General features: G+C 35.7%; 4 protein-coding genes across 7 annotated transcripts; all 4 read right to left on the bottom strand.

Annotated features, from left to right (window-relative positions):
- Positions 1–53,205: 53,205 nt before the first annotated feature.
- Positions 53,206–77,970, bottom strand: LOC138697147 (uncharacterized). 2 transcript variants are annotated; one of them, XM_069822723.1, is made up of 5 exons: positions 77,765–77,970; positions 73,906–74,096; positions 65,253–65,351; positions 58,908–59,042; positions 53,206–54,208 (listed from the first exon to the last, which is right to left on the bottom strand). In XM_069822723.1, coding segments are annotated over exons 1-5 (648 nt in total). In that variant the 5' UTR covers positions 77,766–77,970; the 3' UTR covers positions 53,206–53,986. The 2 variants fall into 2 exon arrangements, with proteins under 2 accessions (XP_069678824.1, XP_069678825.1); XM_069822724.1 differs by lacking the exon at positions 65,253–65,351.
- Positions 77,971–83,727: 5,757 nt separating this feature from the next.
- LOC138697146 (uncharacterized) lies at positions 83,728–101,962 on the bottom strand. The gene is made up of 6 exons (XM_069822722.1): positions 101,922–101,962; positions 99,039–99,185; positions 96,058–96,181; positions 95,874–95,972; positions 91,309–91,431; positions 83,728–84,802 (listed from the first exon to the last, which is right to left on the bottom strand). The coding sequence occupies exons 1-6, from the start codon at positions 101,924–101,926 to the stop codon at positions 84,527–84,529; spliced, it is 774 nt and encodes a 257-aa protein (XP_069678823.1). The 5' UTR covers positions 101,927–101,962; the 3' UTR covers positions 83,728–84,526.
- A 10,490-nt stretch (positions 101,963–112,452) lies between these two features.
- On the bottom strand, positions 112,453–129,717 carry LOC138696568 (uncharacterized). The gene is made up of 6 exons (XM_069821697.1): positions 129,651–129,717; positions 127,862–128,018; positions 124,487–124,610; positions 121,690–121,788; positions 117,508–117,630; positions 112,453–114,993 (listed from the first exon to the last, which is right to left on the bottom strand). Coding segments are annotated over exons 1-6 (804 nt in total). The 5' UTR covers positions 129,652–129,717; the 3' UTR covers positions 112,453–114,693.
- Positions 129,718–166,738: 37,021 nt separating this feature from the next.
- Positions 166,739–510,575, bottom strand: LOC138696567 (uncharacterized). 3 transcript variants are annotated; one of them, XM_069821696.1, is made up of 5 exons: positions 510,313–510,575; positions 172,429–172,679; positions 170,859–170,960; positions 170,139–170,291; positions 166,739–168,942 (listed from the first exon to the last, which is right to left on the bottom strand). In XM_069821696.1, exons 1-5 carry the CDS (start codon positions 510,323–510,325, stop codon positions 168,673–168,675), a joined length of 789 nt encoding a protein of 262 aa, XP_069677797.1. In that variant the 5' UTR covers positions 510,326–510,575; the 3' UTR covers positions 166,739–168,672. The 3 variants fall into 3 exon arrangements, with proteins under 3 accessions (XP_069677797.1, XP_069677795.1, XP_069677796.1); XM_069821694.1 differs by lacking the exon at positions 510,313–510,575 and adding an exon at positions 312,635–312,916; XM_069821695.1 differs by lacking the exon at positions 510,313–510,575 and adding an exon at positions 174,299–174,756.
- Between the last annotated feature and the right edge of the window lie 66,141 nt (positions 510,576–576,716).

Genomic DNA, 576,716 nt, shown 5'->3' with positions numbered 1-576,716 from the left:
TAAAAAGGACACACATTTCAAACACTGGTATATATTTTCAGTAAACTGCAATGAGGAACGAAGTGATTGTATTGGTTATGCCATTTGTCCTTAGAAGCGGCATTTCTTTGATCACAGAGTACGAGTTAAGATAATATCATAAATACGTTACTTCTCCATTTAGGTTACTCAGATCATCGGAAACACACGAAAACACACGATTGAAGATAGACAAATGACATCAGTATGCGCGTTGGACTCGAGGGTGACGCTATGGATAAATTATTTTCGCTAGTATTTAAAACTGTTATTATAAGAAAGCTACAAGAATTGCATTTGTGCGAAAGGTTATATTATATTTGTTAGTCATTTTTAAGTGGTTAGATATAAACAAAAACTTCTATGTGGCGTAAGGCATTGTAATTTGAACTTTTTCATCTACTGATCTGGAAAAAGCTTCTCCCGATTTTACCTACTGTACATTGCTACACAAAATGGACGGAACTACGTACGTGTAAGTAGAGCCAATCATTTTCTGTCATAGTCTTTTCTCTCTCATATATAAAAACACAATCTTTCCCTTGTTTGATTTTACAGGCCTCTTATTTGGCTTTAGCCTCTCTAAGATGTACGGTAGCCGGTCAATTAACAACACTTTAATCGATTAGCAGAAAATATTTACAAAAAATACGTATTATTGTGGAATTTATTCTAAATTATATTTTAAGGTATCGAGATGGCAATAAGCCTATTAACTGCGATACTGATGTTCGTTAATGACTTAAAATATGTTTCCTTTTAACTTTAAATAATCTCGTATTTCGTAATTTGTTAATAAATAAATTTCAACTTTACTAGAGCATATAAGAAACCTTGATTTCTATGGCCTGTATCTAATATCGTTGAACTCTTTTCGTCATAAAAATACTTATTATCTTTATTAAAAATTGGTAATTATGCAGATGAACTAGACCAGAGAAGACACTATTTCTTCAGCAGTTTCGTACTACGAATAGTGTAGAGTACTAATCACGTGGTTTTAGTTTCCGGTACCCAATGCTCTCAACAAAATAACCTAGAACTATTCACTTGTTTTGAATAATTTCGAGGGAAAAATTGTTCCGGAGCGGGTATCGAACCCGGGACCTTTGGTTTAACGTACCAACGCTCTACCACTGAGCTATCCGGGAACTCTAACCGACACCGATCCAATTTTTCCCTCTATATCCTCAGACCTCAAAGTGGGCTGACAACCGTCAAGCAACCAACTTCGAGTGCACACTAACTCCGTGTGACTTAATTGTGGTTTTCTGTTAACGAACAGTGACGTGTATTATGCAAATCAAGATTTCAGGTATAACTCCCTGTAAAGTTGATTTGAATAATTTCGAGGGAAAAAATTGTTCCGGAGCCGGGTATCGAACCCGGGACCTTTGGTTTAACGTACCAACGCTCTACCACTGAGCTACCCGGGAACTCTAACCGACACCGATCCAATTTTTCCCTCTATATCCACAGACCTCAAAGTGGGCTGACAACCGTCAAGCAACCAACTTCGAGTGCATACTAACTCCGTGTGACTTAATTGTGGTTTTATGTTAACGAACAGTGACGTGTATTATGCAAATCAAGATTTCAGGTATAACTCCCTGTAAAGTTGATTTGAATAATTTCGAGGGAAAAATTGTTCCGGAGCCGGGTATCGAACCCGGGACCTTTGGTTTAACGTACCAACGCTTTACCACTGAGCTACCCGGGAACTCTAACCGACACCGATCCAATGTTTCCCTCTATATCCACAGACCTCAAAGTGGGCTGACAAGTGAGTTATACCTGAAATCTTGATTTGCATAATACACGTCACTGTTCGTTAAGAGAAAACCACAATTAAGTCACACGGAGTTAGTGTGCACTCGAAGTTGGTTGCTTGACGGTTGTCAGCCCACTTTGAGGTCTGTGGATATAGAGGGAAAAATTGGATCGGTGTCGGTTAGTGTTCCCGGGTAGCTCAGAGGTAGAGCGTTGGTACGTTAAACCAAAGGTCCCGGGTTCGATACCCGGCTCCGGAACAATTTTTCCCTCGAAATTATTCAAATCAACTTTACAGGGAGTTATACCTGAAATCTTGATTTGCATAATACACGTCACTGTTCGTTAACAGAAAACCACAATTAAGTCACACGGAGTTAGTGTGCACTCGAAGTTGGTTGCTTGACGGTTATCAGCCCACTTTGAGGTCTGTGGATATAGAGGGAAAAATTGGATCGGTGTCGGTTAGAGTTCCCGGGTAGCTCAGTGGTAGAACGTTGGTACGTTAAACTAAAGGTCCCGGGTTCGATACCCGGCTCCGGAACAATTTTTCCCTCGAAATTATTCAAATCAACTTTACAGGGAGTTATACCTGAAATCTTCATTTCCTATTCACTTGTTGTTCGTGGTAATGAATGGATGTATCGTCGCCATAATGACACTTGCTGATGAGATATGTAATTTATGTACTTAATTTTGGTCGAAAGGTCCAAGTGCAAATTTCCAGGCATTGAGTGTTCGAGGGCCTGAAACTCCACCAGCAAGAAATCATTTTTAGTGCTTAGAGATAAAGAATACTGCCGAAGGAGATCGTATTTCGACATACAGTACTAAAAGAAATTATTGCTTATTATTTTATTGCAAGTTTATGAAATATGGGATATATATTTATTTTTTGCTAAAACAGATTCTTTCATATTAGTTTATTTCAAACTTATTATGAAGTATGCAATTTTCTTTTTGAGAACAAAAATAAATTTGCATATTTCTTCATAAGTTTGCAATAAAATAAGGTAGTTTCCTAGTACCCGGTACTAGTAACATAGGTCGTTTTTATGTTTACACAGTGGCTCGTTTCTGAAAAGAATTTTAATAGTTTGTTACTAGATGTGATTCTAGTCAGTTTGTAATATATTTTTGAATGTGTTGTTAGGTTAGGTTAGGTTAGTTTAGTTTAGGTTAGGTTGTAGTTCATTTCCGACAAAAGAAAATATTTTTATCGTTATCTATAATAATGTGTTCTTAGGTTAGGTTAGGTTAGTTTAGGTAGTAGTTCATTTCCGAGAAAAGAAAATATTTTTATCGTTTTTCTTTTAAGAAAGGAACCACTGTGTAAACACAAAAACGACCTATGTAATGAGTACCGGGTACTAGGAAATTACCTAAAATAATATACAACAAATACTATACTTTGAGCACTGTAATTAGCAATCGTGTTTTACAATTAAATAGTGATCCGTTAGCTCATGACATCTGATGTGAATCGAACTTGACTGTAGTTTGAAAGATGACCTTATTCTTCTTCCTACTTATTGCAGGCTTGAAGCCTGTTTCATACAAAATTCTTTCATATTTTCCCAGGACAACAGCCAGGATTTCTCTTTCCTCCGAGAAATAAATCAATGCATCCCTCTCTATTCTTACATTCTGTTATCTGACATTCTAGATACTATACATGATTGTTGCTGATTAACCACTGATTAACAATAACTTCTTTACTGTGTAAGATTATAAAAATACCTGGCTGGCAAGTTTCGAGGTAATGTCCCTCATTGTCCTAAGCCTGATGAGGTCTAGCGCTATCTTCTGGCTTCCTGTTGTGGTGGGATGTGTTCATGATTGTTGTATTAAATTTTATTCTTAGTTTGATGACCCAGTTAAATATTTCTTGAAAATTTCATTTTTCTCTGATAGTATTGCTTTTTCTCTATAGAGTATATTTGTTTTCTTTGCTATTTTTATGAAAACAGCCACTTCTGTTCCCAATACTACCGCTCAGAGAAACAGAATGAAAAGAAGCCGGACTGATTACACGTTGACAAACTTGGCAAGAAACAGGGGTAAATCTTTCTTATGTCCCAGCCACTAATGAATAAATATAAAATACCTTGAAAATGCCTTGGATTTGAAGTATTGAGTAGTAGAAATTGATGTGATCACTGGGAGAGCTGTAAGCCTACCCTACCCCACCCAACCCGCCCTAAATACGTACGTTATTTATATACAAAAATCGTCGTGCGTGAACAAGAATACCGCCATATTTCTTAAGTAACAGTGGGTTTCAGTGTTGCCAACATAGTAATGAGTAGTAGTAGTAGTAGTAGTAGTAGTAGTAGTAGTAGTAGTAGTAGTAGTAGTAGGGTTTAAGAAGGGCGCGTCAGCTACTATGACTATTTGCGCCCTTATAGTAATGATATACACACCTAATAAAATCTAAATTAACCTTTCTCATAATATTACATGCCTAATCAAACCTAACCTAACTTGTCAAATAATTACACCTAATCAAACCTAACCTAATCTGTCATAATACTACACACCTGTAGAAACATTCCTCACATTTAGTATCATTTCGTTTTCATGTATTGCCGGCTCTGCCAATCGTGTCAGTTTCCATCTAGTGGAAGTGGATCGTACTAATACTTGTACTACTCATTTGAAGAACAAGCAATGGCGACTTTCACAATAATTACATTTTACAAGTTTCGTGATATACTAAATGTGTTAATGTAGTAATAATTCTCTATATATAGTACAATAATATTTTAAATGTGTTGTAGTTGTGATAGAAGTATTGAAAATTGGTTTGTAGCGCCAAACTGGCAGTGTGCAATATTCGTTCAGTAGCTGGTGGATGCTCTAGATTGACCGAAACATGAAACTGCAAAGATGGTAAAACATCAAATAGCTATCCACTTAAGCAAAAAATTATTTATGTTCGCCATGACTGTTTTTATATTGAAGAATTTTCTCTTATTATTTAAAAATTCTGCTGTGTGCAATCCTTTTTATAGGTTTAATTTAGTTAATTCATTTGTTGTCCTTGATCTATTCCCGAATCCTCGAAATATTTCATATTTTTATTATGTTTTTGTCTATCCTGAGTCATAAGACATTTGTTTTATTTTTAAAGTTCAATATAATTCTACCCTTTAAAAAAGAAGTCACTGACATGAGGAAAAATGCTGAAAAAATTCTGCAGGTTACAGTTAGGCCATAAATGCAGGTATATTACACTGTATTTCGGGTTTTCACATACAACTTATATCATAATCATGCATGAAGTATGACATAGTATAGGTCTATTATACTCCCGAGATCTGAGGAGGATAAATCTTACATCCATTGCTATTTTTAATATTTTCATTTACGATGTTTCCATTGAACGTACGATAATTGAATCATAAAGTCTCTATCAACAGTTAATATTACGACCCTGAGCCAACAGTATGCTATATTCTAAGGTTAGTAAGTTATGTGGCACTTGAGTTTCGACACTGCTTTCGGGCATGGGTTCAAATTTACTTGAGCTTATTTTATTGTATTGGTTGATTATTTAACGACGCTTTATCACTACTAGGTTACTTAGCGTCGAAGAAATAGGTGATAGCGAAATAGTATATGGCGAGATGAGGTCGAGATTCGCGATAAATTAGCCCATTTGACTCTACTATACGGTTGGAGAAAACCTCGGAAAAAACCCAACCGTGTAATCAGTCCAAGCTCGAACCCACGCCCGAGCACAACCCCGGATCAGCAAGCAAACGCGATACCGTCTGAGCTATGCCGGTGATCACTTGAGCTTTTACGAAAATTCGGACTCTTCTTCACGAAAATATCTCGCTATCACAAAATCCTCCAACGCTAAATAACTACGCAGTTGATACGTCGTCTTTAAATAACCTATTAATGGGTAAGATTACAGGACCGAAGATATAGGCCTATTCACTCACTAATTTTCCTACATCGCATCATCAATACTTCTTCGCCTAACTATCTCTCGGTGCGTTTTAATTTCTTGTCCTCTTATCACAGCCTGGGTACTCGTTCTAGAAGTGACCCTTTATTATCTATGCCTTGCCATAAAACAGCTCACTATTCTTCCTCTTTCACAGTATCAGCAATTCGTTTCTGGAACTCCCTACCCAGCTCCCTCAGGAACTGTTGAACGATATTGCAATTTAAAAGTAAATTGTTTCAACACGTGACCAGTATTCATGTTTAATTCTCCTTTGTGTGTATGTGTGTATATATACACTGTATGTAATTTTCCTCAGTGTTGTATAGTTATAATTTAATTTGAATTTGTTATTCTTGTAATTTGTAATATTGGTTCACTTACCGCTTGCATATTAATTGAATGTAACTTCGAGCCTTATATTATTTTGTAATTATAATTTAGTATGTTTGTATTAATTTACTCAAGTTGTGCTTGTATGTATGAATGTATACATTTTTTATTAGTGCTCTTTAAATATTAGTAAAATTGTATCAGCTTCTTTTGTTTCTAAGTGAAAGAGAAGCCCTGATGGCCTAACTTCGCCAGAATAAATAATAATAATAATATATTATTATTATTATTATTATTAAGAAAACTCGAATTTACTTAGAAGAATCTAGTCACTCATGAGAATTTTTAACCTAATAATTGTGCACTATTTTGGATTTCTGGAACTGATACAAAATTTGTTGTAACTCGTCTTTCGGTACCTGACCTAAGGGATCACGAACTGTGCTGTGTGTGTTTGAACGATAGCAGATTATCCTTATTTGCTTAGAAAAATCTAGTCACTCATGAGGAGTTTTAACCTAATAATTTTGCGCTATTCTGGATTTCGGGAACTGATACAAAAGTTGTTGTGTAACTCATCTTTCGGTACCTAACCTAAGGGATCACAAACTGTGCTGTATGTGTGTTTAAACGATAGCAGACTATCCTTATTTGCTTAGAAAAATCTAGTCACTCATGAGGATTTTAACCTAATAATTTTGCACTATTTTGGATTTCGGGAACTGATACAAAAGTTGGTGTAATTCGTCTTTCGGTACCTGACCTAAGGGATTACAAACTGTGCTGGGTGTGTGTTTGAACGATAGCAGATTATCCTCTTGCTGTTTCCTGTTGTAGCAATATCCCCGTACAATTCGCTCCGTTAAACAAGTATCTTGCATACAGAATTATTGCGGTGTGCTGGGCCTGCAACGTGTCTCGGGTAAATGGGTGCGCATTTCACGACCTCGTCTCATCGCGTAAATGTCAAGAACTGAGATTGCAGGGATCAACGTGTACAAATTGGCTTTTAATGTTCACGGTAATAACAATCGGGTGGTGCCAACGTCTAATTTTAACAAGTGATGATATGAACGGAGTATGCACAAGAGATTGTATCAAGTGTAGCTATAGATAAAAACGGTATACTGTATCTCTATAAACAAGACAGAACTCAGCAGTTGTTCCCTTCTACTGTGACTTTCCCTTCCCTAGTCTACTATAAAAAATAGTTTTTATGTTATGTTCTGTCATGGAGGCGAAGGAGTAGTCACAATTCGAACTACCCCATCAGGTTTACACTGTTGTCAACTTCAAGTCCTGTGCAGTATAAAAAAGATTAGTTAGCTGATGCCAACGTTTGATATCCTGTATGTACTGTTTCTCGGAAAATGGGACCAATTGAATAAGAGGTTCCCGTTGATACAAGTACAGTGGAACTCCACAAATAGACACAGCAATGGTCCGTGTGCGAGACGAGGTACGAACTCCAAAGAAAGACAGAGTACTGCGGACATTGGTAAACATAAGGGCTGTACAATGTTTTTTATGGCGTGCGGACAGAAACATAAATACTTAACTTACATAATTTTAAATTAGTACATTATGCAACGAGCCTACAATGATAGTAATTAAGAAGCGAGTATGGATGTTCATGAAACGAGCGCAAGCGAGTTTCATAATTTTCATACGAGCTTCTTAATTACCATTATAGGCGAGTTTCATACGGCTTTTTATGCTCGACCATATTTCTAACTTGAAATTATTCATTTTATTTGTACCTAATTGACCTTGAGCAATACCTCGTAAATTGTGAGATGTGCGCAGACGCGAAAGTATTGATTTTTTCCGAGGAACAGATGTCCACATTGACCTTGATAGCCTATAAGAACCTACAGAGTAAACTAAATATTAAATTTGATATAACATTGAAATTAAATTTGACATTGAAAAACGAGATGACAAATTGAATTTATTTGAATATTATTTACAATTAACGCTAATTATTATAGTAACAGAACATAACCTTCTGCGACAGTATTGGATTTCCAGCCTCCGTGACTTTTCGCTAATTCTCTTTCGATTGCATATCCGAGAATAATCGATACTTGCGGTTTTATAACGGTACAAAGCTGACTTGTCATTGGATGAGGTTTTATAACGGTACAAAGCTGACTTGTCATTGGCTGAACACATTTACTTTAATGAGTAGGTGTACTTTAATGACATGCATTAAAGGACTGCTACCAGGTGTATAATTACTACATTTCGGCATGGTCGAGCATAAAATATATTACCGTATATCGCCGTTGTTCCTGCAATAACTCCTATGTGCAAAATATACAATTTTTCAGTAGGAAGAAAAAACACACTTATTCATTCTATGGCAGCCGTATATAGGGGATTGTGATTTCGTACATTTCCGAAAGAAGGAAATATAATTACATATAGGAAGTTTTATTATTTTCTGTATCACTATTAAAGTTATTTAATAGAGCAAAAATCTGAAAATCGATAAATATGTCACATAGGAGTTATTGCAGGAGCAACGACGATATGCAAAATTTGTAAAAAAACAAATCCGTGATTAAGTATAATATATACGTGATACATCTGAAATATAAAACGAACTTCTGGAGGAAAAACTCTCTAAATGTATCTACATACAGGGCTTTCATTTCAAATCTTCCCATTTTAAATAACCAGTTAATTAAATGGAATTCAATTTAAACAAAAAACACGTAAATTTAGATATTGAGGGGGAAGTCTTATACCAAGCTTAATTGCATTTTAGACTTCACCTCCCACTGTAAGTAGACAACATAAACAACGTCAGATGAATACAGTATGTGTAAGATGTACATATAAATACACATAAATAAGGTGTACAGAGGAATAAAATTATTTCATTTCCACACAACTATTTTTGCTTGTAACTTTCGACTCGGTCATTTCTGGACCAGGATTTCTTATTTCAAATTGATACATGAGCCCTTCCCCATCTTCCCTGAAAGTTTTTAATACTAGCCCGGAAACACTCTGTATGAAAATAATTTGTTAATGGAAAAGCCAGCTCACAATCACTATTAGTTGAAATGCAGTCAGATCAATTTATCGCATTTCAAACACATTGGCGAGTCATAGAGAATAATATCCTTTTTCAAATGTCAGGTAAAATCGGCAAGGAATTATTATCTAGCGAAAAGTCTCCTAACTTACGTAATTTCGCAGCCAAGATGCTGACAATCTTTGAATCCACGCATGTCTGCGAACAATTTTATTCTAAAATGAACTTTATGAAAAATATTGCACTTACACGTCTAACAGCCTATCATCTCGTAATTGCTTTACGTTTATATGTATTAATAGTATTCATCCTAATATAGACAGACTCGTCCTGGCTAAACATTATAGGCAATCTATAGCTTATAAGTGATTATTTATAATGAGTACTAAGCCATAGTGACCATATGAATGCCTAATTACGTATTTGACTTGATTTGAAATGTTTAATATAATGGCATGCCCCATGAGTTTTTTACACCTCTAAGTGGAAGAGAAGCCAAGATCAGGTACATACATTAACCGTCGATGTAAACACAGCAGCTACGTCCGAAATAATGTGGAAGAGGTGAAGTCGATAATTTTCACCTCCCCTCCCTTATGCCCTTTTGTAGGTACTGCAGTATAAACTAAAATAATTTCTCTATTCGTCCTTAATTAGCCGCCACGGCTGTCTAGTCGCTTTGGTGCTGGGTTTATAATCCTGTGGACCCGGGTTCAGTCCCTGGCATATCCTCGATTTGTAACATGTTGGAAAAGCCCGAGATCGAAGATAGAGGTTTTCATCGCTGGATTTATAATCCTGTGAACCCGGGTTCAGTCCCTGTGACATCCCAACAAATATCCATTATTATCTCATCTCCCTGCAGGTGTAGCGTAGACAAACCTTTTATGGCACCTGTCTGTGAAATGATTACACAACTAGCTTCATATGGGTGAATAACGAACAGTCAAGTACTCGTCATTAATAAAAACAATTTACGTTAATTTGGATAAGCCACATGGATCATTACAATAGAAGCAGTTTGATAACTTGTAAATTGCAATTCAAGTACCATATCCTGCAGTTAATTGGAATGAAGAATAAGATTATTTTTTCCATCAACACGCTCAGCCACAATAGACTGACTACGTTTGTCATATTCTCTCTACAAAACGAGCAACGTGCTGCAATGTCTGTTGGTGTTATAATTTATTTCCAGGCTCGGATTTATGGAGTTACCTTTCAAGTAGTAATTAAAATGTCAGAAGTAAAAATCTTACTTAAGAGAAACATATTTTATATCTCAACTTACTAGGTCTGGATAGGAATCTTTTAGTGGTAGCTCGTAGGACATAGTTTATTGCTTAATCTACTAATTAAGTACTTCATGCGGTACCAGTACTTCTTGATGAAAGTTCAATCCTCATGTTAGAAAATGTGGTTATTCATAGACGTCAACAAACATGATTAGTGCAGCGAATAGGGATTACAAAAAATGTATACTGAGGGAATTTTCCTGTGTTTTGTTTCTCTGTGCGCCGGCGTTTAGTTTCACTTTCAAGCGCTAGAGGTTAGTGTAATCGACCACACGCTAAGATAATAACTGAATATAGAGTTGAGACACAGGATCCAAACATCGCCTACCTCATTGCATAATCCAGTAACGCTTTGCTTCAAATAAATTCAAGCTAACTTCTTTTCCTTATTTCTCAGTGACAAACTAGTTGTAATAATAATTTTTTATATTTTATATATAATAAATTATATTATGAAATATAATACATTTTAAAATTATGTATCAAATTCGTTTAATATTTACAGTATATACAATATAATATAGGTATATAGTTTTACTTCTCATAGGAGTTTTGTTTTTCCATTTTCAGTGCTATCAAATCATTTTACATGTTTTAATAAATTGTTGATGGGGTCAACTTCTCAACTCTCATTATAAAGGAACTCTAGAGTCTAGACATTACAGTTAATGACGGATTTATTATTTCATCGGTCCAAGTTATTCTAGCTATTTGAGTACATAATGTACCTAGATGTATTAATTGTATGTGTTATATTTCCGCTGTGTCGACTGCTAGCTGGTGTGATGTCAGTGCCAACTTCTGGGAGAAAGCAGAATCTCACGCTCAAACTGGTTTGAAGGTCATTGAAATCAGCCTTGCTACATCAAAGGTACCGACGTGAAGTGTCCATACTGAATATCTATACGCTGGTTAGTGCATTATCGAAGAACTTTAGGCCCTAATACTCGAAAGTTGAGCAGTGGACAAATCGGAGAATATAAAGTACCGGTACGACTTACTTACTTACTTATTTGCTTGCTTTTAAGGAACCCGGAGGTTCATTGCCGCCCTCACATAAGCCCGCCATTGGTCCCTATCCTGAGAAAGATTAATCTAGTCTCTACCATCATATCCCACCTCCCTCAAATCCATTGTAACATTATTTTCCCATCTACGTCTCGGCCTCCCCAGAGATCTTTTTCCCTCCGGCCTCCCAACTAATACTCTATATGCATTTCTGAATTCGCCCATTCGTGCTACATGCCCTGCCCATCTCAAACGTCTGGATTTAATGTTCGGCTCTCGGTGAATTTTTCTTGAAGAGGAATTCCCTGGCTGTCTAGAGTCTGGAAATTTGTATAAATGTGAGTGTGATTGTGAGTGTGCCGGGTTAATATTAATTAACCAATCATCACAAATATAAAAATACATCAGGACTGTCGCTGGGCAGTAACCTGAACACACGTTTCAGCGTCACATTGTTGACAAGTAACTCCATCTGTTAGCACAACCATAAAGCATCTAATAGATGCTATAGAGTTACCAACAACGAGAAAAAAAAAGACTTAGGCCCTTTCATAAATAACCCATTCATTAATATAATATAGGCTAATAACCCTTAAATTGGCAAAATTTCATATCTCATACTAGTTTATTAAACCGTGTTGGACTGTAAAGAAAACTACTATCGCAATGTCCATATTTTATATCTTGTACAATATTATAGTAATAGTAATATTATAGAAATTTTAATTTTCTTACCATTTGTTTCTATTGTTCTATTTAAATTATAGCATATAGCCTATTAACCTGTTGTATCCTATAGGATACTGTGCGGAGTTTGAATTTAATGTCAAGAATTTTTGTTATGGAGACGTGTGAAGAGAGGAGAATTCCAGCAATTAACGACTAGGAGACGTTTCATCAGTATTGACAATTAATGTTAACTAATTCATGAACACTAAATAATTCTGACATTCAAACGAGTAATAATAATAATAATAATAATAATAATAATGATTAATAATAATGATAATGGTTTACGTAAAAATTAATTTTTAGTCCTACAGAATATATCTGTTATGCTAACAATTGATATTAGAGGAGATTCTTCGCCCAATAGTGCATATTACTGTGGAATCCCGGCCACCAAGTCACTCAATTGAGTGCACTCCTTGTATAATGGCAGTTGACTTAATATAAATGTCAACATATATGTCGAACTAGGAGTCAGGCCATAAAGGGAAAAACACTAGAGGAGGAGGATTCGATTCGGTGCTGTGAATTGAACTTCGGCGTAGCTCAATGGCTAGAGCGCTTGGTAGGCTTACGTAGAATAAGGACCCGGGTTCGATCCCCGGCGCCGGAGCGAATTTTTCTTCTCTAATATCAATTGTTACAATAATGGTTTATTTGAACTGGTAGAGTTAAAGCCATTCGGTCTTCTCTTCCACTCAACCAGTATGACACAAAATTACTACATTAGGCCTACTATAAACAAAACATAATAATTATTAATGTAATACATAATAAAAATTCCTTTATTTTCTCAAAACACCAATAAAATAATTATATAATAATAATAATAATAATAATAATAATAATAGTCATATCTAAATATAATGAAATTATTAAACTCAATCATGATTATGATCAGGGAAAGGATTTATATGTAAATACATATTTACTTATAAAGCTAATATAATTTATATTTTGCATTATCTTTATGTTTCACAATGTGTAGGGTTGAAAAATCCTACTTTTATTTTCCATATTTTTCCATATTTTAGAGTTTAGTACATATTTTCGTTAATTTCCATATATTTTCCATATTTCATATAAAACAGTCCATATTATATTAGGTTTAACAATAAAACAAAACAAAATTCCATTAACTTTTAAAAATACATTTCAACAATAGAGATTTAAACACATGTTCAGTAATCCCTTTAACATCAGAGTTATTTGAAAATTAGCAGTCCTATCAACAATGGGAAAGTAAGTTACAAAACTGTATTAATTTAATTTAAAATTTTTAACAGACTTCAGTTGTGCAGCTCAACAGTTAAATGCCAGTCAGAGTACACATAGGTTCAGTTTTGTAAATCATACTATAAAGACGGTAAATATGCCAAAAGTACGTCATTCAGTCAATTTAAAATCAAAACTAACAAGTTACATTTCAGAATTTAAAGAAGATGGTTTATCAACTGACAATAAAATATTATTTTGTAATTTGTGTCAGTGTGCAGTATCATCTACACAAAAGTTCCTGGTGCAACAACACATTACAACTAGTAAACATCAGGCCAACAAACAACTAAATTCCAAGCAGAGACAATTGTTTTTAACACAACCAACAACATCGAATGTAAGATCTGAGTTTAACATCGACCTGTGCCGTTCTCTCATCTCTGCTGATATTCCTCTCTACAAACTAAAGAATAAGGTCTTCAGGGAATTCCTTGAAAAATATACTCAACATACAATCCCGGATGAGTCAACACTTAGGAAGACGTATGCTCCATCCATCTACGATGAGACAATACAGAAGATAAGAGATGAAATTAAAGATAGTTCAATTTGGGTTTCCATTGATGAGACTCCCGACAAAGAAGGTAGACTTGTTGGTAATGTAGTTATCGGTTTGTTAAGTGAACAATATTCTGAACGAATTCTTTTACATTGTGATGTTCTAGAAAAGTGCAATAACAAAACTATAGTTAAACTGTTCAACGAAGCTATGGGTATCCTGTGGCCAAAGGGTATTATGTACGATAATGTGTTATTCTTTATTAGCGATGCTGCCCCTTATATGGTCAAAGCTGGACAAGCATTATCTGTTGTATATCCTAAATTGACTCATTTTACTTGTGTGGCGCATGCATTTCATCGTGTGGCAGAAGTGGTCAGAGACAATTTCCCTAAAGTAGATTTGTTGATTTCATCAGTGAAAAAAGTATTTCTCAAAGCTCCCAGTAGAGTTAACGTGTTGAAAGAAATGTACCCTGAAATTCCATTGCCACCAAAGCCAATTTTAACTAGATGGGGTACATGGCTAGAAGCAGTTGAATATTATGCCGAACATATAGACTCTATTAACAATGTTCTCCTTGCATTGGACTCTGAAGATGCAGTCTCAATTGATACTGCGAAAACAGTTACCTGTGACATAAGTGTGAAGAATGACTTAGCTCACATTCAGCATACATTTTCATGCATCATAAAAACGCTCAAAAGTCTCCAAAATAGGCACCTTTCACTATCTGAAAGTTTTGAAATTATAAATAGTACTGTGGAACAACTGAATCGTGGTAGAGGTAAAGTTGCAGATGCAGTAAGAGCTAAGGTGGACACTGTACTTTCAAAAAACCCTGGATATGAAGAACTACAAAAGGTTGTTGCTGTGATGAGTGTTGAATCAACAGTGAAGATTAACTTGGACTTATCCCCAGCAGACATTGTGAAATTGAATTATGTACCAGTTACTTCTTGTGACGTCGAACGCTCTTTTAGTCAGTATAAATCTATCCTCAGAGACAATAGAAGAAGATTCACTTTTCAGCACTTGAAAGAAATGTTTGTAACCTATTGTTATGGTAACAGACAATAAAAATTGTGTTTTGTTGAAACTACATTGGAAGATAAGGTACGTCCATTATATTTTTTGTTTAGTTTGATTAAAATGTACCAATATTTAACGTACATAGTCATTTTTTTATAATTTTAAGTCCATATTTAATTCCATATTTTGGTAAAAATCCATATTTAATTCCATATTTTGGTAAAAATAACTACATATATATTTACATATTTCATATATTTTTAGTCCATATAAATCCGTTCCCTGATTATGATTATAACTTCAATTTGACTGCGTCCGTAAGAAATCGTTCAGCCTTTTCTTGAAAGTTTCTGGCAGTCCCTAATCTTCTCCGATACAGAATTCCACTCACGGAGGACTGAGACAGTAAAAGAGGATTAATAGTGGGATGGTCTATGTGGAGGAATTGCTAGGATTTGGCTCTCCTGTGACCTGGTGTGTAGATTGTGTTTGGAGGATAAATCGCTAATATGCATTGAAAAGCATAACTTAGAGTATGAGAGATTAGTCACTGTACCAAAAATAATAGAGGGCTTATTTCTATATGAAGATTTGTGTTTGTGAGTTTAATTATAGGATTTTGGCATGTACCATATGCCGCTAAGTATGTAACCTTATTTTATTGTCCACTGAACAAAAAAGTTTGACCAAGTTTTCTCCTATCTCGGATTTTAATTTCGATGTAATAAAATACAATATTTTCTGGATATATTATAGTAGCCAGATCAGACCACAGATTCCCTCTTAATCTTAATATTTGGGTAAGAGTAACGACGGGGAAACGTGTAAGAAGCCGAGGCTGCAGAAAGAATTCTTGGTAAAATTGAAGCGCTGCCCTCGTAACACACGTCCCCTCCCCATAAATTAAGTGAATATTATAACAAAGTTTGTCTTCAAAAACCCACCAATCCAGTCAACATAATTGCAAGTGACTACTGTAAGGAAAAGACTAGTAAAGTCCTTTGTGTGGAGTGTGGCATTGTTTGGGGCATTACAGTGAAGTGAAGAGAAACGACTAGAAACATTTGAAATGTGGATATGGAGAAGAAGGAACCGTGCGAAGTGGACAGATAGAATAAGAAATGAAGCTATACTAGAAAAAGTGGATGAAGAAAGAATAATCTTGAAATTAATCAGGAAGAGAAAAAGAAATTGATTGGCTGGGTCACTGGCTAAAGAAGTAGTACGTATGCACTGGAAGGAATGGTGAACGGGAGAAAAGTTCGGGACAGAAGAAGATGCAATATGATAGACAACATTAAAATATATGAATCGTATGCGGAGACCAAGAGGAAGGCGGAAAAGACAGAAGAGTGGATAATGCTGGGTTTGCAGTAAAAGATCTGTCCTTGGGCAGAAAACTATGTATGTATAACCTTTAATTTATAATATCAGCTGTTTCTTCTTGGTTCATGGTCCAACTTTGTTCGGATGAGTGTCAACCACACACTATTTCTCATTATACAATAACCTACGACTTCTTCGGTGGTCTAATAGTTATCGTGCTCGCCATGAAATAAAAGTTTCGCAAAGATAATGGATTTTTAAGGGCGAAAGAATCCTTAGAATGCCTACCTCTGGAATGAAAATAAGGTTGTGGGTCCCGTGTTGATACATTATGGCATGTAAAACAATCCTGTCCCAGATAGAAGGTTTCAGGAAAAATGTTTTCGGCCGTTTCTCGCCCATATTTAATTTTGCCTCCATTCAATCTTTGCAGTTGAAAGCGTAGTCATATTAAAATACCACCACCACCACCACCAGGTCCTACTACTATCACTATTACTACCACTACTATTTACTAAAAATAATCCTTGTATTCACAATTCTTTCTTCTGGGGAAAATACTTAATGGTATTCAAAATCAGATTTTGTTTAGTGAAATGTGTTGTATCACCTTCATAAGATCGTTTACCATTGTATACTGTAAATAAGTCAGAGTTCAAGAATTGAACATCTGCCTGAAAGAACATTGTATGTAGCAATTTGCCAACTTTTCAGTAACAAAAAAAACAAAAACTACGCAACCAAAGCAACATAAAAACAGACATTAAAATCCTACATTTGAACAAAAAAAAAAAAAAAAAAAACAGAAACTAAGTAATTGATTAACTAGTGGACTTACTCTTGTTAATTATGTAAGATTTGTGCGGCTTACAGCTGTTACAGTGCTTCACGCACCATCCTCAGACTGAGGATGGTGCGTGAAGCACTGAAACAGCTGTAAGCCGCACAAATCTTACATAATTAACAAGAGTAAATCCACTAGTTAATCAATTAATTATATTCAAGTGTTAAAAGTAGTGTACGCAAGATTCAAAAAAGAAATTAAGTGCACTAATAGTACGAAATATACAGATATACAAAAACACATCCAAAACGTATCAATACACAATTCAATTTCAGAAAACACATTCTCTTTGACACAACACTACCAACAATAAACGCACCAAACACCAAAACACCATCAGAAGAAACCGGAAACAAGCGAAGACCTCACTTGCATCTGAAGACGGCTACATATCAAGCCGAAACTAATCAACTAAGATAAATTACCATTACAGTTTCACATTAACACGGGAAAGCTATTTTTATAACAAATTTGACCAAATCTTAACTAAAAAAGATTCACAGTTGACGAATGTGTTATTTTTAATGCTACACAAAGTCATTAGTTACAGAATATAAGCCTAAAACTCACTATATAACAATATTTGAGAACAAATTTTAATTTGCAAACAAAAATGCAGCAGTTTCCCTTAGTTTATTGTCACACAATTGTTTCTACATATAACGTTCTTCCAGTCAGGCATTCAAAATTAGACATAATTGGCTTTTTCATTCTACATATCGTGTGGTTACAGGATAAAGTTGGTTAAGTCTCACTGCTTTCCTATGTAGTTACCAACCTTTTTCAATAACCTTACGATATGCAGTTTGTCAATGCGACTTCTTTCAGAATTTCGCGAACTTCTTTTCCTTTCGGTTGCTATTTCTACTTTTTTTGTAGTGGATTGTCTTTCATCACGAGTGATTTTTCAAGTTTATATTTTCTGAATAATACTGATTAGAATATCAGTATTTAATATCTTATATTTTAATTTTGCTTTTTGCCCAAATGTTAGTAGCATGCTATTGCTAGTAGGAGTCACATTTCTACATAGCCTATTCAAGTGTAAACAAAGACGTGTGAAGTATAATAAGTGAACTAAAGGAGAAATCTGACTTAGTCTGTGATATTAGATCCGGTCAAAAATGTGAGGATGAGATCAATTAGTGTAACTGAAGTGGAACTGTGAATACTATAGAGGAATAAGTAATGAAGTGTTAAGGAGAAGATGAATAGAATAAATCAGTGAGAAGAAAAGCAATAAAGGTAGTGAGGCTAATAAAAATTGGAAATAGCAAGTAAATAATGTATACGGTTGCATTTAATTAAGAGAGGAAGGATATCGGAAGGAGAGGAGGTAGAAAGTGAGTGCAAGTAGTGAGAGTGAATCGTAAAAGTTATCCAATAAAGTGAAAAAGTGATATGTAGAACAATAAGTGAGACAAATAATATAATACGGTAATTCAAATATCTTGGAGCAACTAGTAACAAATATAAATGACACTCGGGAGGAAATTAAACGCAGAATAAATATGGGAAATGCCTGTTATTATTCGGTTGAGAAGCTTTTGTCATCTAGTCTGCTGTCAAAAATCTGAAAGTTAGAATTTATAAAACAGTTACATTACAGGTTGTTCTGTATGGTTGTGAAACTTGGACTCTCACTTTGAGAGAGGAACAGAGATTAAGGGTGTTTGAGAATAAGGTTCTTAGGAAAATATTTGGGGCAAAGAGGGATGAAGTTACAAGAGAATGGAGAAAGTTACACAACACAGAACTTCACGCATTGTATTCTTCACCTGACATAATTATGAACATTAAATCCAGACGTTTGAGATGTGTAGGGCATGTAGCACGTATGGGCGAATCCAGAAATGCATATAGAGTGTTAGTTGGGAGGCCGGCGGGAAAAAGACCTTTGTGGAGGCCGAGACGTAGATGGGAAGATAATATTAAAATGGATTTGAGGGAGGTAGGATATGATAGTAGAGACTGGATTAATCTTGCTCAGGATAGGGATCAATGGCGGTCTTATAAGAGGGCGGCAATGAACCTACAGGTTCCTTAAAAGCCAGTAGGCCTAAGTAAGTAAGTAATGTAGATTAGAAAGTAGAAAAATTAGTGAATACTAGTCAGAGATAAAAAGATTTTAAGATAAACAGAAAATTAGGGATAACAGTAATGAAAGATGACGATGATAGTAGTAGAGATGGAGGAGTAGATGTAGACGAGAATGTTTCTATATAAGAGAATGGTAGACAGTATTGCACAGTATTCGAGAATGGGATTGAGGAAAGATAAAGTAGGCGAAGAGTTAAAATACTGTACATCAGAGAGGATGGAGAAAGAAATAGACATAAATAGGGTTTAACTTTATGTAATTGGAAGATATGAGGAGATATAGATGATAGAAGAAATATATTAGGATATGTGATTGAATGTAATCAAGTGTAGTGCAGGACCGTATGCAGAAATGTGAGGGAAACGACCACCTAAGCCGTATGAGGATCATAAATATGAATATGAATACATAGCCTATTCAGTCTTTCTGTATTGGTTCTGTTCCAACATCACAATTTTTGAAGCTGTGAAATAAAATTGGAAATTTTGTCGCACTTCAAAATCCATTGATAATTTCAGTATTTATCTTATACACTCATTTCAATTTACGTACATTTCACTACTCAAAAATTTGCTTGAATCTGTCCATTTTAACATTAAGAATACACCATAAATGAAAGAATAAATGAGTGCTTGCAAAATTGGACTAAGCATCATTTGATAATAATAGAGAAAAATTTACTTTCGAATTCATGTAAAAACAAAAATATTCATGAAAAAGAAATGATCTTCTTTTTTAATAATATAATATCAATGTAAAGGAAATATCTTCTTTATTTAATGGGTTCAAAAGTCAATTTTTCTCCATTATTATCAAATGATGGTTAGCCCGTTTTTGCGAGCATCCATCAGTTACTGATTTGTTTAATAAAATTGCAACTTTTACCTATATTATTTTTTCTTTGTAAGGTTCAGTTCCAGCAAATGTCATTACCCTAATTTCTTTGTGGGTTATATATAAATATATACTCGTAACTTATATATAATAACTTCCTCTATCTCTCGTGCATTAGAAAGTGAAACAAGAGTTATGGAAATTGAAGTGTGCATATCCTCGATGGAATTCTGGGCGGAGTACAGTGGATATTGGCAAATTCATTATCCCTCCTCAGCCAAAAGGTAATGGTATTAATATTCCTGCTGTGCAACCCACACAGTGGGAAGAGAGACCCCACTTTATACTGCAAAGTCACGCTATCGCACCACGGGACCTGCAAACGAATTGAATACGTCACTCACCACAATGCGAATTATTTCTGCGACAACGATATCACAAAGTCGGCAGCCGCAGACAACGCAGGCTGTTAATTATCCTGACTCGGTAACGGATAAGGCCCGGAGTACTGTATTGCAGAGATTAAAAGGAAACTTAAACATCAAAGGTTTCTGTGAACATGTGCAGAAGATGGATGGAAGTACCGGTGCTCATAGACCTGAGCTGTTTTGGGGAGTGTCCTGAATTACAAGACTATGAACTTAGCGAATGGCGTCGCTTAAGTGGGCCGTGGTACGATCTGATTATGAGGATGATGATGATGATGACGACGACTTTTATCCAGTGGCGGGTACTTCATTTCGCGTTATTCAATCAAGCGCACCCACATAGAAGTGACACGCCGAACATTATGTACTTTTCCGCCGTAGGCGTTGCACTCGGTGCACCGTGGGAGGCGAAATCATAGCACCGCATGATGAAGATTATTAATAGAGCAATGGTGGAATGCTGGTAGAGGAAACGGGAGTATCCCGCGAAATTCTACCATCAAGCACAGTCTCTAACCAACACAAATTCTATTTGGAGACACAGAGATTCAAACCAGAGTTACTAGCGTGAAAATCGACAGTGTAATCCTGATACCAACAGTGCACCATCATAATAATTGTTACTGATATTATTATTATTATTATTATTATTATTATTATTATTATTATTATTGTTATTACTTTTAGTGCCCACCGTTGTGGAGTAACGGTTAATATATCTGACCGTAAAACGAGCGGGCCCGGGTTCAAATCCTGGTTTGGACAAGTTATGTGGTTGAGGTTTTTTCCGAGGTTTTCCCTCAACCCATGAAAAGCAAATGCTGGATGACTTTCGGCGCTGGACTCTGGACTCATTTCGCTCGCATTATTACCTTCATCTCATAACCATAGTAGTTGTTAAAGCGTCGTAAATAACCAATTAAAAGAATTTGTACTACTACTACTGCTAATAATTAATAACCTGTGTAAGCTATTTATGCTCAATTTGAAATGCAGAGCCAATAATGTCTGTTTACAATAAGATTAATATTCTTCCAGTTATGCACTGAAAGCATGTACTGTCGTAGGGTAGCTTTGGACGGCCCAATATTTTAGTTATTCATTTTTATTTTTATTTATTTTTTGTAGGTCTGATGTAACATATCTAGTTCATGTAAGCGGCCTAGCTTTTATTTAACTACAATAATACGTAAATTCTAAGTATCTTTCTCATGCCATCACGAAAATCAAGAAATTTGTTACAGGAAATCTTCAAATAAACACAACAATGCATTGAAACTGTCACAGGTTAACGAAACAGTAAAGCAGGAAAAGTTAATTACCAGAATTGCATAAAAACATATTTTCCAAAGCCTCCTTAATACTGTACCATGTTACAAAATATCTGTAGATGCAGGAACTAATGCTCATGTCATTATGACAGTTATCTTATAACTTGAAAACGATTAGAAATATCTCAAAACGGATATGCACCATTGATTTTTTCAGAAAATTTCACATGATTTTGAGTATCTACATGATCCCCTTTTCATTTAAAATTTTAAAGTTGCATCCAAAATGGCTGCTTTTGAACTAGCTGAGAGCCAGAATCGAATGTGTCACTGGTAGAGCATTTGGTCTTACTAATACTGGTAACACCTATACTAATCGAAAATCAAGCATATAGAAGATATTTATATGATTTCAGACTTTTGATTCACCCTGTGTGCAGGGTGATTCAAAACCTCTGCGATAAACTCTGAGTGGTGATAGATCTAACAATAAGGAACCCTTTTTGTTAAACAAGTAGTGGCGTAGCGTCAATGTAAGCTAAAAAGCTTAGCCTCCCCAGTTAATAATAATTTCATAATAAACGTGCAGTTTATGAAGAAAATTATTTATTAATTTTAATAGAATTTATATTTACGCATTAAATATTGTGATGCGGCAGCTCAGGATGATTTGTGATGCAGCAGTAAACAAGAAGCTTGCACACACCAGCTTCCAAGCAGACCGGTTTCTTCTGTGTAATCCACCCCGCAGATTTTCCATCCCTTCCTAAGCTACCCTAGTCGCAAGGCTCGCAAAGAAGCTAGCTTTAACATTTAAAATAAGTAGTTTCCGCGTTTTCCCTTTTCGTCAGTTGTGTTCAGTTGAAGTGTTAGTGTGCACTGTGGCTGATATAATAAATAATGAGCGAAATAACAGTTCCTGACACTAATTTACTTGAATTTTTTTAGGACAATTTTATTATCAAAACTGACTTACGAACAAAAGTGTAATTTAAAAAACAAATGACCGACTCCCTTGCTGTGAATGAAGGACACAACCAAAAGACAGACGCATACTTACGTAATGATACTAATATATTGTGATTTCTCTAAGTATGACAGGGAGTGAGCTAATGTTATACGTATACGTGTCTATTTTTTAAGAGATATGTGTAAACCGTGAAATCATATTTTATTACGTATCATTTGAGGTCATGCCTTATTGGTGTTACTTACGATGTTCAACCAATCTTCGACTGCTGACTTCAAATTGACTACCGGGTACTATTTATTTTAAGACTGTATTTTTGTAATACGTTTTCTCATATTGCATGAAAGACAACTTGAGTTAGCTTCCCCTACTCAAAATTTCATGCTACGCCACTGTAAACAACCTATGTCTTTTGACGCGTCGTTTCGAAGTTACCGTTGAAATGTTTTTGCTCGGGCGTACGTCAATGTATGCGAATGTGTGCACCCCTGTTTGTTTGTCGAAATGTTTGTAAGAGACGAGAAGGATTGTTGTTGTTTGTTTACGTTTAATGTTCAATATCTTTTTCTTTCAGTTCACTCTAATCATCAATTGAGAATGGATGTCTACACTTTTCCGGAGTTAGCCGACATGGATGGGGAGGCTCGCGAAAACGGAAGAAGAGCTCTCCACATGTACCAACAACAGTTTCAAAACAGAAATCACCCTCACCACACAATGTTTGCTCGACTTTATGAGCGCCTTCGAGACAATGGATCTCTTCGTCCCCGGCGCATTGGTGGAAGACCGCGTAGACATCCATTCTCAATTGATGATTACACTGAACTGAAAGGAAAAGGTATTGAATATTAAACGTAAAAAAACAACAACCATTGTCGTCTCTTACAAACATCTCAACAAACAAACAGGGGTGCACACATTCGCATACGTTGACGTACGCCCGCGCAAAAACATTTTCAACTGTAACTTCGAAACGACGACGCGTCAAAAGACATAGGTTGTTTAACAAAAAGGGTTCCTTATTGTTAAATCTATTATCCCTCAGAGTTTGTCGCAGAGGTTTTGAATCACCCTGTATATACTGATAGATTATCCGAACTGTCATTTTTTATTTCATAAACTATGGTCTTGTGTTGGATATAAGAATGCATATTTTCACATTTCTTGTCAATATATAGGCTATTCTCTCAATATTTTAAAGTTTATACGAGTGATGCATCACGGGTGAAGTGTTGCGCTGCAAGCCTGAAGATTGCGTGTTCGATTCGCGTTGTGATGCTAGATCTTCTCCTTTGATCTAATCTTCCACGCCGCACTATGACTCTGGGGTTCACTAAGCCTCTTAACAGAATAGAGTAGTACCAGATATATTTCCTTCGGGGCAAAGGTGGCTACCACGCAGAAATTACTTCCTTACTGCTACTTAATATCCCGCCATCATGTAGTATTGTAGTTCTTTCGCAGCCTGTAATGGGATAGCTTTCTTTAAGTTTATATGCACATTAATAATAATTACACACGAGGCGGTATTGAAACGTTATCAGCCTAACATTGAAATAGGTTCCTTATATCAAAACAAGTTTTTATTCATTCTACGTAATCACCTTTAACTCTGTGCACATATCAAAACGGTAATAAAGAAATTTTAAGTTTTGAAAGAATGATTTGTTGTGGTCTGCAGATCGGTACAGTACGATTATTTAGGCCTGACAGTCGCCGGCAATGTGCGCCTTGGTCAGGCGAGTCCATTTAGTTACGCCAAGGGGTTTTTGGGTTAGTCACTCGCTTGCCTTCGGAGCGATCGGTTGTCATGCGTGCTGTAGAACGGTATGTTTCTGGTACAGTTAAGCTGTACTGCATTCCTTTACCGACCGCTCGCCCTTATCTCTACTCCGGAGCTCTCTCCACTACTCCTATTACTTCCCCTCTTTCGCGTCGCTGAGCGTCACCGTTTAAATAATCGGTCTGTACTTATTACTGCTTCGTTCGATGAAAACTTCTCTCCTGTTAATGTTTTTCTTTTAATTTCGGAAAGAGGTGATTGCCTGAGGGCCTTGCCTGATGAGTATGGGGGTACGGGCTATCAATTCAAAGCGAACTTCAATTTTCTGCATCACAGCCAGGGTTTTGAGAGCGAATGTATTGTCTCGTAAGAAGAGCGTACTATTTGGAAATTTTACTACATACAATTTTTCCAGAATTTAGTTAATGAAAATTAATACCCTCCCGTCACAGTTTATCTTGTTTTAAGTAGTCTGTCTAAATTATTCCGTCTTTGTTACTCTCTCCCAAAAACACAAATATGTGGACCTTCCCTGCGGAGTTCTAACGCATTTTTTTTTTTTTTTTTTTTTGGAAGAACTACAGTGTTTCATAATTTTCGCTGTTTAATGATACATCCATGTTTTTTCTATAGTTAAAATATGACCTAAAAAGTTAGAAAGTCTGACTTCAAATAAAAATTTGTCAGGATACAACTCTTTTACTTCACTTTTTAAGGTATACCGTATACTAAATCGAAGCGAGGGTTCACTATAATCGTAAATATTAATGTAGGCTACATTATGGCAAAAAAAACCGGACCGACCCTTGTAACTGATACAAAAGAATCCTGTGCTGTGCATTGTGTCAAACTGTGGTAATTTCAATATGGATAGTGAAGCCAGATGTATATACTCCTATTTAATGTAAAAATACGCAGTTATCCTTGCCAAATAGAGGTAGAAATGTAGACCTAATATTGATGCCAGATGAAAATAAAACTCTCAAAATATTTTCGTCTGTAAGATTGAGGCACTGAAGGAAAAAAAAAGACGGTAAGAATCGAACAATGCAATAAATTTCATTGTTACAATTAATTATAAAAGTTGGATTGTTTTGTGACTAGCAAAATTTGAATCTGTGACTCTGAAATCAGCTACAAGGGTCGGTCCGGTTTCTTTTTGCCTTTACTGTACTTTTTAATGTATGCGTGTCTGAACCAACGATTTAGGTTCATTATAGCCAAATGTTCACTGTAACCGAGTTCACTATATCTAGAGTTGACTGTACTTATTTTTACTTAGTTATCATTACAGTATAGTTTTGCAAAGGCTTTGGAATAATATTGCTCTAAATTTCCAATGCAAAATATATTGTAATTGTAATTTTAAAAAATATGATCATGCACAAAATGTCGTACAATACATGTTTGTGAAGTGCATTACAAAATATCGGAAATAAAAAAACTCGCTCTGCTCGTTTTTAAAACTTTTCCACGATTTTGTAAGAAGCATTTCCCAACTTAGTATCGTAATATACTACTCTATTACGTTGTACCTCTTTTTTCTGAAAAAAAAAATTAAATTAGTTTTTTAGACCTACCATAAAGTTATTAATGAAACGGTTTGACATTATCTTGCAGCTGTCAGTTTTGAGAAGTCTGGTCACACATTGGCCTATGTTGTAGGAAACAGGATTTTTAAATTCGAATCAGAAGATAATTCTAACAAATTTTTTTCTTCTTTTCCGGAAAAACAATTTCTTGTCATCAAGAAGAGGATTCACCCAATTGTTTTTTCAATTACAGGAAAGAAAATATTCCCTTAATTTCAATGTTAATGAATCAAGATGTTCTTTATATTTCCAATGTTATTGGACAAGACTTCATCATCATTTGTTGCTAGAAGGTCACTTACAGTGGGAAATTAATCGAATTATCTATTGACATCTCAGCGCGACCACATGTTTAATTTATTTATCATTGCTAACGTCTTACTCTGAACGGTAGGTCTTGTTAAAATTGAACCTTGAAAATTGATATTATAGCGATGTACCGAAGTACATATGATATTTCCGTGCAGGAATTCTGCGTTATCATGTGACGAACGATCGGTGGAGCGGAGAAAAATTCTCTCTGGCACCGGGATCCTTCATCATATAATGCAGAATTCCTGCACGGAAATATCATATGCACTTCGGTACATCGCAATAATATGATATGCGTATATAATCACTTAGTGATTTAAGACGGCGCTCATTCCGTCGGATCCCGGCCACTTAGTCACTCGTAATGAGTGCACCTCTGCATATTAGTGTGTTGGACATTGTGCCACTGTCACACATCTGTGACACAGTGCATGAGGGTTGGCCACTAAAGGCAAACTGAGAGGTGGAGCTTAAACTGAGAGGATTCAATCCGACATCGGAATTGGAATCCGTTGTGGCTTAGAGCGTCAGCACGTAGAGCTGAAAACCCTTGTTCGAATCCCGATGCCGGAAAGAATTTTTCTCCGCTCCACCGATTCTTCATCACTTGAAAATCGAGTTTAGAAAATTTTTAAAACTAAAAGTACCTAGGCCTATATCAGATTGGTAGGCCTAGGCAAGGCTTGCAACCCCTTAGGCGATCTCTTTCCTCCTAAAACTATGCGTCTCAAAAGTCCCACACAAGAGAAAAAATATTCCTACAAGCTGAGAAAGCAGAGAATATGATGGTTAAGTTCAATCAAATAAACGCCTTGCCTCCACGGACCCTTCGGAATCACTGGCGATACAACTTTGTTATCACACATAATAATACTGCTGAGTTAGAGTTTATGAAGCAAGCTGTATTTGCTGAAATAAGAAAGTGGTTTTCAATTAATGGATTTATTGTTAATGATGAAAAAACTCATGTGTTAACATTAAGTTTGATACAAACCCAAAATAATGTGATAAATGAATCTGTAAAGATGCTGGGCATGTATCTGGATCCTAAACTAAGGTGGAACAGCCATGTCAGTTATGTATGTAAAAGAATTTCTAGAGTAATTTATCTCTTGAGAAGTCTCATGTACAAGATTCCCAAACATTATTTAAAACAAGTTTACTATGCACTATTTGAAATTGTTATTAGATATGGATTACTTTTATATGGAAATAGTTCTGACCTTCCAAACATTCTGCTACTGCAGAAAAAGGCAGTTCGTATTTTAAAAATGTCACCACCCAGACTATCATGTAGATCTCTTTTCAAAAATAAAAAGATTATGACAGTCTACAATCTATATATTTTTTAACTTTTAATGTACCTATGTAAACAAGAATATTACTAATTATACAAGTATAGTAGGTCTGCATCGCTATGAAACCAGAAATAATGATCGATAAAACGTACCACATGTCAGGTTGCAAAAAACACAATCAAGCTATGTAATTACTGCAATAAAAGTACATAATAAGATACCAACAAATATAAATGCACTTAATGAAACACAATTTAAACTTCAAATTAAGAGATGGCTACAAAATAATCCCTTTTATAATATGAATGAATTTTTTGAAAATGATCTAATATTTTAGTTAAATTTTATTATTTTTTACTCTTTTAATATTTTAAATATTGACACATTGTTTTTTATATTATTACATTGACGAGGCCTCTTGTGCTCTTGTACCTTCAGACAAATAAAGAATATGAATAATTTGAATATGAACCTCCAGGGATCAGAGAACCACAGGTTGGGAACCGCTGTTTTAGAGTAATGCATTCGGGACTCAATGATGGACTATTTCTATAAGGTTTTACAAGAATCGCAGAAAATCGTTTTGACTTGGATGGCTTGAACCACAGCGCTCCTTATTACAAGAGAAAAGAAATGCTTGCGAATTTCTTGAGCATTCTTCTAACATTTGAATACATATCAGAAGCCGCATCTGAGAGCGTAGTAAAGCGTGTGAACGAGGTCAGAGCAGTCGCGAACAATGGAATTCCAGAAGATGAATTGAAACGGATACAGCACTGCACTACCGAACGCCGGCCTTGATCCCAAGGCCCCGTGCCATGCTAGCGGTCCGTTCACGTGTGGCGGAGTGTGATGATCTTATTGTCACGTGCAGTCGTAACGGGACGGGCTAAAGGTGAGAACTGTTTACAAGTGTTTTTTTTTATTCTACAACAAGAAATTACCTTCATAACATGAAGTGTAAGTTTATCGCAACAAAAATATTTTGAACATCGTCATCCACTTCTGAATCATAAGTATTCAGCCTTGGTATTTATTACCGTTTCATGCAAGAGGGGAAATCACGTGCAGAAACACGCTTTATTTGTCGGCAGGAATTGCACATTTACAGTTAAAGCCATTGCCCTTGTAAGAGGTGTCTTTACGTATGAATACGTTTGGTGACAGTTACAGAAATCTCTGTAGGCCTACTTACTTCTCTCTTTTGGTTTATGCGGTTTTTGTTTTCTTTAGTCATGGATATTGTTTATGTCCATTAAACTCGGTTTTAGAAAATTAAATAAATTTTATTTTGTTTGTTATACTTAAGTTTGTTCGTGTACAATCGAAAACCACAATAATCACTTTTACATATCGCCGTTGTTCCTGAAATAACTCCTATGTAACATATTTATCGATTTTCAGATGTTTGCTCTATTAAATAACTTAAATAGTGATACAGCAAATAATAAAATATCCTATATGTAATTATATTTCTTTCTTTCGAAAATGTAAGAATTCACAATCCCCTATGTACGGCTGCCATATGATGAATAAATGTGTTTTTTCATCCTAATGAAAAATTGTATATTTTGCACTTAGGAGTTATTGCAGGAATAACGACAATATGTCCTTTCGATTGTATGTCTGCATGAAGCTATCCGCTTACATTTGGCGTTAGTGGAAAGTAATTTGAGAGACTTCTCCTTTTCCCTTTCCTTCTACAAAAATTTTCCTTGCTGAATATTGTGAATATTGGCCTCTGACATAAACTTTAACGACGTTTTTTTATTTCAAATAAATTACGGTTCTTTGTACAGTAAGTAAATAATTGGATAACATCAGTGTAATGAACTTATTTTCATTTCTATTAATAGACTGAAGAGCCATTATTTGGTTGATCAAACTTTGACTAACGTTTTCACCACATAATAATAGTCATCGTCAGGTCTACGCAGGTTGTACATAGTTACATGGTGAACACAAAATTCGTGACATGTATTGAGGTATTTGCTGTTAAGCAGATTTTGTGGTTTAAGTTGAGAATTAAAAGCAAGTTAAAATTAACATCTTATTAAAATTATTATCATTGTGAAAAATATAATATTGTAAATCGGTGTTTAACCTTATACACAACACATGACAACAATCCATTGTTCTCACATGATGGCAGGGAATGAAACATTTCCACCTTATAGCATGGCGCGTCTCCAGAAATTGATTCCTAATAAAACTTGTATCTACTCTGTCCAATCTAAAAACCTTAGCAATTTGTAGTCGATATTTATTTAATCCTGATACCTGTAAAAGACTTCACGCTTTACTCATCAGTCTATTATGCATCATTACTCCTGCTCTTCCAATCAAATTAAACGACACAATAATCCCTTTTGCTTCCTGTGTTAAAAACCTTGAAGTTTACTTCGATACACATTTAAACTGGAATAACCAAGTAACCTATATTATCAAAAAAGTGCTTTCCATACTACATTCCTTAAACAGCATTCGAAAATTTCTCCCGCTATCACTAAAAAAAATGCTAGTGGAAACACTAGTAATGCCCCACTTTGATTATCGTGATTTTCTACTGACTGACCTCAATGTCAACTAGTCGCAAAGATTACAACGTGTTCATAATTCTTGTGTTCGCTTCGTCTGCGATGTCCGTCGCGCTGACCACATTACCCCATCCTTCCAAACTCTAAACTGGCTACGGCTTAACGAACGTAGAAATTTTCATTCCCTTGTCCTCCTTTTCCAAGTCCTTCACACCTCTACACCTACCTACCTTTCCTTCCGTTACAGTTATGTCATCATATCATAATCTCTTCATACGCACGCAAAATAGCCGCATACTAGCCATACCAACACATAAGACATCATCGTATTCATCATATCATCATACACAATCTCGCTCTCGCGCTTGTAGAATAGGCTACCCTACCCAGTGACATCAGAGACTGTCGAAATTTAGCAATGTTCAAAAACAAACTTATTAAGCATTTTCTTACTGCGTAGAGTAGGTTTAATTTTTACTTCATTAATAAAAAAAAATAGTAATATGCGTTACAAGAGCGTTATGTTGAAGTTTTCATGTTCGAGGAAAAGTTTGAAAAAGCGAAACGTAGTTGAGCTTTTTTAATTTCTGAGAATTGAAAGAAAACATACCGCTCGTGTATCGTACATTATTGTGTGCGAAGATCGTTTATTACATACCTGAAAAGGAATTTCTAATTATTATAATGAAATCTCCATCTTGGTTTCTGTTCAATGACGGCAAATTTGAAAAACAAAAATATCTATCTCCAACATTGTTGCTTTAAAATGTTTTCTGTGTTTACTATACTCCAGCAGGCCGTGATATAAGTCTGTCTTCCCCCCCCCCCAGTCTATAAATGCGAACTTAAACGGCTTCCTTAATGTTACATGCATCACGAATGCAGTAATTTTAGTGGAGTTGTAGAGTTTACTTAATTTTTGCAAATATTTAAAAACAATAATTAACAGTGCAATTTAGGTGAAATTGTAGTGGTAAGTTTCCAATTTATAATTATTACTATATTGAACGTCTCTAAAAATAATATGTTAAAAGCCTAATGCAGTAAAATCAAAATGTCACTTAAGCGGTAAGAAGAGGGAAATTGTTATGTGTGTTCGGTTGGGCATACTGAATGTGGAATTTTAGACTTACCGCGGGTTGGGTTTGTGCGGAAACCAAGCAAATATGCACGACCTCGCACAAAATATTTTTTCTTAACTTCTACAATAAACTGTCTTCCCTTTATTAATCAGTTAATCTTTCAGTACTTTGATTTTCATTGTATTTGTACATTTAATATTAATTGTAATTATAATTGTAAATGTATTCTTAATATTGTAATTGTAATCCCCTGGTAGAGGGGAAGAGAAGGTCTTATGACCTTATCTCTACCAGGTTAAATAAATAAATAAATAAATAAATAAATAAAATAAATTTTCTAGATTGTCACTAAAGTATTGAGATTTTGTTTATTCTGGACGAAGGCTTAGTTTAAGTTTGTAAATATGACAGTTTAGTTTGAAGAGGGTAGAAAAGGAAGGGCCATCTTACGTCATGAATGTTGGAAGATTTACTAAGACTCTGCACCCTAGCGGCTAACATTCCTGTATTCGTGAACCGGTACATAATTCAATCCATTAACAAAACATACCGCCATTACTCGTCGTAACCTCTCTCTCAGGTCTCAGCACTGTGACTTTTCACGACACAAAATTATTATACCAGCGGTTCTTGCAAATCTTGTGCAATCCTTCTATATAGGAAGTCAATTGGTCTCGAAAACAATCACGATGAAACATTGGTATGTCTGTTGGGGAGTCCGAACTGAATCTATAACCCTCGATCTTCAGTTTTTTTTTTCAACATCTGCATAGGCTCTAACATTACATTCAAATTAATTAAGATGGAGTAATTATGTCTCATCAGTTCCTTCATCCATTCAATAACGTACTCCATCTGTGTTTGTTCGTCCTTTTGTATCTTGTGTCTCAATATCTATATACAGTAATCTCTGTCTATAGAGTGATTCAAAAGTTTCTGCTCAAATTGCAGGAGCTTACAGAAGGATTGAGGGATCGGAATGAAAACGTTTTGCAGTAGATTCTCATGGTCTAGGAAGTAATCCTGAGTAAATGTTAGGAACTACATGATGAGCAACACACCGATGAGGTAATTGTAATTAATGCAGAAGATAGTGTAAAAGTGTAATAAGATAAGACTATCAAACAATGAATACAAGAGAATTAAAGTGAAAAAAGAAACATCTGAACAAATGTTGAAGGGGAATGAGAGAGAAATTGCAAGTGTAATTAAGTGAATTAGATATTTCATGTTTTTCAATGTTAGGGGTTGGGAGTAGTATCAGGGGTACTATAACTGTAGAAGTATTATAGAAATAAATATATGGAAAGAGGTAATAAAATAGGAAATTTAGGAGTGAAGCGAAGAGAAAGGGATCAATACGTAAATAAACAGAGGATAGAAAAAAAAGTGATGTACTGTAAGTGTTGTAAAATAGAGTAAACGGAAAAGTCAGCAAGTAATGTAGGAGAAGAAGCTGGAAAATAATGATTAAGAGTAGGTAGGATTTGAGTGTAGAGAAGAAAATAAATAAATAACGCAAATTATTAAGGAAGGAATATGCAATATTTAATAGGTAAGTGAGAAATGGAAGGGAGACAGTCTAGGTAGGAGGGAGAGAATAGAAGAGGATAGAGAGGGAAGGACATATAGCAATTAAGTTATAACAGAACATTAGAAAGTAATCAAGAAATACTTGGCAAAGAATACATTAATAGAAAAGAGTTGTATGTATTAAAGGGATGGTAGATCGAAAAGCAGAAATGTGAAGGTCCACCATAACTGTGAATTGTAAAGTTGACTGGGGGGAAAAAAAATTAATGTAGAAGTTTAATAGGCAAAAATTACAGAAACTTAAGAATTAATTTTGTATTACACCAAAAGTAGTTCGAACTGGCGACTACCACGTTGAGTGCAGATATTGCATCATCAAAAGAAACTCTGACGCACTCTTCCAAATACCCACGGTATCTTCCGAACCACATCAGATGCTGCAAGTATCCTAGCTAAAGTGTTTCTGGGTCTTCCACCGGTGTCTCGTAAACGACATCCCAGAGGAAGTAAATAAGAAGCATCAAATCAGGACAGCGGATTTGCCATTCAATCGGACCTCCTCTTCCGATCCATTGCTCGGGATTTGCGAGATTTAGAAAGTCGCGTACAGCAAGAGTACAGGTTGCTGGTGCTCCGTTCTGTTGTATCCACATCTGCTGACGCACGATAAGTGACACATTTTCTAACAGTTCTGGGACAATTTCTTGTAAATCTCTCTATTCAATCATGGTGACAGGAGACGTGGTGCATAGTATGATTACATCCACAATGTTGGTCATGATATTATGGACTTGCGCTGATATTTCTTATCCGCCAGAAATGTTATATTTCGATCCCTCTATCATATCCTTCAATTTGAGAAAAACCTTTTGCATCACTTGATATTTGATCTTATCTTATCTAATCTATCTTACCTAATATATCCTAATCTATTTAATCCTGATCTAAATCTAATGTCTTATGTATAGGTCTGCCTGCCCCCCCCTTTCTCTCTCTCTCTCTTCCCCCTCTGTTCATCTGTATCTGCCCTGGCTGTTCGTCTACCTATATACCTGCTATCTATTGCCTTTCTACCTTATCTCTTTGTAACTCTTGGTGTTTCAGCTGGAATAGAGGCTTATTGCATGTTTTGTTTATATCAGCGGTTCCCAACCCTTTTTGTCTCTCGGACCCCTTAGCTAGGCTGTTACTGAACTGTAACCATAAATCCCCCAAACCATTTTTTACCACAGCACATACATAAGATGTAATAAAACGGTTTTGTTTAAAATAATACAAACTTGGCAAAAGCAATAAGCTATTTATTTTACAATTTTTTGAAAGTAATAATACAGTGAAAACTATTAACTCTAACAGTTAATTCATTAACATGTATTGTATAATGTTATACTAACAAATACAAATTTTACAAACTTTTGTAGTAATAAAATAAAAAGATTATAATAATTATGAAACCCACTTAAAATAATTTAAGTTTTATCTTTGCTTATATCATCAGGTGTTGCAAGGCGCGAGGCAACAAGATGTAATGTCCGCCATTATCAATTTATCTTTGGCGTATCCCTGGATTACCAGACATGTATTCCAAGTTGGGAACCACTGGCCTATATAACTTAATAGACAAAGTTGGAATAGAATCCTCATTCACATGATTCGATATGACGCCGGGTCTTCATCTGTAACAACATATAGCTAGTGACTATTATTCCAAAACCTCATGAACTCCAGAAAACATTTTTCATTGAGAACAAAAATATTAATGTAGCCTAAGAAAATGATTTCACAAAAATATGTGTAACTACCATTGACCATTTACCAGTTTTGCGTTAACAGAATAAAGCACTAAAACTCGTATATCCAGAAGTTATATATTAATAGGTATGCTATCATTCCGCCATTAGGAAAGTCTAAGATAACAGGGAGGGTTTGGAATTGAACGGGTTACATCAGCTGCTTGTCTATGCGGATGACGTGAATATGTTAGGAGAAAATCCACAAACGATTAGGGAAAACACGGGAATTTTACTGGAAGCAAATAAAGAGATAGGTTTGGAAGTAAATCCCGAAAAGACAAAGTATATGATTATGTCTTGTGACGAGAATATTGTACGAAATGGAAATATACAAATTGTAAATTTATCTTTTGAAGAAGGTGGAAAAGTCCAAATATCTTGGAGCAACAGTAACAAATATAAATGATACTCGGGAGGAAATTAAACACAGAATAAATATGGGAAATGCCTGTTATTATTCGGTTGAGAAGTTTTATCATCCAGTCTGCTGTCAAAAAATCTGAAAGTTATAATTTATAAAACAGTTATATTACCGGTTGTTCTTTATAGTTGTGAAACTTGGACTGTCATTTTGAAAGAGGAACATAGGTTAAGGGTGATTGAGAATAAGGTGCTTAGGAAAATATTTGGAGCTGAGAGGGATGAAGTTACAGGAGAATGGAGAAAGTTACACAACACAGAACTTCACGCATTGTATTCTTCACCTGACATAATTATGAACATTAAATCCAGACGTTTGAGATGGGCAGGGCATGTAGGACGAATGGGCGAATCCAGAAATGCATATAGAGTTTTAGTTGGGAGGCCGGAGGGAAAAAGACCTTTGAGGAGGCCGAGGCGTAGGTTGGAAGATAATATTAAAATGGATTTGAGGGAGGTGGGACATAATGATAGAGAATGGATTAATCTTGCTCAGGATAGGGACCAATGGCGGGCTTATGTGAGGGCGGCAATGAACCTCCGGGTTCCTTAAAAGCCAGTAAGTAAGTATGCTATCATTCCGATGTAGCCTTCGTGGTTTTGTATTATGTCATTTGCGGAAAATGTATTGTTCATTCTTCTATAAGCGTTCATAAACCATTGAGGATCGATATTTATTTGGAACTATTAAGGCCGAAACCTCGATATTGGGGGTCATTGGATTTACGAAGTTTTGGAAAACAACGACGATATGGCATATTGATTGTGTACACAATACCATATAAGAAACGAAAATCATTAATGACTGTGGCTTCCACGAGGTGTTACAATGGCGCTGTTACGTCCTCCGGTCTTAGAACATCGCTAAATGAGAGGAGCGTACAGGCTAGACTTTATTATATACGTAGAAGTATTAAAGTGAAAGTGTCAAACAGTTTATGACGGCACTTAAAATGAAGTATATCTTTGCTTCAGACTAAACCATGGTTTATATGTGTTTATTCTTAAGTATATATACTTGAATATCTGTAAAGCATAAATATTTTAGGTAGGTAGTTTCCTTGTCTTCTAATCTATTCCGGTATAATGTCTTCCACCATTAAATAAATTAGGGAAAGAAGTATAGGAGCCTGTTCAAGAGATAATGGCAGCCACAAATAATTGCAAGTGCCACGAAGCACGGGTGAAAATACGCAGACCTTACCGACGAGCACATAACGACGTGTAATGACATAATGATATTGCCTGTAATCGGCCTGTCTTCGAAGGTCAGAGGGGATCATTGTTGGAAACTCGAGAAGCGAACGTGCGCTTTGGCGGAAGATTGTATTATCGTGAAAGTAAAACTACTTAATACATTCTACATTTGCGATTCCGATCACACTGCGCTGTTATCCTACAATCTATCCGTGTGGGAACTCGTGTAGCATTCTGAAATACTGAGCTGAACATCTCGTTCAAAACAATAACAATGAGACAAGTTCAATGTACATAAGTTTTCACCTTATTAGACGAAATATAAAGAAAAACTATATTGTTGCTGCAAAAGATAGATTTCGAGATTTGCATCAAAATATAGCTTTCAGCAATGATATCAAAAACATTCGTTTTGGAAAATTTGTCTGTCTGTCCGTCCTTGTATAAATCATTCTTCCTAAACTAATAACAATGAACAACAAGAATTTTGCTCCGAATTAAAACAATGTGTCCCTTATGGTTTGATGTGCGCTGAATCCGAAAATGCATCTCTTTTCTTCGTATCACGTAAGGTTTTTAAGATATACTATGATTTCACTTTTCGATAAGCGCTCCCCCAGGAAACATCTGGCGCGGGTTGGGAGTATAAACGAAAACAAAAACTAATGTATTTTATGAGTTTATGACTTATTTACGATTTATTATGGTTGTTGGCATGTTATTTTGTATTTCTAATAAATAAACAGATATTGGTCCCTTCTATTAAGTAAATTTCATAAGAGTTCAAAGTGAGGTCTATGCAATGAACAAACAAGAGTGTGGTTTTCAGTATTTAAAGGAAAAGTTTACCAGTTTGAGCGAAGGCAAATTAAAAGAGGCATTTTCATAGTCCACAAATTCACAAAGTTGTGCCTGACCCTTTGTTTGAGGAAAAACTTTCCGTTACAGAAAGAATGGCATGGCGCGCTTTCAAAGACGTTTGCTCAAATTTCCTTGGAAATTCTAGGGCAGAGAACTACATAGAACTTGTTGTGGAAATCATGTTAAGTGCATATGACAAAATGGAGTGTAATATGTCTCACAAAATACACTTCTTACATTCTCATTTGGATTTCTTTCCTCCTAACTTTGGAGCTGTAAACGATGAGCTTGCGGAAAGATTTCATCAAGAAATATCTGAAATGGAAAAGAGATATAAAGGAAGATCATCATCCAGCGTGCACAGACTATTGTTGGTTCCTTGTAAAATATAGTTCCGGGTCTAGTTATAAACAGAAGTCATCCAGAAAATTATTTTAAATGCAAGTTCAAACTCCGATATTTTTCTCATTATATGCATGAAATATTTTTATTGTTGTGTTTTAAACTATGTTACATCATTTTTGTATCCAGTACACATTTTTTCAAGTATTATGAGGAATTTTTAATTCCTAGTGTGTTGTAATTTTATCAGTAGCAGAGAAAAATTAAAAACAAATAAGTTTTGTAATAACAAATTCAATTAAAATCCCCGGAAAATGGTACGTGATAGGGCAATTTGGGTTTTAAATTCAGATTTAGGGCACACATATTAGTAATATTCACCTATTTTTATTTCGGAGCGAGACAAAAAGTAAAAACTTGTTGTTCAGTGTAATACACGAATTTTGTTTTTATTCAATATATGTGAGTAAATATGCAGAAGAAATATAACTTGCCAAAAATGTTTATTTACTACTAAAACAAACAGGAAAGGTTTTCAGAAAATTTTGCGTATTTTCTGAACAAGTTGAAGTAAAGACATTTTATCGCACACTTCCTGGCTTTTTCATTGATGGAAGGTCTGCACCTCAGCTTGAGGCTTATTGCGGTTATCACTTCTGTTCTGTGACTGATATTGTCGCCGAACTGCCGCGCTCTTGTACGAATACAGCACGCTATACAGAACATTATGAATGAATGAGGTCTATTATAAGTTCCCCTAATTCAGAAATGTTCAAAACTTCGTCAATGTGAATTCCTCTAAAGACGAAGCAGGTAAAATGTTGGGCACATGTAAATTTCCTTAAATCCGGAACCATTTAGCATTACCTAGAGAACAACAAGAGGAGACGGTATCAACTGTTCTCATAGAATCTTTCTTGGCTTCTCTTGAGTGTCATCTGCTTTTCGTTTTGTCTCTCCAGTTATTAGTTGACGCTGTGAGACTCGATCACTGTGTTACTATGTGGTTTATGATTATGGTCTTCATTACATGAAACAAAACACATTTCGGGACCTAAAACTAAAAAAAAAAAAAAATTCCTGATGCACCGCCCATTTTCTTCACCGGTCATCAGAGACAGTTTGAAGCACAACCTGCAATTTCTAAAAATTATAGTACTGATACCTCTGAATAGGTCAACGGCGTTGCCAGCATGTAATTACAATCTTTTTCGATTGTTTCATTTTTGAACCAGAATGATTCCCGGCGCTGTTATCGACATAGAGCAAAAGATTGTGACATGTTTCTGTATTTGAATTGTATCCTTCGATAACTTCATGCCATACCCTTACTCCGATTAGGGGATTTACCACTGGCACGTAGAGCGCTTAGAATACTTTGTAAGAGGAATTTACTTCTTTTTTTGTTAATTTAGGAAATTTACACTTACCCGAATATTATAATTCTGCTTTTAATTTGACTTACGTTATAGCAGAGATTAGTATGAAGGTCCCATGTCTTCTATATTTTCTTGAAATAGCCCACTTCTTGAAATGCAGAATATGTACTCTATATTAAAATACATTATTAGATTTAATTAGAACATGAAGCATAAAACAAACAAGAACATCTACACGGATTAATTTTTTATCAAGGAGGAAAACGATTGTATTTCGCCAGAAAATAAAATATCAGTTATTCGCAGGTTCATAAATAAAAACTTTCAGGGAGAAGTCACAATTTTTTTAATACTCTTTGGTTAGCTTCACGTCAATTTTCCTCCTTCAGATTTTATATAAAACCAAGAAAGTTGGGTAGGTATAACTCAATACTTGAATTGTTCTAGTTTAAAGGACCAATGCCCGAAAATAAGTAAACTCAGCTTTTAAATTTTGAGAGAAAGTAGTTTTGGATGTCCTTTAAATGATATAAAATTGTAATAGTTCTTGCTGATATATGTAGGGGGTAGGATTTGTTACTTCAAACACCATCTCAAAGTCACACTTTACAGACCATTTGGGGAAGTGTAATCTATGGCATAAATAGTCACGTTCGTATGTTATTCTTCTTCTGTAGCGAGAACACAGTCTTCACTTTTAGTAATATTTTAATTACCTCAGTATCCTATCTCGACCACCACAAATATCATTCCAGTGCTGAGGATAGAAACCACTTCGCGGAGGGTAACTCCTGCTTTTATCGCTGAACTACTGGAGGAGCTCCTCGGTGGTTTAATGATTAGTACGCTTATTACTGAATCAGACATTCATTATTTACAACCGGCCTTTGAAACCGAAGTGAAGATGAGATTTCAAGTTCTTTACGGCAGTTAAGAGACTCCTTTTTCCTGAAAGAGATGCCTTTCCTGAAAGTTTACCGGCAAATCCATCACCCAAGCTTACAGCCTGACGGAAATATGTCTCTCTGGCCCCTTGGTATCTACTGTTTCAGATTGTTCGAATAAGGAAAGTGTAGATGTCGGTAACTAGCAACAATGCTAAGGCTCTGAAGGTCTATAAAATATATTACGTTTTATTTGACTGGGATCCATTTAAGTAACATCTTGGAAAGCCCATTGAATACATTTTAATTGGAACTGAAAGACCGTAGACCTACTTATTTTCATCACGAGAATTTACCTTTGTTTCGTCATTTGAATTTAATTTCAAGTCCGTATAGCAGAATAATGTGATGTCATGCTCTAACCCCTGAAAATACTGTTTTCCACTCCACAAAAGTGTACAAGGGATTGCGTATAAGTAAGGGATACGTTGGAATACGGATTAATGTTTGTGCTGTGATCTAGCGGTTAGGCAGTGAATTAGGATGTTGCATTTCCGAAAGTTCAGTCGTTAAGTGCGCATTATTACTTTACTTCGCACAAATTTCTGTATACTAAATTAGCCTTTGCGTGCACATTATCTTATAATTATAAACTATCTTCTTCTTTCTCTCATTATTTAACATCCTTCTTTTCTACCGACAAGGTTACGAACAATTGTCAATGAGAGTGCACGTTGCGGGCTCTGTGGTTTGAGTGAGCGTTAAGACAAATCTTCAGTGAAAAATCTTTGTACAGAGAATAAGTAACTACACAACTGGGCCTGCAGTAATGTAAAGTTACTATTATGCTATACATAGCCCTACTAGGATATATATATATTTTTTTTTTGAAAATTTATGTTTCGACTATTATGTTAAATACTATTTCTTTGGAGGTATATTTGACAATAATTCTTAATAAAAATTATTTCGCATTATAACACAATTCAAAATATTACTATATTGTGAATGACACTACCCCTTCATGAATAAATGCGCATTAGGCTTTTTCCTGACACATTTTCAAAATGTTTATATACTGACGAATTTTTCGAAATACTAAAATAATTCAAATCTCTTTTGCTTTTATACACGTACACCAACTTTAGGGTTTGTCCTTATTCGTGAAAATTTCAGTCTTCTAAATTTCTGTGATGTTCTCTATAAATGATTCTTCCAATGTCAGTCTTGCTGAAAATTATCGTCATATGAACTCTGTGTGAGAATGTGTCAAACGTGGTCTTCGCCTAGTTTTGTTGAGATTAATTTGTGAAAAAAAAAAAACTGTTAGCACCTATAAATGCTCCCAAATGTTAACATTACTTCTTCTGCAAACTTACGAGCGAGATGGAATTTAAACAAATAAAACTTTAAAAATTGTCAACAACATAGCGTTATAACTTCTAGTTACATTTTCAATATTTTAGTAAAATACTGGATTACCAGTACTCATAGTTTCAATTTTTTTTATAATCAATGATTTTCAGCCTCTCTTTTCCGTGACGTTCTTGTATTCCTGGGAATTAAATACATCGCAATTTCCTACAGATAATGTTTTTGCACATTACACATTGTGCTTCTCCATCGTCATTGCGGCTTGAAAGCTTGAATAACAAATCTTCATGCTAAGATTGAATAACACTTACTGCTGATTCTAGAACTAGTATTGTGATTTGAGTGCCAATTAATAGTCTTCATAATTACACTGATATCCCTAACGTAATTTAATCGTATAATGAACAAAAATGGATCAGCTGCCCATAAACATATAAATATAAAAAGAGTTGATTAATTCTTCTCATCATTCTAACAATATAAATTATACTACATTTAGAATAAAATAATCAGACAAACATAATAAATAAATATATGAAAGTCTATAGTGTTTCACTACCAATTGAGTGGTCAAACCCTTCTCAATGCGAAAAATTAAATATTGAACCTTCTGTTGATTTTGACGTAAACTATCTTCCTGCGAAGTGGAATAGATCAATCCACCATTATATAGCTTGTTAGGAAGCATGTAATTTCCCCCCCCCCCCCCAAAAATATATATATATATATATCTTTAACTTGATTTTTCTACATAAAAAAGTGGCTTGGACCACTGTTGCGCTGACCCCTCATTATTGCCTTCGTGTTGTTTTTAATAGACACTATAAAAAGAGCAATTGTATGAGTCATATTACCTGTATATTTATTCACCCCTGCTCTCTGAAGTTACTAGATGAATGTTGCGGAAGAGAATTTTAATAGGTGTGTGTGTGTGACACAAATATTAATTTTACTTTCAAATCCATTTTTCCGTAAGTTTATTTTTCTTGATTCAACACCAACTTTTTTATGCCAAATATTAATCAATCTGCATTCAATTTTTACTGCAAGTATTAATGAGCTAGTTGTATGCTTATATGCATTTATTTTGTAAGAAATGCTGCTGGTTTATTTTATCAATATTGTCTTCATGAATTACAGAAAAAAAAACATTTTTAAAATTTCAGAAAAAAAAACTGAAAGTGAATAAATGAGGTATTTCATAAAATGAATGCATAAAAATGTTTCTCTATGTCTTGTGAATGTAACCAAAACAAAAAGGATGCTTGAAAATTGAGATCTTCTACTAAAAAATTTGGGTTTGAAATTATTTCTAAGAAAAAATAGAACAAAAATAAAAAATTAAAAGCCAAAAACATTTGGGAGTTCAAAATTTTGATTTTGTTAGTCCTTTGCATAGTAAACATGCTTTCAAAATTTGGTTGAAAAAAAATGATTAGGAAAAAAATTTGTCATTTTTAGTGCAGTGTCCCCTTAAGGGGAAGAAAAATTCGAGAGCTATAATGATGTGATGGAAGTAGTGAATGGCTGGTATTAGTAAAAAAAATTTCTGAACTTTGAGAAACCAACTTCGTACTGTATTCAATACTTTACATTCAAATAAGAAGCATCAAAGGTAATATCAACAAATTTCAGCAGATAATATAATTAATTAGGGCCATTGGTGATTTATCTGAATTGCATGAGATTGTTGAGGAATAACCGTTTATATTTAATGCTCTTCAATCAGGCATCTTCTCAGATGACATACAGCTGAATGCTTATCTGATATAATTGAATACTGGGGGAAAAAGAATATCAAAGACATCTCGATCCTCCTGAGGATGAAGAATAAGGACCAATAAACTCTCATGAAAGTATGAAGTTACGCACAGCAGATCTCAAATAGTGGCCCTAGAAGATAAATGGCTCTTGATGGTAAAGAAATGGAACCCAGAGAGTGCAAGATAGATACAAGCTGGAATGAAAGTGTGGTGCAAGCCATGAAAAAATGAAGGAAAGAAGGAAATGAGTGGCAAGATAAGAAGGGATAACATTAATTTGAGATAAAGAAATGGTCACAGTATTAGAAAAATACATTAAAATATTTCTAATAATTTAGTTCTGAAGTTAACTGGGAATTAGAGCGATTTCTTCACTACACAAGGATTAAATGTGTGTACAAGCTTACCCTAAGTCCTGTATTTAAGAATATTTTCTCTCTTGTACCACCATAATAAATTCATGTTGAGAGCGACATTATCTCACAGTTCATATTTACGAATTTTCTAAATGCCAATTTAGGTAAATTGCTGAAAAAATTTTCAATTTTTTTTTTAAATGATTAAATTGTAGTTTATTTTTTCTGATTCAGATATATTCTTAAAATTAAAATACTGCATGTAGCTCATAAATAACAACTCACCTTTGAGAATGTAAGTAGGCTTAATAATGTTTACAAAAGCAGTGTAATCAAATTTAGTACACATAATAGTTGTCAGATTTCCTACAATATTAGATTAAGTGGAACTGATCTCAAAAAATCCATAAGCATAACAGTTCTTGGTTTGAAACTGGATAATCATTTTAACTGGGAAATACACATAGAATATATCACTCCTAAATTGAGCTCTGTCAGATAAGCATTACGATTATCTTCTATTTTCTGACCCATGACTGAGTGATTGTTCTTTCTGCCTTCCACTGCGGCGACCAGTGTTTGATCCTTGTTTGGATCATGAAGGAATTTGTGGTCAAAACAGGTGCTTAGGGGTTTCTTTTTAGGATTCTTCTGTATCCCCTCACCCTCATCATCTTTCTACAAATACTCTACAATCATCTTCACTCTGCGAGGTCCTGAGCCAGGCCTCTAGGAAAAAAATTAAAAGTGGCTTAAGCTGCTGTGTAACAAATATCAATCATGACTTAAATTCTGATAGCAATATAAACATTCTTAAAATGGCATTCTTTGCATATTTTCATTCTAACTATAAATATGGATTAACATGCTGGACTAACTCATATGAAGTTAAACATATTTTTGTTTTACAAAAGAAAGTCCTAATAATAATGTCAGGTATTCATAAATTATTTTACAAAGGTACCGGCACTTTTAGTACTAGTGAGACCATTAGTAAGTGTAATAAAAGACACAAATCAGATCTCCTCCTACTCTCTGTTAGTCTCAGCTGTTATGAAAGAGAAGTTCACTATTCTTGAGTCTTCAAAGCACTGCCTAATTGTTTTAAACAATAATAGAAATGACAAAATTTCTCAATATTCATACCAGAGTAGGCCTACCTTCTACCCTACTGACGAGCTGGTTTGTGCTTGTATACTGAATTAATCTACTTATAGTACTATGTACGCCTATTGTATTATATTTTTGTGTAATTTCTAATTCGTTACATATCTCAGAGTTACAATTCTGATGCAAGATCTATGCAAAAACAATTAAAAAAATTGAATGCTATCGGCATTGAAATCTTAGTCATACCTGTAAACTTACATGGGCTCTGTAATACATACTGTATTGTCAAAGATTCTTTGTAGTCGGTAATAAGCGATAAGAAACTGAATGTTGGCAGTTTTTTTTCTTCTGAGGAGAGTCCATAGGCAAACACCGCCTTATTGTCCAACTTCCTTTATGTTGGAATGATTGTTGAAGTTCATTTAGGATTGCTCTTCAAGCGCGATTCACTGCATGGTGCCATCATATCGATTCAGCCACATTATCCAGTTCTGATTGAAGCCATTTCTCTGCCTGCCTGTGATGTTATTCTGCAACCTCCTCATATAGATGGCATCTGTTAGCAATTCATGTGCCTGAATCTACTGCATCTTCAACCAGAAGGCCATGCTGCCATCAATTCCACGATTCACCAAGGCACCATCTGTCTGTAGGAGCTACACTCACCCGATCTAACCACAGTCTGCTTATTAAAGCCCCTGCAGCTTTTCTGGGATATGTGCAGCTCCTGCAGACAGAAACCTTCTGTAAGCGAATCCTGGAACCACGTCCGCCATGTCCTCCTGGCCAACCTGTAACTATTAAGATGATTAATGAAATTACACTAATGAAGGTGAAATGTGTCAGAGGTCCAACGCCGAAAGTTACCGACAAAACCTCAACCAGGTAACTTGTCTCTACCAGGATTTGAACGCTTGTTTCACAGTCAGACAGCCTAACCATTACTCCACAGCAGTGGACATGTTGGCAGTTGAATGAACATTTTGAAGAACATAGGCAATAAAGTACAGAATTTTGCAAAATTAGCAAGTTTATATATAAATATACCAACTTTAAAATGTATTTTCAGACAGGGTGTTTTCTCAAATGACTTTGAAATATACAGACATACTGTAATAAACAAGTGTTCACATCATTTAAGTAAAATTTACCCTGATGCCTTACAAGATGTTTTTTAATCGGTGTTGAACAGGAAATCGTTAAGAAGAAAGTGACAGATGTTAATGTCAGATTTAATCCTGCAAAAGAATGGATAAAATTAAAATAGATTTTTAAATCAAATGCAAATAATAATAATTCATTTTTTATTTAATGATTTACATTATAATAACAATGAGAGGATTTTCATGTTTGTAGCTTATTCCAGCAATCTTGCACGTACTCATATTTCCCCCGCTCCCCCCCCCCCCGTATACGAAGTGAAAATAGGTTCCACACGATGTAATGGTATTCACATTTAAAGATATTTTCTCATCCTACAAACCTGAGGATTAATTAAAGTTTCTCTCTTAATAAATGAGTTACGATAATTAGGATTTATTTAAAACAATTAGCCAACATTTCATTAAAATATTATAAATTCATTTATCGCATATTATTGCACTCATTACAAGTAATTCAACAATCACATGCTATAGGCCTATATGAATCTTTGGCAACGAAATATAAATCTGCACAATACAGTGTAACAAAGGGATCAGACAAAAATTCAGCAATCATGTAATATACCTTGGAAACGAGAAATAAATCTGTACAGTACAGTGTAATTACTAACAAATTAATCACATTTTTCATAATTAAAGTACAGTATTTTTAAAACACAAATACTACATTTCATTGAAATAAATAATTAAATCTAAACAGATGTGTTGGGACAAATATTAACATTTAAAGATTTTTTTTTTTTTTGTTTCTAGTAGAAATATTAGTAACAGGTCTATTAAAGATTTTCGCTCTTCCATTCCAACAAAAAAATTAAAACGTATACTTGTCTAAAATATATACAATTTTGTACATTAACGATCATGTAAGATGTAATTAATTTTTTTATACTTCTTGATACAGTGACACAAATCAAAATATGCACGCATATGTGTATAAAAAATTGCACAATTTCACTCCAACAGTGATTGAAATACGAGTATAGTGCATCAAAGAGAATAAAATAATTTGGTAAAGTAACATAAAACGAATAGAATAATATGACTTAAAAACAATTTATCAGTTGGAAATTAAAAATATACAAATATTTGTCATATATAGCCTACTTGTGAAAACAATCTACTTAGAGAATAAGTCGCTTTCTAATTGTTTTTCAAATTGTCTAACCAACCTACTGTTCATGAAGAGCAGTTGTCCGCCTGGAAGAAATTGATTCACAATTAAAGCCACAGTCTCTACGATTGTCATTGCCATCACAGGATTGGTTAAGAACTGTAAATGTTTTTCTAGGTGTTGGATAATCACATCTAGAACATTATGTGCTTGTACATAGTTATCAGTTTTGCTACAGACTAGAACGAAACCAAGACCTGGAACTGCTTGCCACACTATAGGCATTTCTACACCATTTTCTTTCTTCCATCGTCTTTCCATATAAATTCCTTTCAGGAAAGCTTCTTTATAATCATCATTCACTAACACAGGCACTAAAGAATGTTTAACTTTCAAAGAATACTGCATTTGTACCTTCCTAGCAATATGCTGGAGCATTTCCTTCTTTTCTGTTGATGTCTCAAACACTCTTGGAGGCCGAAAATGACTCTGAATACTATATTGGTCACTCGATTTTGCATCTGTGTTAGAACGGAATGAATGCACACTTTCTTTATCTTTCGAGTCGCTCCTGTTTACATTTTGAAGTCCATCTAGACTGATATTATTGTCGTTATAGCACGTAAACACTCTGTAATATAAAATGTCACATCCTTTCGGGTTGAGAGTTTGTATCATAAAAGCGAAAACCATAGCGACAAAATATTAAAACATACACTAAAACAATTCCACTTAATAAAACAGATTATTTGGCACTGGTCGAGTCACCACAAAAACACTGGGTCAGCCATGTTAGCCAGCTGATCAGTGTAAACATATCAGCTTGGCCAACCTCTGAGCACAAAAGAAACCATATACATTTTTAAAATGGACTGTTTTTATATGCTGGGAACAGTTACGATTATTTTTTCTTTTAAAAATATTTTCAATGCATAAATTCACTAAAATTTAACTCTTGAATACGATATGTTATTTTATGTAACTACAGTGGAAATAACCGTCGTTCTATCTCATGTAGGACATGAGAAAAATTTAGAAAGACATTTTGTACAATGTAATGTTTAAATGTGTGCTTTCTAAAAAAATATTTCATATGCAATTCAGAGTTCCACTGGAGTAAATTATGTATCATTGTTTTCTTAATTTTCATTTCATATTCCATAGATCTTACATGAGCAATGAAGCTTTAAGATGTGGAACAAGTCAAAATTTTACAATATAACAGTTACATTTTTACAAATTTTTACAATATTTTACAATTTTTACAATTTTCTAAAATTTTTTACAACACCTGTATTGCAAAATATTAGAATGAAGCACATAGTAACAACCACTGAAGTAGACAAGGAGGGGTGAGCTCACTGGGATCAAGATCCCCACCCCGCCCCCATTTTCAAGAAATATTTTAAAATTTGTATTGAATTAAAAAGCATGAAGAAACTATCCACCATTGGGGTTGGGAGTTCAACACTACAACAAAAATTGTTTGTTTCAACTATTTGTCCCGTCGCTCTAATTTCCGGCAACCAATCGCGTTGCAGGTCGGCTACATTTAAACGTGTGCGTCTTGTGATTCACTGATTCATTTCTTAAGGTTCGATAAATACTTAATATAATCGCCCGCCATTTTAGCTCTTTCGTTGGCGTTCGCAGAAAGCACACGAAGACATTATTTGCCGCTCAATTATTTCCTGAATTACATTGCGTTTGATTTATTATCATAGGAGCTACGACATGATAATGTTTAACGGTGTGGCAAATAGATTCCTCATATGGTAGCTCGGGAACGTAAGAACAAAAATGGCGAACGATACTACCTACCTAGACTTTATAGAGCCTTCACTTTCTAAGACGTAAGCAAAGAGGCGGAGTCACGCCGGAAATAACAGCGTCAGGACTATAGCAATGACCGATATTTTAGAATAACAAATCCTTTAAAATATAACTGACAAGTTTAATTTGAACTGTGCTTTACAAAGAAATTATGAACTACAGTTATCAACACAATAACTAGATTAAGTAATTTATTTATTTATTTATTTATTTAGGGTCGGCATCTATTGATTCACGGGTTCGATTCCCGATCGGGGCAAGTTACCTGGTTGAGGTTTTTTCCGGAGTTTTCCCTCAACCCAATATGAGTAAATGCTGGGTAACTTTCGGTATTGGACCCCGGACTCATTTCACCGGCATTATCACCTTTATCTCATTCAGATGCAAAATAACCTAAGATGTTGATAAAACGTAAAAAAATCTTAATCTATTAATTCACTCTGCAATGATCGAAAATAGAGTTTGCTTTATGGCAACTTTTGGGGAGTCTAAATTGATTTTAAATGGCATAGTATTAAGCAATAATTAGTATTGTCTTTGAAATATGTTGCAAGTAAGTTATGCACAAATATGCCAGTGATGTACTTACCCAAAACTTATTCACCCCTCCAACTTAAATGGGCTACGCCACTGGCAACAACATGAATTAGGCCTACTTACCTCAACTTCAGCATACATATAACGTATTCGTCGTACCATCGGCATTGTAATGTAAATTCGATATGGAACTGGTGGATGCTGATACAACAATATAGAGAACTTCTTCGCTATAGATTGAAGGCAGTGATTTAGTTGGAAAAAATATTTACAGCAACTCACCTTATCAATTTATCAATCGCGAAATGTCAAGTTTGGGATCCTCGTGTTTCCGAAATCCATTAATATTTATTTTTACGGAACTGCAGGAATTCCGGTCCAACTACATTACCGATAGTAGGATTTTTTTTTCTCGGATGCGGAGGAGGGATACATTTGAACGACTCGTGACCCGAAGGCTTGCACTGCAGCTTGAGGCTTATTGTGCTTACCACTTCTATTCTGTGAATGATTGGGTAGATGCGCTCTTGTACAAGTACAGCACGCCGCAACGTGAACTCAATTAATGATGGCGAAATGAGTCCGAGGTCCAACGCCGAAATTGAGCAATTCTATTTCAGTTGATTGAGGGAAAACCCTTTAAAAGCCACAACCAGTTAACTTGTCTCAACCAGCATTTGAACCCGGGCCCGCTTGTTTCACGGTCAGACGCGCTAACCGTTACTCCACAGCAGTGGACATAGTAGGAACTTACTTAGTTGTCTTGAGTTCGAATAGACTTTTCTACTGTACGAGGAGCGAAAATCCATTAACAATCATTCACGTCATGCATAATATTTCCACTGGCGACATTTTAGACTGCAGTAAAATCCATTTGTCTCCACAATGCGAAGTCTAGTATTTTAATTCAAATAATTAGTGCTATACAATTATGGTTGGTAGTATTAAATCCTTATATTCAAATAATAGTAAATATCAGCAAAATTTGATACCTATATTTACTTTCCAGAACCGGGTACGGTTCCGCCAACACTTACTGATGATAAAAGACAGTACCATCACAGTTGGTTACCCTGAAATACTTGCGCTGGCATCTAGCGGTGACAATTGAAAATTTGTGCTTCTCTCTTAGTACTCGTATTTCCGTTGTAGGAATGAATGTCGCCACATGCTGAGGACACTGCGTATTAGACTCCAGGTCATTTTAGTGATGACGTCATAAAATGATTACTGGATAGTTTTTGTCTTGACAGTAATAAATTATTGTTCTCAACATGAAATTGAAATATTCTTCGAAATAACTCTAAATTGATCATACAAGACATAGTGGTTTGTCTCTATGTGTTAAAATTGGTTGCTCTGGTGACTGACTTTGGTTCAAAAATAACCTTGACTGAATGTTATAAATCATCAGAAGGAGGAGAAGAATGGAAGTATGAAACAAGAAAAATAAAAGATAATAAAAAGGAAGAGTATGAGAAAGAGGAAGTTGTTTCAACAATAATAACTATGACGCGAAGATTGCTATGATAATAACTACGATAGAGGTATCTATAACGAGAATAAAGAAGGGGAAAAAAGTAAAGAGTAAAAAAGAAGCTGGTTAACACAACAGCAAAGGTAAATATGAAGAAAAAGGTGGACGTAATGATAGCGTATAGTTACAGTACAATGTTTTCCATCACTGTCTGCGGTATTTATGTGTCGGCAAGTTGTCCTCGGTATCTAGTGCTTACCATGCTTGTCATTCGGTCCCAGAATCGCGGGTTGAAACTTGGCCTGGCCGACTGTGAAGAATTTTTGGGGGAGATAGAAATCCTTATAATGGCTTCATCCAGAAAGGGAATGTTGGTAGCACCGTGTCGTACAATACTGCCCCTGGTAGTGAGCTTTAGGCGAAAGTAAAAATACTTGGAAGACGCACCAATGGTCAGTGAAGGGGACTAAGGGCATAAAAAGTTTTATATTTTGCCATGTTATTTCCAGATACTGTAATACTAAGTCAGTATCATCAAGATTAATAATGTAAGACGATAAGTTAATTAAGAATTAACGTTGAAACAAAGATTGATCAGTTTTTTTTTTGCATTAGCCTATAGTAAAACCTTTTGAAACAAAATTTTATCCTTTTCTCAATATAGAACACAAAACACACAAAGCATAATAATGATAAATTATAATACAGTAGAGCGAAAGGACGAGTCGTATCGGAAGCAGGTCGCTAGAGACTAACAGAGCCCGCAAAGCCGAAAACCCACACGACAATGTTGTATTACGTCTCGTCTTTGACGTATTAGACTGGTTGTGTCTTCCGATACTCGATATTGTGATCAAGTCCCGAAGTTAGCAGTTGTTTATACCTGACTGAACTTTTATCTACTTTGGCAACTGTTATAATGTATAAACAATCAAGTAGCCTATTTGAAACATCTCTACCTTTCAGTGTATAATAATCCGTTCCCCAGTCTTTATTTAATTACTAGGCTCTTATTAAAAGCTTAGAAATTTTCTTTTCACATGTTTAAGATCAAGTGTGCAATCTCAAGTAAAAAGATATTAATGTCATGTTTCATGTTTCTTAGAAATGCAAATTTATTTGACTTTTTTTTATTTAGGCCTATGTAACCACAGGTCATATCATATAATAGAACCAGAACATTTTGATAACTAAGATACTGTTCTGTTTTGTCTTTTTGTCTCATTTAAACATTTATAATGCTATTTATTTCAGTGATGTATGTTATTCAAAGTTACGAAATCTTTCCACGGCGACCAAATGCTATTTCGAGAATGACGAGCGAGACTCGAAGCGCAGCGAGAATGATGAGCCGAGGCTCGAAAGACAAATGCAACGAACACAGCGAGCGAGAGCGGCAGTTAGTTTTGTTCATCTCTACAGGTCGCTACTGTAGGTTGTTGTCATCAGTTTGTGTTTAAATTACAGACAGACCTACGAACGTTCATGCATACTGCGTGTCCCCCGTATTAGCTCATTATTTGCATTCTCTCATGTTGACACTATTTTATTTTTTTATTTTATTGGGTTGTTTTACGACGCTGTATCAACATAGGTTATTTAGCGTCTGAATGATATGAAGGTGATAATGCCTGTGAAATGAGTCCGGGGTCCAGCACCGAAAGTTATCCAGCATTCGCTCATATTGGGTTGAGGGAAAACCCCGGAAAAAACCTCAACCAGGTAACTTGCCCCGACCGGGATTCGAACCCGGGCCACCTGGTTTCGCAGCCAGACGCGCTGACCGTTACTCCACAGGTGTGGACTTTTGACACTATGATTCTGGGATTTAGACATGATCGCATAACTATCGTGCTTAATGTCATGTTTTCGTACCATTGCAATTATTATTATTATTATTATTATTATTATTATTATTATTATTATTATTATTATTAATTCATTTAGTGATCTGCCCAAGGGCAGGTCTTTCTATGCAATTCCAGCTTTCACTATTTTCTGCCTTCCTCTTCGTTTCCTCATATGATCCGTATATCTTAATGTATAGATATCGAATACTGAATTTTCATATCTCGCATTTCTTTTCTCGTAGGTTGGCAGGTCTCGCATTAAGGCTGGTTCACAATAAAACGGAAAGGACAACGAAAACGAGAACGGAAATATTGTTAAAATAAATGTATTTACATTTGAGCAATATTTTAACAATATTTCCGTTCTCGTTTCCGTTCCCGGTTTATTGTGAACCAGCCTTTACATGCGCTCTACGATAATGAGACGTTAAGTTCTGTGTTTCGCAGATACGGCTGAAGGATTGGTCGCACTCTATATAATAGGGTAAAGTTGCCTAATTCCGTGATATGTTTCTTTCACTGAATGTCACGGGATTGGATATGTTGCTAGGAAGGTCACCGATGTCTCAAAAGTTGGTGAAAAATGCACTCTTTCAAGAAAGATATCTGACGTTACGGTCGAAGGGCAAAGCTTTGACCGACATTCAATTTAAAAAAAGTATCACAGGTTAAAAGTATCACGGAATTAGGCAACTTTACCCTACATACTTGGGAGACCGACCATAAGTCGGTGAAGGAAGAATGAGGGCATATTTTTTTGCTATGTTATTTCCAAAGATTTAATAGGCTACATTATATCCTATAATAATAATAATAATAATAATAATAATAATAATAATAATAATAATAATAATAATAATAATAATAATAATAATAATATAATAATAATAATTTATTGCTAGAACAAAGATAAGTTACATAAATTTTTACATACAAAAATCACCCTAGCATCCCCAGAAAGAGTACAGTACATACTCGTGCTCAGGAAGCATTCCACAAAATTTTAAGACATTTTATTAATTAATATAATTAATAACAAGTAATAAGAGAAAAAGAAAAACACAGATATTACAGTAATTGAAACTATTTTATATTTTCTCCCTAAACAATAATTTTTAAATTGATTTTTTAAAATAAGGAGTATTAGCAAATTGAATGTTTGGTAATTTAACTGTTATCTTATTATAGAACCTTGGACCGAAGTTGCTACTGTGATTATAAGGTACAGTTGTGGTACATTTAAGGTCTGTCAGGGATATGTTGTCTGATCTGTAAAATATAAAACGGTCAACTAATTCAAAACTACAGAAACGGTATTGGATAAGAAAAAAAAAATCGAACACTTCATGTTTTAACAAAGAAAAAGTTGGATGATATTACTGTACAACGTTCCCTTGAAAGTTTCTAAGTTAGCCCAGGAAGCAGAACCAGTTTTGAAAAGTGACAATGAAACAGAAAGTGCGATGAAAAGTGCAAACTGCAACGGGAAAAGTTGAAAAGTTGAATAGGCCCATGGTGCAGTCAGCTGACAGACGTTCCTTCTAAAAATATGAATTTGTTGCTGTAAGCCTGTAAGGCATTGTCTTCTTTTTGCATTATGGTGCCGTAAACAACAAGTTCGTTAAGAAACATCCAGGCTTTGCCCGAACGTGTCGAATTTTAAGCCGGGCCTTTCCGTTGTTTGCGCCTCTTGTCGCCTCTGCACCACAGTCTTACCCACTGGCGCAGGTAGCGGCGGTACTTGGTCAGCACAGTCCAATCCCGCGCCGCCCTGCTTGCGGAGTCTGGCGGCTCGTGCAGATCCACGACGGCGTAACTCATCCGCGGCACCGGCACCCCGATGTGCAGGGTCACCAACGCCCTTTCCACCAACCTCATCAGCTGTGAACAAGAGGACCGTACTACAGGGACATCATTTTATTTTTACTACAATTTTATTGTACCTTAGTTTTTAATGTACTTCACTCCCACCCCTTCTACTAATGAAGGTCAACCGTCCTCCACACAGATCCAAGACCGCATATACAGTCATAGTAGCCTTACGGTCACAGTAAACAGTACGTTCCAAAAATATGTTCGCGTTTTCCAGTGACGAAAGAGCTTTCAAAATTGCATCATTTTCGCACAGGTACTGTCGTCTATTTGCGTACGTCGCATTCCGGTTTTCCCCACCTGCTTCTATTCGCATCTCTGTAAAGGGTAGTGGCTGGGCTGTCTTAGCTCTTTTCTGAGAACATTAATTTCTGTTAGGAATTGAACGTCTACGTAATGTTATAAAACTGTTTAAAATAACTTAAATGAAAGGGCCTCGTTAAGTAATTAACTGTCACGTGATTTCCCCCCTTTCTACGATCCTGCGACATAATCACTTGGACGGACAGTAGATAGCATGTCTGAGTAATTTTGTCTTTTAGGATGGGGCAGAAGTGAAGATTGAATTTACAGTACGTAAGGTATTCTTTTATAGAGTAGGTACAGAATTATTTCAACATGAGTTACTAGTACGAAGGACGAAATTGGTAATTGGAATTACACACATTAGAACTGAATCCTATATCAAAATGAACTACCATCATTTTTTAAAATGTGTTTAAATATCCATATTATGATTATTTTTCAATTTAACTTCATTCTCTATAGTGTACGTTAATGTGCTATAGACATTATACACTGCATAATGAATATGTCCGCATGGACAGCTCAGTTCGTGAGTAAAAACACTTATTGTTAATACTGTACTGTATTTTGATTAAACAAAAACCTAATTAAAATTCTCAAACTCAAAAGCGTGATATTTCCTAGCTTACGTAAATGGATGAACTACTTTTCTTCCCTCCTATACCTAGTAAAGTGATTTGTTTTTACATTACGCCAGTATCATTGAACTCTATTCGTGGAAGGGAGTAGCAAACTGTGTTTTCGGTTCTTAACCATTGATCCAAAGGTATAGCCAGGTTAATATTAGAAATGTTAGTAAAAATAAAATAATGTCCCTGTAGAACTGAGACTAAAATATCAGATTAACTAATTTGATATAAGAATACAGTAACTCCCAGCGAACGTTCTCAGTATTTCTATATGGCCGTCCAGCAGGTCCCCGTCCCACTACCGCAACTGCTTGCATCCGCGAACTCACAACGTTTCGCCGCGCCGGATTGAAAATTTGACGTAGTATGTTATATTAATAACCAGGGGTGAGAATTTTATGTTTTAAAAGCATGACAAATATTAATCTCGGCCTAAATATTCTCATAAAATAAACTAAATATTTTCTTAAAAACAAAAATATTATCTTAAAGATTAAATTGATTAATTTAATATGCGAAATAACACTCGCATACATGGTATTAGTGTTTATAATTAATTTTACTTTAAATTTGTTGTACAAAATTGATTTTAAATAACTTTGTGATACAGTTATTATCATCTCCATATTATCTTCTCAGTCTTAGTATTCTGCCATTTAACATTAATTTAAAGCATAAAAAAGTATTTTCCACATGAAAAGATGTCACTGGACACACGGGATGTCATTTTATTTTTACTAACATTTCTAATATTAACATGGCTATACCTTTGGATTAACGGTTGAGACCGGGAAACACCGTTTGCTATCCCTGGCGTAAATTACAAACAAATCACTTTACTAGGTATAGGAGGGAAGAAAAGTAGTTCATCCATTTACGTAAACCAGGAAATATCGGGATTTTGAATTTGATAATTTTCATTAGGTTTTTGTTTAATCAAAATACAGCACAGTATTAACAATGGGTGTTTTTACTCACGAACTGAGTTATCCATGCTGACGTAATAATCATAATATGGATATTTTAACACATTTTTGAAAATGGTGGCCGTTCATTTTGACACAGAATTCAGTTCGTTTGTGCATATTATCGTACTATAGATTATTTTACCTAATTCCAATTATCAGTTTCGTCCTTCGTACTGGTAACTCATGTTGGAATAATTCTGTACCTACTCTATAAAAGAGTACCTTATGCATTGTAAATTCAATCTTCACTTCTGCCCATTCGAAAAGATAAATTTACTGAGACATGCTGTCTACTGTCCGTCCAAGTGGTTATGTCACGAAGTCGTAGTAAGAGGTAAAATCACATGACAGTTAATTACTTAATGAAGTCCTTTTATTTAAGTTAATTTTTAAACAGTTGTATAATATTACGTAAACGTCCAATTCCTAACAGAAATTAATGTTTTCAGAAAAGAGCTAAGACAGTTCAGCCACTGGCCTTTGCAGAGGGGCGAGCAGAAGCGGGTGGGGGAAACCGGGATGCGACGTAGGCAAACGGACGACAATACCTGTGCGAAAATATTGAAAGCTCTTTCGTCGCTGGAAAACGCGAACATATTTCTGGAACGTACTGTACTCAGTACTGTTTACTGTGACCGTACGACTTCGACTGCATATACGGTCTTGGTTCTGTGTGAAAGACGGGTGGAAGTTTACTAGTAGAAGTGAAGTATATTAAAAAACTCAGGTACAATAAAAATTGAAGTAAAAATAAAATGATGTCCCTGTATAATAAAGTAATTGCATATTATTTTCCGTTCAATTTCGTTATATACGGTATAAGACGTCGTTTCAATACTACCCGTGGTAAAGATTATGGGAGAAACAATTCGCTGCTTCTTAGGATTAGAGGTTAATATTAAACTAGTTAGATTTGTATCACAACTACATCTCTACCTACGGCAATTATCAATCTAATTCGTCGAGGTTAAGGTCATTATTGACATAGCCTTATGGCTTTTCCAAGACTTCTGCCTTATTCCTTGGACGTTCTCCCAGAGTTTTTCCGATTTTCTGAGAGTGTGTCCAGTCCATTATTTAACCATTACAGTATTAGTATATGTATTTAGAAATGCTACAATGCTTCTACATGTTTTAATTGGTTATATAACAACGCTGTATAAACTGAGGTTATTTGCCATCAATGGAATTGGTGGCAGTAATTATGAGGTGAGGTCGAAAATTCGTCATATGATTACCTGAGATTCGCCTTAGAGTTGGGGAAAATCTCGGAAAAAAACCAACGATATAATTGGTCCAAGCGGGAATGGAACACACGACCGAACGCAGTTCGGCATCAGCAGGCATACTCGTCTACCGCTACGCCGACGGGCCTTATGCGTGTTAATATATATTTTAATAGTCCACACCTATGGAATAACGGTCAGCGCGTCTGCCCGCGAAACCAGGTGGCCCGGGTTGAATCCCGGTCGGGGCAAGTTACCTGGTTGAGGTTTTTTCCGGGGTTTTCCCTCAACCCAATACGAACAAATGCTGGGTAACTTTCGGTGCTGGACCCCGGACTCATTTCACTGGCATTATCACCTTCATTTTCATTCAGACGCTAAATAACCTGAGATGTTGATACAGCGTCGTAAAATAACTCAATACATACATACATACATACATACATACATATACCTTAACATAATTACATCATAACGTTTCTAAACAGACATTATGTGCAGAATATAGTGCTTTGTAATGAACTAGTCACATTCAAATCCCAGAAAATCGCAAAAATTCTGGGAAGTCTTCCAAGGATCATGAGAGAGGCCTGGGAATTACATAAAGGCACGTCATACATGGTCAGTTTTTAACGCGCAAAGACATCTAAAAGAAATAATATGACAGTGAGAGAAAACAGGCCCATTTTAGGTGCCAGCTATACTTCACGTCCCGATGCTTAGTCATCAGGAACAGTCACTTGTTTCCGGAAGTGCATTTAAAAGACGCGTCTTTGCAAGGGATTTCGAGGTCTAAGTACTACTACTACTACTACTACTACTACTACTACTACTACTACTACTACTACTACTACTACTACTACTACTACTACTACTACTACTGCTACTGCTGCTCAGGGTGCGAATTAACGGGGGATGGGGGGATTTTCCCCTTTGTTGGAAAGTTATCTCCCTCTCAAATTCATATTATCATCACTGCAAGGCATAACTTCTATCCCCCCTCACAAAATATAATTGTTTTAATATAAGTTAAGTATACTTACTTTATAAAGTATAAAGTAAGCAAGGAAAATAATAATAATAATAATAATAATAATAATAATAATAATGTATTATCATCACCGGCAAGCTGACAATAATCAGTAACTTAAGAATTACACATCTTATTTTAAGCTGCTCATGGATATAATTATTATTATGATCAAGATGCAAGACAAGCAACTCAGTGCGACCAAGCGTTGAGCCGTATCGAATGAGGATAATAATAATGTTACGTAAGATATTCTCTGTCTAGGATTCTATCCCCCTCCTCTCATCAGAAATCTTAATTCGCACTCTGCTACTACTACTACTACTACTACTACTACTACTACTACTACTACTACTACTACTACTACTACTACTACTACTACTACTACTACTACTACTACTACTACTGGAGCATTATGAGAAAGAAAGGTTGACCCATGTAGACATATCCGAAAAGTGCTCTTTGGTTGAAATTTTCTTACGTTCATTTGAGTTAGACTGTGGATTCATTCTAGACTTTATTGGATAGTTAACTACGTAAATACATTACCTCATTCAGGTAACGTTTGGTGGAGATCATCATGTGTTCAAGGGCTGGCTCTTCATTTTCACCCCTCGCTATTTCATCCAATATGATCGCGTACTTTTGCAAGTCTCTATGCAGCTTGAGAATATAAACACCCGGCTACAACAATATAAGGAGACACAATATTTTAATTAAATAAGACATTTTTTTAACATTATGCGAACATTATGAACTTAACAGTTAGGCCTATTTTATGCCCATAGCACATCCTGTCTATAGGCATTAAACATGTAACACAGTAACAAGTATACATTTTCGTATACAGGCTGTTGTGTATTTAGAGTTAGAAGGAATTCGGTAAAAAGTTGTTTGTTTACCTCCAGTCCCAGAACCTTTTATAAATTGTGGACTGGACAAGGAAAACGGTATATGTGCCAAAATGACAACGTGTGGGAAAACACAAAAAACTGTATACTTGCAATTACTATTTAATTTTTTCAACATAAAGTGTCTCAACAACTAATTAAGTTCCCTGCAAACATATTGAGCTGTGAAACAACCCATTGCTGACAGTATTATGTAGTGTAACTGGCTCCCACATTATCAAAATCTGACAACGATATAAGTGCCGTGTATAATTTCCTTGAAAACGGTACAAACAGTCGAGTGATTTGTGAATATTAAAAGGCATAACATTAACAATTTGATTTGTAAACACAAACTGTTTGTTTTTCTTACTGGCACAGGTCCTTATAAAAACCATGGTACTTCGTGTCCATGAAATCTAGCATTGCCAGAAGGTCTTTTTCTCTGCTTTAAAGAATTCTTAGGAGTCAGCATAGCAAACATCTCCAGATTTGTAATAGACTGCAGTGTTCGTCCTCTTCTTAGAACCTGACATGTCTTCCACTGTTCAGAATCACTCAAGTTATTCCTGGTAAGGACCAATGTTGGATGATCACTCGAACCCAAGATACTTGCGTAATGCGCAATGTTAACGTAATTAGAGCCCTATCAGCTTCTGAAACCACACCCAAGAAGTCTTCAGATTTCATTGAAGTCACTTTGAATGGTTTTTTAATTCTGGCCGACCTTACAATGTCCTGCATCTCGTCAAGAACCATGGCTTTACAAACCCTCTCCCTTAGCAGTTGTGTATGGCTTCCCTTGCTGCCGTAGTTTCCTATTTTGTACACACTTCTTTGCCTTAGATACTTTTATAGTTGGTGGCCTGTTATTATCTATGATAAATGCTACAAAACCGCTACATTCACTGCAGATCAACACAGCGAGTAATCCTCCACAGAACATACACTAGGTGGCACTTGTATCGTTCATCAGGACTATACTACGGGACTTATATCAAGTGTCATCTAGAATGCACTCGTTTGACTATATGGAAGGATGTTTGGCGCATTTAATTTAAATTTGAAAGGCATATTTATTTATTTAAATCCACCACCAACAGAAGCAGGCTTCCAATTACAGGTGGCTTACACAGATACATACACAAAATACATAATAAGAAAAAAAAAAACAAAAAACAAAACAAACAACACAAACGAAAGAAAGAAAATACATAACGGTAATAGATGCTAGAATATAATATTGCAGTTAATATAGTGCCAAATGTCAATATAATGATGCAAAATTATTTAAAACTAGAGTGAAAACATTATAATAAACTTCTTCATAATTTAAATATTTAAGGAAATACAATTATTTTTAATATTGTATGAAATTTTTCAACTGTTAAACTGAAATCTAATTGAGAATCACAGTTTAAAGAAAGAGAGTTGTATTACACATAACAAACAATGGAGAGTTCATGAAGAAAACAGTTCTAGGAATAGGAATAACAAAAGGTTGCCTATGACGTAATTCTGTTTTTTTTACATTGAACTGAAGGAATTTAAGAAAATCGCAGTTATTCAATATACCGTTAACAGTCTTATAGAGTAAAATTTGACTATTTATTAATCTTCGAGATTTTAAAATTTTATAATTAAATTCAAAAAGTAACTGATTATATGAAATTTGCTTGTCATAAGACGACACGTGATGTTTGTTAAAATATAAATAACGTAAAAATCTTTTCTGTATCCTTTCTATTTGCATCTGATGGGACTGGAACTGAGGTGACCGTATTACAGACGCAAACTCTAGCTTACTCCTAACTAGAGTTTTATATAGAGTATCAATAGTATTTATATATTTTTTAATTCTTTTGTATTTCTGATTATAAAACCTAATTTTCTATATGCATCAATTACCACGTGATTTAAGTGCATTTTAAAACATAAGTTGTGTGTAAAATAAATACCCAAATCCTTAAATGATTCTACTCTAGGTAACTTCACACCATTAATTTCATACGAATTTTGAGTAACTGTCTTATTTTTAGAATACGTTATAAAGCAACATTTATTAAGATTTAACAGAAGAAAATTATTGATACTCCATCTATATAGTCTGTCCAAATCATGCTGTAGATCAAAAACGTCTTGTTGTTTGTCAATGGCTTTATACAATTTAACAGCATCAGCATATAGTAAACATTTAGAGTGCAAAATCTGTTTAGGTAAGTCATTGATATAAAGTAAAGAGAACAAGGGAGCAAGATTGGATCCTTGGGGTACACCTGAAGTTACTGTGAATAGTTTCGATTTTACTTGACTGAATGAAACACACTGCTGCCTGTTTGTAAAATATGATGTTATTAACTGTAAGTATGAAGAAGATAATCCAAAACTTGAAAGTTTATTAATTACAATTTTATGGTCAATTTTATCAAACGCTTTGGAAAAGTCAAGGTATATCACGTCTAAATTTCTGCGATTATGTAATGTATTAAATGCCTTTTGTGTAAAATTAATTACTATGACATTGGCGCTGCTACATATATCACATTCTATGACAAAAACAAAATTTGACCTCGGAGGCACTTATACCGTTTTCCATGTGTGCTCCTCAATTACGTATGCGTTTAACACTTTCATTTCATGCGTGTTGTGGCAGCAGGATACAGCGACGCGGTTAGTCACAGGTTTGATAATAACATCTTGAAATTAAGTTTCCGATACTTTAAGCATCGTTTTCTGTTTTTGCCTGTTATGATTAGATTTGTACATTCAGATTAAATGTAGCCTTATGATTCACGTGGTGCTGATGAATTACCATTTTAGTAGGTTTACTTTTAGGTCTATTAGCACATACGCCAATTGAGCTTCTCCGAAAGATTCACATTCCGAAATGGAGTCGGAAGTTTTGTGTACCGACAGCACAGCCATGACTCAATTTACTTAAGTGTTTATATCTGACTTTAGTTCTTACTAGAAGTGGCCTAATAAATCCAAGTTAAAGATTCTTAATAAGGAACTAGTCTGAATTAGTGCTGCTCAGCGGAGCGAATACTACTGATGGAGGAATAGAAGATTACGAATAAAGTTCTCCTCTGGTGATCTCCGTTATTACCGTATAGGGAGTATACGGAGGGATGCGGAGTTCCGGAGGGAAGCGACAATCGAAAGACGGAATTCTCAAGGACGACCGGCAGGCCTACCGACGAGTCTGGCGGTAGTTGTCAGTGAGATAAAATGGCACTGAAGCGGATATCCGACATATAAAAATTCTTTCATTCTGAGTACAGTAGCATGATTTTAGGCTTGACTGAAGTAGTAAGATTCTACTCTGCGCCTAAAGCGATGTTAAATGTAGCCTAGAGTAAGGTCCAAAGCCTTGTCCCCCCCCCTTATTTGTATGTTGATGTACATCTATTTTGAACATGTCATAGCAGATGTGTAACAATGGTTGATACTTTACGTTTCAGCTTATTTAGTAATAAAGAACATCAGTATGGCACCATCATTGTCGCGGCGCAAAATGATGCTGCGCCATGTCCTGTGTGAAATTTTCCGCAGCAAAGGCGGTGTGATTTTCCTGAATGCCTCCCTAACAGCTTGCTACAAATCTTTATTCGTCTGGTATCGATGTTTCGAGACATGCTGCTTAATTATTCCCCAAAGGGAAATCACACCGCCTTTGCAGCGGAAAATTTCACACAGGACATGGCGCCGGATCATTTTGTGCCGCGACAATGATGGCCCCATACTGATGTTCTGGATCACTAAGCAAGCTGGAACGTAAAGTATCAACCATTGTCAGACATCTGCTATGACATGTTCAAAATGAATGCACATCAACATAGAAACATGGGGGGGGGGGGACAAGACTTTTGGTCCTTACTGTACAAGGTACAGAATATGATATGTAAAAACTGGGCACATGAAAAGTGAGCTAAATTGCGACCAGGGCAGAAAAAGTACTTTTGTACAAAGCGTGTTCGGTTTTAAAGCATAAAATGATACTATAATCGTTAAAGTTAAGGTAATTTCACGTCTCATTAATTTATCAACTGAAACATGTGACTCATATAAGTGGTTCAATTTAAAAACTCCGAGTCCAATTTAGATCTTTCTCATATATTGGACCGAGTGAAGATTATTGCATTTTGCTTGATATTGTCTAAATTATTAGTTGTAACGTATTATAGTTTTATACGTATATTTGTAAAAGATCAACGTGTGATTTGTCAATATAGTGGAAATTTGACAAAGAATTAAAAAAAAAAAAAGATATAAAGAAAAAGGAATTGGTTCTTTTGGGAGACTCCACTAACATAATATTGTACCTGTATATGTAGAGCTTTCGTGTAAATTTGTTTAACATTAATGCCACACTACTTAAACCATACAATTCGAGAAGTCCACTGAACAACAAATTTTTACTTATTGTCTTGCTGCGAAAAAAAAATAGTTGAATATTATTAATATGTATGCCCTAAATCTGAATTTAAAATCCAAATTACCTCATCACGTACCATTTTCCGGGGAAAGTGCATTGATTTTTTTAATGAAAAATGTCTTTTTTAATTTCACTGATATACTGATAAAATTACAACAGACTAGAGATTGAAAATGGACCATAATACTTGAAAAATGTGCACTGGATACAAAAATGGTGTTACACACTTTAAAACACAAAAAAAACACAACAATAAAAATATTTCATCTGTATAATGAGAATACTCTCGGAATTTGAATTTACAATTTAAAAGGATTTTCTGGATGACTTCCGTTTATATCTAGATCCGGGACTATCTTTTACAATGAACCACCAATAGTCTGGGTTATGATCTTCCTTTATATCGCTTTTCCATTTCATATATTTCTTGATGAAATCTTTTCCCATGCTCGTCGCTTACCTCTCCAAGGTTAGGAGGAAAGAAATTCAAATGGAAATGTAATAAATGTGTTTTGAGAGACATATTACACCCATTTTCTCATATGCACTTAACATGGTTTCCACAAGTTCGATGTAGTTGTCTGCCCTAGAATTTCCGAGGAAATTTGAGCAAACATCTTTGAAAGCACGCCATACCACTTTTCTGTAACGGAAAGTTTTCCCTCAAACAGAGTCAGCTATAACTTTGGTAATTTGTGGACCGATTAAAATGCCCTCTTTTAATTTGCCTTCACTCAAAATGATAAAATTTCTTTTAAATACTAAACCACACCCTTGTTTGTTCACTGCGTAGATCTCACTTTGAACTGTCATGAAATTTACAGAATAAAAGGGGCCAATGTCGGTTTATTTATTAGAAGTACAAAAGAACATACCAACAACCATAAGAAACCGGAAATAGGTAATAAACTCATAAAATGCATTAAATTTTGTTTTGATTTACAACCCCAGCCCACGCCAGATGTTTTCTGGGAGAGCGCTTAATCGAAAAGTGAAATCATAAAATATCTTAAAAACCTTACGTGATACGAAGAAAAGAGCTGCATTTTCGGATTCAGCGCACACTAAACCTTAAGGGACACATTGTTTTAAGTCGGAGAAAAATTCTTGTTGTTCAGTGAATTTATAGATTACAAATAATAATTGTTATATAAGTAATACAGGGAACGTAAATTCATCTTATTTGACTGTATACTATTTATTTATTTAGATGCTTCTTTTGAATAATAGTTCAGGAAAATGGTAATATTATTTTAACAATATAAAGGAATTGTATTGTTGGGAAACGCGATGGAGGTGTAATGAGAAAGTATTTGTCACCTTCGCGATATTTATTTTTATATTGTATTATATTAGACCTGTTATTATGGCCCTTTTGTTAGATTGTACACAGTAGGCCTATGCCTTTAATTTTCATAGGTTTTGTATTCTGTACTTCTCGGAGACTGCCTTTCATGTCTTTCTTCATATAATACTCATTAGATTTGAACATAGTGGTTACATTTACGTTGAACACGGCTTCGTATCCTTGATCACTGAAAGTTACAATATCGTGACGTCACTCACCTGATGTTGTATTAATGTTAACCACTTAAGACTATGAACATCGCCTTTCCCAGGAATCCAACTGGGGACATAACCGCGACCTCCGGAGACAGTTTGTACCTGTCAAAGAAGAATTCCACTTTGAGTAAAAATATACTCGGCGCCTTGCATGCTTTAATTCGCATTGTAAGCGCCAGGCACTCGAGACTTGTGGTTTTAAAGCGTAAGAGATGTCTGCAGTAAAAGTGAATTACTTTGCATTAATATTACAGTAAGCTTGAGTATCTTGAAGCCAGACCGTAAAAATTGAATTGAGCACTGAATCGTTTTTATAGAATTTAAATTGCAGGATATGTCATTATAAATGGAAGAGGAAGTAATGGTGGGTTATTCAGAAGAGGTGTAACTTGGACATTTTCCATTGACGCTGATAAGTATATCATAAGAATGTCAAGAATGTGCTATCGTTAACCCCTACGATAGCCCAGTGATGGAGCGCGGATATATCTAGGTGAACTTGGGTTCGATCCTCGACGCTGATTGCAGTGATACTTGTGGTGGAGAAAATCGGAGGATGAGGATCTGTGTCGGAGTTCTTCCGTTTTCTTTAAAAATACATGTTGCATTCCATAATCTGCATTTCACCCTACTTCTTCATTGCACATAATTTCATTGAATACCTACAAATTATTTTCAGGATAATATGTATGGGCTTCTGTGATGCCGAGAGGAGACGTTAAGGTAGTTACTACTACATGTACGTACAACGGACACGACTTTGCCCGATTTTATAATTCTAGAAATAATTAAATAGAACGAAATATTATCAGAACGATAAATGATTGAATAAATAAGCATTTTAATTATCTAGGCTACACTATATCTTATTTAAAAATAAGATATTAGTTTAATAAAATAGCCTCTTACTTATGTGAAACAAAGAGAACAATAAAATAAAGTTATGAAGTTATGATACTTTCCATACTCTTATATTTCTCTGAATTCTTAACCCTGATCAAAAGTGAAGAGTGAAGAGCTGAATAAACTAAAATTAGACTTTTACGACGCCTTAGGAATGCTAATTTAAAAAAAGAATGAAAAACAAATATATTCGAAGGGACTAATAAATTTATACATCTCTAAATTAGCAAATACCTACCTATATTAACAATGACTGAAGTACGTATATCTAAACTGATGATGAATTAAGGTCCATTCACAATAAAAATTAAACGTAACCGTATCATAAACACAGGAGTTTACGGCCAGGTTATCAAATGGGATCATTCACAATGATTCACATAAACACTGACATTAACATTACCATTAGACGTTAACATGAAAATTTGCAAACTCCGAACTTTCATGCTTATTAATATTTGAAGAGAAAAATTCGCTCCGGCGCCGGGGATCGAACCCAGGTCCTTGGTTCTACGTACCAAGCGCTCTGACCACTGAGCTACGCCGAATTCAACCCACAGCCCCGGATCGAACTCTCCTCCTTCAATGTTTCCCTTTGTGGCCTGACTCCAAGTTAGGCATATATGTTGACGTATTTGTCCAATATCAACTGCCATTATGTATATATATATATATATATATATATATATATATATTTTTTCATGCTTATGCTTACGTGATTTGCAAACAGTACAAAATCGTGGAGCGCGGAAGTATACGACAGAATATGAGGAAATGATGTCGTTTTTATGTTTCCATGGTTACCAAGTATCTTTGCGGTTATGTTTATGTTCCCCTCGTGATGGCATGACTTCTTGATTTTACCGTAACGTTTACATTTTTAAGTTAACGCTTACGTTAAGTTTAATTTTCATTGTGAATGGGCCTTTAGACTTTTAGGGTGCTATTAATAGACATTTCGCTAGCCCGCGCTACGAGCGTGCTAAACAGGATTCATATCCTATCATATCGCTAACACTGATTTATGAATACGAAAAACGTTAGTTCGCTGATCATCCATCGAAAGCCCGCCATAAGAATGTCTATGAATAGGGCCCTTGGAGATAGGCCTATGTGAGTAGCAGAAATTCAGACAAGCCAAGAAAAGATGACTGGAACAGTTTTAAAACACACTTGCTTCATGAGATCGGAACAAGCTTAAAAGCTTAATATATTATTATTATTATTATTATCATTATTATTATTATTACTATTATTATTATTATTATTATTATTATTTAATTTACACATAACACAGTGTCAAGTTTTATATTGTTTGTAACACATTAAACCATAGCAGGAAATAATAATTTTATGTTTGACAAGGATATTTATATTCTTTCTGAGTACGTACTGTCTTACTTGTCTCTATTTATATCACGTAATTTTCTGTTTACTCACAGCTGACTGTTCGTTTTGAGCTCTCTTAGTGTAAATAACGCAAGAGCCCTCTCGTCACCTGTTGTACGAGAGTGTGAGCAGGTGATTCCGTTTCTAATTAACATGTTGAAACGTGAGGGAGTTTCCTCTCCTTTAAAGGAATTCTCACTGTCACGCTTAATGAGTGAATGATTCACATCTAGCGTGGCCGGTCTGTAGTTCGAAGACTGAGGTTCGGACCCTTGCATGTTTAAGAAATTAGATAGTCACATATATGATGTAACAGACACAAAGCATAATGTTGTGTTTCCCATTGTACGTACACGGAGGAGGCGGGCGAAAGTTATTCTGCATGTAGAAAATTTAGCTAAGTCATTAGTTCACACAATCGCTCGAATGCAGCCGTAGAGATGACAAATGCTCGAAACGGTTACCTGATATCACAGAATATCTCCGAATACCAATAGAACGCCACTTATATGGTTCCGATTGGCACCTTGAACACTTTTCGGTTGCTAGCGAGTCTCGCTGCAAGGCGTGCTTTTTTCAGCACCGAGAACATTACCGGATTTCATCAGACAGAATCGATAATATGGTTGGTAATCACCGTTAACTTCTACATCTCACCCTGAAACCATTTTTTTATACAGGATTCCACACTTTTGGAGTAACGGTTAGCGCGTCTAGCCTCAAAATCAGGTGGCTCGGGTTCGATTCCCGGTTGGGGCAAGTTACATTGTTGACGTTTTTCCGGAGTTTTCCCTCAACCCAATATGAGCAAATGCTGGATAACTCATTTCACCGGCATTATCACCTTCATCTCATTCAGACGCTAAATAACCTAAGATGTTGATAAAGCGTCGTAAAATAACCTACTAAAATAAACAAATATACAGAGCTCTTACAAAAGACCTTTCCGGTTTCGAACACGTGTAATTTATATTCTATGAATCTGAGGTGCATGAAAATAGCACCAATGGAAGGAGAAACTCAAAAAGTTTGTGGTGACATTGATTTCCTAGGTGGTAACACTGCCTCATAATAAGGCATATAAACTAATTTGTTTATTTGTATTTTAATGTACCGAAGTACATATGATATTTCCATGCAGATATTCTGCGTCATCATACGATGAAAGAGTAATAGAACGGAAAAAATTCTCTCCGGCGCCGGGATTTGAACCCAGGTTTTCAGCTCTACGTGCTGATGCTTCATCCACTAAGCCACACCGGATACCCATCCCGGCGCCAGACAGAATCGTCTCAGATTAAGTCCCAACTCTTGGGTTCCTTCTAGTGGCCGCCTTCTGCGCTACGTCATAGATGTCTATGAACGTAGGACTAAAGTCCACACATGTGCTGAGGTGCACTCGTTATGAGTGACTAGTTGGCCGGGATCCGACGGAATAAGCGCCGTCTTAAATCACGAAGTGATTTACGCATATCATATATATTATTTTAATGTACCGAAGTACATATGATATTTCAATGGAGATATTCTGCGTCATCATACGATGAAGGAGTGATTTAAGACGGCGCTTATTCCGCCGGATCCCGGCCAACTAGTCACTCATAACGAGTGCACCTCAGCCCATGTGTGGATTTTAGTCCTACGTTCATAGACATCTATGACGTAGTGCACAGGGCGGCCACTAGAGGGAACCCAAGAGTTGGAACTTAATCTGAGACGATTCTGTCTGGCGCCGGGATGGGTATCCGGTGTGGCTTAGTGGATAAAGCATCAGCAAGTAGAGCTGAAAACCCGGGTTTAAATCCCGGCGCCGGAGAGGATTTTTCTCCGTTCCATTACTCTTTCATCGTATAATTTGTTTATTGTTGAGGCGGAATGGCTGCTATAGAGAATAGAAACACTTTTTGTGTGATTAATTTTCATATGAACCATTCGGTTATTAACGTGCAACGGCATTACCGAACAAAGTTTGGTACAGATCCACTCAATGGGCCTAGAATCCGTAAATGATACACTGATTTTAAGGCAAGATTCTTTGGAAACAATTGCGATTTCATCCGTACCGGCTGCAGTTGCCGCAAGCCCTAAACCAGAGGACAAATTGCTATGAATAAATTTAATTACTTAAAACGATGATGAATTTATTCGTTCCGTAGTGTTTTCTGACGAAGCCACTTTTCATCTTTCTGGTAAGGTAAACCGACATAACCTATGTGGAACTTGACTATAGGCTTGATGCGTGTCTTGTTACCAAGGGGGACACATTGAATATCTTTAAGGTAAGGAATTAAACTTTTCGAGTTTCTCTTTCCGTAGGTACTATTTTCATGCATCTTGGATCCATAGAATGTAAATTACATGTGTTAGAAACCGGAAAGGTGTTTTGTAGGAGCCCTATATTGTGAAACGAGGAAGACGAGTAGAATGAACTGGAGAATGTTGATGGGGTGAGAAAACTGGAGAATCTCGAAAAGAACTCCCATTCTCAGAATTTATTCACCAAACTTGTCATTCCACTTAAAGTCGGGGATGTTGGCTGAATAAATAACGTGCATTGGGACTCAGCTACCTAAGAAACAATTGCTCGCTATTGTCGATAGCGATGAGAGCGAAGAAAATAGTTTCTGTTTCTGTTGCACTGGTATTATTAAGCTAACTGATATGTGTTTGTTGTTAATTAATTCTCTGTTTCGATATGTTATGGCAGGCATGTCAATTGATGCCCACAGGAGCAAGCGCGCGCTTTAGAGCCCAGGAGAGCCTGAGCGCTTTACAGCGGAAAGGAAAGAGACAGACGAAAGAGGTAGTATATGCCGCTTGGTCGAGCTATATTCAGGGGTGGCCAGCACTGATTCAATAGATAAAGGGAAGACAACGTATTAAAACTGTATCCATGTTAATTTTTAGATTTGCATGAGAAGTATATGTGCATTATAAGAATGTAAGTTTTAATTTTAATGCTAATTTTTCACAAGTTTGATTTTTTTATTCAAAAAGAATATTTTCTCAACTTTTCGTATAGAAAAGTGAAATTTTCAGGTAGCTATAGGCCTATTTATTTAGTAGCCTTACAGAATGTTTTCGTAAATCCAATATACCGTATATACGTATTACTGAAGATAGTGTATTGAAAATTTTGAAAATATTCGCATGGAAATTGTTTGTGAGGAAATGAATTAACAAAGCAACTACTGTTACATCATAAGCAAAAGATACGTGCCCATGTGTTGTAAAAATGTCAGCTCTACCGATAGCTTCAGCAGGTTTAGAGAAAATAATTTAATATTCTGATGTTAGGAAGTTGCTTACAAATATCACCTTAAAAGCATAATGCGATAAGAGTTTTGTTATGTAATATTAGTTACACTTAAAACAGATACAGTACCTAGGTAACTTTGCTTTGTATTGTAATATTGTTTTGATTAGTTTATTGATTACTTTTGTAAGGCTAAAGATACCATCAATATAAATTCCAACTTATCATGTCATACTCAATCTGTTTCTTTGGAATATCACTTTCTTCATGAATGATGTGTTTCATCCACGTAATACAGTATAGGCCTAATATTATACTACTATGGAATTTAAGTGAATATTCCTTCTTAACTCTCTATTATGTTATTGAGATTTAAAACACAAGTGCAATTTTTAAGAAATCAGTGTTAGTACTTTTGTTTTACAGACAATATAGATAATATTAAACAGAGAGAAGCCATATAAAAATGACGACATAAAATTTCACGTTCCGTTTGAAGTTTGAGAACCACTGTTTTCTTAATCCAACAGGTTGCTTATTCCTCTTTCCATACTTAGCGCTTGCTGTCCGCGCACGACGTCAAGGTCAGAAAAATGCGCTTGCTTTGACATCACTGTGTTATGGTATGTATGGAGCGTTCATCTCGACTCTCAGTTGGGAACACGCGCATCAGATATGTTTGCGTCCGATGGCCCAGATATATTCCGCGTCATACTATGCTAAGGATAGAGCAAATACGTGTTTAGTTGCTTACTTCTCTGTTTATTTCCAGCTTACACCCTGATAAGTTGATAGCTTCCTTGTGAAATGCAAATCTAATGCCCGGTTTCTCAACGTGAGATATCGTCATGTATGTCTACCGGATGAACAAGATGTTTTTGCGTTGCACGAACATGAGATAGTCCTGTTGTTTCGAGAAGTGTCTGCTAACTTAAAATAACATTGTGAATGAGAGTTTCGTACCTAGTTCACTAAACTGGTAACGCTATGTGACGTCATTGGTGAACGAGCCAATCAGAACCATTCACCTCACGTTATCTCAATAAGCGGAGCGCCTGTCTCTAGGCGGATAACGTGGACGTGAACGAAGTTTACCGTAGGCATAATTCGGTGTTAAAACATGGCATCTCATTTGGGATTTACCATTGTGGACGATAGGCCTATTCATCGACTTACAAGGACACCTTCAAAAATCTGCCATGTTGTGGATTGTATTCAATTTTCGTATAAAGGAAGATGCTAGAATGAAAGAGCGAATACCAAAAAAATTGGCTCATTATGTGTACTACAAAGTCCTCAGAAGGTAGTGTAAAAATATTGAAAATCGCTTGAGTAGCCCAGTGGCTGTACTCCGAGCTTTCCGAGACCTCAAGCTCTCCCTCTCTTCCTGTGTGGAGCTATAGAGGATAGCTTATCGTATCAGACACCCTGCAAGCAAAAGCATGCATTTGAAGTATTTGTTTCAGCCGGTATAAGATTCCACATTGTCGCATACTGATGCAGACCTTTGCGTGTTTTATTGTGTCCTCAGTATCATTGAATTCATTAAATGTTCTTCGACTTGCTATGAACTATTTTCGTGAGAGACATATTAAAAAGAAACGGCTTTTTATTGACCATCTATGCAGTTAACAACTTGTTCTCTTTATGGACAACTGCGTTTCGGAATAGTATATCCCATCTCCAGTGTTCCTATTGATATTAATTACATTGTATCAGGTCCATGACGTCACAATATGTCAATACATAGTGTAAAGTCTGTAGATTATGATTATATAGCCTAATCGGTTTTGTTACAATGTTGAAATTGAAATTATAGCAATGTGTTGCTCATGACCAGGCTTCAGTCCAGGGTACTGAAACGCATGAAGTTACGAACACACGGACGACTGTATTATGAAGATCGAGAGGAATGGAGATAGAGCGCGCAGTTACTCCTTGCCTGAACATGTAAACATTCAGTCACAGTAGGACACAAAATAAATGTTCACATGCTTAACATACTTAAAAAATATGCGAGTAAAATAATCATTTTCTGTGTGACAGAAGAAAAGGAAAAGTACACAATGCATAAAATAATTTTCTTCATAATTCATTCGGATTACGAAGCACATTCGCAGTGCATCAAAAGAAAAGCATCTCCGATTTTTACTAAATATATATATTTTTTCAAGAAACGCTTTGAAATACTTTATTTTCGACCTTGTTGAATGGGATATTGGCATGTACCAGCATTATACACAAAAGTCAATGAATTCTTTTTTAATTTTCTATATCTGATTTTGATGTTGAAGGCCTCTCTTGATTGTGTAATTTAATATTTTCTATGTTCCTTTTACTATTACAGTGTTTTTCAAAGAATAGAGTCTGTCATACTTTTTTGCACAATTTTTAAAATGCATTTTTCCTTTGTTAATAAAATATTCCTTTCCGAACTTCTTTATAAGTTCGTTTTGAAGGAAACGCTTGGTGCTCTTAATTTTCCACATGTTCCTCAGTACTGTGAATTATAAAACAGCGAAATTATCACTAACACAAATATAGATACATAAATATTTAAATAAAGAAATAAATAAATTAAATAAGATAAAATATACTTCTTTAGTCGCAGGATTTCAAGTACGCATAATGAACCATGTCAAGCTGCAATAAAAAAGATGGTAATGTACTTTGTTACGAGACCAACTGTACTCTAGCAGTGCCACCCCACTCCACGGGTGGTGACGTCATTTATACTCCGTGTATTCCAAACTTCAGTCTTGTGACTGTGACCCTAGACCGAGGCTTGCTCATGACTTTCAGTACGACCTTCTGTATTATTACTTTTTAAAATCCATCGCTCTCGAACGGCTTTGAAATAGCCAACCTTGGATTCAACTGTTATTATGATAACCACTAGACTGCCGAGGACAACTGCCGATGATATTTGGTCTATTTGTACACATGTATTATGACGAGATTTTATGTCGTTTCATTGCACTCAAGGCGTAGCCGACTGATATAGTTGACAGAAAACATATTTATAGCTGGTTGCTCCGCTTGTCTAGATGATTCTGCAACAACCTACAATTGTATTCCAATTTGCACCGGTGTGCAATATTTACTTACCCCTTTAAAGATGGCGTCATAATGCTGATGCTCGTGATGACGCAAGGTGATGTCGATCTGACGTGCGACGTCCTTCCATGTCTTCCGTAACAATCGGCTCCATGTCATTGACACCGGAACTGTCCGTGTGGAAGAGGCGCTCGGAAGTGCCGTAACGATTACCGCGCAGAGGAAGGGGATGGTGTGCCTCACTGTGAAGACGGTACACAAAATGAGTACTCATTATTGCCACCAGTGGTGAAACTAAGGTGTAAATACTAAGTCGGGGGGGGGGGTAAAATCTTAAGAGATGTTTCTCCGCTTTTATATCAATTTTTTTTTGTGACACACAAACAGAATACAGGTATAACAGTCCACACCTGTGGAGTAACGGTTAGCGCGTCTAGCCGTGAAACCAGGTGGCCCGGGTTCGATTCCCGGTCTGGGCAATTTACCTGGTTGAGGTTTTTTCCGGGATTTTCCCTCAACCCAATATGAGCAAATGCTGGGTAACTTTCGGTGCTAGACTCCGGACTCATTTCACCGCCGTTATCATCTTCTGCTCATTCAGACGCTAAATAACCTAAGATGTTGATAAAGCGTCGTAAAATAACCTACTGAAATAGAATAAGAAATACAGGTATAAGTGGAGTAACGGTCAGCGCGTCTGGCTGCGAAACCAGGTGGCCCGGGTTCGAATCCCGGTCGGGGCAAGTTACCTGGTTGAGGTTTTTTCCGGGGTTTTCCCTCAACCCAATACGAGCAAATGCTGGGTAACTTTCGATGCTGGACCCCGGACTCATTTCACCCGCGTTATCACCTTCATGTCATTCAGACGCTAAATAACCTAGATGTTGATACAGCGTCGTAAAATAACCCAATAAAATAAATAAAATACAGGTATAACAATAAAACTTACTTGTCTCAGAGCACCCTTTCAGCGAAGGTTATTTCTTATACCATGAAAATTGAGGAGAGGTGTCACTAAATTGAATTTTAAGGGATATACATTAGAGATGAACAAAACTAACTCCGTTCTCGCTCCCTGTGTTAGCTGCATTTGTCTTTCGAATCTCGGCTCGTCATTCTCGCTGCACTTCGAGTCTCGCTCATAATTCTCGAAATAGTATTTGGAGACGTGGAAAGAATTAGTAACTTTGAATAACATACATAATTGAAATAAATAACATAAATGTTTAAATGAGACAAAAAGACAAAACAGAACAGTATTTTAGTTATCAAAATGTTCTGGTTCTATTAATGATATTACCTATGCTTATATAAATAGAAAAAAAAGCAATTCCCAAATAAATTTGGATTTCAAAGAAACATAAAGCATAACGTTAATATCTTTTTACTTGAGATTGCACACTTGATGTTAAACATATGAAAAGAAAAATTTCTAGCCTTTTAATAAGGCCTAGTAATTCTAATTAAATAAAGACTGGGGAACGGATTATTATACACTGAAAGGTAGAGATGTTTCAAATAGGCTACTTGATTGTTTATACATATATAACAGTTGCCAAAGTAGATAAAAGTTCAGTCAGATATAAACAACTGTGGCGATTGAAGGCTGCTTGATTTCGGGAGATGATCAGTATCGAGTCTCGGAAGACTCTGTAATCTTTACGTCAAGAACGCGACGTATGCAACACTGTCGTGCGGGTTTTCGGCTTTGCTGGTGCTGTTAGTCTCGCTTTCTCGATCGTTGTTCATCTCTAGTATACATTGTCTCCCAAAAGTAAACTTCTTTGCACCCTTCCCATTTAAAAAGGCATTCTTCTCTTGCATCACTGGAATGTTGTGCTATAATGTACTGACCCTGGCCATCTATTACAATTTCTGTATGCGGAGCTTTGCATATGAATTTTTTTAATATTGAATGAAAAATAGGATCATCTATTGCAGAATGTTTTGGCCATATTACTGCCAGGAGATACGATTCGAACACGTACACAGTCTATCGTTGTTAATGATGACAGGAAATTTAGCTATAGGCCTATTATAAAAATAATGACTGTGTTGTGATCGTATTGTTGATAGTATGTCTGATACTTCATTCACATATCTAGACAACACAGCTTTTGATACCAATTATTATTTCAAAACTTTCTCTAACATGAAATCTTAAAACGAGAAGAATCTGTTGAAGAGGCGTTAAGTGGGTGATTCCTATCTGTTGTATTCTAACCTATATTCAGTTCCTTCTAGAATATTCTTACTACTTATTTCCTTAACGTGTAGCTTCAGTGAAATTGTTTATCACTTAAATTTTCAAAATGATTATTTCGAGTGTTATTACCACATTAAGTACGCCATTATGTTGAAATTATAAATAAAGAATTTCAGCATAGAATACGTCCGCCATGTTGTTGACTTTTTAACGCATCGTTGCTGTTTTAACGCGACGAATAGGTCATAATAAATAGGACAATAGAATTTTTATGTACTTATCTTAAACTACATATGGTGTTAATATTGAAATTTCTAAAAAAGATAAAACAATTTCTCCTGTATCTCCTTAAAATGTCCTTGCTGCATATAGATTTAATTTGTCGTTAGGGATATGAGTTAGTTGCGACAAATCTGGCCCAAGGAGGTTTAAAAACTTATAAATCACTCTTATATTGTCCGATATTCATCTACGATCTTTGAAGCATTATAAATTCTATCTGTTGCTCTTCAAGCCGGAGATGTCCTCTACTCAGATAATCTGTTCCATAAACTGAGAAGTGAATGAACGATAAATAATCGAGATTGCAGTTTACATTACAGAAGTGTCTTTTGAAATTCCCTTTCATGTACAGTTGTGTTCTAGAACACTCCAATCACATCGAGTCTTTATTGTTCTCTTCATTTAAACATTTAGAATTATATTAGTGTGTTTCTATGCATGATAATTTAACACATAGGATATAACGATATATTTAATATGCAGACTTCTTAATGAAAAAAAAAAAGTTTGTTTTCTTTTGTGGCTCAAGCAGTGAAGCCAGTGGACTCAGGTTCGGTGTATCCTAATTCTAATAGCCGGGATGACAGAGAGAGAGAGAGAGAGAGAGAGAGAGAGGGAGGGAGGGAGGGAGGGAGGGAGAGAAAGAAAGAGAGAGAGCGCGCGAACAGAAACACCGGTAGAGAGAGGGAGGTATTGATAGACAGAGAGTGTGAGAGTGAGATTGAGGAAAATAGTGAGAGTGAGCTTGAAAGAGGCAGAGCTTGAGATAAAAAGAGAGAGATATTTTGTCTCAAGAAATTACTTCTGTTAATACTTAGGCCTAAAAACTCTTTACATTAATTTCGCGATTTTTTCTAGTTGTGTAGATAAGATTCTATGATTCATTTATGTATGTATGTATGTATGTATGTATGTATGTATGTATGTATGTATGTATGTTTATGTATTATGTGTATGTATGTTTATGTATGTATGTAATGTATGCCTATGTATGTATGTATGTATGTATGTATGTATGTACGCCGCTTTTCTCTTCCTCCATGATCACGCTAAAATATTTTCAAAATTGCATAAAACTCTATAAAAACCTATATAATAAGTAACAACTTTCTCAATCTATTGCAGAAAGATAGGCTACTATTGGTCAGAGAGAAGAAACCTCACCCTTCTCGTGCAGTTTCGCACATAGGCTACTTTGCGAACCGCCCATGTTACATGAACACGTATAGCAATGTTACCATCAGTTTGTCTTTATTTATATGGATATCTTATAAAAATCACAAAAGGTCACAGACTTGTATCTTTAACTCTCTTCCCTACTCAGCTCTCAAAAGGACTGTATTAAATTTAGTGCTTTCCAAGTCACTAACAAATACACTTTCAAATGATTGAAATTGCAACATAGTAGGCCTAAGTACTTACTTGTTTGTTCCTCACGCTTCACTGCTTCGTCTGATTGATATTTGTAAGTTACTATTAAACATTAAAATTATTTGCTTCATTTCTCACAGTTACTGATGTAGAAACCTTTCAATGAAAGTACTTGCTATTGCACAGAGTTACTGCGACAATTTATGTACACTGATACAGAAGCGTCATTGACTCGTCTTTTACGTACGGCTGGAAGGTTCGCTTACTGTGTAGTGTAATTTTCGTTCTACAGATATCATTTGGGACAAGGATTTAGTAATTTTCTTGGAATAATTCGTGATATATGATTTTATCAGTGAACTCGTCTGGCACTGACACACTGCTAAGTACAGTAAGCTATCGAAGTTGTAACACAGTGCACGAAGCGCTGTGAGATAAAATAATTTACAGAGTGTAAAGGCATAGAGTGTCTTCACTTTAAGGTATAGTAGGGAACGGTAACAAAAAAACCTTAATGTAGTTGGTGACTAATTTTCACATTTAATTTCAGGCTCCTGACAAGAAAATAAAACTTCAGGAGCCAAAATATATGTTTTTATATTTATATTACCAAATTTAGAAGATCCTAATAACTGTTTTATTAAATTTGTTATTTCGTTTAGGAAAAACTCCATTACAGAAATTACGTTACGTGATAGTTATTAAGTAGAACTGCAGTAAATTACTGGGTAAAGAGAATAACTGGTTGAAATAAGGTTTATTTCAATGGTACGTACTTAGGTCTGACTTGCTTACGAAGCAGCTGAAGTTTAACAGAAAGAGTAAGTGATTGGTGTGGTCTCTGCGATGATGACTAGTCTAGACCGGTGGTATTCAAACTTTTTTGCTAGCGTACTCCCAAAATAACCTTTCTTTATTTTCGTACTCTTTACGGAAAGAGGTAATAAAAGAAGAAATTTAAGAGTGTAACGAAGAGAAAGAGATAAATACGTAAATAAATAGAGAATAGAATAGTAGGGAAATAATAAGTGATGTAAGTGTTGTAAAATAGAGAAAATGGAAATGTAGACAAATAATTTAGGTGAAAATAGTTGGAAAAGAATAATTAAGAGTAAGTAGATTTGATAATAGAGAATAATGAATGAATAAATGAATGAATAAATAAATAAATATTAATAAATGAATAAATATTAATAAATGAATAGATATAAATAAATATAAATAAATAAATATTATTAATAAGTAAATAAATAAAAAATTTAATTAATTAATTAAGTGAGCAGGCAAGCCTAGCAAGCAATAAGTATTCATAGGCACAAGTGTAGCTCCAAGTCTTTACAAATTTGTTTCCATCAAAACGAATAATTCAGCCAATCCAGTTTCTTAAGTCAGCTGTAATGGCTGTCCTTGTTAACAAATTATTCCTAAAATTAACTTAAGAACAAAAACGTAATTACGTCAAATATAAGTATTGGAATCGTAGGTTTCACTGCTACTTTTTAAACAATAGTCTTCATTAAACACAATGTGTATAACCTTTATTTGTTCTGAAGGCTTTACTTCCTCATTATACGAAGTAACATGAGAAAGTACCGTGATGCAGCGAAATATATAATTCAAGATTTTTAAGGAAATACACCTTTTCAGTGTTTCTGATATAGAGAAAGTTGTTTCTGTCATGTCATCTCTCTGTGGACAGCGATTTCTCCGGATGAACAACGGGACAGATCTTTTTCTTAATCTGTTACGTACGAGTCGATTTATGCGGAAAAGTGGATATAAAATTGTCTCTACATATAGCATAATGCTACACTCAAATTGCAAGCGCCTTTATTTGCACAATTATTGCATGTCTGTAATTTCCAAATTACTTGTCTGACGAAGAATCTGATTACAGATTCGAAAAGAACATGCACTTCACGTAGGTTTGTACATTGCATATCTAGACCCATCTATAATATTTAATAGCACGTGTTCAAACGCGACTCAGAATATAATTTGTTTTGCATTATGTAATATTAAAAGGCCAATAAATGAATAATTTCAAGGGAAAAATTGTTCCGGGACCGGGTATCGAACCGGGACTTTTGGCTGAGCGCTCCAAAGCTCTACCGACTGAGCTACCCAGGAACTACACCAGACACCCGCTCAATTTTTCCCTTCATATCCACATACCTCAAGTGGGCTGTCAGGCCGCCAGAGACCCAACATTGAGTGCACAAAAACTCTGTGTGACTTGAATAATTGTAGTTTTCTGTTAACGAACAGATTATGCAATTCTGGCTTTCTGGTATAGCTTCCTGTAGATAGATAGATAGATAGATAGATAGATAGATAGATAGATAGATAGATAGATAGATAGATAGATAGATAGATAGATAGATAGATAGATAGATAGATAGATAGATAGATGGATGGATGGATGGATGGATGGATGGATGGATGGATGGATGGATGGATGGATGGATATGCTTTATTAAGTTTGGCTTGTGTCTACAATCAAACTAAGTCAAAAAACAATCAGCATAAGTCAAAGTAACACATTCTTAAGCATACCATGAAAAATCACTTATTTTATAATATGAATGAATAGTAAAATGTTTTTTTTTTTTTTTTTTTTTTTACAATCTTAAATGTCTCATATCAAAAATTTTAACGTCATTATACAGCATGTTATAAAACTTTATACTTTGTTTCATAAATTAAGAATTGGTTTTTTCAAGTCTAATCAATGGTAACTGAATATCATTACAATATCTGGTAGCGTGCTCATGATAGTCTTTACGTAAAGGAAGCTGAGATTAATTTCTTTTAACATACAACAAACGTGCATAGGCCTAAATATAGAAAGATGGAAGTGTCATAATTTGAAATATAATAAATATTGGTTTGCAATGTGCTACATCATTACTGCCAGATAAAATTCTAACAGCCTTCTTTTGTAATAGAAAAATGTCATTAATACGTGTAAAGCTTATTTGAATATTTCAGAGAAAAAATTGTTCCGGGGACGGGTATCGAACCGGGACCTTTGGCTTTTGTGATTCGAGACTCGTTTCGGCTGATTACCTGGTTGGGTTATTCCGAAGTTTTTCCCAACCGTAAGGCAAATGTCACGTAATCTATGGTGAATCCTGGACCTCATCTCGCCAAATACCATTTCGTTATCACCAATTCCATCAATGCTAAATGACCCAGTAGTTGATAAAGTGTCGTTAAATAATAACCAACGAAGAAAAGAGAACGGACTTGGAGAGCTTTTAAATGCAATACGCAGTATGTCCGGATCTATCTCTTACCGTTTCTTGGTAGCGTTTGATACTTTTAAAATCAGGTATTTGTCTAATGTAAAAATAAATGGAAAATTGTTGCAATTGACAGTAAAATATAATACACCGGTATACTAAAGAGGTTTATTTTTCTATTATTTTAAATACAGGTTACATTACATCCTCACCGTTACTGAACAATTGATAGTTTTGAAGTAGATGCAACGCTAAATGTTACACATTTTCGTGTCTTGCTTTTTCGCTCGAATGACTCTTCATCATAGACGTATTTATGTCAAAATTAAGGCTTCTTACGTCAAACCTCCAGAAACGTTGAGTAGGAAGAAAACCATTGCAACTGCAGTAACTCGAATTCTTTGGAGAGATCATGTACTTCAAGATATACATCAAGACTATGAAAGAAGGAAGAAGTATGGACAGGATAATAATATGGAAACGAGACCAATAATTTCTTACGTTTCGAATGATCATAGTTAAAAATTTGCCGTCATAACTGGTAACTTTTATAAGTAATGCAAGAGATATTTGTCCATCAGATTGATGAAACAAAAGAAACAGTCTGTAGCTATAGAAGCGTATGGAACGTGATGAACAATTTCTTACGTTACGAACGACCATAATAATGTCCGCTGTTATGAGTACTCAAAGAAGAAACACTTCTTTATGAGTGCTTTCAGATAATGCTTTTAAATGTAAACACACTGTATCTGCTCGAGTTAGTTACGTAATGCAGCAAATCACACATTCTTAAGCATGTTATCAACTTATATCAGCAGAGGATAAGATCTTAAAATTCTGGGAATATGGAATCGATTTTATACAGTACATTGAAGTTTATCTCAGTCATGTAGGAAGTTTTCGTGTTTTATGTAACTCGATGTCCATTATATGAGTGCGCGTGGCAGGCACGCTAATTATTGTCACTCAATCGAATTCCGTGACACGCTCATCAGCAGATAGCGGATTTTCGGTCCCGATACTGAACGTTAGGTGTACGTCAGTTGCAGAGTGGTCATTGAACTTCTCGCTGCGATCTTTCTATACGCTGAGGGAGTGACGTCATGTCACTGTATGAAATGAAGTTGATGTCTAGTATGGGGAGTCTGGTGAACCTCGAGAAAAACTCCAACAGCGACCTTTACGCTACAATATTGTCACTAGGGTGGATCGGGGTAATTTTGGTATAGTGGGGTAATTTGGGTATACGTTACAATTTGTATTGAATAAAACTTTACCTAATCTTCAAACACTTGCCAATTTAATACACATTGTCTATTTCACAATTGTCTATCATGGAGTGTTGAATTTGTATTGAACACACTGACACTGTCTGGTAAAAAAATTTAAAAGTCATAGTGGGTATCCGATAAGTTGTCTTATTAAGTTAAACACAAGGGTCCGGCTATTTTTAGTAGGTTATTTTACGTCGCTTTATCAACATCTTAGGTTATTTAGCGTCTGAATGGGATGAAGGTGATAATGCCGGTGAAATGAATCCGGGGTCCAACACCGAGAGTTACCCAGCATTTGCTCATATTGGGTTGAGGGAAAACCCCGGAAAAAACCTCAACCAGGTAACTTGCCCCGACCGGGAATCGAACCCGGGCCACCTGGTTTCGCGGCTAGACGCGCTAACCGTTACTCCACAGGAGTGGATGGGTCCGTCTATGCTTATCTAATTAGGAACAGTTAACTAAAAGTTATTTGTACACATTTTTAATTAATGTTTAATCTTTTCGACTCAACTCAGTCATCTTCAGAAACTATATCAATGAATACTGTTCGTTCATAATGATGTCATCACTGCCTGAATTGCCGCGCAGTAACTGGTGGTTCACACTACATTGCGTTTTTGTCTCTCTACCAAAAGAACAAAACCGCGAGGCAAACAACAAGAGAGACTGCCGTGAGAGTTGGCCGCGCGTGGCAGCCTCGCCTCGTGGATACGCGGCTTAATTATGTGCGCAGTTTCAGTAAAGGTTTCGATATATACTCATTACCAGTTTTCCTATAAGAATTAATTCATCTGAGAAATATTGTACATGGAAGATATTTTTGAAGGTACTGTGCTAAAAAGGCACCGAATCAGTGTTCTACTTAAAACCAACGCAATTGATTTCTTTCTTGAATTTATATTACATGAGACATTTTGTCAAATGGAAGAATATGAATCTATATTTTTATCGAGAGACTTGTACCAAAAATAAATAAAATAATGACATACTTTTGCAATACACTATTCCAATCAATTAACCATTATGTAGCTAGTAAATTGACAATGTTTTGCCGCTTTATGTTGTTTCACCTCTGACGTGAAAGGTCTAGGATATCATTTACATTTTAATCTCATGCTATTATCTGTCATGTTTTTCTATAAATATATCAGATGCCTAGATAGCCAGTTGAACCTGGCCAGTGAACATAACAATACTGTTATCCTGAATTATTTATTACAAACTTTTTAAAATATAATTTTAAATAAATATAACTACAGAAAACAAGCCTATTAAGTATGTGCCAATTAGCGTAAACTCAGTGAGCTTTGAATCCTGTAAATACTAAGTGAAAACAAACATGTTTATAACTAATTTATTTAAAAAAATAATATTAATAAACAAACCTTGAAAACCAACATCAGTTCTGACGTATAGCAGGCAAAGGCGTGACTTTGATATATATATATATATATATATATATATATATATATATATATATATATGTATGTGTGTGTGTGTATGTAATAGCAGGCGAGACCCAACAATTTGGCTAGAATTCTGATACACCACAAACCAGAAGTAAGACTATAAAAATGTAGTTTATACAATATTTAATATCTAGAAGAATTGTCAATGATTTTGTCATCATTAACCGTAAAAATTGCCAAAGACTGCAGCCATTTTATTTTCATTTATTGTCTTCCTTTTATCGCCAATACGCACATAGTTCGTAATACATAAACAATAAACGTTTGGTATGGCTGCGAACATAATTTCATCGACACACACTTGCTATAACATCCATTTACCTACATTGAAAATCGACATTAACACAAACACGTGCTTTTGCATCGTAGGCCTCCGCTTGGAAGTTAATTACAGTGTTGCCGACCCAGTGCTCCGGCTTTGTATATAGATGCCTCTGACTCAGACCGTCACAGTGCATTTTCAATTCATAATGAACAGTGTGTCCATGGTTGTTCATTGTAACGCTAACGCTTTCAACGTCGCCGAAGGACATTAAAACTTCATCTTCCACCGCCCCTAGATTGTACTATTAATAGTAGAATATAAGGCAGCACATTGACGTCGTTGTTTACATTCACAGTATGTCTGTCTACTATGTTCAAGGAACTCTATAGTCAAGTCGTGCGTACATTGGTTGCTAAAGTGTCCCGGATCCTAAGCCTGCTTGTAACGAATTTATAGTACTGTTATCAGTATTAGTTCGTTGAAAAGTCTTAATCCAATCTCATTTATAACTGAAGGTATGTACAGTAAGTTACAATTCTATGTCTTCTTCTTTTTCAACTTTTGTGGTTGTTGGAATTCTGTTCGTGCCTTCTGCGAGCCGTGCGGTTCTTCGCCTTGTGTTTCTTTTGGTGGTTCTCCATCTTGGAGAGCAGGAGGCTCCAGTAGTGCAGATAGTCTCTGTACTTGGTGAGGACGCCCCAGTCTCGAACGAGGCGCTTCGTCTCGTCGGGAGGATTGCGCTCTTCGTCCGACATGAGGCTGCGTTGCACCCGCGGCACGGGTACGGCGATTTGCAACACGATCAACGCTTCTTCCACCTCGCACAGGAACTGCAACACACAGAATCAAGATGTTTTTAACTTATTTCGTCGGCTTACAAGCAAAATACATGAAGTTAAAAATATTACGTGTGGAAAAAGGTCTTTTGAAAGGTTTTGAAAAAACTGAATCCTGAAAATATTATTTTTAGTAAGTTGTTTCTGTTTATGTGTATTTAATTTTACAATAAAGTTTATACACATACAGTAAATTCTCTGTGATCCGTTGCTATGTCGTCCGTCCGCTTCGTCGTCCGGCATTCACGTGATTTCATAGGCAACGCCTTACTGCAAGACGGTACGGAAATTAGTTAACTATCCCTCCATCGTCTGCATAATTGATGTGAGTAAATACGATAAGAAAATATTTGTGAACATTTGAATAAGACAGTAATTAAATCACCGATTACAATAGTTACAATCAATATATTTTTTTAATTTATTCCAATTAACATCAAGGAAGCTTATTTGTCCCTGATACAATGTAGCAAGCTAATACAGTCACACGTTCTTTTTGGATTTTGAAACCAGGCGCAGTTTTGCATGACGTAGATTCTAAAGTTCTTTTCGGTAAACATTTGATATTTAAACCGGTTTCGTCACAATTGTATATCTACTGGAGAGATAATTCTAGTTTACTCACCAAATCTCGGAATGTAGTTTTATATTCTTCAGCTGCAACAGTATCAGATGACATCCTCTCTCCACAAATTGCAAGCGGACGAACACCATACTTTTCCCTCCACATTGACAATACCCATCACTAGCAGAGAAATTATCGCCTCCGTGTTTCTTATGCATATCAAGCGCTTTCTCTTTCAGAATCGGACCAGACACTGAAGTATCTTTCCTTCTTTTTTCTTGAAACAATAGAAACAGTTCCTTATCGTATTTGAAAACACTAGGCTGCTTCAATGTACGGCGCTTGTCATTAGAGCTCGTGGATGCACAATATTCTTCCAATGCAGCCCGATTACGCTTCCAGTCATAAATTGTACTTCTTGGGATAGCAGAAATAGTTTCTCCTTCATCCAGCCGCTTCAAAATATCCAATTTGTCTTTTAAAAAATAACTAAACTTCGAGCGTTTATCAGTAAACGTCTTAGAAAGCATAGTGAGCTTCTTCCACACACAACCTGTGATTTACTGAAAGCACGACGGGGTTGCAAGTAGGGGGAGGAAAAAAGTACATGGCGGGGAGGAAGAAGGCACGTACTGTACTGTGAGTAGCCAATACTAATTACCTACCCTACTGTCCGGATGAGAGAGAAGTTACTGTACATTATGTAGCTACATTATTCAGCGTGAACCGTAAGTAATGTCATTAATTTCAGGGGTTACTCTTTGAGATATTTCAAACAAAATAGTTTAATACAGTTTTGCTCGTTTGTCCTTCCTTTTCGAGATAAAATTATTTTATATGAAACATTTCATAGCATAATCTGAGAAACTCATTGATTTAATTTCTATGCCCAGTCAATTTAAGAGAGCAGTGTAATATGATAATAATTGATTAGTATAATTTTAGTTTTGTCCTTTATATGTGTAGAAATTTGATCGGAACAAATGCTATTTTTTTAAATTAATTTTCACGACGAAAAGTTACATTTGTTCAAATGAAATTTCTACACTTTTAAAGGACAATACTAAAATTATTTCAATCATTTATTATCATAATACTCTGCTCTCTTAAGCTGATTAAGCATATTGCGAATTAAATCAATGGCTTTCCCAAAACACGCTATGACATGTTTCACATAATTTTTTTTTTCTCGAAAAGGAAACAAAAATGAGCAAAATTGTATTAAACTTTTTTTGTCCGAAATATTTCAAAGAATAATCCCTTGATAGTAATGACATTATTTAAGGTTCATTCTGTAGGCCTATACGTCTTTTTCTAATATTTTTGACTTAATGTGTTTTGCTTGTAAACCGGCGATTTGTTGGCCAAATGCCGATGGTTTCTATCTTCTGCCTTTTTCGTGTAAATTTTGTAAATTGCTATAAGAAAATTTTATTAGACGTACTATTGTTGTTACTATTATGTCATAATTCTTACGTACGTATATGCTTTTTTTTCTACAGAAGCATCTCGGTACAACGACATCGTGAAACACCTGGTCTATTAGAAGGAGGAGCGAATGCTGCAAGGGTAAGTTTTATTAAAATGTCTTTAGTATAAGAATTCTGGAGCGAATTATAGTGAAATAGTCGTTCTCAAATGTATGCATTTGTTTATTAATACATTTGCTTATTTATTGGTTTTGTTTATAACATTAGGCAAGGGGTAAAGTTTGTTTTTTCAGACTAATTTGATTTTGTTTGTGTGATTTCTGGTTTGGTTTACTTAAACACATTCCCCTAATCCTGAATGACCAGTTAGTTTAACGATAGTGTTATACAGAGGCTCAAGTTTTCTTTCTATAGCCGAATAATCAGTTATGTGTCAACTCCAAGAATTTCATTTGTTACTAGCTACTTAAATTGCCATATAGTCGTAGCTTTCGATGTATGAGTATTTTTGCTGACTGTCGCATGTCATCATATTTAAATAACTTAGTCATCGCACATTTCTGGTACTTTTATATACGTGGATATTTCAAATTTTATCAGGAAATTATTGCTAACAGATTAAGGGAACATGGTGAATACGAAGTATATGAGGAAGTTCAATGTCTTTCTACGGAAGGATCTACACGGCGTGTTGACATCATAATAATTGACCGAGATAAAAAAAACTGGTCTCGTTCTTGACCCCACTGTAAGGTTCGAAATTAATGATCAACCAAAGCAGATACGTGAAGAGAAACGCGCTATTTACCTTCCATGCTGTGATGATCTCAGTCATAAATATAATATTCAAGATTGGAATGTCATTGGACTTATGTTTGGTGCGCGAGGAACAATTCCCAAATTTACATTGGAGATCCTCAGAAAATTAAAGGTTCCTGAAAATACTCTTCAGACAATTGCATCAAACATTTTAAAATCTTCTTTGAACATCACCAATCACCATCTCTATTCATATTTCTAATATTCAATTTATATTACTTATTTTCAATACATTTTTATCGTTTTGATAGCTACCACATCTTGTCGCAGAATATTCTTTTTTTTTAATTGCATTATGTATTTTTTAACATTAATTTACATTTTCTTTTCTCACCATCTCTATTCATATTTCTAATATTCAATTTATATTACTTATTTTCAATACATTTTTATCGTTTTGATAGCTACCACATCTTGTCGCAGAATATTCTTTTTTTTTTTAATTGCATTATGTATTTTTTTTTAACATTAATTTACATTTTCTTTTCTTTTCATTTGAATTGATTAGGATGCCGATATTCTAATGCAAAATTTGGACGGCTATCATTTCGATTATGTATGTAAATTGGAATAATATTTACTCATAATAACAAATTATAGATAGAATTAGTGTGGTATCTAAGATATTATTTTTTCATTGCATGTCTTTCTTTGTCTACAATGAGAAGAATAAAACGAACGTGGAAGATGTTGTTAAGTAATGCTGAGTTCTTGGCAATAAAACCGTAAACTCTCTTGCTCTCCAATATAGGAGAGTGTTGTTGCAAAAAGTATAACCGTTTTAACGTAGGCACCATGACGGTTATATCACCTATATGAAACTCCCAAACTGTCTGCAAGACCACACTTGCCGTTGCTTAGCGAGTCCATAGTTCGACCATGCTGGGAGGATTGTCAGACAACTCCAGCGGTCGTATCCCCTCTTCACCACTTAGAGAAAGCTAACGCATGTTATGGCAGGTCAGCATGCTGAAAAGGCACAGTTTTGCTGCTGTTGCCCGGTGCCCAGAGCCTCGTTTGTTGAAGATAGGTTGCACCACTGGAAGGTGAGGATGCGATTTGAGTAGGAGAGGTTATGGAATATGCTTCACTATTCCTTGCAGTTCACATAGACGATATATGTATCTCGAAGGCTATTGCACAGCGAATTGTTGTCAAGTTTGTCAGTGCGGAAGGAATCGGACGTGTTGAAAGTTATAGACTTCTATTCCAGGAAAACTATTTTGTCTCGTTAGGTTGTATTGGACTGGAGAATATCATTTGAAGGTGGGCATACTATAATTTCTAATATGCTACATACTACACTTTCCGCGACTTCTGTCAACGAACAAAAAATTCGACTCGTTCAAGAACTTTATTTATTTATTTATTTATTTTTTATTTATTCGAATGATAGGTACGTAGATAGCTTTTCTTTGACCTAAACACAAACTCAAGATTAAAACAATATAACTTGATGCAACTTAAAATTAAATCTAATGAAGGAACTAAAAAAATTCTTAAAGAACTAAACAGACGCATGAGGCTTCTCGCTTCCCAGGATCTGGCACATTCAGTCAGTGATTTTAGAGCTGGACAGCGTTGGAGATGATCCCTATTCATCACTTCTTGAAGGTCACAAAGGGTACAGGTTGGATTTTGATAAACACCGAAACGGTGGAGATGCTGCGCCAAGCAGTCATGTCCAGTTGCAAGGCAGAAATGCGCGACTGCCAATCTTCTTGGTCTGTTAGGTATTGATAGAAGGTCCCTTCTCCAGTGTTTTCCATATGTTTTTTTCTGCAGTCTCATGGGAGTGGTTTTGTAGGCAACTTATTTGATGTACAATTTTATTGTCTGGAAGGGTGTTGGTTTAGGAGATGTTTGTAAAATTTCGCACCTTTTTTGCCAAGGCATCGGCCTGCTCATTGCCAAATAAGTTGCAGTGCCCGCCACAATTTTGTGTTTTGCTTGTAATAGTTTTATGGCATTTTGACAGTCTTAGATTGATGAAGACTCGGGGTCTGAGAAACCTACAGATTCTATGGCTGCTTTGGAGTTGCACAGGATGACAACATTCTTGAATTTAGTTTGATGACATATCAGTTGAGTTAAGGCTACCCTGATAGCTTCAATTTCACCGTCATAAGCTGACCTATGGGTGTCTACCGTTGTATAGAAAGCAAAGATATCGCTGTATACACCGGCACCATCATTAATATCATCCTTCATTTTGGATCCGTCTGTATGAACACGAAGCCAATCAGTTTCTGGATAATTGAGGTTAATTGTTTCAAGAGCCAGAGATCTTAATATATCTACTGGTGTTTCTTTTTTACAAACAGCATCTTCCAAATCTGCGGAGAATAAGATGAAAAAACTTATTTGGAAAAAACAATGAATAGTGCCTGCCTGTGAATTGACCAAGAAAGTAAATGTCAGCAATAGTAGCACCGAAAAAATGATTAACAAACTCCTAAGTCATTTCAAACGTGTAAGATAGATGCCAAGAAATCTGACAAGAAAACAAAGCAAGACTAGTTTAACTTAATCCAACGTTTCCAGTGCTATAATTAACGGTGTTACGAGTTCCTGGATAGAATTGTGGCAACCGATGAGACTTGAATATGCTAACTAAGGTTGCTACGAAGAAATTGAAACATTGAGCTTAGTCACCATCGGGAAAGAAAGTCAAATCATGAGAAAAAAGTTATAGTTACGGTTATTTGGAATATAGAAAGATTGATATTATTTTGTCGATTTTCTATTAGTTCAGTAGACGTTGAATGCAGCATACTATAATAGCCATATTTTGAAAGGTAAATCAAAAGAAACCGTAAGGCTAGCAAGTGGAAAATAGTTAATCTGGGCCAATACTAATTAATCCTTCACCACCACTTTTCACATATCAACCTATTGTCCAACCTGCTACCTACCCGTGGAAGAATCTCAGCCGACAAATAATGCCCTCTATTGGCATGACGATGAACTATGTCAATCAGCGTATTCCGAATCTCACCGGACCGGTGGACAACAATGACGTCACGCTGCAGCGAAATAGGAACAAAACTGCTGGAAGGATAGATGGCTGTCATGGCGACTGTATAAGTTGTCTGTGCTACGCTGGCAAAATTTTGCGAAATTTCCGTATTGCCATCTCGTTCAAAGAAAAGAGAGCATAAACAATTTATTTCTTGAACAAGTAGTAATAACTGGTCCGTTAAAATGTTTTTTCATAAGCCATTAACATATTGTTTTCACATTGTGCTCATTACAAACAATACAGCAGAACTAAAGCAGAACACACCGCCATGACACAACAGTGCACGATGTCATTCGTCTGCTAATTCCCGCCCTATACAAGAACCAATCAGATTCAATGATGGCGGCTGATGGAGACTGCCAACACCTGTGCAAGCTGATGGCACCGGTGCGACACCGGTGGAGCATCAGTGACTCCATCGGTGAAATTCGGAACACCGTGATGCCATCAGATTGCTCAGCGCTGAGATTCGGAATACGCTAAATGTGAAGAGCCGATTTCGAGCAGACAGTCATTTTGTAGCCTCGTACCGTTACTTACAATAAGAATAACAAACATTGGGCCTATTTCCTCAAGCGGCATTCGCGTTGTAACCACAGAAGTGCTGCTTCCTTAGCACTTACATTATTTAATACCTGGCAGTGTAATGGTGCAAACATCTCACCTCAATGAGATGTGTATTGGTGTCGACTACCAGGGATAGGTCAGCTGAGTCCTCTACAATGGCTTCCAAAGCCACGCAGAATGTCTGTAGCTCCGTGTGAAGTTTGGGAAGATAGCTTGATATCTGTTGAATAAACCAGATGCACGAATTAAGTTTTTTTAATTTCTATACGTATTTCTGAATGAGAATTTAACTGTAAGAATCTCTTTGGTATATTAAATACACATTTGATGAATTACATAATTTATTATCTGAAGAATAAAATGTATTTCGAAAATCATGTTCAGATTGTATATTTTTAATCTGTCAGGTTAGAGAAGAAAGTGGAAAAAAAATCAATATCTCTATGTATTATATGTTTCATAGACTTTAAGAAAGATTTTGATATGGTCAATATAAAAACGTTTTGGGATAAAGACATTCTAAACTATCTGGCCAAAATTATTCAGACTATAACAATGACACAATAAAAATAAATATTGGCAATGACATCTGAGGATTGTAAAGATATTACACAAGAACTTAGAGAAGGATACATCTATCGTCTGTATTATTTAATTCATATTTGGACGAAGAGATCAGTCGATGGCTAAATCAACTGAGAACAAGTACGTATTTTATAGTACTAAGTACCTTTTCACACACTCTTACTAGCTGATGACTAGGTTAAGTTATCAAATTCAGAAGTAATTTTCAAAGGTCTGTCTAGACATTGTACAATATTGAAAACTATTGTAATTTAGAATTTTCGACAAGTCAAGAATAAGAACAATTTATTTATTTACATTAAAAAGATACATTAAGAAACTAATTCCTACATAAAACAGAAATACAGATTAAGGACTTTATCCCCATATGAGCAAACGCTCGTGGTCGGAAGTAAACTGACCTGTAGGTAAGCAGAAAGAAGAAGACAAAATAAAGAAATTAATATAAGCAATAAAATAGCACAGATTACAAAAACAATCACAATTGAACATTTTTATAACCAATATTTACAAGTATAATAAAATAAGACTAATATTTACCAATTAATCATCTAATCCTGTGTTAAGTTCCCTTAATAATTTCTTTAATCTTCAGTTTAAATTTAATCATACTTATGTTAGCTAAAACAGGGTACTGAGAAATTAATTTGTTGTATAGTTTTAAGCCATAGTTGAAGCCATGTTTCATATTGTACCAGGAGCTATTGAATTTATGGATTCTGTGAAATGAAATAATATGTTTCTTTTTTTTTTTGTCTATTTTCTTTGTGTAAAACGAAAGTTTTTGGAGTTTTTGGGTACAGAACATTTAAGAATAAAAAATGTATTAATAATGAAACCATTTTAATCATTTAGGGTGCTATGCATAGACAATTCGCTAGCCCGCGCTACGAGCGTGCTAAACTAGCCCCGGCTGTCGACTGATTACTTGTACAGGATTCATATCATATATCATATCATATCATATCATATCATATCATATCATATCATATCATATATCATATCATATCATATCATATCATATCATATCATATATCATATCATATCATATCATATCATATATCATATCATATCATATCATATCATATCATATATCATATATCATATCATATCATATCATATCATATCATATCATATCATATCATATCATATCATATGTTAGTGAAATCAGGATAGAATCAGTGAAATGTGTCGTAGTTCCAGTGCAGTGAGTTGACAGCGAAATGAGTGTAATGTTGAAAGGTACTTGTGCAGATATGAACATATACTCGTGGGTTTTAGTTCGATCTTAGTTTTAAGATACAAATTAGAATATTTCAAATGTTATTTTAAGTGATCGTTTCATTTAATTTAGTATATTCCCTGTTGTTGTTGTTGTTATTATTATTATTATTATTATTAATTGTTAGTGTTATTATTAATTGTATTTTAATTAATAAGTTTATTATTGTCATTATTGAGTGTAATTAGTTACCACTGCCACCGGGTATATACCCATTGCAGTGTGAATAAATACATACATATATCATATCATATCATATCATATCATATCATATCATATCATATCATATCATATCATATCATATCATATCATATCATATCATATCATATCATATCATATCATATCATTAACATTGGTTTATGAATACGAAAAACGTTAGTTCGCTGATCATCCACCGGAAGCCCGCGCTAACAATGTCTATGAATATGGCCCTCAGAGTGTAACATTTCATGCCACAATTCAAATGATGCAAATTAAAATAAGTGTCTACAGTTATTGGTACAATTAAACATACTACACTGAAAAAAGGGGGGAAATAGACCTTCCTGAAAATTTATAGAATATCAGTCGTGCCAGAATTTGTGACTCGGCCTAGGTAGAGTAGTCGGTATAGCACTGGCCTTCTATGCTCGAGGTTGCAGGTTCGATCCCGGCCCAGGTCGATGGCATTTAAGTGTGCTTAAATGCGACAGGATTATGTCAGTAGATTTACTGGCATGTAAAAGAACTCCTGAGGAACAAAATTCCGACACACCGGCGACGCTGATATAACCTCGGCAGTTGCGAGCGTCGTAAATAAACCGTAATAATAATTATTATTTCTCTATGAGGCAGAAAATTATTTACAAAATTATCGATTGAAAGGCAGAGAAGCGAGGGAGATGTAGAGAGAATACACACACGCAAACACACCTGCTGCAATTAGAATACGAATCCGCTGACATTTTAGTCACAGACACTAATATTTGTCACAGATAATGGAATTGGTATATATTAAGTGTTAAACTACAGAAAATACTGTGTGTATTTTTGTATTTAAATTTCTTAGTATACTAGGTAGCTACATAAGTCAACAGAACTACATTTTTAGGATTCAGACAGAGACTGACTATGTCAACATTCACTATTGTTGATCAAGATATTAAAAATACAAGTAAGAGCCTGCATTGGAAAGCGACTGGAGAAAAGTTGCCAAATCATAATTAATTATATTTAAATTGTGCAGGAATTCATGAGTGCTCAAAAAAATTTATTAAAAAATAACTTTTGGAAGCTACTTCACAAACTTATCACCATGGTAACGAAAACTATAAATTTTTAAATGCAAGAAACTTTATTTGGAATGAACTTAATTAAAATACTTCAGGTATAGTTCAAAATGTAACTTCTTTTAATAGTAACTTACAGCATTGTAACAAAAAACGACAGATAAATGCATGTCGAAACATCATAATGATAGGGAAGTGAAAGTTAAAATGAATACATCCAAGATCTATCGTCTCCTATTATGTTAATTCAAGTGGTTCATGGTTTGTATGACGCTTAGAACTCTCCTAGAATTTCTCAGATCATAATTAGAATATTCCAACTGTTGAAATTATTTGACACTTTAAGTAATGTATAAAAAAGTTCCACAGGAAAAATTAGACAAAGATTGAAATCATATTGTTAATAACTAACGTATAAATTTCAGCTATAAGAGAGTGAGTCATGATACATCCGTAATACCCACTATTACGCTTAGGGTCTACTTGAATATACGATTACTGTCAGGATATTGTATTATATCGCTGGCTTAGAATGACAAGGTTCTAACCACCAACATAATAATAATAATAATAATAATAATAATAATAATAATAATAATATATTTTGTGTGCAAATTGACCTTGCATCAGCATCATATTTTACACGTAACTTTGAAGCTGTCATCTGTTGCAAAATAGAAGAATGGCAACATTCTGTTTGCCATAGAAGAATTTCAGTAGTTGAAATGATTACGTTTTAACTGTTGTCATTTGTTAAGTTTTAACTTAGTAACCAACCATTGCTTGTTTTCAGAAGTTATGGGAGTGATTGTGTGTTGCGATTTATTCGGTATCAAATAAGATAATATATTTAAGCTATTTTCTACATTTTAGTCTACATGATTTGCGGGGTCATTTCACCAAAAGGAAAGAATGAGAAGAAGGCAGCGAACAAAAATAAATGGCAGGCACAATCAGAAAGCGGAAGCATGAAATCACACGTAGATAAAATGAAAAGTGTAGAACCAAAAAGAAAAAAAAAACTCCTAAAAATTGTGAAATGCAATGTGAAGTTCTTGACGAAACGTCCAAGACGTGAACGACGAGAGTTTAAACTGAAAATGATAAGAAGAGAGTCTTAATTTTTTAATCTACAAAATGTCTAATTAAACTTCCAAAAGCTGAAAGAGTTTATTTTTACTTCAGAAGAAAGTTAATATTTAGAACAAGGATGTCAAAGCGCCTGTATTACATACTCATACTGCAAGCAATACAAATCCAATAAAGTTCAATTTTTAGCAAGATAAAATACAAACATTGCCTTTATGGAAATGCTGAGCGGGTTCTTGAGAGCACGCAGTATAGACTCTTTGACATCCCTGATTTACAGTCTATCAAGTTACATTTCCACGACGAAAAAATATTATTGCACTTTATAGAACGAAACACAATTATGGTGGAGGTGATAATGACTTGGCTAGTGTCTTAAAAAGTTGTTAGATGCAGACTCTAGATAACTTCGTAATTGATAAATAGATTAAAAAATACCTGAAGTCGAGTCCAGCGGCCACTGTATAATATGAGGACATTGCCCATACCGGGCACCCAGCTCGGAACATGCCTGTGCCTCTCCACGTCTTTCCGGATCTGCTAGAAACAAAGTAGGCCTATAAGTTCTTCTTCTTGCTTGACATTGGACTTCTTCATACAAGCACACTTAACATTTGCCTACCTCGGAGTATGACTCGTTGAGCGTTTGGTTCTTGATGTGCTCCAGGGTTACATTGAGCTGATGGCGTATCTTCCTGAGGCTGCGGCTCAGCTGTCGTCCCCACGTGTTCTTATCTACCACGACCCTGACAATACAAGAAGAGGCTGAAGTTCAGTCTCAAGTTTGAGGCCAAACTAGACAGAGAGTGACACCACTTTCACAAACAAAACACCTAGTACATCTACGATAAAATCGACTAAGAACTTTATTGTATAATTTAACAATTACTTACTTAAAAATAGCTTTCAGATATCCCGGAGGTTCATTGCCGCCCTCATACAAGTCCGCCATCGGTCCCTGTCCTGAGCAAGATTAATCCAGTCCCTACCATCACATCCCACCTTCCTCAAATCCATTTTAATATTATCCTCCCATCTACGTCTCGGCCTCCCCAAAGATCTTTTTCCTCCTCCCTCCCAACTAACACTCCATATGCATTTCTGGATTCATCCATACGTGCTACATGCCCGGCCTACCTCAAACGTCTGGATTTAATGTTCCTAATTATGTCGGGTGAAGAATACAATGCGTGCAGTTCTGCGTTGTGTAACTTTCTCCATTCTCCTGTAACGTCATTCCTCTTAGTCCCAAATATTTTCCTAAGAACCTTATTTTCAAATATCCTTAGCCTCTCTTCCTCTCTCAAAGTGAGAGTCCAAGTTTCACAACCATACAGAACAACCGGTAATATAATTCTTTTATAAATTCTAACTTTCAGCTTTTTTGAGAGCAGACTGGATGACAAAAGCTTCTGAGCCGAATAATAATACGCCTTTCCCATATTTATTCTGCGTTTAATTTCCTATCGAGTATCATTTATATTTGTTACTGTTGCTCCAAGATATTTGAATTTTTCCACTCATCAAAGGGTAAATTTCCAATTTTTATATTTACATTTCGTACTGTGTTCTGGTCACAAGACATAATGTTATACTTTGTCTTGTCGGAATTTACTTCCAAACCTACATATCACTTTATATGCTTCAAGTAAAATTCTTAAGACAAATGGGAGATTATTTATAGTACACCATTAGTGTTTTTGTTTTGAGTAGGTCAGTTAAAGTACTAGGTGACCATTTTGTATGTGGAACCTAAACAGTAGCGCTGCAGTCGTGTATTGTGATTCTATGAGAAAAAGAAAGAAATTGTCTATTTGATAGTCCGATTTTATTACAAGTAATAATGTTCCCAAGAATGAAATAAAGTCGCACATAGTATACGCGACAGTGTATAGAAACATAATAAAGAAAATTGTAAAATAGCCTAGGCCCTACATTATTTAACGCGATATATATTAGACTACAGAACTAAAATAACATGAAATATGAAATATAACACAAAGTGAGGAAAATAAAATAATAAAAATGAGACGACAATGAACTTGGCGGTTAATTTAGGAGTAACATTTCTTCTAACATTTTATTATGTATAGTCGGAAGCACTGCTTTTGCCATCAAACGTCAGATAGGCACCGGGAATGAAGCCTATCTCACATCCAGCATAAACGTTGATCTGCCCTACTGTTATAAAAATACTCTGTGCACTACCATGCTACCAACGATATTTTTTTACTGTACAATGCGTGTATCCAGGTCTCTTCTTAGTACATCATTGGCCTTATTTACTCTGATATTTTATTTTTCCGTACAAATCGGAGATAGGTTCTGCAATTATGTTATTTAGTTCAAAGAAGCTGACGATTATCTTCATATTTTTAAAATCTCTGTAGTGTGAAAGATTTTCCTCAGTATTTCTTTGTAGTCTGTAAAATTTATTTTCTCCTTACAAAATGTATAATTTACGTAGCGCACTGATTTCTTTATAATTATCATACTGTATGATTATGTCTCGTGACGAGAATATTGTACGAAATGGAAATATAAAAATTGGAAATTTATCTTTTGAAGAAGTGGAAAAATTCAAATACCAGGGAGCAACATTAACAAATATAAACGATACTCGGGAGGAAATTAAACACAGAATAAATATGGGAAATGCCTGTTATTATTCGGTTGAGAAGCTTTTATCATCCAGTCTGCTGTCAAAAAATCTGAAAGTTAGAATTTATAAAACAGTTATATTACCGGTTGTTCTTTATGGTTGTGAAACTTGGACTCTCACTTTGAGAGAGGAACATAGGTTAAGGGTGTTTGAGAATAAGGTGCTTAGGAAATTATTTGGGGCTAAGAGGGATGAAGTTACAGGAGAATGGAGAAAGTTACACAAGACAGAACTGCACGCATTGTATTCTTCACCTGACATAATTAGGAACATTAAATCCAGACGTTTGAGATGGGCAGGGCATGTAGCACGTATGGGCGAATCCAGAAATGCATATAGAATGTTAGTTGGGAGGCCGGAGGGAAAAAGACCTTTGGGAAGACCGAGACGTAGATGGGAAGATAATATTAAAATGGATTTGAAGGAGGTGGGATATGATGATAGAGACTGGATTAATCTTGTTCAGGATAGGGACTAATGGCGGGCTTATGTGAGGGCGACAATGAACCTCCGGATTCCTTAAAAGCCAGTAAATAAGTAAGTAAGTAAGTTCACAAGTTGAGATTCTGTTACCTTTTTTAGGAAAATACTATATTAACTCCCTTCACTTCAGCTGCTTAAACTTCTATTAGCAGTTTGCTTATCATAGACTTAACTTAGTTGTAACGTTCTGCTGGGATGTTCAGCAGGTTTCCCGATTACTGAGCGACTCAAAAGTGACTTGCCAAATGGAATACTCGTACATTATACTATTTGGAAATGAATCCTATCTTTTGTAAGTACCACTAGATCTCAACGGTGACACCACAGTTTTGAGGATGATTTTGAAATATTTCTTTCACTTGGTATTTAAATTCCGTTTACATATTGACTTCGGTATATCGTATTTGTATCGCTACATAAAAAAATATATATTTATTGTTATCTAATCACTCACTCACCTGTGGTATTTTGTGCGACCTTCGGGACTGCCACAGGGCTGGTTCCATGCAGGTATGTTTGTAACATTAACCCGCGTTAATGTTTGATGGAATGAAAGGATTTCTGATGAAAATATCAGCATTACAGGTAGAACAGCGTTTTTTATACTGTAAAAAAATAATATTTATTCATACTATTATCCAGATAGAACTCAAGTAAGACATTATATTAGCATGTTTTTTTTTGTTATTTAACGACGCTTTATCAACTACTGGGTTATTTAGCGTCGATGAAATTGGTGATAGTGAGATGTTATTTGGCGAGATGAGGCCGAGGGTTTTCTTAGATTACCTGACATTTGCCTCCCAAGCGGGAATCGAATCCATGTCTGAGCGCAGCTCTGGGTCAGAAGGCAAGCGCCTCTACTGACTGACCTACGCCACTGGCTTTATGGGTCTTGACAGAAGCTCTTTGCTTTAATATAAATTATGTTTTGTACGTCGATTACTGAGATTTATATTTTCAGTATGCGTAAGGGACATCTGTCAGAGTATTATTTGCATCACCTTCCATGCTGCGTTGAATCTTGGATTCAAATCGAGCTTAGACTGGTTGAGTATTTTCCGAGATTTTCTCTAACTGTGAGGCAAATTCTCGGACACACTCACCATACTATTTACTAGCCATTACCAATTCCATGGACGCTATATAATACGACAGTTGGTACAACATCGTTAATTAACCCATAAACAACATCTATTATAAACGAAAAAATAACTTGACAATCTGAAATAGCCTATTGAAGGCAGTATCTCTGATAAAGATGCATTCGCGTTTTTATTTCAGTAGAGATATTTGTTCTTATTTTGTACCCAGAAATAACTCACTCACTCACTCACTCACTCACTCACTCACTCACTCACTCACTCACTCACTCACTCACTCACTCACTCTGTGTAGTATTTCACTATCACTTGCAAAATTATTAATATTGTATAATAATTAAATTAGACCTACGTATTTTGAGTATGATATTTGACACTACGTTATCGGAAGAAAAATAAAGGTAGGCCTAAACGTGCGAATTCTAAAAGACGGATAGACAGTATGCCCAATATTAATTACCTTAAAGGCTTATAGTGCTTTTTATAATTTTTTTGTAGTGCATTCTTCTTATTCTACGACTTTCTTTTCTATACAGGTTAGTCGTCTTCAAACATCATTGGTATCTTTCGTTTCATTCACATTGTTAAGGGGTACCTTTCTTTAATTAGCTATATTAAAAAATGATGCTTTTCAGTTGCAGTTGTCAACAATGTCTGACCAAGGATCGAATAGAGGGAGGACAATTCATTCATTCATTCATTCATTCATTCATTCATTCATTCATTCATTCATTCATTCATTCATTCATTCTTTTCTGTCCAAGGGCAGGTCTTTCACTGCAAACTCAGCATTCTCCAATCTTTCCTATTTTCTGCCTTTCTCTTAGTCTCCGCATATGATTCATATATTATCTTAATGTCGTCTATCACCTGATACCTCCTTCTGTCCCGAACTTTTCTCCAGTTCAACATTCCTTCTAGTGCATCCTTTAGTAGGTAATTCTTTCTCTTCTAGAGACACAGCCAGTTCCTTTTTATATTCCTGTTCAGTTTCAGCATCATACTTTCTTCACCCACGCTTTCCAACATAGATTCATTTCTTATTCTGTCTGTCCAATTCACACACGCCATTCGATAATAAATTTATTTCCGATGTGATAACAACTATGATTATATTCGATTGTTTAAAATAATATCTCGAAATCTGTAAAAATATAAGTGAAATAAATTGAGGCCTTGAAATAGCATTATTAATGATATGAATGTGAATACTAAGAATAACAATTAATGACATACACAGAACAATTAATACTCGTAACACAACAATTAAGTTCATTTTCGTAAGTGCTCAAATTAGAGTTATGAGAAATAAATATTAAAAATTGTATAGGTACCGGTACCTATTTTTGCTCGTCCCAGTAGGCTATAGGTTATATAAAATGTTACAGGCAGTGCTTTTTTTCTGGAGAAAAAGATGGTTGAACTCTGTGTATAATATATTACGACGGACGGGGAGATGATTACTGTCCAGAACGCGGAAATTTTGTCGTTTTTAACTTCCTTTTCGTCCACTTTAAGACTTTGAAGACGTAAGAGGAGTTAAAAGAAATTAGGTTGAACGCTTAATTATTAACACATCTCGGTTCCATGATAAAAATATAACAAAATGGTGCCGGAACGCCGTTCCGCCGTGTTCCGCCAGAAAAAAGTACTGGTTATAGCTTACTTTATATTCGTGCATTTGTTGCTAGGAACGATTGGATATTTGCATTTTTGTTTCTTAGATGCTTGTTGCCGTAGAGACGAGTGAGTTTTGTAAACAATTATTCACTCTTTGGAATGAGGGTTTTGTTCCTGATGACAGTAAAAGGAATATAAAGCATAATTTTATACATGGAATATGTAATATTAAATTTTATTTATTTATTACTACGATTTATTAAGAGGTGTCGATAAAGTTTTGTGTGCCACACGAGAGTAAGCAGATTTAATGCACTAGTCGAAATTATCATCCTCAGTTCGCGTCTCGGGCACTAAATATCTCACTCGTGGATAAAATCTCACTAGATTCTTTTGTAGCATTTGTTACTATTATTTCCAAAATCATATCTTTAGTTTCGTAAGCGTAAAATAATTTATTATCATGCTCTGAACTGTCATAAAAATACGAGACTCGAAAAATAAATATTTATATGCCCTTTCTATTACTGGAATTTCTTTACATCAGTTTAAACATTTGTTTATTGGATATTAATGATTGATAAACATGCAAATAAATTGAAACCGGTCTTTACTCACCGCATGGCAGGATATGGATCTTGACCTCCACTAGAGGAAAAGCTGAAGAGTATTGAAGTAAATGTGTGCGATAATTTTATATATACTTAAAATATTGGGGAATCACAGATAAAGGGGACTCCCAGCGAAATGAGATACGCAATACGTCAAGACTAAAAGGTCTTTGGTCGGTCATGATTTGCTCCGATTAGCATTGAACTTCTTTATATTGAATTATCTTCCAACATGTCATTTGGAGAGAACAAATCTAAGATTATGTTCAGTTAGATGTTGTGCAGACTTTTTATCAAAGTTGATTTGCATAAAGATTGTAATTATACAAAAAAAATACTAAAGTTATGGGGATCCCAGGAACGAAGGTTCTTAACCTTTATTTATCTTTGGTTAATTTTGCAAGTGCTAAGGATCTTGTAACTTTTTCTGATAAACCACTAAAACAGAGATTAACGATTAATTTTATTGGGATTTGTAATAATTAAGCGATGTGGATCACAACAACTAGAAGACGGAAGATCACTTTGGGTAAAATAATGCTTACACAATCAAACAAATAGTTAGCAATGTAACTCACAATGTAACTTTTCAAAACATCAAGCCCAAATCATTTTTGAAAATTTCCGTACAGACAAATACTATGAGGAAAGAGTTATCTACAAAAATCAGATTACTAGTGAAAACTGTAAGACACGGCATTGGTTTAAGGAAGCGAAAAAAATATTCCGTTCTGCTAGTAACGGAATAACCGCATTATGAAGCGCGATCAAATGAAACCCAATGAAGGCGATATATATTTTTATTTTAGTCGGTTATATAATGACGCTGTACAATTACCGAGTTATTCAGCGTCTATGAAATTGGCGATAGCGGAATGGTATTGGTTGAGACCGAAGATTTGCTACGAATTACCTGACATTCGCCTTATAGTTGGGAAAACCTTGGAAGAAACCCGAGGCTAATCCCCCAAGGAGGAATCGAACCTATTTCCGAGTGCAACTCTGGAACAGCAGGCAAGCGCGCTACCGCCTGAGCTATGCCAGTAGCTAAATTTATTGTTAAGGTGCATACATATGTCTAGAAAAGATACATGAATGGAGCAGGTTTCCTTAGAAGTTGTCTTCATATATATTCACACAGGCGTTCTATTGTGTGGATAGAAGCAGAATAATTGGACTTCGGAACGTTAATGACGCTGTATCAAGTACTAGGTTGTTTAGCGTCGATGGAATTAGTGACAGCGAGATGGTGTTTGTCGAGATGAGGCCAGGATTTCCTATAGATTACTTGACATTCGCCTTACAATTGGAGGAAACCTCGGAAAAAACCTAATCAGGTAATCAGCCAAAGTGAGTATTGAAAATACATTTGTACTAAAGGCTTTCATTATTTGGCCCTCAATCAATCTATAAATCAGCCAATCATTCAATCAACCAATCAGTCCAATCAGTCAGTCCAATCCAATCCAATCAATAAATCAATCAATCAATCAATCAATCAGAGAAAAAAGGAGCGAAAGTAAACTAAAAGGTACACGAATGCACTATCTTCGCAAAAATTTTTGGGACTTACCTTAACATTGCATCCCACAAGACAGATTCAAAAGAATCTTTTGGACAGCCGATTATTATTGGTAGATTAACAATTTTTGTTGCATTCAAAATAAAATATCTATCGGCATTTTAAAACGTTCTAACGATGTGTCATATCGTGTATGTTTTCCTAGATATAAAAAACATGTCATCTGATCTTATGTGTTTTTTCTTGCACACTTCAAGTGTCTCTAAATTTACTAACGGAATTACGGACTGTACGTCGATAGAGAACTTTGATATCTGGAATTTTTCCTGGAAAGTTTCTTTGCTGTTCTTGGACAGAGTATGTGAGTACATACATAAGAAATGTAAACATTCGCTGTATTATAGTACGGTAAATATAGAAACATCCACTCCAATCTCACGATCACCTCAAAAGAAATTCCAGCTCGTGCTGACTATTAGACCAGCAAGAAACTTAAACCCTTCCAGATGGACTACTTCAGTGACCTGGACGTAGACTATTACAGAAGAAAAATTTTATCGCCACAGTCAATGATACCATTCGATTGGTCAAATTCCGTTGCTTTGCTATAGTAAATAGGATGATTATTAATATAAAAATAGTGGAATTTCGGTAGGACAAACGGGAGTTCCTCGCAAAAACCTACCGCCAAAATTCCGTCTTTATCCATCACAAATTTCTCTTTGTCCCACAGGGATTTTAAACTAGGAAAACAGACACTCTAGTCGTTCCGCATACTGAGCTCGTTCCTTAAGAACTGCGTGGCTCCAATTGTCTTGTTTTTTTTTTTTTTTTTTTTTTTTTTTTTGGTGACTTGCTATCATCTCAGACCTTCACCTCAACCAGCGTTCACAAATCGAAGTCTGTAAGGGAAACTCAGTCTTAATACAAGGAGGGTAAAGTTGCCTATTTCCGTGATACCCCTAATCCCGTGATACTTTTTTAAAATTGAATGTCAATCAAAGCTTTGCCTTTCGACTATAGCGCCAGACATCTTTCTCGAAAGAGTGCATCTTTCGCCTACTTTTGAGATATCGGTGAACTTCCTAGCAAGATACCCAATCCCGTGAAATTCAGTGAAAAAACCGTATCACGAAATTAGGAGTATCACGGAATTAAGCAACTTCATCCTATATCTAGCATAGTGCAGCTTAGCTGTAAGGTTTGAGATAAGCTCTCTGTATTTCAGGTCTGGAGAGCGTTCAATCATATACACTAGATATACAAGGCTTTTAAAGAAAGTGATAAAATACTTGCTTGGAAGAAGTTGAATGTAGGAAGGAAATGGGAAAGAATGTCAAGTTCTTCTTAGGTTGTTAATATATATTTTTAATTTAAAGTTTTGAAGTAATTTATATTTTGACGTAATAACATTTGATATATTAATATTGACGTGTCTTTGCGGTAGACTATGTCTCAAGAAGAAATACATTTTCAGATCTAATGCTGAATATAAGAAAGTCACTTAATTTTCTGTTATTATCTATAATTCTATTATTGCCGCCCAATGACGGATTGGCAGGCTTTGAAAGCCGATGCAATTCGTCTACATAGTAGAAGAATCATTACCTAAGCAGTTACTTTAGCACTTTAACTTATTATCTTTAAGCTAACAAATACAGTTGCAAGAGGTTTGAAGTGGTTTTGGCCCATCTCTTATTAGCTTTGAGTATGGTAATTTAAAAGCAATGCAGCTAGTCAAAGTCCACCACGTTAACGTAGATGACATCTTCACATCATCCTCTCACAAAAGTACTCTGAACTGGAGATGCTTACGGCAGATTTGCGTGAAGTTCTTACGCAATTGTAATGTGGTAGTGTGTACCTGCTCTGGAAGAGTTCTGGCAGACTCGTGAAGTTCGGTAGCTTCATACTGAACTAATCAATTGAATTGTCTTAAATAACATAACAGATTGTCGATCTATGGACGAAATTTTGTAGAAAAAATTTAAATTATGATTTATTTAACGACGCTCGCAACTGCGGAGGTTATATCAGCGTCGCCGGTGTGCCGGAAGTTTTCCCTGCAGGAGTTCTTTAACAAGGCCAGTAAATCTACTGACATGAGCCTGTCGCATACTTAAATTCCATCGACCTGGGCTGGGTTCCAATCGGCAACCTCGGGCACAGAAGGACAGCGCTATACCCACTATGCTACCCAGGCCGACTAAATTTTGTAGATGTAAAATCTTGAGTAATAAGTAATTCCATTTCCAAATTTGAGACACCAACTCTTGATTTCCTGTTACGGGAATGTTCTATACCCACACTTGAATGAAAGTGTGATAACTCGTATTTGTCCAATACATGACTGTCTCTGTCGGGGAATATGGAGTGGGGTGTTAAGCGGTAGTCTGCAGCACCTCAATTGAGCTATTTACGCCCAGATCTGAGCTACAGGAAATGATATAAAATATCTGTTAAAAATACTGGCTTTCAAAGGTAAGTAACGAGCAACTAGAGCGAGTTAATTCCTTAAAGTATATTGTCTACTACGTATCATTTAATAATGATGTAGATATTTATAATAAAACAGTTAAATTTAACAAAAATATATTATACACTCAGTAATGAAACTGCCCTTAATTCAGAGAAATAAAAGATTATAGCCTACATTGAGTATCACAAAACACTAGGCAGACCATTCTTTTCGTATGGAAGTGTTGCGTGGACTATAAGGAAAAGAGATAAAATCAGTCACTGCTGTAAAAATGAGACATGCGATACATAGAAAGTTACACATGATGGGACGACAAAAGGAATAAAGACGTAATGAAAGAACTGAAAATGGGACTTGTATTACAATACTTTAGAAAACAGGTACAGAAATAATTAGAAAGAGTATGTCAATATAATGGTGAGGAAAGGTATCCCAAAGCAGGTTCTTTGATACAAATCTAGAAGAAGTCGATCTGTTGAACGTCCAGCCAAGATACTAGTAGGCCTATGAATTGAGACAATAACAGGATGATGTTGGCAACTTTATTTTCTTTTCCCTTATTCTTTTATACAGGGTGATTCACGAAGATTGTGCAATACTCTAGGATGTGATTCCTGACATCATTCTGATGAAAAAAAGTTCATATATACATGTGTCCGATTTTGAATAGTTTCGGATAAAATCACGTTTCTTTCTTCCGTAACACGGATTCTTGTGATCTCTCTCTCTCTCTCTTTCTCTGCACGTCTGGAGGTGTATGTGTTACAGTACAGCTGATAGCAGTGACACAAAATCTCGTTACGGTTAGAGATAACTCAACACCGGTACAACGTATCTACCTAGCAGCCGAACAACGGAAGTTAGGGAATGCGGTGCGCGCAGTTCACACTCGGGCGGCTACGTGTATTGCTGTAGAGAGTGGGGTCTTTGAAAACCGGCTTTAATACAGATTTTTCAGGTGAGTAATAACGTGAATATTCTTTAATGAATTTATAATACATCCAGTACCGTTGTTATAAATAATTTAAATGCTTAAACTTTCATAATATCTACGTTTATGTTTAACATTCAGGAGGGAGTAACTCAATTTAAAAAATATGACATATGTTTATATGAACTTTTTTCATCAGAACGATGCCAGAAATCACATCCTAGAGCAGGGGTCGTCAGCACAGAGCACGCTGGGGCTAGTCTCCCTTACCCGCGGAAAACGCAGTGCACCAGGGTGCACTCCGTAGCTGCTAGCTGGTATGCTCTCTATCTCTCCCTGTTGCACGACAGTGCACACGGGACAGCACCGCGTACCCTTTGCACATTTCTGCGAGTACTGACGACCACTTTCCTAGAGTATTGCACAATCTTCGTGAATCACCCTGTATATATGTCTGTTCCTTTTTAATCTGTATTATTTTCTATCTTTCATCTTTAATGTCCTCTCTTTTTATTATCCTTACTCCTTTATTTTCTTTCTTTCATTCTTTCCGTCCTTCTTTGTTTATATTTTTCCTTTCTTTCTTTCTTTGTTTCATTCTTTTTTCACGTTATCATCTTTTTTCTTATCTTCCATTTCCTTTCCGTTTTTCGCTTATTTCTGTAGTTCTTTCTGTCTTTCTCTTGCTCTTCTTTCCACGTATTTGTCTAACGTTCTATTCCTTTCGTCCGCTTTCATTTTACTTTATGTTCTTTTCTTCCTATGTCATAAAAATCTCTCAAATTTAATTTAATTCTATATAAAACTACGGGGGCGTCAGTTAAATGAAATTAGCGACCTTGCAAGTGGAGAGCTGGCGAGATACTGGTGTCGCTTGCAGTCCAATCTTACGCAGCTTTTATCTCCGAATTTTCCGTTTTATAGACTTGGTTTGAATTCTAGTTTATTCTGAAATAAAGCGTGATCAGTTGCACTGGAAATGTGTATTACAGATACTCGAAGATGTGCCTCTGGCTAGTGCTATTGTAGTCACGTTTTGATGTGACAGTGAGCTAGCTGATGGCGATAGAGATAAGCAGAGGGCTTGTTAAACGTGTGTTATGGATACGGATGTCGGGAACTCTGTAGACTTTCATTTGAGAATAGGTAATCTCTTGATGACTATCTCAACGTTTCTTAATATTCAGGATGGATGGGAATTTGCAGAATGCGCAGGATTCTCCAGAATATTGTACATCAAACAAAACCACAAGTTTGCTCACGAGGAATGTCAATGAGCTGCCGCATCTCGTGGAATTTTTCAAATTTCATTTAGCACAAAGTACAGGGACATCATTTCATTTTTACTAACATTTCTAATATTAACCTGGCTATACCTTTGGATTAACGGTTGAGAACCGGAAACACCGTTTGCTACCCCCTTCCACGACTGGAGTTCGATGATACTTGAGTAAAATACAAACAAATCACTTTACTAGGTATAGGAGGGAAGAAAAGTAGTTCATCCATTTACGTAAACTAGGAAATATCGCGTTTTTGAGTTCGATAATTTTCATTAGGTTTTTGTTTAATCAAAATACAGTACTGTATTAACAATAAGTGTTTTTACTCACGAACTGAGCTATCCTTCGGACGTATTCATTATGCAGTGTATAATATACTGTCTACAGCACATTAGCATACAATATAGAGAATGAAGTTAAATTGAAAAATAATCATAATATGGATATTTAAACACATTTTTGAAAATGGTGGTCGTTCATTTCGATACAGGCTTCAGTTCTTTTGTGCATATTATCGCACTATCGGCTATTGTACCTAATTCCAATTACTAGTTTCGGCCTTCGTACTAGTAACTCATGTTGAAATAATTCTGTACCTACTCTATAATAGAGTACCTTACGTACTGTAAGTTCAATCTTCACTTCTGCCCGATCCGAAAAGATAAAATTACTCAGACATGCTATCTACTGTCCGTCCAAGTGGTTATATAGTAGGGGCGTAGAAAGGGGGGACATGAAGTGATAGTTTATTACTTAACGAGGCCCTTTTATTTAAGTTATTTTAAACAGTTGTATAATATTACATAGATGTCCAATTCCTGACAGAAATTAAAGTTTTCAGAGAAGAGCTAAGACAGCCCAGCCACTAGTCTTGACAAAGGGGCGAGCAGAAGCGAGTGGGAGAAAACGGGATGCGACGTAGGCAAACGGACGACAGTATCTGTGCGAAAATATGATTCAATATTGAATGCTCTTTCGTCACTGGAAAACGCGAACATATTTCTGGAACGTACTATACTCACTAACTCAGTACTGCTTACTATGACCGCACACGCGGCCTTGGTTCTGTATGGAAAACGTTTGGAAGTTTACTATTAGCGGAGGTGGGAGTGAAGTACATACAAAAATTCAGGTACAATAAAAATTGAAGTAAAAATAAAAGGATGTCCCTGTATAAATTCACATTATGGAACTTAAACAAGGTAAATTTATTCGGTTCTCTATTAAAGTTAATTTTTATAACAAAAAGTGTTCAAAGATACTGATAGTGATGTCGAATGCGACGCTTGGGATGGTGAATAATGATTGATGACAACGATGATTGCGGCAAATATGATGTAGATGATGACTGCGACGACGATGGCGATAATGATAATGACAACTATAACCATGATAGCGACGAATGTGATGTAGACGACGATGGCGATAATGATGATAACGATGACGATGATAATGATGACTGCGAAGACCGACAACGATTGATTCCTTGGTATTTATAGACTATTATTGCCCTTAAAATCCATCGTTTTTGGTCGAGTTTTAACCCGTCAGTCTCGAATCCAATGGCAAGCATAGCAACCACTGCGGACGACAGAAACCCCTATGGAAAAAAATACCAGGCAGTTGGACACAGATTCTTGCGTCAATGCAGGGCTACTACAAATGACCTTTCCGGTTTAGAACACATGTAATTTATGTTCTATGAATCTGAGGTGCATGAAAATAGTACCAATGGAAAGAGAAACTCAAAAAGTTTAGTTCCTTACCTTAACACGGCACACATCAAGCCTATAGTCAAGTTTCACGTAGGTACGCGGATTTTCCGATTTACAGATTCTGCGGTTATGTCTGTTCACCTTACCAGAAAGATGACAAGTGGCTTCGTCAGAAAACACCACGGAACGAATAAATTCATCATCGTTTTCAATTTAAGTCTGCATACTTATGCAGAAATTTCTTCGTAGCACTTTGTTCTCTGGTTTTAGGACTTGCAGTAATATACTGTAGTCGGTACGGATGAAATCGCAACCGCATTGCGAAGAATCTTGCCTTAAAATCACTGTACCATTTACGGATTGTAGGCCCACTGAGTGGATCTGCACCAAACTTCGTGCGGTAATGCCGTTGCACAGTAATAACCGACTGGTTCACATGAAAATCAAGCACACAGAAATCTTTTCTGTCCTCTATAGCAGCCATTTTGCCTGAAGAATAAACCATTTTTTTAAATGCGCTATTAAGAGGCAGTGCTACCACCTAGGAAAACAAAGTTGCCACAACTAAACTTTTTGAGTTTCTCTTTACATTGGTGCTATTTTCAAGGATCTCAGATTCATATAACGTAAATTACATATATTCGAAACCTGAATGGTTTTTTGTAGGAGTTCTCTATAAAGAATGTCAAGAGAAGTCAAGACGTCTAAGGAGAGGAGGGAATAATAGTACACTTAAGATTGTGATGATGATGATGATGATGATGATGATGATGATGACTTCAAATGGTTGGTGAAACACTATTACACTAACAGGATGTTTAATTTTTAACAACAGGTTAGTTAACATACTGTTAGCCTTATTTTAACGAAGCTTGGCTAACAAACTTACGTTTGTGCGAGATCGTGCGTATTTGCTTGCTTTCCGCACAAAACCAATACGCAGTAAGTGTGAAATACCACATTCAGTATTCCCAATGTAACACACATAACAATTTCCCTCTTCTTACCGCTTAAGCGCAATATTCATTTTACTGCTTTAGGCTTTTAACATATTATATTTAGAGACGTTTAACATAGTAATAATTATAAATTGGAAACTTACCACTGCAATTTCACCTAAATTGCACTGTTAATTATTGTTTTTAAATATTTGCAAAAATTAAGTAAAGTCTACTACTCCACAAAAGTTATTGCATTCCTGATGCAAATAACATTAAGGAAGCCGTGAAAAAATCAACAAGATTCCAGATGCCGATGTTATTACTGCAATATGTTATATAAATAATATTGTTAAAATATTAAAATGAAAAATAAATCAATACATAAACTTACCGTTTGTTTTAAGTTCGCATTTATAGACTGGGGGAAAAAAAGACAGACGTATATCACGGCCTGCTGGAGTATAGTAAACACAGAAAACATTTTATAGCAACAATGTTGAAGATAGATATTTTGGTATTCCAAAGTTGCCGTCATTAAACAGATACCAAGATGGAGATTTCATTGCAACTAATTAGAATTTCCTCTTTCGCTTTTTCAATCTTTTCCTCGAACATGAAAACGTCAACATACCGCTCTTGTAACGCATATTACTATTTTCTGCATGCGACCATGAAACTTTTGACAGATATGTGTGCAGACACACGAATTTAATGCATTTTTTTAAATTAGAAGAGTTCGATGGTATTGTAATTTTTATCATGATACTTTTGACAGATATGTGTGCAGACACTTGAAATTAATAATTTATAATTTTAGCGGTATAATATAATGCCATGAAATATTTAAACAGAAAGAGAACTCTGTAGAGTGAGAAATTTCATGCTGTGATAACGAGATGCAGGCAATTTTGGCTTAGCATTGTGATGGTATAAATGGTGGCAGCTTAATTGGATGAGCCCTAAGTTAAAAGGGCCACGGACCTAAAACACCCTCTCCATAAAGACCTCGGTATTCTTGGTTGGAATAATGAATGAGCCAAATGGCTATTGCCGTTTCGTTTCCTAGGCTTCGAAAAATATTAAATTCGTGTGTCTGCACACACATCTGTCAAAAGTTTTATGGTCGCATGCAGAAAAACATAAGTTTGTTAGTGTATGATTTCCAATTGATCCGGCATCGCTTATTTATATGCTTCCACTGTGCAACTTGATCAAAACCACATCACCTTTACCACCTGACTTAGTAGCCGTACCCAATATGGGTCGAAAATCTAAACCAATGATAGATAACGGTGTAGACATGCGTATTAACACTTTCTGAAAGAATTAGCATAATCGGTTGGGTCAATAGTTACATATTCTGCAACTGAGTAGTGTTTCTGACGAACGAATCAAAGATATCTCTCCATCATCAGCAGCAGCTATGTAACCTACACAACAGCTAAGGACGTAGTCCTGTCGTTGTGTGGATTTCACGGTCGTGAGTTCGAAACTCTCCTAGTGTATGAATGTTTTTCCATTGTCATTTGTGAGTCCTATGTCGTCCTATGTGGAATCCTGACGACATGCTGACTCTACATTACGTATGTTATTATCTAATGTTAGGTAGAAATGTATAATAAAGACAAACACTGCCGAGTGAAGAAGCCTAAGAAACAAAGAAGAAATTTAACGAGTTAACAACATACTTTATTCTCTGTGAAATTAACAATCATTAGTAACATTTCATATTAAAATAAATAAATTAAAAATAAATATAATGTAAACTTAACTTACTAAAAACGTTAAACAATACAGGCTATATTTTAGGCAGATATATTTCCAATTCTTTTCCCATAAGAATACTCATTCCTTTCCAATGAAACATTTCGCAATTTCCAAAACAATCTAGATTTGTTTTAAATGTTTCGACATGATATTCTTAGAACTTTAAAGTTTAGAATAAAATTAACCTCTTAACATTGTTCTAGCTGTTGATGTTTAATTTTGTCATTTCACATCATAATCTGTTATCGTCAAATCGTGATGCCATCGACTTTGAATATACCTAATCCATTCATCTACCATTTATTCTTTATTTTTGTACTAGCAGGGATCAATTAAATGACGTTGCTTTTTAAATTATTAATAGTATATCACAGGGATGAATTTACAGGAGAATGGATAAAATTACACAACGCAGAACTGCACGCATTGTATTCGTTTGACTTAATTAGGAACATTAAATCCAGACATTTGCACATGGGCAGGGCATGCAGCACGTAGGGGCAAATTCAGAAATGCATGTAGAGTGTTTGTTGAGAAGCCGAAGGGAAAAAAGACTTTTGGGCAGGCCGAGACGTAGATGGAAGGGTAATATTCAAACGGATTTAAGGGAGGTGGGATATGATGGTAGGGACTGGATTAATCTTGCACAGGATAGGGACCGATGGCGGGCTTATGTGAGGGCGGCAGTGAACCTTCGGGTTCCCTAAAAGCCATTTGTAAGTAAGTGTAAGTAAGTAATATTATATTACAATGTACGTTCGCTAATTTATACATTTATAATTAGGCACCGTATTTCAGCTACCTATAAATTAGAATGAAGTTGCCTGATTCGAAGTATATATGACGTCACAGCGCACGTACAAGTACTTTCGTATACAAAATAATTTACGTATCCTCTGTCCTCTTCCTCTAGAAGTCTAGAAAGTCAAAATCGGGGACGCAGTCATAGTGAGTAGTCTTATTGTTCACTACTCTTACTAGTTGTATTATTTAAATAAGTACATATTTGTGACTGATTGAAGGTTCATGCAGAGGTAAAATGCCTTGGATAAGACGCTCAAGCGTGTAATATTGCAGGACATTGTTGAGGAGATTTGAACTAATATTTTCACTGTCAATATAGACAACATTACATATAAATTGTGTAAAATAAATGTAAAAGTGACAAAAACACTGAAAAACACTGCAATACCAAAAGACACAGAAAGTGTAATTGAATGTATTTCAAAAGAATCAGTACCATCAAAATTTGAAAATTATGAATATATTAACTCGAGGTTGTTTAGCATGGATTTGTGTAGTCTATCATGATGTTCAGTGCCAACATCCCAATTAATAAATCAAATAATTCACATTTTAGGGAATTTCTAGAAAAGTACACAGAAAATTAGTGGATTTTTAGTGTTGAGCGACATGCAATATCCCAATGAAACACGAAAAAATGTCAGATAATAGAAATATCTTGTACTACGTCAAGTGCTATTGAAAGAATTTCTTGCAAATATAAAATCATTTCAACTGATATACGCATAGCCTATGTTCAAGTTCCGTAACTTACGAATGCATGTTATTATTCACTGCAAAGATCACGACGAAAATGAACATCACGGCTCAAGCATCTGTTTTCTAGTAAAGATTTGGAATGTCGGGAGTTGACTGTACTTCACGAACACGGAGCGACGACATGTTTGTTTATATCCTTATCCATTGCATTACCTGTGTTCGGCGTACTATATACCCAATGTGTCTTTAACTTCAGTCTTTATGTAGCTGGAATACGGAGCCTACTCACAATACATCGCATAATCGGGATAGCATAAACCGAATTTATTTTTAAAGTTACGACCTTTTTCGAGTAATAATATATAAATTTAAGATCCATATCTACTGTAATACTACTGTATCTCCTGTTTTATATTGTTTGTATTATTTTATTTCTATTTCTCTTGTTTGTTTGTAATTATATTCTTTAATCTGTATATTTAAATGTAAATAGGCTAAATAAAATAAATAAATAAATATCACCATCATGTTGTCATTTGTTCATTCTGTGGATAATAAATATTGTGCATTATTCGATTATCATCATTGTAATAAAAATTTACTGTGACCGTAATTCGACTGAAAAAAGGGTAACAATGTTAAGAGGTTCGCGCTTTGTTACTTCGAGATTTTTTAGTAGATTTTGTTTTTTGTGTTTTTTGTTTTCGAGTTGCTTTCTTGTTCGCCTTTTGTTTCTTGTGGTGATTCTCCATCTTGGAGAGCAGGAGACTCCAGTGGTTCAAGTATTCCTTATACTTGATGAGAATTCCCCAGTCTCGAATGAGGCGTTGCGTTTCGTCAGCTGGATAGCGTTCCTCATTCGACATCAAGGACCGCAATACTCGCGCCGGTACGGCGATCTGCAGAACCACTAGCGCCGATTCCACCTCGCACAGGAACTAACAAAGTAATGTGTTATTAATATTTAAGCAAAGGAATTTCGAGTTGGGTAGTATTTGTGTCAAAAGCAGGTGCCAACGAAAGACTGTGTGTCCAAAAAAAAAAAAAAAAAAAAAAAAAAAAAGAACAAGTTAAAAGAATTACAATATAGAGGATAATTCTATCCATAATGCTATATAATTATGCACCAATAGCTAATCGACGATGTATTCAATGGAGGGGGAAGAACTGGCCACCCTACACCATTATCTCCTTGCCTTGTTGCCCAATAAGTGGTGCCTTATTGGTATCACTTGTGAGGTTCAGGCCTGTCTTTGGACAGTTGACTAAACAACAACTATTCCACATTTATGTAGACATACTAAGCCCGCTATAAACTGGCGCGTGATAACTTGAATTAAAACATTAATTAAGGAATGCTGTTTCATTTACCGATAATATATTTAATAGATAAGTTTCTTCTGACGTCATCAACATACCAGATTATAGCGATATATCTATACACGGTGGAAGTGAAATAATCTTGCTGATTGAAAGAGACACTAGGATACGCTTAAATGAATAGAAAACCTATATTACGTTTTGTGATTAAATACACGGTTAATTAGAAAATTAAGTTTGAAGTTTCAGCAGTCCGACAACATCGTCGCTACACACTCTACTCGTAATACAGATGCAAGAGGTCAACAAACTCTGTGTATTTCACTAGTTGAGCTGCTCTCTGCTTCGGCATTGCCACTTGTTGGCATGTGCAGTGGCTTGAAATTAGAGGTTTTTAAAACTAAATTTACACGAGAATCGTTCACGCTATTGAAATACGACAGAGAGATAAATTATACTTTATTAGATTTGCTATCGATATAGACAAAAATCACGATCCTACTCTTAATAGTTACCGAATAGGAGGTTGTTAAAGATTTGAGAAAAAATATTTTTTTCTAAAAAAAAAAAAAGACTATGAACTTTATACCAATATATTATAGTGTTTGTTACGTATAACATGAGCTATTCGCTCTGAAAATCTGCAACGCTATTTAACTTCCATACTGCATCTCATTTTTTAATTTTCCTTATTCACATCATAGCCTTCAAATGGACACATTATTTCTCAACAAATTAAAAAAATTGTCGAAAAATGTAGGTACAAATATTTTTTTACAGAATGTTAATGTAATGAGCTAGCGTTCACCTAAGCTTATGACTGACACTATATACTTATTATTTGTATTTTGATTGGGAAATATAAAAGTTTGAGATTATATATTTCGCATTAAACGAATCAATTTAGGAAGGAGTATATAGTTCATATATTTACTTACCATAAAATTATTTTTTTTAACTGGTACTCAATTGCCTAATAATATTAGGGCACGACTAAGTGAAGAATAATATTAGATACAAAATATCTGTGGTCCTTGATGTTAACAAATAGGCCTACACGCGTTACAGTTCATCATGATTGGTTGTCAGCTGAAGTTCGACTGTCATTTGTCAGGTTAGTGCAAGGAAATGATTCACCTAAATTTAGATTGAATTATTCCATTTTAAAATAATTTCCACAAAGTTATTGTATACAGAGTAGAAGTACTGTAATAATTGCATAATTGAACAGCTTATTCCTTGGATAGAGCACAAGAAAAATTATAACACCATATTAGTCCCAAATGAATACATTTGTCAGAAAAAATAATTTCCCTCTACATGTTAACACTGTTTTACTCAATAAGTATTATCCGTACGATTCTGATTTCTACTCTTATCATTAGAGAAACTGATAAGGAATGATTTATCCTATTGCAGTTTTTAAATCAAATGGACGATTTTCTTGCAATTAAATAAAAAGATTATATGACTTCGACGGAGTACGCGAATTTTTAATTAATGTACGTGAACTTTACCAGACCACAGTGTCAGACTAATATGCAAACTTCATTGTCGCACTCTCTGACAGAAGGAGATTATGAAAACTTAGCGCATCTTCAGGTTTTTTTGTTTTTAAGGTAGCAGGAGGATTTTCAAAGAAACTCATTTCCAGTGTTTCTATTGATGTTTTGTGAAGTAATAATTTAAAGAGCAATAGCCCAGATCATGTATACTCAGATTGCTCAGCCTTATAGACTTCGTCGGCAACAACTTTTGTCAGGTTTACTATGCAGCCATCTAGTTGTTACATAAAGAGTCACGTCATAACTCCCATTTGAATTGCATTAGCGACAATACTGCCATCTCGGGTTCGTTTACGACGGACGGGAGGCGATCCTGGCGGTTGTTCTCTTCAAAGTGCTGCCGATTTTAACATAGGGATGAGCAATCTGTTACATATATATTATCTGGGGCAATAGCTATTTCACGTTGCTTGGCGAATTCATTAGAATTATTATTGATTCCCTCACCTAATATTTAAAACAAAGTAATCAAAGACTGAAAACTTCAGCAGTCATAATGAAGTTACGTTAAACAACACGACAATAATAAAATAAGAACAATGTTCCAAAACTATGACAGACACCTACCTGTATGAGATACTTATTAGTTTCGAACAGTATTGACCGTTTCTTTTCCGATGATACAACTGCTTCCATTGCGACGGAAAATGTTTGGAGTTCTGTATGTAGACTGGGCAGGTATCCAGAAATCTGTAATAATAGCAAATAACAGCAATATTTTATAATTTATATAGATGAAGGTCACAGACGTGATCTAGGAGCTAGCGAGCGGGACTCATGTACTGACACTGCGGTCAGACGTGCGTCGAAATTTCTCTTTGACTTATAACTGGTTGTTCCCTTCCGCCGCATCTGAGTACAATCCATGATAACCGTGCACTTGATACAGTGTCGTTAATTAACCGATTTAAATTGTTTCATAATGACATTCTTAGCGAATCTGTATGTAAGAATAATGTAAAAATATACTCCAAACATATTAGATTCAACTGTCCTTCGCTTATGATCCGATTATAATACAGTCAAGTGAACAAAAATTACGAAGTGCAATTTTAACGCAAGCATATAAAGTTATGGCATTTACAGACAAAAACCTAGTGCAGACACTAAGGACCATATTCATAGACATTCTTAGCGCGGGCTTCCCATGGATGATCAGCGAACTAACATTTTTCGTATTCATAAACTAGTGTTAGCGATGTGATAAGATATGAATCCTGTACAAATAATCACTCGATAGCCGGGACTAGTTTAGCACGCTCGTAGCGCGGGCTAGCGAAATGTCTATGCATAGCACCCTAATACTTCAGTCGAGTCACCGCAGACTACCCCTTAACTCCCCACTCGACCTTTCAGTTAAGCATTGCTTAGTGACGGATTGTTTAAGGCACACTTCATAGCTTTTACAAACTTTCGGCACTCGCTGGTCGCTTGAAATCCATCACTGATGCACGGTGTCCTACTGCGTGTTTGTTTATAAGGCGGTGTAAGCGAAAAGGATGTGGGGGGGGGGGTTCTGCGTTCTTCCCCGTTGTGCCCAGGGCTGAGTCCTAGTGAGTGTGGAATAATAGTTGTTGAAATTACATAATGTAACAGTTCCACATTTAGTTTCTATAGGTCTGTACCTTCGTTCTGTACTATTTGATCTCTTCTACTTAATTAACAAACTAATTCTGATAGTGTATTTTTTGTTTGATCTTCTGTTCCATATGAAGTTTCAGTTATTAGAATATTTTTGTAATTACATGGATCTAAATACCGTCTGAATATAACATATGTAACGATGGCATGGTCCTAATAGTGGCACAGCTACCACAGCAACGAAAAACGCTACGAACTTATGCATCAACCCAATACAAAAAACTGGTGCTGATAATGAGTGCTACTGAACTGAGGTCTGAAATTCTATCACTGAAAAAGAGTGATTGCTGATTGGTCAGTTTCTTTTCGTACAACTGGGGTACGTGTACGTTGATGCTAAAACTAATTTGTAAGCTCTCGCCTAATCTGAATAACCTATCACTCCTTTCATGCTGTCCAAACGAACTCTGTTTCAGAAAATTAGGTAAAATCTTCCGTCTCCTTCTAAGACAACTATAGAACGAAGTTGCCAGAGCATTGTTTGTAAGGTAATTCTTTTTTACATTTTAAATAGCTTTTTTTTTGTAGTTTTTGGGGCGTTTTTTTTTTTCATTTTTAGTGCCGGTATTTTTTATTTTAAATATACGAAAAATACCAAAAAGGCGCTTTTCAGACACAAACATAGTTTTTAGGCATTTATAGCGATTCATGATTCATTTACGCATTTTAGGTCCTATGAAGCTTTAATAGGAGGATCCTGTGTACATGAAAAGTAAGGATAACTGAATAACATACGTCCAGGACGTAGCAAACAAGATAAGTAAGGAACTAGAAATCCGCTTCCTACTCATTACCACATCTAAATTCTCACTTTGTCACATATCTAGAATAGTTCCAATCCAGTGGATTACTAAGTCTGTCGTACTTATCAGCTGCTTTCAACACAACGTATGTAATTGAATTGGTTAATCGAAGAAAACATATTGTTATATAATTGATTTATTGCGTTTAGGACTTTGGTCATCACTAAGTTCTATAAGATGACTTTGAACAAATCCTACGTATGTGGGTGGAGCTGATAACACATTAATTCAATCAGTCGGTTTCAAAATATTGTCTAGTAGTAACCTTGCTCAATCGGAAAGATATAAATGAGGAACGTGATGAGAGGAAGAGAGGAAGAGAGAAGACGTGCTAGACTGAACGAATATCCGATCATTTCCCATACCGAATAGTCATGTTGGAAGAGTAGATAGATATTGATGAAAAGTATAATAAAGTTAACGAAAGATGAAAAAGAAAAAATAGAAAAAAATTAAAAAAGGAATCAAATGAGTAAAACGAGGGAACATTGAAAAATAATGAGGGAATATTTTCACAGAAAAATTGAAGGGATGAATTGATTAAAATAAAGAATTAGATAAAATGATGATAATAATAATAATAATAATAACAATAATAATAATAATAATATATAATAATTTTGGGAAATACCCAATACAAAGTAAAATTTGTCTCGTTAATAAAATATTAGAAAGTTGTAATAGTTCCCCATATTTAGGTTACAATCTTTCCATTTTTGAAGAATTGGACATATCACAGAAAATTAATAAATATACAAGAGCTATGGGCATTATAAATAGTGTGATGAAACCATCCTTGGTTCAGAAACACACCCCATACGTCTCTACAACACATTGGCACGACCGATGCTCAGCTATGGCAGCGAAGCATGGACACTGAGGAAAGCAAATAAAAGCAGAATAACGGCTTGTGAAATGCGATTCATGCGAAGAACAGCGGGCTATACGAAATGGGATCTGAAAATAAATTGTGAAATTTTAAAGGAACTAAAACTCAACCAGTTTTAGATTACATTGTTCAATATCAGTCTAGTTGGAAACATCATTTGGAAAGAATGAGTAATAGTAGACTCCCAAAGGCAATAATTTATGATTATGTACCACATGACCAAAGATCTGTGGGTCGTCCTGCTAAGAGATGGCGTGAAAATTTTATGTGAGACCGTAACAGGCATTGTGGCCTAACACTTGTCAGGCAGAAGAAGAAGAAGAAGAAGAAGAAGATATAATAATTTCATGGGGGTGGGATATGATGCTAGAGACTAGATTAATCTTGCTCAGGATAGAGACCGATGGCGAGCTTATGTGAGGGCGGGTTCTCTAAAAGCCAACAGTGATAATAATAATAATAATAATAATAATAATAATGATAATAATAATAATAATAATAATAATAATAATAATAATAATAGTCCTAGGCACGATGCCTTAGACCACGATGTCACGGCGCGGGACTTCTATCACACCAGCAAAAAAGTGCTAATTAACAAAATCTAAATGTGGTGCACAGGTTCACTTCTGCTTCCAGCTATAATTTTTATTCGATTTTCTCGTCTTGTGTGCAAAATTCTTCGGAAAAGATTAACCGAAACAACAAGCGAATCTGCTGTTCAGGTTGAATTATACTTATTTATAGGAGGATCGGAAGTGGAAGTTCATCTTGGCACAAATTCAGATTTTGTTAGATAGCACCTTTTGCTGGCGACCCCTTCAATTGTTCACGAGAATCTTTAATTTATAAGAAGCTCGTTTCAACAGCAATGTATTTAATTATAGAGTGCTTCATTGATTCACCGACAACAGTGTACTATGTACATGTTGTCAGATTGCACTAAATAAAATATAACTCTAATATGTTCCAATGTCGGCTTTTCTTCTGTGTTCCATTTCTTTTGTTAATCTCTTTTTAAGTGCTAGAATGCTTAAAAACAACAAAATATGATTTTATATGCTCTAAAATCTGAAATAATATGTATCAATCCCTTAAATGTGCATATAATGAACTATAAAATCTTGGCCTTTAGTTGCAAATAACTTGAAACGCATTCATATGCCTATAATGGTAGCATGTAATTTTCAACTAAGAAATAAAACATGCAAATATGCTAAAATCCGCTCTCTAATAATAAGATACTTTAATTGCCATTCCTTGTTCTCATCACGTCTGCCTTTCCACATGTATTAGGCCTTCAGTGTGGCGTACTGACATCATGTGAACTCCATGAATTAAATCCGTGATAATTGTTGAAGTTTTTCTCATTATTACAAAAACTTTTATTTCTGCAGGTTATTTCATGTAACTTACTTGTAATCGGGTAGGACGGTTACTGAAATGTATGAGAACATTTCCCATTCCCGGCACCCAGTTCAGCACAAACTGATTATCATCAACGCCTCGTCGGACCTGTAAATATGGTTAACGCATAGTAAAATAAAGAAAGGAGATAATATATAATATTATACATAGTAATACGTAACATAATACAGTATAATGTAATATAGGTATTATACAGAGTGATTCACGAGGATTTACCGTCACTTATGGGCTTATTTTCGAAGACATTCTGAGCAAAAAATGTCATATAAACATTTGTCCTAATCTCAATATTTTAAAAGTTACATTCATTTGAAGTTGTTAGTAAAATACTTTTTTTCTTTAGTTTTAAGGGTAAAAAAATATTACAATTAGAGAATGTTCTATTCAGAAGTTTCATTTCTTTAATTGGCTATATAATGTTCTGAAGCTAAAAATGTGTTGTTAATTGCTCTGTGCAGATTTTATGTACTTGTCACAAAATTGTTAAAATCATGCGACTTTAGGAACTTCATTTTTTACAGTTTAATTATGCATCCTAATGTACAGTCTTAAAGAATTTACAAGAATGGCGTGATTTGTAACAATTGTTCTGATAAATGCGTAAGAAAATATAATTTTGTAGTTAAAAATCGAAAAAAATAAATAAATAAAATTCTGTACGAAGCAACTATGGAATTCACAACATATTTTTAGCTTTAGACTACTAGCTAATTAAAGAAATGATACTCCTGGATAGTTCATTCTTTATCTGTAATATTCTTTTACCTTAAAACTCAAGAATAATGGTATTTTACAAACAACTTCAAATTAGTGTAATTCTGAAAATATTGAGATTAGGACAAATGTTTATATGACGTTTTTTGCTCAGAATGTCTTCGGAAATAAGTTCCGTAAAGGACGGTAAATCATCGTGAATCACCCTGCATATAACCCTATTTTGCGTGCATTACATTATGCATAAATTAAGAGTGCTGAAAGAATTTTGACTATCAGTGTTGATGTATAACGTGTAACAAATAGTTTTTCACATTGAATGTTTATAATGGGCCAATAAAAACTTTGAGAGTTTCTTAAATAAATTATATACACCAAGTTATTATATTATTAATACTTAATAATATTCATATGAAATTGTTACCATAATTCCGTGGTTCTAAGCCAATTTTGGTCGAAAATGAGTTTTGTGTTGTGCATTCTGACGGTATCTATATTGTGACAAAAGATGTCATTTTACATTTAATATTTGGAAAAGCCCGATACGCTTTATAGGATTAATTACATTTTCGTTTTTCAATAATAGTCACGAAACGTATCTATTTATTAAAAATTATTATGAAAACTTATTTTGAAATATAGCCTATGAACGATTTCGCCTCTGTTATGGCATCTTTAGGTAAACATGTATACATACTTAATAATAATAATAATAATAATAATAATAATAATAATAATAATAATAAAATCAATATATTTTACATTTTTACAACTATACACTAACAGGAGCATCAATATTATACTAATTATTCTCAAGTTAATTTAAATTGAATTAAAATTGTAGATCATTAGTTTCATCATGTTCATGAGTTTGAAAAAATTACAAATAGATATTTCAAAAAGTTAAAATGGTTAAAATGTTAAAACATCAGTGAAATTATGTTATATATCGAAAACCATTCTACAAATAACATGTATAATACGAGGCGCGTCCATAAAGTAACATTCCCACTCGTCCCACAGTTAGCAAACCATGTTGCGCGAAGCGACTGCGTGTACGTGATAGAGTAATGTCCTGGCATGGCGCATGTGCTAGCGGAACTTCCCGAGTGCTCTCAGTAGCTTCGTTTCATTGGCTCCTATTCCAGCTCCCGCCGCATGTGAAGTGCGATCAGTGATAAAATTTTTGAATGCATAGGACATATCGTCGATTGAAATTTATCGTCAGCTGTGCCAGTTCTTTGGGCCTAACGTCATGAGCAAGTATGGTGCTTTGCTACTGCAAGACGCCAAAATGTGCATGACGAGGATCGCAGTGGGAGGCCAACCATCATCAAAGCCATGCCAGGACATTACTCTATCACGTACACGCAGTCTCTTCGCGCAACATATGGTTTGCTAGCTGTGGGACGATTGTGAAAGTTACTTTATGGACGCGCCTCGTATAACATTGTAACATAGTTTCACTCATGTTTTAACATTGTAACCATTTTAAATTTTAGATGTATCTATTTGTAATTTTATCAAACTTAAAAACAGGAAGGAAACTAATGACCTTATAATTTTCATACAATTTTAATTCACTTGAGAATTATTAGTATTATATTGGTGCCCCTGTTAGTGTATAATTGTAAAACTGTAATAGGTATTCCTTCTGTTATTGTTATTATTATTATTATTATTATTATTATTATTATTATTAATTATGTTTAAACCTATCTGAAGATGCCGCAACAATTGCGAAAACGTTCATATATTTCAAAATATGTTTGCGTAATATAATTTGCAATAAATAGATATGTTTTCTGACTGTTATGGAAAATTTATGTTGTAAGAACAATAATGGAATGAAAATGGAGAAAGAAACCGAAATACTAAAAAAAGATAACTATTACACAATTCATGCTATTTCTGGGGATCGAATACACCCTACCTGTTTCTTTGTTGAGAAGTCATCTAGGCCTATTTGTTAAACAGCAGATCCACTTCTCAGCGTGATTTGAAACCCATATACTACCACCCAGCCACAGTTTCTTATCTAGGATCATAGAACAACCTTAGTTTTTCTTACCTCTTTATACACCTCGTTAAACATTTGGCTCTTATAATGTTCCATTGTGATGTTAAGCTGATGTTGAATTTTCCTCAGACTTCTGCCCATTTGTTGAATCCACATTTTTTTATTCAGCACAATGCTAAATGGAGAAAAATGAGTGTATCTTAGAGCGTTTTATATAAAAAATATTCAGAGATTTATTTTAATTCATCTTATCCTTGTGAAAATTTACTTGAATTTTGAATGTAACTTGACGTACAGAAGTGATTTTATACCTATTGAGAGTTTTTCCTAACCGTAGCGGGTTCACTATTACAGACATATATTTAAATATACGATTGAGCACAGTGACTCATTCGTCTCACGCTTACGGGAATTCACAAGTAACGACTCACAGTGATTTTGTGGTCAATGTGGGACCAAAGGGGGGGAAATTTATACAACTCAATCGAGAATTTAACTCTTGATATTCTGGACTTATTGCTAGAAATGTTAGCGCTTGAGTAACTGTGCAAACATTAAGCTCACATTATCTAATAAAAAGCTGCTTCAGACAAAGTGAACCGCAACTTCTGCTTTGTCCTAAAATATTTTATCACAACTGACCGAGAATCGATTTTAGAGATGCTGTATTAGACTTCTCTATTTTGTAAACGAGGAGAGGACGGTTTTTTTGGTAAAAAGTGAGTAAAGTAAAAAAAAAAGTATGGAATATATTCCGTAGTATTTTGTGGGTATTTGTCCCTTATCGGATGTTGAGACGCCATTTTTAAACTTCCTGCGCTCTGGATTGTTAAATCACACGCCTCCTTTGATTGTTGTTTTCGGTAACTTCTTTTCTTGTTACATTGCCAGACAAAAATGAATATAATTTCTGAACTATTAAAGATACATGCATGAAATTTAGAACACACATTCTCTAGACTATTAGGAAACTTTTGTCGTCGCCCTCGGTAGCGTAGTTGGTATAGCGCTGGCCTTCTGTGCTCGAGGTTTCGGGTTCGATCCCGGCCGAGGTCAATGGCATTTAAGTGTGTTTAAATGCGACAGGCTCATGTCAGTAGATTTACTGGCATGTAAAAGAACTCCTGCGGGACAAAATTCCGGCACACCGGCGACGCTGATATAATCTCGGCAGTTGCGAGCGTCGTTAAATAAACAATAATTTAGGAAACTTTTGTCTGTAACAGAATTTTGCTAATTGATTTCATTTTAAAATACATATGTTTGCAAAAAAGGAAATAAAAAAAGTGTTGCTAAATTTTAATTGTTTATTTTACAAATGTAGGGACTAATATCAAAACTCTATTACAGACAGTTTGTAGAGCAAGCTTTTGTAAATAAAATGTAAAAAACTATTCGGGGGCGGTAAACTGCACACACATTTCAGGTATATGACCTAAAAGAAGGTAATTTACACACATGTAATTTGCAAACATCAATTTTGGATATGTAATCTGCACACGCAAACAACTGAGGTAATAAAAACAGGATGTAAATTGCACACAGAGCTACAATGACATGTATTTCCTTTGAACATACTACAATAGTAACGTATTAACCAATAATTTATATTGGTAGGTGGTATTTTGCTCGCTTAATGAGTTCCAGTCGGGATATATGCTCCTCATTAAATTCTTTTATATTTCCCTCCATAGTTTTTCCTCCTTAAGAAGCCCTTATTTTTATCTTTTACTGCAGTAGGTAGGTATCTCCTGAATTTTTACGTATATGCCTTTTTTAAATTCAATTAACCTACTTGTAAAACTATAAATATCAGGATGAGCAGAGTAAAATGTCTTGTTGAAACTACTAATTATGAAAAGTCTCACAGACATTAGTTGCACACTGCAAGCTTGCTGTTTTAGCTGCCAGATTGAAGGAGGAAAGATTGCGTCATCGTCTACATACTGTAGGTGTCTACTAAATAGTCACAAAAGTTATCTGGTTTTTCATTTTGTGGCTTAATGGCTACTAAATCAGATACAAAAGAGTCTCCAACCACATGTGAGTCTAAAAGTGGTAGACTGAACAGAAGTTTTAACCATCTGCCGATTTCAGAATCACTTTTATATCCCTTTACCAAACCAGATTTATTAATCTGACTTAGGTGGAATCTACATCCAATGATATTGACATCACTCCATATAGTATTTATTGCAGCACGGATGGCACATTTGAAATCCACAATTACAGTGTATGGATTCAGTCGTAAATTTAGATGATAGCATATGTCAGAAATCGATCGTAATAGTTGAACATAAGTATAATCTTTTCCCGGATAACAGACAACATGTTAGCTGTATGTAATGCCCATTTTATACTCCATGGATGGTAAACAGTTGTGTAAAATACTTAGTTCAAAATGTGAATGTGCCATTCATGAAAATAGTGTCTACACTACATAAATTATTTATATTCATTATAAAATACCCCTCTTCTCCCTTTAGAAACTAGTCGACCTGGTTGGCGAGTTGGTATAGCGCTGGCCTTCTATGCCCAAGGTTGCGTGTTCGATCCCGGGCCAGGTCGATGGCATTTAAGTGTGCTTAAATGCGACAGGCTCATGTCAGTATATTTACTGACATGTAAAAGAACTCCTGCGGGACAAAATTCCGGCACATCCGGCGACGCTGATATAACCTCTGCAGTTGCGAGCGTCGTTAAATAAAACATAACCTTTAGAAACTACGTAAGTCAATTGTGCTTGCCGCTTGTAACATTGATTGACATTGCATTCGATTTACATGTAATTTATTAAAAAAGAAACCCGAGCCAATAGTGTGTAGTTTACATACGACCCCTACTACTAGGTTTTATTGTGTATGCATATTACATACCACAAATGTACAGCAAAGGTATACGAAAAAATATACCTGAATTGTGTGAGTAGTTTAACTCCGCCCAAACTGTTTGAATATATCTTTAAAAGTGGCTTAGGTATATCAGTTTTAGTAAAATTCTGCATTGGGTACATTTTTTTTTCAAATCTGGGCCACAAATATTTTTTTTTTTATTTTTATTTTTGTTTGAGTTGATATAGCAATGAGCACTTTACATAAAAAAATAATATTTTACATCAAATAGGAGAAACGTTTTAAAAATACTGTCCTCTCCCCTTAAATGTCATTTTTTTGCTGTTCTGAAATTAAATAACATTTCTAAATATGTTCTAACTACAGCTTCTCTGATATTTACTAAATATGTGTCCCTAGTTCGGTAACATTACAGCATATTTCAAATTTATGAAAGCTTGCGTAGCACTGTTTTAATATTGAGGTCCCCTTTATTAAACGGTCTAAATTTGAGGCTATAAACTTAAACTTTTAAATCCACAATAGCGCAATAAGAGGGACTGATCAGTGGATTTCCGACAAACCCAATACTTACGTGAAATTCGATTGCTGATTTTCAGTATCTCCGCAAGGAACGTGCCACATGGGTGTGTCCGATGTCGAGCCCGTCGGTGCGCTTAAAGATATGTCGAGAACTGTCATCAAAAACAGCGCGAGGCCAGCGATGAACTTCACACTCATGGAGGCTGCCACTGTTGCAAATACATTACTTCATTAAAGTGAAATCATATATTCTACATAGGGCATCAGTTATTGGCAAATTCATACATAGGCCATAACTACATGTACTTCTATCTCGTCAGATTTCATGTACGTTTGCAGGTTCATTTGACTTTACTTGTGTACTTCAGTTTATCCGGTTATAATCCCTGCAATACCTGAGTTGTCAGACCCTCAGCCTATCACGCGGGCGTCTGGGTTTGAGTCCCTGTTAAGTCTGAGATTTTTAATTGAAAAAGCCATGTGGTGGACAACATCGCAGTTGTGGTTCTTCTCGGAGTTCTCCCTTTTCCCCATAACATAATTCCGTCAACATTTCTCCATTCCGTCATCATTCCACAGCATTCCCTGAACGCCGGCTGACAACGCACGGAGGAGGCTAGCCTAGGGACGAGTGGGGTTTCCTGCTCGAAACCTGGGCACGCAGCGAACCTTAGGGCCCGTTCACAATGAAAACATTGATATTAATGCGAAAACATAAACTTATGACATGAACATAAGATTCGCCTTACCATTCACAACACTAAATTCAAAACCAAAACAATCGAAGAATCTGGTAAATAAAAACGGATGTATGTTCCTACAAACTGTATTACCTTGTGTGTGGGGTGATATTAAATGAAATAGTTGCTTATGCGATACCTGTCTTAAATGTTTAAATATATTGTTGCAATATTTATAACGAAATTTGTGCTATATTATTAACCTTGCATCAATCTATTTCATCATTTTAACGTTTCAGCTATTCAAAACATCACACAGGCCTGTATATTTTCATCATTAATGCCATTGATGCTATAAATTTAACGTATTATTCCGGAAATGAAAGGGAACAAATGTCTTAAATAATAGGATATACATATATATATATATATATATATATATATATATATATATACTACTTACTTACAAATTGCTTTTAGAGAACTAAATATTTGAAGATTTTTGATTTGACACACAATTATGTAAATAATAATTTGTCTAGTGAAAAGAAACTTTGACACATACTGGTCATAACTCATAACATTTATTGCTCTCGTGTAGTTAAGTGTAATAAAATTATTACATTTGATTTTGTGTAACTCGACATTCTGTAGTGTCATTAAAAGTAGAGGGATCAATTTTTAGCAATAATTAGTTTCCTTGTGCATCATTTCCGTTTGAACAATACTTCCGCTCTATGCATCGCATTATGAGAAATATAAGTTTGAAGACATACTGCCTTAACATTCAGTCTAAAATATTCTAGAATTAATTTATTATTTAATATTTATTTTGAGAGTAGATTAAATAATTATTAAATCAATACAAAACAACACAAAACATAATAAAACTGATTTTTCATGCCATAAAACAAATCTTCACTATATATTTCAATTAACAAGCTGAATGGATCAGTAGTTTTTACGTAAATGATGCAAGAAAAAAAAATCTAATTTCTTACAGCATATTGGTTACTGTCACACGCTTAGAAAACCATCCATATACTTATGAGAAACGGAAATGAATGTGAAGTAGCGTTATTAATTAATCGTACATTTAGAAAAAAAATATTCTCACTTTCTAGGAAATCAAGATAGGCCTAATAAGTCCTTAACACTTACTTGTCACTTTCGATTCTTTCTCCTCCTCCTTGTCTTAGTAGCGCAGAAGCATTTGACTGTAGAAATCTGTTGGTTGTCCATTCTTATATACGTACCTCTGCAATTAGAGGGGATTCACTAAATTATAGTCTCTTCCTGTTAGGAAAGAAAACAATATGACGTTGACTCGTATATAAAAAAAGGAAAGATCTTCCTTTGCACCAATTCAAGTTACGTATAACATTTAACTTGATATTATCTTGGCATATGCAATTGGTATGCGATAATTATTCAGTGATCAAAAGTTACGTTTATAATGTGATTGTGCAAATTTACCTTATCATTTTCATATCATTTCTTGTAAATGCTATCAGTGACGTATCAAGAAAAGATGAAGATCAGGGCATCCCCTGTACACATTAATATCCAGCAGCTGCTGGATCACTCGGATGTTGAACTGTAAGTCTTAATGAAATCGATATTTGATCCCCAGGAAACACTACGAAGTTTATGATGGATGAGTATTGCGGTCCTTAAGCTATTTTCCTGTTCCCATCGTTGAAGTTCCAAATTTGTGTGAAAAATGAGTATTCCAATTCATTTTGAAAAGGCATATTTAAGATATTTTACAGTAGAGGAAATGTTACAAAAATGAAATAGAATGGTATATGACCTGAGACATATTGTATTCTAGCGGAAGCATTCCAAATTACTAGGAAATGATACTCTCTTTGACGGGAATGTATTAGTTTGCAGTTGGAAGTTGAACTGTTGAAACGTTTATCATTATTGCGTTTTTGAGGAAAGTGAACATTTTGGCGGTAAGTTCTTTTCTTGATTATACAGTGTTATTACTCAATGTTAGAAATATTAATTTGTGTGTGTGTGTGCGAGTGCGAGTGCGTGTGTGCGCTGCAATTGGGTATACATCCGGTGGCAGTTATATATAATATACAATAATACAATAATTACAGCAATAAAAATGAAATAAAATAAACGTAAATCTACTTCTAACTATAAAGAAATAGTTGCAGTAAACTTAGGACTATAAATAAAAGCTATGCTATAATAACGCCTACAATAAGCAAAAGTAAACCTAACTTATAAGTACTTCTACATATTTCACCCAACTATTATCAATTTAAGTAATTACATATCACCTTAATTAATTACATATAATCTTAATTAATTACATATCACCTTAATGTATTTATATATCAACTTAATTACACATCATCTTAATTAATTACATATCAACTTAATTAATTACATGATACAACATAGATAATTACACTGCACCTATAATTACATTTTCAGTCTAATCTTCTCAACCTTTCCTTAAATGTATTGATTTTGAGTGGACCACCCTGAAAGATTGCCGCAAGTAAGCTGTTCCAGTCTACTGTTGTGCGGTTAACAAAGGAAAATTTTGCCACGTCCGTTCTTTGTTTTCTACATTTAATCTTCCTAATATGATCAGCCCTACATTCGTAAAGTTAGGTGGATGAAGTGAGGTTTACGTTACGTACTTGTGCGGCGTAAAATAATTCCTACTCTACAAACTTTACAAATATTGCCTCTTAACTTGCTAAGCTAAACTCGTGGTGTGTGATTCTCGCTGTTGGAGTGATAGTTATGATAATGAATATCTTCATTAGCTATCATTTGATGATGATAATGATGATACAGTGTACATGATTGTGATGGTAGCAAGTTAGAAAAGGACATCGTTTCCACTATAACGTATTAAGTTGGGTCTAATGTTTTTTTTAAAGTGGTAGTAGCATCGAGCCTCACTTCCCCATTCTAAAGTCGTAGATCCTCTCTTCTGGCGCAAACATAATACATTCGTAAAGACGCTATAAACCTGATGATTATTGTATTATATACTCGTATAGGCATATAATCTACTTCAGAGATTGGAAACTTTGGTCCAGTCCAATCCAATCCATCCAAATAAAAACTAACACTGGACAGTAATCTCACTTGACGATAGGTGTCAGAGGAAGAACAATTGTTTGTATGCATCTGAAGTCTGATTAGTGTAATATATAGCTAGTCGGCAGTGTAAGCAGTGAAGGGGAAAGGAACTGACCAACCAACCCATTATCTCCCGGCATAGTTGCCTCATAATTGGTGCCATGTTGGTATCACTTGTGAGATTCACACCTGTCTTCGGACAGTTGACTAAACAACAAAAACTGGATGTTCCTTCTGCAGCTTTGTACTACAACGTAAAGTTTTCATTAATCGAACTTCGGTTCGATCGCCGTCGTTGATTGCCATAATACTTATGGTAAGAAAGATCGGAGATTTGGGGTTTATGTCGGAGATCTCCCCCTGACCTTAGCTCTAAAAATGTCATTTTACCATTGTTCTCATTTATACTTTTCCGCAATTTCGTATAACATAATTGAAATTGCATACTAATTCTATTGTGTAACAGGATAACGTGAGACGTAATTGGCCATTGGCATGGTCTAGGGTTCTTGCACTCGTGCTCGAAGGGTGCATTCGATCGTGGATTGGAAATGCGCTTGAGCCGATAACCGGTTGAGTTTTTCTGTCACTGTAAGGCAAATGTCAAATATTAAATGGGGTATCTTCAGACTTAAATTGTCGAATAATATCTCGCTATCGCCAATTCTAAATGTGATATATAATTGCAAAGTTAATACAGGGCTTTAAATTACTGATTAAAGGTAAGCTTTGCAATGTTCATTACTGAACACCGGTACCAGACAGACATAGCCAATAAACGGTATCCGCTGGTACCTGGGATTGATCTCGGTGATAGATGTACGCTCTGTAATGTAATTCGCTAGCATCCATGATAGGCTCATAGGACAGTGAAGAACAATAATTATCATCCGATTAGTATTTATCAGGCGGATGTTAAAAACACGCTTGAGTCATCCCTGAGGTAGTAACTCTGGAACCGATTCATCTATCCTTATTTTGTGAAGTGGACGAACAGAATAAGAAATGAAGCTGTGTTGGAAAGAATGGGTGAAGAAAGAATGATGCTGAAACTCATCAGAAAGAGAAAAAGAAATTGGTTGGATCACTGGCTGAGAAGAAACTGCCTACTGAAGGATGCACTGGAAGGAATGGTGAACGGGAAGAGAGTCGTGGCAGAAGAAGATTTCAGATGATAGACGACATTGAGATATGTGGATCATGTGTAGAGACAAAGAGGAAGGCAGAAAATAGGAAAGATTGGAGAATGCTGGTTTTACAGTGAAAGACCTGCCCATGGGCAGAAAATTTATGTATGTAATGTATGTATGTATGTATGTATGTATGTATGTATGTATGTATGTATGTATGTATGTATGTATGTATGTATGTATGTATGTATGTATGTATACAAACTAAGTAATCTACTGTAGGCTACGCATAAAAGGTATTTCATTTCTCCCTTCGCATATAGCCTACACACATGCGCGCGCGCGTGTAGATATTGCCAACACGAAGCATGGTATTACAAAACTCTTCGAGAACGTCTCGTTGGAGAGACCCACTTGTAGGTAAGGAGTCTTTAAGATTTGGTGACCGTTATAAATCTAATCATACCTCTTTGGTATGTCTGATCTGAAAAATTCTCTTATTAATTTATTTTGCCTATTCCTTTCACCCAGTATATGTAGGTCTACGGAAGACACTTAAGAATTATATCTCATGCAGGAAAGTTTACGTTCGCCTTTGTGTGGTTAAAACAATAGAATTTCAGAATTAATGACACTTAAAGGAGCTGTCCACCCTACTCTATTAACTCGTGAGTGATTGTATTGTATTTATTTAGTTACATTCCATGGTATTCGTATATCACTTCATAGCTAGAATATGGAACATGTCAAAAAAATTTTTTTACTGCTATAGTGTCTTAATTCGTAGTCACAATCTAGTTGAAATAATACTGAAGGGTTTTACAATGTAGATCTGCTAGTACAACACAAGAGCTTAGTATCGATACTTAATACAAGACAGAAATATGCATGCAGCGCTGTTGAGTAGAATTCCATTATTAATAGTTCCCCAGGTCGAGGCAGATTTCATAGTGCTGTTCATTGTATTGATTTAGACTTTCTCTTTTCTATTTATGAATTGATATTAAAATGGATTTGAGGGAGGTGGGATATGATGATGGAGACTGGATTAAATTTGCTCAGAATAGGGACCGATAGCGGGCTTGTGTGAGGGCGGCAATGAACCTCCGGGTTCCTTAAAAGCCGTAAGTAAGTGAGTGAGTAAGAGTGAAACCATTGGTGTGCAACGCCTTTAATTTCATAATAATCTAATTAAAAACTACCACAATGGGACTCGAATGTACTACCTTTTGGCCTGAAGGACTGACGAGTTTTCCGTTACACCACAGTCTCATGCCCCGTACACATTAAGTAGAGTGCTTGTCGCACATGGGACCCTGAAACTTCGGACTCCCTCAGATACATATGATATAGGTTCAAACCTGTCTTCGGACAGTTGACTGAACAGCTACTACTACTATTTTTGTAGACAATGTGATATAAGAAAGAGTTTAAAGCAAATATTTATCATTTGTAACATAACAATTAACAATAATTATAATGAATAAAAATATTCGACTTTGTCGCTATTGTACATGAAAAACTTTCTAAAATACATCATCTTCAACTTGTATGTTGTTTTAGAACATAGCACTTGCCTTATTTTCAAAAAGTTAACTTCTAATCGTTAATGTAATAAAATAATATATTTAATGTATTATAAATCCGACCCTTACTGCATGTGTCTAGTAAAACAACATTAGATTTTTACGAGTAACTAGATTCGTTTGTCATGTATTCACGACACAAGATCATATTACCGTGTTTATTTCATCTAAAAAATGTAATGAACGTTTAATTTACCCTGACTTAAATGGGTTTATACAAATAATTGAAGCGGTTTCAAAGAATTATTATATGAGCCGTTCAGAGCAGAAGTGGTGTAAGTCAAAATTGGTTAATGAGGTTTAAAGTAATAATTCTGTAAAATACAGCGCAAAGTAGCGATTAATATGTCCATCTTGCTATCCACTGACTAGCCTGCTAATAGTTTAAAATAAATTGAATATTAATTGCTACTTTGCGCTGTATTTTACAGAATTTTTACTTTAACCCTCATCACCCATTTTTGACTTACACCATTTCTTCTCTGAACGGCTCATAGGCCTATGTATGTTATTTAACATACAATCAAAAAGTATTACTTTTACATGTTACAGGTGCTCGATAAATAAGTACCCCTCTAGTGACTGTTCACACTAGTGTCGTGCAGTACAGGCGCTATGTTCGGTTCAAGTTTGTCGAGCATGGCGAAGTTTGATATTAGTCGATGTTCGCTGTGCAGAAGAAGGCCTTTCGTGTTGTAGACCCTACCCCCTTGTTAATAAAATATTAGCTGTCTTCCATTTCTACCTCTTCATGTTTCAGTCGCTCAAGAACTTTAGCACAGATCTTGCGATTCGTTTTTATTATGAAATATGACGAAGTTTGTAATGTCTTGATTGCCTCTCTCATGTTCGAACATTGCAGGACACTAGTGCATACATCAACTCTGTAATCAAGTTCGTCCCACACTCGATGTAGCATGCTTCTGTCAATTTGAGCAAAGGCGTTAATGATGCGAGCCCGGAGTTTGACAGATCAGCCGATAATTAAACCACAAACACTAAATTCTTCACATACCCCCAAACAAAAAGGTCACAAGGAGTTAAGTCGGGAGATCGTGGAGGCCATGGCAACAGTTTGTGATCATCAGTCCCCCATCCGTTTTGCAGTCTGTTGTTTAAGAAGTCACTCAACTGTTTCTCCAGACCCAGGAGGACGACCCGTTGATTTCCCATTACAGACGCATCCCGTAGATTTAAACTGTTCATTCCATCGCCGAATGCAGTTGACGCTGTGTAAATCTTCATGGAATTTCGTTCTAAAGTATCGCCGAAACGTTATGTCAGAATGACTTGAATGAAATTGGAGAATAGCATATGCTTTCTCACTGTTGGTCACCATCTTACAACTGTAGCGCTCTCGCGGCTGCAGGAGGAAATATCCTTGCCGGGAAATTCAAATAAAACTTTGAAAGATACTTACTGATAACGCCAAACGTGATCACCACCTCTAACAGGGTCATTAAAATCATGAAACTGCTTTCGTCATTTGTAGACATCCTGTATTTTTTCTCACTTCTTTATTAAATTTAACTGTACGAGTGAGGATTATTAAAATGGTAGATTGTTTCATTTTAAAATACAAGCTGTTTAAAAAACTGATACAATACAGTGATATAATATGACTTGAAATTTTCACAGAGTTCACCGTAGTGCGAGATTATTTTTGCACCGTGTCAGTATGCAGAAACAATTGTTTGGGCGGAGCCACTTATCGGCTCCATCTTGAGTTAAGACAAGGAAAAGGGAATCTACATCTGTTGTGTCTGTTACCAAGAACTATTCGCCAGGACTGGATTATTGCCAATAGCTATTCTTCAGTCGTGGATCTGTAGCAAATAGGTTTTCCGTTTCTTATCCACCCTGATGAACTCAAACTTAACTCCGAAACTTTGACAGAACTACGATACGATGCAAACATTTTCGTCACATAATACTACAAGTATAATGGACCAGTGCTGGAATTAAGGCAGGTCCACAATAAACCGGGAACGGAAACGAGAAAGGAAATATTGTTAAAATAAATGTATTTAAATGTGAGAATTCACAATTAACTTTCACGTTCCCGTTCCGGGCTCCGGGAAGCTTCACGTTAATTGTGAATGCTCACATTTAAATACATTTATTTAAAAAATATTTCCGTTCTCGTTCTCGTTGGCGTTTCCGTTTCCAGGTTATTGTGGACTAGCGTTTAGAATGGTGGGAGTAACCGAAAAAAAAGTGAGTAAATTGCCTTCCAGTTCGAAACTATGAATTAACTGTGCTGTTGTGTCTTTGTAACGGGCGGATGTAAATGATATAGACATCCTAAAATAGCATTTGCTTGCACTCTAAAATCCTCGAGTACAAAGTCAATAGGGAAAGAAACAAGCATTGACTCAGTTATAGAGTTATGCGAAACATTTTTGATACGTATCAAGATAAGGAAAGTATCTTCGTTCAGCTTCTGTAGCAATTCCTGCGAGATTAGATTAGAATCCTGTGACCATTGAGACATTTTCCGTTGTGGATGTACCAACGATATTGAGGAGAAAAATGTCACCGGCATAACTCAGACTGGCGAGTTCAACTCGTGATCTGAGAATGCACTCGAACGTTGGTTCGAATCCCGTTTTTGATGATTGCCCGATTGGGGTTTTCCGAATGTCTCTCCAACGGTAGGGCAAATATAAATAGTACCATGGCTATTTGTAGCACTAATTTCACAAAATTCAGGGCCCTCTAGCTATATATAACTCTTCGTGGCATTTTCTGATACAGACCTACGTCTCGCATCGTTACCATGAAATCTGCTGCCGTTTCTACGGTAGTAGCTTCAGTTCCTGAAACCTGTTTAGCAGGGAAAATGCTTATAAACAACTTTAAAATGAATACAAGTCTTATGACCTTAACTCTGACAGTAGCAATAAATAAGTAAATAAATGAATGAATGAATGAATAAGTAAATAATCAATAAGTAAATAAATAAATAAGTAAATAAATAAATACTTAAGAAAATAAATAAATACGTAAGTAAATAAATAAATGAATACTTAAGTAAGTATGTAAATAAATAAATACTTAAGTAAGTAAATAAATAAAAGTAGCCTACATATTACCTGTATCACAAAGAGATGTTCAAAATATGCTCATTTAGCTTCAGTACATTTTTTACATTTCCGAAGATTGTTCTAAGATACTCGACTAATCTCTTCTTAATATTTTCTTCCACTTTTTGCGTAACTGAAAACTTCCTGAAATATGCTGCGCAATGCAATTAGAAAGAGGAAAACACAATAGTTTGAACTGCACTAAGCACGAATGAATAATTACTTCTATGTCCTCAAATAAATTAGAAAAAAAAAACACAATAGCTTGCATTACATTATGCACGAATGTGTAATCTCTTCAGTAGCCCACAACAGACTGAAGTGAACTTCACGCATGCAACGCTCGACAGACGGGCCTTGAACTTCGGCTTGTAGGACAGGCGCATAGTGGAAGCAAATGTTTCTGTACGTCCCGTGGTGTCGTATACGGAGGACTCTCTATAATATGGTGCAATTACTTAAGAAATAGGCATCAATGCGTTCATTGTTTCTCATATCTAAGGCACACCTAACTAATAATTATTGTTAATCAACAATGTTAACTTCTACACTCTTTAAGATTATTTACTTGACCACTTCAATTTTATTTCCACACCGAAATAAAATGTTGATGAAATGAAATAGGTACTTGAATCTGAGGAAGAAATAAATAATGTTTAATTTGGTATGTATTGCCCTCTACAACATGACAGATAAAAATAAAACACTCCGAAAATTATGACAAAAGATTCAACAAAGCCAGAGAAAATTAAGTTCAAAAATGTTCTTGTATCTGAGTTAGAAGGCTTTCGTAATACTATATGAATTTCTCTTGCAGATTTACAATTTGTAATGAACACAATTAACTCTAAAAAAATACACACATCGTCATCATCATCATTATCATCTTTATCATGATTATCTTTGATCTAGAGATTCTATTTTTTTTAATCTCTTCTGGCTTTTACAGAAGTCTTTTCATGAGGTATCCCTGTCTTTAATTTCCTTTTGGTACATAAAATTTTTAAATCTTGTAGTATTTTAGTCGTTTCTTGTCATTCTGGCTATATATCGAAACTGTTTTGTTTATAATTCTTTATTATTTGTAATACTGAAACTATTTTAAATTAATCGATAATCACTGCATTAGTTTTATATGTTCAAGAATAACCTGCTATTTTTCTCAAGTATTTCATTCCTACTGCTCTTATTCTTGATGGATCTACTGTCATATATATATATATATATATATATATATATATACAGTACACAGGCGAATCTACATTTAAATATAACAAAACTTTTATTAGACTTCGATATAGCACTGTTAAGAAGGAAGAAAAACAGTCTTTGCCTAATGTTTGCAGCTCTCTATTGCGATAACGGCCCGAGAGAAATGGCCGATTGTTATACAAGCAGATAAGTAAAAATAATCTGATTAGTTAGTGTCATGAACTCATGAATCATTTTTTGCAAATTAAACCGTTTAGCCATGAATTTAAATTGAATAATTGCGAAAATCGTTAAAATAAATCTTGCAACGTAGCATACTGTCGAGTGTCTGCGACTGAGTACATTAGAGGGGGAGGAGAAGGTAACGGATGGGTGGTCGAGTTGCTAGAGTTATTGCAGTAGCCGTAATGTTCCCAAATGCTTCATAGAAACATAACGATTTCCTCTAAACTGTGAATGTTAGAAAAAAAATTATATTTTTGAAACCTCTTCTCATGATCTATTTATTACCAGTGGCGTAGTGATTACCATTCTGTGTGTGTGTGTGTGTATATATATATATACATATATATATGTTATACAGTTCTAGATTATATTTGTACACCTTTGTGGTTGTTGCGTAAGCTAGACAGTCAGTCTGCCACTCAAGAGGTCCGAATTCGAATCCCGGTTAGGGGTGGGATTTTTCATGGAAAATTCTGTAGAGAAATTTGAGAGATAAGGCCGCAGTTGGGGATTTTATTCGGAGTTCTCCCGTTTTCGAATTATAGGCATCAACATAATTCCGTTAGCATCTCTCTGCTGTATTAGGCCTATCATATTCACCAGCATATCTCCAATGACTGCACTGGTTGGCGACGTGCGGAATAAGTTAGTTCAGAGGCATGTGGGATTGCTTGCATATATTTTCATGGATAAATAGTATTCCTAAGCACAATCGACCGATGTATAACTCATGCATTTTGTCAAGACACTCCTCCACTCTTCCTACAGATCTGCGCACGAGATCGGATGAGTCTACTTACGAATTATAGGGGAGTGGACTAGTTTTTTCCTTGAACTCGATAGACACACGCCCGACCTTGACTTTCTACTCCTACCCCTCAACAGAAACGTTGTTCCCGTACTGCATATCGCGAGTGTCTTGACAAAATGCATGAGCTGTACTATTCCAGACTGCGCTTAGCTGGGAGTTAGTGTAATGGACTAATGGTCAATTCCTGGGTCGTCATGTCCTCTATCCCAAAGAATTCAACCATACTGGTAATTCACACATTTCTATTGTAGACTTTTGTTTCAGTGTCTTCGATGTTACAGTCTGTGACGGTTGAATGTACGCACCTTTCCTGGGGTTTTTATTCTTTTGGTTTCTGATAACCACAGACTTCTCACAACTTAACCAAAGAGTTAATATTGATATGATCAACTGATTCAATCAATTACTAATTGCACCACTCCATGATTATAAAACAAGCTTGTAAGTATATAATGACTTTCGTATTCTTTCGTCTTACGCACTTAAATAAGCACGTCTGTACCTGGGTGTACTAGATAGTTATCGATAACAGTGATTGATCGATAATTATTTTCATGAAAGAGGTCTCTAGTATTAAGACTCTTGCGTATAAGTTAATGAAAAGTTTCATTCACAATAAATTATTAACGAAGATTTGTTCATGGACAAGGCAGAAAAGTCAATTTGTTAAATGACATCGAAACGTTTTCATCGTATGTATGTTTTATTTACACTGCAAGTGGGCAAGCACCCGTTGGCAGTGGTACAAGCAATATAAACAATACTCAATAAAATTACAATACAGAAAACAATAATTATACAATACACAATACAATTATATACACAATAAAATAAGAATACACAATAATATTATACACAATAATTACAATTAATAATAATACATAAAATTACCTAATTAATAAGTGAACCTAATTTTACATTACAACCTACATATGCATAGGCCCTACATAAGTTTCACATTGGTACGGATAATAATCTTTCACTTTACTCTCATCTCACTCATTGCACTGGCACTATGACACATTTCACTGACACTATATAACACATCTCACTGACACTACAGAACACATTTCATTGACACTATAAATTATCACTGATCGAAACTATTCACTACACTGTAAAACCATAACTTCACTGACTCACCACGCTTCACTGATACAACAGTTCAAATAAGACATACAATTACATCCTTATTCATACTTATAAACAGAACTACATTTAAACTAAACTTACAATTCAAATCAAGGGAGTAACTCGTCAGGCTAAATAAATACATGTCACCTTAAAACATAAATGTCCCCTTAATTTTAATTTACACTTTATATACAACGTTTTAAGTTATCCTTAAGGAAGGACAGCCGTCAAAGACCGCTGCAGATAGGTCATTCCAATCATTTATAGTTCTATTTAAAAATGAGAATTTACCTTCATCCGCTTTCTGTTTCCTACATTTGATTTTAAAAACATGATCGTTCCTACCATAGTACGTTGGTTTCTCTAACCGAGCCGTTATGTCTATCCATGCTTTTTGACCTAGATGTGGTCTATACAATGATGTTATTCTAGTTTTTCTACGTCTGTTTGCCAGTGTTTCCCATTTAAGTTCTTTTATCGTATCATTTCCGTCTTTTCTTTTACCTTTAGCAAATTAGCTGCCCTATAGGCCTACTGGATTCTTTGTAAGGAATTTATCTGGTATATTCTATGGGTATCCCAACATGTAGTTCCGTATTCCATTAACGGTCGCACTAATGTTATATATGCTATTTCCCTCGATTTGGGGCTAGCCTTTTTCAACATTCTCATAATAAGGTGAAGTGCCCTCTATGCTTTACCTGTAACATTGTCAACATGCTCTCCCCAAGAACGTTTGGAGTTTAAATACACTTCTAGGTACAGTATTTACAACATTGTTCTTGCGGAATTACAACACCACTGAATTTGTAATTTTGAGTAGTTTCTTCTCGGATTTTATAAAATGTTATAGATTTACTTTTAGAACCATTTGTTTTAATCCTATGCATTAACGCCCAGTTATAAATTTTATTCAAGTCCGTTTGAATAGCATCCACATCTGAATTATTTCTAATCTTTCTACAGATAATGCAGTCGTCTGCAAACAGCCTCACCTTTTGATGTAATATTCTGCCATAAATCATTAATATGTATTTTTTTACGAAGTTGATAATCAGATTTTAAGGAAATTTTCCATTATGGACGCTCACTGACATGAATAAATACAGCTTTTTGGACACTTTAGAAATTAGTTCTTAACGGTCGTAACGTTGCTATTCTCATATAAGAATATTCGACCTTCACTTTTATTGGCTGAGAAAACATCAACGATGCTGATGGATGAAAGCAATGCAATCATTGATGTCCGCAGGGTATTCGATGCTGCCTGTTAATCTTTACGAGACGGAATCCGTAATATTTATGTTACGCAGTAGACGAGCTTGTTCTTAAATCTGTGACAAGAATAGTAATATAACACGTTGCACTGCTATTGACTTCAAGACTTATAGCTTTAGACGGCAAATACTTAGCAGATCTCGCCGTCATACACAGAACAGTCTTCCATGTTTACTAAACATGCCTAAACTGTGTTGATAATTATCAGACAGAACAAAGAGCGACCCTATGCATTTAAGTTCAAGTAGGCTTTTTGTGCAATTATGGAATGTTTTGCTTACCGATTGTGCTGCCCGGCTAAGGTGACCTGATCACACTTTTCTCTTCCCAAACTGCAAGGCGAATGTCAGATAGGCCCTAGTTTCGTGATGAATACTCGAACTCATCTAGCCAAATGTTCTCTTGCTAGCACCAATTCAAGATTCTAGATAATTGCATAGTTAATAAAGCGTCGTTAAATAATCGACTGTAAGGCGAATGTCATGTAATCCCATGATAAGAATATTCGAATTCATCTCTCTAAAAACTTCCGCCACCAATGCTGTCGATAGTCTACTAATTAACTGCGTAGTTGATACAGCGTCGTTAAATAGAAGATCCGGGGTTCGATCCCAGGTGGTGACGGTATTTCCTCGTTGCCAAACTTCTAGAATGGCCACGAGTTTCACTTATACTACTACAAAATTGAGTACCTGGTCTTTCCTGGGGCGGGTTCAAATTCCGCATTTACATCTATGTATAGGCAAGTTCCGCATAAAGTATGGTCGATATGATTACTTCATAGGCAAATTCCACATAAAGTATGGTCAGTATGAATACACCATAGGCAAATTACGCATAAAGTATGGTCAGTATGATTACACCATAGGCAAATTCCGCATAAAGTATGGTCAGTATGATTACACCATAGGCAAATTCTGCATAAAGTATGGTCGGTATGATTACACCATAGGCAAATTCCGCATAAAGTATGGTCGGTATGATTACACCATAGGCAAATTCCGCATAAAGTATGGTCAGTATGATTACACCATAGGCAAATTCTGCATAAAGTATGGTCGGTATGATTACACCATAGGCAAATTCCGCATAAAGTATGGTCGGTATGATTACACCATAGGCAAATTCCGCATAAAGTATGGTCAGTATGATTATACCATAGGCAAATTCCGCATAAAGTATGGTCAGTATGATCACACCATAGGCAAATTCCGCATAAAGTATGGTCAGTATGATTACACCATAGGCAAATTCCGCATAAAGTATGGTCGGTATGATTACACCATAGGCAAATTCCGCATAAAGTATGGTTAGTATGATTACACCATAGGCAAATTCCGCATAAAGTATGGTCGGTATGATTACATCATAGGCAAATTCCACATGAAGTATGGTCAGTATGAATACACCATGGGCAAATTCCGCATAAAGTATGATCGGTATGATTACACCATAGGCAAATTCCGCATAAAGTATGGTCAGTATGATTACACCATAGGCAAATTCCGCATAAAGTATGGTCAGTATGATTACACCATAGGCAAATTCCGCATAAAGTATGGTCGGTATGATTACATCATAGGCAAATTCCACATGAAGTATGGTCAATATGAATACACTATAGGCAAATTCCGCATAAAGTATGGTCCGTATGATTACACCATAGGCAAATTCTGCATAAAGTATGGTCAGTATGATTACACCATAGGCAAATTCCGCATAAAGTATGGTCAGTATGATTACACCATAGGCAAATTCAGCATAAAGTATGGTCAGTATGATTACACCATAGGTAATTCCGCAACAACAAAAATTTCAATGCCACTACCCATAGGCAAGTTCCGCACAATGTTGAACAGGAAAGTGAAAGGGGTGGCATTTTCCTTCCCACATTTTCCTGACTTAGGACTGGCTGATTTACAAGAAAGTAGGCGTGGTTAAAAATTTGTCTCTTTACATTTCTGGGCGTCAGTGCCAATAAAACAAGTCCAATAATAACTTTCTGTTACTTAAAATTATGATATTTATAAGAATAAAATTTCACTACTGCCGTTCTATGTACACTTCCCTCTACATAGAGCTTTATCAAGTCTTCTAAAATATGTTGTCTCATAGTAACTTTTGAGTACCTGTAGCATTTTTTAACCTTATTCATACTGGAGATTTTTTTAGATAGGACTCAGTTTGAAATTGCTTTAAAGTGTCTATAAAAAGATTAAACTTAGGGTGTGTGCGTATTATGAAAACTATTATTCAATGCTAAAGTAGGACGTAAGGATATTTTTAAACCGACTATTGGAAAAGAGAGGCTACACGTAACTAGTAATAATAATGGTGTTAGGTTAGTCAACGTTGCCACATCGAAAAATTTAATTGTCAAACGTACAACATTCCCCCATAAGGATATACATAAATAGCTATACTTGGACTTCTCCAGATGGATTGACACATAACCAGATAGATCACATCTTGGTAGATAAAAGAAGGCACTCTAGTATAGTAGACATTCGAACCTTCAGGGGGGGCAGACTGTAATTCTGACCATTATTTGGTAATTGGAGAACTAAGAGAAAGACTATCAGTAGCCAAGCGAGTAGAGCAACAAGTTAATATTAGAAGATTCAATATTCCGAAATTAAAGGACGAGGAAACTAAGCAACATTATCAGGTCGAAATTTCAAATAGGTTTGCCGCATTAGCAAGTTCGGACGAAGTTGAGGAAGAGTTAGATGTTAATAGCGTGTGGGAAAATATCCGAGATAATATCAAAATTGCAGCTGAGCAGAGCATAGCATATTATGAAACTAAGAAAAAGAAACCGTGGTTTGATGAAGATTGTTACATGGTAGTAGAAAGAAGGAAACAGGCAAAATTTAAATTCTTACAGGATCCAGTTGAGGCGAATAGAGATAATTATTTCAATAAAAGACGGGAAGCAAATCGTACACTTAGGAAAAACTGAATGAGGTAGAAACAAATAGTAAAAATAAAAACATTAGAGATTTATATAAGGGCAAAAAGTAATTTAGTCCACACCTGTGGAGTAACGGTTAGCGCGTCTAGCCGCGAAACCAGGTTGCCCGGGTTCGATTCCCTGCCGGGCCAGTTACCTGGTTTAGGTTTTTTCCGGGGTTTTCCCTCAACTCAATGTGAGCAAATACTGGGTAACTTTCGGTGTTGGACCCCGAACTCATTTCACCGGCATTATCACCTTCATCTCATTCAGACGCTAAATCACCTAAGATGTTGATAAAGTGTCGTAAAATAACATAATAAAAAGAATTAAAAAAAGGAATTTAAGAATGGATATCAGGCAAGGGTAAACGTGATCAAGGACGAGAATGGTGACTTGGTTGTAGACTCTCATTCAATCCTGAAATGATCGGGACGAAATTGAAATACAAACTGTTGAGCCATTTATACCCGAACCCACACTTTCTGAAGTCGAAATTGCGATAGAAAATCTGAAAAAAATTCTTGCGTCTTCACACATACTACGTACAATCCAGCAACTATAAGCCTAGGCCTATTTACTTTTAATTAACTTATTTTATGACGCTATATCTTACTGAGCCATTTATACCCGAACCCACACTTTCTGAAGTCGAAATTTCGATAGAAAATCTGAAAAAATTTCTTGCGTCTTCACACATACGCACAATCCAACAACTATAATCCTATGACGCTATATCTTACTGAGCCATTTATACCCGAACCCACACTTTCTGAAGTCGAAATTGTGATAGAAAATCTGAAAAAATTTCTTGCGTCTTCACACATACTACGCACAACACAACATCTATAATCCTATTTACTTTTAATTAACTTATTTTATGACGTTATATGTTACTGAGCCATTTATACCCGAACCCACACTTTCTGAAGTCAAAATTGCGATAGAATATCTGAAAAAATTTCTTGCGTCTTCACACATACTACGCACAATCCAACAACTATAATCCTATTTACTTTTAATTAACTTATTTTACGACGCTATATCTTACTGCTACTGTTATCTAGCGTCTGAGTGAAATGAAGGTAGTAGACCAATTCCAGCAAAATGGGTCGAGGGTCCACGCCGAAAGTTACCCAGCATTTGCTTTTAATGGGTTGAGGGAAACTCCTGGAAGAACCTCAACCAGGTAAGTTGTCCCAACCAGGATTTTGACCCGAGCCCGCTCGTTACATGGTCAGATATGCTATACATTACTCCACAGCGACGGACAGCAACTGCTGTATATTACTGTACCAATAATCATGACTAGCTATTACTTGAGAATAAAATTATTTTTAACTGAAACAGAAGTAGAATGAGTTTCAGATTTATTTGCTTCATTTGCACGTTTTAAAGATATTGATATTAATAAAAAGTGACAGTTTCTTACCAAATTCTACAACACCATACCCGTAAAAACAGTAGGGAAAATAATAAAATAACAATAAATAGGCCTAAACGTTGGCCGTCTATGACATGAAGTACTCAAATACGGAACAAACTCTACTATATGGGATACCTGACAACTATAGGCAGCGAGCACGTAGGACTGACATCCCTACTGCTATTAATGCCGATTGTACAGGAGAAAGGCTTCACCTCCCGCAACCCTGTGAGCCTCCATGACCTGTAATGGATATGACTTTATTTCCTGGAACGCAACAAATATTGTACTGAGTCTGAATAGTGAAATTAAAATTATCTGATTACAGATAATGTGACCATTAGCTTTCGACATATCCTGCTCTGTGATTGCATGTCGTTTGACTAGAAAATGAAGAATGTACATATCGTAAATAAGTTCGTTTTTGATGTAAAAAGAAGTGGGTGGAGAAGTCATGTAATTGTCTGGAAGGAACTGGTATACGAGTGACGTATGTCACATGTGCGTAAGTTTGTGTGCTATGTAGAAATAAGTAAACTGATAGTGTTCGATAAAATGAACGAGATTATGTGTAAGATGTCATCCCCAGGTTCATTGGATAACGTCCGTGAATATCTCATGCGTTGATCACGTAGGCCTGTAGTAATATATTGTCCAGAAGCTTATCGCAGTGGAAATAAGTCTTTTCCCAACATATTTCGTGTGTAAAGACGAAAGGAAAAATGGTGAACTGATAAGAGGGAAATGAAAATTCTGTAAGAAAATCTGTTCCAATATTATCTTTACCACAAAATTTGACCTGAAATATGAAGTATTTGGGCTCTATAACATGGAAAGTCGACGCTCTAGCAAGTCGGGTAAATGTTGCGACACCAGAAATATCATAAAACCACAGTCTAGTATGGGTATACAGCCACGAAGCTCCATACGTAGTAAATACGCATCCATAGATAGTTACTAACCACTAGGATCGCTAATATCGCTTCATTATAGACAATGCGAAATAGTACCTGCACAGTCTATTGTTCCTAGTGCCCTCACAACTCAAGCTTCGTGACTGTATATACTACAGTCCCGTCGCTCTAATTTTCGGCAGCCAATCGTGTTGCAGGTCGGCTACATTTAAACGTGTGCGTCTTACGATTCGCTGATGAAGATGTTATTCATTTCTTAAGGCTCGATAAATACTTAATATAAAATCGCCTGCCATTTTGGCTCTTCCGTTGGCGTTCGCAGAAAGCACACGAAGACGTTATTTGCCGCTCAATTATTTGCTGAATTACAGTGCGTTTGATTTATTATCATAGGAGCTATGACATGATAATGTTTAACGGTGTGGCAAATAGATTCATCGTATGGTAGCTCGGCAACGAAAGAACAAAAATGGCGAACATACTACCTAGCTAGACTTTTTAGAGCCTTCACTTCCTAAGATGTAAGCAAAGAGGAGGAGTCACGCCGGGAATAACAGCGTCGCGACTATAGACTGTGATACAATTATAATAAGTCTGGACGTTAATACCTCAATTGAGCTACTGCAGACTACCTCTTAACTCTCCACCTCCACATTCTCCAGCAGAGACAATTATGTATCGTACCGATATGAGTGGATCTGAAATTACTGAGCTTTTTCGGGGGAGATCTTCAATTTATTCAGTAGTTTTTAATCCATTTCTTTTTTATTCTGGTTTGTAACCAAATATACCCATAAAATTGTTGTATAACAATATAAAAAATTGATAGTTTTGGAAACTCAACTTATTGGATAATAGGGAGTTTTAGCACTCCATACGTCCGTACTTCGTTAACGCTATTCACGTTAGTAGTGACGTATTGATGACATGTGTATTAACGTATGGTAGAAAGTGTTTTCGCAATAACGCTTGTGCATTCTACAGATTTGGTTGTCGCGCTCATTTCTTTATCTTGCTTATTTGTTTAGTGCTATTTTTAAGTCATCGCCATTGAATAGTGCGACCGAGCGTCCAGTCGTCTAGGTTAGTGATCGTCAGCACTCGCTGAAATGTGCAAAGGGTAAGCGGAGTCGCCCCGTGTGCCCCGTCGTGCAATAGGAAGAGGTAGAGAGCATACCCGCTAGCAGCTACGAGTGCACCATGATGCACTGTGTTCTCCGCGGGTAAGAGACGCTAGCTCCAGGGTGCTCTGTACTGACAACGGCTGGTCTAGGTGAAATACTCAACTATATACGTTTTATGTCATTTTTGATAGTCACAGAGCACATGTGACATCAGACTTGCCAATCTACGAGATATGAAGTATCTACTGTAGCTACGGGAGATGGGAATTTAGTAGGGGATATCCTTTTTAATAATAATAATAATAATAATAATAATAATAATAATAATAAGAATAATAATAATGGAACAACAACATAACTTTAAACACACACTAAAGTCATACGATCACCTCTAATTCCCTGAAATTATCGAGTAAGCGGAGAGGGGAAAGTCGTAAGCTAATTGCGTAGAAGTTGATAGGTCTGTAATTTAACCATAAACTCTTAACAACAAACCTACTTGAGCGACCTGCTTGCAATATTGCTAGTCCTTTGGCTGAACAGTATAATTTCTCCTTAATAAGACAATGGAAAAAATTCTAAAAATTGTCACTTTACGTGGAAATTTATAAGTTGCAGAATAGTGTCCTGCAACGTTCGAACATGATAGAGGCAAACAAGACATTAAAAACTTGTCTTATTTCATATGAAAAACTAATCACAAGTTATCTACTAAAATTTTTAAGCTTTTAAAACATGGGTGAAGGACAACGAATATTTTATAACAAGGTGGAACAAACACGACGGGCCTTCTTCTGCTAGCGAATATCGAACTTCGCCATACTCGACAAACTTGAACCGTAATGCACGACGCTAGTACAGAAGGCATTTTGTTGAGGCAAGTACTTGCAGAAGAGAGAACACTATCGTCAGTAATGTTAAATCTCAAACTAAAAGTCATCGTTTGGCCAGAACGTTAAACTTCGCGTTATCTGCTTATGAATACCCGCCCCACTTACTACAATGCCGTATGGATCTCTCTTCTGATTGGTTGTGCTGCGATTAATGAAGTCACGATAGCGTTAATAGTGGGTGGAGTGCATTATATATATATATATATATATATATATATATATATATATATACACCGTGTAACTCCGTAAGCACAGTTGAGCACAATACTTGAGTGCGGTTCACGTTGTAATGACGTGGATTTGGATTTGTCATTGAATTGTACTGTAGGCTATGTAACTCTGAAATTTTAGAAATTATACATTTATAATTTCAATTAATAACTTTAAATTAATAAGTAAACTTTTGGATATATTTTACAGTACTTCATATCTAATACATCTATACAAGAGGCTGTATTCGATGGTGAAGAAAAATATTCCATCTAATTGCATCAAAACGTTATTACTCAAGCTCCATGCATGAAACCGTAAAGGATACATGCTTTTGTTTGATATTTCCGTTCACGAAATCTTCTGGTGATAAGCACTTCAGATCAATACTGTGTGTATTAAACTCATCACTTGAAGTCTTATACACAGGTTGTAACTTTAATAATGGCAACTATTTATTTATTACGAATATACAAATGATACATCTGTGAAACTTCTACAGTCCTTCAATGTAGTAACCAGCATTGTCTACAACTCGTTGCCAGCGACGTGGAAGTCGTAGTATCCCTGTAGCAGCTTCTGTTCTGTTGATGTTTCTGATGGACCGCCCTACTGCCTGCAGAATATAGGGGAACAGTCCGGAATCGAACGTCACGAAGTGGTTCCTTCACCTTTGGGATTATCATAATCACAGGGACTTAAATCCGGTGAATGTGGTGGATGGAAAAGCACTTCCCACCCCCAGCGACCGTACAAATCAGCTACAGGGTGCGCCGTGTGCGCCCTTGCGTTATCCTACAAAATAATGGGGGGGGGGGAGGTACTGCAAAACGTGTAGGGATTTTCTTCGTAACGCTGGTCTCAGATAATGCTCCAAAAAATTACGGAAATACTGTGCATTAACATACTGTCTTTGCGGGACGGTATGTGTTAGGATGACGAAACATGGCTGTAGAGCTGTAACTAACAGGAGACTAACTTCAACTCTCCACAGCGCATGCGCTGTGAGTAGGACGTAAGAGTCCTTTTAGGGGGGAGGAGGGCAGACATAGACTAACATGTGGTAGAAGTGACAACAATAAACTTCGTCTCGTTTCGCTTTTGCAGCAATGTTGCCATTATTAAAGTTACACCCCACGTATTTCTGCTGCATAGTTACTGGCAAAATTGTATACCGGTAATACATTGTAATCATATTCAATGGCTTTTGTAGTTTTTTTTCTCTTATCTCTGAGATGCTTATTGCTTAATCTGATCTTGTTTTTGCTTTTCTTAAGGGGCTCTGGAGTTGAGTTTTGAAACTTTTAAAGTTCTTGATTAATTTTTTTTTTTTTCAAATTCGGCGGGTTTGTTTGTCTATACGTTTAAATAACAGTACCAAATTTCATCAAGTTTCATTCATTAGTTCCTTAGATATTAATTTTCACTTATTTTGATGATATTAAATTATGCGTAAATTAAAAACATCCCTGACGGCTTCAAATTGTTTTTGCTTTTAAAAATCTTCTGTGAAGGACATACATTTCATGATAAAGAAAAGTGCGCACGGATTTTTAAATTTGAGAATTGGTTCATAAGATGATAATGTTCTTACAAATCATAATGTTTGCTTGACTATTACACTTTTACTGCGTCACACTACTTTTGACCAATAAAAGGGTACGAAACGACGTCTTTCAACCAATCATGGCTGCTAATCACAATTTTATCGCGTCCCTAGCATTTCGATGGCTCAGAACGAGACTGTTACAACTCAAAAATAGAGATTTTTCAGTAGAGCCATTTAAAGTTTTCCATTCTATATGGAAAATCAGAGAATCATGGCACAACAATGTGCATTTATGTCCCACTAGGAAATTTTTAGAGTTTTAACACTTTCACATAGCATAGTTCTCAATTCAAGTGTTCAAATGATGGTAATAACTCAAAAAGTGAATTTTTTGAGTTATAACAGTCTCGTTCTGAGCCATTGATTTGTTTAATTGTATCGCTTCCCTAGCATTTGTTTGTTTTTATCACTACCCTAGTATTTGTTCCTTGTTTGTCAACATTTCAAACTGCACTGGTCTGGACGTCAAAAAACAGAAAATTACAAACCACTCCAGTCGATGCACAGCAGTTTCAAATATGACTCGCATTGGCATTCAAGAACAAGAATTAATAAAGAACACTGATCATAGCTATGCGCCTTCCTTGAAACCCTATTTACAAATAAATAAAGAGCACCATTCGGAAATTCTGAATAAGTTGAGGAATAAACCATGTACATCAACGAGTTCCACTTATTTACGCACACGTCTAATATAACATCAACTGAACCACCAACCACTAAAACATTCAAATTTGAAAACCACCAACCACTAAGCGATTCAAATTTGAAAACTGTACTTTCAATAATTGTTCCTTTTAAAATTATTCACGTTTATTTTGTATTTTATCGTCCTTAATTAAAACTTTTCTTGTTTATTTCATCATTCCTAATTAAAACTTTTCTAACAGTTGTTTGTATTATTTAGGCTATGTTATACACGTAGCTTCTGCTATATGATATTATGGATAGTCACATATCAGAGATTGTTTAATATTAAGATTTATTGAAAATCATCTGTTAAGAGACGTTGATTACTGGAATCCGAATAATTGAAGTGGAATGCAACTGTTTTAATAAAAATGAAACTTAATCAACAAAGCCTTCTTGACTAGTAACCGTCCACAGAGTTCAATGAAGATTCCATATTTGGCACAACTGATAACAAGAAAACAGCTAATCACAACACACTACTTACATCTAGCGTAAGATTTGTAATGTTGAGATGGTACAATAATACATTTGAAGACAGTTGTATTTTCGTAAGTTAATTAATATTTTATTGTATTGGAGTACTTCGTTACTTCTAATCTTTGTATACTTTCTTCTAATCATGTAATAGTCAATTAAATCCCACTCGAGTTTTGATTTTCTCTAGATAAATCAAAACCTCTAGTGAGATTATTGTTGATAATTTTCTTCTATTCTTAGAAGTTAAAAATTCATATCATGAAAAGTTTTCAGTGAAGAGCTGGTTCGTCCACACCTGTGGAGTAACGGTTAGCGAGTCTGGTCGCGAAACCAGGTGACCCGGGTTCGATTCCCGGTCGGGGCAAGTTACCTGGTTGAGGTTTCTTCCGGGGTTTTCCCTCAACCCAATATATGAGCAAATTCTGGGTAACTTTCGGTGTTGGACCCCGGACTCATTTCACCGGCATTATCACCTTTATCTCATTCAAACGCTAAATAACCTAAGCTGTTGATAAAGCGTCGTAAAATAACCTATAAAATAAATAAATAAAGAGCTGATTCCATGCACAGCTTTGTATACTGCAATATACTGAGTATTCTTGCAAAGTTTCATGTAAATCGGAGCAAATGGAAGGCGCTAGGAACTTTATTATTGATCAAAAACGTAGTTATCAGAAAACACAATTTTTAGTGGGTGTGGCATTTTAAAAGTGATCGCCAGATCTGTAAAAGTAGTAGGCGAGGCTAAATATAGGACAGAATGTTAAACAAATATATAAGGTAATTATTTATATAAAAATCTTTATTTTTACCATTTTGGCCAAAAATTCAGTCCTAGTGTCCCTTAAGTAGACAGTTGGCCATATCATGATGGGTTTGCTTTCAGATTTGACTCCGGTTTTTGTAGTTTGAATGACTCATTTCTCTATCAAATATTTCTAATACGCTAGCTGTTTCGTGATGTTTTATTTCCAAATACAAGTTGTAGCAGTGTACCTGTCGTAACAAAGAAAATATAATAGTCACAGTTGCTACAGATAGTTGGAAATATCGTTGAAGCTGTTCTCTAACTCAAATTACGGTTGGCTTACAGTGCGCTCTATAGCTGTCATTCACTAAGAAAACGGCCAGTAATTTCAGACAGGCTGAAATTTCGTGTGACTTAATCTAATCATTCTCTGAATGATCTCTATTTATTTTAATGATTTATAAGTACATTTCCTCCCATGCGATAACAGTGGAGGCTACCGAACAAAAACAACCTTCCCTGTAATATGTAGGCTTTATTAAGTTCAGTTTATAAGTAATACGATTCGTTTAATCGACGGCCAGGACTGCTTGTTTACTTACAATAGGTCACTATTTTCATGTGTGCTTCACGAAAAGATGGACTTAACTCTTCGTGTGACAGAGGAAGCATTTTTGTTTCTCATCTCGTTGCACAATGTAGCTTCTGATCCGGCGGACCTCCATGAGCAACAGATGAATGAACTTGTTTATCTGTCGCACCAACGGCTCAACTGTGATAAAAATATACTTGCCAGCCTCTTGACAGGCTTATTGATACAGTGTCGATTTCAACACATCAAACTGGTTAGACTGCAGCGTGAGTATGCAAATTTATTATGCTTATTGTGTGAAGTTGGTTAAATGTTGGCTTCTGTGGCATGAAATTCTGGAACTTTAATTTATATATTCACTATTCATCCGTAATGGTGACCGGTTTGAACATTTCCTCATTTTTGTTTACACTTAAAATGTCATGCATCTGGAATTTAAAAAAAGGAAATAAAATAGTTTTTTCGTAATACTAGAAAGTTGTGGAATATTAGTTAATTTTATGCATGGTTTCAAACTGTACATTTATTGAAATACCCTATTTAATATTATTGCATTAAAAAAAAAGAGTCTGCCACAAGCCGAACGACTAGACCAACGACATTCCACGCCAGAATCTCGGGATGAAATTCCATTAATTTCCACTGGAATGTGTAGCATATAAAAAGGATGCCTAGTTACAATTTGAGAAGGTATTGCAAATCATTTAATCGTTTATCCATGAGTCATCGTCCTGAATGTCACATACTGCCACCTTCACATGAAGCACCAGTAGTAATATCTAGGGCTGCCAACTCTCCCGTATTTCCCGAAATCTCCCGTAATTTGCCCCTAATTTTTAACATTTTCCCGGCTCCCGTATTTTCCTTCTCTTCGAGCATTTCTCTCCCTTTTTCTGCATAATATAAAAATCTTTATTGTAAATATTTCATTTTGTTGTGAATGATGATGATTTATGTGATGAATTTTAGTTTTCAAGAGATGCATTAAAATGTTCAATCTTTACAGAGAGTAATGCTTGCCAGAAATGGATTTAAAAATCAAACAATGTTGATGTTATAAATTTGGAAAGAAAACTGGCGAGTTTTGCTCTAAGCTCATGCTCTTACAAAGAAGGTTTTTCATCTCATGAACAATAATTGAACATACATTCGAAACAGATGAACGACACATATAATCAAACCAGAGCTGCAAACTGCAATCGACTTCAACTATTACGCGAGACAAAATCTGTCTGAAACTAGCTGTTCTTAATTTAAGCCTAGCTGCCAAAGTGTAGAATAAACTTGTTTTTTTAGTAACTTAACTGAATTATTTGTCAATTTTCTATGTGAAATTTTGTCGATTCCTTAGTCTCTCGTATTTTTAACAGTATTTTCACTAGAGGTTTTCATTTATCAAGAGAAAATCAAAACTCGAGTGGGATTTAATTGACTATTACATGATTAGAAGAAAGTATGTAAAGATTAGAAGTAACTAAGTACTCCAATACAATAAAATATTAATCGACTTACGAAAATATAACTGTCTTCAAATGTATTATTGTACCATCTCAACATTACAAATATTACGCTAGATGGCAGTAGTGTGTTATGATTAGCTGTTTTCTTGTTATCAGTTGTGCCAACTATGGAATCTTCATTGAAGTCTGTGGACGGTGATTCAGTATCAATTTTATTAAAACAGTTGCATTCCACTTCAGTTATCCGGATCCCAGTAATCAACGTCACTTGACAGATGCTTTTCAATAAATCTTAATATTAAGCAATATCTGATACGTGACTATCCATAATATCATATAGCAGAAGCTATAACATAACGTAAATAATATAAAAAAGTCTTAGAAAAGTTTTAATTAGGGATGATGAAATAAACAAGAAAAGTTTTAATTAAGGACGATAAAATAAAAAATAAACATGAATAATTTTAAAACGAACAATTATTGAAAATACAATTTTTAAATTTGAATGTTTTAGTGGTTGTTGGTTCAGTTGAAGTTATATTGGACGTGTGCGTAAAATAAGTGGAACTCATTGATGTACATGGTTTATTCATCAACTTATTCAGGATTTCCGAATGGTGTTCATTTAATTGTAAATAGGGTTTCAGGGAAGACGTATATCTATGATCATTGATCTTTATTAATTCTTGTTCTTGAATGCCAATGCGAGTCATATTTGAAACTGCTGTGCATCGACTGGAGTGGTTTGCAATTTTCTGATTTTTTTTTACGTCCAGACCAATGCAGTTTGAAATGTTGGCAAAACAAAAAAACAAATGCTAGGGTAGTGATAAAAACAAACAAATGCTAGGGAAGCGATAAAATTAAACAAATGCTAGAGACGCGATAAAATTGTGCGATAAGCAGCAATGATTGGTTGAAAGACGTCCTTTCGTACCGTTTTATTGGTCAAAAGTAGTATGACGTAGTAAAAGTGTAAGTAATAGTATTCAAAACAAGTTGGCAACCCTAGTCATATCTGAAGCCGAGTGTTTAGTCACATGTAACACAAGTTAGGTGAGCAGTGTCTGTATGCCCAAGACTGTGGAAAGGATCGAAAGGCACGTTTAGGTACGCTCGTTTCTTTTGTGTATCATATAATTATGTAGGTACACTGGCGTTCAAAGATATTGACCTCCAATGTTCTCATCGTGTAAACGAACTTTCTAATCATGGGAAAAGTCACAACCAAAGATATAACAGATTGACAAACTTTGAAATAGTTCCGTTAGTTCTCAATAGGTGACCCTATTAAGGGGGAGTCTATACGCCGAATTTTGACAAAAGATGAAATTTTGGTTTTTATCGTTTTTCGGTAGTTTAATATGTGTAAAATGAAAATATGATTTTTTCCTTCTGATTGTCAGCTTTTAGCCCTATCTTCAGCAAAAATACTGTAGTCGGCTAATTCTTAATGCAAAAAATGTTATCAATGAAAATGTTTTTCCTGCCTACCGATCAGTGGAATTTTAAATTTATTTAGCCGGTTGCATACATAAAAGTAAGTTACATATGCCCTTCTACATTTGTATCTTTGTCACTTCTGAGAAAAGTGCACCCAAAATTGAGGAATTTAACTTTGAAAGATATGGAAATTTTGACACCATTTTTCTCCACTTTCTTATTTATTGTGACATTGCATTGGTACAATTTTCTCAGAACGTACGTACCCAGAAAGATGAAATTAATATACAATATCAATGTGATGGCATTTTACACAGTAGGTTAAACAAATTAATATTGTAGATATATTAATTTGTCCAACAGAATTTTTCTGTAATATTGACACTTAATATTACAGATAAATTCTATAGGACAAATTAATATATCCACAATATTCTCTCAGCTAGCAGTGCATAATAACTGCAGATTCCCGGCCAACAAGTCACTCAGCTGAGTGTGCTCCTAGTATAATAATAATAATAATAATAATAATAATAATAATAATAATAATAATAGGCCTAATAGTAATAATAATACTAATAGCAGTAATAAAATAGTGCAGTACAAAGCATACAATGAATACAATATTTTTAAGTACACACAGTAAGGACAATTATGATTATATACAGCTCAACTTATCACATTAGAGATATACCATTATCGGAAAATACGAAAACAAAAATATATAATAAGTTAAATATCACTAGAACATAAAAAAATGTGAATACGTGGAAACATGCAATACAACACTTGTCACAATAGTAAGTTAGTTTGGCAACTCGTCATAAGATAATTTTCTAACTTGGATTTGAAAGATTTCAATGTTCGGCAGCCCTTGACTTCAGGCGTCAGAGAGTTCCAGTGACGAGAGGTAGCAACAGTGAAAGATGAGGAATACAGAGATAATGTGTGAAGTGGAATTTCTAGCGTGTTATCGCGTTGTGATCGAGTATTGATATTATGATAGCGAGAGAGCTGACATGGCAGCTGACATTGGATACACGTCAACATATATATACCTAACTTGGACTCAGGCTACAAAGGGAAACATCGAAGGAGGAAGATTCGATCCAGTGCTGTGGATTGAATTCGGCGTAGCTCAGTGGTCAAAGCGCTTGGTACGTAGAACAAAGGACCCGGGTTCGATCCCCGGCGCGGGAGCGAATTTTTCTCCTAACATATTAAACAAATGAAGTTTATTTCTATCTTCAGCAAAAAAATAAAAAGTAATTTGCAGTAATACTTAATGAAAAAATGTTATCAATGATTTTTTTTGCCAACCGCTCAGTGGAATTTTAAATTTATTCAACCGGTTGTATATATAAAGGTATGTTACATAAGCGCTATTTTTTCTATAGTCGTATCTTCTATAACGTCTGAGAAAAGTGAACCCAAAATTGAGATACTTTTCCCATTAAATTTATAAAGCGGTGTCTAGATATCTATTCTTCACATAATTTTCCATCCTGATGAATGAGATGAAGAATATGAATGGATTTTGTTCGTCAAAAGTCTTAATTAGCGATTAGCCAATTGATCAATGAAGGCAAATTGATTAACAGAACATCAATTTTAATTACCGGCACTAATTCTGAAGTCGAAAGAAAAATAATTTATTGCTAGAAGTGTGCGTCTGTACAAGAAATTTATTTATTACTTGAAGGAGATTTGCGGATGTGCTTATAAAGTTGAACTTATATCAGCATCCAACTGTGAAATAATAATAAAAATCGTAATTTGAAATATGTTTCTATGAAGGAGAGGGAGACGTAGGTATGAGCATTTTTTTAGGATGAACGTAACACATAAGTCAGTAATGATGTGCTTGCTTATAAAACAATGTTTGTAAATGATTGTACGTAATAAAAAACATAAATAGAGTCTTGCAATCAACTGCAAGTTTTAGTGGTTGCGTGAACCCATAAGATGGGTAATAAACTGGGGGATATAACATGTTTGAATTTAGTGTGTGTTATGTTTTATGGAACATAGATGACATAAAATATTGCTGCATTTTGCCGCGTCTCATCAGTTGCAGTTAGTACAAGGTAATTTTGTTTTGCTTATTTAAAACCATATAAGATGCGTTTTATGATGCACAAGTGCCTGGTGTTGCCCGGATCCTTGATAATAGACCTCCTCATCGCAGTGTGTTCAGCTCCGGATACAAAAATTTTACGTTGGTTCAGGGAAAGGAATGTATGGAATTCTATATGGGCAAAAAGCTATATCAGACTAATGATAATATAATAATAATGAACAACAAATTTTTACTTTTTGCCTTGCTACGAAATAAAGCTATTACTAATATGTGTGCCCTAAATCTGAATTTAAAATCCAAATTGCCCTATCACGTACTATTTTCCGGGGAAAATGAATTGAATTTTTTTGTGGAAAAAAAAAAAACACTTTTTTTTTATTCTTCACTGCTACTGGTAAAATTATAACACACTAGGGATTCAAAATGCCTCATAATATTTCAAAAATGTATACTGGATACAAAAATGATGTTATATAGTTTAAAACACAACAACAATAAACATATTTCACTTGAATAATGAGAAAAATCTCGGCATTTGAACTTACATTTAAAAGAATTTTCTGAATGACTTCTGTTTATTACTAGACCCGGGACTGTCTTTTACAAGGAACCAACAATAGTCTGCAAGCATTATGGATGGTGGTTTTCCTTTATATCGCCTTTCCATTTCAGATATTTCTTGATGAATATTTCCCCATGTTCGTCGCTTACAGCTCCAAAGTTAGGAGGAAAGAAATCTAAATGAGAATATAAAAAATGTATTTTGAGAGACATATTAGACCCCATTTTCTCATATGCACTTGACATGGTTTCCAGGATAAGTTCTATGTAGTTGTTTGCCCTAGAATTCCAAGGAAATTTGAGCAAATATCTTTGAAAGCACGTCATGCCATTTTTTTCTGTCACGGAAACTTTTTCCTCAAACAAAGAGTCAGCCATAACTTTGTGAATTTGAGGACCGATGAAAATGTCCACTTTTAAAGGTAAACTTTTCTTTTGAATAGTGAAAACTACACCCTGTTTGTTCGTTGCGTAGACCTTTGTTTGAATTGTTATAAAATTTACTGAATAGAAGGGGCAAATACATGTTTATTTAATAGAAGTACAAAAGAACATGCAAAAAACCATAAGAAACCGGAAATAAGTCATAAACTCATAAAATGCATTGTTTTGCTTTACAACCTCCAACGGGCGCCAGATGTTTCCTTGGGGGAGCGCTTATCGAAAAGTGAAATCATAGTATATCTTAAAAACCCTAGGTAATGCGAAGAAAAAATATGCATTTTCGAATTCAGCGCACATCAAACCATAAGTGACACATTGTTTTAAGTCGAAGCAAAATTCTTGTTGTAATTAGTTCCTTTGAAATACTCTAATGCAGTGTTTGCTCGTGATATTGTTGGGGACTTCGAAAGCATGATGGTAAAAAAAATTCGAGCAATTAAATCAAACGTTAAGTGAGCCGTGGGGGATAACGAAAGTTGGTGAAAAACATGGTGGGGGAGACGAGACTTGAAGACAAGCGAGTGAAGAAAGTGCTAGCTACGAAGCGGGGGGAGGAGTGGTCAGGAAAGACGCAGAGATCAGTGATGATATCGACCTGGTTTTACTAAGGTATAGAAAAAGGACTAATCAATAGTAATTTTCGAGTTAATAAGTGACCAATATTAGTGAACTAGTAAAATATCAAGAAAAGAGTAGATGGAAAGATTAATATCAAGACATCAGAGTAAAGAAGGTGTGAATAGTAGGAATTATGTTATGATTATAGCGAATAGTGAAGTGAATAACGAATCGGCTATAGAAGTGAACTGGTATGAACAGTAAGGTATATGGGAACTAATGAATAAATAATGAATAGCAAAAACAAGTTAGGATATGTATTAAGGACTGAGCAGCAAGAGAGGAGATAGCTAGTGAGATTAGGGTAGTTTTTATTAAAGTATACTGCAAAGAAGTGTTATTTGCAATGATTGTTAATGGTGATTGTTATACGTGAAAATGTGAGGTCCACCATGACATGTAAGAAATGCTGTGATGAAATATATATATCATATCAGTTCCTCTGAAGTGGTTCTGAAGATAGGTGCACATTTCTTCGTTAAGTTACTGCCAGTGACTCTTAGTCATCCTGGCAAAATTTTACTTTCTCGTTCACTACAATATCGGCTAACTTTGGTGTCCGAGTTTATTTCTACTTCGGCCTAAGACTGGCCCCAGACTGATGGTGTACCTTAATGTATAAGGAGGACAAATATATGTTACGCATTATTAATTCAATCTAAGAACATTAATCATATCGAGAGTGGTAAAGCAAATATTAATTTTAAATTTATATAGCCTACAATGTTCTGGTAAAAATACGTATGAAAATATTTCCTAATAAATAAAGCTAGCTAATTGAGCAATGATTTTTTTTTTAATTTTTAGAAGTTTTAAACAATTCTTCCATCGAACTTAATGCGGTGATAAAAATAATCAGAATTTTATCGAAGCAAAACATTTGTCCTAATACATTATTTACTCAGTTTGATATGAGGAGCTAAAATAAAAAATGACGTAAGTCAGGAATTGCAAGACATGAGATATTTTAACTTTTGCGTTCTATGCAATTGAAAAATCTGTTGAAGTAGGCCTATATATTTAAGGGGCTATTTGTGCAAGTATAATGTTATTTGGTACAACATAAAATGTTAAATACAAGATAAAAGTTCACACTGTTTTCTGACATTCAGAAGTTAAAATGTTGAAAAACCTTTCTTATGCCATTGTTGCTTTAATATTGAAAAGACTATTAAGATACAAAGAAACCTCTCCTTACGGTCACTCCCAAGATACGGAAACTCTTCAAGTACTGACAGATTTTTGAGTCCCAGCTGAAATAAACTACTGTAATAATAAATCTGTAACCAAAACTTTTCTGGTAATTTTTACTTTTTCAAAAATAATTGGTGTTAATGTGTATAATTAACTATCCTGAGACCAAAAATAGCATTTGTGAAAATTTTGTTTGTATGTCTGTATGTAGGCTATGTCTGTCTAGTTGTTTGTTACCTTTTCACGCGATAATGGCTCAGCCGATTTCTATGAAAATTGGTATATAAATTAAGTTAGATATAACTTAGAATTTAGGCTATATGGCATCAAAATATTTTATTCAAAAGGGGGATTATAAGGGAGCCTGAATTAAATAAATCGAAATATCTCGCTTATTATTGAGGTTTATGAAAAATATTATATAACAAACGTTTCTATAAAAACCTTTTCCGATAAGATTTATTCTGTGAAAAATTTTGATAGGACTGATATTTAACGATGTATATGAGTTTTAAAATAACAATGCGTTTTATCAATCCCGCCTCAGACTAATATAATGAAATTAAAACAAATGACTGCGTGTATTTTAGACGGCCTTGAACAATAAAAGGAAGATATTCATTTAACACTATTTTATACGGATATAATTTTATTCTATGAAGGGAATGAATGTTTATCAATATTAATATATAGAGAAAGTTTGTGTGTTTGTATGGAATAATTTCAGAAGCTACTTAACCGATTTGGATAATCCTTTTACCATTGGAAAATGTAGTTTCTCTAGATGGACATAAGCTAATACTTTATGCCATTCCTGAGTGAATCGAGGATTGAGGTAGGATTAAAATAAATCCTTACGCACAGAAAACTTGATATACCTACTGTTGGAATATTGTATTACTTGATTATTAGTATACATTACGTATTTGAGTCACGGTAATATATAGGTTTACTTAAACTTCATTTGGTCCACATAAAGTACTAATTTTATACAACTGCACGTTCCAGTGTGGTGGGAGAGTAATAAAATTGATATTCCTTTTCAAGACAGCCGACAGGATTGGAAACTTTCATTTTCTTTCAAATATAACATGCAAGGATTTCATAACATAAGATCACATATTCATTCATTCATTTTTTATGCCCAAGGGCAGACTGCAAACCCAGAATTCTCCAATCTTTATATTTTCTGCTTTCTTCTTTGTCTCCGCATATTATATATATATATATATATATATATATATATATAATTTGATATCTTATTCTGCCCCTCTTCCGTTCACCATTCTTTCCAGTGCATCCTTCAGTAGACAGTTTCTGCTCAGTCTGTGACTAAGCTAATTCTCGTCTCTTTTCCTGATCAGTTTCAGCATAATTCTTTCTTCACTTACTCTTTCCAACACAGCTTCATTTCTTATTCTGTCTGTCCATTTCACGTGTCCATTTTTCTCTATATCCATATTTCAAATGTCTGTACTCGCTTCCCTTCACTTCGTCGCAATGTCCATGTTTCTGATTCACATAATGCTACACTCCACACGAAGTACTTCACTATTCTCTTTCTTAGTTCTTTTTCCAGAGGTCCGCAGAAGATTATCTTTTTTCTATTAAAAGCTTCCTTGGCCATTGCTGTTCTTTTGGGTACTGGCAGCAGCTCATGTTACTGCTTATAGTACACTCCAAGTATTTAAAGCTGTCCACTTGCTCTACATAGACTCTCAAATTTAAAATGATTGAATGAACGGGTGAATGAGTGAATGAATGAATGAATGAATGAATAATAAGTTAATAAATAAAATTTGTACAAATATTAAATAGGCCTAATATTATTTTATTTCTGAAGTCTGTTTTTAAGTTTTAAGACAGCGTCATGTGTTTTGTATTTTAGCCAGTAGATGGAAGCACCTTGTTCATGTGAGAGTGTTGGACAGCGAGCTAGCGATGTTTTGACCACGTGTTGAAAGCAAATAAGAAATTATACGTGAACGCAGTACCATCTCTGAGATGATGCTACCACTTGAAGATAATATTTTGTTTACACCCTCCCATCACACCACCAACCCCTCACTCGCCTTTGCCCGTACGTAGATTTTCAGCATGCGAAGGTGACGTCGAGCTACCCTCCCCACAACAAGCTGTAGATATTAGTAATGTATTTCTTGTTCTCCCTATCTTGTCATTTCATTTTGTTATGCAGGCTGCATCAATTGCTCCTCTGGTGTATAGGAATAGAAAACAAAATAGAGCGCTGGCATACATTGACGGAAATTCAAGCGACTCCGTGAAAGAACACAGGTTTAAAAAAAGAAGATGTTGGCAAGTGAAGTAATAAGAAACAAATACAAATGATACGAAAACAATTTATTACAAGGTATGCACATGCGCCAGTGCTTATACTTAGCCGCTGCCAGTGGTATTAAACAGTACCAGTTACTTTGGAAAAGTCATGTTCGAAGAAAAACAACTTGAGACTTCCCCAGCAAGAATTTTATTACAGACCAAAAAGTAGGAGAGAAGTGGGACCACCTGAAAAGTGATGGTTAGATCAGGTCTGAGTATCGGAACAGACGCTGGAGGCCTAAACCTTTGTAAGCGAAAGAAGAAGAAGATAATTTTTCGTGCTGGCTGACTTGTCTGTCACATGGTTATGAAACAGTGACAGTGAAATGTTGGGGAATTAATGGGTTTACTGGAGAAGCGGAATCACATAGAGGAAACCTGCCTAAAATAACTTTCTTCCCTCCACTGCTGTATTAATTTCAGATTGTGTACGTTGGATCAGATTTCCGAAGTGGCATATAGTTGCATTAGGTATCAGACTAAAGAAGATTAGTATTGCGTAATGATGCAGTCACCGAATTCACAATTCATGTCCGAAATGACATCCTTGTGATATCTGGCAGGCTGCACAGCTCCTGAAGACATGTCCAGCAACTCGCCGCAGTTCGTTCTCCGAAATGGCTCTAATTTCGTGCCGGATATTTTGTTTGAGTTCCTCAAGTGAATGTGGGTTATTCGCATAAATTTACTTTTAACCATTGAGGTGGAACCATGCTTCGTCGCTATAAAAAATTAAGATGGGGTCAAATAGTTCATCATACACTGATTGGGTGGAACGACATGCAAAACCTAAGTCCTCTCTGATAATCTGATTCCGTTAACCTCTGAACTACAAGAATTTTGTAAGGTTTTAATTTTCAATGTTTCGTACCTCTTATCACTAAAGACTGTGATACCCCTACCTGCTGATGGCGGGATGACGCCGTAGGACTTCTCTCTAGTCGGTGGCCAGTTTCATCTAACATCTCCTCAGTGAGAACATGCTTTACACATGTTCGTTTCTTATAAAATACTGATCCAGTTGTAATAAATTTTTTAATTAAATTGTAAATCATTGCTTTAGAACATACCTGCACAAACAGCGCTCAACGAGCGCGCGCGCTCCTTCGGAGCGGGAGATCCGTGTTTACCGCTCGCCGAAACGAAGAGGAAGATACATCAGAATGACATAGACTTGCTATAGGTAGAGGAGAGGGAAACAACCACTCAGTTATCTAGTGGAGTGTAGTGTGTAGGCCTATTCTCAGTAACTGTTTCACGTTGCTTACCTACTGCTACAGTACAGTATGGAGGAATCTAAAAGACGGAACATAACATTTTACATTTAACGATTTACAGCTCGAACTTATTGATCTTCAGTGTGACCTAAGGGCTAAAGATCTTTTGAATATTACTACTAGCCTGGTTGAGTTTTACAAGACTAAACATTAGTAACAATATCCACGACTGCACAGGCTAGCTGTGAAAATGATTGCTATGTTTGGCTCAACATTTATATTTGCGAGCAACTGTTTTCTATAATCGACTTTAATACAGGCAGGCATCGAACATCTGTAACTGATATTTCATTACGATCAGTAGGCTACCGTTCCTTTCAGCTGCCAACAGCATAAAACCTCGTTTTTATGTACTGATAAATACAAATATAACAAAATGATATTGTACATTTAAGTAGCTACAGAATTTCTATTATTTCTGTAAAATAAATATTTCTTTATTAATTAATAATAGTCCAAGATAGTTTTGCAAACACTGAACGGGAATTAATTTCATAATCACTCGTACTAGTACTTCCTTTTGTGTATATTTTGTACGAGATCACCCCTCTTTCCGTCCACCCTTATACAGAGCGCAGCTAATATCTGCATTCCGCTCATGAGCTGTGAGCCGGCTCGGAGAGCACAAACCTTGTGTAGGCCTGATTTAGAAGGTCTGGTGATTCAGGGAATGATTGACGGAAGTTTGTTACAACTGTTCTCCAAGATTGTATTTCACAAAGTTGGAAATAAACACTTGTTGTTCAAGACTATATTTCATGATGGGCACACTACTGCACTCTAAATGTACTGTATACAGCTGCACCCTCGTAACTAAACACGAAACGTACGCGAGCAAGAGGTCTCATCTCTACTATAGCGTAGCAGTTACTACGCATACCACTTTCCGCTGACGCCGGTCTAGCCCTGGCTGACTCATTCTGTACTGGTATTCACTGTAAGCTACTTGTGACTAGCTAGATAAAGAAGGAAAAGAGGAAACTTGTAGGATATTAAAAGGTATTAAAATATAACACTGTTTTCTTCAAAATTAAATTATGAAATATTATTTTCTTTCATTTCCGAATGAGAAGTACAAAAATGTATAAAAACCGTATTGTTTTGTTTATGGCATTTTATGAAGATGCAATAAATATATAATAAATTAATGTACATGTATTGAACACAGTGATTTGAGAGTGAAAAATAAATATTAAATAATTTAACACACACACAACATATTTAAACACTAAGGGCTATATTCATAGACATTCTTAGCGCGGGCTTCAAGTGGATGATCAGCGAATTAAAGTTTTTCGTATTCATAAACCAGTGTTAGCGATATGATATGAATCCCGTACAAGTAACCAGTCGATAGCCGGGACTAGTTTAGCACGCTCATAGCACGGGCTAGCGAAATGTCTATGAATCGCACCTAAACGGATTTTCTCCATTTCATTAAGAAGTTTTCGTCTAGGACGCAAGTTATCGTAGGAATGGCACTGGTTTTCATATGATAGAACTGGCTCGAAATTACTATACAATCTAAGAACAATTTTATTCTTCTCCGTAAAAGAGGGGAATTAAGGCCCTCGTTGGTTTTATATTCTATACAATTTAAATATACTCGTATTTAAACTACCATGTTTAGTTGTGTACAAGCCACACATTATACATTTATCAACATTAAAACAATATTAAATACTCTGTCACATTTGAAGATTCGGATATACAACATTTTTAAAGTTTCAGATATATTACATGTTAAGTTTGAAATCTTTGAGAAAATATGTGGCTTGAACTTGAGAGAGGACGAAGTGATTTATTTTTGATGCAAATACTTTGCGCTTAGTTTTCTCTTAAGGGGAGGTGGTTGTAAAGTCATGCCAAATTTGTGAAAATATAACTACATTTAAATTTCTCACAGCTGTAGTATTCAGAACTACGTTTTTTCTGATTATCATATCTTCTTTCTACTCTTTAAGTATGCACTGGAAAATCTGATACATTGCTTTACTTCTTAGAAAAAATTAATAACAATTATATTTTCATTAATAATTACGAGTTCAGTCACATAGTTTTGGTACAACTTTCTCTTTTCCTACATTTCAGATTTCAAAGATTTTTAATCACATAAAACAAAAAAATAGTAGACCGCGCTCTTGCCAGAAAGAGTAGGGTTCGTTTAAATATTACGATCTTGGGGCATTTTTGAATTTGTTTATAATTAAAAATATTTTTGTCGCATATAATGAAAGGTAGGTGAGAATATGTTAAACAGTGGGCTAGCATTATTATACATTTTGTAAGATAGCCTGAACATTTTATAAGTCTAGATCAAATGGTTTTTATACAAAGTGTACTAATAACTTAGAAAATGCAGCTTTCGATAAAAAGCGTTTACAGTTAAATGTATACTATTATTGGTCATAATTCAACGATTTAAATAAGCATTTATTGAATACCAATATTTTTGGAATATGTATAAATTATATATAAAGTTGTTCAGGGAAGAATGCTCTTCAATATAAGCAAATAAAAAGAAACATTTGCAATTTTTGGCACTGTTAACGACTAACTCCCCGTAACTACAAACATCACTACGTCCTCTCTAATACAGTAATCACATAACGCTTAATAAATATAGGAACTATAACGAGCGTATATGGCAAAATATAAGCGTATTATTATATTTACAGAAAAAAGGGCTATTATGTTCTCTGAGATCAATCCACATTCAATATTAACACTTCAGATCTAGAATAACTTAAAGCACGCTCAGTAACACAAAGAGACATCGCTCTCGTCATTCGAATATAAATTATTCTTAAATAACACATTTATATTACATCTCAGATCTTTCCAATAGATCCAATTTTGGACACGTCATATTAAATAAGTGTATAAATTACCTTACAATAAAAACTTTCTTCATCCGGCCGAGGTCGATGGCATTTAAGTGTGTTTAAATGCGACAGTCTCATGTCAGTAGATTTACTGGCATGTAAAAGAACTCCTGCATGACAAAATTCTGGCACACGGGCGACGCTGATTTAACCTCTGCAGTTGCGGGCGTCGTTAAATAAAACATAATTTAAAAATAAAAACTTTCGTACATGATAAACACATCAGAGTGATTTTTAAAACTATTCATCAATACTGAGTTCCATAAATCGGACGCAATTGATATGTCAACGTATACACAGTATACACAGAACCACTTCATCATCAATTGTCGGTACGTTTGGGTCCAGCGGTCCGAGGATACAACTAAGAGATTTCTTGAAATATCAGATCGGAATTCGAGATGAATACTAAGCAGACATCACAATAGGAAAAGAGTTGTGCGCCTTCGAGACCTCTATTCCAAGCACACAGGACGAATGATGTGCCTATAAATCTATTAGCACAACCAGGCTCTTGGCACCGAGTGTGAGACATTGTTTATATTATTCGACGTCTTTGTCGCCTCCTCGGACAGTTGGCCTTTTCTCCGAACTACGTGCAGACAATTGAAAATTATTTGAGCTGACATGAAGAATTTAAAATCCGGGTCGAGGTATTCGTCAGTGTTTTGGCTTCTTCCTTCTCTTATTGCTGGAGTTTTCACTGTTCTTGCACGTCGCAGAGTTCTTGTTCACTTTCATTATGATTGAAGACCATTCCTTGAGAAAGGTCTTGTACTGCGAGATGACACCCCAGTCCTGGATTTTTGAAGCAGTGACGTCCGGATCGGAGGACCACTTATCTTTCTTCTTGAAGAGGAGGTCGTCAGCCACACGTTCAGGAATCTCGATGTTCAGGATCTCGTGCATAAATTCAACTTCGCACAAGATCTGAAAAGAAAAAAATATAAACATTTAGAACATTGCCATGGTTTCTTTTTTTGACATATTTTGATCTCAAAGCTCTAAAAAACATGAGAGGTACTGATCTTGTGTTATATTTTTGTCTCTTTGTAACGTCACAATTTACTGAGAGCGGAAGAGAGATAGCAAAAGATTGTACTAAAAGTATGTCTAAACTCACAGCTTACACTAAGGCATTGGAATGAAGATGATCAGATTACTTTTATTTTAATTTTTAGTATTCTGACGCCCACAATGAAGACAAACCACTTGAAACTCAACGGTCAGTCACCGATAGAGATATAATACATCATCTGTAAAAAATTTCTGTTGGAGTTTAATTTTAAATAATATATTTTAAATGTCTATAATTTTTTAGATTCTCAGTTTCTTTACATTCCCGCAACTAGACCAGTTGAATAGTAAACAGAGTTGTCTACGTTGGACATCCGAGCTTGAGGTGAAGAAAAATGTTAAATAAAAATGTATCGATACATTCTCATGCCATCGATCAATAATTTCTTACTAATCCATTACGAGGCTGCTAAGATAGAATACCGTATGAATTAATTAAATCTCGTGGAATCATTAAATAGTATCAGCAGCCTGAACTATGAAATTTCATTGAAGAGTAATTTACAATTATTTTAATATGTATTTATATTTATGTCGTATATAATATATACTTTATATTATGTATAAACCCGGTTAACGTTATTTGTATTGGATCTCAGTATTTTTAGAATTGTTATGTCGGACATACTTTTGCTGTTGGTTATTTCTTTCTCAAGTGTACTATATACAAAATGAATCATTTAATATTATTATTACGATTCAAACCAAGTAAGTATTGAATTTCGAACGCTTATTAATTGCATATAAAGGTCTGTTTTCTAAACGAATTTAATTAAAATTATATTAAAAGCAAGAAACTTCGCGGAAAAAACCAAACCAAAATTTACACCTTAAATTTTAAAATATGATTCCTGCAATTTTTATTGTTTTTAGCTAGTTTTTCATTTATCAATAATCTAAATAGGAGTTTTCAGAATCTTTGTTTTATCTACTTTATGCAAATATATTTCGATTATTTAAAATACCGAAAAAAGTGAAACGTAACATTACACAGATTCAAGTGCTTCCCCGACCATAAATGTTATAAGTGTCCGTGAAAGTAGGCCTACCTGATTGTGGTGCTGTGTAATTCCCTCGATGACATCCCGTCTCTTCCCCAGATCTGTTATTGGATATTCCGCAGGACTGTGTTTCTTCAGTTCCGCGAACGTAACCGAGTAGTTCTGTAAGGAACTGTGGAACAGTTGAAGTACTTTCTGCAGCTGCAATGAAACAAAACATATTTGTTAGTTATGTGTGTATTTTGGGACAATATACATTCTTCTGTTGTTCAAATTAGACCTATTCATTTTCTCTTCGTCTTGAGGAAAATATTGGTATTAATTAACGGACTTTTATAATAAAAAATCTTAAGTACTTGAAAACATTAGCTGTGAATACATCAGTAAGTAAGGAAAACTCAAATACTTAAATTGTAGGCAAATGAAAATCTTTAAGCTGTTTTTCCTAACGTCATATTTTCTGTGATTTAATGTTCTAGCCCTGATCACATATATCGGAAAGGCCATTCCTATGTTATGAAGGGGCAACATAAAATGAAAACAACCATTAGAGCCTCCACCGTCGAAAAGGCATTTTTAGTAACGACCACTAGATGGAAGTATGGTTGCTCCACGCAATTCCATAAGAATTATAACGCGACTTCTTATGTAGTCGCTAGATGACAGCATAATGAAATTGGTAAAAGTGGTTGCCTTTTTAAAGCACATTAGACAGATCAATCTGTTATATGTGATCAGGAGTACTAGTAGCATATAAAATATACTTACTCTAGTTTGTTTATCAAGGCAGCGGACGTTCTTGTACCACAGGAGTTGTTTTTGTGGCAACCAGTCATATTGGTAATTTATTTCCCGAAGTTCATTTTGTACCTGTGGAAGAAAGAAACATTATGGTTTAATTTTGTTATAACACGAATCTCTGTTTGCAATAACCACCACTATTACTACTTCCTAAAAGGAGAAAGTGACTTTATTTGATGAATAGGCTACACTATTATCACAGTCTACTATATACAGTCACGAAGCTTGAGTTTGGAGGGTGCTAGAAACAATAGATTGTGACGGTACTATTTTGCATTGCCTGTAATGAGGCGATATTAGCGATCCTAGTAGTGAGCAACTATCTAACGTTTGCATATTTACTACGTATTGAGCTTCGCGACTGTATATACTAAACTGTGCTATTATATTCACAGCTCTTAGTATGTTTTAGGGAGTAAGAAAATGATGCAAAATGTACGATCTCGAAATATCACCTTGTCGGTCTGGAAAGAGGGATTTTTATTGATTTTTGGGAAGTAAAACTTGGACGTATTACATTAACAAAAAATTAACAGTAGTTTTACATAAAACAAGGAAAAACAGAACAATTTTCGATAACGAAGAGTTCCGCAATTCATACATTGTTTAGATGTTAAAGTTTATTGACACAGAAATGTTTATATCGCAGTTGTAAGCAAAGATAATGCGGTGAAACCTAAAGGAAATGTAGCCTATCCATGGAGAGGCGTGAACGACAATCAGCTTATCAGCGCTTAATCATCCTAACAGTGAGCATGTCGCAATTTATGACATCGGTCAGGTTAGACTTTCTGCGCAGGAGTTTAAATCAGATGTCTATGGTATTGCAAAATGGGGGAAATATCATTGATACATTATTTAATACATAGTCTACTATTTTAAGGTATCTGTACAGGAATTTTTATAGAATTAATTTAGAATTTACAACAACAAATCGTATTAATTCTACAGTTTCATTATTATAAAAAAATTCGCGATGAGTAATATTCACTATCGATTCCGATACGTCATCAATGTTTTAGATAGCTTATCGTACACATGAAAATTATGTTTGAAAATTATATTAGCGTCTTACAGTTTGTTTTTAAATACTTTCTCGCCATCTAAAACCACTTTATTCACCACTATTAGAACATTTTTCTGCGTCTGAAGCAGACTGTGTTTATTGATATTTAACGATAAACTACTTGTTTTTCATTCGTGAGATGCTGGTCTCGATGTTTTGGTGTCTCCAATAAAATGAAAGTAAGACAAAAATTTCGTGTAGGAATTGGAACCCGAAGCCGCTGAATATGGACCCACAAAGAAAGTCTTGTATTTCAGAAGTTATAAGAAATGGTAGTCGATATCAAATGAAGACAGAATGAATTTACTTCTACTGATATGAAAAGAAAATGATCACATAAGTACACTTTCATGACTTTTTTACGCGTACCTGCTTGACTTTGAATTTAAAATAACTCTACAACATTCACGGCCATAGAACAATAAAGTTACGGAAGAGAGAGAGGGAATAACATCGCAGACATGAACTGACCTGATGGTAGAGGTTGCTGATAGTCTTTTCCTCCTTCTTGAAGTATCTGTTAGAGATGTTGATCTGAGTTTTGACGGCACGTATGAGCTTGGTGATCTCGTGGCGCGCCGGGTCGCCGGGCTTGCCACCATGTGACTCAGTCTTGGTAAACTGGCCGCAAGGGTGATGCCATGCTCCCCGCTTGTGGATCCGCACCGGCACTCCGAAAGAGGGCGCCGTGAGCACTGAGAGTAGTACCGCGAACAAAACAGCTGCAAGCAAGAATCCACCGGTCAACCACATCTCACTTCCGTTTCCTCTGCACTCACATTTCTCAGTACACTTGGTCTTATTTTGAAATTTATCACTCTATGTCAGTGTACAAAACTGATTCTCAAACCCATTATGGAATCCCTACTCATCACTACGTCTTCTGGCCTTTTCGTGTTTAAGGAATGTTTATTAAACTTCGTACAATATTATATTATTCAGTATAATATTCCGCGTCTGTAACCTGTAATTTCAACTTCGTCTACCTAAATTTGCGGCTAATGCAAATGAAATGTTTGACACAAAAGACTTATCGAAAAATTGCCGTGTTATCTGCTGTGAGCCCAAATAATTAATCCATAGTTTACAATTTTGTTAACGGAGAAGTTTGCCGTTTTCCTCAGGAAACCAAGTCCATGGAATAAGTCAAATGGACGTTTTATGTTACAAATAATTACATAGATCCCTCGATTTGACGCTAAAGCTTAGTATTCAACAGTGGTATCAACAAAAGAAAAATAGATATACTATTATTACGATCATCTGTCTAAGGCGTAATATCGACATCTCAATTAACAAATCCACGTCCACTTAAATTACAACATATATATTTGTAGTGTGAGGTTATATATCATTAATTTAATTTGAATATTTTCTGTTCATAAATAATAATTTAATATTTTACTGTAAAAACTGTAAACTGTACAGGCGAGTTTGTTTTCTTATATTTACTGTATATTAATTGGCCCATTTTATCTGAGGAGAAAATGTTACACTTTTCTAAACCTGTACACCAGTTAATTCCCAGTTTAAAATCTATACGTTGAATATCTCAGGTCATATAAATGATGTTAGAGTTACGAAAAATTAGTTTACAATTATATAAACAGTGTTATGATTCACAAGTGATCGAAATTTAAATAATATACTGTATTTAAATTTATAAACAAGTTTAGTAAGTCAAAATGTAGAAGAAATCCTGGCGCATTCTAATGGAAAAACTTTGAATCAAACGCTTTTCATTTCGTAAACAAATGAACATCAACAGAGGTAACAGTTGCCACAATTACGTGAATATGACAACAAAACATATCGACAATCAAAGTTTTTTTATAAAGGGTTAATATCAAAATCAATACTAGTAGGGTGGTGTAAGAAGTGCAGAATATTATGATTTTATAATATATTATTAAAATAGTTAAATGTTTAAGCGATATAAAAACAATCGAAACGATTTAAATGTGCTTATAGTGACTTAACCTCAACCTCGCTGTATAATATACACCAAAACACTTAAATGACATACAGTGATACTACATGTCTTCAGTTAAATTAAATACGTAAACATAAATATTAAACAAAATATTTATAACTATAAATACTGTATATATCGAAACAATTGAACGTCAGTCAATGTAACTGAACAAAAACTTCTAGTTGAAGACGACATTCCTTGTATTCGACATTAGTAACAAAATAACGTCGACACTTAGAAGAGAGAAAGCTAATTCTCCCCCCCCCCAAAAAAAACGTTTTAATGAGGCACTAGAGAACACACCAACGCACCGTACGCACTTTCCAACACACTAGTCACGCACAGCACTGTCACCGGAGCAATTACCTGCAAGTAGATGCTTCATGGTGCTTTTTATGTAATCCTGTCTCCGCAAGGTCGTTCTGACTGAAGCACGTGGGTACCCGAGTCAGGTAGAAGGATGCTTTCGAGCCCTGTTGCAGAATGATTTTGTCTCGAGTCGGTATTCGTTGCCGCCTTATATTAACATAACACATGGAAGAGACGAGCAGTGGGGATAAATGAGAAACCCGCCACAACTACAGTGTCAAAAGATTGCTTGTAAGGGGGTGTGGCGTAGGATTCCCCTCTTCTACGTGTAAAGGCTGAAATAGTTTTCCTCTTGGGACATTATGATAAACAAGAGTGACTTGAAACTACGTCATTATCGAGCGTTCTCGCGGAATCGGTGTTAGTTTCCTTCTCTCCCCCCACCAACGGGACTTTCACTCTCCTCCGCCTTCTGCTGTGTTACTATAGCGACATCTCATTCACTATTTCAGCATTTTTTTTCTTCTAAATTTTCATTCATGAGGATACTCGTGACGTTGAGCACCTTATCTTCGTCCCCTGAGCAGACAGTCAGATTACTGTAAAGCGAAATTAAGTAATCGGAACATTACTTGTACAGTCAGTATAAGGTGTCCATTAAGTTGCATCATTATTGCGGATGTGAAGTAAGCATGTGTAATATTCTGCCCGGGGTTGTGAAATTCTATTACATTGCATATTTTACGATTCCTTACTCATTTCTCACCCTGATATAGTTTAAAAGTATAGCGATGCTATATTTTATTGTTTACTATTTGTTAGCATACATTGTTAGCCGAAGCGAAATGTTCGGATGGTATAGAACAGCGGTGACCAAAATTTGAGCTGCAGTGATTACATGCGACAGACAGCCTATGAAGTAAGGAGACGGAGGAGACGTACTTGGCATGAAAACTACAACCAGTGGTGGTTCCTGCACTAAGTACTAATATCTTGATCAATCCCGCGGATAAAAATCTCAAGATTTGCTGTATCAGTAATGACACTGCTGTCATCAAGAGCCAGTGAATAATATACGATTTTTCTTGCTGCTTTTTTTTTTTTAAAACTTCCTCTTGAATGTAATCAGGAATTTTGTACTTTCTTCTCTCGATACTTGGCCGAGAAATTCGTAGTTTTTCAAAATTAAAAACTTCTTATGGACAAGTTATTTAAACTTTCTTAATCGTTACTCTTTTGAGAAATTTTATTCTATTAAAGGCTTTAGAGCACGAGATATTTCAAACCCCATTAGGTAGCTGACTTCCTTACGAATTTCATATTGAAGGTATACCGATAAGCTATCACAATTTGACTATAATTATGTGTGTGTGTTCCGCCTTTGCTTATCATACAATTAAATGGAGAAACTAATAAATCATATTTTCATTAACGTTTTCGGTACTTATGTACCATCTTCAGATGTATGTATATAATGCTAATTGTTAACCAAGCCTCTAGGTGCATGTGTCGTAAACTTAAATAATCAGTGTTTTTGTGCGTACTGTACTATATCGATGAAGTGTTGCCATGATTGAATAAATAATTACCTAGCTCTTATATACTATTTGTTGGTACAACATACTATCAAAATAAAATTAAAAATTAAATGTTTCAGTCAATGTTTAAAACACTATTTAAAAACACTATTTAAACTGTTTAAAAACACATAGTTTGTACATCACTTTAAATATATGAAGTTGGTGATCACTTGTTGTGCGGTGTTTGCCGATGTGAAGTTGAATGAGGCAGTTGTTGTGATCTTGTTTATTAGCGTTGAGCTAGACGTGGTATCGACATGGCTATGTTTGCTGAAGGTGATGTTGTGGCACTTCTATAATAGTTAATGGTATTGCTGTAATTTGTACCCATAGATGTATTGTTAAAACAAATTGAAGGTTGTCAAGTCCATGGATTTAGTATCGCCTGGCGTGTCTGTAACAATGATTAAGTATTAATTTATGAATTTGGAATTGAGAATATTTGAAATTGTTAATTTGGAAATGTTGGTTTTGGTTAACTGCTAGGGGTGATGCCTGTTATGTAAGAGAAGTAACTTACAGTTTTACCGCGTGTTGGTCTGCTCGTGCTTGATGCTAGGCTGACACTAAAGCGGTGGGCTTGCTCACAGTATATTTAAGTTGTATTGTCTGTTACCGTAAGTGGAGGGGGAATCGGTGAGAGCTGTGTGTGCGATTGTTTAGGCGGGAATAATTTGAATAAATTGAAAAGTGGATTATTTATGTTAGCTATTTGTTCATTTAGTAGGGGTTTTCCTGAGTTGTGTTCTTTTATGATATGAAATTGTTCAGCTGTTTCTATTGTGGGGTCATTTGTGATTTTTAGTATTTTCAGTGTCGTTAATATTTGCGAGTTCGTGGTTTTCATCTATGAGGTGTTGAGCGAATTTAGATCTGTTTCTATTATAAACGAAGTGAGAGGTGTGTTCACGAAATCTTATTTTGAAGTTACGCCGAGTCTGTCCTATATATGTTTTGGTGCAATTTTTGCAGTTTAGCTGGTATATACCGCTGTTTAGGAGGGGTTCATTATTGTTGGTGTTATTAGGAATTATGTTGTTTAGTTTGTTGTTGGTACGATGAGCTATGTTAATATTTTGTTTTTTAAAAAAGTTACTAAGTTTGTTTGAAATCTTGCCGTAATATGTTAGACTATGCCATTGTTTTTTGTTTTGTGTTTTCTCGGATTGTAATGTTGTGAATTCTTTTTTATGTAATTTTGTTTTTCTCTTTTGTATTAAGTTGTTAATTAGTTGGTTTTCGTATCCATTTTCAGAGGCTATTTGCTTTATATAATTAAGTTCTTTATTGTAATTATCTTTATTTAGCGGTGTTGTGAGTAATCTATCAATGAGGAAACGGAATTTGCTAATTTTATGTGTGGTTGGGTGTGTTGAATGTTTTTTTATAGCATGTGTGGTTGTTGTTTTCTTCCTGTATATGTTAAATGTAATTGTTGGGGCTGCTATAGTTATATTTAAATCTAGAAAGTTAAGGCTGTTGTTATTGCTTTGTTCTAGTGTGAATTTTATGTTTTGGTGCCATTTGTTAAATTCATCTAGTATTTGACTATCTGTGTTTTGGGTGTTTTCGTATATTATTATTGTATCGTCAACATATCTTGCGTATGTGCTGAAATTGAACTTATTGTTTAGATTATTTATATGTTTGTTTTCGAGGTCTTGTAGGAATATGTTAGCCACGTATCCAGATAAGGGGTCACCCATGGCTAATCCAGTTGATTGAATGTATATTTTATTATCAAATTTAAAGTAATTTTGTTTTAGTGATGTTTTTAGTAATTGGATGATTTGTTGAATTATATTGTTATCTAATTGGGCTTCATTCAGTTTTTGAATAATAATAATATTAATGGTTTCATCTATTGGTATATTGGTATATCAATTTGTGACATCTAGTGAAAGTATTTTGGTATTGCTCGTGGTTTTGAGTTTTTGGAGTTTTTTTATTATTTGTTTTGTGTTGGTGATGGTATATTGGTTGTCTTGAATGATGTTATTACTTAAGAACTTGTATAAGTATTTATTAACTTTGTAATTTGGGGCTTCTCTGCAATTCACTATTGGTCTCATTGTCATTTCTTTTTTATGTGTTTTGGGTAATGTTTTTAAATTGGGTGCTATGGGGTTTTTCATGATGAAGTTTAGGGATTTATTTTTTTGGTATAAAGTCTTCCTTACATTTATTAATCTAATCTTTCTCTCCTGACTATGATTTAAGGGGTCAGGTACAGCTTATAGCAGTAAAATTTTGAAAAATATGCAACATTTTTTTTTCCTCCATTACTGTATCTTGTACACTAATGAAAATTAGTATGTGGAAAACACTGTCCTTCTGCTATATGAAAAAAATATTTTTACGATTTAAAAAAAATTATTTACATTTTTTTTTTTCAAAATTCAGTCAATGTGCAGTGATGAAGCGTTTCCCACATAACTCAAAAACTATCCAACATTCTGTGATGAAATTTGTTGTGTGTATTTATGCATGTCATATCTACAATATGATGCAAAATCACTTCTCTACCTTTGATAGATTATCTGATAAAAATAAACTCATTTAAAAATGGTCAAATATCAGTATTTTCTTCCCACACAAAATAAAAAAAATATGATCTTTTAAGTAATGTAGTTGAAAGAGCATGATATTGTAATCATGTGTTTCAACAATAAAATAAGAGAAAGAGAACATGAAAAAAGTTAACAAGTTTGTGAGTTATGAGGGGAAACGCTTCATCACTGCACAGTGAACTGCCACCATTTTTAATTTTGAAAAAATATATATAAATTTTTTTTAATCATAAAAATATTTTTTCATATATAAGAAGGACAGTGTTTTACACTTACCAATTTCCATTATTGTATAAGATACAGTAATGGAGGAAAAAATGTTTAGTATTTCCAAAAATTTTACTGCAGTAACCTGTACCTAAGCCCTTAAGATATGTCAATTCCTGACGTTTAACAATTCGTTAGCACCTAATATTGAGTCAGTTTTTCTACAATATTATTATTAAATGAATAACTAGTAAATAGTTACCATCATCTAAAGATTAAGAAGATTAAAATTGAGATAAAACCTAATAATTTTATGGTCTGTGGATAAACTTCGAGACTTCTACCGCGTTGTCTTGGTGTTGGTGGCTGACGTTTCGACCGCTATGTTGTGGTCATCTTCCGAGCAGTTGGATTAAGGAAATAGTCGAAAATCGAAAATCGAAAGAGAATTGGGAGGACAGATTTAAATGGTACGCAAAACGCGTCCTTGCAAGGGGTTGGGGGCTGTACAAAACTAAATATGTGAGCTCCAAGCCTGTTGGCCACTAGTCTCACTCCGGGTTACGCTGCTCCACTGAAGGAACTCTAGAAAATTTTGAAGGGGAAGCCGAAATTGGACGTAACCTCTTAGGTACCACATACGCGAGGGGGACGGAGATTTGATCAAGTGATCACGGGACGGGGCGAGGAGGAGATGGCTGGTGTTTGCCATTAGGATGGCGTGAAGGCCGTCGGAAGAAGCGCCGTGAAATCTAAATCTGCAATTTGAGAGGTCCCTGTCCTTTCAAATTGCGACTAATTGAGTGACCTCGTACATTTAATAGACAATTTATAGGTTCTGAACTAGAGCATACGTCGTTTACAAGAAAAGGGGAATATATATATGGGGAAGGGCATATAGGTCCGTGCCCATTTCTTATAGGACTCATCCCGACATTTGTCTTACGCCTTAGGAAAACCAAGGAATACCTTAGGCAGGATGAGTTGTCTCATATAAGAGACTAGCCAATTTGGCTATTATGTAGGAGGTGATTGTTGTCATGAGCCTTGTTGAATCGTTTCAATTTAGAGACCAGCAATTTGGCTTTATGGTGACTCAATTACGAAGAGAGGGGAGAGATGTAATTATTAATTAATTTAGAGTAATTAGGGAGATTCATGGGGATATGAGTGCAGGTCCGTGGCCCATTTCTTTTAGGGCTCATCCCGACATTTGTCTTAGCGCCTTAGGAAAACCACGGAAAAACCTTAGGCAGGATGAGCTGTCTCAATTTCAGAGACTAGCCAGTTGGCTCTTAGGTAGAATGACTCTATGAATCGATGGATATATACTAGCCCATTGGCTCTATGATAGTTCCATTGATCAACAAATTTAGATATTGTTAGGGAGGGATTTTGTTTAGCCCAGTTAAGACAAGGTCATTTTAAAGCGGTTGCACTATCCAAGGAGTCTCAGGGAGTCGAGTCGTGGCTACCAAAACCTGGGAGTAACGCCAGCCTCCCTGTCCTGTCTCAAGAGTATAGCTAATGGACCTGTCTGGTGCCTACGCCGTAACCTAGGATCATACTGGCCGAGGCCAGATATGAGCGGGTTGGGGTTAGCACGAGCTTCCGGATACAGGTTCCTAGCCAGTCGAGCAATGAACTCGTCTATGGTTGGCAACTCTAGTTCATCATGGAACTTTCTTCTCGAGGCGACTCGGGGGAGATGGGTAATGAGTCGAATCACCTGGTTTTGGATAACTTGGAGTTTACGGAGATGGGACAAATCCCCATGCGGGTGCGGCATAGGTAATGACAGAGCGAATGAGGGCCTCATATATGGTAAGTCCTACCCCCAGGTTGTCGGGAGTTAAGGCCGCCAGAATGGGATAGTGTATATCAGCCCGTTGGCCTTACGAAGAAGGGATTGGATGTGATCTCGGAAGGTGAGATGAGAGTCCATAATGATCCCTAAATATTTAATTTGGTTCATCCACGGCATTTCTTGTCCGATTGCACGTCTCTATTGCCGGTATATGACACAATGTAACCAAGATAATTAAACTAACTTTGTTGTTGGATGGGCTTATTATTTATGCAAATTTTTGCTCTTAACAGATCTCTTCCTTTAAGAGCCATTATTTTCGTTTTTTCATATGAGATTTTAAGATTATATTCACTTGTAATATTATTTAATTCATGTATGGCTCTTTGTAAATTATCTTCCGAATCTGCAATTAAGATCTGGTCGTCAGCAAACAACAGTGTATCAGTGTTTCTCCCTTTTATTTTAAAATGTGTTTTAAGCATAGTCTGCCATCGTACAACTGCGTCATTAATATATATATTAAATAGGATAGGCGATAATGGAAACCCCTGTCGTACTCCTAAATTAATCTCTACTAAATTATCCTCTTCTATGGATTTTTCCAATTTAAACTTTGTATTTGTATACATACTTTGTATTACTCTTATAAGATGTTGAGGAAAACCGTTTTTAATCATGATTTCCCATAGCAAATTTCTTTTAACTTTATCAAGAGCTTTTACATAATCTATAAAAGCTATTAGAGTTGGTAGGTTATATTCTCGTCATTTCTCCATAAGTTGTGTTATCGTGAAGATACAGTCATTGCAGGAACGCCCTTTTCTAAATCCATTTTGTGAATCATGCAGTATAGTTTCTGAGATTGGAGTAAGAGTAAGAGTAAAAATCAGAATAGAGTGGATTGTAGACCTACGTATCGAGTAGAACAGTGTCAACATTTAGGGGATTATTTCTTCTTCTAAGAAAAGTATTCATCTGGGACTAATATTCTAGACTATTATAATGTTTTGTTGTATTCTATCCAAGAAATAAACTGTTAAAATCTGCACAGTTATATTACTTCCACTCTGTAGGTCTGTGTGATGATGATACAAGTCCGCCAGGTGGCTCGGGTGGGATTCGAGAATCCGATGCTAACATTGGACCGTCCTGCCTTAGTCCTGACAGAGCCAGTCCTATCCCCAGACGAGTACCTGATAAGCCCCAGGACCCTGAGCCCCAAGTCCTTCCTATTCCAAGTCCAAGACTTTACTCCAACCTATTTTTAACTATTGCAGATGATAGATGAGTTAAGGCTCATTCACAATGAAAATTAAACATAACGTAAGCGTTAGCTTAAAAATGTAAACGTTACGATAAAGTCAAGAACATTCACGATGGGAACATAAACATAACCATAAAGATACTTGGTAACCATGGAAACATTAAAACGACGCCATTTCCTCATATTCTGTCGTGTACTTCAGAGCTCCACGATTGTGTACTGTTTGCAAATCACTGAAACATAAGCATGAAAGTTTGGAGTTTGCAAACTTTCATGTTAACGTCTAACGGCAATGTTTATGTGAATCATTGTGAATGATCCCATTTGGTAACCTGGGCGCAAACTTCTGTGTTTATGTTACGGTTATGTTTAATTTTCATTGTGAATGGGCCTTTAGTTAGTTAATGGGGTTTAAAAAGAGCGCGTTAGTTACTATGGCTATTTGTGCCCTTATCTGAAATTCTTAAAACAAAAATGCCGATCCGGAGTTGCGCTCGGGCGCGGGTTCGATTCCCGCTTGGGCTGATTACCTGGTTGGGTTTTTTCCGAGGTTTTCCCCAACCGTAAGGCAAATGTTAGGTAATAAATGGCGAATCCTCGGCCTCATCTCGCCAAAATATCATATCGCTATCACCAATTCCATCGACGCTAAATAACCTCGTAGTTGATACAGCGTCGTTAAATAACCAAGTAAAAAAAATAATAAAAAATAAAGAACGCAAACCATAGGCATACCAAAAGCTGAATGTAAACACATACTCTAAACGTTGTCACATTAAAAAGGAGATACAGTGATAGATGAAATGAGAGGGAAGTGGAGAGTATTGGTGGAATAACAGGGGGGAAAAGAATTACCACGAGAAAAATTATTTGCAACGTCTGCTTTTTCCAAATATTCTATCACGACCTGGCTAAGGATCGAATTCGGACCGTCTAGACGGAAAACTATTGCGCCAGCGCTTGAGTTACGAACGCGACAGTACGTCGTTCTAGCTGCTAATAGTACTTTAATAGGGTAAATGAGGTCTGTATTTAGTTGATCACAAAAGATTAAAGATAGCAGAAAACTCTGTCAAGGACGCCAGTTCCAACAGTTTGACAAACAGGCGCCTGAAATTCGGAATTAAGTTACTTCCGGGAGTTTTTTTTTCTGTCTTGCTGTTTGTAATGGCAGTATTTTTTTATTTTTGTAACTAAACTTTCTTTTGAAGCTCCAATTCAATTAAGATTAATTTTCAAATGCTTTCGACTTAATTTTGTAGGAGTCCCTTGCCAGCTATTAGTATGAAACTACTTGGTTATTCCATGAATGTTTTTCAAATCTGTATCTTATTGTGAACTCGAGTGCTACTTGGCGAACACACACTCAAGCATGCACTAACTTGCATGATTTATGCGGAATGTAAATGCATGAATAGCTCATGAGACAGAGTCGTGGCACACCCTTTCATGAGCCAGTGAGCTCCTCTTACAAAACACAGTTTTGGGCACATAATTTTTTTGTCACAAACAGAATGTCAAAGGAAATGGTGCGTGACTTCATGTTGTTAGTATCTCAAGTTTTGACGTAATGAGAAATTCCCTCCTCCACTGAACTCTGCTCTGCTAGCTAATGCTACTTAGAAAACGCTAAATTACTCAGAATCGGAACGTCACAGTACGTAACACTGTTCCCAGTGACAACGGCCAACCATTTGCTCTCTGATATCTGTAAATCAACAATGAGACATATGCTATACAACCAATGGTGACACCTACCAACGTATACACCCAAGTTTGGTGTTCATGTTTCCGTTACCAAAATCATTTTCGAAAGTCTGTCCATATCGAGAATGAGGTAATAAATCTACGTACTTTTAAATTTTGTATGCTATTAGTATTGGTAGTCCAGAGATGAACTGGTTACATCAGCTCCTTGTGTATGCAGATGACGTGACTACGTTACGATAAAATCCACAAACTATTAAGGCTGGTTCACAATAAACGGGGAATGGAAACGACAACGAGAACGAGAACGGAAATAATGTAAAAATAAATTTATTTAAAAGTGAGCGTTCACAATAGTTAATTGTGAATCCTCACATTTAAATAAATTTATTTTAACAATATTTCTGTTCTCGTTCTCGTTGTCGCTTCCGTTCCCGGTTTATTGTGAACGAGCCTTTAGGCAAAATACGAGAATTTTACTTGAAGCAAGTAAAGAGATAGAAAACACGAAGTATATGACTATGTTTTGTACGAAATAGCAATATAAAAATTGGAAATTTATCCTTTGAAGAGGTGGACAAATTCAAATACCCTGGAGCAACATTAACAAATATAAATGATACATGAGAGGAAATTAAACGGAGAATAAACATGGGAAATGTCTGTTATTATTCGATTGAGAAGCTTTTATAATCTATCATGCTCTCAAAAAAGCTGAAAGTTAGAATTTATAAAACAATTATATTACTGGTTCTTTATTATGATTGTGAAACTTGGACTCTCAGACAGAGGAACAGAGGTTAAAGGTGTTTGAGAATAAGGTGCTTAGGAAAATATTTGGGACTAAGAGGGATGACATTACAGGAGAATGGACAAAGTTACACAACGCAGAACTGCATGCATTTTATTCTTCACCTGACATAATTAGGAACATTAAATCCAGACGTTTGAGATGGACAGGACATGTAGCACATATAGGCGAATTCAGAAATGCATATAGATTGTTAGTAGGGAGATCGGAGGGAAAAAGATATTTGGGGAGGCCGAGATGTAGATGGGAGGATAATATAAAAATGGATTTGAAGGAGGTAGGATGTGATGGTAGAGACTGGATTAGTCTTGCTCAAGATAGGGACCGATGGCGGGCTTATGTGAGAGCAGCAATGAACCTGCGGGTTCCTTAAAAGCCGTAAGTAAGTAAGTCCAGAGTTTTGAACTGACGTTTGCGGGAGACAGTGAACGGCGATGAGTTTTTGAGGTTATAAAAAGCCTTAAGATAGACTCTTTCGAGAGAAAATAAAGGCGATGGTACCGTATTATAGATTCATGACGTATAGGAAAATCTTATTATTGAATGGGAGGACTCCTAAGTAAAGAAATTTCCAGTCTCGCCCAAGTCAAAATCTAACTACTGTAGTCATCCTCGCCTATCATCCTGTCACAGGGAGTAAGCAATCCTGTATTTCAGACGCCCTTACTTGAGAAATAAAGTCTTCACATTTGCAGGGTCCACAAAGGTTTTGGTTTACCGATATTAATTATTTACTACAATGATAGAACAAAGGTACACTAATTTTCTTATCTAGATATTTTACTCCCTGCATAATTTTAATTTTTTTATCCTCCTGGCGGTGCGACTGTGGTTTCATGTGCTAGCGCGCTGGTCTTTCATCCAGGCATCCGGGTTCGATCCCCTGCCAGATCGTGATGGAATTTGTGATGGACGAAGCTGATATTGCAGGGAGTTTTGACGAAATAGACGTTGCAGATAGTTCTTCTCGGGCTACTCTCGTTTCTCTTATTTATTCCGAGTGCTTTTAATTTCTCTTCGTTCTATTATCAATGTCCCATTATTTCGTTGTTTTTTAATAACATTCGTAGTCGAAACGAAGCATTAAATAAAGAATTATCGCAATTTTTCAGTTATTTCTATACGCTTAAAAATAATAAATACAAGAATTCTGATAGAATATCACGGAGCAATGTTTTGTAATAAAATTATAACCTACGTAAATACATAGGCTTACCGGTATGTGATAATCTGATGTTATCTTTGTATATATGTATGTATGTATGTATGCATGTATGCATGCATGTTATGTATGTATGTATGTATGTATGTATGTATGTATGTATGTATGTATGTATGTCATGTTCACGTTTGTTTTATACTGTATATATAATTACTAATTACACAACGTAGAACTGCACGCTTTGTATTCTTCACCTGACATCATTAGGAACATTAAATCCAGAAGTTTGAGATGGGCAGGGCATGTGGCACGTATGGGCGAATCCAGAAATGCTTATAGAGTGTTAGTTGGGAGGCTGGAGGGGAAAAGACCTTTGGGGAGGCCGACACGTTGATGGGAGGATAATATTAAAATGGATTTGAGGGAAGTGGGATATGATGATAAAGACCGATTAATCTTGCACAGGATAGGGACCAATGGCAGGCTTATGTGAGGGCGGCAATGAAACTCTGAGTTCCTTAAAAGCAATTTGTAATTAAGTAAGTATAGTGTATACATAATGTATTTTGATTTTAAATAGTTCTTTACCTTTCGGCAAAATCCCTTGGAATCACTTGGACGTTTTTGCTAATTTCCTCACTGCTCCCACTCCATATGTTGTTTTAAGTATGCCTATTCGGTATCTTTCACTGACTCTTGAAGTGGATCGTAAGCAACCATATGTTAGACTGAAGAGTTAGAACGAAACTTGTTTTTCACCTGATGCAATCATGTCCGTACTGTACGTGTATCTTTGAGAAAGAAGTCACGTCCTTCCGTTCCACGCAGCGCAGCGGGAGGGATTGTTTACAACTTCGGATCCTTTCCGTCCACAGGTGGAATGCTACTAAAATCAGCTGATTTCCGGCTTTGATCTTTGGACGATATTCTGTGAAGATAGCAGTTGGTCCGTTCGGACTTCGCTCATCACATTGATAATTAGAAGTGTCAAGCTTCCTATTGCGGTTTCAGGCAGTGACATCACACTCTCCGGCACTCTGTTTGCCGCGTTGTTCACATTCTTGAGTTAAGCACCTATTTGTTGAGATCACCTCTTGTGTGTTATCAAATATATGGGATAACAATGTATTACCGGAGCTGCATGTTGCTACAAGCTTAGTAAGTGATTCATACTATTAATGACGCAGGTTAATAAGTTTATAATATGATGTGATATGATACTGTTCTTTTTAATGATAAACATCGAAACTTTGTAGTTTTCTCTAAAGAAACATTATATACAGTTAACAGACACAATTCTCTTATAACAGTGTCATTGTTTAGCTTGTGGTATATGTGACTTAAAACCGTTGTTACTGAAAGCTACAGTGCATTCATAGCTCGGCCGGACCACTAAAACACTCAAATTTGAAAATTGTACTTTCAGTAATTGTTCCTTTTAAAATTATTCATGTTTATTTTTTATTTCATCATCCTTAATTAAAAGTTTTCTTGTTTATTTCATCATCCCTAATTAAAACTTTTCTAACAGTTATATTATTTAGGTTATGTTATAACTGCCCGGCCGAGCTACGAACGCATTATATAAAAGTGCATACTGTTATTGTAAACGAGGATTATTGTATTTGATTCTGACACAGAGAATGCGAGTCATATGATTGGTCATTAGCACTAAGGGGAATTCGCATGAGACGTACTATAGCAAGTGTGTGATTTGTTATTTTCTCAGAGGGACAGAAGACACACATACACACACACTCTCAGTCTCTGTCTCTTTTTTTTCTGTTTGTCTTCAATAACCTACATTCAATTTTTAAAAATATTATTCTAATAAATGTTGAGAAACAAGAAAGATAATAGTCATCGGCGTATTCCACGTGGTAACGAGTTTATCTGCTAATTCGGGATGCGGAGTTCGATTTTCGCTTGGGCTGATTATCTGGTTGGGTTTTCCCCTTAGTTTCCCCCCCAACTGCAAAAAAAAAAAGTCAGGTAATCGCTGGTGAATCCTCGGTCTTTTTTTGTAAATTCCATCTCACTATCACCCATTCCATAGACGCTGTTACCATTCAGTTTGTGAATAGCGGTGTTTGTGAAACGAGATCACAGGCGAGTGTAGAAAACATGTGAACAAAATAAAATAATTGTAATACTTCAACATTGTTTAGGAAGCCGTTCGTCCGATCTGGTATAGAGACAATATATCCACTGCTGTTTTCTCCCTCATTATTGCAGTGAAACCGTATCATATTATGAGCAGGCGGTTGTACAGTATTCGACTAGGATTGAGAGGTTTCCTGTTGAAACCCCCCTGGTTTCTCCTATTTTTTGTAGTGATTTTAATACTTAATTGTTTCATACACTTCAAACACTTCAGCACATAAAAATTCAATGAAATATGTAAAACATGGGATCTAGATTTCAGAATTTCTTACATGAAATAAAATAAAAATGCAATACAGTTTCATCGCCGCCTCAGATTATAGCGTCGTTGTTCCTGCAATAACTCCTATGTGCAAAATATATATTTTTTTTCAGTAGGAAGAAAAAACACATTTCGAGGGTTCAGAATGACAAGGTTCTAACTAGTTTACAATAATTTAATTTAAAATAAAATACGTGTATAGTGCTAACAATAAATTACTTGAATAAATAAAGGCGATTGCAAATTCCGCGAATAATAGTTACTTTAACTAAATTCAATAACTTATTTATTCATTGTTTTATTATACGATGCTTTCAGATATCACTAATTCGGCGTTCAAGTAATGAATTGGTAAGTAGAGAGGAATGTGGAACGATTGAGGATTCCAAGCTACTATTCCGGAACTCCTATATGGAGAGACTGAGAATATGACAGGAAATCTGGCGACATTCCATGTAGGGGGAGCGAACCCCGAACGTCATGAGTACGAAGCGATCACAATAAATCTCAATGTGGTATTATAAGGATTGAAATGTGTTCACGTTCTGGCTATCTTTATCCTGGAGAAAGGGCTGCATACCATAGTGATTAGAAAGTTGGGCGAGCATCAGATTCTGTGTAGAAATGGTGACGCCGATAGAGAAAATTAAAGAATACGTCACCATGATGCAATGCAACGTTGCACAAAGATCCGCAAGTTAAGCGGTGTGATTGAGGCATCTACAAATATTAAAATTCCAGATAAATAAACTGTAAAATATTCGTATCAGAATTTCACTTTCAATAATTATTTTTCAGTGACGGTACTATTTCTTATTAGTATACTGAAGGTAGTTGATTTAAATAATATTGCTATCTATTTGCTACTCTGTAATTTGCCATATGCAACTACATTTTACATCTTTAGGTTATGATATCTATATCTCAATATTTTTCATTTATTTTTATTTTGTATTTTTCACTTGTATCTATATCTGTCTCTCTTATTTAGGTAATACCTATTTGTCGGGTTTTTTCATTTTTCATTTGTATTTACACTTGTATCTTGCATTTGCGTCTGTTTTATCTCTTTTTTCATGTGATCTCCAATTTTATGGTCTAAGCAAATATTTGCACCGTCTATTGTAATTGGGGCTTTGCCCTGTTATAGACATAAATAAATATAAAAAAAATTAAATAAGTAGATAAATAAATATGGTTATCAACAAAATTAACTTAATTTGTTTAAAGTTTCTTAACAAAAAAAAAAAAAAAAACAGTTATTTTTAAAAGTAGACCTGGACTTGTTTGAATCGAATTATTGATCGGTTGTGATTGCTACCGTGTGGAAACTGATAGGAATTGACAATCGACGCAAACAGTTGAAAGTCAGTGTTAAAATACTTTTCGCGCTAGTGCTAAAAGTATTTTTTGCAAAGTACCGTATAACAGTCAATTTTTTAATGTGCTTGCCTAGCATTAAAATACATACTTTCAGAAATGGCTGTCTAAAAAGGATATTACAGCTCTTTAAATTCCAACGCCCTGGCCAGGTTTTGAACCCGACAATCTTCGATTCAACGGCTAGCGTGGTCATTCATCATCATGTGAACTACAACAATAATACCATCACTGGAAAAGAATTGAAAGTGAAATTCTGACACGAATATTTTACAGTTTATTTATCTGGAATTTTAATATTTGCACACTCCGTCTAGTGTTTGAATAATTACTCTCACTGTCGTCTACTATTTGTAGATGCCTCAATCACACCGCTTAACTTGCGGATCTTTGTGCAACGTTGCATTGCATCATGGTGACGTATTCTTTAATTTTCTCTATCGGCGTCACCATTTCTACAATGAATCTGATGCTTGCCCAACTTTCTAATCACTATGGTATGCAGCCCTTTCTCCAGGACAAAGACAGCCAGAACGTGAATGTCCATTATAAGAGAACACATTTCAATCCTTATAATACTACGCTGAGATTTATTGTGATCGCTTTGTACTCATGACGTTCGGGGTTCGCTTCCCCTACATGGAATGTCGTCAGATTCCCTGTCATATTCTCAGTCTCTCCATATAGGAGTTCCAGAATAGTAGCTTGGAATTCTCAATTGTTCCACATCTCTCTCTACTTACCAATTCATTACTTGAATGCCGAATTAGTGATACCTGAAAGCACATTATAATAAAACAATAAATAAATAAGTTATTGAATTTGGTTAAAGTAGGCTATTATTCGCGGAATTTGCAATCGCCTTTATTTATTCAAGTAATTTATGGTTAGCAGTATGCACTTGTTTTATATTAAATTAAATTATTGTAAACTAGATAGAACCTTGTCATTCTGAACCCTCGAAATGTGTTTTTCTTCCTACTGAAAAATTTTATATTTTGCACATATTATTGCAGGAACAACGACGCTATAATCTGAGGTGGCGGTGAAAACGGTATGGCATAGTTGCGCCCCGCGGTCAATTGGGAGGCCTAGGCATAGCATGGTTGCGCCCCGAAGAAATCAGGTAGCAGAATGGACATGACATAGTTGCGCTCCGAAGAAATCAGGTAGCAGAATCGACATAGCATAGTTGCGCCCCGATGAGCATAGTACACACGAAAGTGATTGTCATAAAATAAATAAATTACTTAAAAATAATATAGTGGTAGCTGCATTGAAATCAGGTAGGCCTAGCATATGATCAATTTTGCTATTTAAAATAACCCTTTTTTATTGATCACACACAATAAATGAACTGCATTTTTTGCTTGTACACAGATATCTTAACCCTACGGTACAGGGTTTCGAAAATTGAAACTTACAACCATTGTGAATCATCAACTCTTTACCTTTTTCACTAAACTTAAAATTCAATTTAAATTAACCTCACTATACGCCACAGACTGTGTGAAATGTCAAGACAGCTAAGGCCCCGTATTCTAAAGGCTCACTCATTTGAATATGTCAGTTAATAAAGTACTGCCAACTTCATGGTGTTCATTTTAACGGTAGGCTATCGATAATGAATGCATAAACAGTAGAAAAGCAGTTAATAAAGTACTGTCAACTTCATGGTGTTCATTTTAACGGTATATAATAAATATTAAATCGATAAGAAATCAGCAAGTTTGGTTGATTACGAGGCTGGAGTTTCCGTAGTGTCTTTTTCTCTACCTATTTCATCGGGGCGCAACTATGCCATGCCCCTTTCTCTACCTGATGGGAACGGGGCGCAATTGTGCCCAGCCCGGTGAAAATGCATTGTATTGTTATTTTAAAAGTCTTGTATATACTTAAATATCAGTCCTATCAAAATTTTGCGTAGAATCATTTTTAAAGAAATTTTTGTTATGTAATATTTTTCACAAAAATCAATAACAAGCGAGATATTTCGATTTATTTAATTCAGGCCCCTTATAATGCGCCTTTTAAATGAAGTATTTTGAATGCTATATAAAATGTAAGTTACAACGAACTTAATTTATACTCCAATTTTCATCGAAATCCGTTCAGCCATTATCGCATGAAAAGGTAACAAACATCCAGGTAGAGACAGATATACAGATAGGCAGACATACATACAAAAATAAAAAAAAAACGATTTTTGGTCTTAGGATGAATAATTATATATGTTCACACTATTTATTTTTGGAAAAGCGAAAATTACCAGAAAAATTTCGGTTACAGATTTATTATTAGTATAGATTGTGTTAACATAAATACTTTATAACATGTCTTTATTTTGTTACATTATATACATATTTATTTAGGCTCATTATTTCATCCCGTCTTTATACAGGTGTTTCAGAAAAGTATTCATAATTTTCAGATGTGATAGACGGCACATACTGAAACAGTTTTTCGTAATAAAGTCATGTCCAGGAATGGTCCCGTATCGAGATATAACGATATGGAAGAAACGAAGATTTCAAAGAAACTCAGTCTGAAAAGTAACTGGCCACTATCTCGAAAATCTAGCCCTGAAAATGTTGTATAGCAGGAAATATGGCGCTGAGGATGTTACTTCGCGCAAATTCACCGTACCTCGGTTGATCCATAGGTATATCATCTGCTAATTCATCGTAATGTGTGTGTATCTAATGCCTATTCAATTCACTTGCGTGATTCGGATTCCGTATATTGCAGATAGATGGCAGGACTGTACACCACTTCGGCGGGCCAGGCTGAACATAGGTCAAAATATCTGAGAAGAATTATGTCGTGTACTAGGGTGAATGCATGTGTAAGTGTTCGTGAGGATAGTGATGGTGAAGAAGGGAGAAGGGGAAACCCGGTACCGGCACGTAGCCTCCTGTCAAATAGTACCAAGAGGGCCGCCAGGCTTAACGTCCCCATTCGACGGGCGAATCACCATCAACAGTGACATATGCCTTCTATTCATATGCACTGCAGAGATTTGGGATTTAACCCAGGCATATTGGTGCGCAATTTAGTGATCAGAAGTTGTGCACCGCCACCTCTCCTAGTCCTGAGGTAGGAATTTACATGAAAATCTCTGACACCTCCGGGAATCGAACCCGGACCGCTAGTCTGGAGACAGACGCGCTACCCCAGTGATAACTCGGCGGACTTCAGCATACTGTAAACGAAAAAAATTATCGACAGGTTTTGTTTTTGTTTATATCGTAAAATTAATATCTGTTACAGTTCTTGTGTGAAGATAGAAAATGGGCAAGACTTTTATATCTCAATTTATGATGCGCCTTGCTTGTTTCAGGGGATACAGAAAGTTAGATTTTTAGCAATTTAAAACAAGCGGAATAGGTAAGTAAGCATTGATTCCAGTCTGAGATCATTGCCAACGTCAGAAGCACAGACTTCCAGAAATAAAAAGAACGAAATTTGTAGGAACTGATGGTTCCAAGAATGAGTTGTGCATCATTATTTTCAGCACTCATTTACAATAGAATAGAAGATGAATCAACCGGTGGTGATAAACTCTGCTACTAAGTAATATTTTCGACTAAGCGTGGTTGTCACGGTAGTGGATTGGTCTCACACCAATTGTAGGGAAATTGTAGCGTCGTACTGACCCCACATCACATGAATCCTGCCATGTAAAGACCAGTCAGATGTCGGCTTCTACCGAAGGGAACCACGGTTCGATACCGAGAAAATACAGTGACAATTATGTCAGATGAAACGGATATGTGGCAAGTTTTCTCTGAGTACGTTAGTTTTTCTTGCCACTAGGTGCTTATAGATTTATCAATTCCATATCATATCATCGTCTCTCAGTAACCTGTGTATGTGAAAAGGAGTAAATAATTGTAATTATTTTTCGTTTAGTTTTACTTTATCACGTTGGATGAAATGAAAGAATGACCTTACAAAAGAATTTTCCAAAATGATCAGATCGAAATCCCTCCAGAATATTCGTATACAGATAAATACTGTGAAGAAAATATTAAATAAAAATGTAGTCGCTAATACCCATTTAAAGCGCAGAAAGCTACAGGAATAGGTTAAAACCTGAATTTGAGTAGCCCTTTTGGCAGGCTCTTTGAACACACGTGATTGACACAGTTTTCCGTGACACTTCATTTCGCATCATGCAATCTTGTAGAAAAATAGAAATATTGTCTCCGATCTATTTACCATAATGGATTACAAATCTCATAGACAATAGTGATCTGGTTTCCCTATTTGTGAACAACCAAGGCTACACTTAACAATGCATTTCAGGATAAAATCTAAATATTTTCTTCGTTATTTGTTATATAATAATAGAATAAACCTAAAAATGTATATCAAATGGAAAAAATCTTCAGAGAAATTAACTACGAGTAGGTATCTATAGAATTACAGGCTTGTTTCCGAACTCTGATAACGAATTTGAATGACGTCATGTGCGTCAGGAATCACACCGACAGCTGAATTGCGGCGAGAGGTGACAGACCAGTGTGAGTGATTTCATAATCAGAGTGCACGGTGTATCACAGTAGCAATGCCCAAGAAAATCGAGCCTTTTTGGGGGGTGCGTACATAACAACTCCTTCCAATGCCAAGTACAGTTACATGAAAATCATAAGAGGCTGTAAAACACGTGGTTTCGTTATTTCCAAGAAAGGCATCTTGTGTGTACATAATAAGACTGGCAAAGCTCGAATGGGATTAATTCCAGAGTGAAAAAAGCAAGCAAATACACCCCCCGTCAAATTAATTCAATTCGAGCTTTACCAATCTTATTAAGTACGCAGAAGATGCCTTTCTTGGAAATAACAAAACCTCGTTTATTGCAGGCTTCTTTTATTTTCACTTAACTTGTACTTGACATGGGAAAGAGTTGTTATGTACCTTTCCCAAAAAGGCTCGATTTTCTTGGGAGTTTCTGCTGTGAGTCGCCGTGCACTCTGACTATGAGATCACTCACTACTGGTCTGTCACCTCGCGCCACAGTTCAGCTGTAGTGTGCCTCCCGACGCACATGATGTCATTCAAATTCGTTATCAGAGATCGGAAACAACCCTGTACTTGTAGACCTACTGTTTTCTTTTGAAGTTCGCTTTCCTCTGTCACCTTCTGCATTGAAAATTCGAAATGAAAGCTTATCCGATTTGCAGAGGAAAGTGAGTGAAACAAGGTGCCAGAAAAGGACAAATAATACAATACTTACTAGTAATATAATTTCTGACAATGTTATTGTAGATAAACGTCCATTTGTGAAACGTCATTTGAGGTTTCCGAATAGGTAAAGCAATATTGTTTCTTGCACTAAAAATTACATGTCTGAAGCACTTCATTTCACGCTTTACTAAACATCCGCAGGGCCTGATTTACAATTTCAGAGGCCCGGAGCTTGATTTTCTTTATGAGGCCCCTTCTTTTCATATATGATAACTAGGCCTATCTTATTTTATTTAAATTCTGTAACCTATCTCCTTTTACCATGTATTTATTTCAGAGGTTTTCATTAATTCTCTATTTTGAGGGGAAGGATTAAAAATAAAGTGAACCATAAGGTATCAGTGATTATGAGCGGCCACAAAACAGAGTCAGAGCTGATTGCATTGGTTGTAGTACCGGTACAATCCCTTGTTTCCTCTAGTGCAATAATTCAGGAGTTTGAAAGGAGTGTACATTTTTCCTAAATTCAGTCTTAGGCTTAATAAAAAAATCACCGTGGCTCTCCACAATGTAGTAGCTGTGGTGGATTGTTGTCTCTGTACGCCAAAATCTTCATTAGTCTATGTTAAAACATTATTAAATTTTTGAAACTGAAGGTATCTGTGGGTAAAAGAGTTACTGCTACTAACATATGAACGAACATACTTGTTCAGTGATTAGCGTTGTTTTTGCTGTTGTTGAATTTCAATAGCTTTCCGCTTTCTTTCATTAGCTTCTAACTCAAATTGGGTTGGGAATTCGATTTTTAATTAGGGACATTCCTATAAAAACCCTTTAACACTACCACTACACACTGATAATGGTCGTATGCCAACAAAAATTAGATAAGCTGCAAGGTACACAAGCACTAGGCACTTGATTTAACATTCAATAGAGTGAGAACTGACATGTTGTTGACTTTGGTTGCTGAAATTATTATTAATTATTTAAATAGGCCTACTGTTACAATTTGAATAAACTGTAAATGGTAGCTATCTTTAAGTTTAACACTTTAAACTCTGCAGTCAACTTTAAACTTAAAAAAAAAGTGATTCTTTATGTTTTCTAACATACTAATTCATTACGTAATTACTCAATTTTGATTTTCAGTTGGCAGAGTTGTCTATTTCATTTGCATAATTCATTTAAAAACAGCTTGTTCCTGGATTTTGAGGTCCCCAGAATCATGAGGGCCTGAGCATAGGCACCATAGGCTCCTGCCTAAATCAGGCCCTGATCATCCATACGATCTTATCTTTCTCTGTAGACAACAAAGGATATTGTAGTTTTAAAGAGAAACAATAACAGCTTTTCACTGTCGCGCACTGACTAATCATTGAAAGATGTAATTAATAATCGTAGAAGAGGGATCAACAACGACTTTCTCATCTATATTTATGTATGTTTCACTGAAATGATCTGCTAAGTTAGATATCTCACTTTTGGGACTACAGTAGAACCTCTATTATCCGTGGTAATGAAGGGGGTGGACTGAACGATTAATCGAAAAAATTGGATAATCCGTACCATAAAATATTTTCGTAAATGAAGTGAATAATTCTTGAAGTTTCGTAATTTCCTCCGTACTCTTTAGTTTAACATGCTAGATAGTGGATCAGAAGTTCACTAATTTAAGTTCGGTTGTCAAGGACCTGTTTTTAAGCGGCAATAAAACTCCTTGTAATGGCTGTCAGCGGAAAGATAGAAATAGTAAAGGTCTCATGTTGTAGATTTACATGCTCTATACACTTTATACATAATTTTTATTAAATCGTGCACAGTTGTAACATCAGTCTCGTATTCTGATGCGAGATGAGCCACAGTTTCTCTTTCCCCAAATCACTGAATTATATGCATTTTTCGATACTTATCACAAAAGTTTTCTTTTGACATTCATGGAATACATTTTATGTAGAAGTTGTACAGTACGGCAACTCAAACAGCAGACCAAACTGGAAGAGAAAGGCTTGTAATAACACTCTCTAGAAAAAAAAAATACGTACTAATATAACGTACAGTAGTAGTTCATATGTTTCTGTAGCAAAAAAAAAAAAGAAAAAAAAAAAAAGAAAAAGAAAAGGAGAGTGAGCGAAAGACAGTCGGATAATCCGTCAATCGGTTAGTAGGATGTCGGATAATCGGGGTTCTACTGTATATGCAATGCAGAAAGCGAAATGTTATGTTCTTATTTAGCCATCCCATCAATGTTATGGAGGCCCAGAGGATAGCGGGAAATTATGGCTCCCACCAGTAGGCCTATAGACAATCGGCACTAGACGAGACTAGGAGTGTCAGTCTTACGTTCCCGCCACCTTTTCTCCCGAAGAAAATACACCTGGTAGGTACTGAGTAAATGCCAGGGCCATAGTGCACTCGGAAGGATTAGATCATTGGAGAAAATCCATGATCCTATCGGGAATCGAACTCATGACCTTTCGGCATTGCAACGTTACGCCTTAACCGCGCGTCCCCCGGAGTTCTTATTTGAGTGTTTCTAAATAGTTTTTGTTTTATCTCTTATATTAAATGACAGAAAATGTAAACGGCAATATAGGCCTAATTAGTTACATGATATAAAGCTAAATTGTTAGGAATATCATAATAGTACATTATGCAACGAGCCTATAATGATAGTAATTAAGACGCAAGTATGTTTGTTTATGAAACGAGCGCAAGCGAGTTTCATAATTTTCATATGAGCGTCTTAATTACCATTATAGGCGAGTTTCATACGATTTTTTATGCTCGACCATATTTCTAACTTGAAAGTATTCAAAATTATGGTTATGTGCGAACTGACCTGAATTGTGAGATGTGCGCAGACGCGAAAGTATTGATTTTTTTCGAGGCCGAATTTAATTGACCTTGGCACAGAATAAGATGAACATTACTCTGATATAACCTGAAAATAGATTTAGAATTGAAAAACGAGATGACATACTGAATTTATTTGAATATTATTTACAATTAACTCTAATTATTATAGTAACAGAACATAACCTTCTGCTACAGTATTGGATTTCCAGCCTCCGTGACTTTTCGCTAATTCTCTTTCGATTGCATATCCGAGAATAATCGATACTTGCGGTTTTATAACGGTACAAAGCTGACTTGTCATTGGCTGAACACCTGTAAGCTGAGTTGTCATTGGCTGAACACCTGTACTTTAATGAGTAGGTGTACTTTAATGACATGCATTAAAGGACTGCTACCAGGTGTATAATTACTACATTTCTGCATGGTCGAGCATGTTGTGTTATTTTATGAGAGCCTTTATTTGGCCAACAGTACTATGTAAGACTTGACCGGATATTCAAATTGATTACCCAATAGACCCGTGTTTCGTAGTGAATACATTGCCTACGTCATAGTGTTCTGGTATCCTGTTGTGTCATATCTCAACGTATTGGCAGACTCCAAGAATCCCTGTGTTTATCATCGCCAGCAATAAAGTCCAGCAATGACGGTCTTCACATTCTTCATGCATGCCCTGCTTTTGGTTACCGTCGTAAACTTTCAGCACTCCCACTTCTTTTGTGGTATCTTCCTTCTTGCTCCCAAAATTAACCTTTCGCGCTTAACTCGGTGGGTGCTTCCTAAACTTCAAAGCCTTCTGATTTAGCATCTTAGTAATAGGTCACATGTAAGCGGATGCACTGCCATATATTTAGAAACTGGAAAAACGAAACACCATCGTAACTGGATTGTTGTGGGATAGCATTCCAGGATACTCATAGAAAATTCTGTAGTTCGATCCTCGTTACATATATTTTTAAGCCTTTGTCATTCCACATAATTTTAACCCGGCAATGGCGTGACGCTCAGTTTTTGCATTAATAGTACGGTGCGATGTGAGAAAACCATTTATTTTTTACCTTGCCTACTTTTATAGAAACAGTTTCAATTTGTTTTGAACATATACTTAGCTGATAATATTTCACATTTAGTTTTAAATACATCTTTCATCTGTATTATTACTATTATTATTATTGTTATTATTATTATTATTATTATTATTATTATTATTATGTGTGAGTGCATTTTAATTGTTTATTTTACGACTGTATATCAACTGCTGTGGTTATGGATAATAATCTCAACTGGGACATGCAAATCACAGAAACCTGCAGAAAAGTATATTCTATTATCCATATGCTAAAAAGGATAAATGTTCATCTTCCCTCTTGCTTAAAAAAGTCCCTTGTGCAGACGCTTGTATTTCCCTATTTTGACTATGCTGACACTTTACTGACTGACCTTTCCAGCGACAACAAAACGAAACTTCAACGTGCTCATAATTTGTGTGTACGTTTTGTAAGCAATGTTCGTAAGTAAGATCATATTACCCCATCCCTGGAAACAATAGGTTGGCTTAAACTAGATAAGAAAAGAAATTTACATTCACTTCTCCTTCACTTCGAAATCTTGAACTCTTCTATTCCTTCGTACCTGTCGTCTCGCTTCACTTACCTTTCTTCCCACCACAATCTGAACACACGCTCACGCCATGAAACAATACTAACAATACCATCCCATCGAACCTCCTCATACTCATCCTTTTTCACAATAGCCCTGCCAAGACTCTGGAATTCGTTACCTGCTAGCATCAGGGACTGTCGAAATAAAATTGAATTTAAACGCAAACTTATTAGGCACTTGTTCAGTAATTGAGACTCGTTCAGACATGGTTTCTTGTAAATAGTTCTCTTAATCTATCACAAAATATTTCAATATCCGGTATTTTCATCACAATAGAATTTTGTTATTCTGGGTTTAATTTGTAACTCAGTAAATACAAAAATATTCTTTGTTCTTAACTTCTATGATAAAATTCTAGCTTTCATTAATCAGGTATTCTTATCGTACTTTAATTTTTATTGTAATTGTAATTGTAAATTTAATATTAATTGTAATTTTATTGTTCATATTGTAGTTTTAATCCCCTGGTACAGGGGCAGAGAAGACCTGACGGCCTTATCTCTACCAGGTTAAATAAATAAATAGGCCTACTAAATAAATATTAAATATAGTGTCTGAGTGAGATGGTGTTAATGCCAGCGAAATGATTCTAAGGTCCAGCGACGAAAGTTACCTTGCATTTGCTCTTAAAAGGTTGGGGGCGGGGGAAACCCTGGAGAAACCTGAACAGGTAACTTGTGCCAACTAGGATTTGAACCCGGGCCCACTCGTTTCGCTGTCAGACTTGCTAACCGTTACTCCACAGCGGTGGACATTAGAATTCATACGAACTTAAAAATTCTACTAATCCAGTGTTTATTGTAGCCTATCCATTTGCTAAATTAAGACACGGGTCGCAGATCGCGCGTGCCTGAACCTTACGGATGCTATTCATAGACATTCGCTAGCCCGCGCTACGAGCGTGCTAAACTAGCTCCGGCTATCGACTGGTTATTTCTACAGGATTCATATCATATCATATCATATCATATCATATCATATCATATCATATCATATCATATCATATCATATCATATCATATCATATCGCTAACACTGGATTATGAATACGAAAAACATTAGTTCGCTGATCATCCACCGGAAGCCCGCGCTAAGAATATCTATGAATACGGTCCAACAAGACTATAATATATATCTTAATTAAGCAGGAGGTCAATGAAGACCTTACATTACAGCTTTGCTGAGCGCGCATTATTTATAGTAAGATTGTTTTTACTATCTGCAACCTCAACTTGATAAGAAGCATAGAACTTGAACCAGTTTAAAATAACTTACTGGGTGTCCCAATCGCTACCGAACCCTGAATTTCTTGAGTAATTTTAACACTAATGAAGATATTGCAATGAAATTGGAAGCAGATCTACATTGTTTTGTGAGAAATGTGAAAACATCATCACATGTGCTGATGAACAACGTCTGCTTCCAGACAGAATTGAACCCGACACGCCATATTTTGGAAAGTTCTTGTCAGTATGTACATCTGCTGTCACTGCTTGAGTTTTTTCGGTAATGTTTGCTGTCAAGGCGTCTATGGTTCGTCTATGGTTTGTTTCGGAAATAGAGATGTTGGATAGGCCAATGTTTATAAATTTATAATTTAGTGTCTCGACTCTTAGGCCTAATATTATCATCTGTATTTTATAACAACGTTTTTATAATATTAATTCAATACAGAAAACAATACAAACAAACTTTCTTTCGGAAGGCTTGTTTATAATTTTAGTTTCCAGTATAATGTATATATACGCAGCAATGATCTATATATAGATTGAACTGGTAATGGAAATTACGGGAAAACGCTGAACGGATTTTTATAAATGACCCTTCATTTTGAAGCTTGGAACCCAAAGTTTTTCAGAAAAATAGCAGTTTTCAGTGAAATATCAATTTTCCTACATTATTTTTATATTTTCTAAAATCCATCTTTCTTCAGTTTTGAGAACTAATTGCATTTCAGCACGGCCGTGATTTCAGAATAAAACAGAACACGCAATACAATAAACAGCTATTACACGAAGGCCATGACCTGCAGGATTGCTGACATATTTAGTGTTCAAATTTAATCGGTTATTAAAAACTTCAAGTGTCACTAAAAGTAATTTACAGGCCTGATTCTGCGGTGTGTAATTTTCTGAGTACAGCTGTGTATTGGATATTAAAATATACAAAACTTGAGGTGGTTTGATTACATTATTACCATTAGCAATTATAGTTAATGCCATGATGTGACTATTTTTAATTAATTATACATACTAATGCTATACTGATGATATGAAAGTGAAACGTTTTGGGGTTATGTAAGTAGATAAAGAGAATATGTTAAATTAGATCTTCATTTTCTATAATTTACTGAGTGGCGACTATTATATATACATATATTCAACCACATAAGACATATTGAAAAACAAACAATATTTATTTATTCATTGATTATCATTTGCTTCAGGAAAAATATTAATTTCACACTGAAATCAATTATATATTCATTTTTAATCATTTTTCATAAATCCTGCAATGCGTCATCTCTCCTACTATGGTATTCATAGACGACGCACTATGGGTAGGAGAGATGCCGAACGAAAAATTGAATACTGAGTACACACATTATGGACTTAATATTACTATGAGTGTTTTCTGTCACAAAATAATTATAGTTACAGTTATATAATACCTATAATACTAATTGAGTAACATTTTAACTCTTCATTTAATGAAAGTATTTTGTAATTTCCATCGTAGTAACGACTTTAACATCTTTGCTGCCTTTTCCGACAATTACTTCTCCAGGCACATTGTTCAGATGCAGCCCTGTTTCATCTGCGTTCCAAATATTGCCTGGCTTATTTACCACATCGTTTTCCACCATAATTCTTGATAGAAGCTGAAAATAATCAGCAACTTCTTTCCTGTTCATCCTTTCAATCCTTGCTCGTGAAGTACCTTCACCCTTTCTTATGGCAAGCTCAGGATTTCGACGCATGAAGGAAGCCAGCCATACTTTACCAGCTTTTCCGTCCTCAGTATTAAATGTTGTCTTTATAACGAGAAACTGCGCCATGTTGAAGGCCATCTTCCGAACATCTTTCCTTTTAGGAGAAAAACCAACACCTTGCAGCTCAAGAATGTGTTCCACCAACTTTTTTTCTGCCTCATTCCCCAGCTGTGAAGATGGCCCTAGAACACTTTTGTTGAAATTACTGTTCTTAACTCTGGTCCTTAAAGTTTTTTTCCGGTATATTGTACTGTTTACTTGCTGCTCGTAGAGACATTCTCTTTTCCAGAACAGCGAGACCAGCATTTGTTAAATCTTCTTCACTCCAGGAAGCACGATTAGATATTCTAATATATTTATTTGGCATGTTTGATAACCTTAAATTAAAAAAAAGAATTAAAATATGAAGAAACACGATTTGTCATTCTAATTTATTTATTTAGCATACTGGTAACTTTAAAATAATTTAGAAAACTCAAGAAAACTTTACAGAGACATGATTATATATTATAATTTATTACTGTTGTATAATTTGGAATATTTCATACGCCAAAATTAGTTACAAATACCCAATTACGATTTAAAGAAACATTATAATAATAATTTAGACGAACTGTGTAATCAAATTTCAGTATATTCTTTCTTTAAATAAAAAAAGTAGATCATAAACTGCGTCATCTTTCCTACCATCGTGATAAGTCATCTGTCCTAATTTGGTAGGTGAGATGACGCACCTAGCTGCTTAATAGAAAATATGGCCGAACGGCGTATAACTGTGTACACTGCATGTGGATGGATATAGCTTCTACCAACATTTTACAATTCCTAAGTATTACTACTACAAATATGCTATATAAAAATATTAGAAATGTTGAACGAAAATTCAGGCACTTACCAACGATAATTCATTGAAGGAAGTCGATTTAAATACACAATAATACATATAATTGCGGGAGAATTTCACTGTAGGCCTATCAGCACACTTCCTTGTTACTCTCGCTGAGCTTAGACATGAGGCGAAACATAGCGGTAAACTAGGAAACTAAAGCCTGCGTTGTCTCTCCTACCCCCGTCTTCTCTCCTAGCTTTCCCCTATCTTCATTTTCTATAATTTACTGAGTGGCGACTATGATATATATATATGACAAACTACAAAACTTATGTAAGATAATAATATTGTTATTAAAAATCAAATATTTTTATAGTTATTAATCAAGTAGGGTTGGGTCTTTTTCATATACTTAATGGCGGTGTGGTGTAGATATTTATGTGCGTCATTCTTTTCGGTATTGGCTCGAGAGAGCGCAAAAATTACAGTTCCTAAGGAAAGACCAAAAGGCATTACTTACTGATAAAATAAGAGGCCTACAAAATTTTAGAGTCTCTCGATCATTTCAGCAAGATCTCTTAGCAAGATAAAATGATTTTATCCTACATTTCAAGCTCTACATGCAGCAGCTATACCAAGATGCTATGGCTATTGTTCGAAAGCATAGCAAACTTGACTTTTACTTTCCACAATGACCTGAAATAGCTATTGCTTTACTCTCACATGATCGCCCTAACATTATTACTTGCGTTTTCGCGTTGAAACTTATAGGTTCAAGAAAAAGTATTTGGCATAAAAACATTCAGAGGGAGTATGTTTCATTATTATGGAAGCAAATAACTTTCAAACTGTCTGGTATTCTTCATTGAAAATAAATCTGAAAAATTTTTATTTGAATGTCTAATGAACTTAGTTTGCAGAATCTGCTGCACAAGCCACTAGTTTTGTTATATTTTGCAGTGCATTATCTTATTATTATTTTGTCTTTACATAAATTCATTCTTTAAATATTGTTTCGAACCTTTTTTATTTTAAATGTCTTTATATTCATTATAACTTCGTTTTAGACGCCTGTAACAAATATTGTATTTAGTGTCTTGCAATGAAATATCTATGAATCAACAGGCATATTACGACTGCATAAATCGTTAACTCGAGATCTCTTTAACCAACACCTTGTAATATGTTATCTAACACTGATAGGTGCCGTTAACAAAGGCGGAAGTCCTCCATATGTCAAAGCTAACCCTGAACTTGTGACGTCGTGATAGAAACGTCATGCTCTCGATTCTCGGTAAGGAAGCATGAAAGGGTGGTGGAACTTAGAGCAAAAACTTAAGTAAATAAATGTTGAAAACGAGAGGAGATGTAAACGTACCTTCCCTTAATCTCTGCCAATGAACGTCACATCACAACGTCATTCTGCACAAAAAGTGTGTCGGTGTTTGTGGATTCAAGATACTGAATGTGGTGTGAAAGCATTACAGTGCTGTTCGGCCTTTCTTCTCGGGATCGCAAAAATCCCCGGCAACAGTATACAAATAAGGTCCGGTCAAGAGCCTGCTTACGTTCACGTTCTCCTCTTCTTAACCCTTTATTATTCTAACCTTCTATAGGACGCTTGACATTAATGTGTGTCACATTCCACAAAGTTTGGCAAGTCTGTGTTTTCGTCTGCTTCTTTTTCTCGCGACTAGTTTCAGAGTCGTTGCAAGCTGCAATATAATCGGAGGTCATTGATGTCTGAGTTCAAATATTACGGCAATGTAACAGATAGTGCGGCAAGTAAAACATGTGTACCTGCGTCGTATAAAATATTTGCTTCTTTATTCTAAATATTTGAAAATTCTAACTCAAATATTGGCATCCGTGTATGTAATCCTGTCTCTACGGGCTCATTATTAAGCTGTTAAAAATGTAATGAATAGACGATAACACCGTTTAAATATGCTTACATCTTTCTTTTACTTTTTTTTTATTAGAAGCAGTGTTGTTTAATTTCTCGCACCACCCATACTTACAATTAGTTCTACCATAGTCTAGTACAGACATTTCCAAAAGCGTACTCGCGAGTAAGCCCCTGAACGGAACTGAAGCCAGTACGTAATGCGCGCGCTCCGCCTCACCCATCCCCACCTGTACTGTACTCAGTGTTTATGCGCAAACGAAGAGCAGTGGTGGACTGCCATTATCATTGTGTTGGTCGGCGTGTTCCACCGTTTCACAATGTCTTCTAATCATGGACGTAGTACATTCAAGGATGAGAGGGAAGAGAAATTTATTTTTGTGTTAGTGGGAAGAATATGAAATGTTTAATTTGTTCGAAAAATCTTCAGTGTGTGTTAAAATTCAACATGTGAAAATAATTTATTTTGGGACGTCTATATAACTATTGGTGATACATAATAATAAGTATATTACGATACGTTTACACTTAGTTTCGCAAGATATACTTACAGTTTTCGTTTCATTTTAGGTGAAATATATACAAATATTTTGATTAATTTGAAACAAGAAAATACAAACACAAATCACACACGTATCCTCACTCTTAAACAAAAAAACTTCTTGCTAGCTATGTTCTAACTTGGAATATTGGAAAATCAATGAAGCCCTTTACAGAATGAGCATTTGTAAAATCGTGCATACAGAATGTCTTCTAGATGTCATGCGAGATGAATTATTCCATTATTGAATATTCCCCATTCAAAAGTAGAAGCTTCCTAGTATGTCAAAATAATATACAAACGTATGATATTTCTTATCCTTTCGATGTTATTAGTCGACCTGGTTGGCAAGTTGGTATAGCGCTGGCCTTCTATGCCCAAGGTTGCGGGTTCGATCCCGGGCCAGGTCGATGGCATTTAAGTGTGTTTAAATGCGACAGGCTCATGTCAGTAGATTTACTGGCATGTAAAAGAACTCCTGCGGGACAAAATTCCGGCACATCCGGCGACGCTGATATAACCACTGCAGTTGCGAGCGTCGTTAAATAAAACATAACATTTCGATGTTATTATTTGTAAACATAAGGGAGATCGTTGCCGCAATTCCTCACTGACCGCTCCCATCTGTTGAGGTACGAGTCTCTCCCCACTTCTACAGCCTTACAGCACACTGTGTTCGGCAGGCAGCATCGGGATCACGAATGACTATACGCGTTTTGGAGACCTCTGGTCTAGTATATATAGTCACGAAGCTTGAGTTGATGAGGGTACTAGGAACAATAGACTGTGCAGGTACTATTTCGCATTGTCTGTAATGAGGCGATAATAGCGATCCTAGTGGTTAGTAACTATCTATGGATGCATATTTGCTACGTATTGAGCTTCGTGACTGTATATATTAGACTGTGGTTATACTTAAAGATATGCAGCATAGTAAACCTGTGACAGGTGATCGTATTCACACGTAGTTCTACGTAAATATATAGGCCTACAGAATAGTAAAGCTATGCATCCGTGGATTTATTTTTATTTCACGTTTATCATTATCGGATAAATTAGTACGTAGACATTGAATATGAACAAAATCCGTCCAATAGTTCTAAAAAATCCTTGTAAACTGACAGACAGACAAACGTCATCTTATTGGTGTGTTGGAAAGATAAAAGGAAGTGTTATTCTATTATATTAATTATGTATTGCATTTTATTATAATAAGTTACGTTTTGTTTATAGCAATGTAGTAATTTTGTATTATACTGGTTGAGTGGAGAGAAGGCCAAATGGCCTGAACTCTGGCAGTTAAAATAAAGCATTATTATTATTATTATTATTATTCCGAAAACCACTTTTTCGGTATCTGGGATGCTGAAAACGTCTATTTCCGAAGAAAAGTCTCGAAATCATTTTCTTCAGCTCTAGCCAGGTACTGCCTATCCTTAATGAGCAGCATCTCATTAAGTATGATTTTAGATTATCACGAGTTACTGTTTTACGATATTTTAGGGTATTAGAACCGTATCAGAGATGAAGGATCACCTAACAGCAGTTCCTAAAAGGATAATTTGGCCGCCTCTTCAGTGTTGCCAACTAATACCAGATACCACCAAGGAGAGTAAAATCACAATGCCACGTACTATAATAATAATAATAATAATAATAATAATAATAATAATAATAATAATAATAATATAGTATTAACAATAACGATGTCTGGCTCATTTACTTATTTACCACATCTCATCTTTATGTCGGGAGGTGTTTTATAAATGGTTTAATAATTTATGAAAGAGTAGGCTTACATTTTCTCCTGGTCATCACGCACATTATATTGGTAATTAGTAGATTAATATGATCTAATATTAAAATGTATTTTGTTTGATAACATGAAATTCATTGCTTTGACTAAACAGTTATGATTCACGAGAACTAACGTAAAAATGTATTTTGTTTGATCACATGAAATGATTAGTACTAACTCCGAAAACCGAATGCCATTTTAAAATGTATGCTTAAGAATACTTACTCCTAATAATTTTGATATTCTAGTTATAATTGCTGACTCCGTGCGCATAATTCTTTCTTCAGTTCGTTATACATATGAACTATAGATTCCTGAAGCCTGCTCTGAATAGCACACGCTTTCTTTCTTGGAGGAGTCACTGCCATGCTATTTCCTCTCTTTGACTTAATTGTAATAAAAATCTAAACACGAAAGAAATTAATTAAAATGTGAAATGGCACTTCTGTCGACTACCCAAGGGCATGTATCACACCGTATGTTATATTTATTTATACCTATCTGACTATAATGTTGAATTTTAACCACAATACAACGCAACACATAAAATAATTATTATGCATTATTATCGATACTGATATGAATTAATTATTAGCATGAATAATTTCAAGGAAAAAATTGTCACACAGAGTTTGTGTGCACTCGATGTGGGTTTCTGGCGTCTTGTCAGCCCACTCGAGGTATGTGGATATAAAGGAAAAAATTGAGAATCTGCTTCACAGGGAGCTTTACCTGAAAGCTAGATCTGCATACATTTCATAGGCTTCTAGTAATGAGCTCAGAAATCTATAAAAATTTGAATTTTCAGAATTCGCACTACTGAAAACTGCTGTCACTGCTGCCAAAATAACAGATAGAAAATCACTACCAGTTGTAGTATTTCTCAGTACTGAAATTCTAAACGAAGTTGGCAGTAGAAAATTCAACCTTCAAACTAGAAGATCACCATAATTCACTAGCAAATGTAGTAATGGGGGGAAAAAATGGTTATGTTTCACCCCAAGTATTAAGTAAGCTCATCCAAACTATAGAGCCGTCCAACGTTTCGGAGCTACATACTTCTGCACCATCGGAGCAAGTTTCCATCTATTAGGTAAAATTCGAACCCACAACCTTAACGTCAATGTAGTATTAAAATTAGCCGTAGGAGGGAATTTCTTGACATTTAAAATGGGTGCAGTACCCAAAGTTTGGGAATCCCTCCTGTTATTCAGTCTCATTCAAATAATTAAACGAAAAACAAATTACATGTAATACGATGTCTAGTCATAAAATGTTCTCGCAAATTATTCTTAGATCTGTAAGATGTGGAAAATTCGCAGTCAGTATGACATAGAGTAGGCCTACATCTGTTTTCCATGACGTTTGAATCGTGACGAAGGCGGGTTCGTTGTTTTGACGATAAGTTCATCACACTTCTATGAAAATTTCACTTTGTTCAGAGTTTAAAACGGCATGTGAATCATGAAGATCATTACGTCTTTAAATTTAAATCATTGTGTTGGAAATATTCGGAGAACTGCCTGCTGCAGTTATAGCACGAGAGTTATGTAAGCGGTCCCACTTGGCAGCCGTGTCATTCATCTTGCGGTGTTGTTCTTCTTAACTGAGCGGGATTCAACAGAAAGGAGAACTCGCAGAGATATGGAAAAACTACGGAAGTTTTGGTTTGCTCCAATTTAGCGGAAGAAATAACAACCGAGGAAATGACCGAGCAGAGATAACATCATAAACGTTGAGGGGGGGGGGAAGGAGATTATTTAACAACAGACTATTTACCAGCTTGTATTTCTGTGACGTGCATAGCATACAAACGCGTATTTTGTGATGTTTGAAGATGGGCGGTATGTAGGCTCTAATAGAATGAAGTAATCTGAAATTAAGAGTAGAATTTATTGTGACTTATGTTAGAGTACCGTTAAAAAAATACGTTTTACATCAAATAAATAATGGTAGTAAATAATACGTTATATACGTTAATGATTTATTAAATCTAGATTTGAAAATTAGTAATGGCTTCATATATTCATATGCAGATGATAATAATAATAATAATAATAATAATAATAATAATAATAATCCGTGGCGCTACAGCCCACGAAGGACCAAGACCTACCAGCCGGCTGCTGGCCTCACGGCCAAATGCCGAAGTAGAGGTGGACGATCATCCAACCAGAATGGAGGTATCGCGTGGTTAGCACGGTGAGCCCCCAGCCGTTATTGTTGGTTTGTGTAACCGGATTTCGCTACCTATCGTAGCTCCCCAAGTGCATCACGATGCTGGGTGGACACCGGTCCCATACACTGGTCGAAATTTCATGAGAAAATTTCTTCCCCGATGAGGACTCGAACCAGCGCGCATTCCGTAACTCGAGTCCGAGGCAGGGTGTCTTAGACCACGACGCCACGGCGCGAGACTGATAGTGGTGATATTTAGTGTTTTTCTGGGATGGAGTTTAATAAAATGCTAACCTATAGACCTACCTGTTTTTTTAAGCTGGGACATGACAGTAGCATTGCGATCGAAAAAACAACTGAATGTCACATAGCATGGGAGGCCTGTTGCCATGGTAACAACGGTTGAGTTTCCAAAGTTATAGTTTCCACGTGACGAGTGCTTAATACCTCTCTTGACAATATTTATTTGCACACAATGTTAGCATTGATACGTTTCGTCTTTCATTCTATGTTGATGTTTGTATTACTTTTTTTATCTTCGCGTCAATTGTCAATGAATGTTTTAACGTCAGCTATCTAAAGTCAATTGCTAGCTCCCATCAGCTGACAGCGTGGTAGTCCATGTTGGCAACATCGCGCTGTAGTTTCAAGCTCGGCCGCTTAACTGTCATGTCCCATCTTAAAAAATAAGTATAGATATAAATACAGTCGAAGATTGGCTTGATTTTAGTTTTCTTTCGTTAAAAAAATATATAGTAATTTCAATTTAGTAATACATAATTGTAGTTAATCCATTTTTAATTGTAAATGTTTTCCTTCGAAAGAAGCTGCAGTTGTGAAATATCTGGGCATCATCATTGATCAGCACCTGAAATGGTATTCTCATGTTTCTTATCTATGAATAAGATTGCGTAAAACAATTTATAAATTTGTCATTCTTCGCCGTATTTTACCAATCATTATCTTACGTACAGTTTTTAAGCTCTTTTTCAGCCCACTGTGGCATTATTGCATGGGGTGGAATTTAAAAAATTTCTTCAGATCTTCTAAATTAAAAAAAATAGTTAAAATATTCTTAAAAACCTACCTACTTAAATACATCATTGAGGTATTATAAAAATATCGTAAAGATTATACAGGAAGGATGGTAACCTCTACACCAAAATGAAACTGGTAATAAATCAAAAGAGGAGATTTGAAAAATCTAAATAAGTTTTTTTTTCTCTGACATTCACCGTTTTAGAGGAAATCGTGTTTCTATGAAGCATTTGGCAACATTACGGCTGCTACAATAACTCTAAGCAAGCACTGCCTGCACTCCTTACTTTCCCCTCCCGCTCTGCTGTACTCAGTCGATGACACGAGACGTGCGCTGCGTTGCAAGATTAATTTTAACGATTTTCGCTATTACTCAATTTAAATTCATGGTTAAACGGTTTAATTTGCAAAAAAAAAAAAAAGACTCAAGACATTAATCGTTCAGATTATTTTTACCTACATGCTTGTACAGCAATCAGCCATTTCTCCCGGGCCGTTACCGCAATAGAGCGCTGCAAACATTGAGCAAAGACTTTTTTCCTGCTTAACGGTGCTTTATCGAAGGAAAAGTAATATAAACGTTTTGTTACATTTAACATGTAGATTCACCCCTTAAAGCTTGGTGCAGAGGTTACTATCCACTCTATAGGCCTATATCATTTTCTGATTTTTACAGTATTAGACGGGACCAATGGCGGGCTTATGTGAGGGCGGCAATGAACCTCCGGATTCCTTAAAAGCCAGTAAGTAAGTATTAGACGAACTGCTAATTTATCCTTAAGAGAACAAACATTTTTCACAACGGCATGTTTAAAACACAATATTAATCTAGGTCCTAGATTATATAATTCCATAATTAAAATCCACCCTGAATTTTCAACAATTTCTGTTTTTAATTTCAATAAAACATTAAACATCTACATATCAATTATACTTAAATTGATATAATGTATAAAGTTGTTTTCATGTTTTCACGTTTGAGTATTTCTGACAAAGTATATTTTATTGGACGCCTTGAAAGCGCGTAAAAGTTTAAAGTATTACTGGAGTGTTTAAGGTAATATTTATTTATTTATTTATTTATTTATTTATTTATTTATTTATTTATTTATATTTCTTTCTTTATTTATATTCATTTCATTATTTATATTTATTTCTTTAAGCTTATTTCTTTCTTTATTTCTATTAAATATGTTTGCTGGTTTGCTTCCTTGGTTGCTTGCTCGCTTATTTATGTCTTTATTTTCTTATTTATTTATTTATTTACTTATTTATTTATTATTGTATTTTATAGATGTATTCTTGGAAATTAAATTAATTTGGATTAACGTTGTATAAGATTCACTTCTCATAACGAATTGACAAACCTTAAAGACCCATTCCCGTATAATCGATTTTTTATTGTCTATAATATTCCTCGACTTTCATGCTCTACGTAAACATGATGCTTGGCGATTGCAGGGGACTTGCTCTACGTGTTATATCTAAGTAGGTAAACATTGGCTTTCTTCAATATCGACGGAGAAGTGTAATTTGTGTGCAAAAAATGAAAACTGTGGACTCAATATTTCAACATTTTCAAATTTCACTTCTATGTACCCTTAAGAGATGTTAGGGCTACATCTGCCACAAACCTTAGAGTATGTTTCGCTAGTCAAATTGATGACAAGCTATTAGTTAAGTAACTCAGATTCAGGTAGGCGTATAGGATGTCAGATTAGATTCCAAAGAAGATTAAGTGAAAGTTCATAAATTGAAGATATAAGAAGAGAAATCTGTCTTAATACGATTTGTCTACCCACAATATCTTGTGAGTACTGAACCTCCGCTTTTTCTAGTGAGAACTGAACCACGGTTCCTTAGGTGTAAAACCGTCGAATAACTAACACTCATTGAAAGAAACGGGGTCATGTTGAAAACACATCAATTAAAGCCATGAAAAGAAAACCTGCCCTGTAATCTCCATCACAAACTGACAGTGTATGCAGGAGTTCGAATTCTGATTTTCTCGGTGAAAGAGCGTCAGCAGTGTGGTCCAGTCTCAAAGAAAGCGGGTCATAGTAAATTTCTACGAGACGAAAATCGTAAATAAAAGCCATAAAAAAGAAACCAGACTTATCGCTTCTTTTTCCATTATAAATCTTTCATCGAACCTCGGTTCCTTTTGATAATACTGTGTCAGTTGATTGAGCGACGTTGAAGGTAAAGAGGGCATGGTAACTTAGCAGGGGCGTATAAGGTTAAAAGGTAGCCATAAATATAAGTTATGAAAGATTTCTGCACCGTGCAAAAGAAGTTTATTGCCTAGTACTTGACAAATTTGGAAGGAAATTCCATTTTAAAATCACGAATTAGTAGCTATTCGTATCCAAAAAGTAAATCTAAACTTGTACCAGTATCATAAACGCAAGTGATAAATACATAGTCTGCGTAGGACCCGTCTGAGAGAGCTCTTGTCACACTTCATCCTAAACCCTGTCGCTTAGTCATCAAGGACAACGTGTCTGATCCGTAAAGACTCTTTGCCTATAAAGTGTAATTACGTTCTGACGAAAAGAGCTACAATTACTGTGAAAGCGCTGTGCAACTCAAGGAATGAGATATCTCTCCATTGTTATCATTATCTGTTGATTCATAATAGCGTAGATGCGACGAGAAAAACAAAAACATGTCGGAACATGAAATAACAAAGATGGACAGGTAGGAAGAATGATTCACCTCGTCCACCTTACTTTGGACTTGTGGGAATACTTGGAAAAGGACCATAAAAAATATGTTCGAGCATTAACGAATCTCGCAATGTTTTTGGTGTTTATTCTCATATCTATGAATGGCTATTGTAAGTGCTAAATGTGATGAATAGCTATGACACGGGACGAAATGTAAGAAGAAAAAAGAAATGGCAAGCGATCCGTTGAATCTCTGATTACGTGGAACGTCTAGATGGCGTAATTTATCTCCCAGTAGATTAAACGGCAAAAAAAAGTGTTACATTTCATTGAAAGAAAAATAAACTTGTCATTCTCATTTAATGTATCAGCGATTTAATTGTGTAAAATCATTTGAATATAAGTTTTACCTCCCAAATTACTAACACAATAGAATTTAAAAAAAAAAGTGTTATTTCAGCATAACGTTGTTAGTGCTTGTGTCATTGTATTGTATGGGTTTGGATGCTTGTAGATGATGTGGGTAATAAATTAAAGATCATTATGCATGTTGCATTATTAACAATTGTTTTATTGGTATCCTTTATACTAAGGGGTTAGATATAGCTTACAGCAGTAAAATTTTTGGAAATATTCGACATTTTTTTCCTCCATTACTGTATCTTAAAAAATAATGAAAATTGGTATGTGTAAAACACTGTCCTTCTGCTATATTAAAAAATATTTTTACGATTTAAAAATAATATTTATATATATATTTTTTTTTTTTCAAAATTCATAATGGTGATACTTCACTGTGCAGTGATGAAGCGTTTCCCTCATAACTCATAAACTTGTTAACTTTTTCATATTCTCTCTCTTATTTTATTGCTGAAACTTATGTTTATAATATCATGCTCTTTCAACTACATTCCTTAATAAATAATATATTTTTATGCTCGACCATGCCGAAATGTAGTAATTATACACCTGGTAGTAGCCCTTTAATGCACCTCATTAAAGTACACCTATTCATTAAAGTACCGTTATAAAACCGCAAGTATCGATTATTCTCGGATATGCAATCGAAAGAGAATTAGCGAAAAGTCACGGAGGCTGGAAATCCAATACTGTCACAGAAGGTTATGTTCTGTTATTATAATAATTAGCGTTAATTGTAAATAATATTCAAATAAATTCAATTTGTCATCTCGTTTTTCAATTCTAAATCAATTTCCAGGTTATATCAGACTAATGTTCATCTTATTCTCTATCAAGGTCAGTCACATTCGGCATCGGAAAAAATCAATACTTTCGCGTCTGCGCCCATATCACATTTCAGGTCAGTTCGCACATAACCATAACATGACCTAATTTTGAATAATTTCAAGTTAGAAATATAGTCGAGCATAAAAAGTCGTATGAAACTTGCCTATAATGGTAATTAAGACGCTCGTATGAAAATTATGAAACTCGTTTGCGCTCGTTTCATAAACAAACATACTTGCGTCTTAATTACTACCATTATAGGCTCGTTGCATAATGTACTATTATTTTGTGTTAGAAGAAAATACTGGTATTTGACCATTTTTTAAATTAATTTATTTTTTATCAGACAACCTATCAAAGGTAGAGAAGTGATCTCATATCATATTGTAGATATGACATGCATAAATACAGACAAAAAATTTCATCACAGAATGTTGGATAGTTTTTGAGTTATGTGGGAAACTCATCACTGCATAGTGAACTGAATTTTGAGAAAAAAAAAAGTTTTTTTTTTTTAAATCGTAAAATATTTTTTTTTCATATAGCAGAAGGACATTGTTTTACATATACAGGGACATCACTTTATTTTTACCAACATTTTTAACATTAACCTGCCTATACTCGGAAACACTGTTGCCTCCTTCCATTACAGGAGTTTGATGTTACTAGTGCAATATGTAAACAAATCTTTTTACTGGGTATAGGAGGAGAGAAAAATAGTGTATCCATTTATGTTGTAGGGAAATACGATATTACGATTTTCAGTTTGATCATCACTTTTACGGAATTTATCAAAATACAGTAGAGTAGTAACATTTTTTTTTCAAAAACTCAACTTTCCAGGCGGCTATGTTCGTTATGTAATGTCTACTTTATTTAGCATATTAATTATTGGTGTTAACATACAATATAGAGAGTGCATTTAAATTGAGGGGCTCATAAGTAAAGGGCTGTAAGTGCACTTGTTACTTTTGAGAAAATGGGGTTTAAATATTTAAGCTTTCGTAAAATCGGTGAAATTTGTATTTAAATTTTAATGTGTGATGCGATTAAAATATCCCTTTGCCACTAAAATTTTAGATACTTTTTCTTACACTGGATGCACTTAACTCATGTTATTACAAATGTCACTAGCATTCCTTTGCTTCTAGCCACCTCAATTCAAAAAAAGCTAATCTGAATTTTTAAACAAGTTACTGAAAATGGTTGCCGTTCATTACAATGCAGGCTTCAATTCAGTACGCATATTATTAAAAACATTTTGAAGCATATTCTATGAAATTGAATTTATCGTTTCTTGAATATAATTTTTTAGTACGATATTATTAATATAGGTTCTTTCTTCTATAGAAAACGCAACCATATTTCTGAAACACACTATACACTGCAGTGTTTACTTCACTGCTTGAAGACTCCGAATGCAACAGCGGCCGTAAGTTTGTGTGTCTGACGGGAGCAAGGACATTAGTGAAGGGATGAGAGTGAAGTACATTCAGAAATGCAGGTACAATAAAAATGCAAGTAAAAATAAAATGATGTCCCTGTACTAATTTTCATTACTGTACAAGATACAGTAATGGAGGAAAAAAATGTTGAATATTTCCAAAATTTTACTGCTGTAAGCTGTACCTAATCCCTTAAGGTACATTGATATGTTGCGGATTGTAACGGCTCGCTCCCGCTAAGGAGCAAGATGCACGTAGAACAGTGGTTGCCATATACCACAAAATGTAATACATGGATCATTCAATTTAGTGGAAACATTTGAATTAACAATAAAGAAACCATTTTTAGAACAGTCACATTGTTGCAGTGCTCAGAAGTAATCTCCTCCAACATGAACCCGCCTCCACACCTCAGGGAGACGACGGATGCCATCCACAGCGTCTTGTTGTACTAATATTCGAACAGACTGCTCTACTGCTGCTATAATTGCCTGTCTGGTTCTAAAGCGAACTCCTCTAAGTGGTATTCCTTTATCGGGAAAAGATCAAAATCACAGGAACTCGTATCTGGAGAGTATGGAGGATGCTCCAGAACTTCCCAGTTCCATATGCGAAGTAAATTAACCACAGGTGGCAGCTATGTGAGAGCGAGCACCGTCATGTAGCACAATAGGATGAGAATTCAGGAGATTTGGACGTTTACGGCGCAACGCTGTTTGTAAATGGTGTTCCAGAAAGTAACTGTATTAGCCACCATTCACACGATTTCCGACAGGAACTGAATGAGTGAGAAGGATTCCGTCAAAATCATAACCAACATCGGTGTTCTTCCAGCACCGCTCTTACAGCGTTCACGTGCCGATTACCGTATCTGGATATACTTACAAGTTCCTGTGGTGATTTACAGAAAGAAGTATCTGAATAGGCTGACAAAGCATTAAAAATATCAAGGTTCCTCAGCAATAACATCTGGAACTTTAAGTACCATCATTTCCCATAACTATGGTCCTGGAACACAACTATGGTTCATTCAAAATTTGTACTCCATAATGTAGTACCTTGTTTATCTATATTTTTGCTGTGCTGCAGTTTGAAATCAAGTCGCTGCAGCTATCTACGAACGGTCTATGTTACTTCTACAATGTTCTTTGAATAGTTGTATCGTGGACCATAGTTGTGTTCCAGGACCATAGTTATGGGAAATGACGGTACTTACAATATAATGTCAAAATTAGAATATGTAAAAGTGTAATACGTCCTATTTTAACATATGCTTCTGAAACTAGGCGAGATACAACAGAAGAACAGTAGTTATCAGATGAATTGAAACAGCTGAAATTAAAATATTATGAAGAATTATTGGAAAAACGAGATTTGACTATGTCAGAAAGTAAAACAAAGGGAAGCATGTAATATTCAATTTATAGGAAGTGGGTATTTAGAATACGAGAAGAATGAAATAACCGTATTGGTCGAAATAAATACAGTATATTTATTCAAATCGCTCGAGATAAATCTCTAAAAGGAGGAAGGTGCAATAGCCGGCCGAAGAAAAAATGGAAAAATATTATATCATAGGTTGAAAAGGATTTTATCCCATGTTCACAGTCTAGTATATACAGTCATGAAGCTGAATATGTAGTAAATATGCATCAATAGATAGTTGCTAACCACTAGGATCGCCACTATCGCCTCATCACATACAATGCGAAATAGTACCGGCACAGTCTATTGTTCCTAGTACCCTCATAAACTCAAGCTTCGTGACTGTATATACTAGACTGTGCTATGTTTTAAAGTAAGAAGTTCTCTCTTTTTCTATGTTTCTTATATTCTTCACATTTTCTTTCATTCTCTACCTATTTTTTTTTCATTTTTCCTTTTTTTCGTATTCCCTCCTATTTCTGTTTTTTTTTCAATAGTTAACTTTTGTTACACTTTTTTCAGTATTTACTTATTTTTTCAGTATTCTTTTCTTCTATATTCTCCTCTATTTCTGTTCTATCACTAATTTTTTGGTCTGTGCGTGTTTTAAGAAGTTGTCATTGTTTTCTATTTTTTTTTATTTTGGTAGGTTATTTTACGACGCTTTATCAACATCTTAGGTTATTTAGCATCTGAATGATATGAAGGGATAATGCCGGTGAAATGAGTCCGGGGTCCAACACCGAAAGTTACCCAGCATTTGCTCATATTGGGTTGAGGGAAAACCCCGGAAAAAACCTCAACCAGGTAACTTGCCCCGACCGGGAATCGAACCCGGGCCACCTGCTTTCGCGGCTAGACGCGCTAACCGTTACTCCACAGGTGTGGATCAGTTGTCATCGTATGAATACCTGTCGAGCGAGGTAACGGATATCGAATGCGAAATATAACGTAAGAATGTGATTATGTAACATAAACAGGAATTGAACAGAAAAGTGGAACTGAATTGCTTCAGATTACACAAAGTATAACTATGTACTCATAATGAGAAATTATGTGACAACTTGATGTCACTATTTACTTTGGTTCTGAGCGGTGGTGTAAAGAATATGTCGATCTGAGAGTGCATTATACAGTACAAAAGCTTAATCCCAAATAGGCGAGAATTATTTGGTAGCAGTTGTGTTTTCCTTTTTCCTCATTCTTACATAGTGCAAACACGTGTCGCTGTAGATTTTAGAGTACAGACCTTACTCAACGTTCCGGTCGGGCAGGTTGAGTGTGTCAGCGGAGGAAATTGGTAGGGCTATATGTTGCCAACATTCAGGAGGAAGTGTCCGCTGATCTTAAATTACCCTACGACCTCTAATCGGCTTTCTGGTCGCTTTCCTCCTGACAAAAAATTACCTGAACTGCAAGTGAAATATTCACTATCTGAATTGGAAGGTCAACCGCTTGTCTAGTTAATGTAGCTACTACGTCTATATAACTCATTTCTTAACGCTGTTTTTTCCAAAACACTGTGACTCACTACAGTAAGTGAAGTTTTATTTTTAAGGTATCGACTACCAAAGTGTGGAGCCTTGTATATTTTCCTCTTTCCCTCATAAATGTCTTTTAGCAGTTATATACAGGGACATCATTTTATTTTTACTTCCATTTTTATTGTACCTGAGGTTTTGAATGTACTTCACTCCCACCCCTTCTACTAATGAACTTTCAACTGTTCTCCAGACAGAATCAAGGCCGCATATAGTAAACAGCACTGAGTTATTGAGTATAGTACGTTCCAGAAATATGTTCGCGTTTTCCAGTGACGAAAGAACTTTCAATATTGAATCATATTTTCGCACAGGTATTGTCCTTTTGCCTACGTCGCATCCCGATTTCCCCCACCTGCTTCTGCACGCCCCTCTGTAAAAGCTGGGCTGTCTTAGCTCTTTTCTGAAAACATTAATTTCTGTTAGGAATTGGACGTTTACGTAATATTATACAACTGTTTAAAATAACTTAAATAATTAATTAATTAACTGTCACGTGATTTCCCTCCTTTCTACGATCCTGCGGCATAACCACTTGGACGGACAGTAGATAGCATGTCTGAGTAATTTTATCTGTGCGGGTCGGGCAGAAGTGAAGATTGAATTTACAGTACATAAGGTACTCTTTTATAGAGTAGGTACAGAATTATTTCAACATGAGTTACTAGTACGAAGGACGAAACTGGCAATTGGAATTAGATGCAATAGTCTATAGTGCGATAATATGCACAAAAGAACTGAAGCCTGTATCGAAATGAACGGCCACCATTTTCAAAAATGTGTTTAAATATCCATATTATGATTATTTTTCAATTGAACTTCATTCTCTATATTGTACGCTAATGTGCTGTAGACAGTATACTATACACTGCATAATGAATACGTTCGCATGAGTAGCTCAGTTCGTGAGTAAAAACACTTATTCTTAATACAGTACTGCATTTTGATTAAACAAAAACCTAATGAAAATTATCGAACTCAAAATCGCGATATTTCCTAGTTTACGTAAATGGATGAAGTACTTTTCTTCCCTCCTATACCTAGTAAAGTGATTTGTTTGTGTTTTACCCCGGTATCATCGAACTCAAGTCTTGGAAGGAGGTAGCGAACGGTGTTTCCTGTTCTCTAAAGGTATAGCCAGGTTAATATTAAAAATGTTAGTAAAAATAAAATGATGTCCCTGTATTAGCTTCTTAAAACTGGACATTTAGAAAGCCCGTTAGCTGATATTTTACAGCAATTTTTTAGTTGGTTTTTAACGACGCTGTATCAACTACTAGATTTTTTAGCGTCAATGAGTTTGGTGATAGCGAGATGATATTTGGCGAGATTAGACAGAGGATTCGCCATAGATTACCTTGCATTCACATCAAGGTTGGGGAAAACTTCGGAAAAAACCCAACCAGTTAATCAGCCCAAGCGGGGATCGAACCCGTGCCCCAACGCAACTTCAGACCGGCAGGAAAGCGCCTTAGCCGACTGAGCCATGCTGGTGGCTTTACCGCAATATGAACATGTCTTGGTTATGGGGGATTTCAACACTAATCTTCTGGCTGTCAGATCAAATGAAACTAATCAACTCCGTAACTTGTTCGAAACTTTATTAGAAAACGGAGAATAGTCTTTTGACAAATCCAGTTTTGAACTCCAAGGTTACAATTCTACAATGTCCCACGCAAGTGGCAACATCCATTTTTATATTAAACGATGAAGTGTCGCTCATATAATATGGAAGCACTCTTAACCCAAACACATCAAAATTGATGACAAGTCCAGTTTTTGACCTCAGCGCCTCAGTTATTGAAAGACAAGCTGTTAAGTGTTCATTCGCATTGCAGTTGCTAGAGTAATTTCATTTCGTGTCCATAGGAATTCTATTGTCAATATATTATAATTTTGAATACGTATAGGACGTCACTTTAAAGCTCAACCTTATCACTCTTATCAGCTGTTCTTCGCTATTCAGAGCTCTGGATGCAGATGTTCTTACAAAAGAGCACAATTGCTCTGAGTGATAACGTCAGAGACCACTGATTCTGCAGATCACTGGTTTATTATAAACCGTAGTCGGGAGGAATTGATGCATTTTTTTTTAAATAATGCTATTCAGTTGTGTTTTGGCATGGACGCGATTCAGACACGTGTGAATACAAGCGTAGGCCTAACTATAGAAAAGTTATACAGGCTTGCCATTATTCACATACAAATGGATGAATAACAATAACATTACGGGGTACATGCAGTATACCAGTTAATTATTAATTATCTGTGGCTTAAAAACAGTCATTATTATTGAATAATTTCGAGAGAAAAATTGTTCCGGGGCCAGGTATCGAACCCGGGACCTTCGGTTTAACGTACCAACGTTCTACCTGGCCCCGTAACAATTTTTCTCTCGAAATTATTCAAATAAACTTTACAGGGAGTTATACCTGAAAGCTTGATTTGCATAATACACGTCACTGTTCGTTAACAGAAAACCACAATTTAAGTCACACAGAGTTAGTGTGCACTCAACGTTGGTTGCTTGACGGTTGTCAGCCCACTTTTAGGTCTGTGGACATAGAGGAAAAATTGGATCGGTGTCTGGTAGAGTTCCTGGGTAGCTCAGTTGGTAGAGCGTTGGTACGTTAAACCAAAGGTCCCGGGTTCGATACCTGGCCCCGGAACAATTTTTCCCTCGAAATTATTCAAATCAACTTTACAGGGAGTTATACCTGAAAGCTTGATTTGCAGTCATTATTATTATTATTATTATTATTATTATTATTATTATTATTATTATTATTATTATTATTATTGTTGGAGGAATGGCTGTTATTCATACCTTATTTCGTTCCGTTGAACAGGCATACAGTACTTAATTTTTATAGCTAATTGTGTTTATTTATCTTAATTCCATTATCATAATTCCTGTACATGCAATCATAGAGAATTCAACTCCCCTGTCACTTTTTTATTGTATATGTATATATATATATATATATATATATATATATATATATATTTATTTATTTAACTAGCTAGTTAGTGAGTACAAATTAAATATATAAAACAAAAATGTTTCTAGCCACTACCGTAAGAGCCAGGCTGGTGTACGGTGTGGTCTTAGTCAATAATATAACTTACAATTTAAAAGGACAGTTTACTAAATACAGTAAGTAACTTAATTCAAACCAATAAATACAACACAAGAGCAAGAATAAAGACGAAAGAGAAAAATACACATTTAATATAAATTGACAATCCGACAGAAGCCAGTGATATTCAATAAAAACATGAATACAGGTCGACAGAAATAAAAGGTAAAAAAATACATTTGTTAATATTATATATCATGGATAATTTTACAAATTTCTTTTTTAAAAGCTTCAATTTTAAAATGTTTCAAATTTGTAATTTTATTATAAAGTCTTGGGCCGAAACTCTATGTATATCTCTGATCGTAAGTGCAGCAAAAGACACATAAAAATTTGCTCATCCCACTAACACAAAACTACTATATTCAATTTGAAGTTAATTTCTAAAAACGTTGAACACTTGCAAAGATTAACTAAAAAATTTGGGTTGATAACGGCTAACTTCATATTTTAATGCAGCCCTTGGGATCTGATAAACAGGCTCAAACACGTCTACTGCACAGAAAAAAAAGTCCGTCATTTTTTTTTCAAAACTTCAATTTTGAAACGCTTTTGAATGTTTCATAATTATCCATTATTTGCACAATATACCTGAAGTTAGCGTAGCTGAATGGACAGAAATATAAAGTGCGGTAATGTGCTTCAGGGCTCGTACTGAAACTGTCGTATGTAGCGAGCTATGTGTCCCATACATATGTGGAATAGCACTTCATATAGTCACGTTGGGATTTTAAATGATGTGAAATAGTCAATTGCAATTGACAATCATGAGACATGACAATATCCTTTTGAAGAAAAATTATTTTAGAAAAAATGCTTTACTGTCTACGTCCATAATACAAATGTATTTGGCTCTGCTTTTCAAACCTTGCAATTTGATGAGAGTTTCATTAAAACAACACTTTTTTCGTTGACGACATCCTCGTTTGTGCGCCGCCATAGTGTGAACAGCGCTTGCTATACACCCTTCAGCTATGATTACATAGGCTACATTCTGAAAACGTTATGTACGGAACACTGTGATGTGCTCACGGTGATTGATGACCAAGGACAGGAAACGCATATTAAAATTCTTCAATCAAAACAAAACTATTATTGAGAAGTATTTTATAATTTACTCTTAATTTACGCACGCATATATACATATTTTAATTATGTAAATACTCCATTAAAAAGGAAGCTCACAAAAGAAAACTTTTACTTGTTTAAATATTTAATATGAATATCTGTGTCATGGTTATCGACTGAACAAACATCTCTGAAAGTTTTTAATGTCTACTGTTGATGCACAGTCCTTATTGATGTGCTGGAAAGAATGAGAAAAATGTCTGTCCTTGGAAATTAATAAGATGTTATACTAAATTTGGCGGAGCCCTTTATTATTACTAGAGTGATTATGAACTAAGACAAGTGGATGTAACTGAAAGTAGGCAATTACGTCCATTTTAAATTATTTTTCCAGCATTTTCAAAGCTATAGGTTAGCCACGACATTTATCCAAGCTACAAAAATGTGTTACCTGTCTCAGAAATTAAACATGGGAATACCTTGATATTGATTCAGGGCGATAGATCTCGGACAATCTGTTCGGAAATAATTTATTATATCCTCACGAATTTTTTTCACAATCGATTCAAAGATACGGATTATTAATCATTAGCTTGGCCGGATACAGGACAGATTCATGGCCCTACCACTCATCAGTCTATTATAATTTTCTATATACGTGTGATATAGGCGAGTTGTGTCTGAAAAGTTCACGGTCTGACCCACAGATGGCTTTGGAAACGCGTCAACAATGCCGTCGTTGTTAGCGGCTATTTTAATTAGTTCAAGCACGAAAAATCATAATTTTCTGTTGACTACATTTTGTGTAATTTACTTTTGAAGTTAGTGCACCGAACAAAGTTGCAGAAGTGGAAAATATCGAGCTTCGTGCTGTCAGTAAGTATTTCGTAAAAAAGGGAATGAGTCCAACAAAAATTAAAGCAGAATGCATGCTACACTGGGGAATCTGATCTAGCATTTTCGACTGTGAAAAAATAGGCGGCACTATTTCAACATGGTCGAGAGTGTGTGGAAGACGGCCCTTGGAGAGTGGACGTCCAGTAACAGCAACAAGTGAAGAAATCATAGAAAAATCTACGATATGATGTTGAATGACCGTCGACTGAAAGTGCAGGAAATTAGCGAGGTTATGCGTATCTCAATTGAACGGGTGCACCAAATCATAGTCAATGCCTTGGGCATTTCCGAGATCTCTGCAAGGTGGGTTTCGAGTTTATTAACACCGGAACAAAAGCACGTCCGATGTCAAAATTTCGATGGATTGTCTGATCGAATTGAGAAAAATACGCCCGATTTATAGGCAGTTTTTTCCATTGATGAAACCTGGATCGACTAATACATAGGTCTACCAGAGACAAAACAGCAGTTGAAGCAATGGAAGCACAGTGATTCTCCGCCTCCAAAGAAAGCAATATTGTTGTTTACTCGGCTGGGAAAGTCATGGCGTCCGTATTCTAGGATTCTAAGGGGATAATCATAATTGACTATCTTTGAAAGGGGAGAACAATAACCGGAGAATATTATTCAAATCCCCTGCAGCAACTGAAAGGGAAAATTCGGGAGAAGAGGCCAGGTATGGCCAAGAAGAAAAAGTTGCTTCATCACGACAATGCATCTAAGCACACGACTGGCTGGAAAGAAATTTTTGGACGAATGAAGAGTTTATCGCAACAGCAGAAGGTTTTTTTTTTTTTTTTTTTTTTTTTTTTTTTTTTTTTTTTTTTTTTTTTTTGCAGACCTCGAGGAATTTCTCTACAAGGAGGATATAGCAGCAGTGTAGCAGCGATGGACCATGAGTGTAAATCTCGAGGGGATTATGTTGAGAAAACAGATTGTTTCAGAATAATCCTAGTTTAATTTCCATATCAGGCTACGAATTTTTAAAACAATCCTCGTATATGACGAAGGTGGTCTGGGTGAAATTCAGATTCTGATGCTGAATGCTGAGAGGCGGACCATTCTACTTCATCTGTAACAGAGTCAGGTCCCATCCCCAGACAAGTATATGATAAACCCCGGGTCTCTGAGACCCAAGCCCTTTCTACTCGTATTAGGTTGAAGCATAAGTTCAAAGCGTTTTTTCGCTGTGACAAAATATTTTATTTAAGATGAATAGAAGACATAAATTAATCAGTAATATATTCTCCTACATTATTTATGACTCCCTGCCAGTGCTGGGGTAGTTTTCCGATTTCGCGTCTGAAGAAATCTGCTGGTTTGGAGATACAGAAATCGTCAACCCAAGTTTGTAAAGCATCTTCGTTATCATAGAGTTCCCTCCAAGATTGTTGAATAAAAAAAGGAAAAGGTGGAAATCTGAGGCGCAAGATCAGGAGAATATGAGGGATGTCAAATCATCTCCCAACCAAGCTCCTGGATAGCTGCTTTCGTCATGTTAGCGGAGTGCGTGCGTGTATTATAGTGTTGCAGCAGCACTTGACGCAGTCTTCCCAGTCGTTGTTCTTTAATTACGGCTACAAGGCTTTTTAAGTTGTTGGCAATAAATGTCAGCAGTTGTTACATTCCTCGGAATCAATTCGTAGTATATGACGCCTTCTTTATCCCACCATTATCTTCTGTGGATGGACAATAACTTTTGTACTGGATGTTGTGTTTTAAAACGACAGAACCACTTTCTTAGTCATTTCTCCGATGGCAATCTCCCCGTACATGGCAGAATATTTGGAGCCCCCTCCGCTGCCTTTGCTCCTTTATTAAACTCAAACAGATGAATATGTCTAAAGTGTTAGTTTTTTTCCCCACTTCACAGTCCATCTTCTTTAACCCACAAATAACAGAAACTTTGTTCAAATGTGCAAAGTTCAAGGCGTATTTACAAACACAACAATCTAAATAACAAATGAAAAATTACAAACAATAAACAATTTCCTAACAATGCAATGTTGTGAATTTTTTTCTCGTTGTCGGTAACTCTATAGCATCTATTAGATGCTTTATGGTTCTGCTAACAGATGGAGTTATTTGTCAACAGTGTGACACTAAAACGTGTGTTCCTCACAATAACACTCACATTCATACAAATTTCCAGACTCAAGAAAAATTCACCGAGAGCCGAGCCCGGGACCTCCAGATCTGTAAGCCAGCACGCTGACCAACATACCACGGAGGCAGTCTAATGTTGTGATGATAAAAAAAAGCTACGAACCTATGCATCAACTTAATATATCAGCATCGGAAACCCGTACTACCCACAAGACCTCATCTCAACGTATTTTTTAACTATTGAGGATGATACATCATAGACAGTTTTGGTGAATTGAAAGAGGAAACCTGGAGTACTGCGAGAATACTGCGAAGAAGAGCAAGGAGCCTAATACTGAACCCTGAGGAATTCCCGTGTCTCAGTCCGCCAGGATGAGAAACGATTATTAGATATGACACATTGTCGTTTTATCGGATATGAAGTATTTCCATTGGAACTGAAGTGTAATTTCCGTTCCACAAAATATTTATAATTTTTCTAATAGTGTAGATAGAATATAGACTATGCAGTTGCTCAGAGACTCAATAAAATGAGCAGTTATCCTCGACTAGGTTTAGCTTCAAGGATAGAAACTGTGAGGTCTGAAATGAAAGTTGCTGATTTGAAGATTACTTCTCTTACGACACAGGAAAGGAAGAGGTATTTTTGTAGGCAAAAATTATGTACAGAAAACCAACAGGGAAATCCGAACTGATAGGAGAAATTCTGTATTAAAATCATATATTAAGCAAGGAAGTGGTGATTATGATGTATCTGGAAAATTTCAATCATGAATGAAATTCTATTTTAGCGTGAGAAACCACAGAACTGAATGTAAAGCGGTTCTAACAAGATACGCTGATGTGTTTTCATAGGTAATATCACAACACAGTATAATTCAGAAATGAAACCTCGCGTGATCTTAATAAAATTATTTCGTGAATACAGGGTTGTTTCCGATCTCTGATAACGAATTTGAATGACGTCATGTGCGTCAGTAATCACATCGACAGCTGAATTGCGGAGAGAGGTGACAGACCAGTAGTGAGTGATTTCATAATCAGAGTGCATGGTGTATCAAAGTAGCAATGCCCAAGAAAATCAAGCCTTTTTGGGAGGGGTACATAACAACCCTTTGCGATGCCAAGTATAGTTAGGTGGAAATCATAGGAGCCTGCAAAAAAACGTTGTTTCGTTATTTCCAAGAAAGGCATATTGTGTGTTCCTAATAAGACTGGCAAACCTCGGATGGGATTAATTCCAGAGTGGAAAAAGCAGCAAATCCACCCACCGTCACAAGTCGTCGCACCCCACGAGATGATACAAATTAATTCCATTCGAGCTTTACCAATCTTATTAAATACATAGAAGATGCCTTTCTTGGAAATAACGAAACCTAGTTTATTGCAGGTTTCTTTTATTTTCTCTTAACTGTACTTGGCATTGGAAAGGGTCGTAATGTAGCCCTCGCAAAAGGCTCGATTTTCTTGGGAATTTCTGCTGTGAGTCGCCGTGCACGCTCACTACTGGTCTGTCACCTCGCGCCACAGTTCAGCTGTAGTGTGACACCTGACGTACATGACGTCATTCAAATTCGTTATCAGAGATCGGAAACAACCCTGTAAAATAAGTAACTCAAGACAATAAAGGCACGTTATTTCGAATTCGTAAAGAAAGAATGAAAATCTGAATTTGTTTACAAAAACGACTAGAACGAGCTAGTGTTAACTACTCTAGCTATAACGAAATAATGGAAATGTTAATTTCTATTGTGAAGACGGTGATATTTAAAAAATATCTCAAGGAATTTATAGAATTCCTATAATTGCGTGGAGCGTTTAAGTGGTTAGTGGTTGTGTGATTTAAAATAATAGGTCACCGCTTGATCAGAATCACCTTAGCATAATCATAAAACAAGGAATTTGAACTTACAATGAATATCTTAGTCAATGTAAGAAAGTAAATGCAGCAATCGCTACTCGAGCCATTGGAAATAATTATCTTGAATACTCGAATGTATAGAAATATAAACGATATTCAAGCTCGTTCATTTTTTCAATAATATGTTTCGTCTTACTAAGGAGCAATATGTGCGTAAAGCATTACAGAAATAGTAACAGACATTTTTCAGGAATAGATGTCTATTTTAACGTTCCATGCTAAAAAGTTGGAAACTAACTTAAATGTACAGTTATGAAAGTGGCATTTCGTAAAAGAAATTTATTGGGTGTACATGATGGCTATTGATTAGATTTTTTGTATTCGACAGATATTGGAGAAAAAATGGAAGTATAAGGGTACAGTACATCAGTTATTCATAGATTTCAAAAAGGCATATGGCTTAGTTAAGAGAGAAGTTTTATATAACATTCTTATTGAATTTGGTATTCCCAAGAAACTAGTTCGATTATTTAAAATGTGTCTCAATGAAACTTACAGCAGAGTCCGTATAGGTCACTTTCTGTCAACACATTGTTTCAATTTTATACAAGAAGGTCTGACTTCAAATAAGAATTTGTCAGGATACAAGGTCCACTATAACCGAAGCGAGGGTTCACTATAAACGGAAATATTAATGTATTTTGTAATGTATGCGGGTCGGGACCAGCGATTTAGGTTCACTATAGCCGAATGTTCACTATAACAGAGTTCACTATATGCAGAGTTGACTGTATATACTCAAATTGAGTAGCTTATTTTTTATTACTTGATGTCATTTTTATTGTCCATGTGAATTTCCTCCTGGAGTGTGACAGTCATTAGTATGTCACTGACCCTAAAGCTGGGTGCGCATTGACATTTTTCTGAGAAATTATTTTGTTGCCGGAATAGAATATAATTATCTGCAATAGAAGTGTAAACACTAACAAGAATGAAGGTACGTTGCATTCTGTTTTCAAGGTGATATAAATATAGGATGGCGAGTTCGAACCTGGATCAGCGCATCGATAATTATTTAGGAGCTCCGATGTAGTCTTTATTACACACTGCTCATGTCGTATTTACCCTCTGTATTTGTGGTCCAGAAAATGTCCTCAGAAAGGTCTCATCCTCACTGCTTAGGTTACTTACGTAGGGTCAAAGTCTCCATTGCAGTAGCGTAGCACGACCGTCGTTTTCTACAACTTCAATGACTATGCAAGTCTTCATTTATGGCTCTACAGCCACAGCCCATTGTAGACTTCGACCTTGTTACGATGGTTTTGCAACCAAACACTAGGCAGAGATACGGAGTAACGTAAGATTAACATGACACTAAGAAAAATAGGGCAAATATCCATGTCCTAAGTGGCATTCGAACCCACGATCGTAGCCTTTCCGTGACGACAATGCTGCATTCCTAAATTGCTGCGACTACCAAGATAGGACAAATTTGAATTATAGTGCCCTGCAATTATATACGTGAGTTGTTGGAATATATGTAACTTTATATCGGGAACAGCTGTATGAATATGTCAAATAATACACCCTAAATAATTAATAATGATACTACGATACAAGGTTGGGAAGTGCTTTTTACAAAATTGAGAAACAATTTGAAAAACGAGCAGAATAACTTTTTCAATTTCCGAGAATTTATAGCTGATGCATTTCATAAACGTGTATTGTACACTGACGTTCAAAGATAACTGATCTTCAATTTTCTGATCGTGTAAGCGAACTTTCTAACCACGGGATAAGTCAGAACCAAAGATATAAGAAATCGACAAACTTTGAAGTAGTTCCGCTAGTTCTCAATAGGTGACCCTATTATTGGAGAATGTTGATGTAGATTAAGTATAAATTCTTCTCATACTGAACATTTTCAGTGGTTTCCCTCTAAATCTAATGTTTTTCAGAATTATTAGAGGGGTTGAAATTTTGAATTCTATAATGTGGGTATATTTATGTATTATTGGCGACACTGCTGTTATCTTCGCTATCTTTTCATAGAATAATAACTAAAGAAGCGGAACTTACACGAACAAGTTATCAAATACTTTTGATTAGTGGGGTCAGGTATCTTTGAACGTCAGTGAACAACATTTTTTGCACGATCATATTTTTAAAATTGCAAATAGATTATAGTTTGCATTGAAAATTTAGAGCAATATTATTCCAAAGCCTTTGCAAAACTCCACTGTAATGGTAACTACATAAGTAACAATAAGTGCTCTGTAATGGGTCTAGTTCAGTATAATATTTCGTGAGTATAATGAATTGAAGAAAGAAGATAATGAAGAAAGAGTTATGCGCACGGACACAGCAATTATAACTGGAAGTTATTAGGAGTAAGTATTCTTAAGCATACATTTCGAAGTGGCAAACGGTTTTCGGTGTTGTTACTAATCATTTCACATGATCAAACAAAATACATTTTAGGTTAGGTTTTGTGAATCCTAAACTGTTCAGTAAAAGCAATGAATTTCATGTTGTCAGACAAAATACATTTTAATATTAGATCACACTAATCCTAATTACCAATATAATATGCTAGAGGTCCAGGAGGAAAATATACTCTCTCACAAATTATTGGACTATTTATAAAAGAGCTCCCAACATAAAGATGATATGTGGTAAATAAGTAAATAGGCCTAAGCAAGACTTCATTATTGTTAATACTGTGTTATTTTTATTATTATTATAATTATTATTATTATTATTATTATTATTATTATTATTATTGTTATAGTACATGGCATTGTGATTTTACTCTTTTTGGTGATATCTGGTATTAATTGGCAACACTGAAGAGACGGCCAAATTAAACTTTTAGGAACTACTCTTATGTGATCCTCACTATACATTAGGTAACATTTCATTTACTACTTCACAAAAAGTTATTTAGCTGTGATTGTGTTAAAATGGTTGTTAACCCACTTTTGCGTTAAAATGTATTTGGAAAAATAACCAACTTTCGCATTTAGAAGCAATTTTCTTTCGCATAACAACATCATCTGACTGATTAGGATTTGCACGTAACCCGTGGACTACCTTTTGGGAATCGCTGAACTGTGGAGTGCAAAATTTCGTGTTATCACATCAATCAGTATACATACATATTAGAGAGCTGCAAAATAGCGCTTACAACCAGGGTAGATTCGGCAGGTTAGAAAATATCCGTCAAGGTCGGGCATCCGACCGAATATTCGATTTGCAACCGATTACCTCTTACGTTTTGCAGACTAGACAGAACATCAGGCGCACTTCATCATACATGAAACCGACATTTTCTAAGTACACAAACGGAGTAACAATTGATGGAAATTTATTTTGTCTTATTAAAAAATGTGTTTATTTGATATAGGTCTACAAATTATTGATTGGAACTTGAATACACTTATTTTCATAACTAATAGATAAGTGAACAAATGGACACTGGTAACAAAGAAGGAAATAAGTGTAATGCAAAATATGAAATCTGGTGCGTAAAGAAATGCAAGGGTAATATAAATTATAATTACTTACTAAAGAAAGGAGCAAATAAGTACATATTACATTCTAGTGTAATAGTTACATTTTAAACTCAAAAACAGTAGTTGTTAATATGTAATTACTCTAAAGAACTGCATTATTATTTCAATCATTTTTTAAGAAGTAGAGTGTTATTAACAAAAAGAAAAGTACTCTGAAGCGCAAATGCTTGTGCTTTCACGAAGAATGTTGTCCTTGAAGTTACCCAACTGTAATGCCTGGACTGAATGAATGAATAAATGAATGAAAGAGTGAATGAATGAACGAATGACTCAGGTAATGAATTAATCAATCCAATAAATCAGTGAACGAATGAATCAATCAATCAATCCAATCACTGAATGAATCAATGAATCGATGTATGAATGAATCAGTGAGTCAATGGATGGATGAATGGATGATGGATGGTTCGATGCATGATTGAATGTACTGAGAGAGGAAGAATGATCAATTAAATGGTAGGTCTACACGATGACAAACGCGTCCTTGCAAGGGCTCTTGTAACTCCTGCATGGCTCAATGTGGTCTGCCTTTGCCGTCCACCCACAAAGAGTGAAAAACAACTCGAATATTCGATAAACCGAACCGGAGACACTCCGTGAGACGGAGGAGCTTTGCATACTGACTATAGCGACAGGCGTTCAAAGGCAATATATAATTCACTTTTTTCGTAACCGGTTGTGCACGACTCTAATACATATTGTTTCTTTACGACCGCACACGCAAGGTCTACGACAGTACAGAGTGGAAAACCGCTTTACTTTGTGTTCTTTACGATAGTGGAATCATAGCGTTGGACTTTCTTTCGCAAGTTGTATCAACTTAAACTAATCGGTTTCCTATGTGGTTACAGCTTTTATCTAAATTACTTGCAAGGTAAATAAGATAACGTGCAGTGAATGTATGGTATTATTGATGGGATACGTCACTGCTGCGTCTTCTACATATCTATTAACGTAACTACAATGCACCTTGTTAATGTTCCTATCTATTACTTTATGACCGCCGAGTTAGCTCTGTGATAGCGTGTCTGCGTCCAGACTAACCGGCCCGGGTTCGATTCGCGACGGGGTCAGAGATTTGCATGTAAAATTTCTATCTCGGGGCTAGGAGAGGTGGAAGTGCACAACTTCTAATCACTAGATTGTGCACCAATATGCCTGGGTTAAAATAAATATCAAATCTCTCCGCAGTGTACATGAAGAGAAGGCATATGTCACTGTTGATAGCGATTCGTCCTTCGGACGAGACGTTAAGCCTGGCGGCTCCCTTGGTGCTACTCGACAGGAATAGGCTACGTGCCGGCACCAGGTTTCCCCTTCTCCCTTCATCATCATCATCATTATCATCATCCTATCCTCACCCATTCCCTACACTAGACTTACATGAACACTTACACATACAGTCACCACATTAAACTTGGCTAAAATAGCCAAATAGGCCTACGTCACAGTATGATGTATTACCTTTCCCCCACCACTACAGCGTAGGCACATGCTACCTGCGGGACAAAGGACAGTGTCGTGTGTACCACAACGAACTGTTTCATTTTCCATCTCTGAAACTTTGCCAGATATTTCAAATGACAGACGTAAAGAATAATAGCTCCAAGAAGAAATTAAAAAAGATCCAAGATGTAAGAAATTTAGAAAAGTCGTTTAGATTATTTTGGAATCCGTTTGCAGTAGAAAATATTGAAGTTCCTCTCAAGTTACAAATGGAAGTACAGTGAAACCTCTCATTTACGGACATCGAAGGGACATAACAATCTGTCCGCATCTGGGAGGTGTCCTTTATTGGGAGGGAGGCTCTCCAATCTAACAGTAAATTTATAATATGCATTATGTATCCCTTCGCGCTTTAAATGAAATGTATTGCTGTAGTTTAATTCTAAATACAGTATACTGTACTACAGTAAATCCTTTGCAACTTCGAACTACAGTAGATAAGACCGAAAAAGGAAAATACGGTACTGTGCGATGTAATTTTATTCTATGTCTACAGTTATGCAGTACTGAAATTTACAGTTTTCGACTTAACCTTTACGTTCAGGTGCCATGTCTCTCGAAACAGAACAACTGATTGAAGTGAAGAGAATAATCCTACTAACCCTATCATATGTCGAATACAATTTCACGATCGCGGAAACCTTGGACCCATCAGACAGGTTAAATTTTATGACTTTGTTTATCCATCCTCTTCCAGCTAACAAGGGGTAGCCGGCTGGGCTAGTGGTAGCCTATGAGACCCTTATTGTCTTCTTTCATGTTAAGTAATTTCTGAATTCAATTTTCCATTTTTTGTAACACATTAGGTCTTGAAATCCAAGTTCTATCCGCAGTCAGGAGGTAAAGCAAGCTTTAGGACTGTGAAACAGCTGTCCCTGTCCGTGCCTGAGAGTGTCCGTAAACGAGAGTTAAATTTATCATTATTTCTATATTATTTAAGTTCGGACATAAAAATCTGTCCCTATATGAGGAGTGTCCGTATCTTAGGGATGTCCGTAAGGAGAGGTTTCACTGTAATTGAACTTAAAAATGACATGCACATCAGGAATCGGGTTTCGTCCCTTAAGGAAAGTATTTATTCAGTAAAAATGCCAAAAGATAAATACTTACAGATATATGATTTTGGAGCCAGGTCAATGAGCAAATATTAATCTGCTTTTCTTAATACTAATATTTTGTACATTATTACAGTTAGAAAGTTAATTTCGAAAAGAAAAAAACAACTGATCAAAATATAATTTATTTAATGCAAAAATTGTTTTGAAGAAGTTTTGTGTTCACAATACTGTATATTGCATTGCAACAGTTAAAACATTTTATACATTTATTATTTTTCCTCACTGGTTTAGTTTAAACGTTCTACTGTGTTATGTCGTGCGATTAAAATTAAATTTAAAATGATTAAAACATATTATAACTATTCTGATACAGACTATTTTATAAATAAATCATTATTTATACTTGAAACAAGACGTTTTAATATTTTCTGAATTACCCAGAAAGAAAGAAAGAAAGAAAGAAAGAAAGAAAGAAAGAAAGAAAAAGAAAGAAAGAAGCAGACAGGCAGGCAGGCAGGCAAGCAGGCAGGCGTGGTATTACAGTATGATTCACTACTGCATGTTATTGCAACTACTTGTAAAATAGTGTGTGTCTCTTTCTATCATCAAAATTATTTTGTGTTCTCGCTACTTCCGAAGTGGGTAGGCATTGGATACATACATACATACATACATACATACATACACATACATACACATACATACATACATACATACATACATACATACATACATACATACATACAGTATGTCAATGCTATAAATTTAGAAAAGTAAACTTAGGTTAATTTAATCTAGGATAGATAAGAGTAGGCACTAGATATAGTGAAAGACTCAGATTTTCACAACAAAATAACAAACCTACAAACGCCAAGAGAGTGACAGAAATGAGGCATAATGTATTATATTGTAATCATCAGCTACCAAGGCATGTAGTATTACCTTTGTTGTAACGGGACATGCTGTTTAACTAATATAAAGAAATGTAAACAAACATACATACGTACATACATACTTACTTTTAGTTTTTGCTAATTTAGACCTATTTTATTTATTCTGTTTATTTCTTCAATGGAGTGTTCGGTAGTAATCATGTTTCTTTGTCTTGTTTAATACCCACTTGAAAATCAATGCGATGTATGACAGGATATACACTTTGTTGATTATATTAGACAGGCATGCGTTGCAGTCTTTTCTTGTCGGGTTGTAAGCACGGCACAGGTCCATCGCTGAGAAAATTCTGGCACCACGTGGCAAGGGACAAACATCCAGTTCCGTGAACGGAAGATAAATGTTTTCTAATGTTCACGGCGCGGATCGAACTACGCACCTTTTAGATAGGAAGCGCTAACTTTACCCACTAAGCTAAGATGGCAGATTTCAAGGGATACACTAGGTTAATTTTATGCAGTCCTGTCATCATCATCATCATCATCATCATCATCATCATCATCATCATCATCATCAGTTCATTTCTTCAATAGGGTCGACCTGGTTGGCGAGTTGGTATAGCGCTGGCCTTCTATGCCAAAGTTTGCGGGTTCGATCCCGGGCCAGATCGATGGCATTTAAGTGTGCTTAAATGCGACACGCTCATGTCAGTAGATTTACTGGCATGTAAAAGAACTCCTGAGGGACAAAATTCCGGCACATCCGGCGACGCTTATATAACCTCTGCAGTTGCGAGCGTCGTTAAATAAAATATAACATTTTCTTCAATAGATGTCCGTAAATTACAGATCAAACATGACAGTTCGATGATGCTGTTTGTGTTATCAGTGATTTTTTCAAGTGCTAGTTGGTGTTTATTCGACTCAGATATTTTATGTATGGAAGAGCTATTTAGAGACGACAATATGAAGGCACGGACATAATGGGCGTTGATGAAACGAGAATAAAATCGATGTTTTCTTAGAAAACCTGCTACACAGATGCTCTGTCCTTCACAAAATCACGTAATCCATTTGCAAGTATCCAACCACTGAGCTTCTGAAGAGAAATGATTGGCTGATTTGAGTTAGAAGTTGAGTAATTTTATTTCCCAAGTATTTAAACATACGAATACATTATACAGTACACCTTATACGTCATAATTTCATGTGTAAAACCTTAAAAGAAATGGCTACAGGACATGACTATGTAATTTCTTTAACTTATCAAAAGTCGTAAAACATCAATAGGCAACCCTCTCCATTGGAGCCTAGAAAGTGACAAAGAAAAGAGACCGTCTGCCAGTGCGAGATAAGGTACGTCCGCACATGACGTATCGGCTGCACATGAAGTGTTACAAGGAGATCCACAACGAGGAAACGGGGCGACACGATTCTGCTTGGAAGTAGGAAGTCTGTGGCGCACTGGAAATTCATACGTCATGGGAATCTAGTACAAACAAGAGAAACGTGTACATTTCCGGGCTATAATCCGGATGATACAGATTCAGTTCATCGGATAAGAAAACCTCCACAATTAACGTCATCTCATCTCTTTTGAAAACAGCGAAGCTAAATTTGCAAAAGAAATGGGTTTTGTAAAATCAGGTTTAGTTTGTGTACAGCGTCAAACAAAATGAGTAGCTCCAGAAGGGAACCTATCGAAGTCATATGATCGAAACATCTCATGAAATGTTGAACAGCGAAAGGTGCTGAAAATGAGAAGTCATAATATGAAAATATTTTCTATTACACAAATTGTAAGGCAAACAAGAACCTCTGTAATAGCCGAGTGGACAGACTTTTGGCCTGTCAGACACGTGGTCCGGGTTCGAGTTCCGATCATTTGAAAAATTGATGTGACACTTCTGATGAGGTTTTTCCTTTTCCTTCTCATTTTCATTTCGTTATCATTCCATATAGCATTTCTCGGACGCACGCTAGCGACGCATACAGAGTGCTGGTCTAGGAACCAGAGATGTTGCCTTCTCAAATCCTAGATACTCGGCGAACCTTAGTGTAGTCAACCTGCATGGGTTGGAAATGAGCCTATCTGGAGGGTAAACGCAGTAGATGTACCAGTCTATACTGTAGTTCTAGGTCGTAGTGACGCCTCTCACATAGGCATACATACATACATACATACACGCACACACTCACACACACCTAGGTTAACAGTTACATACGGGCTATTCCACCTCAAATCGACCGAAATATAGACAAAATTGACCTTGAAATTTTTAAATACAATGAAACTTTTTCTGTCCGTAGACAACTATGATACAATGCTTTGTGCAAAGTTTGAGGGATCAGAACTTCATAGTGTTTAAAATAAAAATATTTTAATTTATTGTATTTTCATAAAATTAGCAACTTTAAACTGTTGTGGCTCCGAAATCCTTTCACCCAATGATCAAAATCATGGTTTATTTTGATGCTGAAAATTTAAAGTTTATATTGACATGTAAACAGTTTTTCTTACTTTTTATGGAAATGGAGAAATTTAGAGTTTTCTTAATTAAGACACCTTTGCTCACGAAAAAATATTTTTAAACTATATGGTTAGATTCCGCATTGAAAGTACAAATAAACACGTATTTTTACTGGTGCAACGTTAATAAGAAAGTATTGAAAAATCAAATAAAGAAAATAAATAGTATGCGCGTGAGCTAACCAGCTGACTGTGAGGCGGGAGCTAGCCTAGGCAAGCAAGGCCAGGAGACATAAACACGTGATGTTTCGTCTAGTAGCGCATAGCTGGGCTAGCTTTATCATAGGTTTTCATAAACACAGGAGTAAAATGACGCCCAGCGCTCGCTTATCTTCATCTCTCGGCCAGTCTGTGCTGTGTTGCGCCTTTCAAGTCTAGGCGTGTGAAAGTAATTTATTTAATACCCCCGAAACTTATGGCCGTGATACTAAGCAAACAATGCCTCTTAATAATGCAAGCTTTTTTTTCTCAATATTGTTTTTACATTTTTACAAATGGGCAGGGCAAAAAACCTAAAACTAAGTAAAATCAGGTTATCTGTCTCTCTGTATACAATAAAAATAAGGATTATTTCTTATCATAACCTACCAAATGTCAGCTTCAAAATGAGCTCTCGTTCAATGTTCTGCAGTAAATGGTTCCAGAGTTCTGAGCACTGAAAGAGGTTTGTTTTTCTAAAATACGCTAAATTTGTCGCTCAACAATACGAAAACCGTTTGACTTTCGATAGTATATTTTTTGCAAATGTACTCTCCTCAGCACCTTGTATAAATAGGGAAAAAATTAGAGTATAAAAAAATGCGAGGTTTTTTACTGATCGATTTCATAATATGGAATAACCCATACACTTAAAACTTAAAGCCTATTTTTGTGAAAGAAATTACTACTTAAATAAAAAAAAATAGTGTTACTGATGTCACTTGTGTGTAAAGTGAAACTTTTTTGGACATGTGGTAAGATTCTTAGCACGACAGTTGCAAGAAAATTAGTGATACTTAAAGTAAGCAATTTATTTAAAATCTATCACCATTTTCTACAAGGAAGAGAATGAGGTAAGTTGTTTTCGTAAAGTGTGTTAAAATATATTTGTTTTAGTCATCTAACTATATAGAGTAATATTTTTATTCAAGCATAGCAGTGCTCATTAGAAGTCTCTGTATTATCCTGAGTTGATGTAGCCAAAACAACATGACTTGCATAAAAAGCGACGTAGTTAACTTCATAGGTTCGGTGTCCGAAATTTCATCCCTAATAATGAGCTATTTCTGACAGTTTGATAAACATTGATGGTTTATGAAGGTCCTTTTATGAATGGTATTAATGTCATAAAAAGATGAAAAGAGAAAGGTAACGAAAAAGAAAGTAATGTAACGGAGTGGAGAAGAAAGCCACATACCATGGTGTGCAATTTCGGTGGCGGCCTACCTTACACCAGACGCAAGTCGAAATATGGGAAAGAAACGAAGATGGTGATGAAAGAGGGAAGTACAATTATGACGGCTAAAAGAGTCCGAGGTCCAACGCCGGAAGTTACACAACAAGTATTCTACTTCAATTTGTTGAGAAAGAACCTTGGAAAAATCCTCAATCAAATAACGTGCTCCAAAATAGAGTTGAACACTGGCCCGCTCGTTTCACGGTCAGACACGTTAATCCTTACTCCATAGCGGTGTACATGGTAATCTATAAGATCATCAAAAAATACCGTTCCCATATTGTGGGTATTAATAGTAAAACGGTTGTTAGAATAGTCGGCATTACTTATCTTATTTTACGTCCTTTAAACAATACTTTATCTTAGGACTGCTGCTTTCAAAAGTCCGGATATCACTACGACCAAGAACTATATTTCATGACCGTGCACTTTGTCGAGCTCATGCCATGGTGATGGACGTTCTTCTTAACTTTCATCATTTCCTAAGCAATCATAAGTGAGGTTTTACTTGTTTCAAAACAAAGAATCTTTGTACTATGACTACATATCATCTCTGCGGTGGCTGAGTGGTCTAGACCAGCCATCGTCAACTGGCCTGCATACTAGTTCGGAGCGCCGAGACGCTGGGTGAGGAGGTAGTACCACAGTCTAGTATATACAATCACGAAGCTTGAGTTGTGAGGGTGCTAGGAACAATAGACTGTGCCGGTAGTATTTCGCATTGTCTGTAATGAGGTGATATTAGCGATCTTAGTGGTTAGCAACTATCTATGGATGCATATTTACTACGTATTGAGCTTCGTGACTGTATATACTAGACTGTGGTAGTACTGTGCAGTATGCAGTGTATCGAGCCAAGCCAACTTTCTGACCATAATTTACAATGTCTTCTTCGATTGTGTTCTACACGAGCATTGACACCTAACATTGACCAGTTAGTGAGGGAAAAACGAATTAAAAAATCCAGGAATACCAATGCTAATGATCAGCAAAAATATTTTTTATCATTTGTTATTTACATTGTAATAAAATAATTCAGGCCTACTTCAGTCTTGTAACAGAAACGATAATATGTTTCATATGTTATACATAATAACAAATAATTGGTTTTGTGATATTATAGTGTCAGATAAAAAAATTTATAATTTATTTTATTGACGACACTCGAACAAAGGAATAGGATGACACGATTTAAATATTAGTAAAGGATTCGATTTGTTTAATATTTTGTAACAGTAAAAATGCATTATAGGTCTGTAAGTTCTCAATTACTTTAATATGAAAAAAGAAACTATTTCCTTTCAAAACCGTTGCAATACATAACGAAAAAGTACAACTTGTCTGTTGTCTTAAACTGAAAAGTGATTTAAAAATCCAGGAAAACCAATGCTAATGAACAGCGAAAATAATTTTTATCATTTGTTATTTACATTGTAATAAAATAATTCACTTCAATCTTGTAACAGAAAAGATAATATATATTACACATGTTATACATATTGAGAAATATTTGGTTTTGTTGTATATAGTCTCAGATACAAAATGGATAATTAATTTTATTTTATTGATAGCACTTGAACAAAGAAATAGGATGACATTATTTAAATATTTGTAATGGATTCGATTTGTGTAATATTTTGTAACAGTCAAAATGCATTATAGGTCTGTAAGTTCTCAATTAATTTAATATGAAAAAAATACTATTTACTTTCAAAACCGTTACAATACATAACGGAAAAATACAACTTGTTTCTTGTCTTAAACGGAAAAGTGATTTACTTATTACACAGTTCTTCTTAAAACAAATTAAGTACATGCTTCTCCCTTGTTTATTTTTATTATAATTATTAGAGATTGATTAAAAGGGTTTAACTCTTTGAAGCACAAATTAATTTTTTGTGTTTTTCATTTCATGGCTCATAACAAAGCTTCGATCAATTTTTTTTTCAACATTTTAACTCTGCACACAATTTCAAAACATAGATGGCACCTCTATGTATACTCAAGATGTGGTTCCTTGGTGGAATATCTGTGCCATAAAATTTAGAAAGAAAGAAAACGGTGGTTCTTCTGAAAAACTACCATGCTGCAAAGGGTTAACAAGTGAACGGACGCCAGTGCCATCCCTGAATCCTTCCCCCCAACTCCTGCTGCACAGTTGATATCATACAGCGTATTCCGAATCTCACCGGTCCGGTGGCATCAATGACGTCACGTTGCAGCGAAATAAGGAACAAAACTGCTGGAAGGATCGATGGTTGTCATGGCGACTGTACAAGTTGTTGTCTGTGTTACGCTAGCAAAATTTTGCGAAATTTTCGTACTCCCATCTCGTTCAAAAAAAAAAAGATAGCATAAACAACTTATTTCTTGAACCGGTAGTAATAACGGGTCCGTTGACATGTCCGCTCATAAGCCATTAACATATTGTTTTTACGTTGTTCTCATTACAAACAATACAGCAGGACTAAAGCAGAACACACCGCCATGACACAACAGTTCACGATGTTATTCGTCTGCTAATTCCCGCCCTATACAAGAACCAATCAGATTCACTGATGGCGGCTGATGGAGACTGCCACCACCTCTGCAAGTTGATGGCACCGGTGCGACACCGGTGGAGCATCAATGACGTCATCGGTGGAATTCGGAACACCGTGATGCCATCGGATTGCTCACCGGTGAGATTCGGAATACGCTCTAAGGGATAGAACTGAGCTAGCGAGCAAACTGTGCCTGCACCATAGTACACTGAGATGACGACTCCTGGTCTAGACCTTCGGCCTGCCACGCAGACGGTCCGAATCCGAGTCTCGGTGAGGGCAGGGATTTATCATTTAAAAGTTCATAGTAACACTTGTGGCGGACAAAGTCGTAGTTGGGACAGGGAAGACAATGACAGGGATGCAGAAGGACAAGACAAATATAAGAATGCAGATGGAGAAGACAATGCGGGGATGCAGACGGAGAAGAACGATAGGTATGCAGACAGAGAAGACAACGACGGTACAGAGACGGTGACGACAGGGATGCAGACGGAGAAGACAAGAATGAAGATGCGGACGAAGAAAAGACAACGACGGACAGAGACTACAATGGACGGTACAGCGACAGGTACTCCAGACAAAGACAGCATGCTCTATTGCCTGTGAACAGTTCCTGTTTAAGTTACTTCGGACAGGTGAGAATTTGAGAGGTTATGTAACGCTGGAAATCCCGTTCCATCAGCGGCTAGCGATATTGCGAACTTGTCAGACGTGTGTCATGCTGCGATGACGTTGCAATTATCTAACCTTTATTTACATTTTTGTTTATTTACGCTTTTCACTTGGCCAAGTCCTGACGCCTCCCATTGTCGTCACTTCCGCCTCAGGGGATTCACTATGTGCAATGGCCTATATACAGTATTGTAAACCACTTCCGTGGGCTTCCCTGACTCGGAGTCGTTAGCACCTGAATGCTTATTGCTCGTAGTTCCAGGAGCCGTAATACGTGATAACGTCATAACAGATACTGCACGTCGTCCAAGTAGCCATCTTTGGAGTTCATGTCATTTTACGAGTTACAAGAAAAACACACTGATTCTCTGCTAGGAAATCAAAAGGAGGATAGCAATGGCAAAGAAAGCTTTTAATAGGAAAAAAATGCATCTTCTCCAGACCTCTGGAAAAATTACTAAGGAAGAGATTAGTGACGTGCTTTGTGTGAAGTATGGCATTGTGTGGGGTAGAAACCTGGACATTAAGACGAAGTGAGAGAAACGATTAGAAGCATTTGAAATGTGGATATGGAGAGGAATGGAGCTTGTGAAATGAAGAGACAGATTAAGAAACGAAGCTGTGCTAGAAAGAATAGGTGATGAAAAGAATTATACTCAAACTGATCAGGAAGAGGAAAAGGAATTGATTGGATCACTGGCTAAGAGGAAACTGCCTACTGAAGGATGCACTGGAAGGAATGGTGAACGAAAGAAAAGTTCGGGGTTGAAAAAGATTTCAGATGACAGACAACATTAAGATACATGGATCGTATGGGAGACTAAGGGGAAAGCGGAAAATAGGAAATATTGGAGAATGCTGGGTTTGCAGTGAAAGACCTGTCCTTGGACTGAACACTATGAATGAATGAATGAATGATGAATGAATTGTATTTTTTTTTCATTTCATTTATTATATTTCATAGATCTTACATTAGCAATGAAGCTTTAAGATGTGGAGCAAGTCAAAAATTTTACAAGATTACAGTTACAATTTTTATCATTTTTTTACAATTTCAATTTCAATTTTTTACAATTTTTTTGGCGAGATGTAGTGATATGAGGTGAGGTCGAGGATTCGCCAACAGATTATTAAAGTATAATATATTGTAATTATGTTATGATATATGATTTGATACGATATGATATGATATGATATGATATGATATGATATGATATGATATGATATGATATGATATGATATGATATGATATGATATGATGTGATGTGATGTGATGTGATGTGATGTGATGTGATGTGATGTGATGTGATGTGATGTGATGTGATATGATATGATATGATATGATATGATATGATATGATATGATATGAGATATGATATGATATGATATATGAGGCATGTAGTTGCAAAATCAGATACATCACTAAAACATAATTTTTCAGTATGAAGAAAAAAGTTTGCAAGGAACCAAGGATTTGCAACCAATACTATTCTTTCATCATACAAATCCATGTAATGTATCTGGCGTTGGAACATAACAGTGCTATATGAAGATATTAAATATAACATTAACTCATTTTCGAAAAAAAAATGATGTATCTGATTTTGCAACTAAACGTCTGATTTGATTTGAGACGGCTAGAAGTATAGAAATGTCTGAAAAATCTACATTTTAATGTGGCAATTTGATTGTAATATTAATTTACAAAAATTGTTCAAAAGTGCTGCACCTTTTTGAATGGCCGCTCTGCAATGATGTCTTATTGATTTCTCAGCACGTTCTAAGACTCTGGACAGACACAGAAGCTCTCAGAGTCAGGGGCTTGCGTGTACCCAGAAGATGAGTGCCTCCTGCAATTCAATTGCCATATTGTACACCAGGGTCTTCGAGTACTGTCCACTCAGGAACAGCAAGTGAGATAGGATTTGGAAAGGGCGCAAACTATATAGTGTGTACCGTTGCTCACTCATTGAGTGTGCGGCCTATATGCTATCGGAGTAGAATGAAGAAGTGTTGACACCACATACTACGCCGAATGTCAAGGGAAACGTCCTCGATCTACTCAGCAATGTGTCTTGTTGACATCGCGGTTAAATGTGGGCGTAGAGACGTGGTGGAATCATGTACGACCCAATGAAATTAGCCCCAACAACACGAGCCCACATGTTGAGAGCAAATCATCGTTTATGACCTTGGACGTAGCTTGAGTGAGATTTTTCCTTTGCCTGTCGGTTTTGGTTGTGGAAATTGAACATTTCTTGTCGTGTGAACGAACGTCATTGAATACAGTGACTTATATCGGAAATTCAGGTTGGATAACGGATAGCGCACCTCTGATGACAAAACAACCCGACCAGAGGTCGCCCGGCTGCACAGTAGTGGTCGAAAGCAAAACTAGCTGGTAAAATTTAAAAACTTACATTCTACCTAACAGAATTTCAAGAAATTTTACATACGAGGTACAGGTACCATATATTTTTTTTAAATTGGTTATTTTACGACGATTTTTCAACTGCTATAGTTATATAGCGTCTGAATGAGTGGAAGGTGATAATGCCAGCGAAATGAGTCCAGAGGCGAAAGTTACTCAGCATTTGCTCGTAATGAGTTGAGGGAAAACCCCGAAAAAATCTCAACCAAGTAACTTGTCTTAACCAAAATTTTAACCCGGATCCGCTAGTTTTACGATCAGGCATACTAACCGTTACTCAACAAGGGTGTACGGTAGCATATATAGCCTATATATATTGTATATGAACTGTTATTAAGCTTGCGTAAGAGGAACTACTCCTCTACAGGAGTGGTTCTAGACAAAATTAATAACGTTTTTCCTACCTAACAGATTTTCATGAAAATCTGTACAGGAGTTACACGTGGCATACACTATACTTCTTGTGTACACACTTATGTTTATGTAAGAGGAACTACCTCCTTATAGGGGTGGATTTAGACAAAATTAATAACTGTTTTCTTATCTAACAGGTTTTTCATCAAAATGCATGTAGAAATTACAGGGAACATATATTTTTGTGTTCAAATTCTCATTACACAAATTTGACTTTTTCAAGTATAGCTCCCTGCAAAGCTGATTTCAATAATTTCAAAGAAAAAAATTATTCAAGTCAGCTTTACAGCCCCAAAAGCACGGGCTCACATGTTGAGAGCAAATCATCGTCTGTGACCTTGGACGTAGCTTGCGTGAGATTTTTCCTTTGCCTGTCGGTTTTGGTTGTGGCAATTGTGTACCTGAAAAAGTTAGATTTGTATAATACGCATTACTGTTTCGATAACAGAAAACCACAAATTTAAGTCACACAGTAAGCGTGCACTCAATGCTGGGCTCTGGCGTTCTGTCAGCCCATTTGAGGTGTGTTGATATAAGAGGAAAATTGAGCCAGGGTCTGGTATAGTTACTGGGTAGAGTCGGTAGAGCGTTGGCGCGCTCAGCCAAAGGTCCCGGTTCGATACCCAATCCTGAAACAATTTTCTTCCCTTGAAATTATTCAAATTCTCATCACGTTTTTTTTGGGAGAAACTATCACTTTATAGGTGTAGTTTAGAGAAAATTTAACACTTTATGCACTGTGATTGGCATATGGTACCATGCATACAGATTTCATTACAGTTTTGTTTCTTGTGCTTACTTGCTGAATAAAATGATGTTGATTCGAAGCGGACAGTGCAGCCACACGCTCGGAACTGTCTTGTAGCCAACTGCTGCGCAACACATCGCGGGCTTGTGGATGGCTCGTTCTTCGCACGTTTCAAAACGTTCTCCTTAAACTTGTGTGGGCGAACTGTGCGCCTTTGCACATAAAAAGAAATGCCGTAACGTGATGGGGTAGATGAAAATGACACGCGACCGACGAGGACCCACTTTGACAGACTTATGTACACAGAACCGGTTTGCGCGCAGGCGGCGGTCAATTGCAAGAAACGTGCCAGGATTTGACACGTGCCTGTCAGGATATCGCACTACGTAAATACGTTGTCAGCGTATTCCGAATCTCACCGGACCGGTGGACAACAATGACGTCACGCTGCAGCGAAATAGGAACAAAACTGCTGGAAGGATCGATGGCTGTCGTGGCGACTGTATAAGTTGTTGTCTGTGCTACGCTAGCAAAATTTTGCGAAATTTCCGTGCTGCCATCTCGTTCAAAGAAAAGAGAGCATAAATAATTTATTTCTTGAACCGGTAGTAGTAACTGGTCCGTTGACATGTTCGCTCATAAGCCATTAACATATTGTTTTTACGTTGTGCTCATTACAAACAATACAGCAGAACTAAAGCATAACACACCGCCATGACACAACAGTGCACGATGTCATTTCCGCCCTATACAAGAACCAATCAGATTCACTGATGGCGAATGATGGAGACTGCCACCACCTCTGCAAGCAGATGGCACCGGTGTGACACCGGTGGAGCATCAGTGATTCCATCGGTGAAATTCGGAACACCGTGATGCCATCAGATTGCTCAGCGCTGAGATTCGGAATACGCTCTGTGCATAGGGTTGTGAGATTTGCAAAGTGAAAAGGACACTTTTAAAGTTAATTTTTATATTGGGCCAATATCCTGAAAATAAGAAGAAAAACTACGGCAATTTTATCCTACTCACTTCAAGGTAGTCCTAAAGATTCTCTGTTTTAGGTGTTTCCATAAACGCCTGGTCACTTAAGAATTTGTTGTACTTCATCGCACAAATAAACGTTTCAGCACTACTAAAGGTATTTCCTTTTTTTCAAACCTATTTTGGGGGGGGGGGAATTTTGGAATCAGGATAGACAGCTCTATCAACTTCAAACGAACATTTATAACTAGAATCCTGCGTTCGGTTACCTACAGTCTCCAAGCGAACCGCAACAGTGTATGGAGTATAGATCGTCGTAACCGACCCTGCTACACAGTTCAGGTCTGCTGTTCAGCGAAAACTGTCCGTACACTTAGGCACGTTTTGACCCATTGTGCACTCAATATATGCGATGATTGATCAACATTGTGGCCTTGGTGGCATTCGTGAATCCAAAGCTGACGGGTCTGCCATCCTGCCTCAGCCTGATAGAGCCAGATCCTATTTCGTGGACGAGTAGCGGACGGGTTTTTATTGCGATCTCAAAAAGGTTGAGAATCTACACTATTTCGTAGATTATAGGTTATGTACTTATACAAAGTGATTGAGGAGGAAAGAGCCATGCTTTGAGGGGTAATAGTACGGACGATTCTAAAGAGAAAAGATCATATAAACATATGTCTTATTCTCAATGCTTTTTTAGAAAACCATTGGAAACCATGAGGAACGGGAACAGTGCAGTGATAGTAATTTAAGAGATCATGCCTATATGTTGTGTTTAATTGTCTATTTCTCTTTATGTTGTTTTATTCAACTGTCCCAAGACAGGTTTGAACCTCATAAGTGATACCAATAAGGCCAGAAGATAATTGGATAGGGTGGCCAGTTCCTTTCCCCTTCCATTGCATAGAATCGCCGATTAGCTACATATTCCACTAATCAGACTTAAGATGCATACAAACAATTGTTCTTCCTCTGACACATGTCGTCAAGTGAGATGTAGGTACTGTCTGATAATAGATTTCTCTTTATATAACATGTTAAAAAATGCTACCATCAACCTTGATGGATTTTGCACCTCGTGTAGCCTAATGCAATGTTGCTAATTTTAGCTGGTTCGGACCTTCCTTAATGTGATCATAAGCATTTAAACCTCAAGCAAGCAATTGCTCCCTTGTTTCCACTTTGCGCTTGTAGGCTTCGCTCTTTCTATCCGAACTCATAAACAATAATCTAATGGTGTAACATCGGGTGACCTCGGTGACCAAGAAACGACACCACCGCGACCGATCCAACGCCCAGGATAGCTTTCACTAAGGCACTGGATCACTCGCCGTCTGCGTCTGCATCAGTGTGAGCAATTGTGCGCTGGAAGAAAAGGACTCTTGCCTGTTTCTCAGAAACCATTGAGAATAAGACATACGTTTAAGTTATATAGCCTAATGTTTTTCTTTAGAATCGCTCATACTATCACCACACTCTAGTCTATACAGTCACGAAGCTTGAGTTGATGAGGTTTCTAGGAACAATAGACTGTGCAGGTACTATTTCGCATTGTCTGTAATGAGGCAATAGTAGCTATCCTAGTGGTTAGCAACTATCTATGGATGCATATTTATTACATATTGATCTTCGTGACTGTATATACTAGACTGTGCTATCACCCTCAACGTATGGCCCTTTCCTCCTGAATTACTCTGTATATATATATATATATATATATGCACGGCGGCCGGGTAGCTCAGTTGGTAGAGCAGCCCAGGTGGTGACAGGAATTTTTCTCGTTGCCAAACTTTCAGAACGGCCCCGAGGTTCATTCAGCCTCCTATAAAATTGAGTACCGCGTCTTTCCCGGGGGTAAAAGGCGGTCAGAGCGTGGTGCCGACCACACCACCTCATTCTAGTGCCGAGGTCATGGAAAGCATGGGGCTCTACCTCCATGCCCCCCAAGTGCCTTCATGGCATGTTATGGGGATACCTTTACCTTTACCTTTACCTTTACCTTTATATATATATATGCACAGACACTTATTCTTGTCTTTTGATGAAAATGAAATTATGGAAAAGCTAGCGAGAAATTGAGTGTGTTTGTGAACACCTGGAAAACCTCTCATTCTCCGATCTTTGCCATCATAAATAATATGTAGGCCTACCACTAAAAACCAACACTGGAAATCTAAATTGAGTCTACAGAATGACAGGCCGCGCTTTAACGATAAGGTATTGAAGAAATAATATAAATTGACTAGTAATCAGCTTAATTAATTTTAAAGTAGAGTCGTTTCTGAATGAGGCGAAAGTAAGATGGATTATTAGAAAGAGGTGATGAACTTTTCCATTATTGAGCATGAATCGGAATTCACGACGTTTAGAAGGTGAACAAAAGAGAGCGATGAGAAAGATATCCTACTCGTTGAAGTCGTTTTCTATTCCTCGTTCAACCTGGCTGATCCAAACATTGGAAATTCCTACGCCTATCTATTATTAGCACTGGAAAAAAATTCAAACCTCACCGCTTCTGAAAACAGTATCTTTATTCAAAGAGACTTATCTGCATGCTGAAGTGAATGATTTCTGGAAACGAGATTTGCTTATTCAATGGAAAAATTGTCACTAACGTAGATTTCATTGCTTGAGCTCACTGTCAATAAGAGGCAAGAAATAAAGTGGAAATGAATATATTTTGATGCAGAATACGTCGTTTCCCGCACCAGGTGTGGCCACACGTTCCGGGATCCATGGTGAAACAAAAAGTAACAGAATTTTAAACCTTACTGTAACAAGACCAGCCATGCCAAATGCTAATGTTATTAATAATTATATCATGAACCAATGTAACTTAAGTGACCATGCCCAATGACGTCATTTCCTATCCTTATGCGCGTGAGAGCTCCGAATTACCCTTGCCGCACGCATTCTCTCAGTAATATCTCGACATCGCGAGCAGTTACAGACTTGTGCGTCCACTCGTTTGATTTGTAATCGCTAGTTCTGCAATATTATAGTGGCAATAGACATGTTCGATACAGTTTGAGTGAACCGTAGTGAACAATTTGTTATGAACTGGGACTAATTTCGGAAAGTCGTTTCGTATGAAGAGAAAATATACAATTCTCTTCATTCATTACCTCCCTTCTTATAGATCCTTATTCTCCATTTGTAAACCGAAACAAAAATAAAATATTCAAAACAACACAACCGGATTCATTCTCGAAACTGAGTAACTGAGAATGTATTCTATGTGCCGGTGTAATCTCTGGTGTAGAATTTTTTCACTTACCGCGTTAAATTCATTCGCGAATATTTCTTAAATGGCTGATGTTTAAATGTTTTTACAATCTGTAGCTATTGAATACGTTTACTATTTTTCAGTCAATGACTTATCATATATTGAGGAGTGATTCCTTTATGTTACATATGTATGAACGTTTTCACCGCATATGCGACATCATCAGACACATTTTTAATTAACCAATATGTTAACCTCAATTATATCAATGCATGTAAGCATAGTGCATATCAAATATCCGTGAAATAAAACAATAAAACATGAATGAGTAGTTAAGGTTAATGTACAAGATAAAATACATAAAGAGTTCAGAGTTATAGTGGGCCAAGCGCCATTTATTAAAAACGAAAAAAAGCAAGAGTTAAAGTTAAGTGAATACCATAGTATAATGAACATTGAAATATCATTTAGTTTTAATGTACTGTATATACTTTATATTACTTGCTGTATGTTTCAATTGAAGTATGGCGATAACTTAATTTTAACCCTTGTTTTGTACAATTTTAGTAAATGGCGCTTGGCCCACTATGGTTCTGAACCCTGAGATTAAAAACATTTACAAATTATGTTACGAGCTTTCACTTACGTTTTGTGATTATTAAAATGTGTCTATAATTAATCCTGTTCGTTAGTGTAAGTAAAAGCTCATTTACAATTTTAATTTTTCATATATGAGATGTGTAATGCGTGTTGCTGTTGTGTTTATATGCGTTATTTAGAATTATAACCGATGTTAAATATTATCTATAATAGAAGAGTTAAACTGAGCAACATCTGCATTAGAATAGATGTGCAATTTAGGTTTACATGGTCCACCGTTGCGATTGAGGGGTTAGCGAGTCTAACCCAGCGGTCCCGGGTTCGATTCCCGGTCAGAACGAGTTGCCTGGGTGAGGTTTTTTCGGGGTTTTTCCCTCACTCCTATGGATGAATATCAGGTTACTTTATCAGGCGATTGGAACCCCACTCATCTTCGGCACTTCCTTTCCTTTCCCATCATCCTTTCCTCATCATCCCGTTTCTGGTTTTTCAGATCACTCTACAGGCGGCCTCCGGAACTACTGGCTCTCTCGACCGGCCTCCGTGCAATGTAGCTATACGACGTTGGATGGCTTCTGCAATGGCACCCAAGGCGGACCTTATCGGGGGAGGAGTTTCGCCTCGGACCGACAGGGGAGCCTTGGGGGAAGTTGCCGAAGCAGGAATGATATATGGATTTCTGTTGGCTGTAGGGACCGGTCGTTAGAAAGTCATGTGGTTGGGTTGGTACGCGTAGGGGATCTATGGCACGCAACTCATTCCATATCGAGGGTTAGCGCAATAGATCTCAACAGGTCGCAGTGCTGTCCCCTCACTTAAATTCCATTCCATTTCAATTCCTAGTCTTACATGGCTATGTTTTGATTTCTCCTCAAGGTTTTCAAAATTGAAGAGTGGAGCTCTTATGAATATTTTATGTGTGTTCCAATATTGGCATTATAGGTAGACGTCGAAGTATTTGATGGTTGAAATTCTGTATATATGTTAAATTAAACAGATAGTTTCATCAAATGGTTTGGATGAGCATCTAATTCAATTATAATTTAAAATAGATCTTCTATTGAAGAGTAGTACGGTATAGTTGATGTAGCATCAACTTTTGATGATTGTTATGTGGAGGAAATAGAATTGTAAAATCTGTATCTATGTTACGACTATTTAATAGCTTCAAGTTCACTGCTGCTATATTTATTTTTTTCCTTCACTTTTTTATTATTATATTGTACTTATTCATTAATGATATAATTACTTCATCATCATCATCATCATCCTTCATGCATTAGGAAATTGATTTCTGTAGTAGCTACTGAAATTGCTCCATCCATCTTTTGGCTGGTTTTCCAATATCTCTTCTTCCCCGAGGTTTATATTTCCAAAACTTATATGGTATCCTGTCCTCCTGTATCTTTGAAATGTGAGATATCTATGTATTCCTATATTCTTCTATTTTGTTGTTTAATTCATATATCTCTAGTTCTTCTCTTATTTCTTCGTTTCTTTTATGTTCTATTTTCCTGTAACCTGCTACGCTTCTAAAAAATTTCATCTCATTTGTTTGTAACCTAGAGGCATCTTTCTTTTTCATAACCAAGAAGAATGGAACCCATGTTTCGCTTCCATATAGTAAACTGGGCACTGACATCACCTTGTAACATTTTAACAATGTATCTTTTCTAGCTTTTGATTTCAGGGTTCTTCTTATTGTTCCATTTATATTATTAAATTTTACTATTTTTTCTTTTTGATCATAGTCTCCTTTAAAATATAAGGTAACGCCCGAAAATTTAAATTTCTTTACCTGTTCTATGATATTGTTTCCTATTACTATTTTAGACCTTACAGGATATTTGCCACAAAATGCCACAGTTTTAGTCTTATGTAAAGATGGATATACATACATCTAGCCATAAACTTGTGTAATTGCATTCCTTATCAGTGTGAGGTACACTACAAATCTACACATAAGATAACAAAATTTCAAATATTTTTGTCGTTATTCAACTGAGGCACATACAGAACCATAAAAATAATTTCCCTTTTTCCGTTTGATTTCGTCTTTCTCACGAAGGATCACTGAATGAAGTGTGCAGAGAATAATATTCATCATAGAAGATCTTATCATATTCCCATAGCGAAAAAAAAAATAGGGAGACGAAATATTGATCCACTACTTTACCTTATCTTGGAGAAGTAGATATAGCTCATAAAATAAACAGATTGAATTCTACGTGCAGAAATTCAATCAAAATGCTAAGAAAAACTAGAGTCGAAGCTCAATTTCAATTCTGTGAAACAACGTCAATAAAAAATGGTCTTTATTGGTAACGGAACATCGGTAATGAGAAGCAGAGACAAGAGTCGAATTTAAGCAGTGTAAATAAGATTTCCGAGAAGTGTAACTGCAGTATCAAGACAGGATGATATTATAATTGAAAACTGGAACTGAAAAGTTTCCTTGCAAACAATGACGTTTATAGCTCAAACCGCCCATCAAACGTCAAGAGAATGGACGGACATCGAATTCCAAAGCACATCATGCATTTCCGACCACAAGGAAAGAACGAGGCGACAGAAGAAGCGATGGAAAGATCAGAATTGTTAGCCGCAAAGGGCCCGACGATCAGGGGTCGAAGAAGAAGAAAGAATACATTTAGACCACAAGAGTATACTCGTAATTTGTCAGATGTATTTCGAAAGATCGCCCGAAGTTTCGTCCAATTTTCTCAGGAGCAAACTTATAGAATTAGATTTCCTTCTGCAAGACATTGAGACATTTATGAAGCGTTTCAAACAGTGATTCAGTGTGTTTTGTTCCCCCCTTTTTTTCCTATTCTGTTATTTCCGATAGGTTTTGTGCCACCCTTCCTAGTATCTAAGTAAGGTGTGCATAGTCTGGCACATGTTTCGGAGTAATAATAATAATAATCAGGGAAAGGATTTATATGTAAATACATATTTACTTATAAAGCTAATATAATTTATATTTTGCATTATCTTTATGTTTCACAATGTGTAGGGTTGAAAAATCCTACTTTTATTTTCCATATTTTTCCATATTTTAGAGTTTAGTACATATTTTCGTTAATTTCCATATATTTTCCATATTTCATATAAAACAGTCCATATTATATTAGGTTTAACAATAAAACAAAACAAAATTCCATTAACTTTTAAAAATACATTTCAACAATAGAGATTTAAACACATGTTCAGTAATCCCTTTAACATCAGAGTTATTTGAAAATTAGCAGTCCTATCAACAATGGGAAAGTAAGTTACAAAACTGTATTAATTTAATTTAAAATTTTTAACAGACTTCAGTTGTGCAGCTCAACAGTTAAATGCCAGTCAGAGTACACATAGGTTCAGTTTTGTAAATCATACTATAAAGACGGTAAATATGCCAAAAGTACGTCATTCAGTCAATTTAAAATCAAAACTAACAAGTTACATTTCAGAATTTAAAGAAGATGGTTTATCAACTGACAATAAAATATTATTTTGTAATTTGTGTCAGTGTGCAGTATCATCTACACAAAAGTTCCTGGTGCAACAACACATTACAACTAGTAAACATCAGGCCAACAAACAACTAAATTCCAAGCAGAGACAATTGTTTTTAACACAACCAACAACATCGAATGTAAGATCTGAGTTTAACATCGACCTGTGCCGTTCTCTCATCTCTGCTGATATTCCTCTCTACAAACTAAAGAATAAGGTCTTCAGGGAATTCCTTGAAAAATATACTCAACATACAATCCCGGATGAGTCAACACTTAGGAAGACGTATGCTCCATCCATCTACGATGAGACAATACAGAAGATAAGAGATGAAATTAAAGATAGTTCAATTTGGGTTTCCATTGATGAGACTCCCGACAAAGAAGGTAGACTTGTTGGTAATGTAGTTATCGGTTTGTTAAGTGAACAATATTCTGAACGAATTCTTTTACATTGTGATGTTCTAGAAAAGTGCAATAACAAAACTATAGTTAAACTGTTCAACGAAGCTATGGGTATCCTGTGGCCAAAGGGTATTATGTACGATAATGTGTTATTCTTTATTAGCGATGCTGCCCCTTATATGGTCAAAGCTGGACAAGCATTATCTGTTGTATATCCTAAATTGACTCATTTTACTTGTGTGGCGCATGCATTTCATCGTGTGGCAGAAGTGGTCAGAGACAATTTCCCTAAAGTAGATTTGTTGATTTCATCAGTGAAAAAAGTATTTCTCAAAGCTCCCAGTAGAGTTAACGTGTTGAAAGAAATGTACCCTGAAATTCCATTGCCACCAAAGCCAATTTTAACTAGATGGGGTACATGGCTAGAAGCAGTTGAATATTATGCCGAACATATAGACTCTATTAACAATGTTCTCCTTGCATTGGACTCTGAAGATGCAGTCTCAATTGATACTGCGAAAACAGTTACCTGTGACATAAGTGTGAAGAATGACTTAGCTCACATTCAGCATACATTTTCATGCATCATAAAAACGCTCAGAAGTCTCCAAAATAGGCACCTTTCACTATCTGAAAGTTTTGAAATTATAAATAGTACTGTGGAACAACTGAATCGTGGTAGAGGTAAAGTTGCAGATGCAGTAAGAGCTAAGGTGGACACTGTACTTTCAAAAAACCCTGGATATGAAGAACTACAAAAGGTTGTTGCTGTGATGAGTGGTGAATCAACAGTGAAGATTAACTTGGACTTATCCCCAGCAGACATTGTGAAATTGAATTATGTACCAGTTACTTCTTGTGACGTCGAACGCTCTTTTAGTCAGTATAAATCTATCCTCAGAGACAATAGAAGAAGATTCACTTTTCAGCACTTGAAAGAAATGTTTGTAACCTATTGTTATGGTAACAGACAATAAAAATTGTGTTTTGTTGAAACTACATTGGAAGATAAGGTACGTCCATTATATTTTTTGTTTAGTTTGATTAAAATGTACCAATATTTAACGTACATAGTCATTTTTTTATAATTTTAAGTCCATATTTAATTCCATATTTTGGTAAAAATCCATATTTAATTCCATATTTTGGTAAAAATAACTACATATATATTTACATATTTCATATATTTTTAGTCCATATAAATCCGTTCCCTGATAATAATATAATAATAATAATAATAATAATAATAATAATCTGTATTTCATAGCGGATGGAGTAATGTTCCTCTATTCTGCTTATTATTACGTTGAATTGAAGCGTGGTCTTGCACGATTCTCGCAACTTGAACAGGCATTTCCGCTGCTTTTGATTGTCTGTGGAAGCATGATATGGATTACAGGTAAAGAGTGTAATATACCAAGCTCTCTTAAGCCAGCGATATGGTCCCTTTGTGCTACCTTCACATTTGGACCTGGGCGATAATGTCCTTCAAATTTTGCCTGAAATCCTCTCTTAGAGAGACGAGGTTTTTTTACTTGTCGTAAATGTACGACATATGGCTCTGCTTTTTTGACGTATAATTACGTCTGTTTCTTCACTAAATATGGGGTAACTTGAGAATCGACCGTCTGTCCCTATTCTCCTTGTATTTTCCTTGTTCTTTTTATTGCTCTCCTCGTCTTTCTTCTTGTGTTCCTCTTGCTCTCCTTGTATTTGCCGTTGTTCTCCTTGCCTTTATCTTGTTCTCCTTGTATTCCCAGTGTTCTTCTTCTGTTCCCCTTGTTCTCACAATCTTTCCATTCTTCTCCTTTACTTTCCGTTGTTCTCCTTGTACTCCACTTGTTTGTTTTGCATTACCTTTACCTCCGTGTGTACCGCTTGTTGTCCTATTTCCCTTGTTCTTCTTATGTTCACTTATTTTTTCATGTTATGCTTGTATTCCACTTGTTCTCCTTGTATTTTCCTTCTGTTTTTCTTTCTCTTGTTTTTCTCGTCTTCTTGTTATCCCTGTATTTCCCTTGTTATTCCTGTATTCCTCTTCTTATCCTTGTCTTCCCCTTGTTCACTTTGTGTTTTCCCTTGTTCTCCTTGTGTTTCCCCTTGCTCTCCTTGTATTCTCCTTGTTTCGTTTCTCGCATCACCCATACGCAGTTCTATGTAAATATACGAGCATTGTAAAGCTATAAAACTGTCTCTTTCTCGCACGCATGCAGACACGCACACGCAATTCCAAAATATCTTTCACGAAAGAAGATGAAAATGATAACAAATTAAATTTCGTAGATATCACAGTTGAAAAGTGTAATAAGTCTCTTCATTTCAAAATGTTTAGAAAACCAATACAAACAACACATTTAATTCCCTCGCATTTGAACCACCCATTTCAACATAAAATAGCTGACCTTAACAGGCTAGTATATAGACTTGTAAACATTCCCATGAAAAAACAGGACTACAATAATGAATTAGGTATTATTTACACAATTGCTTCAGAAAATGGATACAAAAAAAACAAATGAAAGCAAACAATTTGGTAATTTCATAGAAGACGGGCACTTGGTTGAATATAGTACGTATTACCAACTTTTTTATTTCAGAGTTAAATGTTAGTGATCTTTTAGTGACTTTTACATGTTAGTTCTAGGTTTTTATACTAGGTGTCGCCGTGATTTTCTTTTAATTTGATTGGTTATAGTTGTCATTTGTTCTAGAATTTTCGTTAATTTTGAATGGATAATGACGTTATCAGTTCTTGATTGTTTGACGTGAGTGGTGTTATGTTGTGTCTGATGGCTAAAGCTATTGAAAGTTTGTCATTTTATGATTTTCTTTCAATTTGATTGGTTATAGTTGTAATTTATTGTAGAATTTTCATTAATTTTTAATGGATAATGACGTTGTCAGTTGTTCCTGGTTGTTTGACGTGAGTGATGTTACATTGTAGGTTTGTCTGCATTTGTCGAATGCGCATCATCATGCTTACGAAAAGGCACTTTTCAGTGCCAATAATTTATTTTGTATGCACAAGGTTGGAATTTTGAAGTAAGAGGGAAAGGAAGGAATCCGTGTTCTGAAATTATTGATTAAATTTTGTGTCGATTTTGGTTTAGTTCTTTCGCTGGTGATTAAGGATTGTGTTGAATGTTGAGGAGAAAACTATTTTTTCTGTGGTTTAAAGAAATTACTTACTGAATTTTCTGTAGATGTTATGGTGTAATAAGTGTTCGAAGAGAATTTCATTTAGAGTAAAGACGTGGTTTATTCATGCACAGTTGACTGTACGACAAAGTGTTGGTTTAGTTCTTTGTTGCCTGCATGGTTTAAGTTTAGATTGCCTTAAAGCCTGTGTCATTTATACTGGAAGTGAAGTGGTTGTCGTTGAAGACGTCAATGAGAATTGAATTTTATTTGATAAGGTGGTAAGTTATTATGTTTTGTTTTGTGTTTTTGTGATTTTTGGGGATAAAGTGCGGACGAAAACTACCAGAAAAGTACTACCAACTATGAAGTTCGAATGCCACGAAACGCCAAAAAAAATCAAAGGCGAAAAGTTAAATATATTTTCATTTTTTGGAGGGCTTGTTCTTCTTTAAAAATACGAATATATATTTGATTTTTCATCTTTGATTTTGCGATGTTTGGTGACATTTGGACTTCATAGTTGGCAGAACGGTTTTGGTAGTTTTCGTCAGCCATGTTGGATTTTGCCCGTCTTCTAGGAAATTACCAACAATTTTTTACATTCACTTATTGCAACAGCTTCACTTATATAATTACAAATAAGTTTAAGAAATTTAAATATAATACAGCGTACAGAACAGATAGTACATTGAAAAAAAAGTATATAGTATTTGATTACCTGGTTGGGTTTTTCCGAGGTTTCCCCCACCGAAAAGGCAAATGCCGGGTAATATTTTGGCGAATCCTCGGACCTCATTTCATCTCACTACATCTCGCCAAAAAAAAAAAAAAAAAAAAAAAAAAAAAAAAAAAAAAAAAAAAAAAAAAAAAATTGAACAACATTGTAAAAATTTTAGAAAATTACTAAATTGTAAAACTATAAAACTTTGTAAAAATTGTAATTGTAATATTGTAAAATGTTGACATGTTCCACATCTTAAAGCTTCATTGCTCATGTAAGATCTATGGAATAAAATAAATGAATGAATGAATGAATGGACCAGAGCTTTAATAAATTCAACACTTCCGTCGTTAATAAATTTAAATGTCAATTCCCTGATTGCGAAGCCACATAATTATGTAGGTCAAACTAGCAGAAGATGAAAGATACAAGATAAAAGAACTTAAATAAATTTCACACAGTAATAGGGTTCAATCAGCGTTCAATGAACACATTTATAACAATCAACATTTCTTTACGATATAGAATAAGATATGACTATCCTGCATATACAAAGTAAAAGTCAAACTTTCAACATTCTAGAGATTTATCCATAGAGATTTATAAAGACAAAATTACAAATAGAAGTAATTTAAATGATAAAGCTCCAATGGACAATAGGATTCTCATTGATCTGTATATTGCTTTTCAATTTGACCAGCGTAGTCATAACACGCCGCATTCAGTTACCTACCAACACCGGCGTCGCATCTCAGCGAACACCAGCTGATGAATCGTAAGTATTCATTCTGTAATATGGCCGTTTTCAATTTTAAACACATTATTAAACTTCAATTTCAACATTGTAATTTTTTAGTAACGTTAATGTATATCAAGAGATTATTTTCCAGAAGATAGGACCGCACATCCTGAAACATGTATGGTTCGAACATGATTTTCAATGTCTGTTTTAATGCTGTAATAATTACATTGTCTTTGTATGTTAATTTTTTTTAATCAATTGTATGAAAACACTGTCGAATTAAGACTAGGTTTTAACATGTCTGTTACAAGCATGTCCAACATTATACGACTGTCTTTTATTATTATTATTATTATTATTATTATTATTATTATTATTATTATTATGAGTTATAAATGACAAGTAAAGAATATCATGTAGGCCTAGTAGAGAGAGGAAAAATACGGGAAATGTTGTAGGTCCAAAGTGAGTGCAAGTAGGGGATGTGAACCATAAAAGCTAACCAATAAAGTAAAAAATTTATAAATGAAGTGAACAAGTGATAGCAAGGAAGTATTACAAACATTCTAACATTGGAATACTTAATAATACAATAGGATGGTGGAAATGAAAAAGTAAATAATCAGTGAATATTAGTCAGAGATAAAAATGTTTTCAAGGTGAACAGAAAATTGGGGATAATAGTAATGGAATATAGCAGTGTCATTAGAGCAGGATTAATATATTGTAGCCGATAATTTTTAATTTAAGAAAATATTATTTATTATTATTAAAATCAGGGAACTACAAAAATACACGTTATTGTTTATTGTTAGTAAAATTACATGTACAAAAAATACAGTCTTAATTCTTCCCTGAAGGAGTAAAAACTCGTGCTCAGGGAGTTATCTAAACACATACTTAACACAAATAGAGATAATTATTTGACATAGTGGGTCAAGGAAAAAAAAAGGAATAAATTAACTTCAAAAATACAATTTCAATTTTAACAATGTAACTCATACAAATACATATACATATTAAATCAATATATATTCTTTAAAAATTAAATTCATAATGCTATTTTTGAAACTTGTCATACTAAAATTTTCCAAATTTGGGTATTTTTCAATTATTTTGTTATATAACCATATTATTTTATTTTGTAATAGAAACAAAAATACATTAAAAACTATTATATACATCTAACAAAAATGAACATGCCAAATATTAAAACAAAACATAAATATAAGAATTTATCCCCAAATGAGCAAACTCTCGTGATGGGAGTTCGAAACCGCACTGTGGATAAGCAGAAAAAAGAAGACAAAGTAAACGATAAATATAAGCAATAAAATAGCACAGGTTACAAAAACAAGAGCCTGTATGATAAAAAGCAATCAAAATTTAAAAAAGAAATGTTTCTAAACAAGACTAATATAGACAGTATTGCATAGTTATCGGAAATGGGATAGAGGGAAGATAAAGGAAGTGAAAAGTTTACAGTACTGTATGTTATAAAAGATGGAGGAAGGAAATAGTAATCTGAACTTTCTGTTCACCTTGAAAACATTTTTATCTCTGACTAATATTCACTGATTATTTACTTTTTCATTTCCACCATCCTATTGTATTATTAAGTATTCCAGAGTTGAAATTTGTGGATTGGGTGAAACGAGGAGATGTAGATGAGAGGTTAGTAGGATATGTGATTGAATGTAGTAAACTATAGTGGTGAACTGTATACAGAAATGTGAGGGAAACCACTACCTGAAAGTGTATTTTATTTTAGTTGGTTATTTAACGACGCTGTATCAACTACTAGGTTATTTAGCGTCGACTGAAAGTGTATGATGATAATACATATAAATATATGAATATTATCGTCATTATCATCATCGTCACTGTTTTTATTGTTGTGTGATGATTTCGTTTACTGTATAGTAAAATAATACCAAGAGTCTCTGTAGTATTCTTACGTCGTGTTCTGCGCTCGCTTAAATGAAGAGTTATTCCGTGCTTAAAACTGGGAATACGGTCACTCAATATAAGAGCAGCATTCGGGAAACGGAAAAAAGAGCAATTAGTGCGCTGGAGGAATGTAGAGGATCGGAATGGGTTTAATGCTATTGTGCGGGCTAGACAAACAAGCCAATAAACTAGCCTCGTTGAGTGGAAGTGTTCAAGTAATTTGCTGCAACGTACAGAGAATGCGTACGTGTACAGATGACTCCGGGGCGCAGCTTCTGTGGGATTTATACGCGCTGTTGTCCGTGATTTAGATACATTTTATAAGCGAGTTAATTCACGGTAGGGTTGTCCATTTTGCGGCTCTGAAACTGTTTCTAGTCTCTTTATGTCGGCATGGTCTATTCGCTGTTATACGAATGATTCTTTGTTAGTGATGAACTTGAGTGTAATTTCCATTTTTGGAGGAAATCTAGCCATTGCTGTATTTATTTATTTATGTATTTATTTATTTATTTTACTCTGGTGAAATTAAGGCCATCAGGCCTTTTCTTCCACACCACCAGAAAGGCAATACAACTTACTTACATACTTACTGGCTTTTAAGGAACCCGGAGTTCATTGCCGCCCTCACATAAGCCCGCCATCGATCCCTATCCTGAGTAAGATTAATCCACTCTCTATCATCATATCTCACCTCCCTCAAATCCATTTTAATATTATATTCCCATCTACGTCTCGGCCTCCGCAAAGGTCTTTTTCCCTCCGGCCTTCCAACTAACACTCTATATGCATTTCTGGATTCGTCCATACGTGCTGCATGCCCTGCCCATCTCAAACGTCTGGATTTAATGTTCCTAATTATGTTAGGTGAAGAATACAATGCGTGTAGTTCCGTGTTGTGTAACTTTCTCCATTCTCCTGTAACTTCATCCCTTTTAGCCCCAAATATTTTCCTAAGCACCTTATTCTCAAACACCCTTAAGCTATTTTCCTCTCTCAAAGTGAGAGTCCAAGTTTCACAACCATAAACAACCGGTAATATAAATATTTTATAAATTCTAACTTTCAGATTTTTGGACAGCAGACTGGATGATAAAAGCTTCTCAACCGAATAATAATGGGTATTTCCCATATTTATTCTGTGTTTAATTTCCTTCCGAGTATCATTTATATTTGTTACTGCTGCTCCAAGATATTTGAACTTCTCTACCTCTTCAAAAGATAAATTTCCAATTTTTATATTTCCATTTCGTACAATATTCTCGTCACGAGACATAATCATATACTTTGTCTTTTCGGGATTTACTTCCAAACCTATCTCTTTACTTGCTTCCAGTAAAATTCCCGTGTTTTCCCTAATCGTTTGTGGATTTTCTTCTAACATATTCACATCATCCGCATAGACAAGCAGCTGATGTAACCCGTTAAATTCCAAACCCTCTCTGTTATCCTGGACTTTCCTAATGGCACACAACTGAACATACAAGCAGAGATTGAAAATAATAAAAATTAGTGTAACATATTAAATGGTGCAAAAAAGAAAAAAAAAAACAAAAAGTAAAAATATATACAAGAAATACAGACACTAAAGAACAGTCAAAGACGAGAGAAATGGTTACTCTAACAAAAGGAAATTATTGCCAAAATTCTAAAGGTAAAATCTTCGGCATAAATCTATCAACTTCTCAGAAGCGGATTTTGTGAGATAAAACATGTTTTTCTAGTTTACTTTTAAACTGTGACGGTGTCCGGCAATCCCTGACGTCACTAAGTAACGAATTCCAGAGGCGAGGCGAGTATAGGAGGATGAGTATAGGGAAGTTCTGTGGCGAGGAATAGAAAGAAGAGATTGATGCTGATTTCGTAAGTGGTTAGGAACTGAAAGCATGAAGACAAGTGATTTGGAAAGAGTTATGTGAAATTTTGTATGGAAATGAAAGAGTGCGTATGATTCTTCATTCCTTTAGACGAGCCCACGAGAACAGCTCAAGAGACGGTGTTGCATGGTCAAATTTCCGAATATTACAGACGAATCTTATACATACATTATACGTTAGAGTTTGTTAACAAGGAATCACAGTAATCGAGATGGGATCATTTACGTGGAATAAAGAAAAGTTGAAAGGCTATTAGTGATATTTTATTTAACAACTCTTTCAAATACCAAGGTGATTCATTGTCGAAGTTCAACGTGGGAGGAAAGTAACTGGCAAATTTTGCGTGTAGTCCTTAATTAGGGGATAGGGTTCTTTTACGTGCTGTAAAACTACGACACGGGCCTCCGAGCTTTACTTCCCTTCTCGGAGGAAGCCATGCTGAGAGTTTTTATCACTCTCTGAAATCCATCGCGCTCGGCCGGGTTAAAATCCGCGAACCTCATATCCAACGACTGGCATAGTAAAGGCTGGTTCACAATAAACCGGGAACGGAAACGATAAGTAGAACAGAAATATTGTTAAAATAAATGTATTTAAATGTGAGCATTCACAATTAACTATTGTAAATAATCACATTCAAATACATTTATTTTAACATTATTTCCGTTGTTTCCGTTCCCGGTTTATTATGAATCAGCCTTAATTGTAAGACGACTTAATGAAGTAAGTGGGTGGAATATTTTTAGAGTATTACCTACGCCTAAATATTAACGTACGTATGGCACTCTTGCCATTGGTATACTGAGTAATACAGCACTCATTTAATACATCTGTGACGACGGAAGTTTCTAGAACTAAACTCCCGCTCTGCGTGACGCCATTTGGTCGCCGTAGGAGCACACGCCGACGTCCTCCTCGGAAAAGAACACTCGTACGACAAATGACTAATACATTCGTACATTGAAATTATAATTGGCTTGCAGGGAATTGTATGGAATTTTGTTGGAAAATTTTTCGAATCATCGTAGATGAGAACAGCATTTTAATGATAATAATAATAATAATAATAATAATAATAACTTACAATTGACTTTTAAGGAACCCGCAGGTTCATTGCCGCCCTCACATAAGCCCGCCATAGGTCCCTATCCTGTGCAAGATTAATCCAGCCTGTATCATTATATCCCACCTCCCTCAAATCCATTTTAATATTATCTTCCCATCTACGTCTCGGCTTCTCCAAAGGTCTTTTTCCCCTCCGGTCTCCCAACTAACACACTATATGCATTTCTGGATTCGCCCATACGTGCTACATGCCCTGCCCATCTCAAACATCTGGATTTAATGTTCCTAATTATGTGAGGTAAAGAATACAATGCGTGCAGTTCCACGTTGTGTAACTTTCTCCATTCTCCTGTAACTTCATCCCTCTTAGCCCCAAATATTTTCCTAAGAACCTTATTCTCAAACACCCTCAATCTCTGATCCTCTCTCAAAGTGAGAGTCCAAGTTTCACAACCATACAGAGCAACCGGTAATATAACTGTTTTATAAATTCTAACTTTCAGATTTTTTGACAACAGACTGGATGACAAAAAGCTTCTCAACCGAATAATAACACGCATTTCCCATATTTATTCTGCGTTTAATTTCCTTCCGAGTGTCAATAATAATAATAATAATAATAATAATAATAATAATAATATGATTATTGGAGGTTTTTAATTTAATTACTATAAATAAATGACCTCGAATATAAATCTTGGCAGACAAAAATAGTATTACAAGCCCGGGCATTCGTAACGTGACGCAGCATTCATAATACCCATACACTGTAATTCTGGTTTTTGGTATACACATTTCTCCTTCTGATTAAAATAAATCGTCTTTGATTTCTGAAAATGGATAAAGACTTCAACATTTTACAACATTAGATTATCAATAACGTCTGAACATAAAGCTTATTTTTTATCAACCAGATTACCGGTCCTCAGTAATTTTTTGTTGTCTCCTGAGCGTTAAGACTGGTTCACAATAAACCGGGAACGAAAACGACGAGAACGAGAACGGAAATAAAATTAAAATAAATTTATTTAAATGTGAGCATTTACAATAGTTAATCATGAATGCTCACATTTAAATATATTTATTTTAACAATATTTCCGTTCTCGTTCTCGTTGTAGTTTCCGTTCCAGGTTTATTGTAAACCAGTCCTTTACACGGGGCAGTTAGTCATAAAACTCTCGTCTACATCCATCAGAATAATTTGCCTTAGAATTCGGCGAACAGCGATGAATTTCATGTACGATTACGATAAGATCCGATAGATTACCTATGGAATTGTAAAAAGATTTGATGAAATTAATACTAAAATACTTTATATTGCTATAATGATAGAACAGAATCATAACATAAATATGTTCTATTTGTAGATTTGCAGAATCAGAAAATGAACTCTAAAGGTTGAGATAAAAATTTCATTAATAGCTAGAAGTTACTGTAATATATCTTTAAGAAAAAGTGAAGTAATGACCATTAAAAGTAAATTTCCAGTTCACTGAAATCATTATCTTACAGATTCCACATTTTCAGTATTTAAAGTGTACACATGAACTATCAAGATTTCAAGCCATTTGCGGAACGATTAAGAGAAAACCTGGCCGTAAAGTCAGCCTAAGGAAGAAAAAAACCTGAATTTTTAAAGACAATAACAGTTTTCTCATTAGTGTATGGAAGTTAAACTTAGATTGTTAAATCTATAGAATGTGAAAAGATACACAAGAAAAGATAACATTAGGAATGAAGAAATAGCCAAGAACTGAAGATGCATAATGTGCAGGACAAAACAGAAGTATACTAGAGGAAATGGACAGAGCTTTTGATGCGGATGATCAATGAAAGAATACTGAAGAAAGCGAAACTTTGGACGACCCCTTAGAACAGCGGTTATCAGCACAGTGCACTCTCGGGCTAGCGTCCCTTACCCGCGGATAAGAGACTGCACTATGGTGCACCTGTGGCTGCTGGCGGGTATGCTCTCTCGCTCTTCCTACTGCACGACGAGGCATATTACGACGAACTGCTTATCCATTACCCATTTTAGCGAGTGCTGACGACCACTGTCTTAAGCTACGGTTTGGCTACGACGATCTTCGCCGAACGAACATCGTCAGAGAGTGGTTTCTTTACCGGCGAACTTCGTAGGTGGATAGTAAATTGTTTTGTATAGTTGAACCATGCCTGATCAGCTGATAATGGATGATAATCTGATAACGTTACAATATAAGTTTTGCTTTGAAAAACAAGTATGGGTCTTAAAAGTACCGGTAGCTAATACCGTGTTTAGCAATGGATATAGAGGCCTGTTTTAATTCATTTATATTGAGAAATCTTGAAAATGATCCCACCAAATTTAAGGAATATTTCAGACTTTCTCCCGAATAATTTAATTTTGTTTTAAGTTTAATTGAAAATGATATTGTAAAATTCGACCCACAAAATTTGTTCAGAAACCAATAAGCCCATCTGAAAGATTAGCAGTAACTTTAAGGTGAATACCAATGATTGGCCTATAAACACTTATTTTTACTTTTTACAATGTTAATTTTTTTTCATTTAGGACCATTTATTTGGGAACTAATATTACAAAAAAAAAATTGAGAAGGAAGGTTGTTGCACTTCTCTCCTTTGCTCGGCAGTCCAGTTCACTTTGCTTCCGCATGGTGTGTCCTGATATTAGCAATTCCTTATTTTTCAATTATAAATAATTTTACTCATTTGTATTATTAGCTCTGCTTGATGCAAGATATAGATTTGTTATTGTTTACGTTGGTTCTTCGTTTTGGCTCATGTCGAACAGGAATTTGTGTTTGGAGACATAATCAATTAATATCTCTTCTTCATTAGTGGCAAAATTGTAAAAAGATTTCTGTTTTACCGCCACTATGGTAGGCTATGTATGATGACGTGTAGATCACATGTTATTAAATAGTTTAGTTCGTGACTTGCTGTAATTTTACAATTACTTTCGCGGCGATGATCGCCAGGTTTTTGCCTCGAAGGCAAACTCCGACGATGCTCGTCGAGCGCTACGATTTTCGTTGACGACCTGTAAAGAAACCATGCACATTCAAATCAACGGAAAGGAATCCCAGCGAACAACGTCAGCGAAGATCGTCCGGCAAAGATCGCCGTACCCAAACCGTAGCTTAAGAAGATGGACCTTACTGAGGCCTATGACTTTTTCTGAAACGGGAAATGGCCTAATCTCTGTTTATGAAGAAGATGATGATGACAACGACTTGGTGAGAGTGTGATTTATCGATGCGCTCATCGTTGGATTAAAAGAGAAAAACCCTGCTTACTAAAGTCTTTACTTTTCTCTCGGTAACCGAAACTGGGTTACCGGATTTGTAGCTAGGAAAGCTATTAATTTACATTTTAGCATCCAAAATAGGCCATGTGTCGGTGACTGTTTATTTACAGATCTGACTGTGTTTGACTAGCGTGTTACCTGCTAATGATGGTTAAATATTCGTGAATTACATTAGCATGGCGATGAACCACGATTGAAAGTAACAAAAGGAATTCGCTCTTAACGTCGGCCATCCAAACAAGGGGTTTCGACGAATGACACTCCTGCGGGCTGAATAGCCGAGTTCGTCGTATCTCGCAGTCATCAGTATTCATGTTGTTAGTATTCTTATAGCTACTTAAAAGTCCAGGTATTCAGCGTGTGTTTGTTGGAGCTGCTGCTGCTGAGTGATTTCACTTCTGCAATAATGGCATTGCCACAAACTATTAAATTAAGCTGCGGTTTTCCCGACAGAATCCGGGTTTCCATAACTGTCCTAACCAATGGTTCTCTATCTGTGGTCCATGATGTCCTTCCAAGTGGTCCGAGAGTTACAGTTTCTCACTGAAGAGATCGGAGTTCGACTGCCAACGCATCCTACAAGATTTCTGGTGGACCAAGACGTGTTAGGTGGTAGATTTTCGCAACATGTTTCTGCTTTCCCTACCGACATTCCACTATTATTACTTCATTATTCATTATCATCCTCCCGTGGTGCACTAAGGGCAACGCCTAACGGCGGCTAAGAGAACAGTTTCGGTCCGTCACCCAGTAGATAGGGATGTTTGGGTAAATTACGTAATTCAAGTGTCCATCAGTTAATGGAAGAAAGTTATGACATCACTGGACGCAAGCTGCAATACATAAGATGTATTATCAATCAAGGATTATAGAGCGTTCTGTTCGGATCCCAGTGGCGGACTCTCAACCCTATCATCTGACGTAGACTACACAATATTGATTTATAAATGGACAGATTATATTTTATTTCACCTTTATTTTTACCGTGCTACAACAACCTAGGAAAATACGTCACAAATTGCCACTCTTAATGCAACTCGTAAAGTTTCGTCTGCTAGTGACGATCTTTGTTTAGATATTACAAGTTTTCATTCAGAAAACAGTAAATTGTTCGGAAATATACTGATTGTAGAGCCAAACATAGCAGCTATGTATGGTAGCAGCAGGCGACCTAAGATAGGACTATACATATTTTTCTATGGAGAGCATTTTAAATAAATGTAAGCCAGTCTGGTGCGTTATATACACTAATGGCAACGTTTTATTTCCTCACCTATTTCCAGCTCTCTTAATAACACTTTAGTCGTCCACCTATCAGAATTTTTAAAAGTCGTATTTCGTGTCCCGTCTGTTACTACAGACATTACAAGTTTCTTTATGTTTAGATTCATTTCTTCTATATATTTTCTTCATGCTTGGAATAACTCCTCTCCTGTTGTATTTTCTTTAAGTGCAATAACATCGAGCAAATATTCTTATACAGAGAGATCTTTCGTAACTCCGTACCAGTTCTACTGTATTAATATGTGTTTCAATATCCTTTATCCTTCTTTGTATTGTCCACGTGGATAATTTCATATTGTTAAAAACATCAGATTATTCGGGACAAATAATGTTAGCAACTTTATTCAGACACGTTTTAATGAACTGTCCTTCATTATAGCACTTGCATGATTTTCCGATTTCCAAAGTAATAACATAACTTGCATGGAGTTTCCTTTGACTCATCATATTTTAGTACCGGAACTATTATTTGAATTTAGTTTTTTTATGTTTTAACTGCTTCGCCCCGTAGAGTCCTACGAAAAGAAAATTATGATTATCTTTATTTTCTACTGTATACATTTCCGTGTACATTTATATTGAATGTGTTCATGCTTACCTATGATTTCGTGATAATCTTATGACATGTCGTAATGTCGCGAGATGTTTGATTTATAAGTGTCTATTAGAATTTTAGAAAACAAGCGGCATTTTCACCATATGCACAACAAATACTGTTCCTCCAGTTCTATCTTAAACATACGTTTCCGAACAGACGTTGAAGGTTTTGAGAAAGAAATAGTGTAATCTAAATCTAAGCAGGTAACCGGCCACTTATAGATGTCTGTGTTCTGGAGTTGTAGGGGAGTTGAACGGAAGGGAGGGGGTGAAGCAAAATCAGTTTACTGCGCTGCCCCTGTGACGACACTATTGCTATACCTTGACCAAAACTACTTCCGACTTGACAGCTTACAGAGAAGGGGGAGTAATGTTGTCATGTTGCCCAACTTTCGTGTAAGCGACCGCGCTGCCGATAGAGTGCAGTAACGAACGGCTGACATGAACACATACATTTCTAACCAATTTGTTGAACACTAGGGATTAAAATTAGTGTACAGTATTATTTTATTGGTCTATTATTATTATTATTATTATTATTATTATTATTATTATTAGTAGTAGTAGTAGTAGTAGTAGTAGTAGTAGTAGTAGTAGTAGTAGTAGTAGTAGTAGTAGTAGTAGTAGTAGTAGTAGTAGTAGTAGTAGTAGTAGTAGTAGTAGTAGTAGTAGTAGTAGTAGTAGTAGTAGTAGTAGTAGTAGTAGTAGTAGTAGTAGTACAGGTATTCTTCAATGTAATACCGTTAGAAAAATGTCGAAGGAACTGTAAACTGTAAAAACAGGTTTAAATTTAATACGAAGCCTTTACTTTTATGAGTGCCGATATTCTTCAATATAATATTGTTAGGAAGGCGTTGAAAAAACTGTAAACTGTAAAAATATTTATGATTAAAAATAATAGGATGACTTGCCCCAAGGGTAAAAGAGACCCATCGTTATCTATTTCCCTCTAAAAATACTCTCTTACATTACACACCGTCTCTCGCGCTTGCCTTTTCTTCCTTCCGACATTGCGCAAGTCACCTGTTTAGAAACTCTCGCAGGAACTAGAAAACGCACACTATAATCACACACTCCACCAATAACAACGAAGATAATACGTGCAATATAATTTAAACACAATAATTATCGGGACACTAAAACAATAATACAACTAAATCATATTTTTAATTCTCACAAAGCACGCGCTAACCAGCAAACTCGTTCACACCTGTGGAGTAACGGTTAGCGCGTCTGGCCGAGAAACCAGGTGGCCCGGGTTCGATTCCCGGTCGGGGCAAGTTACCTGGTTCAGGTTTTTCCGGGGTTTTTCCTCAACCCAATATGAGCAAATGCTGGGTAACTTTCGGTGCTGGACCCCGGACTCATTTCACCGGTATTATCTCCTTCATCTCATACGCTAAATAACCTAAGATGTTGATAAAGCGTCGTAAAATAATCTACTTAAAAAAAACCAGCAAACTCAAAGTAATCCCGGACACTGTATTCACATTCACCACTAGGCCGTGGTATTCACCTGCAACTTGTAAACTTAGGCACGGCAACACCGTCCCGTTACTATGGTTACGCGTCTCGTGATTGGTCGATTTGAATGGTTGCCATGGTAACATGTTAAAGGCGCCATTTGTAGGTCGGAAGCACAGAAGTCCTGACAGCTCAGCGACGCGAAAGAGGGGAAGTAATAGGAGTAGGGGGGAGAGCTCCGGAGTAGAGATAAGGGCGAGCGGTTGGTAAAGGAATGCAGTACAGCTTAACTGTACTAGAAACATACCGCTCTACCGTACGCATGACATCCGATCGCTTCGAAGACAAGAGAGTGACTAACCCAAACACCCTTTGGCGTAAATAAATGAACTCGCCTGACCCGGCGCACTTCTTCGGCGACTGTCAGGACTAAATAATCGTACTGTAGTTTTTGACAGACCATAGTGATCACTGTTACATTTTTGCCGATCCCTGCTTTAGAGTATGATCGCTTGAAATGTGTGAACTACATTACGAAACAATGCCCGAGATAAGGTTAGGTAAGTGCCTAGTATAGGCGTGATTCACACAACACAAACAGAGCAATTAGGCATAATGCACGAGCGGGGAGTTTGAACCCGTTGCGAACATTCAGACAGAGGACTTCCCTTTTGGAACGAAAAGCGAGTGAATCAGGTGCTAAGAATAGCAATTACCTGGCTGCACTTTATCAGCAAGGTCACAACAAACATGCGAACTTCTTGTTCTTATCAGTTATCGTGTAGAATTCCTCCCTCACCATCCATTGTGATATGTGTCTTATCTCTTAAAATATCTTAATTACAGTCGTGAGTCAAGACTTCAGTAGCCAGTTAAACATCTCTCATATGAGATCAATTAACAATAATTATGTGTATCGGATGATCGGGTCTCAGTCTTGGGCTGTAATCTCCAGGGGTGAGAAAAATATTCCACTTGACATCTAGCGCCGTAACAGTATTTTATTTAACGACGTTTTCAACTTCTTCTCATTTATTTAAAGTATTATTATTATTATTATTATTATTATTATTATCATTATTTAAATTTAAATATACAGAATACAGAATATAATTACAACAAATAGAAATAGAAATAAAATAATACAATCAATGTAAAAAAGAAGATACAGTAATATTAACAAAATTTGAGGCTCGAATGAACAGCGCTCGTGTTCGGTCACAGTTCAGATATATTATTAACTAGCTGTAACCGTGCGCTCCGCTGCACCCGTTAGAAATAAATATAAAGTAATTACATAATTAAAATAGGACATTTGATCCAGGGAACATTCGTGTTTGATATAAGGATAAATCGTTTATTATGTTACTTAATTTAAATTGTATTTGCATAATTAAAATGCGATCATTTTGATCCAGAGACCACTCATTTGGTCATAAAAATTATTTTAGGAAATACAGGAAACGAATGTACAGAATAGCCTATCAAGTTTTCTGTGCATAGGAAGCTATTTTAATCTTACCTGTCCTCGATTCACTCAGAAGTTACTGTAGTAGCATTATAGCATTATGTCCATCTAGAGAAACTACACTTTCCAATGGTGAATTAATAATTAATTATGCAAATCGGTTAATTTAGCTTCCGATATTACTTCATACAAACACAGAAACATTCTCTGTAGGCTATGTTGTTGTCCAAGGTCCCTTATAGACGAAGTCATTTGTGTTTTATTTCATTACACCACCTTAGATGGCGTTGTTATTGTAATTTTGAAATTCATTTATCTCATTAAATATCGGTCCTATCAAACTTTTGCATAGAATAAAACTTATCGGAAATTATTTTTAAAGAAACTTTTGTTATATAATATTTTTCATGAAAATTAATAATAAGGGAGATATTTCGATTTATTTAATTCAATCCCCCTTATAACCCCCCTTTTAAATAAAATATTTTGAATGCCATATAGGCTAAATTCTAAGTTACAACGAACTTAATTTATATTCCAATTTTCATATAAATCGGTTCAGCCATTATCGCGTGAAAAGGTAACAAACCTCCAGACAGACAGACAGACAGACATGCAAACAAAAATTTCAAAAAAGAGATTTTCGGTTTCAGGGCGGTTAATTATATATGTTAGGACCAATTATTTTTGGAAAATCGAAAATTACCAGAAAAATTTCGGCTACAGATTTATTATTAGTATAGATAGGCCTATAAGAGAATATACAAAATAAAATAAAATAGGAACTAAAATTAAAAGTACAGCTACAGTGAAATTATATAATATATATTGGTATAGGAAGAATATAGAAAATAAATAAAATAGGAACTAAAATTCAAATTACAGCTGCAATGAAATTATGTAATATAATATTAACATGGAGAAGAATAATATCGTACGTGAATAAAGTAGGAGAATTTATAAAAAAAAAAAAAATATATATATATATATATATTCCAAAATTATAGAATAGGCCTACAAATATAATATAGGCTGATTAATTCATACACATAGGCTATAAATTTATTTAATCAAATTGAAGACATTAACACGTTTCTAATTTTCTTGTTATATTTTAGTGTGTTACTTGTTAGAAGTTCTGCGTTTAGCTAAAGAATTATACAAATGAGGACCAAAATTAATGCTATGCTTTAGACCAGCAGATGTGCGGTAATATAACTGTTTTATAAATTTCAACTTTTCACATTTTTTGACAGCAGACTAGATGACAAAAGCTTCTCAACCTAATAATAACAGGCATTTCCCATATTTATTCTGCGTTTAACCCTTTGCAGCATAGTGGTTATTCAGAAGAACCACCGCTTTCTTTCTTTCTTTCTTTCTTTCTTTCTTTCTAAATTTTATGGCACAGATATTCCACCAAGGAACCACCTCTTGAGTATACATAGAGGTGCCATCTGTGTTTTGAAACTGTGTGCAGAGTTAAAATGTTGAAAAAAATTGATCGAAACTTTATGATCCATGATACGAAAAACATAACAAATTAATTTGTGCTTCAAAGGGTTAATTTCCTCCCGAGTGCCATTTATATTTGTTACTGTTGCTCCAAGGTATTTGAATTTTTCCATCTCTTCGAAGGATAATCTCCACTTTTTATATTTCCATTTCGTACAACATGCTGGTCAATTATTATTATTATTATTATTATTATTATTATTATTATTATTATTATCATCATCATCATCATCATCATCATCATCATCATCACACCCTGAATTTCAATATGGTCTGATAATAGATTCAGATCATCACATCTGGTGAGATTCCGGTTTGCATCATGTCTGCAAATGACTTGAAAGTCAGAGCAGGACCTATTTCTCGTGGAGGATGTTGTCTAAATCGGTCCGTGACACAACGTATTTGCTCGGTCGCGAAGGGTCAGCCGGATGTCGAGGGTGAAGACATGGTCTGGAGGCTTGCATAGCCGCGGAGTTGGTCACCCTAGGAATGGCATCCATAGCAGAAGTTTGCTGTCTCCCCGGCAGGCCAGTCGTGAACACTGGACTCTGCCTCACGGATAGATCTCGTTCGTTATCTGACTCTGAAGCCGAGATCACGGCGCAGAGTGCAGGTTGAGCAGTCCTGAGGGTCGAGTCTCAAGGTCGCTATGTCAACTGCGGTTTTTCTTGGCCTGACTTTCTCCGAACATTCCTGCATACTTCTGTAGAAGCCACAGCCATTTATTTACCGATTAACGACCATTTACATAAATTAGAATTCGATTCTAAATAAGTGAAGCAGTTGGAGTTTCGAATTCACTTACATATAGACTATGAGTAAATGTAATACTTTAGAAACAAGCTGCAGTGTCATCTGATAAACCAAGAAGTAGATCTCTCCAGTCGGCCTCTGCGTTTTCAGAATGAAACATATACTGACACATAGTATCATTGGTAGATTGTATTGATATCTCTTTTAGCTGCTAATGGCCATGGGAAATGGAGGTACAAATTCGAAGTGTGAACTTCAAAGACATCGACATAATATGAATGTATTTGCTGATTTATCAGTCTTAATGGACAAAAATGCAGCAGTCGGCAAAGTGCAAGTCACCAGCATTCATAAAGAGATCAAAATAGAACTTATCAGTGCACCATGAGCTCCTGATGTAGAAAGAACCTCCACAAATGTCGCAAAAGTTAACTCCTGGTATGTGAAAAGCGTACTACTTCGCACTTCAAACCATTCAAAGGGATCATTAATGTATCCTGTTTATAAAATGCATATCGAATCATGTCTTTGAATCGCGGTGACTGAAATGGATTTTTTACGACCCTCGTAGTTGCGCTCGAGTGGCCAAAATTTTTACAAGCAATTGTTTTGACATTATTAACATATACAAATACTGCTTGTGTTTGCTTCCTTTGGAAATGACAATATTGCAATGAACCAATAAGGAACGCAAATTTACATCTTTTAGAAAGGGAGACATGTATTTATAAATTTAGAGAAAGAAAGTATTTGAAATAATTTGTTTTGAAAGTTTGTGACAGTCCAGTTAAGGAATTCATCTTCCTAAATTAAACCATGATCAAAAACAGTACTAACATTAGAATTACTTTACATTTCTTCATTTCACTTCTCGCAGATACGGGTGATATTTGTTCTACCCTTATGAAAGATTTTTTTGTTTCGGCACTTTTCGATAAATGATGTGTGGGAGAGGGTGCTGAATTACATTTTACATTGAAGTACCATAATTTTCAACACTAGTGACTGATGAGATAGCCTCAAAACTCTAAAGTTTTGCAAACCCATTTTCTACAGGGTTGTTTCCGATCTCTGATAACGAATTTGAATGACATCATGTGCGTCAGGAATCACACCGACAGCTAAATTGCGGCGAGAGGTGACAGACCAGTAGTGAGTGATTTCGTAATCAGAGTGCACGGTGTATCACAGTAGCAATGCCCAAGAAAATTGAGCCTTTTTGGGAGGGGTTCATAACAACTCTTCCGATGCCAAGTACAGTTACATGAAAATCATAAGAGCCTGCAAAAAAACGTTGTTTCGTTATTTCCAAGAAAAGCATCTTGTGTGTACCTAATAAGACTGGCAAAGCTGAGATGGGATTAACTCCAGAGAGGAAAAAGCAAGCAAATCCACCTCCCGTCACAAGTAGACGCACCCCACAAGATGATACAAATTAATTCCATTCGAGCTCCATTCGGGCTTTACCTATATTATTAAGTACACAGAAGATGCCTTTCTTGGAAATAACGAAACTTTGTTTATTGCAGGCTTCTTTTATTTTCACTTAACTGTACTTGGCATTGGAAAGGGTCGTAATGTACCGCCCCCAAAAAGACTCCATTTTCTTGGCAATTTCTGCTGTGAGTCGCCGTGCACTCCGAGATCACTCACTACTGGTCTGTCATCTCGCACAACAGTTCAGCTGTCGTGTGACTCCTGACTCACATGACGTCATTCAAATTCGTTATCAGAGATCGGAAGCAACCCAGTACATGTATGTGGTATAAATAGTTGTGCATTATTGAAGGTATTTCACTTATTATTCTATGAAATATAGTTTAAATTGTGTCGGGCTATGCTAATAAGTTTTAAAGAATAATCTAGTGAAGCATGATAGTTAAAGAAAATAAGAACGGAGCGAATTCTACACCAGACAGACATAAGTGTTTCTTTTATGTTTTCTTCCGTATTCAGAACGGTTTTGAGGCACTCAGATTCTGCAAAATTATTGTTGAATTACGTTTCCGGAGATAAAGCGGCTGCACTCACCCTCTTCCCAATTGACTAATGTTTTGAAAGTAACGTCTTCGTAGCTTATAAATAGAGCATCCTTACTTCTACTAATTCCACGGTCTAATATGATAGTCACGAAGCTTGAGGTGATTTTTTGCATTTCTCACGATACAGCGCTCCAAGCGGTTAGCAATTGAGGGTACTAGGAACAATACACTGTGCCAGTAGTATTTAAATTGTCTGAGATGAGCAGACTCTGGTGATGAGGCGATAGTAGCGATCCTAGTGGCTAGCAACTAAAGTTCAACTGTCATTGGATGCACATTTCCTACATATTGAGCTTCCTGTCTGTATATACTAGACTGTACTAATTCTATGGCTCTTGTTTCAGGACGAGTAGACAATTCTAAGCAGCAAGTCATTGGATCTACACTGCGAGGTAGGAAATAACAAGAAACATTTATAATTTTTACTTCAAGCCTATTAGGGACTATACTTCACATGCTCAATTTATTTTATGTTGAGGACTTGGTGTAACTTATTAAATTCAATAATGCCTAGACATACGACGTTATGGCAATAAAATATTGAATTTTAAGTGCCAAAAATGATTTAAAAATTACCAATAAAATGAAAATAGACATTGAAAAGTCATTAAAAGCCAGCATATTATGGCTTATACTTCAAATGTTTAATTTATTTTGTGTTTAGGACTTAGTGTAACTTGTTAGGTTGAATAATGACTAGACATGCGATGGCAATAAAATATTGAATTTTAGGCGCAAAAAAGAATTTAAAAATTAGCAGTGGAATGAAAAATAGGCATTGAAAAGTCATTAAAAGCCAGTAAATCTATAAACGAAATTACAACTAAAATCCATTACATGATAAGTCTTATATTAATGTGGGATATAATATACACAGTGTACTGTAAAAAATGTAATTAGTTTCAGGGAGTTTTTTTTACATATTTCAAAGAAAAAAGTTTAATACAGTTTTGCTCATTCTTGCTTCCTTTACGAAATAAAAATTGACTTATATGAAACATTTTATAGCGCGTTTTGGAAAAGCCATTGATTTAATTCCCAATATGCTTAGTCAGTTTAAGAGATCAGGATATTATGATAATAAATGGTTGAAAGAATTTTAGTTTTGTCCTTTAAATGTGCAGAAATTTAACCCGAACAAATTCTTTTTGAGAACATAAAGTTACATTTGCTCGAATCAAATTTGTATACATTTAAAGGAGAAAACTAAAATTCTTTCAAGCATTTATTATCATAATACACTTCTCTCTTAAATTGATTAAGCATATTGAGAATTAATTCATTAGCTCTTCGAAAATACGCTATGAAATGTTTCATATAAAATTATTTTTATCTCGAAAAGGAAGCAAAAATCGAGCAAAATTGTATTGAACTTTTTTGTTTGAAATATCTCAAAGAATAACCCCTTGGAATTAATGACATTACTTATGATTCACTCTGTATATATGCACACATACAAACATTTAAACCATATTTAAACTTACTGTTTTATGGTAAAATGGCATTTTAATACTGTCATAACGTATGTAATGAGAGAGTTCAGCTATCCATTGTCTATAAAGCGCTGAATTCCATAACATTATGTATTTGTAATGTACACGTAAAATGCGTCATTGAATTATATCTGAAACATAAAAGTGGGAAGTAATGTAGTACTACTGAGTCGACCACCAGAGGAGAACTTTGCAACAACGTTTATCTTAAATTTTTCAAAAAAAAAAAAAAAACAGTAAAAGCTTCTTATAATATTACTACATATAATTACACATCAATCAATCAATCAATCAATCAATCACTCACTTACACAGTTAAGGTAGTTTGACGGATATTGCGGACTTAATATAGTATACGAGTTACTAGTCACGTCTGACAGGTGCAAAAATTTCTCTTGATTATATTTCTAGTTTTAATACTTGAAAATCAATTTCAAGTAAGACAGTTATGTAAAAAAGTAAACAAAAAAACTGTGCAAAACTTATTTAGATTGCTTTATTTTTCATGAAAGGTGCACACCTGCATTCATATTTACAAAACATTCATTTCATAAAGCAGGCATTTTCCTAAACATCCTACGCCTAATAGTGTCAATTTTCTTTATTTAGTGATTTGATCTTTTTCCTTGGGGCTCGTTGGATACAAATATTACAGCATTTAAATCTTTAAAACTAAAATAAATCCGTTTATTAGGACGGTAACAAACTAAAACTAATTATTCTTAAGGGTATATGTATGTGAACGACCACAAATATTATCACAAAATGCAAGCTCTAAATTTCTAAAATGTTATAAGGAAATGAACTCACAATTGGACAAAAATTACGAGGTACCACAACAAGACTTATTAGAACTTAAACATCTGATAAAAGTATAAAAAAAGGTTACTAATAATATTTTTCAAACCAATTTTATCAAAGTATGAAAAAAAAAATAAAGAAATTCTGCAGTTACATTATTTAGTAACCATAACATTGTTATGGTCTCTGACATCTTTAATATTTTTCCTGCATGAAATAAACACTTATTTCTGAAAAGTAGACTACTCTCAGACATGTAGCGTTATTTATTTTAATACAATTAATTTTTTATTTGTCCTATATAAACTATATTAAAATTTACATAATGTTTTGTGACCTAATTTTTCTATTTTCAAAGAAATGGGCATATTGTATTCTACTTTTTGCATAAATGCATGTTAAATCCGTGTACAAAATTTCATAATTCTATCTCTAATGGTTGTGGAGTTTTGAAATAATATGTGTGAAAATGTTGAAATTTTGTAAAATTTAATTTAAGGTAAAAAGTGAATTCTAAAAAATATTATTAGGAACCTTTTTTATACTTTTATTAGATATTTAAGTTCTAATAAGTCATTTTGTGGTACCTTGTAATTTTTGTCCAATTGTGAGTTCATTTCCTTATGAAATTTTAGAAATTTAGAGCTTGCATTTTCTGGTAATATTTGTGGTCGTTCACGTACATATACCCTTAAGAAAGTATATTTTTGCATTTTCTAGATTGTCGAATTCATAAGTCTTTTTCCATTTGAATCCGAAGTATCAATTAATATTAGGACAACGCCATATTTACAATTATTTTAGCTTTTAACATCCACTTCAATTACTCATTACTTAATTTGATTTTTCGTATTTTTCCATTAATTCGCTCACTCCTCCTTCAGTTCATGCACTGTTTGTTCATTCAATTTTACATTTGTCATTAATTCGTTTACTCACTTAATTATTCATTTTATAATTCAGATAAAGTATCTTGAACATACAGTTGACACACAGTATTCAATGATCTCTGGATTCTTAAAGTCTAATTGAAAATTTGGATCAGGAAGAACTATTTCCAGTAGTCCTACGTTATCAGCTTATCACATTTTATTCATTAGATTGAAATACAAATTAAAGTAGAAATAGAAACGTAGTACTTCCGTTTCTTTCGTAATAATAAACTTCTATATCCGCTTTTATTACGCAATGTCAAAGTTTATGACATTCATAAAATGGTTGTAATGAGATGGTTTACGACATAGTGCGATAGGGTGAAACACAAGTTGAAATAGATGAGGAGTAATTGGACGGAGTTACGCAATAATAGACCAACCGACAATTTGAAAGAAAAAAAAAAAAACAGATATTTGCACAAATCTGTTGATGGCAGGCTAATTTAACTCGGGAAAAATCAAGAATGCGATATCTGAATTTTGCTGCTATTTATAAGCAAAAATTTGTTTATTGCATAAAATTCATTTATTTATTTTGCTTTGAAATATTAATTCAGCTGCTGGTCTCTTATTAAAAATCGGTTATTCTTTTTTGGTATTATTTGTGCTATGTTTTGTAATGGTGTGATTGTTATAATACTTCTTGCATAAAAGATTTACAAAAAAAAAAACAGATTTATTTCGATGACCAATATCTCGAAACAGGTTTTTGGCGCTTGGTCACTTATTGCGAAACTCCGTCCAATTTATGTATTATACACATTGAGTGCATTTTTTTTTACAATTCTATGCATTATCGATATCAGAGACATTTTCTTCATCTACATCACTTATTTTAACAGTTATGCAAAAATTATGACAGAAAATGGAGAATATTTGTCTGCTACTAATTTGTCTCCTATTTCGCATCCTAGGTGACGAATCTGTCCGTAAATTGGAGTAATCAACTTGCTTCATATTGGTCAATAACGAACAGTTAAGTACAGCCATTAGTAAAGAAAAAAGTTTTCTTTGTAAGTGTACTTCATGACAACTGTTAGAAATGATGAACTTAGCGATGTTTGGAGCCCTTTGTCAAACGCATGAACATAAACAAATGAGAATTCTTTATATGTATATTGCGATTTATTTCATATGTAACGTGACAATTGTGAAGGTCGCCTCTGCTTAAACGCAATTTAAAATCAGATGTTGCTTTTTACAGTCGCGTCGTTCTTATTTCCGGCAGCCAATCACATTGCTGGTCGGCTACATTTAAACGTGTGAGTCTTGTCATTCGTTGCTGATGACGTTATGCACTACCTAAGGCTCGATGAATAATGAATATAATCGCCCGCCATTTTGGCTCTTTCGTTGGCGTCAAAAAGGAAGCGCGCGAGGACACTATTTGCTGCACCGTTAAACATTATGAGAGGCAATTTATTATTATAGGAGCTGCGACATGATAATGTTTAACGGAGTGGGAAATAGATTCCTCGTCTGGTAGCTGGGCAACGAAAGAACAAAAATGGCGAACGATAATACCTACCTAGACTTTATAGAACCTTCACTTCCTAAAGCGTAAGCAAAGAGGAGGAGTCACGCCGGAAATAACAGCGACACGACTATAGATTCGATAACTGTGTAAATATTAATTTTTGGTCCTACAGTATATATCTGTTATGGTAGCAATGGTTATTAGAGGAGAAAAATTCGTTCCGGCGCTGGGGATCGAACCCAGGTCGTTGGTTCTACCTACGAAGTGTTCTAATCAATGAGCTATGCCTAAGTTCAATCAACAGCACCGGATCAAATCTCCCTCCTGTAGTGTTTTTCCCTTTGTGGCCTCACTCCAAGTTCAACATATAGGCCTATATTGACATAATTAGTCAACTGGCATTATACAAGGAGCGCACTCAATTGAGTGACTTGGTGGCCGGGATTCCAAAGTCTTATGCACTATTGGGCGAAGAATCTACGTAAAGATTAATTTTTGGTCCTACAGAATATATCTGTTATGGTAATAATGGTTATTAGAGGAGAAAATTTATCAGTAAGATGGAAACCTATGGCATAACCATTTACCTTTGGATACAGAAATTGTTAAAACAGCGTTCAAACGGATAGAATTGAAATTAAAGGTAAATGACTACCTTGTACAAAGTTATTACTACTGCTACTGCAAGTCTAAATTAAAAAATGCCATTTATTATTAAGAGACAGTATTCGGATGTTGAAGACCATATGGTTAGAGAAGACATGAACATTTTTAAATTGGCTCCTACTTTAAACAATCCTTTAACAATATAAAAACTGCTAATTGGATTTTTCTGTCTCAACGGAAACTCATTGGGATACATGCATAAGATCACGTAATTCCTGCCCTGACTTTACTTTCAAGCCGAGACCAGCTGTGGTTTGATTCCGACCTGTGCATTATGTTTTTTTCTCGGTGACCGTTGCATCTCGGAGCATTGACGCCCAGTGTCCTTGGTTAGTTGCTTCTATCCATTGCACATGGATGACCAGTCGATTCACAACTTGCCACTACTATGCACTAGCAGTGCATTGCGACAGACAAGGCTTAAACTATTGGGTGTCGGAAAGGTAGTGCCTGCTTCCTGTAGAGTGCTTCATTTTGCGTTTCAAGGGTATAAGTATGTACGTGAACGACCACAAGTATTATCAGAAAATGCAGGCTCTAAATTTCTCAAATTTTACAAGGAAATGAACTCACAATTGGACGAAAATTACAAGGTATCACAACAAAACTTATTAGAATTTAAATATCTGATAAAAAGTATAAAAAGGTTACTAATAATATTTTTATGCATGACCATGCCGAAATGTAGTAATTATACACCTGGTAGCAGTACTTTAATGCATGTCATTAAAGTACACCTATTCATTAAAGTTCAGGTTTTCGATTATTCTCGGATATGCAATAGAAAGATAACGAGGGAAACATCACGGAGGCTGGAAATCCAATACTGTCGCAGAAGGTTATGTTCTGTTACTATAATAATTAGCGTTAACTGTAAATGATATTCAAATAAATTCAATTTGTCATCTCGTTTTTCAATTCTAAATCAATTTCCAGGTTATACCAAAATTAGTTCATGTTATTCTCTACATCAAGGTCAATGACATTATTGTTCCTCGGAAAAAATCAATACTTTCGCGTCTGCGCACATCTCACACGAGCTATACACAAGATCACTTCCGATCTTGAGTCAGATACAAATAAAATGATACTTCTGAATAATTTCAAGTTAGAAATATGGTCGAGCATAAAAAGTCGTATGAAACTTGCCTATAATGGTAATTAAGACGCTCGTATGAAAATTATGAAACTCGCTTGCGCTCGTTTCATAAACAAACATACTTGCGTCTTAATTACTATCATTATAGGCTCGTTGCATAATGTACTATTTTGAGTTCACTTTTTACTTTAAATTAAATTTTCGAAAATTTCAAAATTTTCACACATATTACACATATACTTTAGAGATAGAATTCTGAAATTTTGTACACTGATTTAACATGCATTTATGCAAAAGGTAGACTACAATAATGCCCATTTCTTTGAAAATAGAAAAATTAGGTCACAAAACATTATGTAAATTTTAATATACTTTATATGGGACAAATAAAAAATTAATTGTATTAAAGTAAACAACTCTACATGTCTGAGAGTAGTTTACTTTTCAGAAATACGTGTTTATTACATGTAGGAAAAATATTAAAGATGTCAGAGAGACCATAACAATGTTCTTGTTACCAAATGATATAACTGCAATTTTTTTTCTTACTGTGATAAAACTGATTTGAAAAATATTTTTAATAAGCTTTATTATACTTTTATCAGATATTTAAATTCTAATAAGTCTTGTTGTGGTACCTTGTAATTTTTGTCCAATTGTGACTTCATTTTCTTATAAAATTTTAGAAATTTAGAGCCTGAATTTTCTGATAATATTTGTGGTCGTTCACGTACATATACCCTTATCCTAGCCTTTTTTAATACGAAGTGTAAAGAAAGTTTCGTAAAGGTGTAAAAAATTCTTACTTCACCAAAATGCAATCTCGAGAAGCATGGAATTGATGGAGAGTCGTTAAATACCCGATAAATAATAGAGATTGTAGGAGTTTTTCAAATTTGTTTTCTTTAAATTACGATGGTACATTATCAGAGGAGACCTTTTATTCTCAAACGTCAGGTATTCTACGTGAATAAAATTTTTTAACAGCCTGTATTAACCTCCAAGGTGAAGTTTATGACGTCATTGGACCAACTTTAATGTAGAAAGATGTTACATTGTGACAATACAATATAAATTACTGTATTCCAAGTTTTAAAACATGCTGATCTTGTACTCCACGAAATGAAGAAGCTGCGGCCGCGAGCAGGTCAAGAGGTTTCACGGCGACGAGTTCCCAGGCCGGAGTAACTAACAAGTTGCGAAAGACAAGCAGTGCGGTTAGCACACAAGCGGAAAATTCATGCTGTTTCCAAACTTGGGTTTTAAATCGTGTTTAACTACAAATATGAAATCCGTTGCGCGTCAGTTCATGGAGTACCGAGGCTTACCAAACGACCATTGGTCTCGCGTTCACATGCTTCAACAGAGGTGAACGATCATCCGGGGGAAGAATTAACATGACAAACCCCTAGCCATTACAACTAGTTTTTTAAACCGCACTTGATGCAGAAAGAACATTGTCCACTTTAAAAAAATTACAGAAATGAAGAAAAACTTATAATTTCAGAAATGAGGAGTCCACTGCAAGAATGATGGATGTCACTTTCTTGTCGAAAATGAACCAAAACTGTCAATGCATAGTTTAAGACATACAGAATGTATATACAGAGTTATATGGCATTAACACTGATAGTCATTGTCCAGTAATGATCGGAAAATCACAGTTAAGCTTTGAGCACTAAGCATTTCAAACTTTCAATTGCTTCTCCTGAAAAATGTATTCCAAATGACATCCATCATTCTTGCAGTGGACTCTTCAAATACTTGTGAAGTTCCTGATTTCATTTCACTAATTCATTAAAATTTGATGAAAACGTTTATACCCATAGGTTGTAGTTATAAAAATCATTAGAAGTAAATGAAAAAAAAAATGGTTTTATTATGAAAAGAAATGAATTTGGATTTCAAAACTGCAGACAGCATTTTAACAAAAATTTTCAAATGCTAAAAACTGGAGCATCTCTAGTAGCTTCACACACGGCATAATCTTGGTCGATATCTTGATCTAGACCTGCATCAATGATGAACTTGAACAATTTTAGCTTCTCGTCATTTCGCCAATGCGATTCATAATGCTTATTTAGAAGATTATCAACATTTTCCTTTTAATCTTTTTTTTATACCTTTACCTTTGGTTGTTAAAGGAAGTGCTAAAGGGTGGTTCATAATAAACCGGGAACAAAAACGACAACGAGAACGAGAACGGAAATAATGTTAAAATAAATGTACTTAAATGTGAGCATTCACAATAATTAATTGTGAATATTCACATTGAAATACATTTATTTTAACAATATATCCGCCCTCGTTCTCGTTCTCGTTGTCTCTTCCGTTCTCGGCTTATTGTGAACCAGTATTAGCTAAGTCACTGAACGTTTTCCCCGGCTTACAGATGGATCCTCGAAGAACATCGTGTATTAAATGAAGTAACACGAAACTGGTCACCTTAATTTGCTTTCAGTAAATATTAATATTTAAATTCGTGTGGTTTTTATTTTGTTTTAAATTACAGTATAACTACAATGAATAAGCCACTAAAGCTTACTTTTCTTCCTTGGCTTTGTCACGCTTCCACTGCCCAGGTGTCCTCGATCTTTTCCTTGCTACCCCTCCCACAGGTACAGGTGTTGGATATTGTTCCATTTGCACTGATTTAATTTATTTTAATGGCTAAAAATGAACACAATTATAATAAAACCCACACTGATAGGAGTTGAACTGATCACAGCGATGCTCTTGTACTCCCCTTTGTTGTTGACATCATGTGTCTCCATTCATGTCTCCTATTGGTGAAGAGAATAATGTACCTTTAGCAGTGAACTGCTGCATGGATAGTGTCCCTTGTGTAAAAATTGGCTATATTTAGTATGTAATATAATGGAGATAGTGTTATTTTTGACTCAAAATACAACTTCTAGACGATGAAGGTTTATTTGCAGAATATGGTAGCAACAATAACTCAATTTGAAAAAAAAAAAGTGGATAATGACCCTTTTGCATCTATACCCCTCATTTCGTTACTCACTGTGGCTCCCAAATTCATCACGATGTTGGGTGGGCGCTGGTCCAACATAATGACCGAAATTTCGTGAGAAAATGTCTTCTCCCATTAAGACTGGAATCAGCGCTCATTCCGTAACGCTAGTGTAAGGCGTGACCTCATGCAACTATAGTGCGGGACTTTAAGTGTTGTAATGTATTTCTTATGTAAAATAAGGTTCTCCAATTTTGCTTTTTAACAATTCAGCTAACTGCATTTTAACAAAGTGACAACTTGAGTAGTTGACAAATCATAGCTACATCCTAGTACATTTGTAGTTAACAAAGGCATTAGGCTGGTGGTGTTATTACAATGCAGTAGGATGTCTTTGCCATTTCATTCCCTCAACTCTTCAAATACCATCTCATCATCATCAATTCCATTAACGCTAAATAACATAATAGTTGATACAGCGTCGTTCAATAACCGACTGAAAAAATACGCAGGGGAATCTCGGTTTCCACATTACCATTCAATAACATATGTAATATATAGAGCCCGGATGTTTAGGCATTTATTTTGGTTAAAATAGGCAGGCATATAAGCACTAAAATAGTAAAAATAGGCAGTGAAACAGGCATTTATTATTCATGGAAACAGACAAAAATAGACAAATACAGTACATAATAAATTATGTCATACGGTACTCACTTTCCTTGGTTACGTCACAACAAGATGCTATTTTAAGTTGTCAACTGTCATAGTGAGCCGCCTGTCAGAGAGAACGTTTTTCATGGTGGAAAAAGATCTTTCTACTTCTACTGAAGTGATTGGAGCAAACTTAAAACAACTATTTCAGAAGGACTGTCTCTACGTTCTTTCAGAGATCGGGAAAATCCGACTGTGTATTGTCTCAAAAAGAGGGGTGTGAGAAAGGATTAGAGACTTCAAAGTACGCGTGACTTGTGGTGCAAGCGACAACGATAACGAGACCTGGAGATTTGCTTTCAGTACTATCCTCATCCCCTTTCTTTCGCTGGTAAACCCCGAAGTGACCTGAGCACTGAGGGTTATACTGTTCAAACATCTTTGTTAAGTGACATAAAAGATGGAATCGGTAGGGGAGAAAAGTTTACGACTTCTTGGAAACATATGTATTGCTGGAGAATAAGATTGTCAGCAAATATTTGTGTGAGGTGAATATATATTTTTAATTTATACAACCGTTCTTTTTTGTTCTTTTTTATATAATTTATGTGCGGTTTATTTTAAATGCATTAAAAATATATAAAATGTACAATAACGACGTATAAAGGCTGAAAATAAAGCATTTAACCTTAAAATAGGCAACGGAAGCTAAAATAGGCAAAAAAGGCAAATTAAAATTGGGCCTATCGTCCCCAAATGTGTGGAAACGTGTTTATCTCTAATAGATTTTCCATACATACATTCAGTTTTAAAAAGGCATTTTGCCTAACAACCGAGCTCTAGTAATGTCATTGATTAAAGTTCTCGTTAACACTTTGTTAAAAACATAAAATTTACTCTGTCACACGTTAAAAGTGTTAAAATTGTTTAAAAAGGTATTTACTATCGACAGACGACCCGTTTCGACGCTATTTGCGTCGAAACGGGCCGTCTGTCGAAGGTAAATACCTTTTTAAACAATTTTAACACTTTTAACGTGTGACAGAGTAAATTTTATGCTAGTAATGTATATGAAAAACCACATCACTCGATTATAACACTATTTTTTTCAATAAAGTAACATAAGCTAGTTTGGGAGAACAATTAAATATTATAAAATGCTTTAATTAATATTAATATAATCATAGTGGGAGGAAGAAGAATAAAGTGCATAAGATTTATTGATGATATGTCGTTATTAGCAGTAGAGGTTATACTAAGAGATACGAGTAGGCCTATGCTACTGAAGCTAAATGACAGCTGTGAACAGTATGAGATAAAGATAAATGCAAACAAGACGAGTACCATGGTTATCGGAAGAAGACTCATCTCGCTACAATTATCACCTTCATCTCGCTCAGACGCTAGATTATCATTCCAGTTGATAAAGCGTCGTAAAATAACCAATTAAAAGAGGGGACAGCTTCAAATACTTGAGGTGTACTATAAGCAGTAACATGAGCTACTGCCAGGAAGTAAAAAGGAGAATAGCAATGTCAAAGGAAGCTTTTAATAGAAAAAAAGACCTCTGGAAAAAGAACTAAGGAAGAGACTAATGAAGTGCTTTGTGAGGAGTGTGGCATTGTATGGTGCAGAAAGATGGATATTACGACGAAGTAAAGAGAAACGACTAGAAACATTTGAAAGTGAATATGGAGAAGGCTGGAGCGTGTGAAATGAACAGACAGGATAAGGAGTGAAGCTGTGCTTGAAAGAGTGGATGAAGAAAGACTGATGCTGAAACTGATGAGGAAGAGAAATAAGAATTGGCTGGGGCACTAGCTGACAAGAAACTGCCTACTGAAGGATGCAGTGGAAGGAGGGAAGTTCGGGGCAGAATAAGATAGGCTATTAGATGATAGACAACATTAAGATACATGGATCATATGGGGAGACTAAGAAGAAGGAGGAAAATAGAAAAGGATGGAGAATGCTGGGTTTGCAGTGAAAGGTCTGCTCTTGGACAGAAAATCATGAATGAATGAATGAATGAATGAATGAACGAATGAATGAATTCATATTTCGCTCACTACAGCACGTCTATTATTCGGGCAACTTGAACGAGACTGTCTTGTTGACTTTGTTCTAGCCATGTCTTCTTTAAATTGGGGTGAGCCCCTATTTTTGCGCGGGCTCTTGCCTATGCTAGCATATTTAATCCTAACCCTCCAAGTTGGGCGCATTTCTCACTTACATTGGCCGACCGTGCTAGGGCACACTATGTATCTGGGTGCAAGCATGTATTCCGGCTATCGTTCTCTGCACATCGCCGACTGGTGATCAGAAAAATGTTGATGAAATGATGATGAAATGGAAAAATGATGACGGAATTACGTCGATCCATAAATTAAAGGAACGGGAAAACTCCGAGGAAAATCCCTAACTCTGCGACCTTGTCTATCACAAGACACAGTGTGGATTTTTCATTATTAAGAATTCTCGACATTTACAATAGCCTACATGCTTATTAAAGAACGAGTGTAGAGGTCTGTGACGTCAAAGAGTATTCAGTTGGCACTTGTGTGGTTACCATTTCCTGCTTATGTCAAGGTAATGGTAAGATACATTATCGAGTTCTAGCTTCTAAGGAAAAGTATGTGGTGCCTTCTAAGTTTTTTTTAGCACAGAGCAGATGGGACGTATTTGAGATATTAGTGAGTGGAACTCAAATTCAAATGATACTTAAAAATTAGAAAAAAAAAATACTACGCAAACTTTACATTTTGGAAGAAGCACTGAATAAACAAATAATGCTATTTGAGGGTTATTTATATTATATTATATGATGAAATTCTGAAGGCCTCTCTTGAAATTCTAAACTATCATTTATATGTTGACACATAAATTTTTGTTTTAATGTACAAATCGAATAATTATTTTACTAGTTTCATTTCCCTTTATATTTTTGTGCTTGTTAATTCCGGATCCCAGTGGTCAACCTCACTTGAGGATGGTTGGTTTTAGTAAATCTTAGTAGTTACTTATGTAAAATACAGATTATCTATAAATAATACAGCATTATTGTTTATATTTATATAAATGTAAATTATTTGAATATATATTACTTATGTTAAATCTATTTATTAATAATTGATTATTTAAAATAGGACCTTATATATACGTATATATTACTATTATATATACATATATATACTTATATAGTAATATAAAAAAAGAATTAGTGGTACGCAATTATTGGTAATTAATAACATTAAATCCTTGTAAGTAAATAATAGTAACTGTATAACTACAGATCTCATTTTAATAAATTTTAAAAATTTGAGATTTGAATTTTGTTTGCTTGCTTGGCTTGGCTTGGCTTGGCTTGGCTTGGCTTGCTTGCTTATCAGAACTTCCTCAAATTAGAGGCTGCCATTAGACAAAGGATACAAAACAAAAAAAGAACAAATAGATGATGAAAGATAACAGAGTGAGAAAAATGACAAACAAGTAAACAAACAATGGCAGTTTGCAGAATAAGAAAGTTACAAACAAGTAAAGAAGCAATTAAAGCAAATAAGAGAAAGAAAAATGATAATGGCGCATCAGAGTTTTCAGAATATTGAATTAGAGTCCATATAGATGGTTCCGTAAGAATTTGACTGACTCTCTAATTATGAGGAGGGCCAGTTCATTTAGAAGAGATTTGTGCAGTCCTAGGGGTCTTACAGAATTGAGAAGAGAAGTTAGGTATCACTCCTCTTACTCAAAACATCAATCCCGTGACACTGTTACTATTAAAGAGAAGAGATAATTTTATTATATACTGGGGTCAATGCCTCAGTTTTTTTGTTCCGTGATTTTTAATATTTATTTTAAAAGCATTGAGTTGAGAATTAAAAATGAAGTTGTGAGAGGTAAAAGTTGAATTAAGTTGGTTAAAATGTATGGAGAAATTCGGCTTTTACTTTGGTTTTTGTTATATTTAGTTTTTAATTGAGATCCAATTTTTATTTTGTCATTTGTTTAATGAGTTTCATTCTTGCTTATTTATTTGCTTTTAAATTATTTTATGTGTAAGTTTTTAAGTGATTTTAGACATTTTGGAGTGCTTTTCGAAAAAGAAAGAGACGTAGCTTCAATTCATAATGCTGAGCATTTCGGAGTTCTTTGTCGAGAAAAACCGATACAAATATGATGCGGAATAGAGAGATCGCTCATAAAGAAGAAGACTCTTTGCTATGATGCCTTCGAGAAAACGTGAGGTGAAAATATTTCGAGTAATGTAAATGTATAAACTACTTCCTTCACCACAACAGTGTCCCTGAGTTTTGAATTTTGGCTCAATTTACGTTCTCCTGGTACCGCAACTTCGTTATTCACCAGATTCAGTACATATACTACTATTCGTATATCCCTTCTATTTAAGAATAGTTGTTGGACTCGCTAGATTTGAGAAGTAGACTTCTAGAATTACTTCGTAATCATAGGGTCGCTCAATATACCTAAGGATACACATCTGAAGGGAATAACAGGGATTAGCAAGTGAAAATGTATTATTTAGAAAAAATGAATCAGGAGACTTTTTCTTCAATCCTTACATGATAAAGTTCGTCGGTTATTTTCTGATTGAAATGGACGGAAATTCTTTAAAAACGTCATAGGCATAGTCATAGTCTTGTGTTACATTAGTCAGTTTTTTTATCAGTCAAGTTTCATGTACTAATATCGGTTGACTGTTTAGCTGCATGGACTTTTATCCATTTTTTAAATAGGTCCTCTGATTTGTCTTCTAGTGTACTTCAGATATCTTGCTGTCCTTATCAGGCTTCCGTAATACATTCCACATTGGTGATCATTACATTCCATTTACATTTCTTCTATCGTTTTTTTTATCCTTTATCTTGTACATATACTGTATATTAATATTTATAGTCATTGTAATCATCTTCAACGTCACCACCACAATAATAATAATAATAATAATAATAATAATAATAATAATAATAATAATAATAATAATAATGGCTTTTAAGAAACTCGCAGGTTCATTGTCGCCGTCACATAAGCCCGCCATCGGTCCCTATACTGAGCAAGATTAATCCAGTCTCTATCTTTATATCCCACCTCCCTCAAATCCATTTTAATATTACCCTTCCATCTACTTCTTTGCCTCCCCAAAGTTCTTTTTCCCTCCGGCCTCCCAACTAACACTCTGTATGCATTTCTGGATTCACCCATACGTGCTACAAGCCCTGCTCATCTCAAACGTCTGGGTTTAATGTTCCTAATTATGTCAGGTGAATAATACAATGCGTGCAGTTCTGCGTTGTGTAACTTTCTCCATTCTCCTGCAACTTCATCCCTCTTAGCGCCCAAATATTTTCCTAAGAACCTTACTCTCTAACACTCTTAATCTCTGTTCCTCTCTCGAAATGAGAGTCCAAGTTTCACAACCATACAGAACATCCGGTAATATAACCGTTTTATAAATTTTAACTTTAAGATTTTTTGACAGCAAACTAGATGAGAAAAGCTTCTCAACCGAGTAATAACAGGCATAGCTTCTCAACTGAATAATAACAGGCATTTCCCATATTTATTTTGCGTTTAATTTCCTGCCGAGTGTCATTTATATTTGTTACTGTTGCTCCAAGATATTTGAATTTTTCCATCTCTTCGAAGGATAAATCTCCAATTTTTATATTTGCATTTCGTACAATATTCTGGTCACGAGACATAATCATATACTCTGTCTTTACGGGATTTACTTCCAAACCTATCGCTTTACTCGCTTCAAGTAAAATTTCCGTGTTTTTTTTCTAATCGTTTGTGGATTTTCTCCTAACATATTCACGTAATCCACATAGACAAGAAGCTGATGTAACCCGTTCAATTCCAAACCCTGTCTGTTATCCTGAACCTTCCTAATGGCATATTCTAGAGCGAAGTTAAAAAGTAAAGGTGATAGTGCATCTTCTTGCTTTAGCTCGCAGTGAATTTGAAAAGTAAAAAGATAGAAACTGGCCTATACGGGCTCTGCTGTAAGTTTCACTGAGACACATTTTAATTAATCGAACTAGTTTCTTGGGAATACCAAATTCAATAAGAATATTATATAAAATTTCTCTCTTAACCGAGTCATATGTTTTTTTTTAATCTATGAATAACTGATGTACTGTACCCTTATACTTCCATTTTTTCTCAAATATCTGTCGAATACAAAAAATCTTATCAATAATCGATCTATTACGCCTAAAACCGCACTGATGATCCCCAATAATTTCATCTACGTACGGAGCTAATCTCAAAAGAATATTGGACAAAATTTTGTACGTCAACAAAAGTGAGATTCCTCGAAAGTTACTACAGTCTTATATATATATATATATATATATATATATATATATGCTGCTAATAGTGGTCAGAGACTAGTTCCTACAGTGATAGAGGTATCTTTATATCAGAGCATCTCCTCCATTTTTTCTCAAATGTTGATGCCGTAAACTCCTACGGGAATATCTAAGAGCACCTGATGTTAGACTACACGCAATGAGATGTGCGATTGTTCTCTACTCATAATTGCCCATGTGTGGGCACATTCGTTGCGTAATATTTCGCTTCACATCCCTAGGAACATAAAGCAACGATCCAACAATGTAATTAAGGTGTATTAACTGTAAATGGCACATACAAATATGGGGCGGAATGGTATAATGGCCCATCCCAACATACGACGTAGAAAGTCACGCACTGATCGCGAATAGAACGAGCGAACTCTTCACATACAGTCGAAGATTGGGACGAACGCATTTATGTAGAATTTGAAATGCATTCTCTTTTCTATATTATTTTTGGTCTGTTACGTATATTTAATTCCCCCCTCTCCCTCTCTCTCCCTTTATATATATATATATATATATATATATATATATATATATATATATATATATATATATATATATATATATATAAGTTCAACGAGCGTAATATCCCGTGCCGTAGCTGCGTGGTCTAAGGCGTCGTATTTTGGACTAGCGTTGCGGAATGAGCACCGGTTCGAATCTTCATAGGAGAAGACATTTTCTCATGAAATTTGACCCGGTGCGCAGTGTATGGAAGCTGTGTCCACTCAGCTTCGTAATGATTTGGGGGTTACAGTTTGACTTTACAGAACTCTTTCAAATGCATAAGTGTTAATGTGTAAATGGAATGCATGAAGATGAACTTGAGAAATTACAAAGTATTTTATTGTGGTAGTATTGATTTCAAAACCATTTGTATTTTAAAAATATAAAGTTTCATAGTAAGAATGTTGATGTTATCGTCACATTTTCCGAGTAATACTAATTCATTAGCATGAAATAATATATATTAATTTTGTTCCTTAACTTTACTTCAATATTCAAATGTTTGTTTGGCAGATTTACGTAGAATAATACTGGTGATAGCCAGTCTCCTTGTTTAACTTCTGTATGTTTACATGAAAATTATCAAACGGATTAGCTCCCAATTTTACTTCATACTTGACATTGATTATGCATATTGTTATTAAACTTCTCTGGGATCCTGAATTGTTTCATTGTCCGTAGTTACGTCCTTAAATTATATGAAAGATTTCTGTAGAGACAAACTTGTCATTTTATTTGCAGTATATTAACACCGTCTTCTTTACGTCATATACAGGGTGATTCATGAGGATTTACCACCACTTACGGAGCTTATTTCCGAAGGCATTCTGAGCAAAAAATGTTATATAAACCTTTGTCCTAATCTCAATATTTTCAAACTTACTGTAATTTGAAGATATTAGTAATATACCTTTTTTCTTTAGTTTTAAGGGTAAAAGAATACTACAAATAGAGAATGAACTGTTCAGAAGTATTTATTTAATTGGTTAGTGTTCTGAAGTTAAAAATGTGTTGTTAATTGCTTTGTACAGATTTTGTTTTTAAATTTTAACTAAAAATTACATCATTCTTACGCAATTATCACAACTATTACAAATCATACGACTTTAGGAACTTTATTCTTTACAGTTTAATTATCCATTCTAATGTATAGTCTTGAAGAATTTACAAGAATGGCGTGATTTGTAACAATTTTTCTGATAAATGCGTCAGAAAAATGTACTTTTGTAGTTAAAAATGGAAAAAAAATTCTGTGCGAAGCAACTGTGGAATTCACAATACATTTTTTAGATTCAGAATACTATTAAAGATTTTATTAATTTGTCCTACAGAATAATATCTGTAATATTGAAAATTAATATTTAAGGAGAAAAATTCGCTCCGGCGCCGGGGATCGAACCCGGGTCCTTGGTTCTGGGTTCGATCCCCGGCGCCGGAGCGAATTTTTCTCCTCAAATATTAATTGTCAATATTATTCTGTAGAACAAATTAATAAAATCTTTAATATTCTCATAGCTAGCAGTACATATTTCTGTACAGATTACTGTGCACTTAACTGCGGAATCCCGGTAAAAAAGTCACTCAGCTGAGTGCGCCCCTTGTATAATGGCAGTTGACTTGGACATAAAACGTCAACATATATGCCTAACTTGGAGTCAGGCCACAAAGAGAAACATTGAAGGAGGAGAGCTCGATCCGGTGCTGTGGATTGGATTCGGCGTAGCTCAGTGGTCAGAGCGCTTGGTACGTAGAAGCAAGGACCCGGGTTCGATCCCCGGCGCCGGAGCGAATTTTTCTCCTCAAATATTAATTCAGAATACTAGCTAATTAAAGAAATGATACTTCTGAATAATTCATTGTTTATCTGTAATGTTCTTTTACCCTTAAAACTAAAGAATAATGGTATTTTACAAAGAACTTTAAATTAGTGTAACTCTGAAAATATTGAGATTAGGGCACATGTTTAGGCTTATATGGAATTGTTTGCTCAGAATGTCTTCGAAAATAAGCTCCGTAAGTGGCGGTAAATTCTCGTGAATCACCCTTATACAGGGACATCATTTTATTTTTACTTCAATTTTTATTGTACCTGAGTTTTTGAATGTACTTCACTCCCACCCCTTCTACTAAGGAAGTTCCAACTCCACACAGAACCAAGACCGCAGATAGTAAGCAGTACTGAGTTACTGAGTATAGTACGTTCCAGAAATATGTTCGCGTTTTCCAGTGACGAAAGAGCTTTCAATATTGAATCATATTTTCGCACAGGTACTGTCCGTTTGCCTACGTCGCATCCCGATTTCCCCCACCTGCTTCTGCTCGCCCCTCTGTAAAAGCTGGGCTGTCTTAGCTCTTTTCTGAAAACATTAATTTCTCTTAGGAATTGGAAGTTTACGTAATATTATACAGCTGTTTAATTTAACTTAAATAAAAGGGCCTCGTTAAGTAATTAACTGTCACGTGATTTCCTCCCTTTCTACAATCCTGCGGCATAACCACTTGGACGGACAGTAGATAGCATGTCTGAGTAATTTTATATTTTCGGGTCGGGCAGAAGTGAAGATTGAATTTACAGTACGTAGAGTAGGTACATAATTATTTCAACATGAGTTACTAGTACGAAAGACGAAACTGGCAATTGGAATTAGATGCAATAGTCTATAGTGCGATAATATGCACAAAAGAACTGAAGCCTGTATCGAAATGAACGGCCACCATTTTCAAAATTGTGTTTAAATATTCATATTATGATTATTTTTCAATTTAACTTATTTCTCTATATTGTACGCTAATGTGCTGTAGACAGTATACACTGCATAATGAATACGTTCGCATGGATAACTCACTTCGTGAGTAAAAACACTTATTCTTAATACAGTACTGTACTTTGATTAAAGAAAAACCTAATGAAAATTATCAAACTCAAAATCGCGATATTTCCTAGTTTACGTAAATGAACTACTTTTCTTCCATCCTATACCTAGTAGAGTGATTTGTGTTTTACGCCAGTATCATCGAACTCCAGTCTTGGAGGGGGGAGCAAGCGGTGTTTCCGGTTCTCTAAAGGTATAGACAGGTTAATATTAAAAATGTCAGTAAAAATAAAATTATGTCCCTGTATAAACTATAAACTTCGAGCAATGAAATGTTGCTTTGTAACGATAGTTCATTATGCAGTTCTATGTTAACTGAGTATTATTTTATGAATAATAGGCTGACAAGAAGCTAGTCACTGAGTATCAATACATTGGTGAGAGCCAAATGTCGTCACTTCCTCCTGACTGTTGTTTCTTTTAAGACGATTGATTTCACCGGTGATGTCACCGATGAGTTTTTTGTAGTGAAGGATGTCAGCACAGCTGGCTCTGCTTGTCACGCTGAAAAACCAGTCCGCGATGCAGAGAACCCGGGCTATTGTGTGTGTTCTCTTCGGGCCTCAATTAAGTGTTTTTGATTCACGTAGGTTTATGTGTAGGATAATGAGGGAGTCGCACATGTTGCGGCTTACTTAATAAAGCACGTGGCAGTCATTCATTCTCTCCTACGCGCCTGTAGTAAGGTTACTATGGCATTCAGGAACTAAATAATTTAATTATGTAGCCTCAATTTGAGAGACTGTATGAAGGACACAAACCCTTAAGTTTCAAGATACTTTCTGTCTCTCTGATTATCTGTCTGTCTGCTTACCTCCCTTCCTGTCTGTCCATAAATAATAATAATAATAATAATAATAATAATAATAATAATAATAATAATAATAATAGGTTACGGGTGTTCGAGAATAAGGTGCTTAGGAAAACATTTGGGGCTAAGAGGGTTGAAGTTACAGGAGAATGGAGAACAATGCAGAACTGCACACATTGTATTTTTTTATTTGGTTATTTAACGAATCTGTATCAACTACGAGGTTATTTAACGTCGATGGAATTGGTGATAGCGAGATGTTATTTGGCGAGATGAGGCCAAGGATTCGCCATAGATTACCTGACATTTGCCTTATGGTTTGGAAAATCTCGGAAAAAAAACCCAACCAGATAATCAGCCCAAACGGGAATCGAACCCGCGCCTGAACGTAACTCCGGATCGGCAGGCAAGCGCCTCAGCAGACTGAGCGACGCCGGTGGCTTTGTATTCTTCATCTGACTTAATTAGGAATATTAAATCCAGACGTTTGTGATGGACAGGATAAATATGGGCGAATCCAGAAATGTATATAGAGTGTTAGTTGGGAGGCCGGAGGGAATAAGATCTTTGGGGAGGCCTAGACGTAGATGTGGAGATAATATTAAAATGGGTTTGAGGGAGGTGGAATATGATAGTAGGGATTGGATTAATCTTGCTCAAAATAGGGACCGATGGTGGACTTATGTGAGGGCGGCAATGAACCTCTTGGGTTCCTTAAAAGCCCTAAGTAAATAATAATAATAATAATAATAATAATAATAATAATAATAAAGCAAAATGAAAATATTTGAAAATGCCTATAATATCGCTGTCTTTATGCTGATCATGAAGTGGAATGCTTATTTTTGTTAGAAATGTAGACGTTTTATTATTTTTCAGAACAAACATTTCATAATGCCAGAAGTAAACTTCAGTGTCACTGCCAGCATACTTTTCATACTTTGTTTAGAGTATATTAGAAAGGTAGCGCAATGTTTTACACCGTTTACGGCTCTTTAAAAATGTAGGCCTAACTGGTTTATATATTCAGATGGATGCAGTTGCAGCATTTTACGACTTTCAGAGTCCTTCTTAGAAGCTCGTAATATTAAACATCCAATTCTTCTGCATTGTTTATAAACTCGAAATATGTAACAGTCGTGGATTAGCACTTTCATCCTATGTATGAGGGAAGACGGCCTGTTGGAGAGGAATGCTTGTAAATAAAGGGTTTCATGACACATAATAATGACCGCAAGACACTTTAATGAACCATGTTATGCTGTGTAACGACCGGAGGGCACACACAGGCGACTAGGAGTGAGCAGCGTTCACGGGGCTAATTAAGGTATTCGATTAAACAATGCGCTTTACATTTAATCCTTATTAGGAGAATATTCAGCCGCAACTAAAATATATTTATTAACCTAATAACTGCATAACTGACTGAGATTCTTTAGAAGTAATACATGTTCCGTAGTAGATGCCTTGAATATAAATCAGAAAGATTTAATCACTACTTGTTTAACATATACACCTTTGGGTATGTACGAGTATACAGGATGGAAAGTGTTCAGTGAGTCCTAAAAGAGATGTGGTCTTAGCATAGTATGAATGGAAAAGAGCTCTCCCATTTTGTTCCTCTGAGCTTACAAGCAAACATTCTCATGGGGGCAAATAAAAAAGTTTTTTTTTTTCTTCGACCATGTTAATAATATTATAGATTTATTTTATTAATGTGTCCTACAAAATAATATCTGTGAGATTAACAATTAATATTTGAGGAGAAAAATTCGCTCCGGCGCCGGGGATCGAAGGAGAAGGATTCGGTCCGGTGTTGTGGATTGAATTCGGCGTAGCTCAGTGGTCAGAGCGCTTGGTACGTAGAACCAAGGACCCGGGTTCGATCCCCGGCGCCGGAGCGAATTTTTCCTGGGGCCGTTTACAGAAAGAAAACACAATTTGATTGGAAACATTCATTGGAACAGATACAACTATTGGGCTGGTTTTCAACATATTCCCCACTGCAACTGAGACATTTGTCATACCACGGGATGTAAAGAAAGATGCAGACGGTTATCACACAGTCGTTCCGATCCCTGGCGCAGACTTCTACGACACAGGGATACAAAAGTTGATCACATTTTTTAACAATGAATTAACAACTCTTTAATACCCATACAGTCCACAGCAGTCAAATTACACTCCAAGTTACAAGTCATTCCCAAATAGGGTTGCCAGACGTACGGTTTTTTAAGGAGCAGTACGGTATTTTTCTTATTTGTTCCGTGTACGACAGCGATGTCAGACAGGGACTAAACGGAGCGGAGCGCTCCACTAGACTGGTTGCGTGCTCCGGTATTTCCACAGACATAAGCAAATTCAAGCTCCGATCTAGCTCCACAACCGGTATTGGAGCTTACAACTCTGACACTACTGGCGTACGGTATGGAATAAATATTGCACGGCATAAGTTCCTTCTTTTTGCTGTTTCAGTTAATAATTAGAATTATTTTAAACATTTAATTTGGTAATTTCCTAGAACACTGGCAAAATCCAACATGGCTGACGAGAACTACCAAAAACGTTCTGCCAACTATGAAGTTCAAATGTCACCAAATATCACAAAATCAAAGATGGAAAATCAAATATATATTCATATTTTAAAAATATATTTAATTTTTCACCTTTGATTTTTTTGGCGTTTGGTGGTATTCGAACTTCATAGTTGGCAGTACTTTTCTGGCAATTTTCATCCGCACTTTACCCCTAAACTAAAACATAATAACTTACCACCTCATCAAATAAAATTCAATTCTCATTAACGTCTTCAACGACAACCACTTCACTTCCAGTATATGACACAGGCTTTAAGGAAATCTAAAGAAATTATGCAGGCAACAAAGAACTAAACCAACACTTTGTCGTACAGTCAACTTCGCATAAACAAACCATGTATTTACACAAAATGAAATTTTCTTCGAACATTTATTACACCTTAACTTATACAGAAAATTCAGTAAATAATTCCTTTAAACCACACAAAAACTGTTTTCTCATTCAACAAAATTCTTATTCACCAGCGAAAGAACTAAACCAAAAGCGACACAAAATTTAATACTTTGTTTTAAGTTCACACATTTTTCACAAATATCATAAAATGACAAACTTTTAATAGCTTCAGCCATCAGACACAATATAACACGACTCACGTCAAACAACCAAGAACAACTGACGTCATTATCCGTTCAAAATTAACGAAAATTCTAGAACAAATATAAACTATAACGAATCAAATCGAAAGAAAATCATAAAATGAGAAACTTTCAATAGCTTTAGCCATCAGACACGACATAACACTACTCAGGTCAAACAACCAAGAACAACTGACAACGTCATTTTTCATTCAAAATTAATGAAAATTCTAGCACAAATGACAACTATAACCAATCAAATTAAAAGAAAATTACGGCGATACTAGTATAAAAAAACCTAGAACAAACATATAAAAGTCACTAAAAGATCACTAACATTTAACTCTGAAATAAAAAAGGTTGGTAATACTTAGTACATTCAACCAAGTACCCCTCTTCTTTGAAATTACCTTTAATTTTAAAAATCAATCAAAATATATGACCTTTACGTTACTTGAAAATCTCCTTAGTGTAATTTGCTATTTTACTAGCATTGATAATTACCCAATTTTTTTATCGAAAAGAACCTTACTGATGAGTCAGAGACAGGCTAGAGGGAATAAAAAATTGTGACTGGTTTAGAAATGTTGTACTTTGGCATCACTTAACAAATAAGCCTATGTTAAAATAATAGTTCTTCAGAACAAAATGCACTAACAATCTTTGAAGTTCATCAAGCAATGAAGAATTTGAAATGTTAGTTTCAACAAAGAATAGCTGATTCTCTTTTTGGATACCAGGTGCCACCAGTGTTTCAGTAGACTACGGTATGTAATTCAAATGGCAATAATAACTAATTATACAAAAGAATGTCATGATGTGTACAATGTTGGTGCAAGTTACATAAATAAGTTATTTGATTTTAGCACTGGAGATGTTCTCTCTACGAGAGTTTCACTTGGACTGCTACGAACAATAGGCGAAAAACACCTAGAGAAGAAAAAATAAATGTATATAATATTTGTGGACCTATAGCAGGCTTTTGACAGGGTGGATTGTAATAAACTGATGGAGATCCTAAAGACGATTGCTGTGGTTTGAAAAGAAAGAATAATGTTGTTCAGTAATCTTTATATGAAACGAGTCGAAATCAGGATAGGAGAATAAGTGTTAGAAGGATGTGAAATAGGGAGAGGAATACGACAAGGATGCCTTTATCACCTACCCTGTTCAACATCTACTTAGAGAATTTAGTGAAAACTATTTTTCAGAACATGGGGAAGAAGAATAAAGTGCATAAGATTTGCTGATGATATGGCGTTGTTAGCAGAAGAGGAGATGATACTAAAGGATATGCAACTGGAGCTAAATGACAGCTGTCAGCAGTATGGAATGAAGATAAATGTAAATAAGAGGAAAAGCATGGTCATAGGAAAAAATTCAGAAGATAAACTTGAGAATTGTAAACGAGGCAGTAGAGCAAGTGGACAGCTTCAAATACCAGATTTACTATAAGCAGTAAAATGAGCTGCTGCCAGGAAGTCAAAAGGAGGATAGCAATAATGGCCAAAAAAGCTTTTAATAGAAGAAGGATCATCTTCTGCGAAACTCTGGAAGAAGAACTAAGGAAGAGACTAATGAAGTGTTTTGTGTGGAGTGTGGCATTGTATGTGGTAGAAACATGGACAATACGGCGAAGTGAAGAGAAGCGAATAGAAGCATTTGAAATGTAGATATGGAGAAGAATGTAACGTGTGAAGTGGACAGACAGAATAAGAAATGAAGCTTTGTTGGAAAGAGTGGGTGAATAAAGAAAGGTGCTGAAACTGGTAAGGAAGAGGGAAAGGAATTGTTTGGGTCACTGACTGAGAAGAAACTACTTACTAAAGGGTGCACTGGAAGGAATGGTGAACGAAGAAGATTTCGGGATAGAAGAAGATATCAGTTCATAGACGACATTAAGATATATGGCTCATATACGGAGACAAAGAGGAAGGCAGAAAATAGAAAATACCGGAGAGTGCTGGGTTTGTTGTGAGAGACCTGCCATTTGGCAGAAAACTGTGTGTTCTCTCTAAAATGGAATGTATTGCCCTGAGAAATTCGCCTGATTTTAAAAGTTTTTTAAGTGTACTCAGAAATCTTTTTATTAGGTAAATAATTTTACTGACATGATAAAAATACATATTTTGGAAAAAAAAAAAAAAAAAAAAAAAAGGCATTTCTCTCGCTGGAACATGAGTTTTTCGTATTGATTTGACTTGTAAAGGAAAGCTTAATTTTATGCTAGTATTATTTCCAGTAATGCTTTGTTAATGATGGCTAGAAAGAGTAGTGAGTATAAAAATTGATCAGTTTCAATTGAATGCAAACTGTGATGTGTGTACAGTAGTGGCAAAAACAAACCGGACCAAAACTTGTAGCTGATTTCAGAGCTTTGTTCACTCCAGAGAACGATAGACTGGTTACTAAGAATTTCGTGGTTCGAATCCTGCCTGGGAAGGAAACTTTTTTTGTTTTGTTTTTTATTGGGTTATTTTAGGACGCTTTATCAACATCTAGGTTATTTAGCGTCTGAATGAAATGAAGGTGATAATACCGGTGAAATGAGTCCGGGGTCCATCATCGAAAGTTACCCAGCATTTGCTCGTATTGGGTTGAGGAAAAACCCCAGATAAAACCTCAACCAGGTAACTTGCCCCGACCGGGATTCGAACCCGGGCCATCTGGTTTCGCGGCCAGATGCGCTGACCGTTACTCCACAGGTGTAGACTTTTTTTTTTCCTTATTCAAATTTCTTCCCAAAACTTTTCGATTGGAACGATATTTTACTAAATTAACTTATTATTCCCAGAACATGAATTTTACTAACTGCTTATTTTCTAATGGCTTTCGAAATGAGCTATGTCAGCAGTCGAAACTACAATAATTTCAATAGATTACTCGCTATCTTGTGAATGCGGGCGTGGCATGCGCAGCCGTGGGACCGAAATCGGATAGTTGGACTCACTTCGTTTCACCCCTTTGGTCTGATTACCTGATAGGGTTTTTTCCGAGGTTTTCCCCAACCATAAGGCAAATGCCGGGTAATCTTTTGGCGAACCCTCGGACCTCACCTCGCCTCATCTCACTACGTCTCCCCAAAATATTGTAAAAAATTGCAGAAAATTGTAAAAAATTGTAGAAAATTACAAAATTGTAAAACTGTAAAAATTTGTAAAAATTGTAATATTGTAAAATTTTGACTTGTTCCAAATCTTAAAGCTTCATTGCTCATGTAACATCTATGGAATATAATAAATGAAATGAAAAAAAAAAAAGAAAAGTGGCTCATTTCGGGGACTTTTTTTTTGCCACTACTGTACATGTTTGTTTTCATAGGTAGTGGGACATGTATGTGCTAATAGCTTCAACGTACAGTACTTTAAGACTCGTTTAACTTGAAACTTTGAAAATGGCACTTAGATCCTTATTTACTTAAAATTTACTAATAGGCTGTATTTCCCCATGAGATACCATTATCTGTAATCACCTGCCCTAGCCCCTAGCCACTAGTCCCTAGTCCACAGCACTTATAAGTTTGTTTCTTATTTTCAATTTAGAATCTGGCAACCCTACTCTGAAAGGAGGAGCGACGTCAGTTCAAAACCCGCTAGAGTTGGCAGCAGGAATGAACGGATGCGGGAAACAGGCTACATACACTCTGCGTTTCTTACGGACGTTTTCGATCTCGGTAACAGAGTTAGCCCTTGGGCACTGGTGCCGAGGTTGGTTTACTGACTGAGATTCCAATCTAACACATTACAATATATATTTAATAGTAGGTTGCAAATGACCGAAAAATACTTCCAAGCGGAGGCATTGGAAGCTGTCGTATTCTGGACCCAGACAGTCTTGTTCTTATTTGAAGAAAGTTTCGAAAATAATGCAATAAACTACGAGGAATTAATGACACGAAAGAATTTTATACGATGTTATCTTCCATCTACTACACATAGATGACCTTCCAGCTATCACCTTGAGTCTCACTGGGGTAGAGTTTGTAAACTGCAGCTATACTATTTCCAACTAAAGATTGAAGTAAACGTAAACAAAACCGAAATGTATTACTCCGCAATCGCAAACTAGTTACCAAAGCATCCATCAGGGCGCATTATTTTCAGCAAGTGAACACACAGGGCAGCCATCATCTGATATATTGCAGACAACATTTCAACACATTCATTAAACTAACCCATAAAATGCTCACAGAGAGTTAATAACAAGACTTACATGATTTTAATAAAGTTAAAATGTTATCTATACTAATAATAAATCTGTAAGCGAAATTTTTCTGGTAATTTTCGCTTTTCAAAAAATAATTGGTGTTAACATGAAACCGAAAATCGCTTTTTTGAAATTTTTGTTTGTATGTCTGTCTGTCTGGATGTTTGTTACCTTTTCACGCGATAATGGCTGAACGGATTTCGATAAAAATTGGAATATAAATTAAGTTCGTTTAACTTAGATTTTAGACTATATGGCATTCAAAATACTTTATTTAAATGGGGGGTTATAAGGGGGCCTGAATTAAATAAACCGAAATATCTTGCTTATTATTGATTTTTGTGAAAATGTTACATAACATAAGTTTCTTTAAAAATGATTTCCGTAAGTTTTATCCCAGGCAAAATTTTGATAGGACTGATATTTAAGTCTGTCTGTCTGTCTGGATGTTTGTTACCTTTTCACGCGATAATGGCTGAACGGATTTCGATAAAAATTGGAACATAAATTAAGTTCGTTTAACTTAGATTTTAGACTATATGGCATTCAAAATACTTTATTTAAATGGGGGGTTATAAGGGGGCCTGAATTAAATAAACCGAAAAATCTTGCTTATTGATTTTTGTGAAAAATGTTACATAACAAAAGTTTCTTTAAAATGATTTCCGATAAGTTTTATCCCAGGCAAAATTTTGATAGGACTGATCTTTAAGGATATACAAGAGTTTTAAAATAATACAATACATTTCCACCCCCGCCTCAGTTTATAGTGTCGTTATTCCGTAACTTCTATGTGCAAAATATGAAATTTTTTAATAGGAAGAAAAACAAATTTATTCATTCTATGGCAGTAGTGCATAGGAGATCGTCAATTCTTACATTTTCGAAAGAAATAAATATAATTAAGTTGCATATAGTAAATTGTATTATTTGCTGCATCACTATTTAAGTTATTTAATAGAGCAAAAATCTGAAAATCGATAATGTGACATAGGAGTTATTGCAGGAACGACGACAATGGCTACAATGATATCAAAACAAATGACTCCGTCTATTTAAGGCGGCCTTGACTTTTATCATTATTAATATACAGAGAATATTTTGTGTGTTTTTATCTTTGCTTACGAGATTATACAAGCTGGCGCATAGCACGATCGAGAGTAGGTCTCTGAGAGTCATGACAATTTCTGCCGCTAGGTTCGCCTCGCTGTACTAAGAAATGATGAATAGTTCCATTACTAAGCATTGTGTATCGTGAAAATTCTTTGATTAATTTTGAATTACTGATCGAGTACGAAGATTATAAACATAACAAGCATATTACAGTCTTATTTGAGATTTACTGATGACTTGTTAAATATCAGTATGCAGATTTTCAGCGTCATTTAATGGAATTTACAATTTTGTTCCCCGAAAATCTGAATTTGTCGAATTAAAAATTTTGCTTCCAAACTACATTGTTCATATGGTTCATTTACTTTGGAAGTTAATTGTTTTGAGTTCCGTGTTTTTCATTCAGATTTCGTTCCCTCTATTTTGTTATAATTGCTGAAAGTGAACTACCGGTTTCTGCTACTTTCAGACATTATTATTATTATTATTATTATTATTATTATTATTATTATTATTACCATCATCATCATCAAATCAAACTAATATAATTCTTAGCTTGTCTTGCCTTAAGGCAATCTGTAGCGTTATTCGAGGAAAAGAGTATGATTTTCCATCATCATTTATAGTGGCGAAATATTCCACGACAATGGTTAATTATTGCTGCTGAATATTGACACATATACGATTTGCATTATTTAGGATACAACATACAGCAATGCGATTTTAACGTCGAGCATGCCGAGTTTAGTGTAACGTGCTCCCCTCATCCTCCAAGCCAAATCAAATATTATTACGATGTTACGAGTAATGAATAAATAATAATTACTACAATTATTCGTTGTGATAAGGTACAACTATCACCATATGGTGTACCGAAGATTTTTCTTTATGTTTTCATTAAATTGACATGTCATGAGTGACGACAGAAAACAGCTCAGGGGAGCGAGATTCAGACATTACTAAAAATGAAATGGGGATCGGGGAGAGCAGATGCGCAAGTGCCTATGGGCGACAAATTCTAAAAAAATATTGTCCCTGAGATTCCTGAGATATTTGTTTATGTTTTGGGAAATGGTCAAATTCGAAAATCATTTCTAATCACAGTCTAACTTCCTAATTAATTTAATTCTAACTCCTAATTTAAAAACTGTTTACACACACTAAAATATCATAGCATTTGCTATTACTACCCACTACTGGATTAATCTTACACAGGATAGGGACCGATGGCGGGCTTATGTGAGGGCGGCAATGAACCTGCGGGTTCCTTAAAAGCCATTTGTAAGTAACAGGTTAATCAGCAGGCCTATTAGATATTTATTTCACCACTGCAAGGTGTGCAAGAAAAATCGCACATTTGTACTAATCATGTATTGTAACTGCTGTTTCCTATAGTAAAAATCATAATACTTCAACGTCAATATATTTTTAGAAAAGAAAGGGATAAGTTAGGTCTACTTACAAATGACTAAATTATGAAGTCAGAGAAATGGAAGGTAATACAGTACCTTAATTCATTGGAATAATAATAATAATAAAAATAATAATAATACTCATATTAATACTAATAATAATAATAATAATAATAATAATAATAATAAATGAATACGTGAAAAGGGTAGACTACAGTGTTCATGTAAAATATATTAAGTTTCTTTCATTATTTCCGAAAAGGTACGGTATATGAATTGAACAGGTAAGGTAGTACCTTAGTTTATAATATATAATATTTTTTAATATCAAGAATGACAGCCTTTTATTGTAATATAATTGAGACGTAGAAGTTTGGAAATTACGTCTATTATCCATAAAATATTGTACGAAGCATTTAATAAGCAATGGTGAGTCCTTTAAATGTCCCGAATGTCAATGTCGTTTAAGTGTTCTGCTATGAATATTTAGTCTAGAATAGCGCTCCGAGCGCCGGAATTGGCATTACGAGGGAACCACTTTAGACCCGCATTTCATGCGCTATGCGCCAGCTTGTATGATCTCGTAAGCAACGGTTTGTATGATGTAAGCTAATTAACCTTCACTATTCGAAATTTGTAGTTTCTCTAGATGGATGTAATGCTACAAATGAGGACTGAGGTAAGATGAAAAGAAATCTGTACGCAGAGAAAACTTGATATTCTGTCGAAATATTGTATAACTTGATTATTGAAACTTAATTGGTCCACATAAAATACTCTAATTTTATACGCTCATTTTATCATAGAGATCACTGGAGCTGAGTTATTTTAAAAGGTGTCATGAAATGGCGTTCCTGCGCTCATAATTTACCCATATTCATTTCCTGTGTTTCTTAAAATAATATTTATGTAGGGTACCTCATTTTTTTATTTGCATAAACAATGATATACAACCAAGCGAGTTGGCTCAGGCGGTAGCATTTGAGACACGAATTCGGGGGTCCCGGGTTCAAACCCCGTGGCCGACCAATCTGACTGGGGTTTTTCATGATTTCCCTTAGTCATAAAGGCAAATGCCGGATTGGAAAGATACATGCCATTATTTATCACCGCCTCAATTACCAATACCAAAAACATTAATCAAAGTCTATAACCAGTTACATGAACACAAGCCATCTACAACACACAATAGAAACAGGAACTCAACAAGAGTAAAAACGGCCTGCTGATATACCCACACATTCTAAACACGCGACATGACCACAAATGTTAAGGCGTGAATAAAATAAATTTAACAAAAAAAAAAAGATGCACAGTAAGGTTAACATAAAAATGATCTTCGTGCACAATCAACTCTATTAATTTGGAGTGATTTATTAAAGGATGCATTGAAGACTAATTTAGAAAAATGTTAAACGAATTATCTTTGCATCAAATGAATGGTCTCTGGACCAAAATGATAGCATTTTAATTATTTAAATACAATTTAAATTAAGTAGCATATTAAACGGTTTATTCTTCTATCAAACACGAATGTTCCCTGGACCCAATGTTCTATTTTAATTATATAATTACTTTATATTTATTTCTAATAAGTGCAGCGGAGCGCACGGGTACAGCTAGTTAATATAATAATTAGATTCTACTTACGTCAGTGTGTGAACTCGTATACCATTAACCGTTTCTTGATAGCGGCTCTATCTCCTCCATATCCGACACAAACACAACACTATAACACACGCTTTGTGTACTGACTGCTTTAACAATAGGCTACTACAATACAATACAATACAAAAATCACTGTCGTCTGCCACGAACAAACTGTTGCAACTGACACAGTGACCACGACCTGAGATGGTGCGAGAAAGACGAAGTCGGGGATTCACAAAGATATCTTTCACGTGATCAAAGAATGCATCTCTCATGTGATCGTTCTCGGAACGCACGCGTGATAGAGGCAGGGGGGAGACGAATTTTGTGCTGACAAACACGGTGATTCAATAACACAGGGATTCATTTGTTATATATATGCGTGTTGATATGGAAGAGTTCATTATTTCTCTACTGGGAATAGTGGATTTTCTTCTTCTGTAGATTCGTGATTAAATGTTATTCTTTGAAGAGCGGAAAATTTCTTTAGGCCTAATCCTATAGACATTTTTTTGGGTTGGTAACACTGAATCTCGCACTGTGCCTATGTGCTCTGTGAAGTTGCAGGTCACCTTGGGAGGAACTTATTGTCTATTACGCATGCGCGTTGCCATAATATATGTTACAATGATTTATCATGCAATATCTGAAACTACTAATATAAACATATTGTTTAAATCGTAAGAAAGTGTTCTTACAAGCGTGTTTAATTTACCCATATTCAATGTATATTATACATTTTATTATTATAGAAGGAAATATTTTAATGTGAGGAAGAAGATGACAAGCATGAGCTTGGAGGCGTTGTGCGTTCAATAGCCAATCAGGAACCATTAAGCCACGTGCATTTATTTACGTGTACTTCAATCTTTAGCTGGAAAGAGAGTAGTGACGTGTACCACGGTTGAACTTAGTTCCTACCGCCCTCCATTGGGTACAGAAATTTAGAGAAATAAAATTTTATTCACTGGAGGGTCAGAATTGTTTCGAATTGAACGCTTATATTAAAGAAAACGATTATTAACAATATTTATGGATATAAATTCAGTAGTGCCAGGTTTAATTCGCAGCATAAATGTAGGGCTATATCACTTTTGTATAGACATCAGGCTTCTGTTCCTTATATTGTGTTTGCCCCGTCTTGTTTGAAGCGGTGTTCTTGTGCCATACTGAGCATTTGACTAAACCAGGCGTATCCATTTAGTGAGTTGTGATGCACACGTGAGTTGCGAACGTTGAGCACTGTAAGACGTAATGTTCCCTCCCACAACCCCTTCCATTTCCCCCTGCATGACAATGGTTAATCAGTGGCGCTTGTACCTTCGAAATGTTTGTATCGAAATCGTGTTATTCTGTGTCGACTATGGAGGGGGGGGGGGGAGACTTCCATTCGCAAAGGGAGGAGAAATGCATTTTTGTATGTATGAAAGAAATATTAAAATGCCTCATTTTCCGTCAAGGTTTTACATGGCGCTTCAAAACCAGTATAAAACGCTATTAAATACTGCTGTACGTGTTAATGTTACCGATTTCCTGTCTTACAAAGCGTACATGTGAGAGAAGTTGCCGATATTCACGGCGCTAAATCATGCATTCACGTAGTTTCCACGCAGAATACGGTAGTGCCCTCTACATTACGTAACATAAATTGACGCAAATTGCAGTGATTTACATTATCACTTCTGCACCACGGAATCTTCAATGTCATACGGAATAATAGAGATTTCCCGCTACATACCATATCAGTGATGTGAATGCTGATGAAAATAATGTCAAGAGTGCAACTTTCTCGAGGAAACTTGTCACCAATACATAACGTACTCCTCGAGAATGCCATACTAGTTTCCTCCAATTACTTTTTTAACTTTTACGTTGGTGTCCAAGAAATAAACATACCTTTATCATCCGACACTTATTCGCATGCCAGTAAGCAAAATAATAGAATGGATGAGATAATGAACGCATGTAGCCTATGGTATGTATGTATGTATGTATGTATGTATGTATGTATGTATGTATGTATGTATGTATGTATGTAGGTGTGTTCGAGCATACACTTGTGTAAGTATGAATGCATATTGCATATACATAGGAAGAGAGTGACTGAGTAAATACATGGATGGATGGATGGATGGATGGATGGACGGACGGACGGACGGACGGAAGAAAGGATAGGCGGACGGACGGACCGACAGGCCGACGGGCGAACAGACAGACAGACAATTAACTAAATAAATTACTTAAATAAATAACACAATAAAATACATAAATAAATAAATAACAAATAAATAAACAACAAATAAATAAACACAATAAAATAAATAAATGAATAAATAAATAAAATGTAGGAATTGATGGCGGAATATATGGATGTATGCGTATATGATCTTGGGTAATGACAACAATTATGGGGCGACAGCCCATAAACGGTCATGTCCAAAGAACCGGCTCTGCTGGCCTGAAGTCCATATGCCTCAGCAAAGGTGAACGATGACCTATGTAGTACGGGGATATCGTATGATTAGCATTGCTTTTTAAAATATGGAATGTATTGTAAACAGTTACAGATAAAGGAGCTGTCTCACTTCCCAGCCCCAGAACTATGTAGTCCTCTGAGCCATGCCTTCTAAGCTCAGTTTAACTTTTGTTGCAGTTCGTCACACAGTGAAACCAACTTACTCGCCTTTAGTAGTAATATGTTTATTAGGTTTGGAATACTGGAATTGATAATCAAGACATAACTTGGGTCTAAGGGGAGAACTAAACAAATTCATACAAATCTTAAAAGATTCTACAAGGCATACTGGTATTATTGACAAGAACAAGTATTGGACGGACACTAAACATAGCCGCACATGCGCGGAAGACTTGCATAGCACCACCCACTTTCTCCTTCTGCGTCACGCCTCGAAAAGTAACGGACGAGAAAGCGAAATAAGTGCGACAACTGGAACTCCTGATCAAGTGGTCAGCATGACTCAACGTCAACGCTCAAGACAAATTAAATAGCCTACCAGGAAAGAGAGACAATTACATACCGAGATTCAGCGGAGGACAGGCGAGAATCCACCTCTGTCGAAATTCAAGAACGTGTGTAGTATGTATCGGTAACGCTAGCGCTAGAACCAGTGAAGCAGCAGCAGCAATAATAATAATAATAATAATAATAATAATAATAATAATAATATTACTTGAAGAAAGTAAAGAGATTGATTTGGAAGTAAATCCCGAAAAGACAAAGTATATGATTATGTCTCGTGACCAGAACATAGTATGAAATGGCAATATAAAAATTGGAAATTTATCCTTTGAAAGTATGGAAAAGTTCAAATATCCTGGAGCAACAGTAACAAATATAAATTACACTGGGGAGGAAATTAAACGCAGAATAAATGTGGGAAATGCGTCTTATTATTCTGTTGAGAAGCTTTTGTCATCCAGTCTGCTCTCAAAAAAGCTGAAATTTAGAATTTATAAAACAGTTATATTACTGGTTGTTCTGCATGGTTGTTGAAACTTGGACTCTGGAGTACTTGGAGGGGACTGTAGGGATACAATATTGCCCCTGATATTGCTAAATACAGGGCTAGTATAGTCATTATGGATTAAAACTTTGTGATGTCAGTGTACCGTTTCCACGGAACTTCTTCCCTTCATCTCTACATACAGTATTTGTGTGAGTTCAGCTTTTCACATTTAACTACATTAAAGATAACGTACGAAACCGTTTACACCCAAAAAAATCATTTAATTATAAGTATAGTGAAGCCAAGAATGAACCACATTATTTCACGAAAACAGACTGAAGCACTTCACCTGTATTTTTGAATAAATAAAATCATTTGGTAAATTTCACATTTTATATTTGGCATTCATTGAATTTATTTCTATATTAACACAGAAATAACATGAGTAAACTATGTTAATGATTGTGTAATAGTAATGATTAGAGCCCGGATGTTAAGACATTTATAACAGTTAAAACAGGCAGGCAAAAAAGGCAATAAAAACGTAAAAAAGGCACAATAATCTTTGAAAAAGGCATTATAAATTTTAAAAGGCATAAAATATTTTAGCAATAAATTTAAATTATATCAACATAACTGACATATTTACTTCGTAGGTGACACATGTTGACTTATAAAAGACATTTTTTCGTGATTAACTGTCTTTTCACAAAACTTACATAACAAAACTGTTTGCATCGGTTGTGGGCACCAAATTCACTAACGCAATCACAGTGGCGGCTCGTGATATTTGATGTTGGGGGTTCACATATATTGAATATTGGTACTCATAAATAAGTCACGACATTAATTTATAGCATTACTGTTTTCGTGTACATGAATTCGTTCTCAGAAAAAATAAACATACAATCAAACTGTAAGAATCAAATACTCACCCAACCCAGTAATTCGGAAGAGGACGGTGTTGCTGTTGAATGTTTGTAGTGAAAATCCATCCTTCTGTCCTTTTTTGTTGAAAATATGTTGATCATTCTCTCGTTGAAATCCACACATTCCGTAACCATGGATTTTTCAATGGATAGCATTGCTAAGGCCGTTAGACGTTCTTCCTCCATTGTACTTCGAAGAAACCTTTTCACCCGAGTTTGACTGTGTAACGTTTCATTAGCACTTCCTAATTTAGAGCGAAGCGGGGGGCATTGTTTTTTATTTTTTATTTTAGTTGATTATTTAACGACGCTGTATCAACTACTAGGTTATTTAGCGTCGGTGAGTTTGGTGATAGCGAGATGATATTTGGCGAGATGTGGCCGAGGGTTCGCCATAGATTACCTTGCATTTACATTAAGGTCGGGGAAAACCTCGGAAAAAACCCAATCAGGTAATCAGCCCAAGCGGGAATCAAACCCGCGCCCGATCGCAACTTCAGCCGGCAGGCAAGTGTCTTAACCGACTGAGCCATGCCGGTGGCTGGGCATTTTTAAGTACATAGAATATTATACAGAACTCTGTTATTTAACAAACAAACACATTTTGAACTATATAAACCTCCTGATATCAGGGATAAAACGCAGAATATGTAACGCACACGCTGGCTTCTATCTGTTCTGCACAGCAACACTCCAAGATACGAACAGCTCAAGACTGCGCTTTCGAATGCGCCCTGTAATCAGCATTAGGTGATTTATAGCAGCCCTGTAACGAGCATGGCAGCACGAGGACCGAATATCGTTCTCTGCGCAGCTTTCTTTGCGCTTCCTCTAGTGTGAGTGACAGAGAAGGACAGTGTTGGAGCCACAGCTTTCGTTGGCGACAACAGCGTTTTTTTTTCAACACACTTTTCCTCTACTTCTTAGCGTGTTCCCACTGCCGCACTCTGTTTTAAAAGGTCTAGCTGGTTCACGTCTGAGAATGAACCCCCAGTTGCAACTATTTCGCCCGACTTTACTGGCTATAACTCACTTATGCTCTAACCAAAAGAAGCCGAACATCCAGCAGTTTCTTTCTATAGTTACTCTTAATTATGAAGAGAATGAGTGGCTTCAAGAGACAGGGGTTTCAGTGAACCAGTGAACCTAAAGACGAGCGCGCCTGCCGAAATCCTGAAGTTTACTTTTCAATGGTTTACTGAATTTAGGCAGTCTAGCTAACCGATCTCATACCTTCTGTCACTCGAAAATAACTGTTTCTCACCCATATTTCTTTCTCCTATAATAATAAACACGTGTAGCACAAAATTGTAACAGTAGGCCTACGATTTGTAAATATGAAAACAAACAATTGGAAATGCTACGTGACAACTTCTACGAGAACGAGCTTAATATTTAAAATTATAAAGGTACCGTGAAGACATATCAATATTATATTTGTAACTGTGGATTGTTGATCATTATTCATATTACACTAATAGTATTAAAGCACGATATTAGCAGATTAAGCACTGAAATAAATTACTTTTATTTACTATTGTTAGTAAAGGTAATCATTGTTTCAAATATTTAAATTTCATACACATTACATTATAATTAATTAGAAAATTGCAAAAACTAAGAAATATTACTTTAAAATGACAAAAAGGCTTTTATTAGTAAGAAACACATTATCAATGTAAGCCACCTATAATTGGAAGCTTGCTTCTGTTGGTGGTAGATTTAAATTAATTAATTAATTAAAAGAAATGCAAAATAGGCAAAATAAAAATTGGCCCTATCACTTTGATTTACTCAAAATCACATTTATATCTTTGCAAATAATGATTTACCTCCACCGAATAAAAAAGGCATTTTGCCAAACATCTGGACACCAGTAATGATTGTTGCACATTAAAAATCGCTCGTTATTATTTATATTTAGTGTCGAGGTACTTAAAACTATTGGAAACCTAAGAGGTACATTTAAAGAAAATGTTGTGAAACATTGAAAAATACGCAGTCACTATAGGGGTTTTTAGAGTTCCCTCGCTTCGTTTCCTTTCTCTATTCCCTGTTTGATTGTTTCTCAATCTCTGATTGCTTCACTGGCAACCCTACTGTATTTTAAACGGTCCATGTAGTGCTAATGTCACAACAGTGTAGTATATACAGTCACGAAGCTCAATATGTAATAAATATGATCCATAGATAGTTGCTAACCACTAGGATCGCTACTATCGCCTCATTACAGACAATGCGAAATAGTACCTGCACAGCCTATTGTTCCTAGCAACCTCAACAACTTATGCTTCGTGACTGTATATAGTAGACTGTGGTGTCACTGTGGCTATAGTGACGTGTCTCTGTATCGGACTCCCATCACGCAGATCAATGTGATGCGGCCTGGCTCTTGTCCAGCGCTGGCACTGAACCGTGGCTCTCCAAAAATGGCAAAGGGTTGAACCTACCTGCGCGACATGTATGGGGGAGTAACAGATAATTGCCCGCAAAGGAAGCTTAATTTACTTGTTTAATGATGCCCTTTTATTTTTTGTTGTTTAATGTTATTATCCAATCGATGCGCCGAGGTCGTGGTCCTCGCTGCACATTGCAACACGTTTGTGCTTAACAACTCCGAAGATGGCAATAAACTTGTTCGAGATTACCGCCATACTGTCGCCCTTGCGTCGGACTATCGCACGCTTGACTCGGCTTCTGCAATTTTAATTGCGTTATCTGTAATTGTAAGGATGGGATTCAAACAGCGGAATCTTAAGTTTCTTTAAATTCTGTCAAGAAACGTTATGTTGGCTTGCTCGGTAAACAAGATTGGACTGGAGAAGTATGCTTTCAGTTCCTGAGAGTATCATGGGATTATTCCTCCACCTTAGTTATAACAAGAGTAGGTAAGTCCGCGACATAATATTTTAATGAAATTAACTTTTATGGGTGGGAAGAGGGAGATTCTAAAGTATGTACTCCAATACATTTCTGTTAAAAAATACCTTTTCTAAAAACGGTACGATTTTTAGATTTCTTGACTCGAATGTATGAATGAGGGGGGAAGTTGGAGGAGAAGCTTTAAAGGTACGTGAAAACACGTCCTTGCAAGGGGGGAGTTGGGGCTGTGAAAAACTGAATATGTGAGCTCCAAGCCTCTTGGCCACTTGTCTCACTTCGGGTTTCGCCGCCCCAGTGAAGGAGCGCTAGAAATTTCCAGTGGGTAAGCCGAAAATGGACGTAACTGATTAGCTACAACATACGGGGGGGGAGGGGCAGAAGTACAGCGACCTGATCAGGAGGAGAGACGCGATGGTACCAACTAGGAGGAGGAGTCTAGGCACGAAACGGTAATAGCCAGTTTGGCTGTTTGAAGATTCGAACGCGTAGGGATTAATCTTAACGGCAAATGCCGGGTAATATTTTGGCGAATCCTCGGACCTCATTTCATCTCACTACATCTCGCCAAAATGTAAAAAAAGTGTACAACATTGTAAAAATTGTAGAAAATTACTAAATTGTAAAACTATAAAAATTTGTAAAAATTGTAATTGTAATATTGTAAAATGTTGACATGTTCCACATCTTAAAGCTTCATTGCTCATGTAAGATCTATGGAATAAAATGAATGAATGAATGAATGAATGAATGAATGAATGAATGAATGAATGAATGAATGAATGAATGAATGAATGAATGAATGAATGAATGAATGAATGAATAGCCAATTGGCTCTTTGATGATTTTTCTCAGATCAGGAGACCAGCCAATTGGCTCTTTGATGACTCCATTGATCTGTACTGTTTGCGAGATGCATTTTGTGCTCCATCACTTGGCTGAAGTCTGTTCACTGTACAGTAGAACCGCGATTATCCGTCATCCTGTTAACCGATTGTTGGATTATCCGTCTGTCTTTCTCTCGCTTTTTTTTTGTGCAGAAATATTATTGTACATTGTAGTAGCACGTTATTTTTCTAGAGTGTTATTACAAGATTTTATTACACAGTATGTTCTACTGTTCGAGTTGTCGTACTGTATAACTTCTGTATAAAAATTCTTCTACAGGTGTCAAAATAAAACAAAGCTAGATGGTTGGACACGAGTGCTTCAATAGAAGAATTTGGTAGCGAGCACTTCATTATGAAAGAAGAAAACGTATTTTATCAGAAAAAAAGGAGAATTTTTTCTCTTGGAACACTTAAAATGTTTACAGTCAAGGCTGGTTCACAATAAATCGGGAACGGAAACGACAACGAGAACGGAGATAATCTTAAAATAAATGTATTAGATGTGAGCATTCACAATAGTTAATTGTGAATGCTCACATTTAAATACATTTATTTTAATATTATTTCCGTTCTCGTTCTCGTTGTAGTTTCCGTTCCGCTTATTGTGGACTAGCCTTGACTCGTTGTAATGTATAGAGACTCGTAAAGCAAATAATTTTGTTTTGTTGTGACGCCGGTGTGATTCAGTCATCAACACACACCGGCGTCATATCTCAGTGAACACCAGCTGATTAGTTATGACTACTGAAAGTAGGACTGCAGGTCCAGAAACATGTATATAGTTGAAACATGAATTGTAATATTATCCGTTTTAATACTGTGATAATTATATTATATGTATTTGGATTTTATTCCGGTGGATGATCAGCGAACTAAAGTTTTTCGTACTCATAAACCAGTGTTAGCGATATGATATGATATGATATGAATCCTGTACAAGTAATCAGTTGATAGCCGGGGCTAGTTTAGCACGCTCGTAGCGCGGGCTAGCGAAATGTCTATGAATAACACCCTAAAATATATTGGAATAAAACAGTGTTGATTAGTCTCAAACAGTTGTAAGCATGTCTAACGATTACTTACGAAGTTCCTCTGAACATTTCCCAGGGATTTAATAAAAACTACCCCAATGGAGACAGATTTGATAATCTTTAGAATGTCTCCGTAAGAAAGTGAAGAGTATAGCTCACGTTTAGAATAATACTATCTTAACTACGAAAAGTTAGTTTTGAGTAAATGCAAGATAAACATTTCAAAGTCGTATGAATACTCAGGGTTACCAAGTATCAGTATGAGCCCTACAGACTTTGCACTGGAACTTAGAGATACGACAGTCCTACTGTTTGATAGAGGAATAAATAAAGATTACAATACTGCTTGTAACTCAAAATCCAACTTCTGGGAGTTACGACAGTGCGATATTAGATTAAATACCAAAAAATATAGGCTAATTTATATTTTTCAGGTATTTAAAATTGCACCACTTTTGCACCATATAAATGTAGAACTGACGAAAAATATTCTGCTTCAGGTGCACGACTGTGTCTTTTCGCATTTAATTCAGAGTTGTAATTGTTAAGAAAGCTTGTTTAAAAGTGGAATAATAGCGCAGCAAACGGTATGTTAGAAAGAAGAATATTATATTGCCTTATTTTGTTCCAAAAATCTGAGATATTCTTATCTTCAGTCTCTTCACTTTTTATTCTTATATTGGAATTCAAAGTTAAAAAACTAGACGAATTTATTAATTTAATATATTCTTTATTTATTGTTAACTAGATGATTCCACTTTCTTTATACTTCTGTTATGCGCATTAGATCCAAGTGTCTTACGTCGGATACAAACTCCGGACATAGTTCAGTACACAGTCACGCCAATACTTTAGAATTCCTGAGGTGGAAACTACACAGAGATGACGAGAAAGATACCAGACTTCCAGACAATACGATGATCGTGATTCTTAACCTTACAGCCTTTACTGCCTAATCGCCACACTATTCAATTAACATTTTCATTCCTTATTGCATATTCACTAAGATCACCACATGAATTACGTTTAAAAATATCCTTAAAGTATGAAAAAATAATTTAACTTTTTGTTACTGAAACTGGATTGACTAATCGTGCGACAGCATTTTTTCTCTACGTGATTCTGTTTTCGAGGTTAACTCTCGTGAGGTTTCTTGTAATTCTCCTTATACCTTACTGAAAAATGCAGGCACATTTAAATAATATAAATTAGAATATTTATTCTGAAATCTCTCCCATTTGCCAATTCATAGCGTGTGACGTCTGTCTACCGTTGCTGAATTGTAGTTGAAAATGCTGCTAACTGAATGCTTAGTACATTTAAAATAATTTTATAACCTCAAAATAACTGAATACGTAAGGTTATGGTTCCAGCAAATTATATAAATAGTGTGCATATCATAAAAAATGGCCACGTGAAAAACTGACAGACAGTTCATAGAATCCCGATCGTAGTACACGAATTACTGCTAATACACTTATCACTGTTAAAACTTAATATTAACAGTTACAATAAATCTAGTATGTTGAAAAAATATACTACAGTATATTAATGTCCAACATCAGCACTAACCTGAAACGGGTGCTAGAATGATCTATGCTTCATGTCACGTTTGGAGGACACTTCGTTGAAGTTTATCAAGCACGATGCAACTGAAAACAGCACAGTTTGGGGTGCAGGTCGCAGGCCACAGCAGTCCTTTCGGGTCACCTATTAGGACTGTTTGGAAGTCACGTGCAACCACTCTGCCTGTCTGCTTGTGACGGAAGGTTGCAGGCAGGCGAACGATACCGTGCGTAAGCCCAGTCACGGACGTAAACAATTATGGACAGGCCTGAATGAGATTTTGCCGGTCTCTGCTATATAGTGACATTTTCGAAAATTTCTCGCTTTTTCTGTGATGACAGTAATATATGAGAAAGTTATTTTGTACAAATACGGTTACAAATATATTATCAAATATTCACGAGCTTGTTTTGCAAGCTCGACACATTCTTACATTCTTTTTATCAAAGTCCGCGGAAAATGTCTTGTTTCCACGTTTAATCTGTAGGTACATAGCTTCAATGAGTTTCGTCATACTCTTTGTTTCATTTCAGCCAGTTTAGCGCAACTGTCTATAAAAACGGATTCAGTACCAATCTGTGATGTCGTAATTGTTTTGAGTTTCTTCTGGAAACACTCGAAAACCTGTTGTTTAAAATTGTGCAAATTTAATGTCATGTCCTCAAAAAGAAACTCTGTATCATACGGCATGTGAATGGCATGATTAAAATTTATTTTTGTCAAGTTATGTCAACCAGAAATTAAGTTTATTTACTAATCTGTTAGGTAACACATACCTCAAGTATAATTTTTTATATTTGTATTGAACTATCACCGCAGCTCCACGATGGTGGACCAAATAGTTTGAAGTACTAGAAATGATTTTTGCGTAATATTTCGTGTCATTTTGTACTATATCATTGTATTTTTGTCGTTCTTTGGGTGGAATCCACTGATTTTTAGTAAAATTATTATTGTTTTCTATATTTGTGTTTTTCGATCCGGCTTAAGTACCGGTACCACAAACAAAAGGCTCGCACGGAAGTGAGTCGCCCCTTCAAAAAAATTGGGAATCATTAGATTAGACAGACATTGTAGTGGCAGGGGGTGAGGTAGCAACCCGAGACACCCTGCCCCAACCAAAAATATTATTGAGCTCTGCGAAATTATAGACTTCTTCCAATGTCATAAATCATTGACTATTCGATTCAGCGAAAGCTATGAGCTTCGATCTTGACATTCTTAAAATTTCTAAGCATCTTGCACTTCAACTCTTGCCTTTAGGAGCCAAGAATTCATTCATATGGATCATATTATGTCTTAGTAATATATTTCAAGGAAATACATTGTAGCACGTGTTACTTAAATGCAGGAGTCTTTTTGCAATATGGAAATCATAAATTTATGATAAAATAATTTTTACTCTTCGTCCGTTCATTCCCTGTGACTCACTATCAGTATTTCCAAATGATTGACTTTATGGCACTTTGTACTTCTGAATCGCTACCTTTGTAAGCAACATAAACTTGTACCCTGAAGATAGAGTTAGTATTATATTAAATGGACTTCCTCCTCAGAACAGAAGTCTATATTTCAAAGCGAATTGTTTTAGCTTCTTGCCTTAGAGAAGGAAGGACATGGTTCTTCGAAACCTCGGATTCTTCTGACATTACGTCACAGTGAAAATATCTAAGTTATTTGAACCATCCACCGCCCACTTCATTTCCCCAAACTTATACCTTCGTAATGAGTAATGACTCCCTGTCACGTTTAGAGAGGTTAACACTGGAAGAGGATGTTCAGGAATGAAGGCTTTCACGACACACCTTTTCAGCTCAAGGGCTGGATTAATCATAACATTACTTACTTTACTTACTGGCTTTTAAGGAACCCGGAGGTTCATTGCCGCCCTCACATAAGCCCGCCATAGGTCCCTATCCTGAGCAAGATTAATCCAGTCTCTATCATCATATCCCACCTCCCTCAAATCCATTTTAATATTATCTTCCCATCTACTTCTCGGCCTCCCCAAAGGTCTTTTTCCCTCCAGCCTCCCAACTAACACTCTATATGCATTTCTGGATTCGCCTATACGTGCTACATGCCCTGCCCATCTCAAACGCCTGGATTTAATGTTCCTAATTATGTCAGGTGAAGAATACAATGTGTGCAGTTTTGCGTTGTGTAATTTTCTCCATTTCTCTGTAACTTCATCGCTCTTAGCCCCAAATATTTTCCTAAGCACCTTATTCTCAAACACCCTTAACCTACGTTTCTCTCTCAAAGTGAGAGTCCAAGTTTCACAACCATAAAGACCAACCGGTAATATAATTGTTTTATAAAGGTTTCGTAACAAGCTGTTTTTTACGTGATGGGTTGTTAGCCCTTTGCCCAAGCCCCAAGCTGAAGGACCACCCCTCATCGGCTGTCCGCGACTAACATAGACATGAAAATGTAAAATAACAAGTTATTTTATTTTTAGGGAACTTCTGCTAATATAGAAATTCTTCCTAATGGGATGGAATTAATACAGTTCGAAACAGGATATATTTTGACGTGTAACGTCTATATTCGACCTGCACTAATACAAACAATGAAACGATATTATGAAACGGAAATTACACCGACGTTGCCATAAAAATACGTCATATCCGAATATCAATGTGAACCAGTCCATTTCTATACACAAGGGAGACCGTGTATATATATATATATATATATATATATATATATATATATATATATATATATACATATACACGGTCTCCCTTGTGTATAGAAATGGACTGGTTCACATTGTACTTGGAAAAATCCCAATGGGGAATTACAATACAAGTTATTTTAAAAATGGTGTTCAGTTGTGCTTTGATACAGACGAGCGCACAATACATGTGTAACTTTTTAATTACAGGCTTAGCGTTATTCACATTCAGATGGTTAAATAACATTAAGAGTAGGCTATTTACGGAATATTGTCATGTGTTCATACAACACTGTATTCCAGTACATTGTGAATTATTGTCTGTTGCTTAAAATAGTTTTTTACTTGTCAGTTTAATAATACATTCTGTTTAATGTATTTTTATGATTATGATTAAGTTATTATTATTATTATTATTATTATTATTATTATTATTATTATTATTATTATTATTATTATTATTAGAGATGCAATTGGACTGCTGTGAACAATCAGCGAATGATACGATACCTCGGTAAGAATAAATAAGTGTATACAGTGTATGTACTCGTAATATTGTGGCACTAGAAAAGGCATTTGACAGAGTGAATTGGTATGAACTGTTAGGAATCCCGAAGAAAATTGGTGTGGATTGGAAAGAGAGGAGGCTGTTCAGTAACCTTTATATGAAACAACTAGTCGAAGTCAAGATAGGAGAAGAAATATCGGAAGGAAATGAAATAGGAAAAGGAGTACGACAAAGATGTACCTTAGGCCTATCACCTACTCTGTTTAACATATAGTTGGAGGATTTAATTAAGAACTGTTCTCAGGACATGGGAACCCGATAGTAGGAGGTAGAGGAATAAAATGCATAAGATTTGCTGATGATATGGTATTGTTAGCAGAAGAGGAGATAATACTAAAGGATAATTTATGCTACTGGAGCTAAATGACAGCTGTGAGCAGTAGGCCTATGGGATGAAGATAAATGCAAAGAAGACGAAGTCAATGGTCATCGGAAGAAAAGTAAAGAGGGTAAACTTGCGAATTCTAAATGAGGCAGTACAGCAAGTGGACTGTTTCAAGTAATTGGTGTACTATAAGCAGGAATATGAATTGCTGCCAGGAAGTCAAAAGGAGGATAGCTATGGAAAAATAAGTTTTTAATAGAAGACGGAGCATCTTCTGCGAATCTCAGGAAAAAGAACCAAGGAAGAGACTAGTGAAGTGCTTCGTGTGGATTGTGGTATTGTATGGGGCAGAAATATGGCCATTAAGACGAAGTGAAGAGAAGCGACTAGAATCATATGAAATGCGGATATGAGGCATGTGAAGTGGACAGACAATAAGAAATGAAGCTGTGTTGGAAAGAGTTGGTGAAGAAAAAATGATGTAGAAACAGATTAGGAAAAGGAATTGATTGGCTCACTGACTGAGAAGAAACTCCCAGATGCACTGGAAGGAAAGGTGAACGGGAGGAGAGTTCGAGGCAGAAGAAGACATCAGTTGATAAATGATATTAAGATACACTGTATGGTTCATATGCGGATAGAATGAGGAAAGCAGAAAATAGGAAAGAAAGAATGCTGGATTTCATTGAGAGACCTGCTTTGAGCAGAAAACTATGAACATTTATTATTATTATTATTATTATTATTATTATTATTATTATTATTATTATTATTATTATTATTAGAAGATTGACTGTTATTGATAGCTTATTTCGTTCTCTTCAATAGATACACATAAATCTTACAGAAAATTGTATTTTTTATTCTAATCCCATTGCAGTAAATTTCTGTACAGACTTTAGGGCTTTTCTTAAATTTCCTGTCTTTTTTATATGAACAGTACGTGAATTATATTTCTATATAGAACTTCGTGTCTATTTTATTTAATTCATAAATTGCTGATAAATTTGATTTTATGATGGCTTTAATTGGCGGAGGAAGCAATGACTGTCAATTACAATACATTACCAACAGTAAATTTCGTCCCTAAAGATGGGAAAATATATCATATATCCTTGCTTCGTAAACTAACAAACTAACCTCTCCGTTTTGCGTTAGGGCTTGGAAATAAGTTAGGTATGTTTATATTTCTGTCATTCAGTAAGGAATTTCTAGAAACTGTCAAACGGTACAGACTTCTTATATTTCCTGGCCATGAACTTGGCGAGTCCAACGTGTTTCACCGGGTTGAGACTATCGAATCTCTCTTCGAGGCCAGCTTCTTCTTCATCCATCCTTTGCACGTGCGCATACCATTTCAATATTTTACTTTCCTCACTTTCTACAACTGATCCTTCAACTTCCAATCTTTGTCGTGTATCTTCATTCGTCCACAACCTTGAACTTTACAACTTCTCTCTTGGAGTCATTATCACTACTCATTTCCGGACATTTCTTACTCAACTACTTTTCTGACAGCGAGCGATCCCAGAGTCGACTGAAATACAAGAAAGTCCACTCAAAGCTCTATTTAGTAGGTAAAAGACTTGGATGACAAATTGACCTAGGGATTTCCTGGTCTACTCAAGGATTTCCGAGCGTTTAAGACACTTGTAGCGTACATTCACTGTTGCACAATAATAAAACATATTCTCTTCCTTCATACTGTCGTCGTATATATCCATCATTGTAGAGTTGCAAGCCGTATTTACCTGTTTCAATGTTGTTTAATACGCCATATTCACTTATTTCATGCTAACGCCGTGTACATTCACTGTTGAACAGTAAGAACCGTATTCATTTATTTCATGCTACCGTTGAACAGTTGTAAGCTAAAGTCATTTATTTTTGCTGTCGTAGTATACATTCATTGTTGAATAGTAATATCATAATCACTTATTTCGTGTTATCGTGTAGATTCACTGTTGTAGAGTGTATTAAGTCATATTAATTTATTTCATGTTATCGTCGTGTACATCAACTGTTGAACAGTAATAAGTTATATTCACTTAGGCCTGTGTCAGTTTATCGTTGTATGTATTCACTGTTGAACAATATCAATCCATAGTTGCTTATTTCATACTACCACTGTGCAAGTTCAGTGTTTAACAGTTGTAAGCTAAAGCCACATATTCTTGCTGTCGTAGTGTACATTCACTGTTGAATAGTAATGACATAATCACATATTTCATGTTATCGTCGTGTAAATTCACTGTTGTAGAGTGTATTAAGTCATATTAATTTATTTCATGTTATCGTCGTGTACATCAACTGTTGAACAGTAATAAATTGCATTCACTTAGGCCTGTGTCAATTTATCGTTGTGTATATTCACTGTTGAACAATATTAAGCTATATAGTTACTTATTTCGTGCTACTGTCATGTATATTTACTGTTGAACAGTAACAAGCTTTAGTCACTTATTTCATCTGTCGTTGTGCACATTCGCTGTTGAACAATATCAATCCATAATTACTTATTTCATACTACCACTGTGCACGTTCAGTGTTGAACAGTTACGAACTATAGTCACTTATTTCATACTATCGTCGTGTACATTCATTGTTGAACAGTTGTAAGCTAGTCACTTATTCTTGTTGTAGTGTACATTCACTGTTGAATAGTAATAAGCCATAATCACTTATTTCATGTTCTCGTCGTGTAGATTCACTGTTGTAGAGTGTATTAAGTCATATTAATTTATTTCATGTTATCGTCGTGTGCATCAACTGTTGAACAGTAATAAATTGCATTCACTTAGGCCTGTGTCAATTTATCGTTGTGTATATTCACTGTTGAACAATATTAAGCTATATAGTTACTTATTTCGTGCTACTGTCATGTATATTTACTGTTGAACAGTAACAAGCTCTAGTCACTTATTTCATCTGTCGTTGTGCACATTCGCTGTTGAACAATATCAATCCATAGTTACTTATTTCATACTACCACTGTGCACGTTCAGTGTTGAACATTTACGAACTATAGTCACTTATTTCGTACTATCATTGTTGAGTCGACCTGGTTGGCGAGTTGGTATAGCGCTGGCCTTCTATGCCCAAGGTTGCGGGTTCGATCCCGGGCCAGGTCGATGGCATTTAAGTGTGCTTAAATGCGACAGGCTCATGTCAGTAGATTTACTGGCATGTAAAAGAACTCCTGCGGGACAAAATTCCGGCACGCACAACCGGCGACGCTGATATAACCTCTGCAGTTGCGAGCGTCGTTAAATAAAACATAACATTTAACATTTCATTGTTGAACAGTTGTAAGCTAGTCACTTATTCTTGTTGTTGTAGTGTACATTCACTGTTGAATAGTAATAAGCCATAATCACTTGTTTCATGTTATCGTCGTGTATATTCACTGTTGTAGAGTATATTAAGTCATATTCATTTATTTCATTTTATCGTCGTGTAGTTTGACTGTTGTGGAGTGTATTAAGTCATATTAATTTATTTCATGTTATCGTCATGTACATTACTGTTGAACAGTAATAAGTTATATTCACTTAGGCCTGTGTCAATTTATCGTTGCGTATATTCACTGTTGAACAATATGAAGCTATAGTTACTTATTTCATGCAACCGTCATATATATTTACTGTTAAACTGTAACAAGCTTTATTCACTTATTTAATGCTGTCGTTGTGTACATTCGCTGTTGAACAATATCAATCCATATTTACTTATTTCATACTACCACTCTGCACGTTCAGTGTTGAACAGTTACGAGCCATAGTCACTTATTTCGTACTATCGTCGTGTACATTCATTGTTGAACAATAAGAACCCATAGTCACTTATTTTGTACTATCGTTGTGTACAGTAGTGGCAAAAAAACCGGACCGACCCTTGTAGCTGATTTCAGAGTCACAGATTTCAAATTTTGTTAGTCACAAAACACATCCATATTGTATAATTAATTGTAACAATGAAATTTATTGCATTTGTTCGATTCTTACCGTCTTTTGTTTCCTTCAGTGCCTCAAACTTACAGACGAAAAAAACTTTGAGAGTTTTTTCAGTTTTTTTCATCTGGCATCAATATTACATTTATACCTCTATTCGGCAAAGATAAGTGCGTATTTTTACATTAAACAGCACTACATACCTCTGACTTCACTATCCATATTGAAATCACCACAGTTTGACACAATACACAGCACAGGATTCTTTTGTATTAGCTACAAGGGTCGGTTCGGTTTTTTTTTTTTTGCCACTACTGTACATTCAGTGTTTCATATTATAGTGTACATTCATTGTTGAACAATAAGAATCCATAGTCACTTATTTTATACTATCGTGTACATTCACTGTTGAACAGTAACAACAGCATGTTGTGAACCGAGCTCTGAGTGCGTCATCTCATATCCAGCCAATAAGAGGCGAGACACATATCTACAGCAGCAGCTGTCTGATGGCACGCGTCTCCATACTTTTCGGGTATAAGATATTAAATTTCATGTCAAAGCTAATTTTTCGTTGAAGTTAACATTGTGAACTAGACCTAAGGCATAATTTCAACACTACATGGAAGGCACAGCCATGCGTTCAAATATCACCTAGAAAGTTATAGTCCATCGGTTGTTAACAGTATGTCCTATATCGTATTAAACGGAGATTCGAAATTAGTTCTGGTTCAACGACATTGAGGTCCCGTGGTGTGTTCTAGCACTATCATTTCCACAAAGAATGTCCAGATATGGACTCTTGCCAAGATCTATTCTGAGCTGTAGAGTTGAGAAAGCAGAAAAGAGGAATAAATAATTAAGAATAAATTAATTTCTCATCTTAGTCTTTTCACCAAATTTAAAAGAATGCCATTCAACGAAGGGCGTCGTTTAATTCATCTCCTGCTCATCATATTTGTGGGGAGAAGCATATCCTGTCTAGCACATCCTTTGTTTGTATAATGCAACACTCTTCAGACTCATCACGGTGGAATGTTTGTCGCTATACTGTTTGCCATAAATATCCTTTTTTGTTCTTGTGTTTCAGATTTAGATAGGGAAAAACAACCAGTTATTCCTATCGGACGCGAGGCTTTTAATGAAACGAAGGACGGTAGCATTACTCAATCAGTAACAGGAGGAATATCAAGAATAATACTTTACGCATACATCTGACTATGAAACAACAGAGGATAGTACTTTATGCAGATATTTAATTCAAAGTTAGTTTCACGATGCAATAATTATTAGGAATGTTTGCTTTCAGATTTCTAAAGCAATTTGAATTAATTTGTATAAATTCAGTAAAAAGAAAAGTGAAACCGTTTCGAAATATGAAATTGTTTGTTAGGCTAGTGGCATAACTGCAAGGTAACGAGTGGGACTATACTTGTAACACAATTATATGACTTCATTTTCTTACAAATGAAAGATTAAGTTGTTATTCAATTTGTTATTTAACCAGAAAAATGAATTAGCTCTTCTTAAGCATATACTAGATTTATTAATTTGTCCTACAGAATAATATCTGTAGTATTGACAATAAATATTTGAGGATAAAAATTCGCTCGGCGCCGGGGATCGAACCCGGGTCCTTGGTTCTACGTACCAAGGAATTCCACAGCACCGGATCGAATCTTCCTCCTTCAATGTTTCCCTTTGTGGCCTGACTCCAAGTTAGGCATATAAGTTGACGTATATGTCCAATGTCAACTGCCTTATATTAGGAGCGCACTCAGCTGAGGAGGATTCGATCCGGTGCTGTGGATTGAATTCGGCGTAGCTCAGGGGTCAGAGCGCTTAGTACGTAGAACCAAGGACCCGGGTTCGATCCCCGGCACCGGAGCGAATTTTTCTCTTCAAATATTGTCTTCTTAAGCAGTCAATTAATAGCTCTTAAATCGGAAACGGTTTTTGGCCTCATTCATAAGAGATTTCTGTCTTCAGCAGCGTCTCGATGGCCTCTCAGTAGGTGAAGATCGTTGCCTACTTTGTCTTTCCATCGCAATCGTGCTCAGGCGAGTGGCCTTTTCCCTCCCGGATTCTTTTCCATCGTTATTTTGAGGATGTTTATCTGTTCTCGAAGTAGAATTTGGTCAAGTCATCGTAATCTTTGGCTTTACACTTTTGCCACTCTATGTGAATTTTTGTGCAGACTTCTCAATTCACTATTTTTTTTAGAATTATTTATGTAGAGGAGAAGGTGGAAATATGGGTTACCTCGTTTTTTACTATATATGGTGTTGTTACCTAACGAAAAAGCTCTAATAGTACATCTTTTGTCCATCAGTTTACGTGCACAAAGAGATAAACCAGTTGTCTTTGTGGTGTGGATGTGGTGTGTTCTTTGTGTTTTTCATCAATTTCAAAGTTTTTGCAGGTATGTAGTTTCAATGTTATTGAAAGAAATATATTTCGTGTTTAGAAATCACGCTTGATGTGTTGCACTGATTAAGAATAGCTCTATCACATGGCATAAGAGTAATATTTATTTAGGACAACAATTAGGCCTAACACACATAATCTTAAAAAACTTTGAGTCGATGCTGCTAATATGGACTACCGCTACGTGTCAAATATGGGATAGGTAGTCCATATTACCAGCACATTAACACGTCCCGTATTTTCACTATCGTGATTTGCGTTCTTTGTTACAGAATACTGCTAATTGATGTGACAGAAGTTTCCTACTTATGTCTCTTTGTTTTTTCCAATTTTATTTTTAAATTTTTGTGGTAGCCCATATTTAGACCCTGCTACTTATAGAGGACCAGTTCGTCTTTCTTTCAAAAAGTATGTATATGCAAATATCTATTGCAACTACTGATCTTTAAGATTGGAAAAATTGTATATGAATAATTACTCTGTATGTCAATAAAGATTTCCAAGCAATATGCCGCACCATTTTCCATTATTATGAGGAAAACAAAACATCAGCTGCTTGTCTATGCGGATGACGTGAATATGTTAGGAGAAAATCCACAAACGATTAGGAAAAACACGGGAATTTTACTGGAAGCAAGTAAAGAGATAGGTTTGGAAGTAAATCCTGAAAAGACAAAGTGTATTATTATGTCTCATGACGAGAATATTTACGAAATGGAAATATAAAAATTGGAAATTTATCTTTTGAAGAGGTGGAAAAGTTCAAATATCTTGGAGCAACAGTAACAATACTCGGGAGGAAATTAAACACAGAATAAATATGGGAAATGGCCGTTATTATTCGGTTGAGAAGCTTTTGTCATCCAGTCTGCTGTCAAAAAATCTAAAAGTTAGCATTTATAAAACAGTTATATTACCCCGGTTGTTCTTCATGGTTGTGAAACTTGGACTCTCACTTTGAGAGAGGAACACAGGTTAAGGGTGTTTGAGAATAAGGTGCTTAGGTAGCCTAAATATTTGGGGCTAAGAGGGATGAAGTTACAGGAGAATGGAGAAAGTTACACAACAGAGAACTGCACGCATTGTATTCTTCACCTGACATAATTAGGAACATTAAATCCAGACGTTTGAGATGGGCAGGGCATGTAGCACGTATGGGCGAATCCAGAAATGCATATAAAGTGTTAGTTGGGAGGCTGGAGGGAGAAAGACCTTTAGGGAGGCCGAGAATTAGATGGGAAGATAATATTAAAATGGATTTGAGGGAGGTGGGATATGATGATAGAGAATGGATTGATCTTGCTCGGGATAGGGACCAGTGGCGGGCTTGTGTGAGGGCGGCGATGAACCTCCGGGTTCCTTAAAAGCCAGTAAGTAAGTATGAGGAAAACAAAATGGTAGCCCATATTTCCACCTTCTCCTCTACACTTTTTAGAATGGGAGCAAAAAAAAGTGAATGAATTTAAATACTATTATAGTCACAATCATGCCATGGTATGAAAGAAAAATTTCACAACCTCGAGCGGGAATAGAACCTGCGACTTCCTGTTCTCGGGTCAGGCGCTCTACCACTGAGCTATCGAGTTCGTCTCACACCAAAGGCTTGGAATTATCCCTTCATACTGGCGACTCTGTTATAGAGTACTGTCCATAGCGTCTGATCTAGTCAGCACTGCTTATGGGTTGAAAGAAACGTCACCAAACATCGTAAGATGAAGATTACATTTGTAAAAAAAATGTGCTGCTACACTATTTTGTTTTAGAATGTAATAAAGATTTTGCTTATTTTTTATTGTTAGAATTCACGTTTATGCTGATCATAAAAACACAGGCAATATACCTATTACTATTTTCTACACTTTATTTCCTGGAGAAATATTTGTTACTGTCAATTACGGCAAAATAAAATTCTTGTATAATTGTTAGATGATGATAGTAAATATGTGATGATAAAATTTGTGCAGTTATCCCGTACCCTACATAACCTTGATAATAATTATTTAAATGACTGCATTATTTAGACATGAGCAACGTTGAAACTGAAAGTTATGTAGAAGACGTTGACCATTTCGTCGGAAGTTGCATAGTGACATGCACATTGGAATAGAAGAATCCTGAGTATTTCAACTCGCTGTGGAAACTTTAGAGCTTTCGTTAATACGATCCGCTGGAATAATACTGATTCCGCAGTTTTATGTGAAACCATAAACCTCATAACTACCAGTGAACGTGCACTTCCCTGATCTTGCGCGCTGGTATTCGGAGCAGCCGTGCTGATCACGTAATTCCCGCAGGAGGCTCGAATAAACTGTGTAAATACTATTGCATACTATTGTTATTGTTATTTGGACGATCTCAGACATTAAACTTCACGACATATCTAAACAATACAATTTTAAAGTATTGAAATGAAACAAGATTTCTAGCTTTTAAAAGTTAATACCCAAGTATAGAAAAAACTGTAATATACCTATTCATGATATCGTAGTTGAACTATTCATGGATTTCGCTAATTAAGAGCACGAAATATCCAACATAAGAAATGAAGATACTCAAAGAAAACTGAATCATATTTAATGTTTCTGTAGAATTTTAGGAAAAAATAATTTCAACAACATTAATTTAGAAGTAAATTTCAGCATTAATATATGGAAACAAAACATAAAGTTGTGCAAATAAAATTTCAACGTGTAAATAATATTAAACGCCTCTTTTATACAGAACACATTGAAGACGTGTGTGTGTGTGTGTGTGTGTGTTTGTGTTTTGTATAAAGTTTAAGATCTATAAACGACTAAAAGAATGTAGGATGTCCACTAACCGATTTTTCGGACACTTCAGTTGGCAACACAACATTACTACCTGGGACCTGTGTCCATAGGAACTCTCTGAATAAATACTGATCAGTTTAGATTGTATCATTGCAAATAGAGCCACCCAATACTGTGTTGATCATTTAATAAAAAATAAATAAACAAATTTAGCCCGCTAGATCCCGTAAGGGCAAGGGCCTCTTGACTGACGGGGCTTGGCTCAGTAGACTTCACTCGTTAGGTGAACCGATCCTAAGGAGTGTTCCATGTACACAAACACTATATGCACTTGTAAGATTCGCACCACACTACACATTGAGGACGGTGGCTTCTAGATTTCTCCATAGCTGTCTGTCTCTTGTACTGCTCGTCCAATGTGGTCCTGCCTTCTTCTTGAAAAAATCGGCCCATGTAGTTGTCTGGCGTCCCACTCTTCTTCTGCCGATCCTGGGATCCCACAATGTCAGTCTGTGCGTCCATCGTCTGTGGTCCATCCTTACCACGTGCCCTCCCCATTTCCACTTCAGCCTTTCTGCGGTGTTTAAGACGTCTTTCATGCCGGTACGGTTGCGTAGAACCAAACAAATCCAATTTCTATAATAATTACTGACTTGCAATTAGGATATGCTATGATGTAACTTATTTCAAACGTTATTACTGGTTTACAATATCTTCAGTTACGATTAAGTAAGATTTTTTAATAGATTATCCTGGATAAAAATAATCCTTGGTGGGACAGCCCATGAAGGGCGAAGGCCGACCAGTCGGCAGCTGGCTTCACGTCTTCATGCCTCAGGAGGAGTGAAAGATCCCAGTCGTTACAGCTGGTTTCCGTAGCAGAATTTCGCTATCCATCGTAGCTGTCTAAAATCATCACATTGCTGGGTGGGCACCTGCCCATACACTGGCAGACATTCAGTGAGAAAATTCTTTCCCCATGAGGACTCGAACCAGTGCGTATTTCGTAACATGAGCCCAAGGTATGATACTTTAGCCCACGAAGCTACGGCGCTGGACGATTATCTTGGGTAGCGTTTTAAATGTTTTCATTAATTACAAAAATGGTCTATAAATTGAAGATAATGATTAGCGAAGTTTCCAAAAACGAACATGAATTTTCATTCATTCATAGTTTTTTTTGCCCTTCATTGTAAGCCCAGCATTCTCCAATCTTCTTATTTTTCATCTTCTTCGTGTCCGCATATGTATGTATTAATGTTGTCTATCATCTGATATCTTCTTCTGCCCCGAATTCTTCTATCGTTCACCAGTTCATCCTTCAGTAGGCAGTTTCTTCTTAGCTAGTGGCCCAGCTAATTTATTTGTGCATTATTCCTTCTTCACCCACTCTTTCTAGCACAGCTTCATTTCTTATTTGTCTGTCCATTTCACACGCTCCATTCTTCTTCATGTCTCCATTTCAAATGCTTCCAGTCGCTTCTCTTTGTCGCAATGTGCATGTTTCAGCTCCATATAATACCATAATAGATCACCCATAGCATTCTTTCCATAGTTAAAATAGAATGAATGCATTTGATAATACGCAATATTTGCAAGCAATATGCCTAATTACTAATTTCATACAGTGGATGCTACAGGCGGAAGGCTCTGAGGCGTCTCCTGTAGAAATAGCTCAAAACGCTTGTTTTGTTTTTGTTCACTCCATGAGTTTTATTTAATTAATGACTAGAGTTGGCAAAACTGTTTATTCATAACGTATTTAGATACCGTATATCGACGCCTGTTATGCTACCGTGGATATTGAAACATGGTATCACCATGACAACGAAACCGTCACCACTCCTCTTCACTGATACAGCACCATAAAAGTCCAACGATTAAACATTTCCTTATTTCATATTTCTGTTTAGTTAAGTAATGATAACACGTTTATACACTGTCATTGTAAAGATACGCACAGATCTTAAAACTAATAATGATGTAATAAATTCCGCAGGAGTGTTCTCAGATTGTGAACACTATACTAGAATTATTATAATATTAATATTGTTCCTTACAGGATACAAGCGCTGAAATCAAAGAAACAATTGTGAACTCTAATAAGTGCTGGGTACGAGACTGCTTCACCAATGCGCCAATTTCGAGTCAGCTTTTGGATGAGATCGAAGGTGCCTCGCAGTGATTAACTCGCTCCGTGTGGACTGTTCGTTGATAAAGATGTCATCACACAACCCGATGTTACTGTCTCAATTACCGCGCACTAACTGGTGGCTTAGGCTGCTTCGCGTTCTTGCCTCGCTACCAAAAGAACAAAACCGCGAGGCAAACAAGCGAGGCTGCTGCGCGTGGTAACCTCGCTTCATAATACGCACCTTAAGTGAATAAAGTTCCTTTTAAAGTAGCACACCATTCCGACAACATCTCTTGTTTTTTCTTTTAATCTTCACAAGGGTGAATTGTTCAGAAGACAAAATCATTAAAATGGTGGTGGTGGTAGTGGTGGTGGTGGTGGTGGTGGTGGTGGTGTTGGTGGTGGTGGTGGTAAGAGGAGGAGCTTTATTTTGCCTGGAAGAGTTAAGGTCATAAGGCCTTCTCTCATACTGAATAAGAATTGAAAAGTAACTTACACATGAAATACATAGAACTCATAAGAAACAAAATGAAAACAATATAGACGGAGACACCTAAGAGATTATCGGTAGGCCTACATAAAATAAAGTGGACAATTACATATATCAAAATTAGTCACATAAGATAATATAACTGTGATGAACATAATTACACAAATTACAAGACTTGGAAATTACTTGAAATAAGCTGTACGATTGGGTGGAATTACAAAAACTAATCTTAATCCATTAAATATACTGCAAAAACGAATAATGAAGCACAAGACTTCGAAAATATTAAAGTAAGGTAAATCCTACATATTAACACGGTAAAGAAGTTGGAAATTTAATCAGTGATATAGAAGTGTTAAAAGTGTATATTGTAGAAAAATGAAGAATTAAAATTTGTTTAAAGAATTTAATGTAATTCAAATTCAACAAATTTGCAAACATATGTTTGAAATTTTACCATAAAAATCTAAATAAGTATATATTTCAGGCTCGTGGTTATTGTACGTTCAAGACAAAATATTAGGAGTATAATGTTAATATTAGGAGTATAATGTTTAGTATATGCTATTTAAGGGGAGACAACTGAAAATCATGAAAATTTAAAAATAATTATTGGCTGTTTTACTTGTTTAGAATGTATATTTTCATATCCCAAATGAAGTGAGTTCAATTTTGATTACAGATGTGTTTAAATATAAATATATAGGCTTCCATATATATTGTATATACTTTTAATTAATAATGTAAGGGGGCGTGGCATTTAAAGAGCTGTCAAAATTATTTTTTCATTAATGAATTCTTTTTTTACAAATTTCTGATTACAAATCTAGTAACTTTTTGTTCTAAAGCTGGCTGCCTGAAGTTACTAGATGAATGTAGCGGAGGAGGATGTATAATTCTGTAGGTAATTTACATCCAGAACTTGTAATCTGTAACCCATTTAAATGTAGGCCTAATACGGGAATTAAAAAAAGTTATTATCTGCAATTTGATTGAGTAAATTTATATATACCTTGATCATATTATGAAGAAGTGTCATGAAAGAATCAAGAAATTAATTATTGGTGACTATCTTACGAGATCAGTGAGATTGACAGAGTCGACGTTTGGCGACGACGATCTGGTAGCGGTAGCATCTAATGAAAAGAACTTAAAATATAACATCAAGGTATTGATAGAGAAGCTGAAGATTAAGGAAACAGGTTACCCGTTCAAGTATCTGGGTTCAATTATTACCTCGGATGGGAAGCTGGAGACCGAGATTACAGAAAGAATTGCATCAGCGAGCTGCTTGTTTTATGCCATCCGAATGAACTTCCTCAACAAGGAAGAGATATCAAAGGAAACGAAGATAGCAGATTATAAGGCCACTTATATCCCGGCGTTAACATATGGGTGTGAATCCTGGAATGTGACTGAGGGAGCCAAAAGTAGAATCCACGAGGCAGAAATGAGATATCTCAGAAAAATAGAGAACAAGACTAGGAGGGATAGAAACCGGAATTCAACCATTACGACAGCATTAAAGATGAAATCACTGGAAGAGATTAGGCCTATCCAAGAAAAACAGTTAAATGGTTTGGCCACATAAAACGAGTAAAGACAGATCGCCTACCTAGGTTATCAAAAGGAGTGAGACTCCAGGAAGACCAAGGAAGACCTGGGAAGATGGAATTAGAGAGGCACTACAGAAGAGATGACTGTCTGTGAGAGAGGCAGTGACCTGAACTGCGTTTAGGAATCCTCGACACCGAATGGTACCAGAGGAGCGGATTAAGAAAAAAAGAAGAAGGAGAAGAAAAATAAAATGTATAAGTGTATAAATCAACTGGCCACTGTTATATGTTTATATTCTCCAACTTCGGAATATTTGATTAAAAACCTATATGTAAGCCTATTCGTTATTTATTAAGTTTGTTTTTCTTTTATTCATAAGTTGTTCTAGTTGATTGACGTACAAAATATGTCAATTATCCTCAATCTTATTACGAGTATTATAATATGTGATTTCACTGTAGCTGTTATCTTATTTTAGTTTCCAGATTATTTCTATACTCATCCTGTAATAAATATATTTCTGAACTGCGACCGAACACGAGCACTGTTCACTGCTGTGGAGTACCGGTTAGCCTTCCTGACCGTGAAACGAGCTGGCCCGGGTTCAAATCCTGGTTGGGACAAGTTACCTGGTTGAGATTTTTTCCGGTGTTTTCCCTCAATCCATTAATAACAAATACTGGGTAACTTTCGGCGCTGAACTCTGGACTCATTTCGCCGGCATTACCACCTTCATATCATTCAATCGCTTGATACTTGATAACCACAGCAGTTAATAAAACGTCGTAAAATAACCTACAAAAAACACGAGCACTGGTCACTCGGTATTTGGTCCTCAGATTTAAAACATTATATCCTCAGTTATTTTGCTATTGTTATTTTATTATGCACTGTGTCCACACTAAAAGTATACAGAAATAACAGCTTATATCGTAACATGGATAAGGTTTATTAAATGAATTTCTCCTGTATTGTATAGAGTAATTGAAAAAGTTCTTATTTCCATTAGTGCACTTCAACATGAGCACCATTTATAGCTCTACAGGTACCAAAACGATATTCAACCTCTCGTCAGGTATTCACCAACATATCAGGTGTTATAAGCTCAACTGCTTGAATGATACGCTGTCTCAAATCAATCAAATTACGAACTTTTCTGCAGTACACAAAATTTTTAATAAATCCCCACGCACAAAAATCCAGAGGAGTTAAATCCGGAGATCTAGGCGGCCAGGAAGTTGTCCCACCCCTACCAATCCAATTTCTTGGAAAGGTTACATCAAAAAACGTTTTAACATTTCGATGGAAGTATGGTGGAGCACCATCCTGCTGAAATGTTAAACCTGGTGGAAATTGTGAAATAGAAAAGTTCTCCAGCATATCAAGGTACATGATTTACGTGGGCTTCTAGCAAATGATTTACGCAACTAATCCACAGTCATTTCGGCCACATGCTTTTTAGAATGTTTCCCTGTCTTTGAAATCAAGCTTCCATTATTTCGTAGAGTTCTATCCCACTCGTAAATGGATTTGCGTGTAGGAGGATCCACATTCCAACCCCTCAGTATGCGCCGCTGAATACGCGTAACTCAATTCAATTCTGCAAACCAGAGCACGCATTGAACTTCTTGCTGTACCGTCCACATCTCTATTGACAAGGAACTAGACTGATAAATGCGAATTTTCATTCATGCAACAATAAGCTTGAAACGAAACATTTCACACAACAATGGTCATGCAACAATAAGCTTGAAACAAAACATTGCACACAACAATGGTCATGGGAAAGGTATGAAACGAAATCTTGGAGAGTTTTATCTGTTGATTGAGCTTTATCTTAAGGAAATACAGTATACGGTTAGGAAATTATAAGCTATATTTCTGTATACTCTTAGTGTGGACATGGTGTATTTGTGTTTTGTATTTGTCTGTAGTTTTATTTATCCGTATTAGTTTCATTAATTTAGCCTGCCTGTTCAGTAAAAAAGAAATAAATAGGCCTAAATAAATATTCGACTTTAAAAATATTGGACATATACCAATAATAGAAGCATAGAGTACATGAGAATGTGAACAAATTGAATGATATATAAATTGGTAATGATGATGGTAGCGATTATGATATAAAGAATTAGCGTTAATAAAAAGATGAGCAATGGCAGCTCTAGGTTTGGCGACATCATCTCAATAATGTAGGACATTCTACAGGACTGGGTGGGAACCATATCACTGGAGTTTACTAGCTTCACATTTTATCTTCTCAAACGGAGGCTTGGCTTATATTACAAAACAGGCTCTGAAAACTCGCTCCCATGACCCATTTGCTCAAGTACGTCTCGTCCGGGTTTCTTATTCGTAAATCTTTTCTTTTAACGAACTTGTTTCCAACCGGAAAGTGAAATTTGAAGCTGCTCGCATTGTTAAATTGTGTTTATTTGGAATGGATCTCTCAGGTCGTTCATTGTATACCCAGGATAGGATAAGTTATAGATATTGTATTTTATAATTACTTCCACCCGTCACCAAAGGAGACAGCTTTATCGTCAGAAGTGAGCAACTGTTGAAAATCACCACACTAAAAAGTAACGTTTGCCTTTTTCAGAGCTCTGAGTTTGGTTTTTCTCGAGATAAAATCCTTTACAGGTGCCTCTCCCGTAAATGTCTAGAGCAGGTTGTAAAGCAATTTTTCCCCGTCTGGGCATTAAAGGTCTTTCAGAAGATACAAATTGGATGCAATGTAATACATAAGTGTGCATACAGACTAAGAACGCTTTTCGAAAACGATTATATGGCAGAGATTTTTATAGTAAAATAAAAAATATATACCCCCGCCTATAAAAGTTAATGAGTCAACAACGAATTCCACATAATTATGAAGCGTTTAACAATTTCCTCTCATGATATAAACCTCTGGATATAGGTCGAATTCCAAGTTCATTATAATGAAAGACTTACACTACTAAAACCGAGACAAAAAACAACGTAATAGAGACCCTTAAATTAAACAGTCGACGAATGAGTGGCGCTCAAATGCCGCCATGCTGCATCCATACCCACCTGAATTCCCTGCTCCACGGAGTGTAACTCATTCAAGAATCGAGTCTCCTACGGCGGCAATTTTAAATGAGGGACCTTCCCACTCCGAAGAACTCATTAAGCAGAAATACGACTGTTCTATGAGTCAAAATCGATCTACTGCGCATGTGTCTAAAGTAATATTCATAAAAGTCTGTTCTATGGGTAATTTTATGTAGGTACTGTGTCATAGTTCTAAGGATACTTGAGGTTTAATTTATGGCTATATCCCCCACTTTCCAGTTATTTATAACACTAAAATAGAGGAATTTTGAGCTTAGCATTACAATTGCATATGGTCTCCATTGCCGCGGGTTCGATTACAAGGAGCGGGGTAAAATTCTTCTACTTGTCGTCACGCCCATATGCCCATATTCACTCCGGGTTTCAAACACATTTAAGCTTATCTGTGTATTTGTATACTTTGTTGTCCTGTAACTTTTATTAGCACCTCAGTTATATTTATATCAGTATATTGCATTTAAAGTTATACGTTTAAGTAAAATTATAGCATTTTATGCTTAACTTTGCCATGGGTTCATTTGCAAACTGTACAAGAAAATATTTTCTTTTCATGGTAATAAGACCAAGCGATTTAGAACATCCATGCGACCTTGAGCCTTTTACTTGTTTGAATGATGATGATGATGATGATGATGATGATGATGATGATGATGATGATGATGGTTGTTATTTAGTCAAGTGTCCGAAGACAGGTTTGAAACTCATAAGTAACACCAATAAGGCATCACTCATGAAACAACTAGGCCAGGAGATATTGGGGTAGGGTGGCCAGTTCCCTTCCCCCTCCAATGCATACATCGGCGATTAGCTACATATTCCACTAATCATACTTCAGATGCATACAAACAATTGTTTTTCCTCTGACACACATCGTCAAGTGAGATGTACTGCCTGATAATAGATATACATATCAGCCGTGCAGGGAAAAGGACTCCTAGAGACATATTTTATTGCAGTGTGTCGAAACGGAACATATCCGGAGAAAATATCTACCACTCTCGATGCTAAGTCAGAATAGGAGTTCGCTTGCATGTCTTGACCTCATGGGGAATAGAGAATGGGAACAAAAGACTGGATTGTTCCTCTTGAAGGCGAGACAGATTAGAACTTCAGCTGTCGAAGTTTCTGTTGCGAACTGACGAAGGGATAATGATAACTATTCAATGATAACTTACACTTTTATGTCTGTTTTAGGTTAGGGTATATTATATAATGTGTTTTGTTTGTGCCGTTTTCATTTTAATCTGTGTGTTCTTTTGGAGAGTGGTTTGATCTAATCATAGGTGAGAGAGGAGGGAACCTATAAAGTAGGACTTGTTTTACACAGCACGTACGGTCAGAAGACGACTGCATTGGATTTAAGAGAAAATTCTGATAATATAGTACATCTGTATATATAATATTGCTCAATAAATCCATCTATCTATCTACATAACAGCCAGAACCTCAATCAGAGGCAGATGATGATTATTATGATATGTTAAAGTTAAAATTATTTATTTTCTGTTATTAATTATAATATAGGGGATTAACCAACGAGTAGCGCGGTAGACTGAGACGCTTGCCTACCAATCTGGAGTTGCGTCCGGTCGTGGGTTCGATTCGCGCTTGGGCTGATTACCTGGTTGGGTCTTTTCCGAGGTTTTCTCCAACTGTAAGGCGAATGTCAGGTAATCTATGGCGAATTCTTGGCCTCATCTCGCCAAACACCATCTCACTATCATCAAGCCCATCGACGCTAAATAACCTCGGAGTTGATATATCGTCGTTAAATAACCAACTAAAAAAATATACCTATAAGTAATTTAACAAACTGAAAGTTAAATCAAGGCAAACGGTTTCAAAAGCGGGGTACTGACAAAATCAGAGCTCTGGTGTTTAAAACTTAACGTAGGGACATAGGTAAATAACCTTGCCTGCCATTAAAACTCACTCCCCACAATTTGATGGTTGGAAGAGTTGCACCAAACGAGCCCAACATGAGAATCATATAATTCTGGTATTAAAAACATCGTAATTTGTTGCATGAAGTCGCTTGCAATTGAAATGTTAAGTTACAAATTTATTATTATATGATTTTGTGTGATTTTATACAATTTTATTATCTGTGATTCCTTCAGTGTCTATTCCTCCATGATGGATATGAGGATGATTCTACAGTTTTATTTCTTGCCTCTGAGGATAGAAAATATTTTAATTACAGAATTTGATTTTCAATGCGTCCCGACGTAATAATTTCCTCTAAGCTTCCACTTTCTGTCGTGAGTTGTCGCCACTGCACAGCTCAGAAATAATTTCCGAGGAATCATCCAAATATCTTACAGCAAAAGGTTTTTTTCTAGCAGTGAAGTTAGCGGACAGGGGAGGGTGCGGAGGGCGGAGTATGGCTTGAGTTAAACCGCGTTTGAGGATGTGAGCGTGTATCCTAATACTACGACCCTTCTTTCTGGGTGATGGAGAACCTGTCAGAGACTACAATAAGAATTTTCAGGTATCCTTATAGCCTTCTTAAATGCAGTCGATTGGTCATTTTAAAAGAATAGAATAAACGAAATAATAAATAATTTAAAATAATATAATATAAAAATAAAATGAATAAAAATAAAATTGTAAAAAAAATAAATTAAATAAGCAATAATAAATACAAGAATTAACAGGACTTTCAGATGACAGGACAGCCGAAATAATATCTGAAGTTGTATTTGATCATTTAGAAGAATTTAACTGTAGCAAGAAATTAATTGCGCGAACGTACAACGGACCATCGGTAAATATCGGGCAGTACAATGGCTTAGGAGCCATCTTCGCAACTAAAAAGGGGAAGATATTCGAACTTCACTATAAATAAATTGCAGTTCCAGAATGGTAAGTCAAAGACTAATATAGGCCCAATTGTATTGATTTTTCATGCTCTATTATTATTATTATTATTATTATTATTATTATTATTATTATTATTATTATTATCATTATCATTATTATTATTATCATCATTATCATTAATATTATTATTATCATTATCATTATTATTAATATTATTATTAATATCATTATTATTAATATTATTATTAATATCATTATTATTATTACTAATATTAATATCATTATTATTAATATCAGTATTATTAATATTAATATCATTATTAGGCTATTATTAATATTAGTTTGTCTCGGCCATCAGTCGTCAATCTCATATCCTACATACAAACAATATCACGAGTCGCCACTGGATTTCTTTAAGTGTTATTAAAATGTCCTCACAGATTTTATATAAATTCCTTTGTTTCTTTGATATGTCCAACAATTCTGTAGATCTAAAGAAAATTTTATATAGAGTAGTTGGCAACACTGTTACAAGAGCAGAAATATCTGAAAATTAAGTGAAACATATAAAAATAACGTATTGCTTGGAACAAACTCGTCCATGTTGTGTAGGCCTACACTGAAATAACTTCTTAGAAATAAATGCGTACATCCACCAGGAAAATAAGAAACAGGTGTACTGGAATCCAGGTAATGTGTACAGTTATTACTACCGATTAGGCGATGGGCTGGATTTGCTGTCAGTTGGAAGACAAATATGCGAACTTGGTTATAGAACTGAAGAACGTGTTGCCTGTAAAAATAGTTCCTGCCTAGATGTGACTGGAAGGTGTAAGACCAAATAAAATGCAGTAGACAACTGAGACACGATGGAATAAGTAAGAGTTAACTCAGGAATGTATAACATACATATAAGGATCGTACTGTTGTACATAGATGTCTGCCCAGCCATAATGCAGTATAAAAGAGGCATATGCACGTCGATTCTTTAAAACATACAGAATCTCTACAGAATTTCTGTCGATGGGCTTTATCCACTGTAGCTTAAGGTGAATAAACAACCCGCTGTTGGGTATAAAACAGTAGTTTAGTACGGCTTCTTTTTAATTAATTCGTGCTAAAAATATAAATTTCGTCCATACATAAGATTTCGAGTTATTTCGCGGGTTTAAACTTACGATATTTTGACATGAAAGGGCTTGGAACATGAAATGTTTGTTTTTATCAGGTGAAAACTGTACTCCGCGAATCCGTGGTTTGCGAAAACTAGATATCTCTATTAACAGCTTTTTTTCTTGCTAGATGTTTCTGGCATTTGCCTTTGTGACTGAGAGAAACCATGAAAAAACCCCAGTTATATTGGTCGGCAACGGGGATTGAATCCGGGATCTCCCGAATACGAGGGAAGAAAAGCACTATTACCACAGTCTAGTATATACAGTCATGAAGCTCAATACGTAGTAAATATGCATCCATAGATAGTTGCTAACCACTAGGAACGCTACTACCGCCTCATTACAGACAATGCGAAATAGTACTTGCACAGTCTATTGTTCCTAATACCCTCATAAACTCAAGCTTCGTGACGGTATATACTAGACTGTGCAATTACGATGAAAAAGATAAAGTAAAAAAAATGAAAAGAAACTCGTATAAAACGGAGAAGGAAAAAGAAATATATATAAAAGGGAGGAGGAAGAAGGGGAGAATGAGGTAAAAGAGAAGAGGAAGCAGTGAAGGAGAGCACAAAATAGAGAAAAATATGAAGAGGGTTAGAAAGAGAAAAAGATAAAACCATTACATAAAGAGGAAATTGTGAAAACGAGAACGACTAATATGAACGAAAATAGGAAAAACTGTATTTTTCCCAAATGTTCCCTTTTCAACATAATTTTTTGTCAGCTTCAAATTTTCTTGTAGCAGTCCTCTAAGCCAAAAGCAACAGCATTTCAAAATTATTTCTTGGATAATATAGGTATGCGCATATACGCTACTTAGGTGTTAATTTTTCTGACGTTTGTATATTCGATTCCCAAACCGTTTTAAACTACCTGAAAACTAGATTAGATTTGCTAATTTCGTCGCCTTTATTACATCCTGATCAAAAGTTTTGTATATTAAATTCTTCAATTTGCCCATCATTAATCTACACATTTCAGACAATGCCCTTGAAAACAATACCCAATATTTTTTTAGATAACGCTGATAAAATTATTAAAAGCACTCTTAAAGAAATTTTGCAACTACCAGCTGACACACCCGATTCTGTGATATATACACAAAGGTCTTTGTCTTTTTAGGGTAAGCTGGGAATCCACGCTACAACACATTAACGGCTTAAGTGTATTACACAAAACTAATGATCCTTACATTACTTCCAATAGGGACCTTATTGAGGAGAGTAAAACATGTTTAAAGAGCCTTAAATTAACTCCTGCTAATTTTTTTTTAAATAACCGTGAAAATTTTGTGGGCTCTCGAAAAGTTAGAGACGCTTTAAGAGACAAAGAATTTGAAAATTGGTGTACATTGCAACAAAAGGGTAAAGGAGTAATTCTTAACAAAGAGTTCCCCCCAGCAAACAGCTGGATAAGAAATCACAAAGGTCTAACCCTCTCGGAATGGATAGACGCCCTTAAAATGGTAGGCTATGTTGCTCCGGTCCGAGCTGTACCGGATAGAAGTCGGGATGGTACCCGCTGTAGGCGCTGTCTCAGCGAGATTGAAACTCTTCCCCATAGCTTTGATTTCTGCCCCTATAGTGAGGCCCTTCGCAACATCCGTCACCATGCTGTCCGTTCTATGCTGGCCGCGGCGCTGAAGGAAGTAGGGTTTACAGTCCATCAAGAGGTGCAGGGACTAGCCACGCAAGGAAGTGTTCGGCGAATTGATATCATTGCCATTAAAACAACTCGGCATACATTCTCGATCCCACCATCAGAATTGAGACACCTGCAGATCAACCGCATGAGGTGGACAGTGAAAAGAAACGGATCTATGAACCTACAATCTCGTTCTATAAAGATAAATATAGCCTGTCCCACATTGATGTAATAGGTCTGATGGTGGGAGCGCGTGGTACCATACCCTCCTTCTTTGCCAACAAATGTAAAAACCTAGGCCTAAGACACGGCATTGTGAAGGAAATAGCCATTAGTGCCCTCAAAGGATCGGTTCAGATATTGAGAAATCATTTGTATGGGAGTGATAATGGAAATTTCAAGTTATCTTAACCTATGGCTGTTGAGTGGTTTAGATATCAATGCCAATCAATCCGTACTATTATTTTTCTCGCGGTATATGGCATTCAAATCATTCTAACCTATCTGATGATGTTTTCCCCCCTCCTTTCTTAACTGTAAATGAGCACAAACGCTACTTAGGTGTAAATTTTTCTGACTTTTGCATATTCGATTCCCTAACCGTTTCAAATGTATATCATTTTACCTTTTAGGTGTGTTTCCAAATTATATGTAATACGCTCCGTCAAATCTGGCAACCATTTCATAAGGGAAGCTAAATTTATATTATATGTAAAATTTGTTTATATTTCCTTCATTTTCTATAATAGACCTCTGCTTCTACTTCATCCTCGCGGGCGTGTGGATTTTAGACACGATAATCGATAAATTCCATGAAGGTAGGGCTTCATGGTAAGAACTCCGCCCTCTAGTTACAGGACACACCCCTCGGAGTATGCGCCCAAAATCTAGCTCTGGTGCTTGAAGGTTTTCACTTGTTTTCACATGTATGTCTCACAGTATTAGCATATCGCTTGTTTCAAATATTTTTAACAAAAGGTTTCAGTATAAGCTATAAAAGTTTAATACACAGAGCTAAATCTAAGAAAAGTATAATTTCTTGCTCTGTGTAACATTTAGAATTTCTTGTTGAAGACAAGTTTTCACTGAATTTATTAAAGGCACGCACATTAAACGGTAAGCCTATACTTCCAGTTAAGAGTTAAACAGAACACAAATACAGGCTTAAATCCAATATCAATGTTAATATATGTTGTTACGTAGTCCTCAAAAATAAAGTTTTAGATATGTAATAAAAATATAGCCCTAGATACCGTATCACGAGTAAATAAACGGAAAACTGCTGCAATAATTTGTCTTTTAATATACGAATATTATAAAATGACAAAAATTGAGCAATAATAAAATAATTATAATTAAACTTATTATTATTATTATTATTATTATTATTATTATTATTACTCTTACTATTATTATTTTCTATTAAACTTTGATATGGAAATATATAAACAAAAAGGAAGAAGACGCAAGAAGACGAATAGGATTCTTAAGCTTTATTATTATTATTATTATTATTATTATTATTATTATTATTATTATTATTATTATTATTATTATTATTATTATTATTATTGCAAAAGTTTTGAGGGTGGAATACTCAGTAAATGAAGCAATTATGCACAGAATGCAGACTGAAGAGACAGTTGACGAATAGAGAATACGTATTTTAAGTGGTTTGGTCATAAAATGAGAATGGGAAGATAGACGTGGCCTAAACTAACTCACCAGTAGTAAGGAGGAGAGGTAGACCGAAGGGAATCTGAACGACGAATATTTCTAGTTGGTTATTTAACGACACTGTATAAACTACTATGTTATTTTGCGTCGATGGCATTAGTGACAGCGAGCTGGCATTTGGCGAGATGAGGCCGAAGATTCGCCATAGATTACCTAACATTCGCCTTATGTTTGGAAAAATTCTCGGAACAAACTGAACCAGGTAACCAGCCCAAGCGGGAATCGAACCCATGCCCGAGCGAAACTTTCAATCGGCAGGCAAACACCTCAGCTGACTGAGCTACGGCGGTGGCTGCGACGAAGATACGGAGGCTATGCATAACATAGGTTTGAGAATTGAAGACGCAGAGCATAGAAGGCTTTGGTTGATTGACACTGGAAGACGTCACTGGTTGTGGAATGCCTAATTTATAATAATAATAATAATAATAATAATAATAATAATAATAATAATAATAATAATAATAATAATAATAATAATAATAATAATAATAATAATAATATTTTATTATTATTATTATTATTATTATTATTATTATTATTATTATTATTATTATTATATCTTGTTTTCCAACCCTTCCTCCTGCTTTCATACCTGAATCTCCGATAAAAGTATATTGGGCATAGACTTTATGGAAGCCAATATAGCAAGTGACGTACTTGCTATGCGTAAACCAGGCATACGCTGTAACCACCTTGAGCTGTATGCATTCATATTGCCGTTTTGACTTGGAAACAGAACTTAAAAAGATTGGTTGCATATCAGGTGTAGAAAGTTCTATGAATAATAAGTACTATACACCGAGGGCCCAGTCGCTGACGTAGGTATATGGACCAGCGTACTCGCTGCACACCGCCCCTGTCAACAGGGTATGATTTGAGGCTGATGACGTCATAAATAACAAAGTGGCACGTGGGTGGCTATGTAGACCAAACTAATTTCGTGTTCGGTTTCACAAGAGTGCTGTAACTCAAACAAATCGTGTCGAGAGAGCCGTTCAGAAACTTATAAAGCCAATAGTGATCTGTGAGAAGTGCAGATGATATATTGGTACAGAAAGAAAATAACCTGTATATTGTCTTATCCGAAGTTTCGTCTTTAGTTTTCACATCCTTAGTTTCACTAAAAAATCATTAGGCAAAACAAAATTGTATATGTATAGTTTTTACTGTAAACACTTAACACGAAACTTCAGGTCAGAAAAATATTTTTCTATCTCTTACGAGCAGTGCTGCTAATTTGATGATTTTGTCACCAAATCTGGTGTTTTTAGGAAGCTATTTGGTGACAAAAAGTGTCATTTAGCGACATGTCGAAATTATTGTGTTTTTTAAAAAAAGTCTAAATCTGGGATTTTGGATGCGCATAATTAATTTACAAATTTCAATAGAATTAATACAAGAGGGTGGAAGCGCATTATTTAGCGAAATTTATAAACTTGTGCTTGCTATTTGGGAAAAGGAAATTGTACCAGAACAATGACAGGAGTCCATAATTGTACCTATTTTTAAGAAGGAATACAAGACTAACAGTGATAACTTTCGAGGAATATCAATTTTATTGACGTCGTACAAAATTTTGTCCAATATTCATTTGAGAAGAAGACTCCGTACGTAGATGAAATTAATGGTGATCATCAGTGCGGTTTTAGGCGTAATAGATTGACTATTGATCATATTTTTTGTATTCGGCAGATACTGGAGAAAAAATGAGAGTATAAGGGTACAGTACATCAGTTATTCATAGATTTCAAAAAGGCATGTGACTCGGCTAAGAGAGAAATTTTATATAACATTCTTATTGAATGTGGTATTCCCAAGAAACTAGTTCGATTATTTAAAATGCATCTCATTGAAACTTACAGTAGAGTCTGTATATGCCAGTTTCTGTCTGATCTTTTCCAATTCACTGCGGGCTAAAGCAAGGAGACTCACTATCACCTTTACTTTTTAACTTAGCTCTAGAATATACTATTAGGAAAGTTAAGGATAACAGACAGGGTTTGGAATTGAACGGGTTACATAAGCTTCTTGTTTGTGCGGATGACATGAATATGTTAGGAGAAAATCCACAAACGATTAAGGAAAACACGGAAATTTTACTTGAAGCAAGTAAAGCGATAGGTTTGGAAGTAAATCCCGAAAAGACAAAGTATTTGATTATGTCTCGAGACCAGAATATTGTACGAAATGGAAATGTAAAAATTAGAGATTTATCCTTCGAAGAGGTGGAAAAATTAAAATATCTTGGAACAACAGTAACAAATATAAATGACACTCGGGAGGAAATTAAACGCAGAATAAATATGGAAAATGCGTGTTATTATTCGGTTGAGAAGATTTTGTCATCTAGTCTGCTGTCAAAAAATCTGAAAGTTAGAATTTATAAAACAGTTATATTACCGGTTGTTCTGTATGGTTGTGAAACTTGGACTCTCACTTTGAGAGAGGAACAAGGATTAAGGGTGTTTGAGAATAAGGTTCTTAGGAAAATATTTGGAGCTAAGAGGGATGAAGTTACAGGAGAATGGAGAAAGTTACACAACACAGAACTGCACAGATTGTATTCTTCACCTGACATAATTAGGAACATTAAATGTAGACGTTTGAGATGGGCAGGGCGTGTAGCACGTATGGGTGAATCCAGAAATGCATATAGAGTGTTAGTTGGGAGACCGGAGGGAAAAAGACCTTTGGGGAGACCGAGACGTAGATGGGAGGGTAATATTAAAATATATTTGAGGAAGGTGGGATATGATGATAGAGAGTGGATGAATCTTGTACAGTATAGGGACCGATGGCGGGCTTATGTGAGGGCGGCAATGAACCTCCGGGTTCCTTAAAAGCCGTTTGTAAGTAAGTATAATTAATATTTGATTTATTATAGTTTTTCAATTAATTAACATTAAATCTTAATTGATTGGGAAAGGTTGGCGTCACTTAGCTTTCCAAAATAATGCGTAACGTCTCCACGTGGGGGTTCCCCTCCCCACCATCACATCAACTCACAGAGTTACGGGGTCATGAGCATGAGGAAACCGGAAGTAGAAACAAACAGGTACAGACGTCAGTGCATCTTTGTTCTGTTTAATTAGCAGTTCGCTTTGTTTATCAGTTGCCGGAATTTTTCCCTACGCGACGGCCTTTTAAAATTTTTACTGTACTTTATAAGAGAAGTGCAGTGTAGAGTTGCGTTATTGCTAGTGAAAATCAATTTTTTGAACTTGCTACATTTGCTTTATCATTTCTAACTCTTCCGTGCTACTCAAATTCCGATGTTGAATGTGTGTTTAGTATAGTGAATTTGAGCAATATGTCAATTTCGAAATACAATGAAAATTAAAACACTTAATGCTCTTATGTGTAATAAATTCGGCTTGAAGAGATTCAACAAACTACAGTTTACCAGAAGACATAGTTAAACAAATTGGTACTCTTCAGTCATATGCGCCCGCAGCGACAACTTCTCGAGGGGAGGATGTCGTCTTTGAAGAGGAGGGTGAAGGAGAAATGTTTTAAGCCTTAAGATAGGATTATAACTTCTGAATAATAGGACGTAAAGTATCTTTTATTTGTATTTTAAAGAAATACTCAAATATGAGTAAAATTAATAAATAAATAAATACCTATATATTTCGGTGATTTTCTGGTAATTTTTGTGCTATTACTTGGTGATATTTTGTTTGACGAGTTGGCAACTGTGCTTACGAGAGCTAAAATCTACGAGTAGCTGACCTTATCCATACGAATTGGCGAATATACAAGCCGAAATAACGGATTGAGATATCGGTCAGGTGCTCCAAAATCTGTCAGATGATCAATTTTGGAAATGAATCATATTGTCACATGAGATGAAAAGTGATTGTTTTTACGAATCGCAGAGAAAAGAAGTAAGACGTCAAGCAATCAAACTGCAACTCGTGATTCAATAATATCGTTTTGGACACGAAGACTTCACGTTATATGTCTGGAGGTATAAGCCTATTACAATTCGAACTCGTTTCGGATTGTTCGGCCCTAGATTTCGATGGGCTTGGTAGAGAACTTGACAGTGATTTTTCTTCTAGTACATTTTTCAGAACCCTATTCCATCATCATCTTCACAACCACCATAATCGACATCAACACTTATCATCAAATGGCCGCCTCGACTGAGATGTCAGGTTAATAGGGCTGTAGTATGGCAAAATGGCGCCCCGGAAATAAATATTTTTGTGTGAGATCGTGCGTATTTGCTTGTTTTCCGCACAGAACCAATACGCGGTAAGTGTGAAATACCACATTCAGTATTCCCAACGTAACACACATAACAATTTCCCTCTTCTTACCGCTTAAGCGCGACATTCATTTTACTGCTTTAGGCTTTTAACATATTATTTTTAGAGACGTTTAACATAGTAATAATTATAAATTGGAAACTTACCACTGCAATTTCATCTAAATTGCAATGTTAATTATTGTTTTTAAATATTTGCAAAAATTAAGTAAAGTCTACTACTCCACGAAACTTATTGCATTCCTGATACAAGTAACATTAAGGAAGCCGTGAAAAAATCAACGAGATTCCAGATGCCGATGTTATTACTGCAACATGTTATATAAATAATATTGTTAAAATATTAAAATGAAAAATAAATCATTACATAACCTTATCGTTTGTTTTAAGTTCGCATTTATAGACTGGGGGAAAAAAAGACAGACGTATATCACGGCCTGCTGGAGTATAGTAAACACAGAAAACATTTTACAGCAACAATGTTGAAGAAAGATATTTTGGTGTTCCGAAGTTGGCGTCATTAAACAGAAACCAACATGGAGATTTCATTGCAACTAATTAGAAATTCCTCTTTCAGGTATGTAATAAACGATCTTCGCACAAAATATTGTACGATACACGAGCGGTATGTTTGTTTTCATGTTCTCGGAAATTAAAAAAGCTCAACTACGTTTCGCTTTTTCAATCTTTTCCTCCACCATGAAAACGTCAACATACCGCTCTTGTAACGTATATTACTATTACTACCTGGCACCTAACTTACTTACGGCTTTTAAGAAACCCAGAGGTTACACAAGCTCGCCATCGGTTTCTAAGCTGTGCAAGATTAATCCAGTCTCTGCAATCATATTCCACCTCCCTCAAATCCATTTTAATATTATCTTCCCATCTACGTCTCGGCCCCCCCCCAAAGGTCTTCTTCCCTCCGGCCTCCCAACTAACACTCTATATGCATTTCTGGATTCACCCATACGTGCTACATGCCCTGGGCATCTCAGACGTCTGGATTTAATGTTCCTAATTATGTCAGGTGAAGAATAAAATGCGTGCAATTCTGCGTTGTGTAACTTTCTCCATTCTCCTGTAACTTCATTAACTTCACCCCTCTTAGCCCCTTATAATTTTTAAAACTTCCATCCATGTTTAACCACTTTCTTTCTTCCTCATCGATATACTACAGTGTGAAAAAATGATAAGTTTTTGATCTAAATTTGTAACAAGTATTTTAAATTTATCTCTGTGATATCTGTACGATGAATAGGCCTAAGGATGTGTGAATATTACTGGAGAGAGAAATTGCAGTCAGATTCAAAGAAAACGCTGGTATAATTATGTTACTTTGTTAGTAAATATGGTAAAGCTTCCTGCCAGTTATGTGGATAATTTATGATTTGTGCGATTAATTTTCTTCGTGTTATTAATGCCAGGCGCTTTGCGCGCCTTTAGCGGCCGCCCATTCGCCCGCCCCTCGCTACGGTCCTGAAGGTTAATGTAATCTTTAGTAATCCTTATTGAAACGTTTGAACAAAATCGATGTAATACTTACATGAAATAACCTATTCCTTCGTCTTAAATTTTATAAAATTGTTTTGTAGCTGTTTTTGAACTTAATCGGACGTCAAATTGTATTAACTGGGTTGGGTATACGATGTTCTACTTAATCACTATCCGTCTTTAATCAACTGAAACAGAGTTAAGGCTGGTTCACAATAAACCGGGAACGGAAACAACGAGAACGAGAACGGAAATATTGTTAAAATATTTTTTAAAATGCGAGTATTCACAATTAACTATTGCGAATGGTCACATTTAAATACATTTTAACATTATTTCCGTTCTCGTTCTCGTTTCCGTTCCCGGTTTATTGTGAACCAGCTTTTATTAGCATGTCGACGCACTAACTCATTCTCATTTGACGCAAACCAAGTTATCAAGCTTCCAGTTCAGATATTTTATCTTTCGAGTAGTACCTATACTATAATATGATTTATTCCATAACTCATTTTCTGCGTCGATGACACTTCAGTAATTTTGATGAAATGAGAGGGTTTTTGCCGCTAAGTGCGAATAATGATATCACCGTCAAATTGAACTAGTGGCATAAAAAATAAAGTACCAATGATCTGGTATGTTGTGTTTTAATTTGCTGTTTAACAGATTTTATTTTCATAACATAAACGTGTGGATTAATCTAGTATTATTAACTGCAACAAAATATGTGACCATTATAGAGTAGGCCTACTTATTCTGTTAGTTGAAGAATATAATTTTATGTTTAACTTATTGCCCAGCATCTCGACAGAAAGCATTGTTTAATTATTTAAATGTTTCTCTGTTCCCGATATATTATCTCTTGACTCCTATTTTTTTCTAATGTATAAAACAAGTCTATGATAGTAACAGACAAGAATTTCAAAATGTTCCCGCAATTACAAAAAAAAAATCAGCCATCTTACATCAAATGGATTTGTTGCATTAGTTTTTAAAATGGCTGCTGCATCGCATACACACCATAAGCAAAAGTCATTGAATTTCTTGCAGCTGAAGGTTGAGAGCCTAAAGTGATTCACCAACGTCTAAGTATAGGCTAAGGTATGTGTAGGGAAGGGAAGCTGTTAATGTGTGGAACGTTGTGAGGTGGATAAATCACTTCAAGAAAAGAGATACGTCAGATACTGAAGTGGACGCTGTGCAAATGCAAGAACAGACGTCGAGAGAGAGAGAGAGAGAGAGAGAGAGAGAGAAAAAGAGCTCTGATATTGCCTGATAATATACGTGAGGACCGGCGTTCACACAGGATGAGTTTAGTCGAGATTTCTATAATAGGCACCAGATTATTGCTGATTTTGGCTACAAGAATTTTGTGTTTAGTGGGTGCTTTACAGCTTCGTTCACAAGAGGAGACGCATCTGTGAATATCTTCTGCAGCGCTATGAGGTAGGGTAGGGAATTATTTTTGCCACATGACAAATCCTGGGTGCACTAGAATGAACAAGAACAACGACGATTTGAAGACAACAGTTTGTCGATGGTTGCGTCCGAGACCACGGTGCATTTTTCTGTAACGGCATACTGAAATTGGTTCTTCATCAGCATCATCATCTTTTTCTTTTTCTTCTATGGTACTACAGCCCTTTGCTTTCAGACTTTACGTCCTTTAACAGCTGACCGTGAAACTGGTCCATACATGACGCAAATGTATGCCGCGTCGATGATGATTATGATGAATTTTAAGTACAGAAAAAATGTTCTCAAACGTAGTATGTGTCTGAAAATAGTTAAAAATAAAAGGAATCAAAACTTTTCGGTGATCCTATTTATGTCGACGTACACATAGGAAGAAATATGTATCGTTTTATATCAAATTGCTTACTTTTTTATTATTCACGTTACTGTAAGATATTATAAACATAGCCTACGCTTTAAAATATATATTTTAATTTTCAGAAGTGCAAGTTAATAACTGAAGACTCATCACAAGTCAAAATAAGTTAAGCATTTCTTGCAGTAACTGAATTTCGTCAATGACGGGCGGTAATAAATTTAGCTAATAAGGTTTGTGTATTCATATATGAATTACAAAACGATGTGTAATTATGTACAATCCTGGGAGATAATAGCATTCTCTCTCCTAGAATAATCACAATTATAAGAGTTCTTTTCCACATGTTACTCATGTTTTTATTATTTAAGTTGCGGGATAGTAGCACAGCATGCAGAAAATGCGAAAATGGTTCTTAATAGCGGATGTTCGTACAAAGGGTCATTAAAAATCACACTTCACTACTCCATAAAAGCTAAATAATCTAATTGATGCTGGAAAGTTACTACTACAAAAATTAATAGTCTATATCTCATGATGTTTCTTAACATATCGAATAAAATATTCCTTTTATCTTTGTAAAATGCCTTAACATAGTTACTAATGTTAAATGCGTCTCTTTATCAAAGTCTGTTAACTTTTATATAGGGTGTTGTAAAGTATTCAGTAAGAAGTATTCACCAACAAAAGTAAAAGAAGACTAATAAACATGGGCGCTAAAATTAATATCTTCCAAGATATCATCATAGGAGATGCTCAGTCTGATTCCCATTCATTGTAACGCATTCTTCTGCCATGCGTCTTAGGGAATCACACTTTGTTACCCTATTGTTTACTGCATTTCCGGTATGATGCTCTATACCCAATAACAAGCAAATAACTCACATTAGAAGATATCCTATGATATTGATGAACAAGTACTCATATTTCGAAAGATTCTAATTTTAGGACCCATGTTTATTACAGTTTTTTTCTTCTTTTCATGAATACTAACATCTCCCAAAATAAAGAATGCTCTTTTATTAATGGAATTCTCCTTGATTGATCGTATGATGTTGATGAACAAGTACTCATATTTCGAAAGATTCTAATTTTAGGACCCATGTTTATTACAGTTTTTCTTTCTTCTTTTCATGAATACCAACACCTCTCAAAATAATGAATACTCTTTTCTTATGGGAATCTCATTGTTTGATCCTATGATGTTGATGAACAAGTACTCATATTTCGAAAGATTCTAATTTTAGGACCCATGTTTATTACAGTTTTTCTTTCTTCTTTTCATGAATACCATCACCTCTCAAAATAAAGAATGCTCTTTTATTAATGGAATTTTCATTGATTGATCGTATGATGTTGATGAACAAGTACTCATATTTCAAAAGATTCTAATTTTAGGACCCATGTTTATTACAATTTTTCTTTCTTCTTTTCATGAATACCAACACCTCTCAAAATAATGAATGCTCTTTTCTTATGGGAATCTCATTGTTTGATCCTATGATGTTGATGAACAAGTACTCATATTTCGAAAGATTCTAATTTTAGGACCCATGTATATTACAGTTTTCTCTCTTCTTTTCATGAATACCAACACCTCTCAAAATAAAAAATGCTCTTTTCTTAATAGGAATCTCATTGATTTATCCTATAATATTGATGAACAAGTACTCATATTTCGAAAGATTCTAATTATAAAACCCATGTTTATTTGACTATTTTCTTGTTTTAATGAATACTGCTACCTCTCAAAATATTAAACTTTTTTTCTAAGATTTTGTATTTGTAGTTCAATGATCCAGTATCTAATCTAGAAATATTCAATATAGTAACGAAAAGCTACACATCACACAAGGTGTCTTTAAAAATAATATGAATGTGACTAGAACTGCTGAACTTGTACTAAAAATATGTGAATTCGATCCCGGATTAATAAACGAAATTTCCTTTTTTTGTACTTTCTGAAAGTCAGTGTAGTCAATAATAATTCTGTCAAGGTTCGTTACCGGAGACTGCGAGCATCTTCTGTTCTCTCTCGTCATGCCCTCAAAGGCTTTCATACCGTTTGTAAAAGAATGTGAGGTCGTGTTACTAATGAGGTTTGCATTGTGAGGTATTTCCAGTTCTAATCGGTTACTATGGCTGTCCTGATCGACGCGTTTCCTACAAGATAGACTTCCCCCAGACCCCATGCTAACCCTAGAAGCCACAGTACAAGAATCTGCACTACCTAGCAGGTGGAAAACTACCACATCCCGACAAGTATCTCGTGATGCAAATGGGTTTTCCCAGCAATAAGGAAAACAGTTCAGTACTTGGAACAGCCTGGTTTCTTTTTGTGCTGCGATTACAATATGGTGATCACCTTGAATGTCATGTCTTAAAAGCGCAGTATACCATCGATTTATTTTTGTCGTCGATTCTGCTAAAATTACCTTCCGGACGGTCTCACTCTGTTTCATGGTATAATGTCGCTTAAGGCTAAGGTTATTTTCAGTTTATTTTATAATTGTGATGGTGGTGGTAGTGGTAGTGGTAGTGGTGGTGGTGGTGGTGGTGGTGGTGGTGGTGGTGGTGGTAGTAGTAGTAGTAGTGATAGTGATAGTAGTACAGTAGTGGTGGTGGTGGTGGTGGTGGTACTATTAGTAGTAGTAGTAGTAGTAGTAGTAGTAGTGATACGTACCACGTACCAAATAACGTCACCTTAACACTTAAGTCACTGATGCTCTGGAAAATAATTTATTTATTTATTTATTTATTTATTTATTTATTCATTCATTCTGGTGTAGTTAAGGCCATCAGGCCTTCTCTTCCACAACACCAGGAACACAAGTTATGTATAAACACAAAAACTATTACAAATAATCTTTAATCTTATATTTATAAAATAGCATAATTAAAATGGTGATATTATATACTGGAGAAGAATTGCAACTCAAATAGGAAAACGTTGTATACTGGCGTTATTAGGAACAGGTTTTCTAATTAACGCCAGCTATTTTCTAATAAACTATACACTTATAATTATTAATGAATTATTTTTCCTAAGCAACACAAGTTGAAATAAGCAACTACATTTGAGTTTCTGTTAATAAAAGGTACAAAATCATTCAATACTAATGAAATATTCTTGATCTGAAGCTGGATTAGAAAAATATGTTTTCCGGTAACTCCTTAATTTAAAAAAAGATACAACGAGACATCGTAGAAAGTTAGAAATTTAAAACATTAACCTTAGTTAAATATGAATATTTTCCCACAAGTAAATAAAAAAATTAAGAGTTTGATAAGCAATTGAATCAATATCATCACTATGCACATTCTAGACATTTGTAGGTTGAAAGGTTAGTGTTTTTCCTGATGTTTCCATACTAATCATGTAAATACCTCACACAATATGAATATAAAAGCAATGAAAATACTATTAAAAGCTGAGGACTACCGTTAGACAAATGAGTACCACACTAACATAACCTAAAATTTTATCTGTAGATCTTTAATGCCACGTGGCGTTAAAGCGCAACTGAATACTTGATAACATTATACGCCTGTTTCTCTAACATTTTCAAATTTTATAGATAGCAAATACTTTCTCTGCATGGAAGAATGTTTAAGGATCACGAAAATATATAGTTTAATATAGTTATTATTTGCTCAACACACGAAATAAAATATTGCGTCTTACCTTGGAACAGTCTTTCACTATCAACACACAACTGCAAAATGGTGGAATATCATGTCACTCGTAAATGTCAGCTGACAGCTAGTAACTTATTTCATCACTACATGGCAAGCGAATGCAGGTAACAGTAATGCACTGCCAAAATCTGGTGTCGTTAACAAGAACTAATAGGGTGGCGTTAAAGATATACATGGCGTTATTTGTCTCAGGGACCTTAGTAGCAGTAGTATAGTCGATTTTATATGATGTTACTTTAAATTTCAGAGGTTATTCAGTGTCAAAATTCTTCGTGAGCAAGAAATGACAAATTAAGATAATGTTAGTAGTGTTGGTGGTGGTGGTGGTGGTGGTGGTGGTGGTGGTGATGGTAGCAGCCGATGGCGGGCTTATGTGAGGACGGCAATGAATTTTCGGATTTCCTAAAAGCCATTTGTAAGTAAGGGGAGAGTGGGGTAATTGAACGCACCTAATTTCCTATTGTTACAAATTCCAAAATAATTTTACTGTAAGTCTAAAACTTTCGGAGGTAATAAAACAATTACGTTTTAATAATTTACAAATTACAAAATTTATTTCTAAACAACATTCTTTTCTATTGATGATATATAAAAAAGTTGTAATGCATGCCATAATCCTACCAAGTGGGAAATGGAACGCAGGCAGTTGGGGTAGCGGTACGCAGATACAATTTCAACTGGAACATGTATTAACATGTATAGCATCAACTTTATTAGCAACAATATGCAAAAATGAGAGAAACCTAACATTAAATTTTCTTTCATGTGGACTGGCAAATGTCTCAAATTAAGTTTTGAGGAGTTTCAAATCTCAGCAAATATGAGTGAACCCATCCTGAACATAGGACACAAAACACCAGAGTTCGTTGGCTTTATCGAGTGGCATTGGCAAGCACAACCGCTTACGGAGACCCAACTGTCGCCATTAGAATAGTTTAGCTCCGAGTGGTCGTGGAAGCAAAATAACAGAAGATTTTTAATAGTCAAGTTATCAGGTAATTAGTTATACTTTTAGGACACATTACATAAAATCCAGATCAATCGGATGCATATTACTTATCTCAAACACAACGAAGGCACAAAATTGTAAGAAAACTGCAAACAAATCGACTGACACACTGGAAGCGCTTGAATCAACAGTACAGCGCTAACACTCGACCGATGTTGCCGCTAGACTAACTCACAGAACACGACAATAGAGTTATGTCATATCCTAAAACTTAGGGGCGTAGGTACCATTACTCGCTGTGCACGCAATCCCCACTCTCCCAGAATAGTGGTGGTGGTGGTGGTAGTATTAGTATAGTCAAGTGTTTCTCAAACTTTTTTGAAGTGGGAACCACCTTTTTAAATCAGAACAGTTCCGCGGAACAAATTACTGTTCCCTTCGAAAGCAAATTTATTATTTTTGTAGTATATTTTAATACCAGTATACTTATGTTTTAAAATATAATTAATTAAAATTAGTTTAATTCAGTGAATTTTATATTAATATTAACTAATTAAGGTAACAGTAATAGAAGAACCCGTTTGTGCTAGTGTTGCAAGACAGCATTAAAGTAATCAACCTTATTATGGCAAAGCCTTTGAATAGCAGAATATTTTCATTACTTTGCAATGACATGGGTAACAGACAACTCACCGAGGTTTTGGTTCACGCTCATTGCCACACAAAGTAAATCCGAGTTCCAAATAACTCTTGTCATATTTACGAAAGTAGCTTTTTTTTGAACAGCTATCACTAGGACTAGATATTTCTTTAATGGCACTAGAATTACTGATATTAATATCTTCACACAGCTTCTGAGCTATGAGCACAGCCTAAATGAAGCGTATCATCATGAATTTAAATACTATTATAGTCACAATCATGCCATGGTATGAAAGAAAAATTTCACCTCGAGCGGGAATCGAACCTGCGACTTCCTGTTCTCCGGTCAGGCGTTCTACCTCTTAGCTATCGAGTTCGTCTCACGCCAAAGGCTTGGAATCATCCTTTCATACTGGTGATTCTGTTTCTTTCATACTGTCCATATCGTCTGATCTAGTCAGCACTGCTTATGCAAGATGAAGATTACGTATCATCATGTTCTTTTCTTTTCAAAGATCGAATCGAAGTCAGTTTTCCATTATGTATAATGGGCACTATTTAACAGAGACATAGACAACTTCTAGCGTGTACCGCATAAGAAAGATTTCAAACAACTACGTAACTGCTAACAGGCAAGCGACGAATGAACAATGCACAGATTTTGTTATAAGTTACTTGTGATTGGCTACAAAAAATATAATTAGAAAAGTATTGTAATTTGAATTTCTGGATATGATTCGCCCGAATTTTAAAATAGACGGAACCTAAAATTACTTCTAATAGAAGTAAAAAAAATTACAGAAACATGCCCAATTTTCAACAAGTAAAGATGCAATTTGGCACGTTCTATTATTGGTGTACGATGTACAGTACGTGACCATTCTAATGTGCAGACTGGGTGTCGGAAAAACTATGAAGAAAGTCATAAATACATGAAAAGGTTCGGTACTTTGGTCCTCTGTTATGAATTCGGACGGTTCCTGGCTGGGTTACAGGCGCGATGCCAGATGTGCAGGGAAAAGATGTCAAGAAACACCACGTTTATAGTGTTTTAAATCCCTCTTTTGTTGCTGAGAGTAGAGTGGGAAGTCGGTAAACGGATAGGATAATAAATTTCATAAAATGTCAGTACTGAGAGAAAAAGTGGAAGGCGATTAAAATGTGTCATTTCCAGACTCTGAGATTTTCAGCTATAGAGTGATACGCAATTCGTTTGAATTTCATTTTTTCTTCTGTCTTTTTTTGAAGGACCACAAGAGCAGATCTCGAGGACCACAGGTGGTCCGCGGACCATAGTTTAAGAACCGCTGGTATAGTCAATACAATGTAACGTGAGGTACGGTACTAAGTTGCAACTCAACTTTTTTTATCCCCATTAATTGTTCATCTGCTTAAATTCAGGGATTTTCTAGCTGTTATGTTCACGTCACTACTAGCAACACTTCTTCCAATACACCCATGTTACAGATATCACGGTAGTCAGTTATTTTGTAATTGTTAGGTTGGCACAATTTGAGTTATTAATGAGGCGAAGCAAGCTACCCTAAAATAAACCCACCACTTTTATTTAGATGCCATATTGTGTATATATTTTATATCGCGATTATAATGTAATATGTTGCGGGAATATTATTTCTTTATATAAAAGTTGCATGTGAAGTTTCTCTTTTCATTAAATCACTTTTTCAAATCATGAAAATTTATTTAGTAACAGTAATTCTTTAGGGTCAAGGTTGGTAGCACTGAAGTGCCAACCACTTTGATCTTTGGTATAGATCTCGCAAGTACGGATTACCGACGGAAGGAATGCGAATCAAACACTGCGATAAGGAAGAGCGGGCGAGGGGAAAGGTCTCGAGATAACTTGAATGATATTCAAGAGTACAGTCGGAAGAGAAATGACATCGATAGAATCAGTCTTGCATTGTGACAGTTACATTACGACTTTAGTTTGTTCCATTGCATATGAATGCGTGTCTTGTATTGCACGATGTTATTATTTCATTCTTAAACATATGTTGCGCGTTTAATTAGCTTCGAATTTTTCTCTTGCTGCGCTATTTATTTCCACAGCGATGTCCTCATTTGTTCATCTTCTTGGAAGAGACTGTACTTCCTTCGGCTCGCACTTCCCTCCCCCCCCCTCTCGGAGTGCCTACATACACACGTCAAAGCAGACAGCAACGCCACCATTGCTTTTCGGGAATCGTTTCTTGTGCGAGCTATACAGACCGATTATTTAGTCCTGAAAGCTCGGCGATGCGAAAAAGGGGAAGTAATAGGAGTAGTGGGGAGAGCTCCGGAGTAGAGATAGGAGCGAGCTGTCAGTAAAGAAATGAAGTACAGCTTAATTGTACTGGAAACACCGCACGTGTGATATCCGACCGCTCTGAATGCAAGCGATTGACTAACTCGAACACACCTTGACATAACTTCATGGACTCGCCTGACCCAGGCACATATTGTCGGCGACTGTCAGGACTAAATAATCGTGCTATACCTCACTATATATTGTTATGAGTATAGTGGTAGTGGTAGTGGTAGTGGCAGTATTAGCGGTAGAGATAGCAGATGTAGTAATCGTGAATTTTGTATAATGTTACTTTTAATTTCTAAGATTATTCATTGTCAGTATTCATCGTGAACAAAAAACGCCAAACAAATCCTACCTGGAATTCTCGCCTTATCCGACTAAATCCGGCCGATGCAGGCCTCTAACGGGCCCCCCAACTGTATTTCCCCCCTCCCGAAGGAGACAATACTAATTACTGCAAGCCTTAATTACTTACTGCAAGATCACTGAGACGACTTGAATATTAAGAACGTGAAGTTGAGAAATATAGGGTAATTAAAGAGTGGTTTGATTCAAACGCTCTTTCCTTAAACACATCCAAAACAACTGTTGTTCTGTTTTCACTAAGGTTCAGTGGTCTTGAATCTCCTCAATCATCTTTTAGGCTCAAAATTCATCATTCTGATTGTTCTTCTCAAAATTGTGAATGTCCCATATTAACCGAATCCTCAGAAGTTAAGTATTTAGACATTACAATTGACCAACACTTACGATGGAATAAACAAATTACATATTTATGTATTAGATTACTTAAAAATATTTATATCTTTGTTATACTTCGGTCATATTTACCAGTTAATATTTTACGTCTCATTTATTTAGCTTTATTTCACTCCATTCTCCAATATGAAATTTTAGGATGGGGAAATGTTTGTAATTCTAATCTCACTCCACTAATACTTATTCAGAAAAGAATAATTAAAATATGCCTTAATAAACCAATTGATTACTCATCCGAGCTTTTGTTCACTGAGTTTAATGTTTTGAAAATTAAACAGATTTATTATATTGCCCTATTAAACTTCATACATAAAAATCGTAATAAATTCAAATTGTATAATCATAAATATGGAACTAAAAGATCCGATTTTATACAACTAGAGGAACCAAAGTTTTTCACAAGCAGAGCTCTTAGCCATGGTACCTACTTTGGTCCAAGATTGTATAATAAAATAATTGAAAAATACCCAAATTTGGAAAATTTTAGTATCAGAAATTTAAAAAATAGCGTTATGAATTTAATTTTTAAAGAATATATGTTGATTTAATATGTGTATGTATTTGTATGATTTAAATTGTTAAAATTGAAATTGTATTTTTAAAGTTAATTTATTCCTGTAATTTTTTTTCTTTACCCACTTTGTGTCACGTAATTATCTTTGTTTGTGTTACGTATGTGTTTAGGTAACTCCCTGAGCACGAGTTTTTACTCTTTCAGGGAAGAATTAAGACTGTATGGGCTATTCCATCTCAAATCGACCGAAATATAGAGAAAATTGACCTTGCAATTTTTAAATACAATTAAACTTTTTCTGTCCGTAGACAACTATGATACAATGCTTTGTGCAAAGTTTGAGGCATCAGAACTTCATAGTGTTTAAATTAAAAATATTTAAATGTATCGTATTTCCATAAAATTATCAACTTTAAACTGTTGTGGCTCCGAAACCCTTTCACCCAATGATCAAAATCATGGTTTATTTTGATGCTGAAAAGTTAAAGTTTATATTGATATGTAAACAGTTTTTCTTACTTTTTATGGAAATGGAGAAATTTAGATTTTTCTTCATTAAGTCGCCTTTGACCACGAAAAAATATTCTTAAAATATATGGTTAGATTCCGCATTGAAAGTACAAATAAACACATATTTTTTATTTTTGATAAGAAAGTTTTGAAAATATCAAATAAAGAAAATAAATAGTACGCGCGTGAGCTAACCAGCTGACTGTGAGGCGGGATCTAACCGAGGGAAGCAAGGCCAGGAGACAAACACGTGATGTTTCGTCTAGTAGCGCATAGCTGGGCTAGCTTTATCACAAGTTTTCATAAACACAGGAGTAAAAAGACGACCAACGCTCGTTTATCTTCATCTTTCGGCCAGTGCGAGCGGCACTGCGCCGTTCAAGTCCAGGCGTATGAAAATAATTTATTTAATACCCTCGAACCTTATTGTCGTGACACTAAGCAAACAATGCCGAATTCCTCTTAATAATGCAAGGTTTTTTTCTCAATATTTTTTTTACATTTTTACAAATGGACAAAAAGCCTAAAAGTAAGTAAAATCAGATTATCTCTCTCTCTCTCTCTCTCTCTGTATACAATAAAAATAAGGATTACTTCTTATCATAACCTACCAAATGTCAGCTTCAAAATGAGCTCTTGTTCAATGTTCTGCAGTAAATGGTTCCAGAGTTCTGAGCGCTGAAAGAGGCTTGTTTTTCTAAAATATGCTAAATTTGTCGCTCAACAGTACGAAAACCGTTTGACTTTCGATAGTATATTTTTGAAAATGCACTCTCCTCAGCACCTTGTATAAATAGGGAAAAAATTAGAGTATAAAAAATGCGAGGATTTTTACTGGTCGATTTCATATGGAATAGCCCGTATATTTGTACATGTCATTTTACTAACAATAAACAATAATAACAATAGATAGAGAGGAAGAACACAGTGGTTTAGATGAAAATACAGACGTTGATAAAATAAGTGTGAGCGTGAACAAGAAAGTGGAGGTGATAAGGATGTTGATGATGAAAATTATGAATTGCTCTCTTTAGGTGGGTATAGTCAGTTACAAATTACGTGGAAAAAGTCCGTATATAAAGTTCAGAGGATGTCGTGTGAGTTCTTCTCCCGGTATGGGGTTAAATGTTTCTAAGTTGTAATTTTTAAAGCAGTGGATTGTGTCAGTCGTCCGTCGCTGACTTATTGCTCCTGCAGGGTTAGTGAACTTGCAAGCTTGCAGAACATACTGCGTTATATTTATGAACATTATGTTAAGTAAAGTAAAGAAGTGAAGGATAAATGAACGGACTAGTCAATTACTTTTGAGGGAATTTCTTTTACTCGTCTAAGTGGAACCATGTAGAAAGAGGAATTTATCTGTTAATTGCTAGTTACAGTGATTTATTTCTAGGTGCCGTGTCGACCGTGTTGTTCGCTCAAGAGAAATGCAAGTGCTTGACTGTATACAGCAAAGGCTAGTTCACAATAACACCGAGTACGATCAGTTTCGTTAATCCCAGAAATTATGTCCATAAGTGTATTAGATGATCTATGGCAGCGTTTCTCAAACTATGGTCCGCGGACCACCTGTGGTCCTCGAGGTCTGCCCTTGTGGTCCTTCAAAAAAGACAGAAGAAAAAAGTAAAATTCAAACGAATTGCGTATCACACAATAGCTTAAAATCTCAGAGTTTCGAAATGACACATGGCAATCGAATTTCATTTTTTCTCCCAGTACTGCATTTTATGAAATTTATTACCCTACTCGTCTATCGACTTCCCACTCTACTCTCAGCAACAAAAGAGGGATTTAAAGCACTATATACGTGGTGTTTCTCGACATCTTTTCTCTACACATCTGGCGCCGCGCCTGTAACCCAGCCAGGGACCACCCGAATTCATAACAGAGGACCAAAGTACCGAACCTTAATTCAATTTTAAAATATAAGTATACTGGCATTACAATATGCTACGAAAATGATAAATTTGCTTTCGAAGGGAACAAGAGTAAGGTGGTCCGCGGAACTGTTCTGACTTTAAAAAGTGGTCCCCATTTCAGAAAACTTTGAGAAACGCTGATCTATTGACTAGCCTGCATTTAAACCTCACAGCTTTCGTAATGAAGTTTTACAGTTTTTGTAAAATACGCCGTATATCGTTGAAATAATCACCATCACCATCATCATCATCATCTTCATCTTCATCTTCATCTTCATCTTCATCTTCATCATCATCATCATCATCATCATCATCATCATCATCATCATATAGCTTTCATGCAGTCTGGAAATAAATGCTATATGATAGCACTGATAGACAATCCGTTGGCTGCATGGACGTTAACTCTCATACGTACAATCACTATCATACTTACAAATGGCTTTTAGAGAACCCGGATGTTCATTGCCGCCCTCATATAAGCCCACCATAGGTTCCTATCCTGAGCAAGATTAATCCAGTCCCTAGCATCATATCCCACCTCCCTCAAATCCATTTAATATTATCCTCCCATCTACGTATTGGCCTCTCCAAAGGTCTTTTTCTCTCAGTTCTCCCAGCTAACACTCTATACGCACTTTTGGATTCACCATTACGTGCTACATGCCCTGCCCATGTCAGACGTCTGTATTTAATGTTCCTAATTATGTCAGGTGAAGAATACAATGCATGCAGTTCTGCGTTGTGTAACTGTCTCCATTCTCCTGTAACTTCATCCCTCATACTTACTTACTTACTTACTTACTTACTTACTTACGGGCTTTTAAGAAACCTGGAGGTTCATTGCCGCCCTCACATAAGCCTACCATTGGTCCCTATCCTGAGCAAGATTAATCCAGTCTATATCATCATATCCCACCTCCCTCAAATCCATCTACGTCTCGGCCTTCCTAAAGGTCTTTTTCCCTCCGGCCTCCCAACTAACACTCTATAACTTCATCCCTCATAGCTCCAAATATTTTCCTCAGGATCTTTTTCTTAAACACCCTTAACCTTCGTTCCTCTCTCAGAGTGAGAGTCCAAGTTTCACAGCCATCACTATCACGATGATCAATATTGTGGTTGACAAAAACCAAGTCGAACCTACTTGTGAGAGTTAAAGATCATGTAGACCAAGAAATGTCAATCACGTAGTATTTCCTCATTATAGATCACTTCTTGATCTGTTCCGGTCTCAGTTTTCCCTGTCTTTTTCCTTTTGGTACATAATGTGTATTTTTTATATTCTGGGAAGTCCGTTTTTTCTTGTCATTCTCTCAACATTTTGAAACCATTTTGTCTTATTCTTTTCGATTTCTTTAAATGCTGGAACTGTTTTTATTTTTTTCTCAGCCTGTGTATTAGTTTTATGATGTAGACCTATAGACCTATAATATACTTTATATATAGAAAATAGTAATTTATGTAATGCATCTACAGTTAAGCAACGCAGCGAACATATATATAGACCGCTTACAATGACGATCTTCGCCCCATGTGCGCAAAATGTGGTACAAATCTCGGCATATAATCAAGAAACATTGGATTTATACACTATCTACCAGAAAGTAATTGGGCATTGTTGCCTCTTTACAACCTCGTGGTACCACCTCTTGTTGCTATAACAGCAGCCACCCTGTCAGGCATGCTCTCCACTAGTTTGTGTAGGATATCCACTGGAATGCGTCGCCATTCCATTTGCGACATGGCACTCGGTTGGACAATGGAAGTTGGTCCCATGTTTCGGCGGCTACTATGCAGTGATATGCAGACAATAATGTTCACCGGTTGGACTGTCCTGCACAGAGTCCTGATCTCAATCCCATTGAGCACCTTTGGGACGAATTGGACCGGCGATTGAGGTCTCGGGAGATGCGGCCAACTTCCATTGGTCAACTGAGTGCCATGTTGCAAGAGGAATGGCGACGCATTCCAGTGGATATCCTACACAAACTAGTGGAGAGCGTGCCTGACAGGGTGGCTGCTGTTATAGCAACAAGAGGTGGTACCACGAGGTTCTAAAGTGCCCAATTACTTTTTGGTAGATAGTTTATAACACGGAATGATGACGGAATGGAGAAATATTGACAGAATAATACAGATGCTTAATATGAGGAAACGGGAGAGCCCCGAAAAAACCGCAAGTAGGACCATTTCTGCCACAAGTATCACTTTGGACCAACCTTAAAAACGTCGCATTTTACACGTTTTTATGAAAAAAATTCCCCCCTAGTTAGGAACCACTATATGAGTGTGCCGTGGAATTTTAAATTATAACTTTAGTGTGCCATATTTTGAGACAGATTGAAAAACGCTGTATTAGGGAGTTGAATGATTGTGAAAAAGACATTATCTACTGAATTTTCGTCAAACTGTGAAAATATTTATAAAACTGCGGTGCGAAATTTTGTTGATGTTGGACCTTGTTAAATTTGGAGAAACCTGCAACATTTATGGGCTACATTTCTGCTTCATCACTAGATCAGCAGGGAGAGAGATACATGATCCTTATCCAGTATGAAGCCGACTGAGAATATGTGCTCTAAAAGGGAATTTGAAGCGTATTTGTCTCATAAGCAGGGCCGGGTATTTATGGAGATCGCGAAAATCACGACATAATAGATATACAATAGATTTTTACTAATCTTTACAAATTAAGTTATTGCGGATAAAACAATCGCGACAAATCGCGAAATAGAGTTCTAATAGCGAAATATGAACACATTCGCGAATTATTACTATTGCGTCGTTTTACAACGAATTTCATATTTTGAGTTTTTTTCTATTTTGTTCACTTAAATTTGTTCTATATTCAAGTTGACTACATAACATGGTATTCCAGGTGTTCTGATTACGTTAGTGAACTCGAATGACTGACAATTCAATATTTTACTAATAATTTAAAAGTGTTAATTTGAGGGTTGCAAGTTTTTTTCGTTTTTAATGAATGGTGTTGAATACAGTCTCAATCCAACAAATACTGTCTATTGGCCATATCGCACCTTTATCAGAATCCAACGAACCTTTAATGTTAATTATTTGGAAATTAATATTCATACTGAGTTAATACTCGAATTCCAAAATAATTGTACTTTCCAAAATTTCCACTAATCTCCGCCAAGAGTACAAATCATTCTCCAACCATCTCCGCCGACACCAATATTAAAAAACATTAAAATTAATCTTCATAAATACCTGCCCCTGCTCATAAGTGATGCTTTATTTGTGTCACTCATAAGTAGAGCCCGGATATATATACACTGAAAATACCTAAACATGCATGCAAATATGCACTAAAAATGTTGAAAATATGCACTAAAAACAAAACAATATAAACTAACCAAATCTTGCAACTGTACTGTGGTTGGTTTTTTCCAACACTTTGCATGAAAGTAAATGAGGTTTGCTGGCTTCTTTTGGACATAATTCACCCACTACGAAGTTCGCTATGTATCTGCCACACGAATCTGTTGATTCATCAACCAAAATCCATACGCAGTTCCCCCCTATGTCAGACCGTATTGAATCCAGGATAGAAGCATGTAGCGAAGGTAAATAATTTTTCCTAAGAGTGGATTCATCCGGTGTCCTCTGATTAAGACACTATTTTTTAAGAAATGATCGTAGATGTGGATTACTTAATTTATGCAGCGGAATGTTCTGCATACAAAAGCTTTATAAAGGTCAGCAGAAAATTGTCTAACTTCAGACCGTGATTTCGCCTGAGTTAAAAGTACCTGTTGCGTGTTCTTACCCTTTTGTTTTGACCAGAGATGTGCAGTTATTTTCTAATGCTGTTCTAGCTAAAACTTTTTCTCGCATTTCACAGTCTTCTCACATACTTGACAATACACTACATCGCCGTCACTTGAATAGTCACTATTGCCTGAAATCCACTGTTTAATTAAAAAAGATTTAGTGGACTTATCTTTAGGCATTTTTAGTTTAATCTGACAGAACACCGCATAAACTATTAGGAGATGAAAAACAAGTCAACAGATGAACGCCTGCCGTCCTGTCGAGACAAACTTTGAGAGGATACTGCATTGAGAAAGGAACGTCCATCTACCTGCATGTACTGTGAGTCTGGAAGTATGGTCCCGTTACCATTTCATTTGAAATAGGAAGGTTATTGCGGTACCAAGGGGTTTTCGACATACAAATTCATTACTAGATTTACAGTTCGTTCAGAAATGTCAGATAATTGATCATACATACACTAAATAAATGCCTAAACATGCACTAACCCTCAAAATATGCATTTGCATATGCGCATTTTCGAAAAATCCGGGCCCTACTCATGAGGTTCCAACCTGTCTTCGAAAAGTTGACTAAATAACAAAATAGTGAAGGAAAGGGGCAAATTTTGCCAAAGAGGACTTACCATAATTGCTGTCCGCGTCCCAGCTCAATGTTTCAACAAGGTAAGGTACAAGAAAAATGATGGAACAGAATTGAGTACCTCAGTCGAAAAACGGCAGATCCCAACCCGCCGTCAAAATGCATGTTTCACTATAATTGTACACTGCTATGATCTAGTAACATGTTGAGAAACGAGTTGTTGTTTTGGGATATGTCGTTTGGCTGTAATCTGTGTTCTTTGCTTCTGCAAAACTGCTTGCCGCGCTCTAGCCTAGTGGAAGATCGGCATATCCCAACCAATCTCAGAATGGCGTCCGTAACGAGTGGAGTGGCTAAGTTGTTGCTGCTGTGAAAGCTAGAAAACGATCACAAACTTACCAGGACTGGGTAAAGAATAAACGAAAAATATGTATAAATAGAGGGGAGGAATATATAAATGCATCGCACAAGCACGTGTTAAAAAGTGTAGGGTGAATTTGGTCTCGTGTTGTCGAATGCCAATACAGTAGCCTTACCACCTAACAAAAAGACACGCTCTTTATGGAGTCCTATGATATGGGGAATACAACAGACAGAACACCTACCTTTATTGAAAAATGTATGAAGAGGAAGGCTTATAAAAAATACAGAGTGAATCCAGACTATTCGCAAAGAAACTGGACTTACAAGTACTGTGTTCCTATTAACAATCGGCGAGTTTCTATGTGCCAGAAAGCCCTATTGTCAATATTTTGTGTGACAGTACGGAGACTGCGAACAGTACGAGGTACGCCTATTATTATTATTATTATTATTATTATTATTATTATTATTATTATTATTATTATTATTATTATTATTATTTAGTATTATTATTATTATTTAGTACTATTATTATTATTTAGTACTATTATTATTATTTAGTACTGTTATTATTATTATTATTATTATTATTATTATTATTATTATTATTATTATTATTATTATACGTGTTTCCTGTGTGAGTTTTATGCGGCTTCCCCGTTCTAGGTGAAAACATTAATACGACACCAACGTCTCCAAAGACGGCATGTTTCACACCTTCGCAAGATCAGCGAGTTAGGCATACAAGTCGGCCACAGAAAATCAAAGATGAGGACAAAGAAGAGATCAGGAAACACATAGGGTCATTTCCAAAGTACCGATCACGTTACAGCAGATCAAGAACCCCAAATAAGACGTACATCTCAAGTGTCTACTCTATTCAGGAAATGTTTAATTTGTATGAACGCCATTGTATAAAGATGAACCTGAGATTATTGGACTCAGTTATACGTATGGCCATCAAGATGAGTGAATGAAATAAACAAAAAAAGAAGGGGTCGACAAGCAAACACAGTGATCACTTTCAACCTCAGATACCCAAGTGGCCGCTGCATCAAGCTGTCCAAGTATACTGACTTACCACTAATTCCTCCTGTTTATCATGACTTTTACAGAAATTGTAAACTGTAAATGACACAAGTACGGGTGAAAACATCGAATTTATTGATGATGAGACAGAGTTTGAGTAGTCATATATATGCCTGTAATGCTATCTTCAAGTTTGAATAAATACTGATACACTATGTTTATAACTATGGCACTACCGATTTGCAGTCGTATTTGTACATCTGTCTTCTTTCCTCTAATCCAGGTTTGATATATGTATGTCCTATACATCAGTAGTAATTTACAATAAACTTTAACTGCAATTATCTCACAATTGCTTTGAGTTGGGATCTGCCGTTTTTCCACTGAGGTACTCAATTATTGTAAGCGAACAGTTACTCGCGTAATAAGATACATAACTTACTATTAATTCTGTGGCTCCAAGACAAAATGTGATGTCACTTCTTGCAGTTTTTCAGAAGACAGCATTATTTTAAAGTTTGAAAGACTGTTATTAAATCAGTAATCATGTTTCGTAACAACGGGTTAGAGAGAAATATAATAGAGTTATGCATGTCATCTTATGTCACAATAAAGATGCCATCAGAATGCACAACATATCGCAAAATCTCATTTTCTCCCAAAATTAACTTTTATGCTCGACCATGCCGAAATGTAGTAATTATATACCTGGTAGTAGCCCTTTAATGAACCTCATAAAAGTACAGCTATTCATTATAGTTCAGTTGTTCAGCCAATGAGAAATCACCATTGTAGCATTATAAAAGCGCAAGGATCGATTATTCTCGGATATGCAATCGAAAGACAACTAGCGAAAAGTCACGGAGGCTGGAAATCCAATACTGTCGCAGAAGGTTATGTTCTGTTACTATAATAATTAGCGTTAATTGTAAATAATATTTAAATAAATTCAATTTTTCATCTCGTTTTTCAATTCTAAATCAATTTCCAGGTTATATCAAGACTAATGTTCATGTTATTCTCTAGATTATATCAAGGTCAATGACATTCGTTCCTCGGAAAAAAAATAAATAATGTCGCGTCTGCGCACATCTCACAATTTAGAAGGTCAGTTCCGCTCCTCACTTACATAACCATAACATGAATACTTATGAATAATTTCGAGTTAGAAATATGGTCGAGCATAAAAAGTCGTACGAAATTTGCCTAGAATGGTAATTAAGACACTCGTATGAAAATTATAAAACTCGCTTGCGCTCGTTTCATAAACAAACATACTCGCGTCTTAATTACTACCATTATAGGCTCGTTGCATAATGTACTATTGTGGTGGAACCATAGAAATGTAAACGTTGACTGACAGTTCCATACAACACAGTCGCTGCTGTAAGATGGGTAAATATATGTTTTCAACAGATTAATCATTACCTCACCTGTGATTTCTTACCGCTACTGATTAACTAACCACGTAATGCGCAATTTTTCCGAGGTTTCAGAGCTGAGACACGGGCAGTCATCACTGGAGAGAGCAGAGAATTAAGAATTGCAAACTTCCAAGCGAAGCAATTTACTCGTGTAATTACAAGACACGTTTTTACTCACGTATGAGTCGCTGTAATAAAACGTATAATTATGAACATATATAAAATCCTGCGTTCGTAGATAAGACCGTAATTAGGTGTTATTTAATACAAAAGATCGAAATAAAGGTGCATCTTTTAACAAGTGTCCATTTATTCGTACAACAAAAATAAATAATTGAAAAAGAAAGAAAACAAAACTTGTTCATTAAAAATTCATATTCGCTTGAATAGGATATCGTTACTTCATCGATTTAATGAGTACAAATGCAGAGTGAGAAATTTTTATAGAAATGTTTTGGAAAGAAGCTTCAGTTCCGTGCTCTTTTATATGTATGCGTTCGTGGCCTTTAATAATATTAGCAGAAATCACGCTACATACAAGGTGAACAGCAGGTTGTTATTCTTTGAGATATTTAAAACAAAAAAAGTTTAATACAATTTTGCTTGTTTTTGGTTTCTTTTCGAGATATAAATATTTCGGAATATGTATTATATGACTTTCTTGTGTTAAATTCTATAGTATCCTGGTTTACATGTTTCGACGTATTATGGGTCATCCTCAGGGGATCCAGGTACGGTCAGCGCGTCTGGCTGCGAAACCAGGTGGCCCGGGTTCGATTCCCGGTCGGGGCAAGTTACCTGGTTGAGGTTTTTTCCGGGATTTTCCCTCAACCCAATGCGAGCAAATGCTGGGTAACTTTAGGTGCTGGACCCCGGACTCATTTTCACCGGCATTATCACCATTTCATTCAGACGCTAAATAATCAAGATGTTAATACAGCGTCGTAAAATAACCCAATAAATAAAAGGATCCAGGTACGATAGAATTTAACACAAGAAAGTCATATAATACATATTCCGAAATGATACACTGTTAAAAGTTGTGTAATCAAGATGTATATATAAATATTGTTTTGTATGAAACATTTCATAGCGTGTTGTGGGAAAGCCATTGATTGAAATTTTAATATGCTCAGTCAATTTAAGAGAGCATTGTATTATCATAATACATGATTGAAAGAATTTTAGTTTTGTCCTTTAAATGTGCAGAAATTTGATCCGAACAAGTGTAACTTTTCGTTCTGCAAAGGAATTTTACAATATTGCATTATATAAATCTTAATGTTGTCTATAATGTAATATCTTTTACTGCCTCGAAGGTTTCTCCAGTTCACCATTTTCTTCAACCACTCTTTCTAACACAGTTTCATTTCTTATTCTTTTGTCCAATTCACACGCTCCACATCCATATTCAAATGCTTCCAGTCGTTTTTCTTCATTTCATCGTCATGTTCATGTTTCTGCCTCACTCACACAAAACACTTCACTAGCCTCTTCCTTAGTTCTTTTTCTAGAGGTCCTAGAATACGTTTCTTTTTTCTATTAAAAGCTTCCTCTGCCATTTATATCTTCTTTTTGACCTACTGGCAGCAGCTCATGTTGCTTTTTATGGTACATCCCGATATTTGAATCTGTCCGCTACAGCCATATTTTATTTTTAGTAAATTTGAGATTACAGCTTCGGCTTATGGTAACAATTTTCCGAAAAGCGTGTAGGAGTAAATAATGCAAAAAATCGTTTCTATATCTCAAAATAGGGGGGATTAATTTCGTGACAAGAAGAATTCGGAGTTTTTCGACTAGCATGTACCCATACAGTGTATGCAACATGGTAAGACCACAAATTCATTAACATCCCAATATTTTACAGACTGTAAACATCTGCAATGAAAGTTATGTCAATTGAAACAATTTAATAAATTTGTGTTTATAACATAACTCCGCCTTGCGAAACAGTGATGTTGCACGAAGCATTCATAATAATTGTTTCTTGTCTCAATAGAAAGTAGCTTATTTTCATTGAGTTATTTAAGGACCCTGTAACAACTTCTAGTTGATTTAGCGTCGATGGAATTACCGTAGTGGTAGCAAGATGGTTGTTGGCGGGACGAGGCTGAGTATTTATCATCTGTTTACCTGACATTCGTATTACTCAACCGGGTAATCATCCCGATCGGGAATTGAACCCACACCCGAGCGGAGATATGGATTAGGCTAAGTCTTCAGATTGCTTTAATCACTCTCTTCATTTGTATAACTATGAATCTTATCCTAACGAATAATAGTTCAATACTCGTTCTGTTATTACTAAATTAAAGCAGACACTTGTACAGACTCTTATTATGCCACATATTGATTATTGTGACGCTTTATTCAGTGACCTCAGGGTGGATTTAGCCCATAAACTGCAACGTGTTCATAATGCGTGTGTTCGTTTCATTTATAATGTCCGCTACTACGATCACATTTTGCCTTCTTTCGATAAATGATTGCGGCTCAGGTTAAATGAGAGAAGAAAGTTACATTCCCTTTCTCTCTTATACCGAATTTTGCACACCTCTACTCCCTCTTACTTATTTGTTCGATTCCACAATCTTTCTCGCTATCATGAATTAAATACTCGGTTACAATATGATAATACGCTAGAAATACCATTCCACACATCATCTCTTTAGTCTTCATCTTTCACTGTTGCTACTTCTCGTCACTGGAATTCTCTGCCGCCTGAAGTCAAGGGCTGCCGAACTTTAATTTCTTTTAAATGCAAATTAGAAAAATATCTTATGGTGAGTTGCCAGACCTAACGCGTTACAAATATTTAATTCAGTGTATTCCACTGTATTTATTTTTATTTTTTGTTTCTTATTTTTATTGTGTAATCATATAAATCGTGTTTATTTATTACTTAACACCAATATCTATTCCACCGTGTTGTGTTATTATTATTATTATTATTATTATTATTATTATTATTATTATTATATTTTATTTATTTATTTTATGAGGTAAATTTTTATGTAACTACCTCTTATGATCTCATTATGTACCTAAATCGTATCAGTATGTAATTACTTGAATCCGATCCAGTTGTATGTTCAACTATGTAATCAAGTTTTAATCCTGGTTGAGTGTAATAGAAGGCCTTACGGCTTTAACTCTGCCAGGTTAAATAAAGCCATTATTATTATTATTATTATTATTATTATTATTATTATTATTATTATTATTTGAAACTTCTTGAATTTTATAGTTTTTATTTTAATTTAACAATCATTTATTTATGTTTCCACTCATAAGTTCTCAACATACGTAATATGCAAAAAAAAAAAAAAAAATTGTAGGCCTATTGGTGCAAACATCTTTTTCTATAATTTCGCCTCTGTACGTGTTTTCAACAACATGAATGCCGAACACGTGGTTTGGATATACAGTCTGTCTGTCGTTCTCTATTTGTCCACCCGTCTTTATGTAGCAATTTGTCTAAAATATTGGACGGATTTCTTTTCGTATTCACTATCTGCGAATCAATTTATCTGGGAGTAAAGCAAATGAAACGTAGGCCTAATCATGTTTAAAACATTCAGTTATGAGAGAGATGTAGCCAGTATTTGGATAATTAGAAGAGAAGAATGGCTATACCGTTATGAACAACTGTGTACAGTGAAGAGAGTAATGAAGATGAAAATAAGAAGAAAGATCTTATATACAACATATGAAGAAGTGGATTGTATTGCAATAAAAGAATTAGAAGCGTCATTAAAAGAAAGAAACAAAAATAGTGAAGCAATAGGTAAAGATGGGATAAATGCAGAACTCTTGAAACATGGAGGATAGCCGCTAAATAACAGACATAAATTTTATGATTATGTGTTGGAAAAGTTTCAAGTATCGAGGTCATTTTCCAAAGAACGAGTAATCTGTATAGTGTATAGATATTTAAAAAGGAGACACACATGCCAAAACTGTAGAAGTAGTAGTCTCCTTAACGACTGTAAAATTATATGCAAGTTGATAGAAGGCAGAGATATAGTGGAGGGATGGGTAGTATCGGACATCGGGTAATATCGGACAGTGCGTTTCTTTCATCTATACCTTATTTTATTTCAAGGAGTACAGTTCGGTGGCTTATTTGAACACCGAACTGCACTCCTTGAAATAAAATAAGGTATACCACCAGATGACAGTACCTGAATGACGTGGTTACGTTTCTGTATGCGACATCACAGAAACATAACCATGTCATTCAGGTACTATCATCTGGTGGTAGATGAAAGAAACGCATTGTCCGATATTACCCGATGTCCGATACTACCCAGCTCTCCCCTAAATGCAATGTGAATAGTATAGATAAATTAAATACGCCGCGCTGTGGCCCATAGTTCCCTAAAATTCATTCTGTATTTCTAATTGTTTTGTGAAGTATTATTATTTCTATCGTTACGAATATTCCATGGTCAAACAGCCTCCAAGCTAGGCGAGTTAGCCACTACTCTTATTGTTTGTATTGAAAGTCTCATTGTATTTCAGATAGTATTACAACAGTCTAGTATATACAGTCACGAAGCTTCAGTTGTGAGGGTGCTAGGAACAATAGACTGTGCCGGTACTATTTCGCATTGTCTGTAATGAGGCGATATTAGCGATCTTTGTGGTTAAGCAACTATCTATGGATGCATATTTACTACGTACTGAGCTTCGTGACTATATACAGTGGACTCTCCTAAGTTCGACAGAACAGAATGGAAAGTTCTGGCCAATAAGGGTAGTGGATGTGGCAGGTGAAATGAATACAGTACTGTACTTGCATTTCCTGCCCGCCCCGAGACTTGTGTATGCACTTTTAGTACCACAGTGGGTTCCGACAGTTCCTTCTCACAAAGGCACAATTCTCAAATAGAAAAAGAAGAGTTCATTAATTTAAAATCAGTGATCAATATGGATGTCCTAATCAATAAAATATTCTGTTTTCCTTTAACAAAAGTATCACTACAAGACACAGGACCAATTTCCATCATTCAAATGGCAAACCCATTTATTAGTGCCCGTATAGGGGCGTGTCTAATTCTCCTACGTAAGCAGTCGAACTGTAGGAATGTCGAACTTGATTTCTGTTGAACTTAAGAGCTTCCACTGTACTAGAATGTGGTATTACGATAAGGATTACTTTTCATAAAAGCATTTTTTTTCTTTTTTGCGTGACAACCTAAGCAATTAATATGCAGTTCAACACTGATGTCACTTTTAAATTTCGATTTAGTACATAAATATAAAAATAATATTAGAAATTATTAGGCCGTACAATATATATAATTTATGCAAATTAATTTTATTATAAACCCACTTATAGTCTACAATAAAAATGATAAATGGAGTCAAATATCTTTTCTTATACGGTACTTCCATGTTTCATTAATTAATTCATTCATTCATTCATTCATTCATTTCATTAATTTATTTCCTTACTTTCTTTTTATTTATTTATTTGCTTATTTATACGTCTATTTATTTGATTCCTTTATTTGTTCGTGTATTTGTTCGCTATACCGTCGTGGTCTAAGCCTTAAGGCAGAGATAATCAGCACAGAGCACCCTGGGGCTAGCGTCGCTTACCCGCGGAGAAGACTCTGCAATATATTGCATTCGTAGCTGTTGGCGGACATGCTCTCTACCTCTTCCTGCTGCACTACGGGGCACAACACGTCAGTCCGCTTACTCTTTACTCATTTCAGAGGGTGCTGACGACCACTGCCCTAAGGCATCATGCCTGGATTCACATTACGGAATGCGCACTGCTTCGAGTCCTCATGAGGAAGGAATTTTCTCATGATATTTCGGCCGGCGCATGGGACAAGTGCTCCACCCAGCATCATGATGAATTTGGTAATCTACGAAAAATTTCGAAAACTAGCTATAACGACTAAGGAGAAAGGAGATGGGGGGAATAAATCAACGTGCTGAGAACACGTTAACCCCATATTGGTTGGATGATCATTCACCTCTGAAGCCAGCAGTCGATCAATCGGCCTGGGCCCTTAATGGACAGTTGCGCCACAAATTACAATAATTATTACAGCTCTATCCTGCAGTCATCTATTGCCAACTGATTTATTCCGGACCCCGGTTTACTTTTCAAAATCATAATTTTACAACTGTACTAACACAATATTCAATTTTATCGAAACGCTTCACACGTTTACAGTGCTTTACATTAGACTGTGTATATGTTCTCACTGTGTTGGGTATTCTATTTCAAAGCTTCAACCTTTCTTCTAATAGCATTGTCTTGAAATCCAGGAAAGATCAAAACAAGCCCCCTGCAATTCTACTCCAAGGGTAATGACACTGAATAAGAGACCGAAGTGGTTAAGAAGGAAGGCCTTATGATATGCCCAAAATAATAATATTTTACAGTGTTTTACATTGGACTGTGTATACGTTCTCACTGTGTTGGGTATTCTATTTCAAAGCTTCAACCTTTCTTCTAATAGCATTGTCTTGAAATCCAGGAAAGATCAAAACAAGCCCCCTGCAATTCTACTCCAAGGGTAATGACACTGAATAAGAGACCGAAGTGGTTAAGAAGGAAGGCCTTATGATATGCCCAAAATAATAATATTTTACAGTGTTTTACATTGGACTGTGTATACGTTCTCTCTGTGTTGGGTATTCTATTTCAAAGCTCCACTCTTTCTTCTTATAATATTGGACGTGTCTTGAAGTCCAGGAAAGATCAAAATAAGCCCCCTGCAATTCTACTCCAAGAGTGATGGCACTGAACAAGAGACCGAAGTGGTTAAGAAGGAAGGCCTTATGATACGTCCAAAATAATAGTAACCGGTCCTTGAAAGCTGGCTAGCGGGGAAGGAATATTTACTACTTCTTAATGTCTTGGCTTTTGTGGAGGATTATTTTAGTATATTAAAACCCACAAACCACAGAGCTTAGTATGCCTTCTGCTGGTAGCCGATTTTTTGTTGGTTAATTAATGACGCTATACAGGGTGCTAAAAATAACGTTTACAACGTTTCAGGGATGATAGAGAAGGTAAAAATAAACAACCTTTTTAAGTGACAAAACTTTAGCAGATGCGCCATTTTGCCACTAGATGGCCTGAAGGATATATGGCTTGACTTCCGTCACAACACACTGATTAGTTCTGTTTGTACTGCTGTGTCTGCAACAAGTTAAAAGGGTCATCACGGTGTCAACGCAGACTTGCTACGACACGTAAGTACGTTTGCGTTCTACTAGGACCTATGTTTTTCTACGCGACGTCCTACCAGAACTTTTAGAACATCAGAGAACTAATATGGTTTCAGTATGACGGTGTCCCTCCACACTTTGATCGTCGTGTCAGGAACTACCTAAATGCTACATTCCCCGATCGTTGGCAGGGGTGGGCCGGTACCGTGGCCACCTCGATCACCGGACTTAATCCCACTGGATTTCTTTTGTGGGGAGACATGAAACGTCTTGTGTATGAGACACCGATCGATACGGCAGAAGACTTAGTTGCTCGCGTTGTTGAAGCTGCACATGTTATTCGAGACAACGTTGGCCTTTTTGAGCGTTGCAGACACTCCATAGTACGAAGGTACCAGTTGTGTAATGTCTTCAATGGACGGCAGTTTCAACACCACCTCTAAAACGACAATTGGTCTCGTTCCTTATGGATTATACTAACACTTACGTAGGCCTACACAATAAACGTCGCATCTGCTAAAGTTTTGTCACTTACAAAAGATGTTTGTTTTTACCGCCTCTATCATCCCTGAAACGTTGTAAACGTTATTTTTTAACACCCTGTATACAATACTACTAAGTTATTTAGCATCGATTGAACTGATGATAGCGAGATGGTATATGGCGAGATGAGGTCGAGAATTCAATACAGAATAGCGTCATTCGTCTTACAATTGGGAAAAACCTCTGAGGAAAAAACCAATCAGCTAATCGATCCAACCGGGAATCGTACTCACGTTCGAGCGCAGTTTCGGTTGGTAATTTTAAAGAAATACAACCTCAAGGTAGGACTATAAAAACCATATTTCACGAGATTTTTGTGCTCAATCCTGCTGAAGAAGGAATATATTTTTCTATTACTATTTTGTGGTGTCAGTTTTCAAGGCATCTGACCCTTCTTTTATTAAATTATATGTAGTATAACTTATATTTTTCTTTCCGCGTGGATAAGAGTAAACGTATGACATCATCTAGCCCCTCATGGAGTTCTCAAAATTAAATTTGTCCCTTGAGAGGTATTAAGTTGGCCAACCCTGATCTAATGGTATGGAGAGTAATGTCGTATCACGTTATTAAATTTTTATTTTATTAGGTTAATTTACGACGCTTTATCAACAGCTTAGGTTATTTAGCGTCTGAATGAGATGAAGGTGATAATGCCGGTGAAATGAGTCCGGGGTCCAACACCGAAAGTTACTCAGCATTTGCTCATATTTGGTTGAGGGAAAACCCCGGAAAAAACCTCAACCAGGTAACTTGCCCCGAACGGGAATCGAACCCGGGCCACCTGGTTTCGCGGCTAGACGCTCTAACCGTTACTCCACAGGTGTGGACCTACATTATTAAATAGTTGACTTCAATCACGACCTGTGCAGTGATTTGTTCATAAGAAAGTAACATTCTGGAACTATTACGAAATCTAACCGAAGATGAAGATCCGCTCTTGAGTAACACCTCCTAATGGAAAATTGCCAGCTATGAAGTCACTAATGACAAATGCCTAATTATTACAAAGTTTCTATATGATTCATGAGTCGCAACAGGTAAATGTTATGTGTAGCTGACGAACGACGAATGATGAACAATATCTATTCGAGTCCCAACATAGGATATTTTCTGTCATGGCATAAAAATATTCTGGCAAACTACCCACACCGCAAATGGTATCTACCTTCTTACCATCACAATTGCAGGTACTTCTGATGTACTTTACGCATTTCAATGTTTCGTGTGGGCGAGCTACTAGCCAGTGTCCCATTCAGGTGCCGTTGCAAGAAGAGGACATGATAATTAATTTTTTACTTTTTTTTTTTTTAGCTTGAGTTAAGAAAGCTCCCGCGCCCATAAACAGTGTTTAACTATGTTTGTGTAAAATAACACACTACTTTGAAACACGTGACAGTGCAACACAGTGTAATCAGCGCTATGAGAAACCTAACAGAGGAAATAATACGAGTAAAATAAAATTATTCATTAAAATTGTTTGAAAACAGAAATAATGTAAAAATAGAGTATTAAATTCGAAGTAAAACGATATTCTTAGGGCACACTATGGTGAAATAATGTTGAAAAATTAAGAAAATCCTCTTAAAATGTATTGTGACTCTTTAGACCGAGCTCAAGAAGCTAATTAATTTATATTTCCATTATACAGTGCGATCGAGAAGTCTCTCCGCAATGCTTGTGTAGCTGAGAATCCACTAGGCAGAGAATTCAAGTGTATTTGATAGAGAATTTAAGTGGCAGCACTGGCCGCTAAGCATATGATGGACTGGGGATGTGAGGTTGTCAAACCGGAATGAATTGGGGAGTGCCAGCTTTCTACAGAATTGTATTCTAGAGTTACTAGAATTGATAGAACTGCGGAGGGACTTTTCGATCGCACTGTATAACAGGTCAACAAATGGCCTAATTCCATGACAGCCAGATGATGATGATTTTATTATATGGTTTATTCTTTTATTATATTCTTTCTCTTCTACTTCTTCTTTTTCTCTGAGAAGTTCGCCGTTTTCAACTTCCACAAATTTCGGTTATCCCAATCATCAGATGTAAGCCCCTTTCTAACCATGACTCTATTGACATACGACTTCCATCCCAGTCTTGGTGTACCTCTTTCTCTTTTGCTTTCAGGTTACGACTTCATGATTTTCTTAAGCCATGTGTATTGTGGTAAACGTTGGATATGTTCGTACAACTGTAATATTCTGTTTATTTAACTGCAGTATAATCTTAAGCTATAGTGGTATAATTCACAGCACTCGTGCTGTCCACTGATTATTGTATCGAAACTTGCAGATACTTTCAAATTTCGCGCCTATTTCCTCAGTTTTAGTCTTACAAGGGAACGAGTTGACAATTTGTAATCGAGTAGGTAGTTGTTACTGTATTTACAAAAGTGAACAACGAAACGTAGATGTCAACGGACAATACGATCTGCAAGATTAAAAAAATAGGTTTGAAATGATGCTAATATAGCAACTAACATAGTTTGAATTAATATAACTGTCATAAAATTGAGCAATTACGATTAACTAAATTGTTGTGGAATTTGCTAAGAATTGGGATTTAGTCTGTGCACGTGGATTGTCGTTGTCCATATTTGATAATACTGTCACTAGCCTATTAAAGTATATCTCTTGTGTCCACAGTATTCGAGAGTATGTTGTGTGTACCGAGTCCGATCACTATTACTAACATTTCATCATTTTACGAAGGGAGTAGGCCTAAGAAAATCTTCAGGAATTACTAGTAGGCCTATAGTCTTAAATAGAGATGAACAAAACTAACTGCCGCTCTCCCTCGCTGTGTTCGTTGCATTTGTCTTTCGAGTCTCGTCTCGTCATTTTCGTGCGCTTCGTGTCTCGATCATCATTCTCGAAATAGCATTTTGTCGGCGTGGAAAGATTTCGTTACTTTGAATAACATACATCATTGAAATAAATAACATTATAAATGTTTAAATGAGATAAAAAGACAAAACAGAACAGTACAATAGTTATCAAAATGTTCTGGTTCCGGTACTATTATATCTATGGTTACATAAATATAAAAAAACCAATTCTCAAATAAATTTGCATTTCTAAGAAACATAAAACATAACGTTAATATCTTTTACTTGAGATTGCACACTTAATCTCAAACATATGAAAAGAAAATTCCTAGCCTTTTAATAAGGGCCTAGTAATTAAACAAAGATTGGGGAACGGATTATTATACACTAAAACAGAGGTCTCCAAAAAGCGTATCGTCATTCGTGCTCTCGATACTGCCCGCCGAACACAGTGTGCTGTAAGGCTAGAGAAGGGGAAGAGACTCGTACCTCAACAGATGGGAGCAGTCAGTGGGGGATCGTGGCAACGGTCTGCTTATGTTTACAACTAATAACATCAAAAGAATAGGAAATCTCATACGTTTGTATATTATTTTGACATACTATGAAGCTGGAGCCTCGTCTGTTGCTATTGACACAAGCCGTTGCAAATTCAACCTCTTCTGTTCTATGGTGCCTTTCAGTGCCTGGAAAAGATCTTCTCCAATTGTATTTTGTAATTACATCTAGAAGACATTCAGACACAGTAAAATGTTCATTAACTCCTCGGATGAAAATGGCTAGGTGAGCTTTGTCATTTCTATTTGTGCTTTCGTCCAATGCAAGTGAGTAAGCTACAAACTGGTTAATTGTGGTTTTGACTTCAGATTCAATTACATTTACAATCTTGAAATTCCTTCTCTGAACTGTAATTGAAAAGAATTTAATTTTCTTAAACTTTGACTTAGTTCTGGACACAGTATTTTTGTAACGTCCAGTATGCACGATTTTACAATGATGCTTCTGTAAAGGACTTCATTGATTTTCCAATATTCCAAGCTAGAGCATAGCTAGAAAGAAGCTTTTTTTGTTTAAGACTGAGGACACGTGTATGATTTGTGTTTGTATTTTCTTGTTTTATATTTATCAATATTTGTAGGCCTACGCATTTCACCTAAAGTTAAACGAAAAACTATATGTTTGTCAAGCCGAACTGAGTGTAAACGTATTGTAATATACTGATTATTATGTATAACCAACAGTTATACAGATAGCCCCAAAATAAATTATTTTAACATGTCCAACATGCCTGTAATTGTATGATATTCTTTGTGAAGAGTCGAGTAGTGTCGTCGCATGTTGAATTTTAACACATCGTTAAAAATTTTCGAACACATTAAGCATTCCACATTCTCCCCACTAACACAAAAAAATTTCTCTTCCTATTCATCCTTCAATGTACTACGTCCATGATTAGAAGACATTGTGAAACCGCGGAACACTCCGACCAACACAATGATAGTGGCAGTCCGCCACTGCTCTTCGTTTGCGCATAAACATTGAGTACAGTACAGGTGGGGATGGGTAAGGCGGAACGCGCTCATCACGTACTGGCTTCGGTTCCGTTCAGGGGCTTACTCGCGAGTACGCTTTTGGAGACGTCTGCACTAAAAATAGAGATGATATTTCAAATAGGCTACTTGATTATTTATACATATATAACAGTTGCCAAAGTAGATAAAAGTTCAGTCAAGTATAAACAACTGTGGTGATTCAAGGCTGCTTGACGTTCGGGACTTCGGGAGTGGTCAATCTCGACGTCTCGAAACACTCACAGGCAGTCTTTACGTCAATGACGCGACGTATACAACATTGTCGTGCGGGTTTTCGGCTTTGAGGGCGCTGTTAGTCTTGCTTTCTCGATCGTTGTTCATCTCTAGTCTTAACTCTTAAAGACCGGAATACTTATATCACTATTGCATGCAAATTTCAAACACTTAAACAGGAGTTCGTATATCTGCATAATCGGGTAAAGTCGTATTGGGTTCGTCAACCGATCGATTTAAGGAGGACACGATATATCCGGCGAGCATATCGTGCCTAAGATCACAGGTTCACGTTCCGGCCACTGCAATCAATTGAGCCTATGGTAAAGGATGGGGAGTCCTGCGCCGTGGCGTCGTGGTTTAAGGCATCCTGCCTAGGACTCGCGTTACGGAATGCGCGCTGGTTCGAGTCCTCATAGGAAAATAAATTTTCTCATGAAATTTCGGCCAGTGTATGGGACCGGTGCCCACTCAGCATCATGATGCACTTGGGGAGCTACAATGGGTAGCGAAATTCGGTTGCGAATGCCAGCTATAACGGCTGGTGGGGGGATCATCGTGTTAACCACACGATACCTCCATTCTGGTTGGATGATTGTCCACCTCTGCTTCGGCTTGTGGGCGTGAGGCCAGCAGCCGGCTGGTCGGTCTAGGCCCTTCACGGGCTGTAGCGCCACGGATTAAAAAAAAAAGGATGGGGAGGGCCCATGTGAAGCACTCGGTGTAATGGTACGCATGGAAGCTTACGGGGTTTCAGTTGACTGTAGCTAAAATAATTTTGCTACTTTTTAAAGGAGAGGACGGTATTTTTTGGTTGAAAAATGAGTAAATTTTAAAAAGAAAAAAATGCTTTAAAATACCCTGTGATATGTGTGGAATATATTACATAATATTTTGTGGGAATTTGTGCCCTTATCGGATGTTGAGACGCCATTTTTAAACTTCCTGCGCTCTGGATTTTTAAATCACACCGTCCTTTGGTTGTTGTTTCCGGAACTTCAATTTTTTTCTACATTGAGAGACAAGAATGGATATAATTTCTGAATTCTTAAAGATACATAAATGAAATTTAGAACACACATTCTCTAGACTATTAGGAAATTTTTTTCTGTAACAGAATTTTCCTAATTGATTTCATTTTAAAAATATGCCTGTTATTAAATTTTAATTGTTTATTTTACAAATGTAGGGAATAATATCAAAATTCTGTTACAGACAGTTTGTAGAGCATGCTTTTACAAGTAAATTGTAACAAACTGTTTGAATTTATCTTAAAAATGGCTTAGATATATCGATTTTAGTAAAATCCTGCATTGGGCACATTTTTTTTTCAAATCTGGCCCCCAAATTTTTTTTTTTCAAAATATTTATATTTGGTTGAGTTGCTATGCCCATGAGCTCTTTACATACAAAAAATTAATATTTTACACCAAATAGAAAAAAGTTAAAAAAAATACCGTCCTCTCCAAGAAAAAATTACAATGTAAAAATTTTTAAACTATTTTAAATTAGTTTAAGTAAGTCTAAAGTTACATCCGAGTAAAATTTAAGAATACCAACATACTTAATAACAATAATAATAATTTCTTACAAAGAAAGAGAAACATCTGCCTGACAAACCAGGTGATCATTCAGATCCAGGTTACTGTACAAACATACAAGAATTTAATTTAATTAACATGAAAACTGTACTAATTTGGAAATTGGTGTTACAAAGTATAAAAATTGCTGCAAAATTTTGATACAATCACATTAATATGTAGAATACAAATGAGTATTTAGTATAAGTATAGAGTCCTTAAGAATTTGTAGACGAATACTTTCTATATCATGCTGCAATATACCTAGAGATTTTATTAGTGTATTTGAAACAACTTCCCAGAGCGCCGAAAAGAAGACCCTTTACCTCCCATGCATGTACAGCAGCGGTGACCAAAGCGGGTGTCGTGATTACATCGTGTAATCACAGACATTCAAACGGGTATTGCTGTGTGTTTCATTCATGTACTGAAGGCAAGCAGTGAAGGTATAATGTCTCTCTACAAACTCTGTCTCTACCAGCAGTAAGAGGTGGTTTCCAAAGAATAAGGAGAACTTTTTTGTTGTACTGTCGGACAAAATGTAATATGTTACTTTGCTCAACGGTTCAATTAGGAGTATATAGAAATATTAATTACCACACTGAATAATCTATTGTTATTATTATTATTATTATTATTATTATTATTATTATTATTATTATTATTATTATTGACCACTAAGTATGTGTTTCTATAATTCTTCTGTACGTGCATGAATATTGATATTTTTACATCTTCTCCCCAGAAGGATAAAATTATTAGGTTTTATCTCAATTTTAATCTTCTTAATCTTTAGATAAAGGTAAATGTTTATTAATTATTCATTTAATAATAATATTGTAGAAAAACTGATTCAATATTACGTGCCTACGAACTGTTAAACACCAGGAATTGACATGTCTTAAATCATAGCTAGGATTAGAAAGATGACATAAATAATTGTAAGGAAGTCTGCTACATAATGGGGTTTAAAATATCTCGTGTTCTAAAGCCTTTTAAAAGAACAGAATTTCTCAAAAGAAAAGATTAAAATAGCTTAAATAAGAAGTTTTTGATTTTGAAAAACTACGAATTCGAGAGAAGAATTTAGAAAATTCCTGATTATATTCAAGAGGTAGGTTAAAAAGAGGAGCAAGAAAAATCGTGTATTATTCACTGGCTCTTGATGACAGCAGTGACAATACTGATACAGCAAAGCTTGAGAATTTTATCCGCGGGATTGATCAAAATGTTGGTACAGGAACCACCACTGGTTGTACAGTAGTTTTCATGCCAAGTACCTTTCCTCCGTCTCCTTACTTCATAGGCTGTCTATCGCATGTAATCACTGCAGCTCAAGTTTTGGTCACCGCTGATGTATAGGTATATTGTAACTCTCACTGAAGTGAGGGATGCTCACTGTCTATATTGCCTGTTGTATGTGCTGTTCCATTCTCACGGTGGGATCCAGAATAAGACTCTTTCTCTCTTCCTGTCGATCGCTACAATATCAGCTCGTCGCTGGTTGCCATCGGTAGAAACGCAATTGACTTCTTGTACACCTTCCATTTAGCTTTTCCTAGGGCTATGACTATGACTACTACTGCTACTGCTAACCTCCTAGCTAAGTCATAGAGTCAGCGCCAATAGGCCTAAGTAAAGGGTTAATTTCGAACTGAATATCAAATTAGTTATTGTGTAGTCGGCTCTCTTCTAACCGACTAATGCAGTTGATCTTCTTCTTCTTCTTCTTCACTATCAAAGATTAGGCTTGCCGTCTGTTTTGTCTTCACTCCAGCCTTCTTTTTCGGGCAGGGCATAATTGCGCCCCACGGTCAGATAAAATGCAGCAGATAAAAAAGGGTCCCTATTTTGTGGGCACAGTTGCGCCCCGTTCCCATCTGGTAGAGAAAAGGGGATGGCATAGTTGCGCCCCGATGAAATAGGTAGAGGAAAAGACACTACGGAAACTCGAGCCTCGTAATCAACCAACCTTATTGATTTCTTATGCGATTTAATATCCATTATCGATACCGTTAAAATGAACACCATGAAGTTGGCAGTACTTTATTAACTGACATATTCAAATGAGTGAGCCGTTGGAATATGGGGGCTTAGTAGTCTTTGACATTTTATTAATGATTTTCACACCGTCCGTGGAGTATAGTGAGGTTAATTTAAAATGAATGTTAAGTGAAGTGAAAAGGGTGAAGAGTTAATAATTGACAATGGTTCTAAGTTTCAATTTTCGAAACCCTGTACCGTAGGGTTGAGATATCGATGTACAAACAAAAAATGCAGTTCATTTATTGTGTGTGATCGATAAAAAAAGTGTTATTTTAAATAGTAAAATTGATCATATGCTAGTCCTACCTTTTTTCAATGCAGCTATCACTGTAATATTTGTAAGTAATTTGTTTATATTATGACAATCACTTTCGTGTGTACTATGCCCATCGGGGCGCAACTATGCCATGTCCATTCTGCTACCTGATTTCTTCGGGGCGCAACTATGCCATGTCCCTTCTGCTACCTGATTTCTTCTGGGCGCAATTATGCCATGCCTAGGCCTCCAATTGACCGCGGGGCGCAACTGTGCCATACCGTCTTCTTCTGGGTCTTCCCACTTCTTGTTTTCCGTCTGCTTTACATTTTAGTATTTCTTTCGCAATTCACTTATTTTCTATTTTTTCAGTATGTTGTATCCATTGTTGTTTGTTCCCTTGTATACGATATGTTCATTTCCGTTCGTATATCTTTATTTCGTATTTGAGCCAGTAATGTGCAACCTTTTACCTTCCTTTAAAAATTTCATCTCTGTAGTTTTTTTAAGTCCATGATTCACTTCCATAGGTTAGAACAGGTGTGGACATTAGTTTATAAAACTTCAGTTTTCTTTCTTGTTTTGTTTTATTTTTTAATGTCCTTTGAATTTTACCACAAATCATTTGGAATTTAATTAAGTTTATTATCTACATCTTTTCTCATTCATAACCTATAGTACAACCTAAGAAGTTAAAATGAGATATTTATTCAATTGGGCAGAAAACTGTGAATTAATGAATACTGTCATTTTTAATGGTAAAGGCCGTAACTTCAGTTTTCAAACAAGATATTTTACAATTATAATTCTCACATCATTGGCTTAAGTGGTATATTGCATGTTGATCATTTTCACTCTTTTTTATAATAACCTGATCATCTACAAATATTACATACAAACATACTTCGCTTCCGGGATGTAGCTTAAAGGCTAGTCCACAATAAACCGGGAACGGAAACGACAACCAGAACGAGAACGGAAATATTGCTAAAATAAATATATTTAAATATGAGCATTCACAATTAATTTTTACGTTCCCGTTCCCGGACTCCGGTAAGCTCCTCGTTAATTGTTTAGTCAACTGTCCGAAGACAGATTTAAAGCTCATAAGTTGCACCACTGAGGCATCATTTATGAGGCAACTAAACCAGAATTGCATACATAGCTGATTAGTAACATATTACATTACTCAGATTTCAGACGTAGAGGTAATTGATAAGGAAAAATCAAGCATTGTGTCCTTTGCCGGGCTTAAATAAAACAAAATTCTGGGAAAACCCAACGCACTACTTGCCACTGCAAACTACCGGTTCGGTACGAATGCCGGTAACTTAGATTTGACTTGCTCTGTAACATATGGAAAAAGTTTTTTTTCTAATGCTCTTGCTTCAGTTCCTTAGCCGTTGCTCTTCTTGCGCATAAAGCTGTTAATATTCTAGGAGAATTTGTAGTCATGAGTCAACGGACTAGTATTACGATATTCTTTAATTCTGTGACGTTCTTCATGTATATCCGTGGTCTTACGGTTGTCTGTCGTTCGCCATTACAGAGAACAGCAACATACACAACTGGAGAAGAAGAAAAGTAAAAAGAGCACATTCGAGCTTTCTACTTCGCTGTCGATTACATAACCTGGGTAGTTAGTTTGTACATACGTAAAGTGGGTGAAGAAAAATTCGTAGAAGGGAAGCGTGAATCAGGCTGACTGCGTGTTTATGATGTGCAAGAAATTAATATGTTAATTTTTTTATATATGAAACCAAAACATAGGTTCAGAGTATAATGACTCATTACTTCTCGAATCTAGAGTTGAATGACGCCACATGGAGATCTACGAACTACTTCCCCTGCGACAAACAAGAGCTTTCGATTGTGCTTATAAGGAGTAATTTTCAAAGTCATCAGATCAAAACCTTATGAAAAATCATGTATCGCTAAATATTTCAAAAGATAGGTTAAATAAATAAAAGTAGCTGTCTACAGGAAATGTAAGGCATAAAAAAATTCCAAAAATAACTTTAAATCTTCAATTCAATAGTAATTTTGTCATGTCGTTGGGACGCACATATATTTTGAATCTGTTATTTAACGAAGCAGTATCAACTGTATCATCGAGGGAAATGGTGATAAGCAAGAGTCCTGCGTTTGGTTACCTAAAGCTTTTGAGCAAGGCGCAACAGTGTACATAGGTATGTACGGAGTATAACGCAGCGTACACACTTCAGATCTGCTGCTGTTCAGTGAACCATGTCAAAACAAAACAAAACCAGACGGTTGGAAATGAGTGTTCCAATAGGAGAATTTTGTAGCGAGCACTCCATTAGGAACTAAGAAAACGTATTTTATCAGAAAGAAGGAGAGTTTTTTTTTTGAAACTCTTAAAATGTTTACAGTAACTCATTTTAATGTGTAGTCAGTGTAAATAATTTTGTTTTTATTGCGATTTATTGTATTATTGTAATTCCCACCATTTATTTATGTATTTATTTATAGATGTGTACATATATACAGTAGGCTATGTCCATTTACAACGTTCACATGTAAAAGCAAGTAGGCCTATTCATAATTAATGTGTGTAATCTGGCATTAGAGACAGTACCGTAATACATGAAGACAAAAACAACCTACAAACATTTTTAAATGAACAGAAGTTGAAACATCAGAGTCGAAATATATTATATATATTTCATTATTAACTCATTTTTAATTGTTAATATCCAAACTTCGATTCTTACAATAATTATCATGTTTACTCATTTCTTGAGTAAATAGGCGAAAAACAGTATGCATTGGCTTTTACTTTTTGAGTAAAAAATATATTGTGGAACAAAAGAGTAGGCCTATCCAGAATCTAGATTCGTTTTACTTATTGTGAGAATAATCATCTTTTGAACATAGGGGTGCTATTCGTAGACATTTCGCCAGCCTGCGTTGCAAGCGTGCTAAACTAGTCCCGGCTATTGACTGGTTACTTGTACAGGATTTATATCATATCAAATATTATATCGCTAACACTGGTTTATGAATACGAAAAACGTTAGTTCGCTGATCATCCACCGGAAGCCCGCGCTAAGAATGTCTGTGAATACGGCCTAAGATGACTTCATACACAGTGAGTCTAAGTAGGCTTTTGCGCGCCCGTTATGGAATGAGTTATGAATTGCCTAGGCCTACCGATTCTTTTGCCTACCATTCTCTACACACGCATTCCTCTCCAGCCAACAAAACCGAATACCATACCTTTGGTCATGGATCTATCTGAGCGGTCATGTGCCAGTCAGGGATGAGAGCCCTGCCTAGAGTTATCTGCAGATGTAACATTAATCTAGAATCCAGCACCACTACTACCATCTACCGATATCTGGATAAACCGCGAGGAACATCGGCTATGGTGGGCGGTCAAGTGCTAAGGGAGATGATAATGAAAGTGGACAGCGTTGGTGGAATGGAAAAAAAAAAAAAAGCTTTAATTCCTGAAGAGGATGGCAGAGCTAGTCATCGAAAGCTGAAAGTATGACATTTGCGTTGTATTTGAGATTTTTTAAGGTTCATTCCTTATATAACTCCTGTTCGGTAATATTGAAAAAGTTGTCCAAGCTGTAATTATTTATTTTACGTCTGTTGTAGAACCCGAGAAGAGTCATTCAAAAAGAAAAGAAATAATTTTTTTGTTTTCCATCACAAACACATCGCCGGCATCCGCAATAGGGTCCGCGGTCGTCGTAATCCAGCACCTGCCAACTAACCTACCAAGTGGTTTTCTGATACTCTATAGAATTTGCTATTGCAGAACTTCACTGTACAGAGTGGCAAAAAAAAAAAAAAACCGGACCGACCCTTGTAGCTGATTTCAGAGCCTTGTTCACTCAGAGCACGATAGACTGGTAACTAAGACTTTCGTGGTTCGAATCCTGCCCTGGAAGGAAACTTTTTTTTGTTCCTTATTCAAATTTATGCCCAATACTTTTCGATTGCTGGTAAAATTCATGTTCTGGGAATAATAAGTTAATTAAGTAGTAAAATATCGCTGCAATCGAAAATTATTGGGAATAAATTTGAATAAGAACAAAAAGAAGTTTTCTTCCAAAGCAGGATTCGAACCACGAAAGTCTTAGTTACTAGACTATCGTGCTCTGAGTGAACAAGGCTCTGAAATCAGCTACAAGGGTCGGTCAGGTTTTTTTTTTTTTGCCACTCTTGTACGTGCTGTTTGCTTCACACATACGACGGACTTGCTGTCCTCTAGGGAGCACGCTATTGAAGCCTTGTGGATTTCACTGTTGTGAACCCGCTCTTCATCGCTGTGGTTGTGTAAGAGCAGACGAGGCGCCTCTACCTCTCCTGCTTGCTTGTATACATAATCGCACGTTCACCGAGATCTGCGACATAACCACTTACGCAGCTGCTTCTGTTTGCAGCGGCTGCGGTTTTCTTGGTTTAGATATTCTCTTCCAGCAGGTAAAGATAAGCCAGGGATCGCTCTCGGAATATAAATAACATTCAACTTTGCGTTCGCCGCTCTAAGAGATACATTTAAAGTACATTAATTTGCTTTGTAGGGAAAGTACAAATCAATTTACGGAATTTGATTCCCTTTCAATGCTTTCGCGTATCGTTAGCTGAGCAGCTAGAGCGCCGGTTTTCAATGCTGGAGGTAGGTTATCGAGTAACGAAGAAAGTAATTTGTGGTAGGCAAAGACAATCAACAAGTATATAATAAAATAAATGTCAGCATTTTTACATAATGTAATCAGTGGGATGCGTACCCCTTGAGACAACCCAGCGTATTTCTGGGGGTATACGTACCATAGATTCAGTACCACTGCACTAATTTTTATTTATTTATTTATTTATTTATTTTATTCCATAGATCTTACATGAGCAATGTAGCTTTAAGATATGGAACAAGTCAAAATTTTACAATATTACAATTAAAATTTTTATACATTTTTACAGTTTTACAATTTAGTAATTTCCTACAATTTTTACAATTTTGTGCAATTTTTTACAATATTTTGGCGAGATGTAGTGAGATGAGGTGAGGTCCGAGGATTCGCCAAAAGATTACCCGGCATTTGAATTTTGGTTGGGGAAAACCTCGGAAAAACTTAACCAGGTATGCGTATTCGTATGAAAGACTTTGTCTTTCAAGTTACCTCAACTATTGTCGGTGACTCAGGAGAAGACGAGAGCGGACTGAGGAGGAAGGGATGTGAACAGATAACGTACGACAACACGTCCAATATTTGTATTGCAGTAAGCGGAAACATTAGGTCTCCTTCTGTTCAACTTAGCTTTAATTTCCATATGCATTGTTACTCATGTTTCCTATACGAGTAATAACCTGGCTACTGGGATGCTTATCTGAGCGATGTTTATAATAATCAACAGCGATAGTCAAGGTCACATTCTTTCCGCTCGTCTTCTCCAGAGTAACGGACAGTATCCCTTAAATAAAGAACTTAAGTAAAGGAAAAAGGAAAGGAAGAATGGAAAAAAAACGGTAATAAAGAAATAAAAAATGTAGGAAGAAAGAAGAAATGAAAGAAGAAATAAAAAAATAAGGAAATGTAGAAAGAAAAGAAAAATTGTAGGAGAAAAGAAGAAATAGAATAATCAAGAAACGAGAAAAGAAAGGAAACGCCAAATAATAAAGTAATAAAGAGAGGAATGAAGAAGTGGAGGAAAGAAAGAAAGAAAGGGAACACCAAATAATAAAGTAATAAAGATAGGATTGAAGAAGTGAAGGAAAGAAAGAAAGAAAGGGAACACCAAATAATAATATAATAAAGAGAGGAATGAAGAAGTGGAGGAAATAAAGAAAGAAAGGGAACACCAAATAATAAAGTAATAAAGAGAGGAATGAAGAAGTGGAGGAAAGAAAGAAAGAAAGAAAGAGAACACCAAATAATAAAGTAATAAAGAGAGGAATGAAGAAGTGGAGGAAAGAAAGAAAGAAAGGGAACACCAAATAATAAAGTAATAAAGATAGGAATGAAGAAGTGGAGGAAAGAAAGAAAGAAAGGAAACACCAAATAATAAAGTAATAAAGAGAGGAATGAAGAAGTGGAGGAAAGAAAGAAAGAAAGAAAGAAAGAAAGAAAGAAAGGGAACACCAAATAATAAAGTAATAAAGAGAGGAATGAAGAAGTGGAGGAAAGAAAGAAAGAAAGGAAACACCAAATAATAAAGTAATAAAGAGAGGAATGAAGAAGTGGAGGAAAGAAAGAAAGAAAGGGAACACCAAATAATAAAGTAATAAAGATAGGAATGAAGAAGTGGAGGAAAGAAAGAAAGAAAGAAAGAAAGGGAACACCAAATAATAAAGTAATAAAGATAGGAATGAAGAAGTGGAGGAAAGAAAGAAAGACAGAAAGGAAACACCAAATAATAAAGTAATAAAGATAGGAATGAAGAAGTGGAGGAAAGAAAGAAAGAAAGGGAACACCAAATAATAAAGTAATAAAGAGAGGAATGAAGAAGTGGAGGAAAGAAAGAAAGAAAGGGAACACCAAATAATAAAGTAATAAAGAGAGGAATGAAGAATTGGAGGAAAGAAAGAAAGGGAACACCAAATAATAAAGTAATAAAGATAGGAATGAAGAAGTGGAGGAAAGAAAGAAAGAAAGGAAACACCAAATAATAAAGTAATAGAGAGAGGAATGAAGAAGTGGAGGAAAGAAAGAAAGAAAGAAAGGGAACACCAAATAATAAAGTAATAAAGAGAGGAATGAAGAAGTGGAGGAAAGAAAGAAAGAAAGGGAACACCAAATAATAAAGTAATAAAGATAGGAATGAAGAAGTGGAGGAAAGAAAGAAAGAAAGGAAACACCAAATAATAAAGTAATAAAGAGAGGAATGAAGAAGTGGAGGAAAGAAAGAAAGGAAGAAAGAAAGGGAACACCAAATAATAAAGTAATAAAGAGAGGAATGAAGAAGTGGAGGAAAGAAAGAAAGAAAGAAAGAAAGGGAACACCAAATAATAAAGTAATAAAGATAGGAATGAAGAAGTGGAGGAAAGAAAGAAAGACAGAAAGGAAACACCAAATAATAAAGTAATAAAGATAGGAATGAAGAAGTGGAGGAAAGAAAGAAAGAAAGGGAACACCAAATAATAAAGTAATAAAGAGAGGAATGAAGAATTGGAGGAAAGAAAGAAAGGGAACACCAAATAATAAAGTAATAAAGATAGGAATGAAGAAGTGGAGGAAAGAAAGAAAGAAAGGAAACACCAAATAATAAAGTAATAAAGGGAGGAATGAAGAAGTGTAGGAAAGAAAGAAAGAAAGGGAACACCAAATAATAAAGTAATAAAGAGAGGAATGAAGAAGTGGAGGAAAGAAAGAAAGAAAGGGAACACCAAATAATAAAGTAATAAAGATAGGAATGAAGAAGTGGAGGAAAGAAAGAAAGAAAGGAAACACCAAATAATAAAGTAATAAAGAGAGGAATGAAGAAGTGGAGGAAAGAAAGAAAGAAAGGGAACACCAAATAATAAAGTAATAAAGAGAGGAAGGAAGAAGTGGAGGAAAGAAAGAAAGAAAGGGAACACCAAATAATAAAGTAATAAAGAGAGGAATGAAGAAGTGGAGGAAAGAAAGAAAGAAAGGGAACACCAAATAATAAAGTAATAAAGATAGGAATGAAGAAGTGGAGGAAAGAAAGAAAGAAAGGAAACACCAAATAATAAAGTAATAAAGAGAGGAATGAAGAAGTGGAGGAAAGAAAGAAAGAAAGGGAACACCATATAATAAAGTAATAAAGAGAGGAATGAAGAAGTGGAGGAAAGAAAGAAAGAAAGAAAGGGAACACCAAATAATAAAGTAATAAAGATAGGAATGAAGAAGTGGAGGAAAGAAAGAAAGAAAGGGAACACCAAATAATAAAGTAATAAAGATAGGAATGAAGAAGTGGAGGAAAGAAAGACAGAAAGGAAACACCAAATAATAAAGTAATAAAGATAGGAATGAAGAAGTGGAGGAAAGAAAGAAAGAAAGAAAGGGAACACCAAATAATAAAGTAATAAAGAGAGGAATGAAGAAGTGGAGGAAAGAAAGAAAGAAAGGCGACACCAAATAATAAAGTAATAAAGAGAGGAATGAAGAATTGGAGGAAAGAAAGAAAGGGAACACCAAATAATAAAGTAATAAAGATAGGAATGAAGAAGTGGAGGAAAGAAAGAAAGAAAGAAAGGAAACACCAAATAATAAAGTAATAAAGAGAGGAATGAAGAAGTGGAGGAAAGAAAGAAAGAAAGGGAACACCAAATAATAAAGTAATAAAGAGAGGAATGAAGAAGTGGAGGAAAGAAAGAAAGAAAGGGAACACCAAATAATAAAGTAATAAAGAGAGGAATGAAGAATTGGAGGAAAGAAAGAAAGGGAACACCAAATAATAAAGTAATAAAGATAGGAATGAAGAAGTGGAGGAAAGAAAGGAAGAAAGGAAACACCAAATAATAAAGTAATAAAGAGAGGAATGAAGGAGTGGAGGAAAGAAAGAAAGAAAGGGAACACCAAATAATAAAGTAATAAAGAGAGGAATGAAGAAGTGGAGGAAAGAAAGAAAGAAAGGGAACACCAAATAATAAAGTAATAAAGATAGGAATGAAGAAGTGGAGGAAAGAAAGAAAGAAAGGAAACACCAAATAATAAAGTAATAAAGAGAGGAATGAAGAAGTGGAGTTAAGAAAGGAAGAAAGGGAACACCAAATAATAAAGTAATAAAGAGAGGAAGGAAGAAGTGGAGGAAAGAAAGAAAGAAAGGGAACACCAAATAATAAAGTAATAAAGAGAGGAATGAAGAAGTGGAGGAAAGAAAGAAAGAAAGGGAACACCAAATAATAAAGTAATAAAGATAGTTATGAAGAAGTGGAGGAAAGAAAGAAAGAAAGGAAACACCAAATAATAAAGTAATAAAGAGAGGAATGAAGAAGTGGAGGAAAGAAAGAAAGAAAGGGAACACCAAATAATAAAGTAATAAAGAGAGGAATGAAGAAGTGGAGGAAAGAAAGAAAGAAAGAAAGAAAGAAAGAAAGAAAGAAAGAAAGAAAGGGAACACCAAATAATAAAGTAATAAAGATAGGAATGAAGAAGTGGAGGAAAGAAAGAAAGACAGAAAGGAAACTCCAAATAATAAAGTAATAAAGATAGGAATGAAGAAGTGGAGGAAAGAAAGACAGAAAGGAAACACCAAATAATAAAGTAATAAAAATAGGAATGAAGAAGTGGAGGAAAGAAAGAAAGAAAGGGAACACCAAATAATAAAGTAATAAAGAGAGGAATGAAGAAGTGGAGGAAAGAAAGAAAGGGAACACCAAATAATAAAGTAATAAAGATAGGAATGAAGAAGTGGAGGAAAGAAAGAAAGAAAGGAAACACCAAATAATAAAGTAATAAAGAGAGGAATGAAGAATTGGAGGAAAGAAGGAAAGAAAGGGAACACCAAATAATAAAGTAATAAAGAGAGGAATGAAGAAGTGGAGGAAAGAAAGAAAGAAAGGAAACACCAAATAATAAAGTAATAAAGAGAGGAAAGAAGAAGTGGTGGAAAGAAAGAAAGAAAGGGAACACCAAATAATAAAGTAATAAAGAGAGGAATGAAGAAGTGGAGGAAAGAAGGAAAGAAAGGGAACACCAAATAATAAAGTAATAAAGAGAGGAATGAAGAAGTGAAGGAAAGAAAGAAAGAAAGGGAACACCAAATAATAAAGTAATAAAGAGAGGAATGAAGAAGTGGAGGAAAGAAAGAAAGAAAGGGAACACCAAATAATAAAGTAATAAAGAGAGGAATGAAGAAGTGGAGGAAAGAAAGAAAGAAAGGGAACACCAAATAATAAAGTAATAAAGATAGGAATGAAGAAGTGGAGGAAAGAAAGAAAGAAAGAAAGGAAACACCAAATAATAAAGTAATAAAGAGAGGAATGAAGAAGTGGAGGAAAGAAAGAAAGAAAGGGAACACCAAAAAATAAAGTAATAAAGATAGGAATGAAGAAGTGGAGGAAAGAAAGAAAGAAAGAAAGGAAACACCAAATAATAAAGTAATAAAGAGAGGAATGAAGAAGTGGAGGAAAGAAAGAAAGAATGAAAGAAAGAAAGAAAGGGAACACCAAATAATAAAGTAATAAAGAGAGGAATGAAGAAGTGGAGGAAAGAAAGAAAGAAAGGAAACACCAAATAATAAAGTAATAAAGAGAGGAATGAAGAAGTGGAGGAAAGAAAGTAAGGGAACACCAAATAATAAAGTAATAAAGAGAGGAATGAAGAAGTGGAGGAAAGAAAGTAAGGGAACACCAAATAATAAAGTAATAAAGAGAGGAATGAAGAAGTGGAGGAAAGAAAGAAAGAAAGAAAGGGAACACCAAATAATAAAGTAATAAAGAGAGGAATGAAGAAGTGGAGGAAAGAAAGAAAGAAAGGGAACACCAAATAATAAAGTAATAAAGATAGGAATGAAGAAGTGGAGGAAAGGAAGAAAGAAAGGGAACACCAAATAATAAAGTAATAAAGATAGGAATGAAGAAGTGGAGGAAAGAAAGAAAGAAAGGAAACACCAAATAATAAAGTAAAAAAGAGAGGAAGGAAGAAGTGGAGGAAAGAAAGAAAGAAAGGGAACACCAAATAATAAAGTAATAAAGATAGGAATGAAGAAGTGGAGGAAAGAAAGAAAGAAAGGGAACACCAAATAATAAAGTAATAAAGAGAGGAATGAAGAAAAGGAGGAAAGAAATTAAACATCAAAAAAAGAAAAGAATAAATAGAGAAACCAAGAAAAGGAACAAAAAAGGAGAAATGAAAAAATAAAAGAGAAATCATGAATTTGAGAAAGAAAGGAGACATGTAAAAGAGAGAAAAAATTGAGAAATTATGAAATGAAGAATGAAAGGAACAGTGAAGAAAAAATAAATAGTTAAAGAAATGGAGAAAGAACTCAAGGGACGTAGATAGGGAAGAAAGCGTAATGCGACTACGGGCAAGTGCAGTGTCATTTCCACGTAACTTATATGCCGTATAGCCTATATGGCAGCTATTATTTTATTGGCTGTAATTTTAAATGTCAAAATATCTATCCCAAGTCCACACCTGTGGAGTAAAGTAACGGTCAGCGCGTCTGGCCGCGAAACCAGGTGGCCCGGGTTCGAATCCCGGTCGGGGTAAGTTACCTGGTTGAGGTTTTTTCCGGGGTTTTCCCTCAACCCAATGCTAGCAAATGCTGGGTAACTTTCGGTGCTGGACCCCGGACTCATTTCACCGGCACTGTTAGTCATTTATTATTACTTCCTTTCTGTTACATAACGGCCTACATAGAGACTTTGGGCCGTATTCATAGAATTCTTAACGCGGGCTTCCGGTGGGATGATCAGCGAACTAACGTTTTTCGTATTCATAAACCAGTGTTAGCGATATAAATTGATATGAATCCTGTACAAGTAACCAGTCGATAGCCGGGGCTAGTTTAGCACGCTCGTAGCGCGGGCTAGCAAAATATCTATGAATAGCATATCTTTATATGTTAGTAAGTGTACCAACTAAAGGAAGTAGGATAAATTTTCGGGAATGCTTTTATGCTCATTACTCTCGGTTATATTTTATAAGAACATAAATTTACAGACAAAGCGAAAATTGACAGTCTTAATTGGGCAGAATAACTCAAGTGTGCTATCTTTTACGCAAGTTGTTGCTCGTGTTTTAACCATTGCATTGTCATTAAATCAAATGCGTAGGATTGTCTATATATAGATAAGGACCCCTAAGCGTTCTCGATTTTACGCTTCGCGTTTGCTATCTCTAAATCATATATATATAAATTAATTTTGGTAACTAGTAAGCCTAATGTATATAGCTAGGATCATAAATTTATTATACTAGCTGTATATCATTTTCACATGCATCTCTATAAGAGCTTGTAGAAAGGGAAGAGTCGTTTGTATGAAGCAAGTCCGTCGAACAGTTGACTTATTGCCTGATCAGCTGGATATCCAAGGAAGACTGGTTCATGATAGTGTTAAGAGTGATTCATGACATTGCGAAAGAAAGGAACATAAACATCTAGATTCAGAGAGACAGAGGAAACGTGTAATGCAGTGTTGTTGGAGAATTATATGAGCCGGCCAAGGTGGGCTCTACTGTTAATAAAGGAAGTTTCCGAAATTATCGGGTCGAAACCAACCTTGAAAGGTAGTACATGGGTAGATATTGTAAGCAAGAGCTTGAATACAACAAATTAGCTGTCAGTACGAGCTGTAAGGGACAAAAACCAGGGCTCATTCTTGATAATGGTGAATGATTTTTCTGTTTTTTGTAGGTTAGTTTACGATGCTTTATCAACATCTTAGGTTATTTAGCGCCGGAATGAGGTGAAGGTGATAATGCCGGTGAAATTAGTTCGTGGTCCTGCACCGAAAGTTACCCAGCATTTGCTCATATTGGGTTGAGGGGAAAATCCCGGAAATGATTAGAACAAAACAACAGGACTGGAAAGAACGCATAGTATGCCAACAGCACGAATTGTTAGAGCAGCAGCCATGGATTATAATCCAAGAGGAAGGAGGTCACTAGGAAGACCAATTAAAAGATGGCGAGACCAATTTTGATGGAGACGGAACAGGTCGAAAGGCCTAAACCTTGAAGGAGATGATGATGATGATGATGATGATGATGATGATGATGATGATGATGAAAATGTGTGAAGCTCTCTGATACAGGCTTAAAACAAAGTCACATCGGTGACTTAAGAAAATATGTCAAAATGTTAGATCGTAGCCGTTAAAAGGAAATATAGTACAGTTAACTGACTGAAAGGTTGCCGAGGGACGATTTGAGAGTTTGCAGCCTTTTCCAGACTCTCGTCATGTCATTTAACGAATAATGATTTCTAGAAATTCATTTAAAAGGGTAAAACAAAATATATATTAAAAAAATTGTAAAGTCGGTGTAGAACTGAAGTCATGCAAGGAGTTCCACTTAACAAAGGATATCTACACTAAAAAGCGGAGCGGTTGTCAAAATAACGATGACATATTCTGAGCTCTAATTGTCATGAAAGTATTGAAACGTCCGGAAACCGCATATTGGATTCCAGGAAGGAACAACTGGCGACACACTCCGAGTTAAGAAGTCAAATATTCACTCTTTTACTATTTAACTTTCACAGTAGACCTACCGCAAAAAATAATACATCCTTTCTTTAAGCAAGAAATCATTATTACGTACCACCATTATTTCACTGTGTGCCGAATCAGACTCGGTTAGGGCGACTGAAATCAAATACAGACGACTTTCGATAATTCACGTGCTGTTAATTCGCATTACGGGCAATTCGTGGCCCCTTCTTTGGTGGAGGAGATGGCAGCGAAGTAACGTCATTTCCGCTTTTACTCGATTTACTCTCTTTCCCTCTCTTAAGAAACTCGTGATCAAAATCAGAAAAAAATGAACAGTTCTCTAAGAAACAAACAAGGTAGCATTAGTTTTGATAATTTTTATCATTTTTTTATTTTGCTAATACTTGTAAAATAAAATATAGTATACACAGATAAAATGTTAGAACTCGTGCTCAGGGGCGGATTCCTGAATTTAAATGAAGTATATAATGCAATTTGTTTTATGTCTGCCACACAATAACAATATACTGCATAAATTTATATTTACCATTTCTCGTTATTTATAAAATCCATATATAACTTTTTAATTTAATTCTAGAACTATTGTATTAGAATTGACAAGATTAGGATAGCTGAATATAAACTTGTTATATATTCTTGGGCCTTAATAAAATTACTACTATGATTAAATACTGTAGGAATATGTACTATATGACTTTCTCGTGTTAAATTCTATCGTACATGGTTAAAATGTTTCGGCCTGTTATTGGCCCTCTTCAGAACTGGTTTTTATTGGTCTTGGCGCCTTTTGTTTTGTTTCCTGTGAGGGTGTGTTTGTGTAGTGTAATGTGGAGTCAAAGAGTGTGTTCTGAAATTGAGTTGTATGTTGAGAATTTCATTTGTGAGAATTTGTTTTTGTGTGTCTGTGTATTTCGTATTGTTCTAGTGTGTTTAGTTTCTGACTTTTTGGTTGGATGTATAGAATTTCCATGTCTGTTGATGTCTCTGTAGGTGTGGTTAGCATTTTTGATGTGTTCTGCATATGTGGAAGTGTTTTGTAATTTTGTTATGGCTGTGATGTGTTCTTTGTAACGTGTTTGAAATGATCTGCCTGTCTGTCCTATGTAGAAGTTGTTGCAGGTGTTACATTTGAGTTTGTATACGCTTGTGTGGTTGTATTTGTTTGTTTGTGTTATTTGTGTGTTGAGATGTCTTTGTACAGTATTATTTGTTCTGTATGCGATGTTATAATTTAATTTCTCGAATGAGGTTTCAATCTTGTGTGTGTTTTTGTTTTCGTGTGTTAGTGTGATGTATTTTTGTGTTCTTGTGTTTGTGTTGTATTCTTACGTTTTTTGTGATTATGTTTTGCTTTTGTATTATGTTTATTATGTTGGGGTTGTATCCGTTTTCTTGTGCTACGTATTTGATTGTGTTTAGCTCTTCTTTATATTCATCACATTCCGAAGTGATATAGTGTTAAAATTTGTGTAATCAAGATGTATATATAAATTTAGATTTACAATTTTTCATTATTATAAAATCCATACATAACTTTTTAATTTAATACTAGACCTATTAGAATTGACAAGATTAGGATAGTTAAATATAAATTTGTTATATATTCTTGGGCCTTAATTACTACTATGATTAAATACTGTAGCAATGTTGCATTTTGGTCCAAACAATCTTAAAGAATTCATACCTTTTCTTTCATAACTATAACAATACAAGTTATTTCGATTTTCATGTATGACTTTTATTAATGCAATATAATAAATTTGTCTTATTTTAAGAACCTTAAAGTCTAAAAATAATGTTTGAGATGAAAAATCAATAGGTTTATGAGGATATATTTTAATTTTTTTGTTCTGTAATAAATAAAGTGGGTTAAAATTGGTTTTAAATAAGCTAAATTAGAGTGATATTGTGTAAAATTTGCTTCTTTGCTTCTTGTTTTAATATTCTACCCAACTGCAGAACTATTTATAATGTTTCAAAATGCTTTGCACTCTTTCACGTTTTGCACTTTAGTAATTAAACCTGAAAGAGTAACTTTTACTGGACTTCTAAAAAAATTGTGACGGTAATTCGCTATTTTCGATATTTCGCGGAAATTTGTGCATTAATTACCGCGAATTATAGGGAGTCGACTGTAATATTTCTCGATTTGAAAGAAAGGAATTTAGTAAAGTGAAGTTTTGAATTTTTTCCATTGCTGGCGAAGAATATGATTTCAGAATGATTTTCACAGCGATTCGAAGTTTGATAGGTCAGTAAAATTGATTTAGTCATTTGTAAGTACCCCAATGAGAATGATATTTTTGTCACGTCTCTTTTTTATTGACTTGAAGATAAAGATAGAACCATCCTTCAAAACGTTGTGAAATCATGGTTATCGCCATCAATTGAAAATGATCTAAACTACTCTTCATCTGAATGCACGTCTAAACCAATTTTATAGCGAATTAGCAACTACCTTTATGAAAATAATTAGTTAAATAGTAACTCAACTTGCCTGCGGTCACTCCCGTCATGCTCTATACTTGTATTTGGTGAGGGTATAGTCAGTTCTGATGGAACATTAAATATGTAAATTTTTAGTTCCGGAAATGATATACGCATCTACTGTCAAAGTTTTCAACAAGAAATAGTGTGATTTAAGACTTCCACGTTATTCGGGGTGGCGCCCATTTGGGGGGAGGGGTTTACACCATGACATTAATGCAGAAATGTCCAATGTTACGGAGCTATGTACGTGATCCATTATGGGCTATGCAAAAGAACTCCAGGTAAAGAATCCAACAGTGGACTTCTCTTTCTCCTTTCGTTACCTTTCCTTAAGATTGACAAATTACACAAATGAAGATCGACATAATATTGCCATTATGATGTCAGAGAATATGCAAGTCATGGCCTTCGTGCGAATGTTTATTGTAATGTGTGTGTTTTTGTTTTATTCTGAAAAGCTATTAGTTCCCAAAACTGACTACAGATGGATTTTGTGAAATGGGAAAATTATGTAGTAAAATTGACATTTCACTAAAAACTACTACTTTTCCGCACATCCTTGGATGCCAGGCTTCAAAATGAGGGATAATTAACTAAAATCCGTTCAGCCGTTTTCCCGCAATTTCCATTACCGTTCAAATTATATATATATATATATATGATATGGTATGGTATGGTATGGTATGATATGATATATGATATGATATATGATATGATATTATATGATATGATATGATATGATATGATATGATATATGATATATGATATGATATGATATGATATGATATGATATGATATGATATGATATGATATGATATGATATGATATGATATGATATGATATGATATGATATGATACGATACGATGTGATATATGATATGATATGATATGATATGATATGATATGATATGATATGATATGATATGATATGATGTGATGTGTGATATGTGATGTGATGTGATGTGTGATATGTGATGTGATGTGATGTGTGATATATGATGTGTTGTGTGATGTGTGATATATGATGTGATGTGTGATATATGATGTGATGTGATGTGATGTTATATATGATGTGATGTGATGTGATATATGATATATGATGTGATGTGATATATGATATGTGATGTGATATATGATGTATGATGTGATGTGATGTGATATATGATATATGATGTGATGTGATGTGATATATGATATATGATGTGATGTGATATATGATATATGATGTGATGTGATATATGATATATGATGTGATGTGATATATGATATATGATGTGATGTGATATGTGATATATGATGTGATGTGATATATGATATATGATATGTGATGTGATATATGATGTCATGTGATGTGATATATGATATATGATGTGATGTGATACATGATATATGATGTGATATATGATATGATGTGATATATGATATATGATATGATGTGATGTGATATATGTTATATGATATGATGTGATGTGATATATGATATATGATATGTTTATTCCACCCGCTTACATCGGTCGTGATAGCCCTTCACATTTCTGCATACAGTGCCATCACTCCCTTGGATACATAATATTCTGCTTACGCTTTTTTAAACATCCGGCTATTACATATAAATAACCCTGATCACTTTTCTATCATGTCACTCACCTCTGTTTCTCTCCCTTCTTTTTCTATTTACCCTTCCCTTTCCTAGTTATCTATCTTATTCTTAGTAATCTCATTTAACTAAACAATCACTTCTCTCAGTCTCTTATTAATTGTTTACATTAGTTGAACTCTTCCATAGTTGTCAACTTATTTATTCACTTGAATCACTAACGTTCACTGACCACTTATTCCCATTAATGTAATCTGTATATTTTGAGGCGAAGTAGTTTCTACAGTTTCATTACATTTCCTTTCCCACTTTCTTTATTATATTTGTATCACTACTTACTTATTATCACTCTCTGGTTATTACTTGTATCGCATCCTTTTTTACTATTATTCCCTTGCCTTACCGTCTTTTCTGTCACTGTCACTCTTTTCACTTTATCACTTTTCTAAGTTTTGTCACTCATGCACACTATTTTCACTTTATCAGTAGATGTATGATAAAAATATAATGTATGATAGATATGATATGACATGACAGGATAGATGATATGATATGATATGATATGATATGATATGATATGATATGATATGATATGATATGATATGATATGATATGATATGATATGATATGATATGATATGATATGATATGATATGATATATGATTTCTACCAAGCAATGTTGAGCAGCAATGCATTGGGCAATAACAATGAAATAAGAGAAGTTGATGGAAATGTGAGGTGAAACAATAAAGATTCGTAAGAACTAGCTCGCCATAATTAATTCCATATCGGGCTTACGGGAATTTAAAATGGTCTATAGCAGGAAAAGCTAATCTGTGAAACAATCATTTACACTACTGTACACTCAATTTTTACATAATTCTTCATTGTAAACCTTGAACTCACAGACCAGGATGTAGTTAATCTGTAGAGTTCCGGTTATAGTTACTTATTAACTCTATCTTGACGTTCCCATACCCGTTTTTCACTGTCGCCTCAATATCAACAATAGTATTTTATGATCATCTGGAGAAGGTACCGTACGTGCGACAGTCCCGGCTTCACACTGAGTTCTGTTCTCGCGGCCTAATCAAATTATAATAAAAGATAGAACCGGATTGTTGATATCGATTATATAGAATGACACAGCCAGTGTGTAGGGTAATTTAGTATCGCCAAATACGGGGCAGAAATTGATGTTGATTTTCATTTTGCTTATTCTTGTTGTTATAAATTGGTGCATAACGAGGGGCCGTTGTGTCCCGATAGTATTGTTATAACCTCGTATCTCTTACGTCAAGAACTTAACGTATCTTTGCTACACCGCATATCAGCGAGAATAATTGTTTTTCAGGGAGTTATTTTCTTGTATGTGCGATCTTGTTTCTTGTATTTATGGCCCATAATGAATTTAATTGAATTCTAGTTGAGAATATCGCAGTAGCTGACATGTTTTACAGACCGAAGGAATTTACGACAGATTTATTAGAATCGAATCAAAGGAACTCCTACTTATTAATGTAAATTAAAGACAATGATGACGTAATAAATAGCGCTGTTTCAGAAACATCGAAGTTATTTTTCGTTTACAAGTACAAAATAAATTGTTTTTCATCTATGTAACAACAGACAACGCAAAAGGTTCGGCTTTGCATAATAATATTGATGGTAATGATAAATATTACTAATATGATGAGATTATGGTGACAAAAACGATGACGAATACGACTATAAAGAGAGTGACTGCGGCGGCGGCGACGACGACGACGATGACGAGGAGGACGATGATGATGATGATGATGATGATGATGATGATGATGATGATGATGATGATGATGACGACGACGACGACGACGACGACGACGACGACGACGACGACGACGACGACGACGACGACGACTATGGTGATTATCAAGCCCCGGATTTATAGGTTTTAAAAAACTAAGATTAGGTTTCTCAACCCATGTTTTAGTTTTTTTTATTTAGAATTTTAAAACTTATATTTAGGAATTTATAGATTTTCGCAGAAAATATTAAAAATAAGCAACATACTATTAATATATTGCAATACTATTAGACTTATATTAAAATATACCTTATTATAACATTATAAATCTAAAAGTAGCCTGATAATTCACGTGGTGATGAAGTGTTTATGGAACTATTTAGAAACATTAACACTGTATCTTTATTAAATTATTGCCTCCGCAAACCAGTCATTTAAGTTGTGCTCCTAGTATGACACTCAACAATGTTGAAGCCTATATCACTAGTTCACTACTGAACGACAACTGGTCAAATTTCTGATGCTTCACAACTGTAGCGAAATAGGTAATTTTAGGTCCTGACCTACTGTTTAGTTCTTTTTAGCTCCTATAAAATTAAAGTATGTTATTCGTTGGTACATAAAACGAAAAAGAAAAGAAAAGGTATATTTCCGAAGTAACGAGATAGTAACAGAATAGATTCGAAACTAAGAATCAGAGGCTAGGTGATTATGATGAGCATTGATGGTTATGTTATGAGAAAGACTGTAATGATGGCAATGACTCAGTATAAAAATGACTACGTTGAGGGTTGCTGATTATGAAAATTCTTGTGATGATGGTGATGGTGATGATGATGATGATGATGATGATGATGATGACTGTGATGAGGAAGACTATGATTCTGTTGAGTTTGATTATATGAGCGTGACTGTGATGAGGGTGACGATGAGTATGATTATATAGGAATGATTCTGACTGTGATTGGGATGAAGATGAGAATGATGAGATGAAAATTTATTATTAAGATTATGAAAATGACTTTGATTAATATGAGAATTAAGTTAATGACACAAAGAGGATTATGATTATGAGAACAACTGTAAATAGGATGACAATACTCGAATATTATGAGAATGACTGTTACGAATATTATGATAATGAGAATGATTGTGATGGGGATTATGACTATGTGAATGACTGCGAACAGGATTATGACTATGAAAATGACTGCGAAGAGGATTATAATTACTGCGATTATGATTATGAGCAAGACTACGATGAGGATTATGATTATAAGAATGAGTACCATGGGGATTATGATTATGAGAATGACTGCGATGAGGATTATGGATATTGAGAATGACTTCGATGAGGATTATTATTGTAAGAATAACGATAAGTATTATAAGAACGACTGCAATGAGGATGATTTTGAGGATGACTACGATGATTGCGATAAATTGTAAAACAAAGTGTATGAGAAGGATGGGGATAACGATGACAAAGTTGTCCAAATAATAGTAGAGATGATGATGATGATGATGATGATGATTGATGATAATGATGCGAAGGTGTAGGAGAGGGGGAGGGATGGATGGGAAAGAGAACTGGTTTTGAACTACAATAACTGCGACGATTGAGATCATTGCATCCATTAAGTCTGGAAGATACTGAGTAATTTGAAAAGCACTTCTTTATTTCGTTAAAAATTGAAGTCTTACGTTATGCAATGAGATCTGTATAATTAAGACAGACCAGTTTCAGTAAAGTTTGAGGTATTTAATATCTGATCATTCTACAACTATGAATTTAATTATCTGTAATAATGTTGAAAGACATCCGTGTTCTGTTTATGGTTGACGTATCTGATCTCACGTCAAGCTTTGGCGGGCAATTTTACTCGAGGATGACGTACGACCATTCGCCATCGCATTTAGAGGTCAGATAAATAATGCAGTCAGATAATTTGTGAAGAGATAGACAGCATTTCCTTTACCATATTAGTGTTGGTATAAATGTAGGCTACCAACAGCCCAGATTGACAATGCAAATAGATCTACTACCACGCCATATATGTAGTGTCAGGAGCGGAACTTTGATATGATACAGATCTGCTCTGTAACACTTCGTGATAGGCCACCGGCGTAGCTCAGGCGGTAGCGCGTTTGTACGCTGATCCGGAGTTGCGCTTGGGCGTGAGTTCGATTCCCGCTTGGACTGATTATATGGTTGAATTATGTCCGAGGTTCTCCCCAACCGTAAGGCGAATGCCAGGTAATTGTGCGAATTCTCGACTTCATCTCGCCAAATACCATCTTGCTATCACCAATTCCATCGACGCTAAATACCCTAGTAGTTGATACAGCGTCGTTAGATAACAAAGTAAAAAAAAACACTTCGTTGCAGGATTAATGTAAGTTTTATTATCTCCAGCCAGATACAAGAAGTCTAACAAATAACTATATTGCTACGAGAACTACTGATTTCTGGTTGTAAGCTATGATATATGTTATAATAATATGATATGATATATGTTATGGGATATGATATGATATGATATGATATGATATGATATGATATGATATGATATGATATGATATGATATGATATGATATGATATGATATGCCTTTGTGTGTAATCCTGAATGCTGCAGTTTAACGTTTTCTTGACGTATATTTTGTATTGTACTCGTATATCCAATATGGAGTATCTTATTTTATCCGAATGTGAAATTAATGACTAACCCGCCCTACAGTCCTGATTTGGCACCACACGGTTTCCTATTCCTAAACATCAAGGAGAACATGCGCGGATTGTCCTTTAACACGCCGAAGTTGCGATATTTATAATATTACGTCTCTCCTTGATATCTTTCGTAACTCCTTGTATGAGTGACATTGAAACAACTGTATCTCCACTAGGGTTGCCAACTCTCCCGTATTTCCAGAGATCTATCGTATTTGACTCCAGTTTTTAACAATCTCCCGGCTCTCGTATTTGACTGCTCTTAGAACGATTTTCTCCCTTATTCTTATGTCGCGCAAAGAATTGTTCTGATGAATTAGACAGTTTAAAGTGTTTACTGCCTCTGTCTTAAAACAGAAATATAATTCACTGATTTACAGAAATTTGTTGAATGTTTTAAGCTAAACTGTGTGAATGAAGGTGAATTATATGAAGAATTTTTGTTGTTCTAGGGATGCATAAAAATGTGCAGTGTCTATAGGAGGTAATGCTAACCAGAAATGGATGTCAGTGTTTACGACTTTAAAACCAAATAATATCAATATTCGAAATATGACCAAATTCATAGGTGTTTTCCTAAGCATACTCGGTAGTAATGTGCATATAGAATTTTCTCTCATGAACAATAAAGGGACAGATATTCGAAACAGAAGCCGAACAAATCTCATAAAAGCAGAAATACAAATTGCAGTCAACTTCAAATATTCCTGCAGAGAATTTTTACAATTTGTAAAAAATGATGTAAAACTTCATGAAGTCAAATCTGTAACAAAATACAATGAGGTTTGACTTTGTTAAAATAAGGGTTTTCTTTAATAAATGTCTAATGTCATTACTTATTGATTTCATGTATAAAAGTCTGTAGCTTACTTAATTTGCCATAATTTCTTGAAAAATAGTTGGCAACCCTAATCTACACACACATTGAAACTTGGACAAATGTTTATATGACCTTTTTTTTACTCAAAATAGTCCATACTACCACCTCCTAAACTATTTACTATTTATCCCGGAACACCCTGTAGACTGACAAAATAATAAAATAATTAATAAAAAATGGAAAATATTTAACATTTTAGGAAATATTACGGATTACAGAGAATTAATCAAGAAAGCACACCATTATAAGCAATAAGGATTATAAATCTGCAGGCCAATAATTGTAATCTATACTGTAATTAGAGACAGAATAGGTTTTTAAGCCTAATCCTTGAGTTATGACGATGATGATGATGATGGCCTGTATGCATATCCTATCTATCAATAAGATTCCCATGGGGGCCACCCGTAGAGCTTGCAGAATCCCTTTTAACTTTCCACGTAGGCATCACCGACGTCCCTCAACCGCCGTCCCACCAGCTACCATGAGCCCAGGGGAAATCCCACGTTACATAGCACTACCACCAGCAACTAATTACCACATACCAAGTTCGGTGGCGGCCCGCAGCCGACTCTACATCGGACGCAAGCCCGAAAAATATGGGAAAGAAACGGAGATGATGATGAAAGAGGAAAAATTCTCGCCCAGGTAACTTGTCCCAACCGCGCCCGCTCGTTTCACGGTCAGACATGCTAACCGTTACTCCACAATGGTGGACTCCCGTAGGCCTATTCAGCCCTCACTTGGCCTCTTACTTTTATTTTTGGTCTATTATTTAACAGCGTCGTATAAGCTGAGCGGTTATTTAGCGTCATTGGAATTTATTTATTTATTTATTTATTTATTTATTTATTTATTTATTTATTTATTTATTTATTTATTTATTTATTTATTTATTTATTTATTTATTTACTTAATTACCTATTTATCTACTTATCTATTTATTTATTTATTTATTTATTTATTTATTTATTTATTTATTTATTTATTTATTTATTTATTTATTTATTTATTTATTCTGATAAGAGTTAAGGTCATCAGGTCTAATCTTCCACACAACCAGAAGTGAAATAAACAATGAAACAATAGCAATTGGTGATAGCGAGATGGTATTTTGACGAGGTGAGTTCGAGGATCCGCCAAAGGACTACATGACGTAGTCTCACAGTTGGGGAATTCCTGGGAAAGGACTATCAAGTAGTCAGCCCAAGCGCATTGGAACCCATGCCGAGAATGGCCTCGGAGCACGTCCCGCCTCCTACGCAGGTCATGCCAGTGACTTCTACCCATGCTAACAATAGCCAAATACTCGTATTCATGCTTTCATTCGGCTTATCTTTCAATATTCTAATATCAATATAATTTCCTATATATTCTTTACACTTTAAAATTAATTGTCTTTCTGCTTATGTAACAGGTTAATGCATAAGTTCGCAGCGTTTCTTGTTTTATTGGCAATAGGGTCTTTGTAAGAAATTTATTTCGGATTTGTCATTTGTCATTTTAAGGGAACACATATGATTTTTAATACTTCCACAATTTTCACCAAAAATGTTTGAAATTTAAACTACATAAACAGGCCTACAGTACTATCAACTGTACCAAATTTGGTGTCATTAGGGCTAATGTTTTCGAAATTATATTTTTTTAATATATTTTATATTGACATCACTAAAAAGACTCCTTGCGTCAAAGTTTTCAACATTTTTAGTTCACATTTGCTCAGAAGCTTGAAAATAGTCATGGGAATAAAAAAAATAATTAGCTTTTTGAGCTCAGTCTAAATAGAGTCTCTCATGTTATTTTAATTTCACGAATTTACCATTACAGCATTTTTAATCTTAGTGCAATACGAATATGCGCCGAAGGAACTTAGTATTTCATACAAATGCTAATTAAATTTTATTCATCAACATTTAATTGACCTCTCTGAGAAGTTTCAGACCAATCTGACAATAACTATTGTGCAAGTAGTTTTTTTTTTATTTTCATAAAATGCTTATAATTCTAAAGTCGAGAATACAACATTTAAAAAAAAAAAAAAATCTTTCAACTCAATCGCGCACCGTATAGTTTGGTCACATTTGATTATATTGTTAGATCACTTAAAACAGTCTCAAATATAATTTATTACTATCTCAAAAACAAAAATAAAGTGCATTTTCTTCATTTTTCAGCATTATTTCACCATATTTCGTCCTTAATGACATAGTGTTGAGTTACTGAATATGTCTTGAACTTTTCAATTTTTAGGAAAGTTTGTTCTAATTATGAGCTAAAAGAATGGATTGTCAAGTAGAAAAAACTAATATCCCCGTCATAAATTTTCATTTTAATTTAACCAAGTAAATGCATTGGAGGCCGCTAGAACCATCTGTGCCGTTTCGGGGAGATGCCAATGGCGTACGTAGGCACGGAAACTGTTTTCTCTTTTCAGAGACATAAATGATTCTCCACGTTCAGGAACACGATCCGACTTTGATGCAGACTGATTAAACAAACGCTTTCATTCACGATAATCCAAGTCAGTCAACTCGAAAATTGGCCAGTATGATGAACTATACCCAATAAACCTCGTACATTTGCAGTGAAGGGGCAAATTATAAGAAAATAATTGGTTATGTGGATGCCGTACGTTTTCAGCGAGAACAACAAGAATCAGTATGTTATCATTTGTGCATTTTTCCTTACTCGTGTTTAACTCTCCATCAACATCGACAGTTTTTATCCTCGATTGTTACTAGTGACGAAAAATGGTGCCTTTACATCAACATCAAGAACAGAAAGAAATGCTTGATTCATAACAAAGAAGAAGCTCTCAATGGAAAAACTGTTGTTCATCCAAGTAAGCTATTATTGTATGACAAAGAAGGCGCCACCTATTATGAATTGCTTCCGAGAAATATAATCGTCATTGCTGAGATTTCTTGGCAACAGGTTAGTCACCTTGAGGCTGCAATTGAAGAAAAACGATCAGGAAGACTTCAACAAGTGATTTTACAGCATGTTAATGTCTATCCGCATATTGCTAACATTTCCGTTGGATAGTTATTTCACATCCATCCTATTCTCCTGAAAGGAAAATAAATGTATAGATTGATGTTTTTTAAAAGTTTATACGTTGCCACTTCTCCAGAGTGTTCAGTTCGGCTTCCGACCAGGAACACGTGTCTCTGATATGCTTGCATGGGCGGCGTACACTGTGTCATTATCGATCAATCGATCAGTAATCTTCCGTGCCTTTTTATTCATATAACTTTGACTAGGAATGGAATGGAATTATATACATTTATGTTTTGATTTTATAATGAGTGACAGAAGTTGCTTAAAGTGGTGTCCGTCGGCATGCACACATTCCCAGTATCTTTTGATGAAATTGTTATTCACAAGCAAAAATTTGACGTACTTCCGTAAAACTTGTAGTTTCTCTTCTTACGGTATATTGTCTCTCTTTTCGTCTACAGTGTGGGGCTTATTCTTGTATAAATTTTTTTAAAGGTGTGAATAACATTTCATGAAAAGATGTTAGTAATGTGTGCTTGCAGAAGGACACCATTTTGAATGACTCCTATAAAACAGGTTTATTACTCATGAAATAAAAATGTAATTGTGTGCACGCTATTATTAATCACGTTCTATTCGGGAGATTACGGATCGATAATGACGAGGGCTATTCCGGCCATGCAAACAAGTGTAATACGCGTGTTCCCGGACGGGAACCGAGTTGAACGCGCTGTATTATTTTCTACCTAATGCTATTTCTTTCATATGTATTTTATATATTTTTTTCTTTCAGTAATAAGTTTTCCACGTAAGGAAGGGTGGAAATATCGTGTTAGAATTCTCAAAGTGTGTTACTCTACTCTTGCTGATATTAATGACTAAACACCGATGTTGTTACAATAAATGCGATTTGTTTACTGTAACGAGGGTTCTTTATTTCTGGCAAAGAGAACACAACAAATTCAACCATCTATGGTTATTAAGTCCACAACATATCAAAAAAATTTGTATCCATACTGTTGAATGTAACTGCACAGAAACATGTTCAACATATTCAGAATAATACTTGTAGTACTCATGTTATGCGTCTTGTTATTGAAATAACAGACTGTTACGTGGATAATTAACATTTCCTAAGACTACATCACACTCGCCAAGTCGTGCTGTTTGCGTCGTAAATCTATCAGCTGTGAGTTGCGATACGAGGAAATAAGCACGATACTTGTGACACAGATTCAGGTAGCAAATTAAATAGAAATATATTAATAGGCGGCTTTGATTGTGCATACATTACCACAGTTGTGAGTACGTTAGTAAGACAACATACGTGGTCAATTCGCTTACTGCAAATTAAAAACAGTTAAAACCAGTACGAAAGAAGAATGGAAAGAAACATTGTAAATTGCATGAATTTTTAAGTTAACCTCTTCAAATAGTAAACATTGATAAAATAATGCCAACCAAAATAACTGACGATTAGATTTTCAAGGCAATTGTAATTAAATATAGTTAAAAGTCTCATGAATTCTTATTTGCATTTATCTTCATTCCCGTACTGCATTTACCTCCATTAGCATATCCCTTAGTATCAACTTCTCTTTCTACTAATAACCCCATATTATCAGCAAATCTTATGCACTTTAATTGAACGTGTGAGTGGAAAAAGGATAACATTCCAACTTCTCTAGTTTGTGGGAAAACAAAAAAATAAGTTTACAGAAAAAGCTAAGGCTTCTATTGGAAAAGTTACTATTAGGCAATTGTAGAATTAGTCATTAAGTGTTCACTCAAACAATCTCAAAGTCAAATACTTATTTATTTAATAATTATTAATAATTAAATGTGTTGGAATATTATCCTTTTTCTACTCAATGTTTTGACAACAGGTAAAATTATTAACTGTAATGTTTTTTTGTAGCATTAAATGTTTAATAGTACAAAGAATACTTTAAAATGGTTTTACTCTATACAATGATGACTAGGCTCCGTATTCCACCTACCCATAAATTGGAATGAAGTTGTCTGAGTCGAAGTATATGTGGCGTCACAGCGCAGGTACAGGTACGTTCATATACAAAATAGCTACGCATCCTCTGCGCTCTTCCTCTAGAAAGTCAAAACCAGGACGCAGTAATAGTGAGTAGTCTTATCGATCACTGCTGTTACTAGTGGTATTATTTAAATATGTAACTATATCTTTGTGGCTGAGTACAAGTTTATTACAGAGGTGAAATGTCTCAAGCGTGTACTATTGCAGGGATAGTTGAGGATATTTGAACTAATATTTTCACTGTCAGTATAGACAACATTGCATATAAATTGTGTAAAATAAATGTAAAAGTGACAAAAACAGTGCACTGAAAGACACTGCAATAACAAAAGGCACACAAAGTGTGTTGAACGTAATCCAAAAGAAACGGTACGGTACCACGAAAATCTGAAAATTATGAAGATATTAACTCAAGCGACGTTTAGCATGGAATTGTGTATCCTACCATGACTTTCAGTGCCAACACCCCAATTAATAAATTGAATAATCTACATTTTAGGAAATTTCTAGGTTTTCAGTGATGATCGACATGCAATATCCCAATGAAATACGAAAAAATATTAGACAATAAGAATATCTTTTACTATATCATGCACCAATAACATCATATGCTACTGAAAGAATTTCTTATAATATGAAATCATTTCAAGTTCCGTAACTTACGAATGCACGTTATTATTCACTGCAAAGATCACGACGAAAATGAACATCACGGCTCAAGCATGTGTTTACTAGTATAGCTTCAGAATGTCGGAAGTTGACTGTACTCCACGAACACGTAGCGACGATCTGTTTATTTATATCGTTATCCGTTGCATTATCTGTGTTCGGCGTACTATATACCCAATGTGCCTTTGACTTCAGTCTTTAGGTAGCTGGAATACGAAGCCTAATGATGACCATAATATGAGTCTTTAGTCATCCTCTTCACTGTCTGCTGTATTTCAAGTTGGATACTTAAGGATGTCTTCATAGAATGCCTTGTACTCATTAGGCATGAAGTGCGTGACTTTTGAGATGCCCTCTAACTTTTTGATATTGGTTCCAAGTTTTCCATTATATGCTGCACATGATCTTGTTCTTTCAACCTGAATGTTCCAGGGTGCAAATCATCAATGTACTCTGAAGCCTCGACACAGCCTTTCATCTTCTGGGTGAATATAAGTTGCCTAGTTACTGATGTTGAATGTCAGGTTTTCATTCTCAATATCTTTACATGTTTTCTTGAAATACTGTGGCCACTAGTGTTTGAAGTTGAGTACCTGATTGTTTTGAAGCCTCTTTGCTTGATATGGGTTGAGTTTCCCGTCATTTTAAATGATGTTGTCATACTGATTTGGAGAGTAAACCCGAACTAATCTTCGAACTTGTTCAATGATTGAAATTGTTCTTTCACATGGCAGGAAACTGTGACCTTGGATTTATGCCAATGCAATATTGAGTAGAAAAAAAATAACATTCCTGGAATGTTATCTTTCTTCCACTCAACTAAGCTTCAATGCTGGTTTTAATAATAATAATATGACACTGGAATATTCCCCTTTTACACTCATGGGATAGTTTAAGCAAAAATCTACAAAATGGCTATTTCAGTTTAATTTCTCAATTTTTTTTTGGAATGTTATCCTTTTCCACTCACCCGTTCAATTATTCTTCTTCCTCCTACTGTCACCTATCCCATCTTCTGAAAACAGTCTTCCCTTAATATTCTTTTAATTTTTACGCTTATTGTCTGGAATATCTGTAATTTCTCTTGAACATTTATGTCATATTTCTAATTTATATCTCATCATCGTAAATATTTGAAGTGAGTTACTTATTTTATAATTTTTTGTCTGTTTAAATCTTTGATATCGGTATATTTTTATGTATGAGTGCTGTTATCTTTGTTTTTGTAGTTGATGCTTGAAAGGTTTACCCATGTAAGGCATTCCGATGAACATTTAATCACTGAGAAGCGTGCGAGAAAGTTACGATGTACAGAAGCCTTTTCAGAGTCGCGACAATTTTTGTCGTTTGTAAAGTGACAGCGTACTGCATCATCAGGGAAGGCAGAGAAGACCTATCTATTAGGATCCTTGGTAACGGATCCAACTGATAGGATTTTCTTTTCCTTATCTCTCCTGACTATAGAGACCATGCGTAGCTACAAAATGTTGATGTTTCTGTATCTATGACATCTTGCAATATCTTTAAAATTTCGCGCCACGTTTCATGCCGTGAAGTCTCAAATCATATATAATACAACTCCGAGCGTCTCTTTGATTGCGATAAAGTTATTATAGGCCTAGCTGTGAGTCACACACATATTTATTTATTTATTATGTATTTATTTATGTAATTTATTAATTTATTTAATTGATTTATTTATGTATGTATGTATTTATTTGATTTATTTATGTATGTATTTATTTATTATTTGTTTATTCATTTATTTATTTATTTATTTATTTATGTATTTATTTATTTAATTAATTACTTATTTAATTATTTATTTAATTTTTACTTATTTATTTAATTATTTATTTATTTATCTATTTATTTATTTATTTAATAAGCCTTCCAAACTATGAAGATTATTTACAGTGTTGCGCTGTTTTCATGGCGTTAGTGGAGCGTTGATAGAAACCGGAATACTCAGAGAAAACATAAGCCTTATTTGCTTTGTCCACCACAAATTTAAAATAATTCTTTTTGAGGAAGGCATCAGCTTTCTGACGGACATCGAGTTAATGGCTAGATAGTATCGTATACACACAGACTGAAGTACGAGGTGATATTTGGACTTATGTTACGGTGTATCGTGTTTACTAATTACGCAGTCACACATTTCATCTTCATGCCTAGCTAAAGCCAGTATAACGTTTTCATAATATGCACACAATTAAGAGAAATTATCACTAATTAACCATGAATTATCATTAAATACGCACGTCAGTAATTTAGCGTTTAAGTTGATTTCAAGAAAGTCAGATATAGCTACACGTTTTAATACCTCCGCAGGCACGCAGTACTACGTCAGCAATGCTCTGCTTTAATTGTCATTTGATTTCACCGCATAAAATTCAGAATTTATATCGGAATTGCCGTGTGTTGGCATTGTGAAGTCTGAAATGATGAACGTTTTGCGAGTCTTTCTTAATACTCCTGTTTTCTGAACTGCATTAACCCATTATATTTTACTTTTATGAACTTTTGTCTTGATTTCTTCTGAAAGGCTTCAGATCAGATGTACTGAGACTGTTGTGTCCTTTCTCGTTTCTGCAGTATGCACATCTTGGATTATTTGTATAATCTAACTTGTCAACAGACACGCTGAATTCAATCCGACATATCAAGTTCCTTAAGTAAACTGTATCAACTACTGGGTTATTTAGCGTTGATGAAATTGGTGATAGCAAGATGGTAGGCTATTTGGCGAGATGAGGCCGAGGATTTGCCATAGATTGTCTGACATTCGCCTTATGGTTGAGAAAAACCTCGAAAAAACCTAACCAGATAATCAGCCCAAGCGCAGTTGAAGGGTTCAGAACCATAGTGGGCCAAGCGCCATTTACTAAAATCATAGAAAACAAGGGTTAAAATGAAGTTGTTACCATAATTCAATGGGAACATACTTATAGCAAGGAATATAAAGTATACACATTAAAACTAAATGATATGTCAATCTCCATTAAACTATGGCATTCATTTAACTTTAATCCTTGCTTTCTCCGTTTTCAATAAATGGCGCTTGGCCCACTATGGCTCTGAACCCTTCAATTCTGGATCAGCAAGCAAACTCGCTACCGCCTGTGCTAAGCCGGTGGTTCTTAAGTAATCAGATATACAGACTGCATTTATAGTGGATTCCATGTATAGAGTCGTATACATTACAGTTGGAAGTTGGAACAAGCCCACGCGCAGCGTAGGCCACTGTATTTAGTTTCTGTCTTTTCGGTTCAATGTGTAGGATTTGCATATGTTGCCGTAGTTGTGGTTGGTGTTGATGATGTGTTCTGCGTATGTGGAATTATTGTATGATTTGTTATAGCTGTGTTTGAAAATATCTCCCAGTGTGGCCTAAACACACTATAACAATACGAAATATACAGACATACAAAAACAAATACAGAACATATCAACATAAAATTACATTTCAGAACGCACACACTATTTCACTCAAAATTACCTATCATAACGCACTCACCACAAAGACACCAAAAGAAAAAACCAGCAACAAGAAAGAGTCTCATTAGAAATCTGAAGATGGCTTACATCAAGCCGAAACTAGTCATTAACTAAAGTAAATTATCATCATAGTATCAATTAGCACAGGAAAGTTGTTGATTCATATAACAAAAGAACAAATAAATAAAAGTGTTAATCAAGATGTAGCCTATATCAGTGTTACATCAAGAAACGTGTAAGTTCGATTGTTTATGTCGCAACTTCTGACAAAAATTTGTGGGTTTCTTTCCCCCCCCTTCCGAAGAAGTGACGAACGGTTCCTGTTACCTAAATATGACTTATATTATTCTAAATATTATTACAAATAATATCCCTGTTATATTAAAAACATTAAACAATCTCTGTAGAAGAAAAAGTTGCAGAATAAACTAAGTCAGAGCTGCATTCTTAGAATATCGCGTCAAATAGCTTCTGGAATGCTGGAGTTTTATTTACAACATAACACTTTGTAATACACAGTAAGCCTTGTAACGTGTCAGAGATTTGTGAAAATTATGTATCGCTCAGCTCTACAATCTGATGTCTGAATTAAACCAGTTTCCCTTATCCTTTGATAAACACTGAACATAGTATTATAACACACCTACAAGTAAGGAAGGAAGACTTTTCATGAAGTTTAAATCTGAATTATTAAACAAGATACTGTTAAGAGAAAATGTGATTAGTATTTTATTTATATTGCCTACTACTTCAACCAGAGAACTACGTGTATAGACAGCCATTCCTAAAAGTGGATTTTTTAACAATAGACACGCGTGTTAAAAATGGACTATTGTACGGTAGTGTGCGAAAAGTATTTTTAACACTGGCTTTCAACTGCGTGAGCCGATTGTCAGTCTTTTTCCAACCAGATGTTATACGGCAGCTATCGCACTCGATCAATAGAGCGGTTCGAACAATGCCAGGCTTACTTTTAAAAACCACTGTTGTTCCTTAAGAAATATACACGTACACAAATAAATAAAATGATTAACTGCTTCAACTGCAGGCTTGTTTCCGATATCTGATAACGAATTTGAATGACATCATGTGCGTCAGGAGTCACACGACAGCTGAACTGTCTCTCGAGGTGACAGACCAATAGTGAGTGATCTGTACTTGGTATAGGAAAGAGTTGTTATGTACTCCTCCCAAAAAAGGTTCGATTTTCTTGGGCATTGCTACTGTGATACACCGTGCGATAAACGAGGCTTCGTTATTTCCAAGAAAGGCATCTTCTGTGTACTTAATAAGATTGGTAAAGCTCGAATGGAATTAATTTGTATCATCTCGTGGGGTGCGGCGACTTGTGACGGGGGGTGGATTTTCTTGCTTTTTCCACTCTGGAATTAATCCCATCCGAGCTTTGCCAGTCTTAGTAGGTACACACAAGATGTCTTTCTTGAAAATAATGAAATCAGGTTTTTTGCAGGCTCCTATGATTTTCACGTAACTGTACTTGGTATAGGAAAGAGTTGTTATGTACCCCTCCCAAAAATGGTTCGATTTTCTTGGGCATTGCTACTGTGATACACCGTGCACTCTGATTATAAAATCATTCACTACTGGTCTGTCACCTCTCGCCGCAATTCAGCTGTCGGTGTGATTCCTGACGCACATGACGTCATTCAAATTCGTTATCAGAGATCGGACGAGCAAATGCTGGGTAACTTTCGGTGCTGGACCCCGGACTCATTTCACCGGCATTATCACCTTCATTTCATTCAGACGCTAAATAACCTAGATGTTGATACAGCGTCGTAAAATAACCCAATTTAAACAAATCAGAGATCGGAAACAACCCTGTATGTTATTGATAACACTATAAGAAACCGTTATGAATTAAATTTCATTATAGATGGTTAGGGGAGTACCTGAGTTTGAACCGGGGATCTCTAGATCTGCAGTCGAAAGCTCTACCACTGAACTACACCACCATTTGTTTATAATGTGAAAAAAGTTTCACTATTAAATGAAGGGGAAATACAGCAGTGGAAAAGTCGGGGAAATTGTTTTGTACGAGCACGGACGAAAGACAGTATAAATCATAGTGTAAGATACAAATACTAAAAAGATTTTGTTCGTAGAGTTCCTTCACTTGGCCTGCGGCTTCTTTCACAAACATTCCTGCTCACAAAATAAAATTCCACTTTAGCACTATATCATAAATAACTACATAGGTATTATTGGTATATCCGAGGAATTAATACGTGCTGATTTGTCATATGAAAAAGGAAACTTATAAATAAGAAAAGAAGGGAAAGGAAGGAAGGAATGAACAAATGAGTAAAAAGAAAAAAAAACATATGACATTTCATTCAATGACACTTTCAACAGCACAGATTATTCAGCGTCGATTTTCAATGTAGAGAAGAAAATGGCAGACAAATTTTACTTGAGCCGTCTGTGAAGAATTCTGTTCCTTCACGTGAGTAAATCTACGATACGAGACTCCCACCTTTAATTCCCTCCCGAAGGACGCTAAATAAAAGATATTAGCGTATGTACTTTAACTGCAGAATCTCGTATTCAATGACTAGCGTGGAACCACTAAACCACCGTGAGCGACTGAGAAAGAGGTAAAGAAAAAGTTAAAATAAGGAAATATGTAACGAACATTGAGTAAGCATTCAAATAAGACAAAGAAGACAGTTTAAAAAGAATAAGGAATGAAGAAACATGAAAATATCAACCAAACAACGATAAAATCTCCTTTTGTGATTCCTCTTCAGGACACACACAAATTAAGCAGAAATAACTAGACTTTTACCCGCTGTTTAATTTTCAGAATTTGATTAAAATGTTTGACCAAAGAATTATTCAATTTGCGAATACCTGAAGGAGTTTTTGTACTTCCGATAAGAGCACGGCTGTTTTCTGCTTGCTGATCTTAACATGAAGATAGTATTTTTAATGGCATGCTGAATCGCTATTTGTACAGCAATTCTTTTATGCGGCCCGCGTTCTTTGCAAGCTGGAGATATTTATGAAGGTCGTTCCACTGTTTCCATTCTCGCCCCTATTAAATGCATCTTACTCATCTTATCTCTAGTCTTGAAGAATTACGAGTGCTCAAGTATTTCTTACTTCGTCCAGCCATTAGCAGCGATTTCATTGGCATAGTCTCTTGAGTTATTTAAATGAAATAATGAAATGCCCGTCTAAAAACCTTACAGAATCATAAAAACTCGATTATTCATTTGTTCATTTTTGTTTTATATATATCAGGGGAAAAACATCAGTCCAAAATGATCAATTTTCTGTTGTAGATGTCGTGTAATAGCTCAGGTAGTATAGATTTGTGTAGTTAAACCGTACAGAATAACAGTGTCTTTAGTTCAAAGAAATTTGCAGAATGATAACCCAAAGACAATAGAATATAACGGGTCTTGAAACTTTTAACTTGCTCTCTTGTAAAAACAGTAAAACGTGACTTATCAAGTTTTTCCCCTGTAATCTTCATATGATATACAGGGTGTTTCCGGGCTAGTGTTACAAACTTTCAGGGATGATGGGGAAGGGCACATGTATCAATTTGAGATAAGAAACCCTGGTTCGGAAATGACTGAGTCGAAAGTTACAAGCAAAAATAGTTGTGTGGAAATGAAATAATTTTATTCCTCTTTATACCTTATTTATGTGTATTTATCTGTACATCTTACACATACTGTATTCATCTGACGTTTTTTAAGTTGTCTACTTGCAGTATTCCATTCAGTGCGCTCTCTGAGGGATGGGGACAGGAAACTACACTAAAGCAATGCAGATGCCGTAATGTGTAACGGATATGGTCGGTCCTGATGTACACGTCTGTAGACAGCAGTGTATGAGTTGCAGTGTCCAGTCGATCAGTCCTAGTGAAATGGAGAAGTATACGAAAGCGGAATATGCAGACATGATTTCGAATACGGATGAGCCAATGGGAACAGTAGACAAGCTCATAGATTGTATCGTGGGACAAGTATCCACGTAGGAGACATCCGGCCCATACCATCTTTCCACGACTGTTCCAAAGGTTAAGGGCACGTGGTGCCAAATTACAATTACATTTCCACTCAACTATTTTTGCTTAGAACTTTCGCCTCAGTCATTTCCGGACCAGGGTTCCTTATCTCAAATTTATACATATGCCCTTCCCCATCATCCATGAAAGTTTGTAACACTAGCCCGGAAACACCCTGAAAAACTTGATGAGTCCAAAATGATCGGTTTTCTGTTCTAGATGTCGTGTAATAGCTCAGGTAGTATAGATGTATGTAGTTTAACCGTACAGAATAACAAATCCATTAGTTCAAAGAAATTTGCAGAATGATAACCCAACGACAATAGAATATGAACGGGTCTTGAAACTTTTAACTTGCTCTCTTGTAAAAACAGTAAAATGTGACTTATCAAGTTTTTCTCCTTGTAATCTTCATATTTTATATATTTGTCGTTAAGCATTATTTCCGGCGAGATGGTACTTTACAATTTTTGTATGATTTGAGGCTTTCTCGGCGTTGGTTCGCTAATATGTTTTCGCGGGATATCAGCCGAGTTAAGATTTTGGAATGCTCCAAGCTTTCGACTGCTATCTCTGCAGCCATCTTCAGGGAAGTGATGTCCGAACAGAAAGTCGAAAGGTTATATAGAGATGTGGCTGTCTCAGGTGAAACGGGATTGGTTGGCGGATCGGCCAATCCGGGGCCGGGAATTGTCATCGCTCGTAAGCTCCGCCCCTCCCGGGATTACTGCGTGAAGTTTGGCGGGCGGCGAGCCCTGTTCCGCCGGTTGGAATCGGTTGCCGTCCTCGGTCCGTGATCTTCATGACCTTGATTGTAAGAGGGCCTGAGTTGGTCTAAGGCCGGTGTCCATGCCTGACTGAGCTGGAGTCCACTGTCTCTGTTAAAGTTGTTTTTCTCCAGCTTGATCTCTATGGCCTCCTTGATTGTACGATCCCAGTAGTGGCTTGATTTGTTAATGACCTTGGTGTGGTCAAACAGTATTTTATGCTCCTTTTCTATGCTGTGTTGCGCCACTGCAGATTTTTCCGGGTAATACAGCCTCAGGTTCCTCTTATGTTCTTTGATTCTGTCTTCTATTGTGCGGCCAGTCTGCCCTATGTATACTTCGCCACACTCGCATGGAATCTTGTAAATCCACGCGAATATCCAGTTCACCATGGAGGTGGAGTCAGAGGGCTCACTGCCGTTCCTGGATATCCACATACACAGGAAAGCAGATGGTACTCTCGGACATGGCGTGTATAGAAAGCCGACGCACACAGATCTGTACCTGAATGCACTCAGCCTCCACCACCCTTCGCAGAAGAAGTCCGTCCTGACTAGTCTACTACATCGCGCCATAGTCATTTCCGATATCAACAACTTGCCTGCAGAAATGGACCATCTTCGTAGAACACTACAACAAAACAACTACAGCCGGAGAGACATCAGCAAAGCCCTCAAACAAGTTACCACGAGATGTAACACAATAGACTTAGACAGCAAGCAAGAACCAACAAAGAAAGCTTTCATTCCATTCTGCGGGAGCGTGTCACACAAAATAAGCAGAATCCTCCAGAAGGTTAATATCAAAACCATCCATAAACCACAGAGCAAAATCCGGAGTCATCTACGTCAGGTTAAAGACAGTCAGGGCTTAAGGACTCCAGGGACCGAGGACGGCAACCGATTCCAACCGGCGGAACAGGGCTCGCCGCCCGCCAAACTTCACGCAGTAATCCCGGGAGGGGCGGAGCTTACGAGCGATGACAATTCCCGGCCCCGGATTGGCCGATCCGCCAACCAATCCCGTTTCACCTGAGACAGCCACATCTCTATATAACCTTTCGACTTTCTGTTCGGACATCACTTCCCTGAAGATGGCTGCAGTTTACAATTTTTGTTTGTTCAAAGAAAGTGTCATCGACAACAGTTATTTGCGGTCGTTGCAATTATGTGATGCTATAATGATTGATATCCACTGCATATTTTTCAAAGATACTTCAAGTGTAGATGTTATTCATTGTAACAGAGCGAAATATGACATATTATGATAATTATTAATAGAGTTGAAATGTACTTCGTTTGAAAACCAAGACGGTTATGTGAAACATGTCAAATATTGGATTGGTATAGAAATTCGTAGAGTTTTTTCGCTGTGACAAAAGTTTTTATTTGAGATGAATAGAGGACAGAAATTAGTTAGTAATAGGCCTATATTCTCGTACATTATCTCTGCCAATGCTAGAGTAGTCTTTCGATTCCGCGTCTGAAGAAATTTGCTGGTTTAGAGTTAAAGAAGTCAAACTTGTAAAGCATATTGGTTATCGAATGTGTTCAGTTAAAGATTGTAGATTGTTGGACAGAGAACGGAAAAGGAAAAAATCTGAGAACGCAAGATCGGGAGAATATGGAGGATGTGAAATCACCTCCCAACCAAGCTCCTGGGTAGCTACTTTCGTCATGTTAGCGGAGTGAGGGACTCCATTATCGCGTTGCAGTAGCATTTGATGCAGTCTTCCCGGTCGTTTGTCTACAATTAACAATACACTAATCGTATTATAGGTTATATTCGATATTTGTTTAATTTAGATAGTGTACTGCTCACCATGGACAATGATCTTCCGTCCTAAATAGTTGTTTTTTTTCTAATTATTCCAAGTTCCAGTTTGCGTGATTTTCATTCCAAAATGCTTACATTCCTCACTTTGCTTAAGGTATTATCTGTTCTCTATTAAAAATCTGCTTGCATTCCTCCGAGACAGTTCTTGTAAGTGCCATAAATCTACCACATGGGACACTCAGCTTTTCTTACCTCTTAAAAGGAAGATACGGTAATGAATTTTTATCGCCCATAAAATGGAAGCATATAACCACTTCGGAAAGTAATGGTGATAGTGATTATGATGGTGAAGAATTGGCAGGTAGGCTAGAATTTAGGACCTGGCTATAGCCTGTTTCTACGCTAGCCATAGCTTATTCAGCTTACAAGTTTTAATTCAACGTGCTGCAATACGAACTGCGACACATTTTACGAGAATCGTGGTGCATAAAGATTCGCGACTTGCTTCTTTTTAATCTAAAATGGGATTTTTAAATCTTTTCTGCATGAATTCAAACTCGGTTATTATTATATCTTCTATTTTACGTTTCAGATCGTCCTTTTTCTTTTATTTTGCTGTTCTTGGCAATTATGACCACCAGGCTAGTAATATGAGCACTCAGATTCTTCCTTTCTCTGCTAGATTACACAAAGTTGGCGGGTGCTTCTTTAGCTACGTTGTTATAATTTAAGGTCCTTCATTAACACCCACACTTGTTTAAATGTTATATTTCATCGTTGAAACACTTTGTCGTAGATTTTGAAGAGCAACTGTAGTTTCAAATCATCACAAAATAAATATAATCTATGTTCTTAAAATACTATTAAGTTACAGCATTTTTAAGAAAATTTGGAAAACCGTAAAAATACACAGGATGATTCCTCTTGGAATAAAAAATTTGCCTATTAAACTGTTGAATTTTGAAAATGAAATAGCATTTTTAGGCCTATATATTTTTACTGAAAATAAAAAATCGTAAAATAAAGTTTGATAACAAAACTGTTACGGTGCGCGATAGCGTCGTGATTAAGAGGTTACGCTGCAAACCGAAAGGTCCCGGGTTCGATTTCCGTTGAAGTTATGGCTTTTTTCAATTTATCCAATCCTTCCGGCCGCACTATGGCCCTAGAGTTCACTCAGCCTTCCCTTGGATGGCGGGCACGTAGGACTGACATCCCTACTGCTATTAATGCTGTTTGTAAAGTTGGAAGCATTAACCGCCCGCTACTCTGTGGGCCCAAATGGCATATAATGGGAATGACTTTACCTTAAAACAAGTGCTGTCCACACCTGTGGAGTAACGGTCAGCGCTTCTGGCCGCGAAACCAGGTGGCCAGGGTTCGATTCCCGGTCGGGGCAGGTTACCTGGTTGAGGTTTTTTCCGGGGTTTTCCCTCAACCCAATATGAGCAAATGCTGGGTAACTTTCGGTACTGGACCCCGGACTCATTTCACCGGCATTATCACCTTCATCTCATTCAGACGCCAAATAACCAAAGATGTTGATAAAGCGTCGTAAAATAACCTAATAAAATAAAAAATAAAACAAGTGCTGACAAAATTCGATAACCAAGAAACTTTCTTTCCAATACCTATAAGCCCTTATCAGTTTCTTATTCTTTACAAGTTCGTATAATTCTTATGTGTAGTGTTAGAATGGAATGGAATTTTTTGGGAGGGAGCCCCCTCCATGCGTCGCCAACTGGCGTTCGAGAAATGCTATATATAGGGGAGAGTTGGGTAGTATCGGACATCGGGTAATATCGGACAGCGAGTTTCTTTCATCTACCACAAGATGATAGTACCTGATTGACATGGTTACGTTTCTGTGATGTCGCATAGAGAAATGTAACCATGTCATTCAGGTACTACCGTATGGTGGTAGATGAAAAAAACGCACTGTCCGATACTACCCGATGTCCGATATTACCCGACTCTCCCCTACCCATCACGGGATTGATAACGAAATGGAAAAATGTTGACGGAATTATGTAAACGGGAAAAACCGAAGAAAAACCCCAACTGCGACTTTATCCGCCATAAGTGTCACTATGTCTGACCACTCACTTATCCTAGGGGTCAACTTGTAGTGTTACTATGAATGCAAACCAGTGCAAGGCCTCGTGTTTATACTCTGTTTCGTTAGAAAATAATCATTGTCTAGGGATAAGCTGACATCATCAACATTGAGTTGGCCAAAAAAGCGACACAAAATTAGAAATAATCTATTTTCGGAAATACATAACATTAATTTATAATGAATACACTGTTGGAAAGAATAGACTTTAGAGATGAGCAGGACGTTTCATTATGTTTCTGCGGCTCAATTAAAATCTTATGGAGATCAGTATACAGTTTTGCGAAAAATGTGGTTTTTGAAGACAATTTTTTACTTCAAAATGAAGAAACTGATTGTTGGTAAAATTAATAATAATTAATGATCTTTCAAATAATCAAAATTAAAAATGATGCTCTATGTGACCGCCATTTTTCTGCACAAATATTTGTAGGCGTCTTCTCCATTATTCAATAGCACTGGATATCAAGCCGGTCGTCCAAACGAACATTCAAGAAGTAGTTGTCTTAAATGTTCAGTATTACGAATTCTTGTTTTGTAGTAAATTGCTTTTTGTAGTTGACTCCATACAATAGTCCTTAGGATTAAGATCTCGTTTGAAACGCCAGCGGAAACCATCAGAGAATCTGAGAAATGCGATCTTTCACGCAATAATCTCTCAGGAGGGATATCATGCTAATCAATCGTTGTACACTTGAAACAGAACATTCTCGCAGAGCGTAGTTCCTTACAATTTGACGGGCAGATAAATTATCATATTGGTCCAAATTTTTAAGAAAATCTTGTCTTCGTTCGTTAAGCGACCCATTATTCACAAAATGAAAACTGAAAACTGAAGAAAACAAACTATGATAGCACAACAAACGGCTTGGCCTGCTGAACTAGTAAGACCATAATGCTTAGTTCGGCATAAAAGATCGATTTTGCACTGCCTTACAAAAAATAAAAAATAATGTTTAATAAATGGTGAAAAATTAAATATTACTGTACTTTCCCGGTCTACAAGGACTGTGAAATTTGCCTTTAAAATAAACTTTCAAGTGAAATCATTAGTTACTGGAATATAGCCATTTAAATTTGTGCTTTTTTTCTGCCCGCTGTGTATTTATTTACAAACTGTAATGGAAAGTAATAAATGTGTTGACTGTATAAACAGGTAGAGTTGTCTCTACCTCTACATTCTATTCGGAATAGGGAGACGTGAAATGATCTGTCGAGAATCTGAATACCTACGTTGGTATTCGGTTGCGGTTAATTAAGGATACCTATAAGTTTATAAATACTGTTGTTCCATGTATGTTACGGTCATCAACAGAACACATTATTGAATATTAGTGGTTTACGAAGTGTATGGTATGGCTTTTTCCAGGGGCTGCTCGCAGACATCTGTGGTAGATTGAAGAGGGCTGTTTATGTTAAAGGACGCTTGGGTGAACGATCTGATATAACGGAAGCCTTTTGGGACTAAATCTCAAAGGTTAATGACATAAAAACGCCTGCAGAAATTGCAGCTGCCTTCATCACATTTTGCTTGCCATTTTCCTTGTCGTAACTTTCTCATAGAAAGAGGAATTTTGAATAGAAAGAAGTAGACGTCAAGGATACGCAACTTTAAGCAGATATGGCGATGAAAAAGATACTGTAAGTATTTTTGTATTTATTTACCACTCTCTTTTACTAGTTATTACTTTAACTTTACCATATCTTTTCTTTTCTTTTCTCACATACAAAATCGGGGGTGGAATTTTTCCTCCGTGACAATTTATTCGCCTCCATTCTTCTCCATATTTGTCATTTTCACACCATCTTTCGACTCTCGTGGCTGTCTTTCTTTCTCTGAAAGTTGATCTACACATCAGTGCTGAAAGGTGTTGCACTGAACAGGTTATATCAGTGAGCGACGATGACACTTGCATTCAAGTAATAAATACAGATAGATTTTCTGTTTACGAGCTTTGTGATATTCCTTTAATTTATAGATGTGACGCGAGTGCAGAGCTTCTACTTCATGAATATTTCCAATAAGCCTAGGTTGGCTTCCTGCCAGCAATGCAACGTTTGTTGATATTGTCCGACTATTAGGAATTATATCGGTGTTTTGACTATTGAATACTGTAAATCTGACAAATATTTCATTAGATTAAAAATAAATTACCAGATAGAAGACACTTTTATTATCACTTTTATTCAGTAGACTGTGCTGTAGGCCGGTTAGTTGAACTATTTCACATATACGCCAGTTTTCTGATATACATCAATTATTTTTAAGAACGTGTGCAAAATCAACCAATCACAGCCATGATTCACCCATCAGAATTTTGTTATCACCCCCTCTAAAGCGATAACAACCCTCCTCCTTACTTTATAGTGATGATCAGGTCGTTCAGTAAATCTATTTGCAGCTGCACATCAGCGTTTATTCATTTTTGACGCTAACTTCAAAATGGCCGGAAGATTTGGTGATGTTTCGAGTAAAGATATTGATGACGGGAAACCTCGGAATAAAAAGAACCTGAAAATACGCAGCTTATAGAATTATCCAGCCACGTCAACATCGCTGAAAAGGACCATTAATCTGAACAAGCAGAGAAATATTCCTTCAACTTCGATACTTGGAGAAACTAAAGACTGGTTCACAATAAACCTAGAACGGAAACGACAACGAGAACGGAAATAGCCTATTGTTAATATAAATACATTTAACATTATTGTGAATGCTTACATTTAAATACATTTATTTTAACATTATTTCCATTTTCGTTCTCGTTGTCGTTTCCGTTCCAGATTTATTATGAACCAGGCTTAAGAGAAAACCAAAGAAAAACTTTCAAAATAACCCGTTTTGCGATTTGTAACTCGAGTCACCCAGATAATGCAACTTATCACGATGACAGTGGCACTGATGGTTCATTGGGATATGATGATAATGTTGATTCTTATGGTGGTGATGATGGAGATTTTAATATCGAATCTTTTCTTATTCTGTCAGTGTCGGCCAAGATTCGACTGAGGTGCAGCTAATGTATGGAAACCATCATCATGGATTCGAATAGCGCTTAAGACACGGAAGTTTATCCGTTTGTAGTGTGATGCCCTTTGTAGTCTTAGAGGCTTAGATTTATACGTATTCTGAAAATATTTGCATGTCTTGCGTTACGAAATGACACGATTTGTAAGAGCATATGTTGCAAGTTGGGTGCATTCATCTGTCTTATTCTGACTCTAGCTTAATTGATTTCTCAACATAATACTACGGGTTTAATAAATCAGGAAACAATATACCCTACCACTCGAGCTTCCAGCTGTTACTTGTGAGAGCTGCTTACTTTCCCACAAGTACAAGAAATAAATTAGTAGTAAATATTGTAATATCTTCAGCACCTCCCACACGAGAGCACGGAGCATAAAGCAGGGCCTGTGTGTGCCTACACAACGCTTGTTATGTGCAGTGCAGTGCAGCTTTGTTTGAAATCATGAACTCACATAAACCTGCAGTACAGTCTCATACAACCTGGACTGGAAATTTCTTGGGGAAATTAATATTTCTACCAGCTTGTATGGGATAACTAATCTTTCTTGTTGATCTATTTCTTCCTTGTGAAGGATTTTGAGTTACATTCTCTTCCAGTTCCTCCTCCTCCTTCTTCTTCTTCTTCTTCTTCTTCTATATTTCAATTTTTTCATGACACCGGTCCAGGAAGCTGCAGAATCAAAGCTCCAATACATTAAATGGGACTTCTAGCATGAGGATTCAGCTGTAACTAAATGGCTAAAAAAAAAAAAAAAAAAAAAAAAAAAAAAAAAAAAAAAAAAGGAAATGGAACGGAATTCGATCGTGGGCCACTTCTATACGATTTATAGTTAAGACACACGGATCATATGTGGAAGGAGGAAAATAGGAAAGATTGGAGAATGTTTGGTTTACAGTGAAAGATCTGCCTTTGTGCAGAACACTGTGAATGAATAAATGAAAAGGAAGGTTGTAATTTTTAAGTGTAATTGGTATTTTACAGTATACCAATAAATTCGCTCACACGCTTTCCTCATTAAAAAATAAGAACAAAATATCATACTACTGTACTTGTATCTTGCGGGTCTAGTTTTCGAGATAGCAAACGCCGTGAAATGAGGTAGGCCTACTATCATTGTGAGGTTACAAAAGGTGTTCAAAATCTTCTCCATCTATCTAAAGACACTCGATAATGCGTCGCACGCCACTGACTCGAAAGAAATTATAAATATACAGAGTGTCTTTAAGTTAGACCGACATTAGGGAGCAGATAGATAACCTTCGTGGAAGCATATTTTGTTAAGGAACCCATGGGCTGCGACGCTTCGTTTCAGTGCAAGAAGGAATTACAGGAGGTATGTGCAAATAACAAGCGATTCTGTGTCACATGATTGTGTGAGTTAATCCAAAAATCGTACAGAAAAACGAAACTAACGACACATTAAACTGTACTGAACATTACAAGATAATGAGTGCAGTACAAGTACTAAACTACGTAGACGAATAACACGGATAACAAGAGGTCGTATCAATGGAAGTAAACAAACGTGCTGTAATCGATACCAAACGATACTGGGCTATCAATGTAAACAAACCGAGTAATAGTAGTAATGAAACACTCCTCTTGGACTGAAAATAATGATTATCTGTTCCCGCCTTCTTGCAATGAAACGAAGCGTCGCAGCCCATGGGTTCCTTAACAAAATATGCTTCCACAAAGGTTGTCTATCTGATCCCTAATTTTGTCGGTCTAATTTAGAAACACCCTGTGGACTTCAAAATTTCTGTTAATAATAGAAAAAAATGGAAGATTGAAAATACTGTGGGACATGAAATTCATCAATCCTTCTTCATATATATTATTTTGTGGAATAAAAAACACAACTCCATACTTGACAAGACCTTTTATTTCTATCTTGTAAATTATTACTCCGTACATTTGTGAAATAGGCTCCGGATCTCCATTTTGAGTGGTTGAACGATTTGCAACTTTCACTGAAGACTGGTAAGTGGATGTTCTTTGAAGTTTGATCATGATAATTCTGGTTTGTTTTCCTGATTAAAGACATTTGACTTGAAATACCCGACTCCAGATTCGTTATTGAAGTTTCGCTTAATTGCTGCCAGTGCGCCGCATTTTGAGCGTTATCTGCGGAAACATGAAATAGAAATAATGTTGTGCAGTTTATCAAGTAGAACAGCTGTGTAAATTACATACCACGCCCTGAATTTCGCATTCTGGATGGACCGGCTGGATCCCACACATTAAGACAACTTTCCAGATGGATATTGGTACTACATATTCTGAACCAGACCGAAACACTCACAGGCGCCATTTACACATTGAATAACATGAAACAATTCGGCGATACGGACTTATAAACTCGACATATTTCTGTTACATAGTAATTAATATTTGTAAAAACAGCGGTTGTCGCCTTATAGTGTATATGTATCAGACCGTATGAATCAGAAATCGTTTGCAGTATTTTCATGCATTCCATAATAAACTAAACTTCTATTTTTGTTTTCCTTTGTTACTAGTAGACCTCTGTGTTCTCTTGAAAACGACCGACCGAACTCGCGAATCAGTCCTCGGTTGTGAAGAAGGCAGCCGGGAAATGATGCACTCGAGTGCATGCAGTCTAGAATTTATAACCGACCGGTTGAAACATTTACTTGATCGGTCGCGAGCGCTCGAGGTTGTTGCACTATAATTAGGCTACATCACCTTTTAATGCCCGACGCCAAAAACAGCCTACCTAAAAAGACTGCCATTTTGTTTTTAATTCAGATAGCACAAAAATTAGGAAGTATTTCAACATTTAAACAAGGAAACGTAATTTTTACATAACACAAATTCTTTAAATGAAATAATGTTTTGTATTAATAATAATGTTATTCAGCATCCATTTTGTCGAACACATAATATCAGTAACGAAAATGTTTAACTACCTTAGTAAATATGTGATTGTATAAAAAGAACAGGGATTTTGTGATGCGTATCAAATTTCTTCAAACGCAGACGATTTATTTCAGTTATAGTATTTAATAAAAATAAATCAAATCTACATGTTCACTTTGTTTAACATTTTTACAGTAATTATATTAAGAAATGCTTAATCGCAGATAATGATTGACGTTGAAATTACTTAAAGCAAAGTGTTTGCAGATTCTGTTATTCCACAGTCAACGATCATATCACGTAATGTCAAAGACGGAGCAAACAAAATTCGTGCTGAAGTTATTCCAAAATTAAAGGAATCAATGGAAAAATTGCCATTTAGTTTTAAAGTTAATAATTTTTGTTAATATTATTTAGAATTTTCTACTTGGTTTCTTCAATTCAGTGGTCGTCAGCACTCGCTGAAATGTGCAAAGGGTAAGCGGAGCCGTCCCGTGTGCCCCGTCGTGCAGCAGGAAGAGGTAGAGAGCACCCGCTAGCAGCTACGAGTGCACCATGGTGCACTAAGTTCTCCGCGGGTAAGAGACGCTATCCCCAGGGTGCTCTGTGCTGACGACCGTGGCTTTAATTGTATTTACTTTTGTCCTGTGCCATTACGAATATAACACTTTCAAAATATTATAAATATAAGTTAACTGTTCCGTTCAACTAGAGGATAAGTACGAACATTTTTTTTAATGTTTGTAGTGCTGCTTATACTTTATATTTATATTCTTATAAACATCATATTTCGGTAATACTTTATTTTATTGATTTATTAATGTATTATTATTTAAATATTTTATTGTAATTTTTATTCATCCTGGTACATCCTTTACACCTAAGAATCTGGATATGACTATTGTGATATACTGCAATGCTAACCGAGGTAAAGTTTCCGAAGTCCCATTTCTGTTACCCTAGTGTGGTTTTAGGGTGTATGTACGTGAACGACCACAAATAATATTAGAAAATGCAGGGTCTAAATTTCTAAAATTTTATAAGAAAATGAACTCACAATTGGACAAAAATTATCAGGTACCAGAACAAGACTTGTCAGAACTTAAATATCTGATAAAAGTATAAGAAAGGTTACTAATATTTTTCAAACCAGTTTTATCAAAGTATGAAAAAAAAATCTGCAGTTACATCATTTGCTTACCATAACATTGTTATGGTCTCTCTGACACCTTTAATATTTTTCCTGCATGTAATAAACACTTATTTCTGAAAAGTAGACTACTCTCAGACATGTAGAGTTGTTTATTTTAATACAGTTAATTTTTTATTTGTCCTATATAAAATATATTAAAATTTACATAATGTTTTGTGACCTAATTTTTCTATTTTCAAAGAAATGGTCATTATTGTAGTCCACCTTTTGCATAAATGCATGTTAAATCAGTGTACAAAATTTCATAATTCTATCTCTAATTGTTGTGGAGTTATGAAATAATATGTATGAAATTTTTCAAATTTTGGAAAATTTAACTTAAAGTAAAAAGTGAATTCTAAAAAATATTATTAGTAACTTTTTTATACTTTTATCAGATATTTAAGTTCTAATAAGTCTTGTCTTGTAATTTTTGTCCAATTGTGAGTTCATTTCCTTATAAAATTTTAGAAATTTAGAGCGGGCATTTTCTGATAATATTTGTGGTCGTCCACGTACATATACCCTAAAACCACACTAGGGTTACAGAAATGGGTTTTCGGAAACTTTACCTCGGTTAGCATTGCAGTATATCACAATACTCATATCAGATTCTTAGGTGTGTGAAGGATCTGACAGCAAGTTGCGAAACACCGAGAAACTTCTCTCCACATGAACGGATGTCATTGGTGCATACTTGAAGCAAATGAGATCTCGTGGTGAATTGTAAAAATGGCAGTAAAAATTCAGTCGAAAGAAGCTGAAGTTGCAAAAAAATAAGCCATTAAGATCTAAAAAAGAGACTAAAAAGGACGAATAAGCTGAAAAACGCCGAAAAATGCAAAAAAGAACAAATGAAACCCGCCATTTTCTCGCCTTCAATGACCCAAAATGAACATATATTATGTTGGGCCTCGTCTTCAGACACTCGAAAAGAAAAGTGTTTTTCCTTAACTTCCGAGCCCTAGTCATCATCCTGCCGCCTTTAAGAGCGGGAAGCAAATATATGTGTATAACTCGTGGTAAAACCCTGAATTACAGTTTATAAATACAGGTCTGTTACAAACGATATCTGCGTTCCCTACAGTCGGTAATTGCTCATACAGTAAGGCCAAGAGACTGTCCTCCCTCGCAGACAGATACTCCTGACCTTCGATCCATCAGAAACAATGTGTTCTGCTCGCCGGCAAGTCTTCCAGACACCTACGCCCCGCTGAAACAGAACATGTTGGTATCCGTCACACTCCGTGGCCAGAGCGATTTCCTGTACGCTATATTAGAGGAAGGCTCGCTGTGGTGAATGGGTGAGACAATGCGAGCATTTAGACTTTTTCTTCATCTATTCATTCGGAGAGCATGTAGCACACCGCATTTGTCGTAACCACCATTGCACACGTGATCCCTGCCACTGGTTCCGTTCTTTGAACCTAATGATTCAGAGATAAAGAAAATGTTAGTTCGGTCGATTTGTTGTGTTATGATTACTTTCTCTGAAATCTTCGGAGAAAAAAATGGGATGTGACTATTATGGAACAGTCTTTTTCTTTCTTTGTTCTTGTTATAGGCTTGTGCCTTGCCCTACAATATTTACGTCACCGGAAATTCACAAATTTTTTCCTCAAAATTGTGAGAACTTTCCTGAATGCCATCGTTCCTACAGGAGGGATTTTTAGTATCCTTTCTATATTCATATTCATTTCACATAATCGTACGTTCTATCTTCAAACGACCCAATCATAGTGCTCACAAAGTTAAAGCCTTCGCTTATTTGACGTACTTCCAGTTATGGATAGAGTGACATGATGTTCCCAGTGTACTGACTGCATCAAAAGATTTCCTCCCATCTGTAATTTGTGATTGAATGTAAATAGTAGGCCTACATTCATAATATAGTGAGACAAATAGAATCCCTCGTACAGTCCACTTCTTGGAAGGTGTATTATATTATGTGCTTAAAAAGCACAGACACGGTTTGTACAGGATCCTTAATATATATGGCTGCCGTAGCATGGGATCTGGCTACCGGCCGACAGGTCGAGCATCAGCCGGTAAAATTCTGCCTACAACGGCGGAAGCAGAAATGGATTATAAAACCTACCTTACAGTAGATGTTAAAAAGTGTTACCCTTCCTATCGTATACGTACAAACTTGATGTCGCGAGAATATATTGTCACTTGCTCGTACTTGCATGATTTTAAATTTATTTTGTTACTTTAAAACAGTTCTACTCGTTCTGATCGAAGAAAGTTTATTGAAACTTATCTCAATTCAGTGCTCCTTCAAGAAGTATTGTACAAAGACTAGTGATGAAATTTAAACCACAGATTCAGTGTTGGACAGAGAACATTCCCGAACACGAACAGTTTTAACGGAGAAAAAACTGGATGAAATCGAAACCAGACTAGAGCATTCGGCAAAAAAATCAGTAGCTAAACTTGCAGAACAGACAAACGTTTCTCATTTCTGCAAGAAATGCAACAAAGTTACTAAGGTTAAAACCATACAAGTAGGAGTGAGGACAACATATTCTCTCCTCTCGATATCGAGCTTGTATACGAATGGAAGGACAACACTTACAACATCTACTGTAAGATAGGCTTCATAATCCATTTCTGCTTTCGCCGTTGTAGGCAGCATTTTATCGGCTGATGCTCGACCTGGAGCTATATCCCATGCTACGGCAGCCATATATATTAAGGACCTTGTATATGGCATTCTTTTTCAAATATACATATTATGCTTGTGTGGTGTCCCTTTCAAAGCGGACGGTGGGATCTAAATCCAGTCCGACATTTACTTTCCTATTTAAGGTAGTGTTAGTTTATCATAAAGTACTGAATTTTATAATTTTAGACAGCAGCATAACTCAGAAGCAAAGGGCTGAACTTATGATTCTTTGACTATGTAGCGGGACGTGGATTATAATTCTTCTAGGGCTCGGTAGCTGATCGATTATTCCGTTGTTTCCCCAGATGTAAGACGAATGTAAGATAATTTCATGGCGAATCCTTGGTCTCATTGAATTTCGCCAGTGTTAGATAACTTTGCAGTTGATGCAGAATCGATAATAACCGATTCAAATATTGCAAGAAGTACTAGGTATTTATATTGAAATTAATGTGGCCGGAAACCGTAGGTATTTACTTAAAGGCATGTATTTATTTATTTATTTATTTATTTATTTATTTATTTATTTATTTATTTATTTTTATGGGCAGAGTTAAGACCATAAGGCCTTCTCTTCCACTGAACCATTATATAATCCTTACAATGAAGAGTGATCACATGCAGTTTTAAGTAATGAGTTACAAGAATTCTGTTCAATGTTCAAGTAATTATTTAAGAAACGTAGCCTATATAAGTGTATGCATTGACGTTAAAAGATTTCTTAAGCAACATCCTAAAAGGGGAGGGACAAAGTTTGAAGTCTAGTGTTGGGCAGTCGATATAATTTTATTTCGTAAAAACTGAGAGACGTGAAGTCTAGACCGGAACTGGAAAAATGTAGACCCGACAAGCGGCGAGTGGAATCGTTACCGACGACTTCTATTGTTTCCAATGAGTCACTCGAGCAGCGACTTAACGAGGGGTTTATTAATCATTGCTCTTGCCTCAGGTTTAGTAGAAATCTGATTATACGATCATGATCATACGTATTTATCACAAGTTACGTGTAATACCTATGATTTGTACTTAATCTAAGATTTACTCTTGTTTCTAAATAGTAAACCTACTACTGTATCAGTTTACTAGTTAATATTTACTAATGATGAATTTACCAAAATTCTAGTAAATTATGTTTCACAAACGGTTTCACACCGCTTGTAAACTCTTATTATGTAGTGCGCGTAAGCATTTGAAGCTGCTTGCGCCTTGTCACCAAAGTTTTTGAAAAAGGAACAGGAACATAAATCAAAAAGCGGAATATGAGCACAGGTTAAATTTCCTGTCATAACACACATACCTTAACGACAATGTGAATCGTGACTGAAGGAGTTGATATAATTATCTGATAAAAACAAATACACTCTCGAAACAACGTGTTTATAATGTTGTTATTTAGTAAACTGTCCGAAGACAGGTTTGAACCTCATAAGTGACACCAATAAGGCATCAGTCATTAGGCACCTAAGCCAGGAGGTAATGGGGTAGGGTGCCAATTCCTCCATTGCATACATCTATGACTAGCAACATATTCCACTAACCAGACTTCAGATGTATACAAACAATAATTCTTCTTTCGCTGATACATATCGTCAAGTGAGATGTATTGCCTGATAATAGATACAGTCAGAACCAGCTACTCCCAGATTTAGAATATATTGTGTTCATACGGATTACTAAGCATACTCACGAGTTTAAAGGACGAATATTTGCTAGGCCTGTAAAATGTGTTCTTTTTCGTGCAATTGCAGAGCCCTTAACTTTCTAGCGTAGACCGTTTATTTCGTCAGAGACTATCCGGAATGCACCACAGGTGGTGGGTCTACATTACACTCGTAATGGATGATGATTATGATGGAGGAGAATTATTGGGCTATCTCAGGGGAGTCGAAGTACCTGGAGTGTTGTCTGGACTACGGGCTTGCCCAATACTAGTTACAAATTCAGGATGGATCGATCGGGATTTGAACCTGGTTCCCTTGGCTTATAAGCCGAACGCGCTAGCATTGAGCCACCTTACGATTGGCATGTAAAGGTTAATAGCACATATTTAAATTATCCTTTAAAAGTAGAGGTTCTGAAAGATAATTAATGAAATAGTTATATAGACTGATTTAAGAGGAAAAGGACCATAAGTTGAGAAGTAATAATAATGAGCGATTCTAAAGGAAAAGATTATATTGTGCAATTGTCTTAATCTCAATGGTTTCCTAGAAACAGGTATTTGAATGTAATAAACATGAGTCTCGTTTCCTTCCCCCACATAATTGCTCACATTGATGCAGACGCAACAAAAATTACATCAGATTGTACTACTGCCTTCGTCATGTTGACCACTTGCATGTGCGCAAGTGTTACCAGAATACATGCAAGATGGCAATACTATGTACTATTAACAAGATGGAGTCCCTGAACATTCCAGCAGGCCAGTGTTCCAGTACCTCAATGAAACCTATCCTGGGCGTTGGATCGGTCATTAGGGAGCCTAAGTTCAAATTTCAAGGACTCTAGAGTCACAGAAGAAGACGAAGAAGAAAGAGGAGGAGGAGGAGGAGAATTCATGAATTCATACTATAATAACTAGTGAAAATGAAAAAAAAAAAAGTACGTCTCGTCTTTTAAAATGTGCAAAACTCTCCGGGCTTTGTTTCGGACATAAGTAAATCTCAATGTGAATTCTCGTAATTCTGATAATATCGAGCTATAGGGCTACTCCATTTCTCCTCAATAATGCAGGTACGATACTCTCTCTCTCTCTCTATGAGGGCGGAAGGGGAACATCCCATGCTCAGCGACCTGAGGTCTATTGTGCGCCCCTGGGATGAGTTGCATGCCCGCCGAACCGACCTAACTGCTAACACCCTGACGACCAGTCCCGCCATCCTTCCAAACCCGTATACCATTCTACGCCAACAGCCCCCGCCCCACATTTCTCCCATCAAACGGTCTGAGTTGTAAGCCCCTTCTCCCGTCTCCTCAACGGTCTGAGGTGTAAGCCCCTCTCCCGTCGGGAGGGGAATGGGTTCCGCTGCTGGCCACCAACTACCACAGCAGGTGCGATACTTGCTACCATATCCATGATTCTACAGTCGAACTTCGACATCTCGAAGTGCTTTTGGAAATTAATAATGCTTCGACTTGTCGAATATTTGAGACGTAGAAAATATGAAAAAATTTCCAGCATAATAAGTTGGTATTACTGCTTATCTTTCGACATAGAAAAGTCGAGGTTGTCCATAGACATTTTCTTCGTTTTTCAGGACGACGATTTTAGCAATTCATAAAAAAAGTTTGAGAAGGATAATGTTAAAGACGTGCCATTATATCCTTGCAGTGGTGCTCATTGTACCATACCGTTATATAGTGATCGCAGGGGTTGGATTAGTATTAATTGGTTGATTCCTGGAGGATATTTTCAAAGGAAGGAAAATACTATTATCATAGTCTACAATGCTTGTTAAAATAATGGTATTTCATCATATTCATTCAATTTTATGTACACATATATACGTAACTTTCATTTTACCTTAAAATCTAGTTCCCCTGCCGGGAAGAGAGATATTCATCGAAATAACGAAAAAATCTAGCAATAGAGCTTCGAGATATAGAAAAAATATTACATGTCAATTATATATGATTCCGCAGGGAAATTAAAATTACTTAGAGATATCGAAACATCGAGTTATAGAAGTTCGACTTAAGGAAGATCGATTGTATTTCCAGATAATGAGATTCAGGTTACTGATATTCTTAGAAAAAAAACAATGCTTTTAAATATCCCCTCATGAAGAATATAAAAATAACTTTTGTGTGCAATCCAGAAAAAGATAATTCATCTTATCTCATTGTACATTACGTTTATTTGTGCGTGTTTTTTAATATCAGTTCAATAAAATTGAGTGCAAAGGTTAATTCCATTCGCAACATGATAAAGTAATCGAACCTTTACGAAACTTGTAAAACTTATTATACGAAAGTATGCATCATCTTCGTGATATTGAATTTTTATTTCGTTAACTCTACATAAAAGAACATCGAATATGAAGTCCTGGATTTCATACTTAAATATCTAGCACAAAAGGAATTCTTCTTTTAAACTTTAAAGATATTCTCCAAGTTTTTTTTTTATGTTTTGTATTGAGTAGATCCCAATGTAAACACCACCATTCGTTGGTTCTACAGATATCAAGCGAAACGATTTCCCTCCAATTATGTAGGGCGTGATAGTTTCTCTCGCGTCGGAGATCCTCTCTCTAAAGTAACGCAGGTTAAGAATAATTCTCTCCGAGTAAACAATGCTTATTACATATCCCCAAATGAAGAAGTGCATGGGCGTGAGATCAGGGTTTATTGGGGCCATGTAAAGGGTGCGAGTCACTCGCACACAATTCAACCGAGGCATGAAATTCAAGTCACACAACGTTCCAGACGTATAGAATTGTTGAATTAAATTTAAGATTGAAGAAGATAGCTCAAAACATTTCTTAAAGAATAAATTAATGTTCCATATTAATGGCTGCGTTAATCGTTAAAGTTACGCTATGTAGGGCTGACTACAGCTAAACGGGATTCACGACTACGTACTGTGATATAACTGTTACAATCCCACACAACAATAAACTGAAAATGAATATGTAGCGCGGGTGAATGCATGATCATTTGTTAGGAGCATTCACATACATGGATTTTTTCATTTGAGGATATTTAAAAGCATTGTTTACTTCGAGAATATCCTTAATCTATCTACGTATTCCTTCATTCATAATGTTCTCTCCAAGGGAAGGTCTTTCTCTGCAAACCCAGCATTCTCCAGTATTTCCAATTTTCTGCCTTCCTCTTAGTCTCCGCATATGATCCACATATCTTAATGTCGTCGATCATCTGATATTTTCTTCTGCCCCGAACTCTTCTCCCGTTCACCATGCCTTCCAGTGTTTCCATCAGTAGGCAGTTTCTTCCCAATCAATGACTCAACAAATTATTTTCCCTCTTCCTGATCAGTTTCAGCATCATTCTTCCTTCACCCACTCTTTCCAACACAGCTTTGTTTCTTATTCTGTCTGTCCATCTCACACGCTCCATCCTTCTCCATATTCACATTCAAATGCTTCTAGTCGCTTCTCTTCATTTCGTCGTAATGTCCGTGTTTCTGCCCCCATAAAATGCTTCACTCCACACAAAGCACTTCACTAATCTCTTCCTTAGTTCTTTTTTCACTAAAAGCTTCCTTTGCCATTGTTATTCTCCTTTTGACTTCCTGGCAGCAGTTTATGTTACTACTTACAGTATACCCCATGTATTTGAAGCTGTCCACTTACAGGGATACAGATCTGGCGAGAGAGGGGTGGAAAGCATGTGGAAAGCGTTGGTTCCCCGTCTACAGTCCACCGGCATTGAATGACGTATTTGTGGCCCGTACGCATTCACATAAGACAGACACTGAATACAAATCCCCTCTCCTATGAAGTCAATGACGCGGGGATGGAAGGAAGGGTTGTGACGTATCCGATGAGTGACGCAACGCCACAATTGTTGCCCAGTTCTGCAAGCCTGCTCTACTGCCTCATTTATAATTCGCAAGTTTATCTTCTTTACTTTTCTTCCTATGACCGTGGTCTTCGTCTTGTTAGAATTTATCTTCATTCACAGCTGTCATTTAGCTCCAATAGCATATCCTGTAATATCATCTCTTCTGCTGACAATGCCATATCATCAGCAAATCTTATGCACTTTATTCTTCTTCCTCTTACTGTCACTCCTCCCATGTTCTGAATACAGTTCTTCACTAAATTCTCCAGTGAGTGTGTGTAATTAATTTTGTACACATTTACAGGAAGTAAGTACCGTATAAATAACATTGAGATAATTTTAATATATGATGTATTTATGAAAATCGATATTTAAAAGCTGTGTGAGTATGTGTGTGTATATATATATATATATATATATATATATATATATATATATATATATACAATGCGTGCAGTTCTGTGTTGTGTAACTTTCTCCATTCTCCTGTAACTTCATCCCTCTTAGCCCCAAATATTTTCCTAAGCACCTCATTCTCAAACACTCTTAACCTATGTTCCTCTCTCAAAGTGAGAGAGCATTGCAATAGTAAAACAGAATCTTCTTAACTTTATCAGCTAATGTCTCTGTTGCTGTGTTTGTTACCTTCGTATGTAGAAAGGAAACTTAGGGATTAGTCAGTCTCGGTGTACAGAATAGCTTTACAATTGTCAAGAGTTAGATTTGTTGCATGTATAATTTAAAGATAGCTGTTCAGATAAACAAATTCCATAATATAATTTGCCATTACACTAAATAGAAGGCAGTCTAGAAAATTGAGAAATGTAGTTAACAATGCTGATGTTTTGACAAGTGGCTGTTAGTGGGAGTTAGGTAGAAACTGATAGCAGTAAATTGTAATATTATTAATTTATATGCCCTCTTGGAATTCCTGCTTCGTACACGCAACCATTATATGGAAAATAGCTGGTCGAAAACGTAGCGATACGCCCATGAAGATGTCGCCGCGATTACAAGAGTCATCCTGCGCTGTTCAACCTTCGTCCACATCTTTGTCATTGTATTCACGACCTGTCTGTTACGTAATCCCAGATCCTAACAAGAAAACGTGACGTTGGAATCTGTGGTCACTGCACATCGACTTGTAAATTTCAGAACCTCGTTTCCTCCTTTTTTCAATTTGACACGCTTGACATCACTATTCGTCTCAGAGACTCGGCTTTTCCACAGAACATAAATTCTTGAACTTGAAAATGCTTTTCTAAAGTAATGTTCTTCTCCTTATGTGTTACATGTAACGTGTTTTTTTGTGATAACACATAAACAGTTATGTTGCTAATACTATCTATTTTATTAGACACTGCACGCTTCTTGGGGAGGCCGAGACGTAGATGGGAGGATAATATTAAAATGGATTTGAGGGAGGTGGGATATGATGATATAGAGAGTGGATTAATCTTGCACAGGATAGGGACCGATGGCGGGTTATGTGATGGCGGCAATGGACCTCCGGGTTCTCTAAAAGCCATTTGTAAGTAAGTCCTGCACGCCTCTTGTCAGTATATCAGTATACAGAGTGATTCACGAGGATTTACTGTCCCTTACGGAGCTTATTTCTGAAGATTTCTGAACAAAAAAAGTCATATAAACATTTGTCCTAATCTCAATATTTTCAGAATTATACTAATTTAAAACTGTTTGTAAAATATCATTATTCTTGAGTTTTAGGGTAAAAGAATATTACAGATAAAGAATGAACTATTCAGGAGTATCATTTCTTTAATTAGCTAGTATTCTGAAGCTATTCTTGGAGCAACAGTAACAAATATAAATGACACTCGGGAGGAAATTAAACGCAGAATAAATATGGGAAATGCCTGTTATTATTCGGTTGAGAAGCTTTTATCATCTAGTCTACTGTCAAAAAATCTGAATGTTAGAATTTATAAAACAGTTATATTACCGATTGTTCTGTATGGTTGTGAAACTTGGACTTTCACTCTGAGAGAGGAACATAGGTTAAGGGCGTTTGAGAATAAGGTGCTTAGGAAAATATTTGGGGCTAAGCGAGATGAAGTTACAGGAGAATGGAGAAAGTTACACAACGCAGAACTGCACGCATTGTATTCTTCACCTGACATAATTAGGAACATTAAATCCAGACGTTTGAGATGGGCAGGGCATGTAGCACGTATGGGCGAATCCAGAAATGCATATAGAGTGTTAGTTGGGAGACCGGAGGGAAAAAGACCTTTGGGGAGGCCGAGACGTAGATGGGAGGATAATATTAAAATGGATTTGAGGGAGGTGGGATATGATGATAGAGACTGGATTAATCTTGCACAGGATAGGGACCGATGGCGGGCTTATGTGAGGGCGGCAGTGAACCTTCGGGTTCCTTAAAAGCCATTTGTAAGTAAGTAAGTATTCTAAAGCTAAAAATGTGTTGTGAATTCCATAGTTACTCCGTACAGAATTTTTTACACTTTCTTACGGATTTATCACAAATTCTTTAAGACTGTACATTAAGATGCATAATTAAGTTGCAAAGAATCAAGGTCCTAAAGTCGTATGGTTTGTAACAATTTTTTTTATAAGTACGTAAGAATGATGTAATTTTTAGTTAAAAATTGAAAAATAAAATCTGTGTAAAACAATTAACAACACATTTTAGCTTCAGAACGCTAGCCAATTAAAGAAATGATATTTATGAATAGTTCATTCTCTATTTGTAATATTTTTACCCTTAAAACTAAAGAAAAGTATTTTACTAACAACTTCAAATTAATGTAACTTTGTAACTATTGATATTGAGATAAATGTTTATATGACATTTTTTCCTCAGAATGTCTTCGAAAATAAGTTCCGTAAGTGGCGGTAAATCCTCGTGAATCACCCTGTATAACAGCAAAATTAAATCATTGAAGTGTTTTGTGGAAATAACTAGCTTGCCTCATTCATTCATAGTGTTCTGCCCAAGGAGTGGCCTTTCACTGCAAACCCAGCATTCTCCAAACTTTCCTATTTTCTGCCTTCCTCTTTGTCTCCGCATATGATCCATATTATCTTAATTTCGTCTATCATCTGATATCTCCTTCTGCCGCGAACTCATCTCTCGTTCACCATTTCAGTGAATTTTATTGTCTAGAAGGCTCAAGTAAACCTTACTTAAAGCCTTCCATTCAGGGACAGTTTGCCTGCCTCGTAAATATCGGAAAAGGCCCAATGTTCAGGAATAGAGTGAGATTAATTACGTTCGCCAGGTACACGGCTGGCTTCTTCCACAATCCGCAAACATTGTAGAACTTAGTCGTAGTATTACGAGAGCAATGGTCATTAGGAAACCTCCACGCACAAACATATCAACGTAAGTAAAATTGACGTAAATCACATAATATTTGGTTAAAATATTGTTTTCAAATACAATCCATCATAACTATATACTTACTTACAAATGGCTTTTAAGGAACCCGAAGGTTCATTGCCGCCCTCACATAAGCCCGCCATCGCTCCCTATCCTGTGCAAGATTAATCCAGTCTCTATCATCATATCCCACCTCCCTCAAATCCATTTTAATATTATCCTCCCATCTACGTCTCGGCCTCCCCAAAGGTCTTTTTCCCTCCAGTCTCCCAACTAACACTCTATATGCATTTCTGGATTCGCCCATACGTGCTACATGCCCTGCCCATCGCGAACGTCTGGATTTAATGTTCCTAATTATGCCAGGTGAAGAATACAATGCGTGCAGTTCTGCGTTGTGTAACTTTCTCCATTCTCCTGTAACTTCATCCCTCTTAGCCCCAAATATTTTCCTAAGCACCTTATTCTCAAACACCCTTAACCTATGTTCCTCTCTCAGAGTGAGAGTCCAAGTTTCACAACCATACAGAACATTATTGTAGGGATTCGTAAAAAGCTGTTTTTTTTTACGGTGATGGGTTGTTAGCCCTTCGCCCAACCCCCAAGCTGGAGAACCACCCCTTATCTGCTGTCCACGATTGCTTATTCAATATATTCACATCTACCTTCCATATCTGGAGGCTGTCTCCTCTATCCGAAACCTGAGGACGCACCATGTCGTGGTGATAGGGACCCACAATACATGGATCATAACTATATACAGTGTTTAAATCTATTACAGCCACATTTTATCTTTCCCGAACTTTATATGAAGGGTTCAGAACCATAGGGGTCCAAGCGCCATTTACTAAAACCGTAGAAAACAAGGGTTAAAATTAAGTTATCAACAGTAATCTCACTAGAGGTTTTGATTTTATCGATAAATCTGCGAGTGGAACACGGCCTCCAGATATGGAGGTTAGCTGTGAATATATTGAATAAGCAGTCGCAGACAGCCGATGAAGGGTCCTCCAGCTTGGGCTTGGGCGAAGGGCTAACAACCCATCATCATAAAAAAACAGCTTGTTACGAAACCTCAAATGGCGAGCTTATGTGAGAGCGGCAATGAACCTTCGGGTTCCTTAAAAGCCAGTAAGTAAGAAATCAAAACTCGAGTGGGATTTAATTGACTATTAGACTACACGATTAGAAGAATGTATATAAAGATTAGAAGTAACGAAATACTCTAATACAACAAAATATTAATTGACTTAATGAAAATACAACTGTCTTGAAATGTATTATTGTACCATCTCAACATTACAAATATTACGCTAATGGCAGTAGTGTGTTATGATTAGCTGTTTTCTTGTTATCAGTTTTGCCAACTATGGAATCTTCATTGAACTCTGTTGACGGTTACTAGTCAAGAAGACTTTGTTGATTCAGTTTCATTTTTATTAAAATAGTTGCATTCCACTTCAATTATTCGGATCCCAGTAATCAACGTCACTTGACAGATGCTTTTCAATAAGTCTTAGTATTAAACAATCTCTGATACGTGACTATCCAAAATATCTTATAGCAGAAGCTATAACATAACCTTACTAATATAAACAAGTGTTAAAAAAAGTTTTAATTAGGAATGATGAAATAAACAACAAAAAATTTAATTAAGGATGATGAAATAAAAAATTAGCATAGGCCTAAATAACTTATAAAAGGAACAATTATTGAAGGTACAATTTTCAAATTTGAAAATTAGTGGTTGGTGGTTCAGTTGATGTTATATTGGAAGTGTGAGTAAAAGAAGTGGAACTCGTTGATGTACATGGTGTATTCCTTAACCTATTCAGGATTTCCGTTTGGTGCGCTTCGTTTATTTGTAAATAGGGTTTCAGGGAAAATGCATAGCTATGACCAGTGATCTTTATTAATTCTTGTTCTTGAATGCCAATGCGAGTCATATTTGAAACTGCTGTGCATCGATTGGAGTGGTTTGTAATTTTCTGTTTTTTGACGTCCAGACCAGTGCAGTTTGAAATGTTAGCAAACAAAGAAACAAATGCTAGTGTAGTGATAAAAACAAACAAATGCTAGGGAAGCGATAAAATTAAACAAATGCTAGGGACGCGATAAAATTGTGCGATAAGCAGCCATGAATAGTCCTTTCTTACCGTTTTATTGGTCAAAAGTAGTATGACGTAGTAAAAGTGTAATAGTCACTGTAATTCAATGGACACATATAGCAAGTAATATAAAGTATACACATTAAAACTAAATGATATGTCAATCTTCATTAAACTATGGTATTAACTTAACTTTAACAATTGATTTCTCAGTTTTTAATAAATGGCGTTTGGCCCACTATGGCTCTGAACCCTTCATATAATGCAAAAATAGAAAGACGCCACGTAATATTATGACAGTTATTTCAACACAACTTGTCTAAAAATGTACAACCTGCTGTAATCTTATGGAAGTTTGAACTTACATCAAGATAATTTCTTCTTTGCAACATTAATGCATGTTAATGATTTTAATGACTTATAATAAGACTTTTATTGATGTATTGATATATATTTATAGCTCCATTAAAAAAGCTAGTTATACACATACATTAACCGAGCCAAATACTGTTTTACAATTATTTTTAATCATAACTTCATTTAATATACATTACCTTGTGATATCAATTTGTTAATCATGTATTTACGTAATGTGATTGAATAGTCCTCATAGTATGTCATGTCAAAGTTGTCCAACTAATGCTACACTATTCCGAGAGTGCGAACACATAAGCTTAAGTAATCAACTCTTTTATAACTTAAACTCATGTTATTTAAATTGATGATTTTTCTGTAAGCTGTTTAATACATTTTGTGTACCATAATTTTCCATTCTCAGCATATAAAACATTACAAGATTCAGGATCCGAAGATGCCATAATGGCGAAAACGCCTGTTCTTCACATTTCTGCAATATTTTAAATGTTTAACTAGACTTAAAACAATTGAAAATAAGATAAGTTAGAGACTGAACACTCCCTTGAAAAATATTTGTATATTTATAACTTTCGAACCAATATGTCAATAGGGATATCAAATACAAAACCTTAGTTTCCAAGACAAACTTTAAGATAATATGTGAAAACAGTTTTCAAAAATATCGTAAAATCTGTAATTGAGGAGTCTTGTTATGAACATCTGGAGTGCACGTGTCTAACGATTCTTCAAGACCAAAGTAGTCTTGTTTTAGGTACAAAGCACGTACAATCAGAAGACCCGTGCATTGGATTTTAGAGAATACTATGATGATATAAAAATCTGTATGTATAATATTACTCAATAGATCCATCTAACTTCTTGTCGTCTAGATCTGTAGATCAAACATACTGTTTTTTTCGACTGATCTATATAAATTGTGACTTCTGAGTTGCTAGTCCCTCTCTGCCATTTTTTCTTTAGTTACCATTGTACATGGAAACTATCTGTTGTGCTAACCATTTACACAGGCGCATTCTCATCTACACACTAAAACACACCCAAATGAAATTCTCAACACACAACTCAATTTCAGAACACACACGCTCTTTGACTCCACATTACAGTACATAAACACATCCCCACAGGAAACAAAACAGAAGGCGCCAAGACCAGCAACAACCAGTTCTGAAGAAGGTCAATAACAGGCCAAAACCTGTTAACCATGTACAGTCAAATTTAACACGGAAAAGACATATAATACATATTCCGAAGTGATCTAGTGTTAAAAGTTGTGTAATCAAGATGTATTATTTTCTTGTTTTATTACATACTATCACCTCCTAAATTATTGGATACATTTTAAACACCCTGTATTTATGACAAGGGATGCTATTCCTATAAAAGTGGGAGTATATGTGGGTGTCTGGCATAGACAGCTGAAGACTTACGGGCGTAAGATGGTGGTGGGTGGCGAATTCTGCACATTAGCATTAGAAATACAATTACAAGAATCCATAATGGTGTACGTATTAAGTCTAATTTTATTCTTACCTTGATGATAATGTAGTCGTTTCACGTAATTGCAGGGCCTCTGTTCAACTGAATTGTTTCTGCATTTGAAGAAGCAGTGTATCAAAACATTGTTTACTGATTCACTGTCCTCAACGCTACTATCACTGTCATTGTCGATGTCATCTTTCACTTTTTATGACGAATCATTTCAGCGTTTCATATAGGCAAAAGCATAAGAAGTATGTGTAGTCTAACACAAAGCAACTTTCGGAAATTCACCAAACGTTACACTTCTCAGTTTAGGCCCGATCAGACTAGCGTCATAAAGACGCGCGTCCGATTATTTGGTTAACGCTGCGTCCCTGTGCCCACCCGTCCACACGTAGCGTCATAATGACGCATTATTCTACGTCGATTTCGCTGTCCATACGGCCCGATACAGACTAGTTTCATAAAGACGCGCATCCAGTGTGTACTGAACAATATTCAATAATGAAGTGCCAGAACGCAGCAGCAAGCGGTGAGGCCGCGTTCTGGAAGAACACGTAACTATAGTCGCGACGCTGTTATTCCCGGCGTGACTCCTCCTCTTTGCTTACGTCTTAGGAAGTGAAGGCTCTAGAAAGTCTAGGTAAGTAGTATCGTTCGCCATTTTTGTTCTTTTGTTGCCGAGCTACCATACGAGGAATCTATTTGCCACACCGTTAAACATTATTATGTCGTAGCTCCTATGATAATAAATCAAACGCACTGTAATTAAGCAAATAATTGAGCGGCAAATGACGTCTTCGTGTGCTTTCTGCGAACGCCAACGAAAGAGCCAAAATGGCGGGCGATTATATTAAGTATTTATCGAGTCTCAAGATTGAATAACGTCTTCATAAGCGAATCACAAGAAGCACACGTTTAAATGTAGCCGACCTGCAACGCGATTGGCTGCCGGAAATTAGAGCTACGGGACTATAGATAATTAACGCTGCGTCACCGCCGTCTGTCTTTACCTGACGCTGCGTCCTAGGAACCACGAGTGTATTGGTCACTTCAGCCTTGGTTTTTCTGAACCGACGTATACGACGTGCGAGGTGCGAGGTCTGCCTCGCACAAATCCGGACTACACGAGAGATAGCGAGTGGTTTCTATAACTGCGTGATGCGAGATCTGCGTATCTCGCAGCCATAGAAACCACTCACTATCTCTCATGTAGTCCGGATTTGTGCGAGGCGGGCCTCGCACCTCGAGACTCGCATGCGTCGGTTGAGAATAACCAAGGCTTAAGAACAATGTACTTCTAAACCGCGCATCAATGGTACGCTGCGTCACAGCGTCCTTTTAACGCTAATCTGCATCGGGCCTTATTATCCCGGCAGAGCTCGCGCTTGTCTGAGACCCAGAGCAAATAGTTTACATGTTCTAGTTTACTATGTAAAAACATGGTTAAACTCTCATTTGCAATAAAAAAAGACTGTATAATAACCTTAAGATCGTCATTTTTTATGTCTAGATTGGGTCTGACAGACCCAGAGCGAGCATTTATGCTAGGAGAATATGTGCGAGCTCTGGCGGGTTAAGTAATTTTTCCAGACTCCTGAATAACGGAAAATTTCTATTTCGCACCCAGTCCTTGTTTTCCTTGAAAATTCTCGAAATCAAACCAACACACGTACGCCTCAGCAGTCTAACCTCGTCTCTTGGAAAAATCAGCAGTCGCATAGCTGTCTGCAGGTGATATATTATTTTAAAAAACTAATAGGCTGTGCGTATTATCGCCGTGCTCTCATGGTTAACATGTCGGCATCATACAATAACGTGCGGTGTGCTTTTAAAACATAATTTTGCCGACCGATTGTTGCTCTCTAGGTTTCACTCTAAGCGTCACGTTGTCACGTCTACTTCCTCGATAAGAATAAGCACTAGCAGAAATGTTTGTCAATGATTCAGAAAACAAATTCATTGATTCCAATACACAGAACATTGTTAAATGGGTACGTTACGTTGATGACACCTTTCTAATATATCAAAACATCGATTCTCAAAATTTATTAGATAATATAAATTCCATACATCCTAAAATTCAATTTACCAAAGAAGATGAAATTAATAATTCTTTACATTTTTTGGATTTAACAATAGAAAGGAAAGCCAATAAATTTCTTTACAAAATATACAGGAATCCAACACAGACTACACATTTAATCCCTATTCATTCGAATCATCCCGATCAGCACAAAAAGAGCAGGATTGTACAGTTTAATTAACAGATTACTTAGTATTCCCATGTCCAAATCGGATTATGATAAAGAATTAGACATCATTTACACAATAGCAACAGACAATGGTTATAACACGAAGATGGTAGACAGGATTATCTATCAGGTAAATCGGAAAAAACAATTGAAAACCTTCACACGTTTATCAAACAGTAAAGAGCAAAAAAGATAATATCAGTTTTGTTTATTCAAACCCATATGTTCACAATAATACTTCTATCTTTAAAAAACTAAATTTCAGTATTACCTACAAAACCAATAACTCTGTCGGTAAACTTTTGTTCAATAAATTTCATACTAGTAATTTTGATAAATTTAATTCTTCAGGTGTATACAAATTAAATTGTCAGTTTCCAGAATGTGATGCCATATACATAGGTCAAACTGGCCGAAACTTCAATATAAGATATAAAGAACATAGAAACATTTCTCATGAAATTTCTCATTCTGCATTCAGTGAACATATATTTAACAACCAACATTATTTTACAGATATTAACTCAGACATGGAAATCTTACATACTAATAGGAAAGGTAAATTAATAAACATTTTAGAATCTATTGAAATATATAAAGACAAATTTATTAACCCTCAAAATTTAAATGAAAAAGCAATTTATGAAAAAAAACATTCTGTTTGATCTTCATATTACTTCCGATTTGAATAGGAAAAGGTCAACGTAGTATCAGTCAACGTAATTTCTGTCCCCTCCCTCATCTTAGTCAGTCTCCTTTAAGCCAAGCTACTGTGCGGTCGACCACCTGAACCAGCCGGTGAGTCTTGCGTCCAAATCATAATTCCGTCCATTCTTCTTTTTACTTACACTCTTTTTGTACTTTTTAAATATGACATGTTTTTATTATAATACTGTATTTACTTCATATGATGTTAATTATTTTAAATTGTCAGTTTTATTCATATTTTAATTGTATTATACCTTTGTATAGAAGACACTTTGGTCATAAATTTCTTAACTTTCCCAGCCTTTATAAGAATTAAATACTATTATCCAGACATCGTATATTTTCTGTACATTTTCAAATATAACTATTCATGAATCTCATTATATTTATTTTCCTCTTGCAGTCGTAGTAGAGTCACTGAAGATGAAGAAGCAATCTTCGAAACATATCTGAACTTTATCAATTTTAATAATTCATTTTATTTTTTTTTGTGTTCATACAACTGTGTTATATAATTATATTGTATGTTTTTCAATAAGCACTATAGTCCAGTCGCTCTAATTTCCGGCAGCCAATTACGTTGCAGGTCGGCTACATTTAAACGCGTGCGTCTTGTGATTCGCTGATGAAGATGTAAAGCATTTCCTAAAGCTGGATAAATACTTAATATATAATCGCACGCCATTTTGGCTCTTTCGTTGGCGTTCGCAGAAAGCACACGAAGACGTTATTTGCAGCTCAATTATTTGCTGAATTACAGTGAGTTTGATTTATTATCATAGGAGCTACGACATGATAATGTTTAACGGTGTGGCAAATAGATCCTTCGTCTGGTAGCTCGGCAACGAAAGAACAAAAATGGCGAACGATACTACCTACCTAGACTTTATAGAGCCTTGACTTCCTAAGACGTAAGCAAAGAGGAGGAGTCACGCCGGGAATAACAGCGTCGCGACTAAAGTTTGTTATATTGTTAAATGGCTATTATTATTATTATTATTATTATTATTATTATTATTATTTCATATACGAGTACGTTGACATTCTTAACTCTTAATAACAACTCTTTAATAATAATTTTTAATCACATACCTTAATGTTCGTCCTCAACACAAGACATTACAACCTCGGTTTTAGTCCACGTTGATTAGAGAAGAAAGGTGTCATTTAATAATGGAAGCAGCTTATTGGTTGCAATATTGAAATTGAGGCGAGTGATTGGAGCGGCGACGTAAGAAATTGAAAACAATAATGCAATTAAATTTCAAAGACCTGCCGAATGTTACGCACGAGGCCGCTCAAAGACCTGCCGAATGTCAACCATGAGAGCGCGGCGACAATAACAAAGCGTTTCTCTACCTTGTCCACAAGTAACTTCACGTACTACCGTAGTTCACAGAGTAAAGAGTCTACTCAAAGTATGACACCTCTACAGTTAACCAGATCTAAAAGCAAACTGATTATGAAATGCCCAGCTGCCTGAGATGAGAGTTTGCAAGAAAATCAGATTAAGCAAACACGTTTCCATCTCACTGTCAGAGTAGAATGTAAACAAGTATAAAGGTCGCGAAATTAGATTTGGACGTTACTGTTAACTTCTATTAAATAACTTCTAACCGAAATGACATCCAAAATATGAGACTTGAATTGTTACGTCCACTAAATACAGACTTTTGAAATGTATTTGACTTTGAAGAACTTATCAAGAGAGAATTTTATGGGCGGAAAAATTAAACAAAAACAAATATCGGCAGCGCTTTTAGTATGTCGACTGACAGGTAACCGCGCTTAAATGCAGTGGATGGGATAGTTTTCCTCATACTCTTTCCTTCCTTACGCCATCGAATACTGCGTTTTGGTTAAGAGTTGTGGCTTGTGGCTAGCTGACTGACTCGGCCCTGAGGAACAAGAATTTCATAATTAAAAGTATAAATAATGCTACATATATGCAAACCTAATAATTAATTTCTTTCAAACACAGGAGTCTGGAGACATACTGCATAAATGAATGGTATTTGGCGAGTTATTCGTCATTTGATTACCTGACATTCACTTTACAATTGGGGAAAAACATCGGACAAAATCCAACTAGATAATCAGTACAATTGGGCCGAGCTACGCCGGTAACTGGTTGTCTTCTCATGTCAAGCCGAGAAATTTGCGTCATTGTATTCTTCTCCACCTAACTTGGTTGGTAGAATAAAACCTGTATTATACAGGGATATCATTTTATTTTTACTAACATTTCTAATATTAACCTTGCTATACCTTTGGATCAACGGTTTAGAACTGGAAACACGTTTGCTACCCCCTTCCACGATTGAAGTTCGATTATACTGGCGTAAAATACACACAAATCACTTTACTAGGTATAGGAGGGAAGAAAAGTAGTTAATCCATTTACGTAAACTATGAAATATCGCGATTTTGAGTTTGATAATATTCATTAGGTTTTTGTTTAATCAAAATACAGTACTGTATTAACAATAAGTGTTGTACGTCCATTCGGACGTATTCATTATGCAGCGTACATTATACTGTCTACAGCACATGTCCACACCTGTGGAGTAACGGTCAGTGCGTCTGGCCGCGAAACCAGGTGGCCCGGGTTCAAATCCCGGTCGGGGCAAGTTACCTGGTTGAGGTTTTTTCAGGGGTTTTCCCTCAACCCAATACGAGCAAATGCTAGGTAACTTTCGGTGCTGGACCCCGGACTCATTTCACCGGTATTATCACCTTCATTTCATTCAGACGCTAACTAACCTAGATGTTGATACAGCGTCGTAAAATAACCCTAGACTGTCTGTCTACAGCACATTAGCGTACAATACAGAGAACGAAGTTAAATTGAAAAATAATCATAATATAGATATTTAAACACAATTTTCAAAATGGTGGCCATTCATTTCGATACAGGCTTCAGTTCTTTTGTGCATATTATCGCACTATAGACTATTATACCTAATTCCAATTATCGGTTTCATCTTTCGTACTAGTAACTCATATTGAAATAATTCTGTAGCTACTCTATAAAAGAGTACCTTATGTACTGTAAATTCAATCTTCACTTCTGCCCGGTCCGAAAAGATAAAATTACTCAGACATGCTATCTACTGTCCGTCGAAGTGGTTTTGTCGCAGGGTCGTAAAAAGGAGGGAAATCACGTGACAATTAACGGGGCCCTTTTATTTAAGTTATTTTAAACAGTTGCATAATATTACATAGACGTCCAATTCCTATCAGAAACTAATGTTTTCAGAAAAGAGCTAAGACAGTCCAACTACTAGCCTTTACAAAAGGACGAGCAGAAGCGGGTGAGGGAAATCGAGATGCGACGTAGGCAAACGGACGACAGAACCTCTGCGAAAATGTGATTCAATATTGAAAGCTCTTTCGTCACTGGAAAACGTGAACGTATTTCTGGAACGTACTATACTCACTAACTCAATACTGTTTACTATGACCGTAAGGCGACTTTGCATACGCGGTCTTGGTTCTGTGTGGAGAACGGTTGGAAGTTTACTAATAGAGGGGGTGAGAGTGAAGTACATTAAAAAACTGAGGTACAATAAAAATTGAAGTAAAAATAAAATGTTGTCGCTGTACATGTAGATTACAACACTTGTTTATCATATCACAATTTTCAAGCCCTTTCGATAGCGTTACAGTCGTTTTTACTGTTCAGGATGAGGCTTTTGGGTATTTCATCGTGTTCTAAAACTCGACAGTCCAAAGTTTCGGAACTGCATATACAGTAGGTTCCATTATCAGGGATGATAGCATGATCAGACAGGTCGCCTACTCTGTTGGACTCGTTACGTCTGGCTATTCCAGGCGTCTGAGCAAAGATGTTAATTTCAATGGTAGAAATGGAAAGAGTAAGATTTAAAAGGTACGCGAAAACGCATCCTTAACAAGGAATCAGACTGTGAGCTCCAAGCTTGTTCGTCACTTGTCTCACTCCGATTTTCGCCTTTTTCATTGAAGGAATATTGGAAGATAAGATTATACTTCGTTGTTTTTATATAAGAAAAGTAATTTCTGGAGTTAGATAAGACACTCTAAAAATATAATACAAACGTATGTGAAACGAAACTATAAATAATTGAGTCTAAATTAATGAAATAATTAATAATAGCCTATTGTTATTAACACAGGCAAGATAATTCAATTATTAGGTCTATATTACAAAAAAAAAAAACGGTAGTTCATTTGTGTAGTCTTATTATAGCTCGACCAACTACAAAAAGACCTTCAACTTTTCCAATACTCACGTGGCCATGGAGGGGGAGACGTCATCACTATGCGAGCAGCTCGCTAGGCCGGGTTACACTAGTCAGACTCCAATTTTGAATCCGATTCAAAAGCTGTGTCTGTAGCGGAGCTTTCACTTTTCAAAGGCCTGCCGCGCACACTTGGTTTCCCTTCCATTATTATAAATTACAATCTGTTTTAACTAGTCTACATACAGTAAGTCGAAATGGAATATTAATTGATTGAAAAGTGAAAGAATGGACGCGAACACGACTGTTGTTTCGAATAATTTAAAACGTACTCGCTGCAAGACGTCGATCAGGGAGCGCATCTACAACACAATTGACTCCCACTATGACAACCTGCGCACTAACGAACACTGGTTTGTGACGCAGGTTTTTATGTCGGTGGTCGGGCTATAGTTGCCAGGGAAACCTTAAGACAGGATGTACGTAAAGCCTCGTTCACACTTTTCAAGTAACTTGAATTCAAGTCATGTGATTTCAAGTAACCTGAATTCAAGTCTCAGTTCAGACATATTCAAGTTATTTTGTTTTCAAGTAGGATAAAATGGCGTCGATGGAATTTATATAGTAGCAAACCTCCGTGCCAGGGAAATGATAAATATATTGAAGAAATGGAAGACGCGTTATTCAGTATGGGTTAGGAATTAGATTAATAAGAGAAATACACGACCCTTGACCATTACAAATAGAAGAAGTGAAATCTTCAAGCAGATTTGATCATTCTTATCGCAAATGTAATAAAATATTAGCAAGTCTGATTTACCATAATTGAAAATTATTATCTTGAAGCTGTTAGAGTTCCCCAAAAAAATCTATCAACCACACTGAACCGTGCCAGTTTCGGCGATAAATGTCATCCCTTCAAGCAACGCTCTTCTTTTCTTAATCTCTCGTATCTTCCTCACTTTTCCTCTATTTACAGTTTAATGGTTTTTATTATTGCCTTTCATAGGCTATGTCGTGTGTCCACGTTAAAATCTACAATGAACTCTTCCTTCCTTGACAGCTTCCTTTGCATTTTTATTACGAAACTTTTCTGTTTCTATAATCCGCAGGTCTTCGTGAATTTTATACAACTTCAGAAACTCAAATACTTGGTCATTATTTCATTTACTACTGTTTCTTATTATTTTTACATTCCCAGTAGAACAGAAAAACAATCAGCTGTTAATTTAATGCTCTTAAAACAGTTGTTAATTTGAATTCCCGCGCTTTTCTCCTTGAATTCAAGCTGTCAAGTGACGTTCACATTTTTCAAGTATCCTTTCAAGTCAAGTAAAAAGTAGAACGGGATCCAACTTCACTTGAAACTTGAATTCAATCCGTTAACTGATTTCAAGTCAACTTGAAACATAGTTCACACTTTTCAAGTTCGTCTTTCAAGTGACTTGAATTCAAGTTACTTGAAAAGTGTGAACGAGGCTTAAGGAAGCGCAAAGAAAGCTTGCCCATTTGACTGATGCGCAGAGAACGATATTCGGTCCTCGTTCCATCATGCTCGTTACAGGGCTGCTATGAATCACCTAATGCTGATTACAGGGCGCATTCGAAAGAGCGGTCTTGAACTGTTCGTATCGAGGAATGTTGCTCTGCAGAGTGGGTTTGCATTACATATTCTGCGTTTTATCCCTTATATCAGCAGTTTTATATAGTTCAAAGTGTATTTGTTAAATAACAGAGTTCTGTATAACATTCTATGTACTTAACAGTGCCCCCCGTTTCGCTCTAAATTAGGAAGTGCTAATAAAACGTTACGTTACACAGTCAAACTAGGTAATTATTTATAACGTTCATAAATGTATGAAAAACGAAACAGGCTCCGCTCGTAACGTGAGGAATATATACAGATTAAAATAAATAGACCATAGTACGCTAGTTATCGGAACATTTTAATAAAATCACATAGTATTAGTTATTAGTATTTTATTACAACGTCAAATATCAATTATTACATATTTCTTATAACATCTTTGTCATTTCATTCAGTGATTTTATATGTAAAAGAATTCGTGCTTCTATATTTTCAACAATGTTATGTTATTAGTTACTCTGCAACAAGGTTTAGGTTATGTTACATGCGCTGTGATAAATCTCACTCGAAACATCAAGCCAGCAGACGACTGAGAACTGACGACAGTTTGCCAATCGAATCGAAGTGAGATCGAGTGCACCCGAACGTTGCCGAAAGTTCGCGCAGCTTACCGTGGCAAGCTCTTCTTGCGTTTACTCCTACGACCTGTAGAAGCACAAAAAAGCCTCTACCCTGAACAACGAATCGGAAACCACAATTAAATGGAAATTGTTCCTTCTCGTATCATCCTCTTACGAGCGAAATAAAAAAGACGTCCTTGGCGGATTGTGACAAAATTCTTGGTTATAATTGTCTTGCGTTCAATGCTATGCCGATTAGCCGCTTCCTCCACGCTGGAGCAAGGTACATGTTTTGTCTTGCTTGGCTACTTCGAGATCAGCTGCTGCCGGTGGAGTCGTGGAGGGAGGGAGTCTGGGAATTACGCCGGTATTTCTAAGAAATCTACGTGCGAGCTTGGCGCGGTGCATTGGTTACATCACTGCTGGCCTCCACCAGGTTCTTCCCCAGACAGGAACGTGAAACTGGTCCATTGCAGAGGCGAGAGTTGTCGCGGCCGCCATTGTGTTCACTTCAGCCATCGCATCGGCCGAATTTAGTTCGCTAGACGCTTGACACGGATCGCAGAGCAACGCGCGGTCCGTGGGCCTTACATGCTCGTTCATTTGCTTAACGGCTCTGGCATGAGTTCATGTCTGGAGTCAAGATAAAAGATAGACGTTGTGTTCAAACTGTGGTCCGCGACGATATATGTATATAAGCTGAATTAAATTTTCGCGGAAAGTGATTTCGCGTGTGTACTTTCTTCCTTTTTCTTCAATTATGTACAAGCAAAGTTGTCTGTTCACATCTACTTATTTTCTGTTTTTGCAATGATAGTCTACTATGTCTCTTGTCTATTTATACCATTGATGCGAAACATGTATTCACTGAGTACCTTCCCCTCTTTTTCTCCTTCAACCCAGTCCAATGCCAGTACCGAGCACGTGGTCTTGACCCCCCTTTGCTGTGATCACTGGCGTTGACCCGTTACTCTCTACGAACCTACCAGGTGCCCCGGGTTCGATTCCTGGTCTGGGCAAGTTACCTGGTTGAGGTTTCTTTCCGGGGTTTTCCCTCAACCCAATGTGAGCAAATGCTGGATAACTTTCGGTGTTGGACCCCAGACTCATTTCACCGGCATTATCACCTTCATATCATTCAGACGCTAAATAACCTGAGATGTTGATAAAGCGTCGTAAAATAGCCTAATAAAATAAAAAAATCTACGAACCTTGCGATTACTTATCGAGTACCGGTAAATTAAGAAGATTGCTTCGATGAAAGAGAAGAAAAGTATTTTTTCTTCCTTCAAGATGGGAAAACTGGAATGTTTACTTAGGATCAAACCTAAGAAACTTCTGTTATATTCAATGCTAAGTATTACTCGACCAAGGCCAGTGGAGTCCTACAGCCCGGATCCACTTGTACTTCTCGTGCGTTCGTATAGCAACATCGCGATAGTTCACATTACGACCGCGTCTCTACTCGCCTTCGTCGAGTTATACATGCCACTGCAATGTTGACGTTGAGACAGTGTTCCGCATCGCTGTTTCATAAACAAACGATGCTAAACCTTGTGAGGTGTTGAAATGGAATTCTTACCCATGATGCTCGGTTCCCCATCGCTGATTTTTACCAGTATTTCCCGATTGTAGATTGTAGATTTTCGCAAATCTAATGTAAAAGACTCCCTACACAAGCAACAAGTTATACTAAATGTTTAGGATTAGTGTAAAACTGGCCTATGTCTCCTATAGTGGGCGGGGCATAAAGTAACATTCACCTTATTTTATTTAGAGGAGTTACCACTGTAATTATTTACTCTTATATTTGTATGTGTTATTAAAAAATCTTCTCATATATACTTATAAGCTAAAATAATTTTTATTTAAGTTTGTATCTTTATGTATGAAAATGAATTTCTTTCTTCTTCTTTACTGTATCTTTAGATGTCAATGCCGAGCAGGAGCAAAGCGATCGCCGTATCAGTAACGTATTAAGTGGTGTTCCTGTAGTGGGGGAGGGGGGAGTCATATAAGAGCCAAGTGTGTTTATATGGGTTTGCTTTTACGTTGGAAGCTTATGCAGAGATTATGACCAAAAGAATTGAAATAAAGCACATAAAATGTAGGCCTACAGTGATTTAATATTTCATATCCTATATGACACTAATTTCTGTGTTAAATGATGGGTGAAATATCTGTAATTATTTCGTGAGGGATTCCTTCCAATATCCAGTTTATCTTGTGATTTGTACGTTAGCATTTGTTCAGACAATGTTTCATTTGGAATATTCTGTAAATACATACTTCTTCCGATCGTTTACTGTACTGTTAAATTTGCATTTATGAGATTAATAGTTCTAATATTTAGATTCTCGTTGTCTTAAGGGGTTAGGTACAGCTTCAGCAGTAAAATTTTTGGTAATATTAAACATTTTTTTCTTCCATTGCTGTATCTTGTACAATAATGAAAATTGGTATGTGTAAAACAATATTTTTACGATTAAATATATATATATATATATATATATATATATATATAATTTTTTTTTTTTTTTCAAAATTCAAAGTTCACTGTGCAGTGATGTAGCGTTTCCCTCATAACTCATAAACTTGTTAACGTTTTTCATGTTCTCTCTCTTTTATTTTATTTCTGAAACTCATGTTTACAATATCATGCTCTTTCAACTACATTCCTTAATAAGCAATTTTTTTTATTTTGTCTTAGATATTTCATCATTTTTAAAATGAATTTATTTTTTATCAGACAATCTATCAAAGGTAGAGAAGTGATTCTGCATCATATCGTAGATATGACATGCATAAATACACACAAAAAATTTCATCACAGAATGTTCGATACTTTTAGATAATTTTTTTTAAATCGTAAAAATATATTTATCATATAACAGAAAGACAGTGTTTTACTCATACTAATTTTCATTACTGTACAAGATAGAGTAATGGAGGAAAAAATGTTGAATATTTCCAAAATTTTACTCCTTTAAGCTGTACCTAACCCCTTAAGGACTTTAGAGTACAATCTTCAACGCGTCTTCTTTTTTATTTCTTCATTATTTTATCAACGTGTCTTTTTTTCTTTCTTTATTATTTTATCTACTTATTTCTTTCATATTTCTTTCTTTATTATTTTATCTATTTATTTATTTCTTTAGGCCTATCTTTTTTTTACCTCTTCTTGTTATGCTGACTTACAAGCCAACATAGTGTAAGGGATAGAAGATAATTTAACCAGAACAGAAACATTCACACTTCTGGCCTCCCTGGCCATATGGTCAGCACGATGCAGGACAACCGCGGAGAGGTCACACGACCAACACAATACAAAAGACAAACACCCAGTCCCGTGGAATGAAGATATATTCCCGCCCACGCCAGGAATCAGTATCTCGGACCGTCTAGTTGGGAAGCGCTCATATTATCCATAGAGCCCCAACGGCTTAATTTAAGAAACTGAATTTCCGGTTGCTATAATATGGCATTATTAAAGTGTATTAGTACAGTAAGGGAATCTTTTATGTAAGACCTGTAATATAGTTTTAAGAATAGAACGCACATAGCCAGGTGTCTGCTGACGTTTTCTTGACCTTTCAACAGTGAATAATAGTGTCGTAAAACGAAATGTGTAAGTTTACAAAACTGTCGATATGTTGCTGAAGATAACCTATGATCCTGCGACATTATCAACAAGGTAACCACTATCCTTTATGATTCTGTCATAAATATTATGGAAATAGCAGTCTTAGTTCGGCTTTTACTTTGGGATGGAAAAATAGAACAAATACAAAATGAAGATATATGACAGAAATAAAAAGTTGTTGCCAATAAAAAATGTAATGCTGGATAGCCTAGAGAAATATATAGAAAACTGATATGTGTTTCTAACCCCTTCACATGTAGTCGTACGCTTAATGAACTGGGAGATATTAGTTGTCTGTAACTGCATTTCTACAGCTTACATACTTTCCGAATAAACCATATTAAAATCGAAGCAATCATTTTGGGACATTTTGTATAACTTACTTAATAATACGGGTATAATAAAACTGTCAGCTTGTGAAGTTCGGTCCGCTATGAGTGATTACTAGGGACCGTATTTTTTGATAATAGTGATAGGCCTATGCTTAAAATGTTCCACAATCACTTTCTTTGTTACATTTTCCCTTCTAGACGCCTAAAATATCATAATATTTAAGCAAAACAAATTCTCAAAATAACGCAAAACTTTTATCACTGTGCGAAATATGCCAACAACCACGAAATATACATTCTCTATCGCAAAAACTAGTAAATATGCATCAACATTCTATTCAGTATTGTTAAAAAAAAACGTGTTTGTGACTTTTGTTTCAGTTAATTTGTCGATCGCTTGGTGACACCATTATTTCTGTACTCTCTCTCTGGTTATTGTGTACAGTACACTCATGTTTACTATTTATATGGCTATCAAAAAACATCGATTTCTGTGATCACCTGCAGCAAGGATTGAAGCATGTTGCATGTACCCTACACTGACCCTTTAAGTTTTGCTGCAGTACGTTATGCAACAGATGCTATATTTTGATGCAAAGACGTTTTGGAGGGGCTGGTAGAGGATCACAGTGAATTTGGCGTGAATTGTTTGCATGAATTGTGGTGTCCTACATCTAATGTTGACAGTAGAAAGAAAGAAAGAAAGAACTTTTCTGCATACATGAAAATACTGACTAGCGCATACATCTTCTTGAGCACTATGTAGAAACTGTGCTTAGTTTCTATTTTGGTAATGCTGATATGTGATGTGTGTAAGAAAAATATCATAACAACATAATACAATTAAGATAGAATATCATCGAAATGATAGCCGTCCAAATCTTGGATTTAAAATATTGGCATCCTAATCAATTCAAATGAACAAAAAAGAAAATGTAAATTAATATTTAAAAAATACATAATGAAATTTTAAAAAAGAATAATCTACGACAAGATTTGATAGCTATCAAAACGATAAAAATTTATTGAAAATAAATAATATACATTGAATATTATAAAGATGAATAGAGATAATCATTGATGATGTTCAATGAAGATTTCAAAATGGTTGATGCAATTGTCTGAAGAGTCTTATCAGGAAAGTTTAATTTTCTGAGGATCTCCAATGTAAATTCGGGAATTGTTTCTCGCGCACCAAACATAAGTCCAATGATATTCCAATCTTGAATATTATATTTATGACTGAGATCACCACAGCATGGAAGGTAAATAGCGCGTTTCTCTTCATGTACCTCCTTTGGTTGATCTTTATTAATTTCAAACCTTACTGTTGGATCAAGAATGAGACCAGTTTTTTTATTTCGGTCAATTATTATGACTATTTCGTTTATATGACGTCATTCCATTTTCGACCAATGAAATGTAATGAAATTTTGAATTCCAACCAATCACAGTCAGACTTTGCGATAATTTTTGCAGCTAGATTTATCGCTATCAATTTATCGCATTCGTTCTTTTGTTTAGTCGTTGTCGCCAACTGTGTCCCCGTAAATTGATGATCATGAATATATTAAGATGCAACTACACGGTTAAACTTTTCTTTCAACTTTAAAGCAATGAATGCAAGATTGATGTTTCATATTAATTAATACATTTACGCAGTGAAGACCGCGTTCAAAACTGCGCACCATATAGACACAAAATCTTTATGCATCTTAATTGAATGTACCTTTTAAACTTGATTCTTTCAATATTCTTCCCAGACTGCACGCATATGCGATTGGAATATTGAACTGTGTAGATGCAGCTTTAGTTCCGTTACACACTACAGCGAGAATGCGTTTGTCGAGCTATAAAAATGCTTTCGTGTAGCATTCATTGTAAGTAACGGTCGAAACAAGGCACAGCTGACATTGGTCCTGCTTCCACAGGTAACATAACCTATAAAATTGTAGCCTATAACATTTGTATTGAAATTAAACAATTAATAGACGTTCAAATTTATGTAACATCATCGCATATCAAACTCAAAGACCTTGCATAGTAATAATATCTTTGATGAAACTGCCTTTCGTATAGTGTAATAAAATTCGTGTTTTAATTAGGCCTGTCTATACAGAGATGGCTTCACTGTGTAGCAACATGTCTCGCTGTGAATACATAAGCATTGGTATATAGCTGTCCCCACTGTTACTGTTAAACTAAATTATGATTTCAGCAGATAATGAAAATGTATTTGTTATAACAATAAAAGAAAAGTGCAGTACATGTAATTAACATTGTTAAACCTGTATTTCGCGTTTCGCAATTGGTATTACTGAATAATAACATCGAATTTCTTTATTGCAATAATCGATATTCATCTACGAGTATTTCAACTTCACAATGTCTGAATAGGTTAAGTATTCGTTAATATACAATTATTCACATTTTGTGATCGAATTTTAGGGATAGGCTATATTATTTAAGTTTTTATTTTATTCACGAAATAGTCCTAATAAATGTCACTCGAGGTCTGAGATTTCCCAGATAAATCCACTCTCTTCGCTCGTGGATTTATCGGCAGATCTCAGACCTCTCGTGACATTACTACAGATAACTTATTTCATCAAATGCCACCGAAATTGTGGCAGGTTTAACACCGAAATCACCCATTTTATATCTCCGAGAAATATTGTCCCTAACGATTGCTCTTTCCCACATCCATCTCCGCCAAACCTGGAGGCCACAGTTTATTATTCTGTCACTTGTACGTGACTAAATGCCTGTCTTCTCCGCCCTTTCAGACTGCTACTTTAGGAATCTACAGCTCACACTATAAGGTCCAATTTGAGTTCTGATCATTATATTTATACAGTGACACTTCCCAATAGCGGACACCGCCGGGGAAAAATTAAATGTCAGTTATTGAGAAGTGTCCGCTATTTAGAAAATCGTTAGTATGTATACAGTACAACAACATACAAATATCAGTCAGTTTACTTTTTCAGTCAGATGCAATTTCTAGATGAACAGAAGCAGATTCACCACATACACTTTTGTAGGAAATATTGTGTCGTGACCGAAACTTGTCTAGCTTTAAAATTAGAATAACCCCACTCTTTTGCAATTTCTAAGGCTTTCTATCTAATCAAGGTCCCAGATAAAGGCATCTTATTTGCTCTAGCACAGCAGAACCATTCATATGTCAAATTGTCAATGGCAAGCCCCTCAGTTTTAGGAAAAGCTCTTTTTGTGTTCTCATTTGCATTCTCAGTGTATGATTTTAAAATAACATCCTTATTTTAAAAAAATTCATTAACCTGAGTTTTTCCCACATTAAACTTTGTGACCAGCTCACGAACACTTAATTTCTCCTTCTCACTATGCTTTACAATATCCAGTTTCTCTTTTAGTGACAAACGTTTACGTTTTTGTGACATTTTTAATGTGACTGTACTTCCGAACACTCAACTTGACAAACTAAGAAAGTAGGCCTACGGACTGCTCACGTACAGTATAACAACTAACAACTGTGCTGCTTACCTTCAATAAAGTACAAGAACGTTCAAATGCATGATAATGATTGTTGCAAAGAATGCCGTTAGAATTCCGTTTAATTTACAACCGTCTTTTCTTTTTTTTTTCTTTCACGCTGTCCGTTATTTGGAAGTTTTAATTGTTGTTGGGAGATACATTTCAGTGTCCGCGTCCGTTATTGAGAATGTCCGCTTTTGGAAGAATTTTATCATAAGGGCCAATGTTATTTTGCAGGGGAATTTTAAAATGTCCGCTATTGGGAAGTGTCCGTTAGGGGAAGTTTCACTGTACTTCTCACTTTAAAGAACCCATGTCACATTCATATATTTTGATTGACAGAGAAATTGTCTTACGAAAATTCAAATATTATCCAAAGAACAAAGGGAGATATTGCAAACATGTTAGAACAGCTGACGTCAAGAAATGAAGCAAGACCTTTATTAGCGAGAATACAAACTAGACAATAGCAGAAAACTTCTTCCTTCCATATCCCTTCTCTCATATACACATGAACTTGGAGAAGTATCATTTCCGAGAATAAATTCTTGTAACGAGGCCGCTGAATTCCTGGATAACCTCTGGGACCTTCTTCTGGTTTAAAGAGCCCACGCATGTCGGAAATGCTGGTATGAAAATTTTATTCCACGAAATAAGGGAGGACCGACAACTTGTTAATTGTGTAATAAAAGGACGTCAAGTACAATTGTGACATGGAGCTGTTAAAAAGATATATAGTTAAGTCGACGCTAACACCTGCCGTCAAATAATTACACACTTGTCACGATACTGGTGACTTTATTGACACTATGATCGTTTGTATATTTTAATAATTATGTGCTTAACAAACAATCCAGATTTGGACTCAAAATAATTTGGGAAACTCGGCTAAGATGAATTTATTCATTTCTAAGTTTGTAATTGTCCAACTCATATAATCTAATAAGTTACAGAGTGAACACAAGATCTAGAGTTAATATAAGTAAAATAAAGCAAGTAGAACACATTAAACTTTAATACATATAATACCAAGAACCCCTTAATTACTCTAAATTAATTAATAATTACATCTATCCTAAATTCATAATCAATCGACCTATTACCTAAAAGCCAAATTGGCTAGTCTCTTATATTGAGACAACTCATCCTGCCTAACTAATTCCATGGTTTTCCTAATGCGTTAAGACAAATGTCGGGATGAGCCCTAAGAGAAAGGGCCACGGACCTATATGCCCTTCCCCATAAGTTCCCCTTTTTTCTAACAAACAACTTAATGCCCTAGTTCAGAGTCTATAAAATAATGGAATACATTTGCAATGCGAAAGGACAGGGAACCTTTCAATGTGCAGATTCAGAATTCACGGCGTCTCTCCTGGCGGTCTTCACCTGCCTTGTCATCGAGCAACAGACGACAGTCTTCTCGACTCCTCCTGCACTGCGAAATGACACAGTTCATTTCAATGTGCATATCTACACCAGCCATCGCCTCCTCATCCCGTCCCGTGATCATTTTGATCACATTTCCGTCCCCCTCGCGTATGTGGTACCTAAGAGGTTACGTCCATTTTCGGCTTTCCTCTTCAAAATTTTCTAGAAATCCTTGAGTGGAGAAGCGTAAACCGGAGTGAGACTAGTGGCCAACAGGCTTGGAGCTCACATATTTAGTTTGTTACAGCCCCCCGACCCCTTGCAAGGACGCGTTTTGCGTACCTTTTAAATTTGTCCTCCCAATTCTCCTCTCTCTCTTTTTTTTTTTCTTTTTTTCGAACGGGCACGACTATAGTACCAAGAATCAATATTGACCGAAAGTACAGTACATTAATACAAAACATCACTGTTCACACATAATCTCTACTGAAGCCTGCCAAAGTGTAAGAAGACTAGCAGACACGAATAAAGAATAGATCTGAATGTGCACCTGAGCAGGAATTAACAGAGAAGGAATTAATGCGTTCAAAATGATACAGCAAGTGCTGCACTCAACTGATTGTGATTGCGGATGTTCGTCATAGGTATTATAATGCACGTAGATACATACACGCGAATGGATGTTTTCTACGAGTTTGAATCCCGGTAGGTTCAAGTGGAATTTATAATGGAAAAAGACGGAGCTTGGTGGTAGGTTTTCGAGGATACTTTAGTTTCCCCTACCGGCATTCCAGCATTGCTTCGTTAATCATTATTAATATAATCATCAAGCGGTACAATCTAGATCGCCTCTTACGACGTCGGCGAAAAGATCACTCTCCTAGAGGGGACGCTTGGATGAATGATTCAAAGTCAAGTATCCGGCCATTGGATAAAAATAATGTATGAACGCGCACTTTTATTAATGTCTTCAGTTACTGTCTGATAAAACGTATTAGAAATCGTAAAGAATTCACTATATCAGTGTTTTCCAGAATGTTGTATAAGCATACCGAGAACCGCTAAATGGCAGTATTATCTATATGCGTACAAGCGAAACAAAGAAGCAGCAATTGAAAGTGGCACCTCTGCACGAGTGTACTAATGTACTTCCAAGAAAGGTCAAGCGATTTCTTACGGACGCAGTCAAATTGAAGTTATAATCATGATTCAATTTAATAATTTCATTAATATCTGATTTCATTATCATTATTATGTATGTATTTATTAACACTACAATTGGGTATACACCCGGTGGCAGTGTTGTGTTGTGTATTATTATTAAATTTCTATTATTATTATTATTATTATTATTATTATTATTATTATTATTATTATTATTATTATTATTTTATTGGTATGTTGTAAAAGTAAAGGAACAATTTACTGTTATTATTGTATTATATTAACATACAGAATTATTTTCAGGTTTATAGTAATGTAGTAATTTTCTGTCATAATCGTTGAGTGGAAAGGCGGTCGAATGACCATAACTTTTGCAGTAAAAAAAAATAAAATACTGCATTACACTGGCAAATAAATTGATTCAAGCACTGATTTGCGCTTTATTTCGGGCTCGTAATGATGCACCATAACTCATTACTGTGACTATTGGAAAGGAATATCGTCCCCCTTCATCCTCTCTGTACATACATACATACATACATACATACATACAAAAACACGCGTGCGCTCACAAGCACACACAGGTCCTAACGCACGCAATGCACTAATTCACAGCTCTTATTTGCTTTCGGAAACTAGTGTAATAATAGTGCATCGTATACTTTTACAGCCTCTTTTTTTTATTCTTCCTCTGCGGCTTGGTCAAATTGACTCGTGCTATCCTTTGACCCATGATTAGGGTTTGGTTATGCTCTCCAAGATCTTATCTGAGATCGGACGAGGACCAGTTCTTCGCAGCTCTATTTTATGAAATTCCTCGTCCTCCCGATGCCACGCATTAAATGTCCGTAAGAACAAACCAACGCTAAAATAAATGTGGAACACGATTATATAAAATCGAAGACTTTGTGATAAGAATGATAGTACATAAAACAATTTTCTCTTCTCACTATAATTGCATAACCAATTGTCCGTATGGTATAGTACTACAGACCATTAACTTGTGTTTGAATCAACAAAATTATCAGCTCGTAAATTGCCGCATAGGTAATTTATTACTGAGCATTTTATAGTAAATGCGTTCGACAGGTCTGCTGTCTGATAGGATAATAACTACACCGTGGAAGAAGCAGTGGACCAATAGAACTGAGAAAACAAATTCAACTAGCCTTCAGACTTTACATGAAATATTTAATCTGAATATGTTAGCTCATAGCTATATAAATTATGTTAATTCTTTTTTTTTTATATATGACAGATTCTCCGATAAGGGCTCAGTAATACCTGTGATATTTCAATAAATAAACCGTCTTTGGTAAAACGCATCCGTTCCGATCCGGAGTTGCGCTTGGGTTCGTTTCCCGCTTGGGCTGATCAACTGGCTGAATTTTTTCCAAGGTTTTCTCCAACATTAAGGCAAATGTCGGGTAATCGAAGGCAAATACTCGGCCTCATCTCGCCAAATACTATTTCGCTATCATTAATCCCATCGATACTAAATAAGCAACTAAAAAACGCAGTCGTAATGAAACGTCTATACAGAGTGATTCAGAACTTGTTACAGAAGAATATGGTAGATAGAGGGTGCTAAAAGAAACATTTCTTATTAAGCAAAGTGTGTCCTATCTTGCACCAGTGCGGCGTTGCACTTGTTTCAGTGTTGTGACTGAAAGGCAGTTAGGCTATTCATGTAAGGGCCAATGGCTCTCTGCTTACTGAGCTTTCAATGAAAAATAACAGTGACACTTAACAACGTGTACATTAGGCCTACAGAAGAGCTTGGAACCGACGCCCCCTTTCTTGTAAACAATACTGGCATCGCCGAAACATTGACTGCCGAATCCGCTTCAAATATGCCAGGTGTAGTACGTATGGTGTTACAGGCGTCGACAATCCGTAGGAGAAAGTCATGGAGGTGATCTACAGGTGTGGTATACACTAGGATCTTCAGCTGTCCCCACAAGAAAAGGTCAAGCGGATTAAAATCTGGTGATCTTGCTGGCCATGGGAGGGGACCTTAATAACCAATCCATCTGTCACCAAATGTTGCAGTCTGCTGTTGCCTTGCCGCAAGACTTAAATGCGCAGGAGCTCCGTCATGCTGGAAACATATCCTGGTGCGTACTGCAAGCGGTACCTTTTCCAATAAAACAGGCAGGGTGTTTTCCTTGCAATTTTCTCTCTTTAGACGATTTAGCATGCATGTTAATTGAGGCAATGATGCATCAATGCGCATAGCAACAACAAACAATCACAACATGGCAAACAGTCACAACAGTAAAACAAGTGAAGCGCCGTACCGGTGCGAGATACGACACACATTGCTTAATGAAAAATGTTTTAGTACCCTTTATCTACCATATTCTTCTATAACATAAGTTCTGAATCACCCTGTACATAGTGCAACTTTTCGACACCGTATACATATACTTTATATCAAACTACATTATTTTGGTTAATTCCCCAGACAACGGATAGACATTCGTACCATGAACAGAATTCCAACCTAAGACCGTATCTTTCACTTTGCGTAGCGTATCATTCGCATAGCTCGAAGACTGCAGAGACAGCAAGTACTAAGAATGAGCTCTTTTGCTGCACACATCAGACTGATCGTCTAACCAATATTGTGAGTCATTTATCTGTGTAGACCTGGCATTCCTGTCATTCTCGACAAAGGCCGCTAAGATCACCTTACATCACTTATTGGTGATACGTATTTTTATCTTAGGGTGAACCACTATGTATTTATTCAGTGTGTTACACTCGGTAGATTACAATATCACATATGAAATGCTTGAGTATTACTTACATCTCTCGTGTACTCGCTTTTCGAATGAGTTACCACATCAGAAGTCGAAGTAAAAACCTAATACAAATATTAGTATATTTTATTATTTATCAACTGAACTGTGAAACGAAGAATAAAACTACTGGTAATGGGAAAATCGTAAACTGTAATTGTAATGATCATCGTCCCATTATATGAGTATGTTCGTATAAAATGTTAATAGATACAGGATGTTAATGAACAAAAACGCAATATTTTCACTGAGAGTATAGAGATCTTGGACGGGTAGTTTGAAATAGGAAACCCATTGTGACAACGGCAAAATATCTATATTACAAGACATCAAATTAATTACAATTTGGTACCGGTACTCAAAAATATATAGTAAACCGAAATAAGGTTAGAATGACTTCACGCCTTCTTACTGATCGACAGAAACCTGATTGATAATAATTCATCAACAGTGTTTTCATAATTTAGCGCATGTCGATGGCTAAAAAGTGATACCTCGTATCTGTACATTTACAGGTAAATAAAAAAAACTGTTTTAGAAATTAGTTTCTCAAAATAGACAAACTTACTCGTATATGTGTTTCTGCTTTGCAAGACCTTCTATTCGAGAGCAAAATATTAGTACACTGTCCAAATTTGTGAAAATAATAATAATAATAATAATAATAATAATAATAATAATAATAATAATGTAGTTAATCTAAATAGCAATAATGTAGCTAAATTAAATTACCACTTTTGTAGATACGAGGTATCTCTTCTTAGCCATCGATATACGGTAATTTGATTACTTATTTATTCATTAATTCTTCGAATAGCGAAGTTATTATTTATTTCTTTATTACAGACTCTAGTTCATCCATCGTCTGACCACGAGGTTATGTGCTCTATAATCTTTTTATTTTCTATAAAAGTAATGCACTCGTGCACTATTTTTAATAACAAATAGGCATATTCATCTTTCTCATTGAAACGTCTGTTACTGATTTCTTTGTGGTTCGTATTAGTCTAAATTTATTGCAATTTTGATAACAATAAAAGTAATTTCTGACATCAGTCAAGCAGCCGATGTTCACTTTTTATTCATTCACGTACTGTTGAATCACTTGTGAAACCCAAAGATGCTTGATTAACGATCAAATAACTAGTGGTCTGTTAAATTCCTCTTCTGCAACCCGACAGTCCACTAACCTTAAAGGTCCACTAACTAATGGAGGAATACATTATTTATAGGTCTGTTTTCTTGCAATCCAGCAAGAATGTTCGGTCCTCAATTATGCGCACAGAGTAGCTTTCGGTTCAGCAGATACCATACTTCCCTTCAGATCCGAAATTCAACTGTTTCTTATATTTGTATTTGAGGTTTTAATTTACATTTTTATTCTTAATTATTTTCTCTTAAATTAAAAATTAAACAGGTCTATAAGTCATGTTTGGTGTCAACTTCTGATGCCAATAATTACATGCTGAAAGAGATTAACAATTCCTGAACCGCTGTTATTAGTATACCTATACACTGTCCTATGATGCGGAATCTTAATAAGTGGACAGAATTTTTTAAATATAAAAAGAGAAGCAGCAGCAATTCGTATAACAGCTACATAACTATAATAAAAGAAATTCACTTTTACCACTCTTAAGAAATGGCGGGGATATTCCTAAGAAAACGATGAGAGAAAGCGACCTGCGTCCGTGCAACGTGCAGAGAAACCATGTGGTTGGTAATTAAGTAATTACATTTATGCTATAGCAATTCCAGGAATCGACACTGCAAAAATTAAAGCTGGACAATAGAGTCTGTTCATTTTATTGTTATCTTCCCATTGCCTTCTCGGATTCACTGCAACTTTTTTCCCTAGTCTCCCCTCCCTTGATTGTATGCAGCACAGTAGGTCACTGGTTTTAATGCACACGTCAAGAGACGGACTCACTCATTTATTCAGTCCCTCCTACAGCTCATTTATATCTGGCTACTGCCTTCTTGGTCGTGGGTTCATTCTCTGAAAAAGAGATTAGAAGAAAGGACAACGGCACACCCTTTTTCTTAGGAAATTAACAGTAGTATTCCATTCATTAGAAAACAATGCTAGCTTATTTGAGGATTTTCTCAGTTACTCCCAGAAAACACCGTGATATTGTTTGAAATAGATTACGACAGACTCCTTTTAAGTGCTTCTTTAAGGTGGAATCGCAAAGTACCGATTTATACATGGACCTTAAGAAATTGAAGACTGGACATAAAAAACAATAAGTGCTAATACCTCTGAAAATTATTATTATTATTATTATTATTATTATTACTACTATTATTATTACTATTATTATTATTATTATTATTATTATTATTATTATTATTATTATTATTGTTATTTTTTAAGAGTATGTCCCTGGCTCAATGCATTGAAAAAAATATGTCCCATTGTAATTATATTTAGAGCCTACTTTCTTTTTGTATATATCTATAGCGTATTATGCTTTCTTTTCCGTGTCTTGTAAATTAGAGATTAAGAAAATAAACTTCAAAAGAGGATATAATTACTAACATGAACCAACCGTTGCAAATCTCATAAAACTTGTGAGAAAGTATATGTCGTCTTTATGACCATATTGGTTTCCTCTATGTCTTTCATTTTATCAATCTTTCTAAGAATTATACTTTTCCTTAAGTAATTTCATTTCTGGTTTCATCTTTCCTAAAGACTCTACATCATTTTAATACATCCATGACAGCCGTCAGCTGGTAGAGCACACGCGTTTCCGAACAGATGTTAAAGGTTTAAGAAAGAAGGAATCTAAATTTTATCAGGTAACCCGACACTGATAGGTGCCTGTGTATTTGAGTTGTAGGGGAGTTGACGGAAGGGAGGGGGTGAAAAAAAGACAGTTTACTGCACTGCCCCTGCGACGTCACTATTGCTAGTCATCACAATGATATTTTTGCCGATCCCTACCGTAGACATTTAATACTACATTAATGAGATACATCTATAAGTTGGATTCGAATCGTCAACCGTCCAGTTCACCACTATAGGCTACTAGTTCTGCGGCATAAGCGTTGCGCACATCGTGGTGCATTAAGTTAGATGAGTTACTATTTCTCGTGACCATCTGACGTAACGCGATTACAACTGGACTGACCTCGCGATCAAGAATTTATTGTGCTTTCGGAAAGTACAATACAGGTTTTCACATTCGCGGTCGCTTGGGAGTTTCCCGTGGTTTCCTCAGTATCTGCAAATAGTCTGTGCAATGCTAATTTCCTCAAACATCCTTTCTGTTTGCATTTCCTGACCACCGAACATCAGGGACAATACAATAATTTTTTCCAACGTTGAGAACTAAACTCTTTTTTCGAGGTTGCTCTCTGGCGCGCATTCCGATACAACTTGGATAGATAACCTGATTTGGTATTTCTAAAGTTTCCTCTATCTATGGCCAATGTCACGTAATTCCATGGCGAATTCTCGGATTGATCTCGCTAAATACTATCTCTATATCACTAACTCCTCTGACTGTAGATAAGTCGTAGGTGTTGAGCGCCGTTAAATTGCCGATAAAAATATAATAACTCTATGTTTTTTGATGCAACTAGAAAGTGGTTCAGACAAATAGTTCATAAAATTTTTCCTAACTTGACATTTGAAACAGTATTGTGTCTCTGTTTACAGTGTGGAAGGCGTAGTTTGCGCTGTAAGTGAATATTACAGTTGCCGGCACCTACAAGATCTTCCACTAGACAGAAGCGATATTCAGTGTCGAGCAACTGTCATTGTGAGTAGAATTACGTTTCTTTCCTTTGTAATGTAGTTTTGTTGATATCTGGTGTCCCCTACTGTGAACAACAACGACGATGATAACGATAAAGACGACGATGGTGACAGATAAAGACGACAACAATGATGGTGACGATAAAGACGACGACGATGATAACGATAAAGACGACAACGATGATGGTGACGATGAAGACGAATACGATGATGCTGACGATAAAGACGACGACGATGGTGACGATAAAGACGACGACGATGATAACGATAAAGACGACAACGATGATAACAATAAAAACGACAACGATGACGGTGTCGATAAAGACGAAAACGATGATAACAATAAAAACGACAACGATGATGGTGACGATAAAGACAACGATGATGGTGACGATAAAGACGACGACGATGATAACGATAAAAACGACAACGATGATGGTGACGATAAAGACGACAACGATGATAGCGATAAAAACGACAATGATGATGGTGACGATAAAGACGACAACGATGATGGTGACGATAAAGACGACAACGATGATAACGATAAAGACGACTATGGTGACAGATAAAGACGACAACGATGATGGTGACGATAAAGACGACAGCGACTATGATAACGATAAAGACGATGATGGTGACGATAAAGACGACAAAGATGATAATGACGATAAATACGACGACAATGATGGTGACGGTAAATACGACGACAATGATGGTGACGATAAATACGACGACGATGATGGTGACGACAAAGACGACGACGATGATGGTGACGATAAAGACGACGACGATGATAACGATAAAGACGACTATGGTGACAGATAAAGACGACAGCGATGATGGTGACGATAAAGACGACAGCGACTATGATAACGATAAAGACGATGATGGTGACGATAAAGACGACAAAGATGATGACGATAAAGACGATAACGATAATGGTGACGATAAAGACGACAACGATGCTGGTGACGATAAAGACAACGATGCTGGTGACGATAAAGACAACGATGATGATGACGATAAAGACAACGATTATGGTGGCGATAAAGACGACAACGATGATGATAACGATAAAGACGATGATAGTGACGATAAAGACGACAGCGACGATGATAACGATAAAGACGATGATGGTGATGATAAAGACGACAACGATGATGGTGACGATAAAGACGACGAAGATGATGATGGCGATAAAGACGATAACGATAATGGTGACGATAAAGACGACAACGATGATGGTGACGATAAAGACGACGAAGATGATGTTGGCGATAAAGACGATAACGATTATGGTGACGATAAAGACGACAACGATGATGGTGACGATAAAGACGACAAAGATGATGATGACGATAAAGACGATAACGATAATGGTGACGATAAAGACGACAACGATGATGGTGACGATAAAGACGACAAAGATGATGATGGCGATAAAGACGATAACGTTAATGGTGACGATAAAGACGACAACGATGATGGTGACGATAAAGACAACGATTATGGTGACGATAAAGACGACAGCGACGATGATAACGATTAAGACGATGATGGTCACGATAAAGACGACAAAGATGATGATGATAAAGACGATAACGATAATGGTGACAATAAAGACAACGATGATGGTGACGATAAAAACTACGATGATGGTGATGATAAAAACAACGATGATGGTGACGATAAAGACAACGATGATGGTAACGATAAAGACAACGACGACGACGATGATGACGATAAAAAAAAAGGCGATAATGACCATAAAGACGACAATGATGACAAGAACGATAATTACGATAATGAAGTTTACAGTAACAGTGATGATAAGAAGAATGACAAAGGTGTCGAGAACGGTAACGGTGACCGCAACAATTATGGTATTAGCGCCGACGAAAGTGACGATAATGGCGATTATAATTTGGACTTAATGCCTGACCCATTCACTCTTGGAATTGAAAGTGATGACCAGGGGAATTTCTCTTTCCGGATTTTTTACACTTTTGGGTTTTTTCTCCAAGTTCCGGATTCCTGTATTCATTTCCAGCCAGGGAAAGAAAATTCCCTGCAATATTATAAGTTTCTTATTACTATTATTGTTTTAAAGGCTTAGATACAGCTTACAGCAGTAAAATTTTGGAAATATTCAACATTTTTTTACTTCATTACTATATCTTGTGGAGTAATGAAAATTAGTATGTGTAAAACGCTGTCCTTGTGCTGTACAAAAAAATATATATATATATTTTTTTTACGATTTAAAAAAATTATTTACATTTTTTTTTTAATTCAGTTCACTGTGCAGTGATGAAGCGTTTCCCACATAACTCAAAAACTATCCAACATTCTGTGATGACATTTTTGTATGAATTTATGCATGTCATATCTACAATATGATGCAAGATCACTTCTCTACCTTTGATAGATTGATAAAAAATAAATTATTAAAAAAAATGGTCAAATATCAGTATTTTCTTCTAACACAAAATTTAAAAAAATATATTATTTATTAAGGAATGTAGTTGAAAGAGCATGATATTGTAAACATGAGTTTCAGCAATAAAATAAAAGAGAGAGAACATGAAAAGTAAACAAGTTTATCAGTTATGAGGGAAACGCTTCATCACTACACAGTAAACTGCCATCATTTTGAATTTAATAAAAAAAAATATATATATAAATAATTTTTATATCGTAAAAATACTTTTTCATATAGCAGAAGGACAGTGTTTTACACATAACTTACCAATTTTCATTATAGTACAAGATACAGTAATGGAGGAAAAAATGTTGAATATTTCCAAATATTTTATTGCTGAAAGCTGTACCTAACCCCTTAATACCTTTTTGTAGCTAATTCGTGAAGTATCTACTAGCCATTAGGTACGCTAAAATGAGCTGATGGTACCACTTTAATAAACGTCTCTGGTGCCAAACTATAATAATAATAATAATAATAATAATAATAATAATAATAATACTTAAAATTTCGCATATAATGAGACGTTTCCCCACCCACTCCCATTTTTCATCAGTTCGAATACTAGTCTTTTTTTTATTGGGTTATTTTACGACGCTGTATCAACATCTAGGTTATTTAGCGTCTGAATGAGATGACGGTGATAATGCCGGTGAAATGAGTCCGGGGTCCAGCACCGAAAGTTACCCAGCATTTGCTCATATTAGGTTGAGGGAAAACCCCGAGAAAAACCTCAACCAGGTAACTTGCCCCGACCGAGATTCGAACCCGGGCTACCTGGTTTCGCGGCCAGAAGCGCTGACCGTTGCTCCACAGGTGTGGACTCGAATACTAGTCTTAACTCATCATTCACATATTTAATCTAACTTGGTTTGATCGATACATTTTTGTAAAACACTTAGGGTGCTATTCATAGACATTTCGCAGCACGCGCTACGAGCGTACTAAGCTAGCCCCGGCTATCCCTGGTTACTTGTACAGAATTCAAATCATATCCTATCGCTAACACTGGTTTATGAATACGAAAAACGCTTATCATCCACCGGAAGCCCGCGCTAAAAATGTCTATGAATACGTCCCCAAAATACCAATATGTAGCAAATCTGTGCAGTGGAAACTGAATTGTTGCATAAAACAGGCGTCCCATTTTCAGCTGGATTTAATTCGAGGAATTTAATTTCACAAACAGTTAAATGAAATAAAACTAAATTAACAACAAAATCTGCACTGAACTTCATGCGCATTTCCGAAGTTGTGATTCCAACTGCAACGTTCAGACTCTGGTGGGCGGCGTCCTCGACGTTGCAATCTGTGTGGCTCAGGTCGTTAGCAAGTTATGTTATCAGAGCATCCTCTTAACCCGTCCGTTGTGTAGCTTCTGTTTTAAGACGGACGTTAATTACTTGCTTGCTCTGCAGGAGTGTTCACATTACTCAAGCACACAGGCAGATAGGATACATGTAACGACTGCCTGAAAGCAAACACAATTACGAGCCCAAGTACTTGATGAGCATTACTGCAGCCCTGATGTTAACATCCACGACTTCATAGCTCCGGCTTGTTCAGATTAAAAATATGTACACTCATGCATTTATTTTCTGTTGGATGGACTAAAGGCTTTTAAAGATTAATTTCGCGATGTGTGCTTGCGTCATTAGCCAGCTCTCTTCAGACTAGTCGTCCTCTGTGGTCTAGAGGTTACCGCTATCGCCTTTGTGTAAGATGTTTGCGGATTCAAACCCCGCAGAGGATGATAAGAATCGTTAGTTTGTCTTCCTTTTAAAGGGAAGTGAAGTCGGGGAAGCATATAGTAAATTTGTGGAAAGGAATTTATTGCCATAAAATGGATTTTTAGAGATGAACAACTGGAAAACCGTGAAAGATAAAACTAAGAAAGAAGAAATCGGCGTAACTAAGAACAATGAATGTTATAAATAGAGCACGAATGTTTGACAAAATGTTAAGGAACAATACAACAAAATGGAATCTTTTGAAGAAATTTGAGATGCATCACAAAATCTCTTTTCTTTTTATGCAATCACATATTTAATAAGTTACATTAAACATTTTTATTACTGATATAATGACTTCGACAAGATGGATGCTGAATAACGTTATTGATCATGTAAAGTATTATTTCATTTAAAGAATTGTGTTATTTAAAAATTATGTTACCTTATTTAAATATTCAAATACGTCCTGCTTTTCGTGCTATCTAAAATAAAAATAGAAAGATACCCTTCTTAGGTAGGCTCTTTTGGGTATCAGGCATTGAAAGGCGAAGTAATTTTAGTGCAATAACCTCGAGCGCTAGCGACTGACCGAGCAAACGTTGCAACCGACCGGTTATAAATTCTCGGTTGCATGCGCTCGAGCGAATCATTTCCCGGCTGCCTTCTTCACAGCCGAAGACTAATCGGTGAGCTTCGGTTGGACGTTTCTGTGAGAATGTAGAGATCTAGTATATATTCGTAATATACTCGCGATTGTGCACAGAAGTATGGAGACTGCGATGTGTTCTGACCTAGCTTGCCAATTCCAAGTGCCTGGCTACATAGAAGAGAAAAGTAAGACGTAGTACAGTATGCACTGTTTATAGAGAAAACAATGGAGTTCTGGGTTAACATATGTCAAATTCAGCCTATAGGCTGTAGCTTTAAATAGGCTACCTTTCGAGATATTTAGGATGATAGGACCAATTTCAATTTTTCCTTTTTAAGCACTTGTTGCCGACTTTAAGAAGAAGTACGTATAGCTTTTTTTTTTTTTAAGTACGCGAAAGTTTACGTATTTTTCACTTTCAAGCTATTTTAACAACCACTAAATCTTAATTTTATTGCCTTCAATTGACCCTTCACTTGTGTTAAGTCCAAAGTCGATTACCGCACAGTTGCAACAGTTTATAGAACTTATTTCGTAATACAAAATCACAAATTATTAGCAGATTCTGAAGATGGCCTCCAACATTCTGTCTTCCAGTTACAATTCATTTCTGAGGAATACGGGATGGAAATTTCAATTAATAAAAGTAAAGTAATGGGATTCATCGGACATCATCATCTCCGCAGCAAAATTTGCCTTCATAATAAACCTGTAGAACAGATCTGATGCTTTAAATATTTAGGTTATCACTTGAGCTATGAACAAGAAAAAGATATTTCTACAAAACTGAATTACTTTAACTGTGCAATGAATGCCATTAATAACATTTTCAAACCTTCTCTTGTCCAAAAACACACAAGAATTAAAGCCTGTAAAACACTGGCGAGACTTGTTCCCATGTATGGAAGTGAAGCTTGGACCATACCTAAATGTGCTGAACACCGAATCACTGCCAATGAAATGAAGTTTTTAAGAAGAACTGCTGTCTATACTAGATTAGACAAGAAGAAAAATTAGGATATTTTGAAAGAATTAAATATTGACCCAGTTTTAGACAAAATTCAAAATTGTAGACAGAAATGGAAATCTCATATACTTAGGGTGCCTAGAACAAGGATACCACGCCAAGCACTAAATTACCGCCCTTTAGGAACAAGATCTTTGGGCCTTCCCGTGAGAGGAGGAAGAAGAAGAAGAAGAAGAAGAAGAAGAAGAAGAAGAAGAAGAAGAAATAAGAGAATTACCAGTACCGCCCATTCAAATCATAGCAGTTGGATCTTCCTTTGAGAAATTACCGGCTTGTTAACGAAAGGTTCTCTGCAGTTCAAGAATCGCGTACAAGCACAACAAATTTGATAAATTTTACTTTTAATTACTGAAAATCAGAAATGTTTCGCTATTAATTTTTTAAATCCAAAATTCGCTGCTGAATTAATTTAAACAACTAGGCCCTATGTAGTAGACAAAATCCGTCTGCACTAGATTGTTTAAATTTTTTTTCTATTGCGTCAGTTGGTGTAGAACGATCTTTTTCTGTAACGAAAATAATTATATTTATAATTATTATTGTTGTTATTATTTTACAGAGTATTATTTTTACATTTAGTTGCGATTAATTCTTTAGTCTGAAGTCTTTACCCTCCCCGGCCATCTAGGCCTATAACTTCCGAGATAAAAAATCCTATTGTAAACCTCTCTTGTTATGCTTGTGTGAATTTTAGCAGAAGCACTTAAGTGTCGCAGAGTTCGTCAGTATTGCTTAAATAATTATTTACGTAACGTAATGAAGGAATTGAACTGTTTCTAAACGCGTAATGACAATTTTTATATTAGTAACACTCACTTTTTCAACTTCCTGTCCGACACTTCCAAACCCTTGCGTTCGTTACGCCCTCTCAACACTCGACAACTGCTGAGTTCGCGTAACTACTTTATTTGTATTAGCACAATCTCTCTCTTCAGACCACGGCTCCTGACGTATTTATGAACCACATAAATATCTCCCTCCTGGAGTCCACATAACAATAAACAATTTCAGTCTGAAACAATTAGCTACATCAACAGTCTTCACTCCAGCCATGGGCAGAATTTATTGCTGCGTCTGATTATTTGTTTGCTTTTATTTGACAACAGTACATCAACTGTTGCTGTTTCACAACATCGTCAGTCATAAGCACCATTACCTTATCGGAGCAGTACATTTTGAACCCATGTTTAGATTGTTGTTTCAAGCACTTTGTATTCTGTGTTTGTTGAGTTGGCATAAATGTCCTTTCGACAGAGTACAAATTCCGGCGCTTAATAAAGTCTTTACTGTACTCCAACCACGAGAAAGTCTCCAGGGAATGAAACGAAGCGGGGTGATGCTGTGAATGAATGTTGATGTCATAAGATGCCATAAGGTCACACACGTGGGTACTCGTATCTCTATTGGCTGTCTCACAAAGCACAAAACATAAAACTTATATACACATTTGTGTACTACTCTAGTTACAAAATTAGATCACTGTTAATCTCCTGGTCTTTTAATCCCTCCATACAGTAAATAACATATGCAGGAGAGCGCATGATTTTTAAACTGACGTTATAACTCTAATATTATCTATCTACTTCGCTCCAATAGATGACGTAATAGTAAGCACATTCCTTTCACGGTTTATCTCCTGGTTGGAGAACAGTACAGGCTATTATCATAATGGTTGAGTATGAAGTATCCCAAGTTATTAGTAATATCTGTAATTATGGTAGTCTGAAGATGAGTTTGGGAAACATAGAAAGACGGAAAGCGAACGATAAAAAATGAGAGAAAGACAAGAGAAACTAAAAGAGAGAACGTTTTATTTTGCGAGTGCTGGAAACTTCACACCAAAATTTACTTAACAGCTTTGAGTCACCTGAAAACTGCACACCAAAACTAATTTTTTCATCACTATTATTATTATTATTATTATTATTATTAATGAATTATTTTGTATTACAATCTTTGTATCATTTCTGTCACGATTTTATTATTATTATTATTATTATTATTATTATTATTATTATTATTATTGTTATTGTTATTGTTATTGTTACTGTTATTTCTATCATCAGCATTATTATTTGATCCCTGCAAAATTTATGTAGACTACTGGACTGTACCCGAGCACGAGCATATGCTCATTTCAGGTATCTATTCATATGTATTCATTTCAAATGTAAATTGTAAATAAATTTGAATTTGAATTTGAATTTGAATGTGCTTGCTTTGGGTCAGCTGGAAACTGCACACCGAAGTTTCCTACATATTTTTGTGGCAGCTGATGAATTCGGAAGCGGGAAACTGCACACTAAAATTCACCTACCAGTTCTTTTGTGGCCCTTCCGAAATGCAGAATTCTTGATATTTACCTTTCGCGCGTATTCTTCATGTAAAGGGCAGTTGCCTTTACAAGACCTCATTCCTCATAATGATATCGTTTATAAAGTGCATTTCATTTAACTTCACTGAACAACGCACTAGTAATTGTATAGTTAACAGTAGAAAGGTGCAAAGTATCAAATTTATGTAGAGTACGGTGTTGTTTCCGATCTCTGATAACGTGATAATGTTAATTGACATTAAAAAATATCGCTATTCTTTATTAGTCCTTCTATACATCTTTTACACAGACACATTTAGTCAGTTTAAAGGTTTTAATTGGGCAAAGTGAGATCCATTTATTTCAAAATCCATGACGTGGGTTTTACGCATTGTTTTTCCTAACGTCGGTATGGAACCCAGTTAACGTTTCTTGACGTACGGTACGTCGATATTTTCTGATGAAACTTTGATATTGATCCATACGTTTCACTAACAACTTAAGTATCAACTCAAACACAAAAACAAAATAAAAATGAAGTACATGGACAATGGGTGTGGCAGTCAGGTAATGACGATTGCCATGTGAAAACTAGCGGACACATTTTCGGAGAAATAATACGGTCTCGCTTGTAAATCCAGGAACTGCCTACGTTAGGTATATCCAGAGTCAGTGGAATGTGATCTGACCTGAAAAATGAGAACACTTGAAGTGTTGGTTTTGTTTTGTTTTACATTCTGATGTGTAGTGATGCTATACAAATTGAATTTCGAGATTTTCACGGAAATGGACACCATCATGCTTGGCAACGAAAAAGTGGATCCGATTATGCTATCTGTGTCTGTGTACAGCGATTTGTTTTAACTTTTTTGTTTAGTGAACTGTCCGAAGACCAACAAAGCACCAACTATGAGGCAACTAAGCCAGGAAATAATGAGATAGGGTGACCAGTTCCTTTCTCTCTACATTGCATACATCGCCGATTAGCTACATATTACACTAATCAGGCATCAGATGCATACAAACAATTGAAGAGTGATATTGGCAAAATGTTCTATGTTATTGAGGATAATTTTGCAGGAGGACAGAAAAACATTGTGCAACTGAACTTGTCGCTTCGTGTGCATCAGTATCATGGCACATAGAACGAGAAGCACGAGAAAAACAGTTTTGAAAAAAAAATGGCACTTGGAACGTGTTGCCACTTGCGCCCTTCAATTGTTCTTCCACTGACACATATCGTCAAGTGAGATGTACTGCCTGATAATAGATGTACATATCAGCCATATCAGAGACATTCTCTTAACTATTGGACAAATTTTGTTCTCATTCAGTATACAACTTGTATGGGATAGGCTCACATGGATTACAGTCATTTTAATAAATCGATTAATGGACATTTATTTGAAAATTAAGAATGTACGATTACGATGTAACGAACTCTTAAAGAGAAATTAGTTAGACCTACATATTATTTCTATTTTTCGTTGTGATTTGAGTTTACGCTTTTACGTACAAAAATCACCATAAAAGACCACGAGATATGCAAGTAGGCAGTTACAGCTGGCGTCAGCGTTTTTGGCGTGTGTCGCAGATATACTCGTATAGTGCCCAGTTTGTGAGCATTTTGCTAGTGCAGTTGAGAATGGTACCACTTCCTATATACGTCACATCAGCCATTTGTCAGACTGACTGCGGCAAATGTAAAACACAGATATAACGTTCGCATTACTTATTTCACACGCCAAAAACGATGACGCAGACTGTGTAGTCGTCTTTCACGAAGTAGTAGCGACAAAATTAGTTCTAAATCCCTTTTATATGCACACAAAAACTATTAAAACTTTTGAACTGTCGGAAATTATGTGGACCACTGGCCGGCCGTCAATATATGCAGTAATTCCGTAACCAACCATTAGTTAATCGCCTGTCGTATTGAATCTCCCTCACCCCAGATGGTAGGTATGATATTAGCGCCCGTCTATGTAAGCTAACTTCAAAACTACATTACTTTTACAAGTTCCCTTTTAACGGTCTGATTTCACAGTACTATTGTAATTAATTGACAAGATATGCTGTAACAAACTGTATATAGTATGTCATTAATATAATTAAATTCACCGGTACAGTCTACGCTACGGATTGCGATAGACACTTGTGTTCCATAGTTGCGTTTGGGCATGGCTTCGAATCCTATTTGGAATTATATTGTTTGGCTTTTCCCGAGGTTTTCCTGACAATAACACACATCAGGTAATCCTGTGGCGATTTATCGAACTCATCTCTCTAAAACACAATCTTGTTGTCACTAATTTTTTTCAAACAGTAAGGTAAATGTCAGGTATAGTTCCGTGGCGAGACATCAGATTCATCTCGCCAAAATACCATCTCGTTATGGCCAAACACATCGACACTACATGACTTCGCATTTGATACAGCGTCGTTAAATAACGGATGGAAACATCTTGATATAACTATATTATTTTATTTATTTCGATATCTCACGTTTTTTAGATTATAAAATTTGGCTTTTGCGTGCAACCCAAAAAATGAAAGCGTATGTTTTAATTTGGCTGCCAAGTAAATGATTTCATATGAATGGCAGTTCAGTGAAACATACCGTAAGTGAGAATATCATTTCCACCTAGATTGAATTGTTGCGAAATGTGCAAAACTGTAATGAGAAAGAATTCCATCTATATAACACCAATATTTTTCATAGTAAACTGAAGAATAAAGTTGTGGTAATAAAGTATATTGAAAAGACATTCGTCACTGTCCCAGAGCTCTCAGTTCCAGACGTACACTGCAGAATTATTCATTCATAGCAGTAACTTCATGTGGTTGAGTAGCCTTTTAATTTTTAAGTTAATGGGAATACATATTCATTTTGATAGTTATGGTACATCCGGTGAAGAAGCTGCTCTCATGCTTTTGACCTAAACGTCCCCTTGGTACGAGCGCTAACCGCACGTGTTCCTTCCTGGAAGTCGCCTCCATCTTGGTTTCTGTGAAAAATCTCAACTCCCGCCGTAAAATTCTGCAACACCCCCCGGAGGGCTGCCGTACCCCCATTGGGAACGTCTTTATGATAGACTTCTAAGTGAAGATTGTAAATTCTCACAGAGTCTCATTACTGAGACGTGACGTATAGGGGCGAGGAGGTAGAGAACCATGCTTTTCCATATCGGTTATGTTACGAAGCTAATTGTTGATTTTGGTCACATTGGACTTGGATGAATCGGCCACAGAGCCTTTTTGATAGCAATTATTTAACTGCTTAAAACTGTTCATACTATTCAGAATAGATTGTAGGCTAATGGTGACGTGGGTTTCATTTTCTTTGGTTCTGTTTTTAGCCATCGTTGTTATGCCTACTTACAAGCCACTGCGGCGTGGGGAGAAGATTTCACTTGATAAACAACATTCATTCAAACTGCGGACCTCCTTGGCTCGACGCAGGATCAACGGAAGACGTTACAGGGGAATCACAAAAACTATTTTTGCTTGTAACTTTCGACTCAGTCATTTCCGGACCATGGATCTTATCTCAGATTGATACATGTGCCCTTCCCCATCACCCCTGAAAGTTTGTAACACTAGCCCGGAAACACCCTGTATAGAAAGAAATCAGTAAATTTAATTGTCATGTTAATTCCGATAAGTCAAAGTAAATTCAAATATTTATTAGAACGTTTCCGTCATTAACTTATGTTGTAATTTGTAATTCTTTTCATTCATAGTGTTCTGCTCAAGGGCAGGTCTTTCACTGCAAACCCAGCATTCCCAAGTCTTTCCTATTTTCTGAAGATTTAAATTCAATCAATTATACAGTACAATTTATTTTGGACAAAGGCTTTCGCCTGTTCAGACAAAATCAGATCCTTTTTACTACGTTTTCAAGGAGTATTCAGATCGATCTGAATAATCTTACCAGCATTGAAACTTCCATGAAAACGGGGATTCAATTCGATCTGAGTCTCGAGGTCGATACACATAAAAAGTGGGATCGGATCGTATTCAGTTCGAATTGAGTTCCACGAAAACGGGTATCGTATTAAATTCGATCTCAATACTCTAAGCGCGTGATCGATCGTCATTTGTTTGATGTGTCAGCTGTTTTACCAACAGCGAGGGCAATATGTATGTTGAAAAAGAGTGTTGTAAAACATAATATTTCGTGTTTTCCTAAAAGTCAATATTACCATTATTCATTAACAGCCAGAATATTAAGTTTTCATGCGCCTCATTTGGAAAACGCAACATTGTTTATAGCTAATGCCTACAGAGTGACCAACACGCTGATATGTCGATGACATGTTAACCAACATAACTACTTTCGAAACTTCAGCTTCCGTACTCAGATCGTTTTTAATAAGTACCGAAGATTGCATGAAAACAGGGATCGTATTCAGATCGAACTGAATACTCCATGAAAACGTAGTAATTGAAAGAAAAAACTCTTATTGAACACTTCATTTCCACCGAGTATATGACATTGATCATTAATTTTAGTAACGTGGTTATTTTTCTAAACATGTTGAGTTAAATCTAAAAAATTGACATTTACATTACAAATACATCGGACAAGATATAATAATATTTCAGTCAAACATTAGACTAAATTTTGAGTTAATCATTAGTTTCCATGATCGTGATTTTATGGATCAGTCAAGTTCATTCAACAATTTAAATATGGAATCAAAGTTCAATTTTCGAAATATGACAGGCTGAAGATAAATATTTTACTTAAGAAGTAATGAAGTCATGGAGGAAGTGAACCAATAATTTAGAGCTACAAAGTATGTTACATGAAATTATATATCAAAAACAAAATCGAAACGCGGCCGCACGTCAATTGTTAGGTGCATACGGACAGTTCCCTGGCTGTTTTATTGTCTCCTTGTATACTTTTGGTTTATTCTAATATGTAATGCAAACTTATTCCGTTGGTGAAGTTCAAATATCAAATATGTACAGTTCTATTGCTACTATTTACCCATTTGTAGTCCGTGTGAGAGTTTCATACTATTGCTTAACCTCGCTATTCTGGAACGCTTGTTCAAATTATTTATAGACTTGCAAATAATATTTTTCTTTCACTGTGTGTTTCAAAAGCTGCTTTTGATGCTTGATGTACACTGGATGTATGTAAAGTAAGATTTGTATTTGCATAAACAATATTTCCCTTGTGTAGCTATATTTCACATTTGCAGTTGAGATGTTCTTCGGAATCCAACCGCAGAACGGTTAGCAGACGACTTTCCGCCAAGGAACCGTGTTCGACTCACGGCATTTCACCTTGTGAAATCTGTAACGATTAATGTCCCTATCGGCCCCACCGCTGTGGTGTAACGGTTAGCATCCTTGACCGTGAAACGAGCGGGCCAAGCTTCATATTCTGGTTGGGATAAGTTATTTCATTGGGTGTTTTCCGAGGTTTTCCCCCTCAATCACTTGAAGAATTGCTAAGTACCTTTCGGCGTTGGACCTCGGTCTCATTTGGCCTTCATTAATTTCAACTTCTTGTATCATCTACAGTAGTTTCAGATCGACCGAGAGATCCGGCAGACGTGGTGCCGTGATTCGCCTACAGGCGTGATCTGTCTGTGGGCACTACATATGATCCCAAGAGTCGAAGGGGCTTTCACAGCGAACTACGACAGATCAGGGATCTGGTAACTCTGTGTAGCTCCCGCGCGGATAGATGGCGCCATGATAGATCACAGTATCTGCGGTGCTGCAATGTTCACGTAAGTACAGGATGCATCAGGAGATAGTGCGTGATGTGCGAACAGATACCATCGATCTGAGCAGAGTGCGGATAACAGGGAGACTCCGTCGGACCTGGATTCAGTAGTAGGTGAATCGACAAAATGGCACCAAGCAGTGAATCACGTATTTACAGGAATGCGATCCTAAGAACTTCAACAATCATTCCATAATAATGAGGTCGGCACAATAAGCCTCAGACTGCGGTGCAAGCTTTCGGGCCCTCCTCATAAAAGAAAGAAAATGTCCCTGTTGACCAGGTTTTCCCGAATACTTCGGTTTATATTACTACTGTATTTACATTCAACCAGGGGCGGCTTTCAAAGGGGGACTGCGGAGCTGCAGCACCCCAGACATTTGTGGCTTTTGTCTCGTTTTATGTTGTGAAATACATGTATTATACAGTCTCTATTTAGCGGCTCGAATTTTTAAAAAAATTTCGCTCTCATTGACATGCACGCAATCGTTAGTGAAGTCACTTCCTCCCCTGGTGTTGTCAGAGCGAAACGAGAGACAAGGACGGATTGGTGAAGCCACTTCCTCCCCTGGAGCTGCCAGTCTCGTCTCAGATGCTTTGCGCGTTAGTTTTACCCCTCCCCCTGCTGCCCCTCGCCTTGAATCCAGAGTTTCCAGGCGCTGCAAAATTTGCAGCAGTTTGTCAGTAGCGCGCAGTTTTAAATACATTTTCTTTAATGTTGTGAGTATAACAAGTGCAACAATGTTTAATTCTGTACAATATTTACAGTCTATTCAGTTCAGTACCTTAACAATTCAGGAGAAATGTGAAATTAAGTGCCCATCAGTTTAATCTCATAATGTAAAGAGCCGCTAAACAAAATAGCCTACAAAGTTCGCATATTTTTTGCTAATTTATCCAGTATACCTGTTTTCTTCTCTCTATCTCCACACAGTCTGTATTAGATTAATGTGTTTCAAAGACAATTCCATCAACTAGGGCAACAAGATGGAGTTTTAAAATAAGAACAGTAAATGTTGTTCATGAGGAGGAGGAGGAGTCATTGCCAGAATGTTTTCAAGCCATAATGAAATCTGAAACATCTAACAACATCACAATAAATGAGGCAAGCGCCCTGGTGCGTACTCTTGAAGATACTGAATTCAATTTCTGGCTCAGTTTTTTTCATTTATTGATGTATCATGTAGATATATTATACAACCAACTACAACATCGCCAGTCAGATATTTCTAAGGTTCAAATCTGCATATAAAAATATTATATTATGGTTTATTTCACGACATTCGCAACTGCATAGGTTATATCAACGTCGCCGGTGTGCCGAAATTTTGTCCCGCAGGATTATTTTAAATGCCAGTAAACTACTGACATGAGCCTGTCTCATTTAAACACATTTAAATGCCATCGACCTGGGCCGGGATCGAACCCGCAACCGACTATGCTACCGAGACCGACTCTGCATATCAACCTTTGTTAATGTCATACAGACAATACGGAACAGGGCACAGTAATGTTGAGCAGCGAGATCTGTGAAAATGAAAACCCTAAAAATCGTCGCAAGGTCGAAGGGATTCAGACAAGGGTTGCGGCAGCCAAGGAAGTGTGTGACCTCATTATCACACAAGCTGACACCTGATTCCAGTTCATAGATCATCTGATATTAGCTTCTCTTCTGTGTCAAGAAAAATTTGAATGCTACAGAAGCTCATTTCCTGAAAATGACCTAAATGTGTGTGAAGCTTTTTCTAATGTTCGATAAAGACAAACTAAAAACGGAACTCACTGTGTTGTACCAGAGACAAGAATTCAGAAATATCAGTGACGCAGTCAAGCTCTTGCAATTTCTTCTGTCTGAGAAGTTGCAGGCCTCATTTTCAGAAGTTGTGGAACTACTACCCATAGCTATCACCATACCAATGACAACTTCCGAACCAGAACGTTGCTCTTCGTGTTTGAAGAGAGTAAAATCCTATCTTAGAAATACGATGAGAGAAGAGAGACTGACCGCATTAGTTTTGTTTTTCATTGTAAAGACCATATTAAACGACATATCGGATTTTAATAAGATTATGATTTAAAAGTTTGCAACCTACAAGACAAGGCGCATGGAACTAATCTTTAAACAAGCTAAGTTGCATGGTTTATTTTTGTATGCAGCCCCCCTGAATTCAAAACCCACGAGCCGCCACTGCATTCAACCATTGCTCCATTATCACTGTATAATTATCAGACTTGTATTCCACGGTCTAGTGGTGCTGGCCGTTGGATCCAAGGTTTGCGGGTTCAAACCCGGTTGAAGACGATGGATTTCTAAAGGTGATAAAATCCTTAGCATGACTTATTTCGGAAGGGAACTAAAAGTCTGAGTCGCATGCTGTAGGTTTACAAAGAGAGCTTCAGACATCATTTGCTGTCCATTTCTCATCTACTCGTCAACCGTTATCCATACCATGCACCAGCGACCATCAGCACACTGCACCCTCTTTTACCCGCGGAGAAGAGACTGTACTATGGTGCATCCGTGACTGCTCGCGGGTATGCTCTCTACCTCTTCCTGCTGCTTGACGGGGCATATAACGTTGTTCCGCTTACCGTTTACCCATTTCAGCGAGTGCTAACGAGGACGACTGCCATACATCATTCGCTAGCGAACCGTATCATTCTCTACCATATCGTACTACAATGTCCCGTAGCGTCGTGCTTAAAGGCTAAGGCATCATGCCTGAACTCGTTTTACGTTCGAGTCCTCATGGGCCATTGTATGGGACCGGTGCGCAAGCAGCATCATGATGAATTTTGGGAGCTGTGTCAGCGAAATGCGGTTTCGAAAACCAGCTATAGGCCTAATGGCTAGTTACCGCACTAACCACACATTACCCCCGTTTTGGTTAGAAGATCGTTGATCTTTGCTGAGGTATGTAGACATAAGCCCAGCAGTCGGCTGGTCGGCCTTAGTTGTTTCTGAATATCGTTTACAGCCTTAAAGGGAGCTAGATGCAAATAATTAAAATTTAATTTAAAATCGTTCACTGATAAAGACCAGGTCGTTCGGTTAATAAAATCTTTAAAATGTGTAGATATCAAATAGTTGATATGTTATATAGACACCGATGTTTCCCCATAACTGCCAATAATTGTCTTAAATGTATATATGAGTCGATCTTGCTCTTGGTTACTGATTTATAATTTGCAGTGAATAAAATGTTTCGATTAATTAAAATGTGTTTCAGTGAAATGTAAAGCAGAGTACATGTAGACCAGTTTCCATCTGATGCTTTTCCAATTCACTGCGGTCTAAAGCAAGGAGATGCACTATCACCTTACCTTTGCTCTAGACTATGCCATTAGGAAAGTCCAGGATAGCATAGTTGGTTTGGAATTGAACGGGTAACATCAGTTGTTTGTCTAGGCGGATGACGTGAATATATTAGGAGAACATCCACAAACTATTAGGGAAAACGCGGAAATTTCACTTGAAGCAAGTAAACATATAGGTTTGAAGTAAATCCCGAAAAGACAAAGTATTTGATTATGTTTCGTGATCAGAACATAGTACGAAATGGAAATATAAAAATTGGAAATTTATCCTTTGAAAAGGTGGAAAAGTTCAAATATCTTGGAGCAACAGCAACAAATATATATATGACACTCGGGAGGAAATTAAACGCAGAATAAATATGTGAAATGTCTGTTATTATTCGGTTGAGAAGCTTTTGTCATCCAGTCTGCTCTCAAAAAACCTGAAAGTTGGAATTTATAAAACAGTTACATTGCCGGTTGTTCTGTATGGTTATGAAACTTGGACCCTCACTTTCAGAGACGAACAGAGTTTAAGGGAAAATATTTAGTGCTAAGAGGGATGAAATTACAGGAGAATGGAGAAAGTTGTACAACAGACATTGTATTCCTCACCTGACATAATTAGGAATATAGAATCCAGATGTTTGAGATGGGCAGGACACGTAGCACGTATGGGCTAATCCAGAAATGAATTTACAGTGTTAGTTGGAAGGCCGGAGGGAAAAATCTTTGGGGAGGCCGAAACGCAGATGAGAAGATAATATAAAAATGGATTTGAGGAAGATGGGGTATGATAGTAGAGACTGGATTAATCTTGCTCAGGATAGGGTCCGATTGTGGGCTTATGTGAGGGCGGCAATGAACCTCCGGGTTTCTTAAGAGCCATTTGTAAGTAAGTAAATACAGTATGTGATCAAATGTTTCTTTTTCTAGTACTTAATGGTCGGAATAACACCTCCCTTAGAACATTCACTTTTTGCATAAATATTTAGTGAATTTTAAGGTATTTGAACTTAGTTATGGTTTTAAGATTGCTTTTATTGTAGAAAAATACAGGTTTTCTCTGTTTTCTTAATTTTTTTTTTTTCTAGAATTGTATTTATGATTTTAATGTTTATTATAGAAGAGGTTGTTTAATTTGATTTACAGTACTTACATACATTATTTACTATTTTATTTATTCATTTGTTCATTTACTTTATTGCCAGAACAAAGATACAAATTGCTTCTTAAACAAAAACCCGCTAGCACCCCCAGAAAGAGTAAGTTACAAACTCATATTTAATTATTTTCTGTTTATGCTTTTTTTTATTGTGTTGGCTTCTTTTATTTTTATATTATATAATTTGAACTGGTAATGGAAATTACGGGAAAACGGTTGAACGGATTTTAATGAGTGACCCCTCATTTTCACGCCTGGCATCAAAAGTTTTTCGGAAAAATAGTAGTTTTCAGTGAAATGTCAATTTTCCTACATAATTTTCCTATTTTCCGAAATCCATCTGTTGTCAGTTTTGAGAACTAATTTTATTGAATCACGGCCGACTTGATTGAATTTCAGAACAAAACACACACTACAACAAACAATAGGCTATTACACGAAGGCCATGACCTGCAGGATTGCCGACATATTTAGAGCTCAATTCAATTTGTTATTAAAAACTGATTCTGCAGTGTAGAATTTCCTGAGTACAGCTGTGTATAGAATATTCAAATCTACGAAACTTGAGGTGGTTTGATGACATTATTATCATTAGAAATTAAATATTATTATAGTTAACATCATGATGCGTCTATTTTTCATTAATTGTACATAATATTGATGCTATATTGATAACATGAAAGTGAAACGTTTTGAGGTTATGTAAGTAAATGTAGAGAATATCTTAATTTAGATCTTCATTTCTATCATTTTCTGAGTGACTGCTATATATAACTACAAAACTTAAGTAAGATAATAATATTGTTATTAAAAATTAAATATTTTTATACTTATTAACCCATTGGGGTTGGGTATTTTTCATATACTTAATTTCGGTGTAGTGTACATATTGATATGTGTCATTGTCTTCAGTATTGGCTCGAGAGAGCGCAAAAATTACAGTTCCTAAGGAAAGATAAAAAGGTATTACTTACTGATAAAATAAGAGGCCTAGAAAATGTTGTAGTCTCCAGATTATTTCAGCAAGATCTCTTAGTAGGATAAAATGATTTTACGCTCTACATTTCAAGTTCTACATGCAGCAGCTATACGAAAATGCTATTGCTCGAGAGCTTAGCAAACCTGACATTTTTTTAACTTTTGCCTACAATCCACAATGACCTGAAATAGCTACAGCTATCGTCCTGACATTGATACTTTTGTTTTCGCGTTGAAACTCAAAAACTGAAGTTGGATAGGTTCAAGAAAAAGTATTTGGCCTAAAAAAAGTCCATTCAGAGGGAGTATGTTTCATTATTATGGAAGCAAATAACTATCAAAAAGACAAGTATTTTCATTGAAAATAAATCTGAAAAATTTCTATTTGAACGTCTAACGAACTTAGTTTGCAGCAGCATTTGCTGCACAGGCCACTAGTTGATTATAAAAGAGAGAATTTGTTTCATTAATTTTGTTTATTTATCAGTTATTTTTAACTGTGATAGAATTCCATTTTTGGCTTTACTGTTTGTTTATTTCAACGTCTGTTTTAACTACTAAGAGATAAAATTTCGAACGTTTTGATACGAAAGGTTTATTTTGACGTTACTCGTGGTACCATGGAAACAGAAGTATCGGTAATTCATATAAATGAATATGCCTATCAAATAAAATACACTACAGTGTTAGATAAGTGTAATTTTATACTCATATTATTATTTTAATTCGAAAATAGACATTTCAATGAATCGTTGGAATTTCTTTAAATCCCCTCTCAATTTTTATACTGGATGCGCCATTTATCTTGACATCCAAAGGAACTTTGTACGCAAGCACCAAATGAAAATTATTATTTCACGCTAAAGGTGTACAACTGAAAGAGGAAAATAATACTGATGTGGAGGCAACCTCGTAATAATAATAATAATAATAATAATAATAATAATAATAATCCGTGCCGCTACAGTCCGTGAAGGGCCTAGACCGACCAGCCGGCTGCTGGCCTCACGCCCACATGCCGAAGCAGAGGTGGACGATCATCCAACCAGAATGGAGGTATCGTGTGGTTAGCAAGATGATCCCCCCAGCCGCTATAGCTGGCATTCGCAACCGGATTTCGCTACCTATCGTAGCTCCCCAAGTGCTTCACGATGCTGGGTGGGCACCGGTCCCATACACTGGCCGAAATTTCATGAGAAAATTTCTTCCCCCATGAGGACTCGAACCAGCGTGCATTCCGTAACACGAGTTCTAGGCAGGATGCCTTAGACCACGACGCCACGGCGCGGGACGAGGCAACCTCGTAGCGTTATTTATTAGTGAGATACGAATACTAACATTGTTTTTTAATTGCACTATGTATTTATTATTCAATATTTCAATTAAGCCCGTCAAGATCTGTTCAAAAATGCATCATAGTGTGTCATTCTAATAAACAGAACATTATTTGATGCCTTGACTGCATAGTTCCTGTGCATAGTGCAAAGGAAATGGTGTGAATAATACGTAGTACATTGCAGATGGTCACCACTTTGATCACGTACTATGAATATTCTACTAACCCATATGGATAGTACCTACTATAAAATGATACTTAATATCGCACTTATGTTTCCATTCATTCATTCATTCATTCATTCATTCATTCATTCATTCATTCATTCAGTTTTCTGCCCAAGGGCAGATCTTCAACTGCAAACCCAGCTGTCTTCAATCATTCCTATTTTCTGCCTTCCTCTTTGTTTCCTCATATGAGCCATATATCTTAATGTCGTGTATCATCTGATATCTTCTTCTACCCCGAACTCTTCTCCCGTTCACCATTCCTTCTAGTGCATCTTTCAATAGGCAGTTTCTCCTCAGCCAGTGACCCAACCAGTTATTTTTCCACTTCCTGATCAGTTATGTTTCCATTATTGAAGTTTATTAGAATGACCCATTGTTATTGTTTAGTCAGCTGTCCGAATACAGGTCAGAACCTCACAAGTGATACCAAGAAAACACCACTTATGACGCAACTAGGCCAGGAGATAATGGGGTAGGGTGGGCAGTTCCTTTCCTCCTCCATTGCATACATCACTGGCTAGTTGCATATTACACTAATCAGACTTCGGATGTATACAAACAATTGTTCTTCCCCTGACATATCTCAAGTGAGATGTACTGCCTGATAATAATAGATGTACATATCAGACAGAAGCTCAGTCAGAGGTAAAATGACGCATTGTGATACATTTTTGAACACGTCTTGAAGAGCTTAATTTAAATATTGAATAATAAATACTTACCGGTAGTGTAATTTATAAAAACAATGTCAGTACTTATGTCTCATTAATAAATAACGCTGCGATGTGTCCTCCCCATCAGTATTATTTCCTCCTTTCAGTTGCACACTTTTTGTATGAGACAACTTTTCATTTAGTGCTTGCGTGTAACCAAAGCCACTGTTTCTGGCGTGTGAAATAAGTAATGAGAACATTGAGAGCGAGTATCATATCTTTGCCAGAGTCTGTGGGCATGAAAGCTGACAACTACCGTGATCGGCAGATTGTTGACGTCACATATGTTGAGGAGGTGGTACCACTCTCAGCCGAAGTGTGAACATGCCACTAATTGGACAGTGTACTCAAGGACACACCCCAGTGTTGAATGGTACCGTTCTCAGCTGCACTGGCAACAAGTGCTCACTGACTGGCTTTTTACTCAAGGACACGCGCTAAAAACGCTGGCACTGGCTGTACAAAGTTATTTTGGATGGTCAAGATAAATGAGACACTCTGTATATTATTTATTATTTGTTCACATATGCATATATATTTTTTAGGATATACTGAGGCCGTAAGGTCTACCCTCAATGGTGGGGGGGGGGCAGTTTGTAAATAAATAAGAATTATTATTATTTATGATTATATTATTTCTATTTTTGGCTAAAGGCCTTGATTCTTCTTTACTTTATTTCAGATTTTTAAAGTAAATTGACTTTGTTTTAGTTCATTAATGAAAAATAAATCAGCGCATCTTAAAAATTGAAATATCTAAGCAGAGGTCGGCCAGGGTAGCGTAGTCGGTATAGCGGTGGCTTTCTGTGCTCGAGGTTGCGGGTTAGATCCCGGCCCAAGTCGATGGTATTTAAGTGTGTTTAAATCCGACAGGCTCACATCAGTTGATTTACTGGCATGTAAAACAACTCCTGCAGGACAAAATTCTCGCACACCAGCCACGTTGATATAACCTCTGCAGTTGTGAGCGTCATTAAATAAACCATATATATTTTTTTCTAAGCAGATCTTTCTATAGACATTAGTGCACTGTGGTTTCATAACTTAAGGAAAAAATAAAAAATATATATCCGAAATAAACACCAACAAATGTATTGCTCTTCCTTTCACTATCAATTAGACGGAGTTACGCAATAATAGACCAACCGACAATTTGAAAAAGAAATGAGATATTTACACAAATCTGTTGATGGCAGGCTAATTTAACTCGGAAAAAATCAAGAATGCGATATCTGAATTTTACGGCTATTTATAAGCAAAAATTCGTTTATTTATTTTGTTTTGAAATATTAATTCAACTGCTTGTCTCTTATTAAAAATCGGTTAGCTTTTTTTGGTATTACTTGTGCTATTTTGTTTGTAATAGTATGCATGTTATAATACTTCTCGCATAAAATGTTTTACAAAAAAAAAAAACAGATTTATTTCAATGGCCAATATCTCGAAACAGGTTTTTGACGCTTGGTCTGTTATTGCGTAACTCCGTCAAATTATCCTTCCCAGAGTTTCACAATTTTAGGCTACTTCTACGCAAACTGAATTTCGGACAATATACGGGACTATCAGCTTAGCACAGGCGGCAGACGCGCTTGTCTGTTGATCCGGAGCTGCGCTTGGGCGTGGGTTCCATTCCCGCTTCAGCTAATTCGACCGACCTGGTGGGATTCTCAACTATAAGGCGAATGTCACGTAATATAATGGCGAATTCTCGGACTAATCTCATCAGACACCATCTCGCTATCACCAATTCCTTCGACGCTAAGAACCTAGTAGCTAATACGGCATCGTTAAATAATCGTCTAATCAATTGATAATATACGGACATGTATGATAAGATTATCGTGATGTGAAATTTGCAATACACTATTAAAATATAGAACATCGCATGTAAAATGCAGAACGGTATTCGAATCCAGGACTATGGATTCGATGTTACAACTCTGCTTTAGTTTTTGTATACACGTCAATGAGTTGGGATAATATATAATGCATGAAATTGTCTTCTCTTCTATTGTCCTATGTTTCAATTTATATAATATGTGTTATTGTTCTTGGAAATGTTTTATGGGACGTAAACATACATGTATCTAATTATTTCCTGCGACTTTTAGCTTCCAAATCTGAACGTTAGAATTTTTAACAGCACACTTTTAAGACAGTACTTAAATTAAACTTAACGCGGCGTTTGAACTTTTAAACTAAATTCTGTTCACTTAATTTCCACGTATTTCTTATTAAAATTCAAGGACAAGGACCGTAAACAGAACGAGATTTCTTTTTCCTCCAATAGTTCCTGGAAATATGTCACGCTAAAGAGCTGACACTGGGTTCCCTATATTGTTCATCTCAACACCTGCTGTTCTGCATAGGCAGGGAACGTCTCCTACGATGTCCGAGAAGTACGAAACAGGTTCTCCTGCACTTTTCTTGAACTTGGCTTACAATTATAAACAAATCCTGGAAATTGAATCACGGTCTTCAATTCCATGGAAATCGTCCTCTCCCGAGGACATTATTTTTATTGTGTCGCTGTAAGTGTTAATTAACAGCAAATGTGGGGCGAATGCAGGAAATGGAATTGTTGATCTGGGGAGTTGGAGTATTGTCTATTGACACGTGTCACATGTCGCAGATGTTGATCGCGCCCCATCTGAATATTATAATTCCCATCTCTCCCTCCCTCCCCCTTTATCGGTGAACCATCCATACATAATTAATCGGTACGGCGAAAAAGTATGCACTCTGTTGATCAGTCTACTGACATACATATAGGCTAATATTCAACGAAACGGCGGCGAGAAAGCGTGACGCTGGAGACATCAGAAAGAGAGGGGATGTATATAAGGATTCCGAGTACTTGTTCAAACACAGTCTTCTTTTAACTACAATTGAGGCAATTCATCAGTGACGAAGTTGAAGCGTTATTATACCTCTATTTAAATCTGTTTCCAGTTTACGTGACTGATTTCAGTTATGAAACCCTTAGCCTGTTATATGCTGAAGGACGTTATTGATTTTTTTTTTTAATTTGTTATTTTACGACGCTTTACCAACAGGGTCCAGGGTCCAGCACAAAAAGTTATCACTAGAATTTGCCCTTAATGGGTTAAAGGAAAATCCCGGAAATCCTCAACCAGGTAACTTGTCCCAACCAGGATTTCAACGTGGACCCGCTCGTTTCACGGTCAGAGACGCTAACCGTTATGACGTTATGGAATGACGATGAATAATAAGCGCAAATGAGATAGGCGAAACGAAAGTACCTCGAGAATACTAGTTCTGCACTGTCTTTTCTATCAAAAATTCCTTTTGGACTCAGAAGCTGACTCCAAAGATATTATATGAAGGGTTCAGAACCATAGTGGGCCAAGCGCCGTTTACTAAAACCGTAGAAAACAAGGGTTAAAGTGAAGTTATCACCATAATTCAATGGAAACATATAGCAAGTAATATGAAGTATACACATTAAAACTAAATGGTATGTCAATCTTCATTAAACTATGGTATTCACTTAACTTTAACCCTTGCTTTCTCCGTTTTTAATAAATGGCGCTTGGCCCACTATGGCTCTGAACCCTTCATATAGTATTGCCGCTGAATCTGCATTGTGTAGAAACGACGCCCTAGCCGTTTGTTATGCTAACAGTGTGGCCAGAATTTATTATTATTACTAATTAGTTAATTAACGACGCTGTATCAACTACTTGGTTATTTAGCGTCGATGGAATTGTTAATAGTGAGATAGTATTTGGCGAGATGAGGCCGAGGATTCGCCGTAGATTGCCTGACATTTGTCTTAGGGTTGGAGAAACCCTCGGAAAAACCCAACCAGGTAATCAGCCCAAGCGGAAATCGAACCCAAGTCCGAGCAGGCAAACGTTCTACCGCCTAAGCCACACCAGTGGCTATTATTATTATTATTATTATTATTATTATTATTATTATTATTATTATTATTATTAATGGGAACAGAATTTTTTTATTGGAAACCAATAAACTGTGGGGTGCGAGAGGGATGTCCTTTATCACCTCTCTCTTTTAACATTTATAGGCATTATCATTAGACAAACAGTTCATGGAAACCTTCATCTCCATAGTAATAATACCATAGATACCCTCTTGTACGCAGATGTTATGGTTCTGTATGGTTGTGAAACTTGGGTGTTTGAGAATAACGCGCTTAGAAAATATTTCAGATGGGCAGGGCACGCAGTACATATGGGCGAATCCAGAAATGCATATTAGAGTAGCTCGGGGGCTGGAGGGAAAAAAAATCTTTGGAGAGGCCGAGACGTATATGGGAGGATAATATAAAAATGGATTTGAGGGAGGTGGGATATAATGGTAGGAACTGGATTAATCTTGCTTTGATTAGGGACCTATGGCGGGCTTATGTGAGGACAGCAATGAACCTCCGGGTTCTGTAAAAGCCATTTGTAAGTAAGTAATGTATTCTATTGCTCCCTTCAATCCGCACAGTCATAACTTCCATCCTGTACAAGCACATCATAATACATATTGTGGTTATTTATCAATCTGTATGTGACTAATACCAAGCATATATTAACTTTCTATAGTCACGCATGTATTGTGTACCCATCTGTTTCGCATGCATGTCAGAGTGTAACTGAATAACATTACTTTTAAAAATATGTTGCAACTCTGCTACAGATTATAATAAACTCTTCCAAGTAGGTTATGTATTTATGGGAACTCACCTTCTATATAGGACAGGGATACAGAACTGGCGAGAGAGGGGTGGAAAGCATGAGGAAAGCGTTGGTTCCCCGTCCACAGTCCACCGGCGTTGAATGACATATCTGTGGTCCGTACGCAATCACATAAGACAGACACTGAATACAAATCCCCCTCTCCTACCAAGTCAATGACGCGGGGATAGAAGGAAGGGGTGAGTGACGTATTTCGATGAGTGACGCAACGCCACAATTGTCGCCCATTTCTGCAATCCTGGTATAGGAGTTTATCGGGAATGACGTAAGAATTTCCATGGCAATAGAAGTCTAATTTGCATCCCACAAGTCCTTTATTTTTTTCATATTAGTGTAGGTCGAATATAGAAGTCACACGTGAAAAATATCTCAATTCATTGTTGCATTTTGTTGATACTGAGGAGGATAATTTGAACAGCATATTATTAAACAATCACTTTTATTTTTTATTTTATTATGTTATTTTACGACGCTTTATCAACAGCTTAGGTTATTTAGCGTCTGAATGAGATGAAGGTGATAATGCCGGTGAAATGAGTCCGGGGTCCAACACCGAAAGTTACCCAGCATTTGCTCATATTGGGTTGAGGGAAAACCCCGGAAAAAAACCTCAACCAGGCAACTTGCCCCGACCGGGAATCGAACCCGGGCCACCTGGTTTCACGGCTAGACGCTCTAACTGTTACTCCACAGGTGTGGACTTAAACACTCACAAAGAAAATGCAGAGCTTATATGAATATAGTATAATATGTTGTATGTACTAGATTGTGTTATTGTATCAATAAGGGAAAAGTTCTTATTGTGGATATTATGTGGCCTAGCGTGGAGTATGTTGGAGGAAATTTCGGGAGAATGTTGCAATATATAAAATCGAAAATCGCCCCTTCTTTATCTTTACAAAAAAATTAAATAAGTAAATGTTAAACAGAAACGGAAAAAAATATTGTACGAAAAACAGCAACTTTTAATAACTGTAAGTGATACACTTTTCATCACTATCGGCGTGATCAGTGTTTGCGATTTTGCACATTCGCGCGAAATAAATCGTAACACATTTTTGCCGTTTACGGACACCTCACTAGGATAGTCGGTCAGAGGACTGAACCATGGGATCCTTGCTCCGAATAATACTAAACTGCCACGCGACATGCTTGTCCGACTGCATGAAAGTAATGCCCACATTCTGCAAAGAAAAATTTCAAAATATTTCGAGCATATTTCCAGTTTCAAACTGAACCCTAGAATACGATACGAGGTCCTGTGGTCACTTTGTCGAAATTTTTGTTTTATCCCTACCACAGCGGAAACTGGACAGATGGGTGATGCTTTCTCTTACATGGTTGATGTGGAGTTAAAGGAAGTCTTCTCTTCTGTAGTTTATATTACGCTCTCTCTCTCTCTCTCTCTCTCTCTCTCTCTCTCTCTCTCTCTCTGCGTTTCATTACTAGAAATTTTTATTAGAGTAGGTCTGGTTTCCAGCACTCAGTTATACTGTAGTAAATGATGCACAATAAAAGTAACCCAACTAGGATTTATATGATAAATTGGTGTAGACTTACTTCTACGATTACAAGAAATACTCAGGAAATCGCCAAAATAATGACGAAGTTGCTATCATATAGGCTATCCACTCCGTCTGTCGTCTCTGTGTTTACAAAAAAAAAAAAAACTGACTCTTAACGGATTTTTATTTAGCAATGATAATATATAAGTTTAATATACTCTAATTATTAAAAAAAAAAAAAAACATTCAACTTATTAAAGCTTCCAAATTTGGTACAAAAATGGAAAGTAAAATTAATGTATTAGTATGATTTAGTTTTACTAAGTGGAAATGAACATTTAATTAAACTGGTCACTTTACTGTCATGCAAAAGCTTTGTAAGGAAATGCTCTTAAAATAAAAATTGTCATGCTTATATTAGAAGTTAACATAATTAAACAAAAATATGATTCTTACTGACTAAAAATGGCTCTTATCCGTCTTTGAAACCAGGCTCTGCAAATATTTTAGATTTTTATTGCCAAACGTGCTATTCAAACAAGTTTTAATAATGTTTAAAATTGTTTAATAACATAAAACAATATCGTCCATCGCTGTGAAGTAACGGTTAGCGCGTCTGACCGTGAAACTAGTGGGCCTGGGTTCAAATTCTGGTTGGGACAAGTTACCCGGTTCGGGTCTTTTCCATTGAGAGCAAATTCTGGGTAACTTTCGGGGTTGGACTCTGGATTCATCTTTGCTAGCATTATTACCTTCATATCACTCAGACGCTATATAACCATAGCAGTTGATAAGCGTCTTAAAATAAAAAAAATGGGGTATCATTTCTAAACGGTTCGTACTATGTTAACGCCGGCATCTTCGTAACAAGATTTTGCATTGTGTCTTTATGCAACACTGGATGTCTAAAAACATACTTTCAAACTATTGTGCGTCAAGCTGATCGAATTTGTAAAGAATCATTATGAACATAAACGCTCAATTCCATAACCATAAGTGATGTCATTGATTTCAAGGGGTTGTTCTTTGAGATATTTTAAACAGAAAAGTTTATTACAATTTTGCTGTTTTTGTTTCCTTTTCGAAATAAAAATTGTTTCATGTGAAATATTTCAGAGCATGTTTTGAGAATCCATTGATTTAATTCCCAATATGATAAGTCAATTTAAGGGATCAGTGTATTATGATAATAAATTATTGAAAGAATTTTAATTTTGTCCCTTAAATGTGGAGAAATTTGATCCGAACAACTGTAACTTTGTAAAATTTCTTAGCAGAACGAAAAGTTACATTTGTTCGGATCAAATTTCTCCACATTTACGTCGTAAAGGATAAAACTAAAATTCTTTCTTAAAGGATAAAATTAAAATTCTTTCTATCATGCATTACCATAATAGAATGCTATTGGAACGTATTGGAATTAAATCAATGGCTTTCCCAAAACACGCTATGAAATAAAAACAACTTTTATCTCGAAAAGGAAGCAAACATGGGTAAAATTGTAATTAACTTTTGTGTTTGAAATATTACAAAGAATAACCCCCTGAAATTAATGACTTACATATAATTCAGCCTATACTTTCGGATAGTAGTTTATCATCATTGTAGGCCTACTGTATTTTTATTATGGTTGTGAAAATAACGAACAATAATAGCTTGAAAATATAGTACGTTCCCGCTTGTTAACTACTTCACATATTGTTTTGCGCGTTTTCTTTCGGTCCTCCAAGACCAAAAGTTACGACAGCATTCTTTATGTAATGTGGTTATCTCATGCCAACGCGTAGTAACCTTTTTACTTGACGTTAAATACGCAATAGATCTGCTGGACACAATATCACTCTGTGAGCTCAGTTTGCTTAAATTTTGTTGCGGAGTATGAAACGATATTATTTACAGTATAATCAAAACTAATGGTGGGAGTATTCCTTCTCCTGCTACGAATTAAAATAAAGGAATGTTCCAATATCTTTAATGTGAGTTAAATATTCGTCACTGCAGAGCTAGCAGAATGATTGTCGTGTAATTCCATACTCCGACGTAACAAATTACGGAGGCTGCAGACTTTGGTGAACGCATTGCAACAGATGACGGTCATTACAAGGCCTCCACTGTCAGAGAGAGAAACGCACAACAAATCTTTAAATGTAAGAGGCATTTAAATCTTTAAAAGTGCAGTTCACTTCTTTCCTAGCTCTACTGTATTTGAAATTTAAAGAAGTTTATACATGTCATCCACTTATTCGCCAAATTTAACACTGATTAAATTACGTATTAATGTTAATGAATTCATTACTATTATTGATTAAATCTCGATGACAAGTGATTCAAAATGGATAGTTGACAGCTGGCTTCTAATTATGCAGGTTTCGATCCCCTACAGATCCCATGGGGTTTGTAATGGATGAAGCAGTTGTAGGGCAGATTTCTTTCGTGTACCGTACTTCAGTTTTTCTTGTGAACCTCACTTCATTACTGGGTGAAACTTCGAATACGATGCGCACAATATACGGGAGGAAACAAAGTATGATCATTTTAAATAACCTCAGAATTGTAGGACACCATTCTAAACACAAGATATGATCACTGAGAAAACGATAAAAATACCCAACCCGTCCCAAATACCTTAGTTTCTTATATTCCCGATCGATGATTTTCTCAAATGTTTTCACACGAAATCATCATGTAACCAGTGGAACACCATTATGTTGCGGGAAAGCACTTCTTCCTTCGGTCCAGGGTAAATCTCTTTATGTATCTATCTACTAAAAAATGTAGACCTATATACAGGCGTATCAAAAACCTGATCCTCGACTTTACGAAAATTCACTTGTTTATTTTTTTCATGTACATGAATATTTTAAAGTTATACCATTTCATTTCATCATGAAATAACTCAACACAAATCAGACGTCAGTCCCGTGTTTGGAGTGTAACGAGAGCGAAGATTCAGTCATTATTGTCATATTATTAATAACATTATCTAAAGAGTTAAGGGGAACCGGATTTATATTAGAAATGCTACTTTTAAGATTCTAAAATGCATGTAAGAGTCTTATTCTTCGATAATTTTACTTAGGTCGGCGGTATTAAATTTTTTTCATTGCACATACAATAATTTCAAATTTCCCCATGAAATGTTTTCTATGTATCTTTTCCAATGAACATAATAAAACGAATGTCTACCGACATGTGTCCTCTTTATGTAATAAAACTTAGAGTGGCTAAGAAAACGATATTCTGGTTTACGGCAATGAATACTGGAAGAATAAATTAAATTTTTATGCGTATGCAAATTTAATAACATTTTCTGTGTGTTATATTATGTAGGTTCTAGTAGCGTCTTGTGATTTAAAATAACATTTCTACTGCATGATATATTCTTCAGATGCTAGAACAGAAGTTTCACCGTGAAAATCTCAGAATACTTTCATTACACGTTGTAGAAGTAGACAACAAGGTAAAAACTACGACAAAAAGCCTATTTAATGACGTAGGTCAATCTTCGATATCGCCGCACACCACACAGGGGATTGACGTTTGATTTATAAATTTCTTTGTGGGTTAGAGGGATTAAATGAGGGAATAGCTACGTAACATGTATGTGATAAGGTTAGTGGGTTAGTTGAAGGGATTATTTAAGTGATATGAGGCCGAGAATGTGAAAATTATTTAAGTATTTTTTCTCTCGCGTATGTAGTGTGGGGATACCGAAGTTTCACCATGACATACCATGTTTGTGTATTCAAAGTGCATAATTTAAAAATGTTTGCATATATATTTTCTGCTTATATCAGTATTGTTGTTTTTAATTTAAATTAGGATTTTATTTATAATGTTTTGTTATTACTAGAAATAACAATAAGGGATTAAGGAGACACTGAAACCCGAACGTGACTGTATTGTTACTCAACACGCACATGGCGTGTCTCTTGTTAGTCAATAAAACACTATTCAACCTCCCAATGAAGTGTACACATTACGTCGTTTTACGGTTTTATAGAACGCATTCTCCGTGTAACAAAGGTGACATAAGATAACGAAAACACAGGTCGCAATGCTCATCACTTGAAATCGAGTCGTTTACAAGCAAACGGAAGAGAACGACGACTTATTGTCCAATAACAACCAAGTGCAATGCTTGGTATCACTTGCGTAACATGCTGCTTGAAAATCACAAAGGCAATATTACTTTTCTTTTGCTTTCTTTTCTCTTTTTTTATTTATTTTTTTTTCTCTCAACACTTTGTCCTTCGCATGTACCACTTACACAACGCACAAAAATCTCGGGGGACAACTTGGAAACACAAACACAACTCGCCGAACGCAGCAGAAGAACTGCTCCACACTCACACGTTTAATAAATCAATGCAACACTAGGCCTATTATTAATTACTCGTGGCTATAGCAAAAGGTTACTCCCGTCATGCACCACGTGCCGGCGGCTAGTCTCTCTCTCTCTCCCATTCATGCCAATCTACCATCTACCACTTAACACGATATTTTCTACTCACCTACACTCCTCATATTGCAGAAATGTGGTGGGGATCGACGAGTAACAACGTCTTGCGATAGAAAAACTCCTTTCGATAACAATAATGCACACTAGTAGAAAGTAATATATCTTCGCGTTGTCTTCACTGACATCTAGTTTAAAACAAAACACGCGCTGGCCGATACTGGCTCTCGTACGCAGGCGCGCAAGATTGTTGTAGTGTCCACCGAGCACAACTACCTACCTGTCCGTACCATTCCTTGGCTGACTCAGGCCTCTCTCGTCCTATTACATAGCAGTTATATACCTCGTCGTTGAGGGAACTCCTCCCGTCGCCATGCTACTTACTACTACCACAATCATGATGATAATTAACAATCATCATCATTAGCATTACTACAGTGACCATCCCCGGCGTTGAGGCTAATAGGTTACATGTCTATGTTTCTGCACAGCTTCGGGAGCTTTTATCAGATGACTTCTCTCTTCGTCTTCTCTCATATCAAGGTGCGTTCATGTTTGTAGCTGAAGTGCAAAGTAGGTGACTGACTTCACTTTTCCGTCCTATGCGTCATCGTGGTGCGGTCTTTTCAATCTTTCTATCGAGTGCAGTAGTGAGAAGTCTCTTTAAAGTGTGGAACGCGCCCCACTTTGGAGGGTAAAAGTAAAACTTAAGTAGATCTCTGTCTGTCTTACCGCGAAGGTGCATAAAGGGTATAGGTATTAGTTGCATTTTAACATTTACAGGGATTTTTAATTGAAAGACACTGGATAGATATCCCAGTGATATACTGCAAGTTTTTCTGCGCCTACATTCTTTATTCTGCAGTTTGTCAATGACAATTTTGCTTATTTTTTCCTCACTTTTCAGTTATACGTAGATGCAAGATCGGGGAAAAATTCGTTTGGTGATGAATCGTTCTTCAACAAATCATTAACCTTATTTTATTATATTTTTGTATTACAACAAATTATTGTTAAATAAATAAAAATAATGTCGTTAGAATAACATTGCCGCGTAAGATATTATGTGAAAACAACAAACTTTAAAACTCTTTTTCGACAAAATTTTATTGTGTATTAAGTTTGGCTCATGTTCGGTGCCCGTGGTACGATCCCATGAGAAACTCTAAATCAACTTAAAGAATTTAAAATTTCTGACGCAACGATTGATGCCATAGGATCTCATGTGTTAAAATCATCATCATTTGTACTCAATACATTTTTATTGTAAATGATTTCCTATGTTTTCTTATTTATCTTAATATTTTTTTTTCTTTCAAATTGTCACATAATTGTTTTTAATATTTGTTCATTGTGAACTGATTAGTAGGCCGATCTATCGAACCCTTATTTAGGGCGGATTTTTTTTAAATGTGTGTGTGTGGATTTATCCTTCGAAAAGGTGGAAAAATTCAAATATCTTGAAACAACAGTAACAAGTATAAATGATACTCGGGAGAAAATTAAACGCAGAATAAATATAGGAAATGCCTGTTATTATTCGGTTGAGAAGCTTTTGTCATCTAGCCTGCTGTAAAAAAATCTGAAAGTTAGAATTTATAAAACAGTTATGTTACCGGTTGCTCGGTATGGTTGTGAAACTTGGAATCTCACTTTGAGAGGAACAGAGATTAAGAGTGTTTTAGAATTAGGTTCTTAGGAAACTATTTGGGGCTAAGAAGGATGAAGTTACAGGAAAATGGAGAAAGTTACACAACGCAGAACTGCACGCATTGTATTCTTCACCTGACGTAATTAGGAACATTAAATCCAGACGTTTGAGATGGGCAGGGCATGTAGCACGTACGGACGAATCCAGAAATGCATATAGAGAGAGAGACCGGAGGGGAAAAAATACTTTTGGGGAGGCCGAGGCGTAGATGAGAGGATAATATTAAAATGGATTTGAGGGAGGTGGGATATGATGATAGAGACTGGATTAATCTTGCTCAGGATAGGTACCGATGGCGGGCTTATGTGAGGGCGGCAATGAACCTGCGGGTTCCTTAAAAGCCAAAAGTAAGTATCAAACATTTTCAGTTTTCGGTATACAAGATAAAATAGGTTTATGATACATACCTATAGCCTGTTTCCTTCGTTCTGAATTTGCAGACTAATTTTTATTCGTTTTCAATTAGTTGTAACTGCAAAAGATATTTTGAAAATGACTAGGTATGTTACAGCTTCAATACCTTTAACGTTGTTCTTTTCTTAACCTGTTTGTTAAATGTCTCACAAGCTTCAGAATTGCAGATACCGCATGTCGCATAACCAGTAAAATACTGTCGTAAGTCGAAAATCACATATTACTTTCGTGAATTATTTCCAACGCAGTTTTACTAGTTGGAGGTATGAAATTCTATTAACAAAATAGTAAAGTATTAAAGTACCTATTTATTAAAATATTTTTATAGCAATATCTTCCCTCTCCATAACCATTGGTGATATAGCCACTGCACATGATACGGTCACAGAGCAGGTCTTATCTCTTCTACTGTACTTTCCTTTTTAAGTGCGAAACGCACCACACTTTGAATGGAAAAAGTAAAATCGAAGTAGTTCTGTGCCCTCTTTGTTGAGCTGCTTGAATCGTAGTATAAAAGTTGGATGAATTTTGATTTATTCTGGATTTTTAATTGGAAAACACAGCGTATATTTTTAATGATTGGTACTCTGCGAGATTTTCTGAGCCTTTATTTTTCATTTTCAAATGCTTCGCAACAGCATCTTTCCTATTCTTGATCACTTTTTGTGTTACAAGACTATAATCTAGAGATAAAATATAGGCTATATGCTCTCTATAACCGATGAATCATTATCCAGTAATTATGACTGTATTTTGCTTTTATGTGATCAATGAATTACTGTTAAATATATCGGTACAGAAGGAATTGCGTCCTCGTCATAGACTATTGTCAACTCGACATTTCTGTTGAACACTGTAGTCGCATTTTAACTGTCAAACGCACTCCAATTCAAACGGCAAAAGTAACATACAGTAAGTATTTCTCTGCCCATCTTACTGTGGAGGTGTATGATAGGCTTGCCACTGTCCAGTATTTCTTTGGACAGTCCCGATTTCGACAATTGCGTCCCGCATCCCGAAATAATTTACACACATCAAAATGTCCCGATTTCATGGGATATTAGACATTTGCAGCTGATTTTCGTTCCTATCATACTGTTGGATTTAGTCAGGATTCGAAGATATTTCCGCATAGTCTCATATAGATATGGTTCCAATATGTGACGAAATGGAGAAATTAATCTAGGCAAAAATTTAATTCTCATTGATGTGTCAACACAGTGATGTGTGCCATGATCATAATATGCAAGTTAGGGCAGGTTTGATCACAGGATACTTAATGCTCATTTATGCACTTGACTTTAGTTTGGCGCCATTCAGTATTATGTCCACTTTGTTCCACTTGATCCGTCATTCATTGGTTTCGGCGTAAAAGTGAAAAAAAAAACTTGTACAACCACTTCTACGATAGATATAGATATCAACGAGGACAACAACTAAGACTTGTAAAATACCGCAGCCCTTCAAGTGTGATAAGATCTGATAGCTCTGGTGATAAATCACGTAATCGTCTCTGTGTTTTCCGAGAAAAGTGGCTGAAATCTTTTGTGTAGGTAGGTTAGGTTAGTTCGTGTTGGTTCAGGTTACGTTAAGTGAGATTAGTTTATACTAGGTTAGTAATTACATCAATATGATGGGTTCCTAGTTTCCAATGAGTTAACATTTCTTTTATAAGGAATTTATGCGATTTAGCAACTTGTTTTGTGGTGATTTTGGTAATTTTTTACATATGAATCGAGGTGGTTCTGTTAATATATATACAGTAAATATATAAGTAGTACTGTTGAATATGTGGATTGATGGGTGAAAATAATTAGTGCAATAAAATTGTCAGTAACGTTTGTGTCTGTAATTTTTACTTACGAAAGTGGCAAGTCTACTGTATGAAGTGTATGAAAGTTGGATGGATTTTAACACATGCTAGATTTTCACTTGAAAAGTACGGCGTACATATACGAGTGATAATTGTACTGCAAGATTTTCTGCGTCTTTGTTCTTCAGTTTGCCGGCAAGGTATACTCAAATTAATGCAACTATATCTTATTTCTTTCCCACTTTTTTATTACAATTACAGTATCGATAAAAAATCTTTCTCGTTTGATTAATTGCTCTTCAATAAACCACAAATCTTGTCTTTGTTTCCTTTTTGTGTTGTAATAAGCTGCTATTAAATAAACGGGTAAAACTGTGTTTTCGTGTTACGGTCTTTTCAATATAGGCCTATAATTTACGTCCAGTAGTATCTTTAAAGTATGGAACCAACCACACTTTGGAGGTAAAAGTAAGGCTACTGTAGTTCTCGCTCTTACCGTATACATGGAGTGTATTAATATTGGATGGATTTTACATGTTTGAATTTTAATTACAATTGAAAGGCACTGCGTACATTTCCTAATGTAATATTTTCTACGCCTTTGTTCTTTAGTTGCCCAAGGCTGTATTTTTCCATCACTTCAGTCACCAAAAACTATAATCTAGAAACAAACTTATAATATTCTCTGTAATCGATCGTTCTTCAATAAACCACAAACCTTGTTTTGATTTCAGTTTTTTTTTTTTTTTTTTTTTTTCTCTTTTTTAAATATGAAACGCACCCAACTTCGGACAGTAAAAGTACAACTAATCCGTTATCTATCTTATTGTGAAGCTTGCATGCAGGATATACAATGTGGTTGGATTTTAACACATGCTAGATTTTCAGTTAAAAGACACGGTCCTATTTACATACATATCCGAATGATAAATACACTGCAAGATTTTCTACGCCTTTGTTTTCAGTTTGACAGGTTGGTACCATCTTACCTTCATCACCTTTCAGTTATAAAAGGTTCACACCTGTTGAGTAACGGTTAGCGTGTCTGGCCGCAAAACCAAGTGGCCCGGGTTCGAATCCCGGTCGAGGCAAGTTACCTGGTTGAGGTTTTTTTCGGGGTTCTCCCCCAACCCAATTTGAGCAAATGCTGGGTAACTTTCGGTGCTGGACCCTGGACTCACTTCGCCGGCATTACCACCTTCATCTCATTCAGACGCTAAATAACCTGAGATGTTGATATAGCGTCGTAAAATAACCTACTAAGAAGAAGAAGACGTTATCAAAGCCATAGGCTTAATCTCGAGGCAAAACTTTTAATATTATCTGTAATCATCGATAAATCGTTCTTAAATAAACTATGTTTTTTGCAACAGAGCCTAGCAGTTTGTTAAATAGGCAGTGCCAGATTTTAATTTTAGTATTATGAAGATTAGAATTTGAACTTAACTTTTTCCATAGTTGATACCTTATTTTAAAACAATAGCTAACTTCATTTTTCTGCAGCAACTAAGTCAACTTAACTGGACAGTCTTTGCATACAACTAAGTACAGTCAAATAAACAGAATAATATAGGATACATTTCTTGGTGCGATAGTGGAGAAAGCTTGAACTGAACACTCTCTGTAGCCGATAAATCATTGTTAAATAAAAGGACTACTTGGTTTATTTACTTTGTATGAAAGGAGATAGAGATTGTGGTAAATATTATCCGTAAATGATCAATTAGTTCTATATGAACCATTAACTACTTTATTCAGCTAGTTGGCCTAGGTAGCGTAGTCGGTATAGCGCTGGCCTTCTGTGCTCGAAGTTGCGGGTTCGATCCCGGCCCAGGTCATTGGCATTTAAGTGTGCGTAAATGCGACAGGTTCATGTCAGTAGATTTACTGGCATGTAAAAGAACTCCTGCGGGACAAAATTCCGGCACACCGGCGACGCTGATATAACCTCGGCAGTTGCGAGCGCCTTTAAATGAACCATAATTTTTTTATTCAGCTAAAGGAATATTAAAATAATTTCGATTATTGAATAATTATTTATTGTACGTACGTCTTCAATTAATAAACTACTAATGATTAAATTATAGTGCTGACGATTCTAATACCTCCGAAATAATTATTTTACTGAAGCTTCTGTTACATAAGAAGATAAGTAGTAAATCAATTCAGATGAGAAATTGTGTAAATTTCCTATGTACTTCATAAATTATTATTAAGTAAGTCATCTTTAATTCTGTAACACGAGACTAATTATAAAGTTTGCATTGTTTAGCCACAAATAAAATATTTTTGTTAGAATAACGATATTTCTTATCGAAAAAGATATGTAACACAATAAAGTTCTTTACTTTTTGTATAATTAATATTAATGCTAAATTAATATAAAACAACCTTAATTTGTATCTGAAAAAACATATGTCAATTTATATAATTATTATTAGTTACACTGGCATTTTCAGTATGGTACCTCTGAAAATTATCATATTTCCTCATATAAAAATCTATATAAAATTTATTATTCTATACACAAAATTTAGGTAACTAAATGGCATTTGAAAAAAGATAAGCGAATTAATGAAATTCTGTCAATTAATTTAAATTTCTCTATTCATAATACTGACTTGTTATACAGTAATACAACAATTATGTTACCTATCTTACGAAGTCTTTGAAATACATGAGTCCTGCAAATAAAATGTTAATCTATTAAAGCACAGAATGTTCGCTTCGGATCTGGTCGAGAGAGCTGGCCGAATTTCAGGAGGCTAATGTCACACCGCCTCAAAGCCACATAATAGGCCTAATGCTCATGTATGCAGTGTCATTCATAAGTATCCTAATATCAAAACGTGTCATGTCATGTGCAGTGAATTGAATTGAATTGAAAGAGGAGAATTGGGAGGAGGAATTTAAAAGGTACGCAAAACACGTCCTTGCAAGGGATTCGGGGCTGCAAGAAACTAAATATGTGAGCTCCAAGCCTGTTGGCCACTTGTCTCACTCCGTGTTACGCTGCTCCACTGAAGGAGTTCTAGAAAACTTTGAGGGGGAAGTATCTTAAGTCACTTAAAGATCAAGACATGTCATTACTTTCAGTGTTCTTTCGAATGTAATTTCATTGTGTGTGCATTAAATTAAATTAAATTGTTAGACGACTGAAATTTCAGCCAAAAAGCTCGCATATTAGAACGAAGAATTTTCATGTATGATACATGGGCCTATGTGAAAACCGATTCACGTCGAGACGTGTGTAAGTAATTTAGAGAGAGATTCTCTAACATTAATGATTAAAATTGTCGCTGTCTATATTGCGCGTCGCTCGCCATGCATGCGTGAGCTTTATCGGCCCAGACCTGAACTGAACGCTCTGTAGGTTAAAGGGTTAAATTCTTGAAGGGAAATAGTGGTGATTGTAGTGATGCTGCTGTTCTTTACGCTACTGTTGCTGCTGATATAATAATAATAATAATAATAATAATAATAATAATAATAATAATAATAATAATAATAATAATAATAATAATATAGAGTGAACAAAATTTTTCATTAATGTTACATAACAACATCAATATGTGTCTTTATACGCTAACGGTAAACTACTTCCGTGTGTCTTGTTACGTTACGAGAACGTACCCGCAAACAAAGATATTATGTGGTATAAAGCGAGGCTTTGCTCATTACTACTACTGCTGATGAAACTGCTACTGCTACTCCTACTGTTGCCGCTACTTATGCTGCTACTGTTACCTCTACTCCTAAAGCTACTGCTGCTACTCCTATTACTATTGCTGCTGCTATTTCTACTGATACTATTTCCATTGCTACCACCACTATCACTACTACTACTGCTACTACTACTACTACTACTACTACTGCTGCTGCTACTACTACTACTACTACTACTACTACTACTACTACTACTACTACACTTTAATGTCTTTCTTTCTTTCTCTCTCTCTTTCTTTCTTTCTTTCTTACTTTGTTTCTTGGATGACATTTTACAATTCATTTTGTTTTGAGATAAATCTAGTTCAATATAATAAAAAGTTTCAAGTTCAATCTATAAGATTTATCTATTTTGTTTTGATAAATCTTATAGACTGAACTTGAAACTTTTTATTATATTATCTTCGATACATTTTATTATTGGTGATAGTGTTTTTTTGTTTTCCCAAGGATTTGAGTTACTTTTCACAGTGTAAGATAATGAATAATTTTTCTGTGAATTTGTCTACTACGTAATAATTCTTTGTCGCGATTAAAATATGTTTTCTAATTAATTGATTATTAGAAATAATTTATTAAAGATACCATTCATAATTTTTGCTCCGTGTTTTTCTCCCCTTTTCGAAAGCTTTCAAATTAGGGTTGAACTAAACAGTTAAGATGATAGCTTATTTGTATTGCAATCGTAACTAAACTCAATCGCTTAACTCTCACATGTTGACCGACATTCTCCAGCTGTGAAACTGTGTCTACTTGTAATGTTCCCATAATTTCGGTGAAATAAAGAATAAGAGACGCCATTATGTACATCCGTCTAGTCAGATATAATAGCAATAATACAACTAATAACACTTGATAACAGTGCGGACTAAATGTCCTGCGCACACAATGTTTTACGCAATCTATTCGAAGAAAAATTAATGATGAGAATACAAACGGACATTTCCGTTAATTAGTTAAGCAGAATGTTCAAATAAGCAAGTATTCACATACAGTATAACAAAAATCCAGGTTCTGCTGCAGTGAAAGTGACCCACAAATTACGATGTTCGTTGGCTCTGCCAAGTTTTGGACTGAAATGTGAACGATCTAGAATCATTCCTGGAATCATCTAGGCATAGAAGTTGTTTTTATCAGACCGCAACGCGTGACGCCTCTGGCTCTTTCATCTTCCTGTCTCCAATGGAAAGGCCGAAATGAACGACTTTCTGGTTTATGTAACAAGTAAGTGTGACATTTTAAGGGGAGGGATCTCCTACAAACTGTTTATTTTTATTGCCAGTTACATAGCTGAAAACGAATGAATGGCGGCAGCAGCGAATTTGAACCTTTTGAAATTCACATCACATCGAACAGTGTGTTAAATTGTTAAGGTATGCAATCAGTTTATAAATTTATCGTTACACCAAGTAGGCCTATGAAGAGAAAAATCAATTTCGAAATATCCACGGGAATAGAAGTTTACAGCAACCGTATTACCGAGAAAGTGGATCTAGTCATGCGTCCTAACTGTCAGTGTGTCTTTGTCTGTGTCCCGCGATATCATCTAAACTTTTGGACGAATTTTGTACATAGTGAGATGCAGACCATTCGTTATCTCGTGAAATCAACTTGCCCGTGAAATCAACTGGGGAAACTTCCTTCCTTGCTACGCTTCCACTTGCAGCTAGCAAGCAAACTAACCCTATCATAATGTTCTTGCTATGTGCTAAGGCGTACGCATGCATTTGATTTCACGAGATAATGGCGATTTATCTGTTTCAAGTTATAATTTTTAGGAAGCTTTTAATAGAAAAAGGAACACCTTCTGCTGACCTTTGGAGAAAGAACTAAGGAAGAGACTAGTGAAGTGTTTTGTGTGGACTGTAGCATTGTATGGGGTAGGAACATGGACATTACGACGAAGTGAAGAGAAGCGAATAGAAGCATTTGATATGTGGATATGGAGAAGGATGGAGAGTGTGAAATGGACAGAGTAAGAAACGAAGTTATGTTGTAAAGAGTGGATGAAGAAAGAATGATGCTGAAACTGATCAGGAAGAGGAAAAGGAATTGGCTGGATCACTGATTGAAAAGAAACTGCCTACTGAAGGATGAACTGGATGGAATGGTGAACGGGAGAAGAGTTAGTGGCAGAAGAGTATATCAGCATTCATATGATTTATCATACTAGTCGAGCAAAATATAATGAGGTGGGCGAGACCTCATTCATATTTGATACATATATGATGTTAACAGTTTAAAAAAACTGTTGTTGAATATGTCCACAAAGTCATGTAATATGCGCTCCTGTACATATATGACGTGTATCGTCTCAAGTGCAGGCAGTAAGGCCGTAACACGATACTACGAGAGGAGTTCGGCCGGCGTCGTGAATCGGGTCCCGGCATAGCTCAGTTGGTTAGAGAGCACTCAGCGCGCACAGCTGAGAGGTCCTGGGTTCGATTCCCGGTGCCGGTACGAATTTTTCTCGTACTTAATGGTATAAAAACAAACTGACTAGTCATACTAGTCGAGCAAAATATAATGAGGTGGGCGAGACCTCGTTCATATTTGATACATAAAAAATGATAAATCATATGATTGAAAACTTTAAAATAAATTTTAATCTTGAACCGATTTATCTGAAAAATCAAAAATGAATTGTAAAATATATCAGATGATGGACGACATTGAGATGTATGGATAATGTGCGGAGACAAAGAGGAAGGCAGAAAATAGGAAAGACTGGAGAATGCTGAGTTTGCAGTGAAAATCCTGCCCTACGGCAGAGCACAATGAATGAATGAATTTTCTGTGCTATATATAACTTAATAAACCTATACAAATTTAAATAGAAGGGGTAGACGCTTTAGATTCGAATACCTGAAAATCCATTCCCGTTTTCACTCTTGTAAAAACCAACATTTCCGCATAATCTCAACAAATAGATCTATTTAATTGACATTATTTTAAAGATAAAAGAATCATCAGAATGATGACTGAAAACAATCTTACAACTCACAGTCGTTATCGATGGTTTGGTGATTACCATGCTAGCCGATGGATCCGAGGTTTGTGGGTTAACTCAGCCGATGTCAGTGGATTTTTAAAGGGCGATAAAATTCTTAGCATAACTTTCTTCGGAAGGGAAATGAAGCTGTGGATGGCGTGTTGTAGATTTACGGCACGTAAAAGAATCCTGCCACTGAAAGAGGGCTCCGGGAAAAATTTGTAGTCCATTTCTTGACCTCGTTAAATTCTATGCTGGATAACCTTTGTAGCTGAAAGCGTCGTTAAATAAAGTACTACTCCTACTACTGTTATACTAAAATGTACAATAATTACACTTATGACGGGAACAGAAAGCGGCGCGGCGTTTCTATTATATATAGGCAATATAATCGTGAAATATGTGCAGTGCTTAATTTCGTGTAAAGAATGTGCAAGTAACTGACCCCGTATGTTGACAAGGGAGAACGCAGCTATGAACAAACTTTTAATCGGGATTTGAATTTGAATTTGGATTCAGTACAGTAATCCACCTTATCCTCGGAATCTCTATCCGCGGTTTCAGTTCATCCGCTATTAACCACGGCGACTTTTTTTTACGCAATTTAGGTTGCTATTCATAGACATTTCGCTAGCCCGCGCTACGAGCGTGCTAAACTAGCCCCGGCTATCGACTGGTTACTTGTACAGGATTCATACCATATCATATGTTGTAAATATTCAACATTTTTTCCTCCATTACTGTATCTTGTACAATAATGAAAATTAGTATGTGGAAAACACTGACCTTCTTCTATATGAAAAAAATATTTTTACGATTTAAAAAAATTATTTTCATTTTTGTTTCTTCAAAATTCAGTTCACTGTGCAGTGATGAAGCATTTCCTACATAACTCAAAAACTATCCAGCATTCTGTGATGAACTTTTTTGTGTGTGTTTATGTATGTAATATCTACAATATATTGCAAGATCACTTCTCTACCTTTGATAGATTGTCTGATAAAAAAATAAATTCATTTTAAAAAATGGTCAAATATAAGTGTTTTCTTCTAACACAAAATAAAAAAAAAATATATTATTTATCAAGGAATGTAGTTGAAAGTGCACAATATTGTAAGCATGAGTTTCAGCAATAAAATAAAAGAGAGAGAACATAAAAAAGTTAACAAATTTATGGGTTATGAGGGAAACGCTTCATCACTGCACAGTGAACAGCCAGAATTTTGAATTAAAAAAAATATATATAAATAATTTTTTTAAATCGTAAAAATATTTATTTCATATAGCAGAAGGACAGTGTTTTACACATTCCAATTTTCATTATTGTGCAAGATACAGTAATGGCGGAAAAAATGTTAAATATTTCCAAAAATTTTACTGCTGTAAGCTGTACCTAACCCCTTAATCTGAAGAGTTTCATAGAAAATCTAGGCGGTGAGCGCGCATGTCAACAAGTGTAATAATATACAATATATTTATTGTTATTATTATTATTATTATTATTATTATTATTATTATTATTATTATTATTATTATTATTATTGTACAGGTATGGGCTAATCGAGGAGGTCATATATGCTAATGTGTTAGTTGAGAGGCAGGACGGAAAAAGACGGGAGACCGAAACGTAGATGGGAGGATAATATTAAAATTGATTTGAGGGAGGTGGGATATTATGATAGAGACTGGATTGATCTTGCTCAGGATAGGGACCAATGGCTGGCTTATGTGAGAGCGGCAATGAGCCTCCGGATTCCTTAAATGCCATAAGTATTATTGTTATTATTAATAAGATGAAACCACGAGTGCAATGTAATAAGATTAATCAACGAATAAAATTAAATAACTTCCAAACCGAATTACTTACGTAAAAGAAAATAATTATAAACACAGCAATAATACATTACTGTTTCCTTGTAATGAAGTTCAAAAACAAACTGCTATCTATCACGGCACACTAAATACTATTGCCAACTACTTGGAGCGGAAATGCGAAACAACAATACTTAACCTCAAATATGCGAGTAACTCTTTGAAAAGTTTGAGACAGACATTATTACTCTTTAAAACTGATTAAGCGCAAATAGGCTTTCTTTCAATTTGAAAAAAAACTGTGTATACGATTTTTACTAAACCTTCATTTTATTATATTATTCCGAAAGAATTAAAGTTTAATGATTCTGTAATACAAAAAGTTGCATCAGTTAAATTTTTAGGTTTGGTTGTTGATGAACATTTAACATGGGATAAGCATATTTTAGCTGTCTGTGAGAAAATTGCTCCAATGTCTGGTATTTTGAAAAGTTTTAAAAGATCTTTGCCTATATCTTGTCTCTTGAATGTATAACCATTCTCATTTAGTGTATATGTCATTTATTTGGGGACATAATAAGAAAACTGCTTTGAGACCTTTACAAATTATTCAAAATAGAGCTTTAAGAAATTTATTGGGTTTTCATTATTTGACTCCAGTTAAATATCTATATCAATTTTCTTTCGTTCTACCAGTTGTATCAATTATCAAATTAGGTGCTGCTATTTTCATGTACAAATTTATTAACAATTTAATACATAGTAGTATTACATTTCAGTTTAATAAAGATATACATACGTATTTAACAAGACAAAAAGACAATATATATTTTTCTCAGCATAGCTGCGCAACTTATGGAACGAACGGACTTAACCATTTTAAACAACAACTTTTAACAAACTTCCTTTAGAACATAGACGTTTACCAAATTGCCAGTGTTTTAAGAATTGTTTAAAAATACGTTTTTGGGAAGATTATTTATTTCAATTCTCAGTTGATTTATTTATTTCATGGTTTCAAACTTTTTCTTCTTTCTGCCCAAAACTTTATCATCTTACTATTTGTTCTTATTTTGCTTTCTTTCTTTCATAAATTCTTGTGTTATTGTTTGTTTTCACAGACTGTAGTTTCATGACATTTTCAATTACATTGTGTAACATATGTATGTGATCTTGTATAGCCCCTACATATGAGTTATACTCATTGGGGCATATTCAATAAACTAAAAAAAAAGCTGAAATGTACATTAACGTAATAAAAACACGAAAGGCTTTTACATACATTTATTTCTTACTTGATGTTGCAAGTTTGGCCAATATCGCAAATTCTTCCTATAAATTAATAGTCAGAAAAATAAATTAAAGGTATTTAACTCTGTCTGTCTGTCTGTCTTACGCTACAATAAGACATGAATATGAGTTAGTTATGTATAGCAACTGACTAAGGGCCTGAGAGTAAATGTTTCACCCCACAGTAAGGCACGCCCTTTGCTTGGGGATAAAATCAGCCTTAGCGTGATTTTAGACACTCAGCTTAAAATCGTGATGAAGTTGAGAGAGCATGGTAACTATTACCTTCCAGTACCCCATACTCCTCCATGGTAAACACACAGGCAACATTACTTATAGGAAGTCACGGTGGGGAGTTAGAGATGGAGAGACAAAATATCCTGAACCTAGTTTAAGATCACTACAGCAGAAGGTCGTACTTATTCTAATATGCTTCATAGGCCAGCTGCCAGTGTCCAAGTAAACAGTTTTTCTAGTAACTACAATGTGTCTTTTATTTTTGCCTTTTAATGGCGTCTTGCAGCGAAGTTGTGACACAGGTTCACAGCCGCGGCAAAATGACTATCGCCTGCAGCTGAGATACACCTCAGAGCACGGACAATGCCCAACGCAGTCGGAAAATCAATCACTGTCAAAAGCCATTAGACAATTATCAGTGATAACTTACCCGGTGACATGACATGACATCGGTGTAGCACGTGGGGAGATGCTTTCTCGAAAGCATTAACTCTGTAATTTCGCCCACATTAATATTTAATGACTACCGTAAAATCGTAAGCGTTACGCTAAACCTGCCAGAAAATTTGCGGGCAATTTAAGGCTGAATTATGGTCTAAGGAGTCAATTATGTTGAATTTTATAGCTGCTCTGCGATGTTGAGTAATTTGAACAGAATCCTGCCTCAACTTGCAACTGAGTTCCCCAAAACGTCTCAAGTTCATGTTTAACGGTAACAGTATACAGAGTGGAATAAAATTTAATACTCTCTTTTTCAGGCGTGACTTATTGAAATTAAAGGAACGAAAACGTCTAATAATATTTTGATGCTTTGAAGACGGTTTTCTTAAAAAATGTAAATTTTATCAACTTATTTGACTGCATTTTCAGAGCCATCAAATTACATTTTACGATATTTAATCTAGAATTTTGCAGAATAATTCAATTTACAATACGTACTGGTACATCAGTAATATGCAGAAATTTCTTTACTGTAATTTTGTTGAATAAAATCGGTCACACAATAAAATTCAAGTGTTTTTAATCTCACTTAACTTCGGGATTCGGATATCAGACCCTCATATCTGAAGTTTCAATTAGAACTAAAACTGTTAATAAATAATCAAATAATAGAACAAGTAACTTCTTTTGTCTACATTGGTTCCACTATCTCTTACATTACTTCTAAAAACACAGAAAATTCAGTAAATCGCTTTAAGTAATGAATGTCTGTCAGTGCTGTTGCTGAAATACAGTCGCATTTAAAATTTGCTTCCGAAGTGTCTACACAAACACGTTATTACACCTCTTCCTTATTGTTTTAATTTATCGCCATTATTATTAACTAGGTAGCGATACATGAATGGTTTACAGTAGCGGTGACCAAAGGGGGTGTCGTGATTACATCGTGTAATCACAGACATTCAAACGGATACGAGGAGTTTCCTGTACATTGCTGAGTGTTTCATTCACGTACTGAAGGCAAGCAGTGGAAGCATCATGTCGCTCTACAAACTCTGTCTCTACAGTAAGAGGTGGTTTTGTAACGAATAGGGAGAACTTTTTTGTTGTTCTGTCGGATAAAATGTAGTATGTTTATTTTGCTCAACTGTTCATTTTTTTATTTTATTTGGTTATTTTACGACGCTGTATCAACATCTAGGTTATTTAGCGTCTGAATGAGATGAACGTGATAATGCCGGTGAAGTGAGTCCGGGGTCCAGCACCGAAAGTTACCCAGCATTTGCTCGTATTGGGTTGAGGGAAAACCCCAGAAAAAACCTCAACCAGGTAACTTACCCCGACCGGGATTCGAACCCGGGCCACCTGGTTTCGCAGCCAGACGCGCTGACCGTTACTCCACAGGTGTGGACTCAAATGTTCAATTAGGAGTATATAGAAACATGAATTGCCACGCTGAATAATGTATTATTATTATTATTATTATTATTATTATTATTATTATTATTATTATTATTGTTACAGAAATTTTACCTTTCCAAGGGAAAACACACGTACGATGTAAAATTTTAATTGATGACAATATAGTAGAGCAAGTAAGAGATTTTAAATACCTGGGCTGTGAAATTGGAAACACAAGAGAATTAGATAAACAAAGAAAATTACAAAATTTTAATCAAATATATGGAACGATTAAAAGAACCCTATTAAACAAAACAAGGAAAGAAACCATTTTGAAGTTTTATAAAGTCTTGGCAGTCTCATCTCTCTTATATGGCTCAGAATGCTGGACCCTAACAGAAAACCAAAAACACAAAATAGAAGTATCAGAAATGAGATTTTTGAGATCGGAAGCTGGATACAGAAGAACAGACAGACAGTATAATGAAACGATAAGAGACGAACTGAACATATTCAACTTAAACAATAAAATAAAAGAATACCGAGAAAAATACTATGAACACGTACAAAGAATGCCAGAATACCGTATCCCTAAAAAATATTCTAGAGTACAAACCTAAAGGCAAGAGAGACAGAGGAAGATCTACGAAGAGATGGAGGGATCAATTTCTTTGAGAGGACGGAAGAGGTCGAAAAGCCTAACCCTTGTGGATGATGATGATGATGATGATTATTATTATTATTATTATATTATTATTGTTATTATTATATATTATGTTATATATTATGTTATTATTATTATTATTATTATTATTATTATTATTATTATTATTATTATTATTATTATTATTGACCACTAAGTGTGTGTTTCTATAATTCTTCGGTACGTGCATGAATATTGATATTTTTAGTTCTTCTCCATAGAAGGATAAAATTATTAGGTTTGATCTCAATTTTAATCTTCTTAAGCTTTAAATGAGTGTAACTGTATATTAGTTATTCATTTAATAATAATATTGTAGAAAAACTGATTCAGTGTTATGTGCCAACGAACTGTTAAACGCCAGGAACTGACATGTCTTAAATCTTAGCCAGAAAGAAAAAGATGAGATAAATAAATGTAAGGAAGTCGGCTACCTATTGGAGTTTGAAATATCTCGTGCTCTAAAGCCTTTTAATAGAACAGAATTCCTCAAAAGAGTAATGATTAACATAGATTAAATAACTTGTCCATAAGAAGTTTTCAATTTTGAAAAATTACGAATTTCTCGACCAAGTATCGAGAGAAGAATTTAGAAAATTCCTGATTATATTCGAGAGAAAGGTTAAAAAAAATAAGCAAGAAAAATGGTATATTATTCACTGGCTCTTGATGACAGCAGTGACATTACTGATAGAGTAAAGCTTGAGATTTTTATTCGCGGGATTGATCAAGATGTTAGTACAGGAACCACCACTGGTTGTAGTTTTCATGCCAAGTACCTTTCCTCCGTCTCCTTACTTCATAGGCTGTCTGTCTCATGTAATCACTGCAGCTCGAGTTTTGGTCACCGCTGGTTTACAGTAATGTTCGTAACATTATTTAATGCGCAAATGTAAAATTAGTGCCTGAAACCACGTAAAATGAAATGCACTTCGTAAGTCTTAACGATTTCTTTTTTACAAAGTGCAGTCACCTCGTGAAACAGATCTGATGTTGACATTGACTACATAGCCGCCTTCACTGTTGCAGAAAATGGATGTTTCCATGAGTTGCAAGTGTTATTCTATTTATTGCGATGTTGCAATTATTTCTAGAAACAAAGTCGATTTTCCACAAAATAAAAAAGAATAACGCAAAATGACAAAAAATTGTTAAATATTTACTCTCTGATGTTACTGTAGTTGAACACCTGCTGCCCTGCATATTTATTATTCTAGTACCACAAATCACTTCACCAGTAAGAACGATGTGAAGTTAAGTGTTGAGAAATACCAATGAAGAAGAGGAGAAATGAGCCGTTCAGAGCAAAAGTGGTGTAAGTCAAAAATGGGTAATGAGGGTTAAAGTAAACATTCTGTAAAATACAGCGCAAAGTAGCAGTTGATATTCATTTTATTTAAACTGTTAGTAGTCAGTAGATAGTACGAAGGACATATTGATTGCTACTTTGCGCTATATTTTACAGAATTTTTACTTTCATTCTCATTACCCAATTTTGACTTACACCACTTTTGCCCTGAACGGCTCATATGTTTCCGAAAGATTTAGTCATCGCTGTGAGTACAAGCCTTATACAATCCTTTTACCCGTGCCAAGAATCGAATGCGCATCTCTCCAACAACATAGCTAGATGGCAGGTGTGTATAAGAAGACATAACCATTCATGGGAAGACTCTGAGAAGGAAAAGTTGCAGAGATGTTAAATGCCCATGGTAACGGCGACCTGACATGGATTTCAGAGTTGTAGAGTTCCCCCTCGTCTCCCCAACGCGCCGCTCCCACGAGGTCCCCGCGGCCATGTGGGCGTGAAGGATGCATAATAAATGATAAAATCAGCGATCAGAAATACAGGACGAGGCACTTTATGTGGCTTCTGAAGGAGTGAATCATTGTCGAGGACTCCACACACGTTGATACGCTTATTCTGTAGTCTTTATCACTGCCTCGTTTTGTAGGTTAAAACAGGGGTCGCAAAGTCGTGGCTTGCCTACTATCGTTTACTTCACAGGCTAGCAAAAGGTGTGTGCTACTCTGTGATCGCCGTGAAGTCAGGCTACCCCCGAAGCGAAAAACAAAACCGATCGCAGATATCAGTGCTGTATTTCTTGTTCTCCCTACTAGAGATGAACAACGATAGAGAAAGCAAGACTAACAGCGCCCGCAAAGCCGAAAACCCGCACGACAATGTTCTATACGTCGCGTCGTTGACGTAAAGACTGGTTGTGAGTGTTTCGAGACGCCGAGACTGATCACTCCCGAAGTCCCGAGCGTCAAGCAGCCTTGAATCGCCACAGTTGTTTATACCTGACTGAACTTTTATCTACTTTGGCAACTGTTATATATGTATAAACAATCAAGTAGCCTATATGAAACATCATCTCTACCTTTCAGTGAATAATAATCCGTTCCCCAGTATTTATTTAATTACTATGCCCTTATTAATGGGCTAGGAATTTTCTTTTCATATATTTGAGATCATGTGTACAATCTCAAGTAAAAAGATATTAACGTTATATTTTGTGTTTCTTAGAAATGCAAATTTATTTGAGAATTTTTATTTATTTATATAACTATAGGTAATATCATGGAATAGAACCAGAACATTTTGATAACTAAGATACTGTTCTCTTTTGTCTGTTTGTCTCATTTAAACATTTATAACGTTATTTATTTCAATTATGTGTATTATTCAAAATTATGAAATCTTTCCACGCTGACAAAATGCTATTTCGAGAATGATGAGCGAGACTCGAAGCGCACGAGAATGACGAGACGAGACTCGAAAGACAAATGCAACGAGCACAGCGAGCGAGAGCGGCAGTTAGTTTTGTTCATCTTTATCCCTATCTTGTCATTTTGTTGTCATGCAGGCTGCATTAATTGCTCCTTACATTTTGCCCGCCTCTGGTTTACTTTCTGTCTCAGGTGTTTGCTTTAAAACCATAGCTATCCTAAAAGCTAGGACACACAATTATTACTAATGTAGTGTTTTTCTTCTTATATCAATGGGAAGAATAGGACACTCAAAACACTTGGTAATTGTATGAGTAATAAAATGTCTATAAAGCAGAGACGGGCAAATTTGGCTAAAATAACCAAATACGTGTGACGTATTACCTTTCCCCCACTAATACAGCACAGGCATACGCTACCTGTCGGACAGAGGACGGTAGCGTGTATGTCACGTCAGAAGAAGGAACAGTTGAGTCGCAACGAACGGTTTCATTTTCCGTCCCTGAAGGCTTTGCCAGATATTTGAAATGACAGACGCAAAGAATATGGCAATGCCCTTGAAGAGCTACAAGAAGAAATTCAATAAAGATTCCAGGATGACAGAAATTGAGAAAAATAATTTAGTTTATTTTGAAATATTGAGGTTCCTCTCGAGTTACAAATGGAAGTAATTGAACTTAAACATGACATGCACATCAGGAATGAGTCAGTATTCGTCTCTTGTAGGAAAGAATTTATTCAGAATTTGTCAAAAGATAAAATAATCACAGATATATTATTTTGGAGCTAGATTATTGGTAATATTTGTATCTACTTAAGTTTGTGTGAAATTCTTTATGAACATCACGAAATCTTCTGTAAGGTCAAACCACTGCCTACTGGATCGCATCCTATAGCTGCGTAAACTGCCTGCTCAATGAAAGTTATTTTACCGCTAGGTGGCAGGCAGTGCCCACCGCTATTAACATTATCAGTATATGCAAAGTCATTACCTGCCACCTAGCGGCTGCTCGCGCTTAGTAAAAAAATGAATAATATAGGTCAATTAGAAGCGAAGAAATGCTTGCTGAAAGAACATATGATTTTTTTTCACAAAACGTTTGCCCTTTGTTCCCAAATTTTATTTCCTCTTTCCTTTTGAATTTCTTTCATTTAACTGTAAGAAAGCAGTAAGTGAATTTTGAATTAAATTGAGGAGAAATTGTAAATTTTTACTCCAAGAATCGATGCATACCTTAAACTCAATCCTTAAATTATTCAGAAAAAGAAGTCTGTACTTTCGCAGCATCCTATTACTTTCTGTAGTTTGTATAATGAGAATGTAACAATGGTAATTTGTATAGAACCTTCATAACGAGATCGTAGTGACTGAGCTGTGAGATGAATGCCGCAGCGGAAGCTTCAGTTTTTCGTCTACAAAGTATAATTACTTTGTTACTCAAACACCAGTAATTTTGCGTACTACGTGAGACTGCGATTGCATCAGTGCGCGTGCGTTTACTGGAAGCGGCTTCTTAATTGGACGCGCAGACTGGGATTTCCGGTAGCATGTGCGTGCGGTCACCTGTGGGTGATCGGTTTCTCGTCGCCATAAAATGCTTTCTACTTAAATTCAGCGGCACCGTTTTCTGTTAAAAGATAGCAACTTGGGTTATCCCGTTTCTCAACCTTATGCCTCGACTACTAATATTTTAGTTCTCTCTCTGAATATTCGAAACCCCGAGGCTGACAGGAAGTTTTAATTCGAGAAAATTTCTCGTGCAACTGTATAATACTCTCTATATTATACCTTGTTAACTGCAGTTTTGTCTGTCGGTACGAAATAATTCGGTTTCCGTGGCAGATACTTTCTAGGAACATGATACTACTCGTACGTTGTACAATGTACACCATGTACATACAATAATGTGACAAAAAATACACAGCAATAACTCTGAAACCGGTAAATAAGTTATATTTTTCTTTTTCTTTTTAAGAGTAACACTTGTTTGGAGTTCAGTTACACAGACAGCGTTCACATATATGCGTCTCTTGCTACTTTGATGACGTCTAACCGATAATCAATTTCGGTCCAAGTTTTTTTAAGCATACCTTGTGAGATTGTTGACCTGGCATTTCTGATTCTTTTACGTAAGACCTGAAGGAACAAGCGCTCTATAGACCTTGTCCTCAACATAACAATACATAAAATGTAGTGGATTTAAATCTGTCGATCGAGCATCCTGACAATTAACACACCTCGATAAATGAAATGTTGCTTCATCAGAAAATAGCACTCTTTGTAAGAAATTATTTTGGGCTAATTTGTTCAACATATCCACGGCAATTTTTTCCCCTTGTCCCATTCTTTTAATGCCTGCAAAATTTTCGCTTTATAGCGATGATGTTTAGGTAAGAAGGGCTTAACCCTAATTTTTTTTAATTTTACTTTGTTTACTGTAATTAGTTGAAATTTAATTACAAAATGTAAAGATATGTTTTTGATAATTATATTTATATTTCTTCATATAAGGTAACTAATAATAATGTGTTTAAATTTAAATTTCGTTGTTCCTGAAAAAATCTTTCTTTTGTGAGATAAACCCTTTTACCTTAACACCATCGATATGAATCGAGTTTAAGAAGCTTTCGAAAGAATATGTTGATTCTTGTGACGAAACGACTTTATGGGACTTTGATGGAAAGTTTCCCGTACTTGTGCGTGCTTCAGGTACATGGATCTTCCTGGACGAATGCCTTTCCTACGCTACCACTTTCCATAAACCACTCATAGCATAATTTCATATCACGTCTAGAGGGTGCATGTTGCGTAATCTAGACTTTTCTGAAGTTTCGTTGCACCTGTGTTGCGGAATTTGTCTGCATTAGCCACTTTTGCGTATTCTCAATTGAAAATTAAAATGAAAACAAAGCATACACTTGACAGCAATGCGTATTTATTGCCATCCATAAAATATCCGAGCTTTCGTTAACATCTTACAAAAGAAAAAAGAAATTACTCTGATCCGCTTATTAAATATTTTGTATTACTTTCTTACATTATTCTATGTTCACAGTGTATTTCTAATAAAATTATTTAAGTTTAACATATAAATCCCCCACAATGTAGTGCAAACGTTTCAGGTATTTGCATTGTCTCTTAGATATAGAAACATCAAACATTTCAAAATTAAATATCGGCTCCATCATCAGGATGTTATTTATACTTTGTTTTCCTATACCTTATACAAATTGTATAGACCTCTGCGCTGGATGAGTGGTCAGACCTCCAGCTTATCACGCAGGCGGCCCGGGTTCGAGTCCCGGTCAGATCTGAGATTTTACATTGAAAAATCCATAGTGACACACGAATGCGTCTAGCTTGAGGGTCAGCGCAATAGATCGTAACAGGTCGCAGTGTTGGGTCATAGTACTCCACTCCCGTAAATTCCATTCCATTCCAATTCCATACATCTTGTATAACAAATTACCTAAAAAAATGTAGCTGCCAGTTCATACTGTAAGATACAAAGATATACGTGGGAACGTACCATAAAATAAGTCGTTTTACTGCTACATGAATAACTTGTCCACTTATCGTAAATTAAGACAAGCCAGTTGCTTCACACTTCACACTATTCGTTTATTAATAAGATATTGATAACTTATAAGAAGACATTGTATTTATATGCCCTTAAAGTTGAAAATGATACTTATCTTAGTAGATTTGGTGCGGTATCTGCTGGAAGAATTTTAGGTCTGGTTCGCAAGATTCCGAAATCTAACATTGAAGAACTGAGTCACATGCCTGGAGTGAACAGCGCGCTGAAGTTTAAGTGGCGGATTTGACTGTTCACGGTGTCGAAATAGAATACTGACTCTTCTTTTAACGGACATAAGGAAATAAGAAAATTCAGTATATTACATTTTGTCTTTACTTTGAAACTTGTAAATAAAATTAGGATAAATTATTATTTGGTAAATAACTTGATCCGACTTTCATAGGATCAAATCCGAGCGAAGTGACAAAATTTTTAAGGGTGAAGAAAATTTTTCTTTCGAAAGAAGGGTATAATTAGGAATTCTGTATCGTAAATCTACGACACACAAAAGAAGCTTGTGTCAAATCACGAGGTTAGAAAAATTTATCTCCTATTTCTTATCTACATCAAAATTCAACTGTGGATGTGTTATGAATCTGTTCCATTCTACATCTGTAATTCATCCATACTATACCCCCAGATCACATATAACAGATAGATCAACCTTATGGGTTTTGAAGGCAACAACGTTTATCAATTTTACTATGCTGCCATCTAGTGACTGTTGATGAAGCAGTCATGGAACATCTGTACTTCCATCTAGGCTAATGGTCGTTACCAATCGACAGTGGCGATCCTGGTAGTTGTTCTCTTTACTTGTTACCGTTTTTAACATGGGGATGTCCAATCTGATATATAATTATATGATCAGGGCTATACCCAAAACTTGTTTTCCTCCTACACATTGTGTTTCAAATTTTCTTTTCTTTCCTGTTCTCTTTCTTTTAGCACGCTCATACTGCGTCCAAATCTTCTGATTTTCATGTAAACTGGAAGGACATAAAGACTGCAGTGACGTGGAAGTTCACATAGTAGGAGTCTACTTGGTGCAACACTTGGGGTCGATTTCTAAAACACGGACGAAATCGTGGTTCCAAACCTCGGCTTTTAAACCGCGATACAGGTCTGAATCCTTATGCGATTTCTAAAACGAAGTCGAGACGCGGCTTGAGAAGAAACCGAGGTTCGTGGATTTTATATATGGCAACGCAGCTTAGAATCGATTTTTATTCTTGTAAACAGTCGATATTAGAAAGAAATGAACATCGGGATTAATATTTTTATTTAATTGTAGTAAGTCACATTATTTTTTTCTCAGCTAAGGCATTATTATATTTACTAATCTGCAGAATATATGTGCGTTTAAAATACTAGCATTGCTTAGTATTAATAGAGAACGGATTTTTAGCTATCAGAATGATATTGACCAAATAATTAGCACAAATCGAGCGTTTATGTTGTTTCTCATTTGTTCATAACTGCTACCAACATTAAGTACCTGAAAACCCGGTTCTAAGGAGTGAATAACCTAAATATTAACTGGATTAAAATTTCAATTGAAACTAAAATGTAGTATGGTTCTATTTTTACATATAATACTACGTGGAAATCCCTAGTAGCATAAAACTTAAAATAAGAAAACAAAATCACGTTTGCTTCATATTCTTGTAGGCCTACATTATTTTCGAGTATTAAATAAAGTGTGCAAAACTACTGTAAAGACTAAGAATTAAATTATATCGTCTTATAGGCATAAAGGCATAATTAATATAAAATATTATATTTTGCTTCCTTCAAAACAAGAAGAAGGTGTAAAAAAGTTGTCAACCCGCCGCCTCTTGCATTTCGTTGCAGATTATTATTTAGCATTCTTGCTAAATTTTGCGTTAATTCCTTCGAAAATCGAAATATTCGCCTGAAATTATCGTCGTTATATCGTTACAAAGTATTATTCCTGTCTCTCATCACTCTAACCCGGGGATTTAATACCCGTTGAGACAAATTTTCCTTTGATAAATAATCATCCAGCTATCTACTATCTCCATCTTGTATACATGAAGTCGTGGTTTTAAACCTACTCCAGTCGTGGTCTCTGCTTCAGACCATGGTTTCGAGCCATGGCTCAGAAAAATGAAAAAGATCTCGTTTTATAAATACAAACGTGGTTTAAAGCCATGGCCGTGGTCGAGACCTCGTTTTAGAAATCGACCCTTGATGTTGCATTAACAGCCAATAAACAACTCTGCTTTCGGAGGGTTCCAACCTAATAGGCCTATCAAGGCTTCACATAGTGTGAAATTTTTACCCGAAGCAGTGATATAATACAGCTGGGAAAATTAAGAAAATTCAACGAATCTATAAATATTGATTTCATGATCTATCGTTTCTTTCATTTTGCAGGATTCGGTGAAATTTCTCATTCGGACGCTGCATGATTATTCACCTCAACATGGACATGACAACGTTTGGTGAGTTAACAATAATCTGTACATTGCATCCTTATGTAATTGTCTCCATTCATCTGTAAATTCATCTCACTTAAGTCAAAACTACTTCATAACTAACTTCCTTCACTCTGTACATGATGTCGTCATGCAAGACTACGTAACCCGAACATATGACACGCCATCTTTAAATAGCATGAGATAAAAACTCATTTTTTTTCGATACAATAACGACATAGAGATATATTTATCACATCGTTACATTGTTTATGTCTCAGTCATTAAAGAGACTTCGTATCGCAATACATTGTTATAATATATACAATCTGGTGCGCAGTAATATTTCTAGCAATGTTTTCAAGCAAGAGATATTGATCTGATTACTGTTGAAAAAAAGGGTGTCAATAAATTAAACGTTGTATTAGCTGTTGAAATTCCAGTAATTGAAAAGCTCGTTCTTAAATGAAGTTCAGTTTAATTGCTGAAAATGAATTAAGTCGACAGATGTTCATCATTGAGATTATTCTAATAGATGTGAAAACATCGATAAGAGTACCCTATGCAGGAAACAGGAACGAACATCTTGTGTCTGATCGTCACTCGAAGTTCAGTCCACACTCCTGTCAGCTACGAAACAAGTTCGGTCCTCGGCGAATGCTTACTGTCGGTTGAGTCAAGTCCGTTGTCACGCACGCGAGAGATTTACCCGTAGTGTGAGCTTGAGATGGCTGATCTAAGTTTGCCTACATAAAGCAGACATTTGCATTTGCCGTGGTGAGAGTTATGCGGTTCAGAAAAAGTAAAACGAAAAATCACTGTTGATTTAAGTTCCAACCACACCTGGGATGTCATTGAAATGTGTGTCCTGAAGAAAGAAAAACCGTACACAGGTTCCAACATGGATTTGTTACCATAGAACGAAGTAACTCTAGAGGCTGAAAAAGATCCACAAAACAAATACAATTCTCCTAGGTTCGTAAGCGTTCAAAGAGATTTTAAGAAGATGTTTTTAGGAACTACAATCATAAAGGTTAGATTAAGGAATGTGATGGGAACTTTGGGTAAGTGCAGCGTCAGGTGTTGTGTAAGAATATGATGAGAATTCACAGTTACTGAATTATTGTGTCCTGTTTCTGCAAGAGGATTAGAGCATGTAAAATACTCTTATTTGCAAACAAAATTATCAGGTTTTAAATTTGTGAGCAATGATTAGATAATATATTCCCATTTGAACTAGGCACTCATCCAGAAAGAAATTTAGCTCATGGACTTACTTAACTAGTTCTGAATAACATTGTAAACTACGTTTTCAGTAACATACTTCTTACATGGTTTATAATTTATATTTGTGTTCATAGAGAGAGAGAGAGAGAGAGAGAGAGAGAGAGAGAGGTCCAAACGTCGCTCACATCTTAATAATAGTTCCCATATATTTATAAAGATGAATTTATTACGTTTACTTTTAGAGCGTCTGGCCGTGAAACCAGGTGGCCCGGGTTCGATTCCTGGTCGGGGTAAGTTACCTGGTTGAGGTTTTTTCTGGGGTTTTCCCTCAACCCAATATGAGCAAATGCTAGGTAACTTTCGGTGCTGGACCCCGGACTCATTTCACCGACATTATCACTTTCATCTCATTCAGACGCTAAATAACCTAAGATGTAGATAAAGCGTCGTAAAATAACCTACTAAAATAAAAAATTACGTTTACTTACATCAGTTTTCACTTGAGTTACATCATTTTTCACAACATATGCTGAAAATGGCAGCCCCGTTCAGTAATGCATGTATGGACTCTTTTTACCACAGGGATGTCGAACTGCGCTCTCGAGCTGCGAACTGCAGAGCCTTCACTAATCCCTTACCGCGTAATGGTTGAACATAGGTAGCAGGCCGTCCGGCCGAATGATCGTAAACAAAAGCGAAACTGCGGCGTCTGGTACTTTGATAACTTTTATAATCTTACCAATTGATTAGGAACTCAGTTTAGATTTACACTTGACGAACTCTGATAAACAAATATATAGCCGACATGAGGATGATTAATAATAATAATAATAATAATAATAATAATAATAATAATAATAATAATAATAATAATAATAGAGTTTTATCTACTGGGTCATTCCATGAATGTTGTTCGTTAGTGACGGAAATAAATCATAATAATGTTGTTAATATGTTTAAAATATCAACTTTGTTTGTATGTATTGTAGCAGTGCAACTTAAAGTTCAGAAACTTAAACTGTTTTGATGTATAAAATTAATTACTTTTAGCATGACTTGAAATTTGTTCATAGTTTTTGTTACAGATTCAAAAATATCTCCTTCTCGAGTTCGATCCTTTAGTGAAATTACATCTACAAGATCCCCATGAACATTGAAATCTGAATCGACACTCCTTATGAATATACTGTAGCTAGCTGCGCTGTATCTTTCCGGTCAGTGCTTTCATCAAGAGCTATAGTGAGTAATAAGTGAAAGTTTTCATTCTTGCTATCAGTTGTTCCTCCAAGTTATCTCCCATTTATGATACGCGCTCTGCAACAATATTACGAGACACACATATAGATTTAAAATCATTAACGTATTCCGGACATATCCCTTTTGCAACAGCTATGAGACAGCCTTTCACAAATATTTTCTGTTAGTAAATGGCTTTGAAGCAGTCGCAATAATTTCACAAATTTTGTACCTAGCACGAACCAAGCTTATTCTACTAACACCCGATGTTGATGGAAGGTTTTCTGAATTCAATCTTGATTTTAATTCTTCTACAGCCTTTTCACGAGTAAAACCGGATAACTTTTCTGGTCCATAAGCTTCAGCATGACGTGTAGAATTAAAATGCCTTTTAATATTATGATGGCTAATGTATCCAAGATCTTTTCTACATATTAAGCAATGTGCCTTTCCGTCCTTTAAGATAAATAAATATTTATCTCTCCATTCACTATTAAATCGTCGTTCCATATCCATACCAGCCGCTAGAGTTGATAAACACACTGCGTACAGAACACTGCTACAGCGAGCTGACTGACTGTCGTTTCAGCTCAGCTACGGTAGGAAATAGTATTAATCGTTTCACAGTTTGAGAGCGCTGTTCGACATCCCTGTTTTACCATGTTTGCGGCTTTTTTTTTTTTTTCTTTTTTGCACGCGTACACTGATGTTGTTGATCTCCGTTGTTATGTTCCTCTTTAGTTCCTCCAGAGTGTGCGGCCTGTTTTTGTATACCCTTAATTTAAGATAATCCCACAGGAAGAAATCTGGGGACGTCAGATTGGGGGAAAGTGGGAGTCATAATCCTTGAGAAATGATACGCTCACCAAAAACCTCGCGCAAAAACTGCATGGTTTCATTAGATGTGCGACATGTGGGACTGTCCTGCTGGAACCAACAATCATGTTCAGCATTGTCAAGAAGCGCTGATCCACATTCCCTAAACGGGTGATTAATCTCGTTATGGAGTCATTCCACGTCAAACCGCACAAAATTATACAAATTTTGACCTTCATATTTCTGATTGCGTTTATATATTTTTTACCAACTCTATGGGTCTAATAAACCAACAAGTGTATTTTAATTTCCTCCTGAGTCCACATGTTTTTAAAATATTACATTTTAAAATTCGTTAAAATGTCGCACAATGCAACATTTAAAGCGTCATATTTCTGACGATATTGATGTTAAAATTTTTTTGAAAAATGCATTTAAAAGCTTAAAGTACTGTCTTTTATTAAATATTTACTAACTAATTTTAATATAATTATTACAAATATTTTTTTATAATTCAATTTTTAAAAGTTATATATCAATGTGAAATAGCCCTATTAAAAATCTAAAACAATTCTTACTAGATGCAATGAAGTATTCTTAATAATACCAGAAAAAATCAGAATGGGATCTCCAATAGTTTAACGGAAATTTAATTACTTACGACACAATGTGTAGCGGTCGGTGCAGCAGCAGTGGACGGCTAAGCGTTAAAGCGCGCTGTGAGGTTTATCGGCACTGGATGATTGACTGAACGTTGCAACATTACACCCAGTACGGATCAAGTCACTCGAGAAAACGCTGCTAATTTACTTATTATGATATCTTCAAATATTTGTACATTATGCTTTTTAAATGTTTCTTTTCATTCACACTTTAAATTTTCATTAGTCTACCTTCTTTCTTGAAAGAAAATTGTTTTACTAAATCTTCAGTTTTTGACAACGGAATGAAAGAATGTAATTTTAATGTACCAGTTATTGGTTTTAGATTATGGTACCTGGCCTGCAAATTTTCAGTGTGGTTTTTGTGCTTATTCAATGGACAAAATATAAATGACACGTTAGAAATGTTTTTTGTGACCAATCAAACAGTTTTTTTTATGTTGTTACAGGTTGTCGTATAGGCTGGCTCTCGTGGCAAGTCTTTTAACAGTTTCTCAAATGCCATCATATGGACCTTTACCATGCGACGTTGCAAAGAAGTGTCATTCAGCACTAATTCCATAATCGTCTTCATGTAAGCAATTATTTTTTTTTTATTTATTTATTTATTTTTTTTTGTATTATGAACTTGATCCACTGGAAAAGTAAATGATTTTTTTTCATATCGTTGAATTCTTGCTTTAAGAAATTGATTGCTTCGGATTGAAAAAAGTGAAAGGAATCGGTGTCATGTTTCATGGTTTCTGAGATGACAATACTTTTGTGACGAATTTCTGTATCTCCTTTGAAATATACTACGAAAGGATGTATTGTGGCTTGGCATATGTTCCAATGCACATCTTGTATTGAATCTTGTATTACAAATGAATAATTTTCAGAAAAGTCTGCAATAACTATGTAATTTTCAGGTTGTACATTTCTTTGCATTCCGTCATATGGCTGACTTTTGAAGGGATGACTATGCATCTTCTACCTGAAAAACTTTACATGCTAGGGAGCCTTTTACTTTTTGAAACTTTTCACGGGGGTATCGTTTTTGTTGTAGCTTTCTTTTCTTGATAGGGGATTCTATTGACATAAAACTCCTGTTTAATTCCTCAGTATTAGTTATTTCTAGCAATGTATCCATAGAACTGCTAGAAGAAGAACTGGGATAATCACTTTCTCTGTCCACACTTTCATTTGATTCATGTTATTAATATCACAAGAACTACCGGCTTCACATGTCACCTGCCCTATCCGGAAAATGATTGATTTTTACGGAACGAATCACATATTTGCACATTCAAAGACTCCTTTAAATTGAGCTTTATCAATTAGTCGCGACTTACGCATCTTAGTGTACTTTTCTTTTTAAACGCGTGATTAGGAAGGTAAATGGATTTAAACACTTGTTATATATTACGCGATCTTTACCATCACTCATGTTGTATAGAAGTCACGTCACTCCGTGAAATTCAAACCCAAACTGATTATTTTTCTCTTCTATATTTTGTCTCGTGCCATCTGTTTACTGCATTACCCAGCCTTGCTATCATCAAACACTTGGTTATATTACAGTATAAACATACAGAACTGTGAAGGGCTTCCCCGCTTAGCTGAGCTGACAATAATAAAATAACTTTAGATAAGATATTTACTGTTCCTTAAGGTATTAATCATTTGATGATTAGTATGGTGACATCAGATGCAACGGGGGATTTCGTAAAACTTTTCCCGGGCCGCCTTCTAGCCTATGGATGCAAGCAGTTCATTAGCTGGGCATCGCGAGCGCGTGCATGCCTCCGGAAAATAAATTGTTACAAATGTATGGCTGCCGATCCCATATTTATAAATGCAGTAGTTTACAGATAATACATCAGCGAACAAGTCTATATTTTTTCAGATTTTTAACTTGGCTATTTAATATAGTAATTTTGCTTTGAAAAAGAAATGATTAAAAAAATAGGCCAAATTTTTTATTTATTTGTGATAGGCCTAAAGTAATAAAAAGTGTTGTATTTAGTCTTTCAAATGCGCCAAACCGCAAATCTCAATTATATGTAGACACAGAGTTCCAAGTGAGTTTATGTAACAGTGCGCGCATAATTTGCGTAATTTCAAATAGTCATAACTACACAAATAATTAATAATTGTGAAAATAAAACAATACGGGTCTCCTTATTTAATGTCTGGAATTCATGAAAAAAAATTCGACCATTTCCGAGAACGTCGTGTTTTATTGCTGTGCGATTTGACGTGGAATGACTCTATAGTCGAATTGTTAGGCACTGCCACATCCGGATAATTCCTACGAAATTCGTCTACAACACGTGCATAAGAACGACTGGAAAAATAATGTTCAACAATGAAAACTCATTTGCTCTTGGGAAAACGACATGTTTGCCGAGTCATAAACAAAGGACTACTGTAAGAGTCATTGCATACATACACATCACAATGACGTCTAGGTTTGTTGCTGTTAACATCCATGATGCTATCTAGCGGTAGCCGATAGCACTTTCCAACTGCACTACTCAATATAGACACTAGGTTTAATGTGCGCGACTTTTGGATCGCTATTATGTTTTATTTAACGAAGCTCGCAACTGCAGAGGTTACATCAGCGTCGCCGGATGTGCCGGAATTTTGTCCCGCAGGAGTTCTTTTACATGCCAGTAAATCTACTGACATGAGCCTGTCGCATTTAAGCACACTTAAATGCCATCGACCTGGCCCGAGGTCGAACCCGCAACCTTGGGCATATATAATCGGCACTTAGGAAGGGCATTCATGAGGTCAAATGGACCAAAAATATAAATAAAAAAATAGAGTCCGACTTATAGTTATGTCGCTACAGATTATTGAAAATTTGAAATTAGAGACAAAATTTCAAATCACTACAGAAAACACAAAAATGGATACAGTTTCCACTCTTGTAATTGCTTACTTGTTTTAAACTTCATTCTGCTCATCAACTCTTAGTTTTACAAGAGATTTTCAAGAGTTTCTCCAACCTCAACACACTTTGTCGGACACTTATGAATCACGCGCTTCGCATTCTTTAACTTGCCAGGGCTTTTCTGTTCCCGATTATTGCAAAGTAAGCGCATGCGCTGATATTTGAGAGCACTATTCACACCAACACGTTAAGAAAATCAATGATCACTTTTGTGTTATGTGAGATAGGAAAAAATATTATTAGAAAAATATGTTCCAAATCACTTCAGGAAAATGCTCCATTAGTGGCGATAAAACTTCTTTACAAAGTAGACGGAAGTTGTTTTGGTATCTACATGTTCTTCAATTTTACTCGCTGACGTAAAGTGTGCATGAATATAAAAATAAGAGTGTGGTGTATCCAAGCCTACTCACTTCACTTGCGCAATTCGGGTTCCACATATTACGGATAGATGACAGGACTGTGAGCCATTTTCAACTCTCTTGCTTTATGCCCCGTCGCACCATCTTATTAATAGAAACTATTATTTAGGTCTATCCTAAGTTTGCACAGTTCCTCTAATAGTCGTTCTAGGAATATTCAACGCCAGATAATCGCTCACTGCTGAGCGGCAATTTGCACTCGTTCAGAACTCTCGGGCTTTCGAACGGAATGAAATGATGAATTAATACTAGCGTGAACTTGAAAATTACTAACTTGTTTTAAAATCTTATTCCATTTCGGTAGCTTTCTTCTATGTCTTGAAACTCGAAATTCAGTTACGAAATGTTTTGTCTGTACAATGTTCCCGGTTTTAAAAATCGTCAAAATAGAAATGCCTGTTGCTTTTTTAAAAATATTCGCTGTGATTAATCAAATTGCATAAGAGAAAAATGATTTCGTAACAATATGTTATTCTTCAATTTTTGCGTTCGCACTACAGCCTACTAAAATCCATCCATACCCAGTGGCCAGTCCCCTATAAACAAATTGAAATACACATTTTATTAATTATGGAATTGTTCATTATTACAGTTTCTTTTAATTTGTATATGGACGACACTGTGCGCAATTGCAAGTCAAATTTTAAAAAAATTGACATCCTAGGTAAGTTTTGTTTCTTTGGCGAGGAGATTATTTTAACAAACTATGAATATGGACTAAAATCAGCTATGTATAAATAGAACAGTACAAGTAAAAAATTATAATATGAAACTTTCCATATACAAAACAAAAGTAGGCCTACTAGCTTCTAGAGCAGTGGTCGTCAGCACTCTCTGAAATGGGTAGAGTGCATGGAGGGTAAGGAACTCTGCTCCGTCGTACACAACAAGGGATAGAGAGACAGCATAACCGCCAGCAGCCATGATTACACCCTAGGGTAGTGTCTTGTCCGCGGGTAAGGGACGCTAGCCCGAGCGTGTAGTGTTTTGATGAACGCTGTTCTAGAGACTTAGATCTAATCCAGACATTAATAGTCATTGAAGGACAAATTATAGAAGAAATTGACATTTTTTTAATACCTTGACGTTACGTTATAGGTCTTTCCTTACAAAATGAAGAAATTTCTTCTTCTGCTGCTGCAAGGATAGGTTATTAGCCTGTTCCTTTTCAAAGATTATGTTCTCATCGTAATCAGGGCCTTCCGATACAACATCGTCCAAGTGATTTATATTGTAAAATGTTTTCTCATTCTAGATGGATTCATATGTTCTACAGTATATATTATTTTCAAATCGCTATTGGTTAATTTGATAATTTTATTTCCTGAATTTAAAATGATTAGTTGCTCTCTGATGTCAGTGTTGCGGATGTGGTCATTCAAGGTATTACTCTACCGAGGCCAGTGGAGTCCTGCAGCCGTGCGCGACACTTGTACTTCTCCTGCGTTCGTATCGCGAAAACACGATAGTTCACATTACGCCCGCGTCTCCACTCGCCTCGGTCGAGTTATAGTCTTACATCCCATTACTCGCCTTAAAAACTTCATTTCTGCAGATTCAAGTTTCCTTTTTCTTGATTTGTTCGGAGACCAGTTTTCGTTGCCGTAAGTAAGAAATGGGACCGCTAATGTTATGTAGAAATGTGTCATAGTATTTCTCCTGGTTCTATTTTCTTTAACGTTCTGTAGATTATTCCGCACTGAAGATATTTTAATAACATTAGTAAATGTAATTCCTCCTGTGTGCGACATTCCATAGAGGCCTAAGATCTGCCAGTCGATTGCTAGACTCACGTTCTCATTCCTTAGCAAAAGGCGTTCTGAAATATCGGTCTGTAATATTATTTCTCGAACCTTGCCTTTGTCTAATTTATCGAAAAATAAACTTGTTTTACAAGTTAGTATGTTAGGGAGATAGAATTATTGATGATATAAAAGCAACACATAAAAAATTACTTGTGTGTTAAAGGACGAATTTGAACTAAATCTTGTTCTAAAATATGATACAATTGAAGCTTTGTAAGAATTAAAGCTGTAAAGAACTAAGAACTATTTAAAACAACAGTGTTTGTTTGTACAATAATCTTAACAGAAGTTGGTAATAAATTATTTCTCATTTGTAAAGATGATGTAGGATGCGTCTTTTACGGGCATGAGGTAGGTATTCAGATAGGAGATGCTTAACAGTATGTCATTTCATACATGTACATAAGCAGCCTCCTAGGGAGAATACGTGCAATCTAAACTTCTCATATTCCGTTAAAACTATGTTGGTACAAAATGAGACTCATAAAATTTACTGTTTAACAGCCTTACAGTGTTTCAAAATATATTTCGCGCCTGATTCTCCCATTGGAGCTAATTTTTTCCTGCAAAATATTCCTCTCAAGTTTCAACTACCGGTACTTAACTCTATTGTGATATAATACAAGTTATAAACATATTTTCACATTACTATAAATTCTGGACATTATGAAAAAGTGAAAAGAAGCGACAGAGAGTATTTTAAATTTGAATATAAAGAAGAATGGAGCGTGTGAAATGGACAAACATATAAGAAGTGCAGATGTGCTACAAAGAATGGGAGAAGAAAGAACAGTGCTAAAACTATGCATGTCTAGTTTTTCAGGTAAAGCTCCCTGTGAAACAGACTTGAATAATTTCAAGGGAAAAATTGTTCTGAGGCCGGGTATCGCTCTCGGGACCTCTTGTTGAACGTACCAGTGCTCTACCAACTGAGCTACCCAGGAACTCCAGCCGATACAGTCTCAATTTTTCCCCTCATATCCACACAACTCGAGTGGGCTGACAAGACGCCAGAGACCACATCGAGTGCACACAAACTCTGTGTCACTTGGAATTATGGTTTTCTGTTAACATACACGACATGACATAACATGAATTGTTTATCGGGTTGAAAATTTTTTAAGACTTCGATAATCTTTTATGTCACTGCAACTAATACATAATGTAAATAAAATCGGTTGTTGGAAGAAATTCGAATGTGCTTTTTAAATTAATATCGTTACATTTGTTACACATCTCAATATATTGTCCTACATTGCTTCAGAGCGTCTCTGAGAGAGTGTGTTAGCAATGGATAGATATTTAATATTGTTTAACATATTTCAGTAAATATATCTTTATATAGGCTATAAACGAAATGTGATGGCTCATTAAAAAAAAAAGGGCTGGCTCTTTTTTTTTTAAGTTTCGTCCATCCCTAGTAAAAATTATCTTTATAAGCTGCCTTTAAGTATGTACTTCGTTATTGTTGTTATTAAATCCAAATGGTATTCTTGTACACGAATTAACGGCATATGACTCGGTTAAGAGAGGTTTTATATGATATTCTTATTGAATTTGGTATTCCCAAGAAACTAGTTCGATTAATTAAAATGTGTCTTAGTGAAACGTACTGCAGAGTCCGTATAGGTCAGTTTCTGTCAGATGCGTTTCCAATTCACTGTGGGCTAAAGCAAGAAGATGCACTATCACCTTTACTTTTTAACTTTGCTCTAGAGTATGCCATTAGGAAAGTCCAGGATAACAGAGAGGGTTTGGAATTGAACGGGTTACATCAGCTGCTTGTCTATGCTTGTCTATGCGGATGACGTGAATATGTTAGGAGAAAATTCACAAACGATTAGGGAAAATACGGGAATTTTACTTGAAGCAAGTAAAGAAATAGGTTTGGAAGTAAATCCCGAAAAGACAAAGTATATGATTATGTCTCGTGACGGGAATATTGTACGAAATGGAAATATAAAAATTGGAAATTTATCGTTTGAAGAGGTGGAAAAATTCAAATACCTGGAAGCAACAGTAACAAATATAAATGATACTCGGGAGGAAATTAAACACAGAATAAATATGAGAAATGCCTGTTATTATTCGGTTGAGAAGCTTTTATCATCCAGTCTGTTGTCAAAAAATCTGAAAGTTAGAATTTATAAAACAGTTATATTACCGGTTGTTCTATATGGTTGTGAAACTTGTACTCTCACTTTGAGAGAGGAACATAGGTGAAGGGTGTTTGAGAATAAGGTGCTTAGGAAAATATTTGGGGCTAAGAGAGATGACATTGCAGGAGAATGGAGAAAGTTACACAACACAGAACTGCATGCATTGTATTCTTCACCTGACATAATTAGGAACATTAAATCCCGACGTTTGAGATGTAGCATGTAGCACATATGAGCGAATCCAGAAACTCATATAGAGTGTTAGTTGGGAGGCCGGAGGGAAAAAGACCTTTGGGGATGCCGAGACGTAGAAGGGAAGATAATATTAAAATGGATTTGAGGGAGGTGGGATATGATGATAGAGACTGGATTAATCTTGCACAGGATAGGGACCTATGGCAGGCTTATGTGAGGGCAGCAATGAACCTCCGGGTTCCTTAAAAGCCAGTAAGTAAGTAAGTAAGTAAGTAAGTACACGAATAAACAGATGTAGACACACTGTACTGGTGCATGCTGGACGACTCTCTGGTTTACTGAAGCGTGACCTGTTGACTACCTCTGCATACGAATTTATGTGATCGATGTACACCTAATTTGTATTCAAAGTAACCAAACGCAGGACTTTACCGATACCGTAATGGCTGATGAGATGCTTGCAAGACAACTACTAACTGCTCTGCTAAAAAGTGACGACGCTGCATGACTAACACGCATGCACCGAGTAATGTATTATGTTTTGGGTAAGGCAGAAATCTGAAGAGTGTTGTGAGTGAAACAGTATCATTTCGGCGAGAGTTATAAATAGAGCCCGGATGTTAGGCAAAATGCTTTTTTTTAAACTGAGTGTATGTATGAAAGACCTATTAGAGATAATACATTTCCACACATTTGGGAATGATAGGCCCAATTTTTATTTTGCCTTTTTTGCCTACTTTAGCTCCCTTTGCCTATTTTAAGGTTAAATGTCTTTCTTAGCCTTTTTTACGTTGCTATTGTACATTTCCTATATTTTAATGCATTTAAAATAAACGCCACATAAATTATATAAAAAAAAACAAAAAAGAACGGTTGTACAAATTGAAAATATATATTCACCTCACACAAATATTTGCTGAAAATCTTATTCTCCAGTAATACATATGTATAAGTCGTAAACTTTTCTCTCCTACCGATTTCATCTTTTATGTGCTTGACAAAGATGTTTGAACAGTATAACCCTCAGTGCTCAGGTCACTTCGGGGTTTACTAGCGAAAGAAAGGGGATGAGGGAAGTATTAAAGCAGGTCTCCAGGTCCCGTTGCTGTTATCGCTTGTACGCACAAGTCACGCGTACTTTGAAGTCTCTAATACCTTCTCACACCTCTCTTAATGAAACAATACACAGTCGGTTTTTCCCGATCTCTAAAAGAAAGTAGAGACAGTCCTTCTGAAATAAGTTCTTTTAAGTTTGCTCCAATCACTTCAGTAGAAGTAGAAAGATCTTTTTCCACCATGAAAAACATTCTCTCAGACAGGCGGCTCACTATGACAATCGACAACTTAAAAAGCATCTTGTGACACGTAACCAAAGAAAGTGAGTACCGTATGGGATAGTTTATTATTTGTCTATTTTTGTCTGTTTCCATGAATAATAAATGCCTACTTCACTGCCTATTTTTACTATTTTTAGTGTCTATATGCCTGCCTATTTTAACCAAAATAAATGCCTAAACATCCAGGCTCTAGTTATAAAATTATCACTGATAGCACTTTTAGCACTATTCCCACAACTGAAATGACTGCTGAAACTATTGTAGCAGTTGTGATTGTTAGCTGAGGCAAATCATATAAATGTATAAATAAAAATAGTGGCGATTTGTAAAGGGTACAGGAGAGTGAGTGGAACTGTGAAAGAGAATTTTGAGGTGCAAGTGAACCGTAGCATGTTTCACAAACCACAAGGGACTTCCTTAACCATCATTATGTGCGAGACGGAGGTACAAATCACAGCGTTCTCAGAAATGAGACTCTCGTTAGTGTCACCGGCTACAAATTTACCGCATTACTCTTGCATAACGGCAAAAAAACGTGTGATAACAATCACACTCTGCAATTAACATCATTATTCGAAGATAATTAATTTTTGTATCTTCACACGTGCAATTCAGTATTTCTTTCTCTAAGCCGGAGCTTTCAAAATCTTACTGTTGTCTCAAGGACGCGACTTTCAGTTCAAGTCTGGACTCAGATGTCTCCCGACTTTAAGGAAATATGGTTGCCACCGGCGAGGTTCAGAGGTAGGGAGCGGAATTGGTACTCCGAGAATCTGCTCGAGCGTCGCTTCAAACTCCGCTTGGGCTGATTACCTGACTGGGTTTTCCCCAAGGTTTTCACAACTGTTAAGGGAATGTTGCGTAATTCCATAGCAATAGCATTAGCCTATATTCCTACTGTACTACCTTTCTATCACCAATTCAATCGACACTAGATAACCTCGTATTTGATACAGAATCGTTAAATAATCGTTTAAAGAGTACCGTAGTATAGGTAGTAGAAATAGAAGTAGTATAAATAGTAATACAAATACAAGTAGTATAAATAGTAGCATAAATAGCAGAAGTAATAGTAGAACAAGAAGTAGAAGTAGACCTAGTAGAAGTAGAAAAAGAAGTAGAGAAAGAAGTAGTAGAAGAAGTAGAAATATTAGAAATAGATTTAGTATAGAAGAAAAAGTTTGACCGCCTCTGTGGTGTAGGGGTCTGCATGCTGGTCTCTTACGCAGAGGGCCCGGCTTCGATCCCCGGTCGGGTTGAATTTCCTGGTTGAGCAAATCAAGTTTTCAGGTATAACTCCCTGTAAAGTTGATTTGAATAATTTCGAGGGAAAATTGTTCCGGGGCAGGGCATCGAACCCGGGACCTTTGGTTAAACGTACCAACGCTCTACCAATTGAGCTACCCGGGAACTCTACCAGACACCGATCCAATTTTTTCCTCTATATCCACACCTCAAAGTGGGCTGACAACCGTGAAGCAACCAACAGTGAGTGCACACTAACTCTGTGTGACTTAAATTTTGGTTTTTTGTTAACGAACAGTGATGTGTATTATGCAAATCAGGCTTTCAGGCATAACTCCCTGTAAAGTTGATTTGAATAATTTCGAGGGAAAAATTGTTCCGGGGCCGGGCTTCGAACCCGGGACCATTTGTTGAGGTTTTTCAGGGTTTTCCCTCAAGTGTAAGCCAAATGCCAGGAAATTCGAGTCACAACATTTCTCAATATCACCGGCCTCATTCATAACCGAAATCATATTCATAACAAATCAGTAATACATATACAGTCGCCATCTAGTTCACAACAATAGAACTAGTCTCAACAATAGTACACAGGCCTTCGGATTTCACCCAAAAGATTAACTCGCGATATGACCAAAGATATTAAAGCGAGTATAAAATGCGAGAGAAAAAAAAAAAAAAAAGAAAAAGTAGAAATAGTAGAATAGAATAGAATGTTTTTTCACTGACAGAGTTAAGGCCATAAGGCCTTCTCTTCCACTCAACCAGTCTTACTCAATACAATACATATTTAAATTACGAATATTTACAGTACATTTAAAATATTTTCCAGCAATATCCTTCATTTAAGTTTAAACTACCAGTACATGTTTATTTAAATTTAGATAAACCTATAAGATATAGTAGTAACTTAATTTTTGAGCTAATTTAATTCAATCAATCATAATTAATTTGAGATAGCTAGTAAAATGGTGAGAATTAATTTAATATAAGTTTACTAGAACTATGTTATAGGGAGAAAAATATAAATCTAAAATATATTTATGTAATGAGAATATTAATATAATGAAATTTTGCCATTAGAGGTTTTGTATTCTATTTAGAGAAATTAATGATAATAATAAGAATGGATAGATGTTTCATTATAAGTAACAAATATTAATCAGTAATTAATCTGTTAAGTAAGAATTTATGTAATTTTGACATAAATGAAGTTATTGTACAACAACCCCTTACATCACACGGCAGCGATTTCCAATTTCAAGCAACTTGTGGTAGGGTATGATGAGTAAATTGTTATGATGAGACCTGGTACTTAGCTAATGATATGCGGATAAATTTTGAAAACGAGAAGCCAAATAGATTGGGGTGGTGGTGCGCATAATTTGAAATAAGAGAATAAGAGAATGCAGGGCTCGTCGGTCACTTAGCCTTAGCCAAGACAAATTTTGGAAAGACGGGGAAACATGATCATACTTACGAATATTGAAAATATAACGGACGCACGCATTATGCACACGTTGTAGCCTGCTGCTCAAATTTGCATTTGGGTTACCGGTACTTAATATAATATCGCAGTAGTAGGAAAAGAAGTGGAAGTAGTGAAAGAAGTAGAAGCAGGAGAATTATTAGTAGCAGGCGAAGTAGAAGTACTTTTTAGAATATCACTCTGTTACCAGTGTGAACAAGGCAGACTATAGTTCAGAGTGGGCGAGAAGTCCCAGTACACTTGTTTAATGTTTCTGCAAAACACATCTGTGCACATGAAAAATGTGACATTGGCGGGCGAAAAATGTGTTGGTAATACGCGTATGATATTGGCGGGCGTATTTCGAGGTGTGATCATGACGGGAGACATCTGGCGGACCTGATGGAAATTATAACACACGGAAATTCCCAGCCATTCCAAGAGTGCAAGATGGCAAAGCGAATACGAGAGTTTTCAGTGTGGAGGAGAAACTTGTGGTTTCAGTGTGGGTCAGTAGCGGCCACATACCAGACGGAAAGTTCCGCTAAGAAGAGACTCGCAAAAGAAAAAAAAAATATGGACAATTTTGATGGCGAAGCTTTGCGACGGTTAATTTTAAGTATGTATAATGAAGGGTTGTTTCCCAATTTAAATGACACTTTTGCCACTTGTAAGAAAAGTTCAATCATCTTAAGCTTGACAAATTTAGACAATTTTGATCGCGAAGTTTTGCGACGTTTAGCTTCAAGTTTGTATAAGGAAGGGTTTATTCCCAGTTTAAATGACATTTTTGCCGCCTATAAAGAAAAGCTCGATCATCTTGAACTTAGTCGATGGTCTGTTTGAAAAATTGTACGTGACATAGGATTGTCATAAAAATAACGACGGCAAGAGAACGTTTTTAATAGATTACCATGAGGAAATGAATAGCTATAGATTTATTAAGTGATATAAAGATCAGTTAACCCCTAATATTCTATACTCTGTCCTTCACCTTAGAACGCATGAATTGTAGATAATAAGAAATTAATCTAGTTTTACCATAACAATCACTTAGTGAAGTTGACTGAATGTAGACCTACTCATATTAATTTTTATTTTCTATTTTGTATTTTTCAGTTCGTAAATAAGTGATAAGTAAGAAGTAATTAACTGTTGTTGAAATACTCCAGTAGGGTAAACATTGGTAATTTTGTGGCAGTGATTATTTCGTGATACTTTTTCTTTGCTCTTCTGAGAACTAACTAATGGTGTTACGAGATTCAAATTTCCGCCAAGGGATTGCATATGTTGTCCGGTTTCCAGAAACATCTCTTTGTGTGACTATTGTAGCTGCTTCAGTGAGCTTTTATGTTTGGAGGGAGCAAGTCAGCGTCGACTTCTCAGGCGTACAAATTTTGTGGATGTTTGTAATTACATTACAGGCTTATTACTAAAGGTAAGCATATGATATTTGGTACAATGATTTATTATATCTTAATGAAATTTTATTAAATGTTTTTGGAATTTAGATACAGCTGTAGTCGCCATATAGGCTTAGCTTTACTGATAGAAATCTTAGCTGCTTGAGGCGAAATTTTGTTGAGCATTAAGTGTTACATTTTATACTATTTTAAAAATTGTATTACAGTAGGAATTTTAGAAATCTGAAGATAAGATGTGATAATAAAAAAGAAAAGAGGGACGCAATGGGTTCAGTGAAGCTTCTGTTTGAATTGTTATCATGCTAAGTGCCAATGAAAAGTGCTAGATGACTTACTTGCAAGAATTGTGACAGAAGATGAAACATGGCTCCACCATTTTGGATCAGAGACAGAGGCAGATAATGGAGTGGCATCATGCAAATTCACCAAAGAAACAGAAATTCAAAAGTGCACCTTCGGGAGGAAAAGTTATGGCTACTGTGTTTTTCGATTCAGAAGGACTCTTGCTTGTGGATATCATGCCACACGGAACCATCATTAATTCTGACGCGTATGTGGCAACTCTCGAGAAACTTCAAGCTCGACTGAGTCGTGTTCGACGACATCGGGAGAAGCAGGATGTTCTGCTATTGTACAACGCACAGCCATGTCAGTCACAAACCCCAGACCAGATCAGAAAATTCGGAGAGATAACACTGAAACAACCGCCTTACAGTCCTGAACTGGCACCGTGCGATTACCATCTCTTTTGTAAACTGAAGGATCCCTTCGCGGAACGAGGTTAGAATGTGACTCCCTTGTGCACGCTGCTAAAGAGTGGCTCAGACGTGTTGGTCCAGACTTTTACAGTGCTGGTCTACAGTCCCTCGTTCCTAGGTTACTTACGTAAGGCAGTTGAAAGGGACGGGGATTATGTGGAAAAGTGACATTTTGTTCCTAAAGAATGTATCTACATTCTCTGAAAATAGCAAAGCTGTAGGATAAAAATGTAATTTTTTAAACAAATGTTATGCGTTACTTTTGGAGTTACCCTAGTAATATAGGCTATAGTAAAGTCCGTAATAAAAGTGTTAACCCTTTCAGGGCAAAGAAGATCCTTTTTCAATTTTAATTTTTACTTTGATTTCATTCTTATTATGTGTTGATATGTATTTCTAGGTTTTCTTGCTATGAATATTAGACGGAATTACTATGTTTGAAGTGTTGCAACAATAAATGACAATTTCATTTGACTTTAATGAATTTTTCCACAATTCTTCTACCTCTCACGAAATTATCTGTAGTAATGTCACGAGAGGTCTGAGATTCGCCGATAAATCCACGAGCGAAGCTCGTGGATTTATCTGGGAAATCTCAGACCTCGAGTGGCATTTATTATGACTATTTCGTGAATAAAATAAAAAAGTAAATAATATATCTCTAAAATTCGATCACAAAATGTTAATAATTGTTTATTAACGAATACTTAACCTATTCATACATTGTGAAGTTGAAATACTCGTAGATGAATATCGATTACTGCAATAAAGAAATTCGATGTTATTATTCAGTAATGTCAATTGCGAAATACAGGTTTAACAATGTTAATTATATGTACTGCACTTTTCTCTTATTATTATAACATAAATACATTATTTTTCATTATCTGCTGAAATCATAATTTAATTTAACAGTAACAGTGGGGACAGCTATATACCAATGCTTATGTATTCACAGCGAGACATGTTGCTACACAGTGAAGCCATCTCTGTATAGATAGGCCTAATTAAAACACGAATTTTATTACGCCATACGGAAGGCAGTTTCATCAAAAGACCTTGTTATTACTATGCAAGGTCATTGGGTTTGATATGCGATGATAGGTTATGTTACCTGTGGAAGCAGGACCAATCTCAGCTGTGTCTTACTTCGACCGTTACAATCAATGCTACACGAAAGCATTTTTTATAGCTCGACAAACGCATTCTCGCTGTGGTGTGTAACGGAACTAAAGCTGCATCTACACAGTTCAATATTCCAATCGCGTATGCGTGCAATCTGGGAAGAATATTGAAAGAATCAAGTTTAAAAGGTACGTTCAATTAAGATGCATGAAGATTTTGTGTCTAAATGGTGCGCCGTTTTGAACGTCGTCTTCACTGCGTAAATATATTAATTAATATTAAATATCAATCTTGCATTCATTGTTTTAAAGTTGAAAGAAACGTTTAACCGTGTAGTTGCATCTTAATGTATTCATGATCATCAATTTACGGGGAAACAGTTGGCGACAACGACTAAACAAAAGAACGAATGCGATAAATTGATAGCGATAAATCTAGCTGCAAAAATTATCGCAAAGTCTGACTGTGATTGGTTGGAATTCAAAATTTCATTACACTTCATTGGTCTAAAATGGAATGACGTCATATAAACGAAATAGTCAATGTAATATCACGAAATTACCAAGGTTATCACGAAATAACCAACCTTTTAGCTCAAGTTGTAAAAGTGGTTTTGGCACTTGTTCAAGAACGTGTCCAATCTTTTATGTCTCCAGATATGTACAGCAAATTATAGTCTTTTAGATGAAAAAAATCGGAATAAGGATATATTTACACATTTGCATTTTAAATTAATTTTCATGAAATTATCACGAAATTACCAATGTTTACCCGACCGTACATTATCATTTATGAACCTCTTGCAATCATGTTCGATTTATTAAAAAAATATATTTTAAAATAATGCACTTATTAACGCGTTTCGGATCTATTAATCTATCTTCAGAACATTTTACACTTTCAAATCCACATTAACCTTCTAACTACTATTCTGTCCACTTGATCGTTAAAATTTTTAGAATTTAATACATGTAGGCCAATACATGCTTTGTTTTAAAAAATTACATCCATGCTCATATTTCCATTTTTTATGTTATGTTTTTCATTATTATTCTTTACATTTATTATCTTTCATATATTGTAAAACCTTATTACTCAATGCATTTGTAGAAGTCTGTGCTGATTTGGTTGTCAGAGTTTTGAAACATCGGGTGGCTCGTTTCCCACTTGCAATCTAGTCACCTGGTTACAGTTTAAATTTTTCGGAGGACAGAATCCATCAAATGACAAAACACACTAGAACAAAAAATTAAATAGAGAGGTTTTTAGAGAAAAAATTGAATCCGAGTCAAATTGAAATAGAAATTTAAGGAACAATCATAGAATAAGTATCAGAGTTCACTTACCTTCGCCATTTTATCTACGAGTATAGAAATGATATGGCATTAAAATTAATACATAGGCTACAGTGAATTAAATGGAGAAATACAAATACGTTTCGAAAAATAAATGAACACACATACCTATTAAATTATGTTTACAAAAATCACTTAAGCATGCATTAAATATAGCACTGAAGTCAGGGTACTCAACAGGTTTACAAAACATCACTTAAGCATGCATTAAATATAGAACTCAAATATGACTGCTCAACAGAGGACATAAGAGCAAATTAGAAGCTGCACATATGAAGTGTTTACGACCGTTATTGGGATACACTTTATTGGGCTGGACATTTAAAGAAATGAAAAAAAGCTGGATATATTATATATATATATATATATATATATATATATCTCAGATATAGTGGATATCATTCATATCAGAAAAACTCGAGCGACCGTGTCTACAGGATGAACAAAGATCGTCTACCAAATTTGTCCTCTGTATACCAACCAGGACACAGAGGTCTGAGAAGACCAACAGGAAAGATCAGGGATATCTTGGAATCCAGAGGAACAGACCAAAACGGTCCTAAGCCTTAACGTTCATCATGATGATGATGATGATTATTATTATTGTTGTTGTTGTTGTTGTTGTTGTTGTTAAACATGGCAGTTAAAATCAAGAACAAAATCAAAATAACTTTCGATAGAATTGGATTTCTAGAAGAGATAGGATAAGAAATAGATTGATTAGGAAAAAGATCGGTATTCAAAATTCAGCAGCAGACTTCATAAACAAAGACATAAATGGATGGGCACATAAAAATGTTGGCAGAAAGTTTACTTCCGAAGAAAATACTACAATTGGTTCCATCTGTTAGAAAGAAATGAAGACGGTTTAAAATTATATAGGCCTACATGAATGACATTTTAAACAAAATGCGAGATAATATTGGAGAATAGAGACTGAAATAACAGGAAAGTTTGGAAAAGAGCAATAGAATATTAACTGGACGCAGGAGAGTGTTAACATTGTAAAAATCTGTCAATTTATTATTATTATTATTATTATTATTATTATTATTATTATTATTATTACTATTATTATTATTATTATTATTATTATTATTATTATTATTATTATTATTATTATTATTATTATTATTATTGCTGTTAGGATGATGAACATTGTACGGAATGCAGTAGGGATCACGGGTCTTTCAAACAAGAGATTTATTTTCTCTCTAAATAGAATAGTCTTAAGGCCATGGTTATTTCATTTAAACGTCATACATTTCTTCATAACAACAACTCGGTAATGTGCCCCATCTGTTCTCTCTCCTTGCTATAAATAACTTGGCCACGTTTTCGAATAAGAACATGACAACTCGGCAATAAATTATAAAATTTAAATCCATATAAACAATCTAAAGACACAAAACGCTAATTGCGTAAAAAGAAAATAAGATCAGTTATATTTTTATTATACCATTACTTTGAATAGTACATATCTAAAAATTAATGTAAGACCAGTACAAACGCCTGCGACCTGTTATTACTGCTACTAAACTAAAACTGGTAGAACAATGTATTTGAATCAGGAATTGCAGAAACAGCACATGTCACTATTTGTGGCGAAATGAGTTTATTTGAGTTTCATGGACTGTTGATATAAGGCTATCATTCCATGCATATGTCAGTATAGCCGTCTCACATTTGGAGACCTGTGAAATCCTGGAAGCGCGCAGAAACAACTCATGTCAAAGACTTGTGCCGACACATTGGTTCCGATTCCAGACGGCAGACATCTACGACACAAGCATACAAAAATTGATCCCACTGAATGACAAATGTCTCAATTCTGGTGGTGAATACGTTCAAAAATAACTCAACAATTGCTATATCTGTTCCAATAAAACTTTCCATGAAATTTTGTTCTCTTTCTGTATACGGCCCCAGAGAAACTTATTTCTTTACGCCCTCGTAATTGCGATCGAGTGGCCAAAATTTGTGTAAGCACTTCTTATGACATTATTAAAATGATGGAAGAAAAAAAAATTATCTGCCCCCATGAGAATGTTTGCTTGTAAGTACGAAGGAGAATACCATATTTACCTTCTTCATTGGCATATCCAGACAAAATCGTGCTAATTCAAAGAGAGAAGCTTGACGATATACGCAAACTAATGCGTTACATACCACATGAATATCAAGAATTTTACAATAATATTCTTCAGTGGCCTATTGTGGAAAAATAAGTTCATTTATATGCTGAACTTATGTATTAAGTAGTCTACACAGTAGGCCTATGCATATATTATATCCCTAATTTGACAAATAAACTTTAGTTGAACTGAAATTATTATACTACAATTTTGATTCCTTGCAGAAACAGCACATGTCAAGCTAATATATAATGATTTATTTCATTAACATTTCATTAGATTCCAATAAATTTGGTATAAAACGACACATCTATTAGGCTTCTGTCTGAAGAAGTCAGTACTAAAACCAATGATGTGGTCTACCACCAGTAATACCGTTTTTTGTTCTACAGACATGTACTGTTTCCGCAATCCCCGATTCATTTGTTTTCTTCGGAAAAACAGTGCTGCCTCACGTGCTACTTCCCTTCATCTGTTGTCTTCCTTCGTTCTGACTATAGAGAGATTATTCTAAACTCTTGCGAACAATGATTGTAATAGTAGTAGGCCGTTTTCAGAATGTGAAATTTATAGACACAAGTTAACTGCAATCGCCTGTAAATTATACCACGAAGCACCATTGGTAAATATGTTGATTTACTGAAGAGTTTTGTGCCATTACACAAAGTACGAATATCAATTGATTTATTCGCTAACATTTATAATTACTGCGACTTAAAAACTTTAATTGTAAAGAAATTAGTTGAAGTGTTCATACTTTCATGAAGTATGGAAATTATTTATTAATATCTAATAATTTTTTAAACATGAATTGAAGAAATTTTCAACTGTAAATCGAAACATTTCTTCACAGAACTTGACTGACCTCTAAGAAAGAAGGTTTCGTCGCAATAGTCATTCAAATCCTAAGAATTCTTCTATTCTTAATTGAGATATTTCCGTTTAAAAAATGTTAGAGGTGCATGAGCGATAAAGTTACGTGCAAAAAAGAATTGTTTCTCCTAATTGGTTCCTTGACTGGCGGGTTTTTGTGTTTTGAAGCCGGGATACTTTTACAGCCTTTAGAGTCCTTACGACTGCTGTTCATCATCCGGAAGACTTGAGTAATGACCCCACAATGGGGACACGAAGCCAATTAATCTCCCGCAACTGTCAATGCAGTTCGTCATCAATGCGCCGCTATTTAACCCTTTACGCCACACTGTTTTCATTGGATTCCAACTTTTTAACGTTTTTCTCTTTAACTTGTTCAGTTAGCCGCTTCGAAAACATAAAGTTTTAATTATTTTGAAGAATCCTTCACAGCCGTGCGATTATTTCTCATCAGCAGTTTAGAATATAGCAGCAGATTAGGGGTAAATTACCTTAAGGTACAAAGTGCATAGCGTAACTCTGACTTTCATCCAACAAGGAATAATTAATAAAGCTCAACTATTGAATGCGTGTCTCTTTTTAGCTTACAATATTTACTTTGCATCATCTGCAGCTACGACATGACAGACAATTAATTTCCAACAAATTTCACGACAGACTTTTTCGGATTTGGTTTAATTAATGCATATTGTTTCTGTATTTCTGCCATTTTTATATTGTCTAGTGTTCTAATACCGGTTGAGTGGAAGAAAATGTTTCATGGCCCTAACTCTTCCAGTATAAATAAATGAGTGAGTGAGTGAGTGAGTGAGTGAGTGAGTGAGTGAGTGAGTGAGTGAGTGAGTGAGTGAGTGAGTGAGTGAGTGAATGAGTGAGTGAATGGAATGAATGGAATAAACTGAATGAAATGAATAAATTAATAAATAAATTATTAAATAAATAAATAAATAAATAAATAATTTCATCACTAGTGACAGGCAAAGTATGAAATTTCTTATTCTAAACTCTAAGCCATGCCTGCTGGAAATATAGAAACAAGAATTTTCATGATTCGCGATTTGTAGAATGCAATTAGGGCCTGTGAGCTTCAGATTTTACCTGTCGTGAAGCTGTCTCATTAATTCTTTACAGTTTACATCCTTTGTGAGGAAGATCTGACCTAGGATCATTTCCGCGATATTATACCGAGTATAGAGTAGGTTTCGTCTTTGCACGAAATTTGATCTCAGAAACACATTACAGCCTGTCTAAAGGAAATCTGGTCTGGGTTCGAACCCGCAATCTATCAACGCAGTACAGCCTGTCTGGAAGAGGATCTGTATATATTTCATATTCTAACCAGGATCTCTCAGTTAAATTGGACTGCTGTATTGGAGGAGGAGCGGGCTACAGGTTTGGCTCAATAAATCAATATGCAGATAGCACCGTCTTGTCTCATAATCAAGATGTTTTAACATAAGTGGGTTTGCGCGCAGCAATTACGGACGCCCTGAGGCCAGCCACCTGTCTGGAGTGGCCGGTCCCCCTCCCCCGAGCCCTGGGTGGCCGCTTCCGTACCACGAGCGACTCCAGGGGTTGCAATCTCTTAGACGCAACACGCTGCATTAGCGCTTGCAAGCCCTGCAGTGTCACGCCACGTATTGGACAACAGCCTCTCACCAAGCTGTTTGTTGTCATTATGATTAACAGTGTATCTGTGAGTCAGAGTGCGCAAGTTGCCTTAACATTTCATCACTCCTCCATCTGTTCTCGGCATTTCACTAACATTCTAAAGTCTATTATTATTATTATTATTATTATTATTATTATTATTATTATTATTATTATTATTATTATTATTATTATTATTATTAATTAGATCGAAAAAGGAATGAAGAACTATTGTAACAATTAGAAGTAGAGTTAATAGAAGAAAAAATAAACAGATGCAAACTAAATTGGCTACACCATGTAAAACGAATGGACAATATTCAAGAATTCCCGAAATGATGATGCAATATCAACCCAGAGGACATCGACGGTTAGGAAGACTCTTTAGAAGACTGCTAGATGGGGCCGAAACAGGTCTACACAGGCCTAATTCGTGACGGATGATGATGATGATTATAATTATTATTAAAATACCTTTTTGCACCCATATCAAAAAGAATCTAGAGGTTATCTTGCCCTGAAGATTCCTGAACAGGCAGCTCTAGTAGTAGGCCTATTGTCGGCACAGCATATCTTGAGGTACTAAGATGCAACTTCAACATTTTTCCCCCATTACGTGATCACCAGCTGAAATCTAGTGTTTTTGCAGCCCCCAGGTTTACTTCACTACTTGCAACACTTACTTCAACACCCACATGTTCTAGATATCATGATAGTTAGTCATTTTGTAGTTCTTATGTTGGTACACTTGGAATTATTATTCAGGCCTGTCTGCTACTCGATTTAAAATTCACTAGATTTATTCAAACGTAATATTGTGCGTGTATTTTATATCGCGATTATAATATATATAATATATTCCGGGAATTGCGAGTTGTACGTGAAATTACTATTTTCTTTTTATATCACTTTGTATTTTTCAGAAAAATAAAGTAAGTGTGCTGTTACACAGAAAATAATACAGTGGATTGTTCATTGTGTATTTTTGTTGTTGCCTAACTGTGATTCATGTTAAATTTGTATAATGAAGAAATAAAATAAAGTTATTTGCAATCTGTCCTTTGTCGAAGTATTCCCTTAGTCCTGAGGCAAAAGTCGGGATATTAGAATTGTGTAATGCTGATTCAATACATCAACTTGTCAGCATTCCATAATGTTATACAACAATATATATATATATATATATATATATATATATATATAATTACATCGCCCTTCTCCATTAATCCTGAAATAATAAAAATACTTAAGTTGTCCTTTCATTTGGTTGAAACAAATCCTTATTATACAAAATTAAAGTTTAATTCTTTTTGTATAGAGATTGGTTGTGAAAAGTAAGTATGATTTTTTAATTTTCATTACTTGGTTAGTTAAAAATAAAATTTCACAATTCTCATTGTACTTTTTAATTATATTTATACATACGTATCTATATCTATTAAATAGGAATATGTGCAGCAAAAGAAATGGAAAATAATAGTGATGAATGTAATGTAGTTTTTAAGAGTAATTTTTTTTTAAGACGACCATTTAAATTGTTCTTCGAATTTGATTTACGGCACATAATACCATCTTTCGTGGTATAAATTGTTTTACCTTTTTTTCAGAGTTTGTTTATTCTGATCATCCACAATTTTTAAATGCTCTCCACTGACAATTTGTTCAATTTATTGAAAAGAATTAATATTAGTGCTTTACGTTCAAAGTTGGTAAGACTGAAGTACGGCCATCTTGGATTTTTTAGTACGTCACTATATGTTGTGCCGAGTATAATGGCAGTTGTGGTGGTGATGGTGGGTCTCCCATATTTTACCTACATTTTCTGCAGTCTTCCATCTCACTTCTTTGATAGACCCTAATACATCGTCCCATATTTCATAAAGTTTTATTCATTCATGATTTCATTCCATTTCATCACTAAAATGTTCGTATCATTCGAAGCCTATACTTTCCGAATCTCAATCGATATGTTCATGTTTTGAATGGTTAGAAACTAACTGGCTCACGTAAGAAACAGAAGTCTTGCTAGACTAATTAATGGTGAATTACAAATTGTTACAAATGTAGAAAATTTTTTAACATACAAAATATAATGTAATAATTTTTAATGAATGCAAAACAAACTGTAAATATGAACAGTTCTATGAAGGTTTTTTTTATTATTTACAATCTGCATGCTCCATTACTGCAGTAATACTACATGCATTGGTTTGACTTAAACTATGTTCATATAATTACTTTATACTATTCTAAGAGTTATTTTATAGGCAATATAGATGGATGAATTTTGTACTTTTCTTTCATTGTAATTTATCAAATTGTGTATTGTTAGTAATTTTGATCAAGTTCTTATGGTATTTGTCTTTACTCGCCAATTTTCAGTCTTGAGAACTACTGCTTTTAGAATGTCTCTTTCTCTCCCAAGTAATTTACAATTGTATAACAAATGATCTATCGTTTGTTCGTCATTGTTGCGTGGACATAATGGACTATCTATAAGTTTGTATTTATGTAGATATTATTTTATATTTCCGTGCCCTGTTATTATGGTTGTGAAGTTTGGGGTTATGTTAAGTTTTAGTTTTAACCGATCGTTTATATGTGGGAAAAATGATTTTGTGATTTGTCCTTTTGCTGTGTTGTCCCATTCGTTTGGCCACTTCACTAAACTGAGATTATGTATTTCACCTTTCACTGCACTTTTTGGTGTCTAGCTGTAGCTCTCTGGAATATCCTCGGAGCATGCTGCCTCCTTCGCAAGTTGATCTGCTAATTCATTCCCCACGTGTCCTGCATGGGCCTTAATCCAGTTGAATTCTATTTTCCAGTTCTTCCTCTCCGCTTTCTTTACCGCTTTCCTGATTTCTTCTATAAGATGCGTATGATTTGTTTGGTTTCTAAGGGAGTCTAATGTTATCCTGCTGTCTGTAAATATTGAGATTGTTTGCTGTTTACTTTCCAGGGTCTGTACATGTTGAATAGCTTTTAATATGGCTAGTTGTTCAACCTGATTGTTTGAACATTTGCTATTCAGCCTGCATTTTAGCGCTTCCTCCAGGTTGCCTTCTTTGAATATAGCTATTCCTGCTCCAACACAGAGTTCACCTTTGCTCCCATTTGTGAAGATTTTAATTATACTATGCTCGTTGTTCTCTTTTACTTCTCTGATTGTTACGTAGTCAGAAGGTTGTTCTGACTAAATATTTCTAAATACATTCTACAATAAAAAATGCTCGTTTATTTTCAATTTATTTTGTAAACGGGATTGCAAGGTGTAAAAGTTTCTGAATGAATACAAAGCAAGTGATTTGAGATTTAGTTTAAATTACTTTTGTGAACAGTTATAATATACATAACATCCTTCTAAAGATAAAACATGTCGTTCTTCTCAGCCAGTGACCCAAATAATTCGTTTTCCTCTTCCTGAATAGTTTCAGCATCATTCTTTCTTCACCCATTCTTTCCAATACAGCTTCATTTCTTATTGACTGTCTACTTCACACGTTCTATTCTTCTCCATATCCACATTTCAAATGCTTCTATTCACTTCTCTTCATTTCTTAATGTCCATGTTTCTGCCCCATACAATGCCGTACTCCATACAAGCACTTCACTAGTCTCTTCCTATATAAGAGCATATATTCGATGTGGATTTGTGCAACATTGATTACACACATACAGTACATATGCAGTATTCATCTGCACAATTTGTAAATGACATCAGTTGTCTTACGGTTCGTTTTCTTATTTTGTTTTGAAGCATAATAACAAGTTTATACCTTTTAAACGGTACGAAGGAATATCTTTAGTAACACGATCAGAAACTATTAAGTTGCTGTTAAAAGAGTCAAAATTAAAAGAAGAAAGTATACTGTGTATTATCTTTATGCACTTCATGTAATATGGACTTTACATCACTAATAAAAATGTTCTAAACACATTCATTACACAACTAGTTAGGTAATTATACTGCTGTTACCTAACTGGTTGCGTAATGTGAATCACACATTAAATTAAATGGAATTGACTTTATTTAATATAAAAATTAACAACAATATGTTCACATTTTGTTATAATTACTAATTCTCGCAGGAAGAAACTAATAATAACAATAATAATAGTAATAATAATAATAGTAATAATAATAGTAATAATAATAATAGAATAATAATAATAGTAATAATAGAATCGCCTCTCTACAAAATACATGTTCAAAAATAACAAATAATATAATTTCTTTTATTAAAAAATTACTTTTATTATAGTGGATAAAAGTTGTATGATACAGCTACTTACCGAAACTCCATATTACAATACTCGACTGGATATCAAATTCGACCTGCGGCCTCGTTTGACAATTTTCCAGTCTCGTATTGTAATATGAAACGTTACGACACTCAAATCGTAAATAACTATTACAGCATCGATTCCCCCCCCCCTTATGAAATTACATATATTTTCACGATGATGTCGTAGTGGAAAAATCAGTTCTTTCTTCTCGGAATATATCATAAATTTAAAAGAGTTTTGTAACAAAATTTGTGAGATGATAATCTGATAATGTTCCACATCATTCTCAAGGGAAGAAAGTAACAGAATATTGAGCGTATTTAAAATAGTCTATATTGTATATTAAAATTATATTAGTTTATAAAATAACCTCGAGGCAAAAAAAGTTACAGCTTTTCATGCGATCATCAAAATGTAACAAATTTCCAGAAGAGAGATTTAGAGAGAGTTCCTATTCAGACCGGTCCCACTTCAATCTCTTTCAACCTAACAAAATCTGTTGTCGGACGGCGACAGGTCGTACGCCGGCGTATGGACAGATCCGTGCACGCTTCCCTGCACAGACAAGTTCCACCCCAGCACTTACCGCTTAGTTTCCTCGGGCCAATCGCTTTGCAATATCGTCATGTTTTATTTTTTTAACATTGCTGTGTAAGATTTTCATAGTCGGCAATCATGATACCATAATCCTTATGTGTTATAAATTGCCTCCAATTTTTTTCCCTTAAATTTAGTCTGTCATAGTCATTGTTATTAACATATTTGTGTGAAACGACCGGTGTCCTATATATATAGGACGCCAGTCTTATCTGGGTTAAGTCAACGAAAAATTAATACCTGAGACCGGTCTGCATAGGAACTCTGTCAGCATAGTGATGCAGTATACATTGCGTCTTTTATTTTATCGTGTTTAATGAAAAATAAAACTTATTTTATATGTGTTTCTGAGGGAAGATGGTGAATTCAAGTATTTAAAATTATATCATTCCCTCAGTATGTCGGGACCTATTTTCATATCAAAATATTTACTGTTAACTTATGAGGACACCGAAGTAGCCTGCGCCACTTGGAGATGAAGTCTTGTATAGTTGTCTGTTTGTTCGAGCTGTACTTGTGTCAAATTCTTGCGACCCCTGCTGCAGTCGAAGATTAGAAGGATCTGGTCAGTGGGCCAAAAAGTTGACTTGTAGTAACTTGTTACTGTTTTCCGCAGAGCTCTTCCTATTTACACATCGCTAGGCCTACATTACGTTCCCTTTCTACAGCATCCATGCTTTTAATATCTGCACAAAAACTTGACTAAAAATGAATGGAGTGTTAATGAGTATCTAATTTCTCTGATTTGAAAATAATAGTATAGAATAACTGTCCTTTCCTTGCTTCAGATCCTGGCAAGTGGAAGAAGACAATTTGGAAAATATTTTTTTCTGAGTACTCTCAAGTTGTCTCTCATAATTTCACCTTTCATCAACAATTCAAAATTATTCTTATCATGGGTTAGAAGTTAAGTATTATACTATTACTTTGTCAAGAGAACACCTCCGTGAAAATCTTATGACTAAAGTTTAAAATAACAAGTAACATATAAATTCTCCAGTTGATGTCGACAACTGAGTCTTTACGTGTGACACAGTGATGGTAAAAGGAACCTTCATACGCATAGTGTAGAACTTGTATATCGGCTTTGTGTGAGCGAAACACATTTTATAGTAACTGTCAGTTTATGTTGTTAAAATTGTATCTTATTATTTTGTGATATGGGAGTTATCAACAACAATCGGAGTGTTAAATAATCTTTTTTCAAGAATATTAGGAATAAATAAATGTGATACTTCACATAATACTGACAGGTTTTTGACGAAAAAAGTGAAAAAAGTATCTAATTTTCAGAGGGAAGGTAGTTTGGAATGTGAAGAATTCGTATAGGACGTCAGTAGACTTGAAAACACAATAGAAAATAGGTAAAAATTGGAAAGAATTGATCGGAGTAGATAACCTAAAAGTGATTATTTAACAAGTGAAATAAAGAGGTATCACATTTCAAAATTTAACGCGAAACGCACATTTCACTTCACATAGTGTATGCAAGGCATACAAAAAGCCTAAACTAAACTAACCTAACCTAACCTAACCTGTCACGATTCGTATTTGCAACACATACCAAAAACTGGTTAACTGTTACCAGGTGCCTCTCTCTCAAAACGTCATAAACTCGTTCTAACTGTTGAGAATAAATATCCATGTCGACTGCACATCCGTTTGGAACAAATTTCCAGTGAATCGCGCCTTAAAAATTCCACTAGACACATAACATTAGTTTGGGACCAAACCGCTTTTGTTTAACGATGATTTTGGCAGATTGTTGGGGATCGAGCCACTATTTTGAGGTGTCAGAGTTGCAGTAATATACCCATTCTTAATCACAAGTAACAATTCTTCCGATAAATCTATCATCCATGGGATTAGCGATAATCTGATGACATAATGCACTCTGCTTTGAGCCTGTTCAAGTGTCAATTCGAGAGGTGTAGATCTACAACTTCTGTATGATTTGCTAAGCATCTTAATGTCGCGATGTATTGTATCATCTGAAGCGTCAAGTTCTTCTGACAACCTAGAGTACTTTTGTGGGTTTTCTTCCAAAACTTTGCGTGTATTCTCAATATTCCATATGTCTTCTAGACGTTGTAAATCTTAAATTTTCCTTCTACGTTATTAAAACTCTATAACTACCGCTTTACTACACGTTCACTAACGACACTTTCACTCTCGACTTCATAATTATATTCTTCGAGCTGCGACAGCAGTTTTATAATTTTCTTTCCCGTAGTCTTTAAAAGGAGTCTAATCTCAAACTTTATCATATCCATTTTGTATTATTTGTATTAAAAATTGATGACTATCACATGCTCAGAATGCACAATAATTACCATGGTGTCCTGTAATTGCATTGCCCAATCAAAGAAAATCGTTACAATCTTACAAAACACCAAACTTAAAAAAATCAACATAAATTATGAGACGACTTAATATGTTCGATATATTCACAAGAGCTACAGAGAAAGAGTGACAGACAGGAGTAAATCTCCTCTTCCTTGTAGGAAATTTATTCTGTGGTTATTTGTACGAGTCTATTATACAGGATGTTTAAAAAAATACGGGGCATAATTTCAGGTATGTATTTCCCATATGTAGACAATCAAAATAGTTCATTACAACATGTGTCCGGAAATGCTTCATTTCCGAGTTATGGCCTTCACAACATTGAAATTCACCGGAACGTTTTTCTTTCCGCAGGTCGTTGTCATTACAGAAGATGTTCAAAATGTCCACCTCCTGCTTGAATACAGACCTCACATCGATGTCTCATTGACCTGCGAATACGATCCCAAACTCCAGGAGTATTGTGTATGTCCTCAGAACATGCCACAATTCGATTCCGAAGGGATTCCAAATCAGGCACCGGAGACAAATAAACCAATGATTTTAAATGGCCCCACAAGTAGAAATCAGATCAGGTGAGCGTGGAGGCCAAGCAATTGGGCCACCTCTACCTATCCATCGATCAAGAAACCTTCGATCCAAGTACCGGCGAGCCGTACGACTGAAGTGTGCAGGAGCCCCATAATGCAAGAAGTGAATGTGTTGACGATTGATCAGTGGAGTGTCTTCTAAAACATGAGGTATGTTGTTTTCCAGGAAGTTTGTGTACGCCTGCCCCGTAAGTCTGTTTAAAAGTACATGGGGTCCAACTAATCGATCACCAGTGATACCGGCATACATGTTGAGGGAGAACCTCACCTGGTGATGAGATGGAACAGTTGCACGTGGGTTTTCATACGCCCATAATACATGCTGATTGTGGAAATTTGTTGTGCCATCTCGTGTGAACTGTGCTTCATCTGTAAATAATACTAAGGCAGGAAAGTTCGGATTTACACCACACTGCTGCAAGAACACTGACAGAATCTAACTCGTGCAGGGTAATCTGCTGGTGACAGGGCCTGTACACGTTGCAAGTGATAAGGATACAATTGATAGTCTTTCAACAGTCTCCAGACAGTCGTATGAGGAACATTGACTTGCAACGCTACCCTTTGTGTGCTGATAGAAGGAGTCATGTTCACAGCCTCCAGAATCTTCTCCTGTACTTCTGGAGTTGTAGATCTTGGTCGTCCCCTTCCCAAACCAGGAGAGTTAAATTTTCCATACTCACACAGACGGTAATGGAGACGTACAAATGTCTTCCGATCTGGACATTGTCGCTGTGGATACCTCTCCTGGTACAAACGACGAGCCAGCGCAGCATTGCCGTCCGCCTTACCGTACATGAAGTGTATCTCTGCCAGCTCTTGATTTGAATACATGTCGCACAGTCTAACGCCTACACAACACTGAATGTAACCTTCGCCTCGGAATGAACTGTCAGAGTGCCCTGTTAATGTCTCCTTTGACGGCAACGACCTGCGGAAAGAAAAACGTTCCGGTGAATTTGAATGTTGTGAAGGCCATAACTCGGAAATAAAGCATTTCCGGACACATGTTGTAATGAACTATTTTGATTGTCTACATATGGGAAATACATACCTGAAATTATGCCCTGTATTTTTGAAACACCCTGTATAGTACAGAATTTAATAATGGATATTTATTTATTTGTTTATTAATTTATTTACTTATTTATTTATTTATTTATTTCTGTCCTTCTTTATTTCTTTATATATATTTATTTCTTCATTTCTTTATTTATTTATTTCTCTGTTTCTTTCTTTCTTTCTTTCTTTCTTTCTTTATATATATTTATTTATTTCTGTCCTTTATTTCTTTATATATATTTATTTATTTCTCTGTTTATTAATTAATTTATTTATTTATCTGTTTATTTATTTATTTCTCTGTTTATTTATTTGTTTTTTTATTATGTTATTTCTTTGTTTCTTTATTTTTATTTCTTTCTTTCCGCCTTTCTTTCTTTCCGCCTTTCTTTATTTGAAAGTACATAGGCATTACTACCCATAAAAGCACCTTCTTAATATTTTTATCTTACAAGAAAATAGTTAATAATGTAAAATAAATTTATATTTGCAGCAGAGTATTATAACATACACAATGAGTAAAGTGAGTAATCTGAATATACTTAATATTTCATGCATCCATGCTGCACACATGTTCTTCAAGTCTTCCATTTAATGTATGCTTATGAAATTTTTAACATTTTGGACTCTGTACGATTATTAATTACTACAACCATTATTCAATCACTATTTTTGCACGCTTTTAAGTGTTTATTAGTCCAATATTTTCATACAGTTATAGTCCAATATATTCATACAGTTTTAACCCATCATCCTTATATTTACAACTGCTATGCATTTTATCAAATCTTATTGTTTTGCAATATTATTCTTATCTTTATGCTCACAGTATCACTATCATATGTCTTTTAACCTGATGATGTCATTAATTTGGCGAAAGCGCTTGTCATGTTTTTCAATTGTATAAATGACCTAATGTAATTTATTTGTATTATTTCGGAGGTTAAATAAGACAGTTATTTGAAGGACCTCGCTACTTATTTTATTTGTATGTTAACTTGTCGGACCAATATGTCTCTTAAATTATTACAAAAGGACAACATTCTGATTAGGGTGAATTTTTATGACTGACTGCTTTGATCTACAAATATGGAAAAGTAATTTTTTACGTGACTTAACTAATGAAGTATAAAAAGGAATTAATTTCAATATATCAGAAGAATCCATTTTGTTTGTGAGTATTCACCTGAGTAATAAAATTGTGCTTACTGATCTCCTATGTTGGAAGGATTTGGTATTAAACATTGATCTAGCTCCAATGTTGGTGTCCCGACCTAATAGGGCAAGACTTTTTAAACGATTTAGCAGTCGTTTTAGTATTCTGTAGCTCCTATTGGAAATTCTAACAATCAAAATCGTGTAGAACTCACATTTTCTTGCCCAGTCGCACCTCAGTTTGCTGATGAACCTTCTCTCGGAACTCTGTTTTTGGCAGATATTTGTTTCGAACATTGCATTATCGTTATATCATAATCTGATCGCCTCTGCATCGCCATTGTAGTTTGAAAGGTACTTCAAATGAACACAAGACCATAATGCCTCATAATAATGCACTTACGAGCTGGAGGTAAGGTATGTGAAACTTTGTATAGACAAAGCTTTCTACGGTCCACCTCGAAAGGGAAGATAAACTCCAGTGATTAGTTGCAGTCATTAACTTGGTAGTCGTGAAGGTTGGAACTTGGGGCTAAACTGTCCAACTTAGGATAGTATAATATAGAGATAAAATTTATTCCTGTGTCCGCCTTCCGAGCTGGTCTTGATAAAAGAATGGCGCCTGGGGCAGATTTACAAGAATCCGAAATGAAACCAGTACGGGACTGAGATCGTGATTAAATCCAGCAAGCGCCCGAGAATTCCGTCTTAAGAATTTATCATTCATTGCGTAATTTGTCAACAAATTTAATTCATTCTTCATTAACGTAATAGGACAGTCTAGTATATACAGTCACGATGCTTGAGTTGATGAGGGTACTAGGAAGAATAGACTGTGCCGGTACTATTTCGCATTGTCTGTAATGAGGCGATAGTAGCGATCCTAGTTAGCAACTATCTATGGATGCATATTCCCTACGTATTGAGCTTCATGACTGTATACACTAGATTGTGGTAATAAGATGCTAAACACGCAAAATTTGGAAATTGAATTCCAGTACTCTTGCAGAATTTGCTCTGAACATTTTAGAAAATTAATTTCGATCATTTTGAAATTAAAATAAAAAGCATAAAATTTATTCATTAAATTTTAATACACGTGATTCGATGTTATCTACTTATGCCACCTCCGTTATGCCTGTTTGTACTGACATAACGTTTCTGAGTACAAAAAAGTTTTAAATAACTTAATTTAATTTGACTATTACACTTTTACCACGTCATACTACTTTTGACCAATAAAACGGTACGAATGGACGTCTTTCAACCAATCATGGCTGTTTATCGTACAATATTATCGCTTACCTATCATTTGTTTAATTTTATCGTTTCCCTAGTATTTGTTTAATTTTATCGCTTCCCTAGCGTTTGTTTATTTTTATTACTACCCTAACATTTGTTTCTTTGTTTGCCAACATTTCAAACTGCAAATTCTTTACGGTACTATAAAACATGCTTTGCTAACGTAATTTGTTTCCCGCATAGACAGTCGACTGAAAATGGCGGCTTCGTTCAAACATTTTGATGAAGATAACACTAGTGAAATAGAATTTTAGTAAGTCAATTAATATTTTATTGTATTAGAGTACTTTATTTCTTTTAATATTTATATATTTTCTTCTAATAGTATAATAGTCAATTAAATCCCACTCGAGTATTGATTTTCTTTAGATAAATCGAAACCTCTAGTGAGATTACTGTTGATAATACTATATTTTTACAGAATGGAAGGTGTTCAGTGACAATACCTTTACAGATTATATTCTTGCGATACAAATGGAACAAAAACTTATTTTGCAATTTTGCGCTATTTCTTTTTATTTAGCGGGAAATGAATTTTGTTTCTAGAAAAATTTGCAACATCGCAGTAAATTCAGCAGCACTTGTCAACTAATCGAAACACCCCTTCTCCGCGGCAGTGAATGCGGTTAAGTAGTCATTGTCGATATCAGATCTGTTTCACGAGGTAACTATCTGAAGAGGAACGCGTGATGCCGCGAATGGAGGAGTAAACTGATGAATCGTGTGCACACAACTCATTCTGCACGGATGTACAAGTATACTTACGCACAGTACGTGAGGAATGACCCCGTCCCATCCTGTAACTAGCGATGGATTTTGCTGAGAACGGTAAAATTGGGAAAGGAATGAATGATTTCCCGTTATTACAACGCGAGACAAAGGACGGGAGTTGGAAGTGCTAAGGTGATGTCACAGCGTAACTGAACCTGTAAAGCAGTGGCCGTCAGCACTCGCTGAAATGGTAAGCGGAGCCGTCCCGTGTGCTCCGTCGTGCAGAAGGAAGAGTTAGAGAGCATACCCGCTAGCAGCTACGAATGCACCATGGTGCAGTGTCTTCTCCGCAGGTAAGAGACGCTAGTCCCAGGGTGCTCTGTGCTGATGACCGCTGCTGTAAAGTCTCTGGTAACTTAACTTCATAGCATGAAGAAAAAAAATCAGAAAATAGAGTTAGTCCTGAAACCTTAGTATTTATATCAAAATGGTGAGAAGTAAGATTTTATGAATATTCACACATTCACAAAAGGAAAAATATTTTGTTTGACTATACTTTCAGGTATGCTATTAAGGTTTCCTTAATTGCATACTTAAATAATAATGAAACGTCATAAAGTGATACAATTAGATCATTCACCACTTCTTAGTGTTGCCTAAAAACACTCCAGTTTTTATTACTATATTTTTTCTGTGTGATGACCATATCACTCATTAGATTCATTTGTATAAAATATTCATTAATTTTATATGGTATTGAGTTCATTAAAATTGTTTCAAATGCACAAGTATATATATATATATATATATATATATATATATATATATATATATATAGTTTCATTGTAATGATTTTTTTAGAAAGCAACATGCTTCTGCTTCACTCAGCTTTTTGCGTGCCATATTAGATAAGTTATTAGTTATTACATGGACCATCCTCATCCTTTATCATAGATTTCAATTATTGACTACAGTAGATGGAAATTAAATAAATAACTAATATGTTTGCCGTCTTAGATAGCTTATCAATTTGCTAAATGATTACTTATTCTCATAATTAGCATAACATGTAGAACAATTTATATTAGTAAACGTTTTCGGCAATAATTTGCAATCTCCAGATCGTTAAGTAGTGATGCTGACGAAGTATGAACACTTTAAAAAGTTGATATACAAATAGTTTCATGGTCAAAAACAATTGTCACATAAATAATTAAATTTATAAATAATAGTATTAATTGCTAATAGATTTAAAATATGGCTGGAAATTAAAAATGAAAATTGATGTGTGAAAACGGCATAAATATTGTGTTTTAACTGTTGTAATATTGACAATTAATATTTGAGGAGAAAAATTCGCTCCTGCGCCGGGGATCGAACCCGGGTCCTTGGTTCTACGTACCAAGCGCTCTGACCACTGAGCTACGCTGAATTCAATCCACAGCACCGGATCGAATCTTCCTCCTTCAGTGTTTCTCTTTGTGGCCTGACTCCAAGTTAGGCATATATGTTGACGTATATGTCTAGTGTCAACTGCCATTATACTAGGAGCGTACTCAGTTGAGTGACTTATTTGGCCGGGATTCCGCAGTTATGATGCACTGCTAGCTATGAGAATATCATGGATTTATTGTTTATTGTTTCTTGTGATTGTTAGTAAAGACAAATTCTTCCTGAAGGAAGGACATTGCATGCTGTGCGGTTCAACCAGGCCTTGTAACTGCAAGTATTCAAACGAGAATCAAATAAGGGTTTGCTATTGTATTTAACTTTTATCAGTGATTATTTATATGTATGGAGTTTTATTTAATTTCGATATGTTCGGAACATTTTTGAAAAGTTGCATTAATTCATGCAAAAGAATTAAAGAAGGAGAGGAAAAAAAACTATTATATGTGATTAATGATTGATATTTTATTAAGGCAAATTTTTTGTATACGAAAGTTGCGTATTATATTTAGAGCTGCGTGGTTGTGTTTTGAACATGCGATCTTAGGCTAGTTACGTTGGGCACTTACGACTTATATGCCTTAGAAGTTTACATTTGGCCTTAGCGGGGCTAGTTTCTTCGAAGTATTCACAAATCCACTATCTTTTTCTTGATTTCATATGTGAAGTAGTCGAACATTGCGGTTAATGAAATGGATGGAAAGAACCACAAACAACTCAGAAAATACCTACTCATCTAGTTTCTTTTTCTTAAAGCAAATATGTTTATCCTAGAATTATTGAAAATGTAGGCTTACTTTGTTTTAATTATTTTGCATTTAAATTGCCACCGGTGTAGCTCTGTCGGCTGAGGCGCTTGCCTGCCAATTCGGGCGTGGCACAGTGTGTAATTTCTAGCAGCTAGCCGGCCAAAAATCAATTTTCACAACCTATCTTTAATGCAAAGTTCTTATATAGACGTGTTTATAACACTCCAAAGTATAATATGCAAGTGTAGACAGATGCTTACATCTGGTAGGAGATCCTCACAACAGAGCGAAATTTGCATGTCTGCGATAAGATCATTTACGCTGCAGAGGCAGGCGCGCAGTTTGTGTTTGGATGATGCAAAGTGAGGAAGTTAATATAATATTTTTCTCTAATACACAGTGTGAATATATTATAAGAAGGTATATACTTACAAATAAACTAATTCTTTTGCAAAAAAGTATTATCTTATTGTCTAGAATAAGTGTCTGAATAAACATGTGCAGAGAGTCGAAGTTCTACCTTATTACATTATTTTGAGTTGAATTTTATAAGGTGTAGCCCTCTGTCACCTTGCTAAAATTTTGTGCAGATATTCATTATCCTTTTCTGAGCAAGACATCATGACTTTTCCTGCAACCAGATGCAGACAGAAAAACTATTAAATATGTTCAGACACCATGCGCTCCGTAATCGGAGAGCTGTTTTCTAAGTGTGGAACAAGAGCGAGAAAAAATTGAAATTCTCAAATATGTAATTGAACATTTTGGTCTCAAAGATTACTTTGAAGACATTTTACAGTCAATAAAGAAATGAATTAAATTTTATGCTCGAAAATTCGATTACGGTGGGAAAAACACAGCATAAATAAGGAAAAATTATTTCTTAAAATATAATGCGCTATGTTTGAACCAAGATGCAAAGTCTAAGAATGAAATATATACAGTAATACTTTGCCATCTACTACAAAACAGTTCCAATTTCAGTCTGCCAGGACAAGCATTCGAGGATGTCCACGTAAACTTTTCGGAGAACTGAGCGAAAGATCAAAACGGAAAAAACTAGTCCACTTTTTAAAGAAAGATCGCCAGAAGAAAAGCTTTCTGCTGCCCATATGACTTTCAGAACTTCTAGGCAAAGAGATGCGGCCAATATTGTAAGAGAGCTTTTACTTGGATCACTTCAACGTGCGACAAAATAGAGAAAAAAACGTGAAAATTGATTTTGCAGGAACGTCCAACAATTGTCACCTAATAAGAAACTCGCTTTGATTACTGATTTACGGTTGATATCTAATCAATATAAAGAATTAAGGGAAATGCAAAATCTTGTAACAGTTAATTTAGATTCACCGTTTTATTTATTGCGAAACATTGAAGATCGGATAGGTTCAGGCAGGAAAGGGGACTACTTGTTTACATGATAAAACAAAGCAGTCGCAATAAAAACGATACAAATACCGCAAGAAGATTTTTCAGGGAGGTTTCCACTTTCGCATATATTACGGAAATGGTGGAAATCTAGTAAGTCGTCTACACACATAATATTAGAAACCTTTTCATGCGGTTTTGCAATACTGATAAACGGACATTTGACATGTATGCAAGGGAGACAAAGGAATTTCATTATATTTACGCTTGCACAAATAGTATTATATGCCTACAACCCTTCACAAACTCTTGGCTCATGGACAGAAGGTCACAGAACACTGTTATACCTATTGGTAAACTATATGACGAAGCCCAGGAAACGAGGAACAAATACTACCTATATTAGATTTTTCAGAGAAGTCTTCGCAAGAAAAACATGAAGAAATACACAAATACCGATCTTTTACTCAGGCTACTTATTTCTTTGGACCCTTACATCACCAGTTTAAAGAAATGAAGAAGAGAAAATCGCGGTCGATTTTAATAGTAGTGCTGCAATTCTCTCCGAACCTCCATTACTCGGTGTTGCCGAAGGAGAGACTAGCAGCGAGGAACAGATTCTGATGGGGATGCATTTGACGTCTGAACGAGTAAGATATGTAGCAATATTCCTTCGTCTTACGCTTTCAATTTTAAGCGCATTCCTCATTATGAA

The sequence above is a fragment of the Periplaneta americana genome, chromosome 3 (genome assembly GCF_040183065.1).
Source record: "Periplaneta americana isolate PAMFEO1 chromosome 3, P.americana_PAMFEO1_priV1, whole genome shotgun sequence".
NCBI classification, from domain to species: Eukaryota; Metazoa; Arthropoda; class Insecta; order Blattodea; family Blattidae; genus Periplaneta; species Periplaneta americana.
This window is presented reverse-complemented; position numbering and strand designations above follow the sequence as displayed.

Coding starts and splice junctions, on each gene's coding strand:
- LOC138697147 (XM_069822723.1), bottom strand. Junction 65,352..73,905: donor ATGACGCCATCTTTAAAGGG/GTAAGTAAATAT, acceptor CTTCTTTGACAG/GTACAAACTGTCTCCGGAGG. Junction 54,209..58,907: donor CCAAACGTTACCTGAATGAG/GTAATGTATTTA, acceptor TCTTGTTCACAG/CTGATGAGGTTGGTGGAAAG.
- LOC138697146 (XM_069822722.1), bottom strand. Junction 91,432..95,873: donor GCCGCTGGACTCGACTTCAG/GTATTTTTTAAT, acceptor TTTATTCAACAG/ATATCAAGCTATCTTCCCAA. Junction 84,803..91,308: donor CCAATACACATCTCATTGAG/GTGAGATGTTTG, acceptor TGTGTGTTGCAG/TTCCTGTGCGAGGTGGAAGA.
- LOC138696568 (XM_069821697.1), bottom strand. Junction 117,631..121,689: donor ACCGTCCTACCCGATTACAA/GTAAGTTACATG, acceptor CTATTATTACAG/ATTTCTGGATACCTGCCCAG. Junction 114,994..117,507: donor CTAATAAGTATCTCATACAG/GTAGGTGTCTGT, acceptor TTACTTTGTTAG/TTCCTGTGCGAGGTGGAATC.
- LOC138696567 (XM_069821694.1), bottom strand. CDS start 312,752: ATGTGTGGATTTCAACGAGAGAATGATCAACATATTTTCAACAAAAAA. Junction 170,961..172,428: donor TCAGCAACCTCTACCATCAG/GTCAGTTCATGT, acceptor TTTCTTCCACAG/GTACAAAATGAACTTCGGGA. Junction 170,292..170,858: donor GCCTTGATAAACAAACTAGA/GTAAGTATATTT, acceptor GTTTCATTGCAG/CTGCAGAAAGTACTTCAACT.